The following is a 576,716-nucleotide window of genomic DNA, read 5'->3' on the forward strand; positions in this document are numbered from 1 at the left end:
TACTTCTAACACATCCAACATTTCCATAAAGGCATTGTACACATACCCACTTAACTGAATAAGGCAACCACAGTGTTAATTTCTTTAAAGACTGCAGCATTGGAGAAAATAAAAGACCATTCATGTAAAAGGAAATGGTGTTGTTAAATAGTTCCCTTTGTGTTGTATTTTTCCATGTAGGTTTTCTCCTATCCTAATCTGAAGATACTGATATATTGTTCCACAGGCTCCAGCATCTCTCTCGTACCTTGAGCATGTGGCCAGTCTTCATATGTGGGCCTGAGGCATCAAAGCTGACCCTGACCCTACTCTCACCAGACATCGACACATGTTGTTTTCAGTTGGCGTTGCTGGAAGTGATCAGAAATGCTGGCTGATTTTTCTCCCACAGTTGTCCTGGCTGAGATCAACTAATTCAGCACAAATCAAGCTTGGGACCCCCCTGGTCTGTACAAGTACAACTCAATGCCACATCAGATGTAATATTTCCTGAATTAGCTATGGAAGGAGCTCTGCATTGTACTTCAGAACTGATTTTGAGGCACTCTGGAGCGATGGTGTGTGGGGGATCTTTTTCTGTAACATTAAGTTCTGCCTATAGATACAAGGACTGTGGCAATGTATTTGATATAATGGGAAATTTCTGGACTCCACCATACAGATCAAGGTCCCAGGTTTGATCTTGGCTTGTTGAATTTTTTGATTACAACACAAAATGAGGCCATTTGGCCCATCATGCCTCTTTTGGCTCTCTGAAAGAGCTATACGTTTTGTCCCATTCCCCTGCCATTTCCTTACACCCCCTTTTTCAAATATTTATCATTTTTCCTTTTAAAGATATTTAATACCACTTTTTTGGTAGTATTCCATCTCTAGCCGTGTTGGCTCTATCATTGATGTCATCATGATGTTCCAGGAGAGGTTTAACACAAAATGTCTGTTTCCTGCCCATCTGACTAGCAATTCTAAAACCAAACAAGAGGTAACTGATGGCTTAAGTGTATATGTATATCCCTTTTATTACTGTAGGATTCTGAGGAGTGCCTTTCCCTTTTTAATATTAGAAGTAGTCTTATGGAAAATTAAGATAGTTAAAAATAATTTTGGAATTGTATAAAATAACCCTTTATGCAGTCTTGACTATTTATACTATTACAGGTGGCATTGATGCACTTTGCCATGTTTGTAAACAGGGGCACAGTGATGTCCCCACATTGAGAATTGTGCATGTTGAAGTAAGCTTTTACCTTGGCTTTAATAAACGTAAGAACAGAAACTGCAGTGTAAATGTTTGAGGCCCCTTTGATGTCAAGTCTGCATAAAATGCTATTTTGAACAGTTCTTTTTACAGCTTATTTTTTTCAGAATGTAGTGCAGTCTCTCAGATCATCCCCAACACTAGAGTTTTCCTTGCAGTCTAGCCATGGTTTTTATTTGCTACTGAGAACAATGTTCTTCCCACTTTTAAGATTCCACCTACTATCTGCCAACTGACATTGTGGGCATGCAACTTCCTCTGTTTTCTACTAATGTATTAGATCAGTAACTAGAATTTGATTGTGTTCTTCCTTTATTAGTAAGCATCTTGCCACCTGCTCAGTAAATTTAGAGTTGCAGACACCACTTTTTGAGCTCATTGGTGCACTAATGTTGGCACAGAGGGAATGCCTAGTCTTCATATCATTGTTTTTTCTGTGTTGGCCCTTTCCCTGTCCTTTGATATAACTTGATTTCTTAATGAGTCTTAGTTTTCAAAAGTGTTGGTGCATATTGGTGTGGGCTAAGCTAAAAATGGATAATTTTATATAGCATATTGTCAAAGCCAGTGCCATAATAATTCAGGCTACTGCTGGTAAGGTAAGATTTTCTGTTCCAAAGGTGGACTGTAATCCATCATCCTCAACTTTAGATTTCAGTAACCATAACTACCAAAGATATGTGATGACAAGAGTACATTTACAATATTAGTTACTCCAGTGTGTACAGGACAATTATTCGGAAATGCAAATTGCAAAATGCTGAGTCATCGTTTCTTGGATATTCTTCCATTTCTGTCATTTGAGTTTATTAAAACAATTTTCTTTTTCTTTTGAAGGGTAATAGGAAATGTTTTAAAATGTTTGATGTGAATTAAATATTTAAGTGTATAAATTAGGATCAAACAAATTAGTGTATTGTGATTTTATTCTGTGAAGAAAACATGTTTATTATACATTAGGATACTGTCTTTAGCTGTAATTTTACATTTGATGTTGACAAATGTTTTTAGTTTAAATTGGGGTGTACCAAAACAACTGATTTGAATTAAACCTCTTTTGTCTGGGATGTGACAATTTTGAAATGTTTGGGACTAAGCAAGATTTAGGAACATCATAATGCCAAGGATTGGGACCTGTGAGGATTTGCCCACCACTGATTACAGTGGAACATAGCATTCTATTGTTTAAGGCAGTTCTGTGTCTAATCCATAAACAAAGTGTATATTGTGATCAGCAAGTCTGACAGTTTGTAACACTGCAGTTATGTTAATTATCCATGAGACAAAATTAACAAGCTGTGCTTTTGAAAGTAATTTTTTGCAAACCTTTAAACATAGTAAATTTTAGTCCCATTCTTGTTTCCTATCTTATTTATTTAGCACAATGGATTTATTTCCACTGTATAGATTGCTGTGTATATTAAATATCTAGTTTATAGTGGCAGCATAAAACAGGTGATTTATTTATATTGGGGGAGGGGGAAGAGGGAGTATTTGTGACTAGAAAAATGAGCTGATTGAATCTTCACATCTGCAGGCTTGATCTTCAATCCAAACTGTAGAAAGGAAATGAAAATTTCCTCATTGTGAAGGATTCTAAATCAATTGAATTATGGTAATCCTAATTAGCCCATGGAATTTACCTCAGATTTAGGAGTTGCGGCTTTTGAATGACAGGCTGGTTGACCTGTTCAGCAGAGTACTGATGTTTGGACTATTTCGTGACTGAGTGCGCAGACCAAACATCTTCAATTTTTTTTGTACCAAAAGAGAGAAAATTGACAAAAGAGCAAGCACTAGTGCAAATGATATTAAAAGTCACTTAAGAATTGACCTGAGAGTCATTTCCAAAAGGATAAATTAGGAGGAGCTTCTGCATAGTGCATCACATTCAACTGATGTAGCTTAATACAAGTTGAAAATTAAGCTTTTTTTTTTACACTTTATACAAATAATATATACACTGCAACAACTATATATTTTCCTATTTGTATGATTGCAGCTCAATTTAAACCATCTTTTTTTAGTTGTAAGAAAATCATTCTTAAAAGGATTAATGATCTTCATAAGCATTTGTGTTTTGTTCTGAAGTTACTTAATAGCAGAGTTAAGGGCAGAGGATTTTCTTTCTGTGCAAAAAATGGTTTGCAAATGAATATATTTGAGATCAAAAAGCCCACCGGTCAATGTTCAGATTTTGTTGGGTCAGAACTGAATAATCTATTCTTGAACTTAAGATTTCAATTCATTATGTTCCTACTTCCTGGCAATAGTAGATGGTAATTGTGGAAAATTAAAGACCAATGGGGAAAAAATAATTTGAGGGTAAGTAGAAAACCAGGAGAAAGAAATGCGAACCAGAAAGGGGTGGTTGTGTGCGTGTAGGCTTGTTGGGAGAGGGGTGAAACATTGTAATTTTAAATGAATGGGAGAACCATTGTGGTTCAGATAGTCACAAAGTTAGCATTCTACCACTACCTTTGTAACAAACACTATTGGATTTCAGTGCACATTGGTCAAGAGCAGTAGCCCAGAAAGTGAAAGTTTCCCCACAGTTTGAAAAAAACAAAATAAAAGCCATAGAGCCTGAATCCAAAAGGATTGTGTGCATTAACATCTACATAATTGCCTAATGGAAGATTTAATCTTACTGTATTGCTACAGTTCCAGAGGATTATTGTTTTGTAAACATTGACTGGGAAACTATGCATGTTAATTTTCAAAACCCAGATCAACCTTTTTTGTTGTAATGTCAAAATATATAACATATACTTGGCACCAAGTGTGTACACATTCCTTCCTTAGTGGCTTTTTGTACCTGAATTTTTGAAGCACCAAACAGAACACAAAATATTTGTTTATGAATGTGACACACATTTACCAAGGCAAATTCTTTATGCTGTGGGAGGGTAGCTTGTATGTAAAATTATGGAAATACTTTTTTCTTTGGAAAATATTGATTAGCAATTTCTATATGTTTTAAATTTTGGAACTTGTTAAAGAAACTCCAAGCTCTAAACCACTTGTATTTAATACACAAGTCTGCTGTATATTGCGCTATTTTATGTCTTCAGTTGCACACTAATGCAGTTTCAATATTTTAAATTTTACAGTTTACTAGTGATTAAATCAAGTAGTTTTCTCTTTATTTTGTTCAAAATAAGTTAAACCCCAGGAAGCAGTCCAAGGCACAGTTTTAAGAAACAGATGTTCCTGAGAGCCCAATTTGGGGGTCAGCTTGTAAATGGAGACACTGTCTATTCAAGAAGATGTTAAACATCCCGTGACACTATTCAAACAAGAGTAGGGGGTTCTTTCCGCATTTATGATCATGCCTCCTGCAACCAACAACACCATAAAAGGTTGGTCATCTCTTGCTTTCTGTGGAATCCTGTTGTGTGCAGCATTTATGTTCATAAGTTACTGCATTATTGAAGTAATTCATTATATGCAAAGCACTTTGAGACATTTGAAACATAAGATGTTAAAGTATATAAAAGCAAGTCTTTTTAATCTGAAGGTTTGTTCTTTATGCAAAACGCACATGCGAGCACACACTGCAAGCCACAGAAGTTGTAGTTTCTTACTTTGTAGCTGGGAGCAAGTATCCTGGCATCATCCAGTGACAGTGACATAAGGTGATTTAGTCTTTTTGAAGTACTTTATGGCTGCCCTCAGGTAAGATAAAACATCCAGTTTGAAACCTGTTTTTACTTTTGTGATGGAATGATAACATTGAGTTAGAACCAGGAGTGTTTCTGTGTACTAAATAAGTTGCATTAAAGCCTGGAGCTTTCTTTATAAAGATTTTATTTTAGTTTGAGAAATAAATGATTTCCTTCTCCAACCCTTCCTAATCTTTTCCAAAGGCCTCAAGGTAACCACAATTACATGAATCATGGATATGTGAGATAAAGGGTTCACTTTAAATAATGGAAAATGGTTCTGTGTTGCACATTCTTTTTTTTCTTATCACTAATTTTCATTTAAATAGATTTGATGTTATATTAATCCTGTAAATTTGATAAATAAGTTTGTAGATTGTATGCAGTAAACTGTAAATTCTTTTTGTACAGACTTGCGTATTGGTGACTTTTTGCTTGTCTAAGCTGGTGCTATACTTGTACTAAACTCAACACAAATGTTGAATGATTTGTTTTTGATATCTTGGACCTTTAATCCATTTTTTCATATGTTTCACCATTGAATAAGAACGTATGATTTTAATCAGATAGCTGTGTTGAATTTGTGATTTCCACCATCAATACAGACAGTTGGTGTGTCACATATATTGAAGTGGCTGATTCTGAGAATGTATTAAATCATGTCCAGGGAACAGTTAATATTTAAACTTAAATTTTAGCAATTTTAACGAGTTGTTAATTTTCTATTCAGAGATGCTTTCTAAAAAAAATTGTCTCCTACTTCATATATCTGCAATTTGCTGCTGCTTTAATTTGTTTTTTTCAAACTCAGCCCATGCATACTTACCACAGAATTTGCACTTGTTCCCAGCAAACTTGTGCATTATGAGGGAGGAGCAGTGAAAATCACAATTATGGTGGGGGCGGGAGAGGAAGTCCAACTTAAAGGTATGGATCAGGTAAAAGAAAATATTTGGAACAACAGGCAAAAAGAAATTTGGTGAACTGTCTAAAGATTAGTTCTAAAATTAGCCTAAAAACTCAACAGCGGCCTATTGTATGTAACACAAACAAAAAATGTGGAAATATGTAACTGGTCTGTTGGCATCTATCGGGGGGAGAAAAAAGTTTGGTTAATGTTTCATGTGCAACCTTTCATCAGAACTAAAAGCAAAGATTAGCATTTTAATGGAGTTGTGGCAATAAACAGGGGAAGTGGAGAATTTTAGCTGAGGAAGGATTGGCTAAGTTGGGGTTGTTTTCTTTGGAACAGAGGAGGCTGAGGGGAGACTCGCTGAGGTGTATAAAATTGAGGGGGCCTCGATAGAGTGGGTAGGAAGGACCTATTTCCCTTAGCAGAGAGGTCAATAACCAGTGAGCATAGATTTAAAGTAATTGGTAGAAGGATTAGAGGGGAGTTGAGGAGAACTTTTTTCACCCAGTGGGTGGTGGGGGTCTGGAACTCACTGCCTTAAAGGGTGGTAAAGGCAGAAACCCTCATTGCATTTAAAAAGTACTTGGATATGCACTTGAAGTGCTGTAACCCACAAGGCTATGGACCAAGAGCTGGAAAGTGGGATTAGGCTGGATAGCTCTTTTTTTGGCTGGCACAGACATGATGGGCCGAATGTGTGTCTGCCGTAAATTTCTATGATTCTAAGGGAAGAAATAACATTCCAGTCACAGAAAGGAAGTTAATGGATTGAATAACTTGCAAACTGCTTAATAGATCGTATAAAGGATTATCACTGAGGGGTGATGAAAAGCACAAAACATGATGCAAGTAACTAAGACAATGACCAAGCATGTGAAAGGCCCACAAGGTAAAAGTCCAGAAAGTTGGTAGATGCAGGAGGTCTTAAATGATAGAAAATGTTTTAAATATGCAGTAAATCTGCCAATCCTGAAAAGCGCAAAAAATAGGCTAATATCCTTGACCATGGACCCGACCCCCCCGGTCTGTTTTGATTAAGGATCTACACCCGCGATGCCAACATGTCACCACCCACACTCCACATTGCCTGCTGTAAAGAAACGGGGGGTGGGTAAGAAAATATAGCTAAGTTAATGGAGTAGAGTTTCTGCTAGGTTGAGCTGGTTTTGCCATCTCAATTCACCCAAAATTGGCCAAACCAGCGTAAAAGGTCATTAATGTCAAGCGCAAGTTACGTCCAGTGCAAATCAAGTTTCCGTGATCTTTTACGCTGGTTTAAAAACACCACCCTGGAGGCTGGCCTGCCCCCAAATCAAATTAATCACCATAGCAAGTTTCTGCCAATTGTGCCCATTTGCGGTCCTTCGAGGAGGCTATTCAAATTGAGCTGTTTTATTTTTAGGCACTAGTTGGCACCTTTTTAAAAGTTTTTAAATATTTAACTTACTAAGAAAACTGAGTATTGTACACCAATGAAACTAATAAATGGTTATGTATAGTTTTTTAAGTGATTTTCAGTTATTTAAAATCTAGTTTTGAACTAGACACTTAATAAAAATGCATATTTTTTGTGACCAACCCATTTTCAGCTGCATTAGTAAAACTCTACCAGGTTACCACTCTTAAATACATCAAGAAATATTTATTTAATGGAAGGGGGAAAAAATAAACAATTTCATTCTAAAACGCCCAATTGTCATGAAAGATTTTATGTTTGATTATGCAAATGAGCTTGAGCATAAACTTGAACCATAACTTCAGTGGGGAAAACCAGCGCAATTTGCGCCCGGATTGCTGTTTGAGCCCAAAGCGGAAACTACCCCGATGTTCAGACCATAGAGCTGTAGAGTACCCAGGAGAAAAATGACATTTTGTTCTCAAATCTTACATTGAGCTTAGGTTGAACAGTGTAGGAGGCGACCGACTGAGATGTCCGAGTGGGAGGGGAGATTAAAAGTGGCAAGCTACAGCGAGATCAGGCTCAGTCGAATGGATTTGATTACCAAAGTGATCACCTAAGTGGGGAGTGTTTAGTCTTCCCAATGTACAGGAGAATGCACCATAAGCAGTGTATACAGTATATTCGGTTGGAGGAAGTATATGTCGTTGCTGCTTCATACTAAAGGAGAGGTTGAGGTTTTGGGCAATGGTGTAGAATTGGTAAATAAACGGGTGTTGCATTACAATGGTTGCGGGACAACCAGCAACTGAAAGAATGAACAAGGGTATCCTGGAGGAACAGTCCTTTTGGAAGATTGGGTGGGGGGGAGAAGTGGATGGAAAATGTGCTTGGTGGTGAGATTATGTTGTAGATAAAAGATGATCTGGCAAATACTATGGGGATGTTGGGTATAATTGGGATCCTGTTGTCAAAAGAGGAAATGCAGAGGTGTGGGAACTGGGGTGGATGTAATCAACAAAGTGTAAACCAGATAGTTTGGGGAATCTTTTGCATTGTAATAGATGTCTTATGGAAAGTCAATGGATAGGGAAAGAGAGAGAAAGCCATGAAGGGAAAAGTCTGGGGTAGACTGCATAAAGGTGAGAGATGGATGGAAATTGGAAACAGAACTGTAGAAATTTACAGCACAAAAACAGACCATTCAGCCCAACGTGCCTGTGACGGCTCTTTACGAGAGCAATCCAAACCTAATCCCACTGCCACGTTTTCCTATCTTGTATTCTCTGCTTTAAAAATTGTCCAATTTTCCTTTAAAAGATGCAATGGTCTCTACCTCAGCCACTCCCCTTGGCAGAAGCATTCCATGCGGCACTAACTCACCGAGTAAAGACATTTCTGCCCACTCTCTTATGGCAGTTTATGGCTTTCATTGCTAGGGGGATAGAATATAAAAATAGGGAGGTATTGCTTCAGTTGTACAAGGTATTGGTGAGACCGCACCTGGAATACTGCGTACAGTTTTGGTGTCCATACTTAAGAAAGGACATACTTGCTCTCGAGTCAGTACAAAGAAGGTTCACTCGGTTAATCCCGGGGATGAGGGGATGGACATATGAGGAGAGGTTGAGTAGATTGGGACTCTACTCATTGGAGTTCAGAAGAATGAGAGGCGATCTTATTGAAACATATAAGATTGTGAAGGGGTTGGATCGGGTGGATGCGGGGAGGATGTTCCAGGTGATGGGTGAAACTAGAACTAGGGGGCATAGTCTTAGAATAAGGGGCTGCTTTTTCAAAACTGAGATGAGGAACTACTTCACTCAGAGGGTGGTAGGTCCATGGAATATGCTGCCCCAAAAAGCTGTAGAAGCTACATCATTACATAAATTTAAAACCGAAATAGACAGTTTCCTAGAAGTAAAGGGAATTAAGGGTTACAGGGAGCGGGCAGGAATTTGGACATGAGTCTAGGTTCGGATCGGTCATGGCCCTGTGGGTAGCGGAGCGGGCCCAGGGGCCGTGTAGCCTGATCCTGCTCCTATTTCGTGTGTCTAATTCTGTTAGATTCAGGAGATGGTTCTGTGATAGTGGATTGGCGGTTAGGATCAGATCAGCCATGATCTTATTGAATGGCGGAGCAGGCTCGAGGGGCCGATTGGCCTACTCCTGCTCCTATTTCTTATGTTCTTATGATTCCCTATCCAGACAAAATAGTCTTTATTCATGCTTGTTCACTAATGTCTTTTAGGGAGTGACCTGCCATCTCTACAAAACATACTTGTGACTCCAGTTTCATAATACATTGTTGACTCTTACTGCCCTTGGAGCAACAAGGGACGGACAATATATATTGCCTTGTCAGCGTCACCACATCCCAAGAACACTTTTTGAAACATCCAGAATTTAAAAAATACTTCTCGTCTCCTTTGCTCTCTCTGCTCCAGTGGAAATGGTTCCAGTATCTCAAGTTTCTCTTCATATCTATAATTCCCCATCTGTGGCATCATCCTTGTGAGTCTACCCTGTATGCTCTCTGACTTTATTGTGCTTTTTGTAAAGGAGCACCCAAAACTCTACACACTACTCCATTTATGGCCTCACTAGGGGTACAGTAGCATAGTGGTAAAGTTACTGGATTAGTAATCCAGAGGCCTGGACTAATGATCCAGAGACGTGAGTTCAAATCCCACCACGGTAGCTGAGGAATTTAAATTCAGTTGATTTATTTAAAAAGCTAGTAACCATGAAACTATTGGACTGTCGTAAAAACCCATCTGGTTCACTAATGTCCTTTAGGGAAGGAAATCTGCCAACCTTACCCAGTCTGGTCTATGTGACTCCAGACCCACAGCAATGTGGTTGACTTTTAACTGCCTCTCAAATGGCCCAGCAAGCCACTCGGTTGTATAAGGCGGCTCACCGCCACAATTCGGGATGGGCAATAAATGCTGGCCTCGCCAGTGACGCCCACATCCCATGAATGAATAAAAAAAGTGTTCTTTACCTCTTGTACTGTATGCCCCTATTAATGAAACCCAAAATGCTGTTGGCCTTTTTTATAGCTTTGTCTTCAGCACTTTCATCCACACCCTTCAGCATCTTTCCATTGAGTGTATACTCTTGTGTTTCCTCCCAACATTATTACTTCTCACTTATCCACATTAAATTGCACCTGCCACCTGTGTGCCTATGCAGCTAACCTTTATCTTCCTGAAGTCTTTTACAGTACTCTCTGCTGTGCCAAACCCCCTAAATTTGTGTTGTCAGCAAGTTTGGAGATTTAGTTCCCTATGCTCAAGTCAAAATCGTTTATCTAAACCAAGAAACCCTGTGGAACACCATTTCCAACCTTCTCTAATCCAATCATCTTCCATTTACCGTGTTTCCTGCTTATTAAACAACTTTCTATCCATGCTACATTTCTTACATCAATCACTTCAATTTTTCGCACAAGCCTCTTGTGAAAGATCTTATCAAATGCCTTCTGAAAATCCATATACACTACATCTTTAATCGCATTATCTATCCTATTGGTCACATCTTCAAAAGGTTTTGTTGAATTTGTCAAACATGACTTACCTTTAACAAATCTGCTGGCTGTCATTTCTAAATGCTTACTAATTTTGTCTCCGATTTAGAATTCTAAGAGTTTGCCCACAATTAACATTGGACTAACTGGTCTACAGTCCCCCAATTTATCTTTTCCCCTCCCCCTTTCTTGAACAAAGGTGCTACATTGGTTACTCTGCAGTCCCATGCTAGAATTTTCATATTTAAGGATGATTGAAGAATTAATGGCCAAAACCTGTACTACCTCCTCCCTGACTTCTATTGTAGTCAAAGGTGCACGCCATCGGTTGCATGGCATCAGTACCTGATAATTTATCCATTGAAATCTAATTTTTTTGATAACTTGCATTTATATAGTGCCTTTAACATTAAGTAAAAGTCTCAAGTCGTTTTGTAGAAGCGTGATCAAAAAATGGAGTCCAGCTACAGAAGGAGATATGGGGGGGAAAGAGGAGGGTCTTAAATGAAGAGATGGAGGTGTAGAGGTGGAGAAGCTGAAGGAGAAAATTCCAGATTGTGGGGCCCATGTGGCCGAAGGCACAGCTGCCAATGGTGGGTCAAAGGGAGGTGAGATACACAGGAATTCAGAGGAAATGAGAGTTGTGGGGAGGGGCTGGAGGAAATTAGAGATGGTAAAGGGTGAGGCCTTGAAGGGGTTTAAACACAAGATTGAGAATTTAAATTTGAGGTGGTGTGGAAACACGAGCCAATGTAGGTCAGTGAGGATAGGGATGCTGGGCGAGCAGGACCTGGTGCTGGATAGAATACAAGCAGCAGAGTTTTAAATCACCTGAAGGTTATGGAAGGTGGACAACGAGTGGCCAACCAAAAGCACATTGGAATAGTTGAATTTGGAGATGAAAAGGGCATGGATGAGGGTTTTAGTGGCAGATGGACTGAGGTAGAGGGAGGTGGTCTATGTTACGGAAGTGAAAATAGGAAATCTTTGAGACTGAGAGGATATGGGGTTGGAAGTTGCATCAAGATCAGAGCAATATTTTATTTGGACATGTTTTTGCAACTTAGCTTTACAACCAAATACTGAAAATGATGCGTTTGTACAGCATAGCTGTATATAAGTCACACTCTTTCAAATCACACAACAATAACTTGAAATGTCTGAGACAGTAAATTTATCAACATAATATTTATTGCTCAGAACTGAGTATACACTTAATAGGCTGAATTTTAAAATAAAGGACAGTTTTTAACTTGATCATATTGCCATGTTTGGAAATGTTTCATTTGAGCTTTCATGCTATGGAAGGCCTTAAAAATAAAGATTTGCAGCCGACCTTCGTATGCATACTGTAAATTCAGAAATGTTCTACCAGTTTCCCTTCTTCATTGAGTCTACTTTTATCACAGGGTTGAAAACTCCCACTCCCTCACCACCCCTCAATTTTATGACTCAAAATTTTCATTGAAAGACTACTCAATACTCAAACCATTAAAATAGCATGCATTGTTTGGCAAAATTAAGAAATAATTGAAGTGGGGTGTTTGTTCCTTTTGTTTATTGTGCTGGCTACTTGTTTCATGGTGTCAGCAATGCTAGAAATCTCTTTCCAACTTTCTGACCGAAGAGAACTTTCCATCTTGAGTTGGGATTTCAGGCTGCTTAGGTCCTGAGCTAGTGTATGAACGTGTCCTTTCATATGAAGAATTTCATCATCTTTTTCAAAGATCTGTATTTGGCAATGCAACAAACATTACACAACAAATGTCAGAGAAAGCATGGTATATTAACATGTAATTAGTCCTACATGAATATTTACACCTAGTTGAATATATCCTTTTTGCCAATTACAAGATTCGACGACTTCTCCCCCACTGCAGTTGGGTACTTTAATTTAATCATGCACACTGCAACTTGCCTGCTATTTTACATTATGATCAGTCCATGTTAATTCAATTGCAGTTGCTACTATCATAACCTTACATTACTAAAACAGAAAAAATAACTACCAAAATCACCACTATTACTATGCGGAGGTATCTTTTTCAACCCATTCTTTGCTCAGTGTGAAAGATATTTGACTCCTGCCTCAGATAGGACTAGCTAGATCAGTTGTGGGCAAAATACGGCCCACGGGCCATATCCGGCCCGCTTGAGCTGCACATTTGTCTGAGTCTTGTGGGGAGGGAGCATGGGGGCCGAAGAGAGCGCGCTCAGGGTTGCTGCAGCCTGGGAGTAGGCGGTGACCCTGAACCGGAGCAATTAAAAATAAAAGCTGCCAGGGCTCCTATTGTATGTCTGAAGCAGATCTGTTTCCTTTTTGTGTCTCGGAGATGGCCTAACATCTGTCTGCGGCTGTCTCTGGCTCTGTGAACCACTTTTCTAAAATTTGCCGCACATTGCTAGCTGGTGGGGGTGCTGTTGCGCATGCGCACTGGACACTCCTCCTCTGTCGCGTTATGGCCACTCATCTCGATGACTTTTACCGAAGAAAGAGACCGGCAATGTGTCTTTCCTCTCCTGGTACCAAGAGTACGACAGCAAGGGAGTTCTCATCACCATCTTAGACACTGGAGTGGATCCCAGAGCACAAGGACTCCAGGTAACGCAATTGTAGTTGAAGCCTCGGGTTTCCGTACTCAGCCCACTTAAAAGAGAACACCTCTCGAGTTTGAGGCCTCGCAGACTCGAGCCACGTAACATGTAATCGATCGATCAATCATTTCATTCATTCAATAATGGAAGATTTTACTATCTTACGCTACATTTTGTGTATTTAAGATGGTATCTGAATTTATGTTTATGTAATGTTCCCTCTAAATTTTTTTCGTGCACAGTCCCTTTTAAATGTGCTGCGTGGCCGCACATGCCGCTTGCACATTATCTCTTCCAGTGGCAGGAGCTGGTGAGTGGCCTGCGCAGGACCTTGCGATTGGTGCGTGGCCACGCACCTTAGGGGGAAACGTTGGTGTGCAGCCCGCAACAGCTCACCAAAACTTAAGTAGCCCTGCAGTCCAAATAATTGCCCATCCCTGAGCTAGATTGATGGAGGGTGTAATTTTTTTCAAGTGGTCATTTCACAAAGGTATCTTAATTATAAATAAAGTATATTGTAACACCAAACATAATATAGTTGTGAGAATTGAACAGTCTGGCATCTTGGGTGTCAAGAGGTGTGTGAAATCGGCCTGAAATTACTTCCCTCTGTCCTTTCCGTATCTGCCCTTGGTAGTATGACTGATATTGAGATGTTGGTGGAATGAGAAGGAGAATTTGAACTTGTACACTCTAACCCAGCATTAGGAATGATTGGGGGTCATCGATGATCAGAAACTTATCTTGATTAGTCATATCAACACCATGGCCATAAGGGCAGGTTAGGGGCTGGGTGCTTTGCAGAATATGATGGAATACTTGCTTAGATTGGAGCAGTCTCACCAAAAGTCATGAAGCCTGCACCATCCAGAACAGACCATCACTGGTGCACACTGCCTGCAGTGAGTACTAGCTACAAGTATACACTGCAGCAACTCAAGTTATTTGAACGGCACCTCCTTCCCCTCTGACCTTTTACATTGAGAATGATAGGAGCAGCATCACCTGCAAATCACACCATCCTGACTTGGACATGCATCGCCGTTCCTGGGTTGATATCCTGCAATTCCCTATGTAAGACCATCGTAGGAGTACTCGTGGTTCAATGAGAAGGCCCATCACCACCTTTTCAGGACAACTAGAGATGGCACTCCTGCTTAATCTGATCTGTTTTCTAAACCACCTCCCCATTCCAATTAACCTTCTCCACCACCCCCAACCAGAACATGCAGCAGCATTCAATCCAGAGCAAAAGCTGTGAGGGGCAAGTAGTGACAGATTGAAATAATTTTTGCCAGGGTCAAAGGGCGGAACATTAAAGAAATCTGCAATAAAAACAAGTTCCAGTAGCCCTGCTTGATAAGTAGGAATCCTGTTCCATTAGTCTTATTAATATTGGACTATAGATATTACCAGTCAAGCCGAAATTATCTGAACTACTTCAGAAACTTATTTCAGCAATGTGGGAAGCACTTTTGGTTTCAAACCTATTTTATGCATTTTGATTGATGAAAGATGAAATGTGATTTATATTAATGGCTTAAAAGAAATTTAAGTTTCACGATGCAAAATACTACCATCATTTCTGATTTATCTGCGCCTTTATGAATTAATGGCCCAGAAGTTGCAGGAGTGCCTTGAATTAGATTTTTTTTTTACCTCACCCTTCAGATCGTATTTTTACGTTGCAAATTGCTGGAAATGCAAATTGATAATGGTGTGGCAACGTCAACGGTGCATCTGGGACCTCATGAATGTCGCGTCCAATGGTCTTGTTTCCATAATAAATTAAACTTATGGATAAAGAAGCAGAGCAAACAACAGTGAAGGAATTGGGTGACTTAAGAGTCAAATTAGAAACCGAGAAATAAAGAGGGAAAGAAAGATTGGATAAAGAGACAAAAGAAAAATAAGAAATTTAAATAAATAAATAAATCTCTTGGAACAATTTACTACCTGTAGGAGTGAGACTCCACTGTTCCAATTGTTCCCTTTCTAGGCATTCAAGGTTGAGTGGCATGTCAGGACCATAAATCGTGTCATTAACAGGATCCTTCCGACATAAAATACCAGCCCTAAAAGGCTGCGGTGAGATTCATTTGTACTTACGGCCCAAATCCAGCAATGTCTTGACGGAGTGGCGCAAATTGTCCAGCAATTTGTGGTGATTCGCTACTCCCGGCGTATCTCTTCCTCGCTATAGATTACTGGTTTTTTATGCACTAATAATGGCAGGCGTGAACTTGCCATTATTTTTTGAACAATTTCTGGGCAAATCTACATATAATATATCAAAATACCTGTTTATGTAATTCAGAGATATGCTCAACCAGACTAGCTTTCTCTCTCTTTAGCTGGGTATTTTCCAGCTTAATATTGGAATGTCGATTCTCCACTGCGGCCAGTTGGTTCCGAAGTGATAGTCCGTTCAGCTCTGCAGAGCTCTTCCCTTGTTCTAGACAATGAAGCTGCAAAGGTAATTGCATATCACCTGAATTAAGTTTATATTTATTAACTGAGTCTTTGACCAGCTATTTGTCTTAATACTCCTGTGAAGTGCCTTGGGACATTTGACTACTTTAAAGGTGCTATATAAATACAAGTTGTTATGAATGGAGAGACGAGTCAATAAATAAAGAGGTGAGCAACATGAGGGAACATTCTTTTGCAGTGAGTTGTGATCTGGAATGCACTACCTGAAAGGGTGGTGGAGGCAGACTCAATTGTGGCTTTCAAAAGAGAGTTGGATAAATACTTGAAGGGAAAAAATCTACAGGGCTATGGGGAAAGAGCAGGGGAGTGGGATTAATTGGATAGCTCTACCATGTGCAGCATTCTTAGAGGCAACCAGTGCCTAGGCAATTGAATTAAGTTCTCAGATATGCAAAAGAGAAGATTTTTCTCCTATTGTGGAAGGATTAGCTGAGATCAGGAACGCACTATGTATGTAATCTATATCCCATTGTATGGTGCAGTAGTTCAAATCTTAACCTTTCCATTCCAATGTGTGTAGCCAATTACCATTATTAAAGCAAGTGTCCATAGATTTAAAGGATACTTGTTTATATATCAAAGTTCCACAAGGTTTTTTTCAACACCCTGGTGAATTTCCTATAAGCATGATAAATGGTCAGCTCCTCTGAGCTCTCTCATAAATTGTTGTAGATTGCTGATGAGTGTCACCCTTTGTTACGACTGTTGTCATGAATGCAAATAAGTTATAATCTTGGGGTTCATTCACAAATGCCCCAATGATGTGTAACAAAATAAGCTTCCTGGTTTTCAGTGTTTAATTTTTCGCAGTTTTAATTTTTTGATATGGTTTCAACAAATTAGATATTTTTTGGGGAGGGGGGTTTAATAAAAGCTAGTGAAGTTTCACTCGCAGATGCAGTATTGCTGAAGTTATTATTGGTAGAACAGTAAAAGTAATATAATTTTATATGAATCATTCTTAACGAAGCAAGCTTGTAATAAACTGTTGTCTATTCTTGGAGTTCATTCAGCTATTTTTGCTCGCTCTCTCTCAAAGATTTTCATTTGGGAGAATGACCTTGCAACATCAATACTTGATGCTGATAACTAAAAATAATGACAATTCCAGCCACTGTTGGTGCCAAAATTAATGGTACTTTAAGGTCCTTTTACGTCAGGATGGGCTCAGGAAGCTACTCAACAAATTGTGTTCATTATACCAATGCACTAAAATGATGAAGAACTTCAAATTTAGGAAAGAATTTGGCCCTATATTGGTCAACGATTTGATGAAAATTTCAACAATCATCCACTTCAAAAGGTATTGCAGATGATAAATGTCACATCAGTGCTTGCCATTTGACATGCCTGCTAGCCAAAGAGCTCTAAAATTGGCTTCTAAGTTCTGCTGCCAGTCAAATACAAGCCGACCAACAGTATACAGATAGCAGGCCATAATTCAAACACTTCCCCAGCTTACTATCAGAGAATTCTGCCATAGACTCCAATTATTTCAATACCTTATGCATGTAGATACTCCAGCCTGTTCTTGATTTCCCAAACAGGGGTCTCATTCTCTCTCAGAAATTACAGCATTCATAGAATGGTCACAGCACAGAAGGAGGCCATTCGGCCTGTCGAGCCCATGTCGGCTCTCTGCAAGAGTACTTCAGCTAGTCCCACTCCCCTGCTCTTTCCCCGTAGACCTGCAATTTTTTTCCCTTCAGGTACTTATCCAATTCCCTTTTGAAAGCCACGATTGAGTCTGCCTCCACCACCCTTTCAGGCAGTGCATTCCAGATCCTAACCACTCGCTGCGTAAAAAAAGTTCCTTATGTCGCTTTTGGTTCTTTTGCCAATCACCTTAAATCTGTGTCCTCTGGTTCTCGACCCATTTGCCAATGGGGAGAGTTTCTCTCTCTCTTGGAGGGTGAACAGCCAGTTGTGGTGCATATAGGTACCAACGATATAGGTAAAAACTGGGATGAGGTCCTAAAAGCTGAATATAGGGAGTTAGGAGGTAAATTAAAAAATGGGACCTCAAAGGTAGTAATCTCAGGATTGCTACCAGTGCCACGTGCTAGTCAGAGTAGAAATTGAAGGATATTTCAGATGAATACATGGCTAGAGGAATGGTGCAAGGGGGAGGGATTCAAATTCCTGGGACATTGGAACTGGTTCTGGAGGAGGTGGGACCAGTACAAAACGGACGGTTTGCACCTGGGCAGGGCTGGGACCAATGTCCTTGGAGTGTTTTGCTAATGCTCTGGGGGAGGATTTAAACTAAAATGGCGGGGTTGGGAACCTCAGCGGGGAGACAGAGGAAAGGGAAACAAGGATAAAAGCAAGACGGGAAGGAGAAAAACAAAATGGCAGGCAGAGAAATCAGGGGTTTAAATCAAACATGGCCACAGTAAATAATTCTAAAAGATCTAAGCGTTAAAAAAACAAGCCTGAAGGCTTTGTGTCTTAATGCGAGGAGCATTCGTAATAAGGTGGATGAATTAGCTGCGCAAATAGAGGTAAACGAATATGATATGATTGGGATTACGGAAACATGGCTCCAGGGTGGCCAAGGCTGGGAACTCAACATCCAGGGTTATTCAATATTCAGGAAAGATAGGCAAAAATGAAAGGGAGGTGGGGTAACATTGCTGGTTAAAGAGGGGATTGACACAATTGAAAGGAAGGATATTAGCTCTGATGATGTGGAATCTGTATGGGTAGAACTGAGAAATACCAAGGGGCAGAAAACGTTAGTGGGAGTGGTATATAGACCTCCAAACAGTAATGTGGAGTTCGGGGATGGCATTAAACGGGAAATTAGAGAAGCATGCGATAAGGGCACAGCAGTTATCATGGGTGATGTTAATCTACATATAGATTGGGCTAACCAAATTAGTAACAATACTGTGGAGGAGGAATTCCTGGAGTGCATACGGGATGGTTTCCTGGACCAATATGTTGAGGAACCAACTAGAGATCAGGCCATCGTAGACTGGGTATTATGTAATGAGAGGGGATTAATTAGCAATCTTGTGCGAGGCCCCTTGGGTCGGAGCGATCATAATATGATAGAATTCTTCATTTAAGATGGAGAGTGAAATAGTTGACTGAGACGAGGGTCCTGAATTTAAATAAAGGAGACTACAATGATATGAGGTGCGAGTTGGGTAGGATTGATTGGGGAATGTCACGCAAAGCAAACATTCAAAGATCGCATGGATGAACTACAGAATTTGTTTCCCAGTTTGGCATAAAAATAAAACAAAAAAGGTGACTCAACCGTGGCTAACGAGGGAAATTGGGGATAGCAAAAGGAGAGGACATATAAATTGGCCAGAAAAAGCAGTAAACCTGAGGATTGGGAGCAGTCTAGCGTTCAACAAAGGAGGACAAAGGGATTTATTAAGAGGGGGGAAATAGAGTATGAGAGTAAGCTTTCAGGGAACATAAAACCTGACTGTAAAAGCTCTTATAGATATGTGAAGGGAAAAAGATTGGTGAAGTCAAGCGTAGGTCCCTTGCAGTCAGAATCGGGGGAATTTATAATGGGGAGCAAAGAAATGGCTGACCAATTAAATACATACTTTGGTTCTGCCTTCACAAAGGAGGACACAAATAACCTCCCAAAGATGTCGGGGAACATAGGGTCTAATGAAAGGGAGCAACTGATAGAAATCAGTATTTGTAGGGAAATGGTGTTAGGGAAATTGATGGGATTGAAGGCCGATAAATCCCCAGGGCCTGATAATCTACATCCTAGGGTACTTAAGGAAGTGGCCCTAGAAATAGTAGATGCATTGCTGGTCATCTTCCAAAATTCGATAGACTCTGGAACAGTACCCATGGATTGGCGGGTAGCTAATGTAACCCCACTGTTCAAAAAGGGTTGTAGAGAGAAAACGGGGAATTACAGACCGGTAAGCCTGACGTCGGTAGTGGGGAAAATGCTAGAGTCCATTATAAAGGATGTAATAGCAGAGCACTTGGAAAACAGTGACCGGATCGGACAAAGTCAACATGGATTTACAAAAGGTAAATCGTGCTTGACTAATCTACTGGAATTTTTTGAGGATGTAACTGGTAAAATAGATAAGGGAGAACCAGTGGATGTGGTGTATTTGGACTTTCAAAAGGCTTTCGATAACGTCCCGCATAAGAGATTAGCGTGTAAAATTAAGGCACATGGGATTGGGGGCAAGGTATTGACTTGGATAGAGAACTGGTTGGCAGACAGAAAGCAAAGAGTTGGAATAAACGGCTCTTTTTCCGAGTGGCAGGCAGTGACTAGTTGGGTATCACAGGGATCGGTGCTAGGACCCCAGCTATTCACAATATATTAATGATCTGGACAAGGGAACTAGATGTAATATCTCCAAGTTTGCAGACGACACAAAGCTGGGTGGGCGTGTGTGCTGTGCGGAGGATGCCGAGAAACTCCAGTATGATTTGGACAGGTTGGGTGATTGGGCAGAAGCATGGCAGATGCAATATAACGTAGATAAATGTGAGGTTATCCACTTTGGGGGCAAAAACAGGAAGGCAGATTATTATCTGAATGGCAATAGATTGGGAAAAGGGGAAGTGCAACGAGACCTGGGCGTCCTTGTGCACCAGTCGCTGAAGGTAAGCATGCAGGTGCAGCAGGCGGTTGAGAAGGCAAATGGTATGTTGGCCTTCGTAGCGAGAGGGTTTGAGTGCAGGAACAAAGATGTCTTGCTGCAGTTGTACAGGGCCTTGGTGAACATAAGAACATAAGAAATAGGAGCAGGAGTAGGCCAATCGGCCCCTCAAGCCTGCTCCGCCATTCAATAAGATCATGGCTGATCTGATCCTAACCACCAATCTACTATCACAGAACCATCTCCTGAATCTAACAGAATTAGACACACGAAATAGGAGCAGGATCAGGCTACACGGCCCCTGGGCCCGCTCCGCTACCCACAGGGCCATGTCCGATCCGAACCTAGACTCCTGTCCAAATTCCTGCCCGCTCCCCGTAACCCTCAATTCCCTTTACTTCTAGGAAACTGTCTATTTCTGTTTTAAATTTATGTAATGATGTAGCTTCGACAGCTTTTTGGGGCAGCATATTCCATGGACCTACCACCCTCTGAGTGAAGTAGTTCCTCCTCATCTCAGTTTTTGAAAGAGCAGCCCCTTATTCTAAGACTATGCCCCCTAGTTCTAGTTTCACCCATCATCGGGAACATCCTCCCCGCATCCACCCGATCCAACCCCTTCACAATCTTATATGTTTCAATAAGATCGCCTCTCATTCTTCTGAACTCCAATGAGTAGAGTCCCAATCTACTCAACCTCTCCTCATATGTCCATCCCCTCATCCCCGGGATTAACCGAGTGAACCTTCTTTGTACTGACTCGAGAGCAAGTATGTCCTTTCTTAAGTATGGACACCAAAACTGTACGCAGTATTCCAGGTGCGGTCTCACCAATACCTTGTACAACTGAAGCAATACCTCCCTATTTTTATATTCTATCCCCCTAGCAATGAAAGCCAACATTCCATTGGCCCTCCCAATCACTTGCTGCACCTGCATACTAACCTTTTGAGTTTCGTGCACCAGGACCCCCAGATCCCTTTGTACTTCAGTACTTTCCAGTTTCTTGCCATTAAGATAATAACTTGCTCTACGATTTTTCCTGCCAAAGTGCATAACCTCACACTTCCCAGTATTGTATTCCATCTGCCAAATCTCTGCCCACTTACTTAGCCTGTCTATGTCCCCTTGCAGGTTTTTTATGTCCTCCTCACTCGCTACTTTCCCTCCCATCTTAGTATCATCTGCAAACTTTGATATGTTACACTCGGTCCCCTCCTCCAAATCGTTAATATCGATTGTAAAGAGTTGGGGACCCAGCACCGACCCCTGCGGAACACCACTAGTTACTGATTGCCAGTCTGAGAATGAACCATTTATCCCAACTCTCTGCCTTCTGTTAGATAGCCAATCCTCTATCCATGCCAGAATATTACCCCCAATCCTGTGATTTTTTATCTTAAGCAATAATCTTTTGTGTGGCACCTTGTCAAATGCCTTTTGGAAGTCTAAATACACTACGTCCACTGGTTCCCCTTTATCCACCCTATATGTTACTTCCTCAAAGAACTCCAGCAAATTTGTCAAACATGACTTCCCCTTCATAAAACCATGCTGACTTTGTCTTATTAAATTATGATTATCCAAATGTCCTGTTACTGTCTCCTTAATAATGGACTCCAAAATTTTACCTACCACAGATGTTAGGCTAACCGGTCTATCGTTTCCAGCCTTCTGTCTACTGCCCTTTTTAAATAAGGGTGTTACATTAGCAGTTTTCCAGTCTGCCGGGACCATTGCCGAGTCCAGGGAGTTTTGGAAAATTATTACCAATGCATCCACAATCCCTACCGCCACTTCCCTCAAGACCCTAGGATGTAAGCCATCAGGTCCAGGTGATTTATCCGCCTTGAGTCCCATTATTTTACCGAGTACCACTTCCTTAGTGATTTTGATCATGTTTAGCTCCTCCCCCCCCCCCCCTTTTAGCCCCCTGTTTGTCCAGTGTTGGGATATTCTTAGTGTCTTCTACTGTAAAGACTGATATAAAATATTCATTCAGTGTTTTTGCCATCTCCATATTTCCCACCATTAATTTCCCAGTCTCATCCTCTAAGGGACCAACATTAACTTTAGCCACCCTTTTTCTTTTTATATAACTATATCTTGAGTATTGTGTGCAGTTTTGGTCGCCTTATCTGAGGAAGGATGTTCTTGCCATGGAAGGAGTGCAGCGAAGATTCACCAGGCTGATACCTGGGATGGCAAGAATGACATATGAGGAGAGATTGGGTCGATTGGGCTTGTACTCGCTGGAGTTTAGAAGAATGAGAGGGGATCTTGTCGAAACTTATAAAATTCTAGCAGGACTAGACAGACTAGTTGCTGGAAGAATGTTCCCGATGGTTGGGGAGTCCAGAACCAGGGGTCACAGTCTTAAGGATAAGGGGTAAGCCATTTAGGACAGAGATGAGCAGGAATTTCTTCACCCAGAGAGCGGTGAACCCGTGGAATTCTCTACCAAAGAAGGCAGTAGAGGCCAATTCATTAAATATATTCAAGAAGGAGTTGGATATATTTCTTAAGGCTAAAGGGATCAAGGGATATGGAGAGAAGGCAGGAAGAGGGTACTGAATTTGGATGATCAGCCATGATCTCATTGAATGGCGGAGCAGGCTCGACGGGCCGAATGGCCTACTCCTGCTCCTATCTTCTATGTTTCTGTTTACTCTGTCTAGACCCCTCATGATTTTGATTACCCCTCTCAAATCTTCTCTCAACCTTCTCTGCTCTAAGGAGAACAACCCCAGATTCTCTAGTCTATCCACGTAACTGAAGTCCCTCATCCCTGAAATCATTCTTGTAAATCTTTTCTGCACCCTCTCTACGATCTTCACATCCTTCCTGAAGTGCGGTGCCAAGAATTGGACACGGCTCCAGTTGAGGCCGAACCAGTTGTGGTAAACCGCTGTTATTGTTGTTCACCGTTGTTGTTGCACACTGTTGTATCTATGCGTGCCTCAGCTGGCTCCGCCCCTGGCTCCACCCACATGCCCAGGTATAAAGGTGACTGCTCTGCAGCCCCCCCTGCCTTCTTGGAAACCAGTCAACCACGAGAGGCATGCTCTGTTCTTTGTTCATAAAAGCCTTTAGTTACTCTCCTAACTCTCCGTCTTTTATGAGTAATTAATAGCGCATCAATTTTATTAACAAAAACAAAATGTCAGCACCAAACGCTGAGCAGCAGGCGCTGCAGCAAATGACGGCACCAAATGCTGAGCAGCAGGCGCTGCTGCATGCCCTCAGACCAGCATGCCTGGACCTAGACCCTCAAGAGGCGGGTTCGTCTACCAAGTTCGCACAATGGCTGCGTTGCTTCGAAGCGTCCTGGAAGCCTCAGCCGTGACGCTAGATGGAAACAAACTCAAAATCCTGGCCTCCAAGGTGGGCCACCAAGTCTACACGCTCATCCAGGATGCGACTACCAACGCGGCGGCTATCGATCTGCTAAAAGGACAATACACACGCCCGGTACATACGGTTTATGCCAGACACCTCCTGAGATCCCGCAAACAGCAGTCCGGGGAATCGGTGGAGGCATTCCTACGGGCACTACAGATACTCGGCCGAGCCTGCGATTGTAAAGAGGCATCGGCCGCGACACACACGGAGCGACTTATCCGAGATGCTTTCGTTGCGGGCCTCAAGTCCGACTACTCCCGGCAGAGACTGCTGGAGAAGGGCGAAATCGACCTGAAGAAGGCAGTGTCCCTTGTGCTCTCGCTAGACGCGGCCCACCGGAATATGGACGCATTCTCCCCTAACCGCTCCGCACCGGGGACGCCGCAACTTTGGGTCATGGGACCGCCACCCCCGGCACCAACTGCTGCAGCGATGTCCAAGGGCCCGAAATGTTACTTTTGTGGCCAGGCAAAACACCCCAGAGCACGCTGCCCGGCGCAAAACGCTACCTGCTCTGGCTGCAGGAAGAAAGGACACTACGTCAGCGCCTGCAAAGGTAAAACCGCTAACGCCAGCAGCGCCTCGTGTAAACCGTGGGGGCAGCCATCTTGTCCGCCACCTTGGACACCTCCAGCCGCGTGGGGATCGGGATCATGGTCGCAGCCATTTTGTCCGCCATCTTGGATGCCTCCAACTCCAATCGCGGATGACCCGGACTCAACCACCGCCTTGTCTGACGACCACAGCGACTCGCTCGACCATACGCTGGCCTCCGTGACGCTGGACCAATCTCTCCCTCACCAACTGTCCAGGTCCATGATGGACATTACGGTAAACGGCCACGCCACTACCTGCCTTTTCGACAGCAGGAGCACGGAGAGCTTTATCCACCCCGACACGGTGCGCAGTTACTCTCTCCCGGTCCTGTCAACGCGCCATCGGATCTCTATGGCTTCCAAATCCCATTCAGCAGATGTCGGTGGCTACTGTGTAGTGACCCTTTCAGTAAGGGGCACACAATACAAAAATTTTAAACTTCTTGTCCTGCCCCATCTCTGCACTGCCGTTCTACTGGGGTTGGATTTTCAGTGCCACCTTAAAAGTGTCACATGAGCGTACGGCGGACCCCTCCCCCCACTTAGTCTGCAGCCAGCAGCTTTTAAATCGCCCGCCGCGCACCATTTGCAGCCTCTCCACGCTTAAAGTCTCCCCCCCCCCCCCCCCGCCTTGTTCGCTAACCTCACCCGCGACTGTAAGCCCATCGCTACCAAAAGCAGGCGGTACAGTGCCGGGGATAGGAGCTTCATTAAATCCGAAGTAGCAAGACTCCTGAAGGAAGGGATTATTGAGGGTAGCACTAGCCCATGGCGAGCACAAGTGGTGGTAGTGAAGACTGGCGAAAAACAGCGCCTAGTTATTGACTACAGCCAGACGATCAATCGCTACACCCAGTTAGATGCATACCCACTCCCCCGCATATCTGACATGGTCAATCAGATAGCACAATACCGGGTGTTCTCGACGATTGATCTGAAGTCGGCATACCACCAGCTCCCCATCAGGGCTGAGGACCGCCAGTACACAGCTTTTGAAGCTGACGGTCGTCTCTACCACTTCCTCCGAGTCCCCTTCGGCGTCACCAACGGGGTTTCGGTCTTCCAAAGGGAGATGGACCGAATGGTTGACCAGAACGCGCTGCAGGCCACCTTCCCCTATCTAGACAACGTCACCATCTGCGGCCACGACCAGCAGGACCATGACGTTAACCTAGAGAAATTCCTCCGTACGGCCCAGCGGCTGAATCTAACATACAACAAGGACAAATGTATGTTTCGCACCACGCGCCTCGCCATTCTTGGCTGCGTAGTGGAGAACGGAGTCATCGGCCCCGACCCCGACAGAATGCGTCCCCTTATGGAGCTCCCCCTCCCCCACTGCCAAAAAGCACTGAAGAGATGCCTAGGGTTTTTCTCTTACTATGCTCAGTGGGTGCCCAACTATGCGGACAAAGCCAGACCCCTCATCAAGTCCACCTCCTTCCCCCTGACAGAGGCATATGCAGCCTTCACTCTCATAAAAAGAGATATTGCGAAGGCCACAATGCACGCAGTGGATGAGTCCATCCCTTTCCAAGTGGAGAGCGACGCATCCGACTTCGCCCTAGCTGCAACCCTTAACCAGGCGGGGAGACCCGCGGCCTTTTTCTCAAGGACCCTCCAGGGCCCCGAGATTCGACACTCCTCTGGCGAAAAGGAGGCCCAGGCCATTGTGGAAGCGGTGCGACATTGGAGGCATTACCTGGCCGGAAAACAATTTACCCTGCTCACTGACCAGCGTTCAGTAGCTTTTATTTTTAACAATAAGCAGAGGGGCAAAATCAAGAACGACAAGATCTTGAGGTGGAGAATTGAACTCTCCACCTGCAATTACGATATCTTGTACCGGCCCGGGAAACTCGATGAGCCCCCAGATGCCCTATCACGTGGTACATGCACCAACGTGCAGGTTGATAGACTGCAGACCCTCCACAATGACCTCTGCCACCCGGGGGTCACCAGGTTCTTCCATTTCATCAAATCCCGTAACCTGCCCTACTCCCATCGAGGAGGTCAGGACCATGACCAGGAACTGCCAAATCTGTGCCGAGTGCAAACCGCATTTCTATAGGCCAGAGCAAGCCTGATCAAGGCCACTCGCCCCTTCGAGCACCTGAGCGTCTATTTTAAAGGGCCCCTCCCCTCCTCTGACCGCAACGTGTACTTCCTCAACATAATTGATGGGTACTCCCGTTTGCCATCCCTTGCCCAGACATGACCAGTACCACGGTCATTAAATGTCTGAATGACCTTTTCGGCTTCCCTAGCTATATCCATAGCGACCGGGGCTCATCCTTTATGAGCGACGAACTCCGTCAGTACCTGCTCACGAGAGGTATTGCTACAAGCAGAACCACCAGCTACAACCCCCGGGGGAACGGCCAGGTGGAAAGAGAGAACGCGACGGTTTGGAAGGCCGTCCTCTTAAACTTAAAACCTAAGGGCCTTCCGACCTCTCGCTGGCAGGAGGTCCTCCCTGCGGCGCTCCACTCCATTCGGTCACTGCTTTGTACGGCCACCAATGCCACCCCCCATGAAAAAATGTTCACTTTCCCCAGGAAGTCCACATCGGGGACCTCGCTACCGACATGGCTGACGTCTCCAGGACCCGTCCTACTGCGGAAGCACGTGAGGTCCCATAAAACGGACCCCCTGGTCGAGAGGGTGAGCCTCCTCCACGCCAACCCCCAGTACGCTTACGTGGCGTACCCGGACGGGCGGGAGGACACAGTCTCCATACGAGACCTCGCACCTTCGGGTGCCCCTGAAACACTACCATTGCCATCCACCACTACCCACAACCCAACCCCGCTAGATGGCATGCCGCAGCCCCAGGACCCGTCATTGACCACCCAACCACTCAATGAGACGCCAGATTCAACGTTGGATGCTGCACCATCACCGCCGCCACCACGACGATCAGGACGGCATACAAGGCCACCTGATAGACTTAGTTACACGAACCTTTAGTACACTTCACCCCGCCGGACTCAATTTTAAACAAGGGGTGAATGTGGTAAACCACTGTTGTTGTTGTTCACCGTTGTTGTTGTTGTTGCACACTGTTGTATCTATGCATGCCTCAGCTGGCTCCGCCCCTGGCTCCACCCACATGCCCAGGTATAAAGGTGACTGCTCTGCAGCCCCCCTGCCTTCTTGGAAACCAGTCAACCACGAGAGGCATGCTCTGTTCTTTGTTCATAAAAGCCTTTAATTACTCTCCTAACTCTCCGTCTTTTATGAGTAATTAATAGCGCATCACCACTGTTTTATAAAGGTTCATCATAACTTCCTTGCTTTTGTACTCTATGCCTCTATTTATGAAGCCCAGGATCCCGTATGATTTTTTAACCGCTTTCTCAACCTGCCCTGATGCCTTCAACGATTTGTGCACATATACCCCAGGTCTCTCTCTCCATGCAACCCCCTTTAGGATTGTACCCTTTAGTTTATATTGCCTCTCCTTGTTCTTCCTACCAAAATGTATCACTTCTGCATTAAATGGTATTCCTTTTTACAGTTAATATGATTGCACAGAGCTTCATATTTGTGTTTTATTGAGCAAAAATTTTGTGATGGGAGTACCACCTGTAAGCAACATTCCAGTTGCTTCAACAATTTGCTTTGTGTAGATGAGTCTTGGATTAATTCCTATTTGATGTAAAATTGGGAAGGAGTTTATGTATACTAAACAAGGCTCTAAATGAATGAATAAAATCAGGAACATTTGTGATCATACTAAGGAATTTAAAAATTGACTTAGGGGCATCAAAAAATCTTGAAATCTGGCTGGCTTTACGAAGTTGTCAAACAACTAATTTGCAGACTCGCTAGATAGGCACAGCATTTCTGTGTTTTTCAGAGATTTCTGGATTGGAATAGCAACAGTGGTATATCTGGTCCCTCCATTATGTTTTGAAGAGTACAGCAATTGCTGGGTCTTCATGTATTTTAGGGATTTCATCAATTGAAAAGTAAATCTCATTTGTGGGACACGAGTTTGACATGCTTCAGGCAGGTAGTTTTCATACAATTTTTGTACTTAAAATATTGAAGTTCATGTTTTGCTTGGCTTTGATGATTATACAAGAAATTCTGGCTGCTTTCAGTGCTTGTAATTTTCCATTGATGCACTGGAGTGGAGAAGAGGACAAAGCTTAACAACAAGTTCAAGCGCGTTCTACAAATGCCCATCTTGCTGTCAATCATCTTAACACCCCCCACTCCAAAATATGGCTGTATTTATTAGACCCAGAAGGGAAGCATGCTAGGAGTTTTCTCCACAGACTGCCAACACAGTCACAATGGTGCATGCTGTTGCTCATTTTCTTGGGGGTTCCTTTGCGCTAACACCTCTCTCAAGCCTCATGAACTCCAGCTTCTCAGAGAACCACAGACATAGAAATATAGAAGATAGGAGCAGGAGTAGGCCATTTGGCCCCTTGAGCCTGTTCCGCCATTTAATGAGATCATGGCTGATCATCCAAATTCAGTACCTTGTCCCTGCTTTCTCCCATATCCCTTGATCCCTTTAGCCTTAAGAAATATATCCAACTCCTTCTTGAATATATTTAATAAGTTGGCCTCAACTGTCTTGTGTGGTAGAGAATTCCACAGGTTCACCACTCTAGGTGAAGAAATTCCTCCTCATCTCTAAATGGCTTACCCCTTATCCTTAGACTGTGACCCCTGGTTCTGGACTCTCCCGCCATCGGGAGCATCCTTCCTGCATCTAGTCTGTCTAGTCCTGTTAGAATTTTATAAGTTTCAATGAGATCCCCTCTCCTTCTAAACTCCAGCGAATATAAGCCTAATTGACCCAATCTCTCTCCATACGTCATTCCTGCCATCCCAGGTATCAGTCTGGTGAATCTTCGCTGCACTCCCTCCATGGCAAGAACATCCTTCCTCAGATAAGGCGACCAAAATTGCACACACTACTCAAGATGTGGTCTCACCAAGGCTCTGAACAACTGCAGCAAGACATCCTTGCTCCTGTACTCATCCTCTCGCTATGAAGGCCAACATACCATTTGCCTTCTTAACCGCCTGCTGCACCTGCATGCTTACATTCAACGACTGGTGCACAAGGACACCCAGGTCTCGTTGCACTTCCCCTTTTCCCAATCTATTGCAGTTCAGATAATCTGTCTTCCTGCTTTTGCCACCAAAGTGGATAACCTCGCATTTATCCACATTATACTGCATTTGCCATGCATCTGCCCAATCGCCCAACCTGTCCAGATCGTACTGCTGTTTCTCTGCATCTTCCTCACAGCACACACGCCCACCCAGCTTTGTGTCGTCTGCAAACTTGGAGATATTACATCTAGTTCCCTCGTCTAGATCATTAATATATATTGTGAATAGCTGGGGTCCTAGCACCGATTCTTGAGGTACCCCACTAGTTACTGCCTGCCACTTGGAAAAACAGCCGTTTATTCCAACTCTTTGCTTTCTGTCTGCCAACCAGTTCTCTATCCAAGTCAGTACCTTACCCCCAATCCCATGTGCTTTAACTTTGCACGCCAATCTCTTATGCGGGACCTTATCGAAAGCCTTCTGAAAGTCCAAAAACCCCACATCTACTGGTTCTCCCTTATCTATTCTACCAGTTACATCCTCAAAAGATTCGTCATTAGTCAAGCATGATTTGCCTTTTGTAAATCCAAGTTGACTTTGTCCGATCCTGTCACTGTTTTCCAAGTGCTCTGCTATTACATCTTTTATAATGGACTCTAGCATTTTCCCCACTACCGATGTCGGGGTTACTGGTCTATAATTCCCCGTTTTCTCTCTACCACCTTTTTTAAATAGTGGGGTAACATTAGCTACCCTCCAATCCATGGGAACTATTCCAGAGTATAGAATTTTGGAAAATGACCAGCAATGCATCTACTATTTCTAGGGCCACTTCCTTAAGTACCCGAGGATGTAGATTATCAGGCCCTGGGGATTTATCGGCCTTCAATTCCATCAATTTCCCTCACACCATTTTCCTACAAATACTGATTTCATTCAATTCTTCCCTCTCATTAGACCCTATGTTCCCCGACATCTCTGGAAGGTTATTTGTGTCCTCCTTTGTGAACACAGAACCGAAGTATGTATTTAATTGGTCTGCCATGTCTTTGTTCCCCATTATAAATTCCCCTGATTCTGACTGCCAGGGACCTACGCTTGACTTCACCAATCTTTTTCTCTTCACATATCTATAGAAGCTTTTACAGTCAGTTTTTATGTTCCCTGCAAGCTTACTCTCATTCTATTTTCCCCCTCTTAATTAATCCCTTTGTCCTCATTTGCTGAATCGTAAACTGCTCCAAATTCTCCGGTTTGCTGCTTTTTCTGGCCAAATTATATGTCCTCTCCTCGGATCTTATGCTATCCCTAATTTCCCTTGTTAGCCACGGTTGAGTCACCTTTTTTTGTTTCATTTTTATGCCAAACAGGGATGAACAAATTCTGTAGTTCATCCATGCGATCTTTAAATGTTTGCCATTGCCATTAAGTAACGTTCCCCAATCCATCCTAGCCAACTCGCGCCTCATACCATCATAGTTTCCTTTATTTAAATTCAGGACCCTAGTCTCTGAGTCAATGACTTCACTCTCCATCTTAATGAAGAATTCTATGATATGATCGCTTTTCCCCAAGGGGCCTCGCACAACAACATTGCTAATTAATCCTTTCTCATTACATAATACCCAGTCTAAGATGGCCTGATCTCTAGTTGGTTTCTCCACATATTGGTCCAGGAAACCATCCCGTATGCACTCTAGGAATTCCTCCTCCACAGTATTGTTACTAATTTGGTTAGCCCAATCTATATGTAGACTAAAGTCACCCATGATAACTGCTGTGCCCTTATTGCACGCGTCTCTAACTTCCCGTTTAATGCCATCCCCAACCTCAGCATTATTGTTTGGGGGTCTGTATACAACTCCCACTAACGTTTTCTGCCCCTTGGTATTTCTTAGCTCGACACATACAGATTCCACATCATCAGAGCTAATATCCTTCCTTACAATTGTGTTAATCTCTTTAACCAGCAATGCTACCCCACCTCCTTTTCCTTTTTGCCTGTCCTTCCTGAATATTAAATACCTCTGGATGTTGAATTCCCAGCCTTGGTCACCCTGGAGCCATGTCTCCGTAATTCCAATTACATCATATCCGTTTACATCTATTTGTGCAGCTAATTCATCCACCTTCTTCCGAATGCTCCTCGCATTAAGACCTCTGATGAAAAATATTAGAGGCATTTCAAAGTTCAATCACTTTCTTGAGTTGTATTTTTTTAAAATTCTGCTACAAACCTTATTTTCAGGAGTGAGTCCTTTAGATTATGGCAATAACCAAAATGGCAACTGAAACGATTTTCACATTATCTGGAGTGACTTAATTGGCTCTCCTTTTATTGGTAGCGTTACATAGACTTGCATAGAATATACAGTGCAGAAACAGGCCATTCGACCCAACCAGTCCATGAAGCTCCACTCAAGCCTCCTCCCATCCTTCCTTATCTAACTCTATCAGCATAACGCTCTGTTCCCATCTTCCTCATGCTTAGCCAGCTTCCCTTTAAATGCATCTATACTATTCGCCTCAACTACTCTCTGTAGTAGCGAATTCCACTTCTCACCACTCTTTACTCACCACTCTTTGGGTGAAGAAGTTTCTTTTGAATTCCCTATTTGGTTTCTTGGTAACTATCTTGTATTGATGGCCTCTAGTTTTGATTTTCCCCACAAGTGGAAACACTTTCTCTCTGTATCCACTCTATCAAAACCTTCCATAATTTTAAAGACCTCTATTGGGTCACCCCTCAGCCTTCTCTTTTCAAGAGAAGAGACCCAGCCTGTTCATCCTTTCCTGATAGGTATGACCCTGCAGTTCTGGTATCATCCTTGTAAATCTTTTTTGCACCCTCTCCAGTGTCTCTATCTTTTATAATACGGCGACCACAACTGCACACAGTACTTCAAGTGTGGTCTAACCAAGGTTCAATACAAGTTTATCGTTGATTGAGTTGGTTGATTAACTTTTTAGTCCCCATTTGTTCTGCATGTATCCAGGTGTAATACCTAAACTGACGATGGACAAAATGTGCTATGTGCAAGAATTAAAAATTTTACAAAATACTATCAGATGTTGCTCATGGTAAACTGGAAGATCGTCTATTTAATAATAGGGGTGTTATGTCATCTAAGAGACAATCTGTTAGGGAATTTTACTGGTGCTTTGGTTTTGAATTCCACAACTGTCCATTGTTCTGTGAATACCGTGAAGCCAGTGTAGTTGATGTTGTGTATATGGACTTTCAAAAGGCGTTTAAGTACCACATATTAGGCTCGTTAGCAAAATTGAAACCCATGGGATAAAAGGGACAGTAGCAGCATGGATACAAAATTGGCTAAGGGATAGAAAACAAAGTTGTAGTGAATGGCTGGCTGTATTTCAGACTGGAGAGAGGTATGCAGTGGAGTTCCCCAGGGTTCAGTACTAGGACCACTGTTGTTTGTAATATACATTAATGACTTGGACTTGGTGGGTACAAGGCACAATTTCAAAATTTGCAGATGACTGAAATTGGAAGTGTAGTAAACAGTGAGGAAGATAGTAATAGACTTCTAGAGGACATAGATAGGCTGGTGGAATGGGCGGACACATGGCAGATTAAATTCAATGCTAAAAAGTGTGAGGTGATGCAGTTTGGTAGGAAGAATGAGAGGCAATACAAGCTAAATGATACAATTTTAAAGGGAGTGCAAGAACAAAGCCCTGGGGGTGTTTGTGCACAAATCTTTGAAGGTGGCAGGACAGGTTAACAGAGCATTTAATAAAGTATATGGGATCCTGGGCTTTATAAATAGAGGCATAGAGTACAAAAGCCAGGAAGTTATGCTAAACCTATATAAAACACTAGTTCTGCCTCAGCTGGAGAATTGTGTCCAATACTGGGCACCACACTTTAGGAAAGACGTGAAAGCTTTAGAGAGGGTACAGAAGAGATTTACTAGAATGGTTCCAGGGATGAGGGATTACATAGAAAAATAGGAGCAGGAGTAGGCCATTTGGCCCTTCGAACCTGCTCCGCCATTCAATATGATCATGGCAGATCCTCTATCTCAATACCATATTCTCGCTCTCTCCCCATACCCCTTGATGCCTTTTGTGTCTAGAAATCTATCTATCTCCTCTTTAAATATATTCAGTGATTTGGCCTCCACAGCCTTCTGGTTCACCACCCTCTGAGTGAAGAAATTTCTCCTCATCTCGGTCCTAAATGGCCTACCCCATATCCTGAGACACTGACCCCTTGTTCTAGACCCCCCAGCCAGGGGAAACATCCTCCCTGCATCCAGTCTGTCTAGCCCTGTCAGAATTTTATATGTTTCAATGACATCCCCTCTCATTCTTCTTAACTCTAGTGAATACAGGCCTAGTCGACCCAATCTCTCCTCATACGACAGTCCTGCCATCCCAGGAATCAGTCTGGTGAACCTTCGCTGCACTCCCTCTATGGCAAGTATATCGTTTCTTAGGTAAGGAGACCAAAACTGCACACACTACTCCAGGTGTGGTCTCACCAAGGCCCTGTACAACTGTAGTAAGACATCCTTGCTCCTGTACTCAGATCCTCTTGCAATGAAGGCCAACATACCATTGGCCTTCCTAACTGCTTGCTGCACCTGCATGTTTGCTTTCAGTGACTGGTGTACACGGACACCTAGGTCCCTTTGTACATTAACATTTCCCAATCTATCACCATTTAAATAATACTCTGCCTTTCTGTTTTTCCTACCAAAGTGGATAGCTTCACATTTATCCACGTTATACTGCATCTGCCATGTATTTGCCCACTCACTCAACTTGTCTAAATCGCCTTGAAGCCTCTTTGCATCCTCCTCACACATCCCACCTAGTTTCGTGTCATCAGCAAACTTGGAAATGTTACATTTGGTTCCCTCATCCAAATCATTGATATATATTGTCAATAGCTGGGGCCCAAGCACTGATCCTGGCGGTACCCCACAAGTCACCGCCTGCCATCCCGAAAAAGACCCATTTATTCCTACTCTCTGTTTCCTGTCTGTTAACCAATTTTCAATCCATGCCAGTATATTACGCCCAATCCCATGTACTTTAATTTTGCACAGTAACCTCTTATGTGGGACTTTATCAAAGGCCTTCTGAAAATCCAAATACACCACATCCACTGATTCTCCCTTATCTATTCTATCAGTTACATCCTCAAAAAACTCCAGTAGGTTTGTCAAACACTATTTCCCTTTCATAAATCTATGCTGACTTTGTCTAATGCCGTTGATATTTTCTAAGTGTCCTGTTATCACATCCTTTATAATAGACTCTAGCATTTTCCCTACTACTGATGTCAGGCCCTGGGGATTTATCAGCTTTCAGTCCCATTAATTTCTCCAGCACTTTTTTTCCCCCTAATTAATTTCCTTTAATTCCTCCTTCTCACTAAACACTTGGTTCCCTAGCATTTCTGGGAAGTTATTTGTGTCCTCTTCTGTGAAGACAGAACCAAAGTATTTGTTTAATTGCTCTGCCATTTCCTTGTTCCCCATTATAAATTCTCCAGTTTCTGACTGTAAGGGACCTACATTTGTCTTCACTAATCTTTTTCTTTTTACATAGTTGTTGAAGCTTTTACAGTCTGATTCTATGTTCCTTGCAAGTTTACTCTCATACTCTATCTTTCCCCTCTTAATCAATCTCTTGGTCCTTTTTTGCTGAACTCTAAACTGCTCCCAATCCTCAGGCTTGTTACTTTTTCTGGCAACTTTATATGACTCCTCTTTGGATCTAATACTATCCTTAATTTGTTTTGTTAGCCATGGTTGGGACGCTTTTCCTTTTGTGTTTTTGTGCCAGAAAGGAATGTATAACTTGCAATTCATGCATTCGTTCCTTAATTTAGTTATAGACTGGAGAACATTGGAGCAGAGAAGGCTAAGAGGAGATTTGATAGGTGTTTAAAATCATGAAAGGTTTAGAAAAAGTAAATAAAGAGAAACGGTTTCCAATGGCTGAAGGGTCAATAACCAGAGGGCACAGATTTAAGGCAATTGGCAAAAGAACCAGAGGCAACAAGAGGAAAAACATTTTTATGCAACGAGTGGTTAGGATTTGGAATGCACTGCCTGATAGGGTGGTGGATACAGATTCAATAGTAGCCTTCAAAAGGGAATTGGATAAATACTTGTAGGAGAAAAAATTGCAGGGATATAGGGAAAGAACGGAAGAGCGGGACTAACTGGATTGCTCTTTGAAAGAGCCGGCACAGACTTGATGGGCCAAGTGGTTTCCTTCTGTGCTGTACTATTCTATGATTCTATGTGTGCCTATGTATGTGTGTATATATAAAAAAATAACCTAGCCTTGGCTATAGGGGACACAATATAGAATCATAGATCAAAATTTGCTGCCAACACAAAAATAGGGAGCATAGTTGACTGGAAAGATTCGTAAGTGACTTAAGGGGAAAAGGCAGGTTACTAAATTGGGCAGATAAATGTCTGAAAGTTAATGTGGAGAAATATAAGCTGATAGATTTTGGGAAAATGAATATGGAGAGGGTATATATACTAAATGGTAAAGCATCAAAGGGAATAGAAACACAGAGAAACAGGTTCAGATACACAAGTCTTTATAGGTGAGAGAACAAGTTGGTAAATTTCTAAATAAAAGCATATGGGATCCTCGGTTTCATAAATTGGGGCACAGAGTACAAAAGCAAAGAGGTGACGCTAAACCTGTACAAATCATTGGTTAGGCTTGGAATTGAAAATGTGATCTTGCTGTGCTTCTGTAACAATGATGATAAACTTTGAAGGCGGTGGGACAAGTTGATCAGGCTGTTTAAAAACACACATGCGATCCTTGGCTTTACTAACAGAGGCATAGAGTACAAAAGCTTTAAGATATGGTAAACCTTTGTATATCACAGGTTAGGCCTCAGCTAGAGTATTGTATTCATTTCTGGGCACCAGACTTTAGGAAGGATGTCAAGGAGAGGCTGCAGAGGAGATATACTAGAATGGTACCAGGATGCAGAACTTTAGTTACGTGGAGAGACTGGCGAAGCTGGGGTTGGTCTCCTTAGAGCAGAGAAGGTTAAGGGGAAATTTAAGAGGTGTTTTTATAAAAATAAAAAAATATATATATATATAAAAAGGTTTTGATAGAGTAAATAAGGAGAACCTGTTTCCACTAGTAGGAAGGTCCAGGTAACCAGAGGACACAGATTTAAGATAATTGGCTAAAGAACTCTGGGGCAGATAAGTTTTTTTTTACGCAGTGAGTTATTTTGAAAGCACCACCTGAAAGGGTGGCGAAAGCAGAATTAATAGTATATTTCAAAAGGGAATTGGATATATACTTGAAAAGGAAAAATGTGCAGGGTCATGGGGAGAGTAGGAAGTGGGACTCATTGGTAGTTCTTTCAAAGAGCCAGCATAGGCACGATGGGCTGTATGGCTCCCTTCTGTGCTGTATGATTCTATGTACTTAATTTCCTGGTCAATTTTAAAAACAAATACAATATGAATATAAGAACATAAGAAATAGGAGCAGCAGTAGGCTGTACAGCCCCTTGAGCCTGCTCCACCATTCAATAAGATCATGGTTAATCATCTACCTGAATTCCACTTTCCCACCCGATCCCCATATCCCTCGAACCCCTGTCTATGCGCAATGCAATAGCACCTCTCCTGCAACTGCAGTCAATAAGACAGCCAAACATGGAAAAAGCCGAGTAGAAAACCAGTGAGGGACGAGGTGTTCGGGTGGAAATGATTCCGAGCAAGTCTTTATATTCTGTAACGTATTCAAAATAAGAACACCAGCTGAATTGCCATTGGGGTAGAGTTTCCGCTTTGGGCGCAATCAGCAATTCCGGCGCAAATTGCACCTGTTTTGCAAAGTGTTCCCCCCTCCCCACAAAGTTTCTGCTCACTCATTTGCATATCGCCAAATGCAAAGTCTGCCATGATCCAGTGCAATTGGGCAGCTTTTTAAAATAAGTTTTGCTTTAAAAAAAATTCCTTCATATTTAAGAGTGGTAACTTGGGGAAGTTTGATTAAAACATCTGAAAATGGGTTTAATCACAAAAGTTAAGCATTTTAATCAGTGTCAATCCACCACCTATGAGTGACCTGATTTTAAATGACTGAAATTTACTTTTAAAAAAAATATTTGCCCCTCCCACTTGCAACAGCATAAACTCCTCAATATGGGAAACTGCCATGGAGGATCTGCAATATGAATGGAAAATTGGGGATGAAAGTCCTCGGGATACCAAAATTAGAATATTGTCTGCTACAGGGATGGGGGAAAGGGAGAGAAGTTTTTCATATGAAAAGCAAACCTGGTAACAAAGGCCAGATAAAACTATCTAAAAGGCTGGAGGAGACGACAGTGGAGTCTTAATGCCACTCTTTTCACAAGTTGCACTTTAATCCGTAGAGACCAGGTAAATCCAGCTTTAATTGCAGCATTACTGTGCTTGGTGTGAAAGTTTAAACACCATACAATGGGCCCTTGCTCTCTGAAAATACACCCACTTGGCTTCTATGGGAGAGAAATTCGGTATCGCCCCGTTTGGGGTGCAATTATCGGCTGGGCGCAAAGTTTAGCGCCTGGTGCTAATTATCGCCTCCGACTGCAAACTTGGCTTCTATAGCCCCTGGAGGTGATTGGAGCGCTAAATTAGGTGCTGCACACCTGTCTTAAGGCGCAAAGGCCGAGGAGCGAGGCGCTCCCTCAGCGCGTGCGCAGCGCTGGTGATGTCAGTTAGTGATGGAACACAGACACACTGGCGCCGGCCAGTTCTTAAAGAGGGTTGAACTTGCTCTCCATCCACATCCTGCTCATTGGAGCCTTGAATCTCGGCCTGGAGAGACCTGTGATTACATTTTCCAGCCAAGGACTATGGCGAGGGTGCAAGAACGAGCTCAGCGCTTCAGCAAGCGGGCCTTGGAGGCTCTGGTTGGCGTAGTGGAGCGCAGAAGATCTATACTCTTCCCTGAGAGTGGCAGGAGGCCTTTGCCGCACGACTACAGAAGAGTGTGGAGGGAGGTGGCTCAGCACGTCTCTTCCAAGAGCATGGTGCCCAGGACCCATTCTCAATGTTGCAAAAAGTTCAACAACCTCACTCGGGTCGTTGGTATTACGTCCGTGAATGATTGAGACACGGACAGCAGGAGTTGAACAAAATAAGTCTTTACTGATGGAAGTCAATAGTGAAACTGAAAACAACAGAGGCTCACTAGCGCCTTTTATACAGGGGTGGTCACTGCCAGTACTGCAGTCTGAGACCAGTTATTCTCTTAAAGGTACATACACAACAGTTGGGGTGAGTGGCTTTTTTCAATACCTCTCCATCCCTCCATTTCAACCTCTATGGCCAGCGGGTCTTGAAACCCCAATGCCCAACACTCATCCAACACCTATGGCCCTCTCGTGAATCTCACACACATTCCACACCTTGCATACAGTAAGGGCTATTCAATTATGGGAGGCACATCAGGCAAGACCATGGCTGTATAATTACTCAGACGCCGTCCTTTTTCTTGCAGGCCAAGCTATCTCATAATAGGAGACAGCAGCAATAGATGGGTGGAGGGCGGCCTCAGCTGCAACCCCTTGGCGATTTTGAGGCGCGCGTCCACAGGATTGTAACAAGCCAGATGATCGGTCCCATCGTCCCTGGAGAGGCCGACCCCGTTCGGGACAAAAATGGTAAGGTCATCAGCTTTCTCTCCTCTCTCATTCCACTTGTCCCTCAACACCAGTCTTTGACACTTTCAGTCCAACTTACTAAATCGCTGCACTCCTTCCTCCCTTACTGCCCCCCTGTCCTCATGCTAAAGCCACTCTTGTACCTCCCTGCTTTCAGATGGTGATTCACTAGCTAAGGAGACGGGCCCTGAAGCTGCCAGTGGGAGCGAAGCCGCAGGCGAGGAGGAAGCGCCACCCTCTCCCGAGGAAGCCCATGCCCACACTGGGACCACGTCTTCCCTGGAGGGGAGCAGGGGGGAAGTGTCTGATGAGGGTGAAGCTCCGGGACCCAGCGGGCTGCAACAACGTGATGTAGCTAGGGAATCTCGGGGGGGCCTTCTCCCCGGAGGGAGAGTAGGCCAGCGAGTCTTGCTGCACTGGACGCAGAGGAGGAGCGGCTCATCGCTGAAATGAACACCCAGATGGTGGACATGCACACTCAGCTCATGGGTGCAGTGGGAAGGGTGCCCGATTGCACTGGCAAGGAGTGTGGAGCACTACGCTGTAGCACAGGCAGATGCCACGCTAATGCTTAATGCTGCAATTCAGTCACTGGCTGATCCAATCTCAGACTGATCTCATGCAGACTCTGATTGAGGCCACACAAGCACTGCCTGCTGCCATTGTCGCTGGTCCGGACACATTTCCCCGGGGCTCTCGCCGCACCGCAGCAGGCCAGCAATCTGTGCTCCAGCAGATTGCTTCGGATGCTGAGGTGCTGCCCCGTGGGAGTGCCAGTGTGTCGGTCGAGCAGGGAGTTGCTGCCCTCTCTCAAGATGACAGCATTCCTGCTGCCACCTCTGTCACTTCCCCATTGCACTTGCCACCGCCTGTAGCCCAGACAGCTGCTGTCCATGCAGAGTTGGTGCAGTCTGCAGCTGGGCCCTCCAGCCCCAGAGCTGGTCGAGGCCGTCCTTCAAGGGCATCTGTAGTCTCAGGTTCTGACATCTGTAGTTTCAGGTTCTGACAATCGGCAGCCTTCCACCAGCCTTGCTGCAGCCACTGGGGCCCCATTACGGAGGAACAGAAGGGGGGGAAGTGCGCAAGGGAAGGAGATCACCCTCGAAGACCAAAAAGTAGGAGGTGTGACGAAATGTTAGTAATTTTTATTAATGGCTGAGGTTAGTGTTCAAACTTTTGTTTAGTGTTTTGGACATTATCTCCAGGTTGTGAGAACGAGTAATGTTAATGAATGATTTTTTGTTTGTTTCTATTAGTTTGTCATGAAGAAATGACACACACACAGTTTGTAAAATAAAGTTTTTGTATTCAAAATGTACAGGTTTGGCCTTTGGAATCATTGCTGCCTTGGCCGGCTTTGAGGTTGCGGGTTGCTTTCATTCATGTTATTCTCCATGCCAGAAGCCATTTCCTCAGCAGGGGCCCTAGAAGTGGCTTGTTATCAGCCGTTGACGGACGGCCCTTGCAGTTTCAACATTGTGGGCCTCCCTCCCGCCTTGGTGCTGCTGCTGATCCTCCTCGTCCTCCAGTGGTGCTCCAAGGCTTGGTGGCATTGGCTGGGTCCTGAGGATTGGCAGGTTATGAAGAATGTAGCACACAACTATGAAGAGGGAGACTCGCTCAGGCGAGTACTGCAGGGCTCTTCCTGAGTGGTCCAGACAGTGGAACCGTTGCTTGAGCATGCCGATTGTCTGCTCAACGATGTTCCTGGTGACAAGATGGCTCTCATTGTACCACAGCTCAGCAGGGGTGTTGGGGTTACGGAGCAGTGTCATCAGCCAGGTGCACAGTGGATAACCCTTGTACCCGAGGAGCCAACCACTTGGCTGATACGGTGCCTGGAAAAGTTCTGGCACAGCAGTCTGGCGCAGGATGAAAGCATCGTGGCTGCTGCCAGAATAGCGGGCATTGACTACGAGTATCAGCTGTCTGTGGTCACAGACCAACTGGATGTTTAAGGAGTGGAACCCCTTGCAGTTTCGGAAAACCTCTGCATTCTCATGCGGTGCCCGCAATGCCACGTGTGCAGTCAATGGTACCCTGCACCATGGGGAAGCCTGCTATCCTTGCAAAGCCCAATGCGCGTTCGTGCTGTTTGGCCCGGGTCATGGGGAAAGAGATGTACTGGCATCTCCTCTTATAGGGGGCATTTGTGACCTGAGGGATACAGCAATGGACTGCGAACTGGGAGATATTGGCGATGTCCCCAGTAGCTGCTTGAAAGGAGCCAGTGGCATAAGTTCAGAGCCACTGTGACCTTCACTGCCACCAATAGACATCCTGGTCCTCAGTAGAGGCTGCCGATCTGGCTGCAGCAGGTGGCAGAGCTCAGTGACCACCTCTTTGCTGAAGCGCAGCCTGTGCAATCATTACTTCTCAGACAAATTAATGTAGGAGAATTGTTCCCGGAATACCCTAGGAGGGTAAGGTCTCCTGTGCAGAGGCCTGTTGGCCCTCCTCCGTCTGCCCATGATTGCCATTATCTCTCTGCGTCTCTGTTGCCTCCGATTTCTGCAGGCGCAGGACGACGCCCCGAATCAGTGTAGCCCCTATAGTCTCTTGGCAATCGAAGTAATGAAGGTCAAATCCAAAAGTACCTGCAAAATGATGCTCAGTAGCCAAAACTACTTCACACAGCGCTGACTCTATGCAGAAGTCTCAGTCTCTCTCTCTCTCTCTCTCTCTCAGAATGAGTGGTGCAAAAATGTCTAACACAGAAAAAGCCAGAAAGAGGCCGCCTTTAAATAGTGCCCCCCCCCCCCCAAAAAAAACCGGGAAACGTTTCAGTCTCCCTGTCGTTGCTTGTGCCAGACGGAAAGGAGGGGGGGGGGCGCCACCAGGGCGTTGCACACTCGACTGACGTCACTATCTGCGGACACGGGCGGTAAACTTTTGCACCGCTGCAAAAACTCTAGTCAATTTCGCGAACGGTGCAAAGATTGCTGCGCCTGGGCGCTAGTTGCTTTACGTCCCATTAGCACCCTAATGGGAGGCGCAAGCCAACCAAGTTTTTCCCCCTATTATCTCACATGCAGCCTCAGTGATTACTTCATTTGTGCTTCATTGTTAGTGGAGTTATTGTACCCGACAATGTGGAAAACTGCCCAGGTATGTCCCGTCCACAAAAAGCAGGACAAATCCAATCCAGCCAACTACCGCCCCATCAGTCTACTCTCAATCATCAGCAAAGCGATGGCGGTGTCATTGACCGTGTTATCAAGCGCCACTTACTCACCAATAACGTGCTCACTGATGCTCAGTTTGGGTTCTGCCAGGACCACTTGGCTCCAGAAATCATTACAACCTTGGTCCAAACATAGACAAAGGAGCTGAATTCCAGAAGTGAGGTGAGAGTGACTGCCCTTGACATCAAGGCAGCAGCTGACTGGGAGGTGGGGGGGGCGGGGAACTCTCCACTGGTTGGAGTCATACCTAGCACACAGGAAGATGGTTGTGGTGGTTGGAGGTCAATCATCACAGCCCCAGGACATTGCTGCAGGAGTTCCGCAGGGCAGTGTCTTAAGCTCAACCATCTTCAGCTGCTTCATCAATAACCTTCCCTCCATCATAAGGTCAGACATGGGTATGTTTGCTGATGATTGCAGAGTGTTCGGTTGCATTTGCAACTCCTCAGATAATGAAGCAGTCAATGCCCACGTGCAGCCAAGACCTGGATGACATTCAGGCTTGGGCTGATAAGTGGAAAGTAACAGTCGCACCACACAATTGCCAGGCAATGACTATCCCCAACAAGAGAGAGTAACCACCGCCCCTTGACATTCAACAGCATTACCATTGCCGAATGCCCCACCATCAACATGCTGGGGGACACCATTGACCAGCAGCTTAACTGGACCAGCCACATAAATACTGTGGTTACAAGAGCAGGTCAGAGGCTGGGAATTCGGCAGCGAGTGTCTCACCTCCTGACTCCCCAAAGCCTTGCCACCACCTACAAGGCACAATTAAGGAGTGTGATGGAATACTCTGGATGAGTGCAGCTCCACACCATCCAGGACAAAGCAGCCCGCTTGACTGGCACCACATCGACCACCTTAATCATTCACTCCCTCCACCATCTACAAGATGCTCTGCAGCAACTTGCCAAGGCTGCTTCAACAGCACCTCCCAAACCCACGACCTCTACCACCTAGAAGGACAAGGGCAACAAAGCGCATGGGAACACCATCACCTCCAAATTCCCCTCCAAGTCTCACACCATCCTGACTTGGAAATATATCACTGTTCCTTCATAGTCGCTGGGTCAAAATCCTGGAACTCCTTCCCAAACTGCACTGTGGGAGTACCTTCACCACAGGGACTGCAGCAGTTCAAGAAGCAGGCTCACCACCACCTTCTCCAGGGCAATTAGGGATGGGCAATAAATGCTGGCCTTGCCAGTGATACCCACATCCCAGGAACAATTAAAAAAAAAAAACAAGGAGAGCAATATGTTTTGCTACCAATTAACTGTTTTATGGATTAATAGGAATCAACTGGTTTTTGTAATATAACCAGTAACGAGTTCACGTGATTTTATATCACGCCTCAAGCCGACCCGAAGCGCTTTACAGCCTTTTTTTTATTATTCATTCACAGGATGTGGCGTTGTTGGCAAGGTTGCCCATCTGTAATTACCCTTGAGAAGGTGGTGGTGAACCGCCTTCTTGAACTGCTAAAGTCCGTGTGGTGAAGCGACTCCCACAGTGTTGTTAGGTTAGGAGTGCCAGGATTTTGACCCAGCAACGATGAAGGAACGGCAATATATTTTTAAGTACTTTTGAAGTGTAGATACTGTTGTAATGTACAAAACGCAGCAGCCAATTTGCAAGCTCCCACAAACCGCAATGAAATAAATGAGCAGATGATCTGTTTTAGGTGTTGGCGAGGGATAAATGTTGGCCAGTACACTGGGAGAACTCCCCTGCTCTTCTTCAAATGTTTTTTTTAATGTCCAGGTGAGAGGCCAGATGGGGCTTTAGTTCATTATCTCAATCGACAGCAGGAGTTCCTACCTGTCAGCGGTACAAGTACGTTGTGGGGGTTTCGAGTTGCTTGCATTTCATCCTTTCCTTATGCTTTCCTATATTTAGTCACTTTCTGATGTCAGTTTTGTTGGCGGTGTATCAGATTTTTGAAGCGATTAGTCAGCATTTGCTAGTTAGGCATGTATGCAGACTATTCCTAATGCTGATCGTCTTGTTAATCTTGCATTGTAGAAATAAAAATCTTAAAACTTTATGAATTTGTTCTAACAAAGCTCCAAAATTAAATTAAACTTTCACCTTAGACCTACACAAACTATTATATATTGGTCTTATTTTGCAGTTGTCATGTTGGCAAAACTGTCAGCATTTGCCATCATTGCTCTGTGAAACTGACAGCAACTTCTGGTGTCCACACCCATGCGCAGTTAAATGTGGAAATCCAGAAGTTGCGGTCATTGGTTCCCTGCTGCTCCACTGGGTGGCTGTTGAAGACCCTGCAGACAACAATCTTTAGAAATCATTGAACTGGTGAGAACTTTCCCTTTTTACGTTGTAATATCGCTGTTAAAACCCCCCCCCCACAAAGTTAAGCCTTGTTCAATGAGGTGTAACTAGGTTTTTAAACATTGTACTAAGTCATAACAACTGCTGAACAACTTCACTAGCACTGAAAAACTAATTTTATATTTGCTGAATGTCATTTTTTCACAACAATTTCATAGGTTTTTATTTTTTTTTATTTGATTTGATATTTCAGCATCTAGCCTAAGTCCATGTATATGTCCCAATCTTTATTTTGTTTTCTGTAAAATTTATAAAAAGTAAAGGATAATCAGTGCATTTTATTTCCTGCTTTGTCTGAGAGAATTCTTCAATGTGATTGCTTGCTTGATGGCATCACTGTTGCTCAACGCTGGAGACCCCCTAGAGTTGGCATCAGAATCAAACTAATGTTGGGAAAGGTGAAATCCACGCTACAGAGATTGCTACATCTTTGTGGGCAGCTTTCTTTGAGATCAGCAGTGAGCGCTGACCATAAAATCCAAGCCAATGAAATATGCCAACAGCGGTCCTACACTTTGAACCTCAATTTCAGAAGACAGTTCTACTATATATTTTTTCAGACTCTAACTGGAGATGAAAATTCTGCAGTGAAATCATGTACACCAAGGATCAGAATGAGATTACTCAAACTTTTTTGCTTGTCATCCTTCATAAACAGATATGAAGAGGTAATTAATTAAATTATCCCCACATACAATCTTAACTAGATGGAAAACTCAGTTCCAAACCTTGCATATCTTATGAGAGAATGTATGTTGAAAATATAATCCATTATTTAAATCACTAGAATTGCTACTAATTGACTTTATTAAAAGGAAACTATGTGCTTTACCATGCATGCTTACGATCAGTTTATGAACATATTGTGCAATAAGAGTTGTCCTATTGGTAATTATACTACAAGAACTGCTGTACAATGGCCATATGGAATGACTACTACCTGTTCCATGGCGTTGAGAACCTTGTTCTCCTCTTCCCCCATCACTCTTTTTAAATAGGCCAATTCCAGTTCAAGCTGTCTCTCTTGCTCCTTTAGTGAAGTTAACTGTGTGACACTGATTGAATGCTGAGAATTTTTCTCATCCCTAAGTGCTTGAACCTGTAATAGATTTTTTTCAATCTCAGAACAATTGTAGTGATAAGCCTTACGATCTAAACATGATAATTTTGCTGTTAGTAGACCTCAGGAAATTAATATTCAACTCTATCAAAACATGGCAATAGAAGAATCTTAATGTTTAATATAGGGCTATCCACCTCTGAATATGAATTACTAAAAATAAATAGATTGATTCTGGCTGTCAGAGCACTTTAATTTCAGTCAGAAGAGTACTCTACTGCAAATTATCATGTCATTACTAATAACAGGGAAAAAGTTGGTTCTCCAACGGCCTTAACCATAAGTATTCATTTGAGTGAAAGAAAAAAATAGATCCAACATACTGAGGTTAGACACTAACTAGCTCATTGTCTATCTTTGTGATACCTACAGTAAGTCATGTTTTATTCCCCTACAGTTAATTTTAGCCACAATAAATGATCATAAAACCTAATTTATCATGCACAGAACAATAGATAGTAAACTATTTCTAAAATAGTTTACTAACAAATAGTTTACTAACTCAAATTCACATGGCATAATTATTAAATAAAGCTATTAATATACAAATTTAATGTCTATAAAAAGCTGGGCCTGGAAATTCCTGGGTCCATGACGTGGTGGTATAAGTGTAGTGGAGGAAGACTTATGCCACTGAAACTGGAGGAGGCTGTCAGAAATCCCAGGATCAGCTAATTTAAATAATGCTGGCGGGATTCTCCTCACTTTTTTACTCTCGCCAGCAGGGGACCAGATATGCCTGAGGAGCCCAGAAAATTTGGGAATGGCGTGGAGCAAGGGCAGCTATATTTAAAAGGGCTGCATGCAGTTAAAGGGCTGAGCAGGATCTTGGACGAGGCACTGAAAGAAGGGAAAAGGTAAGCATCTGTGGCTGATGTGGAAATGCTGCTAGTTGTTATACGGAAGTTCTGCATGGCCTCTCCCAAGAGGTTCAGCAAATGGCTGAGCTAGTGGTAGAGCACTTTTTGTTCAAAGTACCCTACATTTTATACAGAAATATAATATATTAGTCAGAATTTTGATTGACATTTTTGCCACGATCTTAAAACATTCTTACTATATGCAGACTCGCAACTTTAATTTCCCTCCACACTAGGCTGCTCCAGTGGCATCACTGACAGCAAGGTGCTCATCCATCCCAGAACAGCTCCAATAAAAACAAAAGCACCCTGATTCAATCTGATCTGAAAGCCACAGGATACCACAATACCAGCTGGAAATCAGCTTTCCCAGTTGGTAACTTGGTCTGCTGGAGTCCCAATGTTCCAGACTGACTGAAGGCTGGGCCAAAGCCACACCATCTGTTATTTCTATGGAGGAACCCTGGGACTGACTGGCATGTTCCCTATTCATGACATCGCTGCACCCAACCTAAGCTTCTCTATGTAGTCAATAAAATTGTTTAAAAAAAACCTAAATTATGGTGAGTCTCTGTAGAAAAATAACAATAGGAGAGTACTAGAACTAAAAATACTAGGCTAAAGGTATCCAAAATACAGGTCGAGGCCTATTCACTCTGCAAAGTTCCAGTGACACTCTCCCACAGCACCACTTTATACTATTTTTTGACTTCTGGTTATATTTTTACCCTGCTGCATTTGCCTGTTTGAATCTGCTCGGACTGGTGGTTCAGAAAGGTCTGTTCTCTGCCCTAAATCTAGCAATGAGAGCGCAGTGCTAAGCACAACCTTTCCAAACTGCCAGTACTGCTAAATTCAAACAGGCAAACTCCGCATACAGGAAACTTTGTGTTATCCGGAGGCCAACTATCCGGAATGCTCGAGCCACCGGCAAAAATCAGGAGCCATTTTCGTTAGGTTTTTTTTCTTCTCGTCTCGTTGCTTTTTTTCTCAACAGTCAAGCTCTGCTGAAGCTGTTGCTGAGCTACAGAGACGCTTGGATTGTTTAGAAGCTGTTGAGGGTTTGTTGACAGATACGGAGCTCAAAAGCTTCCGTATCTTTCAACATTAGCGCTGGTGTGTCCGACAGTTTTGAGGGAACGGCAACAGCTCGGTCCCATCGGTGCCGGATAGCACAAAGTTTCCTGTACAGGTAGACTACCCTTTATCCGGACTTCCGAAAACCGAAACCCTCTAAAAACCGAAGGTTTTTTCGTTCAGCGTAAGTCGTGCGTACGAACGAAAAAACCTTCGGTTTTTAGAGGGTTCCGGTTTCGGAAGTTCGGATAAAGGGTAAGTCGTGCGCACGACCCCCCCCCCGGCCCCGACAACCGCCAGCCCCCCTGCCGGCCCCGACAACCGCCGACCCCCCCGCCGACCCCGCCAGCCCCGACAACCGCCAACCCCCCCGCGGGCCCCGACAACCGCCAACCCCGCCAGCCCCGACAACCGCCGACCCCCCCCCCCCCCCCCGCGGACCCCGACTGACTTACGCTGAGCGTCAGCGTAAGTCGTGCGCACGACCCCCCGCCGACCCCCGCCGACCCACCTTCCGAAATCCGAAATTCTCCTTTATCCGAAACTCGGCTGGTCCCGAGGTTTTCGGATAAAGGATAGTCTACCTGTATTAACAAACAGATGGGAATAGAATTTTTAATGGCAAATTTGTAACTTAGCTAGTGGGAGTGCTTTTTAGACGTATTTAATTATACACAATTAGTTTTTAAATTTAGCAGGGTGTGTGGTCCGTAGCAATGGCCTTCAACATGCTGCTCAACTGACTGTCACATTTTTAATATGATGCATGGGACAGCATGGTTCACAAATAAATCAAAAGTTTCGACCCCTCCTTCCTCCCCCCATTTCAGGCTTTCCTCTCCTGTGGTCATATTAAGTGCTAGTCTGTAATATATTCGTATGTAAAATAACTAGACAAATATGACACTAGGTTGATTGATTATACTTATATGCAGCAATAACCAAAATGACAATATTAATTCTAAGTATAGCCAATTAATTTTCTTGTAATGTACCTACCCTCTCCAGCTCTTTAGTTAGTTCCAGCACCTGAGAGTGCAAGAGGGCATTTTCCTTAGTCAAGTGGCCACAGTCTTCTGCCATTTTATTCCGGAGATATTTATCTTCCTCTGCCAACAACACTCTGTCCCTCAGCTTTTGCTGCAGACTGCTGATTTCATCCCTGAAAAATGTGTTTATAGTAGGTTTGTTAATCACTTAACCTAATAAAATGCAGGGTATATTTATTTGTTCACTGGATGTACATAATACTGGCAAGGTAGCATCTACTGCCTATCCACAGTTATCTTTAGGTAGTGCTGGTGGCTCTTCTCCTTCAACCTCAGCATCCTTGTGGTGATGACGCTCCCACAATCATGTTACATAGAGAATTCTAGAACATTGACCAAGCAATGATGAAGGAATGACGATATATATCCAAGGTAAGATGATGTGTGACTTGGAGGAAAACTTGAATGTGATTATGTTCCAATGCCATTGCTCCTCATCCTTTTTGGTGATAGAGATCACAGGGGAGGGAGGTGCTGCATCCTGTACATTGTATGTACTTCAGCCACAGTGCACCAGTGGTGAAGGAATAGTTTTGAAGAAGGAATGGAAGTGGTGTATCCCATGGATCAGTGCTGAGTTAACATTTGTTCTTGATCTCGTATATAGATTATTTGAACTTGGATGGAGGGAACACAATATTAAAATGTTTTGATGAGACAAAAGCAGGAGGTTTGGCAAACAGTGAGGAGGACTGTAAAAGACTGCAGGAAAACATAGTCATAATTCCTTCAAAGTCTGAGTGCAGGTAGAGTAAGCCATAAAAAGACAAATGGCATTTTGAGTTTTATAAATAGAAGCATGATTACATGAGCACAGTGTCAGCTGTGGCTCAGTTGGTAGCACTCTCGCCTCTGAGTCAGAAGATTGTGGATTCAAGACTCACTCTAGAGATTTGAGCACAAACATCTAGGCTGACACTCCAGAGTGTTGGAAGTGCCATCTTTCAGATGAGATGTTAAACTGAGGCCTTGTCTGCTCTCGGGTAGACGTAAAAGATCCCATGGCACTATTTTGAAGAGGAGCCTGGCCAACATTTATCCATCAATCAACATCAGTAAAATATACTATCTGGTCATAAGAACATAAGAACTGGTGCAGGAGTAGGCCATACAGCCCCTCGAGCCTGCTCCGCTATTCAATACGATCATGGCTGATCTTCGACCTCAACTCCACTTTCCCGCCCGATCTCCATATCCCTTGATTCACCTAGAATCCAAAAATCTATCTCTCTCAGTTTTGAATATACTCAACGACTCAGCATCCACAGCCCTTTGGGGTAGAGAATTCCAAAGATTCACAAACCTCAGTGAATAAATTCCTCCTCGTTGCAGTCTTAAATGGCCGACTCCTTATCCTGAGACTATGTCCCCTCATTCTAGACTCCCCAGCCAGGTGAAACAACCTCTCCGCATCTACCCTGTTAATCCCCCTCAGAATCTTACATGTTTCAATAAGATCACCTCTCCTTCTAAACTCCAGAGAGTAGAGGCCTAATCTACTCAATCTCTCCTCTTAGGACAACCCTCTCATCCCAGGAATCAATTTAGTGAACTTTCGTTGCATCGCCTCCAAGAAGATAAGGAGACCAAAACTGTGCACAGGACTCCAGGTGTAGCCTCACCAAAGCCCTGTCATTATCACATTGCTATTTGTGGGAGCTTGCTGTGCGCAAATTAGCTGGCACGTTTCCTACATTACATGAGTGACTACACTTCAAAAGTACTTCATTGGCTGTAATGCGCTTTTGGCTATCCTGTTGAAGAGAGTGTGAAAGCCGCTATATAAATGCAAGTCTTTCTTTCGTTAATGATAAATTTATGCAAGGTAATAGTTAGGCCACAGTTAGAATACAATGTGTAGTTTTAGATGGCTCCATTTTAGAAAGAACATTACAACCATGGAACGTATACAACAAAGATTCACTATAATATCAGCAATGGGACCTATAGTTATGAGGAGAGACTGAAGATATTGGGACCATTTGCAAGTAAAGGCTGAGGAGATTTAATAGAGGTTTTGTTTTAATTCTGAAAAGTTTTAATAGAGTGACTAGGGATAGATTATTTCCTCTGGTTGGGAAGACTGTGACAAGGGGGTCAGCAATTTAAAATTGCCACAGGGAAGGGGGGGGGGGGGGAGGGAGGAGGGGGGGGATCGGAGGGAGGGGGCGGAGATCAGAGGGGGGAGATCGGAGAGGGGAGATCGGAGGGGGGGGGGTGAAGATGTGAAGATCGGGGAGTTGTTGAGGGGAGCACATGAGTGCAATGAGGAGGGGGGCGGGGAAGAACGTGATCCAGGTCTAAGGGGGTGGGATCGGAGCAAGAACGTGATCTATCTTCCCTGCTTTAAAATTTAAAAGAGGTTAATTTAGATGGAGGAAAAAGTACAATAAAATGGAACAGATGGCGAATCAATGTGGATAAGAGAAGTGGGATCCAGATTCCTTGTGTTTGTTATTTATAGAAAATGTTTACACTTCTTTATATACACATTTGTAAGTTTACTATAAATATCAAACACAAAAAAAATCTCAAGCTGAACAGAATTGGGTTTAAAATGAATTTTCATTAAAATTGATTTTTATATGTTCATGTTATTACAATATTGGCCCAGAATTTGCTGGGTAAATAATGGCAAGTTAAATGCGCACGCTGTTACTAATGTGTTTTTTAAAAAAAACAGCAAATTGCTGGACAATTTGCACCGCTCTGCTGGTAGCCTCGCAAAATCCAGAGCTCACCGTCAACCTCCTCACGAGTTTCAAGAAATTGCTGCATTTGCACGATTAAAACAAATGAACTTTGCTGCAGAATGTTAGGGCTGGTATTAATGATGTAAGACCCCTTTTAATGATGAGATTTATGTTCCTGCAAAGTCACTCAACATCAGAGACCCAGAAAGGGAAGGGAACAATTGAAACTGTGAAGTCTCACTCCTGCAGGTAGTAAATTGTTCTTGTTTTAAAAAAATTTAATTTAATGTTTTTTCTTTTTCTTCTTCCATCTTTTAATCCAATCTGTTCCCTCTCTTTCTGTATTTAATTTGACTCTAATTCACCCTATTTCCTTCTCTATCATTCCTGTTTCTTTCTCTCTCCTTAAATCTCATTGGTTAAGGAGATAGACTATTGGTCCCAGATGTGCAATTAGCCTCACTCCCTATCCAGTAATTTACGGTGCAAAATGTCTTCGAGCTGATGGACAAGGAAAAACATCCAACTGATGGGGCATGCTGCAAGATGCCCTGCTCCAACAAATACTGGCCCAATAAAGCTATTCCCGACATGGGAATCGCTTTATTACAGTACTGTAACTGGTTTTCTTTCACTGCCATAACATGGGAGTTGTAAACTGACAAACATAATCCCGGGGAAAGAGGAATTTCCTTGGGTTAATTAGGAGTCTAAGGATGAAGACAGAACATTGATTATTGGATAATTCAATTTTTAGACCAAAAAAACTCAATCATCAGGACTATACATACAGTCTACTGAAGAAATATTTGCTTAGTATAGAAAATTCTTGCATGAACAAGGTATAGGATGCTATAAGCAACAAAACATTCCATGTTCACACTGGAAACAGCCTCTCATCCCAGTGAAGCTACAAAGACAGGAATTCAAATACTGTATATGCTATTTCCATGTATGGTTACTGGATGAAACATAATCAGTGGAAATGTCAAGATATTAAATCCCTTCATTATCATCAAGAACATTTCTGCTTTACAGTAAATGTTTAAAGAAGTAGTTTGGGTTCAATTTAAAAGCCCTTCACACTATAAAGAAAACACAGTACAATCCATAATCTCCTCACCGCAGTTCACTAGCTATGTGGTCTTGCATGGATGCAGTACTGGTGTAGTACTTCTCCTCAAGCTGATGAAGGGCAACCTGGGTCTTCAATAACTCCAACTTCTTTTCTCCAAGCTGGGCCTCTGCAGCCTGGTGCTTTTCAACATGCTGATTAAGCTTAAAACAAAAAAAATAAAAAATAAATGTAACTGATAAAGCATCAAAACCACTTTTTGAGGCAAAGTATCAAATCTCCATTCTTTTCCAAGTTACTGTGGTCATCTACCACCAGAGGCCGACAGCTGCTCCCAGGCCTCAGTCAATCCCAACCACCAATTGCACGAGACAATTTTCACAATCTTTCTGAAGTGAGAGCTTCATTTGTTTTTTTTTTTTTAAATTGTGTAAATAATTAATCATTGCAAATAATTAAATAGGACTATAGTCCTAATTTATAATACTAAATTTCACCCACTGAAATAAATATACATTTAAAAAAATGTAAACTTATCATCTAAAGGAGCAAATCGGATTTTTTTTAAACTATGAAAGAGCTGAGGTAAAAAGAAAACAAAATCAGAAATAAACACTGAAAATAATTAAGTGCACAGATCATCAAGCAGCATCTGAATGAGAATGATGATGTATTAATCATCAAAACTCAGAACTTCTCTGCATTTCCAGCACTTTAGAAAATGCATTTTATCGGATTCCTCCACATTCCTTTATTAATCTATTACTGTAACTACTGGCTTGCATTTCATCCCAAAATATATTCCCTCCCCAATGATCTATTCTTATAGAACAGTAACTGATGTTTGACACCCAAAGAGTAAGTCTTCACAATTTTATGCTTCTGACTGAAGATTAGCAATATATCATTCACACATATTTAAATTCCCCTTCTTTTGAACGCTATTCTCTCTTTGTGCATGCGCTATGCACATGTACAAGCACCAGAAGATAATAAATGGTTACATTTACTTTAGATGAAAATACTTGAGATACTTCATAGGAATGATGGGGAGCTGTAGTCATTATTCTGTCGTTAATGCTTTTACTGGCGTAAAGCTACACTTGGGGTTAAAGAAACTGCACTCTAAACATGTTATCTAAATTACTTTTGGAATTGAAGCATTTCAACATGTTAGCAAAACTAAAAAGTCATTAAGAGACTGAGGCAATATTACAAAATAGCTTCACAATAACCAGACATCTGTGTTATCCCAAGGGTGTTTGCATGATCAGAACTGACCCGTGAAAAGTTTAAAACTTCTCCTCCCTTTTAACTATTTCTATTTACAGATGTATCTGATTTTGCTTCAATGTGAGTTACTGATGGAGATATGGGCCTAGAAATTCATTGTAGCCACTTTTGGGGCGGTAAAGTCGGGCGGCCGCTAAAGTTTGCGCCCGCCGCCAAATCGAGGCCACTTCTCCGATATTCATTAGCTTCGCCCTAAGAGTTTGCTCGAGCGCTAAAACTGGCGCTGCACGCCTCTCTTTAGGCGCTAAGCCGGCGGGCCGGGGCGCTAAACCGGAAGTTGGGCGCAGGGCAGGTGTGGCGAGCTGCTGATTGACGGCAGACACTCTGGCTCCGGTGAGCTCAAAGGGGGAGGGTGGATTTGTTTTTTTGAAAGGCTGACACTGGTGTATTTGTGGTTTTGGGGAGGGTTTCTCTCCATCAGTTTATGTGTTCCCGGCACACCAGTTGTCGTCGTCCCCCCCCCCCCCCCCCCCCAGTACAGGAGGGCCCTTTAATTTGCGCTCCCCGCGGCCCGCATCGGCTGTGTACCGTTCCACTTCACAGTCGTTAGGGCCGCCCGGCGCACAATGGGCCGGCGCGAGTGAAGTTCCGGTTCGGGGTGCACAAAGGGCGTTGCACGACGAAATGACGTCATGATCTGCGCGCGCAGCAGGGCGCGCGCTAAGACTTTGCGCCGGCGCTAAATGTGTACTGAAGTTGGGGCGAGGCGCAGATTGCGCTGCGCCCGGGCGCTAAGCGCCTAGCGCTCGAGATCTTCTCCTAAGGCGCTAACGGCTGGCGCGCCCAACTGAATTTCTAGGCCATGTTGTCTGTCTGGAATACACCCAGTCTTAGAAACAAATTCTTTAGCTTAGGTTTTAGCAGAAAAATTCGTCGACTTTTAAAACTATTACTTGAACAACTTCAAAACTAGAGCCCTAGGGGGAGAAATTCATTATAGCCCCGTTTGGGGTGCTAAAAATTCGAAAGCTGAAAAATTAGCGGTAGATGCTAATGATGATAGGCTCCCGCGAAATTCAGTTGTAGTGCTCCAAGAGGGAAGTGGAGCTAAATCAAGCGCTACCACTTCCCGTGGAACGCTAAAGCCAGCAAGAGGGGCGGTAGCGGTGCAGCGCTGCCCAATGTCTAAGGCAGCACTGCCGAGAACGGAGGCTCCTTCCCTCACTTAAAGGGAACAGCCATCGCTGCAGGCTCTGCAGTGAAACGAGGTCCCTCGTCGCCGACGGCAGCCACAATCCAATACGATCAGCTCCAAGCACTCCAGGGCATTTCGATCGCGGCCGAAGAAAATGCTGCAAAATGGACGTAAGGCATTACAAAGATTTTTTTTTTTTTTTCCACGCAACCATCATCACCTTTAAATACCACTCCCCAAGCGGCCAGCCTCCCTGACCACGCCTCCTGCAGCTGTTGGTGCCGTCGCCCAGCGATGCTGCAGGGGGCAGAACCGAATTTCGGGTCCGTGACACTACTGGGGTGATGCGCAGCACAATGACGTCATAATCTCTGGGCGCAGGAGAGCACGGCGCTAGGGGTTACCGCCGCCGCAAACCTCGACGGGAATTTCGCGGGCGCCGGTACACCCGTCGCAAAGCCGGTAGCGCCCCGTTATCGCCCCCCCGGAGGCAAATTTCTAGCCCCTAGACTCCAAACTGAGACCAGCGATGAATCTCACATTTGACTAGCACCTGTACATGGGCTTCCCCTTAAGGGACATGCTCCTGGCTCATTTGTGGAATGGATAAGCGTGGGGTTGTGTCCCATCCTTTCTATTCTCACCAACTATGACACTGGCCGGAATTTTCCAAGGTGTCAGCAGGCGGGATCAGTGGCGGGTCAGGTGGGAGAGTTTTTTGTTTTGACACCAGGTCAGGAACCCGCCGCAACGTACCTTTCACAATGTCAGGTCTGTCAGCGCTGAGCAGACCCGACAGGCAGCAGCGGGCGACCCAATTAAACTAATTATAATGTTCTTAGCAGTCCTTAACAGGCTTTTTTTTACCTTTTTAACTTTAACTTCATGGCCATGGGAACCACGCTGTTCGGTGACCACATCTGTCAACCTGAGGTGGGAGGTTCAGTGGCCATTGCTCCAGCTGATTACTTGACAGCTTCAAATGTACAGTAAAAGCTCCCACCTGACACACTTTTCTCAGCCACAAGTCGTTCCTCACTGCACTTCCACAACAGATTCACCATGCTGCAAGTCTTTCCACAAGTCTCCATCCAGTCTCCCCTCATTAACTCTCTCACCAATGACAGAACGCTTCTGTCATCTGTACTTCACCTGCCATCTATTCCATCAGCATGGGTGCCGTTTATACTGTCTCACCTTGGTCCTTAGAATTGGACCACGATGAGCCCCAACACCAGCAGCACCAACAACAACAACACCAACCTTCTCCGCAATCACCTGATGCTGCACAGTATAGAGGGCATCAGCACCTGACCACATTGCTGCCCAGGTGGCCAGGGATGGCCTCACCGTGGCCAGATTTACTTCACTTGACGCTGCACATCCTGGCTGCAACATGATGCGCCAGGTTGGCACCACCCCACAACAACACCATAAAGCAACCCTACAATGTCTAAACCATTCATTTCTCCCACATCACCATTGGGGGGTGGGGTACCGTTATGTCTCACCATTCACTGCAACTCACGAAGCCACTTCCAAAGGTGCACACAAATCTGTCCAACACCGGAAAGTGTTGAAAATAAAGATTTCAATATTTGACAGCACATTAATAGAAACTTTACATAAACATTGGATAAAACACCCAAGTGGCTACCCTTGTGTGTTGTTAGTTGGTATGATTGCACTAGGATAAGGGTGAGTGTGAGGGGTGGCTTGTGAGATGGGGAAGTGATAATGTAGATAGAGAGGGATGGGTGGAGGTGCAAGGTAAGTTGGTGTGAGCAAGGATGTGCAGGAGTAGGGTAGGGAAGGCAGAGTGATGGGGATGTGATGAGAGGCAAAGCAGGATGAGGTTGAGTGTGGCTTTGTACTAACGTTTTGTGATCTAATGAGATCATTGAAACGTTTGTGCCACTGCAGCCTGGTCCTCCTGACCACATCCCTGCTTGTGCCCTCCTGAGCAGTGTGCAACCAGGCTGTTTTGGTCTCCTGGGGAGGTGTCTTCCGCCCATCGGAAGGGAAGAGAATCTCCCTGCGTGCTCTGACTCCCTCCATAAGCATATGGAGGGAATCATGGGAGAGCCTGGGTGCAGCCCTCTGCCTCTGTGCAGTTATTGTCAGTGTTTGCAGCTCTCTGCCTCTGTGCAGTCATTGTCAGTATTTGCAGCCCTCTGCCTCTGTGCAGTCATTGTCAGTGTTTGCAGCCCTCTGCCTCTGTGCAGTCATTGTCAGTGTTTGCAGCCCTCTGCCTCTGTGCAGTCATTGTCAGTGTTTGCAGCACCTCAATGCTGGAGAACACTGACAGCACAACTGTCAATAGAAAGTTGGCCATGGTCCCTTTAAGGAAAGTGGCTGATGATGTGTCATGAATGACGTCACCAGACCCGCTTCCTCTAATTGGGCCGGGTAACACGCTGGGCTGGCTTAACAAGACCGATCAACGTAAATTCATTTTAGATAGCGGGATGGAGCCAGTAGCGGGTCCACGAGCTGTCACCGATGTCGCCCGCCCTGGACCCGCTGAGGTGAGCAAAATCCTGGCCATTGTTACCAAACAATACATTTTCCAAAAGGTGTTTCTAAGTTTGACATTCTTGTGTAGAAATTGAGGCATGTTGTTTCTCATTCCCTTCTTCTGCATACCACAGACCATCCTGTATGGTCAGAAGCCAGTGGTTTTGCCATAATTCCCACAAAAACAAATTAAATATCTTTGGTTTTTTTTACAAAGAGTAAGTGTCTGGAATTGTCACATTAGGTAAATGTGCAGAGTTAAAATGATTTGTGCTACACAACTATAAGACACTATAATGGCTAATGATCTGAAATAAGATGCTAATGTAGGTTTTCTTGTGTATATTGAAAGGATTGCAACAGACTAGAATAATTAACTATCCATAAAGCTCATCTCAGCACTAAACGTTTATTGTATTTTTAGACCTCACATGCAATATTCTTGCCAAGGGTGACATTTAAGTCAGTCTGAACTTCAAACACTTTGAAGATTACATATACAGGGTAGACTACCCTTTATCCGGACTTCCGAAAACCGAAACCCTCTAAAAACCGAAGGTTTTTTCGGTCAGCGTAAGTCCAGCGTAAGTCGTGCGCACGACCCCCCGCGGACCCCCGCCGGTGCCAACCCCGACCCCCGCCGACTTACGCTGAGCGTCAGCGTAAGTCGTGCGCACGACCCCCCGCCAGCCCCGACCCCGACCATAAGTCGTGCGCACGACCCCCCGCGGACCCCTGCCGACCCACCTTCCGAAATCCGAAATTCTCCGAAAACCGAAACACGGCTGGTCCCGAGGCTTTCGGATAAAGGATAGTCTACCAATTATAGCTGTTTTGTCTCTAACAGTTTAAGTTCTGATTTATAGATTTTATTCATATATTTATTGTGCGTGGTTTCTGGTGTTGACAATGTTATGTTACACAATTTACTCTGTTCCAATGTTTTTGGTCTTATAGTAACACCATCCTTTTTTGAAAAATTGCAATAAATAATTACACGCATGGGACTTTGGGATATCTTCAACATATAATGCATTTAAAAAACCGTAAAATCTTAACCGAAAGAAAAATACCATAATTCCAGTCAAACATGCCTGTCTTTCTAGCAACCAGACTCGACGCCCTCCATCTTTTACTGCAGCAGTAGTCCTTTCCAGTTCCTGTTTGATCTTCACTAGTTCAGAGTCCTTGTAAGCCATATTCTGGTTGGCAATTTCCTGTAGTTTCTTCATTTGAACCATTTCCTCGATCAGCAATCTCTTCTCACTGGAACTAGCATCTGTCACAATTATATTTTTCGTCTTTAAGCACTTCAATGCCAACTAACATAGATTAATAAAGCTTTTCTTGGAATGGGAGGTAGGAGGTATTGGAAGTGAAAAAATGTTTGTCACACCACCCCCCCCCCCCTCCCCGCAACCCCACCTTTGCTTAGAAATAATTAAACTACGTTTTATTGAGTTTCATATTTAGATTCAAAACACAATAATGTAAACACGTATTTTAGAAAGAGACAGCCTATTGAGTCTCTTTTCCACAATTGAAAGGCCAAGTGAAAATTAGAAAATTTATGGGTTGAGAGGTAATGAAAATAGTTGATAAGGAAGAGTAGTATTTTTGGGGAAAAAAATGTTTGTACATTTGAAATATTAAGCTAAGGTGCACCTGCCCGTTGTCCATAAAGTTTACATTATTTACTCTTCATTACCACAAAAGAGCTTTATGAAAAATACATAAATCATTAAGTGCTTTAATATAGATGGGAATTGCCTTATACTAGTCAGTGGTGTAAGCAGGATTTTTTTCAGAAAGGGTTTGGATATGAAAGCCCCAGGAGATGCAATACCTGCCCTTTTACCTCCTCCCTTCCCACCATCCAGGGCCTCAAACACTCCTTCCAGGTGAAACAACAATTTACTTGTATTTCTTGCAATTTAGCATACTGTATTTGCTGCTCAAGATGCGGTCTCCTCTACATTGGGGAGACCAAACACAGATGGATGACCGCATTGTGGAACACCTCCATTCAGACCGCAAGCGTGACCCTGAGCTTCTGGTTGCTTTTCATTTTAATTCGCGGCCCCACTCCCACTCTGATGGATCAGTCCTCGGCCTCCTACACTGTTCCAATGAAGCTCAACGTAAGCTCGAGGAACAGCCCCTCATCTTTCAATTAGGCACTTTACAGCCTTCTGGACTCAACATTAAGTTCAACAATTTCAGATCATAATTCTGCCCTTATTTTTTTAGACAGCAGCTGTTGATGATTCTGCTATTCCCATTTACACCTCCTCTAGACCCATCTTTTATTTCTTTACTTGTCCCACTACCATCTCCTTTTGCCTTGAAAAGAAAGCAAAACTTGAATTTATATAGCACCTTTCATGACCACCGGACGTGCCAAAGTGCTTTACAGCCAACTACTTTTTTTTGGAAGTGTAGTCACTGAGTAATGTGGGAAACATGGCATCCAATTTGTGCACAGGAAGCTCCCACAAACAGCAATGTGATAATGTCCAGATATTCTTATTTTAGTAATGTTGATTGAGGGATAAATATTGGCCAGGACATGGGGATAACTCCGTTGCTCCTCTTCAAAATAGTGCCAAGGGATCTTTTCCGTCCACATGAGATGGCAGACGGGGCTTCGGCTTAACACCTCATCTGAAAGATGGCACCTCCCTCAGTACTGCACTGGCGTGTCAGCCTAGAACCCACAACCAAAATCCCTTTTGCACCATCATCTATTCTGCTATTTAATCTTTCCTTCCTTCCAGCCTATCACAGATCTCCCCTTTTGTTCTTTCCTCCCTACCCCTGCCTCTGTACTTGCTTGAAACCGGTTACATCTTTAACCTTTTCCAGGTCTGACGAAATGTCATTGATCTGAAATGTTAAATCGGTTTCCCTCTCCACAGATACTGCCTGACCTGCTGAGTATTTCCAGCACTTTGTTTTTATTTCAGATTTCCAGCATCCGCAGTATTTTGTTTTTGTATTAGGGTTTGGATATGAGCTGGCCAGACCAAACAAAAACTACTTCAAAACAGTCTACTTTTCAAATGGGAATTTAAAATAAGGTTCAAACAGAAGTATTACTACTATTAATCTAACAATTCAAATGAAGCCAATTAAAAGACAATATAGTGTTAACAGACAAAAACTTTGAAGCACCATGTCCAAACACTGGTTATTTGTCGCTAGTCCAGCAATAACTTTGCTACTATTCATTGCAATATCCTGGTAAACATGTAGATGCGCAAGCCCAATTTATTGCTTTTGAATGGTCAAATTGCAAAATTGACTAGCTCTGGAAGAACATCGTTGCTTGTGTTCCATTGAGTGATCTAAGCACATTCTTTTGAAAGAAGCAGTGGTCTGATTTTTAAAAATCATAGCGATTTAGGGGGTGTCAGACCGCTCTGAACATTCCTGCCGGCTATGCCACCTGTACTCATGTAGATGACATTATCTGACTGAACAACAGCAATCCAGATTATTTTTGTGGGCCCCAGAGAAGCAGTCCTGCTCCTGTTGGCCCCACAAAAATAATTTAAAACTTATCTTTTGGGGACCCTTGCCCCTCACCCCCCAGTTTCTTGTTTAAGAACCTGACTGCCTGCGTCCCTTTTTATAAATTCCTATCGCACAACACCATCCCTGTGTAGGCCTATCAACCAAACTAACTACCCCCTATCTCAAATGTTTCTCTCAGCAGATACCTCATGTTGTACTGAAATGTACCCAATCGCCCTCACCACAATGGGTATGAATATTTATTGGCCATCTGAGACAAAATAATGAATTACGTAACCTCAGTGTTCACTATGGAGACCCTCCAATACCAGAATCATTGATGCCTCAAACTTCCCTTCATCTCAGTGCTATGCCCGATGGATTTCTAAACCTATGCAAATTCACTATTTTCTTTTTTTAAAAGCACAGCACTTAAACATAACTCAGCCCCAAATCCTCTGTAAAGGAGGAAAAAAGCTCCAAAATCCCAAAACATGACCCATGAAACCCACTGTGGCTTTCATGCATTGTACACACCTCTGCTCTCATAGGGATGTGAGGCTTTACCAGCTTTCAAGATCTTTATTTTTTTTAAAAGTGTTCCATTTCCTTGGTGTGTTGCAATTCTGTCTCTCATTTATGTACAGCTAGGTATCTGTCCAATTCTGTAAACTGAGGGGGGTGATTCTCCCGGATACTTTATGCGCTAAAAAGCCTCCGAGTTGGCCAAGATGGGGTTGTGAGCTACAATGCCGGTTTAGCCCGCCTTTAGGACAACACACCATTTTGGTAAAGGAGTTTAAGTGCGCGCTAGGAACGGCTGCTCGGAAAATTGTTCAGGCACTGATTGACAACTAAATTGCCTGCTCATTTAAACAGGCTGCATAACATTTTGGTGGGTAACGCTTCAATTAACAACCTCCCCTAATAGTGACCGGCTAAACAGGAGTAAACAAGTCCTTGCTGAGTATTTTGAGTGGAAATTCTCTGAGAACGTCACCTAAAAAAAGAGAGCGAGTGCTGTGCTACTCTACCTTATAGGAGTCACCAGGAGAAAGGGAGTGCTTGGTCATGGGTATCTTGCTAGGGGTCCCCATTGGTCTGGAGGAGGAATGGGAGGAGGACGCGAGGCCAGGCAGAGCAAGACCAGCTGCTGCAGGAGAGAGGGCGAGGTGGGCCCCTTCCCCGCCCCTGCCGATACAGGACATTTCTCCTCATCTAGACCTCCTCCTCCAGGGCCGTGTCTGAGAACCTGTGCGCCCTCTCCCTCAGTCCCTGAGCCACCCTAAAACATTCCATTGTGTGTCAGCCATGCACTCCACACCTTCAGTGGCAGTGGGTGCGTGGAGGCTACACATACCACTCCACAAAAATTGCTTCTAATCAGCGCTTGAGTGCTAAACCTGCAGGTGTCTATTTTAGCACCTGCAGGCACGTTTATGTCATAGTTATCAATTAGCCCTAAAATTGCAGGTTAAAACCAGACTTTCAAACAGGTGTGTCTTATTAGCACAGCACCCACTTAGTGCCTGTTTTCACCAAAATAACACCCCTTATGCCTGCATGCACACCTGGGAGGAATAACCCCCTGAAGCTTTTGAGGCAGACAGGTAAGGTGACCCCAGGTGTAGTGCTGGAGGAGCTTCGGCCTTTGCCCTTATCCAACAGGTACGAGATTCTTGCTGCCGTTGTGGATGAGGGCAAAGCCTGCGGAGTGGATGAGCAAACTGACCACAGCACCATGGTACAGGAGGCCATTCAAGTGGGAGGAGTGAAAAGGATTGTGGTAGTGGTAGGGAACAGTATAGTCAAGGGGATAGATACTGTTCTCTGCAGCAGCGACTGGGAGTTCCGAAGGTTGTGTTGCCTGCCCGGTGCCTGGGTTAAGGACATCTCCTCACGGCTGGAGAATAACTGGGAGGGGGAGGATCCAATTGTTGTGGTCCACATAGAAACCAACGACATAGGTAGAACTAGGAATGAGGTTCTGCTGGGAGAGTTTGAGGAGCTATGGTCGAAATTAAAACACAGAACCTCCAAGGTAATAATTTCTGGATTGTTACCTGAGCCACATGCAAATTGGCATAGGGACAAACAGATTAGAAGGGTAAATGTGTGGCTGCGGTTTGGGAGGCAGGAGTTTCGCTTCATGGGGCATTGGCACTGTTTTATAATACGGTTGGCCAAATCATCAGTGGATTGTCCAGAGATTCCAACACACGCACACGAAAGAGGGAGCTGTTCCGTTGGGACGGGCTCCACTTAAGAACATAAAAAATAAGAGCAGGAGTAGGCCATGTGGGCCCTCGAGCCTGCTCCGCCATTCAATAAGATCATGGCTGATCATCGACCTCAACTCCGCTTTCCCGCCTGATCTCCATCTCCCTCGATTCCCCTAGAGTCCAAAAATCTATCTATCTATCTATCTCAGCCTTGAATATACTCAAACACTCAGCATGCACAACCCTCTGGTGCAGAAAATTCCAAAGATTCACAACCCTCTGAGTGAATAAATTCCTCCTCATCTCAGTCTTAAATAGCCTACCCCTTATCCTGAGACGATGCCCCCTAGCTCTAGACACTCCAGCCAGGGGAAACAACCTCTCAGCATCTACCCTGTCAATCCCCTTCAGAATCTTGTATGTTTCAATGAGATCACCTCTCATTCTTCTAAACTCCAGAGAGTATAGGCCCAATTTACACATTCGCTCATCATAGGACAGCCCTCTCATCCCAGGAATCAATCTAGTGAACCTTCGTTGCACCGCCTCCAAGGCAAGTATATCCTTCCTTGGATAAGGAAACCAAAACTCTGCACAGTACTCCAGGTGTGGTCTCACCAAGGCCCTGTACAATTGTAGCAAGACTTCCTTACTCTTATACTCCAACCCCCTTACAATAAAGGCCAACTTGCCATTTGCCTTCCTTATTGCTTGCTGTACCTACATGCTAGCTTTCTGTGTTTCTTGCACGAGGACACCCAAATATCTCTCAACACCAACATTTGAAAGTTTCTCACCATTTAAAAAATATTCTGTTTTTCTATTCTTCCTACCAAAGTGAATAACCTCACAATTCCCTACATTATACTCCATCTGCCACCTTACTGCCCACTCACTTAGTCTATCTATATCCCTTTGCAGACTCTGTGTTCTCCTCACAGCTTACTGTCCCACCTAGCTTTGTATAATCTGCAAACTCAAATACATTACACTCGTTCCCTTCATCTAGGTCATTAATGTAGATTGTAAATAACTGAGACCCCAACACTGATCCTTGCGGCACCCCACTAGTTACAGCCTGCCAACCTGAAAAAGACCCGTTTATCCCTACTCTCTGTTTTCTGTCTGTTAACCAATTCTCTATCCATGCTACTATATTACCCCAACCCCATGAGCCCTAATCTTGTGTAATAATGTTTTATGTGGCACCTTATCGAATACCTTTTGGAAATCCAAATATACTACATTCACTGGTTCCCCTTTATCTACCCTGCTAGTTACATCCTCAAAAAACTCTAATAAATTTGTCAAACACGATTTCCCTTTCATAAAACCATGTTGACTCTGCCTAATCATGTTATGATTTTCTAAGTGCCCTGGTACCACTTCCTTAACAATGGATCCCAGCATTTTCCAAATGACTGATGTCAGGCTAACTGGCCTGTAGTTCCCTGTTTTCTCTCTCCCTCCTTTCTTGAATAGCGGTGTTACATTTGCAACCTTCCAATCCGCTGGGACCATTCTAAAATCTAGGGAATTTTGAAAGATCAAAACCAATGCATCCACTATCTCTTCAGCCACCTCTTTTAGAACCCTAGGATGTAGGCCGTCAAGTCCAGGGGATTTGTTGGCTTTTAGTCTATTTAGTTTCTCTAGTACTTTTTCTCTACTTATATTAATTACGTTAAGTTCCTCACCCTCATTAGACCCTTGGTTCCCCACCATTTTTGGTATGCTTTTTGTGTCTTCTACTGTGAAGACAGATACAAAATATTTGTTTAACGTTTCTGCCATTTCCTTATTCTCCATAATAATTTCTCCTGTCTCAGCCTCTAAGGGACCAACGTTTACTTTTGCTACTCTTTTCCTTTTTACATACTTGTAGAAACCCTTACAATCTACTTTTACATTTCTTGCTAGTTTTCTCTCATTCTATTTTTTCCATTTTATCAATTTTTTTCATCAACCTTTGCTTGTTTATGAAACTCTCCCAATCCTCGGGCTTATTATTATTTGCAACATTATAACCTTCTTTCAATCTAATGCTATCCTTAACTTCTTTAGTTAGCCACAGTTAGATCACTTTTCCCATGGAGTTTTTGTTTCTCAATGGGATGTATTTTTGTTGAGAATTATGAAATATTTCTTTAAATGCAAGCCACCGCTTATCTACCGCCATACCATTCAATCTACTTTTCCAATCTGCCTTAGCCAACTCGCCCCTCATACCTATGTAATTGGCTTTATTTAAGTTTAAGGCTCTAGTTTCGGACTTAGGCAAGTCACTCTCAAAATTAACGTGAAATTCTATCATATTATGATCACTCTGCCCCAGAAGATCCTTTACTATGAGATTGCTAATTAACCCTGTCTCATTACACAGTACAAGATCTAAAATAGCCTGTTCTCTGGTTGGTTCCATGACATATTGTTCTAGGAAACTCTTTCAAATGCATCCCATGAACTCGTCCTCCAGACTACCTTTGCCAATTTGATTTGTCCAGTCTATATGAAGATTAAAGTCCCCCAAGATTATTGCATTACGTTTGTTGCAAGCTCCTACTATTTCTTGATCAATATTCTGTCCAACGGTACAGCTACTGCTAGGGGGCCTATATACTACTCCTACCGGGCTGGGATCAGTGTCCGACGAATCGAGTATCTAGGGCAGTAGATAGGGCTTTAAACTACTGAAGTGGGGTGGTGGGAGGATTCAGGATCGGGTAAATTCAAAAGCAGCAAGAAAAATGTCAAGGCTGTAGAGCAGAGTAGCGATTTGGGTAAAAATAAGCAGAGTGGGTCAGGAACGGATAAAGAGCTTAACAAAGGAAATAGGGCATTACAGACTAAGGTAACATCAGGGAAAAAAATGAAAGCTAAAGGCACTATATCTGAATGTGTGAAGCATTTGCAACAAAATAGATGAATTAATAGCACAGATAGAAATAAATGGGTTTCTATGTTGATCTAATAGCCATTATGGAGACGTGGCTGCAGAGTGACCAAGGTTGGGAATTAAATATTCCAGGATACATGGCTTTTAGAAGAGATAGAGGCAAAATGGAAAAGGTGGGGGGGGGGGGGGGGGGCTGGGGGAGTGGTGGTTAGCCCTGATAAAGGATGAGATAGAGAGAGAAAGGATCTTATCTCAAAGTCAAGATGTAGAATCTATTTGGGTGGAGCTAAGAAACAACAAGGGGCAGAAAACACTGATGTGAGTAGTTTATAGGCCCCCTAACAGTAGTTGTAGTGTTGGGCAGAGTATAAATCATGAAATTAAAGGGGCATGTAACAAGGGTAATACAGTAATCATATGGGACTTTAACCTTCCTATAGACTGGCCAAACCAAATTTGCAGCAATAGTGTGGAGGACGAGTTCATGGAATGTATTCAGGATAGTTTTCTAGATCAGTACATCAAGGAACCAACTAGGGAACAGGCTATTTTAGATCTAGTATTGTGCAACGAGAAAGGGTTAATTAATAACCTTGTAATAAAGCAGCCTCTGGGGAAGCGTGATTATAATATGATAGAATTTTATATTGACTTTGAGAGTGATTTAGTCAAGTCTGAAACTAGGGTCTTAAATCTGAACAAAGCAAACTACATAGGTATGAGGCACAAGTTGGCTAAGGTAGATATAAAACTAGATTAGAGTCATCGGGCTGGATTTTGCCAGCCCTGGGGAGGCGGGTTTGGAGGTGGGACTGCCAGGAAAATGGCATAATTTGGGGGCGGGACTGCCAGGAAAATGGCATAATTTGGGGGCGGGACTGCCAGGAAAATGGCATAATTTGGGGGCGGGTGGCAGGTAGCCGACCCGCGCCGGGTCCCGTCTCCTCGAGGTGGGAAGGGGATTAATGCCAATTAACTGCCCGTTAACAGGTAGTTAACAGGCAGTTTTTTGGCTAATCCCTATTTTGAGCCCTGAAGTGTGGGCTTCCCGATGGCTCCGAACCTCACCTAGGTCAGCGAGGCGGGCCGTTGGTCTGCGGGGGTCGGAGGGGCCGAGATGTCCAGTGTGCAGGTGAGTAATGGGTGCATGTGTGCAGAGGTAAGTGTGAGGTGTGTGTAAAGTGTTTTAATAAGTTTTGCTTACCTTTACTTCTTCCTGCAGCCTTCCTCTCTTCAGGTCTCGGGAGTCCCTCAGCTCACTGGCACAGAAAGCAGAATGGCCGCTGAACTGTCAAAAGCTGCAGCCTTCTGCTTTCTGGTCAGGAAGGCTTTCTAATTGAGTCTTGAGTAAAGACACAACTTAGAAGACAGATTGTCAGTGTTTGACAGCTTCACAGAGCTGTCAAACGATGACATTTCATCTGTCAAAAGCTCTTGACAGATGAAACGGCACTCGCTGACTTCACCTGTAACTGGCTTTCCCTTAATTGGCCTGCTAAGCCCGCTGGGTGGGCTTAACAAGGTCAATCAAGGGAAAATAGCGTGGGTTGGCTACAAGTCGATGGAGGCGGCACCAAAACCCAACAAGTGGGAGTCCCGCCTCCAAAAGCTCCCCATTGACAAACTCCAGCCCATAGAGTCAGAGTTATACAGCACAGAAAGAGGCCCTTCGACCCATCGTGTCCACGCCGGCCATCAAGCCCTGTCTATTCTAATCCCATTTTCCAGCACTTAGTCCATAGCCTTGTGTGCTATGGCATTTCAAGTGCTCATCTAAATGCTTCTTGAATGTTGAGGGTTCCTGCCTCTGCCACCCTTTCAGGCAGTGAATTCCAACCACCCTCTGGGTGAAAAAAGATATGGCAGTAGATAAGCAATGGCAAACATTTAAAGAATTAATTCACAATTCACAACAAATATACATTCCCCTAAGGAATTAAAAATCCCACAGGAATAGTGGCCCAATAGTGGCGAACAAGAGAAGTTAAAGATAGTATTAGATTAAAGGAAGATGCTTAAAATGTTGGTGGTAAAAAGAGTAGTAAACTGAGGATTGGGAGGATTTGAGAATTCAGCAAACGATGACCAAGAAATTGATAAAGAGCGAGAAAAGAGAATATGAGAGTAAACTAACAAGAGACCTACAAGATTGTAAAAGATTCTATAGGTATGTCAAAAGGAAGAGATTAGCGAAAGTAAACATGGGTCCCTTAGAGGCAGGGGTAGGAGAAATTATAATGGGGAGTAAGGAAATGGCAGAGACATTAAACAAATACTTTGGGCCCGATTTTGTCGATTGTGTGGGAAATGGTCGGATTCCCCCGAATGTGGGGTTCTGACACACAAAAAAATGGGTCAGCCAGCTGCACGCAATTTTCCCTCAAGTGGCCAATTAATTTCCAGCATGTGGGCAGCCTTGCTAATTGTCCATTTCCAGTCAGGAAGCCCCACTGTATGATGTCATCATTCGTGGTGCTTTCAAGGTCCACAGCAAGCATTGCTTCCTCTGTTGGCTTCCAAACGAACCACACAGGATGGCAGAGGAGCCTGCAGCAGCTGTGGCCAGTGCCAGACCCCGAGCTGCCTCCAAATTTGACGAAGCTTCACTGCAGGCATTATTGGATGGGGTTAGGGCCCACAGGGAGGTCCTCTTCCCTAGCTCAAGCAGGGAGAGGCCTCCCACTGAGACCAAGGCTGCATGGATGCAGGTGTCAGCAGATATCAACTCGAATGTGCATGTAACCTTGGCATCACATCTCTAACTCCTTCCTCTACTCCCCCACAGGACCATCCAGAGCCCCCGTCCCCACTGTGGAGGAGGAAGAGGCTGTGCAGCCAGACTCCTCAGAGGAAGCTCCAACCTCTGAGGGCGCAGCGTCAGCAGAAGTAAGCGCAGCCAGCACCAGCGCAGACACTCACACCTCGGGGGGACCGTCGGGACATAGAGTAGTGTTGTCACCTGGTGTTTCACAGCTCACAAGTGAGCCTCAGCAGATTCTGGAGACAGGGACAGCAGTGGAGAGTCCTTGTCGGAGGGCACAGGACTCTGCCAGCTCAGCTGAGCTGCGCTGCATGTCGACCCTCTGCCTCTGGGTCCATCCGCAAGAGAAGAGGTGATGGATCTCCATGCACAGATGCAGGAGTCTCTGGCAGGTTTTGTCTCCAGGGTCGCTGTGAGTGTGGAGTGAATGGAGGAGTCCATCGCGAACAGGAGCAGAGCCTTTGTGGAGGCATTGGCGCATGAACGCATCACCATGGAAAGGTTGGCAACCTCCATGGAGGAGATAACTCGTCAGGGTACGGAAAACATGGTGAGTGCTCATAAGAGAATGACATCTCTTGAGCAGCGTTGGCCATCTATTGAACAGAGAAACCAGACCTTCATGGAAGTCCTTCTGAGTAGGACTGCCAGTGCAGAAACAGGTCCCCATGGCCCCCTAAAGCGCAGCAAGGTGCTCTCAAGCCACTTCCAAGCGCTGGCCCCTTCTGGCCTGTGCAGCTTCAGGTGAGTGAGCAGCAGCCTGGTGCTCATCCTGCTATTCCTGGTTCTGCTTCTGCCGCTGGAGATCCTTTCATGGCAAGAAGGGAAGGAAAAAAAGGCGTTCCATGCTTCTCGTAGATGCCTCCGCTGAGGAAGCACCGAGTGAGGGTGGCGAGAGGGGCTTCCCAGGAGATCACATTGGAGAAGTGTGTGAGGCTCCAACCTTCCACAGCTGTGCCTAAGCCTTGAAGAAGTAGCCCCAAGCCTGCAGCAACAAGGTCCTTCAACTTACAAATGCTGTCCCTTTAAATCGCAGCTTTCCCGAATGACCTGCAGCTGAGAGCAAGCAAGCCGGCAAGCTTCACGCCAGGTTTCATCAGCGGGGTTCCCCGCAGGCGTGTTTAGTGTGGGGAACCCCTGAAAATCGCAAGGGCACCCTAAAATGGCATTAAACATGCCAATAATTGGTGATCAGGGTCCCGACGGCCAGTCCCGCCAGCGGCGGGCGGGACTGAATCGGCTCGCAGAGAAATGGCGGTCCGAAAGTCGGACGGGGCGGGGAATCAGGTGGTGGGGGGGGGGTGGTCACGACCCCCTATTTCGGCGATTTTCGGCCCCCGCCCGCCTGAAAAGCCGCCCGACGGCTGGCAGAAAATCGGGGCCCTTGTATCTGTCTTCATGGTAGAAGACACTAGTGCGGTACTGCAAAGATCAGTGCTTGGGCCTCAGCTATTTATAATCTATATCAATGACTTAGATAAGGGGACCAAGTGTAATGTATTCAAGTTTGCTGACGATACAAATTTAGGTGGAAAAGTAAGCTGTGAGGAAGATGTGAAGAAGCTGCAAAGGGATATAGACAGGTTAAGTGAGTGGGCAAGAACACGGCAGATGGAATATAATGTGGAGAAGTGTGAAGTTATCCTACGAGGAGAGATTGAGTAGACTAGGCCTATATTCCCTAGAGTTTAGAAGAATGAGAGGTGATCTCATTGTGTTGTGTCGGTACCTTTTTACCTAGACACAATTAGAACTCAGAACTCAGAGATTCAAACATGAAGTGCTTTATTCAAAGGGAAAGGGAATTTCTGGAGAGTTCCGAACAAAGAGAGCTAAACTTAACCAAGAGAACACCCAACCATTTATCTGCTGTGACAGCGCCACCACAGGTGGGAGGAGAACACACAATACGTAACACATTGAAACATATAAAATTCTTAAGGGGCTTGACAGGGTAGATGCTGGGAGGATGTTTCCCCTGGCTGGAGCATCTAAAACTGGGGGTCACAGTCTCAGAATAAGACGTCGGCCATTTAGGACTGAGATGAGGAGAAATTTCTTCACTCAAAGGGTTGTGAATCTTTGTAATTCTCTACCCCAGAGAGCTATGGATGCTCAGTCGTTGAGTACAGGTTGAACCCCGGTAATCCAGCACCTTCAGTGGTCTGGCACGAGGAAGGTCCTACTGTCACATTCCCTCCCTGGAATGGGTCCGGCTCGGGTCCCGGGACTGCCGCCGGGTCAGGATCAGCGCCTGGACCGCGCAGCATTACCGACGGCTCGGTGGAGCGATGGAGCTCGAGCCTGAGCAGCCCGTGGGCGGCGGGGTCGGCGGCGGCACAGGGAGGGCAGCAGCAGGAAGAAGAGGAGCAGGTGGTGGCGGTGTTTGTGGTGACTTTCGACACCTTCAGTGGTTTGGAATTTTCAGTGGTCCGGCACCGGCCTGGTCCCGAGGGTGCCGGATTACCGGGGTCCAACCTGTATATTCTTTGGATTTTTGGATACTAAGGGAAGCAAGGGATATGGGGAATGTCAGGAAGGTGGAGCTGAGGTAGAAGATCAGTCATGATCTTACTGAATGGCGGAGCAGGCTTTAAGGGCCAAATGGCCTACTCCTGCTCCTATTTCTTATGTTCTTATGAGGCACCAGCATACATTATCCCTAAAAAAGAATAAGGAGGCCACACTCCTTGTAAAATAAAGGTTTAAATGGCTTAGAGGAACAGCGGGATCTGGAGGTACAGATTCACAAATCACTAAAAGTAGCAATGCAGGTTAATATGGTCATAAAAAATGCAAACAAAGCACAGGGGTTCATTTCTAGAGGGACAGAATTGAAAAGCAGAGAAGTTATGTTAAACTTGTTTAGACCACACTTTGAGTACTGTGAACAGTTCTGGTCTCCATATTATAAAAAAGGATAATGAGGTACTAGAGAAGGTACAAATAAAATTACTAGAATGATACCAGAACTGAGAGATTATAACCATCAGGAAAGATTGAAAAGGCTGGGGCTCTTTTCTCTAGAAAAGAAGACCGAGGGGTGACCTGATAGAAGTCTTTAAGATAATGAAAGGGTTTGACAGGGTAGACGTAGAGAAGATGTTTCCACTTGCGGGTGAGACCAGAACGAGGGGCAATACATATAAGATAGTCATTGATAAATCCAATAGAGATTCAGAAGAAACTTCTTTATCTAGAGAGTGATTAGAACGTTGAGCTCAGTACCAGAAGGAGTAGTTGAGGTCACCAGAATAGATGCATTTAAGGGGAAGCTAGATAAACACATGAGGGAGAAGGAATAGAAGGATATGTTGATGGAGTTAGATGAGGAAGGGTGAGAGAAGACTCGTGTGGAGCATAAACACTGCCATGGACCCGTTGGGCGAATGGCCTATTTCTGTGCTGTAAATTCTATAAAATACTTTGTATTTGCTACAACCCCATATCTAAAATCTTTTAATGAAGTGGTCCAAAACAGGAAGGTGCTCCCCCAGTTCAAGGTCACCTATCAACTGTGCCGCATTGCAGGACACTATGTCTGAGATTCTATCCCCTCTATGGAAAATGTAAGCCCAGAATATTTATAAAATAACTAAATTGCAAAAGTAGGTCAAGGTGACACAGGTTCAAACTAATTAAAGGCAAATTTATGAATGATGTCTGGAAGTTCTTCTTTGCACAAAATGATCAATATATGGAATTAAATTCTGGATAGAGTAGAGGAAGTGAAAACCCTGAAATCATTCAAGAAAATATTAGATGCGAGTGTAGGGTCTTTTCAGATGGAGAAACCAAGACAGGCCAAATGGTGTTTCTCATCTGTACTCATATTGTGATCTGGTTAGCCTTACTTGTATCATATTTACCATACTGTATCACCAGGTATAATACATTCTATTTATACCATGTATTTAAAATATTTAGAAACTCTGTGTGATTGACCAGTTGTTACCTTGTGCCGAACAAAGATTTCTGTAGAAAATTTCCTTCTCCGACTTCGACATTGCAATTCGGGCATCTTTCTTTCTAATTTCTAGCTGGATGAATTCAATTTCCGCTTGTAGCTCCTACAAAAGTCACACAATTCACAGGGATCCTGAGAACTCCAGTACATTTTCAGAATCAAATTTAAAAAAAAAAAAAAAAATCTAAATTTTAACAAGTGTACACTTTTTAGTTAATCCTTAGAATACTGCAACTGCTTTTTCATCTGTTCATTTTCTTAGTTCTCCTTTCTTTCTAACATTTATCATTAGCTATTTGTAGGAAGTCATTTTCACTGAGAAGGTGATGGTGGGGGTGGACAGTGGCAGATGGAATTTAATACAGGCAAGTGTAAAGTATGACAAAATGAAGAAAAAAATAGGCATCATACATATTCTGCAAATGGTTTCATGATAGCTAAGGGGGAAAGTTGACAGATAAGTGGCATTAATATACTCAGTGTTGCCCAATCAACATAGAGTAGCAACAAGGCAAATAGAATGCTAAACTATATTGCCAAAAGGACAATGCAAGTCAGAAGAAGTCATGCTTAAAAGGTGCAATGTTTACACCTTGAGTATGTGTCCAGTTCTAGTCACTGAGACAGATGCATTTCTAGTCACTGAGACAGATGCATTTCTAGTCACTGAGACAGATGCATTTCAGCCCTCAAGTCAGTGCAGAGAAGAGGAATGAGAGTGATTCCTGGTGTTAGAGGATTGGGTTATTTGAGAAAAGACTAGAAAAAGCTGATCTATTCAGCCTTGAAAGGAGGTCACTGCGAGCCATGTAGAGCTATATCAGACAGTAAACAGCATTGAAACAGTAAATCTAGAATACATTAATCTGTGGCAGTAGGACAAAGCGATACAAATTCAAACTAGCTGAAGGCAAATTTACAACTGATGTCACAAAGTTCCTCATCAGACAAAGAAGTATTAACGCAGGAATGAACTGAGCAGACTAATGGAAACAAAAACCCTGGAAGCACTCGAGAAACAGTTGGATTCTGTAATGGGGGAGGGAAACTTTTTTTCCAGAAGGCCAAATGACCTCCTCATTTGTATCTTATGATTGTTAAAAATAGTTCATTACTTTTAAGCGAAACATGCTATTTTTAAAAATACTAATTGCAAGTGATGATGCACAAAAACTAGCTAGAGTGTAACATGAATCAAATTACTAGCCTGAGACCATACATTAAACTTCCAAGAGCCACAAATTTGACATTACTGAACTAGCCCTTGTACTTTAAAGCCAGAAAGTGCAGGAAACACTCAGTGACAGGGAGGGGGGTGGGGGCAGAAATCAACCTGGGTTCTCCCTCCCAATTGTTATGCAGTGACCCCCCGAAAAGTCCCTGTGTGTTAATATTCAGTGATGATAGGATTGGACTTGGCCGAGATGCCTTCCCTAATCATACAGCTGTCTGATGCACACAAACAATCCTGGAGAGCTGCTGGCACTTGTGGAACTGCACTGCAACAAGTCATCATCTTCAGGCAAAAAGGTAAGAAAGTTAGAAAAAGAACGCTTTTATATGCTAGAGGAGCAATACAGATGTGAAAATTAAATACCAACATCACAAGAGGGCACTAAATGCATGAAAATGTTTTTCATATTTTGTGCATAGTTCAAATGAAAATTTGTCATGAGATAAGTGCAATTATAACTACCTTCATTTCTCTCAACATCTTCTCAGCCTCGTATGTAATTTTTGGTGGAATGCTTGCAGCTTTCTTAGCTTGCTCCCGTGTTAATACTTCTAGTCAAGGAGTGTACGCTTTATAGATAGTTTTGATGTAACATAGGAGTTTACTATCTGCAATTGTATTATTGTAATAATACATATGTACTGCTATTTGTTGCCAGTAATAAAACAAAACATAAGATATGAACTCTATACGCTTCTGAATTTTTCTATACTATAATTAATCTTTATTATATTTTTCTACAAATACTAAAGGATATAGGAAACTGGTTTCTAGTTCCAATAGACAAACTTGCTGCTGAAGGTTCTTTATATACTCAGTTTCGATGGAAGCCAATGGCTCTGCTGCCCATTTTCTAAAATAGAAGTGTAGTAGAGAAAGTGGGAATGAACAATGTGCATTACTTACTATACCACACAAAGAGCAAGTTAAAATATGTAGGTATGTCTACTGTACTCTTGCCCATTTTTGGACAAAGTTCCAGCACTGATATAGATCAATCAGAAGAGGGCCCATGTGCTGTTTAATTGGGCTCATTTCCTGAGATCCCTTTCACTTTTTTGCTGGATACCCACTATTTTGATATTGGAACCAAATACCTTTGTTGGAACCAGTGGTTAAAATATCATCACATTCAAGCCAAGGCTTTGGGGTGAGGCAGAAGCCTTCAAATAAAAACTGCAATAAAGATACAAAAATAATTGAGTGGATAAACTGAATCATGTTATTGGGAGATATGTAACTTGGACATTAGAAATTTCACTTACTGAGAAAAGGCAAACAAGATGTTTTTCAAAAACATGCTGAGTGATTCAATTGGTTCATTATATACCGTGACTGCAAAATGTTTGAAGTTCACCCCCACTATAAAAATGTTTAATACAGAATCACGTTATAAATGCTTACATTATGTAAGCTACTACAATCCACTATTGTGTATTACTACTTCTCAATTATTTTTAATAAATATGTTCCATAGTTTATAGCCTAAGCCATGGTATGGTAAGGTGATTGTTCTACAACTTTCTGAAAGCTAGGATATCACAAGAGCGCTCAGGACATATCCAGTTAACTAAATATAGTGGCGGGAGTTTCTGTTGACTCCTAGGCTCACCATATGATCAGATATTAGGTGTTTAATGGACACTCCAGTTTGTAGCACAGGGTCATCAACATGTAAACACAGGGTCATCAACTTCTTCCAAGCACACACGCACACATAAACAGTCTTTTGGGTTTTGCCTTATATAGTGAACTTCTCCTTGTTCTTCCCCAGGGGTGGGTGATGCCACAATTCCAACTTCCCACAGTCCCGTCCTTCAGGATCATTACAGTAGGGAGTGAGGGCTCATTTAAGAGAGTGGTCTGTGGCACACCGCATGAGAAAGATGAGTAAAATCCCCCAAAAAGTAATGGCTACTATCTACTTTATCCGTTAACAACTTTAAAGAAATTAAGGAGGTTGTTCAGACATAATCCCTTCTAAATCTAAGGTGATTGCTTCTTATTAAATTATTGCATCATCATAAACAAGTACTAATAATCCATTGGAATGACTGCTTATGAGATTGAAAGAAACACTAATCTAGCTGGTAGTACTATGTGAATATATTGCTAATCTTGCTAAAGCTAAGAAACTTATTTTATTTTTGCAGAGATTATGTTTAATATGATATGGATAATAATTCATCCATTTGAACAGATTTTTATTTATACTTAGCAACCTAATAAATTATAATAGTTGTGTTTTTTTTACATGACATATATCTTTCGCAATAGTCTAGCAGATCAAGGCACTGCCCAGAGTAATAATATGCTACACTTAAAGGTGCCATGTTCAATTTTTGGTCTGTGCTGATTTGGCTAATCTGAGGTAGTAACTGACATATTAATAATAGGCCTTAGCACGTTACATAGAAATATATAGAAGCTACAACACAGAAATAGGCCACTCGGCCCAACCAGCCAGTGTCAGCATTTGCCCATGTGAGCAAAATGTCCTAATCACACATATAACCCCTTCACGGTTCTCTAGATATATGTGAGATGTGGTCTCTGTTGTAGACAGTATTCTATAGTCCAGTAAGGAGATCACTACTACAATGACTTAATTCGAATTATCTTACTTTATAGTTTTAACGTCAGACAGTATAAGAAGATTACGGGTCAATGACCTAAATTAGGCATTTGCATACATTAGAATGAATCTAGACATAATAAACATACATTCTCCATTTATATGGATTCAAAGGAGAATCTGTCCCTGTGTCCAAATTCGAGTGCACTCTTTCGTTGGCGCGCTTAAGTTGGAGCTCATGGTATGTATAATGTCTGCAAGACTTACGACTCCGAACCCCTTCGTTGAATTCTCTTCACGATCACTGAATCCCACTTTGAGTTCTGGATGCAGAGCTACTAATATGAAGGGCGGCGGCCGAGTTTGGAAGCCCGGGACGGGATGCGGCAGCCATTTGCCTCCTGAGCCCTCTTTTCAGAGCTCCTCCCCTCTTTTCTTCCAGTCGCTTCTTTCTTCCCGCTCGAAAACCCCGACTCCACCCCTTCCTCCTGGGGTTTCTGCCTGGAGACTGCGCAGCCTCACTGTCTGCAACAGTTGATACTGGTGCAGAATTATGGAAAGACTGCTCTTAGTCACATTGTGTCCTTAAAAGTTCTTGCCGTACCTTCACATGGGCAACTTTAACCCAGGGATTTATAACAATGATAATACAGTGTCTAAGTTAAAGATTGATAACCATACTTAGCGTACATAACATTTCCAGTGGGTATTACACACATTTACCCACTCTGTTCCCATATCCTTTCATCACCTTTGCCTTCATTCATCTATCCAATCCATTTTTGAATGTTGCCATAGTTTCTGCCCCAATCACTAACCCTGGAAGTGAATTCCAGTCTCACAACTCTCTGTGCAAAGAGTTTCTCTTGTTTTCTGCTCTAAATCTCTTACTTTTATTCCTTTATCTATGGCTCCTCATTCTAGACCCCTCACCTACTGAAAACCGTCTATTTCTGTCCACCATGTCCCATCCTTTCATAATTTTAAACACTTGCATAATCATAACCTATAATCTCCATTGTTCAAATGAAAAAAAAAACTATTATTTGTCTTTCTCCGTATTTGTATTTCCTTATACCAGACAGTATCCGAATAAATCTGTGTTAACATAGAAGATAGGAGCAGGAGTAGGCCATTCGGCCCCTCAAGCCTGCTCCGCCATTCAATGCGATCATGGCTGATCATCCAAATTCAGTACCCGGTCCCTGCTTTCTCCCCATACCCCTTGATCCCTTTAGCCTTAAGAAATATATCCAACTCCTTCTTGAATATATTTAATGTATTGGCCTCTACTGCCTTCTGTGGCAGAGAATTCCACAGGTTCACCACTCTCTGGGTGAAGAAATTCCTCCTAATTTCTGTCCTAAATGGTCTACCCCTTATCCTTAGACTGTGACCCCTGGTTCTGGACTCCCCGACCATTGGGAACATCCTTCCTGCATCTAGTCTGTCCAGTCCTGTCAGAATTTTATAAGTTTCAATGAGATCCCCTCTCATTCTTCTAAACTCCAGCGAGTACAAGCCCAGCGAGTACAAGCCCAATCGACCCAATCTCTCCTCATACGTCATTCCTGCCATCCCAGGTATCAGCCTGGTGAATCTTCACTGAACTCCTTCCATGGCAAGAACATCCTTCCTCAGATAAGGCGACCAAAACTGCACACAATACTCAAGATGTGGTCTCACCAAGGCCTTGTATAACTGCAGCAAGACATCCTTGTTCCTGTACTCAAACCCTCTCGCTATGAAGGCCAACATGCCATTTGCCTTCTTAACCGCCTGCTGCACCTGCATGCTTACCTTCAACGACTGGTGCACAAGGACACCCAGGTCTCGTTGCACTTCCCCTTCTCCCAATCTATTGCCATTCAGATAATAATCTGCCTTCCTGTTTTTGCCACCAAAGTGGATAACCTCACATTTATCCACGTTATATTGCATCTGCCATGCTTTTGCCCAATCACCCAACCTGTCCAAATCATCCTGAAGTTTCTCGGCATCCTCCTCACAGCACACACGCCCACCCAGCTTTGTGTCGTCGGCAAATTTGGAGAGATTACATCTAGTTCCCTTGTCTAGATCATTAATATATATTGTGAATAGCTGGGGTCCAAGGACCGATCCCTGCGGTACCCCACCAGTCACTGCCTGCCACTCGGAAAAAGACCCGTTTATTCCAACTCTTTGCTTTCTGTCTGCCAACCAGTTCTCTATCCAAGTCAATACCTTGCCACCAATCCCATGTGCCTTAACTTTACACGCTAATCTCTTATGCGGGACCTTATCGAAAGCCTTCTGAAAGTCCAAATACACCACATCCACTGGTTCTCCCTTATCTATTTTACCAGTTACATCCTCAAAAAATTCCAATAGATTAGTCAAGCACGATTTAGCTTTTGTAAATCCATGTTGACTTTGTTCGATCCTGTACCTGTTTTCCAAGTGCTCTGCTATTACATCTTTAATAATGGACTCCAGCATTTTCCCCACTACCGATGTCCGGCTTACCGGTCTGTAATTCCCCGTTTTCTCTCTACCACCTTTTTTGAATAGTGGGGTAACATTAGCTACCCTCCAATTCATGGGTACTGTTCCAGATTCCATCGAATGCTGGAAGATGATCAGCAATGCATCTACTATTTCTAGGGCCACTTCCTTAAGTACCCTAGGATGTAGATTATCAGGCCCTGGGGATTTATCGGCCTTCAATCCCATCAATTTCCCTAACACCATTTCCCTACAAATACTGATTTCTTTCAGTTCCTCCCTTTCAGCACGGTGGCATAGTGGTTAGCACTGTTGCCTCACAGCGCCAGGGACCCGGGTTCGAATCCAGCCTCGGGTGACTGTCTGTGTGGAGTTTGCACATTCTCCCCGTGTTTGCGTGGGTTTTCTTCGGGTGCTCCGGTTTCCTCCCACAGTCCAAAGATGTGCGGGTTAGGTTGATTGGCTATGATAAATTGACCCTTAGTGTTAGGGGGATTAAATACGTGGGGTTACGGGGATAGGGTGGGATATGTGTTGGTGTAGGGGTTACGGGGATCGGGTGGGATGTGTGTCGGTGCAGGCTCGATGGGCCGAAATGGCCTCTATCTGCACTGTGGGGTTTCTGTGATTCATCAGACCCTATGTTCCCCGACATCTCTGGGAGGTTATTTGTGTCCTCCTTTGTGGAGACAGAACCAAAATATGTATTTAATTGGTCTGCCATTTCTTTGTTCCCCATTATAAATTCCCCTGATTCTGACTGCAAGGGACCTACGCTTGACTTCACCATTCTTTTTCTCTTCACATATCTATAAAAGTTTTTACAGTCAGTTTTTATGTTCCCTGCAAGCTTACTCTCATATTCTATTTTCCCTTTCTTAATTAATCCCTTTTTCCTCCTTTGTTGAATCCTAAACTGCTCCCAATCCTCAGGTTTACTGCTTTTTCTGGCCAATTTATATGTGTCCTCTCCTTGGATCTTATGCTATCCCTAATTTCCCTTGTTAGCCACGGTTGAGTCACCTTTTTTGTTTTATTTTTATGCCAAACTGGGATGAACAAATTCTGTAGTTCATCCATGCGGTCTTTGAATGTTTGCCATTGCCTATCCACCGTCAACCCTTTGACATTCCCCAATCAATCCTACCCAACTCGTGCCTCAGACCATCGTGGTTTCCTTTATTTAAATTTAGGACCCTAGTCTCTGAGTCGACTACTTCATTCTCCATCTTAATGAAGAATTCGATCATATTATGATCGCTCCGACTGAAGGGGCCTCGTACAACAAGATTGCTAATTAATCCTTTCTCGTTACATAATACCCAGTCTAAGATGGCCTGATCTCTGGTTGGTTCCTCGACATATTGGTCCAGGAAACCATCCCTTAAATACTCCAGGAATTCCTCCTCCACAGTATTGTTACTAATTTGGTTAGCCCAATCTATGTGTAGATTAAAGTCACCCATGATGACTGCTGTGCCCTTATTGCACGCTTCTCTAATTTCCCTTTTAATGCCATCCCCAACCTCCGCATTACTGTTTGGAGTTCTATATACCACTCCCACTAACGTTTTCTGCCCCTTGGTATTTCTCAGTTCTATCCATACAGGTTCCACATCGTCAGAGCTAATATCCTTCCTTACAATTGTGATAATCCCTTCTTTAACCAGCAATGCTACCCCACCTCCCTTTCCTTTTTGTCTATCTTTCCTGAATATTGAATACCCCTGGATGTTGAGTTCCCAGCCTTGGCCACCCTGGAGCCATGTTTCTGTAATCCCAATCAAATCATATTCGTTTACCTCTATTTGCGCAGCTAATTCATCCACCTTATTACGAATGCTCCTCGCATTAAGACACAAAGCCTTCAGGCTTGTTTTTTTAATGCTCTTAGACCTATTAGAATTATTATTTACTGTGGCCATGTTTGATTTTAAACCGTTGTGAGCTGTGGGGGCGGTTTGTGGTGGATGGACGGTATGTGGCCACCAGATGGAGACAAAGTCCCCCTCTCACTCCAATTCAGGTGAAGGTCACACCCACCTCGAACACACCTGAGGCAAAGTTAACCATTAGCTCAGGAGTTCAAAAGGCAAACTAGTGCATCCCTTCAGGGCCAGTACCTGAGGACAAAGCCAAGACTGCTGTTGAAAACCGGCTTGCAGCTGCCACAGAGAGGTCTACTATTGAACCCGGGTGGAATATTGTTTAGTTCCGAGAACCTGATATGATCCCTAGACCAGCTGAGAAAGATCCAGTGGTAAAGTAACCCTGGCTTATTGTTTTTTTGGAGGAAATTGATTTACCAATCTCGTGATTGTGGTTGTGTCCTCCACCCCCAGCATCAACACACCCTTCGGTCTAGGTGGTGGTTGATTACACCGTTGATTTCTCTGACTGCCACTTTTGTTTTTCTCCTTCCTATCTTTTGCTTTTATCCTTGTTTCCCTTTCCTCTGTCCCCCTGCTCAGGTTCCCAACCCCCTGCCATTTTAGTTTAAACCCTCCCCCAGAGCACTCCCCGGCCCTGCCCTGCCCAGGTGCAAACCGTCCGGTTTGAACTGGTCCCACCTCCCCCAGAACCGGTTCCAATGTCCCAGGAATTTGAATCCCTCCCACTTGCACCATTCCTCTAGCCACGTTTCATCTGAAATATCCTTCTATTTCTACCCTGACTAGCACGTGGCACTGGTAGCAATCCTGAGATTACTACCTTTGAGGTCCTATTTTTTTAATTTACCTCCTAACTCCCTATATTCAGTTTTTAGGACCTCATCCCGCTTTTTACCTATATTGTTGGTACCTATATGCACCACGACAACTGGCTGTTCACCCTCCCCTTCCAAGATGTTCTGCAGCCGCTCCGAGACATCCTTGACCCTTCCACCAGGGAGGCAACACACCATCCTGGAGTCTCGTTTGCAGCCGCAGAAACTCCTATCTATTCCCCTTACAATAGAATCCCCTCTTACTATAGCTCTACCCCTCTTTTTCCTCCCGTCCTGTACAGCAGAGCCACCCCTGGTGCCAGGAAGTTGGCTGCTGCTGCCTTCCTCTGATACGCCATCTCCCCCCAACAGTACTCAAAGTGGTGTATCTGTTTGAGAGGGGGATGTCCACAGGGGACCCCTACACTACCTGCCTGTGCCTAGTACTCTGTCTGTTGGTCACCTATTCCCTTTCTGCCTGTCCAACCTTTGCCTGCGGTGTGACTAACTGATCAAACGTGATATCCACGACGTCCTCAGCCTCGCGAATGGTCCAGTATGCATCCAATCGCAGCTCCAGCACCGCAATGCGGTCTGCCAGTAGCTGCAGCTGGATACACTTCCTGCACACATGGTTGTCAGGGACACAGGAAGTGTCCCTGAGTTCCCACATAGCGCAGGAGGAGCATACCATGGCACCGGGCTCTCCTGCCATGACTTACCCTTTAATTAATTGCAATTAAATTAAATCAAATCAATCCCACCAATTACACTACAGTTAAATGGTATATTTAAGGGCCCTGGTTTATAAACAGTCCCCGCTACACCACAGAGACTTTAGAAACTATAAACCACAGAGTTAAAGTTTATAAAGAGGGAAATACTCACCAACCAATCACTTACCTGCTTTCTGGTGACATCACACTTCGATTACTTTTTACTTCTCTCCCTATCGGAGATTGGAGATTAGTACGCTCTGAGGCCTACCTGGTCTCTGGCGCCTTTTTATAGTCGCTCCGCCGCCGAGATTTCTCCCGCCGCCACCGGTGAGGCCTACCTGGTCTCTGGTGCCTTTTTATAGTCGCTCCACTGCTGAAATTTCTCCCGCCGCCCTCTTTAAAGCTTGAATATCCTTCTTATATTGTGGAGTTCATTACTGCAAGCAGTACTGTAACTGAGGTCTTATTAAAGTTTTACATAGGTGTATCATTACCTATTGGCCTTTATAGTCTATACCTCGTGATAAAACCAAGAATTCTATTTTTTAAACTTTGGGTTACAGAAGGGAGAAAATCAGCCAGATTTGACCTTGATTTCTATCTGGTAGAAATACAGCCGTGGCTCAGTTGGTATCACTCTTGCCTGAGTGGGTTAAAGTTCCACTCCAGCGACTTGAGCACAAAAATCTAGGCTGATACTCCAGTGCAGTGCTGAGGGAGTGCTGCACGGTCGCAGGTGCCGTCTATCAAATGAGACATTAAACTGAGGCCCCGTCTGCTCCCTCAGGTGGAAGTAAAAGATCCCACAGCACTGTTTCGAAGAAGAACAGGGGAGTTATCCCCAGTGTCCTGGCCAATATTTATCTCTCAATCAATATCACTAAAAACACAGATTATCTGGTCATTATCACATTACTGTTTGTGGGAGCTTGTGGTGTGCAGATTGGTTGCCACATTTCCTACATTACAACAGTGACTACACTTCAAAAAGTACTTCATTGACTGTGAAGAACTTTGGGATGCCCTGAGGTTGTGAAAGGTGCTATATAAATGCGAGTCTCTGTTTTTTCCTTTTAATAGGATGACCTTAATGGGATGATCTGCACAGTACAATAAGCCTGCCAATACTTACTAGCTAGACATACACGTAATGGGATTGTTGCCATCTATGGAACCATTTCCCAACAACAGCAACAACTTGCATTTATATAGCAGCTTTAAAATAGTAAAACGTCCCAAGGTGCTTCAAAGGAGCGTTGTCAAACTAAATTTGACATCGAGCCCATGGAATAAAAGGGACAGTAGCAGCATGGATACAGAATTGGCTAAGTGATAGGAAACAGAGTAGTGGTGAATGGTTGTTTTTCGGACTGGAGGAAGGTATACAGTGGTGTTCCCCAGGGATCAGTTCTAGGGCCACTGCTTTTCCTGATATATATTAATGACTTGGACGTGGGTGTACAGGGCACAACTTCAAAATTTGCAGATGACACAAAACTTGGAAGTCTAGTGAACAGCGAGGAGGAGAGTGACTAGCTGAAGTGCTCTTGCAGAGAGCTGACACGGGCTCGACGGGTTGACTGGCCTTCTTCCGTGCTGTAACCATTTTATGATTCTATGAGCCACATAAGGTGATATTAGGGCAGGTGACCAAAAGCTTGACCAAAGAGGTAGGTTTTAAGGAGCGTCTTAAAGGGGGAGAGCTAGAGCGGCGGAGAGGTTTTGTGGGTATTCCAAAGCTTAGTGCCTAGGCAGCTGAAGACACGGTCACCAATGGTGGACCGATTAAAATTGGTGATGCGCAAGAGGCCAGAATTGGAGGAGCGCAGAGATCGCAGAGGATTGTCGGGCTGGAGGAGGTTAGAGAGATAGGGAGGGGCGAAGCCATGAAGGGATTTGAAAACAAGGATGTGAATTTTAAAATCGAGGCATTGCTGGACCAGGAGCCAAGGTAGGTCAGTGAGCACAGGGATGATGAATGAACGGGACTTGGTGCGTGTTAGGATACGGCAGTGGCTGGCAAAATATGGCCCGTGGGCTTTATCCAGCCTGCCAATGGATTTTATCCAGCCCGTTAAGATCTGGCTTCGAGCTTCGAACGTCTGTCCCACGTGACATCAGGAGGCAGGTCATTATCTCCGAGGCAGCAGAGAAGTCATAACCAAAAACAGAGGTGGGGCAAATCGAATCTGTTGTTCACTGCATCAATGTGTCATTGCTATAACCTCCCCTTTCAAGTTTATAAAAATAAATCAACAACTTTAATACAGTACGGTATAGGACGCCTTCTGCTGTTTACAGAGGCACCTGCAGCACCAGACTCGGAAATGTCTGGAGCGAGAATAGTAATCAAAACTGAACCAAATAGAAGTGATTATGGGGAAATAGAAACTTACTGCATTATCTGCAGCTTGTAAATCAACAAAGTTATTCACACCCGAAACCTCAGTTTCTGCTCCTTCACTGCAACAGGAAAGGTGGTGGTTCACAGTTTGTGGGTTCAGTTTCCATAAATCTGTGCAAATTTTCCAGATAAATGCACGATAACATAAATACTTAAAATATATAAAATAACCCCATTGGCAGCATGACTGGAATTGACACAATCGAATTGAATGGAAGATTGTTTACTTCGCCAAACAGCCACGGAGACTTTCAGTACAACATATAATCGATCGATAAATCATTTAATTCATTTAGTAACAGAAGATTTTACTATTTTACACTACATTTTGTGTATTTAAGATAGTATCTGACTACTATATGAATTTATGTGTATAACTTATTGGGAGGGTAGAATTGGGAGTGATGATCAACACTATGGGGTCGATTTTGTGGAACCTGTCAGGAAGAAGGCGGGACTTCCCCTTTCGGGTTTCTGACCCGCCTACTTCGGCGTCCAGCCAATCCGCGCGATTTTCCCTTGATTGACCTTGTTGAGCCCGCCCAGCGGGCTCAGCAGGCCAATTAAGGGCCACCCGGCAACAGGTGACGTCACATTGACATTTCATCTGTCAAGATTTCTGACAGATGAAATATCAGTGTCTCACAGCTGTTTGAAGCTGTCAAACACTGACAGTCTGATTTTCTAAGCTGAGTCCTTCTACGCAGACTCGGTTAGAAATCTCAGCAGCACTGAAAGCTGAAGGTTGTCACTTTTCACAGATCGCAGCCATTCAGCTTTAAGTTCCGGCTGACTGATGGGCTCCTGACGCCTAGAGGAAGAAAGGCTGTGAAGGTAAGTAAAGGTAAGTAAAAGTTCTTTACACACTTTAGACACACCAAACACACTTACCTTTACACTCATGCACCCATCACTCACCTGAGCGCCGACATCGCGACCCCTCCAAGTCCTTCAACCCGACGGCCCGCCGCTTCAACCTGGCGTGGTTTGGAGCCGTCGGGAAACCCACATGAAACCCCTCAAAATAGGGATTAGGCTAAAAACTGCCTGTTAACTGGCAGTTAATTGGCACTAATCCCTTCCCGCCTGGTTTCGGCAGGTCCCAGTGCGGGGCGGGTACCCGCTGCCCCTGAAACTTACGTGGGGCGGGGTTTTGGGCGGGACTCCCAAAGTCAGGATCCCCCCCCCCCCCCCCCATGCCTGAAACCCCGCCTGACGGCTCCCCGTAAATCTAGCCCTATGAGTTGGCCTGTTTCAAATTTACCAATTTAATACTTTGCTCTCACCAATGACTGTTAGTGGGGTTATTAATTCTTGCACAATTATTCACTTGTTTTAATATTATCCCACTCAATTAGCATAGTGGAGGCATTCTTATTATGTTCTAACTAAACGGACCCGGGTATATTGGACATTGCATTCATGGTTTTTTAATTTAAATGGTAGCTGTTGTTAACACAATTCCAATGTTCCCTCTAGTTTTTTTGTGTGCGGTCCCTTTAAATTTGCAGCGCGGTATCTCTTCCAGCGGCAGGAGCTGGTGAGCAGCCTATGCGCAACTGCTCGCCTTGGGGGAACATTGGTGTGCGGCCTCAACAGCTCACCAAAACTTGTTAAGTGGTCCTCCAGCCCAAATAATTGCCCATCCCATGGCATATAAATAGTAAACGGGTAGGAAGAGATGGGGTGGGGCCGATTAGGGACCAAAAAGGAGACCTACGCATGGAGGCAGAGGGCATAGCTGAGGTACTAAATGAGTACTTTGCATCCGTCTTTACCAAGGAAGAGGATGCTGCCAAAGTCATAGTGAAAGAGGAGGTAGTGGAGATACTGGATGAGATCAAAAATGATAAAGAGGAAGTACTAGAAAGGCTGGCTGTACTTAAAGTAGATAAGTCACCAGGATCGGATGGGATGCAAGTGGCAGTGTCAGTTGCGACGAGGATGCGAAGAGGCTTCAAGGGGATCTCGACAGGCTCAGGTGAGTGGGCGAGAACATGGCAAATGGAATATAATGTGGATAAATGTGAAGTTATCCACTTGGGTAGAAAAAACAGAAAGGCAGAGTATTTCCTAAATGGTGAAAGATTGGGGAATGCAGATGCTCAAAGGGACCTGGGTGTCCTTGTACATGAGTCACTGAAAGTGAATGTGCAGGTGCAGCAAGCCATTAGGAAGGCAAATGGTATGCTGGCCTTCATTACAAGAGGATTTGAGTAAAGAAGTCTTACTCCAATTATATAGGGCCTTGGTGAGACCACACCTGGAGTACGGTGTACAATTTTGGTCTCCTTACCTAAGGAAGGATATACTTGCCATAGAGGGAGTTCCACGAAGGTTCACGAGATTGATTCCTGGGATGGCGGGACTGTCGTATGAAGAGATTGAGTAAACTAGGCCTGTATTCTCTTGAATTCAGAAGAATGAGAGGGGATCTCATTGAAGCTTACAAAATGATTACAGGGCTTGATAGGGTGGATGCTGGGAGAATGTTTCCCTTGGCTGGGGAGTCTAGAACCAAGGGCCGCAGCCTCAGGATAAAGGGTAGGCCATTCAGGACTGAGATGTGAAGAAACAGAAGGTGGTGAATCTTTGGAATTCTCTACCCCAGAGGGCTGTGGAGGCTCAGTCATTGGGTATATTCAAAACAGAAGTCGATAGATTTCTGACTAGTAAGGGCATCAAGGGATATGACGATAGGGCCAGTGAATGGAGTTGAGGCAGAAGATCAGCCATGATCTCATTGAATGGCGGGGCAGGCTCGAAGGGCCAAATGGCCTACTCCTGTTCCTATTACTTATGTTCTTATGTAAGTAAGGCAAGTAAAAGTGGAAACTGCTGAGGTACTGGCCATAATCTTCCAATCCTCCATAGATACGGGGGTGGTGCCAGAGGACTGGAGAATTGCAAATGTTACACCCTTGTTCAAAAAAGGGTGCAAGGATAAACCCAGCAACTACAGGCCAGTCAGTTTAACCTCGGTAGTGGGGAAGCTTTTAGAAACGATAATCTGGGACAAAATTAAGTCACTTGGACAAGTGTGGATTAATTAAGGAAAGCCAGCAGAGATTTGTTAAAGGCAAATAGTGTTTAACTAACCTGATTGCATTTTTTGATGAGGTAACAGAGAGGGTTGATGAGGGCAATGCGGTTGATATGATGTACACGGACTTCCAAAAGGCGTTTGATAAAGTGCCACATAATAGGCTTGCCAGAAAAGTTGAAGCCCATGGAATAAAAGGGACAGTGGCAGCATGGATACGAAATTGGCTAAATGACAGAAAACAGAGAGTAGTGGTGAATGGTTGTTTTTCCAGACTGGAGGAAGGTAGAGTGTGGTGTTCCCCAGGGATCGGTACTAGGACCACTGCTTTTCTGGATATATATCAATGACTTGGACTTGGGTGTACAGGGCACAATTTCAAAATTTGCAGATGACACAAAACTTAGAAGTATAGTGGACAGTGAGGAGGAGAGTGATAGACTTCAAGAGGACATAGACAGGCTGGTGGAATGGACGGACACGTGGCAGATGAAACTTAACACAGAAAAGTGTGAAGTGGTACATTTTGGTAGAAAGAATGGGGAGAGGACATATAAACTAAATGGTACAATCCTAAAGGGGGTGCACGAACAGAAAGACCTGGGGGTATATGTGCACAAATCGTTGAAGGTGGCAGGGCAGGTTGAGAAAGCAGTTAAAAAGGCTTATGGGATCCTGGGCTTCATAAATAGAGGTATCAAGTACAAAATCAAGGAAGTTATGATGAACCTTTATGAAACACTGGTCCAGCCTCAACTGGAGTATTGTGTCCAATTCTGGGCATCGCACTTTAGGAAGGATGTGAAGGCCTTAGAGAGGGTGCAGAAAAGATTTACAAGAATGATTCCAGGGATGAGGGACTTCTGTTACGTGGATAGACTGGAGAAGCTGGGGTTGTTCTCTTTAGAGCACAGAAGGTTGAGAGATTTGATAGAGGTGTTCAAAATCATGAGGGGTCTAGACAGAGTAGATAGAGAAACTGTTCCCATTGGCGGATGGGTCGAGAGCCAGAGGACACAGATTTAAGGTGATTGGCAGAAGAACCAAAGGTGACGGGAGGAAAAACTTTTTTTACGCAGCAAGTGGTTAGGATCTGGAATGCACTGCTTGAGAGGGTGGTGGAGGCAGATTCAATTGTGGCTTTCAAAAGGGAATTGGATAAGCACCGGAAGGAATTTTTTTTGCAGGGCTACGGGGAAAGGCGGGGTGGGTGGGAGGGACTAGCTGAAGTGCACTTGCAGAGAGCCGGCACAGGCTCGACGGGCCGAATGGTCTCCTTCTGTGCTTTAACGATTCTATGATTCAATGTCATGGACAGCAAAGTTTTGGATAAGCTCACATTTATGGAGGGTGCAAGGTGGGAGGCCAGCCAGGACAACAAGCATTAGTGCCTTCAGAAGAGAGTTTAAAAAAAAAAGGCTTATATTTTCTATATTGTTAACATGTACTATAACTTGATCTGAACTTATACCTGAAATTAAGTGCCAGGTTGTTCCTCTTCAATGATTTTCCATTTATGTTTTTCAATTTTTCTAGAAAGAAAGCATAAATGAACTTTCCAATAATTATTTTACACAATGGCATTTGGAGAATTATGCTTTAAGTCTCGTCTCATCAGGTAGAAGCACTGATTCAATTAATAAAGTACAAAACAAGACCAAACATTGTCCCAGGTAAAACAAACCAACTGGCTAGACCTCTATCTTGGTGTTAAAAGTGCCTCCAAAAATTTATCCAAAGTGCAATCATTCCCGAAATATTTCTAGTTAGCAATGGTTCGACACTTTTACCGTAGCTGCTTACCAGACATTTCACTGGGATTTCCCTCTTTGCAGCTCCGATGGTCGGGGTTTGCGCCAACTCAGCCTCGGGTTACCATAGCAACAGCTCCCCGCCTGCTGACTTCCTGGAGACTGTTCCCGCCCCCGGAAGTGAAGCGTTTGCACTAGCTAGGAGGAGGCAGCGGCTGTGCAGGAGAGCAGAAATGACATGCGAGCGTCAGTGCAATACATCTATAGACTTATTGGTTGAATCACTGCCTCTATCTGATGTGTTACAGGCGGAAAACAATGTTTTTTAAAAAAAAGTCGTTAATCGGAAGCCTGAAATCTAAAAGCATTTACAACTGCCTCCAGTTAATCTCCGCAGTTTACAAGTTTACAGTTTACATCGCTTTGATTTGCCCATTTAAAGCAATGGCCTTCAAGGTGCAGCTGATCAATCAATCGTGCTCCAGACTACCTGTGAGCATTGCCATGGGAGATGGCGAAAATGTAATATTTACATATGTGGATTTAGTTTCTAGTTTAAAAGTCGATTCCCCGTGAAAGTATTTTTTAAATTAAGGTTAAATATTGCAGGATCATGATTACTGTTCACACATGGGGGGCAATTTTCATTGTAGGCGACATCGGACAGGCGATAGGCGTAGCGATCGGGTCACCCACCCAATGTCACCTATTTTTCATGGTTGGGCCTCATTTTAATTCAAGAGCAAAATAGTGCAGATGCTGGAAATCTGAAATAAAAACAGAAAATGCTGGAAATACTCAGCAAGTCAGGCAGCATCTGTGGAGAGAGAAACAGAGTCAACGCTTCAGGTTAATGGCCTTTCATCAGAACTCATTGTAATTCAACAGGCAAGCTGCTCACACCTTTCCAGCCGGGACAGGCCGCTTACTTATTGGATGGGATGGTGGTGACTTCAGTGACTCCTCTGCAGAGCTGAGCAGCAGAGATGTTGGGTTGGAGGGCAGGCAATAGCAGGTGTAGGGACTGGCAGTGGGCAGAGTGATTTTTGTGGCTATTAGGAAAAGCCTCCCTTAAAGACTAATGATTAGTCTATTCTATGTACAGTGCCACACAAGCGCTTCACCTAATGCAAGCTCAAAATTGCATCAGAGTCCTATTATGTCATAGGAACCAGATTTGAATATATTGTCTGTTTTGGCCATTAGAATGCTGCCTTGCCTATTTCCTGGCCCACTCCAAAATCACAACAGGCTGGACATCGGTGGGAACTCAGTGCCGTCTTGCAATTTTCATTCCCATCTGCCGGAGAAGAAAATTGGCTTCATAATTTCCATACATTCAGCAGCTTTGGGAAAGCCATTGTGCCAGAGCACTTTTCATTCCACTCAACAACAACAGTAACAAATTCCATGTATATAGGGACTTTTACATAGTAAAAAGTTCCAAGGCGCGTCACAGGAGTGTAATGCGACAAAAATTGATACCGAGCCAAAGAAGTAGACATTGGGACAGGTGACCAAAAGCTTGGTCAAAGAGGTCAGTTTGATGTAGCATCTTAAAGGAGGAGAGAGAGGTTTAAGGTGGGAATTCCACAGCTTAGGGCCTAGACAGTTCAAGGCACAGCCATCAATGGTGGGTGAAGGGAGTGGGGATGTGCAAGACTAAATGGCTACAGGAGAAAGAAACCAAACCCAAACAAAAAACCCGAACCAAACACCTCCCAAACCCACGACCTCTACCACCTAGAAGGACAAGGGCAGCAGGCGCATGGGAACACCACCACCTCCAAGTTCCCCTCCAAGTCACACACCATCCTGACTTGGAAGTATATCGCCATTCCTTCATCATTGCTGGGTCAAAATCCTGGAACTCCCTCCCTAACAGCACTGTGGGAGTACCTTCACCACATGGACTGCAGCGGTTCAAGAAGGTGGCTCACCACCACCTTCTCAAGGGCAACGGGATGGGCAATAAATGCTGGCCTTGCCAGCAACGCCCACATCCCATGAACAAATAAATGAACTCCTGCAGCGATGTCCTGGGGCTGAGTTGATTGGTCTCCAACAACCACAACCATCTTCCTTAGTGCTAGGTATGACTCCAGCCAGTGGAGAATTTTCTCCCTGATTCCCATTGACTTCAGTTTTACTTGGGCTCTTTGATGCCACACTTGGTCAAATGCTGCCTTGATGTCAAGGGCAGTCACTTTCACCTCACCTCTGGAATTCAGCTCTTTTGTCCATGTTTGGAGCAAAGCTGTAATGAGGTCTGGAGCCGAGTGGTCCTGGCGGAACCCAAACTGAGCATCAGTGAGCAGGTTATTGGTGAGTAAGTGCTGCTTGAAAGCATTGTTGACGACACCTTCCATCACTTTGCTGATGATTGAGAGTAGACTGATGGGGCAGTAATTGGCCAGATTGGATTTGTCCTGCTTTTTAAGGACATACCTTGGCAATTTTCCACATTGTCGGGTAGATGCCAGTGTTGTAGCTGTACTGGTGCTTGGCTAGAGGCGTGGCTAGTTCTGGAGCACGTCTTCAGCACTACAGCTGGGATGTTGACGGGGCCCATATCCTTTGCTGTATCCAGTGCATTCAGCCATTTCCTGATATCGCATAGAGTGAATTGAATTGGTTGAAGACTGGCTTCTATGATGGTGGAGACCTCAGGAGGAGGCCGAGATGAATCATCCACTCGGTAGTTCTGGCTGAAGATGGTTGCAAATGCTTCAGCCTTGTCTTTTGCACTCATGCTGAGCTCTGCCGTCATTGAGGATGGGAATGTTCATGGAGCCTCCTCTTGTTAGTTGTTTAATTGTTCACCACCATTCATGACTAGGTGTGGCAGGACGGCAGAGCTTTGATCTGATCTATTGGATGTGGGATCACTTAGCTCTGTAGTTTCCGCTGTTTAGCATGTATGTAGTCCTGTGTTTTAGCTTCACCAGGTTGGCACCTCATTTTTAGGTACACCTGATGCTGTGGGAAAGTGAAACCGATGTTGGATTAGAGGCCAGTACGTTGAGTGAGGTGAGGTATCGCCATCCAGATTGGCGTAATGTGGAGGGAGCTACTGGAGAGGAAAGAGACTTTGACACCCCCCCCCCCCACCCCCAAAAGGGTGGGTGTTTTTAAACAATCATTATTGGATCAGTCCCCTTACACAGGCGGCCAATGAGGATGTAGGGTGTTAGAGATGCGGGGGCCTGGGTGGGCAGGCGCCGGATGTTCCAGCTGCATGGAGCAGGTGCCAGCCAGAGATGAGGCTGCAGTGATGCTTGTACCCGCTGGCTCCATGCAAATTAGATGGGGTCAGGACAATCAATTTCACAGATTTTCAGAGCGTATCATTTGTAATAGTTTTTTTTTCTGCTGGCCTTTTTGTCAATTGTTTTAAATTTTTTGCTCCCAACTGGTACCAACAGGGAATGAACTCCCTTTCCTGTGGTGCTTTGAAGAAGCATGTTTGCCTGTTATTTCTTATTCCCCTGCCCTTCTACTCTTGGCAATGGCAGCAAATGGGCTGAAATGCCTTTGGAGCCTTTTCAAAGGCTTTCAGGATTGTGATATTTCCCTTGTCGCTATTCTTTTAAATTTCACTTACATGCAATGTTCTGCTCCCCACACCCTTGCAAATTTGCATCTGAATCTGTGCATAATTATACAAATAGGTGACCCATGAAATTTGAGTGTTATTAGTATATTACCATTCCGACAGGATTAGCACCAGCTCCTAATCATTTATAACTGATTCACAGCAATGGAAGAAAATCAGCGCATTCGTATCGTTGGTGAAATTCAATATTTTTAAAATAAATGTTAACGGTTAGAGAAAAAAATCCATGCATTATATCTATAAGTATTTAACATTTAAAGAAGCTGCCCTTTATAGCTATCTTCTCTTGCACATTCATGGGAATTATTCATTATCGTGACTTTAATCTACATATAGATTGGGCTAACCAAATTAGTAACAATGCTGTGGAGGATGAATTCCTGGAGTGTTTACGGGATGGTTTCCTGGACCAATATGTCGAGGAACCAACCAGAGATCCGGTCATCTTAGACTGGGTATTATGTAACGAGAAAGGATTAATTAGCAATCTTGTTGTATGAGGCCCCTTGGGTCGGAGCGATCATAATATGATCGAATTCTTCATTAAGATGGAGAATGAAGTAGTTGACTCAGAGACTAGGATCCTAAATTTAAATAAAGGAAACTACGATGGTCTGAGGCGCGAGTTGGGTAGGATTGATTGGGGAATGTCACTCAAAGGGTTGACAGTGGATAGGCAATGGCAAACATTCAAAGACCGCGTGGATGAACTACAGAATTTGTTCATCCCAGTTTGGCATAAAAATAAAACAAAAAAGGTGACTCAACCATGGCTAACAAGGGAAATTAGGGATAGCATAAGATCCAAGGAGAGGACACATATAAATTGGCCAGAAAAAGCAGTAAACCTGAGGATTGGGAGCAGTTTAGGATTCAACAAAGGAGGACAAAGGGATTAATTAAGAAAGGGAAAATAGAATATGAGAGTAAGCTTGCAGGGAACATAAAAATTGACTGAAAGCTTTTATAGATATGTGAAGAGAAAAAGATTGGTGAAGTCAAGCATAGGTCCCTTGCAGTCAGAATCAGGGGAATTTATAATGGGGAACAAAGAAATGGCAGACCAATTAAATACATATTTTGGTTCTGTCTTCACAAACGAGGACACAAATAACCTCCCAGAGATGTCGGAAAACATAGGGTCTGATGAAAGGGAGGAACTGAAAGAAATCAGTATTTGTAGGGAAATGGTGTTAGGGAAATTGATGGGATTGAAGGCCGATAAATCCCCAGGGCCTGATAATCTACATCCTAGGGTACTTAAGGAAGTGGCCCTAGAAATAGTAGATGCATTGCTGATCATCTTCCAACATTGGATGGAATCTGGAAAAGTACCCATGGATTGGAGGGTAGCTAATGTTACCCCACTATTCAAAAAAGGTGGTAGAGAGAAAACAGGGAATTACAGACCGGTAAGCCTGAGATCGGTAGTGGGGAAAATGCTAGAGTCCATTATAAAAGATGTAATAGCAGAGCACTTGGAAAACAGTGACAGGATCGGAAAAAGTCAACATGGATTTACAAAAGGTAAATCATGCTTGACTAATCTACTGGAATATTTTGAGGATGTAACTGGTAAAATAGATAAGGGAGAACCAGTGGATGTGGTGTATTTGGACTTTCAGATGGCTTTTGATAAGGTCCCGCATAAGAGATTAGCGTGTAAAGTTAAGGCACATGGGATTGGGGGCAAGGTATTGACTTGGATAGAGAACTGGTTGGCAGACAGAAAGCAAAGAGTTGGAATAAACGGGTTTTTTTCCGAGTGGCAGGCAGTGACTAGTGGGGTACCACAGGGATCGGTCCTTTGACCCCAGCTATTCACAATATATATTAATGATCTAGACAAGGGAACTAGATGTAATATCTCCAAATTTGCAGACGACACAAAGCTGGGTGGGCGTGTGTGCTGTGAGGAGGATGCCGAGAAACTACAGGATGATTTGGACAGGTTGGGTGATTGGGCAAAAGCATGGCAGATGCAATATAACGTGGATAAATGTGAGGTTATCCACTTTGGTGGCAAAAACAGGAAGGCGGATTATTATCTGAATGGCAATAGATTGGGAGAAGGGGAAGTGCAACGAGACCTGGGTGTCCTTGTGCACCAGTCGCTGAAGGTAAGCATGCAGGTGCAGCAGGCGGTTAAGAAGGCAAATGGTATGCTGGCCTTTATAGCGAGAGGATTCGAGTACAGGAGCAAGGATGCCTTGCTGCAGTTATACAGGGCCTTGGTGAGACCAGATCTTGAGTATTGTGTGCAGTTTTGGTTGCCTTATCTGAGGAAGGATATTCTTGCCATGGAAGGAGTTCAGCGAAGATTCACCAGGCTGATACCTGGGATGGCAGGAATGACGTATGAGGAGAGATTGGGTCGATTGGGCTTGTACTCGCTGGAGTTTAGAAGAATGAGAGGGGTTCTCATTGAAACTTATAAAATTCTGACAGGACTGGACAGACTAGATGCAGGAAGGATGTTCCCGATGGTCGGGGTGTCCAGAACCAGGGGTCGCAGTCTAAGGATAAGGGGTAGGCCATTTAGGACAGAAATGAGGAGGAATTTCTTCACCCAGAGAATGGTGAACCTGTGGAATTCTCTACCACAGAAGGCAGTAGAGGCCAATACATTAAATATATTCAAGAAGGAGTTGGATATATTTCTTAAGGCTAAAGGGATCAAGGGGTATGGGGAGAAAGCATGGACTGGGTACTGAATTTGGATGATTAGCCATGATCGCATTGAATGGCGGAGCAGGCTTGAGGGGCCAAATGGCCTACTTCTGCTCCTATCTTCTATGTTTGTATACATTATCTATGGTTTTTAACAATTATTCTTGACATTCGAGCCTTGAGCACATAATCTAATCTGACACTTAAGCGCAGTACTGAGGGAGTACTGCAATCTGAGGAGCCATCGTTTGGACAAAACATTAAACCGAGGCCCCGTCTGCCCTCTCAGGTGGGCGTAAATGATCCCATGGCACTATTCGAAGAACGGGAGTTTCCCCCGTGTCCTGGTTAACTTTTATTCATCAACCAATGTCACTAAAATGGATTATCAGGTCATTTATTTCATTGCTGTTTCTGGGAGCTTGCTGTGTGTAAATTGGCTGATATGTTTCCCTACGTTACAACAGTGGTTACACTTCAAAAAGTACTTAATTGGCTGTGAAGCGCTTTGGGATGTCCTGAGGTCGTGAAAGTCATTATATAAATACCAGTTTGTTTGTTTATTACAAGATGTCTCTGTCTGAAGATGACATGAGTTGCAGGACCTAAAAAAATGTCCAGGTACTGTAAGCACATATATACAGAGATCTGAATTTTAATCCAAAATAATCCTGTAATATTGTCGATCATGCATCAAAAATGTTAATTTTTTGGGGTTCTGCATTTCATTTGTATCAAACAGAAGCATATTGCAATGGTAAGATTATTTTAAAACGAAGTAATATATGTACAATGATAAGTAATGTACTGCAGAATGTAGCTCCAAGGATAAGCTTTTCCAATGTTAAATACGCCCTAGCTGTTTCCAATGTATTTGTTTCTTTAAACTCTGCTGTCCTATTAAAAACCATAAAGGCTTGTTGGTAATCTACGTGCTGCATGAAAAATCTTTTGATTGGATTACTACTACGTTGTGATTCACTGTGGCATTCATTATCCCCTATGTAATCAGCACAAGAAGATATAATCTCTGGGAAAAAAACAAGCCGGTCTCATCCCAGTTTGCCATGAAGCCTGTATGTTTCAGCTAGTGATGTCATGATTTGATTCATAGACTATTTATGCAATGTGTGGCATGATGAGATAGGTAGACACTAAATAATGAAATACTGGAAAAGGTAGTGACAGTTATGCCCAAATCCGATTTCAGGAAGATGTTTTTAGTAGAGGACAAAATGAGAACTAGTGGACAGAGTAGCAAAGTCAAATACTGAGATAGAACAGGAAATTGGTGGGAACAGATCTGAGCAGGAATGGTGAGAGGCAATCAGAGAAAGGCTCGAGGCAGAATGGATTTAACTAGATTGGCCAAGGCACAGAGTATGGTTATAAGAGAATTATTTTCTGTACAAAAGCAGAAAAATTATGAATTTAAATCCCTGCATATATTATAATAATTATTCTGCAATGACGATACCATAAGAGGCTTTCTGGTTCCTCAATCAATTTAATTTCAATATCACTTTTAACACTTTTGATTTTTATTAAGATCACATTAATATAGCAGAAAGTGAGCATGAGTCTACCATTTAATCTGGTAGTTAAGATGATTTTAATAAATCACTCAAGTTTTGCTGTCATGTCTTATGGCATCATTTAAAATGTTTTTACTCAATTCCAACCATCGATAATTCTACATGTCATCAGCCTCACCCTAGTGTACAGCTAAGTACAGGTATAAGTGCTCATCTATAACCTTGGACAGTGGATTCAGTTTAATGTCAGTTCTAATAAAATAAAATCCCTTTTAAAAACAATAAAGTCCCCAATCATATCTCTTTTGTGTAATATTGCACATTTTTAAAAACAATCCTCCCCCACTAACTTTCTCCATTTTTCTCATCTACTCTATTGAGGGCACTGACTTACACTACAATTCCATGGGTGCCAAGAGCCCTTATCCACGTGATAATTCTTCAGACAGTGCACACCCGAAGAGGCCCGAGGATCGATGGAAATTGGTCCTCGGGCCTCATCTGAATACAGGAAACTTTGTGTTATCTGTGTTAAATGTCCGGCAAGCTCGAGCCACCGGCAAAAATCAGGAGCCGTTTTTTTTCTTTTCGTTGCTTTTTTCTCAACAGTCAAGCTCTGCAAGGTCTGTAGCTAAGCAATAGCTTCAGCTAGAGACGCTACAGAGACGCTTGCCGACTGTTTAGAAGCTGTTGCTAAGCAACAGGGTTTGTTGATTCATACGGAGCTGAAAATCTCCGTATGTTTCAACATTAGCGCTGGAGTGTCCGGCAGTTTTGAGGGAACGGCAACAGCTCGGTCCCGTCGGTGCCGGGTAGCACAAAGTTTCCTGTAATTGGGGAGAGTTGACGGCACTGGTTGCGCCTTCACAGGCAGTTCACCTGACATGAGACGCCAATTTTGTGCCGCCTTCCTCGATGGCAGCGTTTCTCTGCTAGGTCCAAGAGTGAGGGGGGTGCGATTGCAACTCCTGTGGAGTCTAGGGTTGCCAACTCTGGATGTTCATTTTCCTGGAGTGTCATCACATGACCTCCTGTCTCCACCCGCACCGCCCCCACACTCCCGCCACTGGTCACACCAAGTGGAAAACTAATAGACTTTTCATCATCCGATTGGAGGATTCTTGATTGCCAGTCAAACAGCTTTTTTCCCCCATGTCCATTATTTCATTAACTAAGAAATGAAAGTGTTCAAAGAAAATTAAAAATAAACAATTTTTTATTGCCCCTATGATTTTTCTCCTGAGCTGCTTGCAGCAGTGTCCTGGAGATTAGTCTTTAATTCCTGGAGACTCCAGGGCAATCCTGGAGGGTTGGCGACTCTAGTGGAGTTGCGGGAGCACTCCTGCTCCTCCTGGCTACAGAGGAATTGCTTCATAAAAGAAAATTAAATAGCTTACCTTTGGCTGGTGGCTGCAGGCCTGCTGAATAATCTTGAGTGGGGCAGGCCCAACTCAACTGCTCATCACTGCCCGATTTGTCAAAGAGGTCTTTTTTCAGGAGTTAGGGCCTTCATTTACATATTCAAGGGGCCTAATGACTACAAAATGTGTCCCGTGAATCTGGGACCAATGCCTGCGCGGATCGGACGCAGACTGTCCCACTGCTAAATGGGTGCAACGCAAACCAATTTCTATCCCCTGGTTATTTCTTTTCTGCACAATGAAAGATTGACAGATTACAAAATATATTCAAAGTGACATTATTTTATCATGTTTGAGTGGATGGTGTTATTATCATTATCTTTCCTCGTGCATTTACCCTCTTTGAATCATGAGCTTTTGTCTTTGTTCCCGTATAGTTGACTTATTCCTAAGTGCTCCCCGGGTGAAGAATTAAGAGAAGTGGCATGCTGCTCAGCCAATTGACAAGCTGCAGGAAATTCAGCATCTGGGACTTCCCCTGATGTATCTGCATCAATGCCAAGAGACTCCTTTGCTGAAGTCACTTGGGACTCATTGATTTTGGGGGTAGAGCCTGCAGTCACTTGTGCAGTGTCACGTGATAGCACAGAATTGCTGCTGACACGAGTGGCAGCTGGCTGCTCCTGTGTTTTCCACGTCACTGCTGGAGAGAGTATTGTCATCAGGCTCACTGATCCTTCTATGGGTTCTCTGAAAGTCTTCCTTATGGTTGCCTGGAAGCATTCATCAAGCAAGCAGAAGCCACTCATGGCAGCTTCCTGCATTCTAGCTGATGTCGTGAAGAATCCCATGAATGGCATCATAAATTATCTGCTCCTTCATAAAATCATACCTGTCAGTTTCCACTGTCCTGGAAGATTGCCCTTAGAGCCTCCATGTAGGCATGATGTTCCTCAAACATCCTTCTTTTCATGCAAGTGTCCATGAGTTCTGGGTCACACAACTTTGAAGCTATACCCTCTCCTCAGCCTCCACTGGGAAGGGGCAAATCCACCTCCACTTGCTACACCTCCAGGTCCCCCATGCTCGGTGAATCACCTGGTACCAGTTCCTCACTACGACTATCTAATTCCAACTAGTTGGATATCTCTGACCTGCAGCCTGGAAGAGAGGAAGGAAGTGTGGCAGGTGGTAACTTGGAGGGGTTTGGAGCAGAGGTAGATGGGGCGGGTTGAATCAGGTAGATGCGCAGTTTGGGCCTCCTTCTTATCATCATCTCCATATATGACGAGAGAGAAAGGCCCCAGGTCCTGCTCCTGAGCATCATCTTCCTTCAGCTGAGACCCTTGTTGCTGTGGTGGATCTGCAGGAATGGATGGCAGAAGGTAAGAATCTTCCTCAGAATAAACTTCTCAAAATCGATCACTTTGACCAAGCTTTCAGGCAACCATCCTATTCACTTTCCTGGCTCAGCATTTATTTTCCTTACATCTGTCTGTGAAGCACCTTATGTTACAGGCAATATATAAGTGCATATTGTTACTGTTGTTATGTGTACAACGTGTATAAACACATTAATGTAACATATATCAGTGTTTTTCAAACTTAATTGTGTGAAGGACCCCTACAAATAAAATCATGCTTCTGCAGACCCTCCAAATATTGACACACTCCTAGAGATCCCCTGCAAATATTTATATATTCTTGTGTCTAAACTTCTGAAAGAACCATGTCAACTACCCAAAGAAAAAGAAACAGTGCTATCTTGTAGAAAACATTTTTAATATACAATATATACAGCAGCAGAAATAACACACGTCAACAAATACAGGAAGTATATATTACAGGTTTTTTGAGGCACTATGCTCATAGCAGGCCTTAAATGGTCAAATCTCAGGAACTTAAGGACCCCTTACATAGGATTAATATATAACAAATGTCTGCATAATCATGCAATCTCATCAGGGTGGCACCAAAGAGTCTTTGTCTGTATTAATCCCACAATTTTCTGTTTCCTTGAAGTTAATGGTTTCTCTTGAGAGGGTCCACAACCTACTGCACTCATTGCCCCAATACGTGAATGATTAGAATAATTACAGTGGATGAAGACATGTTGATTTAGCACCTGGAAATTCATTTGTTTCTCTGTGTGAGCATTGTGTTTTTCATTTATATCTATAATTACTCAGACTTGACTTCTCTATATATGTCCTCAATCTACATATTAAAAAAGGCTTTTTTTTTTGCGTTAGCTTGTTGATGTTCTTGAGCCATGAGGTTACGTCTGAACTTTCAGCTGTTCATAATAGCCGCACCCAAGTTCACGTGCTCTGGGACATATTGCCAAGCTCTTTGTCTCTGTTGCCTACCTGTGGTTGTTCTGCTGCACCAAAAAGGTCAGCCTATTTCTCCATTATGCAGTCCACAAAGACTCTATGGTACTGTCTCCAAAATGGGCTTTTCCCAGATTTAATTATGCCACTCCTGTATTTGGGAACAACTCCACAGATGTTTTAAAAATGTTTTTGTTATTTATACTGGGCAAGTGGCTTTTCAGCTACAAGCATTATTACAGATGCACGTTTTCTGTTGTTCTCATAAGCTAAATTGAAATAAAGATTAATGACCAATAAGAATGAACAACAATTTTTTTGTTTGCAAAATTGAGTTGATCTTACCAGGTTTTCACTGTCCTACTGGAAGAATTGATGCGTGTTAATTAAATTCAAAATAAAGAATGGTCTCTACTGCCACCCACAGTCAATCCTCTGTACTTAAGAAGCCATAAAGAAATTTTTAAAAGAAATGCTTGGATTTATATAGCACCTTATCACGTCATAACATTTCAAAATACTTCACGTGAATCACTTTTTCAAGTGTAGCTGTAGATGTTACACAGGCAAATAAGTGATTAATAGTGAACAAGTAGATGGCATATTAATTTGCTGCCTGATCATTAGTGATCAAAGGGAATATTTTATTATGTGCTGAGAAATCTCAGATAGTCATTGCAGTTGTGAGTGTCTGAATTGTCCTGGTGGGGTAATACCACTGCATATTTACCATTGAAAGAGGATTTTTTGCCACCGTCAGTAATCCAATACTAATCCAGGAATTACTCTGCTACTCCATGTACCTTTAAATAACCTGTGCTGGAGTCATCATTAAGGACATTTGATATTTAATAAAATTTGAAGTAGAGGCAAATCCTGTTGTCCAATCAGTGAACTTCCCAAAGTATCTTATCCCAGTGGACAAATTTAACACTGCCCACCAGGTAGAAGACACCAGGAAGGCGGGCAGTTAAAACTGTCCACCACACACATCTTCCCCTCCCCTCCTCTTTCAGCATTCTAAAGGGACCGCGTTCCCTCTGCAACACCCTGGTCCACTCCTCAATCACCCCCAACAATCCTTCCCCTTCCCACCTTCCCGTGCAAACGCAGGAGATGCAACACCTGCCTTTTTACCTCCTCCCTTCCCACTGTCCAAGGCCCCAAACCTTCCAGGTGAAACAGCGATTTACTTGTACTTATTGCAATTTAGTGTACTGTAGTCGCTGCTCACGATGTGGTCTCCTCTTCATTAGGGAGACCAAACGCAGATTGGGTGACCGCTTTGCGGAACACCTCCGTTCCGGCTGCAAGTGTGACCCCGAGCTTCAGGTCGCCTGTCACTTTAATTCTCGGCTCCATTCCCACTCTGATCTCTCTGTCATCGGCCTCTTACACTGTTCCAACAAAGCTCAACGTAAGCTCGAGGAACAGCGCCTCATCTTTCGATTAGGCACTTTACAGCCCTCTGGACTCAACATTGAGTTCAACAATTTCAGACCATAACCTCTGCCTTTATTTTTTCAGATGGCAGTTGTTGATTCTGCCATTCCCATTTACACCTCTTCTAGACTCATCTTTTGTTTCTTTAGTTGTCCTATTACCATCTCCTTTTGCTTTGTACAATCATACCTATTGCCATTTAATCACTCCTGCCTTCCATCCTATCACAGACCTTCCCTTTTGTTCTTTCCTCCCCTTTCCCTGCCCCGGCACTTGCTTTCTGTTACATCTCTAACTTTTTCCAGTTCTGACGAAAGGTCATCGACCTGAAATATTAACTCTGTTTCTCTCTCCACGGATGCTGCCTGATCTGCTGAGTATTCCCAGCATCTTCTGTTTTTATTTCAGATTTCCAGCATCCGCAGTACTTTGCTTTTGTTTGAGTTAAAATTGCCCGTATGACTAACCTGCCGAGGTCCCACACCGATTCTACATGCTACTATTTAAACCTGCTCTTCTGAGAAGGACACCCCGTGGAAAATGGTGGGGTCCATCTTTAAACCTGGAGATACGGCTCCGATGAGGCCATTTTTTAACTGTGCTCATGAGCAGTAAAGCGGATGCGGCTTTCCCATTAGGTCCACCTAGCAGAAAGAGGAGTCAGGGCCAGAAGTCTTTTTACTTTCCATGTGGGGCCAGGAGGAGCAGGAAGGCGATGAGCAGGAATGCTCCTTTGTGCACAAGGAGAGTTTATGCAACAGGCTCGAGGGGCTGAATGGCCTACTGCTATTCCTATGTTTAGGACTCCCCTGTCCTGGGCTTCCCCTTCCCTGATCAACTTACCTGAGTGTTGGGGGACCATTCCTTTGGTTCCCGGCGACGGCCTTCTGCTGCCTGGCATTGAGCTCCTGTCCACCGGAAGCTGACCCGGGGCATGCAGATAAAGCCCAGGAGTTAAAATTTCCTGGGGCTCACCCTGCCGAGGTCAGGCCTCAGCCTCTGTCCGCCCAATCCTTGCCCGGAGTTAAAATCGGGGCTGTATTTCATGAACAACATAGAGATAGGAGGAGGCTGTTCAGGGACAGAATCATTTCTAAAGATGATCTGCAAGATCATGGCTTTCACTGACCGTTCAATTATGGCTGTGGGAACATAAGACGGAAGGTAGTGGATCAGCCATCCTTTATACACCTCGCTCAATTTTCCTTTCCATCAATGGCAAGCGATCACAGCCCAAAATTGGCCCCATTAATGCTAATTTTCCATCCAAAAAACTGACAGGACGAGCAACAATTACTCCCCTTTAGTCTATGATACTATGCCACCAAACTACAATCTCCACCAAATCTTATTCTGTTTAATTACTAGATTGCTCAAGTAAAAGTTTTGTTAGCTCTGAACATTTCTAACTGGAATTACAGGCAACTGACTACCTGGGAGTTAGCGCAATCAATTATTTATTGCTTAAAAGCATTTAGTAATGCAAAGACCAACAATAAAAGAAAATGCAATACAGTATAATCAACAAATATGGACTGTTTGGAAAAAAAATTGTAAATGTGACTGAGTAGTAGGGTTACTGATTTCTTACTAAACATTGGCCTGGATTTTGAGGTAAGAATAACTGTGAGGCTATCAGCGTTCATTGTTATTAAAGAGTAAATCGGACAGCAACTTCAGGCGTTCGCACCTGTGCAGTTAAAAGCGGAATTCAGGAAGTTGCTGTCCGAGTTGCCCTGCCCCTCTACATGCTTCGCTACACTGGTACCTTGCCGAGAAACTCGGCATTCACATACATGCAATGGCGTGAAGTTGGGTTACTTACCCACTAAATATGCCAGAAAAAGTTAGGGTTTGTCCATTCAGGTGTAAGTGAATTTTTAACAGTGTGGTAAGCCTTAATTACTGCCAAACAACCACTCAAACATTGAAAATTTAGTTTTACAAGTGTGGAGTCTCATTCCTTAAGATTTTAATTATTGTTGGAGATTTTAAAAAACTGGTGTGTGCAGGCATTTACACTCCACGGGCCTGCTCCCACCCCTCTTCATCTAACCCTATCAGCATATTCCTTTCTCCCTCAGTGCTTATCTAGCTTCCCCTATGCTATTTGCCTCAGCTATTCATTGTGGTAACAAGTTCCACATTCTTACCACTCTTTGGGTAAAGACGTCTCTCCTGAATTCCCCATTGGATTTATTGGTGACTATCTTATACTTACGTCTACCCTATCAAACCTCTTCATAATTTTAAAGATCTCTATTAAGTCACCCCTCAGTCTTCTCTTTTCTCGAGAAAAGAGCCCCAGCCTGTTCACCCTTTCCTGATAAGTTTATCCTCTCAAGTTCTGGTATCATCCGTGTGAATCTTTTTTGGACCCCTTCAGTGCCTTTATATCCTTCTTATAACATGGAGACCAGAACTGTGCACAGTAAAGTGTGGTCCAAAGAAGGTTTGATACAAGTTTAACATAACTTCTCTGCTCTTCAATTCTATCCCTCTAAAAATGAACCCCAGTGCTTTGTTTGCTATTTTATGGCCTTATTAACCTGCATCACTATTTTGTGATTTGCGTATCTGTACCTCTAGATACCTTTGCTCCTCTACCCCAGTTAAATTCTTAGGGGGAAAAAATTGGGTTGCTTTGCGCCTCCCGTTAGCTTCCCCGGGGGTGCAAAGCCCCTAGCGCCCGGGCGCTGCTAACGCCTCCCGCGAAATTCAGCAGGAGGTTAGCGGCAGCAGTAGCCGGTAGCACCCCGTGATGCTGCTCCACTGGCGATGACATCATCGCCATGCGCAGTGCCCTGCTTGCGCCCTGGCCGCAAACTTGGGTTGCGCCCCTGACCTATTGCCAGACGATATGTCCGACAGGGTCAGGGTGGCGCTTTTGCAGTCGCGGCGGCACTACTTAAAGGGCTTTCTCATTGGGGTGCCAGCCGTGATTGCTCAGCCTAGCACTCCTTGAGTGGCGCTGTTGCACGTAGCGGCATGAAATTCACTGGTAGTGCCCCAAGGAGGAGGGGGAGCGCTTCCAGTAACGCCCCAAGGAGGGGGGCAGCGCTTCCAGTAGTGCCCCAAGGAGGGGGGGAGCGCTTCCAGTAGTGCTCCAAGGAGGAGGGCAGCGCTTCCAGTAGTGCCCCAAGGAGGGGGGGGTGCAGCGCTTCCGCTTCCAGTAGTGCCTCAAGGAGGGGGGGAGCGCTTCCAGTAGTGCCCCAAGGAGGGGGGGAGCGCTTCCAGTAGTGCCCCAAGGAGGGGGGGGGGGCGCTTCCAGTAGTTCCCCAAGGAGGGGGGGGGGCGCTTCCAGTAGTTCCCCAAGGAGGGGGGCAGCGCTTCCAGTAATGCCCCAAGGAGGGGGGCAGCGCTTCCAGTAGTGCCCCAAGGAGGCGGGGAGCGCTTCCAGTAACGCCCCAAGGAGGGGGGGAGCGCTTCCAGTAACACCCCAAGGAGGGGGGGAGCGCTTCCAGTAGTGCCCCAAGGAGGGGGGGAGCGCTTCCAGTAGTGCCCCAAGGAGGGGGGGGGGCGCTTCCAGTAGTTCCCCAAGGAGGGGGGGGGGCGCTTCCAGTAGTTCCCCAAGGAGGGGGGCAGCGCTTCCAGTAATGCCCCAAGGAGGGGGGCAGCGCTTCCAGTAGTGCCCCAAGGAGGCGGGGAGCGCTTCCAGTAACGCCCCAAGGAGGGGGGAGCGCTTCCAGTAACGCCCCAAGGAGGGGGGGAGCGCTTCCAGTAGTGCCCCAAGGAGGGGGGGAGCGCTTCCAGTAGTGCCCCAAGGAGGGGGGGAGCGCTTCCAGTAGTGCCCCAAGGAGGCGGGGAGCGCTTCCAGTAACGCCCCAAGGAGGGGGGGAGCGCTTCCAGTAACGCCCCAAGGAGGGGGGAGCGCTTCCAGTAGTGCCCCGAGGAGGGGGGGAGCGCTTCCAGTAGTGTTCCAAGGAGGGGGGGAGCGCTTCCAGTAGTGCCCCAAGGAGGGGGGCAACGCTTCCAGTAGTGCCCCAAGGAGGGGGGGAGCGCTTCCAGTAACGCCCCAAGGAGGGGGGGAGCGCTTCCAGTAACGCCCCAAGGAGGGAGGGAGTGCTTCTAGTAACGCCCCAAGGAGGGGGGGGAGCGCTTCCAGTAGTGCCCCAAGGAGGGGGGAGCGCTTCCAGTAATGCCCCAAGGATGGGGGGAGCGCTTCCAGTAATGCCCCAAGGAGCGGGGGAGCGCTTCTAGTAGTGCCCCAAGGAGGGGGGCAGCGCTTCCAGTAACGCCCCAAGGAGGGGGGCAGCGCTTCCAGTAGTGTTCCAAGGAGGGGGGCAACGCTTCCAGTAGTGCCCCAAGGAGGGGGGGAGCGCTTCCAGTAACGCCCCAAGGAGCGGGGCAGCGCTTCCAGTAACGCCCCAAGGAGGGGGGGAGCGCTTCCAGTAACGCCCCAAGGAGGGGGGGAGTGCTTCTAGTAACGCCCCAAGGAGGGGGGGGGGGGCGCTTCCAGTAGTGCCCCAAGGAGGGGGGAGTGCTTCCAGTAATGCCCCAAGGATGGGGGGAGCGCTTCCAGTAGTGCCCTAAGGAGGGGGGGGTGCAGCGCTTCCGCTTCCAGTAGTGCCCCAAGGAGGGGGGGAGCGCTTCCAGTAGTGCCCCAAGGAGGGGGGGAGCGGTTCCAGTAGTGCCCCAAGGAGGGGGGGAGCGCTTCCAGTAGTGCCCCAAGGAGGGGGGGAGCGCTTCCAGTAACGCCCCAAGGAGGGGGGGAGCGCTTCCAGTAACGCCCCAAGGAGGGGGGGAGCGCTTCCAGTAGTGCCCCAAGGAGGGGGGGAGCACTTCCAGTAATGCCCCAAGGAGGGGGGGAGCGCTTCCAGTAACGCCCCAAGGAGGGGGGAGCGCTTCTAGTAGTGCCCCAAGGAGGGGGGCAGCGCTTCCAGTACGCCCCAAGGAGGGGGGGAGCGCTTCCAGTAGTGTTCCAAGGAGGGAGGGGAGCGCTTCCAGTAACACCCCAAGGAGGGGGGGAGCGCTTCCAGTAGTGCCCCGAGGAGGGGGGGGGAGCGCTTCCAGTAACGCCCCAAGGACGGGGGGAGCGCTTCCAGTAATGCCCCAAGGAGGGTGGCAGCGCTTCCAGTAGTGCCCCAAAGGAGGAGGGCAGCGCTTCCGGTAACGCCCCAAGGAGGGGGGGAGCGCTTCCGGTAACGCCCCAAGGAGGGGGGGAGTGCTTCCAGTAGTGCCCCAAGGAGGGGGGCAGCGCTTCCAGTAGTGCCCCAAAGGAGGAGGGCAGCGCTTCCAGTAGTGCCCCAAGGAGGAGGGGAGCGCTTCCAGTAACGCCCCAAGGAGGGGGGGAGCGCTTACAGTAACGCCTCAAGGAGGGGGGAGCGCTTCCAGTAGTGCCCCAAGGAGGGGGGGAGCGCTTCCAGTAACGCCCCAAGGAGGGGGGGCAGCGCTTCCAGTAATGCCCCAAGGAGGGGGGCAGCGCTTCCAGTAGTGCCCCGAGGAGGGGGGGAGCGCTTCCAGTAACGCCCCAAGGAGGGGGGGAACGCTTCCAGTAACGCCCCAAGGAGTGGGGGAGCATTTCCAGTAACGCCCCAAGGAGGGGGGGAGCACTTCCAGTGGTGCCCCAAGGAGGGGGGCAGCGCTTACAGTAGTGCCCCAAGGAGGGGGGGAGCGCTTCCAGTAACGCCCCAAGGAGGGGGGGAGCGCTTCCAGTAATGCCCCAAGCAGGGGGGGAGCGCTTCCAGTAGTGCCCCAAGGAGGGTGGGGGGAGCGCTTCCAGTAACGCCCCAAGGAGGGGGGGAGCGCTTCCAGTAACGCCCCAAGGAGGTGGTAGCGCTTCCAGTAACACCCCAAGGAGGGGGGGAGCACTTATAGTATTGCCCCAAGGAGGGGGGGGGGCGCGCTTCCAGTAGTGCCCCAAGGAGGGGGGGAGCGCTTCTAGTAGTGCCCCAAGGAGGGGGGCAGCGCTTCCAGTAGTGCCTCAAGGAGGGGGGGAGCGCTTCCAGTAACGCCCCAAGGAGGAGGGGAGCGCTTCCAGTAATGCCCCAATGAGGGGGGGAGCGCTTCCAGTAGTGCCCTTCCTTCTGCTTGGGGCGCTACTACTGAATTTACGGCGCGGGGTGCTAACTTCTTCAGGGCGCTAAAATTAGCAACATTAGCGTCCCAAAGGTGGCGCCAACAAATGTTTCCCCCTTATTATCCAAGCAGTATGTGGCCTCCTTATTCCTCCGACCAAAATGTAAACACCTCACACTTATCGAAATTGAAGATAATTTGCCAATTACATGTCCATTCTGCAAGTTTATTAATGTCTTCTTATATTTTGTCGCAGTCTTCTTCAGTATTAGCTATACCCAATTTGGTGTTGCCCGCAAACTTTGAAATTGTAAATCTGATTCCTGAGTGGAGTCCTTGGCCTCAATTTTAATCGTGAGGTGGGTTGGGAGCAGCGGGGCTCGGAAGCAGCCGGGAAACCCGGGAGAACGGGTTTTCCGCAGGCTCTGCTGAATTTAACGGCGGGGCCTGATTTGCATTGGAATCCTCTGTTTTTACGAGAGTGAACACCCACAAAGCACCCGGTCCAGATGGAATCCCTGGGCGTGTCCTTAGAGCATGCGCTGACCAGCTGGCAGCTGTGTTTACGGATATATTCAACCGTTCACTGTACCAGTCTGTAGTCCCCACCTGCTTCAAGATGACCGGTTATTCCAGTCCCCAAAAAAACAAAAGTAACCTGTTTATACGACTACCGCCCCATAGCACTCACTTCTGTCATCATGAAGTGCTTTGAGAGGCTGGTCAAAACCCACATCAACTCCTTACTAACTGACACACTGGACCCACTCCAATTTGCTTACCGCCCAAAAAGATCTAGGGATGATGCCATCGCCACTGTACTGCACACTGCCTTATCACACCTGGATAAGAGGAACACCTATGTGAGAATGTTGTTCATTGATTATAGTTCAGCATTCAATACCATTATCCCCTCCAAGCTTGTCAACAAGCTCAGTGAACTAGGACTTAACACCTCCCTATGCAACTGGATCCTGGACTTCCTGACGGGCAGACCCCAGGTAGTGAAAATAGGCAGTAACACCTCCTCAACACTGATCCTGAACACGGGAGCTCCCCAGGGTTGTGTGCTCAGCCCCCTTCTGTACTCCCTGTTTACTCACGATTGCGTGGCCACGCACAACTCCAACTCCATCATCAAGTTTGCTGATGACACTACCGTTGTGTCCGTCAGTAGTAAGACACAGACTGCAGGAGAACGGTACAACAGGTGTTTACTCAACGTGGCTCACTCTGGAACTGAACTGTACAGATTACTACTCAGTGCTATATACAGGTGTGGTCACTGCCGGTACTACAGTATACATGAGCTGTAAAAAGTAGTTCCCTCCTTAAAGGTATATACATTACAATTCCTCCCCTTTTAGATTAACAGTACCATAACACTCATTTAACAATTAAATATCAAACTAATTACAATTAACACTTTTAACATACAACGTTAGCTGAAAATAGTCCCTTCATATATTCAGTCTTTGGGGAGGCTTTCTGATCCTTTCTGGATAGCGCCTTTCCTGAGTGTCTCGCTCTTGGTGCGGAGGCGATTCTGGCACCCTGTCGTCGGTTGGGTCATCAGCTTCCGATGCTACTGTTTCTAAGGTAGATGCGACCTGTACGTCGGGTTCCTCACCAGGTACGTATGGGCGAGGCATGGGGTTGACTTGTTCCTGTGACTCTAGGATCTGGTCAGCATGGCGTCTCACGATGTTCTCCCCAACGTCCACTGTGCACATTAGTGGGCCCTGCCGTGTGTATATCGTTCCTGGCTGCCATTTATCTGTTCGGTAGTCGCGGGCCAAGACTGGTTGCCCTACATTGAAGCTCCTTGTTGGCTTCTCATGGATGTGCTGGAATTGCTTACTCTCAACATCTCTTCGTACGTTTGGTCTGAGCAAATCCAGGCGAGATCTTAACCTTCGGTTAAAGAACATCATGCCTGGTTGGTGACTGCATGTGTCGCATTCCGGTAGGCGAACAGGAAATTGTCCACCTTGTGCTGCAGCGGAATGTTGTCATTGTACATAGCCTTTATTGCCTTCTTAAAGGTTTGTACGAACCTCTCAGCCAATCCATTTGTGGCTGGATGATACGGGGCGGATGTGTAATGCCTTACCCCATTCTTCTGCATAAACCTCCGGAACTCTTCGGACACAAACTGTGGTCCGTTATCAGAGCAAATCTGTTCTGGCAAGCCGTTCCTGGCAAAAATGGTCCGTAGGACTGCAATAGTTTTCTCTGTGGTGGTGGAGGACATTTTGATGACCTCAGGCCATTTCGAGTGCGCATCCACTGCTATTAAGAACATTGAGTCCATGAATGGACCAGCAAAATCAATATGCACCCGTTGCCATGGAGATGAGGGCCACTCCCATGGGTGTAGAGGGGCATGTGGTGGTGCATTTTGGACTTTCTGGCATCCTGAGCAGCTCTTGGTCAGGTCCTCGATTTGTTTATCGATTCCCGGCCACCACACATAAGCCCTGGCAAGGCTTTTCATTTTTACCCCTCCCAGATGACCCTCATGAAGCTCATTGAGCACTCTATCCCTTAACTTGGGTGGAATTACCACTCGGGATCCACACATCAAGGTCCCCCGGCACACTGACAGCTGTTCTCTTCTTGTCGAGAATGCTGGCAACAGTGAGTCACCATGTGCTGGCCATCCCTTCACCGTCAAATCATATACCCGAGACAGTGTCGGGTCATTTCGGGTCTCCTTTTCTATACGAGAGTTAGTTACCGGTAGGTATTCAACTATAGTCGAATGAAATATTTCGACAGGATCCACTGCTGGTGCTTCCTCCGCAGTAGGCAGTGGCAGGCGTGATAGCCCATCAGCGTTTCCATGCTGTTTCGTGCCCTTATATTCAATCTCATAGTGGTGGGCCCCTAGAGTGACCATCTTTGTAGTCGTTGCGCAGTCATCACCGGAACGCCCTTCTTCGGATTAAAAATGGAGACAAGAGGCTGGTGGTCAGTCAGCAAGGTGAATTTCTGCCCATGCAGATAGTGATTGAACTTTTTCACTCCCCACACTAGGCTGAGGGCCTCCCTGTCAATCTGGGCGTAGTTACGCTCGGCTGAGGTTAGTGATCATGACGCAAAGGCTATTGGCCTCTCTGAGCCGTCCGAGAATTTGTGCGACAGCACCGCTCCAATGCCGTAGGGTGACGCATCACATGCCAACCGAATTGGTCGTGCTGGGTTGAAATGGGCCAATACCTCTTTCAATGTGATTAGTGTTTTGCTCTTCTGGAAAGCTCGTTTACATTCGTCACTCCACTTCCATGGCACTCCAGTTTGCAGTAGGGTGTTCAGTGGGTGTAGTATTGTAGACAAATTTGGCAAGAACTTATGGTAGTAGTTTACCAGCACGTGGAACGACCTCAGTTGTGACACGTTTTCCGGTGCTGGAGCCTTGACTACTGCCTCAATCTTTTCTGGGGACTTATGTAACCCCTCTTTATCGATAACGTGGCCACAATACGAGATCTGTTTTATTAAAAACTCGCATTTGGGGCGGTTAGCTCGGAGCCCATATTCCTTCAATCTGGTGAGCACCTGCTCCAGGTTGGCGAGGTGATCACTGTCATTTTCGCCCGTGACCAGGATGTCGTCCAAATAACACTGGGTCCCTGGGATCCCTTGCAGGACTTGTTCCATTGCCCTTTGCCAAATAGCCGGAGCTGATGCTACCCCAAATACCAACCGGTTGTATTGGTAGAGACCTTTATGGGCGTTGATTGTGAGGTATTTTTTTGATGCTTCTTCTACCTCCATTTGCAGATACGCCTGGGCCAGATCAATCTTAGTGAAGCGTTTCCCTCCAGATAGCGAGGCGAAAATATCTTCAATCCGCGGAAGTGGATATTGCACGGTGTGAAGGACTGGGTTCACTGTTACCTTAAAGTCCCCACAGATGCGAACCTTCCTTGGTTCCCCAGGCGTGCTGCTCAATGACTTTTTCATCACAGGGACGATGGGTGTAGCCCACTCGCTCCAGTCTACCTTGGACAGTACTCCTGAACGTTCCAAACTCTCCAGCTCTGCTTCGACAGCTGGGCGGATTGCATAAGGTACCGGTCTGGCCTTAAAACATTTTGGGCTTGCGTTTTCTTCGATTTTAATTGTTGCTGTCATGCCTTTCAGTGTTCCGAGTCCTTGCTGGAACACTTATTGCGCGTCGGTTTGGATCTTTGACAGTCGCCCAGGTGTGACGTCGTCATCCTTTTTGGCAGCCACAGTCAGTGCTTGTATGGAATGCCAATCCAGCTGTATTTTCCGGATCCATTCACGTCCCAGTAATGGTGGTCCTCCATCTTGCAATACATACAGGTCTAGTTTTGGTGTTTCCTTACCGTTATATATAACGGTCACCCTTATTTTTCCTTGGGGTAGACTTTTTGCCCCGTGTACGTCTTCAAAATAATTTTTGTGTCTCTCAAGGGTATGTGTGAGAATAGCTACTCGTAGTCCCGTCGGTTTATGACTGTTAGGGCTGATCCTGTGTCCAATTCCATTTTTACCTGGACTCCTGCTATCTTGAGAGTGACCCAAATGGTTCGGTGATCCTCCGTTTTGATCACATTATGTAGCTTCAGACAACTCAACTCCCTGTTTTCGGAGTCGGTATCACTCTTTTGTTCGTCTGAACTATTTTCCGTCACCTTATGTACCTTCTTGTACTTTTCTTTTGGAGATTTCTTATTGCTGGTTTTCTTTCCCGACCTGCAGACTCGTACTATGTGTCCTACTTTTCCACACTGTCTGCACACTTTGTCTTTGAACCAGCAATCATTGTGGTCGTGTGTTGTTCTGCCGCAGCGATAGCACTTCTCTGTTCTGTATGGCATTTCGTTTGTGCCATATTCTTGCGGTCTCTGTTGTATCTCTGCAGCGCCCCGTGCTGCTGCTTCATATGATACCGCAATGCTGAAAGCCTTGTCCAGCGTAAGGTCCTTTTCAGATAAAAGCCATTTCTGGGTTCCTTCACTTTGAAGCCCACACACAAACTTGTCCCTTAAGGTATCTGCCAGTCCCGTTCCAAACTGGCAGTGTTTCGATAGTTTGCGCAGTTCTGTTAAATATTCAGCATTGCTTTCATCCTTATGCTGGTTCCGTTTGTGAAACTTGAATCTTTCTGCTATCAGCAGCGGTGTGGGGTTTAAATGTTCCTGTAGTATCATCACTATGTCTCCAAAACTCTTTTCCACTGGCTTCGCTGGGGTTACTAGATTTCGTAATAAGCCATACGTCTTTGCACCCATTAAATTTAACAATACCAGTGCTTTCTTGTCATCTGACACCTCATTTGCCTTGTAGTATACCTCTATTCGTTCGACATATGTAGTCCAATCTTCGACTTCATTGTCAAATGTGGTGATACTGCCACTCTTTGGCATTTTGGGTGTGGTTTAAAATGGCATTGTGGTGATTATTCCTTGATTAGTAAAAGTATTGTGGTTCGTTGTTTGTTAACTGCCTTGGGATATGTGTTGTAATCTCATTGGTAGTTGATGATCACATGATGTGTTGTGGCTACCTTAAATTCAGTCCTTTTCTAGCTTTAGTTGGGACTGGATGCGGAAAGATATGCTGCTGATTTTAAAGTTAATAAAGCCTAGCTTTGGAAGGCCAATCTATTCTTTATTTCAATTTATTAACTTTAAACTACGGGATATTCGGTACCTTCATGGCTTACTGTGCAGGGACCTGTGTTGCTTCGACGCCATGTTAGATCTCAGTATAAAGTTTTTAGCACTATTGATTTAAAGAGTGCTTATCATCAGATTCCTATTGTTAAGAAGGATCAACCATATACGGCCTTTGAGGCTGGTGGAAAGCTGTATCAGTTTTGCCGAATACCATTTGGTGTTACTAATGGTGTTGCTCATTTTCAACGGGCAATGGATGCTTTTATAAGTGATAACTCCCTTTCTGACACCTTTTCATACTTAGATGACATCACAGTGTGTGGCAAATCAAGGGTGGAGCATGATTCTAATTTAAAAAGATTCCTTCAAGCTGCGGAAAAAGTTGGTTTAACTTTTAACAAAGAGAAATGTATCTTTTCGACTACTGAGGTAAATCTATTGGGGTATATTATTTCGGGAAATAAGATTAAACCAGATCCAGAACGTCTGCGACCATTGATCGATTTACCTTGTCCTACTAATTCTAAGGCTTTGCAACGAGTTGTTGGACTGTTTTCTTATTATTCTAATTGGATTGCAAATTTTTCACGGAAGATCCGGCCTCTTATTCAGGTTACGACATATCCTCTATCATGGGAGGCCAGGACATGTTTTGAGAATTTTAAAAAGGATATTTTAGGAGCAGTTGTGCATTCCATTGATGAGCAGGTTCCCTTTGTGATTGAGACGGATGCTTCGGATTTTGCAATTGGGGCTACTTTGAACCAAAATGGAAGACCTGTGGCCTTTTTCTCACGTACTTTGAATAATAGTGAAAAAAGACATTCCTCAATAGAAAAAGAGGCATACGCAATAGTAGAAGCATTGCGTAAATGGAGACATTATTTATCGGGGCGACATTTCACGTTGGTAACTGATCAAAAATCTGTGTCCTTTATGTTTGATGTTAAACATTTTGGAAAGATTAAAAATGATAAAATAATGAGATGGAGGATTGAGTTGGCATGTTACCATTTTGACATAGTTTATCGTCCGGGGAAGGATAATGTTGCTGCTGATGCACTGTCGAGGGCTTATTGTTCTGTGATTCACGGAGATACGCTTATTAATCTTCACAATGCCTTATGTCATCCTGGGGTTACGAGGATGATACACTTTATACGCAGTAAGAACTTGCCTTTTTCAGTTGAAGACGTCAAGCGGATGACTTCACCATGTTCTATCTGTGCTCGGTGTAAACCGAATTTCTTTAAGCCTCAACGAGCTCATCTTATAAAGGCTACTTCTCCTTTTGAACGTTTGAGTGTCGATTTTAAGGGACCTCTTCCTTCAACTAATCAAAACCGATATATATTTACTGTTGTGGACGAGTTTTCAAGGTTCCCTTTTGCTTTTCCTTGTGCAGATGTATCAGCTGCTACAGTTATTAAATGTTTGACTCAACTTTTTGTCATCTTTGGGATGCCTGCGTATATCCATTCGGATCAGGGAAGTTCTTTTATGTCTTCCCAGTTGAAGGAATACCTTCAGAGTCGGGGAATTTCTACTAGTAGAACTACCCCGTATAATCCCCAGAGTAATGGACAGTGTGAATGATACAATGGGGTGATCTGGAAGGCAGTTATGTTGGCGTTGACATCCCGGAACCTTAAGAATACACAGTGGGAAATGGTGCTGCCTGATGCCCTGCATTCCATTAGATCATTGCTTTCAACGGCTACTAATGTGACCCCCCATGAAAGGCTCTTTAACTATCCGCGGAGATCTACTACGGGATATTCGGTACCTTCATGGCTTACTATGCAGGGACCTGTGTTGCTTCGACGCCATGTTAGATTGTCAAAATATGACCCCTTGGTGGAGGAGGTGGAGCTGTTGGAGGCAAATTCCCAATATGCTCATATTCGATTCCAAGATGGGAAAGAAAGTACTGTTTCAATTGAAGACTTGACTCCTTGTGGGGGCCAGCCCTCTTCTGAGGATATTAATAATGGTCATGATTCGGATAATGTGGATGCTGTTACAGATACTACGAATATTTCCAATCCGATTGCAGATAATCATACTTCTATTAGTCAGCCTTTGATAGATGTTTATGACCGTCCCAGTTCATCTTCTGATGGGATTTCTAATCCGGAAACCATTGAGAATCAGGATATGGATAGCCTTCCTGTTGAAGATACTTCTGTGCCTTCTGGCGTGGGAGGGCAAGGAATTTCACCAAGGTTAAGAAGGTCGACACGAACAAGATATCCGGTCGACCGATTGAAAATGGACTTTTAAATTGATAGTAATGTTTTAAAAATTGTTGAAATATTATAGTATATTGTTTTAGTTGAGAGATACTTAATACTTATGCGTAATGTTATTATTTGTTGTTGTTCATTTAGTATTGTGTTATGTAAATAGTTTTATTCTCGTGCATAGTTTAGTTGTAAATAATTAATTGTAAATTGTAAAAGTTATTAGGTTGGAGTATATTTTAAAAGGAGGGGTGAATGTGGTGATTATTCCTTGATTAGTAAAAGTATTGTGATTCGTTGTTTGTTAACTGCCTTGGGATATGTGTTGTAATCTCATTGGTAGTTGATGATCACATGATGTGTTGTGGCTACCTTAAATTCAGTCCTTTTCTAGCTTTAGTTGGGACTGGATGCGGAAAGATATGCTGTTGATTTTAAAGTTAATAAAGCCTAGCTTTGGAAGGCCAATCTATTCTTTATTTCAGGCATAAAATGGCGTCTCCCGCGCTTTCCTTCCTTCCCCGCTGCTGCCAACGCCGCTCTCGGCGGTCCTCGTAGCAATGGCGGCGCCCTGTAAGTTTCGCGCGCTTCTCCTGCGCTGCTGCCAACGCTGCTCTCGGTGGTCGTCGTGGCAATGGCGGCGCCTCGCGGGTTTCTGCGCGTCTCTCTCTCTCCTCGATGCTGCTCGGCCCCTGAACACCGGCTGCGCCCTGTGCGCTCTGCCCTCTCTCTCTGTCTCTCCCATCGACGCTGCTCGGCCCTTTGCTGTGCCGCTCGGTCGGGCTCTAGCCCGCCGCTGTCCGGGAAGGGTCTGCGCACTACCTGTTGCCAGCCCGTTTCGCTGGACCACCGCGACTGGAAAGCCAAGCCTGGCTCTCAACAGCCTCCCCCGCAATTCTCGAGTCTCTGCTGGATGACTGGGCGGTTGCCCGTGGTCGACGCCCGTGTCTCTGGCCTTGACCTCCAATCTACTGGTCTCCAGGAACGAATCACTGGGAGGTGATGCAGAGTTGCAGGTAGGATCGAATTTGCCTCGTCGCCAATGTTGTGTCCGTCAGTAGTAAGACACAGACTGCAGGAGAATGGTACAACAGGTGTTTACTCAACGTGGCTCACTCTGGAACTGAACTGTACAGATTACTACTCAGTGCTATATACAGGTGTGGTCACTGCCGGTACTACAGTATACATGAGCTGTAAAAAGTAGTTCCCTCCTTAAAGGTATATACATTACAACTACCGTTGTAGGCCTGATCACAGATGGCGACGAGACATGCTACAGGGAGGAGGTAAGAGCTGTAGCAGAATGGTGCAAGTACAACAACCTCTCCCTCAACATCAGCAAAACAAAGGAGATGATTGTGGACTACAGGAAGCGGCAGGGGGAGGGACACACCCCAATCTACATCGAAGGGGCTGAGGTGGAGAGGGTCAGCAGCTTCAAATTCCTGGATGTATTCATTACGGAGGACTTAACATGGTCACATCACATCGACGTCGTAACGAAGAAGGCATGCCAATGCCTGTTCTTCCTCAGGAGACTGAAGAAATTCGGAATGGCCCCCCAGATTCTCACCAACTTCTACCGGTGCACCATCGAGAGTATCCTGTCTGGCTGCATCACTACCTGGTATGGCAACTGCACCGCCACAGACCGCAAGGCTCTACAGATGGTGGTGAAAGCTGCACAACATACGATAGGAATTAAACTACGTGCTGTCCAGGATATCTACCCCAAGAGGTGCCGGGGGAAGGCCCTGAGAATCATTAAAGACGCGAGCCACCCCAGCCACAACCTCTTCGCCCCACTCCCGTCCGGTAAGAGATACCGAAGCATACGGTCTCGTACCAGCAGGTTTTGAAACAGCTTCTACCTCCAGGCCATAAGACTCATGAACGTATAATTTATTACTGTTGTTTTATTTATTATTACTGTATTTCTATTAGTATTTTATCATTGTTATGCCATATTTATTCCAATGTTGGGAGGACTCGTAAAAATCAACATTTCATTGTGCTGCACATATGACAAATAAAATTGAATTGAATTGAATTGTTTCCCCCCCCCCCCCCCCCACCACAGCCACAGATTGAGGCTGGCTGGCTGCAGGCGGGTAGACTTAGGCACTAGGCTGCAGAGAGGAGGGAGAGAGGGTTCATGTGGTGCCAGGGGGGTGGATCCGGAAGGAGTTGGGGAAAAAGTGAGCATCAGGGGGCCGGGAGCGGCTGATCGGGGGACCAGGTCTTAATCAGGGGGCCGGGAGTGTCAGATTGGAGGGCTGGGTGATCATCGGGGGGCTGGAGCAGAATGATCAGGCGGCCTGATGTGCATGGGGTGGGGGGGGGGGGCCTTGTGGGGGGGATCGGAGGCCTGGGGTGGATCAGATACCTTGTGGGGGGTATCTGATTGCAGGCGTGGGGTTAGGCAGGGACGCTGGATCTAGGAGGTAAAGGCTCTTACCTCCTGGATCCAGCAGTCCTCACCTTACTTTAGCTGGCAGGTTCCATGAGGCCTGCAAAACCCAACCAGCTACAGTTAAATTTAAAATGGTGGTTAAATCTGAGGCATGCCAGCCTCATTATAATATTTAAATGGTGACCCACCTCCTGGGAGCGGGTTGGCTGCCCACCCCCTCCGTTCTGCCTCTGTTAAAACCAAAGTGGGTGGGTTGGGGTCGGGATCATACTTTTAACACTAACTTCCCACCCGACCCCAACACACCTGATTTTTTGGGTTAAAATTCCCCCCTTGTCTCTTCCTCCAATTCTCCCAGTTCATACCAGCACTCCTCCCTTACCCCTCAATTCACCCTCACACTCTTCAACCCCTCCCAACTCAGTTCAAGCTGGCACTCCCCTCTCCCCCCCACCCAGTCAATATTGGCACTGTGCTTCCTCCCCCAACCCAATGTACTACTTCCAGCTTCTTCCCTCTTTCCCCCCAATGCATTCCTCTCAGCTTCTTCCATTTCTCCCCAAAGCACCACTCCCAGCTTCTGCTGCCTTCCCTCTTCACTGTTATCCAATTCTCTCCCCTTCATTTCCCTCATCCCTCTCTCCTTCACTGCCATTCACTCCACTCTTTTCGCTCAGCGCCACTCCTATCGGCACATAACTTAATTTCCCCCCCCACATTGGCCCCTTCACAAGGGAAAAGATTAAACCTCCAGGCCGGCTGAATTTTCCGAGGCTTTTACCTGGCAACAGTTAAGCCGTAAACAGGTGAGAAAGGTGTTGGTAAAAAGCCTAAGCTACAACACGCTAGTAACACGACAATGTGGTTTGATACAATTTATAATGCTGCAACGTGCCCCTTTAAGACTACCCAGTGCAATGTCAGTCAGTATATAGTAGAGAAAGAAAATAAAAATGACTAATACATTAAATATCTGTATAAAAAGAGCCACGCGAAACAATAACTGCATATGAAGATTTTTATTACATAGTACATATTTACAATCACGCAATGGTCATACTTGTGATTAACCAGTGCATTCAATTGTTTTTTTTTCCTGGCACTGGATTAGTTAGGCTCTTCAAAGATAAAGATTTGTATATCTTTTAAAACTGCCTAACATGTGCAAGGGAACATTAGTAATTAGGCCTGGAGTATACAAACTTAGATATTGGCAACTGCAAAAAATCTATTAAACAAACTCCAGAAATCACAGTGACCAAATTAGCTAATTAACCTTATTAGGCAGAAATTACCCAATTAGGAGGTCTAAATATTGAAGTCTATCACAAAGAATACCTGACTTGCCAGTTTTCCAGCTCCAGTCAACTTTCAGTTATCTCGGGTTGTTCTCTCATGTACTGTATGAAGAGATTCACATGTGTCACTAGCCTGATTGATTAACTCTTTCAGGAATGAAAAATGCACAATCCTTTCAATACCCCAAAAAACACTGGCCTGGACACAACTGCAGAACAGGCCAGATTTGCCCTAAATTCCCACTGGAATGTACAGTTAGTCTGACACAGACACTGACAGCACAGCGGTTTAATTGTCTCCACAGTACATGGAAACTGACAATGGTAAAACAAAGCATCACATCAAACAGTTAAAGTCTGTAATATGTACAGTCTGTTAATAATTGTATAGAAAATTTCCCCTTTCATTTAACAGTCAACATGAATATCACTTAGAACGTTGCAAGTTTCTAACTTTATAGTCAGTGAAAAACAGGAGTTGCTATCTTCAGTCTCGGAATGCTAATGTTAAGGTGAAACCTTTATCAATGGTCTTTTTTAGAAGGTGCTTTTTTTCTAATACTTTCAATACTTTATTATACTGTGTATAGGTAATAAAATTGACAGGTAATATTTCAACTGCACACTCATTCTTCCAGTGGTGGGTTTCTCGGACAGAATTAAAACAACTAAGATGGCGGACTTGTTTTGGCCATAACTCAGGTGGGTACCAGGGATGAGTGCCTGATAGTCAAAAAATGCCTCAAAAGGTCTGCACTTCAAAAAGACTGTTCATTTAGCTCCTACTTCCTATCTTCTTTCAGTTTAGTTACTTTCAGGATAAAAGGAAGTGGGAAACGGTGAATAATGGGAGCCCATGAAAGAAACAAACAATAAATACAGAAGAATCTGACTGAACACCCACATATTCCTGCCACAAAGGATTTTGGGAACCCACGATGTTTTTATTTTCCAGTAAACCTTGATGGTACAACATAATCAAGACAGATGGTTGCTTTTAAGGCCACCTACCACTAGATTGGAGCCATGAAGACTTTTTTTTTTTTACAATCCAAAGAATTTGGAAACTAGGATGAACCACTTCACTGATATTGAGGATAACCAATGAGTAACAACCGAATACTCATTTTATTCAAAAAGTGTGCCAAAGCAGGAGAAAAATGATCCTATCCTCACCTGGATAGTGCTCAAGACTAAGAGCTGTGGCCAATTTTCCCTTTCTTTTGCTCAGGTATACTGAAACCATTACACCGTCATCATTACCCTGGCTCGGTTAGTACAGACCAGTGATTGAACTTGGAATCTTCCTGGTCTGTATGGCTCAGTGCAACATTTAGCCACGTGGCCACCCAGGCCTTTTATTATGGTACCCTTGACTAGTCTTATTGACATGGATTGATATCCTCTGATTTTCCCACCCACCTTCTGGCGAGGCCACCTTTCCCTGTGGCTACTTTCTCAAATTGTCCAGGAAATTCAGGGAGAAGACCCCACATGCTGCCACTTCCTTAGAGCTGATGCAAATATCACTTCTGTTATTTCACCAAAACTTGGGACAGTTAACCCCTTGGATTAGCCCTTATATATAAAATCAAAACAGAAAATGCTGGAAATACTCAGCAGGTCAGGCAGCATCTGTGGAGAGAGAAACAGAGTTAACGTTTAAGGTCGATGACCTTCCTGAAACGTTAACTCTGTTTCTCTCTCCACAGATGCTGCCTGACCTGCTGAGTATTTCCAGCATTTTCTGTTTTTATTTCAGATTTCCAGCATCCGCAATATTTTGCTTTTCCCTTATACATAAACTTAGTTTGCTTGTTAAAAGCTGTTTAGTATGATAGTATGAAGGTGAACAGAGAGTTGTACTAACCATAGATGGAGAGATGAAGAGATTTGTAGATGCAAAATGAAAAAGAAAATAGTTATGGATGCAGAAATATTTAGTGTACTGTGCATGAATTTATATCAATGTTATTCCGATAGTATCAGCTACCAACTAAAGAAAGACCAATGTCTGAAATATGCTGCAGTTAGTATGTATTGTTCCTACAGGAATTCTAACTTTAGAATATTTGTTGAGGGAATTACCTGCTCTTGTGAGTGTGCGATTGAGACACCTTCAAAAAGGTTTGAGAAGTTAATATTTATCACTATTTTTAATATGCTCAGTGATTTTGTTTTATTGAGAAAGGTAAATTACCACATTATTGTCTGGTTTATAATTTTTTTTTAAAAAGCAACTATCCTGAACCTGTGAAATACCTGCTCAGAATGTGCTGCCAAATAAATTAAAGCTGCAGATTTCCTTTATTGAGAGAAAGAGAATGTAGCCACAGGCCTCAGGCTAACCACACCAGTGATTGTTTAAGAGTGACACAGTGCTTTTTATAACACTGCTCTTTATATAACATTGCTCTACCATTCTTTTCCCAGAAGAGATAACATTGCAGTTAGAAAGGATTGTTTAAAACCTGATAAAGTTTGCACCTTAAGCAGATACCGTGGTTACAGATATGTTTGGCAATCAGGCAGATTTGTACAGAGGAATGTTTTACTCATCATTTGTATAATCAGACTGCAGTGTCACAGACAAAATTACAAGATGCATAGCTTATAGTTTTTTTTACATTCAGTCAACCATTTTAAAAGGAGATTTTTGCACATGCTACAACTGCACATTCCTGTTACAACTTTGGTCTTTCCATTGGCCATAAAGGACGCTTCAATTGGCGAAGGGTTCAAAAACGAAGGAACATAATTTTTAAAAATAGATGTAAATAAGGAACTCAGGCTGAACTATTTCACAAAGGATTATCAACATATGGAATAAGTCACCAAGAAAGTCCACTAAAGCAAATGGTCTAAATGGGCAAGAGCGGAATTGCATGAGAAGGCAAGAGGGTGGAATTGAGGTTAACCAAAATGGCGGCAGCCTTGTTGGGCCAAAGGGCCTTTTTCTGTTCCTAACATTTTTGCAGTTTTATGTGAGGACATTATTAAAAATTTCAATTTGTTCATGGATCTATTCACTGCAAAATACAGTGTGCAGTTGTGGTGTGTTCAAACCTCCTAAAATAAGAGACAATGATACTGCGCCTGTTCTCCTGAGATAAGTCTTACTATTCCAAACATAAGAACATTGGTTATGGCTTGAAAAAGTTTCTGTCCAACATTCTCTGCCATTTAACAAACCTGTGAAAACAGCAATCCTGAGGTTTTTTTCATTCTCTTTTCTGGCAAGTAATCTTGGTCTACATATTGACAAAGACAATGTCCTTTGGTAGAAAACAAAACCCATTAACTTGGAAAACACTTGTAGAAAAGTTTATGAACAGCATTTGACATAGTTCACTTTATCTGTAAAAACTATTTCGCCATGTGCTGCCTGTGGCGACCAGTTTGTGTCTATAAGCACCAGGGAATCACCTGATGATATTTATTTCTTCAGAGAACATGCATTGTAGTCACTTCTCAGCCAGACTATTAGAAGTCTTGTCTAACAGATACAAAATAATTCTGCAGTGAGTCAAGTTGGCAAATCTCCACCCCCAGATGCATATTGAAATTCATGTACTGTTTTTCAGGATAAAAACGTCCTTTCAAAGTGTATTGGCAAGAAGGATAGAATTTGAATGTCTAATACAATTTGGGTTTAATTCAGTTACTTTGGAGTAATTTTAAAATACAGATAAATGCAAACACTAATCCTTGTCATATAATATATAGAAAACTTTCAGTAAACTTTAGCATTCCATTTCAAACTTTTAAAATTATATTTAATTTAAGTTGGACATACCTGTAGTAGTTTTTAGAGTCACTGTTATTGTAATGCAAGGACATTGTGTAAAATTGTACTGATGTAAGTTTTTCTGTATATTTCAAAGGGAAGAATGACTAGCAGAAAATTCTTCTGCAAGAAGAGGTCAGTGGCACTGAGAGTAAACTCTGTGCTTGGCAAGATAGCAATGCTATAACAGTCTACCTAGTGGCATAGCAGTAGAAGATATCTAGTGATGTACTCAGAGAAGCAATAATGGTGTAACATAGAAATAGGAGCAAGGTGTTTGAAATCCCTCCCTATCGCTGTAATCTCCTCCAGCCCCACAACCCTCCAAGATATCTGCGCTCCTCTAATTCTGGCCTTTTGCGTATCCCTGATTTCAATTGCTCCACCATTGGTGACCGTGCCTTCAGCTGCCAAGTGTTAGATTGAGCTTTTCTTTGGCCAGAAAGGTGAATAGCTCTTTAAATTAAACATACACATTATTTTCATCACATAAAATATAAATGAAGCACATTGTGTGACATAATGGAGTGGGAAGTGGGGCTACCTGGAATATTCCTGTGATGTGAGGCTTTTGATGTTTCTCAGTTTATTTTTGGAAATAGTACTAAACATACTCTAATATTTTATCATTTATTAAATGACAAAATGCACAATTTGCAAAATGACTGCATAGCGTTAATTTAGTGAAAATAGGCTAACTTCCTAGTTTTGAAAACATCAAAGAACCCAGGTAAAATGACCTGCTTCCAACTCAAATTGTTTAACTTTTGCTTTTCCTTAACAGTAGTTTATGACAAGACATCAATGCTAGCTCATATTGGGTAGTCTGAAGACATAGTTACAGCTAACTCTCAGTGAGATTTACTATTGCTGAACTACCAGTGTTCTCCAGATAGTCTGAACACAATAACTGCTTGCAGTTGGGATATTAGGGGGGAAAAATTCGGTTGCCTTGCGCCTAAGAGGGCGCTAACGGGGCACAAAGCAACTAGTGCCCGGGCGCGGCACCGCCTACGCCTCCCGCAAAATTCAGCGGGAGGTTAGCGGCGGCGGTAACCTGTAATGCCCCACGGCTGACGATGTCATCGATGTGCGCAGCATCCCGCTCGCGATCTTCGGGAGTGCCCCCTGACTTACCGCTGGACGCTATGCCCGACCGAGTCAGGGGGGGCCTACCTCCGGCCGGGGAGGCGCTATGTAAAGGTGAGGTGCGGGGCGGCCATTTTTGTTGCTGGCCACCTGCCAGCACCTGCCCCCGTTGCCATCCCCGGCCTCCTTACCCACCCCGCCCCCCCCCCCCCCGCGGAGTGCCGGCTGCGCTCCATGAGCCCGGCACTTCTCTGCGCAAGGCCCCTCCCCTTTAAGAAGGGGAGGAAGGCCTGCAATACTGTGGCACGTTGCACCACGATATTCCCTCGCAGCGCCCCAAGAGGGAGGCGGGACGCTTCCAGTAGCCCCACTTCCCTCTCCATTGTTCTACTCAAAGTATCATCACCTGCCACATCACTGACAAGCAATGTACTCAGCAGCAAAACCGTCACCAGTAGCCCCGCTTCCCTCTTGGGGCGCTACCACTCAATTTCCATCGCGGGGGCACTGATTTAAAAGTAGTGACCTGGCGAAGTTGGCGCTACTCAATTTTTAGCAGTAGAACTTTAAGTCTCAATATTGTGGCTATAAAAACCACCAAAAACTCAAAATGGCTACTCAGAGTGGTTAGAATGTGAAATTTGTTACCACATGAAGTAGCTAAGGCGAATAGCATAGATACATTTTAGGGGAAGCTAGATAAGTACATGAGGGGTAAAGGAATAGAAGGATAATGTTGCTAGGGTGAGATGAAGTAAGGTGGGAGGAGGCTCATGTGGAGCATAAACACCGGCATAGACTTGCTGGGCCGAATGGCCTGTTTCTGTGTTGTAACTACTATGTAATACTATGTAAAAATGTTTTTTTTTGGCTCGGAGACAATTACAGACACATCTGCTAGACAAGAGAAATAAACGCATGGCTTTGGTTGTTTTTAACACCCTCGAGAATATAGCACCTTGTACTTTAGATGGTTTCTAGCTCACAGCACAATAGCACAATGTGACTAAACATGATAAAATGCAGCAGCACCACTGGCTCAATAGAGAATAAGAGCATTTCTGTAATTTGGAAAAAAAACATCCTGGGGCAACCACAAGGGAAAACACGTGGCATGTTCACAATACATTCACAATAGGCATTTTATATACACACACACAAATATATATATTATATATATATATATATAGGTAAGGAAAAAGTAGGGATGTGCAAACATCCTGACATCTGTTTTTAAAAAAAAAATGTTCATCAAACCTCAGAATGTTTCATGAACTTAGGTGCTACCTACTTTCTTACGTCCTTAAGTGCATCATTCAGAAATATTGTCACATTTGGTTTAGCAGTGCAAACAAGTCTGCGGGAATTGTCACTGGTGGCTATAAAACGCATAGTCAGGAATGAATGATTCCATCATGTAATGTACAAACAATGCCATAATCCACAATCAACAATTTAAGAGGTCTTAGTCCCCAAATCCATATTTTGCAATATATAACTTTTATATATTTTTTTACAAAATATATTTCTTGAACAAACTGGAACAAACTGTAATTATTTATTATTCCAAAACTTTTTTTAAAACAACACTGTTCTTGACAGAAACATAGTGGTTAAAGGGCAAGAAACCCTAATAATGGTGCGTGGTCCAAAACCACTTCACATTTTTGTTTGTGTTCCGCTGAATAATGCTGCTAGCATCAGAAGCTGCATGTAGCCCAAACTGCTTTAAAAAAAAAAATAACTTGGGCATCACCATTGTACCTTGTTACTGAAAAATTGTCTTATATTCCAAATATTTCTATGACTGCACTGAATTTTAAAATAATTTTTATGATTTAACAAATTAAATTAATAAATTTGGAAGATGAAAAAAATCATTAAAAAAATATTCCTGCTGAGGGAATGAAATACTTGGAACAAGAATTCCTGTCTATGTTAGCATATTAGCTACATTATCAGCTCTCAATGACAAGAATAAATGAAAAGCTCAGTTACCTGGCCGAGAATTTCCTCGGAACTGCTTTGTAAACTGGGTTTCCGCTGCACTTACGGTGAAGTTACGGCTATGGAGCAGGAGCTGCTTCAAGAAAATTCTTGGCCAACGCCTTCTAACTCACTCCACTATATTCTAGATCTCCGAGATGGTTTCATTTTGTATGTCAGCATTCCATCGACATAGAAAACTATGCCTGTCTCATTGGAATTTCCAAAATTGCAGATCTTATTCACTTTCTTAACCAATAACTGTACTAACCCCTATTGTGTCCATTCCCTTCACAATTTTAAATACCTGTACCAGGTAAAATTAGTGATGACTGGGGTACTTTTAGTATTAGCAAGCAATACTGTAAAGCTGTGTAGGATATATGGCTTGAACTTGTGTTTGAAGACATTGTGTAAAGAATAAGAAATGGAGTTTGTTAAAAACGGGAACAGGTTTTGGAGAAGTATTTGAACTACTTTTAAACAGACAGGTTTGGGGGTAGAAAACTGGGCCAGATGTGGTGTAATATATTTGCGAAATATTTAAAATGGAGAGGAGGGAAAGAGGAAGAGCATTAACTGGAAAATAAGGGCAGAAAAATTATTGGCCCAGATATTCTGATCCCTACAGGTGGGTACGAGCTGTGTACCCACCTGTAGGGACATTGGAGGTGCTGGTTTCAGGCGCTGAAAACCGGCATTTCCGGAATCTGTCAAGAATGGTCTTGACAGATCCTCCGGCTGCCCAGGAGAAGGGCCTCTGCGGGCAGATAGTTCCGCTTTTTGGAGACCCTCTGCCTGCAGAAAACCCTTACAATTCTTACACCTGGTAAAAGCAGGCGTAAGGCCTGCTTCTACCAGGATAAGAGTTGACAAAAAATAGTATGTTTATTTTTAGCCCCGTAAAAAACTTTAATTATTTTTTTCAAAAAATTAAATTTTTGTTTAAAATACTTAATTTATTGTAATTTCAAGTCATTTTAAAAATGTGATTTAAAAAAAAAAAAATTATTTAAAGTTTTGGGGGTGATCTCCATTCATATATTTGACAGGTCTTCCTGTCAAGTGTATGAAGGGAGATTCCCTTCTGTGATTGGCTCCCCATGGCCCACGTGATCCCAGGGATGCTGCGAACTACATGCGCCCCTGGGATACGTGGGCCCTGCGCACTTGGCGTTTGGAGAGGCCCAGGATCGGAAGCGTGTGTGTCCCCTGGAGCCCTCGGGTAAGGGCGTAGATTTTTCCAGATCGCAGGCCTCCGCCCTGTTACAGTCTTTTCAGGTTTCAGGTTCCAACTTCTGCAAATTCCTTCTGCAAACATTTTTCTTCTAGGGAGAAGAATTTGGCCTCCATTGATCTCAGTTTGGGAATCATCGTTGTTGCTCTTCTCTGCACCTTTTCTGGAGGTACATGGATTAGATCATTTAAATGCGATCTAATAAAAGGTTAATATAACCTTCCTTAACTGTTGCAACTTTATATTCAAATTTTAATTTGCCTCAATGTATGGTGTTTTACATGGCAGAGATGGTTTCAGTGGTTGGCCAGGTATTACTCTTAATTCATTTTTCTACTTTTTTTTTTACAAAGCTTTTATTTTAAAGCATAGCTATAATTAATATTTTAGGAGCAATGCACATTACATTAGGTTTATCATCACTGAATGCTATTTGAAAGCCATTTGCTCAATTCTCAAGTCTATCAAAGTTGTCTGAATAGCTGCTTCTGTGGTACAATTTGCCCTCTCACATAATCTAGTATAATGATCAATTTGGGGAATTCTGCTCATGGTGTTATCCCAGTTTACGAAGAAACCAGTTGAACTGCATGCAATTTCCTGCAATGGCAGCTTTTTTCAGGTGGACATAATGAAAAGTGGATCATACTAATTGGTAACTTTTCAGTTTCCCACTAAGTCAGAGATTGCTTTTAGTTACTATCATATCATTTGGTTTGAGTGGAAGCGGTGAACACTTTAACACAATTGCTATACTAATGGTGGGCGGCATCACTTCTCTGACCATCCCAGGGAAATGCCAACACTTATGGGGTAATTTTCACCTTCACTGCCTGGGTGGTAATCTAATGGAGCGGATTGCCTGCCCATTGCAGAATCTACCTGATTTTCATCCCATTGATTTCAGGCAATTTACTGCCTAGGTGGAGATGGTGAACAATTACCCCTTTGTCTCACCCATGTTAAGTGCACTGCCTGTCAGCTGAGTAGCACAGCATTTCTAGCATCAGGCCCACCGAGGATGAGTTTTTGATTAACAGTCCTTTTCAGTATTGGATAAAGTTTACAAGTTAGTAGGGAACTGCAGCCAAAATGACAACATTTAAAAAAAAAACCTGCTGCCCTCAACGTACCCCAGTGTTAATGTTAAGCAAAACTGGCATCAATTCAATTGCACTGTCCTTGTTCATTGATCCAGTTCAATGCACATCCCTAAAGAGTCCACTAGTTTGTAATGCAAAGCTATGTAGCTGTTCATTACTTTAAAAAAAAAACAAAGGTTCCTGCTGCGCGTGGCTGGTGTTCTGTGCTGTCTTCTTAATGTTGCAGCACAATCAATTTTGCTTTTGTGGAAGTTTATGACAGCTCTGGAAAGAAACAATTTCACCCTCCATTCCACGTGACCCTGATCTTCCACCTCCCTCAACCTCCGAGAAAATAAGACACATATCGTTGTAATGTCTTCAACAGTATGTAGTATTCTACTTAGTGAATTTGCTGTAGTTAAATGCAAATGATTAGTAAAAATAGCTTATACTGCTTAGAAGAACAGTGAAGCCACACTGAAAAGATAAACCACGAGTGTTTCATTATAGAGTTCCTTATGTCGGCACTGTGTTCATAGCCATCAGGTTTCCTGAGAAACCTCCACGACCAAGATATAAAATTGTAACACAATATACTTCATTTCCCGGTCAGACGATGCTTCAAACCAATGCAGAAACATTTGCTTCAGAATTTCTTCATCACTCTACTCCAGCTGCTCACAGAAAGAGATTTCCATGTAATACATCTTTCATCATTGACATATGAATAACCTGTTTGCTGCTCAGTTCCATACAGGCTTTTTTTTAAGTGCATCTTGTTGGATATGAATGTTGTTGCTACAGTTACAAATTTATTTAAAAAAGTTAAGTGCTTCAAAAACTGTACATAATAGCTGCCCAAAGAATCTTCTTAAAGGCCCTTCACAACTTGCCTCTAATCATTAAACCTCTGGCAAGCTTTCTTCCAGCGGCAGGCAGTACACCACATGTCTCGGTTTTCCATACCATACACTTTCCGGCATTTCTTTCCTTCCCCACGAATTTTTCTGAGAGTGAAAAAAAAAAAAAAATTGGACATTTTGATGGTCCGAGGACTGTATGCTCCCCTTCAGTACACCTCTTCTAATGAAAAACATGAGAATGAATGACCACTACTGTAATTAGTGAATCAAGTTACACTTTCAGAAATCACACATTTCAAAAATGTATGTTCTGCAATTTCATTTGTGGATTATTAATTACCGAGATAAGAAAACATTCTGTTGTTTTTCATTAAAAGAATTTCTCCTCCTCGTTTGTTGTTTGCTTCACTTAGTTGGAGAAGTTTGGAATTACTTGTGTTTGCCTACATAATATCAATCACTGCACTCCAAAAGTAATTCATCAGGTAAAGTGCTCCGAGATGTTTCGATGTAATAAGGCACTGTATAAATACAAACATTGTTATTAATAACATAAATGACTAGAATAACTTAATGGAAAGATTTCTCAATTCTAAGAAGAAATGGATCCTTATTAAAAATGTTTAATATCCTGAATATAGGTCACAATTTTATTTGTGTCCTGACCGTAGTCTTGTGGTGGGTAAATGTTGTTATGGGTTAAATCTCAACCATAATTAAAAAGCGGGCCTTGAACCTTAAAAGACTGGATTTGAAGCTGGAGCAAGTTAACTATATTAGTGGGAAATGACTACTGTACCTTGCTCCGACCGCAGGTCTAGGTGGAGAGGAGAGTGAAGTGAGGGGCTGCTGGCGCTGCTCTCCAATACCCACAGGACGGCTATGGGTCGGTGAAACCTAGCACACACATAAAATTTACATCAGTCCTACAAACATACTGCTCCAGTGGGAAATGTCCTACAATCCACCTAATCAGCAATCCTACTTTCTGTTGGATTGAAAGCCTGTAAAATAAAATTTACATTGTTTGCACTATAATCATTTAATCTAAAAGGGCATTAAAGACTGCAGGATCTTTTAGCAGTGTAGAGATTTGCTTCCTGCCACATGTTCATCACATGTATCTTCACCCTCCAAAAATCAGCAAACTGAACAAGAGCTTGTTTGCTTTTCTGTCCTTCAGATGAGAACAAACAATCCCCAGCGCTGGCTGGAGAACTGTGAAAACTAAATCAATCCCAGCAAATATGTTGATGACCAAACCAGAATTCAGCAAGCCAGTCAGCAGGAATGACAACAATACAAAAACATCTGATTTTACATTTTAATTTTTTGCAATCATATTTTAACAAGATTTTTTAATGTTATGGTATTTACAGTTTACTAACGAGAGCCATCCTACCAAAATAAGGTAATTTGAAAACCTCGTAGTGATAAGCTCTGAAAAGAATAAAGTGTTGTTTTAATTGAGTTCTGTAGTTTCACATCACAGTAGTCAAATTGTTGATAACCAATCTTAAAACCACTCTCATTTTGATATTTCAAATGTGACGTGTGTAATATGTAAACTATGACACATGGCTGATAATGTAATTAGAGCTACTTCACAATGTTCCTCCCCTCCCCCACAGTGCTTAGGCTGTCAGCTATAGGCCACTGTCTTACAATCCTCTTAGTAAAAGGCAAACAGTTAGATTCATATTTCCTTGCTAGTCCTAAGTCAGTCCCGAGGTCCTGCTGGAAGATGGGCCTCCAACAGGCCATTCTAATTCTAGGACAGGCAGGTCCAGCGAACCTTGGTCTTATGGGTGCACCGTTATTATCCAGCACCAGGGAAAGGTGGATGGGGGCAGGAAAATCAGCCCCTATAAATGAAACCTACATACAAAGCCATGCGGATGCTTCTTTGAGTCTCAGGGTTTCTCCAACCATGGTTGTGATGAATCATGGAAACTTTCAGCCAAGTTGCAAGATGCTACTTTGTTGCGGTGTCAAAGGGGGAGAAATTGGTTAGCGTTCAGCCACGTGTGCGAAAAGGGCAGCGCAACTGTGACATGTGCCCGAAGAGCTCAGTCTGAGGATCTACCGAAATTGGTCCTCGGGCCTCATTACCATGAAACCTGTGAGCTGTGGCCCACAGTACTTGTTTGCACTTACCTGAATGTGGAGCCAGTGCTCCTCCTGACTCCACATTTAGATAAGTGAAAAAAAGTGTACTTACCTTGATTCCGATGGCCTCCAGTGGTCCCTTTAAGAACACTGGTTAGGCTGCTGTAGAGACCTGAAAAGCTAGTCAGAGTGTAGCAGTACAGGCCGTGATGTGATTCGAGCATGACTTCTCACCAACTTTCTGTGCGGGTAAGTGGCTACTGGTGGCAAGAACCTACTGGAAAAAAAAATGTTTTGTGGATGCCATTCACAGAGATTGCAGCTTTCCTAACTCATTTATTGGAGTCTTAAACAGGACATTCTTTGAGAAACAAATATTCACCAGCTAAGAGTCAAATGAAGCAATTTTAATCAGCACAAATGTTCTTTTGTGCAACAACACTCAAGATTTATTAAAACCATTAAAGTAAAAAGCACCAACACAAGCTTTTGGAGGTAGAATTGTCGAGTACAGAATAGCAACCAACATCTAGCTATGAAGCCATGCTCATTAGACCCCAGTATCTGGAGAATACATAATGAGCTTTTGATTTGGTTCAATTTTGCCAGGGGGATTGAAGTACAGCATAACAGTGCAATGCAGCCTTGTAACAAAGACATTAATTGTATATATCAGAGTTCTCAGAGCTGACAAACACTCTCATCAGTCTGCTCTAATAGACAAAATATGGTAATTCACTAAGAGACATTGAGCACAATTACTGTAAATCACAGTGCCTCATACCAATAACTTCAATATTATTGATGCTTCATGTATTCTACTGAGGACTGGGTGAGCATCTGTAGTATATCAAGTGTCTCACTCCAAGCACCATAAAAGGGTTGAATATGGATACATTCTGCACCGTATTACCTTATTGCCCATAAAAATCACTGAAGTCCACATTAACTCTTTAGCCAAATTACTACAAGTACTGAATTTGTTCATCTCCAGGACATTGCGGGTAATTATTATAAATCATTGTGAATTGCTTTTTCAGAACAATGACACTGTGGGGTACAGAAAGCATCCGATACCTTTCATGGAAGGGTTATGCCCACAATTATTGTAAATCATCTGCACCACTACGATTCTTTTTCAGACAGCAATGACATTGATGGTTCTCTGTATTCTTCACAAACACAGAGATAAAATCAACGGCAGTCACTGTATCCATCATGATAACAGTTCTTAGAAGCAGGCCATAAATAAGCACATATGGGCGAGCAGAACGTCCATTTCCTGTAATTGGTTCAGCCCATTCCCTGACCACTACACTGCAACTCTCTAGGATTTCAACAGCACGTACAGAAGCTGATTGAAAAGAGGCTTCAAAAGAAACAGTTTGAAGGAGTAATGAGTCAGGCCATTGAATACAAATGCTGCACCACTAAAGTCAGGTAACATCTGATGTCTACAGTAGAACTTCTACAACCAGGTAAAGCAAGTTTCCAACTTAGGAAAAAAACATTCTATTTCCCCTCCATTCTTAGGCTCCACTGCTGTCCTGTGGTCATCTCTGATAATCAGATTGTCAAAATGGTTTGGCTCTGTGCTATACTGATCTACAAGCATCTAACTGAAAGCAAGTGCTGGGGGAAGAAGCAGGGGTTTATTTTTCTGTGCTGCTTGGTATATGCTCCATTAAGACCCTGGCTGAAAACTGGAAAAATTCACATGAAGAGAGTAGTGAATTTGAATGAAAATCAATATTGAAATTTCCAGATTCACACCTGGTTTTCTGGGGTCCAAATCTCAGTGCCTCAAATGAACAATTTTTGACTTTAGATAATACTTTCACAAGAAATATTCTATGGTTTCCCACACTTCTCTAACTGTACTTTTCACTCAAAACTATAAAATGACAAAAAACTGGATTCTACAGCTGTTATATAAAAAGCAATATGGCCATGGGGAAGGGGTACAATGGTATAGTAATCTGGGATGTTATGATTGTTATGATTAAGGTTATCCACCAGGTGGTGCTGTAGCCAATGCTGCTACTAAGGTCAGAGGTTTGCTTCCTGTTAAGGGCAGAGGTTTGCTTCCTGTATAGGTCAGCACAAGGTGGAATGCCAGGATGCTGATGCAGGCTGTCTGTAAACGTGTTTCCCAGTTGTTAATAAAGTACTCGTGTTAATTCTACGATATCGCCTCTTTGAGTCCTTGTTCCACTTAATGGATTTATCACATTTGGCGACGAGGCAACTTAAGGACCCTGCATAAAGAAGAAAAGTCTGGCGGGAAGTTTAAACAACAAAATCACGAGCTAAAGTTAGCTACAAGCTGGAAGAGAGCATGGCTGCCACGGTAGGAACGGTTTCCGCTTTTGATATTCAAGCACAAACCTGGGAAGAATACTGTGAAGTGTTGGGTTCTTTTTTCGAAGCAAATGAAATAAATGATGCCGGAAAAAGGAAAGCTATTCTGCTTAGTTCAGTGGGAAGCCAAACTTACAGTTTGATGAAAAATCTGCTCAGTCCTGAAAAGCCTGGAGACAAATCATTTGTTGAATTAGTGGCTTTGCTAAAAGAACATTTCAACCCTAAGCCTAGTGAGATTGTACAGCGGTTCAAGTTTATTTCAACGAACAGGAAAGAGGAAGAGAGCGTAATGGACTATGTAGCAGTGCTGCGTAAATTAGCACAAGATTGCAATTATGGGAACAACCTGAAGGAAATGCTGCGAGATAGGCTAGTTTGCGGAATTATGGACAACCGAATGCAGCGTAGATTATTATCCGAGACTGGGCTTACTTATGAAAAAGCATTGGAACTTGCTCAAGCCATAGAGACAGTGAACCGAGATGTAAAAGAAATACAGGGTTCAGACAGGGCTAATGCTACGCAAGTTGCAGGTCAGGTTGTTGTGCACAAGTTGAACATGCGTCAGAAACCACAACGTGAGCATGTGAAGGCGATCACCTGGCGAGTGAATACCGGGTTCTGGAGGAAAAGTGCTACAAGTGTGGGAAACAAGGACACATAAAACGAGCTTGCAGGGCGAAATCACCTGTGGAGGAATCCAAACCAAAAGGGGGAGGACAGCAAAACCAAGGGAGAGAAGTGAAAAAACATGGAGCACACCACATCAGCGGGGAAGCTGAGGAAGAAGAGGACATGTTCATAATGTATAGCAGGTTAGAGAACATTCCAAAAGTGACTCCTATCACATTGCAACTGACAGTAAATGACTCTAAGGTGAACTTTGAAGTGGATACAGGGTGCGGCGTGACCATAATGAACAAGGCAGAGTACTCAAAATTGTGGAACCGTGCTAAAGTTCCAGAGTTAAAGCCTTGCTCCCTGCATCTTAAAACATATACAGGTGAACGAGTAGCGACATTAGGTACAGCTAAGGTAACTGTGCAACACAGGGACACAGTGGAACAGCTACCTGTAGTTATAGTATTGGGTACCGGACCAAACCTGTTAGGTCGGGGCTGGATAAAAGAACTTAAATTAGACTGGGGAGCAGTACATCAAATAGATGCGGGCAAACAGTTGACTTTGCAAGAAGTGTTGAGTGAACATGAGAGTGTGTTCAAGGAGGAACTTGGCACATTTAATGGCCTCCCAGCTAAGATTTATGTAGACAAGGAGGCACCGCCAAGGTTTTTAAAACAACGACCTGTGCCTTATGCCATGAAGCCAAAGGTAGAGGCTGAGCTTGACCGTCTATTGAGAGAGAACATACTGGAGCCGGTGAAATGTTTGGAATGGGCAGCTCCCATAGTACTGGTGTTAAAACCGGACAATTTGGTAAGACTCTGTGGAGACTATAAATTGACTGTCAATCGGGTGTCCAAACTAGAGCAGTATCCTATTCCCAAAACAGAGGATCTCTTTGCAAACCTGGCTGGAGGAAAGAAATTCACAAAGTTGGATATGAGTCATGCCTACTTGCAGATTACACTGGATGATGAATCTAAGAAGTATGTCACCATAAATACACACAAGGGCTTGTTTACATACAACCGCTTACCGTTTGGTGTCTCATCTAGTCCAGCTATCTTCCAGAGGACAATCGAAGGTGTACTGCAATGGATTCCACATGTTTCCATCTATCTGGATGACATTCTGGTGACGGGAAGAACAGACCAGGAGCATCTGAGCACTCTGAGAGAGGTACTACAGAGATTGGAGAGGGCAGGGTTCCGGCTCAAGAGGAGTAAGTGCACTTTCCTGGGGAATGAGGCAGTGTTCCTGGGACACAGAGTGGATGCCACTGGGCTCCATCCACTCAAGGAGAAGGTACAAGCATTGCAGGACGCCCCTGCTCCTACAAATGTGGCTGAGTTAAAAGCTTACCTGGGACTGCTGAACTATTATAACAGGTTTTTACCAAACTTGTCAACTGTGTTAGCACCTCTTCACAAACTACTGCGCAAGGAGACACAGTGGCAGTGGGGAGAGGAGCAGGGGGTTTAATTTGAACAGTCCAAGAAACTGATGCTGTCGTCGGATGTGCTGGTTCACTACAATGCAGAGAAAGACATCATTCTCTCTTGTGACGCTTCACCTTACGGGGTGGGGGCAGTTCTTTCACACTGCATGGAAGATGGAACTGAAAGACCAATAGGGTTTATGTCACGAACTCTAACACCAGCGGAAAAAAACTATTCCCAGTTAGACAAAGAGGGGTTAGCAGTAATGTTTGGGTTACAGAGGTTCCACAAGTACATATATGGCAGGAAGTTCACTATATGCACCAATCATAAACCTCTTCTCTCTCTTTTCAACAAAATGAAAGCAGTTCCACAGATGGTGTCATCCCAGATCCAGAGGTGGGCAGTGACATTGAGGGCATATGAGTATGTCATCGTCTACAAGGCGGGCAAGTACCATGAGAACGCAGATGCCTTGAGCCGTCTTCCACTGCCAGGCACACCTATCCGTGCAGCTCCAGAGGACAGAGTTTTGATGCTGGAGGACACTGACATGGCACTTTTTGACTGCAGAGCAAGTAAGAACATGGACAGGTAAAGATCCAGTACTGTCTAGAGTTCGAGAATATGTGGTGAGGGGATGGCCACAGCATCCGGAAGGGGCTGACTTCACACCCTACAGTGCCAGGAAAACAGAGCTGAGTGTGCAGGATGGTTGCGTGTTGTGGGGAGCACGAGTGATTATTCCACGGCCAGCACGTCAGTCTATCCTAGAGCAACTACATCAGTGTCATCCTGGGGTCTCGCGTATGAAAGCCTTGGCTAGGAGTTACTTGTGGTGGCCAAAGCTAGATGAGGAGATAGAAAATCTAGTCAAGACATGCAGCACTTGTCAGGAACACCGGAAGGCACCAGCAGCGGCTCCTCTCCACCCCTGGGAGTGGCCGGATAAACCATGGAGAAGATTGCACTTAGATTATGCAGGTGGATTGAATACATCCTGCACACATACTTATTTACACTTTGCCTTGCAATGAGACCTTCTGGACAATTCATTTGCTGCCATATCCACCTAACATACCTTTATATCAAAGGATCGGTGGCAAGGCTGGGAATTTCTGCATGAATTCTCAATATCGGAAAAAGCCATCATTAATAACAAGATGGGGGTAAAGATTTCCTCTGTGCAGTATTATAAAGGTGTTTATGATTTCTCTGCATATAACACAGAGGAAATCTTCCAAAATATATTTAGTCACTTTTAAGACTGTTAATTACATTCATTTTTCCATCCCAAAGGGTACATAGGGCTCGAAATTCATCTACTTTCCGCCACTCTGTAGCGTCATGAAATGGCGATAAAATGGTGGCCATCGCTCTTTTGCCAGCTGGTGGCGGTTCTCGTGACAGCCACCACATTCCTCTCCTCCCTTGTGCTGCTGGTAACTGGCAGCGCCCTGGAAAAAAAAAGGCGGCATGGTGACGTCAATCGGCGTGCAATGCCGACTTAACATCACCAACGCGAACTTCGACCCTAGCGCTGAATTCAGCGCTGGGTCCTAAGCAGGTTGACAGTGGCGATGTCTGCAGCTCTTAAAGGGACACACATATCATTCAGGTAAGTTTGAATTTAAGGGTTTGGACTGTTTTTTTTTCATTTTATTGAAGTGGTGGCTTGCTGCAATAGATGTAAAAAGTTTTTTTTAAAGTGTGTAGGGAGTGCTGCTGGATGCTTGTAAGTGCTCAGATGGTAAATGAAGGCCTTTGAGAAGACAGAACATGCTGTGAATACTCAGCAGGTCACGCAACATCCGTAGAGAGAAAAACAGATTTCACATCTCAGGTCGACATGCTGCTTGACCAACTGAGTATTTGCAGCATTTTATGCTGTCATTTCACATTTACAGCATCCGCTTGCAGAGGGAAGAGGAAGACGCAGAAGAGGAAGATGCATAAGAGGAGGAATCAGAGGGAAGGATGCATCCCAGACAGCCCCTTTGTGGTTGGGATATCCGGGATGGAATCATCTGCCTGCGGTCCCACGGGGTGGGCAGGCTACCTCTTCTTGTTGACTCACTGGCTGGGCAGGCTGCATTTCTTGGGTGTATGAAATGAGAAAGGCACAAGGGTGGAGTTGTGCTGACGGGAGGATGGGAAAACAAGAGATGCATGCTAGGAGGATAACGTACGAGGATACCCACATCTTGTATCCTTTCAGCCCCGCCGCTGGCCAAGGGCTCAACTATGCCCCTGCCAAGAATGGCCTGCGCCGTCTCCTCCAAGTGGGTGAGGTGAGGCTAGGAATGGGAGATATGCCTCGTCATTGGTGTAGATTGTTGGTAGGTGAGTGACTGGGGGTTGTGCATTGAGAGGTGTGTGGGGCTAGTGGTGCAGTTGGTAGGAGACGGCTTTTGAAGATGCATTCACTGACCTGGACCAGTGGTATGAGGTCATAAAGCTTCTTTGGACACTGGAGCCAGGTGGTGGGGGCGACACTGCTGGCAGTGACGGTCTTAGTGATGTGGTCCCACATTGTTCTTTCTGGAGGGCCTCCTGGCCCCTGTGGGTAGAGGGCCGCTCTGGCAGTGTTGACTCCCTGCACAAAGCTGGAGTGCTGCTTGTGAGACCCACGGTGCCCTTTCCCTGGCTTGCTGAGCCATTTGTGTTAGTGCTAAGGCAGTTTTCCCATTTGTTGAGGTTAGGAAGGTAATTCAGCTTTAACAGCTGAATATTCACATTCGGGACTTCTTTTAAATATTGACTATTTCTTAAAAGGCAAAAAGGGCTGAAAAAGGGCTGAAAAATGTATTGATCCACTGCATTTTATTTTGTATTGCTTCAATGTGCATGGCCCCATTAATTCTCAGACCTCTTCATTGCCCACAATTCTCTTGCGAGCTCCACAGCTTCGCTCACAGAGGCTGTGGGAAGCTGCAATGCCGGACCTGGACGGGATCTTTGTCCCGGATCCCTCCAGCAACGTCATCAGGACGCTGTTGCACAGAAGGTGAGCACTGCGCCACCTATCTCCATGCCCCCCAGACCAATTTCACTCAGTTAGCGTTGCGGCCATTTCCAGCAGCTGTTAACTGCAGTTGCCAGTAACTCTGGCAACTTTGCTGGCGAACTCGAATTTTTCCCCCTAAGTGTTTACCAATTTGTAATACACTGTAATCCCAGCAGCAGAGTGAACTCTATAAATATAATTAAATCCTGCGCCTTAATGCAAACAATGTGTTAGCTGTGTTCAGAATAATATAGGAGGCAAAACAAAATTGCTGACTGGAACTCCACACCAAAATAAATACGCCAAACAGTTAAAAAAATATATTTTACACAAATTAATTCAGTGATAATGTCATACGGCAGTGTGAAGTGGTGAATTCATAACTGATTTCTGGAAGTTCTTCAAACAAAAAGTGATCAATAGGGAATGGAGTTCCAGGTAGGATAGTGGAAGCAAAATCCATGGAATTATTTAAGGAACAGTAGAATCCTGTGATGGCAAGAGGTGGGATTGCAGATTTGATGAGACAGAAAAAGCCGAATGGCCTCCCTCATTTCCGTCTATCCTGTGCTTTTAGAAGATAAATAAGTAATAAGTACTTACATTCATCTGGTTGTGTTGACAGAGATAAAAATTGCTCTTTTACTAGATAAATCACATTGGATTTTTTAAATTCTGTTAAGTAGCATGGGAAAGAAAGCAATCCTTCTGCCATTTCGGATCTGTTCCAAAGGTTGCGCATTACTGCACCTCCCCCACAGACTGACCTATTTTCCTCAAAATGCATGATGCAATGTTCAGTGAAACAGGCTTATACTGCATTTGATACTCTACATGGCCCTGAGTAACACTGGAGCACTGCAGGACCAATAGAAATAAGGGCCCATTGCCTAAAAATACAATTAATTTTCTATTTTTCTTTAAAAGTGAAATCAAATCAAATTAATAAACTAAAAAATTGTTGTCATTGGCTTTGAATGCAATTTTCCATTCCTACATTTAATGCCTAAGCACAGATGAGATATTAAAACTCAATTTCAGAAATGAAAATAACACTAAAAATATAAGCAATGCACACACTCCATTAGGGGCGTGCGAATTTATGCAGGGCGGGGGGTGGGGATTTACCTACTTGTCTGCCGTAGCTTCAGTGGGAGAGTCGCAGTAACCTTGAGAAAATGGTAAATGCCATTTTTTCTGCGGTTCCTGCAACTTTTATGCCAAAGTTACAGAAGACGAGTGAGAGAACACCTGCAGAAATTCACTCCCTGGGTTAACTTTCGGACTCAAGAATAGATTTTTTGCTCAGGCAAAATCTTAAGCGGAAATATGGTAGAATGTGATACACGCCTTCCTGATGAGAAGTTCCTGGGTTAGCCTCATTTTAATATTGACATCGAGCTCCTGGGGTTATCAATGCCACTGATTATGATCTCCCCATTTTGGAAGCTGCTGCAGGATTTTATGTGTGCAACAGATTAAGAGACACGACACTCGGAACTGTTTCGCAAGCAGAACTAAACGCTTTTTACTTAAAATAGCAACAGCAACTTGTATTTATACTGCACCTTTAGGACAGAAAAACACTTCACTGAGGTGTGAGGAAAAAAAGATGTTGAACCAAAGGAGAAATTATGAGGGGTGACAAAAGCCTAATTCAAAGGGAGCAGTTTAAAGGAGGGTCTTAAGGAAAGAGATGGAGGGGCAGATGGGTTTAGGCAGGAACTGCAGAGTTTGGGACCTAGACAGCTAAAGACACTACCACCAATGGTGGATCGAAGGGGGGCATATGCACTAGAGGCTGGAGTCAGAGGACCGGAGAATTCAGAGAGTGGAGGGGGAGGACATTGGATGGCAGAAGGAGATACATAAATGTGATGGGGCGAAACCATGGAAAGAATTAAACACATGGATGAGAATTTTAACTGTGACCTTGTTCAAAAGGGTAGGGATTTAGATGGGGAGGTGAAATTCCTGAGCAGAAGAGCTTAAAGGCCAGGTGAGGGGAGGAGGAGGTGAGCAGGGGCTGATATTGACTGAGAAAGGGAGGTAGAAGTAATGGGCTCGGGTCTGGAGTGGCAGCAAAAATTCGCAGGTGAACAGACACAGAGGGAATTCTGGGTCACAGAGATATGGCTGATATTAAGGCGAAACATATTTTCAATACTCCCAGAACACAGCGCGTAATATACGGGAAGCAGATATGGGGTCAGAGGACGGAATATCTGGCAGCAGCAGCGCTCGCTGGTTACTCTTAAAGGGGAACTTGTTTCAAATTTGAAAAATGTTAGAGGCAAGAGGCAAAGGCAGAGCAGCACCACGGTGATGATGGCCACCTTCCAGTTAAGAGAATTGCAAGAACAGCCTGGATAGAGGTGACAGATTGAATTAATGCTATCTCAACTGTGGCCAGAATTGGGAGCAGGTGAGGAAGACATTTGCTGGGCTACACACTTGTCTTATAGAAAAACTTACATTTATATAGCACCTTTCACGACCACCGGACGTCTCAAAATGCTTTACAGCCAATTAAGTTCTTTTGGAGTGTAGTCACTGTTGAAATGTGGGAAACACGGCAGCCAATTTGCACACAGCAAGCTCCCACAAAGAGCAATGTGATAATGACCAGATAAACTATTTTTGTTATGTTGATTGAGAGATAAATATTGGCTAGGACACTGGGGATAACTCCCCTACTTTTCTTCGAAATAGTGCCATGGGATCTTTTACATCCACCTGAGAAAGCAGACAGGGCCTCGGCTTAACGTCTCATCCGAAAGACGGCACCTGGGGTGACAGCCTAGATTTATGTGCTCAAGTCCCTGGAGTGGGACTTGAACCCACAACCTTGACTCAGAGGCGAGTGTGCCACGGCCGACACTTATAAGGCATTTTAATAACACAGAAGAACAATGTCCAGCTTTCTATCAAAAAGAAAAGACTTGCATTTCTATAACGCCTTTCACGACCACCAGACATCCCAAAGTGCTTTACAGCCAATTAAGTACTTTTTGAAGTGTAGTCACTGTCGTAATGTAGGAAACACAGCAACCAATTTGTGCACAGCAAGCTCCCACAAACAGTAATGTGATAATGACCAGATAATCTGTTTGTTATGTTGATTGAGAGATAAATATTGGCTCGGACTCCCCTGCTCTTCTTCGAAATAGTGCCAGGGGATCTTTTACATCCACCTGAGAGGGCAGACAGGGCCACGGTTTAACATCTCATCTGAAAGACAGCACCTCTGACAGTGTAGCCCTCCCCCAGCACTGCTAGATCTTTTGTGCTCAAGTCTCTGGAGTGGGACTTGAACACACAACATTCTGACCCAGAGGCGAGAGTTCTACCCACTTTTTAAAAATTATATTATTTATTGAACGTTAAGAACATTTACAACATCGTGGTCATTCCATTGTATCATTCAAATCCATTCCGTCGCTCTGCACAGCCATTCCTCCACCACATATTAAACATCAAAGCCTGAAGTTTAATTTGTCTCCCGTAACATATATTAATTGATTGTACTTTAAAAATTTATCGTAAAATAATATCTTTAAATTCCTTTCTGAATAAAACAGCCAGAGCCTTATATTAATCTTTTAACTTATATTTAAAATACTCTTTTACATTGATTCTCCTCCCCTTAAAAAACAGAGCATTCCTTCTTTGCTCAATCACGAATCTAGCTAAACTGAACATTAAATTAATTGCCGCTCCGCTAGATTCAGGCAGACTCTCCTGCAATCCCCTTCTCAAAATTGAGTCCCACGGGATTCCCATTCTCGCTTTTCAGTCCTCACCCAGCAAAAAAACCTCACACAACTGTTGAACATAGTACTTAAAATCATTTAACTGCGGACACAACACCAGTAAATGGGACAGAGTCTCATCCCGTGTCCCACACTCTGGGCAAGTTGCCCCCGCCACTCGTCCAGTCTTACACAAGACCATCATGGTAAAAATCCGGTTATGAGCCAATTTGAAATCCAGTTCAATCCACTCTGGACATTTAAAATTTGCCCACGCTCCCTTCCAAATCCTGTTGAAGTCCAGCTGTGGGTATATACTCTGCCAAAATTCCTGACCAGCAGGTGTCTTGAATCTCCATTCTCTAAATACTCCATAGAAATCTCGAGTATTACAGTTGTCAAATTGGACCAACTCTTCCCCTTTCTCCAGCAGAAAGCTTGGAAAAGCGGGACGCATTTTACTTCCTTTGGAGATTTCCGCATTTATTTTTTCCATCCAATCCTGTGGCATTGCCCTCACAATCTTCTCATACATGATCATAATTGCTTTTTCCTCTACCTCCTGATCCTCCTCCCACACCATGTCCCTCACTATCGCTTCTGGCAACCAACCTGGAATTACCTCGTATAATACATCTCTCACACATATAATACCAGCTTTTATAAAAGCTTGATTAAATAATACCTCTGTTGACCCACCTGTTAAAAAATAAGGGCTGTTCTTAAAATTCATCAGCACCCTTGTGCATAAACTGCACACTTTTTAAAAATTGGGCCCAAGTCTCTACAACCCCGTTATAAAACCTAGGGAGAAGTTTAATCGATTTCAAAAACATATTATTGTATTCCATATACAATATCCCCTGCCCTCCTATCCCACTTCGTTTAAAAAAAATGCTCAAAACAACTCTTCCAAAAACTTGTATTTGACTTCTGAAGAAATCTCTTCACCCATTTGATTCTAAAGGATTTTTTCTTCAAATCAATATCTGGGAAATTGAGTCCTCTTTGATTTTTCCGTCCAATGATGGTATTGTAAGCCACCAAGGCTGGTTTCCCTTCCCACAAAAACCTCACACAAGCCTCTTGGATGGATTTTTCCGCCCACTCAGGAATATCCGCCACCGTCAATAAGTACCATAGCTTAGATAGCAGGAGAGCGGACACCACTATCGCTCTTCCTTGCACTTTCAACCACCTTCTTTCCCATCTTCCCAAAATCTTTTAAATTTTCATAACCTTCAGTTCCCAATTTAATCGATCCACTTCATCCCTGTCTTTCTTGCACCCCATATGCACCCCCAGAACTTCCAAAACTTCCACCACCTTAAAAGGGACTTTCCTCCAACCATTCCCCCTTACTATAATTCACTCTGGCTCCTGAAGCTCAACAATACTCCTCCACTACGTCCATAGCTTTCCTCATTGACTCTTCATTTCTCAATGTTAAAGTTGTGTCATCTGCATATTGGTGTATCACCGACACCAGCCCAGAACTGGGAACCACAATCCCAACTACACCTTGTTCCTTTCACATCATGTAACCTAATGGTTCTGCTACCAATGTGTACAACAATGGGGACAGGGGACAACCCCGTCTCACTGACCTCTGTATCGGAAAATATTTGGATAAAAAACCATTACATTTAACACAGCTAAATATGTTTGAATAAAAAATCCTTATCCATTCAATGAAATTTTCCCCGAAACCAAATGCTTCCGAAACCATCAATAAAAACTCACGAGAGACCCTATCAAAGGCTTTCTCTTGATCTATCTTTAATACATAAGCCTCCCTCCCACTCTCTTCCATGAGCTCTATCGCATCTCGGATTGAGACCACAGAGTCTGCGATGTCCCGGCCTATGACTCCATAGGACTGAGAGGGCAAAGCTATATGCGGCATCACCTCCTTCACATGATTTGCCACAACCCTCACCAAGATCTTATAACCGACATTTAACAATGTGATAGGCCTCCAATTCTTTAGATCCCTTCTATCCCCTTTATTTTTATATAAGCTAAGCTTATGACACCTCTCCTCATAGATGCATGGGCCAGGCTTCCCTCAATTTTAATCTCCTTAAAAACCTCTAAAAGCAATGGACTTAAAATCTCTAAAAATTCTTCATAAAATTCTGCACTTAGTCCATCGGACCCTGGGCTTTTCCCCCCTTCATTCCACTTATTGCTACTTTTATTTCTGCTAATCCTACTTCTTTGTCACACATGCTTCTCTCATCCTCCTTTAAACCCTCTTCAATAAAAGCACTAACCTTCTCCATCGCCAATTTGGAAATGTCTTCTTTTGTATATAACTCTTGATAAAAGCTGCTAGCCGCCTCTAAAATCTCCCCACTTTCATTAATGATCTTCTCCCCTCCGTCAACTGCTTTACAGACATCCGTAAACCTTTTGTTTATATTCTCTTCTCGTCGCCGGTTAGCTGCCGCTCTCTCTTTCCCATAACGTACCAAAAAAACTTTTACCTCATATTTGAAATTGTCCGACCAAACTCTTCTTTCTTTCAAGAACAAAGGTTCCTTCTGAGCATTCTTTATTATATTTAAAATCCCTTCTTTATAAGCAATTTCTTTCAGGTATTGATTGTTTAAAATCCACACCCCTGGACCGATCTTAACTCTGCTGTTCCTAATTCTAAGAATCAAAGCCGAGTGGTCACTAAAAAATACTTTTTTGTAATAAATCTCCATCACCTCAGAACTTAACCCCTCCCGCATTAACAGAAAATCTATTCGGCTCTGTTTTAAAATATCACCCACCCAACCTGTTCTGGAGAACTCCCTTTTTATGGGGTTCCGATCCCTCCATAAGTCTCTCAAATTTAAATTTGCCATCATTTTTACAATCTTTCCTCTGGAGTTATCATCCTTAAAGGTCATCTGGGCTGAAATGTCTATCCGAGATAAAAATACATTAAAATCCCCCACTATACAAGGGTTTTCCGCCTCTACCAATTCAGTGAATAACCACCGAAAAAACTCGTGACGATTACAATGGTCGTTCGGTGCAGAGATATTAAAGAGATCGCAATTAAATTCCTCTATTTTTACCTTTAGCCATAAAAATCTCCCTCAGTGTCCTTGTCCACAAAGGCAACGTTCTCTTTTATGGACGGACTCACCAAAACAGCCACCCCTCTACGGTTATTGTTTGCACAACACCTCTCCCTTCCAAACCTTCCGAACTCTTTCTAGGATATCCTCATCCCAAAAGGTTTCTTGCAGACACAAGTCAGTGCCTTTAAAACGCTGCAACAACTGCTGCAATTTCTTCTCAACCCTCAGTCCGTTCACATTAATCGAGACCAATGTAATCATGGCTCCGAATAAGGGAAGTATGCCTGATAATCTCCCCATCATTTAATCTCTGGCCCTTCCCTCCTCTCATGCTCCTTCCCAACTTTTCAGGCAGCTGTTGCTTTTTCCTGCAGCCTCCGGCTCTTTTTCACCACCTTCCCTGCTGTTTCAGCCTCTTCCTTGCATTAGGTTTGGGCCGAGGATCTGCCCCTTCTCCCTCCTTCTGTCCCTCACTAACCTTTCCCTTTCCACACAATGCGACCCCACCCCCCACTTCCATGTCTCTGTCCCCCTCTGATTCCTCACTCTCAAGCTCTTCTATAACCTCCTGTTCCTACTCCATGTCAGATACATAATCCTGCACACCGTCAGATACATACTCTCCCTTAGAGAGTCTTCCTGCTATCGCGGTTTCTCCAACAGTGCCACACCCTTTGGCCTCACCTCCATCGGTGACCCTTGCTCCCCGTTTCTTCCCTCTCTGGGACAATGGCGCACCTATATTGCTCCCTTCTGGCGTCTTTGTCTCCCCGATCCCGTCCTGCTGCCCCGTTAAGGCTCCTGCCTCTTGCACCCTCTCCTTGTCTTGCCCCCTCCTGCTCTCTGAGATGCCTGACTCCCCATCTTTCTTTGAAGTACTTATATTTACCGCGCATCCCACTCCTGCCTCCTCTTCCCCCGCAGACACCAGATTCTTTAGGGAGAGCTGAACTGTATTATGGCTCGACTCTTCCCTCGACCCGTGCTGCCCTCTGCTGTCTTTGTCCTTTTCCACTGTACTTGGTGTGTTTTCCACAACCGCCATCCTGTTCTCTGCTCTGCAATTTTCTGCCTCTTCCTGTGCTCTTTTCTCCTTCCATTCACCAGTTGTGTCCTCCGCCTGCTCCGCTCCTCCAGCCGTTCCACTTAGACCTCCTGCTCCTTCTCCCATCTCCTCGTCACTCAAGGGGCTTCCTTCTGCCTCACACTCACAGTGGGTGGGGCCTTTGTGACACACCCCACAGCTCGCCACCTTGCAGCTCCAAGCGATGTGTCCAGATTCGTCACTATTCTAACAGTACAAGTCTGGACAGGTTCTTATAAGATGGTCGTGTACAAGACAATAATAACAAACCTTCACCTGGTTATCATGCAGTACCCAGAAGCACTGCACTCCTTCCATTGTCTCAAATTTCATGCTATACGGCAACGACTTCACCCCCTCTGGGAACCGCACCTTTCCGTAATGGGTTCCATCTGCTACCAGTGTTCCTGGATAGTACCTCCTCTTTATTGCTGAGCAAATTTTAATGTCCCACGACTCCAACTTTTTGATTAGCACATTGTCCTCAATATAAACCGACAGTTTTAAGAATGAGACCACCAGCTCTTCAGAATATAGCAGAGATACCTCCAAGAACTTATCACCAACCTTCAAACTGAGTAAAAGTCTTTCCTCTTCCTCTCGGCCACTGACCGTCACCTCGAACCCAACATTAGGCTTTGGTCGGCAAGCAAAGCAGGTTCCCTTGCCACAGTCCTCATGTACCGCCTGGATAATATCCCAAGCTCGTATCTGCTTATCCTCGCACTGAACCACCACCGTATTTTCTTTTCCAAACCACCTCGGTTCTCAGCCCAAATCTTTGGGCCGTTGTTTCTCCCTTCCCCCAACATTTTCTCCCCTGATTAAATTTGGGGCCCAGCATTCTGGGCCCCTCAGCAGCTATCTGGCTGCTGTTTATGGACCAAAAAGGCCCTAAAACCTGAAAACAAGACCACCACCAACTTTTTACAAACTCACTCCAACTCTCTGCAGTAATCAAGCAACCAGAAGCATCTGCTCACTCCTAGCCCCTCCCACCAAGAGAGTGCTACCCACTGAGCCACTGGCTGACACTACAGCAAGGGTTCAATAACTTTCTAATTTGGGAAATAACAGGTATGCAATCAGATTTTGGCTTTGCTCTTCAAAAGCAGAGAAAAGGAAAGTAAAACATCCGAAGAAAAGAACGTTGGAGCATGTTTCAAACTATTTTAAAATAGGGGGTTGGGAACCTGTGCAGGGAGACAGAGGAAAGGGAAGCAAGGATAGAAGCAAAAGACAGGAAGGAGAAAAGCAAAAGTGGAAGGCAGAGAAATCAAGGGTGTAAATCAAACATGGCCACAGTAAATAATAATTCTAAAAGATCTAAGAGTGTTAAAAAAACAAGCCTGAAGGCTTTGTGTCTTAATGCGAGGAGCATTCGTAATAAGGTGGATGAATTAGCTGTGCAAATAGATGTACACGGATATGATATAATTGGGATTACGAAGACATGGCTCCAGGGTGACCAAGGCTGGGAATTCAACATCCAGGGGTATTCAATATTCAGGAAAGACAGGCAAAAAGGAAAAGGAGGTGGGGTAGCATTGCTGGTTAAAGAGGAGATTAACACAATAGTAAGGAAGGATATTAGCTCTGATGATATGGAATCTGTATGGGTAGAGCTGAGAAATACCAAGGGGCAGAAAACATTAGTGGGAGTTGTATATAGACCCTCAAACAGTAATGCTGAGGTTGGGGATGGCATTAAATGGGAAATTAGAGACGCGTGCAATAAGAGTACAGCAGTTATCATGGATGACTTTAATCTACATATAGATTGGGCTAACCAAATTAGTAACAATACAGTGGGGGAGGAATTCTGAGAGTGTATACGGGATGGTTTCCTGGACCAATATGTCGAGGAACCAACTAGAGATCAGGCCATCTTAGACTGGGTATTATGTAATGAGAAATGATTAATTAGCAATCTTGTTGTGCGAGGCCCCATGGGGAGGAGCGATCATAATATGATAGAATTCTTCATTAAGATGGAGAGTGAAGTATTTGACTCAGAGATTAGGGTCCTGAATTTAAATAAAGGAAAGTACGATGGTATGAGGCGCGAGTTGGCTAGGATGGACTGGGGAAAAAGGGTTGACAGTGGATAGACAATGGCAAACATTTAAAGATTGCATGGGTGAACTACACAATTTGTTCATCCCTGTTTGGCATAAAAATAAAACAGAAAAGGTGACTCAGCCGTAGCTAACAAGGGAAATTAGGGATAGCATAAGATGCAAGGAAAGGCCAGAAAAAGCAACAAACCTGAGGATTGGGAGCAGTTTAGGGCTCAGCAAAGGAAGACAAAGGGATTAATTAAGAGGGAGAAAATAGAGTATGAGAGTAAGCATATAGGGTCTAATGAGAGGGAGGAACTTAATGAAATCAGTATTTGTAGGGAAATGGTGTTAGGGAAATTGACCGGATTGAAGGCCGATAAATCACCAGGGCCTGATAATCTACATCCTAGGGTACTTAAGGAAGTGGCCCTAGAAATAGTAGATGCATTGCTGGTCATCTTCCAAAATTCTATAGACTCTGGAACAGTTCCCATGGATTGGAGGGTAGCTAATGTAACCCCACTATTTAAAAAAGGTGGTAGAGAGAAAACGGGGAATTATAGACTGGTAAGCCTGACATCGGTAGTGGGGAAAATGCTAGAGTCCATTATAAAAGATGTAATAGCAGAGCACTTGGAAAACAGTGACAGGATCGGACAAAGTCAACATGGATTTACAAAAGGTAAATCATGCTTGACTAATCTACTGGAATATTTTGAGGATGTAACTGGTAAAATAGATAAGGGAGAACCAGTGGATGTGGTGTACTTGGACTTTCAGAAGGTTTTCGATAAGGTCCCGCATAAGAGTTTAGTGTGCAAAGTTAAAGCACATGGGATTAGGGGTAAGGTACTGACTTGGATAGAGAACTCGTTGGCAGACAGGAAGCAAAGAGTTGGAATAAACGTGTCTTTTTCCAACTGGCAGGCAGTGACTAGTGGGGTACCGCAGGGATCGGTGCTAGGACCCCAGTTATTCACAATATATATTAATGATCTGGACGAGGGAACTAGATGTAATATCTCCAAGTTGGGTGGACGTGTGTGCTGTGAGGAGGATGCAGAGAAACTCCAGTATGATTTGGACAGGTTGGGTGATTGGGCAGATGCATGACAGATGCAGTATAATGTGGATAAATGCGAAGTTATCCACTTCGGTAGCAAAAACAGGAAGGCAGATTATTATCTGAACGGCAATAGATTGGGAAAAGGGGAAGTGCAACGAGACCTGGGTGTCCTTGTGCACCAGTCACTGAAGGTAAGCATGCAGGTGCAGCAGGCGGTTAAAAAGGCAAATGGTATGTTGGCCTTCATAGCGAGAGGATTAGAATACAGGAGCAAGGATGTCTTGCTGCAGTTGTACAGTGCCTTGGTGAGACCAAACCTTGAGTATTGTGTGCAGTTTTAGTCGCCATATCTGAGGAAGGATGTTCTTGCCATGGAGGGAGTGCAGTGAAGATCCACCAGACTGATACCTGGGATGGCAGGAATAATGTATGAAGAGAGAGTGGGTCGATTGGGCTTGTATTCGCTAAAGTTTAGAAGAATGAGAGGGGATCTCATTGAAACTTATAAAATTCTAACAGGACTAGACAGACTAGATGCAGGAAGGATGTTCCCGATGGCGGGGGAGTCCAGAACCAGGGGTCACATTCTAAGGATAAGGGGTAAGCCATTTAGGACTGAGATGAGGAGGAATTTCTTTACCCAGAGAGTGGTGAACCTGTGGAATTCTCTACCACAGAAGACAGCTGAGACCAATTCATTAAATATATTCAAGAAGGTGTTAGATATATTTCTTAAGGCTAAAGGGATCAAGGGATATGGGGAGAAAGCAGGGACAGGGTACTGAATTTGGATGATCAGCCATGATCTCATTAAATGGCAGAACAGGCTCGAGGGGCCGAATGGCCTACTCCTGCTCCTATCTTCTATGTTTCTATGTTAAAATGTGAGTCGTTAATGTGACTTGTTCTGGTTTTATTGGGGGGAAAATTGGGTCACGCCCCCTTTGGTGCGCTAGCGCCCCGAAAAAGTTAGCACCCCCGCATCTGAAATTCACCAGTAGATCCCCATGAGGGGGGCGGGGTGCTACTGGAAGCGCCCCGCCTCCCTCCTGGGGCACTGCGAGTGAATATCGCGGGGCTACGTGCCGCAGCACCACGCTATTCAGCACGTCGCACCGGGCCACCAGGGATCGGAGTGCCGGCAAAGGAGCCCGGCAAAGAGAAGTGCCGGGCTCACGGAGCTCAGCCGGCACTCTGCGGGAAGGGGGCTTCACAGAAGGCTGGGGACGGCAAAGAGGGCAGGTGCTGGCAGGCAGCCAGCAACAAAAATGGCCGCCCAGCACCTTTCCTTTAATTTGCGCCACCCTGGCTGCAGGTAGGCCCCCCTGACCCAATCGTACATAGTGTCCAGCGGTAAGTCAGGAGGCGCTACCGAAGATCGCGGCCGGGGCGCTGTGCACGGCGATGACGTTACCGCCGGTGGCGCAGCACCGCGCTAACGCCTCCCGCGAAATTCAGCACTAGTTGCTTTGCGCCCCGTTAGCGCCCTCAGGAGGCGCAAATCAACCGAATTTTTCCCCCATTGTGTTCCTCATCATTATAAATAACATGATTTCAGTGACTATGATCTCTTCTTGTTGTGAATGAATGATTGATCAGTCATTTTTTGCAGGCCATGGGAGAAGTTGGATACAATGGCCCAGAAATTCCGTTCGCAGGCCTCCTGCGCCAAGTACCCGTGAAGTGTTGTCACTTTTGTAACATAGGGAAACACAGCAGCTAATTCGTACAAAGCAATGAGATAAATGACCAGATAATTTGTTTTGCTGGTGTTGGTTGAGGGATAATGTTGGTCAGGACACTGGGAGAACTCCCTGCTCTTCTTTAAACAGTGTCATGGGATCTTTTGCATCCACCGAAGGGCACACATGGCCTCAGTTTAACATCACATCCGAAAGACGGCACCTCTGACAGTGCTGCTCTCCCTCAGTACCGCACGTGTCAACCTAGTTTATGTACTCAAGTCTCTGGAGTGAGAGGAACTCATAACTGTATGATTATAGAGGCAACAGTGCTACCACTGAGCCAAAGCTGATATCTAGCTGGACTAATGAGCGTTCACACTGCTCCTACCGCTAAATAGGCAACTTGACTGTTTCAAAAGCAAAAATTCAACATGACAGCTGTTAATGTTCAAATCTTGCTGTTAATGTCTCAATGACAACCTTGGAAACAAGAACTTACATTTATATAGCACCTTTAACGTAGTAAAACATCCCAAGGCGCTTCACAGGAGCGTTATGAAACAAAATTTGACACCGAGCCACACAAGGAGATATTAGGACAGGTGACCAAAAGCTTGGTCAAAGAGGTAGGTTTGAAGGAGCGTCTTAAAGGAGGAAAGGGAGGTAAGAGAGGCGGAGAGGTTTAGGGAGGGAATTCCAGAGCTAAGGGCCTTGGCAGCTGAAGGCACAGCCATCAATGGCTGAGCGATTAAAATCAGGGATGCTAAAGAAGCCAGAATTAGAGGAGCGCAGATATCTCAGAGGGTTGTTGGGCTGGAGGAGGTTACAGAGATAGTCAAGTCTAGAGGTAACAAAGGCATAGATGAGGGTTTCAGCAGCAGATGAGCTGAGGCAGGGGCTGAGTCGGGCGATGTTACGGAGGTTGAAATAGGCGGTCTTAGTAATGGCGCAGATATGTGTCGGAAGCTCATTTCAGGGCCAAGCCTGCTTTAGCCATGATACCATGCAGGCACTTGTGAACATTTTTGAAGTCATATAGGAAGCTATTGCTGAGGCGCCACAAAGCAGGCAGACAAAATAAATGCAGTTACCATCCCATTCTGGACATGGAAAGCAGTGAACAGGAAGCTATGATATGAAAAGAGCATAAAAGTAAATATGACCATTGTGTTAACATGATGAAAATAGCTGCTACTATCTAGATAGACAAGTACAGGTCATAGTTGTCAGCATTAGGGAATTGTTGACAATTCTCGGAAAGATATCAAATCGCATGAACAGCAAAACAGCATCAGAACAAAAACAGATTCAGGACGTACTAATAGTGAAGCCATTCAAATAGACACTTTTCTGAAGAAAATGAGTTGTAAACTACATATAATCAAGATGCAAGAAGCAAGCAAATGTATTTTTAGACATGAAATGTGATTGTTTAAATTGTTCTGAAGCACAGGAGGGAAGCAAACATTCTACCTTGCATTTAGGGTTCTACCTTTAATGTAATACAGAATAGTTTCCTATTTGCTCTCGTGTTTGTAGGCCAAGTTTGCTCACAATCAGAAAGCTTTGATGGCAACAGTGTTCCTCAGTCCCATGAGAAGCCCCTAAGTGTGCATGAAGACCTTACTGCTGAACAATGCAGGCTGCTGCAGCACATCAAGACCAGTCACTTCTATCTGTGGGCATCTCAGTTTTTAAAAATTCATTCATGGGATGTAGGTGTCGCTGGCAACGCCAGTGTTTATTGCCCATCCCTAATTGCCCTTGAGAAGGTGGTGGTGAGCCGCCTTCTTGAACTGCTGTAGTCCGTAAGTTGAAGGTACTCACAAAGTGCTGTTAGGGAGGGAGTTCCAGGATTTTGACCCATCAATGATGAAGGATTGGCGATATACTTCTAAGTCAGGATAGTAGGTGAATTGAAGGGGAACTTGCAGGTGGTGGTGTTCCCATGTGCCTGCTGCCCTTGTCCTTCTAGGTGGTAGAGGTTGCGCGTTTGGAAGGTGCTGCCGAAGAAGCCTTGGCGAGTTGCTGCAGTGCATCTTGTAGACGGTGCACACTGCAGACACTGTGCGCCGGTGGTGGAGGGAGTGAATGTTTAGGGTGGTGGATGGGGTGCCAATCAAGCGGGCTGCTTTGTCTTGGATGGTGTCGAGCTTCTTGAGTGTTGTTGGAGCTGCACTCATCCAGGTGGAGAGTATACCATCACTCTCCTAACTTGTGCCTTGTAGATGGTCGAAAGGCTTTGGGGAGTCAGGAGGTAAGACATTCGCCGCAGAATACCCAGCCTCTGATCAGCTCTTGTAGCCACAGTATTTATGTGGCAGGTCCAGTTACGTTTCTGGTCAATGGTGACCCCCAGGATGTGAATGGTGGGGGATTCGAAGATGGTAATGTAATTGAATGTCATGGGGAGGTGGTTAGACTTTTTCTTGTTGGAGATGGTCATTGCCTGGCACTTGTGTGGCATGAATGTTAATTGCCACTTATCAGCCCAAGCCTGAATGTTGTCCAGGTTTTGTTGCATGCGAGCACGGACTGCTTCATTATCTGCGGAGTTGGGAATGGAACGGAACATTGTGTAATCATCAGCGAACATCCACACTTCTGACCTTATGATGGAGGGAAGGTAATTTATGAAGCAGCTGAAGATGGCTGGGCCTAGGACACTGCCCTGAGGAACTCCTGCAGCGATGTCATGGGCTCACCGGCGGCAGCAGCGAGAGCGGCCCTGGGTGGAGACTGAGCACGGAAACCGAGGATTTAAGGAGTGGGGAGAGAGAGAGCGGCCTAGACTCACCGGCGGCAGCATCGAGAGCGGCCCTGGGTGGAGACTGAGTGAGGAGACCGAGAAGTTAAGGAGCAGGGAGAGAGAGCGCGGCCCAGACTCACTGGCGGCAGCAGCGAGAAGTAAAAAGTAATCAAAGTGTGGCATCACCAGAAAGCAGGTAAGTGATTGGTTGGTGAGTATTTCTCTTTCTCACTTTTTTCCAAACTTAATTTTTGTGGTTTATAGTTTCTAGGGTCTCTGTTGTGTAGCAGGGAGTACTAGTAAACAAGGGCCCTTGAGTATATCATTTAATTGTAGTGTAATTAGTGGCATTGATTTGATTTAATTTAATTTAATTTGAATTAATTAAAGGGTAAGTCATGGCACCATAGCTCGGCCCCGTGGCATGCTCCTCCTGCACTATGTGGGAAATCAGGGACACTTCCTGTGTTCCTGACGACCATGTGTGTGGGAAGTGTATCCAGCTGCAGCTACTGACAGACCGCATTGCGGCATTGGAGCTGCGAATGGATACATACTGACGCATTCACGATGCTGAGGACATCGTGGATAGCACATTTAGGGAGTTGGTCACACCACAGGTAAAGGCTACACAGGCAGGAAGGGAATGGGTGACCACCAGGCAGAGTAGTAGGCGCAGGCAGGTAGTGCAGGGGTCCCCTGTGGTCATCCCCCTTTCAAACAGATATACCACTTTGGATATTGTTGCGGGAGATGGCTTATCGAGTGAAGGCAGCAGCAGCCAACTTCCTGGCACCATGGGTGGTCATGCTGCACCGGAAGGGAGGAAAAAGAGCGGGAGAGCTATAGTGATAGGGGATTCTTTTGTAAGGGGAATAGATAGGCGTTTCTGCGGCCGCAAATGAGACTCCAGGATGGTATGTTGCCTCCCTGGTGGAAGGGTAAAGGATGTCTCAGGGCGGCTGCAGGGCATTCTGGAGGGGGAGGGTGAACAGCCAGTTGTCGTGATGCATATAGGTACCAACGATATAGGTAAAAAACGGGATGAGGTCCTAAAAGCTGAATATAGGGAGTTAGGAGGTAAATTAAAATATAGGACCTCAAAGGTAGTAATCTCAGGATTGCTACCAGTGCCACGTGCTAGTCAGAGTAGAAATAGAAGGATATTTCAGATGAACATGTGGCTAGAGGAATGATGCAAGGGGGAGGGATTCAAATTCCTGGGACATTGGAACTGGTTCTGGGGGAGGTGGGACCAGTACAAACTGGATGGTTTGCACCTGGGTGGGACCGGAATAGATGTCCTAGGGGGAGTGTTTGCTAGTGCTGTTGGGGAGGGTTTAAACTAAAATGGCAGGGGGTTGGGAACCTGTGCAGGGAGACAGAGGAAAGGGAAGCAAGGATAGAAACAAAAGGCAGGAAGGAGAAAAGCAAAAGTGGAAGGCAGAGAAATCAAGGGTGTAAATCAAACAGGGCCACAGTAAATAATAATTCTAAAAGGACTAAGAGTGTTAAAAAATCAAGCCTGAAGGCTTTGGGGGAGAAATTCGGTATCGCCCCGTTTGGGGCGCTAGTATTGGTGGTGCGCAAAGTTTAGCGCCAGGTGCAATTTATCGCCACCTTGAGTGATATTGGGTAGCTGCACCCCTGAAGGTGATTGCGGCGCTAAATCAGGTGCTGCACGATAGTCTTAAGGCGCTAACCCGGCGGCGCGACGCAATTTCTCCGCGGGCGGGCGCAGGTGCTGTCAATTATCGATTTCAGCCAGACACGCTGGTGCCGGCCAACTCTTAAAGGGGCGGATCGATTATCATCTGCAGCCGCACCCTGCGCTTCGTAGGCCTCAAACTCGGCGGTAACCTACCTGTGGCGTCGACAACTGCATCAATATGGAGAGGGCCAGGGAGAGAGCGCAGCACTTCAGCAAGGGGGCATTGGATGCTCTGGTTGGCGCGGTGGAGCGCAGGCAATCTGTGCTCTACCCAGAGAATGGCAGGAGGCCTCAACACAGCGACTATCGCAGAGCTTGGAGGGAGGTTTCCCACAGAGTCACCTCCAGCAGCATGGTTCCCAGGACTCCTGTGCAATGCAGGAAGAAGTTCAACGACCTCACTCGGGTCGTCAGGGTGAGTGCCTTTTTCAGAATCATCTTCATCCCTCCATCTGCACCTCACTTTATGGCCAGAGGGTGTGCAAAGCCCCAATGGCCAGCTGTCATCCAGCACCCATGGCCCTTTCTGGAAACACACACGCACATTCAGCTCTGTGCATAATGTAAGGGCTAATCGACCATGGGAGGCATGTCATGCCAGATCAGGGCTGCAGGTTTCATCACACCCCATCCTTTCTCTTGCAGGCCAAGCTGGCGAATAATAGAAGGCAGCAGCATCGGACCTGAGGAGGCCCGCCTCACCTGCAGACCCTTACAGACCTGGAGGAGCGAGTCCACCGGACTGTGGCAAGCCGGATGATTGGCCCCGTCGCCTCTGGAGATGCCGACCCCATTGTGGACAGCAATGGTAAGGTCATCACCTTTTTGACCTCTCTCCTTCCACTTGTTCCCCACACCAGCATGCTTTTTTACTCTCGAGCCAACTCAGAGCATTGCAGCACTCATGCATCCCTTGCTGCCACCCTGTCCTTTTGCTAAAGCCACTCTTGAACCTCCCTGCTTTCAGATGCTGCATCACCAGCTCGGGAGGCGGGCCCTCAAGCTGCCAGTGCGAGTGACTCTGGAGGCAACGAGGAGGAGGAAGCCGGACCATCCGTACCACCCTCAGGCGAGCCAGCCCATGTCCAGACTGGGGAGACGCCTTCCCTGGAGGGGAGCGGGGAGGAATGGTCTGAGGAGGATGCAGCTCCAGGACCCAGCGGCCTGCAGCAACGCGAGGGGTGGGTAGGGAAGCTCGGGGGCCGTTTCCCCAGAGGGTGAGTTGGGCTGCGAGTGCTGCTGCACAGAGTGCAGAAGAGGTGCGTGCCCTCGCAGAAATGAGCGCCCAGGCTGGGCTGAGGCACACTGAGCTCATGGCTGCAGTGGCAAGGATGCCCGACTCCATTGAGACACTGACAAGGAGTGTCCAGGACTTCGGCGCAGCACAGGCAAGGAGTGTGCAGGACTTCGGCGCAGCACTGGCACCTGCCACACAAGTGCTGAGTGCTGCCACGCAGTCAGTGGCTGGTCTCATGCAGACGCAGATTGAGGCCACGCGAGCACTGACTGCTGCCACCCTCGCTGGATCGGGCAGGATTCCCCGGGGCCCTCGCCGCACCACAGCAGGCCAGCAATCTGTGCACCAGCCGATTGCTGCGCACGCTGCGGTGCTGCCACATCAGAGTGCCAGTGTGTCGGCCGACCAGGTAGCTGCTGTCCGCTCTCAGGATGACAGCATTCCTGATGCCACCACTGGCACTTCTCCACTGCAGCTACCACCACCTGTAGGACAGACTGCTTCCGCCCATGCAGAGTTGGAGCAGTCAGCAGCCGGGCCCTCCAGGCCCAGAGCTGGTCCAGGCCGTCCCTCAAGGGCATCTGTGGTCTCAGTTTTGGACAGTCAGCAGGCCTCCCCCAGCCTTGCTGCAGCCACTGGGATCCCATTACGGAGGAGCTGCAGGGCGGGAAGGGGGCAATTCCGCAAGGGAAGCAGATCACCATCGAGGGGCAAAAAGTAGAAGGTGCTGCTAAATTATGTTATTTCTTCCATTCAAGGCCGAGGATGCTGGTCTGAATGTTGGTTATGTTTTGCACATTGTCTCCAGGGTGTGAGAGACAGTTATGTTTTGGATATTGTCTCCAGGGTGTGAGAGACAGATATGTTTTGGACAGTCTCCAGGGTGTGAGAGTCAGTTATGTGGCAGTCTGTTTGTTTTGCTGTTTGTTTCCATTGCTTTGTCATGCAGGAAGGATACACATTTTGTTAAATAAAGAAGTTTATTTATTCACAATGTCCATGTCTGTTCTTTGCACTCATTTTTGCCTTGACCGGCTTAGGGGTAGCAGAACGGTTCCATTCATGTTCTTGGAATGGCAGAACACATTCCCTCAGAGGGGCCTAGAAGCGACTTGCTATAAGCCTCTGACGGACGGCCCTTGCAGTTTGTGCCTCCCTCCCGTCTTGGTGCTCCTCCTCCTCCTCCTCCTCTGCTGGTGCTTCAATGTCTGGTGGCATTGGCTGGGTCCTGAGGATTCCCAGGTTATGCAGCATGCAACACACAACCACGAAGTGGGAGACTCGCTCAGGTGAGTACTGAAGGGCTCCTCCGGAATGGTCCAGGCAGCGGAACCGTTGCTTCAGCACGCCGATTGTGTGCTCAATGATGTTCCTGGTCGGTTGATGGATCTCATTGTAACGTTCTTCAGCAGGGGTGCTGGGCGAACGGAGCGGGGTCATCAGCCAGGGGCACAGAGGATAGCCCTTGTTCCCCGAGAAGCCAGCCTCCTGGGTGAGCCGGGGCCTCGAAAAGGTCTGCCACAGAAGTCTGGCGCAGGATGAAGGCGTCGTGGCTGCTGCCCGGAAAGTGGGCATTGACAGCGAGTATCCGCTGTCGGTGGTCACAGACCAGCTGCACATTCAAAGAATGGAACCCCTTTCGGTTGCGGAAATCCTCCGCATTCTCTAGAGGCGCCCACAAAGCCACATGCATGCAGTCAATGGCGCCCTGCACCATGGGGAAGCCCGCTATCCTTGCGAAGCCCTCTGCGCGCTCTCGCTGCTTGTCCGGGGTCATTGGGAAGGAGATGTAATGCCGTCTCCTTTTAAAGAGGGCATTAGTCACTTGACGGATGCAGCAATGCACCGCGAACTGTGAAATGTTGGCAATGTCCCTAGTAGTGGGCTGAAAGGAGCCGCTGACATGTAAGTTTAGACCCACAGTGATCTTTACAGCCACCGACAGAGATGTCCTGCACCTTAGTTGAGGCTGCAGATCTGGCTGAAGCAGGTGGCAGAGCTCAGTGACCACCTCCTTACTGAAGCGCAGCCTTCGGAAACACTGCTCCTCCGACATGTTGATATACGAAAACTGTTGGCGGAAAACCCTGGCAGCGTAAGGTCTCGTGTGCCGACGTCTGTAGGCCCTCCTCCGTCTGGCCATGCCTGCCACTCTATCCCTGCGTCTCTGTGCCCTGTCAATATGATTGAGAAGGACGACGTTCCCATCCAATGCAGCCCCCATAGTAAGTGCGCACTGAAAGTTATGCCGGTTGAGAAGCTTACCAATTGCAAAGTTATGTTCAGAAGGCTAAAGTTCCTCAGCCAGCGCTGGCTCACTGCAGAAATGGCTCTCCGTTTGTCTCTGAGCAACTCTCTCTCTCTCTCAAAGAAGGTGTGGTCCAAAAATGGCTACCACTAATAATCCAGGAAGAGTCCCCTTTAAATAGCGCCCCCCCAGCCCGACAGCGACTGGGAAACGTTCCAGGTAACCTGTCCTTGTTAGCGCCAGCGGAACGGAAGGGGGCGTCACTGAATTTCCGGTCCGGGGCGCCCCAAGGGCGTTGCACACTGAAATGACGTCATGATCTGCATGCGCCAGTGAGCGGGCGCAACGGTTTAGCGCCGGCGCTAAATGTCCGCTCAATTTGGGAAGAGGCGCAGGGTTCGCTGCGCCCGGGCACTAGTTGGTTAGCACCCCACTTCTCGACCTCTTTAGGCGCTAATGGGTGGCGCAACCAACCGAATTTTTCCCCCTTTGTGTCTTAATGCGAAGAGCATTCGTAATAAGGTGGATGAATTAGCTGTGCAAATAGATGTAAACAGATATGATATAATTGGGATTACGGAGACATGGCTCCAGGGTGACCAAGACTGGGAATTCAACATCCAGGGGTCAGGAAGGACAGGAAAAAAGGAAAAGGAGGTGGGGTAGCATTGCTGGTTAAAGAGATTAACACAATAGTAAGGAAGGATATTAGCTCTGATGATGTGGAATCTGTATGGGCAGAGCTGAGAAATACCATGGGGCAGAAAACGTTAGTGGGAGTTGTATACAGACCCCCAAATAGTAATGCTGAGGTTGGGGATGGCATTAAACGGGAAATTAGAGACGTGTGCAATAAGGGCACAGCAGTTATCATGGGTGATTTTAATCTATATATATAAAGCGGTACTTCTGTCATTCTGTCTATCTGTCATTCTGTCTGTCATCGCCTGTGCATCTGTCGGGCTATGTGCTCGAAAGTTACAGGGCGTACCTACGCGCGCGTTACCTCCAAAGAAAGCTTACGCTTCCGAGACGGTTTTAAGCGTATTTACTTTTCGGTCGGACGAAAATTGTTCGCGCCTTATGCAAAAAACCTTCAAAATTAAACTCATTATCTGCTAGCATTCATTGACTGACGTCAAGGTTCCACCAATCCTGTTCCGTCACGATTGACCAATCCTACAGTACGGTCCCCTGATGGTTGGCCAATCGGTGTGTGTGTGGGCGGGACTATTCGTTTTCATCTCGGGGATGTGGCAGCCATTGTTTCACTACCAGCTCTGTTCAGCTTCCAGCTCAAATGACTTCAGCTTCCAGCTAAAACTACTTTGAAAGTTAGTATGTCTTTTAAAAATAACATAAGATTTACCAAAAACGTTTTATAAGTACTTTCACTTTCATTTTTCAAGCTTTTAAAAGGTAGACAGACAGGGACACAGACAGGGCCCTAAAGCCTGCCACTCGATTTAAAATGTTGCCCAGCACCAGATTCACAAAGGGACACAGACAGGGCCCCAAAGCCTGGCACTCGATTTAAACCGCCTGCCCCAAAACAGCCCTGGCAACGCCGGGCTCTCCAGCTAGTCTACATATAGATTTGGCTAACCAAATTAGTAACAATACTGTGGAGGAGGAATTCCTAGAGTGTATATGGGATGGTTTCCAGGACCAATATGTCGAGGAAGCAACTAGAGATCAAGCCATCTTAGACTGGGTATTATATAATGAGAAATGATTAATTAGCAATCTTGTTGCGCGAGCCCTCTTGGGGAGGAGCGATCATAATATGTTAGAATTCCTCATTAAAATGGAGAGTGAAGTAGTTGACTCAGAGACTAGGGTCCTGAATTTAAATAAAGGAAACTACGATGTAATGAGGCACGAGTTGGCTTGGATGGATTGGGGAATGTTACGTAAAGGGTTGACGATGGATAGGCAATGGCAAACATTTAAAGATCGTATGGATGAACTACAGAATTTGTTAATCCCTGTTTGGCATAAAAATAAAACAAAAACAGTGACTCAACTGTGGCTAACAAGGGAAATTAGGGATAGCATAAGATCCAAGGAGAGGACATATAAATTGGCCAGAAAAAGCAGCAAATCTGAGGATTTCGAGCAGTTTAGGATTCAGCAAAGGAGGACAAAAGTATTAATTAAGAGGGGGAAAATAGATTATGAGAGTAAGCTTTCAGGGAACATAAAAACTGACTGTAAAAGCTTCTATAGATATGTGAAGAGAAAAAGATTGGTGAAGTCAAGCGTAGGTCCCTTGCAGTCAGAATCAGGGGAATTTATAATGGGAAACAAAGAAATGGCAGATCAATTAAATACGTACTTTGGTTCTGTCTTCACAAAGGAGGACACAAATAACCTCCCAGAGATATCAGGGAACATAGGGGCTAATGAGAGGGAGGAATTGAATGAAATCAGTATTTGCAGGGAAATGTGTTAGGGAAATTGACGGGATTGAAGGCCGATAAATCCCCAGGGCCTGATAATCTACATCCCAGGGTACTTAAGGAAATGGCCCTAGAAATAGTAGATGCATTGCTGGTCATCTTCCAAAATTCTATAGACTCTGGAACAGTTCCCATGGATTGGAGGATTGCTAATGTAACCCCACTATTTAAAAAAGGTGATAGAGAGAAAACGGGGAATTATAGACCGGTAAGCCTGACATCGGTAGTGGGGAAAATGCTAGAGTCCATTATAAAAGATGTAATAACAGAGCACTTGGAAAACAGTGACAGGATCGGACAAAGTCAACATGGATTTACAAAAGGTAAATCATGCTTGACTAATCTACTGGAATTTTTTGAGGATGTAACTGGTAGCATAGATAAGGGATAACCAGTGGATGTGGTGTATTTGGACTTTCAGAAGGCTTTCGATAAGGTCCCGCATAAGAGATTAGCGTGCAAAGTTAAAGCACATGGGATTGGGGGGTAAGGTACTGTCTTGGATAGAGAACTGGTTGGCAGACAGGAAGCAAAGAGTTGGAATAAACGGGTCTTTTTCTGAGTGGCAGGCAGTGACTAGTGGGGTACTGCAGGGACCGGTGCTAGGACCCCAGCTATTCACAATATATATAAATGATCTAGACGAGGGAACTAGATGTAATATCTCCAAGTTTGCAGACGACACAAAGCTGGGTGGACGTGTGTGCTATGAAGAGGGTGCAGAGAAACTCCAGTATGATTTGGACAGGTTGGGTGATTGGGCAGATGCATGGCAGATGCAGTATAATGTGGATAAATGCGAGGTTATCCACTTCGGTGGCAAAAACAGGAAGACAGATTATTATCTGAATGGCAATAGATTGGGAAAAGGGGAAGTGCAGCGAGACCTGGGTGTCCTTGTGCACCAGTCGCTGAAGGTAAGCATGCAGGTGCAGCAGGTGGTTAAGAAGGCAAATGGTATGTTGGCCTTCATAGCGAGAGGATTTGAGTACAAGAGCAAGGATGTCTTGCTGCAGTTGTACAGGGCCTTGGTGAGACCACACCTTGAGTATTGTGTGCCGTTTTGGTCGCCTTATCTGAGGAAGGATGTTCTTGCCATGGAGAGAGTGCAGTAAAGATTCACCAGACTGATACCTGGGTTGGCAGGAATGACGTATGAGGAGAGATTGGGTCACTTAGGCTTATATTCGCTAAAGTTTAGAAGAATGAGAGGGGATCTCATTGAAACTTATAAAATTCTAACAGGACTAGATGCAGGAAGGATGTTCCCGATGGCGGGGGAGTCCAGAACCAGGGGTCACAGTCTAAGGATAAGGGGTAAGCCATTTAGGACTGAGATGAGGAGGAATTTCTTTACCCAGAGCGTGGTGAACCTGTGGCATTCTCTACCACACAAGGCAGTTGAGGCCAATTCATTAAATATATTCAAGAAGGAGTTAGATATATTTCTTAAGGCTAAAGAGATAAAGGGATATGGGGAGAAAGCAGGGACAGGTTACTGAATTGGGATGATCAGCCATGATCTCATTAAATGGTGGAACAGGCTTGAGGGGCCGAATGGCCTACTCCTGCTCCTATCTTCTATGTTTTTATGTTTGAGATGATTGGCTCCTAACAACCACAGTCATCTTCCTTTGTACTAGGTATATCTCTAGCCAGTGGAGTGTTTTCATGGATTCCGACTGATTTCAATGTTACACTCGGTCAAATGCTGCCTTGATGTCAAGGGCAGTCACTCTCAACTCATCTCTGGAATTCAGCTCTTTTGTCCATGTTTGGACCAAGGCTGTAATGAGGTCTGGAGGTGAGTGGGATCTGGCGGAACCCAAACTGAGCATCGGTGAGCAGGTTATTGGTGAGTAAGTGCTGCTTGATAGCACTGTCGATGACACCTTCCATCACTTTCCTGATGATTGAGAGTAGACTGATGGGGCGGTAATTGGTCAGATTGGATTTGTCCTGCTTTTTGTGGACAGGACATACCTGAGCATTTTTCCACATTGTCGGATAGATGCCAGTGTTGTTGCTGTACTGGAACAGCTGACTAGAGGCATGGCTAGTTCTGGAGCACAAGTCTTCAGCACGATAGCCGGGATGTTGTCGGGGCCCATAACCTTTGCTGTATCCAGTGCGCTCAATCGTTTCTTGATATCACATGAAGTGAATCGAATTGGCTGAAGACTGGCTTCTGTGATAGTGGGGACCTCAGGAGGAGGCCGATATGGATCATCCACTCGGCACTTCTGGATGAAGATGGTTGCAAACGCTTCAGCCTTGTCTTTTGCACTCAATATATTTGGCACAGTTCTATGAAACTAGCCATCTCATTCAATTTAAAACCTCCTAGGTGATTGTCATTCTGGGGTACTGATTCCTGATTGACAACTGTGTCCAGGCGAAGTCATGAGTAGGGTCTGTGAATGGGGCAAGATAAATGATTCTTTGTAGTTCTACTGATAGGTCCCTGAGGCCAGGGATGTATATTGGGCTGCCTACCATTAGCTCAACAGTCAGTCCATAGCCAGCAGAGAAACGGTGCTAGTTTGACTTTGTGATGGCATTTCACCATATAGGAAGTGCACTTCTATTTTCATGATCCAAAATATGTTGAGAGATAACTCAGGGACAAGTGCTCTTTATTGTTTAGACTTATATCGAACAGGATAGTAGTTTGTAATTACTGTACCATATACTGTTTTGCAGTGATTACTATTCATTTAACCACTCTATATATTCAATAAACTTATAAAATTCTAACAGGACTAGACAGACTAGATGCAGGAAGGATGTTCCCGATAGTCGGGGAGTCCAGAACCAGGGGTCACAGTCTAAGGATAATCTGGGATGTTATGATTAAGGTTATCCACCAGGTGGTGCTGTAGCCAATGCTGCTACTAAGGTCAGAGGTTTGCTTCCTGTTAAGGTCAGAGGTTTGCTTCCTGTTAGGTCAGCACAAGGTGGAATGCCAGGATGCTGATGCAGGCTGTCTGTAAACGTGTTTTCCAGTTGTTAATAAAGTACTCGTGTTAATTCTACGATATCGCCTCTTTGAGTCCTTGTTCCACTTAATGGATTTATCACATTTGGCGACAAGGCAACCTAAGGACTCTGCATAAAGAAGAAAAGTCTGCCGGGACATTTAAACAACAAAATCACGAGCTAAAGTTAGGTACAAGCTGGAAGAGAGCATGGCTGCCACGGTAGGAACGGTTTCCGCTTTTGATATTCAAGCACAAACCTGGGAAGAATACTGTGAAGTGTTGGGTTCTTTTTTCGAAGCAAATGAAATAAATGATGCCGGAAAAAGGAAAGCTATTCTGTTTAGTTCAGTGGGAAGCCAAACCTACAGTTTGATGAAAAATCTGCTCAGTCCTGAAAAGCCTGGAGACAAATCATTTGTTGAATTAGTGGCTTTGCTAAAAGAACATTTCAACCCTAAGCCTAGTGAGATTGTACAGCGGTTCAAGTTTAATTCAAGGAACAGGAAAGAGGAAGAGAGCGTAATGGACTATGTAGCGGTGTTGCATAAGTTAGCACAAGATTGCAATTATGGGAACAACCTGAAGGAAATGCTGCAAGATAGGCTAGTTTGCGGAATTATGGACAACCGAATGCAGCGTAGATTATTATCCGAGACTGGGCTTACTTATGAAAAAGCATTGGAACTTGCTCAAGCCATAGAGACAGCGAACCGAGATGTAAAAGAAATACAGGGTTCAGACAGGGCTAATGCTATGCAAGTTGCAGGTCAGGTTGTTGCGCACAAGTTGAACATGCGTCAGAAACCACAACGTGAGCACGTGAAGGCATGTTATAGATGCAAGGGCGATCACCTGGCGAGTGAATGCCGGTTTCTGGAGGAAAAGTGCTACAAGTGTGGGAAACAAGGACACGTAAAACGAGCTTGCAGGGCGAAATCACCTGTGGAGCAATCCAAACCAAAAGGGGGAGGACAGCAAAACCAAGGGAGAGAAGTGAAAAAACATGGAGCACACCACATCAGCGGGGAAGCTGAGGAAGAAGAGGACATGTTCATAATGTATAGCATGTTAGAGAACATTCCAAAAGTGGCTTCTATCACATTGCAACTGACAGTAAATGACTTTAAGGTGAACATTGAAGTGGATACAGGGTGCAGCGTGACCATAATGAACAAGGCAGAGTACTCAAAATTGTGGAACCGTGCAAAAGTTCCAGAGTTAAAGCCTTGCTCCCTGCATCTCAAAACATATACAGGTGAACGAGTAGCGACATTAGGTACAGCTAAGGTAACTGTGCAACACAGGGACACAGTGGAACAGCTACCTGTAGTTATAGTATCGGGTACCGGACCAAACCTGTTAGGTCGAGGCTGGATAAAAGAACTTAAATTAGACTGGGGAGCAGTACATCAAATAGATGCGGGCAAACAGTTGACTTTGCAAGAAGTGTTGAGTGAACATGAGAGTGTGTTCAAGGAGGAACTTGGCACATTTAATGGCCCCCCAGCTAAAATTTATGTAGACAAGGAGGCACCGCCAAGGTTTTTTAAACAACGTCCTGTGCCTTATGCCATGAAGCCAAAGGTAGAGGCTGGGCTTGACCATCTATTGAGAGAGAACATACTGGAGCCGGTGAAATGTTCGGAATGGGCAGCTCCCATAGTACCTGTTTTAAAACCGGACAATTCGGTAAGACTCTGTGGAGACAATAAATTGACTGTCAATCGGGTGTCCAAACTAGAGCAGTATCCTATTCCCAAAACAGAGGATCTCTTTACAAACCTGGCTGGAGGAAAGAAATTCACAAAGTTGGCTATGAGTCATGCCTACTTGCAGATTACACTGGATGATGAATCAAAGAAGTATGTCACCATAAATACACACAAGGGCTTGTTTACATATAACCGCTTACCGTTTGGTGCCTCATCTAGTCCAGCTATCTTCCAGAGGACAATCGAAGGTGTACTGCAAGGGATTCCACATGTTTCCATCTATCTGGATGACATTCTGGTGACGGGAAGAACCGACCAGGAGCATCTGAGCATTGGAGAGGGCAGGGTTCCAGCTCTAGAGGAGTAAGTGCACTTTCCTGGGGAATGAGGCAGTGTTCCTGGGACACAGAGTGGATGCCACCGGGCTCCATCCACTCAAGGAGAAGGTACAAGCACTGCAGGACGCCCCTGCTCCTACGAATATGGCTGAGTTAAAAGCTTACCTGGGACTGCTGAACTATTATAACAGGTTTTTACCAAACTTGTCAACTGCGTTAGCACCTCTTCACAAACTACTGCGCAAGAAGACACAGTGGCAGTGGGGAGAGGAGCAGGGGGTTTCATTTGAACAGTCCAAGAAACTGATGCTGTCGTCGGATGTGCTGGTTCACTACAATGCAGAGAAAGACATAATTCTCTCTTGTGACGCTTCACCTTACGGGGTGGGGGCAGTTCTTTCACACTGCATGGAAGATGGAACTGAAAGACCAATAGGGTTTATGTCCCGAACTCTAACACCAGCGGAAAAAAACCATTCCCAGTTAGACAAAGAGGGGTTAGCAGTAATGTTTGGGTTACAGAGGTTCCACAAGTACATATATGGCAGGAAGTTCACCATATGCACCGATCATAAACCTCTTCTCTCTCTTTTCAATGAAATGAAAGCAGTTCCACAGATGGTGTCACCCCGGATCCAGAGGTGGGCAGTGACGTTGAGGGCATATGAGTATGTCATCGTCTACAAGGCGGGCAAGTATCATGGGAACGCAGATGCCTTGAGCCGTCTTCCACTGCCAGGCACACCTATCTGTGCAGCTCCAGAGGACAGAGTGTTGATGTTGGAGGACACTGACACAGCACTTGTGACTGCAGAGCAAGTAAGAACATGGACAGGTAAAGATCCAGTACTGTCTAGAGTTCGAGAATATATGGTGAGGGGATGGCCACAGCATCTGGAAGGGGCTGACTTCACACCCTACAGTGTCAGGAAAACAGAGCTGAGTGTGCAGGATGGTTGCGTGTTGTGGGCAGCACGAGTGATTATTCCACGGCCAGCACGTCAGTCTATCCTAGAGCAACTACATCAGTGTCATTCTGGGGTCTCGCGTATGAAAGCCTTGGCTAGGAGTTACTTGTGGTGGCCAAAGCTAGATGAGGAGATAGAAAATCTAGTCAAGACATGCAGCACTCGTCAGGAACACCGGAAGGCACCAGCAGCGGCTCCTCTCCACCCCTGGGAGTGGCCGGATAAACCATGGAGAAGATTGCACTTAGATTATGTGGGTCCATTCATGGGGAAGATGTTCCTCATAATCATTGATGCACATTCCGAATGGATGGATGTTTATCCTGTAAATTCTGCTTCCGCCACTACTACTATAGACTGCCTGCGTCGGAGCTTCAGTAATCAAGGGCTACCGGAGATCGTGGTGAGTGACAATGCCACTTGTTTTGTGAGTACAGAGACAAAAGGGTTCTTGAGAAAAAATGGCATAGTGCAGGTGACCTCGGCTCCATATCACCCGTCCTCGAATGGACTTGCGGAGAGAGCCGTACAAACATTTAAGGAGATGATGAAAAAAAGTGTAGAAGGGAGTTTAGCAGCCAAAGTGTCACGGGTTCTGTTCAGCTACAGAATAACACCTCAATCCACCACAGGACTCTCTCCTGCTGAGATGTTATTAGGTTGTAGACTACGCTCCACTCTTGACCTTGTCCACCCAGACCTAAAAAGGAAAATGGAAAACAGACAAAACAAACAAAAAGAGAACCATGACAAAAGAACAAAGAGCCGAAGTTTTGGGGAAGGAGATGCGATCCTTACCAGGAATTTCAGTTACGGACCAAAGAGGATTCCTGGCTTCATAGACTCAATGACAGGTCCAGTATCATACAAGGTCATGTTGGGAGATGGTAGGGTAGTACGCAGACATGTAGATCAGATACTTCCCAGACAAGGGGAAATTGAAATGAAGGTTCCAGATGCAATGACTGAAGACAGGGTTGCCCCCAGTTATCCAAGTGCATCTGTGGTGCCACCACCAGGGACAGAGATAATTCCACAGGAACCTATCCGTCAAGAGGAAACCATCGTTGCAGAGTCAGATACTCTGAGCACTGCTCAGGAGCAGCTGGTGGCTTCACCACAAACAAGCAGGGACTTTAATGTTAGACGTTCACAAAGGCCTCGCAAGCCACCAGAGAGATTGATACTGAACTGTTAGATTCGTCAAGTATGGAACATGATGAATGGAGACTCCTTATGTGACCCTCAGGAATGGTTGTTTGTTAAGAAATTCATACTGAAATCTTAAGGGGGGAGGGATATAGTAATCTGGGATGTTATGATTAAGGTTATCCACCAGTTGGTGCTGTAGCCAATGCTGCTACTAAGGTCAGAGGTTTGCTTCCTGTTAGGTCAGCACAAGGTGGAATGCCAGGATGCTGATGCAGGCTGTCTGTAAACGTGTTTCCCAGTTGTTAATAAAGTACTCGTGTTAATTCTACGATATCGCCTCTTTGAGTCCTTGTTCCACTTAATGGATTTATCACAGGTAAGCCATTTAGGACAGAGATGAGGAGGAATTTCTTCACCCAGAGAGTGGTGAACCTGTGGAATTCTCTTCCACAGGAGGCAGTAGAGGCCAATTCATTAAATATATTCAAGAAGGAGTTGGATATATTTCTTAAGGCTAAAGGGATCAAGGGATATGGGGAGAAAGCAGGGACAGGGTACTGAATTTGGATGATCAGCCATGATCGCATTGAATGCCGGAGCAGGCTCGAGGGGCCGAATGGCCTACTCCTGCTCCTATCTTCTATGTTTCTATGTAAACCATTTGTTAGTTTATAGCCTGAGCCACCGTCTGTGCAGTCTGCCGATTGCAGAAGAGAAGAATCATGTGGTGGCTATTCCAGTAAGCCAGTGTACAGTGCCAAGGGTTCTCTGCTGAATCCCTGGGTTTTTTTACGTTCACTTAAATATTGGGCAGGTAAAGACACATTTGGGTTTGTATGGTACGTAAGGACTACTTAAGGGAATGGTCAGTGATGCTGCACCTGAATAGATTATCCAATGCAAGTACTAAAAACATATGGCTAAACATGGAGGAAGATTTCCTTTGTTTGGCATCTGTAAATGTAAAATTGTAGATTACGGTCCAAAAATGTGTTTATGATTTTGATGCAAATAGGCAACAGATAAATTTTCTTCCCTTGTCTACATATAGGCCCTCAACTTGCAGCATGAGATAATAGCAGACAAATGCTTAAGGTTTTTGTCTGAAATTTCTCTCACCGCTATTTTAGCGGAGGTGTTGAAATATATGCCAAATTCTCACGTGGGATCTTTTTGAAGGATTGTAATGATGAGAGCATTGTAACATATGTTCCTCTTCAGGAAGTTGCTCCAGGGCTCAGTGTCGATCAGCTCCATAGCATCTCACAGTATCCAATGCCACTCACTCCAGCACAATGAACACTAGCTCAAGTGGCTGGAGTCATACCTAGCAGAAAGGAAGATGGTTGTTGTGGTTGAAGGTCAATCATCACAGCCTCAGGACATCGCTGCAGGAGTTCCTCAGGGCAGTGTCCTAGGCCCAACCATCTTCAGCTGCTTCATCAATGACCTTCCCTCCAACATAAGGTCAGAAATGGGGATGTTCGCTGATGACTGCACAGTGTTCAGCACCATTCACAACTCCTCAGAATATGAAGCAGTCCATGCCCGCATACAACAAGACCTGGACAACGTTCAGGCTTGGGCTGATAAATGGCAGGTAACATTCACGCCACAGAAGTGCCAGGCAATGACTAGCTCCAACAAGCGAGAGTCTAACCACCTCCCCTTGACAGTCAACGGTATTACCATCGCCAAATCCCCCACCATCAAAATCCTGTGGCAACAAGAGCAGGTCAGAGGCTAGGTATTGTGGCGAGTGTCTCACCTCCTGACTCCCCAAAGCCTTTTCACCACCTACAAGGCTCAAGTCAGGAGTGTGATGGAATACTCTCCACTTGCCTAGATGAGTGCAGCTCCAACAATACTCAAGAAGCTCGACTCCATCCAGGACAAAGCAGCCCGCTTGATTGGCACCCCATCTACCACCTTAAAGATTCACTTCCTCCACCACCAGCATACCGTGGCTGCAGTGTGTACCATCTACACGATGCACTGCAGCAACTTGCCAAGGCTTCTTCGGCAGCACCTCCCAAACTCGTGACCTCTTCCACCTAGAAGGACAAGGGCAGCAGGCGCATGGGAACGCCACCATTTCCAAGTTCCCCTCCAAGTCACACACCATCCTGACTTAGAAATATATCACCGAATCTTCATCGTCACTGGGTCAAAATCCTGGAACTCCCTCCCTAACAGCACTGTGGGAGTACCTTCACCACACGGACTACAGCAGTTCAAGAAGGCAGCTCACCACCACCTTCTTAAGGGCAATTAGGGATGGGCAATAAATGCTGGCCTTGCCACCACCAAACACATCTTCTCCTCCTCTCCCCTTTCAGCATTCCGATGGGACCGTTCCCTCCGTGACACCCTGGTCCACTCTTCCGTAATTACCCCCAACACCCACTCCCCTTCCCGTGGCACCTTCACGTGCAAGCGCAGGAGATGCAACACCTGCCCTTTCACCTCCTCCCTTCCCACCGTCCAGGGCCCCAAACACTCCTTCCAGGCGAAACAGCGATTTACTTGTTTTACTTTCAATTTAGTCGCTGCTCACGATGTGGTATCCTCTACACTGGGGAGAACAAATGCCCCACTCCCACTCTGACCTCTCTGTCTTCGGCCTCTTACACTGTTCCAACGAAGCTCAAAGGAAGCTTGAGGAACAGTACCTCATCTCTCGATTGGGCACTTTACAACTTTCCGGACTCAACATCGAGTTCAACAATTTCAATTATAACCTCTGCCCTCATTTTATCGGACAGCAGGTGTTGGTAATGGTTCTGCTGTTGCCATTTACAGTTCCTCTAGAACCATCTTTTATTTCTTTACTTGTCCCATTACCACCCCCTTTTGCCTTGCACCATCATCCCTTTTGTCATGTAAACACGCTTGCCTTCCACCCTATCACAAACCTTCCCTTTTGTTCTTTCCTCCTCTCCACCCATTTACTTGCCCCTGTACTTGCTTAAAACCTGTTACATCTCTAATTTTTCCAGTTTCCCTGTCCATAGATGCTGCCTGACCCGCTGAGTATTTCCAGTATTTTGTGTTTATATGTAAAGATGCATTCCTGATCATAGAGAATGCAAGGTCTGCTTACAGGATTGACCAGTGACGCAAAATGTATACTGTAGACATATTGTTACTGGAGATTGTACCAACAAACCGCAACAGCTAAGGCTAGTATAGAGGAGTCCACTACTGGCTCCTTGCAGTTATCAAGAATGGAATAGTATCACTTTCTCCAGGAATCATGTGAGAATTCCAGACAGTAGAGCCCCACCAGCACAGACCCTATGACATCTCTTGTGTATGCTCAGACTCATGCTAGAGGCCTTGGGTTCCAATATGGAACGGGCTCTCTCTTTTGGATTTGGCAGGTCTGGGAATTGGATAGGGATAACCATGAAGCAGGGCTTCACTGATCTCCTTGGTGCCATAGGGTTTTCTGCCATGTAGATCAGTAAGCATGGTGGGGCAGTGCCATCACCAGAGGTATAGTTAGAGTTGGCACTGATCTGTCTCTAAGAATGACAACACATCTGTCCTTTCTGCCAACTTGCTCAAATGACTTTAGTCGTGCCAGGATGCCTCACAGATGCAGAAGTGGCAGAGTCAGTCGCTGGGTCATCTCATGACCCAGCTCAAGGAGGTTGAGGGCCACCTCAATTCCAACAGGCTCTCACTGACACACAATAACTAACCATCTTGTATACTTCTGCCACTGAGAAAGTGCATAGAAGAAGCACAACACTAGGGGTGTACACCATGGATATCATGTAGTGTCACTTAAGGGATGCACCAGGATACAAAACACTAGGCACACACGTATCACCATTAGGGCTATTACTATAATACCATTTGGATGCACTGAGGTTCTACTGTTTCTAGAGATTCTTTTTGTATGGTATTGAATAATGTATCAGCAGATGACAGGAATGGGATCCTTGGTAGTTGGGTTGAAGCTAATGGCAGTGTAGGTGAAGGTGCATATTGGCACAGTGAAGATGTAGAGATCACTAATGATGCTTTGGGTGGAGGGTCACTTGGGTAAGAGTGTCATCTATGAGAGCTTGGGGTATGAATTTATCAATGCAAGATGTTTCTCCAGAAAGATTTCATGCCTCTTCCTGCTATCTTGGTTGTCTCCTGGGCATAGTTGGCTGTCCTTTTACTCCAGGGTTATACCTCAATGGATGGCAAAGTTCTGCAGCATGCAACAGACTACCATGATCAGAAGACTTTGGCAAGGTTGTATGGTAAGATACCCCCTGATCTGTTAAGGCACCAGGGCCTAGAAATTGGATAAGGCCTGAAAACAGGCTGTGTCAAAGGCCAGCTCTATCTGCCTGCACCTGTTGAAAGTGATCCAGGCAGCACACAAGTGCTGATTTCAACGTTAAACGTGCTGCTGATTGGCTTAGCGCTCAACAGGTGGACCAATATCAGGTGCAGTCTAATGTTTGGCCTAGGCTCTCTCCACTGCTTAAAGGGGAGGTGCTTTGTTGCAGCAGCACCTCATTGTCAGTCTAAACGAAGCACAAATGGGACAATAACCCAGAGAGAGAGAGCAAGAAGGTTTTCGGATGCTGCACTCGAGGCTTCGGTAGTGGCAGTTGAAAGAAGGCAGGCTGTACTGTTCCCGCAGGATGGCAGGAAGCCATCCAAGGCTACTTGCAGAAGGCTCTGGGGGGAGATAGCTAACTCCATCACGGCCAACAGTGTCGTGCCAAGGACGTGGATCCAGTGCCGAAAGAAGTTTAAGGACCTCACACGTCAGGTCAAGTTGAGTGAAGGCTTCAGCAAATGCCATATCCCACCATCTGCACCACAAGCCTCACACACTGCTCAATGCACCACACCCCCATCACTCACCTACCAACAATCTCCACCTATCACCACTCATACTTCACAATCATGGCTTCTTTTCACCCTCACAACATTACCACTGCTGCAGCACTCACACCCACATCTCACACTTTGCACACACTGACAGATATTCAGTGACAGCACATCACCCAAACACATTGCACTACACTCACTGACACACTTCCCTTTCTCTTGCAGGCAAAGGTGGCTCATAACCGGCGGGAACAACAGCAGGCGGGAGGCGGCCAAGCCACTGTACAGACCCTGAGCCAACTGAAGGAGTCGCTGCTTGACATCATTGTAGGGGCTGTCACCGAGGCTGTGGCAACGGGAGAAGTTGAAGCCCTTGCTGACAATGACGGTTTGGTCATTCCTAATCCTTCTTCTCACGTCACACTTCCCCCTCATCCCACAATCTCTTCTCACTGACAAGCTGCTGATGGTATGCATGCATATCTTGCTTTCCCCCACTTCTCTCACAATAAGCTGAATCTTGTGGCTTTCTGCTTTCAGATACCCAAAAACTGCCAGCAGGCCAGCCTGTCCCTTATGCTGTGGAGGAGAGTGAAGGAGAAGAAAAGACACAGCGTCACTGCATCTGACTCTCGCAGACAGCAGCTCAGAAAATGGCACTGCGCAAAACGTAGAGGGTGGTATAGAAGCAGGATCTGCACATGGTGAGGCATTGGGCACGAGTGGGCTGCAGCAAGGCCGGGGGAAAGAGTAGCTAGGGGGCCAGCTCCCTGGAGGGCATATTGGTGCACGAGTTCTGCTGCACTGGACTCAGATGATGACCTCGATGGGGCGGCCTTCAGAAGAAAGGTGATGGTCATGCACACTGAATTGCTAGGTGCAATGGCAAGCCTGCCAGAGAGCCTCTTTTCAAAGTCAAGGAGCACAGAGGAGTCCGGCTCCAACATTGGACGGGGCTTTGCACAGAGCTTGAAGCCCATGATTTCTAGGCTGGAAAGATAGGCAACTCCAGGAGAGACCTTGTCAACCCAGTCATGATGAGTGTGATGGGCGATACCGTGACTTCCGTTGCAGCACAGGCACACCCAACGTCTCAGTGCTGCAGTGGACACGCAGACTGCTCTCCTACAGGCTCAGCTTGCTGCCACGCAAGCTCAGACTGCTCTCAGACTGCTGCCATCGTGGCTGGGTTTACCAGTGTTGAAAGAGCCTTGCAGTGTGTCACAGCAGGCCAGCAATTTGTCCTCTAACAGATTGCTAAGAATGCTGGGCACTGCCCCAGGGGAATGGTAGTGGGTTTGTGGAGCAAGAACCCTACTATACTCTCTCAGAATGACAGCATTCCTACTCCCACCACTGCCACTCCGCCATTGCCCTTGCCGCTGCCTGTCAGCCAGCCCAGACTGCTGCTGCCCATGCCAAGGTGCTGCAGTCTACAGCCTGGCCTTCTAGCTCCACAGCTGGTTGAGGTCTGTAGTGTATGTACTTTGCAAAAGGAACTATATTCTGCAGCCCCTGTATACTGCAGTACCAGTAGTGACCACCCCTGTATATAAGCCTGTGTAGTAACTTTTGCATCGTAGTTCCAGTTTGTCTCCACTCAGTAAAGACCTGTTATAACCAACTCCTGCAGTCCATGTCTCAATTACACACGGACATAATACTGGCGACGAGCAGATCCGAACTTATCTACAGTCTGCACCACCTCATGGGGATCCATCCCTGAAGCAAAGTTGTCAGAGGTCGAGGCCAGAAGGAAGAAAGAAAAAATAAATAAATAAAACAAACAGAAGAAACGGGCGTCGACCGTGGGCAACCGCCTCTGATTCATCGGAGTTGAAGATTTGCAGGAGAGGCTGTCGAGAGCGGGGCTTGGTTATCCTGTCAATGGTGTTCCAGCTAATCGGGCTGGTAGCAGGTAGTACACTGATCCTTCCTGGGCTGCGGCGGGCTAGAGCTCGATCGGGTGGCTTTTCAACGGGGCCGAGCAGCGTTGTCGGGAAGAGGAGAGAGAGAGAGAGGGTGGAGCACACAGGGCGCGGCCGGTGCTACGAAGCCGGGCAGCATACAGACCCGAGATGAGGGAGGAAAGTGTCCCGCAGGGTTGCTCCGACGACGGGGAAATAAAAGAAATTAGAAGCGCAGAAAGCCGCGAGGAGCTGCAGTTTGCCACAGGAACCGCGGAGAGCGGCGTTAGCAGCAGCGCGGGGGGAAGTGCGCGAAGACCATAGGGCGTCGCCATCAAGGCATAAAACGCCAGCAACAGCGCTAGCAGCAGCGGGGAAGACGGAAAGCACGGGAGGCGCCATTTTGTTAAATCGGGGAAGAAGGCAAAGCACGGGAGGCGCCATCTTAGATTTCCAAGATGCCGAAGACTGGCAATATCACTGCCTTCGATAATGCAATAGAAGACTGGACCATGTATGTGGAAAGAGTCGAAGTATATTGCGAGGCAAACGAAGTAGCCAATGAGAAAAAGGCATCGGTACTACTAAACTTAATGGGCGCAAGAACGTACGGCCTATTGCAGAACCTGATTACTCCAGCCAAACCGATGGCGAAGAGTTTTAACAAAATTGTTGATATCCTACAGGAACACCTAAATCCTACACCGCTGCTGATAGCAGAAAGATTTAAATTCCACAGGAGAAATCAGCATAAAGATGAGAGCAATGCTGATTACCTTACGGAACTACGCAAGCTATCAAAGCACTGCCAGTTCGGAGCAGGACTGGCAGATACCCTACGGGACAAATTTGTCTGTGGACTCCTGAGTGAAGGAAACCAGAAGAGGTTACTCTCAGAGAAAGAGCTGACGCTAGATAAGGCTTTCAGCGTGGCAGTATCATACGAAGCAGCAGCAAGGGGAGCTGCGGAAATACAGCAAAAGCCACAGGAATACGGCACCCACGACATGACACGGGGATTTGAAAAATGTTATCGCTGTGGCAGAACAACCCATGACCAGAAGGACTGCTGGTCCAAGGACAAAATATGCAGGCAATGTGGAAAGATGGGACACATTGCACGAGTTTGCAGGTCTGGGAAGAAGACTAACGACAACAAAAAGGCTACTAAGGAACAGTACAGGAAAGTACAAAAGATGACGGACAGTAGTTCCGAAGACCAAATGAGCGATAGTGAATCCGGGAACAAGAGACTAAGCTGTCTCAAACTTCACAATGTAATCGCAAAAGAGGATCACCGAACCATTTGGGTCACCCTCACGATAGCAGGGTCCCAAGTCAAAATGGAACTGGATACAGGATCAGCCCTGACCGTCATGAATCGACGAGACTACGAGCGGCTATTCTCACACATACCCTTGAAAGACACATCCATTGTCTTGAAGACGTATACGGGGCAAAAAGTATACCCCAGAGGGAAAATAAGGGTGCCTGTCGAATACAACAGCAAGGAAATACAGAAATTGTATCTGTACATACTGCAAGATGGTGGACCACCGTTATTGGGACGTGAATGGATCAGAAAGATAAGTTTAGACTGGCACTCCATTCAGGCACTGACGGTGGCTGGTAAAAAGGATGACGACGTCACACCTGGACGATTGTCAAAAATCTTAGCTAACGCCAAAGAGGTATTTCAACAAGAACTGGGAACTCTTAAAGGCGTAACCGCCTCGATAAAAATAGAAGAGAATGCAATTCCCAAGTTTTTCAAAGCAAGGCCGGTACCATATGCAATTCGCCCAGCCGTCGAGGCAGAGCTGGAGAATCTGGAGAATGCAGGCATGTTATCTAAGGTAGACTGGAGCGAGTGGGCGACACCCATCGTTCCTGTCATGAAGAAAACGTTAAACAATAAGTCTGAGGAGCCAAGGAAGGTTCGCATCTGTGGGGACTTCAAGGTGACGGTGAACCCAGTCCTTCACACAGTACAATATCCTCTCCCGAGGATAGAAGATATCTTCGCCTCACTATCTGGAGGGAAGCGTTTTACAAAAATTGACCTAGCACAAGCATATTTGCAGATGGAGGTTGAAGAATCCTCTAGGAAGTATCTCACGATAAACACTCACAAAGGTCTTTACCAGTATAATCGACTGGTATTCGGAGTAGCATCAGCTCCGGCGATATGGCAAAGAGCGATGGAACAAGTCCTGCAAGGGATTCCGGGGACTCAGTGTTACTTGGACGACATCCTAGTGACAGGTGAAGATGACAGTGAACACCTTGCCAACCGAGAGCAGGTGCTCACTAGACTAAGAGAACATGGGCTACGAGCCAATCGCCCCAAGTGCGAGTTTTTTAAGAAACAGATATCGTATTGTGGCCACGTGATTGATGAAGAGGGGTTACATAAGTCCCCTGACAAAATTGAAGCGGTAGTTAAGGCTCCAGCGCCTGAAAATGTGTCGCAACTGAGGTCATTCCTCGGATTGGTGAATTACTACCATAGGTTTTTGCCGAATTTGTCCACAATTCTGCACCCACTGAACGACCTACTACAAACTGTAGTAGCATGGAAATGGAGCGATGAATGTAAGCGGGCCTTTCAGAAGAGTAAAGACCTAATCACTTCAAGAGAAGTATTGGCTCACTACAACCCATCACTACCGATAAGACTGGCGTGTGATGCGTCTCCCTACGGCATTGGAGCGGTACTGTCACATAAATTCCTCGATGGTTCAGAGAGGCTGATAGCTTTTGCGTCACGCTCGTTAACTTCAGCCGAGCGTAACTACGCCCAGATTGACAGAGAGGCCCTCAGCCTGGTGTGGGGGGTGAAGAAGTTCAATCACTACCTGCACGGTCAGAAATTTACTCTACTAACTGATCATCAACCTCTTGTCTCCATTTTCAACCCTCAGAAGGGCGTCCCGATAATGACAGCACAACGGCTACAGAGGTGGTCCCTTTTCCTAGGGGCACACCAATATGACATCGAGTACAAAGGAACTAAACAGCATGGGAATGCTGATGGATTGTCGCGCCTACCGTTGCCGACGGTGGAAGAAGCACCTGCAGTGGATCCAGTGGAGATATTCCACTCGACCATAGTCGACTGTCTCCCTGTGACGAATGCAAACATAGAAAAGGAAACACGAAATGACCCAACATTCTCCTGGGTCTATGATTTAACGGTGAAGGGATGGCCAGCACATGGCGAACCACTGTTGCCAGCATTCTCGCCGAGAAGAGAACAGCTGTCAGTGTGCAGAGGAACCTTGATGTGTGGATCCAGAGTAGTAATTCCACCCAAATTGAAGGATAGAGTGCTCACTGAGCTTCATGAGGGTCATCTGGGAGGGGTAAAATTGAAAAACTTAGCCAGAGCGTTTGTGTGGTGGCCGGGAATCGATAGAGAAATCGAAGAGATGACCAAGAGCTGTACAGGATGCCAGAAGGTCCAAAACGCCCCACCACAAGCCCCTCTACATCCATGGGAGTGGCCCTCATCTCCATGGCAAAGGGTGCACATTGATTTTGCTGGTCCATTTATGGACTCAATGTTTTTAATTGCGGTGGATGCACATTCAAAGTGGCCAGAGGTAATAAAAATGTCCTCAACCACCACAGAAAAAATTATCACAGTCTTACGAACCATATTCGCCAGAAATGGGCTGCCTGAACAGATTTGCTCCGACAATGGACCACAGTTTGTGTCTGAAGAGTTCCGGAGGTTCTTAAAGAACAATGGTGTTAAGCATTACACATCCGCCCCATATCATCCAGCCACCAATGGATTGGCTGAGAGGTTTGTTCAAACATTCAAGAAGGCTATCAAGGCAATGTGTAATGAAGACATACCCCTACAACACAAGGTGGATAACTTCTTGTTTGCCTACCGGAATGCGACACATGCGGTTACCAACCAAACTCCAGCCATAATGTTCTTCAATCGAAGACTACGATGCCGCTTGGATTTGGTTAAGCCAAACATCAGAAGAGATGTGGAGAACAGGCAGTTTCAGAATATGAATGAAAGACCGACCAGGGGTTTTAAGATAGGTCAACCAGTTTTGGCCCGGGACTACCGCACAGAGAAATGGCAGCCAGGAACGATCTGTACACGGCAAGGACCTCTAATGTATACCGTGGACGTTGGAGAGAGCATTGTAAGACGCCATGCTGACCAGATTCTAGAGTCACTGGAAAACGTCAATTCCACACCACGATCTGATACAGCTGGTGATGAAACCGAAGTACCAATTGCATCTACCTCAGAATCGGTGATATTGGAAGCAGACGAGCCAAACAACAACGTTGATCCCGAATCAACTTTGCCAGAAGAACCTGATACCCCAAAGAGGCGTTATCCAGACAGAATCAGGAAGCCTCCTCAAAGACTGAACTTATAATTGCTTAACTTCAGCTAATGTATCTAGCAACTGTAATTGTAAATATGTTATTTAATTATTAATCGAATGTTATGTAATTGTAGTGTATGTACTTTGCAGAAGGAACTATATTCTGCAGCCCCTGTATACTGCAGTACCAGTAATGACCACCCCTGTATATAAGCCTGTGTAGTAACTTTTGCATCGTAGTTCCAGTTTGTCTCCACTCAGTAAAGACCTGTTATAACCAACTCCTGCAGTCCGTGTCTCAATTACACACGGACATAATAAGGTCAACCTGCAAGGTCATCTGTCGTCTCCCCCACTGAAAGTCAGCAGCCTTCCACCAACCATGCTGCAGCCACTGGGGGAGCACTAGAGTAGGAAAAGGCACATGAACGACAGGCACTAAGGGACTGCACAAGGATGATTAGTTCATATTGAAATGTTGTTTGAATAGTGATAAATTTATAAATTTTGTTTGGAATGTTTGTTTTGTGGTGGCTCTCATTTCAGCTTTGTGCCCAGGAGGACGCTGTGATGTTCCGAGGGATGGTATGATGGGCATGTGGTGAGCAACGGGGATCTGGATTTTCATTCACTGGAATCGGAGTCTGATGAGGCCTTCATGGACATCCCATCCAGAACGGGTATCTGCTGCCTGCCTCCTCCCTTCCTCCTCCTGAGGTGGTGCCGCAATCCCTGCTGGCAAGGGCTACGCCCTCATGATGGCCAAGTTGTGAAGCATGCAGCAGACCACCATGAAATGGGACACCCGCTCCGCCGAGTACTCGAGGGCTCATCCCGAGCGGTTAAGGCAGCAGAACCATTTCTTGAGCACCCTGATGGTCTATTCGAAGACATTCCATATGGCAGCATGGCTCTCATTTATACGAGTGCTGGATAGGGGTGGTGGAGTTGCGGAGGGGAGTCATCAGCCAAGTGTAGAGTGGATAGCTCTTGTCTCCAAGCAGCCGCCCTGGAGTTTGATGTGGCGGCTGGAAGATTGCTGGCACACTGGACTGGCGCAGGATGAAGGCATCATGACTTGCTGCCAGTATAGCGGGCACTGACCATTATGATGCACTAGGCGTGGTCGCACAACAACTGCACATTAAGTGAGTGGTAGCCTATCCAGTTACGGAATATCTCAGGTTTGTTATGTGGTGCCTGCAAAGTCACGTGGGTGCAGTTGATGGCGCCCTGCACCATGGGGAAGCCCGTTATCCTGGCAAAGCCACATGCGCACTCATCAGGCTTCTCTCTGTTCAGAGAGAAGACAACGTAGTCCCTTCTCCTGCTGTAGAAAGCCTCTGTGACCTTCCAGAAGCAGCGATGGACAGCGAACTGGGAGATGTTAGCTATATCTCCTGCTGCAGACTGGAAGGATCCACTGGCAAAGAAATCGAGGGCCATGGTGACCTTGAGGGCTACTGGGAGAGCCATGTTCACCATGCTCTGGTTGCAGGAGGTGGCAGAGTTCTGTGACCACCTCCTTGGTGAAACTGAGCCTCCTAAAACACCGCTCCTCGCTTAAGTGGAGGTAGGAGAAGTGCTCTCGGAAGACCCGAGGTGGTAAAGGTCTCCTGTTGAGAGCCCTCATGGCCCTCCTCCTCCTCCCTCTGCGCACATCTTCTCGTCTTCTCCGCTCGAGGGGAAATGCAAGTAGTGCCCCCATGACTGTGAACAAGTGGTGTGAGCAGAAGCCTTTAAATAAGGATTAAGGCGTTCTCCACTTGCACCAACCTCAGGAACTTGAAACAAGTTTAGAAAGCTGCAAAAGTTACAGAAAGTTACACAGAGCCAATCAAAATGAGAAACCATGTCAGCTGCAAGTTGTTGATGATGATCCCTTTAAATAGTGCTGCTGGAGGCTCCTTCCTGCTAGCGAACACTTGGTCGTGATTAACACAGGCCGGTAAGTGGAGTGGCGAATGCAAAAGTGGCAGATCGGGCTTCAAGATGCACATTGCACTCTCACTGATGGCACAATCTGCCTAATCTAAATATCTGCAGCGAGCACAGACATCGGCAACTCAGCCAACCTGCCCAAAATGGCGGCTGCGGCGGGAGACGCCAGAAGTGAGGCGGCCGCCATTTTTCCTTCAAAACGGGCGTTAACGGCCAGCGTTAAACCCCTGAATTTCTAGGCCCAGAAGTTTCTATGATTCTTAAAACCACTTGGGTGCCAATCAATAATGCCAAGTCTTTAGAAAAAATGCAGTCTCATACTGTTGCTGGGAATAACATTGTTTGCCTGCCAAATAAGGAAATGTCTACTTGTTTGATACATCTGTGCATTGCAGATTGACTGATGTTGCTGATGTACCTCCAGGCACACAGAAATAAGCCTAAGGCAGAAAAGTGCAGGGCTGCAGTACAATGTCAGCCACTGGCACTGCCATATCTTTGGTGATGTTTGGCTAGAGGTCACTATCCAGCATGTAGCACAACTCTGTCAAAAGAGCTCCTGTGAAATACAGCCTTGAAGACAGAATATCTTTGACATGCCCTCTGCCTGTATTGTATTTTTATTCGTTCCTGGGATGTGGACATCACTGGCAAGGCCAGCATTTATTGCCCATCCCTATTTGCCCTTGAGAAGGTGGTGGTGAGCCATCTTCTTGAACCGCTGCAGTCCGTGTGGTGAAGGTACTCCCACAATGCTGTTAGGGATGGAGTTCCAGGATTTTGACCAGCGACGAGGAAGAATCGGCGATATATTTCCAAGTCAGGATGGTGTGTGACTTGGAGGGGACCTTGCAGGTGATGGTGTTCCCAAGCTCCTTGCTGCCCTTGTGTTTCTAGGTGGTAGAGGTCACGGGTTTGGGAGGTGCTGCCGAAGAAGCCTTGGCGAGTTGCCGCTGTGCATCTTGTAGATAGTACATACTGCAGCCACAGTGCGCCAGTGTTGGAGGGAGTGAATGTTTAAGGTGATGGATAGGGTGCCAATCAAGCGGCTGCTTTGCCCTGGATGGTGTCGAGCTTCTTGAGTGTTGTTGGAGCTGCACTCATCCAGGCAAGTGGAGAGTATTCCATCACACTCCTGACTTGTGCCTTGTAGATGGTGGGAAGGCTTTGGGGAGTCAGGAATTAAGACACACGCCGCAGAATACCCAGCCTCTGACCTGCTCTTGTGGCCACAGTATTTATGTGGCTGGTCCAGTTAAGTTTCTGGTCAATGGTGACCCCAGGTTGTTGATGGTGGGGGATTTGGTGGTGGCAATGCCGCTGAATGTCAAGGGGCAGTGGTTAGACTCTCACTTGTTGGAGATAGCCATTGCCTGGCACTTGTGTGGCATGTATGTAACTTGCCACTTATCGGCCCAAGCCTGAATGTTGTCCAGGTCTTGCTGTATGCGGGCACGGAATGCTTCATTATCTGAGGAGTTGCGAATGGAACTGAACACTGTACAATCATCAGTGAACATCACCACTTCCGTCCAAATGCTGCCTTGATGTCTAGGGCTGTCACTCACACCTTTGAATCGCCTCTGGAACTCAGCTCTTTGTCTATATTTGGACCAAGGCTGTAAAGAGGTCTGGAGCTGAGTGGTCCTGCCAGATCCCGAACAGAGCATCAGTGAGCAGATTATTGGTGAGTAAGTGCCACTTGATAGCACTGTCAACGACACCTACCATCACTTTGCTGATGATTGAGAGTAGACTGATGGGGCGGTAATTGGCCGGATTGGATTTGTCCTGTTTTTTGTGGACAGGATATACCTGGGCAGTTTTCCACATTGTCGGATAGATGCCAGTGTTGTACCTGTACTGGAACAACTTGGCTAGAGGTGCAGCTAGTTCTGGAGCACAAGTCTTCAGCACAACAGCCAGGATATTGTTGGGACCCATAGCCTTTGCCGTATCCAGTGCGCTCAGCCGTTTCTTGATATCACGTGGAGTGAATCGAATTGGCTGAAGACTGGCTTCTGTGATGGTGGGGACATCGGGAGGAGGCTGATATGGATCATCCACTTGACATTTCTGGCTGAAGATGGTTGCAAATGCTTCAGCCTTGTTTTTTGCACTCACGTGCTGGGCTCTGCCATAACTGAGGATGGGGAAATTCATGGACCCTCCTCCTCCTGTTAGTTGTTTAATTTTCCACCACCATTCACGACTGGATGTGGCAGCACTGTAGAGATTTGATCTGATCTGTTGATTGTGGGATCGCTTAGCTCTGTCCATAGCATGCTGCTTCTGCTGCTTAGCATGCATGTGGTCCTGTGTTGCAGCTTCCCCAGGTTGGCACCTCATTTTTAGATACGCCTGGTTTTGTTCCCAGCATGCTCTTCTGCACTCCTCATTGAAGCAGGGTTGGTCCCTTGGCTTGATGGTAATGTTCGAGTGAGTGATATGCCAGGCCATGAGATTGCAGATTGTAATGGAATACAATTCTGCTGCTGCTGATGGCCCACAGTGCTCATGGATGCCCAGTTTTGAGCTGCTAGATCTGTTCTGAATCTATCCCAGTTAGTACGGTGGTAGTGCCACACAACACGATGGAGGGTGTCCTCAGTGTGAAGACGGGACTTCGTCTCCATAAGGAATGTGCGGTGGTCACTGCTACCAATGCTGTCATGGACAGATGCATCTGCAACAGGTAGATTGGTGAGGACGAGATCAAGTAGGTTTTTCCCTCGTGTTGGTTCTCTCACCACCTGCTGCAGGCCCAGTCTGGCAGCTATGTCCTTCAGGACTTGGCCAGCTCGGTCAATAGTTGTGCTACCAAGCCACTCTTGGTGATGGACATTGAAGTCCCCCACCCAGAGTACATTCTGTGCCCTTGCTACCCTCAGTGCTTCTTCCAAGTGGTGTTCAATATGGAGGAGTACTGATTCATCAGCTGAGGGAGGGCGGTAGGTGGTAATCAGCAGGACTTCATGGGGTCCAGAGTCAATGTTGAGGACTCCCAGGGCCACTCCCTCCCGACTTGTAAATCAATGTGCCGCCACCTCTGGGATGGTGATGGAGGAGTCTGGGACATTGGCTGAAAGGTACGATTCTGTGAGTATGACTATGCCAGGCTGCTGTTTGATTAGTCTGTGGGACAGCTCTCCCAGATGTTAGTGAGGATGACTTTGCAGGGTCAACTGGGCTAGGTGTGCCGTTGTTGTGTCCAAAGCCGGTGCTGAGGTCGATGCTGGGTGGTCCATCCGGTTTTGTTCTTATTATTGTTTTCCGTAGCAGTTTGTTACAATTGGGTGGCTTGCTAGGCCATTTCAGAGGGCAATTAAGAGTCTGGAGTCACATATAGGCCAGACCAGGTAAGGACAGCAGATTTCCTTCCTTAAAGGGCATTCGTGAACCAGATGGATTTTTACGACAATCTGATAGTTTCATGGTTACCATTACTGACACTAGCTTTTTATTCCAGATTTATTTAATTATCTGAATTTAAATTTCCCACCTGCCATGGTGGACATCTCTGGATCATTAGTCCAGGCCTCTAGATTACTAGTCCAGTAACATAGCCACTATGCTACCGTTCCCATTTTGGGTTCTATGTAAGAGTGGGTGCAGACAATATGCTTCTTGTACAACTTCACTTGTCTGGTATCTCTTCTTAGTTCCTCCTCTGTTTCCTCCAAATAACAGTTATTCAATAGTAGAATAGTAATAGTAATAATAGTAGTTCAATGGTATAAAATTCAGTGCCAAAACTCTTCACGACAAGCAGCATTGTAAAAATACCACCAAAAAGGACCTTGAATATTAATTTCCTCGAGGCTTCAAAAATCCAAGTAAAAAAAAATATATATATATATTGGGCCTCCTTTAAATGTTCACTTCCAGTTAGCACAACCTAGTATCCTTAAATGCTCATTTTATATGGGCACGATGAACACATTAGATTTCAAGCATGAATCGCTGGAAATTGCGTCTGCATTCATTGGACACCTTTAAATGAAGGTTTCACCAGTTGTCTGAATGATCAGAAAATCCACACTATAGACCCTTATATTCTGTGGGGTTATCCATATCTACTACCATGACTTCGGCAGAATCCCTAGAGAAACAGCGTGAATATCCGTTTTTAGCCATTTATACTGTTTCTCTGGGAGTTCCGCCAAAGTTGTCGATCGGAAGAGTCGCCGTGGAAATTTCACTGAATGTTTAAGTTCCGTTTTTTGTAAATAATGTACCAACATAAATTTTTATCAATCACACACAACCATTGAAATCTGCACTATTGTTTTGAAACAATGTTAGAACTGTATTAAGTAGGATTGCATTTTATGCGATGCCTTGATGACTCCAGCTGCTCCAAGGCTTCACTGCCTCCAGACCTCAGGTGTGTACTTCGCTTGAAGTGCCTCATACTTACTGGCATGCCTGTGAAGGTAACTGGTGGAGATTGCCAGGAGATGCTGAATCCATTGCTGGTAGGTGTAAACTTTGATCCAGGAATGTTGACGGGTGCCGTGGCCTGTTGGAAAAGTGGTATTGTAAGGAGATCACATTGCCCAGGAAGAAGCTGAAACCTTTCGAGACAAGTGCGACTTATCAGTACAGATACAAAGAGGCCACGCATTGAGTTACAACCAGAATTACATAGAGCTACCTTCACACTGGGGTAAAACATTCCATAGGATCCTGCTTTATAAAAGTCAGTGGAGGAGAAATTGAGTATAGCCCCGTTTGGGGCGCCAGCCTCGCCAGGGCGCTAAAAGTAGCGCCCCGGAAACATTCGCGCCCCCGCACCAGAAATTGAGTGGTAGCGACCCAAAGGGAAGCGCGGCGCTACTGGAGGCGCCCCGCATCCCTCTTGGGGCGCTGCGAGTGAATATCGTGGCGCTACTGCGGCACGTCGCGCTGCAGTATTGCAGGCCTTCCTCCCCTTCTTAAAGGGGAGGGGCCTTGTGCAGCGCGATCTGGGGCCCAGCTGGGCCCCCGAGGATCGGGAATGCAGACAAAAGAGCCCGGCACCGAAGAGAAGTGCCGGGCTCTTGGAGTGCAGCCGGCACTCCGTGGGGGGCGGGGGGGTTCCGGAGGCCGGGGACGGGAGCGCAGGCAGGTGCTGGCAGGCGGCCAACAACAAAAATGGCCGGCCCGCACCTCGCCTTTAATTTGCGCCTCCCCGGCCGCAGGTAGGCCCCCCTAAACCCGTCGGACATAGCGTCCGGCGGTAAATCAGGGGGCGCTGCCAAATATCGCGGCCGGGGCGTCAGCGGGGCGCTGCGCACACCGATGCCATCATCGACAGCGGCGCAGTGCTAACGGTTAGCGCCACCACTAACATCCCGCGGAATTTAGCAGGAGGCATGGGCAGTGCCGCGCCCGGGCGCCAGTTAGCTTGCGACCCACTTAGCGCCCTCTTAAGGCGCTAACGGGTGGCGCAACCTACTGAATTTCTCCCCCAGTGGGTTATATCTGGAAAATATCTGTGTTAAATTCTCATGACTGTGGAGTAAATTAATTACCAGATACAGGCCTAGAAATTCAGTAGCGTTCGCCAGCCGTTAACGCCTTAAGAGGGGTAGATTTCCAGCGCTAGGCACTTAGCACCCGGGCGCAGTCCGAACTGTGCCTACGCCCAACTTCAGTTGACATTTAGCGCCGGCGCAAAGTGTTTGCGCCCGCTCAGCTGCGCGCGCAGCTTATGACGTCATTTCGTCGTGCAACGCTGTTTGTGCGCCCCAAACCGGAAATTCAGTGGCGCCCGCCCAATGTGGGCGTGGCGCTGTTAAGAACTGTGAACTGGAACGCAGCAGAGGCCCTGCGGGCCTCGGGGAGCGCTAATTAAAGGGCACTTAGACTGAACTATAAAGGCCAGCCATTTTGCTGCCATGACTTTAGTGCTTTGGATTTCTGGACAGAGACCAAGGAACAGACCTTACTGATTTGGGACAACATAGGAGAGGTATTTTTGGCTTCTGGCCAGAGCTTGGAAATTAGACTCATTGTGATTTCACTGTTTGCAAGTTTATTATGGGGGCTGCATGGGGTTCCAACCCTCAGTTCCAGCATTATGTGTGAAGGGCCCGCAGACGCTGTGTGAGAGGGCCAGCCATGCCTAGACGCAGAGGGGCCATCAGGCGTCGGCAACGTAGGCCTTACCCACTCAGGGAATACCGGCAGCAGGTGTCCTATCTCACCATGACTGCCGCGCATTGTGTTAAGAGGCTGCGCTTCAGAAGGGAGGTGGTTGCAGAGATCTGCCAGCTGCTTCACAGAGATCTGCGTCCACAGCTGATGTGCAGGACGTCTCTGTTGGTGGAAGTGAAGGTCACGGTGGCTCTGAACTTTTATGCAAGCGGCTCCTTCCAAGCCGCTGCTGGGGACATAGCGAACATCTCCCAGTTCGCCGTGCATCGCTGCATCCGGCAGGTCACCGATGCCCTTTTCGCAAGGAGACACCAATTCATCTCCTTCCCCATGACCCTAGAGAGGCAGGAGCAGTGTGCAGTCGGATTTGCCAGGATCGCCGACTTCCCCATGGTGCAGGGCGCCATTGACTGCACGCATGTGGCTATGCGGGCACCTATCGACAATGCCGAGGATTACCGGAACCGGAAGGGCTACCATTCCCTCAATGTACAGCTGGTGTGTGGCCACAGGCAGCGCATCCTAGCTGTCAATGCCCGCTTTCCAGGAAGCAGCCACGATGCATTTATCCTGCGCCAGACTACTGTGGCTGACATGTTCGAGGCACAGCCTCCACCAAGGGGATGGCTTATTGGGGACAAGGGTTACCCTTTGTGTACATGGCTCATGACACCGCTCCGCGCGCCCAGGACCCCTGCAGAGGAGGCATACAACGAAAGCCATCAAGCCACAAGGAACATCATAGAGCAAACGATTGGCGTCCTCAAGCAACGGTTCCGCTGCCTGGATCGTTCCGGCGGATCTCTACAGTATTCGCCGGATAGAGTCTCCCAGTTCGTCGTCGTTTGCTGCATGCTGCACAACCTGGCTATCCGCAGGACTCAGGCACTGCCACCTCGCGTTGGACCACCACCTCAGGAGGACGAGCAGGAGGACCATGAGGAGGAGGAGGAGGAGTACCAGCCCAGGAGGGAGCCACAAGGTCCAAGGGCCGTCCGCCGGCGGCTTATTGAACGACACTTCTAGGCCCCCTGTCAGGGAATGGCTTGTGGCAATGAACGCACCTGAATGCAGCCGCTCCGCAAGCCCTCAGCCGGTTAACGCAATGTGGTAAACCACTGTTGTTAGTATTGTTGTTCACTGTTAGTACTGTTGTTCACTCTTGCATATTGTTGTACTTGTCTGTGCATGCCTCAGCTGACTCCGCCCCTGGCTCCACCCTCATGGCTGGGTATAAAGGTCGCTGCTCAGAAGCCTCCAGCCCTTTTGGATACCAGGCAACCACAAGAGGCATGCTCTGTTCTTTGGTAATAAAAGCCTGTTTATTACTTTCTCAATCTCCAGTCTTTTGTAGCAATTGATAGTGCATCAATTTTATTACCAAAGTTAAATGTTGGCTGCGGATGCTGATCAACCGATGGCGCAAAACGCTGAGCAGCAGGCGCTGCTGCGAGCCCTCAGACCAACATGCCTGGACCTAGACCCCCAAGAAGCGGGTTCGTCGACTAAATTCGCACAATGGCTGCGTTGCTTTGAGGCGTATCTGGAAGCCTCGACCGTGACTCTTGATGAAAATAAACTGAAAATCCTGGCCTCGAAGGTGAGCCACCAAGTCTATACTTTAATCCAAGATGCGACGACCTACGCGGCGGCTATCGACCTACTGAAAGGGCAGTATGCACGCCCGGTTAACACGGTCTATGCCAGGCACCTTTTAAGATCTCGCAGACAGCAGCCCGGGGAATCGGTGGAAGCCTTCCTACGGGCACTGCGGGTACTCGGACGCGGCTGCGACTGCAAGGAAGTATCGGCCGCGGCACATGCGGAGGGATTGATACGAGACGCTTTCGTTGCGGGTCTAAGGTCCAACTACTCCCGGCAGAGGCTGCTGGAGAAGGGTGAAATAGACCTGACAAAGGCAGTGTCCCTCGCGCTCTCGCTCGACGCGGCCCACAGAAATATGGACGCTTTCTCCCCTCATCGCCCCGCGCCGTGGACGCCGCAATCTTGGGCCATGGGACCGCCACCTCCGACTGCTGCAGCGATGTCCAAGGCACAAAAATGCTATTTTTGTGGCCAAGCTAAACACCCTAGAGCACGCTGCCCCGCGAAGAATGCTACCTGCTCCGGCTGCGGGAAGAAAGGTCACTACGTTAGCGCCTGCAAAGGGAAGACCGCTAACGCCAGCAGCGCTGCGTGCGAACCGTGGGCGCAGCCATCTTGTCCGCCATCTTGGGCTCCCCCAGCCGCGTGGGGATCGGGACCGTGGGCGCCGCCATTTTGTCCGCCATCTTGGACGCCTCCGACTTCAACCACGGGGGAGCCGGACTCAACCACCGCCTCATCTGACGACCACATCGACTCGCTCGACCATACGCTGGCCTCCGTGACGCTGGACCAATCTCTCCCTCATCAACTGTCCAGGTCCATGATGGATATTACGGTAAACGGCCGCGCCACTACCTGCCTTTTTGACAGCGGGAGCACGGAGAGCTTTATCCACCCCGACACGGTGCGCAGTTACTCTCTCCCGGTCCTGCCGACGCGCCATCGGATCTCTTTGGCTTCCAAAGCCCAGTCAGCGGACGTCGGTGGCTACTGTGTAGTGACCCTTTCAGTAAGGGGCACAGAATACAAAAATTTTAAACTTCTGGTCCTGCCCCATCTCTGCGCTGCCGTTCTACTGGGGTTGGATTTTCAGTGCCACCTTAAGAGTGTCACATTAGCGTATGACGGACCCCTCCCCCCACTCACAGTCTGCAGCCAGCAGCTTTTAAATCGCCCGCCGTGCACCATTTGCAGCCTCTCCACCCTTAAAGTTCCCCCCCCCTCCTTGTTTGCTAACCTCACCCGCGACTGTAAGCCCATCGCTACCAAAAGCAGGCGTTACAGTGTTGGGGATAGGAGCTTCATTAAATCCGAGGTAGCGAGACTCCTGAAGGAAGGGATTATTGAAAGTAGCACCAGCCCATGGCGAGCACAAGTGGTGGTAGTGAAGACTGGCGAAAAACAGCGCCTAGTTATTGACTACAGCCAGACGATCAATCGCTACACCCAACTAGATGCATACCCACTCCCCCGCATATCTGACATGGTCAATCAGATAGCACAATACCGGGTGTTCTCGACGATTGATCTGAAGTCGGCATACCACCAGCTCCCCATCAGGGCTGAGGACCGCCAGTACACAGCTTTTGAAGCTGACGGTCGGCTCTATCACTTTCTCAGAGTTCCCTTCGGCGTCACCAACGGAGTTTCTGTCTTCCAACGGGAGATGGACCGGATGGTTGACCAGAACGCGCTCCAGGCCACTTTCCCATATCTAGACAACGTCACCATCTGCGGCCACGACCAGCAGGACCACGATGTTAATCTAGAGAAATTCCTCCGGACGGCCCAGCGGCTGAATCTCACATACAACAAAGACAAATGTATGTTTCGTACTACGCGCCTCGCTATTCTTGGCTGCGTAGTGGAGAACGGAGTCATCGGCCCAGACCCCGATAGAATGCGCCCCCTTATGGAGCTCCCCCTCCCCCACTGCCAGAAAGCACTGAAGAGATGCCTGGGGTTTTTCTCTTACTATGCTCAGTGGGTGCCCAACTATGCGGATAAAGCCCGACCCCTCATCAAGTCCGCCTCCTTCCCCCTGACAGCAGAGGCCTGTGCAGCCTTCACTCTCATAAAAGGAGACATTGCGAAGGCCACAATGCACGCTGTGGATGAGTCCCTTCCTTTTCAAGTGGAGAGCGACGCATCCGACTTTGCCCTAGCTGCAACCCTTAACCAGGCGGGGAGACCCGTGGCCTTTTTCTCAAGGACCCTCCAGGGCCCCGAGATTCGACACTCCTCTGTCGAAAAGGAGGCCCAGGCCATTGTGGAAGCCGTGCGACATTGGCGGCATTACCTGGCCGGAAAACGATTTACCCTGCTCACTGACCAGCGTTCAGTGGCTTTTATGTTTCATAATAAGCAGCGGGGCAAAATCAAGAATGACAAGATCTTAAGGTGGAGAATCGAACTCTCCACCTACAATTACGATATCTTGTACCGGCCCGGGAAACTCAATGAGCCCCCAGATGCCCTATCACGTGGTACGTGCGCCAACGCGCAGGTTGATAGGCTACAGACCCTCCACAATGACCTCTGCCACCCGGGGGTCACCAGGTTCTTCCATTTTATCAAATCCCGTAACCTGCCCTACTCCATCGAGGAGGTCAGGACCATGACCAGGAACTGCCAGATCTGTGCCGAGTGCAAGCCGCATTTTTATAGGCCAGACAGAGCGAGCCTGATCAAAGCCACGCGCCCCTTCGAGCGGCTGAGCATCGATTTTAAAGGGCCCCTCCCCTCCTCTGACCGCAATGTGTACTTCCTCAATATAATTGATGAGTACTCCCGTTTCCCGTTTGCCATCCCTTGCTCGGACATGACCAGTACCACGGTCATTAAATGTCTGAATGACCTCTTCGCCTTGTTCGGTTTCCCTAGCTATATCCATAGCGACAGGGGCTCATCTTTTATGAGCGACGAACTTCGGCAGTACCTGCTCGCGAGAGGCATTGCTACAAGCAGGACCACCAGCTACAACCCCCGGGGTAACGGCCAGGTGGAAAGGGAGAATGCGACAGTCTGGAAGGCAGTCCTTTTAAACTTAAAATCTAAGGGCCTTCCGACCTCCCGCTGGCAGGAGGTCCTCCCTGCGGCGCTCCATTCCATTCGGTCGCTGCTCTGTACACCCACCAATGCCACTCCTCACGAGAGAATGTTCTCCTTCCCCAGGAAGTCCACGTCGGGGATTTCGCTACCAACATGGCTGACTTCTCCAGGTCCCGTCCTACTGCGGAAGCACGTGAGGACCCATAAGGCGGACCCCCTGGTCGAGAGGGTGAGCCTCCTCCACGCCAACCCGCAGTATGCTTACGTGGTGTACCCGGACGGGCGGGAGGACACAGTCTCCATTCGAGACCTCGCACCTGCAGGTGCTCCTGAAACACCCTCTTCGCCACCCACCGCTACTCCTGCCTACCCCCAGGACACAGTCCCCGCACGAGACCTCGCACCTTCGGGTGCCTCTGAGAGACCACCATTGCTACCTCCCATTACCCATGCTCTGACCCCTGTAGACGGCATGCAGCAGCCCCAGGGTCCGCCACCTGCTACACCTCCTCTGAACGAGACACCGGGTTCACCATTGGATGCTGCACCATCACCGCCGCTGCTGCGACGCTCAGGACGGCTTACAAGGCCTCCTGATAGACTTCAGTACACGAATTTTTAGTGCACTTCACCCCGCCGGACTCAATTCTAAACAAGGGGTGAATGTGGTAAACCACTGTTGTTAGTATTGTTGTTCACTGTTAGTACTGTTGTTCACTCTTGCATATTGTTGTACTTGTCTGTGCATGCCTCAGCTGACTCCGCCCCTGGCTCCACCCTCATGGCTGGGTATAAAGGTCGCTGCTCAGAAGCCTCCAGCCCTTTTGGATACCAGGCAACCACAAGAGGCATGCTCTGTTCTTTGGTAATAAAAGCCTGTTTATTACTTTCTCAATCTCCAGTCTTTTGTAGCAATTGATAGTGCATCACGCAACAACCACTTGAAACATGACACCTGGACAAGCTGAATAAATAAAAAGCTTTATTTAACAAACTCAGGGCCCTTCCCACATGAAACAGAAAAACAGACAAGACCCCCAAAAAACAGTCAAAAACATATCTCACTCCCACAACCTGGGGAGGAATAACAAAAATTGTCCTTCCAATTGGCCTTCATCCTCGGCCTTACCAAAATAAGCCCCCCCCTCCAGAACACAAACACCCCCATATAAAAAAACATTTGCCTTCATCTTCGGCCTTACCAAAATAAGCCCCCCCCCCTCCAGAACACAAACACCCCCATATAAAAAAAACAGTTGGCAACACACTCTACTTGGTGTGCCGAGAGGGCGAGTCCTTGTGCAGGCTTCTCCGGCCCCTGCCCGACCTGTTGCTCCGCCTCAACCTGGGCCCTGTGGGTGTTGCAAGGCTGGGGGAAGGCTCCTGAGGGGCACAATGCGTGACGGCAGATGCCCTTGGGGGTCGGCCTAGACGAGGTCCGGCCCTGGAGGGGCCGGCTGCTGACTGCTGCAGCTGTGGCTGGCCAGCATCAGTCTCTCCAGCAGCTCGTCGCACCTTGGCTGGGGGAGTGGCAGTGGCAGCTGCAGCAATGGGGGCAAGCTGGCTGATGCCAGGCGCTCACTGGTCGCCAGAGACACTGGCACTCGGCCGGCCTGGCACTGCAGCAAGCGCAGCAATCTGGTGAAGGCCAGACCGCTGTGCTGCAGCAGGGCGGCAGGTGCCCTGGCGATGCTTCCGTGACACAGCGAGTGTGGCAGAAGTGAGTGCGCGAACTGCCCTGGTCTGTGCCCGCATCAGATCAGCCAGTGTCTGGACGGCACCACTCATGAACTCGCGACTCGCGTCCTGTGCTGCCGCGAGTTGGTCGACACCCCTGGCCTGTGCTGCCGCGAGTTGCTCGACACCCCTGGCCTGTGCTGCCGCGAGTTGCTCGACACCCCTGGCCTGTGAGTCCCCGAAATTGGCCACACTATGAGCCAGGGACTCAATGGCCTGAGGCAACTGTCCCACAACCCCCATGAACTCGTTGTGGCGCCGCTCCGAGGCCGCGGACATTTCATCAAGGAGGCGCACCTCCTGGGCGAGGACCGTCTCCGGACTGGAGGGCGGACTCTCCCTCTGGGGAGAAGGCCGCCGAGCTGCCCGACCCTTCCCGCGTGCCTGGACGCCACTGGGCCCAGCAACTGCCCTCCCCTGCAACACTTCCCCCCTCTGGGGAGAAGGCAGCCGTGCTGCCCGACCCTTCCCGCGTGCCTGGACGCCACTGGGCCCAGGAGCTACACCCCCCTGCAACACTTCCCCCTGGCTCTCCTCCAGGCAAGACGTGTCCCCTGCATTGCCATCCCCTGGCGCGGATGAGGGTTCCCCCGATGTGCCGCCTTCCTCTTGGTCCTCGTCGTCCTCCTCTTCCGAGGGACTGGCACTCTCAGCTTCAGGGACCTCCTCCTCACCAGCTGAAAGCAGGAAGGCACAAGAGTAGCTTTAGAGTGAGGACAGGGCGTCAGCGAGGGAGGCATGAGTAGTGCTATTATGCGCATTGGTGGGACAGTGGCAAAGGATGTAGATCTGAAGCGCAAGGGGAACCAGAGAGGTCCAAACGGTCATGTCCTTACCATTGGGTCCCAGCACAGGGTCGGCATCTCCAATAGCAACGGGGCCAGTCACCCGGCCACGCACGAGTCGAGCCACGCTCTCCTCCAGCTGACTGAGCTGCTGGAACTGGGGACGGCCTCCCCCGGTGACAGTCTGGCTCTTCAAATTCCGCGCCAGCTTGGCCTGCAAGAGAAAGGGCGGCCTCTAAGTACAGTGTGGCGCCCTGTTGTTGTGTGCACTGCCTCCCATGGTCGAATAGCTTGGCCAGTGTGTTAAGTGCAGAGAGTGCTATTGATGATCATGCCAGTGCCATAGCTGCGGGAGGAGGGCTGGCCATTAGGCCTTTGAGGTCCCTTTGCCCATAATGTGAGGTGCACATGCAAGGATGAGGAGGACACTGGAAAGGGTACTCACCCTGACCAACCGACTGAGGTCGTTGAACTTCTTGCGGCATTGGTCAGCAGTCCTGGGGACATCGCTGTTGGCTGACACCCTCAGGGCGATTTCCCTCCAGGCTCTCCTGTACTGCCTCCTGGGAGCCTTCTTGCCACTGTCCGGGCACAAGATCTCTCTGTTCTTTTCCAACCCCCTAAGCAGCACCCTCAAAGCATGCTCTGAGAAGCGCTGCGCTCGTTCACGGGCCTTCTGCATGGCTTCAGGCGCTATTTGGGTCCACCAGCAGTGTTCAGGCCTAGCTGCAGGGCTCCACTATCCAGGGCGTGGCTGCAGACAAAGTCGACCCTTCCCCCTTTAAGAGCTGGCCGGCGTCAGGGTGTCTGCTGTCAATCAAAACATGACCGCACCTGCGCTGCGCCCGGCCTCGGCGTTATCAGTCCGCACCGCCGGCTTAGCGCCTAAAGATAGGAGTGCAACGCCAGTTTCAGCGCTCGCCCAAACTCCTTGGCCAAAGCTACTGAATTTCGGCGAAGTGGCCTCCACTTTCCGGCGCCCGACTTTACCGCCCCAAAAGTGGCTATACTGAATTTCTAGGCCACAATGTTTTGCCTGTAAAGGTTGTTTACATGTCTCACAAAGCACCTCTGGAGACAGAAGTCTGATGCTCCAAGTATTGCAGTACATTAGAAATGCTCCTTTTATACTCTGTGAGACATGTGCTACTGCCGCCTGTTTCTGAAAACGCTGGTCCTACGCACGCAAACCTGCCCAGGCTCACTAAAACCAGCTGCTTGGAAGATCCATCTTAGCAGGTCTCCTGGGCTGTTGGTCAGAATGAGTATCAGCTGTTTTACGTTTAGTGTTCAGCTAGCTGCGTGAGACCTGCGCTTCGAGGATTGGCAGCACTAGTAGGCATCTCACACAAAGCACAAGCTGCTTTAGAAAATACAGATGAGCTGCATATTTTTAGACTGTGGGGCAAATTTCCTGTTGCTACTGCCCTGATTAAAAAAGCAGGGCCAATATAATGTGATGGGCAGTCGTGCCAACTTGCCATCTGTCCCGATGTCTGGTTGCAACTTCATCCAGGCGGCTGGAGTTCCTGTCAGAAATAGACATGAGACTCATGCTTATATGTGAATCAGGGTCAGAAGTTACAACCCGTTCACCATTTCTGTCTCGTCCCACCTGACTACAACCAGTTCTTGCTCCCTCCCACTAACCAAACATGGGCGGTATAAGTTGGGAGGTGGCCAATCCCGGTAAAGATTAAAAGGATCCTCAACTGGAGTAAGGGAAAGCTGGATGGACATTTTTATGGCTATCGCTTGGGGGTTTTGAGCCTTAAATGCTTCTAAATCTAGTGTGTTTGCTCCTGTAGGTTCTGCACACAAGGTGCCTGCTGCTCTAAAGTGCTAATTGTGCTCACTCCCAACACTCATACCCCTCCCCTTTAAGGCACTGCTGCAGGCTCTTCATATTTGATGAGCTACCTACTGACACTCCAGTGCAGTGCCGAGGGAGTGCTGCACTGTTGGAGGTGCCGTCCTTCGGATGAGACGTTAAACCGAGGCCCCGTCTGCTCTCAGGTGGACGTAAAAGATCCCATGGCACTATTTCGAAGAAGAGCAGGGGAGTTATCCCTGGTGTCCTGGCCAATATGTGTCCCTCAATCAACATAACAAAAACAGATTATCTGGTCATTATCACATCTGTTTGTGAGAGCTTCCTGTGTGCAAATTGGCTGCCGCGTTTCCTACATTACGAGAGTGACTACACTGCAAAAAAGTACTTCATTGGCTGTAAAGTGCTTTGAGACGGCTGGTGGTCGTGTAAGGCACTATATAAATGCAAGTCTTTCTTTCTTACTGGGGTGAATATTTTGTGCTGGCAACTCCCTGCCCAGATTATAATGAGGACCCAGGACCAGAGTGGATCAGGTCTCACACTGGTTCCTCTGGACGACCCTGTCCTCTCGAACAGCACGCAAAATAAAAAATGCCTCTCGTCAGATCCAGTTTATCCACAGAATCTCCTTTGACTCTTGCACAAAAATGCATGAAAGCAAATTGCTGGCAATATCCTAACATATAGGCCAAGAAATTCCCCAGTGTAGCACCGGCCGTTAAGGCTGGTTTTGTTGAAAAAATGGCGGCCGCCTCACTTCCGGAGCGGGACATGGTGGCCGACATTTTGGTGAGGACCATAGTGCTGCCGTTGCCAGCACTGGCTTCTCAAATTTAAATGAGCATATCGTGATGTCAATCATTGTGCAATGCCTGATTTGACGTGACGACTGCTATTTTGGACGTTCTCGCACACCATAATGCCCTGTCCTAAGTACGCGCAGAAAAACGTGTGTGAAGTAGCCCTGCAGAGATGCTGTCAGTGCTCCTTAAAGGGACACACACACCTTTCAGGTAAGTTTGGATTTCAACTTTTGGACTTAAAAAAAATATTTTATTGATGTAGTGGCTTGGTGTAATATATTTAAAAAGTTCTTAAAGTGTGCAGGGAGTGCTGCTGGATGCTTGCAAGGCTTTGGATGGTAAAGGAAGGCCTCAGAGAAGACAGAAAATGCTGGAAATACTCAGCAGGTCAGGCAGCATCGATGGAGAGAGAAACAGAGTTAATGTCTCAGGTCAAGATGCTGCCTGACCTGCTGAGTATTTCCAGCATTTTCTGCTTTTATTTCAGATTTCCAGCATCCGCAGCATTTGGCCTCCAAGAAGACCACTTGCTCACAGTCCTGGGGGGCACATGGAGATGAAGCAGATTGAGCAAAGGGGACAAGCTGCTTACAGAGGGAAGAAGAAGAAAAAGAAGAGGAAGATGCAGAAGAGGAGGAAATAGAAGGAAGGATGCAACCCAGACAGTCACTTCCTGCCCGGGATATCCGAGATAGAATCATCCGCCTGCGGTACCAGTGACCACAACCCCAATTCCACTTTCAACATTAGTCCCACACCTTACCTTCCCTCTGTGACTGACCATCACAGCGTCCTCTTAGCCACAATGCTAAAATAAAAGCCACCACAAAGCAAACTTTCCAATCCAATGTTATGACCAACCATATATGCATACAATATGACATCAAGATATCAATTAATCACCCTTGTGCATTCCCTTAGTGACTGTCTTGTGTGTGCCTTTGCCTATCCTACTGATGTCATGCAGTGCTACCCCAGTGGCTGCAGCATGGCTGGTGGAAGGCTGCTGACTTTCAGTGGGGGAGACTGCAGATGACATTACAGGACGACCTCGAGGAGGTGGCGGCTGTGAGTGTCAAATCAAGTGACGGTGTTTCTTCTTCACTCTCCTCTCCCACTTCTTGGTCAACCACTGGCAGGGTAGTCTGGATTTCTTGGGTGTCTGAAATGAGGAAGGCACAAGGACAGGGTTGTGGAGAGGGGAGGGCGGAAAATCAAGAGCTGCATGCTTACACCATGCGCAGCTTGCACATCAGAAGAGTTTGTGGGATGAGGGGAAAATGGGATGTGAGAAGGAGGATAACGTATGAGGATACCGGCATCTTGTATCCTTTCAGCCCTGTCACTGGCCAAGGGCTCAGCCATGCCCCTGCCAAGAATGGTCAGCACCGTCTCCTCCAAGGGGGTGAGGTAAAGCTAGAAATGTGAGGTATGCCTCGTGTTTGGTAAAGATGGTTGGTAGGTGAGTGATGGGGCGCGGGGGTTGTGCATTGAGCAGTGTGTCATTTGTGTCATTTCCCTGGCTTGCTGAGCCACTTGTGTTAGTGCTGAAGCCCTTTTACCATTTTTTTACGTACAGAAGGCAGTTCAGCTTTAAGAGCTGAAGACTGCCATTTTGGAATTATTTTTAATTTTTTTTTAGTTGAGCTCTAGACTGTCTATTTTTAAATTATTTTTTTCATTTTAGAAGGCAGTTCCCCTTAAAGGGCACGAGACTGCTTTCTAAAATGACAGGCTAGCTTTAAGGCAACGCTGCCTCACTCACGGGACGCTACGGCCACACTACATTGGGCCGCCTGCTGAGCGTACTGCCTGAAACAGTGCGTTGCATGGTAGGCTCTGCGCTCTGATCATTTAAATTAGCAGGCAGCACCAAAATAACAGAGCTGCCTGTGCTCTTTTTACGGTGAGAGTTAACCTCGTCCTGCGGTGGCACTGGCTGTTTGCCCACATTATCGGATTTCTAGGCTATAGAAATTATTACCAAGTTTTGAATTGGTTTGTCAAATACCCATGAGTGACTGGAGGATTAACTGCTGATTAGAAATGGTTAACTAACCCCATTATTTAACAAAAGGTTTGAGAGAAATACCTAGGGGGAAAAATTTGGTATTGCCTATTTTGGGGTGCTAATATCGGCCGGGTGCAAAGCTTAGCACCCAGCACTAATTAACACCTCCGACTGCAAAATTCGCCTCTATCGTCCCTGGAGGCGATTTGAGCGCTAAATCAGGCGCTACACACCTCTCTTAAGGCGCTAACGTCGAGGAGCAAGGCGCTACCTCAGAACACTACCGAAGCTCAGGTGATGTCAGTTAGCAATAGAACACAGAGAGACTGGCGCCGGCCAGTTCTTAAAGGGGAGGGTTCATCTTGCTAGCCAGCCACACCTTGCTCATTGTAGCATTTACTCTGGTGCTGGAAAGACCATTGTGCTGAGAGGAGTGATGGATAGGCCCAGGGAGAGAGCTCAGCGCTTTAGCGACCAGGCCTTGGTGGCTCTGGTTGGCGCTGTCGAGCAGGGACGGGCAGTGCTGTACCCAGAGAGTGGCAGGAGGCCATTGCCCCGGGAGTACCGAAGAATGTGGAGGGAGGTGGCTCAGCACGTCTCCTCGAGGAGCCTGGTGCCCAGGACCCATACCCAATGTTGGAAGAAGTTCAACAACCTCACTCGGGTGGTCAGGGTGAGTGGCTGCTTTTCAATACCTCTACATCTCTCCATCTCAACTTCACTCGGTGCCCAGAGGGTTTAAAAACCCCAAATGCCCAACACACATCCAAGACCTATGGCCGTCTCATAAAAGACACATGCACATTCCACAGCTTGCATACATTAAGGGCTATTCAACTATGGGAGGCACATCAGGCAAGCACATGGCTGCATACATTAAGGGCTATTCAACTATGAGAGGCACATCAGGCAAGCACATGGCTGCATACATTAAGGGCTATTCAACTATGAGAGGCACATCAGGCAAGCACATGGCTGCATACATTAAGGGCTATTCAACTATGAGAGGCACATCAAGCAAGCACATGACTGCACACTCACTCAGACACCGTCCCTTTTTTGCAGGCCAAACTCTCTCATAACAGGCAGGAGTAGCAATGCATGGGAGGAGGACCGGCTGATCTACACCCCCTAACTAATTTGGAGGCGAGAGTGCACAGGATCATTGCCAGCCAGGTCATAGGTGCCGTGGCCGCTGGAGATGTCGACCCCCCTGGGGACAACAATGGTAAGTTCATCAGCTTTCTTTCCTCTCTCATACCACTTGCCCCTCACAACACCAGCCTATTACACTTTCAATCCAACTTACTAAATGTCTCCAGTCCTTGCTCCCTTACTGCCCCCCTGTCCTCACGCTAAAGTCACTCTTGTACCTCCCTGCTTTCAGATAGTGAACCACCAGCTGACTAGTCTGTCCCTCAACCTGCCAGTGGCAGCGACGCCTCAGGCGATGAGGAAGAGGAAGCCGGAGCCTCACCGCCTGCGTCTCCCGAGGGAGCCCATTCCGACACTGGGACCACGCCTTCCCTGGAGGGGAGCAGGGGGGTAGGGTCTGATGAGGGCGAAGCTGCTGGACCCAGCGGGCTGCAGCAATGCCATGGGGGTAGGGAAGCTCGGGGGCCATCTCCCCGGAGGGCATGTAGGCGCACGAGTTCTGCTGCACAGGACTCAGATGAGGACCGCGTCATCACAGCTGTGAATAGCCAGGCCTTGAGCATGCACACTGAGCTCATGGGTGCAATGGCAAGGGTGCCCGAAAGCATGGATGGACTGGCTAGGAGTGTGGAGCAGTCCGCTGCAGCACAGGCCGATGCAACGCAATGGCTTAGTGCTGCAATTCAGTCATTGGCTGGTGCCATCCAGTCTCAGACTGCTCTAATGCAGTCTCAGATTGATGTCACACAAGCACTGACTGCTGCCATCCTTGCTGTTTCGCCCACAGTCTCTCGGGGATCTCACAGTACTGCAGCAGGCCAGCAAACTATGCTCGAGCAGATTGCTCCGGATGCTGAGGTACTGCCCCATGGGAGTGCCAGTGTGTCGGTCGAGCAGGAAGGTGCTGTCCTCTCTCAGGATGACAGCATTCCTGCTCCCATCACTGGCACTTCCCCATTGCACTTGCCACGGCCCGCAACACAGCCAGCCCAGACTGCTGCTGCCCATGCAGAGTTGGTGCAGTCTGCAGCTGGGCTGTCCAGGCCCAGAGCTGGTCAAGGGCATCCTTTCTTCACCCAGAGAGTGGTGAACCTGTGGAATTCTCTACCACAGAGGGCAGTTGAGGCCAATTCATTAAATATATTCAAGAAGGAGTCAGATATATTTCTTAAGGCTAAAGGGATCAAGGGATATGGGGAGAAGGCAGGGACAGGGTACTGAGTTTGGATGATCAGCCATGATCTCATTGAATGACGGAGCAGGCTCGAGAGGCCAAATGGCCTACTCCTGCTCCTATCTTCTATGTTTCTATCTGCAGTCTCTGGATCTGACATTCAGCAGCCTTCCACCAGCCTTGCTGCAGCCACTGGGGCCCCATTACGGAGGAGCAGTAGGGTGGGAAGGGGGGGAAGTACGCAGGGGATGGAGATCACCCTCGAAGGTCCAACAGTAGGAGGTCTAAATAAATGGTGGGAATGTTTGTGGTAAAGGTTGAGGTTCGTGTGATTACATTTGTTTACTGTTTTGCCGTTTATCTCCATGTTGTGAGAACTCGTTCTGTTAGTTCATGATTTGTTGTGTTGGTTTCTAATTGTTTGTCCTGAATAAATGACACACACAGAGTTTGTTAGATAAGTAAGTTTTTTTGTTCAAAATTTATATTTTTGGTCTTTTGAATCATTCCAGCTTTGGCCGGCAATAGGGGGTGTGGGATGCTTTCCATGATGTTGTTCTCCATGCCAGAAACCATCTTCTCAGTAAGGGTCTAGAAGCGGTTTGTTATCAGCCGTTCACGGACGGCCCTTGCACTGGCAACATTGTGCGCCTCCCTCCCACCTTGGTGCTGCTAATCCTCCTCCTCATCCTCCTCCTCTCCCTCTTCCTCCTCCTCAGGTGGTGCACCAATCCCTGGTGGCATTGGCTGGGTCCTCAGGATTGCGAGGTTGTGAAACATGCAGCACGCAACTATGAAGAGGGAGACTCGCTCAGGAGAGTACTGCAGGACTCCTCCTGAGTGGTCCAGACAGCGGAACCGTTGCTTCAGCACGCCGATTGTCTGCTCAATTATGTTCCTGATGGCGATATGGTTCTCATTATACCGCAGCTCGGCAGGGGTGTTAGGGTTACGGAGCGGTTTCATCAGCCAGGTGCAGAGTGGATAACCCTTGTTCCCGAGGAGCCATCCACTTGGGTGATGCGGTGCCTGGAAAATGTCTGGCACACCAGTCTGGCACAGGATGAAAGCATCGTGGCTGCTGCCAGGATAGCGGGCATTGACGGCGAGTATGAGCTATGTGTGGTCACAGACCAACTGCACATTTAAGGAGGTAGCCCTTGCGGTTTCGGAATACCTCTGCATTTTCATGCGGTGCCCGCAATGCCACATGCATGCAGTCAATGGCACCCTGCACCATGGGAAAGCCCGCTATCCTAGCAAAGCCACATGCGCGTTTGCGCTGCTTGGTCCGGGTCATGGGGAAAGAGATGTACTAGTGTCTCCTTTTATAGAGGGCATTTGTCACCTCCTGGATACAGCAATGGACAGCGAACTGGGAGATATTAGCGATGTCCCCAGTAGAAGCTTGAAAGGAGCCGCTGGCATAAAAATTCAGAGCCACTGCCACCTTCACTGCCACCGACAGAGACGTCCTGGTCCTCAGTTGAGGCTGCAGATCTTGTTCCAGCAGGTGGCAGAGCTCAGTGACCACCTCCTTGCTGAAGTGCAGCCTGCGCAAACACTGCACCTCAGACAAATGAAGGTATGAGAACTGCTCCCTGAATACACTCGGAGGGTAAGGTCTCCTGTGCAGAGGCCTGTTGGCCCTCTTCCCTCTGGCCGTGTTTGCCACTCTCTCTGCACCTCTGCTGCCTCCAATTCTGCAGGTGCAGGACGACGCCCCAAGTCAGTGCAGCCCCCATAGTATCATCTAAATCGCTGGAATGAAGGTGAAATAAAAATGAACCTGCAAAGTGCTGCTCAGGACCCAAAACTCCTTCACACAGCGTTGAATCTCTCCAGACGTCTCTCTCCCTCTCAGCATGCGTGGTGCAAAAATTTCGCTGACAAGAAAAGGCAGGAAGCGGCCGCCTTTAAATAGCACTCCTCCAGCCCCTTCCCGACTGCAAAACGTTCCCCTCTACTTGTCGTTGCTAGCGGCAAGCAGAAAGTCAAGGGGCGCGACTCAATATCCGGTCAGGGGCGCTACCAGGGCGTTGCACGCTCAGCTGACGTCACAATCTGCGGGCGCAGGAGATCGTGGTGGTGGTGTTAGCGCTGCCGCAAAACATCCGGTCAATTTCACGAGCAGCGCTAAAATCGCCGCACTCGGGCGCTAAGTTCCTAGCGCCCCCCGGAGGCGTTAATGGGAGGCGCTAAGCAACCGAATTTCCCGCCCCCCCCCCCCGGAAACTATAGACCAGTTAGGTTAACATCCATTGTAAGAAACTTCTTTGAAATCTAGCGGGTCAACATTTTGAATAGCTTAACTTGTTAAAGGACAAAAGGAATGAACTTGAGACAATAATTAAACTACTGCAGTTTTCCGAAACCTTTACTGACATGGTGAACAGGGGAATTTAGATTATTAATACATTTGGATTTTCAGAAGCCTTTTGAAAGGGTTTCACATTAGTGACTAAAGGGTAATGTGAAAAGTCACAGAATAGGAGATAAAATGTGGACTTACACTGAAAATTGTCTTCAAAACAGGACAGAGAGAGTAGTCATTTAAAGGAATGTTTCAGGTTGGAAAGAGGTCATGAATAGACTATCCAAGCAGTCACTTTGGGGAACTTTGGGGTTATTTTTAATTTCTATTAATTAATGATTTGGACCAGGGCATAGTAAGCAAAATCTCCAAGTTTGCAGATAATGGCAGGGTAGATAGTGATGAGCAATGAGACCAGATTCAGTGTAGACTGCTGCAGTAAAAAAAGGGCAAATAAGGTACTGAACTGTAATAGCAGAAAGACAGAGTACCAACCTAAAGACATTGTATTATTGTTGTATAACTGCTGATCAGACCCCAGCTGGAATACTGTGTGCAGTCTGATTGGCTAATCACAGAAAGGATATTATTGTCTTTGAGATGTTGCAGAGAGCAGCAAGATGATTCCAGTTATTAGGAATTTATGAGAAATTGTTAAGGAAATTTGAATTGTTTTATTTGTAAAGACTCTTTAATGTGATCTAATTGCAGTTTTCAACACGATGAAGCGATTGACAAAATTGATCCACGCAAATGTTTCAGTTATGTATGGGCTCAAATACCAGGGGACACAGTTAGTAGTAAGAGGGGAAGTCACGCTGAACCTTTAATACCCAAATGGTAATAGATTTATACAATAAGTTTCAAGAGAGGCCTTTGAATCAAACAGTATAAAAAGGTTCAAGAGGCAACAGGATACATTTCTAGTCAAGAGAGGGATAGGGTGAGAAGGCAGTTAGATAGGGTTGATCACTGAAAAAGGGCCGGGTTTGTTTGGGGCCTTCTACTGTTCATAAGAATTTTTATGTTCTAACGATTCTATTGTATACATATTGTCTGTGTTTATAAGTTAGCAATGTAGTGCAGTTCTAAAGTATCTATCAGTACAGTATTACAGTCTGCAGAGAAAGATTTTCATTCCAGCAGTCTGGTACAAATTCAAACCCAAATCCCAGAGATGAAGGACACCACTGTCAACCTGCTCTGTCGCCCAGGCAACAATCAATGTTATTTAACTAAATTCGGATCAAGCAGTGTCCAGTAAACGTCTCAGGGATTTGAATTCTACCGACAAATTCAGAAGCCAACATCAATTAATAAATAGCAATGCCTAAATTCAAATCTGGAAATATAACAATCTTTTGCTCAAATGCACCCCAGAATCCATCAGTATGCAAAAAAACCCACAAAACACAGACCAAACAGACATGCAGAAAGTATTTCTTCACTCTCTAATTAGAATAGTCCTTGTAAGCACTGTCCCACCAATCTGGGGTTCTGCCAGCAGCAGGATTTCTGTTCCAATTTACAATGTGATATTTGGGAAGCAGATTAATGTTTCTTGGGCAGAATGATTTAAACTACTTTTTAAGGTGTTTATAAAATCCTTTACTATTTCCTTTTATATTCCCCCTCCAGTCATTCTTCATATCCCCTCAGCCTTTCTACTCTCCGTTTTTGCCTCCCCTCTATATTTTCTGTACTCTGTTCCATTTCCTTTTGCATCATTAGTTCTACATTTGTTATGTACCTCTTTTAAGTCTATCAATGGGCCAGAAATTCCAGGCCAGAAGCGTGAGTACGGTCGGGTTACTCACGCATCTGGCCGTTGAAAATGCCGGCGTTCAGCAGGAACAGCGCATGCGGGGAACGCCGGCATTTCCAGACCCAAGGTCTATTCACAGCGCGTGCGACTGCACAGGCAGCGCTTGCGCAGTGAACTTTGTAGATTTCACTGATGGATTCAGTGAGGGTAAGTCCCTAGAACTTGCACTTAAAAAAAGCAAGTGTAAAGTTGTTCATTGGCTGGGGAAGGAGATATATTTTATGGAGGAGCTTATGAAATGCAATATTTAGGTTTGGGAAAGGGAGGGAAGTTATTTTAAGAAATTTTAACTAAGTTTTAAACTTTAATTTTTCTTTTTTAAACGGGTTTTCAGAACGGTAGGTAGAAGGAGCAATTGTGGCTGTGTGAATGGAATGTGAGAATGAGTTATGTATGTATGTCCACATATATTCCTTTACGTATATGTATGTATGTTTTATATTCCTTTACTAATGTGTATGAATGTATATTTTTAATTATGATTTTCCAATAAGTTACTTTCTCTGAAAGTCATAATTAAATAATACATTCATACACATAAGTAAAGGAATATATACATAACACGCAAAGGAATATATACAGACATACATACTTTCAGAAGCTCCACGATAAGAAATATCTTCCTCCGCAGCCTCTGGAGCAACTGTACCCATGCTTTTTTCATGTGTAAGTTGTAATGACTGGACCTCACTGAAAGCATTAATGAAAGCGGCGAATTATACTGCGCACGCGCTGCCTGTGCAGTCGCACGCGTTCTGCCTCTGAACCCCTTCGTTCAGAGGACAGGAAATGCCGGTTTTCCCCACATGCACTGTGCATGCTGAAAACCGGCATTTCATCCGGCCAGATGCGTAAGTACCCCGACCGTACTAGCGCATTTGGAAGGGAATTACTGGGCCAACATTTTACATGTCAATAAAATAAAAAATTTAACAATTGCACAACTTGCCCCCTCGCATCTGCGACTGAGGGTCCAAGGAGGTGCATTGCGCAAGAGGTCATCATCGTACGTATCCTCACACTGTTCCCTTTGGGGAACTGTATGAAGTGGTGGAAGGATTTATGGCCGTGATTAACGCTCATTCCGTGACCGTAACCATCTTTGAACCAGCCATTAGGGTGGTTAGTCCTATGGCGGGCGGGTTTTACGGGCTCCCACAACCCATCTGAGGGGGGGGGGGCCACCAACACCCACGGACGCAAATATCCCACTGGATGTCAACCCAGAATTTAGAGCCGGAGCTCCGACTCCACTTGCCGGGACTGTCTGGAGTGGGGTTCAAAACCCTACTCCTTCTGGCCCAGCGGCAGGGATGCTTACTGCTACGCAAAAGGCCCACTCCGCACAAAAGGTGACACCCATACGTTTCCTGCGCCTTTTCCCTCCCCGTGACTGGAGCCCTATGCTGCCATTTCACGTTGCTAATTGGATTGGGCCTTTGTCATAGCGGTAGGATCCCCGCCGCTGGGCCAGATCAGGGTAGGGTTTCGAACCCCGCTCCAGACAGTCCCGGCAAGTGGAGTCGGAGCTCCGGCTCTAAATTCTGGGTTGACATCCAGTGGGATATTTGCGTCCGTGGGTGTGGGTGGCCCCCCCTCCTTGTATAGCTTGTGGGAGCCCGTAAAACCCTCCCGCCATAGGACTAACCGCCCTAATGGCTGGTTCAAAGATGGTTACGGTCACGGAATGAGCGTTAATCATGGCCATAAATCCTTCCACCACTTCATACAGTTCCCCAAAGGGAATAAGCAGATGTGCAGCAGCATCTACTTCCGCCTTATGGATCAAGGACTAATTAATAGAAAGAACTGTAACCAAATTGTATTAACTTTTGTAGACAACTGATGTGATCTTTTTTTTCCCACACTTAGACACGACAAACACGTACCACTCTTTAACCTATCATAGTAAAAGATCAAACTTAACATGAAATCCTTATATATTTCGACCTGGAATATCCAAGGTCTACGCTCTTCACTGCGAGAAGTGAAAAGTAGGACCCCAGAGTTCATAGATGAAACTAAAGACCTAGATATTATCATTTTACAGGAAACTTGGTATAAAGGAAAAGGACACACTGGCTGTCCCCAAGGGTACACTGAGCTGGTGGTGCCCTCCAATAAATTACCAAGTGTAACCCAAGGCAGAGACTCCGGAGGCATACTGATCTGGTTTAAAACAGAACTTAAGAATTACATCAAATTTATAAAAAAGGGCGAAAACCATATGTGGCTCAAACTTGAGAGGGAGATTATCTCAAACACCCAAGATGTTTACATTTGCGCACTTTATATCCCTCCAATCGATTCCCCGTACTTTAAAGAGGACACCTTCTCCAACATGGAGGGGGAAATTATCCAATACCAGGCCCAGGGGAACGTGTTGATCTGTGGGGACCTCAATTCAAGAACGGGCGAAGAACCAGACTTCACCAATAATCAGGGAAACAATTATGTTTTCGGGAATAACCACTTTGACATCCCTTCCCTTCCATACAGGCATAACTGCGACAAGCAGTCAAATACCAACGGAAAACAGCTACTACAGCTCTGTCGAAACCTGGGTCTGTACATTGTCAATGGTAGGTTCATAGGAGACCTCCTAGGAAGATCGACCTATTGCTCACCTCTTGGCTGCAGCACAGTAGACTATATGATTACAGACTTAGACCCATCCTCTTTCAGAGCATTCACAGTCAAACCACAAACAACACTGTCAGATCACAGTCAAATTACTATGTTCCTCAAAAAGACAGAAACAAACAACATAGAAACACAACCCAGTAAACTGTACAACACCAAAAAATCGTACAGATGGGCCAAAAACGACACGGAAAAATACCAGAAAACAATTAGCAATGCATCAACTCAAGCTCTCTTAGACACCTTTCTGGATAACATATACACTCACAATAAAGAAGGCGTAAACCGGGCAGTTAGTAAACTAAACAATATTTTTGATAATTTGGCAACAAATGCAAACTTGAAAGCTCGCAAGAACAAACCCAAAACAAAAAACTATGAAAAATGGTTTGACCGAGATTGCCATAACATGAGGAAAAAACTTAGAAAAATATCAAACCAAAAACACAGACATCCAGAAAACGAGGAACTACGCCTTACTTATTGTCAGACACTAACACAATACAGAAACACACTCAGAACCAAAAAAGAGCAATATATTAAGAATACACTCAGCTCCATGGAGGAATCCATTGATTCCAATTGTTTCTGGGAAAACTTGAAAACACTACACAAAAAACAACACGACGATTTGGCCATTCAAAATGGGGACACATGGGTAAACCACTTTGAAAAATTATACCAGAAAAAAACACTAAGACCAGAGCAACACCAAATATGCAAAAAACTGGAAAAGCTAGAAATGGCCATAAAAGATAACCAAAACCCGCTGGACGCCATAATAACAGAAAAAGAACTTCTTGAAAAACTCAAGGACCTGCGACCAGGAAAAGCCTGCGGGACAGACGGCATACTAAACGAGATGATTAAACACACAGACAACAAAATGAAACTGGCTATCCTAAAACTCTTCAACTTGGTTCTGAGTGTCGGTTATTTCCCTGATATCTGGAACAAAGGACTCATAACGCCCATATACAAAAGTGGGGACAAAATCGACCCAAACAACTATCGAGGCATCTGTGTAAACAGTAACCTGGGGAAGGTATTCTGTAGCATCATAAACAAAAGACTTATAAACTTCCTTGAGGAGCACAATGTCTTGAGTAAAAGCCAAATTGGATTCCTGCCAAACTATAGAACATCCGATCATATCTTCACCCTACAGACCCTAATTGACAAACACGTTCACAATAACAAAAGCAAAATCTACGCATGCTTTGTAGATTTCCAGAAGGCTTTCGACTCCATCTGGCATGACGGTTTATTCCTGAAACTTATCGAAAGTGGGGTAGGAGGGAAAACATATGATGTAATTAAATCAATGTATACAAACAACAAATGTGCAGTTAAAATTGGAGACAAACAAACAAAATACTTCCCACAGGGGCGGGGGGTGACGCAGGGCTCGCCAATCTCACCGACACTCTTTAATATTTACATAAATGGATTGGCAAAACTACTTGAACAATCTACAGCACCCGGCCTCACCCTATATGAATCCAAGGTTAAATTCCTCCTCTATGCAGACGACCTGGTTCTGCTGTCACCTACTAAAGAGGGGCTACAGCAAAACCTGGACCTGCTGGAGTGGTACTGCCAGACTTGGGCCCTGACAATAAATCCCCAAAAAACCAAAGTCCTTGTGTTCCAGCAAAGATCCAAACATCAGGGACCCAAAATAAATTTCACAGTAGGAACAACCAAAATTGAACAAACCACTAACTACACATACTTGGGCTTAAAAATCAGTTCTACGGGAAACTTCAAACTGGCTGTGAATGAACTGAAAGAGAAAGCAAGAAGGGCTTTCTATGCCATCAAAAAATCAATCCAAATAGAAATCCCAATTAGCATTTGGCTCAAAATTTTCAAATCAGTAATTGAACCAATTGCACTCTATGGCAGTGAGGTATGGGGACCGCTAACTCAACAAGAATTTGCAAAATGGGACAAACACCCAATTGAGATCCTACATGCAGAATTCTGTAAAAGTATCCTCCGGACTCAAAGGAAAACAGTAAACAATGCATGCAGGGCGGAACTAGGCCAATATCCATTAATAATCACTATCCAAAAAAGAGCCACCAAATTTTGGAATCACCTACAAATGAGCAATCCCCAATGCTATCACTACGACGCCCTGAAATGCCAAGAGCTGACCATAAAGAAGAATACCCTCAGTCAACTAGTCCTGGGACTCAGTGAAGTAACTACTAACAATACTAACAATAACCAGCCCCAGGACAGTGACAGGGTAACACAAAGAATTCGACCCAACACAATCGTCGCTAAGCAAAAGGAAAAATATCTGACATATTGGGCAGAAACAACAAAAACCCAAAGCAAACTCAATTGCTACTTGGCCCTAAACAGACAATACAACATAGCTGATTACCTGACCATGGTAAAGGATAACAAACTGAGAAGAACCTTGACAAGGTACAGACTTAGCGAACATAGCCTAGCGATCGAAAAAGGCAGACACAGGCAGACCAGGCTGCCAAGAGAGGACAGGATATGCTCTCACTGCAGTCAGGGAGTGGTGGAGACAGAGATGCACTTCCTCACAGCTTGTGGAAAATATCAGGGCATCAGGGAGAATTTCTACCAAAAATTCTCACAAATATGCCCTGATTTCAGAAATCTGAATGACAACCAAAAACTCCCATTCCTACTGGGAGAGGAGAGAAGCTGTGTAACGCTGGCGGCGCACTATGTTGCAGCTTGCCATGAACAGAGGGACAACCAGTAAGCTAAGAAAAAAATATATATAAACAATGCGAATGTATATTTATACACTCAGGGATATACCTGTTTATACACTGTATGAATAGAACTGCGTTTATGTGCTGAACCATAAATGTATTTTGATGCTTTGGCAACATAAGATGTAACTTATCATGCCAATAAAGCGATTTAAATTGTAAAATTGTAAATTGTGAAGACACGTATGACGACGACATTGCTAAATAAATAAATGGAATTTAAAAAATTCTTTTAGGGCTTTTAAAAGTCTTTAAATTGCTTTAATTCTCTTTAAAACTACTTCAGATTACTCAAAATAATGTAAACATTTAAAAAAGTTTATGAAAGTTACCAAAATCTTCAAAAAACTTCCAAAAACCTATTTAAACTGCTGCTTTGCATGTAAAAATGGTTAGTAGCTTGACAGAAACATTGGGGGCGTGTCCAGTGAAACTGAGACCTCAAGGGGCGTGTCTCACTTGCACTGCACGCTCCTGACTTCGCGCTGGCTGCACTCCTGGGCGGCGTGACGTCATACGCTGCCCGGGATTCTTCTTCTGGAAACACCAATTCCAGGCGTCCCTGGAGCTGATCGGCAGTAGCGCGGGGTAAGTGTAAATACGGGGCTTGCACGCGCTGCAAGCCCCGTTCTGGAATTTCTGGGCCAATGTCTCTATTCAACCAAGATGTTGCTGCACACCCCTTTATTTCTTGTAGGGATGTATCTAGTTTGTATTCATCATCTCCTGTTTGAAAGTTTCCCTTGTTTGTCCAGGGTCTTTTCTGCCAATTGTTTTCCTAATTTACCTGGGCTAGTCTCAACAACATCCGTCTTGGTTTCCATACCCACAAACTGGGGCTCTGCTATTACAATATCAGATAGTCATTGGATTGCATTGTCGCTTAGGTGGAGGTGGACCTGTGTGGGAGCGGCAGTGGGACCTGAGAGAAGGCAGAGAGGCCATAAAAGAGCGCTGCAAAGGAGGCCCGACACCGGAGTGCTGCGAGTTGGGAAAGAGTCCGAGAGCGGGAGCAGTCAAACAACAACAACTGCGAAACCGCTAAAGTGACGTCACAACCAGGGAAGGAGCTGATTGGTAAGTAGGACCTGGTGAGTACTTTTACAGCCCAGTCGTTGAAGTAAAAGTAAAGGCTCTAGTTTAGAGTAAGTAGTGTTTAAAGGGAAGTAAGGTCCCTAGTGCATTTAATATTCTTTAATTTAAAGGAAGTAAAGGGAGTAAGTTAAGGGTAGGACATGGCAGGGCAGCTCGGCAGCGTGGAGTACTCCTCTTGTGCTATGTGGGAAGTCAGGGACACTTTCGGTGTCCAGGGCGAACACATATGCAGGAAGTGTCTCCAGCTGCAGCTATGCAAAATCCACGTTTCGGAGCTGGAGCTGCGGCTGGAGTCACTGTGGAGCATCCGCGAAGCTGAGATCTTCATGGCTAGCACGTTTAACGAGGTGGTCACACCGCAGGTAAAGAGTGCACAGGCAGACAGGGAATGGGTGACCGCCAGACAGAGTAAAAGAACTAGGAAGGTAGTGTAGGAGTCCCCTGGGTCCATCTCCCTCTCCAGCAGATTTTCCGTTTTGGGTACTGCTGAGGGAGATGGTTTCTCAGGGGAATGCAGCAAGAGCCAAGTCCGTGGCAGTACGAGTGGCTCAGCTGCTCAGGAGGGGAGGAAAAAGAGTTGGAGAGTAATAGTGATAGGGGATTCTATCGTAAGGGGAACAGATAGACGTTTCTATGGCCGCAGACGTGACTCCAGGATGGTATGTTGCCTCCCTGGTGCCAGGGTCAAGGATGTCACTGAACAGCTGCAGGGCATTCTGAAGGGGGAGGGCGAACAGTCAGAGGTCATGGTTCACATTGGTACCAGCGACATAGGTAGAAAGAGGGATGAGGTCCTGCAACAAGAATTTAGGGAGCTAGGTAGCAGATTAAAAAGCAAGACCTCAAAGGCTGTAATCTCTGGATTACTCCCGGTGCCACGTGCTAGTGAATATAGGAATAGAAGGATAGAGCAGATGAATGCGTGGCTAAAGAGTTGGTGCAGGAGGGAGGGCTTTAGTTTCCTGGATCACTGGGTCTATTTCTGGGGAAGGTGGGACCTGTACAAGTCGGACGGGTTGCACCTGAACCGGAACGGGACCAACATCCTTGCGGGGAGGTTTGCTAGTACTGTTGGGGGGGGGTTTAAACTAACTTGGCAAGGGGATGGGATACGGAGTGGAGCTATAGTAGGGGGTGATACACAACCAAATATAGAGGAAAAAACAAGTCAGCCTGGAAGGCAGAGCAAATATGTAACGGCACAAGGGAGTATGGCAAGGCTGGATGGCATTTATTTTAATGCAAGGAGTCTTGCGAATAAGGTGGATGAATTGAAGGTGTTGATGAACACATGGGAGTATGATATTGTTGCTATCACAGAGACATGGTTAATGGAGGGGCAGGACTGGCAGCTCAATATTCCGGGGTATAGAATCTTCAGGCGTGACAGAGGGGGGTGTAAAAGGAGGGGGTGTCGCAATATTAATCAAGGAGTCAATTACTGCTGTAAGGAGGGATGATATCTTAGCAGGTTCCTCTAATGAGGCCATATGGGTAGAACTTAAAAACAAAAAGGGGGCAAGCACTTTGCTGGGAGTGTACTATCGGCCCCAAACAGTCAGGGGGAGATAGAGGAACAGATATGTAGACAAATCACAGAGAAGTGTAGAAATAATAGGGTAATAATAGTAGGGGATTTCAACTTCCCCAGTATTAACTGGGATAGTCAGAGTGTGAAAGGCTTAAAGGGTGCAGAATTCTTAAAGTGCATCCAGGAGAGCTTTTTGAGCCAGCATGTAGAAAATCCTACAAGAGAGGGGGCGGTACTGGACCTAATTCTAGGGAATGTAGCCGGGCAAGTGGTAGAAATGTCAGTAGGAGAGAATTTTGGTGACAGTGACCATAATTCGGTGAGATTTAAGGTAGTCATGGAAAAGGACAAAGATGGACTGGAAATAAAGGTTCTAAATTGGGGGAAGGCCGATTTTAATATGATAAGGCAGGATCTGGCCAAAGTGGACTGGGATCCGCTACTTGTACGAAAATCCACATCAGAGCAGTGGGAGTCTTTCAGAAAGGAAATAGAAAGAGTACAACGCCAACATGTTCCTGTAAAGGTCAAGGGTGGGACCAACAAGTCCAGGGAACCCTGGATGTCAAGGGATATACAAGAATGGATTAGGAAAAACAGGGAGGCTTTTGGCAGATACAAAGGACTAAAAACAGTGGAAGTCCTAGAGCAGTATAGAAAGTGCAGGGGGGTACTTAAAAAATAAATTAGGAGAGCAAAGAGGGGGCATGAAAAAACACTGGCGGGCAAAATAAAGGAAAATCCCAAGGTGTTTTATAAGTATATTAAGGGCAAGAGGATAACCAGGGAGAGAGTAGGGCCCATTAGGGACCAAAGTGGCAATCTGTGTGTAGAGCCGGAAGGTGTGGGTGAGGTTTTAAATGAATATTTTGCATCTGTGTTCACTATGGAGAAGGACGATGTAGGCATGGAAATCAGGCAGGGGGATTGTGATATACTTGAACAAATTAGTATTGGGAGAGAGGAGGTACTAGCTGTTTCAGTCGGCTTAAAAGTGGATAAATCCCCTGGCCCAGACGAGATGTATCCCAGGCTGCTGTGTGAGGCAAGGGAGGAGATTGCAGGGGCTATGACACAAATTTTCAGAATCTCTCTGACCACAGGGGAGGTGCCAGAGGACTGCTAACGTAGTACCATTATTCAAGAAGGGTAGTAGGGATAAACCAGGGAATTACAGGCCAGTGAGCCTAACATCAGTGGTAGGGAAATTATTGGAAAAAATTCTGAGGGACAGAACTAGTCTCCACTTGGAGAGGCAAGGATTAATCAACGATAGTCAGCATGGCTTTGTCAGGCGGAGATCATGTCTAACCAATTTGATTGAATTTTCCGAGGGGGTGACTAGGTGTGTGGACGAGGGTAGTGCAGTTGATGTAGTCTACATGGACTTCAGTAAGGCTTTTGGCAAAGTCCCGCATGGGAGACTGGTCAAGAAGTTAAGAGCCTATGGGATTCAGGGCAATTTGGCACATTGGATCCAAAATTGGCTTAGTGGCAGGAGGCAGAGGGTGATTGTCGAAGGTTGTTTTTGTGACTGGAAGCCTGTGTCCAGTGGGGTACTGCAGGGATCGGTGCTGGGTCCTTTGCAGTTTGTAGTGTACATTAATGATTTAGATTTGAATGTAGGAGGTATGATCAGTAAGTTCACAGATGACATGAAAATTGGTGGAGTGGTAAATAGCGAGGAGGGAAGCCTCAGGCTACAGGACGATATAGATGGGTTGGTCAGATGAGCAGAACAGTGGCAAATGGAATTTACCCCTGAAAAGTATGAGGTGATGCATTTTGGGAGGACTAACAAGGCAAGGGAATACACAATGAATGGTAGGATCCTAGGAAGGCCAGAGGATCAGAGGGACCTTGGTGTGCATGTACATAGATCCCTGAAGGCAGCAGGACAGGTAGATATGGTGGTTAAAAAGGCATATGGGATACTTGCCTTCATTAGCCGAGGCATAGAATATAAGAGCAGGGAGGTTATGATGGAAATGACAACAGAAAACGCTGGAAAAACTCAGCAGGCGAGGCAACATCCGTGGAGAGAGAAATGGAGTTAACGTTTCAGGTCGATGACCCTTCATCAGAACTGAGAAAAAAGGCAGGAAATGAAACAGATTAAAAGGCCAGTTTAGGGGCTGGGAAATGGGGGGGGGGATGAAAGAACAAAAGGGAAGTGAAGAGACATTAAGAGGTATTCAAGACGAGACAAGATAGCAATAGGACAAGTAAAGAGACAAACGATGGCTCTAGATGAAGTGTGAAATGCACTGGCAGAATGAGAGACAGCTGCCATGTGGGAGAGAAAAAAATGTAAAAGGCAGAAACCAAAGGTGTGGATAAAAAATATATAAAAATGTAATAGGGGCCGAGGTTATGATCTGAAATTGTTGAACTCAATATTGAGTCCGGAAGTCTGTAAAGTGCCTAATCGGGAGATGAGGTGCTGTTCCTCAAGCGTACGCTGAACTTCCGTGGAACAAGGCAAGAGCCCGAGGACGGTGAGGTCTGAGTAGGATGCGGCGGTGAATTAAAATGACAGGCAACCGGAAGCTTGGGGTCACCCTTACGGACTGAACAGAGGTGTTCCACAAAGCGGTCACCCAATCTGCGTTTGGTTTCCCCAATGTAGAGGAGACCACATCATGAGCAGCGAATACAGTACACTAGATTGTAAGAAGTACAAGTAAATCGCTGTTTTACCTGGAAGGGGTGTTTGGGGCCCTGGACAGGGAAGGTATAAAGGCAGGTGTTGCATCTCCTGCACTTGCACGGGAAGGTGCGGGCGAAGGGGAAGGGGTGCTGGGGGTGATAGAGGAGTGGACTAGGGTGTCTCGGAGGGAGCAGTCCCTACGGAATGCTTAAAGGGGAGGGGAAGATGCGTTTGGTGGTGGTATCATGTTGGAGGTGGCGGAAATGGCAGAGGATGATCCGTTGAATGTGGAGGCTGGTGGGGTGAAAGGTGAGGACAAGGGGAACCCTATCGTGGTTCCGGGAGGGAGGAGCAGGGTTGAGGGCAGAAGTGCGGGAGATAGAACGGACACAGTTGAGGGCCGTGTCAACCACGGTAGAGGGGAATCCTCGGTTGAGGAAAAAGGAAGACATGTCGGAAGCACTGGTGTGGAAGGTGGCATCGTCGGAGCAGATGCGGCGGAGACAGAGAAACTGGGAGAATGGAATAGAGTCCTTACAGGAGGCGGGGTGGGAGGAAGCGTAGTCCAGGTAGCTGTGTGAGTCAGTGGGCTTATAATGAATGTTGGTCATTAACCTATCCCCAGAGATGGAGACGGAGAAGTCGAGGAAGGGAAGGGAAGAGTCGGAGATGGACCATGTGAAGGTGAGGGAAGGGTGGAAATTGGAGGCAAAGTGAATGAAATTGTCTAGTTCAGGGCAAGAGCAGGAAACGGCACCGATACAGTCATCAATGTACCGGAAAAAGAGGTGAGGGAGGGGACCAGAGTAGGACTGGAACAAAGAGTGTTCCACATATCCCACGAAAAGGCAGGCATAGCTAGGACTCATGCGGGTACCCATAGCAACACTGACTCAAAGGTGGATAACCCCGCATTTATCCACATTATACTGCACCTGCCATGCATCTCCCCAATCGCCCAACCTGTCCAAATCGTACTGGAGTTTCTCTGCATCCTCCTCACAGCACACACGCCCACCCAGCTTTGTGTCGTCTGCAAACTCGGAGATATTACATCTAGTTCCCTCGTCTAGATCATTAATATATATTGTGAATAACTGGGGTCCTAGCACCAATCTCTGCGGTACCCCACTAGTCACTGCCTTCCACTCAGAAAAAGACCCGTTTATTCCAACTCTTTGCTTCCTGTCTGCCAACCAGTTTTCTATCCAAGTCAGTACCTTACCCCCAATCCCATGTGCTTTAACTTTACACGCTAGTCTCGTATGCAGGACCTTATCGAAAGCCTTCTAAAAGTCCAAATATACCACATCCACTGGTTCTCCCTTATCTATTCTACCAGTTGCATCCTCAAAAAATTCCAGTAGATTAGTCAAGCATGATTTACCTTTTGTAAATCCATGTTGACTTTGTCCGATCCTGTCACTGTTTTCCAAGTGCTCTGCTATTACATCTTTTATAATGGACTCTAGCATTTTCCCCACTACCGATGTCAGGCTTACCGGTCTATAATTCCCTGTTTTCTCTCTACCACCTTTTTTAAATAGTGGGGTTACATTAGCTACCCTCCAATCCATGGGAACAGTTCCAGAGTCTATAGAATTTTGGAAGATGACCAGCAATGCATCTACTATTTCTAGGGCCACTTCCTTAAGTACCCTAGGATGTAGATTATCAGGCCCTGGGGATTTATCGGCCTTCAATCCCATCAATTTCCCTAACACCATTTCCCTACAAATACTGATTTCATTCAATTCCTCCCTCTCATTAGACTCTATGTTCCCTCACATCTGTGGGAGTTTATTTGTGTCCTCCTTTGTGAAAGTATGTATTTAATTGGTCTGCCATGTCTTTGTTCCCCATTATAAATTCCCCTGATTCTGACTGCAAGGGACCTACGCTTGACTTTACCAATCTTTTTCTCTTCACATATCTATAGAAGCTTTTACAGTCAGTTTTTAGGTTCCCTGCAAGCTTACTCTCATACTCTATTTTCCCCCTCTTAATTAATCCCTTTGTGCTCCTTTGCTGAATCCTAAACTGCTCCCAATCCTCAGGTTTGCTGCCACCAAATGCATTTTCCCCTCCCCTCCCCTTTCAGCATTCCGTAGGGACCGCTCCCTCTGAGACACCCTAGTCCACTCCTCTATCAGCCCCAGCACCCCTTCCCCTTCACCCGGCAACTTCCTGTGCAAGCGCAGGAGATGCAACACCAGCCCTTATACCTCCCCCCTTCCCACTGTCCAGGGCCCCAAACACCCCTTCCAGGTGAAACAGCAATTTACTTGTACTTCTTACAATCTAGTATACTGTATTCGCTGCTCATGATGTGGTCTCCTCTACATTGGGGAGACCAAACGCTGATTGGGTGACCGCTTTGCGGAACACCTCCGTTCAGTCTGTAAGGATGACCCCGAGCTTCCAGTCGCCTGTCATTTTAATTCACCGCTCCATTCCCACTCAGACCTCACTGTCCTCGGGCTCTTGCACTGTTCCACGGAAGCTCAGCGTACCCTCGAGGAACAGCACCTCATCTTCCAATTAGGCACTTTACAGCCTTCCGGACTCAATATCGAGTTCAACAATTTCAGATCATAACCTCGCCCCCTATTACATTTTTATATATTTTTTATCCACACCTTTGGTTTCTGCCTTTTCCATTTTTTTCTCTCCCACATGGCAGCTGTCTCTCATTCTGCCAGTGCATTTCACACTTCACCTAGAGCCATCTTTTGTCTCTTTACTTGTCCTATTACCATCTTGTCTTGTCTTGAATACCTCTTAATGTCTCTTCACTTCCCTTTTGTTCTTTCATCCCCTCCCCCATTTCCCAGCCCCCAAACTGGCCTTTTAATCTGTTTCATTTCCTGCCTTTTTGCTCAGTTCTGATGAAGGGTCATCGACCTGAAACGTTAACTCTATTTCTCTCTCCACGGATGTTGCCTGGCCTGCTGAGTTTTTCCAGCATTTTCTGTTGTTATTTTGAATTTGCAGCATCCACAGTATTTTGCTATCGAGGTTATGATGGAGCTGTACAAAACGCTAGTTAGGCCACAGCTGGAATACTGTGTGCAGTTCTGGTCGCCACACTATAGGAAGGATGTGATTGCATTGGAGAGGGTGCAGAGGAGATTCACCAGGATGTTACCTGGGCTGGAGCGCTTCAGCTATGAAGAGAGACTGGACAGGCTGGGGTTGTTTTCTTTAGAGCAGAGAAGGCTGAGGGGGGACCTGATTGAGGTGTCCAAAATTATGAGGGGCATAGATAGGGTAGATAGAAATAAACTTTTCCCCTTAGTAGAGGGGTCAATAACCAGGGGGCATAGTTTCAAGATAAGGGGCAGGAGGTTTAGAGGGTATTTGAGGAAAAACTTTTTCACCCAGAGGGTGGTTGCAATCTGGAACTCACTGCCCGAAAGGGTGGGAGAGGCAGTAACCCTCACAACATTCAAGAAGCATTTAGATGAGCACTTGAAATGCCATAGCATACAAGGCTACGGACCAAGTGCTGGTAAATGGGATTAGAATAGACAGGGCTTGATGGCCGGTGTGGACACGATGGGCCGAAGGGCATCTTTCTGCGCTGTATAACTCTATGGGCTGGATTTTCATTTAGGAGTTGGGTTGGAGGCGGGACTACAACTTTCGGGGTTGTAGTCCCGCCTCCATCGAGATGCGGCCAATCCACGCGATTTTAACTTGATTGACCTTTTTGAGCCCGCCCAGTGGGCTCAGCAGGCCAATTAAGGGCCACCCGGCAACAGGTGACGTCACAGACTGAAATTTCATCTGTCGAGATGTTTTGACAGATGAAATATCAGTGTTTCACAGCTGTTTGAAGCTGTCAAACACTGACAGTCTTACTTCTAACATGAGTCCTTCTCCACAGACTCAGTTAGAAATCTGTCCTGCACAGAAAGCTGCAGGCTGTCACTTTTGACAGTTCGCAGCCATTCTGCTTTCTGTGCCGGTGAGATGAGGGACTCCCCGAACCTAAAGGAAGGAAGGCTGAAAAGGTAAGAAAATGTATGTAAAACTTATTTAATCACTTTAGAGACACCAAACACACTTACCTTTGCACTCATGCACACATCACTCACCTGAACACCAACATCTCGACCCCTCCAAGCCCTGCAACCCGACGGCCCGACTCCTCCAACTTGGCATGGTTTGGAGCCATCGGGAATCCCACAGTTCAAGCTTAAAAATAGGGATTAGGCTAAAAACTGCCTGTGAACTACCTGTTAACAGGCAGTTAATTAGCACTAATCCCTTCCCGCCTCGGGGAGGCAGGTCCCAGTGCGGGGCAGGTACCCGCCTCCTTCGAAACTGGCATGGAGGCGGGTTGGGGCGGGATGGAGTCGGGACCCCTGATTTCGGGAATTTAACTCCCCGCACGCCTCCAATCCCGACTCCACGGCACACTGAAAATCGAGCCCTATGACTCTATGGGGGAGAAATTCGGTATCGCCCCATTTGGGGCGCCATTACTGGCGGTGCGCAAAATTTAGCGCCTGGCGCAAATTATCGCCTCCGACAGCAAACTTGGCTTTTATCGCCCCTGGAGGTGATTGGAGCACTAAATCAGGCGCTGCACACCTCTCTTAAGGTGCTAAGGCCGAGGAGCGAGGCGCTACTTCACAGCGCTGGCGAAGCTCATGTGATGTCAGTCAGCAATGGAACACAGACACACTGGCACCGTCCAATTCTTAAAGGGGAGTTCTGACGAATGGTCATCGACCTGAAACGTTAACTCTGTTTCTCTCTTCACAGATGCTGCTTGGCCTGCTGGGTTTCTCCTGCATTTTCTGCTTTTATCTTAAAGGGGAGGGTTGATCTTGCTCTCCATCCACATCCTGCTCATTGCAGCCTTGAATCTCGGCCTGAATCTCAGCCTGGAGAGACCTGTACATCAAATCTGCTGGAAAGAACAATGGAGAGACCCAGGGAAAGAGCTCAGAGTGCAGCCCCCATAGTCTCTTCTAAATCGATACAAGGAAGGGCAGATCAAAATCAACCTGCAAAGTGCTGCTCAGTACCCAAAACTCCTTCACACAGCGTTGAATCTCTCCAGAAGTCTCTCTCTCTCTCAGAATGCGTGGTGCAAAAATGTCACCGACAAAAAAAGGCAAGAAGTGGTTGCCTTTAAATAGCGCTCCCCTAGTCCCTTTCTGACAGCATAACGCTCCCCTCAACCTGTCGTTGCTAGCAGCAGGCGGTAAGGCAGGGGGCGCCACTCAATTTCCGGTCCGGGGCACTAACGGGGCGTTGCGCACTCGACTGACGTCACGATCTGCCGGCGCAGGAGATCGTGGAGGTAGTGTTTAGCGCCACCGCAAAATGTCTAGTTAATTTCGCAAGCGGCGCAAACATCGCTGCGTCCGAGCGCTAGTTGCTTTGCGCCCCACTTGGCACCCTCTTAAGGCGCTAACGGGAGGCGCAAACAACGGAATTTTTCCCCCTATGAGGTTTGTATGTGATTGAAGTTGGCCGATTCCAGTTAGGTACATTTATCTTCGACTATTTCCTTTCTTTTCCAATATTCCATAGAACCTAATTATGTTACAGATGCTGTTTCCTAGATGTTCCCTTATCCTTACATAGTTCATTTCCTAGAACTGGATTGAAACGTATAAAATTCTGACAGGGCTAGACAGACTGGATGCAGGGAGGATGCGTCCCCTGGCTGGGGGGTCTAGAACGAGGGGTCACAGTCTCAGGATACGAGGTAGGACATTTAGGACTGAGATGAGGAGAAATTTCTTCACTCAAAGGGTGGTGAACCTGTGGAATTCTCTACCACAGAAGGCTGTGGAGGCCAAGTCACTGAATATATTTAAGAAGGAGATAGATAGATTTCTAGACACAAAAAGCATCAAGGGGTATGGGGAGAGAGCGGGAATATGGTATTGAGATAGAGGATCAGCCATGATCATATTGAATGGTAGAGCAGGCTCAAATGGCCTACTCCTGCTCCTATTTTCCTATGTCTCTATGTTTCTACAATCAGTACTGTAGTGTATGTAACCTGTACCATCTTAAGAGGATACCTTAAGGTGATGGACTACTTTTTGATGGCTCCTGTACATTGTAGTACCGGTGGTGACCACACCGGTATATAAACCCTGTGGAGCAAAGTGTATTCCAGTTCAGCCCTGACCCTCAATTACTAAAGACCTGTTTAATTATTTCTGTAGTCTTGTGTCCAGTTATTCAGCATAACTACATTTGGAAACACAGACTCTACAGTGGCGACGAGTCTGATCTTACCTAGCGGCAGTTGCATCAAAGGAAGCTTCGCCTCTGAAACGGGCGTCGATCAAGGACATCCACCCTCAACACCCTGCTGGGCACTGCATAGCACAGGAGGCAATCGGGAACCCGGGTTGGTTTCTGGCCACGAAGTCAAACATCAGTGAACATCCCTTCGACGACAGCGGCGGGTAAGCCCGATCGAGCGGCACGGGGGGAAGTCGGCCAAGTTGTCAGTAAGAGAAGGGGAGGGAAACGACGAAAAGGGCGGAGAACACGACCGCAGCCGGTGTCAGGGGCCGGACTGCAATCGGGGCAGAGACGCGCAGCAGCCAGAAAAGCGTTTATGTCCACAAGGACCGCGGGAGCAGCGGGGAACAAGAGCAGCAGCGTAGGGGAAAATAAAGGACCGCTGGGAGGCGAGAACGGCAACAGCGCGGTAATCGCCATTTTGAGTCGGCGGGGGAAGAAGACAAGCGCGGGAAAAGCCGCCAAGCGCGGGAAGCCGCCATTTTGAAAAAAATAAAATAAAATAATAATCATATCCGAAGGAAAGGAAACTCAACAAGGATGCCAAAAACGGGTAACATCACTGCTTTTGATAGCGATGTGGAAGATTGGGCCACTTATGTGGAACGCGTTGAAGTTTACTGTACAACGAATGAGGTACCGGAGGATAAGAAAGCACTAACCCTATTAAACTCGATGGGTGCAAAGACGTACGGGTTATTAAGGAACCTTGTAACACCAGATAAACCGGTAGGAAAGAGTTTCGCGGATATTGTTACTATCCTGCAAGAGCATTTAAACCCCACGCCGCTGCTGATAGCGGAACGATTTAAATTCTACAAAAGAATTCAACTTAAAGAGGAAAGCAACACTGAATTCTTAATCGAACTGCGCAAGTTATCAAAGTACTGTCAGTTCGGTACAGGACTAGCAGACACACTGAGAGATAAGTTTGTGTGTGGGCTCCTAAGGGAAGGAACCCAGAAGCGACTGCTAGAGGAAAAGGATCTTACGCTGGACAAAGCTTTCAGCATTGCAGCATCGCACGAGGCAGCAGCACGAGGCGCTGCAGAGATACAGCAAAAGCCATTGGAATTCAGCACCAATGAAATGGCATTGGGCGCAGTAAAGTGCTATCGTTGCGGAAGGACGACGCATGACCAGAACCAGTGCTGGTTCAAAGATAAAGAATGCAGGCAATGTGGCAAACTTGGTCACATAGCGAGAGTATGCCGGTCAGGAAAGAAGACCAGCAGCAAAAAGTCGCCGCAGGAGAAGTACAATAAAGTACACAAGGTGACAGAGAACAGTTCGGATGAACAGAAGATGGATTCAGACTCCAGCAGTAAGGAACTGGGTTGTCTAAAAATACATAATGTGGGTAACACAGCAGACCACCAAACTATCTGGGTCATGCTTCGGATAGCAGGAGTCCAAGTGACGATGGAATTGGACACTGGATCGGCATTGACGGTCATGAATAAGCAAGATTACAAAAGGTTATTCTCGCACATTCCCCTGAGGGATACGGAGATTGTATTGAAAACATACACGGGGCAAATAGTATACCCCATCGGAAAGATAAAAGTAAATGTGGTCTACAATGGTAAAGAAAGTCAGGAAATGGACTTGTATGTGTTACCTGATGGAGGTCCGCCACTACTGGGACGGGAATGGATCCGGAGAATAAATGTGGACTGGCATTCCATACAAGCACTGACTGTAGATTCCTGTAAAGAGGACGACGTCAAACCTAAACGACTGTCCAAAATATTGGACGATGCTAAGGAGGTGTTCCAACAGGGACTGGGAACACTGAAAGGAATTACGGCAAACATCAAGGTTGAAGAACATGCAAACCCAAAATTTTTCAAAGCCAGACCGGTACCTTATGCGATACGACCTGCTGTGGAAGCAGAGCTGCAAGGGCTAGAACGTTCAGGAGTACTGTCAAAGGTGGAATGGAGCGAATGGGCCACACCCATTGTTCCTGTCATGAAGCGTTCGTTGAGCAACAAGCCGGGGGAACCTGGGAAGGTTCGCATCTGTGGCGATTTCAAGATCACTGTTAATCCGGTTCTTCTCACGGTGCAATATCCGCTTCCGCGGATTGATGATATCTTCGCTTCGCTGTCTGGCGGGAAACACTTCACCAAGATAGACCTGGCGCAGGCGTACCTACAGATGGAAGTTGATGAAGCGTCACGCCAGTATCTCACGATCAACACACATAAGGGCTTATATCGGTATAATAGACTGGTTTTTGGAGTGGCACCGGCTCCAGCGATTTGGCAAAGGGCCATGGAGCAGGTATTGCAGGGAATTCCAGGCACACAATGCTACCTGGACGACATTCTGATTACAGGAGATGATGATAAGGATCACCTCGCGAATTTGGAGCAGGTGCTCACCAGATTGAAAGAATATGGGCTCAGAGTTAATCGCCAGCAATGTGGGTTCTTTCAAAAGCGAATCTCTTACTGCGGCCACGTCATTGACCAGGAGGGGCTCCATAAGTCACCTGACAAGATCGAAGCTGTTGTGAAAGCTCCCGCTCCGGAAAATGTATCCCAGTTGAGGTCGTTCCTTGGGTTGGTTAACTATTACCACAAGTTTCTTCCAAATTTATCCACGGTGTTACACCCGCTGAACACTCTTTTGCAAATGGGAATACCATGGAAGTGGAGCGATGATTGTAAGCGGGCTTTTCAAAAAAGCAAGGCACTGATCACCTCTAAGGAAGTGTTGGCTCACTTTAGCCCAACGCTGCCTATTCGCTTAGCTTGTGATGCTTCTCCATATGGTATCGGGGCAGTGCTCTCACATAAGTTTCCAAATGGCTTGGAAAGGCCAGTCGCGTTCGCATCCAGATCATTGACCTCCGCAGAGCGCAACTATGCTCAGATAGATAGGGAGGCTCTCAGCCTCGTGTGGGGAGTAAAGAAATTTAACCATTACCTGCAAGGCCAAAAGTTTACGCCGCTGACAGATCACCAGCCGTTGGTTTCCATTTTTAACCTTAAGAAGGGTGTTCCAGTTATGACGGCGCAGAGGCTTCAGAGATGGTCCCTTTTCCTAGGGGCACATCAATATGATATCGAATTCAAAGGTACAAAGCAACATGGTAATGCTGATGGGCTGCCGCGCCTGCCACTACCTACAGCGGAAGAGGCACCGGCAGTTGACCCTGTCGAGATATTTCACTCGACCATCATCGAATGCTTACCAGTCACCAATGCGGGTATTGAGAGAGAGACCCGAAACGACCCGACACTGTCTCGGGTCTACGATTTGACAGTGAAGGGATGGCCAGCACATGGCGACCCACTGTTACCAGCATTCTCAGCCAGACGAAAACAGCTGTCCGTCTGTCAAGGAACATTGATGTATGTAACAAGGGTGATTATTCCTCCTAAATTAAGGGAGAGAGTTCTGAAGGAATTGCATGAAGGTCATCTGGGGGGAGTCAAGATGAAAAGCCTTGCTAGGGCTTATGTGTGGTGGCCAGGTATCGACAAACAAATAGAGGATCTGACTAAAAGCTGCCCAGGGTGCCAAAAAGTTCAAAACGCACCTCCAATTGCACCGCTGCATCCGTGGGAATGGCCTTCAACCCCATGGCAACGTGTGCATATCGACTTTGCAGGTCCATTCATGGATTCCATGTTTTTGATAGCAGTAGACGCACATTCTAAATGGCCAGAAGTGATTAAGATGTTGACCACTACCTCTGAAAAGACGATCGCAGTTCTAAGAACCATATTTGCAAGGAATGGGTTGCCGGAACAAATATGTTCAGACAACGGACCACAGTTCGTGTCAGAAGAATTCCAGAAATTCATGAAAAAGAATGGGGTAAAGCACTATACATCTGCCCCATATCATCCGGCTACAAATGGGTTGGCCGAGAGATTTGTACAAACGTTCAAAAAGGCGATAAAGGCCATGAGCGAAGACCATATTCCACTACAACACAAGGTGGACAATTTCCTGATGGCATATCGAAACGCCACGCATGCAGTGACAAATCAAAGCCCTGCCATAATGTTCTATAACAGGAGGTTGCGGTCCCGGTTGGATTTGTTAAAACCCAATGTGCGTAGGGAAGTCGAAAACAAGCAATTCCAGCACGTAAATAACAAGGCCACTCGGAGTTTCGAAATAGGACAACCAGTGTTGGCCAGGGACTATAGGAATGATAAATGGCAATCCGGAACAATTCGTGCCCGACAAGGACCCTTGATGTACACGGTAGACGTTGGAGAGAACGTAATACGACGTCATGCTGACCAACTTGTGGAATCGAGAACAAGGGTCGACCCCATGTCTACGGCAGAGACACCAGTTGAAGAAGTTATTGAGCCTGTAGCATCTACCTCAGACTCGAACGTACATGATGATGTTCAATCCATAGGAGATCAAATGGATGAGTCACCCCAGCAACGAGAACCAGAGACCCCTGAAAGGCGTTATCCGGCCCGGATCAGGAGGCCTCCTCAGAGACTGAATCTTTGAACAGTTTTGTGTGAAAGTTGTATATATGTTATCCATGTAATGTTTAAATTGGGGTGTATACTGTTAAGCTAAAAGGGGAGGAATTGTAGTGTATGTAACCTGTACCACCTTAAGAGGATACCTTAAGGTGATGGACTACTTTTTGATGGCTCCTGTACACTGTAGTACCAGTGGTGACCACACCGGTATATAAACCCCGTGGAGCAAAGTGTATTCCAGTTCAGCCCTGACCCTCAATTACTAAAGACCTGTTTAATTATTTCTGTAGTCTGTGTCCAGTTATTCAGCATAACTACATTTGGAAACACAGACTCAACAAGTACTACCTCTTTCTTTGTTGGAGTAAGACCTTCTGGGAGTAACTTTCACTTTGGACACAGGTGGAAAACTGGCGGCATTGGATTGGTTCTAAAAGGAAAGTGAAAAGGAAAACTGGGCAGGCTGTATAATGGGCTGCTGATCCTCATCCACCGGTTTTCCACCTGCACTGTAGTTCTAACCATCAGATTCAGCTGTTTCACTATTATTTTGATGTTCGAGTGCTGCAATTAACAAATCCTCCTTTTTTCTTACTCTATCTTCCTGAATATTTTGTAACCAGGATTGTTTAGCTTCCAGTTCTTCCCAGCCTAAGCCATGTCTCTTTTAATGCTTTTAATATTATTCATAGACTTTGTGCATTTATATACATGCAACACAAGCCTGCCTCTGTCTGTTCAGTAATCTTACTTTTTTATTGCTCTTTCTTATCTTCTTTATTACATTCCTGCTTTTCTCTCTTTTTTCGACACCCTTCATTACTCATTATTGAGATCCAGGCCAGCTGTTTCCTTTGCGAGCCACTGTTGTGGCCTGTGGTCCAATCCCACATTTCCCATCCCATCTGCTACCACTTTATGATCGTATTCTTTGTGCTTGTGTATTCTAAGTGTTTCAGACTGCCTTCAGAAAGTGCAGAAAAGTGCACCTGAGGGCACATGTGAAAGACACGATATCCAGTTCCGATCACGAGGGGGTCCTATTGTTACACTCTTGGGTTAAGCTATTGTATAACTAGATACTGAGTGGTACGTGCACACCCCAGAACATAAGGTACTCAGATCGCCGTACTCAAGACAATATGTAAAGCAGGACTGAAAGCTGCAGCAACTGGTAGCAGCTATCTGGGATACAGAGTTACACTGGTGATGAAGGTGATTCAAAACATTTAAAATTTAAAAGTGAATGGAACAGAAGCAGTAATACTCCAAAATATCGACTAGATCAGAAGAGGCAGGAATTAAAATGGCACATTTAGCCAGGGAAGAAAAAGTATGAAAGAGAGAATTCCAGCTAAAGGAGCGAGAGTTTCAATTGAGAGAGAGAGATTCAGCTCGAGAAAGAAGAGCAATATGAAGGGGAAGAAGAGCAAGAATGGGAGGAAGGCAGACTGCTGGAAGAGGGCACGATGCAAATTCAAGGCCAAGAAGGATCAGCAGAGACAGCATGAGGTTGACGAGGAGGAGAAAGGTCTGTAATCTGTGTGCTCCCAGTGAGCGAAGCTCCATGTCGGGAATTTACATTTTTTAATCTACGCTGTTCAGCTAGATTTTGGCTTTCTTTGAAAAAGAGGAAGAATTGTTGACTTTTCTTGGAAGCTGACAGGATCACAGTGTTAAAAGGTACAAATCCCCAGAATGTGATTTCATTTGTGGGAATGAAAAACTAACAACCATTAACAACACACTTGTAACAATGGTCTATAACACATTTCATGTAGCTAACAAGCTACCTAACTGTTACAATTAAAGTTCATTATCTCTGTTGTGAAGAATTTGGAGAATAATTCAATAAAGATTGAGAAAAGGCTAATTTTCAGAGTAGCCCCTGGATGCACTGGTAAATACTTTAATGGAGCACAGCAAATAGGATTTTGCTGAAGGAGAATTGTCCTCAACTCTGCTAAAGAAGTATTTAATGATACCAATTTGTCAGCGAATGAACAAGTGCAGCATCGATGACTCATAGGTTCTTGTAGAATGTCCAGAAGAAATTACTTGATTTATAAAGGGTAGAAAGACGTGACATGGCTATTACTGTAAAGTAGCAGTACAAGAAATATATATATGGTAATGAAGGAATAGTTGTTAAAGATATATGTAAAAAATGCTGTACAAACACATAAATGTCAGCAAGGTTGTAGCAAGTAAGGTAATAGAGGCAAATATTGCAGACACTAATAATCAAACTTAAAAGGATGCCACTCATGGAACAGGGATAGACCCTATCACATGAAACGATTCACTCCATGTGAGGAAAGAATAGTTGAATTATCAATGTGAACCACTGACGTACATGCACAAATTCCTAAATGTGCACCTATTGTGCTCAATCTGCGTTGGCAGTGTTAAATCATAAAACTTATTTTAATGATAACAGGTTTCCAACATGATTAATCACTGAAATCTCAGCAAGTTATGGTAACCATCCTGAGGTGCATCTTGTTACCTGATAAGCGTGGTCAGTGTGGACGAGGTAGAGGCAGGGTGGTGCTGACCGACTCAGTGGAGTGGTAGGTTTGGTCTCGGTTCTTATGACGGTGGAGTCAGATCGTCCTGCATCCAAGCTGGAGAGTGTAGGCGGCGAGGCCACAGATGGTGACACTGGAGAAAGGCTACCCAAACCCTCGGCTACAGAATCAGTGTTCAGTTTAATCTCTTGGTAGTAGAAATCCTCTTCACCATCACTGCAATCTGAATCTACACTGCGTCTGTAGGGAAAAAATAAATGGCCACCTAGTATCCAGCAATGATCAGAAACCAAGGTTAATATAAATAATACAGGTCCCTCTGCACACTCCTCTATTAATGTCATTACATAAACTTGCACTGTTCTGCCCTGGCATTGCATTAGTTTTTCAAACAACATATTCATGATTACTGATATTACAGACCAGCACCAATTAATGATTGGGAATTCAGATGACAGTTTTGTTTAATTTATTGCCACTAATGCGTGCAAGAAAAAAAGAGATTTCCCTTTTTCATCTTGGCTGGATTCCAAATCCATCCCAGATGAGAAAGAACACGATTTAACAGAATGGGCCAGCTGCACTTGAATGGAAGAAAAGAAACGTAGGAGTGAAAAAAACTTCCAAGTACTCCAACTTCGCCCCTCCCCATGCGTACACAGTGAAGAATAATGGAAGCGGTTTGGAAAATCTTTCATTGAACAAAAGAAGAAAGAGGGGCAAGAGGGATGAATGTAAGTCTGTTGGCTTTGATTAGGCCAAGTGGGTTGCTCTTGTGAAACATCATTTTTCTGTAAAAAAAAACTTAAGCCAGAGTTAAAAGATAACAAATGATAATCGCAGGGTTTCTATTTTACTTGGACTATTAATTTGACAGTCATTTTTGAAGTGCAACTGTATTTAATTGATTATTTGAAAGAATCTGCTAGACTGTAATATATTTTCAGTCTCTCTGCTCCACTCTGAGAGGACAGATAACCTACTCTCAGTGAACTGAAGCAGAGTCTGCCAACTGGATTTGTATTCATCCCTTATAACACTTTTCAGTAATTTTTAGTAAAAAATACAAGTTTTTTCTTTTAAAAATGAAAGAGGAAGTATACCCCAAAATGTAGTAAAAAGGAGCAATGATTACAATGTGAAAATGTGTTAAACTGACGTACAAGTCATTAATCATTTGCAATTTTTGAATAATTTTACATTACAGGTAGACTATCCTTTATCCGAAAACCTCGGGACCAGCCGAGTTTCGGTTTTCGGAGAATTTCGGATTTCGGAAGGTGGGTCGGCGGGGGTCCGCGGGGGGGTCGGCGCCGGCGGGGGGTCGGCGGTTGTCGGGGCCGGCAGGGTCGGCGGTTCGCGGGGTCCGCGGGGGGTTCGGCGGGGGTCGGGGCCGGCGGGGGGGTCGGCGGTTGTCGGGGCCGGCGGGGTCCGTGGGGGGGTCGGCGGGGGGGGGGTCGCGGTTGTCGGGGCCGGCGGGGTCCGCGGGGGGGGGGGGGGGGTCGGCGGTTGTCGGGGCCGGCGGGGGGGGGTCGGCGGTTGTCGGGGCCGGCGGGGTCCGCGGGGGGGTCGACGGGGGGTCGTGCGCACGACTTACGCTGACGCTCAGCGTAAGTCGGTCGGGGTCGGGGCCGGCGGGGGTCCGCGGGGGGTCGTGCGCACGACTTACCCTTTATCCGAACTTCCGAAACCGGAACCCTCTAAAAACCGAAGGTTTTTTCATTCAGCGTAAGTCGTACGCACGACTTACGCTGAACGAAAAAACCTTCGGTTTTTAGAGGGTTTCGGTTTTCGGAAGTCCGGATAAAGGGTAGTCTACCTGTACTAAAGTTGAAATATTGCACTAGTTTTTTTTTAAGGAAACTGCCATTATCAACAGCACCCAGTTTAAAATAAATAATGGGCCTGAATTTGCAGTCGGGGGCTTCCCACGGGCGAATGCCTCCAAACCGCAAGAAAAGTACGAACCTACCTGATGGTCCCGGAGGTTTGTAGACTCGCGCTCCTGGGCCTCTACGCGTACGCCTGTGTAAAGGCCCACTTATCCCAGGGGCACACGCGGTTCGCAAGCGTCCCTGGGATCACGTGGGCCGGCCCAACCAATCAAAAAAGAGGATCCCCATTATGCTTATGGGGATTCCATTTACATACGGGATCCTCATAAGCATCATAGAAATCCCCATAAAAACACAATTACACACCAGTTAAATAAAAATAAATCATTACATGTTCAAAATTAATTAAAATACAATTAAATTAAACATCAGTTCCAGTTTCAGACTTGAAGCTGTAGTGAAACAACCATAAAGATTATTATGTGTTGATCCCAAAGGTAGTTGATTTTTGGCAAACTCAGTCCACTTCTAATGATCAAATAATATGCTTTAATGTGAAACATACTTGCAGTAAAGCCCTCTTTAGATCACCCTTTGCCATACCTCATTCCCTGGTGGTGTCAGATTCCGAAGCCATTATAAATGGTTCTGTTGTGCTGCTTGTTAGGGAGGACAGGCAGATCACCTGCTCTGAGATCTCTGCCAAAAATGCTTTAAACTTGTTAGAAAGCGCGTGAGAGTCTGTGTGAAAATGCCTGGCCTCCACAATTCCTCTTCTTTATAGTAAAGCCTGTACTAGTAACTCACCATATGAGAGATCGTGGGTATAACCTGCTTCCTATCAATGCATAACACAGTGGCCGCGATTTTGCCGGCACTGAGGGCGGGTCAGAGGTTAAATTCATTTTAATTGACGGTGTGTCCCGAACCCGCCGTCAACCCGCCTCCACGCAACTTTGCAAAGTGTCGGGTCTGGGAGTCCCGCTCAGACCCACCACCAAGCAGCGGGAGAGGCACTTAAGGCAGTTAACATGTTAACATAATCTTTATGGTTGTTTCAATACAGCTTCAAGTCTGAAACTGGAACTGATGTTTAATTTAATTGTATTTTAATTAATTTTGAACATGTTAACTGCCTACGTAATCCCTTTTTATAGGCTCTTCCCATTTTAGGACATTTTCAGCGTGTTCCACGCCGTGCGACAAACACGCCAGCTGATTGTACCGGGTTCAGCAACTATCTGACTTCTTGACAGCTGCTCCTGCAGCATAAAAGCAGACCTGTAACATGGCTGACTTTCAGGTGGCAGAACTTTGTGTTTTGAGGTGTTGGAACACTTTCTGCAGGTCTACTGAGCTTGTAAGTGGTGAAGCTGAGAGCCATATACACTGTGAAATCCTTGGAAAACCCTCTCCCACATTGACTGAGCACTTATAACTTCTATTCCTCAACTGAGATATATACCAGCGGAATGGGAACCATTTATACCCTCTCATCCTGGTCCTCAGAATCGGAGGAAGAGCAGCCGCGGCAGCAGCAGAACCAGGCACAACAGCAGGAGCATCAACCTCCTCCTCACCCACCTGATGCTGCACAGGGCAGAGGGTGTCAGCGCAGGGCTGCACCGCGCCGCAGGAGATACCCCCAACACATGGTTTACAGGCAGAGGATGAGCTTCCTCAACATGACTGAGCAGCAGTGCCAAAGGAGGCTGAGACTTTCGCGAGAGGTAGTTGCTGACATCTGCACAATGCTGCACTAACACCTGGAGCCCAGAGGAGCGGGTGGACTCTCCTTACCAGTGGCTGTCAAAGTCACCACCGCCCTCAATTTTTTTGCTTCAGGGTCCTTCCAGGGATCATCAGCAGACATCAGCGGCATCTCCCAGTCGGCCTCACACACTTTCATCACACAGGTTACCAATGCCCTCTTTGCAAAGGCAATTACATCCACTTCTCCACGGATGAAGCAAGTGTAACCGCATGTGTGATTGGCTTTGCAAATATGGCAGGCTTGCCAAGGGTGCAGTGCATCGTAGACTGCATACATGTGGCTATTAGGGCACTCCATCACAACCCAGCTGTATTTGTCAACCGCAAGGGCTTCCACTCCCTTAACGTCCAGCTGGTGTGTAACCACAGGAGGAACATTATGCATGTATGCGCCAAGTTCCCTGGCAGTTGCCATCACTCGTTCATCCTGCGGCAGTCTACTGTGCCTCAGCTGTTCAATCCGCCAACCCAACTTTCCAGATGGCTACTTGGAGACAGGGCTATCCCCTGATGACACTGATGAGGAGGTTAATGACACTGATGAGGAGGCCATCAAATGAAGCTGAGGAGCGCTACAATGCGAACCACATTTCCACCAGAGGCATCATCGAGCAAACCATCGGCTTGCTGAAGATGCGATTCAGATGCCTCGACAGATCAGGTGGAGCCCTACAGTACTCACCAGCCAGGGTCTCCAGAATCATTGTGGTCTGCTGTGCACTGCACAACATCACACAGCAGCGTGGCTTACCGCTGCCTGAGGAACAAATGGCTCAGTGCACAGCCTCCTCAGAGGAGGAGGAGGAGGAGGAAGACCTTGCGGATGCGGATGTGCCAGTTCCACCAGCACGCGAGCACACTGCTGGCCGTGAGGCAAGGGATGCACTAATCCATGCCAGATTCGCTTAAGTTTACGAAGCAAACACATGTGGCTGCCACCTTCTTAACACACCATACACCATCTGTACAATAAACTGTGGGTTCCTCTCATTCTCACCACCATCATTACAGATGAAAGGTGCCCTGACACCTCACTGTAACACTTCTGGGCACACATAGGCCAACTCTTTGAATGTTTGCCATCGCATTTCTTTATTACAATTGAAATGACGATGATAATCATCAATTTGTATGACATCAAAACACCCAAGTGACTACCCTTGTGACTATTTGTGTGTTAACTTTCTCTTACGCGTGCTTCTACGTGGTGCTTCCCCTGTGGCTTCAGCAGATGTGGAGGCACCTTGCTCACTTTCATGCTGCTCCTGCTTCGACACCTTTGGCGGGCATCCTCTGGGTTTGGGAGCCTGGGAGGGTTCGGCAACAGTCTGCTCCTCCTGCGGCTGTGCAGGGGCTGAGACGGCCATCTCAGTTGGGTGAGGAATCTGGGGCTCTGACCGAGGGCTCCACAGTGGCATGGGAGTGTGAATGCTTGGAGAGGAGCCCACACTTCCTTGTTGTCGACCACCAACCTCCCTCTCATGGGTTGCCCGCACTTCATAGCTAGCAAATAGCTGGAGGGCACCTTGCTGCACATCAGTGGGGCCATGAGGACCCGTCTCTGTACTATAGCAAAATACTGCAGATGCTGGAAATCCGAAATAACAACAGAAAATGCTGGAAAAACTCAGCAGGCCAGGCAACATCCGTGGAGAGAAATCAGAGTCGACGTTTCGGGTCTAACCCTTTATCAAAACTGGAAAGGAAATGAAATAGATCGAAAGGCAGGGCTGGGACAGAACAAAAGAAGTGAAGAGACATTAAGAGGTATTCAAAACGAGACGAGATGGTGATAGGACTAGTGGAGACAAAAGACGGCTCAGATTAGGTGTGAAATGTTCTGGCAGAATGAGAGACAGCTGCCATGTGGGAGAGAGAAAAAAAAGGAAAGGGGGGGGAAGGGAGAAACCAAAACAAAGGGGTGGATAAAAAATATAAGTAAAAATGTAATAGGGGCCGAGGTTATGATCTGAAATTGTTGAACTCGATATTGAGTCCGGAAGGCTGCAAAGTGCCTAATCGGAATATGAGGTACTGTTCCTCGAGTTTACGTTGAGCTTCCGTGGAACAATGCAAGAGGCCAAGGACGGTGAGGTCTCTGTACTGACAGTTCTCATAATGGGGACATCCATGTACCTCTGGTGTCTCTCCTCAATAGCTGCCCATCTATCCTCCATAGCAGACCATCTATTTAGAAGAGTCACCAAGCTCTGTTGAGTCTGGCGAGTTATGTCCTCCAAGGAGGTTGCCACCCTCTCCATGGTGGAACGTTCATGTGCCATTGCATCCACCATGGCATTGCTTATGTTTGAGATGGACTCCTCCATTCTCTGCACACTCGCAGTTACCATGGATGCAAAACCTGTCAGAGACTCCTGCACTTGTTGCTGAAGTTCCAGCACCACTCTCTTTCTGGATGGCCCCAGAGGCACAGGGTCCACATGCAGCTGAGCTGAGCTAGGAGTGCCCTGCGGCCTCCAACGAGGACTCTCCACTGCTGTCCCTGTCTCCACCATCTGCTGATGCTCACTTGTGAGCTGTGATACACCAGGTGACAACACTAATCTATCTCTCGAATGACTCTCTGAGGTGTGAGTCTCTGCGCTGGTGTTGGGTGTGCTTAATTCTGCTGACGCTGCGCCCTCAGAGGTTGCAGCTTCCTCTGAGGAGTCTTCCGGCTCTTCCTCCTGGACAGCGGGGAGGGGGGCTCTCGATGGTCCTGTGGGGGAGTAAAAGCATGAGTTAGACATGTGATATTATAACGTAGCAGGCACATCGAATTGTGCAGATGATCAGAACTCAATCTGTATGAACATCAGATGCCATATCAGTCACTCATGCAATCTAAATGAGAGGGTTGCAAATCTATTCTGTCACCAGCTTGCTCTACTGCGCCTGTCTCGCCGTCCCCCACTTCCATCGCCTCAGCACCTCCGACGGTGTCGAGAGCAGCCTCCTCAGCGGTGGTCAAGTGGGCAATGGAAGGTGGCCCTCCTCCTGTCCTGCCCCTCTCCCTCTTAGTGTGGGCTCTCTTTTCCTGCAATGAGGGACACAAGTGGAGTTTGAGTGAGAATGTTGGAGTGAGTGTAGAGAATCCATAGCATAGATGCTTTGAGGGAGACAAGGATGAAGTGAGGTGCCAATACCAAGGTCCCTCCCTGTGCGTTGTTAGTTGTTGGTATTGCATAACAGTGATAACGAGTGTGAGGAATGCATAGTAGAATGGTGCAGTGATTCTGTACAGAGAGAGAGGGATGGTTAAGGGTGCAAGGGATGTAAGGGTAAAGTGGGATGTGCAGGAGTAGGTTGACAATGCAGAGCGCTGGTGATGAGAGGAGATGGGGAGCAGATTGAAGGTAAGTGTGATGTTATACTCACTTTTGCTGAGTGTGGCAGGTCATTGAACCTTTTTCTGCACTGAACCCAGGTGCGACCACACAAAGACCTGGCGCTCACCTCCTCAGCAATTTGCAGCCAGGCTGCCTTAGTTTGCTGAGGAGGTTTCCTCCGTCCGTTTGAGGGGAACAGTACTTCTTGGCGCCCTCTCCCTCTCTCCACAAGAGCCTGGAGGGAGTCATCATCAAATCTGGGAGAAGCCTTTGGTCTTGAAGCAGTCATTTTAAATGTGCCACACCAAGAAGCAGCAGGAAAGGATGGATGAAAAACCACAGACGTCAGCAGAGGCGAGCAGCAGACCCGAACCCACTGATTGGGACGGGTAGCGTGGATGACGGGTTTAATCAGCCCACTTAAGCCAAAATCGTTATTTCTGAGTAGATTAAACCAGCAGCGGGACCGGAACCCGCCGAACATCGAACCCGACTCCAACCCGCCTCCACTCGGAAAATCGCAGGCCAGTGTGTCGGAACACCAGAAAATTGCATCATCTATTATTTTCACTACATCGAATGGACTAATCCCTTTTAAATATAATCAATAATGGTGGTATGAGAACTATCCTATGCTATAATCATCCACTAAAGCTAGGCTCCTTCCCTGTGACTTGCATCTTACCCCAAGTGGATGGTGCGAATATGTTTCTGGATCCCTGCAGAAGTGCTAAGCACCTTTCCACAATTCTTCCATAAACATTTGAACATAACTTTCATGGAGTTCTGTAAAATAAAAGATAATAGATTAAAAGTTTCCTGTGTCATTGAAAATCTGCTATCCTGGGATCTAACCTTATAGCAGACATGTAAAATTATTCAAATAAGTGGTGTATATGAGGGAGACAAAATGGGAAGTTTGCAAGGACTGAGGGGCCATGGGTGGGCTTTTGAGGAGGGAGGTGATAATTACGGTTTCTAACAGGAGGCGGACAGTACTCGAGAAGAGAGAACCATTTACAATGTCAACTAGCATGGGGGCCAGGAAGGGAAATTGGGTGGTCAGCAGTTTTGTGGGAACAGGGCCAAGGGAGCAACAGGTGGCGGGCGGCTCTTGGACAAGAGGAGTGATAGGAGAGAAACTAGAGAAAGATGTGGGTTTAGGGCTGGGGCAGAGTAGCTTGGGAGGGAAGTTTGGCTTGGTGTGCAAAGGGGATGGGCAAAGCAGCAGAAGGGGTGGCTTCAATCTTAGTGACAAAGAGGGCCATGAGCTCCATGCACTTACTGTTGGAGGTGAAGGTGGAGGGAGCAGTGGAGAGGGGTGTAAGGAGGTGGTTACCAGTGGAGGAAAGAAGCCGGGGAGACCATACCAAGGGGAATGTCCACGATGGGAGAGAGTAAAGGCTTTACTGGGGATAAGGGCATGAAAGGTGGAGGAGAGGGAGTGGTTAAGTAGATCGACAGGAGTACTGTGGCGAATGAAAGGTCAAAGACTGGTCAGTTGGCAGCTTGAAAGTGCAACTATAAATTACACGAGGGAGAGTCTTTTCCAGGGCAGACGCAGAAGGAAGAGAAATAGCGAAGGGAAAGTAATAGTCAAGGACAAGGATACTGGACCAGAAAATAGCAAATAACCATGATATAAAAAGAGATCTTTTAAATAGAAAGAAAAATTGGCAAACAGAACTATAGTTCAGCAATGGGGAAATATTTAAATAGGATATGGAAAGGATACAAATCAGGGATATTGAGTAAGGGAAAAAGGGTGTGTATCCAAAGGCTAGGGTTCCATGGCTGATTGGGGAGATTACATCAAAGGTATTTACCACTTATAAGGCAGACAATAAAAAAGAAAACCAGGATAAATGTAAAGGATTTTAAAAAAATCAAAAGCTGAAAAGTATGAGAGAAAATGAGCAAACAACATGAAGGACAATAATAGAGCTTTTTATAAGCACATTAGTAGCAAGAGAATAGCCAAGATTGGAGTAGAGCTGCTAAGAAATGAAGGAGGCAAGCTTGTAGTGGAGAATGAAAGAATGGCAGTTTCACTGAGGAGGTAGATAGTGGGATTGTAGAACCATCAGAGGTGGCTGTGGAACAGTTAATGGCAGTCTCTAGTCAAAGACAGATTTTTTAAAGGAAGTTAATCAAATTTCACATCGCCGAATCACTGGGATCTGATAGTTTACAATTAAGCATCCCGAGGGGAACGAGAGAAGAAAGAGCAATGGCTCTAACTGTACTTTTCCAAAATTCACTGGAATGGCAAATTGTGCCAGAGGACTGATGGGTGTCAAAACAAAAATAAGCCTGGGATTTACAGGCCAGTCAGTTTTACTTCAGTTGTTGGTAAACTGCGACAGGATGAAATCACTTAGCATTTGGAGAAACATTCATTAATCAGAGCCAGTCAGCACAAATTCCAAAAAATGCAACTCATGATTAATTTACCTAAGGGAATTCTTTGAAGAAATAACAGAGAGGATAGATAAACGGATTGCAATGGATGTGGTTTATATGAATTTACAAAAGGCATTTGATGAGATACCAATTAAAATTTCTAGGATTTCTGAGGGAGGTGGAGAGCAAAGCTGGACTTGCATTTGCAATAGTTGTTAAAAGGGAACCCTGTAAAGGTGATATTAAGAGCTTGATCTGGGACCCTCCTCAGATTTGGGAGTCTGAGGGGGGCCTGGCAATAAGCTGAAGACAGGCCTGAAAGTAATTATTATTTTTTTAATTTGCAGATTTTCTTGCATCTCTTCAGCAGCAGCCAGAAGGCTCCGAGGCTACCAACCAGACCCACAGCTGTAGCTATGCACCTTTCTCATTCCCAGTTTACCAGCACTAGACTCAGCCAGAGAGCTGGCCTATGCCAGGAGTGCCACTAGGCACCATGTTAATGGCTCAGGACAGGTGCAGTTGGGCCTGGACAGACGTAGTCCTCTTTGGGTTCGCTGAGTCATGCTGAGGTACTCTTCCATGGGTGCTGACAATATCTCACCCAAACAGTCATTTGTCCTCTGTGAGCCCAAACAGCAAGGCCCCAAAATTGATGGTGGATTATTCCAGCGGTGCAAGTATGGTGGAGTCACCCACCCTAGCCTTGGGCCAGAGACCCCTTCCCAAATCCCAGGGATGGGACCATTTGCATAGCCAGGGTGAGCTATTAGTGCCTTCAAGGGTACATCACAACCACTCTGCCTGAGGTCTCTTTAGACCCAACAGGGCCAAAGAGTAAACTTTTTGGTGTTCAGCTCTAAAAGGAGCCATTTTGCTTCCAGTCAAGATGATTGATCCCCTTCGTTACCTTGGTCTCGGTAAGGAATGGGGCTCTCGGCTGGCGTGAGTTCCACTGAAGCCTTTCGAGGGTGTAAAGGACAGAACCTCCCCGAGGGTAGCCCGGGAAATCCTCCAACATTCCCCCTTGATTTGACTATAGTACCCCACCGGAATTGAAAGGGCCACTCTGAACGGGGCAGAATCTTGGCAAAAGTGGAGTTTGCCTCAAGTTCCTGACCCTTGCCGTCTGGGACATAAATCAGGCTTTTCACCCTCGGCAGCACCAGGATTTCTAGGGCCTGAGTGTCAACAAGTCATTCAATTATCAGAAGCATCACAGTTAAGCCTAATTCTATCCTCACCCAACAAATCACACACAGGTGTTTTTCAGCGACTGAGTACAGAAACCTTGACAGATTTCCTGCCCTCCCCCCAGCCCCCCCACAACAGCCCGGGGAGTGAGATCAATTGTAGCACCCACAATGCTGTCTTGGCTATAAAAGAAAGAACTCATCAGAAACCAGTCTGTAAGTCTCAGTACCACAAAACATGGTTCAATTAAACATTGAGCCACTGGGGGAATCACAAGAAGCCATTTCTATCTTTCAACTCTCTACTCTCAGGTTTCCCTTCTGAAGGGTCTGGAATGACTTAGCTGAAGGTAGCTCTATAGGTCTAATTGCAATGTTCTCTCTGGATTTCCCAGTCGACGCACTGTCATCAGAGCCAACATCAGGCAGCAATTTGCTTCTCCGAACAGCTGGTCATGCAACAAAGTCTGAGCGTATTGTAGTGATTATGCTGGGTTGTCAATTTAAAACATTTTACTTCAGGTGATCAGCAAAAGCATGAGGTTTGGCAACTGAAAACTGAACAACAATGTGCATTTATTGAGCATCTTTAACATAGAAAGCCACTTAAAAGAGGCATAAGGAAAAAAATGGATGCCAAGACAAAGAAGGAGTGACCAAAAGCTTGGTCAAAGAGTTGAGTTTTAGGGAGGGCCTCAAAGGAGGAGAGGGAGGTGGAGAGGTGTTTAGGGAGGGAATTCCAAAAAATGAACCGTGGTAGGTTGAAGGCGCAGCTGCCAATGGTGGAGCAAAGAAAATGGATACACAATAGGTTGGAGTCAGAGAAACGGAGATTCGGGTAGGGTTGTAGGACTGCAGGAGGGGCAAGATCATGAAGGAATTTAAACACAAGGGTAAGAATTTTAAATTAAAGGCTTTGGGGAATTGGGAGCCAATGCAGGTCAGGAGTGTAATGATATCAGCAAATAGTGATGGTATTTGCCTGTTTGATTATGATGCCTTACCAGAAGGTAGGCGCTGACCTATTCGTATGTCAAGGGAAGGACTATCTTGTAGTCACAGACTATTACTCCCTGTATCCAGAGGTTTGTAGACTGTACACCACCACTGCAGATGCTGTGATAACATGTATGAAAGCCATATTCTCCAGACATAGCGTGGCAAGCGAGGTCTTCACAGACAACGGACCCCAGTTTTACAATGCAAGTTTCCGACACTTTGCCAAAGAGTGGGACTTTGTCCACACAACGTCAAGTCCTCACTTTCCATAGTCCAATGGACTAGTGGAAAAATCGGTCCAGACAGTGAAAAGACTGATGTACAAGTCAAAAGACTGATACTGTTGAACAACCTGATCACAAGCAGGTCAAAAGACTGATACTGTTGAACAACCTGATCACACAGCTGAGAAACCATCATCTGAGGCAACAACTCAGATTCAAGGACAATCAATCAGAAAATCCTCAAGACGCGTGAAGCCTCCTGAGAGACTCATTGAGCAAATTTAAGGACTCTTGTTATGGAAGGAAGTAATGTTATCTTATTCTCTCTTCAAGTTCTAGTGTATTTACATATTTCATGTGAACACACAAAGCAAGGTTAAAAAACCTTGATAATGATAATGACAATGTAAGTTCATTAAGTGTTACAGTTAAAATGCAGAGTAATACAAAGAAAACGTGTTGTTAGATAAAAGTAAAATACTTTTGTTTTAAGAAAGGGAGATGTAATGATATCAGCCAATAGTGATGGTATTTGCCTGTTTGATTATGATGCCTTACCAGCATATTTGCCTGTTTGATTATTTATGCCTTACCAGCAGAGGGCATGTGAGAGAGACAGTTTAGTTTTAGTTTGGTTTTAGATGGATCTCTAAGATGGTGTCTCCTGTAATGCTGTTAACCTAGATGAACAAACTTTAGATTAAAAGACATTCTCGTTCATGAATGTGTCGTCATTGAACCCACATAGAAATCAATACAAGGAGGACAGGGGTAATTGGCATGGGTGATTTGGTGCAGGATAGGATACGGGCAACAGAGCTTTGAATAAGCGCAAGTTTACAGAGGGTGGAGAATGGGAGTCCTTCCAGGAGAGTATTAGAATAGTTGAGTCTGGAGATGACACGGTTTTGGATGAGGATTTCATTGGCATATGGGCTGAGGTAGGGGTGAAGGCAAGTTGAGGGATGTTATAGAGGTGGTAGTAGGTGGTCTTTGTGATGGAGAGGGTATGAGTTCAGGTTGGGTTTGAATAGGACGCCAAGGTAGCAAACAGTCTGGTTCAACCTGAGACAGTGGCCGGAAGGGGCATGGGTCTAGACACCTCAATTTTAATCATCTCCATCAAATTACCTTTTAATCTCCTGTTTTAATGAAAACAGCCCCAATTTTTCTAGTCTTTCTTTGTATTTCTATTTTCACACACCAGGCAGCATCCTAATGAATATGTACTGTTATGCTCTCTATTGTCTCAACATCCTTCCTATAGTGTGGAGCCCAAAACTGCAACTGTGATCTTACTATGGTTTTATTTAGATTGACCATTATACCTCTTGCCACAAAACTGAGTATTCCATTAGCTTTTTTATGGTCTTATCCACTTGAGGTGCTGCTTTTAACATCTTCTGAACCTAAATTCCCAAATCCCTCTGCTTTTCCAGTCATTTTTTAAACTAAAATGTACCACCTACATTTACTAAGATTGAATTTCATCTGCCACACCCCCACCGCCACTCCCACCGCCCATTCTACCTGCATGTAGATGATGAAGAGGAGGAAGTCAAGGATAGATCCTTGGAGGCCTCCCAAAGTGATGGTGTAGGGATAGGAAACTAACCCATTAGTAAAGGCCAGTCCTGCTGATTAGGACAATGGAAGAGAGGCTCTGGAGGACAACAGTGTAGTTGACTGTGTCCAAGGCTGCAGTGGTTGAGGAAGACAAGGATGATAATGCATAACAGTTACAGTCACATAGAATGTCATTCGCGACTTTCGTTTGGACAGTTTCAGTAACATGGGAGGGGCAGAGATCTGATTGGAAAGATTCAAACAGAAAGTTATGGGAGAGACAGGCACAGATTCGGGAGCAACCGTTCAAATATTTTGGAAAGAAAAGGGAGGTTGGAGATTAGGTGGTAGTTTGCAAGGACAGAGGCAGATGAGTGAGAGGTAGAACTGGGAACTGCATCTGGGGCAACTTAAACATACCTTTCTTTTCCTCGGTATGGGTTCATCAAACAACAAGTTACTGGATTCTGCTTCGTCGATGCTGTCATCTGGCTGGATAGCTGCACGGAAAGGTTTGAAGCTGTCGGCTGATAAGGGTGGTGATGGGGTCGATGGATTTGACTGATCACTTGGGGCACCCCAGCTCCAGGTGCCACTGCTGCTGTAGCTCGATGACATGTTAGCTCCCTCCTTCCAAGAACCGTTTTGATCTGTTACACAAAATGCAGCAGAAATTCTCATTCAACAGGTGCATCATTTGTAACATACAGTACATTGCATAACCTCCAGTAATGTTGTGACCTATGTCACAATGGAGTAGATTTTCACCTGGACGGTAAAGTGCCTATGCCGATCGCCTGCCCGTTATAGAACATGCCTGGTTTTCATTTTCTTTCCACCCCCTCCCACTCTGGTCCTCTGCCCCTGCTCCTCGTCTTCTCCTCCTCACCCCACTGTGAAAGGTGGCCCATTGCACCCCCTACCCACCGAGAAGAAAATTAATCCAATCCCATGTGTCCCACCTCTTTTTGCCACCTCCCCACTGCGCCCCCCCGCCCACCCCCTCGGTTGTTCCCTCTTATTCTCCTCTCCAGTCTCCCTTTCTCCATCCACCTTTCTCCGTTACTTCTCCACTCCCCATCGCCCCTTCTCCCCCTCCCATATGCTTCCTCTCTCTTCCTCTGACACCCTCCCCTGCTTGGGTCCAGTTATCCTCCGCCTCCTAACCCTGCTTGACCTGATCACAGCACTTGGTCTTGACTCACTGTGTTCAATGCCATGCATAGACCAGTATATTTTAATTATCACGATGGATCTCACCTTCGGGACCTGGGTTTGAATCCATCCCAGATGGTTGGGAAAAAGATTCCTATTTCTGCTGCTTGACCCTTATATGTTGTAAGGGTGCCACATGAAATGTATTTGGGAGCGCCAATTCCATTCCCAATGGATGTGGGCCCACAGCACAAAACTCCCCTTGATTTTGCATTAAATTGGTAATCTCACACAGTGTGTTAAATATAAAAGGTGACATTGGTCCAATACAGTGTGCTCTTCTAAGGTTTGAGAGTGAAAGCACATTTTCAGGGTATAGTAGAGAGTTTAATTATACTTGACCTGGGGGTGCTTGATGCAGATTCAGTACATTTCCTAGTACTAACATCCATATATCCATAACCTTGATAGGCACAAAACTTTGTTCAATTTGGCAGTAAATTAGAAAATGTATATATTTTTTATACATTTAAAGACATGAGGGGCGATTTTCCCATTGGAGGCGGGTTTCGGTTTGGGTGGGTTCCAAACCCGCCTCCACTGTCAGGTGGGAAAAATTTGCGATTTTCCCCTAATTGACCAGTTGATTTCAGAGGTGTGGGTTCCCCTGGGCCAATTAGTGTTTTGGGTCTGAAACTCGCCTCTGCTGATGTCACTTATCCAGCTTCATTTAAGGGCTGCTTGCTGCCTTGGCTCTTCCACTGGTTTTTGGTTGATGCTGCACCACCTCCAAACTTTTATCTCCTTGAAGAATGGCTCCAAGGCAAGGGCCTCCCCGAGGTTCTTGGATGAGGTGCTGGGTATCCTGGTTGAGGGGGCGAGAGCCAGCAGGGAGGTGCTCTTCCCCTCATCTGGGAGGAAGAGGCCTCCCATGGGAACCAAGGCTGTGTGGGTCCAGCTGGCAAGGGATATAACCTCCAGATCGGTGTGCAGCAGAACATGGCTGCAGTGCTGTAAAAGATTCAATGACCTTGTAAGATCAGGCAAAGTGAGTATACCTTCAGCTTGACCCTCCTTCTGCTCCCCTTCTCCTCTCATCACCAGCACTCTGCATTGTCAACCTCCTCCTCCACATCCCACTTTACCCTTAAAACCCTTGCACCCTTCACCATCCCTCTCACTGAACCCAATCACTTCACTATTCGACTATGCTGCCCTCACACTCCCTTTCAATGTTATGCAATGACAACAACTACCAACGCACAGGGAGGGCCCTTGGACATGGAACCTCACTCCATCTTTGTCTCCTTCTAAGCATCTATGCTCTGGACTCTCTACACTCGCTCCATCATTCTCACTCCAACTCCACTTGTCTCCCTCACTGCAGGAGGAGAGCCCACAATAGAAGGGAAAGAGCGAAGACAGGAGGAGGGCCACCTTCCCCAGCCATTCTCACCCAGGCTGAAAAGGCGGCCCTGGACATCGCCGGCGCAGAGGTGGGGGACGGACAGACGGGCAATGCAGACCAAGCTGGTGACAGAATAGTTTTGCGTCTCTCTCATTTACACTGCTTGAGTGACTGAAATGGCTGCTGGTGTACATTATTAGAATGCCACTTGAGCATCTGCACTATTGCATGTGCATGCCACACTTCCGTCAAATGTCTAACTCATGCCTTTACTCCCCCACAGGACCATCCACACAGCCCCCACTCCACTGTCGACGAGGAAGAGACTGAGCAGCAAGACTCCTCAGGGGAACCTGCAGCCTCTGAGGACACAGCGTCAGTAGATGTAAGCGCACCCAGCACCAGCGCAGATACGCACACCTCGGTGGGACCTTTGGGACATAGAGTAGTGTTGTCACATGTGTATCACATCTCACAGGTGAGCATCAGCAGGTGGTGGAGACAGGGACAGCAGTGGAGAGTCCTCGCCGGAGGTTGCAGGACTCTCCTAGCATTGCTCCACTGCAGGTGGACCCTGTGCCTCTGGGTCCATCCAGAAGGAGAGCGGTGCTGGAACTCCAGGAGCAGGTGCAGGAGTTTCTGACAGGTTTTGTCTCCAGGGTCACTGCGAGTGTGGAGAGGATGGAGGAGTCCAACTCTAACATGAGCAGTGCCGTTGTGGAGGCAATGGCGCATCAACGCACCACCACGGAAAGGATGGCAACCTCCGTGGAAAGGCTGGCTACAGCCATGGAGGAAATAAGTCGCCAGAGTCAGGAAAACATGCTGAATGTTCAGAATAGATTTGACATCTCTGGAGGAGCGATAGGCAGCTATTGAGCAGAAAAACCAGAGCTTCATGGAAGTCTTTTTGAGTGGGACTGCCATTGCAGATACGGGTCCCCATGGCCCCCCTGATGTGCAGCAAGGTGCTCTCAAGCCACTTGCAAGCGCTGAGGTGTGCTGACACTTGCAAAGCTAAGTTGTTCTCATTTATGCAAACATTTGTAAGTAAATCAAAAGCAATATGAAAAAAATTAAAATGTCCTGCTATTATTTATACCAAGTGGCTGGTCAATTTTACTGATTCACGTGGGTGTAGTATTGTATTGTCACAGTTGGCTGCACCATATCTGAAGATCTGAAGCTTACTTCTATGTAAGTGCTCTTTCTCTCCCTCTCCATTTAACAAATACAAAGAATAGTTATAATTTAAAACTGTAGCATTGATCCTATAAATAATTGACAAATCTATCCTGAAAATGCTTCTGCCACCACAGCAATATATTAATTAGTGTATTCGTGTTTCAGCAAAGCTGCTAGTAGCCAATTATGAGTAGCCAGAAATGTCTGTGAAGATTGTATCATTTATTAATTTGCACTAGACTGTGTTTTCAGGGCAAGGAATTTCCAAATTGTATGTGAAAATTTCTCTGAATACAAATACAACTGGAAAACAAAGTAATCCACAGAGATCAGATAGAGAGAATGGTAGAAAGGTAGACGGAGACATTAAATGAGAGTACGTTTCTGTGTGTTAAAATAGCCCATAAACAGAATGTAGGTATGTCAATGTGTCCTATTTAACAGAATGAAAATGTTGTGTAAGAGATGCTGCCAGTGCCCGGGACCCTACATAAGGAGTGTGTGAAAAATCAGACACCGACCCTGTGTCTCCCCTGCACACAAGCAGAACTTCATGATGTTAATTTTGTCAGGCGAGGCTCTGCGTAAGATATCTGTCCTCTAACTAGCAGGTGTCAAGCTTGAAAAATGATAACAATGTCATAAATACATGCATTAATCTCTCTCCACAGAATATTTAGTATTATATAACAATTCTGTAGCAGGCACATTCCCTTTCAGTGGGCTCTGTTTGCATAGCAATTAATATGAGAACATCATGACCGCACACACTTAAGCAGTTAAGTGTGTTAAGTATTTAACTGGAATGTACTATTGCAACAAACTGAAAACACTATTCCAACTGTCACAGGCCCTTCAACCTCTTTACTACAACTCGCCAGTTTGAGAAGCTTCTTTCTACCACTACCCTTTGCTGTCTCCAACCATCACTCCACCCATGTGGCCACATTCACCTTAATTCTGTGTGCCATTATCTTTGCCCTAAGTCTCTTAATCGGTACCTTATCAAATGCTTTTTGAAAATCCATTGAAATCATACTTACTGATTTTTTCTTTATCCAACTTCTCATTATCTCATTGCTATTTATGGAACCTTGCTGTGTGCAAATTATATTTCCTACATTACAACAGTGACTACACTTCAAAAGTACTTAATTGGCTGTAAAGCGCTTTGGGACATCCTGAGGTTGTGAAAGGTGCTACGTAAATACAAGTTCTTTTTCTATATATCCCAGGCACTTGGGTGACAAAGAGCTGACATGGTGGACTGCCATTGCAGCAGCTGCCAGCACACTGAGCATTGTTGGTCACATACCAGCTGCACTTTTAATGAATGTAAGCCTTTACAGTTCAAATATTTTATGGTACGGACTGATGGGGTCCAGATGGCTTCGAGTAGGATCTATGACCCCATGCACCTTAGGGAAGCCAGTCACATGGAAGAAATTAAGAGAACTGTCATTCTGCTGCCAGGACCACATTCTGAAATTGACAAACTGAGCAGCCTTGCTAAACAAGGCATCAGTGGCCTGGTGGATGCAGGTATGAACTGTAAAATGGCTGCTGTTGGTCATCTTGTTGCAGCCTGTGAAGAACTAGTGGTGAAAAAGTTCATGGTTATTACAACTTTAACAGGCACTGTCCATGTGGTCCAAATGATGGAAGTTGGTTGCATCAAGGTCTGGCAAGGAGACAAAGCCTGCCTTGGGCTTCTCTGGTAACGCGCAGCCTTCTCATGCAAATCTCCTTGCTTAGGTCCAGGAAGGAGTGCCGGGTATCAGGAAGAGGACCTCAACCTCCACCAGTGATGACATATAAGCCTGACCTCGTGTTCCTTCTCCACCTTCTCTTCCACCTCTACACAAATCTGTATTTTCACTGAACAACTTACAGCTCCATTCACAACTCCTCCAATAATGGAGCAGCCTACGCCAGTCTACAGCAGCACCTGGACAGCATCCAGGCTTGGACTGACAAATGACAATGTTTGAGCTACATAAGAATCAAGCAATGATCAGCAGAAACATGAAAAGGCCCAACCACTTCCCCTGATCTTCAATGGCCCCTATCCTCAACATCTTGGGGAGTCACCACTGACCAGTCATAGCAACTCTGTGGCTACAAGAGCAGGGCAAATGCTGGGTACTCTGCGGTGAGTGGCTTACCTGCTATTCGTTCACCATTTACAAGCCTCAAGTCAGGAGTGTGATGGAATATTCACTACTTGCCTGGATGGGTGAACAGGACCAAGCGGTCCACTTAACAGGCGCTCCTGACACAAACTCAATATCTATCCGCTCCACTACCGACGCACTGTGGCTGCAGCATCACCTATCTACATGATACACTGCAGCAACTTATCTTGCTTACACTGATAGCACCTCCCAGCTTTTCAGACTCTACCACTGAGAAGAACAAGAGCAGCAATGGCTTGGGAACACCATTACCTGCAAATTCCCTCCACCCTATTGTAGCTGGGTCAAAATCGTGGATTTTCCTACCTAATGAAGTTGTGGGAGCACCATCAGCATTAGGAATACGCAGTTCGAAAAGAAGGCCCACCACCACTGCCTGAGGGCAACAAGGGATGTGTAGTGTATGTAACCTGTACCACCTTAAGAGACTACCTTAAGGTGATGGACTACTTTCTGATGGCTCCTGTATATTGTAGTACCGGTGGTGACCACACCGGTATATAAAAACCCTGTGGAGCAAAGTGTATTTCAGTTCAGCCCTGACCCTCAGTTACTAAAGACCTGTTTAAGTATTCTGTTGTCTGTGTCCAGTTATTCAGCATAACTACATTTAAAAGCACAGACTCAACAGTGGCGACGAGTCTGGTCGTACCTAGCGGCAGTTTTGCATCCAAGGAAGCTTTGTCCTCAGAACGGGCGTCGAAAAGGGGCATCTGCCCTCAACATCCTGCTGAGCACTGCATCGCACGGGAGGCCATCGGGAACCCGGGTTGGTTTGCTGGCCACGAAGTCCACCATCGACGACAGGCAGTGATCATCCCTTCTACGACAGCGGCGGGTAAGCCCGATCGAGCGGCACGGAGGGGAAGTCGGCCGAGTTGTCAGTGGGAGAAGGGGAGGGAAAACGAAGAAAAGGGCGGAGAACACGACCGCAGCCGGTGTCAGGGGCCGGACTGCAATCGGGGCAGAGACGCGCAGCAGCCAGGGAAGCGTTGATGTCCACGAGGACCGCGGGAGCGGCGGAGAATAAGAGCAGCAGCGTCGGGGAAATAAAGGACCGCTGGGAGGCGACAACGGCAACAGCGCGGTAATCGCCATTTTAGTCGGCGGGGGAAGAAGACAAGCGCGGGAAAAGCCGCCAAGCGCGGGAAGCCGCCATTTTGAAAAATAAAATAAAATAAAGGAAACTCAACAAGGATGCCAAAAACGGGTAACATCACTGCTTTTGATAGCGATGTAGAAGATTGGGCCACTTAAGTGGAACGCGTTGAAGTTTACTGTACAGCGAATGAGGTACCGGTGGATAAGAAAGCACTAACCCTATTAAACTCGATGGGTGCGAAGACGTATGGGTTATTAAGGCGCCTTGTAACACCAGATAAACCGGTAGGAAAGAGTTTCGCGGATATTGTTACTATCCTGCAAGAGCATTTAAACCCCACGCCGCTGCTGATAGCGGAACGATTTAAATTTTACAAAAGAATTCAGCTTAAAGAGGAAAGCAATGCTGAATTCTTAATCGAACTGCGCAAGTTATCAAAGTACTGTCAGTTCGGTACAGGACTAGCAGACACTCTGAGAGATAAGTTTGTGTGTGGGCTACTAAAGGAAGGAACCCAGAAGCGACTGCTAGAGGAAAAGGATCTTACGGTGGACAAAGCTTTCAGCATTGCAGCATCGCACGAGGCAGCAGCACGAGGCACTGCAGAAATGCAGCAAAGGCCATCGGAATTCAGCACCAATGAAATGGCATTGGGCGCAGTAAAGTGCTATCGTTGCGGAAGGACAACGCATGACCAGAACCAGTGCTGGTTCAAAGATAAAGAATGCAGGCAATGTGGCAAACTTGGTCACATAGCGAGAGTATGCCGGTCAGGAAAGAAGACCAGCAACAAAAAGTCGCCGCAGGAGAAGTACAAAAAAGTACACAAGGTGACAGAGAACAGTTCGGATGAACAGAAGACGGATTCAGACTCCAGCAGTAAGGAACTGGGTTGTCTAAAAATACATAATGTGGGTAACACAGCAGACCACCAAACTATCTGGGTCATGCTTCGGATAGCAGGAGTCCAAGTGAAGATGGAATTGGACACTGGATCGGCATTGACGGTCATGAATAAGCAAGATTACAAAAGGTTATTCTCACACATTCCCCTGAGGGATACGGAGATTGTATTGAAAACATACACGGAGCAAAGAGTATACCCCATCGGAAAGATAAAGGTAAAGGTGGTCTACAATGGTAAAGAAAGTCAGGGAATGGACTTGTATGTGTTACCTGAGGGAGGTCCGCCACTACTGGGACGGGAATGGATCCGGAGAATAAATATGGACTGGCATTCCTTACAAGCACTAACTGTAGATTCCTGTAAAGAGGACGACGTCAAACCTAAACGACTGTCCAAAATATTGGACGATGCTAAGGAGGTGTTCCAACAGGGACTGGGAACACTGAAAGGAATTACGGCAAACATCAAGGTTGAAGAACATGCAAACCCAAAATTTTTCAAAGCCAAACCGGTACCTTATGCGATACGACCTGCTGTGGAAGCAGAGCTGCAAGGGCTAGAACGTTCAGGAGTACTGTCAAAGGTGGACTGGAGCGAATGGGCCACACCCATTGTTCCCGTCATGAAGTGTTCGTTGAGCAACAAGCCGGGGGAACCTGGGAAGGTTCGCATCTGTGGCGATTTCAAGATCACTGTTAATCCGGTTCTTCACACGGTGCAATATCCGCTTCCGCGGATTGAGGATATCTTCGCTTCACTGTCTGGCGGGAAACACTTCACCAAGATAGACCTGGCGCAGGCGTACCTACAGATGGAAGTTGATGAAGCGTCACGCCAGTATCTCACGATCAACACACATAAGGGCTTATATCGGTATAATAGACTGGTTTTTGGAGTGGCATCGGCTCCAGCGATTTGGCAAAGGGCCATGGAGCAGGTATTACAGGGAATTCCAGGCACACAATGCTACCTGGACGACATTCTGATTACAGGAGATGATGATAAGGAACACCTCGCGAATTTGGAGCAGGTGCTCACCAGATTGAAAGAATATGGACTCAGAGTTAATCGCCAGAAATGTGAGTTCTTTCAGAAGCGAATCTCGTACTGCGGTCACGTCATTGACCAGGAGGGGCTTCATAAGTCACCTGACAAGATCGAAGCTGTTGTGAAAGCTCCCGCTCCGGAAAATGTATCCCAGTTGAGGTCGTTCCTTGGGTTGATTAACTATTACCACAAGTTTCTTCCAAATTTATCCACGGTGTTACACCCGCTGAACACTCTTTTGCAAATGGGAATACCATGGAAGTGGAGCGAGGACTGTAAGCGGGCTTTTCAAAAAAGCAAGGCACTGATCACCTCTAAGGAAGTGTTGGCTCACTTTAACCCAACGCTGCCTATTCGTTTAGCTTGTGATGCTTCTCCATATGCTATCGGGGCAGTGCTCTCACATAAGTTGCCAAATGGCTTGGAAAGGCCAGTCGCGTTCGCATCCAGATCATTGACCTCCGCAGAGCGCAACTATGCTCAGATAGATAGGGAGGCTCTCAGCCTCGTGTGGGGAGTTAAGAAATTTAACCATTACCTGCAAGGCCAAAGGTTTACGCTGCTGACAGATCACCAGCCGTTGGTTTCCATTTTTAACCCTAAGAAGGGTGTTCCGGTTATGACGGCGCAGAGGCTTCAGAGATGGTCCCTTTTCCTTGGGGCACATCAATATGATATCGAATTCAAAGGTACAAAGCAACATGGTAATGCTGATGGGCTGTCGCGCCTGCCACTACCTACAGCGGAAGAGGCACCGGTAGTTGACCCTGTCGAGATATTTCACTCGACCATCATCGAATGCTTACCAGTCACCAATGCGAGTATTGAGAGAGAGACCCGAAACGACCCGACACTGTCTCGGGTCTACGATTTGACAGTGAAGGGGTGGCCAGCACATGGCGAACCACTGTTACCTGCATTCTCAGCCAGACGAGAACAGCTGTCCGTCTGTCAAGGAACATTGATGTATGGGACAAGGGTGATTATTCCTCCTAAATTAAGGGAGAGAGTTCTGAAGGAACTGCATGAAGGTCATCTGGGGGGAGTCAAGATGAAAGGCCTTGCTAGGGCTTATGTGTGGTAGCCAGGTATCGACAAACAAATAGAGGATCTGACTAAAAGCTGCCCAGGGTGCCAAAAAGTTCAAAACGCACCTCCAATTGCACCGCTGCATCCGTGGGAATGGCATTCAACCCCATGGCAACGTGTGCATATCGACTTTGCAGGTCTATTCATGGATTCCATGTTTTTGATAGCGGTAGACGCACATTCTAAATGGCCAGAAGTGATTAAGATGTCGACCACTACCTCTGAAAAGACGATCGCAGTTCTAAGAACCATATTTGCAAGGAATGGGTTGCCGGAACAAATATGTTCAGACAACGGACCACAGTTCGTGTCAGAAGAATTCCAGAAATTCATGAAAAAGAATGGGGTGAAACACTATACATCTGCCCCATATCATCCGGCTACCAATGGGTTGGCCGAGAGATTTGTACAAACGTTCAAAAAGGCGATAAAGGCCATGAGCGAAGACCATATTCCACTACAACACAAGGTGGACAATTTCCTGATGGCATATCGAAACGCCACGCATGCAGTGACAAATCAAAGCCCTGCCATAATGTTCTATAACAGGAGGTTGCGGTCCCGGTTGGATTTGTTAAAACCCAATGTGCGTAGGGAAGTCGAAAACAAACAATTCCAGCACGTAAATAATAAGGCCACTCGGAGTTTCGAAATAGGACAACCAGTGTTGGCCAGGGACTATAGGAATGATAAATGGCAATCCGGAACAATTCGTGCCCGACAAGGACCCTTGATGTACACGGTAGACGTTGGTGAGAACGTAATACGACGTCATGCTGACCAACTTGTGGAATCGAGAACAAGGGTCGACCCCATGTCTACGGCAGAGACACCAGTTGAAGAAGTTATTGAGCCTGCAGCATCTACCTCAGACTCGAACGTACATGATGATGTTCAATCCATAAGAGATCAAATGGATGAGTCACCCCAGCAAAGAGAACCAGAGACCCCTGAAAGGCGTTATCCGGCCCAGATCAGGAGGCCTCCTCAGAGACTGAATCTTTGAACAGTTTTGTATGAAAGTTGTATATATGTTATCCATGTTATGTTTAAATTGGGGTGTACACTGTTAAGCTAAAAGGGGAGGAATTGTAGTGTATGTAACCTGTACCACCTTAAGAGACTACCTTAAGGTGATGGACTACTTTCTGATGGCTCCTGTATATTGTAGTACTGGTGGTGACCACACCAGTATATAAAAACCCTGTGGAGCAAAGTGTATTTCAGTTCAGCCCTGACCCTCAGTTACTAAAGACCTGTTTAAGTATTCTGTTGTCTGTGTCCAGTTATTCAGCATAACTACATTTAAAAGCACAGACTCAACAGGATGAGCAATAAATGTAGCCTTGACAGCATCAGTCACATCCCAAGGACATAAAAACAGGAATGCACAGGGAAATGGGGCTGAGTAAATAACTCTTTTTCAGAGAGCTACTACACACATGATGGGCCAAATGGTCTCCTCCTGTGATGTAAAATTATATAATTCTATGAATGGGAGCTCAATCCTCTAAACACTGCACACAATGCCTTCTAAAAACCTCACTTGATGAAAGGAGGAGATACCCAGACACTCAGGCGTAGTAGTCAGTGCGCCAAATTTCCTGTTCATTAATTTTAATCACTGAAAAATTGAGGGCATTGCAAGTCCTTAACATCCATGCCCAAATCTTCGATCTACAGTCCCATCAAGTGAAGCTCTACACAGGAAGCAGAAGCTCGCAAAATTCACCCTCAAATCTCTTTAAATGTGCAATGTAAAAACTGTTACTTTAGAACTATAGTTAGAAGTCACAAATTGAATTTGGTTTTACTAAAGTAGTCCTATGGTAAATGAATTATACTGGGGACAAAGTAACGTCATGTAACTTTAACAACTTACCTGCTACACGGACAGCAGAGGGAGGGCTGCGGACCAGTGGACTGGTGGACAGGCTAGTCAGGACCATAGCTGCTGTTACTTTGTCCATCTCCCCTTCCTCAGGAAACTTCCTGCATCAACAAATAAAGAGATAGAATCAGCAATTTCTGCCAGCTTGTACAAAGAGCTGTATATCTGAGGGACCAAGAAGTGCAGTGTAGCAAAGGGTTTAAAAAAAAGCTGTGGCTGTTGTGGAAATATTATCAGTAAAATTCAATAAAATCATTGAAGCGCAATACAAAAATGTAATCATATAATGGGTCAAATCTTCCTATAAAATAACTGTGTTAACAAAGCATGCCGTTACTAATCCACAAATCGGCCAGCAAGTTCAGGGGATGAAGAGATACGCCAATTGACTTTGCTGGTCAATTTATGCCGCACCGCCGTCTGCCTCACGTAAAGGGTATCTCGCCCTTAGGCTCCCCGTTATTTTTAAGAAGTTGCTGGATTTGCACCTTAATTGCCTATTAAACTCACCGCAGAAAGTATGGGCTTATAATTAACAGCGTAAGCACCCTTTTAATGACATGATAATTGTTAATGCGCTGCTAATCAATCTCTCTGACCCAGAAAGGGAACAATTTAAACCGTTCAGTCTCATTCCTACATGTAGTAAATAGTTATTAGAGATTTTAAAAATTTCACATTTCAAATTTTTACATTTTTTTACTTTGCTTTTCTATCTCTTTTCTTTCTCTCTTAATCCAACCTTTCTTTCCCTCTCTTTCTATACCTTTGACTCTAATTCATTCTCCTCCGTCATTCCTCTGTTTCTTTCTCAATCGTTAAATCTCATTGGTTACTGTTGGTCCCGCCATTTAATGAAGTCCCAGATACCCGTTGCCCTCACCCTTGTTGGATGCTTTTGGAACACTTTGCGCAAAGAGGATGTTGGGTATCTACTGGGAGGGCAGATACACAGAATATGCAAAACAATGTTTTTGTCTTTAGCTCTCTTGTTCCAATGTTTTACGGACCAGGAGCACACATCAGGATTTTCTGTCCATTCAATTTAAAATTGGAGTAGGCATGTGCACAAATCCCTGGCATGTAGTCCCTGTTCACAAAGGTGTGCACTGGAAGGGCTGAAGATGAGAATTTACTCTAATATTTTTCACTGAACAATTTCAGTTACTGTTCTATATTCCCTGTATTTTAACACTCCCACTTGAATGGATTTTTATGCATCTACTGAAGTACTATGGTTACTAAATACAATACCAATCTTCTTCTTAGGCAGTCCCTCAGAACCGAGGATGACTTGCTTCCACATTAAAAATGCGTTCTCAGGTGACTGATGAGTCCAATGCGGGACCTACACTCTCTGTCACAGGTGGGGCAGACGATGGTTGAAGGGGCGGGTGGGTGGGGTGCTTGGGTTGACGTGCGCTCCTTGCGCTTGGCTTCCGCTTTCTCCCGGCAAAGAGACTCGAGGTGTTTGGCGCCTTCCTGGATGCTTCTCCTCCACTTTGTGCGGTCTTGGGCCAGGGATTCCCAGGTGTCGGTGGGGATGTTGCACTTTTTCAAGGAGGCTTTGAGGGTATCTTTGAAGCGTTTCCTCTGCCCACCTGGGGCTCTCTTGCCGTGTCGGAGCTCCGAGTAGAGTGCTTGTTTTGGGAGTCTCATATCGGGCATGCGGACGATGTGACCCGTCCATCGGAGCTGAACAAGCGTGGTTAAAGCTTCGATGCTGGGGATGTTGGCCTGAGCGAGAACAATGACGTTGGTGTGCCTATCCTGGATTTGCAGGATCCTGCGGAGGCAGCGTTGGTGTTACCTCTCCAGTGCTTTGAGGTGCCTGCTGTACATGGTCCATGTCTCTAAGGCATACAGAAGGGCGGGTATCATTACTGCTCTTTAAACTATGAGCTTGGTGCCAGGTTTGAGGTCCTGGTCTTCAAACACTCTCTTCCTCAGGTGCCAAAGGCTGCACTGGCACACTGAAGGCGGTGTTGGGCAATAACAATAGTTTTTCACTGAACACTGTACTGTGGTTCCAGTATATTAGGTTGCCCCATGCTGCACACCATTCCTATACTAAGGAGACCGTTACCAACACCAAGTTCTCTCTCGCCAGCACAAGGTGCACAGGTATACCTTGGACCCACTCATCTGACACTTTTCTTCTCTTTCTTGTGGAGGACCCCTTAGTGTCTGCTCCTTCCACTCCCCACCGAATGTGCAATTTATATAATAAGTCATTGCAGGATAAACTGCAGATCGGAACCCAGCAGATACCACTCCACTGGCCCGAATTTCCACAGGGTTCTCCTGATCTATCATAGTTTCAGCGGAAGCCCTGGAGAAACGATGTAACCGGCTGTTTTTAGCTATTAATGCCGTTTCTCCAGCAACCACTGATCTTCAGCTGAAGTTAGAGCAGCAGAAGAAATCCTGTGAAAATTCCAGGCGCATGTATTGGTATGCATTTCAAAATACAGTTATCTTCACCAGTACACAGCTATAGAATAACGACTGATGAAGAATAAATACAACCTACATACAGAACCCAGGTATTTATAATCATCCATCTATGACTATATTTTAATACATAAAGATACTGAACATTCCTAAGAATTTTTGGGAAAAGGGAAAGCCCATTAGACCCAAAGAATTTGTCCCTTTTTCATATATTGACTCCAACTATCTGCCTTCTCACCATATTCTTTAATCCCTTCTTTCTCCAGAAACACATCCAATTATCTCTTGAACCCATTTATACATTTTGTTTCAATGGCCAGAATTTTATCTTGGAGGCGGATAGGGAGCGAGGGGGGGCGGGCTGCAATGTGGTCGGGAAACCCGGGAGCAGAGAAGAGGAAGGCCAGGATCATTGGAGGAGGAAGTGGAAGGCAGTGATCGTCGGAGGTAGTGGAAGGCTGGGATGGTCAGAGGAGGTCGGCTGCCGTGATCGTCGGCAGGGGGTGGGGGGAGCCGCGGGTCGGAGATCGGCCTGAGGGGGAAATCGGAGGCCGGGGGCAGGGAAATCAGAAGCCTCTGGAGCAGGAGATCAGAGGCCGTTCGAGGGGGAGGGAGGTTCGGAGGGCAGATCAGAAGGCTGTTACCTCCTGGATCCAGCAGTCCTCATCTTCCATTAGCTGGCAGGTTTCCCGAGGTCTGGGAAACCTACCCGCCCATAGTTACATTTAAAATGGTGGATCACCATGAGGCACGCAATCTCATTATAATCTTTAAATGGGCGACTCGCCTCCTCGGAGCGGGTTGGCTGCCCGCGCCCCTCCCCGCCTCCGTTTAAACCGGAAGTGGGCGGGTTGGAGGCAGGTTGAGGTCGGGATTCAGATTTTTAACACTTTAACCTCCCACCCGACCACAACCTACCTGTTTTTTGGGGGTTAAAATTCCTCCCAATATCCTTCCCTTTGGGTGACAAGATTCCATTGACTTCCATTATCAGTCCCTATTTTCTAATTTTAAAATTTATGCGCCCTTGTATTTGAACCGTTATTATGGTGAATAATTTGCCTGAAACAATTCTGTAAACTCCCTTCAAAATCTGAAAACTTCAATTAGGTCACCTTTAAGTAACCTCTTTTCCAAAGAAAACAAGCTCAACTTTTTTACCCTTTTCTCATTATATAAATCCTTGATACGTGGAATCATTTCCATTGCTCAGCTCCACGCCCTTTCAAGCGCAATGACATCCTTCCCATGATTAGGCAACCAGAACCACACACAGCAATTGAGACAGGATCTGACCAACTGCTATTGAGCAACAATACACCTTCTATTGATTGGTACAATTTGTATACACTGTTGTTTAGTTTTGACCAGCAGTAGTATGAGAAAAGTCATCCAGAACACTGGAACACAATGTTCAAAGTCCTCCGCTGCCCCTTATACATTCCACAATGGCATCACCAAACATTGTGCTCAATGCAGACTTAATCTCAGCTGCAATTTTGTGGGGAGGCTCTGATTGGCAGCTAGCTGCTTCCTCAGAAGGAGGGTGGATATATCAACCAGATGGCCATTCCATGACCATTCCCTTGCATCTTGCAGCCGGTTTGGAGCTGTGCTAGTTTTGGATTATGTGCAGGTAACCCACCTTCTCAACTGTACTTATTATTTTCCTGGGGAAGAGGAAATTTAAAAAAAAGATGGAACTTAATTTTCCAAAAAGGCAGAAAAGTACTTTGTAATGACGGAAAACTATCTTAAGCAAGCCAACTGACATAGAAACGGCAAGAAACAGGGGAACCCTCATAAAGGGAACCAAAGCATAGCCACAGCTATCTCTGAAATAAGAAAGCCTCAATCCCCACCACAAACCATGGCTGAGACAGCACCTCAAGTACAAAGGAATAAAAGAAGTACAGTGCTCCTGAAGAATCACTCAGTAAAAGCATTGCCCGGTGAGGTACTGAATCATACAGACCTGGAAGAACCCTGTTAATGAATCACAAATAGAGTGGCAGTTGGGGCATAATAGTTGACCAACTAGTGTCCCTAGGCCAGGGAGGAGGACATCAGTTTAAATTCCCACTGCCAATCACAATTTAGTGAATGTTTCTAGAAGGTGCATGTGTATGAACTTTATGTGAGGTCAAGATTGGGCTTGGCCATATCACTCAACAACAACTTGCATTTATATAGTGCTCTACACATATATTTAAAATGCAGAAAGTCCCAAGGCACTTCACACCAGCAGAAGGAAAAAGTGAATACTGAGTCAATGAAGGAGATATTAGAAGGGGGGATGACAAAAAGCTTTGGCCGAAGAAGTGGGTTTTAAGGAGGATCTTAGGTTGAATAACTCGTATCCTAACTTGCACCAAATCCCGTTCACCCATCACCCCTGTGTTCGCTAAACTATATTGGCTCCCGGTCTGGCAACGCCTCAATTTAAAAATTCTCATCCTTGTTTTCAAATCCCTCCATGGCCTTGCCCTTCCCTTTCCCTGTAACTTCCTCCAACCTTACAACCCTTTGCGATATCTGTGCTCCTCTAATTCTGGCTGCTTGTGTATCCTTAATTTTGATCACTCCACCATTGGTAGCCGTGCCTTCAGCTGCCTGGGCCCTAAGCTCTGGAATTCTCTCCCTAAGCCTCTCCGCCTCTCTCCTCTTTTAAGACGCTCCTTAAAACCTGCCTCTTTGACCAAGCTTTTGGTCACCTGTCATAATATTTCCTAATCTGGTTCAGTGTCAAATTTTGCTTGTTAACGCTCCTGTGAAGTACCTTGGGACGTTTAACTACATTAAAGGTGCTATAAAAACACAAGTTGGTGTTGTTGAATAGCTTACTGACACTTAGGGCTGGATTTTGCCAGTGCTCAGAGGCCGGATTTGGAGGAGGGTCCGCTGTCAAAATAGCAAAGATTGACAGCGGGTAGGAAACCCGTCTCCACGTGAGTCTCCCAGGTGTCGGGTCTGCCTGTACAGAACTGACCCGACACCAAGCAGCGGGGGAGACAATTTATATTATTAAATAGCTTGTTAACAGCCAATTTAATGCTATTTTGAGGCTACCTTGCAATTTTACGTGTTCCCCCACAGGTTACCCGCTGCTCGGGGACCACGCCAGCTCACTCTGGCATGAGTTGAGTCTGCTTTGATGTATCTGATAAGCTGAGAGCTGCAGAACTGGTATAAAGGATGCCATATTGCAGATGTTCAGTTTCAGAGCTCAGAAACAGTTGGCTACTGCATTTGTAAGACATACTGGCCTAGAAATTCACTAGCCTTAGCGCCGCTTTTGAGGCGCTAGAGGGACTAGCGCCAGAGTTATGGCCATTTGAAAAATTGAGTGGGGCCCTAAAGCGGCGTTGCACCGGTAGCGCTGCGCCGGCACCGATGACGTCATCGGTGTGCGCAGCGTCCCGGTTGCCGTGGTAACCCGCCCGAACTCCGAAATTGAGTTGCGGCCGCCTCGCCCGTGGCAGCCGCAAGCAACATTCTGTAAAAGGTGCCTTGCTAAAGTTAGCACCGGCGCATTAAGGTCGCGCGGCGGCCGGCCGCTTCCCCGGCGGCCGCCTGCCCGCACCTCCCTCCCCGGACTCCTCCAAGACCCCCCCGCGGCACAGATGTGTGTGGGCCGCGAGCCCGGCACTTCTCCGAGGTGCCGGGCTCATTTTTATTCAGCCGTCAACGGCCAGCGGTCGGGTGCAGGCAGCTCCTCCTTAACGGAAGGAGGCCTGCACTTCCCCAGCCTGCCGCACCGCATCGGGCGCCGCAGCGCCGGAACAGCACCGCAATGGGGCAGGTAGCGCCCATTGGGAGGCGCTGAAACCCTCCAGTAGCGCCGGCAGCCATTTGGGCGCGGCGCTACTGAATTTTTGGCGCGCGCAGGGGGACTTAGCGCCGGCACTAACTTCCGGCGCTAAAGCCCTGGCTGCGCCAAAACCCAATTTCTAGGCCATAGAGATTTCTTTAGCTTGCAAGTGTTTAGAGCCAACTGTATAATCAGTGCCACCTCATTGGAACAACCTCTCTCACCATTGACAGATCGGTTCTGTCATCTCACCTGTCATCTATTACAGCAACACCGGTGCCCATGAAAAAAATCACACCTTGGTCCTCTGAATCCTTCCACGATCAGCCCCAACACCAACATCACCAACCTTCTCCGCCATCACCTGATGCTGCACAGGACACAGGGCATCAGCCCCTGACAACACTGCTGCCCGGGAGGCCAGCGATGGCGTCACCATGGCCAGATTTACTTCACTTGACGCTGTAAACCCTGGCTGCCACATGATGCGCCAGGTTGACACCATCCCACACCAGCACTGTAAAGCATCCCTTTAATGTCCAAGCCATTCCATTCACACTCATCACTATAGTGGGAGGAAGGGGGGTGGGGGGGGGAAGTTATGTCTTAACATTCACTGGAACTCAGTAAAACACTTCTCAAGGTGCGCACAGATCTGTCCAATAAGGTGAAGTGTTGAAAATATAGATTTCAATGTTTGACAACACATTAACAGAAACTTCACATGAACATTGGCTAAACCTCTCAAGCGCCTACCCTTATGTGTTGTTAGTTGGCATGCTTGCAGTAGGATGAGGTGAGTGTGAGGGGTGGCTAGTGAGATGGGGAAGTGATAATGTAGATAGAGGGATGGGTGGAAGTGCAAGGTAAGTTGGTGTGATTAAGGATGTGCAGGAGTAGGGTAGGGAAGGCAGAGTGATGGGGATGTGATGAGTGGCACAGCAGAATGAGGTTGAGTGTGGCTTTGCAGTTTTGTAATCTACTGAGATCATTAAAAGGTTAGCGCCACTGCAGCCTGGTCCTCCTGACGACATCCTTGCTCATGTACTGCTGTGCAATGTACAACCAGACTGCATTGATCTCCTGGGGAGGTCTCTTCCGCCCATGGAAAGGGAAGAGAATCTCCCTGTGTGCTGTGACTCCCTCCATAAGCATATGCAGGGAGTCATGCGTGAGCCTGGGTGCAGACGTGCACCTTTGTGCAGTGCTCGTCAGTGTTTGCAGCACCTCAATGCTGTAGAACACTGACAGCACAACTGTCAAAATCAATGTGGCCGTGGTTCCTTTAAGGAAACCGGCTGATGACGCGTCATCAAATGACGTCATCAGACCCGCTTCCTGTTAATTGGCCAGGAATCCCGCTTAACAGGGCCAATCTACGGAAAATCTTTTTGAGAGAGCGGCTGCAGACAGGCGTGGGACCGGAAGCCGCCAACCAGCTCTCCTGCCGCCATCCCACCTCCGCAGGGAAAATCCAGCCCTCAGTTTCTAGGTGTGGACATAAGGAATGGTCACATGGAGAAGGTATTGGGGGTCTACTGGTGATGACAGAACCTATCCCAGAATAGTCAGTGCCTTAGGGAGAGGAGGAGGGGTGTTGAGCAAAAAGAGTGATGTAAGAAAACTACTAGGCACTTGGTCTAAGTATTAAACAAGGCTTTAATCAACTGTTTTACAACACGGAGGTCTAGTTGTGTCCTTCACTAGTTCCTGTTAAGAATGTCCTGCGCAAGCTGGGCCCATGCCCAAGTATTTATACTCTCCCTGGACAGCGCCACCCGCAGGCCGTTCAGTTGATTCATGTCAGAGTATGTGCTTCTTTTAATTATGGACTCAGCGATTACAATTCTATGAAATAAGAGAAACTCATCATTTTCTAAAGTATTCCGTTTGTATTAATTATTTCTTGTGTTCAATATCAGTCGGAAGTTAATAAATGCGCTAACAAAAGGTAAAACTCAAATTTTTTTTATTTTTAATTGATTGATCATTACATTGTTAATGTATGAATATACTTGTGGTGACAGCAGATTGAATATCCTGTAATGGGGACAGAATAAGTATAAATCTAGGTTGTAAAATGCACTGATCTTGGAGTACTGAGTAAAGTTCTGGTGACTGTCCTATAAAAAGGATATGCAACCACTGGAGGAGATGCAGGGAAGAGCAATAAAAATGATTCCAAGTGTAAGGGACAACTAAGAGAAAAGGTTAAAAAAGCTCAATCTCTACATCCTAGGGAGATGATGTTAAGAGAGGAAGCTTGCTGAAGTAGAGAAATATTAAATGGCTTACACAAATAAATCCAGTATACTATTTTAAAATAGGGAAAGGAAGTAGGATTGGTAGTCGGAAGAACAAACAAGTGAAAATTACATTTAAATGAGATATCAAAAGGAATACTTACACAAAAAGTGTGATAAACACCTTGGATAATCTGCCAGGGAGGGGAGTAGAGATGGATGCTTTCAAAGCATTTAAAATGCAGCTGGATGCCAGGCTGGAAGAATTAGAATACTAGAGGGATCAGCTTCAGTCCTTTATTTGTTCTTGACTTTTCTTATGTTCTTAAAATGCACGTGCGTTGTATAGGTACTGCTCGTGATTGCATATATTTCATATTTAGTAGTTGAGTACAGATTTCATTTACAGCGCTAATGTTGTATACAGCAGGATGTCACAAGAAAACATTTTTATTAGTCTTAATTTCACTTTTGTTTTGGGTGTTGTAAATTCTGAATGCACTTTAATACCTCCCCTTGTGATGATTTATAGCTCTACTAATCAGGGTGACTACAGCTCACTCGCAACTTCATTAATCATGAGTTATGCAGGCAGCTACCATGAAATCCCCCTTCTATTATTTACAGATCTGGCCAACAACACTGATGTGGTTCCTCACTTTCCAGTGAACATAACAGTGCAAATCCTGAAAGGTGTGTGCAATATTAGTAACATGTTTCTGACAAAACAAAATAGTAAACATCTGCTTCACATAGTGAAACATTCTGGGCTAAGGCTTTACCTCAGTAGCTAGTTCTAGTAGGAGGCTTGCTAATAACGTTCCTGTTGAAGTTCTACTCCTATTTCCGATTTAACCCTTGGTTTATTTTGTTTGAAAACAGGCGAATTCCAGAGTAATCGGATATAATCACATGAAATTAATGTACTGTGATTTACCAAAGAGTCACATTGTACAGACCACTGAACTGCACTTTGAAAACAACGTCCAACTCAGCAATAACAAGAGGAAAGTTCCACATCACTGTTACAAATGGGATGTATTCAATTAATATATAAGGAAAATGCAATGTCTGTGGGCTTAGCAGAAATCATGAAACGTTTGACTTTTGTTTAATGAAAGATGCTTATGAATAATTAAAGTAGGAGTTCACCAAGAGCTCAATTACATTCTTGGAGTTCTTTAGGTGTTTTACGGCGTTGTATCTGCTGTTTTGTTTGCAGTACGTTCTTATATTTATATGCTTGTACAGCACAGTTCTGCATGTACAGAATGCTACAAATAACTGCATCGTGGCAATGATGAAAACTGTTCAGCAAAGCCAACGAGGTGGGTGTGATCTCACATAATGGAATCTGCGCTGAATTCTCCACACTAGGAGCAATCTCAAGGAGGTTTTTTTTTCTTTTGTTGCTTTTTTCAGAACCTCCCACACCATCCAGAGGACAGGAGATCTATTTCCCAGGCCTCTCTAGTTAACCAGAAGGGTGCAAAAGCAATCTAGTCTGGATCTCCCTCTGATCTTCCCATGCCTCCCTTTAGGGAAACATCTGGTCTTCACTTGGTGCCTCGTTAAGATTGCTGGGCTGAGATTGAGCAAAATGAATTATGGACGCAAATCACATCTTACCACACTCTGACATGTTGTGACACTGTGCTGCCCGCATTGTGAGAGGTTTTAAAACAAAACCCTTTCTGTCTGGATATTTCTGGCAACTGCTTAAGTTCTTCTTGCTCCTTGATAATATTTTGTGCAGGCCATTCATGCCTTTAGCTTTGGAGTTGTTACGTTTTTATAGCTTCACCAGATATTTCTCTCGTGCTCAGTGCCAAAGACCACTCCTGTTAGCAATCCCTTGCTCCCGATGAATGTGGGACATCATTTGCATAATATTTCAGCATTACCCATGGTCAAACAGAAACTATGTTGCTGTAATTAGCTTGCTGCATTGACATGTTCGCTCTTGTGTTCGCCAAGGCTTTGGATAATAGAAGAATAAACACGCTAAAGAGGAAGCAGTAGCAGAAAATCAACAGCATATTTCAACTGATTACAGAATTATTGACTATTATCTCCTCAGCTACAAAAAAAGATAAGATCTGTGGCAGTTTGCTAATTGCCTTAGTCGTACTGAATTTGGATCAGTTGTCTATAATATAACTTATACATGAGCTTCTGTCTACCAACACACATAGGGCTTGAATTTCACAGGACCGTGGAGGCGGGAATGGAGTTCTGTGGGGTGTTAAAATTGCAAAAAGTGGCGGGCGGGCCCAACCCCGCCTCCATCCCGCCTCCAAGCAATTTTCAAGAAATCGTGTTTACTGCTCCCGTCTCCATCCCACCTCCAAGAGGCAGGATAGGCCCTTAAGGCCCTTAACAAGCACTAAATTGCCTCTGTTATCCCATTTTGAAAGGCCTTGGTGATTTTAACCCTTTTCCCACGTGAAGCACACCAGCTCTGAAACACGACGGTGAAACCTGGCAAAAGCACAATTGGATTGCTGACTATTAGCTGCAGCTCCACCATTAAATAGGATATTTGATCAGTCATCATTTGCAGGTGGCAGGACTTTGTTGTCTCAGGTCTGGGGGAACTTTTAGAAGGCATAACCACAGCTGTGGAAGTTTGGAGCCTGACACCCATCTCCAGTGTGACCTCCTGGGAAACCCCTCTCGCCACCTTCACTGAGCGTTTCCTCAACTGAGGCATGTACCAGAAGCATGGGAGCCATTTATTTCCTTCCCTTCTGGACATCAGATGAGGATGAAGACCAGCTGTGGCAGCAGCAGAACCATGAACAACAGCAGCACCAAAATCAGCAGCAACAACAGGAGCGCCAAGCTGCTGCTCACCCACCTGAAGCTGCACAGGCCAGAAGGCGCCAGTGCGCGACCACATTGCTGCCCGGGATGCAAGGAATGCACTCATCTTGGCCAGATTTGCTTAGCCTAGCCAATCAAGAAGTTTTGCCTCGCAGCTTCTTACCAGAGCATCGACAATGGCCAAGAACCAGCGGATTCCTAGCACTCTGACCACCGTACTGACCATTGCAAGTAATCCTAAGCCCTCAATGTGGAAGTCCCATTAGCGAAATGACACACACCACAACTGCAGCAGTAGCCATCAGGTTTTTTTATTTACAGTAACCATCTGATGGCTTTTTAACATTAAACATCAAATTTCACAGCGGTGGCGGACCTGGGTGAGGTGGCGGCGGAGTGAGTATAAAAGCGGCGGCAGAGCGCAGGTAGGCCCCACAGCGGCTGCGGACCTGGGTGAGGCGGCGGCGGTGGAGTGAATATAAAAGCGGCGGCAGAGCGCAGGTAGGCTTGCCAATCTCCGAACTCAGAGAGAGGGAGAGAAGTAAAAAGAAATCGAAGTGTGACGTCACCAGACAGCAGGTAAGTGATTGGTTGGTGAGTATTTCTCTCTTTTTTAAACTTAAACTCTGTGGTTTATAGTTTCTAAGCTCTCTGTGGTGTAGCGGGGACTGTTTGTAAACCAGGGCCCTTAAATATATCATTTAACTGTAGTGTAATTGGTGGGATTGATTTGATTTAATTTATTTTGAATTAATTAAAGGGTAAGTCATGACAGGAGAGCTCGGCCCCGTGGTATGCTCCTCCTGCGCTATGTGGAAACTCAGGGACACTTCCTGTGTCCCTGACAATCATGTGTGCAGGAAGTGTATCCAGCTGCAGCTACTGGCAAACCGCATTGCGGCGCTGGAGCTGCGATTGGATACATACTGGACCATTCGCGATGCTGAGGACGTCGTGGATATCACGTTTAAGCAGTTAGTCACACCGCAGGTAAAGGTTGCACAGGCAGAAAGGGAATGGGTGACCAACAGGCAGAGTAGTAGGCGCAGGCAGGTAGTGCAGGAGTCCCCTGTGGCCATCCCCCTCTCAAACAGATATACCACTTTGGATACAGATGCGGAGGATGGCTTACCAGGGGAAGGCAGCAGCAGCCAACTTCCTGGCACCAGGGGTGGATCTGCTGCACAGGACGGGAGGAAAAAGAGTGGGAGAGCTATAGTAATAGGGGATTCTATTGTAAGGGGAATAGATAGGTGTTTCTGCGGCCGCAAACGAGACTCCAGGATGGTGTGTTGCCTCCCTGGTGCAAGGGTCAAGGATGTCTCAGAGCGGCTGCAGAACATTTTGGAAGGGGAGGGTGAACAGCCAGTTGTCGTGGTGCATATGGGTACTAACGATATAGGTAAAAACCGGGATGAGGTCCTAAAAGCTGAATATAGGGAGTTAGGAGGTAAATTTAAAAATAGGACCTCAAAGGTAGTAATCTCAGGATTGCTACCAGTGCCACGTGCTAGTCAGAGTAGAAATAGAAGGATATTTCAGATGAATACGTGGCTAGAGGAATGGTGCAAGGGGGAGGGATTCAAATTCCTGGGACATTGGAACCGGTTCTGGGGGAGCTGGAACCAGTACAAAACGGACGGTTTGCACCTGGGCAGGGCCGGGACCGATGTCCTCGGGGGAGTGTTTGCTAGTGCTCTGGGGGAGGGTTTAAACTAAAATGGCAGGGGGTTGGGAACCTGAGCGGGGAGACAGAGGAAAGGGAAACAAGGATAAAAGCAAAAGACAGGAAGGAGAAAAACAAAAGTGGCAGACAGAGAAATCAAGGGTTTAAATCAAACATGGCCACAGTAAATAATAATTCTAAAAGATCTAAGAGCATTAAAAAAACAAGCCTGAAGGCTTTGGGCTGAAAATTCAGTAGGGTTAGCGCCCCATTTGAGGCGCTAGAGGGCCTAGCGCCGGAGTTATGGCCGGTTTGTAAATTCAGTGGGGCCCTGCCATCGGCGTTAGACCGGTTGCGCTGCGCCGGCACCGATGACGTCATCGGTGTGCGCAGCGTCCCGGTTGCCGTGGTGACGGGCCCCAACGCCGAAATTGAGTTGCGGCCGCCTCGCCCGTGGCAGCCGCAACTAACGATGTTTCAGCAGAGTCCTACGCGAGTTAGCGCCGGCGCATTAAGGTCGCGCGGCGGCCGGCCGCTTTCCCGCCGGCCGCCTGCCCGCACCTCCCTCCCCGGACTCCTCCACCTCCCCCCCCCGCGGAACAGATGCGTCTGGCCTGCGAGCCCGGCACTTCTCCGAGGTGCCGGGCTCATTTTTTTCAAGATTTCAACGGCCAGCGGGCGGGTGCAGGCAGCTCCTCCTTAACTGAAGGAGGAGGCCTGCACTTTCCCAGCCTGCCGCACCGCATCGGGTGCCGCAGCGCCGGAATTGCGCCGCAATGCGGCAGTCAGCGCCCATTTCGAGGCGCTGACACCCTCCTGTAGCGCCGGCAGCCGTTTGGGCGCGGCGCTACTGAATTTTTGGCGCGCGCAGGGGGACTTAGCGCCGGCGCTAAATTTCCGGCGCTAAAGCCCTGGCGCGGCGCCAACTGAATTTCTAGGCCTTTGTGTCTTAATGCGAGGAGCATTCGTAATAAGGTGTATGAATTAGCTGCGCAAATAGAGGTAAACGAATATGATATGATTGGGATTACGGAAACATGGCTCCAGGGTGGCCAAGGCTGGGAACTCAACATCCAGGGATATTCAATATTCAGGAAAGATAGGCAAAAAGGAAAAGGAGGTGGGGTAGCATTGCTGGTTAAAGAGGGGATTAACACAATTGTAAGGAAGGATATTAGCTCTGATGATGTGGAATCTGTATGGGTAGAACTGAGAAATACCATGGGGCAGAAAACGTTAGTGGGAGTGGTATATAGACCTCCAAACAGTAATGCGGAGGTCGGGGATGGCATTAAAAGGGAAATTAGAGAAGCGTGCAATAAGGGCACAGCAGTTATCATGGGTGGCTTTAATCTACATATAGATTGGGCTAATCAAATTAGTAACAATACTGTGGAGGAGGAATTCCTGGAGTGTATACGGGATGGTTTCCTGGACCAATATGTCAAGGAACCAACTAGGGATCAGGCCATCTTAGACTGGGTATTATGTAACGAGAAAGGATTAATTAGCAATCTTGTGTGAGGCCCCTTGGGTCGGAGCGATCATAATATGATAGAATTCTTCATTAAGATGGACAGTGAAGCAGTTGACTCAGAGACTAGGGTCCTGAATTTAAATAAAGGAAACAACGATGGTATGAGGCGCGAGCTGGGTAGGATTGATTGGGGAATGTCACTCAAAGGGTTGACGGTGGATAGGCAATGGCAAACATTCAAAGATCGCATGGATGAACTACAGAATTTGTTCATCCCAGTTTGGCATAAAAATAAAACAAAAAATGTGACTCAACCGTGGCTAACAAGGGAAATTAGGATAGCATAAGATCCAAAGAGAGGACATACAAATTGGCCAGAAAAAGCAGTAAACCTGAGGATTGGGAGCAGTTTAGGATTCAACAAAGGAGGATAAAAGGGATTAGTTAAGAGGGGGAAAATAGAGTATGAGAGTAAGCTTGCAGGGAACATAAAAACTGACTGTAAAAGCTTTTATAGATATGTGAAGAGAAAATGATTGGTGAAGTCAAGCGTAGGTCCCTTGCAGTCAGAATCAGGGGAATTTATAATGGGGAACAAAGAAATGACAGACCAATTAAATACATACTTTGGTTCTGTCCTCACAAAGGAGGACACAAATAACCTCCCAGAGATGTCGGGGAACATAGGGTCTAATGAAAGGGAGGAACTGATAGAAATCAGTATTTGTAGGGAAATGGTGTTCGAGAAATTGACGGGATTGAAGGCCGATAAATCCCCAGGGCCTGATAATCTACATCCTAGGGTACTTAAGGAAGTGGCCCTAGAAATAGTAGATGCATTGCTGGTCATCTTCCAAAATTCGATAGACTCTGGAACTGTACCCATGGATTGGTGGGTAGCTAATGTTACCCCACTGTTCAAAAAAGGTGGTAGAGAGAAAACGGGGAATTTCAGACCGGTAAGCCTGACATCGGTAGTGGGGAAAATGCTAGAGTTCATCATAAAAGATGTAATAGCAGAGCACTTGGAAAACAGTGACCGGATTGGACAAAGTCAACATGGATTTACAAAAGGTAAATCGTGCTTGACTAATCTACTGGAATTTTTTGAGGATGTAACTGGTAAAATAGATAAGGGAGAACCAGTGGATGTGGTGTATTTGGGCTTTCAAAAGTCTTTCAATAAGGTCTCGCATAAGAGATTAGCGTGTAAAGTTAAGGCACATGGGATTGGGGGCAAGGTATTGACTTAGATAGAGAACTGGTTGGCAGACAGAAAGCAAAGAGTTTGAATAAACGGGTCTTTTTCCAAGTGGCAGGCAGTGACTAGTGGGGTACCGCAGGGATCGGTCCTTGGACCCCAGCTATTCACAATATATATTAATGACCTGGACGAGGGAACTAGATGTAATATCTCCAAGTTTGCAGACGACACAAAGCTGGGTGGGCGTGTGTGCTGTGAGGAGGATGCCGAGAAACTCCAGTATGATTTGGACAGGTTGGGTGATTGGGCAGAAGCATGGCAGATGCAATATAACGTGGATAAATGCGAGGTTATCCACTTTGGTGTCAAAAACAAGAAGGCAGATTATTATCTGAATGGCAATAGATTGGGAGAAGGGGAAGTGCAAGAAGACCTGGGCGTGCTTGTACATCAGTCGCTGAAGGTAAGCATGCAGGTGCAGCAGGCGGTTAAGAAGGCAAATGGTATGTTGGCCTTCATAGCGAGAGGGTTTGAGTACAGGAACAGGAGCAAGTTATTATCTTAATGGCAAGAAACTGGAAAGTACTGAAGTACAAAGGGATCTGGGGGTCCTGGTGCACGAAACTCAAACGGTTAGTATGCAGGTGCAGCAAGTGATTAAGAAGGCCAATGGAATGTTGGCTTTCATTGCTAGGGGGATAGAATATAAAAATAGGGAGGTATTGCTTCAGTCGTACAAGGTATTGGTGAGACCGCACCTGGAATACTGCGTACAGTTTTGGTGTCCATACTTAAGAAAGGACATACTTGCTCTCGAGTCAGTACAAAGAAGGTTCACTCGGTTAATCCCGGGGATGAGGGGATGGACATATGAGGAGAGGTTGAGTAGATTGGGACTCTACTCATTGGAGTTCAGAAGAATGAGAGGCGATCTTATTGAAACATATAAGATTGTGAAGGGGTTGGATCGGGTGGATGCGGGGAAGATGTTCCCGATGATGGGTGAAACTAGAACTAGGGGGCATAGTCTTAGAATAAGGGGCTGCTCTTTCAAAACTGAGATGAGGAGGAACTACTTCACTCAGAGGGTGGTAGGTCCATGGAATATGCTGCCCCAAAAAACTGTAGAAGCTACATCATTACATAAATTTAAAACAGAAATAGACAGTTTCCTAGAAGTAAAGGGAATTAAGGGTTACGGGGAGCGGGCAGGAATTTGGACATGAGTCTAGGTTCGGATCGGTCATGGCCCTGTGGGTAGCGGAGCGGGCCCAGGGGCCGTGTAGCCTGATCCTGCTCCTATTTCGTGTGTCTAATTCTGTTAGATTCAGGAGATGGTTCTGTGATAGTGGATTGGCGGTTAGGATCAGATCAGCCATGATCTTATTGAATGGCGGAGCAGGCTCGAGGGGCCGATTGGCCTACTCCTGCTCCTATTTCTTATGTTCTTATGTTCTTATGTCTTGCTGCAGTTGTACAGGGCCTTGGTGAGACCACACCTTGAGTATTGTGTGCAGTTTTGGTTGCCTTATCTGAGGAAGGATGTTCTTGCCATGGAGGGAGTGCAGCGAAGATTCACCAGGCTGATATCTGGGATGTCAGGAATGACGTATGAGAAGAGATTGGGTCGATTGGGCTTATACTCGCTGGAGTTTAGAAGAATGAGAGGGGATCTCATTGAAACTTATAAAATTCTAACAGGACTAGACAGACTAGATGCAGGAAGGATGTTCCCGATGGTCGGGGAGTCCAGAACCAGGGGTCACAGTTTAAGGATAAGGGGTAAGCCATTTAGGACAGAGATGAAGAGGAATTTCTTCACCCAGAGAGTGGTGAACCTGTGGAATTCTCTACCACAGAAGGCAGTAGAGGCCAATTCATTAAATATATTCAAGGAGTTGGATATATTTCTTAAGGATAAAGGGATCAAGGGATATGGGGAGAAAGCAGGTACAGGGTACTGAATTTGGATGATCAGCCATGATCGCATTGAATGGCGGAGCAGGCTCGAGGGGCCGAATGGCCTACTCCTGCTCCTATCTTCTATGTTTCTATGTTTCACCCAAGTGACTACCCTTGTGACTATTTGTGCAGTATCTTTCTCTTACGCGTGCTCCTACGTGGTGCTTCCCCTGTGGCTTCAGCAGATGTGGAGGCCCCTTGCTCAGTTTCTTGCTGCTCCTGTCTCGACACCTTTGGCGGGCATCCTCTGGGGTTGCGAATCTGTGAGGGCTCGCCAACAGTCTGCTGCTCCTGCGGCTGTGCCGGGGTTGAGACGCCGATCTCAGTTGGGTGTGGACTCTGGTGGGGCTCTGACCAAGGGCTCTGCAGTGGCATGGAAGTGTGAGCACTTGGAGAGGAGCCCCCACTTCCTTGATGTCTGCCACCAACTTCCCTCTCATGGGTCAGGTCCCCCTCAGCGCTTGCAAGTGGCTTGAGAACACCTTGTTGCACATCAGGGGGGCCATGGGGACCCGTATCTGCACTGAAGGTCTGGTTTCTCTGTTCAATAGATGACCATCGCTCCTCCAGAGATGTCATTCTATTCAGAACACTCACCATGTTTTCTGCACTCTGGCGACTTATCACCTCCATGGAGGTTGCCATCCTTTCCATGGTGATGCGTTCATGCGCCAATGACTCTACAAAGGCTCTGCTCATATTTGCAATGGGCTCCTCCATTCGCTCCACACTCGCAGCGACCCTGGAGACAAAACCTGCCAGAGACTCCTGCATCTGTTCCTGGAGTTCCAGCACCACTGATCTTGTGGATGGACCCAGAGGCAGAGGGTCGACATGCAGCTGAGCCGAGCTGGGAGAGTCCTGCGCCCTCAAACTAGGACTCTCCACTGCTGTCCCTGTCTCGACCATCTGCTGATGCTCACTTGTGAGCTGTGATACACCAGGTGACAACACTGCTCTACCTCGCAAAGTTATCACCGAGGTGTGAGTGTCTGCGCTGGTGCTGGGTGCGCTGAATTCTGCTGACGCTGCGCCCTCAGAGATTGCAGCTTCCTCTGAGGAGTCTGGATGCTCAGGCTCTTCCTCCTGTCTAGTGGGGACGGGTGCTTGCAATGGTCCTGTGGGGGATTAAAGGAAAGAGTCAGAGATTTGATGCCAAGGTTACATGCACATTGCATATTGCAGATGATCATAAGTCCATCTGTTAGCGCTTCAGAATCATTATCAGCGACTCATGCAATGTCAATGAGAGAGATGGAAAACTATTCTGTCACCAGCTTGCTGTGGTGCACCCATCTGTCCGTCCCCCACTTGCGCATCCTCCTTCACTCCCACGACCTCCAGGACCGCCTCCTCCCAGGGGGTGAGCTGGGCTACTGAGGGTGGCCCTCCTCCTGTCCTCGCTCTTTCCCTCTTATTGTGAGCTCTATTTTCCTGCAATGAGGGAGACAAGTGGAGGTTGAGTGAGAATGAAGGAGTGTAGAGAATCCATAGCATAGCTGCTTAGAAGGAGACAAAGATGGAGTGAGGTGCCAAGACCAAGGGCCCTCCCTGTGTGTTGTCAGTTATTTTCATAGCATCACAGTGATAGGGAGTGTGAGGGCTGCATAGTCGAATAGTTAGGTGAATGTGACCATAGAGAGGGAATGGGTAAGGGTACATGGATGTCAGTGTCAAGTGGGATGTGGAGGAAGAGATTTCTAAAGCTGAGTGCTGGTGAGGAGAGGTAATGGGGATCAGATTAAGGGTGATGAGAAAGTCATACTCGCCATTCCAGTGCGCAGGAGGTCATGAAACCTCTTCCCTGCACTGAAGCCAGGTTCTGCGGGTTATAGACAACGAGTTGACCTCCTGGGCCACCTGGATCCACACAGCCTTCATCTGCTGGGGAGGCTTCTTCCTTCCTGAAGAAGGGAAGAGCACCTCTTTATTGGGTCTTGCTCCTTCCACTAAAGCTTGCAGGGCGACGTCATCAAACCTGGGAGCAGACCTAGGTCTCCCGCTGGTCATTCTGCCTCCTGGTCCCTCTAACATGAAAGGCCAAAAGGTTGGCAGTCTGCAGAAGAAGCAAGGCTTGTTGCAGACCTTAAATGCAACAGCAATGATGACATCATCGGAGGCGACTTTCAGACTGGAAAAACTCATTGGGCCATGGGTTCCCACACGCTGGAACTCAATTGCCCAATTATGTGAAAAATCGCATCAATCTCCCACATCGATTTAGAATCGGGTGGATAACACGAAAAGCGGATTACACAACCCCAGCCCGCCCCAGTGACAAAATCCAGCCCATAATCTTCAGTCTCTATCTTGAGAGACTCAGAAGAAATGAGGAAGTTTGGAGCAGGATCAGGTGACTCCATCCCCCAGATAGGTTCCTTGCGAATGTTGCTCACACGTTGCTTGTGAGAATTGTACCACGGCACTTGGCATAGTGGAATGGTCGGTTGAGCCTCCCAGTGTCCATAGATGCATAGAATGCTGCTGGAAAGATGTGCCACTCCTGCACTATGCACCTCTGGCACCGTGCTTTCTAATCTGTCTTGTGCAAAGGCTGCTGTCACACAGTCCCTGCAGGACTTTTCAGTCACACTTAATTCTACGCAAATATGTTGTAATCTATTCAAATTAGTTCCACTTAACTCTGATTGACAGTTTGTAACACATGGCTAGCTCCCAGTTCGGTTCTTCCCAGGTCCTATCTCCCAATGCAACCCTCCGATTAGTTGCAGCACAGCACTATGAATTAGCATGGTAAGCTGAAAGATTCACGTTTTGAGAACTCCTTTGAAAAGCAATCCCACTTACTGTGGCCGGTGGCTGCTTCTCATTTTCTCTACAGTGCACTTGCACCCACTTCCTTCACTAACTGCTGCTTTTACAATATATATAACAATATTTTTCATGATTAGGCATTACTCCAAGCAGATGAGCAGATAAAGAACTAGCAAAGTTGTGAGAACAATGCTTGACACCAAAGACCAGAGGCAAACATGTAAAAGCATACTGTTTGGGGGCGATTTTCTCAGCCCCGAGGAGGCGGAAAGGGCAGGAAAATCGCAAAAAATGAGTGCGGGTTCAAAACCCGCCTCCACGCAATTTTGCCGGTGCCGGGTGGGAAATGGTCCCGCCTCCAGCAGGCCAGAGAGGTTGTTAAGAGCCTTAAATGGTCATTAAGGGACTCTCTAATCCTATTTTGAGAGGCCCTCGTTATTTTTTGACATTTTCAGCGTGTTCCACGACCCTCTTAAACCACGCCAGCTAAACCTGGCGGGTGGACAAGTGGGTTGCCTCCTCACAGCTGCAGCTCCACTGTTAAAACTGAGCTTTCATCAGGGATTTGTTGCAGGTGGCAGAACTTTGCTTTAAAAGATCTTTCAGCACTTCTAGGAGGCCTTCCAAAGTCGGAGGTGCTGCAGCTTCTTTTATCAACTGTGAGACCTCCTTCGACGACTCTCTCCCCACTTGGAATGAGCGTTTCCCCAACGGAGGCATCTGCAAGCAGCATGGGAACCATTAGTTTTCTTTCACCATGGACCTCAGATTCGGATGAGGAGCATCCACGGCAGCAGCAGAATCAGGCAGCTCAGCAACAACAGCAGCAGGAGCCCCAACCTCCTGTTCAGCCACCTGATGCTGCACAGGGCAGAAGGCGCCAGCGCATTGAGGCACCTCGCCGCAGGAGATAACCCCAACAGAGGGTTTACAGACAAAGGATGAGCTACCTCAACATAAGTGAGCAGCAGTGCCAAAGGAGGCCGAGACTTTCGCGAGAGGTTGCCCGAGAGATCTGCGGACTGCTGCAGCAAGACCTGGTGCCCAGAGGAACGGGTGGACACCCCTTACCAGTGGCTGTCAAAGTCACCAGCGCACTCAACTTTTTTGCCTCAGGCTCCTTCCAGGGATCATCAGCAGACATCAGTGGCATCTCCCAGTCGGCCGCCCACAGTTGCATCACGCAGGTTACCAATGCCCTTTTTGCAAAGGCCCACAATTACATCCACTTCTCAAGTGATCAAGCAAGTGTAACCGCGCGTTTGGTTGGCTTTGCAAATATGGCAGGCATGCCAACGGTGCAGGGCGTCATAGACTGCACACATGTGGCCCTTAGAGCACCCCATCACAACCCAACTATCTTTGTCAACCGAAAAGGCTTCCACTCTCTCAACGTACAGCTGGTGTGTAACCACAAGAAGGCGTTCTTGCACGTCAGTGCCAAGTTCTGTGGTAGTTGCCATGACTCTTTCATCCTGCGACAGTCTAGTGTTCCTCCGCTTTTCAATCCGCCAAACCAACTTAACGGATGGCTCCTTGGTGACAAGGGCTACCCCCTGAAGAAGTGGCTAATGACGCCGATCAGCAGGCCAGCTAATGAGGCTGAAGAGCGCTACAATACCAGCCACACTTCGACCAGGTCCATCATCGAGTAAACCATTGGGTTATTGAAGATGCGCTTCCGATGCCTTGACCGATCAGGTGGAGCCCTGCAGTATACACCATACAGGGTCTCCAGAATGGTCGTGATCTGCTGTGCACTGCACAACATGGAACAGCATCGTGACTTGCAGCTTCCTGATGAGCAAGTGGCTCAGTTCATAGCCTCCTCAGATGAGGCTGAGGAGGATGAGGAGGAGGAGCAGGAGGAGGACCGAGCGTCGATCTGTCGACCAGCAGCAGCACGTGAGCACATGGCTGCCCGTGATGCAAAGGATGAACTTATCCTGGCCAGGTTTGCATAGGTTGCCCATGTTTGCACATGTCCTTGGCTCCATCCTTAACACATGATAGACAATGGACATAACTCTCTGGCCTCCTTTCACTCTGGCCACCAACCTGACCATGCAAGTGTCGCAGAGCCCGCAATGTGGAGCTGCCTAAGGTGAAAGAACAGATGCCATCACGCCAACAGTTTGCCATCAAATCATTTTAATGCTTTCCAACAGGGATGGCATTTCATCAATACACATAAACATTCACCCAATCTGCACACAGATCTGGAGATTATATCCCTTGCCAGCTGGACCCACACAGCCTTGGTTTCTTTGGGAGGCCTCTTCCTCCCAGATGAGGGGAAGAGCGCCTCCCTGTTGGCTCTCACCCCCTCAACCAACATTTGCAGCGCTTCATCCGAGAACCTTGGGGAGGCCCTTGCCTTGGAATTGGACATAGTGGTTTCTCAAAATATGTTGCAGGTGGTGCAGCATTGACAGAAATCCAGCGGAATGATCCAAGGCAGCAAGCAGCCCTTAAATGAAGCTGGATAAGTGACGTCAGCAGAGGCGAGTTTCAGTCCCAAAACACTAATTGACCAAGGACAACCCACACCTCTGACATCAACTGGCCAATCAGGAGAAAATCGCAATTTTTTTCAAACCTATCAGTGGAGGCGGGTTTGGAACCCACCCAAACCGAAACTCACCTCCAATGGGAAAATCGCCCCCTTTGTCTCTCATTGTGTCTACATTAAAATTTCATAGGTGCATTTTTTTACCAGAGGGAATTTCTGGGCTTAAATTTGTGCTCCTGGCATGGAGCTTCGCCCACTGTCAGTGCAACTTACAAACTCAGGTGCATGCCCCCTGATTTTCCACACAAACTGGACAGAAAATCAAGGAGAGCGTGTGCAAGAATTTCCAAAATATGCTTCCAATGGGTGAAGCTCCATATTGAAGTGCAAACTCATCAAATTACAATGAAACCTGTATAAACAGACACTCCCAAAAACAGGACACCTGCAAAAAACAGACACTTACTGAGTGACCCAAATAACTTACGTGGTAAAATATACAAGAGGCACTCTGAAACCACGGACACTCACAAATTACAAACTACGGAGAGCCTTCAATGCACCAAGGTCTTTTACAACTTAAGACAAGGGACACGCAGGTCAACGCCAGGCTTTGTGAAAGAAATGGCTTTTGTGGAATGGGGAGCTCTTTACCCAGCATACATAGCAGCAGAGAAACCGCTCTATCCCTGGGATTGACTGCTTGCACGGCTCTATCCCAGGGATAATATTTTTATTCTACTTTTTCTTACTTCCACTTTGTTGAATATAAACCATTCATTTTGCCTATAATGTGAATATTGCCTATACCTGCGTTCATCACACCTCAAGTATTTAAATGTAAATTTTAATAATGTCACTGTTGTACGTGATTGGTTGAAATTATTCATTTTACCAATCCAATTGCTCCAAAGAATTTGTGAAGTTATTTTCAGTCCAGCTAAAAATTTAATGGTAAAAGTAACATTTTTAATGTAAGAAACCCATTATAAAATTATAAATAATTCTGAATAAAATACTTATTCTTACTCATAGAGTTGTCAACACCATATTGTAAATCCTTGGAATATATTTACTTTGAGAGGCCGACTCCTGTGTTGTAAGCCAATTTGGAGTTCTTGGCTGGAGCTTGAATTATTCGGCTGGACTTTGCTGGCCATTTTATTTATAGATGCCATGGTTCCAACTAATTGGCACTGTCCATTTTAATCAAGACAAGCCACTCCCTTCTTCATTATGGCCCCAGAAAACTGGTTAATAATCCTTCCCTTCTGAGTTTTATGAAAATTCATACAGCTTGCTAGGACTTGCTGTTTACAAGCCCGGCCCCCTTCAGGTCCAGTGGAAAATCCCAGAATCCTATGAGGTAACAGAATTTGTGCCTGCATAAAAACTCATCAATTGTTACAACAGTTGTGTCTTTTCTTTATACCAAGAACTTCAAAACATTGATTATTCATATAAATAAATTTCTGTACATAACTGTGATATTTGTTTATTTATTTGGCTATGGTTAAACAAATTGCTGTTTATTTATTTACAGGAATCAGTCAAAAACATTTGCTGCACTGTCTTTGGGAGGATCTCTTGCAAACATCTTCCCAAATTCTTTTCCTCACAATGTATACCCCTCCCAAACTTCCATGTGTCAGAAAACCCTGCTTACAACACCGTAAACTCTGACTCGCTAGTATATAACAATGGTATATCTAACGCACATTTTGCCCATTATACCACACTTACTATGTCATACTTCGTCCACCCACCAGCTGGTTGACTGAAATTTCATATTCATAAAAAGGTAACAAATCAAAACTTTCTAGGTAGGCAACATACAAATCAAAAGCAAAGAAAGTGGTTAGAAACCTACCATCAGACTACAGGCTACAAATATGCATTCGGAACTCAATTATTGCTGCTGCTTTCTTTTCTTACAGTCACCCACTGCCAGTTGTGTGTGGGCATGGCCACTCTGGGATCTGCACAATGCTGCCAGACCCCTGGACTACCCCCCAGTACTGACCAATTTCAGTGCATCCGAACCCTCCCAATTTCTACTAAACTGCAGGATCATCCCACATTCTTGGATATCCTAGAGCTGCAATCATCAGGAACACCCCTCCAATGTTTCCAAGCCCCAGGATCCCAGCTCCATGACACTAAACTGCCAGAGCCCATTTCTCCAGCATCTCCAAACATCCAAACATCAAGAACCTGCCCCAAAGTTTCTACATTCCCTTAAATGCTCCTCAGTTGTATGAATGCTCCTAGACTTCAATATAGCAAAATGGACAAAATCATGGAAATGAATTCCCAGAACACTAGTACAAAGAATACCATGTAATAAAATGGGATTGGAGTCACCAGTGGCCCTAACAGTTACGTGGGATGACATTACTGTTGTTATAAAATAGCATATCCTCCCATTAACTGCAAACAATGCCACAGGAGATCTGCTAGCATGTGTGTGTGTGTGTGTGTGTGTGTGAGAGAGAGAAATAACACAGAATCTTTACTATCTTCTTACAGAAATGTTGAAACGCCTAGTATATAATCAGTAATTAGATTATTGGAGTAAAAAAATGACTGTAAGGCACAATTACAGGAAATCAAAGGATAAATGCAGTTGTTTATTCTGTTACTGATTTCAGTGGAAGCCAATCAAAGCAATCAATCATGAGGGTCTATTTCTAGAGTTTCAAAAAAGTGTAGCACAGTTACAAATTGTGCGGAACAAAAGCTACCTCCTCTCTGCTTCAACTTCAATCAGAACCTTCAGAGTTTATTGCTGGATCAGGGACCTGTGCATCAACAAAGAAGATAATAGACTGCTGCCAAAGCAGTAATCCAATCATGCAACTCTGATGAGGTCATTAACTGTGAGAGCAAAACAAACCTCTGGGGAAGGGGGAAGGATATGATTATCAGCAGAACTATAAAATTGAGTTACATTTTTAAATTCTACCAGACCATTTTTTTTTACAATTTTAAATTAAAAGAAACCCTTACTTTTAGGTATCAATTGCATAAAATATGATGGGCACATAAAATAGATGAAGACTATGAAGGTAATGGAGACAATGATGTTGGACCTGAAGGTGTTTTGATATTATATACAACATTCTGACAGAGGATTGTGAAGAAATAAACCAGAATCTATATAGTATGTAGAGTGTAATGGACACCCAGGAGTGTCAGCAAGCTGGTAAACCTGAGGGGTTAACTAATATCATAAACCATGCGAGTCAACCTTGAGCTGTTTGGAGTAGTCATCTGAGCCTTGAGATGAGGTTACAACTAAAACTATTTCCATGGGTCCATCATTTTTATATATTTTAAATTATGTTTTCCTCCTTTTTTCTGCCAACTTTCTCATCTCCGGAAGCCATTTGCCGGCGTCTGGTTCACTGAGCCCTCTGATACCTCATCCACATAGCCATTCTTCAAAACAGCCTTGACATCAAGAACCTCCAACCACGATGCACTGCCGGAAACCTACAGCATTTTCCAGGAGGGTGAGTTTTCAGCGGTATTCCCAATGAATGTGAAATGGTGACTGTTGAGGTAACTTTTGGGGAACTGATGGTCTGTTGAAAATCCAAATACCACTTTACAAAAAATTTAAATCTGTCAGTTGTTAAATACAAAGGTCTAGAAATTCAGTATCGCCACATTTGGGGCGCTATAGTCAAGCGTGCGCTAAATTTAATGCCCAGCGCAAATTATCGCCACCTTCAGCGAAATTGACTTGCTTCGCCACAAGAGGTTCTTGGTGCGTTAAATCAGGCGCTGCACGAGTATCCTAAGGCGCTAAGCCGGAGAGGCGAGGCGCTACCACCGAGGGCGGGCGCAGCGCAGGTGCGGCCAGTTAGCGATTGCAGGCAGACACGCTGGCGCCGGTGACCTCTTAAAGGGGGTCAATTTGGCTTGCAGCCACGCCCTGCACATTGGCGCCCTGATTCTCGGCGTGGACAGACCTGCTGCGACATTGTTACGACAACGACCATGGAGAGGGCCAGGGAGCGAGCGCAGCGGTTTAGTGAGGGGGCGCTGAAGGTTCTGGTTGGCGCAGTGGAGCGCAGGCGAGAGATCCTCTTTCCGGACAGTGGCAGGAGGCTGCTGCCCAACGAGTGGACAAGCTTGGAGGGAGGTGGCACACAGAGTGACCTCCAGCAGCATGGTGCCTAGGACCCCGACGCAATGCAGGAAGAAGTTCAACGACCTCACTCGGGTTGTCAGGGTGAGTACCCTTTTCAGTATCCTCTTCATCCCTGCATGTGCACCTCACTTAATGGCCAAAGGGTCCTGAAAGCCCCAATGCCCAGCCCTCATCCAACACTTATGGGCCTCTCATGAAACTCACATGCATTCACCACTTCACACACTGTATGGGCTAGTCGACCATGGGAGGCAGTGCAGCCAAGATCAGGGCTTCACACTGTAAGGGCTATTCGACCATGGGAGGCAGTGCAGCCAAGATCAGGGCTTCACACTGTACTCAGAGCCCGTCCTTTCTCTTGCAGGGCAAGCTGGCCCACAACAGGAGGCAGCAGCAACGGACCGGGGGAGGCCGTCCTGAACTTAAAGACCGTAGCCATCTGGAGCAGCGTGTGGAGCGGATTATGACAGGCCGGCTGAGTGGCCCCGTCTCCACTGGAGATGCTGACCCCGTTCTGGACAGCAATGGTAAGGTCATCACCTTTTTGACCTCTCTCTTTCCACTTGTGCCTCACACCAGCATCCTTTGCCACTATCGACCCAATGTAGTGCACTGCAGCACTCATGCCTCCCTCGCTGCCGCCCTGTCCTCACGCTAAAGCAACTCTTGTACCTCCCTGCTTTCAGATGCTGAATCGCCAGGTGAGGAGGCGGGCCCTCAAGCTGCCACTGGGACTGATTCGGAAGGCGAGGAGGAGGAAGAGGAAGCCGGAACATCAGTGCCACCCTCAGCCGAGGCAGCCCATGGCCATAATGGGGACACGTCTTCCCTGGAGGGCAGCAGGGGGGAAGGGTCTGAGGAGGGTGAAGCTCCGGGGCCCAGCGGGCTGCAGCAACGCGGGGGGGGGGGGGGTAGGGAAGCTTGGCGGCCTTCTCCCTGGAGGGAGAGTGTGGCCTCCAGTCCTGCTACAGTGAGCGCAGAGGAGGTGCGGCTCCTTGCTGAAATGGGCGCCCAGGCAGAGCAGAGGCACACTGAGCTCATGGCTGCAGTGGCAAGGATGCCTGACTCCATAGAGTCACTGGCAAGGAGTGTACAGGAATTCGGGGCAGCACAGGCAAGGAGTCTGCAGGACTTCAGTGCAGCACAGGCAGCTTCCAGCCAAGTGCTTAGTCGTGCCATGCAGTCACTGGCTGGTCTGATGCAGACACAGATCAGGGCCACACAAGCACTAACTGCTGCCACCCTCGCTGGATCGGGCAGGATTCGCCGGGGCCCTCGCCGCGCCGCAGCATGCCAGCAGTCTGTGCTTCAGCAGATTGCTGCGCATGCTTCAGTGCTGCCCCATGCGCCACCCCCCAAGGGCATCTGCCGACTCACTATCTGACAGTCAGCAGCCTTCCCCCAGCCTTGCTGCAGCCACTGGGGTCCCATTGCGGAGGAGCTGCAGGGTGGGAAGGGGCCAATCGCGCAAGCGAGGCAGATCACCCCTGCAGGACAAAAAGTAGGAGGTGTGGCAAAATGCTGTTTTTTTTTTAGTGAAGGCCGAGGATCATGGTCATTTTTGGTTAACTCTTTTGTTCATTGTCTCCAGGTGGTGAGAGCCAGTTATGTGTCTGACTGTTTTTTTGGGGGTTTCTCTGTATTTGTTTGTCATGCGGGAAGGGCACAGAGTTTGTGGAATAAATAATTGTCTTTATTCAGATTGTGCATGTTTGCTCTTTGAACTATTTGTTGCCTTGACCGGCTCAGGGTTTGCGGACCGGTTCCATTCTTGTTCTTTCAATGGCACAAGCCATTCCCTCAGAGGGGGCCTAGAACCGACTTGCAATAAGCCGCTGACGGACGGCCCTTGCACTTTGTGCCTCCCTCCCGTCTTGGAGCTCTTCCTCCTCCTCCTCCGGTGGTGCTCCAATGTCTGCTGGCAGTGGCTGAGTCCTGAGGATAGCCAGGTTGTGCAGCATGCAGCACACTACGACGAAATGGGAGACTCGCTCAGGCGAGTACTGAAGGGCTCCCCCAGGATGGTCCAGACAGCGGAACCGTTGCTTTAGCACGCCGATTGTGTGCTCAATGATGTTCCTGGTCGCTTGATGGCTGTCATTGTATCGTTCTTCAGGAGGGGTGCTGGGCACACGGAGCGGGGTCATCAGCCAGGTGCACAAAGGATAGCCCTTGTCCCCGAGAAGCCAGCCTCCTGGGTGAGCCGGGGCTTCGAAAAGGTCTGCCACAGAAGTCTGGCGCAGGATGAAGGCATCATGGCTGCTGCCTGGAAAGCGGACATTGACAGCTAGTATCAGCTGTCTGTGGTCACACACCAACTGCACGTTCAACGAATGGAACCCCTTCCAGTTACGGTAATCCTCGGCATTCTCTAGAGGCGCCCGCAAAGCCACATGCGTGCAATCAATGGTGCCCTGGACCATGGGGAAGCCCGCTATTGTTGCAAATCCCATTGCGCGCTCTTGCTGCTTGTTCAGGGTGATGGGGAAGGAAATGTACTGACGTCTCCTTTTGAAGAAGGCATTTGTGACTTGGCGGATGCAGCAATGCACCGCGAACTGGGAGAGATTGGCAATGTCCCCAGTAGCGGATTGGAAGGAGCCGGTGGCATAGAAGTTGAGAGCCACTGTCACCTTCACTGCCACCGACAGAGACGTCCTGCTCCTCAGCTGAGGCTGCAGATCTCTCTGAAGCAGGTGGCAGAGCTCAGTGACCACCTCCCTTCTGAATCGAAGCCTCCGAATACACTGCTCCTCAGACATGTTGAGGTATGAGAACTGCTGGCGGAATACCCTGGGAGGGTAAGGCCTCCTGTGCCGACGCCTCCTCCATCTGGCCATGATTGGCACTCTCTCTCGGCGTCTCTGAGCCCTATCAATGCAATGGAGAAATGCAACATTTCCACCCATTGCAGCCCCCATAATATGTGGCCACTCAAGGCTGTGGCACTGAAAAATCAATCCAACTGCAAAGTTCTGGGCTGAAGCCAGAAGTACCTGTGCGAGCGCTGAGTCAATGCAGAAAGCTCTCTCCCTTTGTCTCTCTGTAAATCTCTCTCTCTCTCACACAGGAGTGGTCCAAAAATGGCTACCACTAAGAAGCCAGGAAGAGCCCCCTTTAAATAGCGCCCCCCCCAGCCCCACAGCGACTGGGTACCGTTCCAGTCAACCAGTCGCTGGGAGCGCCAGGTGCAAAGAAGGGGCGCGCCAGTGAGTTTCCGGTTCGGGGCGCACCAAGGGCATTGCACCATGAAATGACGTCAGGATCTGCACGCGCAGCTGAGCGGGCGTTGCGATTTTGCACCGCCGCTAAATGTCCGCTCAATTTCGTGAGAGGCGCAGGTCACGCCGCGCCCGGGCGCTAGCCACTTTGCACCCCACTTATCACTTCCTTAAGGCGCTAGCGGCTGATGCTACCAACTGAATTTGTAGGCCAAAGTGCTTAAAAGTAACCATAATATATAGGTTTTAATGTGAAAATGTATTTTTTTAATAGGGAAGTGTAGCAGCCGAGGACCGTGAAAAGACGGGCGATTCTGTGAGTAAACGGGGTGGGAGATTCTGAGAGTAAACAGGGCGGGAGATTCTGTGAGTAAACAGGGCGGGAGACTCTGTGAGTAAACAGGGCGGGAGATTCTGTGAGTAAACAGGGCGGGAGATTCTGTGAGTAAACAGGGAGGGAGATACTGTGAGTAAACAGAGCGGGCGATTCTGTGAGTTAACAGGGCGGGAGATTCTGTGAGTAAACAGATCGGGAGATTCTGTGAGTAAACAGAGTGGGCGATTCTGTGAGTAAACAGAGAGGGAGATTCTGTGAGTAAACAGGGCGGGAGATTCTGTGAGTAAACAGGGCGGGAGATTCTGTGAGTAAACAGGGCGGGAGATTCTGTGAGTAAGCAGGGCGGGAGATTCTGTGAGTAAACAGGGCGGGAGATTCTGTGAGTAAACAGGGACGGAGGTTCTGTGAGTTAACAGGGCGGGAGTTTCTGTGAGTAAACAGGGCGGGAGATTCTGTGAGTAAACAGGGCGGGAGATTCTGTGAGTAAGCAGGGCGGGAGATTCTGTGAGTAAACAGGGCGGGAGATTCTGTGAGTAAACAGGGACGGAGGTTCTGTGAGTTAACAGGGCGGGAGTTTCTGTGAGTAAACAGGGCGGGAGATTCTGTGAGTAAACAGGGACGGAGGTTCTGTGAGTAAACAGGGCGGGAGATTCTGTGAGTAAACAGGGACGGAGGTTCTGTGAGTAAACAGAACGGGAGATTCTGTGAGTAAACAGGGCGGGAGATTCTGTGAGTAAACAGGGCGGGAGATTCTGTGAGTAAACAGGGCGGGAGATTCTGTGAGTAAACAGGGCGGGAGATTCTGTGAGTAAACAGGGACGGAGGTGATGTGCCTCAATGAATCCGAGACTCAACGTTAACGGAGCAAAGCAAGGCTTTTATTAACTCAGAAAGTAATACACAGTGGAGAAATGTCTCTCATCCAGAGATCTGCTGTACTGCCTGTGAGACATGCTGGGGCCTGCTTAAGTAGGGGCCAGGTGTGGGTGGAGCCCTACACACAATACAATACAGGTAAGGAAATGAAACTGAAACTAAACTCCCCTGCTTGTCACAGTCACAGGCACAATCAAACACAGAGAATACAGAGTGCCTGATGAATGGCATATTTCATCACATTCACCCCTTCTACAGATTTAGTCTGTTCGGGGGTTTGATAGTCCTCTGTGACCGACGTAGCTGTTGTGGTGCCGCGGGTGTCGGCTTGGTGTCCCCGGTGGCGTCCTGGGTCTCTGCCGGGGGCGCCGCCAGGGTTGTTGAAGGGGTAGTTGGTGGGGGCACCGTTGGTCGATGTTCTTCCGGGGGTGATGAAAGGATAGTGGGTGGGTAAGAGTTGCTGTGATCGTTGTTGCTGTTGTTGTCGTGGTTGTTGCCGTTACCGGCTGGGGCGACGTCTTTTATGGACACGGTGTCCTCCCTTCCGTCGGCGTGCCGGACATACACGTATTGGGGGTTGGCGTGGAGTAGGTGCACTGACTCCACGAGAGGGTCCGTCTTGTGGCCCCTCACATGCCTTCGTACAAATACCGGACCTGGGGTGGCGAGCCATGACGGCATGGATACGCCTGAGGTGGATTTCCGGGGAAAGACAAACATTCGTTCATGAGGCGTGGCATTAGTGGCAGTACACAATAGCGACCGCATCGAATGGAGCACATCTGGGAGGACTTCCTGCCAGCGGGAGATAGGGAGGCCCTTGGTCCTTAGAGCTAGAGTGACTGCTTTCCATACTGTCCCGTTCTCTCGCTCCATCTGGCCGTTACCCTGGGGGTTGTAGCTGGTGGTACGGCTCGTGGCGATCCCCCTGGACAGCATGTACTGGCGTAGCTCTTCACTCATGAAGGACGCCCCCCTATCCGTATGGATGCAGCTCGGCATACCGAACAGGCAGAACAGGCTGTTGAGGCATTTAATGACCGTGGCGCTGGTCATGTCTGGGCAGGGGAAGGCGAATGGGAAACGGGAGTATTCGTCCACAATGTTCAGGAAGTAAACATTGCGGTCGACTGACGGGAGGGGGCCCTTGAAATCTAAGCTGAGCTGCTCAAAGGGCCGTGTAGCTTTGATTAAGTGGGCTCTATCTGGGCGGTAGAACCGAGGCTTGCACTCAGCGCAAGTGCGGCAGTTCCTGGTCAGATACAGAACTTCCTCAATCGAGTAGGGTAAGTTGCGGGACTTTATGAAGTGGAACAGCCGTGTGACCCCTGGGTGGCAGAGGTCGTTGTGGAGGGTCTGTAGCCGATCCCCGGTGGCGCTGGCACACATCCCTTGTGAGAGGGCGTCGGGGGATTCGTTAAGGGCCCCTGGCCAGTAAATGATGTCATACTCGAAGGTGGAGAGCTCGATCCGCCACCTGAGAATCTTATCATTTTTAATCTTCCCCTTCTGTTTATTATTAAACATAAACGCTACCGACCGCTGGTCGGTAAGTAGGGTGAAGCGTTTGCCGGCTAGGTAGTGGCGCCAGTGGCGCACTGCCTCCACGATGGCTTGGGCCTCCTTTTCCACAGAGGAGTGTCTGATCTCGGGCCCTTGGAGGGTCCTCGAGAAGAAAGCTACGGGCTGCCCCGCCTGGTTGAGGGTGTCCGCCAAGGCAAAGTCAGAGGCATCACTTTCCACTTGAAAGGGAGTGTTCTCATCCACTGCCTGTAGCGTGGCCCGTTCAATATCCCGTTTATTGCTTTTGAAGGCGGCGTGGGCCTCAGCAGAGAGCGGAAAAGCGGATGCTTTCAAGAGGGGGCGGGCTTTGTCGGAGTAGTTGGGGACCCATTGGGCATAATAAGAAAATAACCCCAGGCACCTTTTCAGGGCTTTGGGAGTGTTGGGCAGGGGCAGCTCCCGTAGGGGGCGCAATCGGTCGGGGTCTGGTCCGATTTCCCCATTCTCCACCACGCTGCCTAGTATGCAGAGGCGCATGGTGTTGAAAACGCACTTGTCCTCGTTGTAAGTGAGGTTGAGTTTTTGTGCGGTTTTCAGGAGCCTCTCGAGGTTCGAGTCGTGATCCTGCTGGTTGTGACCGCAGATGGTGACGTTGTCGAGGTAGGGGAAGGTTGCCTGCAAGTGGTGGTCATCGACCATGCGGTCCATCTCCCTCTGGAAGACCGAGACCCCATTCGTCACCCCAAAGGGGACTCTGAGGAATTGGTAGAGGCGTCCGTTCGCCTCGAAGGCGGTGTACGGGCGGTCCTCTGGTCTGATAGGGAGCTGGTGGTACGCTGACTTGAGGTCGATGGTGGAGAACACCCGGTATTGGGCAATTTGGTTCACCATTTCTGATATGCGGGGTAGCGGGTAGGCGTCTAGTTGGGTGTACATGTTGATCGTTTGGCTATAGTCGATCACCATCCGTTTCTTCTCGCTACCCCTCACCACCACCACTTGGGCGCGCCACGGGCTGTTGCTGCGTTCAATAACGCGCTCCCTCAGCAGCCTGTCCACCTCGGTCGCGATAAACCGCCTGTCCTCCCAGCTGTACCTCCTGCTTTTGGTCGCTATTGGCCAGCAGTTGGGAGTAAGGTTCGCGAATAGCGAAGGCGGCTTTACCTTCAGGGTAGCCAGACTGCACACTGTGAGGAGCGGCTGGGACCCACCGTAATTGAGCGCGATGCTTTGGCGGTGGCACTGGAAATCCAGGCCCAAGATCACGCTCGCACATAGACTCTTCATGATTAGTAATTTAAAATTATCGTATACAGTTCCGTTAACGGACAATTGTACCGCGCAGTAACCCATAATGGTCGATGTCTGGGTTTTATCAGCCATAGAGATGGTGCCCCGAGCAGGGACCACCGTTAGAGAGAGTTGTTGTGCTAGTTCAGGGTGGATAAAACTCTCCGTGCTTCCACTGTCAATTAAACATTTAACCCCGCACCCGTTTACCTCGATGTCCACCATTGATTTGGATAGCGGGTGCGGTCTGGTCTGGTCCACTGTGACGGATGCCACTGTAGGGCCCTGATCGAGACAAGATGGCGTCCACGCTGTCTGCTCACAAGATGGCGGACCCCACGAGGTCGGGCAAGATGGCGTCCAAGATGGCCGCTCCCACGGCGCACACGTGGCGGTGGCGGGTTTTCCAGCGGGGTTCCCTCTGCACACCTTCCCGAAGTGCCCCTTCTTACCGCACTTAAAGCAGGTGGTGCCTTTCGCCGGGCACAGGTTTCTGGTGTGCTTCGGCTGCCCGCAGAAGTAGCAGTTGGGGCCCCGACGCGTCGCGGCTGTCGTAGGGCTTCTGGGGGGAGAGCGGGGCCCCGACGGTGTCAGGCTGCTGGGCGGGGAAGATGCCTTCCAAGATGGCGGCGCCCTTGGTGCACACGTGGCGGCGTGGGCGGCGCGGGCTGAAGAGTAGGCGTCCGAGTTTCTCTGGGCCACATCCAGGGATCGCGCTGTGTCCACAGCCTGTTTCAGGTCCAATCCCGTTTTTTCCAGTAGTCTCTGTCGGATGTAAGTGGAGCTGAGGCCTGTGATAAAGGCATCACGAACAAGCTCGTCAGAGTACACTGCGGCTTTTACATCTTGGCACTTGCAGTCTTTGCCAAGCGTTTTCAGGGTGACTAGGAACTCATCCAGCGATTCCCCAGGTCGCTGTGTGCGAGTAGCGAGCAGATGCCTAGCGTACACCTCGTTCGTAGGCTGCTGGTAATGTGCCTTTAGGATGTCGCAGGTGGCCGGGTACGTGTCGGCGTCTTGGATGAGGGGGTAAACCCGGTGGCTTACCCAATTCCGCAGGATTCCGAGTTTCATACTTTCAGCGTCCGTAGCGTCTGTGATGGCTGCGGAATTGTCCAGGAAGAATTCCATACACTTAAACCAGTGTCCGAATCGTGCCGATGCGTCCGAAGCATGCGGGTCCAAATCCAAACGTTCGGGTTTCAAGAGTTGATCCATTGCGTTGAAAATTGAGTTAATAAAATTGATGTGCCTCAATGAATCCGAGACTCAACGTTAACGGAGCAAAGCAAGGCTTTTATTAACTCAGAAAGTAATACACAGTGGAGAAGTGTCTCTCATCCAGAGATCTGCTGTACTGCCTGTGAGACACGCTGGGGCCTGCTTAAGTAGGGGCCAGGTATGGGCGGAGCCCTACACACAATACAATACAGGTAAGGAAATGAAACTGAAACTAAACTCCCCTGCTTGTCACAGTCACAGGCACAATCAAACACAGAGAATACAGAGTGCCTGATGAATGGCATATTTCATCACAGGAGGTTCTGTGAGTAAACAGGACGGGAGATTCTGTGAGTAAACAGGGACGGAGATTCTGTGAGTAAACAGGGCGGGAGATTCTGTGAGTAAACAGGGACGGAGGTTCTGTGAGTAAACAGGGCGGGAGATTCTGTGAGTAAACAGGGCGGGAGATTCTGAGAGTAAACAGGGCGGGAGATTATGTGAGTAAACAGAGCAGCAGATTCTGTGAGTAAACAGGGCGGGAGATTCTGTGAGTAAACAGGGACGGAGGTTCTGTGAGTAAACAGAGCGGGAGATTCTGTGAGTAAACAGGGCGGGAGATTCTGTGAGTAAACAGGGACGGAGGTTCTGTGAGTAAACAGAGCGGGAGATTCTGTGAGTAAACAGGGCGGGAGATTCTGTGAGTAAACAGGGCGGGAGATTCTGTGAGTAAACAGGGACGGAGGTTCTGTGAGTAAACAGAGCGAGAGATTCTGTGAGTAAACAGGGCGGGAGATTCTGTGAGTAAACAGGGCGGGAGATTCTGTGAGTAAACAGAGCGGGAGATTCTGTGAGTAAACAGGGCGGGAGATTCTGTGAGTAAACAGAGCGGGAGATTCTGTGAGTAAACAGGGACGGAGGTTCTGTGAGTAAACAGAGCGGGAGATTCTGTGAGTAAACAGAGAGGGAGATTCTGTGAGTAAACAGAGCGGGAGATTCTGTGAGTAAACAGGGACGGAGGTTCTGTGAGTAAGCAGGGACGGAGGTTCTGTGAGTAAACAGGGCGGTAGATTCTGTGAGTAAACAGGGACGGAGGTTCTGTGAGTAAACAGGGCGGGAGATTCTGTGAGTAAACAGGGCGGGAGATTCTGTGAGCAAACAGGGCGGGTGATTTTGTGAGTAAACAGGGCGGGAGATTCTGTGAGTAAACAGGGACGGAGGTTCTGTGAGTAAACAGGGCGGGAGATTCTGTGAGTAAACAGGGCGGGAGATTCTGTGAGTAAACAGAGCGGGAGATTCTGTGAGTAAACAGGGCGGGAGATTCTGTGAGTAAACAGGGCGGGAGATTCTGTGAGTAAACAGGGCGGGAGATTCTGTGAGTAAACAGGGCGGGAGATTCTGTGAGTAAACAGGGACGGAGGTTCTGTGAGTAAACAGGGACGGAGGTTCTGTGAGTAAACAGGGCGGGAGATTCTGTGAGTAAACAGGGACGGAGATTCTGTGAGTAAACAGAACGGTAGATTCTGTGAGTAAACAGAGAGGGAGATTCTGTGAGTAAACAGGGCGGGAGATTCTGTGAGTAAACAGGGCGGGAGATTCTGTGAGTAAACAGGGACGGAGGTTCTGTGAGTAAACAGGGACGGAGGTTCTGTGAGTAAACAGGGCGGGAGATTCTGTGAGTAAACAGGGCGGGAGATTCTGTGAGTAAACAGGGACGGAGGTTCTGTGAGTAAACAGGGCGGGAGATTCTGTGAGTAAACATGGACGGAGGTTCTGTGAGTAAACAGGGCGGGACATTCTGTGAGTAAACAGAGCGGGAGATTCTGTGAGTAAACAGGGCGGGAGATTCTGTGAGTAAACAGGGACGGAGGTTCTGTGAGCAAACAGAACAGGAGATTCTGTGAGTAAACAGGGCGGGAGATTCTGTGAGTAAACAGAGAGGGAGATTCTGTGAGTAAACAGGGCGGGAGATTCTGTGAGTAAACAGGGCGGGAGATTTTGTGAGTAAACAGATCGGGAGATTCTGTGAGTAAACAGGGCGGGAGATTCTGTGAGTAAACAGATCGGGAGATTCTGTGAGTAAACAGGGCGGGAGATTCTGTGAGTAAACAGGGACGGAGGTTCTGTGAGTAAACAGAGCAGGAGATTCTGTGAGTAAACAGGGACGGAGGTTCTGTGAGTAAACAGGGCGGGAGATTCTGTGAGTAAACAGGGCGGGAGATTCTGTGAGTAAACCAAGCGGGAGAGTCTGTGAGTAAACAGGGACGGAGGTTCTGCGAGTAAACAGGGCGGGAGATTCTGTGAGTAAACAGGGCGGGAGATTCTGTGAGTAAACAGGGACGGAGGTTCTGGGAGTAAACAGGGACGGAGATTCTGAGAGTAAACAGGGACGGAGATTCTGAGAGAAAACAGAACAGGAGATTCTGTGAGTAAACAGGGCGGGAGATTCTCTGAGTAAACAGGGACGGAGGTTCTGTGAGTAAACAGGGACGGAGGTTCTGGGAGTAAACAGGGACGGAGATTCTGAGAGTAAACAGGGACGGAGATTCTGAGAGAAAACAGAACAGGAGATTCTGTGAGTAAACAGGGCGGGAGATTCTCTGAGTAAACAGGGACGGAGGTTCTGTGAGTAAACAGGGCGGGAGATTCTGTGAGTAAACAGGGCGGGAGATTCTGTGAGTAAACAGGGACGGAGGTTCTGTGAGTAAACAGGGCGGGACATTCTGTGAGTAAACAGGGCGGGACATTCTGTGAGTAAACAGGGCGGGACATTCTGTGAGTAAACAGGGCGGGAGATTCTGTGAGTAAACAGGGACGGAGGTTCTGTGAGTAAACAGGGCGGGACATTCTGTGAGTAAACAGGGCGGGACATTCTGTGAGTAAACAGGGCGGGAGATTCTGTGAGTAAACAGGGCGGGAGATTCTGTGAGTAAACAGGGACGGAGGTTCTGTGAGTAAACAGAACAGGAGATTCTGTGAGTAAACAGGGCGGGAGATTCTGTGAGTAAACAGGGACGGAGATTCTGAGAGTAAACAGAGCGGCGGCAGCAGTGGGAGTGGCGGACCTGCGAGGGATCAGCGGCTGTGGGAGAAAATAAAGGTCAGTGATTTTCAGGCCTAGTCGAGCAACGGCTGAATTCGAGAATGACGTCACAGTACAGAAAGTGACGCCAGCGCAGGGGAAGAAGCTGATTGGTGAGTAGTGGGTGAGTGCTTTTTATTTTCTTCAATTTTAAGTTTATTTCTTTTAAGGTAGGTCATAGTTAAGGTACAATAGCAAAATACTGCGGATGCTGGAAATCCGAAATAACAACAGAAAACGCTGGAAAAACTCAGCAGGCCAGGCAGCATCCATAGAGAGAGAAACAGAGTTAACGTTTCAGGTCGAAGACCCTTTGTCAGAACTGAGAAAAAAGCAGGAAATGAAACGAATGAAAAAGCAAGATTGGGGGCTGGGAAATGGGGGAGGGGATGAAATAACAAAAGGGAAGTTCTGTGAGAAGTGAAGAGACATTAAGAGATATTCAAGGCGAGACGAGATGGTAATGGGACAGGTTAAGAAACAAAGGATGGCTCTAGATGAAGTGTGAAATGTGCTGGCAGAATGAAAGACAGCTGCCATGTGGGAGAGAGAAAAAAAAGGAAAAGGCACAAACCAAAAGTGTGGATAAAAAATATATAAACATATGATAGGGGCCGAGGTTCTGATCTGAAATTGTTGAGCTTGATATTGAGTCCGGAAGGCTGTAAAGTGCCTAATCGGAAGATGAGGTGCCGTTCCTCGAGCTTACGCTGAGCTTCCGTGGAACAATGCAAGAGCCCGAGTACAGTGAGGTCTGAGTGGGAATGGAGCGGTGAATTGAAATGACAGGCGACCGGAAGCTCGGGGTCACCCTTACAGACTGAACGGAGGTGTTCCGCAAAGCAGTCACCCAATCTGCATTTGGTCTCCCCAATGTAGAGGAGACCACATCGTGAGCAGCAAATACAGTATACTAGATTGCAAGAAGTACAAGTAAATCGCTGTTTCACCTGGAAGGGGTGTTTGGGGCCTTGGACAATGGGAAGGGGGGAGGTATAAGGGCAGGTGTTGCATCTCCTGCGCTTGCACGGGAAGGTGCCGGGCGAAGGGGAAGGGGTGCTGGGGGTGATAAGAGGGGTGGACTAGGGTGTCTCGGAGGGAGCGGTCCCTACGGAATGCTGAAAGGGGAGGGGAGGGGAAGATGCGTTTGGTGGTGGGATCACGTTGGAGGTGGCAGAAATGGCGGAGGATGATCTGTTGCTTTTTCATCCGTTTCATTTCCTGCTTTTTTCTCAGTTCAAACGAAGGGTACCTAGGGGGAGTGTTTGCTAGTGCTCTGGGGGAGGGTTTAAACTAAAATGGCAGGGGGTTGGGAACCTGAGCAGGGAGACAGAGGAAAGGGAAACAAGGATAAAAGCAAAAGATAGGAAGGAGAAAATCAAAAGTGGCAGTCAGAGAAATCAACGGTTTAAATCAAACATGGCCACAGTAAATAATAATTCTAATAGGTCTAAGAGCGTTAAAAAAACAAGCCTGAAGGCTTTGTGTCTTAATGCGAGGAGCATTTGTAATAAGGTGGATGAATTAGCTGCGCAAATAGAGGTAAACGACTATGATTTGATTGGGATTACGGAAACATGGCTCCAGGGTGGCCAAGGCTGGGAACTCAACATCCAGGGGTATTCAATATTCAGGAAAGATAGGCAAAAAGGGAGGTGGGGTAGCATTGCTGGTTAAAGAGGGGATTAACACAATTGTAAGGAAGGATATTAGCTCTGATGATGTGGAATCTGTATGGGTAGAACTGAGAAATAACAAGGGGCAAAAAACGTTAGTGGGAGTGGTATATAGACCTCCAAACAGTAATACGGAGGTTGGGGATGGCATTAAAAGGGAAATTAGAGCAGCATGCAATAAGGGCACAGCAGTCATCATGGGTGACTTTAATCTACATATAGATTGGGCTAACCAAATTAGTAACAATACTGTGGAGGAGGAATTCCTGGAGTGTATACGGGATGGTTTCCTGGACCAATATGTCGAGGAACCAACTAGAGATCAGGCCATCTTAGACTGGGTATTATGTAATGAGAAAGGATTAATTAGCAATCTTGATGTACGAGGCCCCTTGGGTCGGAGCGATCATAATATGATAGAATTCTTCATTAAGATGGAGAGTGAAGTAGTTGACTCAGAGACTAGGGTTTAAATAAAGGAAACTACGATAGTATGAGGCGTGAGTTGGGTAGGATTGATTGGGGAATGTCACTCAAAGGGTTGACGGTGGATAGGCAATGGCAAACATTCAAAGACCACATGGAGGAACTACAGAATTTGTTCATCCCAGTTTGGCATAAAAATAAAACAAAAAAGGTGACTCAACCATGGCTAACAAGGGAAATTAGGGATAGCATAAGATCCAAGGAGAGGACATATAAATTGGCCAGAAAAAGCAATAAACCTGAAGATTGGAAGCAGTTTAGGATTCAACAAAGGAGGACAAAAGGATTAATTAAGGGGAAAATAGAATATGAGAGTAAGCTTGCATGGAACATAAAAACTGAGAGTAAAAGCTTTTATAGATATGTGAAGAGAAAAAGATTGGTGAAGTCAAGCGTAGGTCCCTTGCAGTCAGAATCAGGGGAATTTATAATGGGGAACAAAGAAATGGCAGACCAATTAAATACATATTTTGGTTCTGTCTTCACAAAGGAGGACACAAATAACCTCCCAGAGATGTCGGAAAACATAGGGTCTGATGAAAGTGAGGAACTGAAAGAAATCAGTATTTGTAGGGAAATGGTGTTAGGGAAATTGATGGGATTGAAGGCCAATAAATCTCCAGGGCCTGATAATCTACATCTACAAGTTAAGGAAGTGGCCCTAGAAATAGTAGATGCATTGCTGATCATCTTCCAACATTCAATGGAATCCGGAACAGTACCCATGGATTGGAGGGTAGCTAATGTTACCCCACTATTCAAAAAAGGTGGTAGAGAGAAAACGGGGAATTATAGACCGGTAAGCCTGACATCGGTAGTGGGGAAAATGCTAGAGTCCATTATAAAAGATGTAATAGCAGAGCACTTGGAAAACAGTGACAGGATCGGACAAAGTCAACATGGATTTACAAAAGGTAAATCCTGCTTGACTAATCTACTGGAATATTTTGAGCATGTAACTGGTAAAATAGATAAGGGAGAACCAGTGGATGTGGTGTATTTGGACTTTCAAAAGGCTTTTGATAAGGTCCCGCATAAGAGATTAGCGTGTAAAGTTAAGGCACATGGGATTGGGGGCAAAGTATTGCCTTGGATAGAGAACTGGTTGGCAGACAGAAAGCAAAGTGTTGGAATAAACGGGTCTTTTTCCGAGTGGCAGGCAGTGACTAGTGGGGTACCGCAGGGATCGGTCCTTGGACCCCAGCTATTCACAATATATATTAATGATCTAGACAAGGGAACTAGATGTAATATCTCCAAGCTTGCAGATGACACAAAGCTGGGTGGGCGTGTGTGCTGTGAGGAGGATGCCGAGAAACTCCAAGATGATTTGGACAGGTTGGGTGATTGGGCAGAAGCATGGCAGATGCAATATAACGCATGATCAGTAAGTTCGCAGATGACACGAAAATTGGTGGAGTGGTAAATAGCGAGGAGGGAAGCCTCAGGCTACAGGACGATATAGACGGGTTGGTCAGATGGGCAGAACAGTGGCAAATGGAATTTAACCCTGAAGCGTGTAAGGTGATGCATTTTGGGAGGACTAACAAGGCAAGGGAATACACAATGAATGGTATGACCCTAGGAAGGACAGAGGATCAGAGGGACCTTGGTGTGCATGTACATAGATCTCTGAAGGCAGTAGGACAAGTAGATAAGGTGGTTAAGAAGGCATATGGGATACTTGCCTTCATTAGCCGAGGCATAGAATATAAGAGCAGGGAGGTTACGATGAAGCTGTACAAAATGATAGTTGGGCCACAGCTGGAATACTGTGTGCAGTTCTGGTCACCACACTATAGGAAGGATGAGATTGCATTGGAGAAGGTGCAGAGGAGATTCCCCAGGATGTTACCTGGGCTGGAGCATTTCAGCTATGAAGAGAGACTGGACAGGCTGGGATTGTTTTCCTTAGAGCAGAGAAGGCTGAGGGGGGGCCTGATTGAGGTGTACACAATTATGAGGGGCATAGATAGGGTAGATAGAAAGGAACTTTTCCCTTTAGTAGAGGGGCCAATAACCAGGGGGCATAGTTTCAAGGTAAGGGGCAGGAGGTTTAGAGGGGATTTAAGGAAAAACTTTTTCACCCAGAGGGTGGTTGGAATCTGGAACTCATTGCCTGAATGGGTGGGAGAGGCAGGAACTCTTACAACATTCAAGAAGCATTTAGATGAGCACATGAAACGCCATAGCATACAAGGCTACGGACCAAGTGCTGGAAAATGGGATTAGAATAGACAGGGCTTGATGGCCGGCGCAGACATGATGGGCCGAATGGCCTCTTTCTGTGCTATATAACTCTATGACTATGAAATGCAGCACTGTTTTTTGCCTTCAACATTTTGATTCCTTCTTCATGTTTTCACGTACTTATGTTTGTTTTTTCTACACTGCCAGTGAAGGAACATTGTCATATCTACCACCAAAGTTACAAAGCTCATGTAACTACTTGTTTTCACAAGTCAGGGCCATTCTTGAGTTGACAGCTTTTTAGGGGCTGTGCCAATGTTTGAAAGCTGATGGTCAGCTTTTGCTCGATTTCTAGGCATGTATGACAGCATTCTTTTCACCAAAATTATGTTTAGCTACTCCATTTGCAAGCTTAATGCTGCTACTAGGTTCCATTCTTCACCATTGACAGCCTTCACTTTGCTGAAAAGGAGATAAAAATCAAAACAGTACATTACTTGCAGATAGGGCTTTTACTGGACAGCAGGAAAACAGAATATGGGCTCCGAGACAGCTGGATACTTTCACCCAACACTAAATCTGCAGTTCCACCGCAGTACTTTCAGTCTCCCAGTGATGTACAAGCACCTCTGTAAAATGTGTTAGGTTTGAGTGTGATTCACTACACCAGCAGGTTTACATAAAGAGTCCAATTAGTGTGTAATCTGCAACCAAGATCTGCCATTCTACTTGTGAAGGTGATACTGAGAAATAGAAAATACTACATTTTCAAATCAGCGGTGGTGGCAGTTTGGGAATGGAGTGAATTATTTTGTTGCTCTTCTTTTCCTGTTTTCCCCTCAAAGAATTTCTTTCTGAATGGCTAAACACTCATTGTGTAAAACAAAATCAATTTTCATTTTTAAACTCACTTCAAAAGATTGTTTTGTCAAAACTCACTCATCTGGTTTAAAATGTGACCTACTTTGCTTAACCTCACTTAGACACAGTTCCATGTGTTGAAATGGATTTATAATCCTCCTTACTTATGTTAATCATTTACATCCCACTTGTAACATTTCCCTAAAATTAACCTTTCTTCTGAGTTTCTTTCTGGTATTATTTGGTTTTCATTGTATCTGTGACACCTGATGTATTAAAAGCTGGAGCATGCAGTGATTACTTCCACAAGAGGGCCTCCCAATAAAACCGAAACCCCAAATTCTCACACACGCCCAATGAGATTTTATGTTGGTGCTGCCTTTCACTACAGAAACAAAAAGGACTGAAGGAAATACAAACACAGATTAGTACCGGCAAAACTTAGAAAGCATCCAAATTACAGTAAGCAGTGATGTATATCTCTCTTGAGAGTACTGCCTATCACGTACACAATCTATTCAAATGTACGGACTGGGGTTGTTTTCTTGTGTTTCACTCAGCGATAGTCTGCGTTGGCTACTAATTCAAGAACAGTATCTTTAATTATCCATGCCTGCCTAAATTTCTATCGCTGTGACTCATTGGCGCTGTAGATATAAATAGACTTAAAATTAGCAGCTCCTGAAGGCGACAAAGCAGAGACTCTCTCCTTGTTAGTGGTGGGTGGCATCAAACCTGCCTCCACTGACAGCAGGAATATAAATACATATAGAATCATAGAATAGTACAGCACAGAAGGAGGCCATTCGGCCCATCGAGTCTGCGCTGTCTCAATCCAGTTAGTCAGACTCCCCCGCTCTTTCCCCATATCCCTGCAATTTTTTCTCCTTCAAGTATTTATCCAATTCGCTTTTGAAGGCTACTACTGAATCTGTATCCACCACCCTATCAGGCAGTGCATTCCAAATCTTAACCACTCATTGCGTAAACAAGTTTTCCCTCATGACGCCTCTGGTTCTTTTGCCAATCACCTTAAGTCTGTGCCCTCTCGTTATCGACCCTTCAACCATTGGAAACAGTTTCTCTATTTACTCTATCTAAACCCTTCATGATTTTAAACACCTCTATCAAATCTCCTCTTAGCCTTCTCTGCTTCAAGGAGAACAACCCCAGCTTCTCTAATCTGTCCACATAATTGTAATCCCTCATCCCTGGAACCATTCTAGCAAATCTCCTCTGCAGCCTCTCCAAAGCCTTCATGTCCTTCCTAAAGTGTGGTGCCCAGAATTGGACATAATTCTCCAGCTGGGGCCGAACCAGTGTTTTATATAGGTTTAGCATAACTTCCTTGCTTTTGTACTCTATGCCTCTATTTATAAAGCCCAGGATCCCATATGCTTTATGAACTGCTTTGTTAACCTGTCCTGTCACCTTCAAAGATTTGTGCACAAACACCCTCAGGTGTCTCTGTTCTTGCAACCCCTTTAAAATTGTACCACTTTAGTATCTATGGTCTCTCCTCATTCTTCCTACCAAAATGTATCACCTCACACTTTTCTGCATTAACATGTTAACACTTAGAGTGCCAAAATACCATAGAGTCAAAATTTAAAATAGCTCTCGTACAAGTCACTAGTAAAAGTTTTTTTTTGTTCTCAGGATGTGGGTGATGCTGGTGAGGTTGCATTTATTGCCCATCCCTAATTGCCCAGAGATGGTGGTGGTGAGCCATCTCCTTGAACTATTGCGATCCTCGTGGTGATGCTACTCACACAATGGCGTTAGATAGAGAATTCCCGGGTTCTGAACCAGCGATGATGATGGAATGGTACATCTCCAAGTCGGGATGGTGTGTGACTTGAACGGGAACTTAGAGGTGATAATTTTTCCACAACATTCTCATCCTTCTTGGTGGTAAAGGCCACGGGAGAGGGAACTGTGTTAAAGTAAGCTTGGTGGCTTGCAGCAGTGCATCCTGTAGATTGTACGTACTGCAGCCACAGTGCACCCGTGATGAAGCGGCTGATACTGAGTCCAGTAGCGGGGGACCGATCAAGCAAACTACTCTGTCCTTGATGACTGAGCTTCTTGAGTGTTGTTACAGCTGCACCCATCCAAGTGAGTATGCCATCACACCCCTTTCATCACAGAGTATGCAGCCTCTGCCTTGCTCTTGTTGTTATGGTGTTGATATGGCTGGTTCAGTTCAGATTCCGGTCAGTGGTGACCCGCAAGATGTTGATGGTGGGGAACTCGGCAATGGTGATACAATTCAAGGTCAGGTTTAAGGGTAGGTACTTGGGCCTTTTCTGATTGGAGATGGTCATTACCTGTCACTTATGTGTCATTAAAATTACCTGCCACTTGTCAGCCCAAGCCTGGATGTTATCCAGGCCCTGCAGAAGGCTGGCATGGGCAGTTTCATTATCAGAGGAGTTGTGAATGGAACTGAACATTGTGCAAGTGTCGGTAAACAACCTTACTCCTGACCTTATGCCGGATTTTTTACTCCTTTCTTAATGCTAATGGGGGAAAGTATCCGACCCCCACACTTAAGCAGTGGGGCCTTGGAGCAGGTGAATGCGTTGGACAAATCCTGTGAGATTTGCCAAAATTGGCCTCATTACTTATCCATGGCAAACTCCTAGGCAGATGCTATTTAAAATTAATTGTTGCTCAAGAGAGAGAGAAGAAATGGTTGCAGAAGAGCAGTTTGGCTCCATAATCGGATGCATTTTTAGATATCCTCTTGGAAGAAGTGCAGTAAAGGAGGTTTCTGTCCTCTCAGAATATGCCAGAAGCTTGGCAGTAGGTGGCTGACAGGGTAAATGCAGTCTCCAACATCCAGAGGACCCAGGTGTAGGTGAGGAAAAAAGGTCAGTAGTCTCAAGAAGTCAACCAAGGTGAGCTGGCATTGCACTTTATCAAGCAGATGGGCAAAGTATGCAGAACACTAACAATTTCCTGTCACCCTGTTAGATCCTGACTGAGGATAAGGACTCACAAAACACCTCTTTCCCAGCCTCGATCCGTTCCCATACTGCTGCATGGTTTTATTACTGACAATCAAGTTGTGATGGTTGTCACCATTTACAATAGTGCCCTCACAAAACAGTCTTAAACGCACAACTGAGCTGCGTGATACACGTTCATTTGCTCACACATCATCTGCACTGCAGCATGGCCATTTTTCTGTCACTCTCGATGTGCTCTTCAAAATTCCAACATCTCACCACGACTTTTTTGCCTCTAGGACAAAGTGGAGCATAACAGGAGGGAGCAGACCCAAACCAGAGGAGAGCCTCTCATTTTAGACCCTCAATCAATATGAATAGGCCAGACTGGATATGTACCTGAGAAGGCCACAGAAGACACCTCGAAGCTGAGGAACGGTACCATCTTTTTGTGTTATCCCCCCTCCCCTTACTCACCCACATACATTAATGCAAATGACCATGACACACACACTATTAGATATGTAAGCTCTGTTTCAGAGGTTGGTTGCAGCTGTTTCTATAGGCATCTCCAAATAATAAGCCGCAGATTAATATTACACCCACAAAGTCACCACCTCACAAGACTGAGCATCACTCACTCCACCTATAAAAAGCACCAGCATAGGTACTTCCACCCTGGGGTTTAGACAGTCAGTTCAACTTTTACAAATTCCAAAACATCTGATATGAAAAGTAATTGAAAAGGATAAACTCTGGGCCATCTTTATCAAGCTCCCGATGTTAGTCATAGTAGATAGTCAATTTGAGGTGGGAAAAGCATGGACCATGAGTGGGCAGGATCAGGTAGTGGAGACTGAAGAGGAGCTGGAGCCTGCTGTCCACAGAGCCAGCTCCTATTCATCCTCAGCTCAAAAGCCTGGAAGCTGGATTTCCCAGGGCATGCAACTAAAAGCATCCTATTTGAGCACCAACATTTAACATTTGCTCCAGTCATAATAGGGTGTGCCAAGCACCCTGCAAGGTCCTGTGGTGACTGTGCAGTTATGTATAACCTTTTAATGAACTGTAGTCCAACATGGGAGTGCCTGGTAACTCTAGGCTTTCTACAGCACAGGTTGTAAGCCTAGTCGGAGTATTGTTCATGAATATTCAGACCGTTGTCACAAAGGCCTTAGGTTTCAATTTCCGAGAGGCTGTCATATTCCAAGGGATGGGATAAAAAGAGCCATTAGACAGGGCTTCACTGCCATAATTGCTGCTCAGAGGTCTGCTCCCAGGCAGATCACTGGGAACACTTAGCAGCAGGAGCAGAAAGGGATGAGGTTGTGGTCTCTTAGGGCAATACGACACCTGGCTCCTCCAGCACCTCTGCCCCATCACTTAACAGTTAATGTGCCAGATACCAAGCAGTTGCAGGGCCATCTCTTTTCCCAGCACAAGGAGGCAGAGGTCAACCTCAATCCCAAGATACTCCAATGGACATCCAGCAGCCAGCCAGCAAACTTACTCATGCCTCTGAGGGAGAATCTAGAAAGAGCATTAGAACAGGTTCTAGAGCACACACAATATACACAGTTACCAACCAAAGCCAAAAAACCTACACACCTACATAAATAACTGTAAGAAGTCACACAACACCAGGTTATAGTCCAACAGCTTTATTTGAAATCACAAGCTTTCGGAGCGCTGCTCCTTCGTCAGGTGACGAAGGAGCAGCGCTCCGAAAGCTTGTGATTTCAAATAAAGCTGTTGGACTATAACCTGGTGTTGTGTGACTTCTTACATTTGTCCACCCCAGTCCAACTCCGGCATCTCCACACCATGACATAAATAACTGATAGGGTATTAAATCTGCTTGCACTTTTCTTGGGATGGTGTAGAATAAGGAATGGAATTCTTGACTGGTGAGTTGGCGCAGAGGCCAATGTTGATGAGGTTGCAATTGGTCACTGCATTGCACACAAGTGGAGTGCTATTAATGTATTGAACAGATGGGGAACTTAGGTTTCATCAATGAGAGCCTGCTGTACAGGTCCAGCTGGCTGAACATGTAGTTCTGCAGGAATCTCTTCTGGCTTCTTGTATTCGTCTGAAGCACTCCTTCAAGATGTCTTCAGTGTGCTCGATAATGATTCTGATGGCTGCATGCACTACATTATATCTGCGCTCTGTTGCTGTTCAAGGCTGTCTCAGAGGAGTCAGCAATCAGGGCTGAAGAAAGTAGGCTAGGTCTCCTCGGAGCCAGCCTTGCATCTTTTTTCGCTGTCAAATATCCCTGGCACAGAATTCTCCAAGGCCCATGAAATCATTGATGATATCCAGGTGACCAGATGGGACCCTGCACACAATCCCCAAAGTCCACTGTCTTCCTGAATGCAAGGGACTTCAACTCCTTCAACATGCCGGTCGTCTGTTTCCCAGAGTAGTCATTAAGTTTTCATGTTGAGAAGTGAAATGAAATATCACATCTGTTACTGGTTATGTCACTTTTTTATATATTAAAAAGTTTAAGCCTGGCAAACACTTTCATGGTTATGGAAGTGCTGAGTATTTTTATGGAAAAACAAATGTTTGAAAAAGTTGCCTGACCCTCTCGTTCTGCTGCTGACTGCCGATTGGAAAAGTGACAAAACTGGTTGTCCTGGCAAGCAGTATACCAGTTCCCTGCTTGCTAAATCTGTGAACTGTTGCTGATGTCCCCTGTGGCAACTTGGAATGAGCCAGATGCAAAAAAAATTCAGGGCTGTGGTGACTTTGCCACTGTTGTCAAAAGCTTGATCAAAGAGGTGGGTTTTAAGGAAGGTCTTCACGGAGAAGAGAAAGATGGAGAAGTGGAGGGTTGTAGGGAAGGAATTCCAAAGTGTGGGGCCTAGAAGGCTGAAGGCAGGTCTGTCAATGGAGGGGTGAAGGGAGGGGGATGCACAAGAGGCCGGAGTCAGAGGAACAGAGAGTTCGGCAGGGGTTTTCGGGCTGGAGGAGATTACAGAGATAGGGTGGGGTGAGGTCATGAAGGGATTTAAACACAAGGATGAGACTTTTAAATTGGAGGTATTGGGGAAGCAGGAGCCAATATCGATCAGCAACTACAGGAGTGATGGGTGAACTTACTTGGTGCACGATAGGAATACGAGCAAGTGTTTTGGAGGAGCTGAAGATTATGGAGGGTGGAAGATGCCTGGAGAGCACTGGAATAGTCGAGTATATTGGCGACAAGAGTTTCAGCAGCAGATGGGCTGAGGCAGGAGTGGAGATGAGTCATGTTATGGAGGTGGAAGTAGGCGGCTTATTGTCATGGAGAGTATATGCGGTCAAAAGCTTAGCTCAGGGTTGATTAGGACGCGGAGGTTGCAAACAGTCTGGTTCAACCTAAGACAGTGGCCGGGAGGGGTACAGAGTTGGTGATGAGGGTATGATATTTGTGGCAGGGATGGAAATTGATGGCTTTAGTCTTCCTAATGTTTCACTGAAGGAAATTGCAGCTCATCCCGACGAGATCACATTTCTAATTAGCGCTCCACCTGTCCAAGATGGAATAGAAAATCTACTCTCTGTATTTCTAGTCAAGTAAAGTAACAAAAATCAATATTATCCATTTCTATTCAGATAGAATTCAGTCGGCATGATTTTAATGCTCCTACATACTTCTCCTTAGTCTGTCGCTGTGGTTACAATTAAACTTCAGTCTGACATTTATCCCATGTGTGCACAAGACAGAATGTGATGGCATAAAGCCATATTTATGTGGCACTGCTCATTAAAATGATCTTAAATGTTGCATCTATCAACAGGAAGTAGTTCTACTTTTAATTCCAATGTGGTGTAATTTTGAGGTATTTTGTCCAATTTTGTTGTGGAACAGCCAAATTCTCTTTCTCTGACAGTATAAGCTGTGGCTCAGTGGTAGCACTTTCGCCTCTGAGTCAGAAGGTTGTGCGTTCATGCGCCACTCCAGAGACTTGATCACATAATCTAGGCTGACACCAGTGTAGTGCTGAGGGAATGCTGCACTGTCGGAGGTGCCATCGTCTGGATAAGGTGCTAAACCGAGATCCTATCTGTGGATGTAAAAGACCCATGGGACTTTCCGAAGAACAGCAGGGGTGTTCTCCCGGTATCCTAGTCAACATTTATTCCTCAACCAACGCCACCAAAAACAGATTATCTCATTGCTATTTGTGGAACCTTGTTATTCGCAAATTGGTTGCTGCATGTCCCTCCATTACAAAATGACGACACTTCAAAGATACTTCATTAACTGTGAAGCGCTTTGGGACATACGGAGGTCATGGCACTATATAATAAAGCTCTTTGTAGAAGGGGTCATTTTATTAAATCCCGCACTGCTGCTATCTATTAGGAATACAGGAAAATCATGGTGAGAGGAGTCGGGGGGGGGGGGGGGGGGGTGGTGGGGGGGGGAGGAATAGACGGCTGCATGCCTGAACTCTCCATATCCATTCCAGACAGGCAATGGTCTGCACTGGGAGCGTGAACTTTTTCACCTTATAGCTGAACTACAGACCGGCCAACTAACTGATTCATCCTAGTAGAAATGAACAGTAGTAAGCCCACTGTGGCACAGTCCCTAGTAAAGGAGGTGTTTACTATCAATAAGGTTATCAAAACAGCTCTTTTCAGTATTTTAGGATTTGGAGATACCGTCCCCGCTACTTAAAAGTTCCACGTTTAAAATGGGCAGTCGCTTACATCGGCCAAAAACCAATAACATTAGCCATTTACATTAACGTCAATTTCAAAGTTGCTGGTTATAGTGTCTTAAGTGCTCCGTTTATTTCGGACAGAAACAGCTGTGCGTAGTGTGATATTGTATGAGAGAAGTACACATGAATATATATATCAATTTTCTCCATTATGTTTGTATATGCATATATAAAAGTCAGGGAACTAAACAGAGGATAAATACTTTACTCCCTTCACATCACCCTATCTGTAATATGCTGGAAAATTAAACAGTGCAAAAAAACGTAAGAAATATCTACTGAAGCTTTGGTTTCTAATCTGATGCCATGCCTGTCGATGATGTAATTCAGTTCCTCCGCCCTGGTGAAGGACCTGCCTGTCACTTTCAGATTATATATGAATTATGAATAACTATACAGAGGGCCGTAGGCACACAGAGTGAGAAGAGGCATAGGGGTCCTTTGTAGTGCATTTGCTCAGCAGCATTGACAAGAGACTGAAGAAGGAAAATACAGGAAACTTTGGTTTATCCGGAGGTTGTATGTCCGGAATACTCGATCTAACGGCAAAAATCAGGAGCCGTTTTCTATAAGTTTTTTTAGATCTCGTTCTTTTTTTCTCCCAGTCAGGCACTGCAAGGTCTGTAGCTATAGCAACAGCTTCAGCTAGAGACGCTTGCAGCTGCAGCCGACTCTTTAGAAGCTGTTGCTAAGCAGCAGTGTTTGTTGTCAGATACGGAGATGAAAACCTCCGTATGCTTCAACATTAACTTTGTATGTCCGGCAGTTTTGATAGATCGGCAACACGCCGGTCCCGTCGGTGCCGGATATCACAAAGTTTCCTGTATATGCCCGCCTTTTCACGATCATTCCCAAAAGTCACAGGCCCTGAAAATCTGCCAGCGGTGGGGATGGGAATACCACAGTGTAACCATTGACACGCACCCTCCTCGGACCTCCAGCATTGTCGCTGCCATTGTCTGCGGGGTCAGGGAGAAGGCCCTGCATTATCGTGCCAATGACAGATGACTGCATCACTGACTGAATATTGCCTGTTGGTGCAGGGGTGGGGATACAGTCACAGACATATTAACTGAGGAGAAACCTGATCTCTCTTACTCTTGTTTTCATTATGAGGAGGCCGTGATTTCCAGCTCTATAATCCTGGAGGAACAATGGAAGACTGACTGCTCTGCAGGATGTACAGTCTTTGGTGCCCCTCCTACCAACAAGTTACAGGTGCCCACCTGTCCACCACTGTAAGGGAGTTGCTTTGAAATTTTAAAAAAAAAATTTGGCAGCTGAATCTTTGGGCCGCCACAACTGTTGATGGTCAGAGAGGTCCTCCTGGTCTGAACAGCCATACCCTAGGTCCGCTCTGACCTGGGCCGGGAAACTCCGAACTTTGGCAACCCTGCCTCCTTACAACGATGGCCTTGCTTGGGGTGGACAAAGGCTCCCCACAAGGCCATCTGCATTCTCTGCATCCTGGCCTTGTTCTCAGCCGTTCTGGTGGATTCCCACCAAAGTGACAGCGGGAGGACACGGAAACAGCTGTGGATTTTCAGGTCCACCATCAAGACTGCAATCGGTGCTGCTGAGTGGGCGCCCTACTGTGTAATCCCCTTGCCCCTGCATGTCATCATCACCAATGTCCTACCTTTACTCCCCAGGGCTATGGCCTGTATTCAGCAGCATGGTCCAGCCAGGTTTAAATTAACTGTATGTACCAAGACCAGGTTGCGACTTTAACTGCCTCTCCCAATTTATCGGTAAGGGACTGGTCCAATTACTGTATATGAGACACTACCTTGAAAGTGGGAACTTATATCATTATTTCCAGATTTATCACCTTTTATCTGATGCACTGGATACAGTCACAGACATATTAATTGAGGAGTAACCTGATCTCTCTTACTCTTGTTTTCATTATGAGGAGGCCGTGAGTTCCAGCTCTATAATCCTGGAGGAACAATGGAAGACTGACTGCTCTGCAGGATGTACAGTCTCTGGCAACAACAGGAAGCTTACTGGAAGGTCAATAACAAAATTGCACATCATAGCTGTAACACTGGCACAGGTTCACAGCTGCAAAACTTAATGTGCTTGATAGGTACTGCAAAGGTTACAAGGAGGTAATCAGCCTATTTCATGTCTTTTGATGAACCTGCCTGCAGGTACAACCACACTAGACTTCAATCCTTAAACGGAATCAAGAGTAAATCAATCCTGATCCACTTCACTGGTGCTCCCAGTGAAGATGCCCATGGATTCTGGTATAGGACAGTTGATGACTTTTTCTTTTGCATCACTTGGAAGTGTATCCCAGGCAAGTGGCACCAGGTGGTAACCCAGTCAGACAGGTTCATGTTTACCCACGGGATCTGGTAAGTTCTTACATGTTTTCTCCCTTCTTGAAATAATATCAACAGTGGTCTAAAGGGTACTCTTCACCCAGGAGATAACTAGGTGCTCCTGAGAAAAGCCAAGAGAAATCTAAAGAATGTATTTCCACCCCATTTCAGAGAGTCTGTAGCGATCTTCAGGACGTCCTGCAATTGACTAAATGATGCCCATCTGAAGCAGAGAAAAGAACACATGGCACCTGTCCATATTACTCCATCTTAGCTTGCTCAAAACAGCCTGCATTTTGTTCATGCAGTGCATGTTGTACTACACTGAAGGTTTATGTTTTCTCTTATTTTGTAACAATGGAAGTCTGCAAAATCTTAGAATATAAAAAACATTCCTTTGTATGTATAATTACCTGGGGAAGGGGGTAGGGGGATGATTCTCACGATTTTCCACATTGAAAGAAAATGGAAGGTGATTCACCCAGAGCTGTTCTCATACATCTCCTTGCGACCAGATGGAAAGTGCAGAGGGCCGAGAACAGTCTGCCTGCCTCTCCGCAGTTAAGAGATAAGGCTTTAAAAATAGGAAAAGAAAATATTGATGTGTATATCTAGCTATTACTTATCTGATGTACTACGGCCATAGTCTTATAATAAGGGCATTATGTTGTGAGGTCTACAACTCTTGTCTGTTGGCAGATGCTAAAAGCCCGGAGGACATTAGTTACCAGTCCCACCCCCACTGTATATCAACCAGTACAAACTGGTTCTAACCATTATGTCTGCCAGGAAACACTGTCCAAGTGAATTACTGAAGAGTTTACTGAAGCTGTCTGTTAAATGCCTCGTTAAATTCATCAGCATTGAAAACCAACACAAGCTTAACTACAATTTTTCAACATTTTTTTCTTGTCGCGTCAGCACATTAAAATAAGCCAAATTACCTAGAGGAGAAAATTAAATTTAAAAAAAGATTAGTCTGTTGCCTCCCTACTGCATCCTCCACTGAGCTTTAACATGCGTTGACTCAGCCTAGATGCAGAGTTACCACAGGTCACTTTAAGGCAGAAGAAAACACTTTCTTCTGATTGGCTGGCTGACTGCCAGCAGACCCACACACCCCTCAGAAAAGAAAGCATAAACGAGTCTGATAGTCTGGCCAGTGTCCAGAGCAAATCCAGGCTCAGACAGTAATTTGCTTAATATATATGACACTGACTTCAAAATTGGCAAATAGAACTCAAATCTCTCAGCTGATAAAGTATACACAACAATTAAAATGTCAACTAGAGCAGTAAAATGCATTCTCTGCAATAGCACAATAAAGGCTTTGCTCTCAATATTTCACATAAATGCTTGTGGTTTTTTAAATGTAAAGTACATTGGAGTGATCTTTAATCTCTAAATACCTATTTGCTTCATTATACGGTCTTCCCCATTGAGAGTACATCATTAAACATTTTGTTTGCTAATGGTGGGAGGAAAGAGACAAAGACAAACAGGAAAAAACTAACAGTAAGTATGAAAATGAACAGATAGAAATAAGTCACTTTTACATTATGGATTGCAACTGACTCCACAGTGTAAAGAAGCCCATGTTCTAGGAACTGATGGTATGGTACACCTACTTAGGACAGGAAAAAAAGACTTACATTTATATAGCTCCTTTCACAGCTACCGGGCGTCCCAAAGCGCTTTACAGCCAATGAAGTACTTTTCACGTGTAGTCACTGTTGTAATGTAGGAAACGTGGCAGCCAATTTGTGCACAGCAAGCTCCCACAAACAGCAATGTGATAATGACCAGATAATTTGTTTTAGTGATGTTGATTGAGGGATAAATATTGGCCGGCACACCGGGGCTAACTCCCCTGTTCTTCTTCAAAATAGTGCCATGGGATCTTTTATGTCCACCCGAGAGAGCAGACGGGGCTTCAGTTTAACGTCTTATCTGAAAGATGACACCTCCGACAGTGCAGCACTCCCTCAGTACTACACTGGTGTATCAGCCTAGATTTTTGTGCTCAAGTCTCTAGAGTGGGACTTAACCCACAACCTTCTGACTCAGAGACAAGGGTGCTACCAACTGAGCCACAGCTGATATTCAGGAAATGCAGGGATCCAGTCCTGCACATCTGCTCTTTGTAGGGCATTGTATAAAAATGGAGCCTGGTGTGTCAATAGAGACTGCACTCCCTTGCTCTTAACATAAAAGCAAGATGGATGCCACTGTCCCAAAACTGGACAGTGTAGTGTATGTGCCTTTAAGTCAAAACTACTTTTACAGCTCCTGTATACTGTAGTACCGGCAGTGACCACACCGGTATATAAGCTTTGCGCATGCCTCTGTACCCCCAGTCTAGAGATTACCCTCCTCCAGTAAAGACCTGTTATTTGTTAAGGTACAGCATCCGTGTGATTATTTATCCATTGAACCACGGATCCAACAGTGGCGACGAGTGTCGATTCGAATCTACCTGCAACATAAAAAAAAAATAGTCGAGGCCAGGAACACGGGCGTCGACCACGAGCAACCGCCCAGCAGTCAGACAGAGATCCAACTTCGCAGGGGAGGCTGTGGAGAGCCGGGCTTGGTTCCCCAGCCACAACGAGCAGTAAGAGACCGACGACAGGTCCAGCGCAGACCCTTCCCGAGCAGCGGCGGCTGGAGCCGACCGACGACGGAGAGAGAGCCGAGCAGCGTCGACGGGGTAAGACAGAGGGTGAAGAGCGCAGGGCGCAGCCGGGGATTGAACACCGAGCGGCGTCGAGGGAAATAAAACAAACCGGAGAGAGGGTAAGAAACAGCCGGGTTCTAGACTGAGCGGCGTCGAAAAATATCAAAAGAAGAACGCGCAGAGCACAGCCAGTGATCACGGGCTGAACAGGGTCCGCGGGGCGAAGAAAGGGGAGACGCCATTGAGCTGCGGACAAGAAGGGAGAGCGCGGGAGACGCCATTGAGCCGCGGAGAAGCAGGGAGAGCGCAGGCGACGCCATTGAGCCGCGGACAAGAGCGCGGGAGACGCCATTTTGAGAAGCCGCAGCGGAGAAGAAGGGCGAGCGCGGGAAGGAAGGAAAGCGCGGGAGACGCCATTTTGTGCCAGCGGAGAAGGGGGGGACGCGCGGGAGGCGCCATTGGTGATAGTTAACGCACACCCAAGGATGCCGAAGAGTGGCAGTATCTCTACGTTCGACAATGAAGTCGAAGATTGGGCGACATATGTGGAATGTATTGAGGTGTACTGCAGGGCGAATGAAGTGCCAGATGCTAATAAAGCACTGGTTCTGTTAAATTCCATGGTGCAAAAACTTATGGGTTACTGCGAAATCTAATAACCCCAGAGAAGCCGGTAAACAAGAATTTTGAAAGCATAGTAGAAATCCTACAGGACCACTTAAACCCCACACCGCTGCTGATAGCAGAACAATTTAAGTTCCATAAAAGGAACCAACACAAAGACGAAAGCAATGCTGAGTACCTAACGGAACTGCGCAAGCTATCGAAACACTGCCAGTTTGGAGCGGGACTAGCAGACACGTTAAGGGACAAGTTTGTGTGTGGGCTACAAAGTGAAGGAACCCAGAAACGGCTTCTATCAGAAAAGGACCTTACGCTGGACAAAACTTTCAGTATGGCAGTATCACACGAAGCAGCCGCAAGGGGCACTGCAGAGATACAACGGAGACCACAAGAATATGGCACCAATGAAATGTCCTATGGAACAGGGAAGTGCTATCGCTGCGGCAGAACAACACATGACCAGAAAGATTGTTGGTTCAAGGACCAAGTGTGCAGACAGTGTGGGAAAGCAGGACACATAGCAAGAGTCTGCAGGTCTGGGAAGAAAACCAACAGTAAGAAATCTCCACAGGAGAAGTACAAAAAGGTACACCAGGTGATGGACAGCGGTTCAGACGAACAGAAAAGTGACACAGACTCCGGAAGCAAGGAGCTGGGTTGTCTGAAACTACATAAGGTAACCGAAATGGAGGATCACCAGACTATCTGGGTTACACTCAAGATAGACGGAGTCCAAGTGGAAATGGAATTGGACACAGGGTCAGCTCTAACAGTCATAAATCAAAGAGACTACAAGTGGCTATTTTCACACATACCCTTGAAAGCTACAGAGATTGTCTTGAAGACGTATACGGGGCAAAAGGTCTACCCCAAAGGAAAAATAAGGGTGAAAGTGACATATAAAGGCCAGGAAATACCTAAAATGGATATATATGTATTGCCAAATGGAGGACCACCACTGCTAGGACGTGAATGGATCCGGAAGATACAATTAGATTGGCATTCCATACAGGCACTGAAGGTTGAGGCCAAAAAGAATGACGTCGTCACACCTGGACGACTGTCAAAAATGCTAACTGACGCAAAAGAAGTGTTCCAGGAGGGACTCGGAACACTAAAAGGCATAACAGCAACGATTAAAATAGAGGAAAATGCAAGCCCAAAGTTTCTGAAGGCCAGACCAGTGCCTTATGCGATCAGACCAGCTGTTGAAGCAGAGCTGGAAGGGTTGGAACGTTCAGGAGTACTGTCCAAAGTGGACTGGAGCGAGTGGGCTACACCCATCGTTCCTGTAATGAAGAGGTCGTTGAGTAATACGCCTGGGGAACTAAAGAAGGTCCGCATCTGTGGGGATTTTAAGGTGACAGTGAACCCAGTCCTTCACACGGTGCAATATCCGCTTCCACGAATTGAGGATATTTTCGCCTCCCTATCTGGAGGTAAACGCTTCACCAAAATTGATCTAGCCCAGGCGTACTTGCAAATGCAGGTAGAAGAAGCTTCGAAACATTACCTTACGATCAACACTCATAAAGGGCTCTATCAATACAACCGGCTGGTGTTTGGAGTAGCCTCGGTTCCGGCTATCTGGCAAAGGGCGATGGATCAGGTCCTGCAAGGGATTCCAGGGACCCAGTGTTATTTGGACAATATCTTGGTCACAGGCGAAAATGACAGTGAGCACCTCGCCAACTTGGAGAAGGTGCTCACCAGATTAAAGGAGTATGGGCTACGAGCTAATCGCCACAAGTGCGAGTTTTTCCAGAAACAGATCTCGTATTGTGGCCACATCATCGATAAAGAGGGGTTACATAAGTCCCCTGACAAGATTGAGGCAGTAGTCAAGGCTCCAGCACCGGAAAATGTGTCACAACTGAGGTCGTTCCTCGGGCTGGTAAACTATTACCACAAGTTCTTACCAAATTTGTCTACGGTATTACACCCGCTGAACACCCTACTGCAAACAGGGGTACCATGGAAGTGGGATGACGAACGTAGACGAGCTTTCCAGAAGTGTAAAGAATTGATCACATCAAAAGAGGTGTTGGCCCATTTCAACCCAGCACTACCAATTCGTTTGGCATGTGATGCATCACCCTACGGTATTGGAGCGGTGCTGTCGCACAAATTCCCAGACGGGTTGGAGAGGCCAGTAGCCTTTGCGTCTCGGTCACTAACCTCAGCCGAGCGCAACTACGCCCAGATTGACAGGGAGGCCCTCAGCCTAGTATGGGGAGTGAAAAAATTCAACCACTATCAGCATGGGCAGAAGTTGACCTTGCTGACTGACCACCAACCACTTGTCTCCATCTTTAATCCTAAGAAGGGCGTTCCAGTGATGACTGCACAGCAGTTACAAAGATGGTCCCTGTTTCTAGGGGCGAATCAATATGAAATAGAATATAAAGGCACGAAATAGCATGGGAACGCTGATGGGCTATCGCGCCTGCCACTGCCTACTGTGGAGGAAGCACCAGCAGTGAACCCTATCGAGATATTTTATTCATCGATAATTGAACGATTGCCAGTAACAAACGCGGATATAGAGAAGGACACCTGCAATGATCCGACGCTGTCACGGGTATATGAATTGACGGTGAGGGGATGGCCAACACATGGCGACTCGCTGTTGCCAGCATTCTCATCCAGAAGAGAACAGCTGTCAGTATGCCAGGGGACAGTGATGTGTGGATCCAGAGTGGTGATTCCACCTAAGCTAAGGGAGAGAGTGCTAAATGAGCTACATGAAGGTCATCTGGGGGGGAGTGAAAATGAAAAGCCTAGCTAGGGCTTATGTGTGGTGGCCGGAAATCGATCAACAAATCGAAGACCTAACTAAGAGCTGCTTAGGATGCCAGAAGGTCCAAAATGCACCACCACATGCCCCTCTACACCCATAGGAGTGGCCCTCCTCTCCATGGCAACGGGTGCATATTGATTTCGCTGGTCCATTCATGGACTCAATGTTCTTAATAGCAGTGGATGCTCATTCATAGAGTCATAGAGTTATACAGCACGGATAGAGGCCCTTCGGCCCATCGTGTCCGCGCCGGCCATCAAGCCCTGTCTAATCTAATCCCATATTCCAGCATTTGGTCCGTAGCCTTGTATGCTGTGGCATTTCAAGTGCTCATCCAAATGCTTCTTAAAAGTGGCCTGAGGTGATAAAAATGTCCTCAACCACTACAGAGAAAACGATTGCAGTCCTACGGACCATATTTGCCAGAAACGGTTTACCAGAGCAGATTTGCTCTGATAATGGACCACAGTTTGTGTCCGACGAGTTCCAAAAAATTCATGAAAAGGAATGGGGTAAGGCATTACACATCCGCCCCGTATCATCCAGCCACAAATGGATTGGCTGAGAGGTTCGTACAAACCTTTAAGAAGGCGATAAAGGCCATGTGCGATGATGAAATTCCACTACAGCATAAGATGGACAATTTCTTATTAGCCTACCGAAACGCGACACATGCAGTTACCAACCAGACCCCGGCCATGATGTTCTTTAACCGAAGGTTGAGATCTCGTCTGGACTTGCTCAGACCAAATGTGCGAAGAGATGTTGAGAATAAGCAATTCCAGCACATCAATGAGAAGCCGACAAGGAGCTTCAATGTAGGGCAACCAGTCTTGGCCCGTGACTACCGAACAGAGAAATGGCAACCAGGAACAATATGTACAAGGCAAGGGCCATTAATGTACACAGTGGATGTTGGGGAGAACATTGTGAGACGCCACGTCGATCAGATCTTAGCGTCACAGGAACGCGTCAACCCCATGTCTCGCGTACCTGGGAATGAACCCGACATACTGGTAGCATCTACCTCAGACCCAGTAGTAGTGGAACCCGATGAACTACCCGATGAAAAGGGGTCAGAATCGCCTCTGCAGCTGGAACAAGAACCTCTGGAAAGGCGCTATCCCGAAAGGGTCAGGAAGCCGCCCCAAAGACTGAATCTATAAATGGACTTTTGTTGGTTAATGTACATGTAAAAATGTTAATTGTTATTTGAATATTAGGGGGGTATTATTAATCTAAAAGGGAAGGAATTGTAGTGTATGTGCCTTTAAGTCAGAACTACTTTTACAGCTCCTGTATACTGTAGTACCGGCAGTGACCACACCTGTATATAAGCTTTGCGCATGCCTCTGTACCCCCAGTCTAGAGATTACCCTCCTCCAGTAAAGACCTGTTATTTGTTAAGGTACAGCATCCGTGTGATTATTTATCCATTGAACCACGGATCCAACAGACAGTGTATAAGTTAAAGTACAAGTACAAATATAAAAGTGCTTTGAGAGAGAAAAAAAGTGAGGGAGATTGGAGACTAATTTTCATAAGTGCTTTTCTGCCGATAATGTTGGTTCAGCTATCAGCTCCAGACATTTCCAACATGAACAGCCTCTCAGTTTTTTTAAACTGATGCTCACTGCTCATGTTACTTAGAGCCTTCAAGAACAAAAGGTGTGATACATATTCATTTGGTCACATTTAAGACTGGATCTCAGGTGTAGTTAGTGTATGCCAACAATTAGACTGAAAGGTTAACGACGGCAGAGGTGTAAAAATATTTTGAAGCAGAGAAGTACACAGTTAACAGAATATTACAAAGCAAAGGTACATGTAGAATATGTGGCTAGCAGTGGGACACAAAGCAAAAATTGCTGCAGTTGTACAGGGCCTTGGTGAGACCACACCTTGAGTATTGTGTGCAGTTTTGGTCGCCTTATCTGAGGAAGGATGTTCTTGCCATGGAGGGAGTGCAGCGAAGGTTCACCAGACTGATACCTGGGATGGCAGGAATGACGTATGAGGAGAGATTGGGTCAATTGGGCTTGCACTCGCTGCAGTTTAGAAGAATGAGAGGGGATCTCATCGAAACTTATAGAATTCTAACAGGACTAGGCAGACTAGATGCTGGAAGGATGTTCCCGATGGTCGGGGAGTCCAGAACCAGGGGTCACAATCTAAGGATAAGGGGTGGGCCATTTAGGACAGAGATGAGGAGGAATTTCTTCACCCAGAGAGTGGTGAACCTGTGGAATTCTCTACCAAAGAAGGCAGTTGAGGCCAGTTCATTAAATATATTCAAGAAGGAGTTGGATATATTTCTTAAGGCTAGGGGAATCAAGGGATATGGAGAGAAGGCAGGAACAGGGTACTGAATTTGGATGATCAGCCATGATCTCATTGAATGGCGGAGCAGGCTCGAGGGGCCGAATGGCCTACTCCTGCTCCTATCTTCTATGTTTCTATGTAAATCACAAAGTTGAGATAATATCATAAACTGCAAGAACAAAGCCACTGAATGCTTTCAGCAGAGTGGCCGGTGTCCAGGTATATCAATAATATCAGTGAAATGGCAAATTTATGATCTCAATCATGTCATTATGAGGAGGAGCCAAGCAGAGGCCGACATGCCTGAGCAGGGAAGGAGGGGAAACAGTAGGGCAAGTCAGCATTTCAAACCTGATTCACTGTCTTTATTTTTCAGGGGTGGCACCTCCCAACCAGAAAATTGTTCACGATGATAAGGCACAGCAGTATTTTTTGTGTCTTTATGCTATAACTGCTTTGGGACAATCTTCCATATATACACATTATTATTATTATTCCTATTATAGTGACATTGACATTCCCAGCCTACTCTCATGCACCCTCTAGTGGTTAGTTTTAGAGTACATTGTGGACTGGCATCAGTCAGCCATCAAAGGTGTGGTGCTAAAGGAGACTAAGAAACAAGACAGGGTGAAAACTATCTTTTTTTAAACTAAGTGGCAATGACAGGGTCCTGAGAGCAAGTCTCCAGTCCATTCTCTCAGTTGGAGAAAACGTGGAACACGGAAAGAGTTCAGAGAAAAAAAAATTATTGATATTTACCCTCCATTCCCATTTTTTTTTTTAACAACTTTTGACTGGATTTTAAGTATTCCTAATCCAAGGTGGACAGGCAACCTGCCCTAGCGTTTTGTCGGTGCCATTATTTAACCAACTGCTGGGTGGCCATTTTAATTTCTGTTGGGAAGCACCTGGCCTCTGCCATCTGCCATGACCCGAGTGAACTCCGCCGCGACCCGACTGAACTCCGCCGCGACCCGACTGAACTCCGCCGCGACCCGACTGAACTCCGCCACTAGCCGACTGAACTCCGCCGCGACCCGACTGAACTCCGCCGCGACCCGAGTGAACTCCGCCGCGACCCGACTGAACTCCGCCGCGACCCGACTGAACTCCGCCATGACCCGACTGAACTCCGCCATGACCCGACTGAACTCCGCCACGACCCGAGTGAACTCCACTAGGAGCCGACTGAACTCCGCCACGATCTGACCGAACTCCGCCGCGACCCATGTGAACTCTGCCATAACCGGACTATACTGGGAACCAGTAACATGCAGTAAATTGGTGCACTGGCCTTCCATGCAATGAAAGGTTGGATATTATGAATAGATCTGGATACCGGCACTCTATGCGGAGGTTATTCAGCAGTTCAAATTCAGTAATTCTAGGGCGATCAATTTAGGTTAATCTGGTGGATTAACCGTGGCTTTTAATTTAGGCTATCTGGTTATTCAAGTGATTGATTACCTCTTGGGCTAATTTGCATGTTGTGGGCATTACCTGGGTGAGAGTTTCTATTTAACATAGTCATGAAACTACGAAATGAAACTAGGCTACTGTCCTTAAAGGCCTGTGACTGTTTAAGGGAACCGGAGCATCTTAGAGCCCATGGAGACAACAGGGATCCCAAGCCTGGGTGAGCAGTGTGGAAGCTTACAACTTGCAGACAAATGTCTTGGAGTGCTTTTGACAAGTAATTTTTGCCAGAAGATAATTTTTAAAATGGCAGCTCAATGAAGCAAGATTTCACTCCAGCAGTGAAAAAACCCAGTCAATCATCAGCATGCTAGTGAAGAGGGCTGGTTTAATGATGAGGCCACTGAGCAGCTGTTGCAGGAAGTCGAGCAGAGGAGGGCTGCCCTATTTCCCCACCATGAAGGGAAGGTCATGAAGGCAGTGGCACATATGGCATGGCAAGAGGTGACTGCAATCATCAACAGCCGCAGCAGCACCGTGCCAATGACATGGATGTAGTGCTGGAAAAAGTTTAATGACCTCATCAGGAGGAAGAAAGTAAATGTCAACTTTTACACAGATGTAAAAATGTTTGAGAGCCTTGTGGCAACTACCTAGTGTTTCCTATCACTCGATGTAATGAGCTCGTTAAAGTAGCATCATGGAAGGATTTACAGTCTACTGCACAATACGGATTCACTCAGTGGTCACAAGCCAACTTACGAACACAAGTATCTGCTAGAATCTAAAGCATGAAAGCAGCAACCTTCACAGTGATTGCAACTTTTGTCAAATGCAAAGGGAAAAGGCACTGCTTCTGTTGCAGGGGGTAATGATGTTGGAAGTCATGGAATTTTACTGTCTCTGTAAAGAAAGCAGCATTTACCAGAAGGCATTCCACCGCTACTGGAGGAGGACTTGCTACAGCTCAGGAAATCACTCCAGTTGAGAGTTCCAGCATCGCAACTTGAGAAAGGTGGCCCAAGATGTTGAAGTGGGTGGGTATGTCGCCACTGAGGGTGCCTTCTTCTCTCCCCTCCAGTCCTGGCCAACGTGCCTGACATTGTCACCTTTCAGGACCTTCCCGTGCAAATGAGAATAATGATGAAGTACACGTTCACCTAACTATTAATTGCCTTTATATGTTTGTTCCTCTTTATGTCTTCACAGAAAACAGCTGAGTGATCAGAGCCCGGACCCTCCATAGATCCTGTAAGAAGCACATCACCAGGCGTCCCGTCACGTTTTCCAAGACTTGGCATGCTGCTGCCCAGTTACATCCACTCAGGGCGTACAGATAAAGACTATGAGGGGAGCATACTTACTGCATCACTGAGCGCTGTAGAGCAGAACAGGAAGAGCAGAAGGAAGAGGGCGCCCTTTGTGGGAGGAGGAGAAAACCTATTCCAGGAAGTGGGCCCTGCATTCAGTGGGAGAATGCTTTCAGACTGTTGCAGTCATTGGCTAATGTGCCTAGCAGCGTCCACATCAAGGTGACAAGTGCGAGGGAGTCCACATCTTGCATGTGTGAGGCACTGATGTACAATACTGAAAGCATGTAGACATCCTTGAAGTGAGTGGCAGTTCCAGCGCCATCTGCTGTGCAGCCCCTCTAAGGGCGTGGCCCTAAACAGGCCCCATCAACGGAGATTCTCCTTAGTTTTTTTTATTGACAGGCAGCACACTGGCCATCTCTTTTGCTGCAGCAGCAATTCCCCCAGGGGCTGCAGTTGCATGTTTTCACCTTCAAACTGGCACGACTCCCTGGCAGAGGCTGAGGAGCTACTGAGCTCCAATTCAATTTACTAGACTCTAAAGGACTCTCTGGTCACCAGTACATTTTCCACACCCATCCACACTAAGGGATACCACAGAGCTGCATGGGTTTCCCTATGGGGATTTCCCCCACAAATCTTGATGGATTTTTTTTTATTCGTTCATGGGATGTGGGCGTCGCTGGCAAGGCCAGCATTTATTGCCCATCCCTAATTGTCCTTGAGAAGGTGGTGGTGAGCCGCGTTCTTGAACTGCTGCAGTCGGTGTGGTGAAGGTATTCACACAGTGCTGTTAAGGAGGGAGTTCCAGGATTTTGACCCAGCGACGATGAAGGAACGGTGATATACTTCCAAGTCAGGATGGTGTGTGACTTGGAGGTGGTGGTGTCCCCGTGCGCCTGCTGCTCTTGTCCTTCTAGGTGGTAGAGGTCACGGGTTTGGGAGGTGCTGCCGAAGAAGCCTTAGCGAGTTGCTGCAGTGCATCTTGTAGATGGTACACACTGCAGCCACGGTGCACTGGTGGGGGAGGGAGTGAATGTTTAAGGTGGTGCCAATCAAGCGGGCTGCTTTGTCCAGGATGGTGTCGAGCTTCTTGAGTATTGTTGGAGCTGCACTCATCCAGGCAAGTGGAGAGAATTCCATCACACTCCTAACTTGAGCCTTGTAGATGGTGGAAAGGCTTTGGGAAGTCAGGAGGTGAGACACTCACCGGAGAATACCCAGCCTCTGACCTGCTCTTGTTGCCAAAGTATTTATGTGGTTGGTCCAGTTAAGTTTCTGGTCAATGGTGACCCCCAGGATATTGATGGTGGGGGATTCGGCGATGGTAATGCCATTGAAAGTCAAGGGGTGGTGGTTAGATGCTCGCTTGTTAGAGATAGTCATTGCCTGGCACTTGTGTAGCGCGAATGTTACCTGCCACTTATCAGCCCAAACTTGAATGTCGTCCAAGTTTTGCTGCATGCAGGCACGGAATGCTTCATTATCTGAGGAGTTGCGAATGGCACAGAACACAGTGCAGTCATCAGCGAACATACCTACTTCTGACCTTATGATGGAGGGAAGGTCATTGATGAAGCAGCTGAAGATGGTTGGGCCTAGGACACTGCCCTGAGGAACTCCTGCAGCGATGTCCTGGGGCTGTGATATTGACCTTCAACCACCACAACCATCTTCCTTTGTGATAGGTATGACTCCAGCCAGTGGAGAGTTTTCCCCCGATTCCCATTGACTTCCGTTTTACTAGAGTCCTTGACGCCACACTCGGTCAAATGCTGCCTTGATGTCAAGGGCAGTCACTTTCACCTCACCTCTGGAATTCAGCTCTTTTGTCCATGTTTGGACCAAGGCTGTAATGAGGTCGGGAGCCGAGTGGTCCTGGCGGAAAACTGGCCATCAGTGAACAGGTTATTGGTGAGTAAGTGCTGCTTGATAGCACTGTCGATGACAACTTCCATCACTTTGCTGATGATTGAGAGTAGGCTGATGGGGGGGTAATTGGCCGGATTGGATTTGTCCTGCTTTTTGTGGACAGGACATACCTGGGCAGTTTTCCACATTGTCGGATAGATACCAGTATTGTAGCTGTACTGGAACAGCTTGGCTAGAGGCGCGGCTAGTTCTGGAGCACAAGTCTTCAGCACAACAGCCGGGATGTTCGAGGCCCACAGCCTTTGCTGTATCCAGTGGGCTCAGCAGGAGGAGGAGAACTGAAGACAGTCGTGGGCAGCGGGGCGTAAATCTAGATCGGGGCAGTGAGGTAGATGTAGGCCTCAATACCATTATTTACTCTCATTCCCCCTTGCTAGTCCTCCGATTCTGGGCAGGATCATGGAGCAGAATCCAGCTCTCTGTTGTAAATGCAGCGGCTAGATATTTATATTACATGGCAAAATTGATTTTATTTCTCTGTTGAATTTTTTATACTTATAATACTTCTGTATTGCTAGAATCTGCATATAGGAAGTTAACACCCAAGGTCACGTAGTGCCTCTTGCCAGTAGAAGTTACCAGCTCAAAATAAAGAAGTGTCTGGGTTAGGTCTCACAATTATGGTTTGTAGTCTTAGTCAGTTAATCATCCTGGGGTGGCAGGGCATTACTTATAATGACAAACATCCTGAAGTATTGTTACAGATGGCCTCAATATCCCACAGAAGTACCATTATGATGCCTTGTTGCTTAAGTTTACGCCCTAATAAATTCACACAGTGTGGGGTGCAAACAGGCAAACTCCCGGTCTTGCATTAAAGGATAGTTCCTCAATCCCTTTGCCTGACAGCTATTTCCGAGACCTTTGTAAAGAGGGCATGTTGTTGATTGGCTGCAGCCCTGTGATTGACAGTTCAGTGGGCAGAAACTTCATCTCACAGTAGGGTTACCAACCCTCCAGGATTGTCCAGAATTAAAGATTAGTCTCCTGGACACTGCTGCGAGCAACCCGAGAGAAAAATGATAGGGGCATTAAAAAAAAGTGCATTTTTTTTTCATTTTCTGTGAACACTTTTATTTATTAGTTAGAAAAATATTGCTGCTGGGGGGGAAAAAAGGCTTCTTGACCGATAGTCAAGAATCATCCAATCAGGTAAAGAAGAGCCAATCGGTGTGGAAAGACGGGGCGTCGTGAGGATGGACGTGTCGGGCAACCAATGGCGGGTGCATGGGGGCGGGGCTGATTGGAGGTGAGTGCTCATGTGATGAAACTTTCAGGAATATGTCTGACCAGAGTTGGTAACCCTATACCACAGACTTAATGCGGCATTTTTTGAGAGAGAGATACACGTAATGAGAAGTGTGTGAAATTTGCAGTCAGCAGCCAAAAGACTGTCTGAATTGTAAAGCCTGAGCCAGCTTGGTCACAAAAAGCTAAGCTAGTGTAAAGTTACAGTAAGTGGACTTGTATTTTAGGGCCCATGTTGAGAGAGAAAGTGAACTGCTTCTTTTTGAATCTCACTGTGAAAACTGTGTACTATTCATTCATCCATTTCATGTAAATTAAACCATTTGTTGGTTTGCAGCCTGTGTTTTGATTTGGTACAAGTGCTTATCTAGTTTGCCATCTATAATGAAAGAAGTCACACGGCTACATGTGATACAGTCCAATAGTTGATGTATGGAGTAAGGGTTCTCTGTTACAATCTCTGGGCCTCGCTATTATTTAACTAGATATTGGGCAGATAAAGCTGCGCTGGATTGTGGAGGACACGAGGTTTGCTTACAGGAGTGACCCATCGTGTTGATCCCAAGAAAATATCTAGTGTAAAAACGATGACACTCAACTAAATGCAGCAGCTAGACATTTAAGCCTAGAAATGAGAGGTCTTACCACTGGCCGTTAAGGCCCGCTGCACTTTCGCCCGCTGCTGGCGGGTCCCGCGATGGCCACCATTTTTGACAAGTCGGCAGCGCCGCCGTTGCCTGTGCTCGCTGAAAGTATTGTAATTAGTCGGAACGTGGCGTCAATCGGCGTACAACGCCGAGTTGGCGCCCGCTCATCCATTTTGGATATTGCCGCTCCTCTTGCCACCCTCTCCAAAGCACGTCCGTGTGTGCAGCCACTAAAAGGGCTTCAGCAGCATTAACAGCCATGAGGATGCTTCAACTGACAAATGTAAGACAGCCAGGACTATTATCTCCACATAGCAGTGTTTATATTATTCGCAAGCCTAGGTCTTGAGAGCTAACCCTTGAGATTTGTAGGTAAAGTTTAATTTATTTTTTGGTAGTTTGCTATTTGAAACTGTCCTGTTGAGATTGTAATACTGAATGTAACAAACGGGAAGATGCAGAATATTGCAAGTGATTACTTCTGAGTGACTAGGAGAGTAAGCTTGAAGTTTAGATTAGGAATCACCGATGGATGTTCAGTAGTTCAATCTCTGAAATCTGAAGTGTGAATTCAAATTCTTTAACTTATCAGCTATGAGAACTCTCTCCTCACCATGGAATAGTAAAAAGCTCTCAGTTCTCAGACCCTCCTAAGCCAGTGACTAAAGTGGCCTCAGCATATCAATGAAATTATGATTACAGTGTAATGGTTTCAAAAACTACAAAATGCTGGATTTGATTGTTCCTGTCTGACATCTTTTTTTCCCTGCTAAATGAAAATTTAAACAAGCATCTATATATATAAAAACTAGCTGAAGTGCCCGGCGGTGCCGAGGGTCTTTTGAGGGCATGTTGTTGTTGGAAGAGAGAGAGAGAGCGACTGGGGGGAAGAGAGCGACTGGGGGGAAGAGAGAGAGTGACTGGGGGGCAGAGAGAGAGCGACTGGGGGGAAGGGGGGGGGGAGGAGGGGGGGAGGGGAGGAGATGGGGAGGGGGAGCGGGAGGGGGGAAGGGGGAGGGGGGAGGGGAGAGGGGGGAGGGGGGAGTCCCTGAGCCCCGCCCCCCGATGTCCCGAGCCCCGCCCTCCCGAGGCCCGATCTCACGAGGCCCGATCTCCCGAGCGCCGTGCCCCGCCCCCCGATCTCCCGAGCCCCACCCCCCCCCGATCTCCCGAGGCTCGCCCCCCCCCGATCTCCGGAGGCCCGATCTCCCGAGCCCCGCCCCCCGCCCGAGCCGGCTTCAAGAGCAGAGAGACGCCGCCGCGCAACCTACCGCGTGAGGCCCGGCCGGACTCAAGTCGCGCGCGCTGACTCCTGCCCCACCCGCCTTTACTAACATGGCGGCGACGCTCGGCTCAGGCCCGCCACCTCCAGCCTTCGCAAAGATGGCGGAGATCGCGAGCCGCTTGTTCAGCGCGACGGGAGGTGCCTAGCTCGGGCGTGGCTGGGCAACAGAGGCCCAGGCTTACAGGCCTGGAAAAACGGTTAAAGGTAGGAAAATTCTAGATGTTACAGAAAAGATTTACAAATGAATTAACTTTTTTTAAAAACAATTTGTGTTTTAAAAGCAACTTTTTTTTTGCTGGAAATGTAGATTTGAAAAGAAACACGCAGAAAGCGGGAAAAAGAAATGAAAAGTTTGGAATCAAGATGGCGGCGACTCACCTCGGTTCAGAACGATAAGGCCCGCCCACACACGCACCGATTGGTCAACCGTCAGGTCACCGAAGCGTAGGATTGGTCAATCGTCCCGTCACTCAACTCTAGGGCTCGCCCGCAAGCGCCAGGAACCCGCCCCCGCCACGCAGCAATTGGTCGACCGTCGGGTCGTTCGACCGTACGATTGGTCGACCTTGACGCCACTCGATGCTAATGAGCGGATAATGAACGGAATGTTGAACGTTTTTTGGATACCGCGGGCGCAACTTTTGTCTGGCCGAAACGTAAATACGCTTATGACGGTTCTGGAATCCTAAGCTTTCTTTCGATGTAACACACGTGTAGGTCTGCTCTATAACCTTCGAGTTTATTCAATACAGACAGACAGACAGACGGAATGACAGACAGAAGAACCGCTTTATATATATATACTAGCTGGGGGTGCCCGGCGGTGCCGAGGCTTTTTCGAGGGCATGTTGTTGTTGGAAGAGAGAGAGCGAGTTGGGGGGAAGAAAGCGAGTGAGTGGGGGGGGGGGAAGAGAGAGAGCGACTGGTGGGGGAAGATAGAGCCGTGGGGGAAGAGAGAGCCGTGGGGGACGAGAGAGCCGTGGGAGAGAGGGGGGAGGGAGAGGAGAGAGAGGGGGGAGGGAGAGGAGAGAAAGGGGGAAGAGAGAGCCGGGGGGGGAAGAGAGAGCCGGGGGGGGAAGAGAGAGAGACTGCTGGATTTAGTTCGGGATTAGCCTGGAGAGAGGGGGGGAAGGAGTGCCTGTGGGCTGGCCCGATGGACCCCTGCGAAGGAAGGAAGGAAGAAGGTAAGCTCTCCCTCCCTGTCCCACCCCCTCACTCTTTCCCTCCTTCACTCCTACACGTTATATCAAAAGAAAGGTTATGATTAGGAGGGTGTCCTAGGCATATTTACTTTTTGGTCAGACAAAAATTGTTCGGACAGTATACAAAAAACGTTCAAAAAACGGCAAAATTCCGCTCATTAGCGGTTGACCAATCCTACCGCTCATTAGCGCTGAGTTACGTGAAGGTTGACCAATCCTATGGGGGGAGCGCGCTGCGTCACGGGGGGCGTTTCATGGCGTTTGTGGGCGGGGCCTAATCCTTCAAACTGAAAAGCAAGCGGCAGCCATTGTTGTTTGTGATGGAGCAACTCTGCCTCTGTCCGACCATGGGCCCCAGTCCCACCCTCACCCTCCTCCTTCCCTCCGCTTTCTCCCCTCTCTCCTGTCACCCCGGCCTCTCCGCTCGCGGGTTGTTTGCATCCACGGTGGATGAGCTGCCTGCAGGCCTCAGGCCTCGAAGCCTTGGCCTCTCCTCGCCAGCCACGCCCGAGCTAGGCACCGCCCGTCCCGCTGGGCCCGATTCCAAACCAGCAGCCCGCCATCGCCGCCATCTTGGTAAAGGCTGGCCTCCTCCTTTTCTCCGCTTTCTCCCCTCTCTCCTGTCACCCGGGCCTCTCCACTCTGCAGGATGTCACTGCCGAGCTCTTCGGGTCGGAGGGAGCGGGAGCTCAGCTCGGGTGACTCGGGCCGGGCCGCAGGCACTACGCCGCCCACGGAGTCTCCGCCGCTTTCTCCCCTCGCTCCTGTCACCCCGGCCTCGCGGAAGTAGGAGCAGCGATGATGGGCCGGCGGGGAAGGAGCTGCTGCTCGGGGCCACGGTCGCTGCCCTTCGCCCGGACGCTGGCCTACTTTGACGGCCATTTTGAGCGACTGTGCCGGTGCCGGCTGCCCGCCTCCGAGCCCGAGTGGCGCCGGGTGCTGGAGCCTCTGCTCCGCTGCGGGGCTGCACCGACCGGCGCCCGGGCTCGCTCTCGCTCGGGCCGCCGCACCATGGCGCTGGCCACCGCCGCCCTGCTCTCGCTTGGCTGCTGCTTCCTCCTCTGCAGCCGCCCCGGCGCTCGCTTCCTGAGCTTCTGTGGCCGGGCTCTGCTCATCCAGGTCGGTTTCCGCCTCGACCTCTGCGAGAGGTTGCTTTCAAAATATCTCTCTTTATTGTAGTGGATGTCAGAGGGATTCTAAGAAACGCCGTTAACCCAGCTTGCATTTATCTAGCGCCTTCAACTTCTAACTCCCCCCCCCCACCCCCTTCCCCCCCACCCCCCTTCCCCCACCTGTAGGATTTGCAAAATCCAGGAAAATACAGCCTACATTTTAAAACCCCTGAAATGGCCACATTTTTAAGAGCACAAGATGGAGTCGGCAGATCACATGACTCATTTCAGAAGGACATACCACTGCAATACCTTAAAGAAACCTGAGTCACCACCGATTGGAAAATTCCAGACTGACTGCAATTGATATGGTAATAAAGGTAGCAGCAGTAACGAAGTCAAAAACAAAGGACTTGCACTTGAAAAGGTCATGTTAATCGCCAGATAAACGTAAACCCATCACTGAAATCACAGAGCACAGACAAGACCCATTATCTGCATCAAACTCAGCGGGACACGGGACATAACCCATCAGTTTGGTTTCGGCCACGATCAAAGTCGTTAAACTAAAGTACCAGCTTTTGTCAAAGTAGCCGGCCCAAAACTTTGACAAAAGAAAACCCCTGATTTGGCACCAAAGATAAGGGCAAGGAAACGGTATAACTGTTGGGGGAAAATCGACGGGCAGAAGGTACGATCGGAGGCAGAGAACAACGAGAGGTTAAGGTTAAGTTGAACGGTTCGAGTGGAGAGGTCCGATTAGGAGGTTCGATTACGGTTCGAGGAGCACGGAGGTTCTACAAGTTCGAGCAGGTTCAGGAGCCCGTCCCAGAAGGAAGATCAATCGGGAATCCCGGAAGCTACAGGAGCACCAAGGTCGAGGACAGTTTTAAAACCCTGGTGAGCATAGAGGCCCAACTCCACCTAGCTGACCTAGTAGAGGGATACTCTAGAGACGGGAGGGTTTTAATATTAAGGGCTTTGTAATCGGGAGTGTTATTTATCCTCCGTTGTACCGCGCGCTTTCCCCACCCCCGTTTTATTATACCGCAGCTAATGAATTGATGTATTTTAAGATAGTCAAAGTAATTCTTGTGTGTTAAATTTTAGTTCCCATTGGGAGGCGTGTTAATGATTTTGTCTGTGTTGTTTCTTTGTTCCCTGTGTTTTTATTCTCCTTATAAATAACGGTGGCATAGCGGTTAGCACTGTTGCCTCACAGCGCCAGGGACCCGGGTTCGAATCCGGCCTCGGGTGACTGTCTGTGTGGAGTTTGCACATTCTCCCCGTGTTTGCGTGGGTTTCCTCCGGGTGCTCCGGTTTCCTCCCACAGTCCAAAGATGTGCGGGTTAGGATGATTGGCTATGATAAAATTGACCCTTAGTGTTAGGGGGATTAAATACGTGGGGTTACGGGGATAGGGTGGGATATGTGTTGGTGTAGGGGGATCGGGTGGGATATGTGTCGGTGCAGGCTCGATGGGCCGAAATGGCCTCTATCTGCACTGTGGGGTTTCTGTGATTTCTGTGATTCTGTGAAACCATTAATTTTAAAACCTACCTTGTCTCACCTGATCCATTTGTCTTCCGAGTCACAAGTTGGGCCAACACATCAAGGTAGTCTGGCAATAAGTCAGTGTCTAGAATCAGTGAGGGGGGAGCGCTTCGAACCGCTCACGAGCAATGTGAAATCAAGAATCGATCTCGCACACCACAAGCTCGTTAAAAAGACCCCTTACACACACCCCTTTCCTCCCCTTCCCCCTTTCCTCCCTTCACCCTTTCCTCCCCTTCACCCCCACCACTTTCCCCTTTCCCCCAGCCCTCTCTCTCCTTCCCTCTCTCTGTCTCTCTCCTTCCCTCTGTCTCTCGCTCCTTCTCTCTCTGTCTCTCTCTCCTTCCCTCTCTCTCTTTCCCTCTCTCTCTCTCCTTCCCTTTCTCTCTCTCTCTCCTTCCCTCTCTCTCTCTCCTTCCCTCTCTCTTTCTCCTTCCCTCTCTCTCCTTCCCCCTCTCTCTCTGTCTCTCTCCTTCCCTCTGTCTCTCGCTCCTTCTCTCTGTCTCTCTCTCCTTCCCTCTCTCTCTCCTTCCCTCTCTCTCTTTCCCTCTCTCTCTCTTTCCCTCTCCTCCCCTCTCTCCTCCTCTCTCTCTCCTTCCCCCTCTCTCTCTCTCCTTCCCCCCTCTCTCTCTCCTTCCCCCTCTCTCGCTCCTTCCCCCTCTCTCGCTCCTTCCCCCTCTCTCTCCTTCCCCCTCTCTCTCCTTCCCCCTCTCTCTCCTTCCCCCTCTCTCTCCTTCCCTCTCTCTCTCTCCTTCCCCCTCTCTCCTTCCCCTCTCTCTCCTTCCCCTCTCTCTCTCTCCTTCCCCCTCTCTCCTTCCCCCTCTCTCTCTCTCTCCTTCCCCCCTCTCTCTCCTTCCCCCTCTCTCTCTCTCCTTCCCCCTCTCTCTCTCTCTCTCCTTCCCCCTCTCTCTCTCTCCTCCCCCTCTCTCTCCTTCCCCCTCTTCTCTCTTCCCCCTCTCTCTCTCCTTCCCCCTCTCTCTCCTTCCCCCTCTCCCTCTCTCCTTCCCCCTCTCCCTCTCTCTTCCCCCTCTCTCTCTCTCCTTCCCCCTCCCTCTCTCTCCTTCCCCCTCTCGCCTTCCCTCTCTCTCTCTCCTTCCCCCTCTCTCTCTCTCTCCTTCCCCCTCTCTCTCTCCTTCCCCTCTCTCTCTCTCCTTCCCCCTCTCTCCTTCCCCCCTCTCTCTCTTTCCCTCTCTCTCTCTTTCCCTCTCCTCCTCTCTCTCTCCTTCCCCCCTCTCTCTCCTTCCCCCTCTCTCTCTCTCCTTCCCCCTCTCGCTCTCTCCTTCCCCCTCTCTCTCCTTCCCTCTCTCTCTCTCCTTCCCCCTCTCTCTCCTTCCCCCCTCTCTCTCCTTCCCCCCTCTCTCTCCTTCCCCCTCTCTCTCCTTCCCCTCTCTCTCTCTCTCCTCCCCCTCTCTCTCTCTCCTTCCCCCCTCTCTCTCCTTCCCCTCTCTCTCTCTCCTTCCCCTCTCGCTCTCCTTCCCCCCTCTCTCTCTCTCCTTCCCCCCCTCTCTCTCCTTCCCCCTCTCTCTCCTTCCCTCTCTCTCTCTCCTTCCCCCTCTCTCCTTCCCCTCTCTCCTTCCCCCTCTCTCTCTCCTTCCCCCCTCTCTCTCTCCTCCCCCTCTCTCTCCTTCCCCCCTCTCTCTCTCTCTCCTTCCCCCTCTCTCTCCTTCCCTCTCTCCTTCCCCCTCTCTCTCTCTCCTTCCCCCTCTCTCTCTCTCTCCTTCCCCCCTCTCTCTCTCCTTCCCCTTCTCTCTCCTTCCCCCCTCTCTCTCTCTCCTTCCCCCTCTCTCTCTTTCCTCCTCTCTCTCTCCTTCCCCCTCTCTCTCTCCTTCCCCCTCTCTCTCTCTCTCCTTCCCCCTCTCTCCTTCCCCCTCTCTTTCTCCTTCCCCCTCTCTCCTTCCCCCTCTCTCTCTCTCTCCTTCCCCCTCTCTCTCTCGCTCTCCTCTCTCGCTCTCCTTCCCCCTCTCTCACTCCTTCTCCCCCCTCTCTCTCCTTCCCCCTCTCTCTCTCCTTGCCCCTCTCTCTCCTTCCCCCTCTCTCTCCTTCCCCCTCTCTCTCCTTCCCCTCTCTCTCTCCTTCCCCCTCTCTCTCCTTCCCCCTCTCTCTCCTTCCCCCTCTCTCTCCTTCCCCCCTCTCTCTCTCCTTCCCCCTCTCTCTCTCTCCTTCCCCCTCTCTCTCTCTCCTTCCCCCTCTCTCTCTTTCCCCCTCTCTCTCTTTCCCCCTCTCTCTCTCTCCTTCCCCCTCTCTCTCTCTCTTTCCCCCTCTCTCTCTCTCCTTCCCCCTCTCTTTCTCTCTCCTTCCCCCTCTCTCTCTCCTTCCCCTCTCTCTCTCTCAATTCAATTCAATTCAAATCGCTTTATTGGCATGATAAGGTACATCTTATGTTGCCAAAGCATCGAAAAACATTCCCCCCCTCTCTCTCTCTCTCTCCTTCCCCCTCTCTCTTTCCCTCTCTCTCTCTCCTTCCCACACAGACAAACAGACAGACAAACTCATTTATATATATAAACATTATTTGTACTTTTTTCATAACATCATGCCCTCAAAAAACCCTCAGCACCGCCGGGCACTCCAGCTAGTTTAAAAAAAAGAGCTTAGCTTAGTCTCTATTCCTTTAGAATGAGATGTGTGGGTAAAGTGATAGGGGAGAGTCATTGAAAGCATTAAATGGGCCATCTTGGCTCAACATGAAAAAAAATGAACTGTGGACCCTTTCAACAACACTGAATGCTGCATGCCTTCTTCAGTGCTCTGGGAGGTACAGACTTCCGAGAATTAATTTCCAGAGATGTTGCCTGACCTGCTGAGTATTTCCAGCATTTTCTGTTTTTATTAAAGAAGAGAAGCACAGTTCTGATGAAACGTTAATTCTGTTTCTCTCCACGGATGCTGCCTAACCAGTTGAGTGCTTCCAGCAGTTTAATAGCAGAAAAGCACATGTAAGTCACCTGCTCAATACTCAATCACAGACTTTGGAAAAGATAAAACCACTTTAAGAGAGGCATTCATTGGCAACACGCTAAAATGACAATTCTAAATTGAAAATTGAAAGCTCATTAAACACTTACGGTCAGTATTGTAAACAATAAACCAATACTTGAGCACTGCTTTTGAAACATTAATTTTATCACTGCTATTTTATAGCATCTGTAGGATGTGACAGTTCACCCTTATACAGTACAGGATACAAACAGAATTGTAGGCTGGAATTTTAACAGGAAAGAGTGAGTGGGTTCTAGAGTGGGTGGGTGGTTAAATGTGTTGAAATTGACAGCGAGTCGGGAAGCCGGCTTCAACCCGCCGGCGTCCGCATTTCACTCGAGCGCGTTCAGCTGTGAGCGAGAAACCCCTCGGGAGAGGTGAGTTACCAATTTAAAGCAATTAACAGCTAGTTAAGAGTCTATTAATAGACTTTTTTACATGGGTTTTCAAGTTTAACTGTGTGTACACAGGATTCCCGGGCTTCCTGGACCTCACCAGTGAAAGCAAGGTGAGAGCACAGCGGCAATTGAGGGGGGCTGAACAAATGGGAGGCAAAAAATCACATAAGTACTGGGACCTCACACCTGCTTCTTGTCTAAGTGAAAGGCTTTTGCTCACAGCACCTGGTCTGAGAGTTTGCTGTCAGTACTTTGCAGGTGGTGTCTACAACATTGGAGATGACTTTCACTACTTTGGAGTATTGTGCATCTGATCTCAACTTTACATGTCATATATCAGATCAGCATAGGTGTCGCCTATGCTGTTTCACCTTGGACCTCAATTGAGGACCAAGATGAGCAGCAGCAGCAACACCAGCAGCAGCCTTCTCGTCACTGACTTGCTGCTCCACAGGAGGGGATGAGCACAGAGGTGCAGCTCGCAGGAAGCCATACCCACAACACAGGGTACATAGGCAGAGGATCAGCTTCCTGGACATGTCTGAACACCAGTGCCTCAGGATATCACGTCAGGTCGTGGCAGACATTTGCAGCCTGCTGGAAGAAGACCTGCTGCCAAGTGGACCTGGTGGACACGCGTCACCAGTGGCTGTCAAAAGTCACCACCGCCCTCAACTTCTTCGCCTCAGGCTCCTTCCAGGGATCTGCAGGAGATATTTGCAAGATTTTGCAGTCGGCCGCCCACAAATGCATCACCCAGGTGACTGATGCCATGTTTGCCAGGGCAGGCGATTATGTACACTTTACCATCGATGAAGCCAGTCAGAAAGAGCGGGTGCTCGGGTTTGCGGCTCTGGCTGGCTTCCCACAAGTGCAGGGTGTCATCGACTGCACACGTGATGATCAAGACACCCCCAGATCACCCAGGAGTGTTTGTGAACCGTAAGGGCTTCCACTCCATTAATGTGCAGCTCGTCTCCAACCACAAAAAGATCATCATTCAGGTGCGTGCCAGATTTCCAGGAAGCTGTCATGATTCATTCCTCCTGCGCCAGTCTACCCTCCCTCAGCTCTTCACACCTCCGAGCAGAATCACCGGCTGGCTGCTTGGAGACAAGGGATATCCACTGAAGACATAGCTGATGACACCTTTGAGGAGGTCAAGCAATGAGGCCGAAGAGCACTACAATCAAAACCACATCACGACCAGGTGTGTAATAGAGCAAGCAATTGGGATGCTAAAGATGTGCTTCAGATGCCTGGACAGATCTGGAGGAGACCTTCATACGAACCAGCCAGGGTCTCCAGAATGATCATGGTGTGCTGCGCTCTGCATAACATAGCATAGCAGTGAGGACTGGGGCTGCAGGAGGAATAAGGCGCAGAGCCTCTTTGGAGGAAGAGGAGAAGGAGGAACTTGATGTGGACACGCCACCAGCAGCGGCACACACTGCTGCCCGGGATGGCCTCATAATAGCACGATTTAGTTAGGTTGCACCAGTGCACCCATCTGGCACCCAGATGCTGAACCCACTACCCCCCCTCCCACCCCCCAGCACAAAGCAGTCCTACAATGACCAAACCATTGCTTTCACAGACGCCCATTGCTCGCAGTTAAGTCATGTCTTACCATTCGTTACAAGTGATAAGGTCACTTGCCAGAAAGCAGGTAAAAATGGACAAGATGGGAAAGTGATGCAAATAATTTTATGTGCCTCAAATTTTAAACATAAACTTGACAGTGTAACATTGGCTAACAAACCCATGTGCAACTGCTATTCTTTCATCTTCCTCTTCCTATCACTTCTACGTCATGCAACCCCTGTGGCACCAGCTGAGGTAGAGGCAGGCTGCTCACTCCCTGCTCTGACTGCTGAGATGCTCTTGGCTGACATCCTCAGGGTTTTGGAGCCCATGAGGGCCCCACCAAAGACTGCTTCACCTGTGCAGGGGCAAACTCGGCCAATGCGACAGAAGGCAGCCAGTGGGGCACTGACTGGGAGTGGGGGGGGCGGGCAACGGGTGAGAAGTGGACGCGCTTTGAGCAGAATCCCCACTTTCATGTCCCCTTTCACCATCATCCCTCCCTTGGCCCACCCACACTTCCGTACTAGCAATGAGCTGGAGAGCACTTTGCTATACGTCCGTGGAGGGATGAATGGCCAAGGCTAAGTTTTGATCCATCCTAGTTAAGGTGGCATTCAGAGTGTGCAAGCTGTTGGTGAGGGCAAGTGTGCACTCGTTTGACTGCTGCGTTCGATGCTCCATGCAGGTGACCACCCTTTCCATGGACGAACACATCACAGCTAAGGCCTACGACATCTTGCCAGTCATGGACTCCTTCATTCTCTCTGCAAGCATGCACATCACGGCTGGAAATTCTGCCAGAGCATCACGCATTTGTTGCTGCTCCTCCAGAATCATCCTCTTTGTCGACAGCCCCCGAGGTTCAGCATCTGCGTCCAGCTGTGCAGAGCTTGGACAATCCTGTGCCCTCCGACGAGGACACTTCACTGCTGTCCCTGTATCAACCATTTGCTCTTGCTCACTTGTGATATGTGAGACACCAGGTGACAACACTACTCTATCTCTCACAGGACTCTCGACGTGTGTGTATCTGCGCTGGTGCTTGGTGTGCATGTGTCCTGTGACTGTGCACCCTCAGAGTTAGCAACCTCCTCTGAGGAGTCATCGTTTCCCTCTGGCACCACCTCCTGTGGGACACTTGATGGGCCTGTGGGAGATTAAAGACATGAATTAGAACTGTCATGATAAGAAGGTTTTAAGTGAACATTATGCACATGATCATATTTCACTGGCTACTGAGTCAAGTCAGCGTGAGAGACTGCTGTATGCCATGTGGCTGTGTGAGATTTAAATCTGTCACCAGGTACCTGGGAGCTCCCCGTCTCTCCATCTCCCACCGCCGTGAACGCCGAAACTTCAGTTAGCTCCAGTGCCTCCTCCTCTGCAGCAGTCAGCGTGGTGATGATTGGAGGGCCACCTCCTGTTCTCTGCCTCTCCCGGCTGTTCTGCGCTCTCTTCTCCTGCAAGGAGGAAAACAAGAGACCTTTTGAGTGAGAGTCATGGAATGAGTGGAACGGATGGACGGGCAACATCTGTAGAGGGTGACTACAAGGGAGAGGTGTGACATTGCATTAAGATGAGGGTGCGTGCCAGTGATGGATGGTCAGATGGGGATGTGAGTAGTTGCATAAACAGAGAGGGATGGGTGCACCTGCAAGGTACGTTGATGTGAGGAGTAGGCTTGGGAAACCAGAGTGAGGGGGTTGGGGTGACGGGATGCAGTTGAATGTAGCACTGAACTCACCTTTCCTACCCTCATGAGGTCATTAATTCTCTTCCTGCATTGTATCCAAGACCGTGCCACCACATTCCTGCTGCTCACCTCCGCCGCAATCTCCAGCCATGCCTTCTTGGTCTCTGAGAATGGATTCTTCCTCCCGTCAGCAGGGAATATCACCTCCCCGTGGGCCACAACACCTTGCAGCAGAAGGTCCAGGGAGGCAGCTTTTGTACGTTGTGACTCCATTTCTCTCTCCAAGCAATCTTTCTGCCACCGCCACAACCCTTCAGCTGTCATCTTTGCAGGGCTCCTTTAAATACCTCAGCTGAATTGGACCCGTGCGTGATGTCATCACGCCCACTCACGTTAATTGGTTGGGAAACCCGGAAGTCAGATGCAAATGCAGTGTCTTTGTTAAAAGGCCACTGACAAACGCGCCGCTTCAACTTCCGGGTTCCCCACGCGATCCAGGGCTCCCCCGCTGCCAGCACGTCAGGCAGTGAAAATTCCGGCCGTAGTGTCAGGTTTTGTAAAAAAGTAGCAGTACACTTTCAAAGAAATGAGTTACCATAATTTCATTAAATACTAATGTTTACTAGCAGTTTAAAAAAAAGATATGCATGACACAATACAGCCTTTAGTTCCATGTCATTGACCCAGGCTACCGTACACTACACCCATTCATACCATCTGCCAATAGTGCACACTCATATTCTCTTCCACTCACATATATATGGGAAGGCTTAATAAATTCCACTGCCACCTGCTTACTAGAAAAAAACAGGAATCCTTCTGGTTTGTCACAAACAAAACTCAAGACCGTTGACACAAATCCCCCTAATCAGTGAGTTTCAGGTTTTTTGCGTCTAGAATAGAATCATAGAATGGTTACAGCACAGGAGGCCATTCGGCCCGTCGAGCCCGTGCCAGCTCTCTGCAAGAGCACTTCAGCTAGTCCCACTCCCCCGCCCTTTCCCCGTACTCCAGCAAATTTTTTTCCTTCAGGTACTTATCCAATTCCCTTTTGAAAGCCACGATTGAATCTGCCTCCACCACCCTTTCAGACAGTGCATTCCAGACCAGATCATAACCACTCGCTGCATAAAAAAGATTTTCCTCATGTCGCCTTTGGTTCTTCTGCCAATCAACTTAAATCTGTGTCCTCTGGTTCTCGACCCTTCCACCAATGGGAACAGTTTCTCTCTATCTACTCTGTCTAGACCCCTCATGATTTTGAGCACCTCTATCAAATCTACTCTCAACAGAACAGCCCTTTTAGTCTTTCCTGGTCCGTATGGTTCAGGAGCACATCTAGGGCTGCATTTAGCCAGAAATACATTTGCTTTCCCTCCTTTTTTCAATTGTTGCTCTCTGTGCATTATTCCCTAGTTGATAGAGAAGGAGGAGGACCTCCTTTTATGCCTTTGATGCTCCACAGCCAGCTGTTAGGAGGTGCAAGAGAGTGGACTAAGGCAACCTGCACAGTGATTTTCCTTCATTCTTATTGGGAAAGCCTCGGAGCTCCACCCTGGCACTACGAGGAAAGGCGGAAACTTGCTGTGTGGGCAATCGTGGGTACAAACTCACGCGGAGGTGTAGTGATTTAAAGCAATGCCTATGACTTATTCAGTCATGCTCACTTTTTAGATAAATTGTGCATTCTACACCTAAACTGCATGTATGTGTCTGGTGTGTCACAGTTTAGGGCAAGAGGTGGGAGAAATATTGACCAGATCCTGCAGATCACCATGGTAACCTAATTTATACACCCAAGGAAAACATGCAAGAGAAGCTTCATTATAGATTCCCTGCTACATTGCTCACTCCACATGGGAATCCAGTTTTTCTTCTGAGTAACAAACTATTTGACAAGTTTGACAGAATTATAAATTAAATTTCAAGTTCGCTGTATTTAATTGTCTAAAAAAAATTCACTGCCAATTAATTTTGTTGCTGTAAATTTCTATCCTCACTTCCTGCAGAAATTCTGCATTATACATTATTGAAAAGAGACTTCTTTTCATGTGTCCTGCAGTTATGAATCATAATCCAAAGCACTGCAGCAGTTGGCACCTAAAAGGAATTCATCGACTGTGCAACAGAGTAAATTAGATGTATTCAAACACTGAGGGTCAGAGGTCAGTCAGAGACAAATAGTGTGAAGCTGACAAAATGTCCCACAAAATGTTTCTCTATTTTGCCAAATATGATCTTCAACCCACAGCTTCAAGAACACTTTATGCTGCCTGTTGAAATTTAACTAAATGGGTCTTTCCAGTAATGTTAACAAGTCTGCCAACTCCCACGTAGCAATAGTTTCTCTCTTTGTCAAAAAAAAAGCTGTCCAAGTACACCACGGGGAGAGCACCATTAGTTCAGTCTGACAGAAATAGAACACCGAAAAATGGCTGCAATCTGACTCACTAACATATTGCAATCAACTGCTTGCTAATCTGAATCATAGGAAGCAACTACAAGGTGCTGGCACATCACCCTGGTGACTCTTCTGAGTGCAATATTTCAGGGCAAGGAAACTTCCAACATTCAAATCTCTTTCTGCACCAGTATTAGAACTCTTCACACTGGCAGGAGTTTCAATTCTGAATAAAGTAGCACTTGCAACATTTCCTCAAGAGCAGACACAACCAGAATCACATACACTAGATCCCAACTGATATCTGCAATTCCCCACACTGAATTCCTGTTTTCAGTCACACCATCAAAGGAGATGACAGCTGAAGGCTAGACTATTCCCCAACGGGAGGCAGAATACAATCAGGAGGCACATCATCCCAGGCCACACTGAGGCCACCTGGCAACAAGTCACCTCCCTGTCCTCTCAGTGAGGCTAATGGTGCTGTTAACAATGAAACATCAGGAGGGCAGGACTGAAAATCTGAAATAACTTCCCTTTTATTTAAAAAAAAAGTAAGTTAGTCAGGTTCATGAGAATTCCTGCTACCACATTTACCGGTGCAATTTTTTTCCCCCATATATTATTTTAAAATAAGAAACCAAAAAAAAAATAAAACAAATAAAAATAGATAGGGATAACTGATCAGCTGGAGGCAGTGTCAATTCTTAAGGACAAGGCTGGTGACATTAAGCCATAAACACCTCTCAAAACAGTCACAGGCTGTAGAATAACCAATAAAGAGACAAAACACTGGTCTTGTGTTAAAAAGTCATACTTTATTTATTAATAGAATCCTCCCTGAACTTTAATGATTCTACAGTTCTGCACAGCATGTGTTTGACGTGTGGGCAGCAGTCAGCTACATACAAACATACAAGTATGTATGATGTGAGTGTGTGTCTGTTTGTGCACAAGTTTCACATAAAATGAACACGATACAAACAACAAACAGACCTTGTTGGTGTCTGACAGTGATGAAAACACACATGTGCACAGCTCAGTAATCCTAATGAGTTCATCTTCCTAGCTGTCCAAAGTAGATGACATAATAGTCACTGCTGGCTGCTTTAATCCTTTCATGCAAACTAATGGAGCGTTGATCAATTTGACACAAATAAACTCCAACATTTTGTGCTATTCAACTGGGTTTGAACTTGGCTTTTGAACTCCCTGTTATGTGAACAGAAAGGTATTTTTGGTTTCAACACCACGTTTCACTCCACATTACAAAGATAAAGAAAATCCAGCAGTTATTTTAAAGAACATTTTTAATGTAATGAAAATAGAAACCAATGCGGAAATGACATTGTTAGTGTAGAGGGTTTATGACCAGACTATGTGGTCCAGGGACATGAGAGTAATTGAAAGGCTGAACAATATTTATAATATGTTTTGTGAAGCTCTTGAAGGGTTGTTTCATTTTGTTTAGGGTCCTTTTTTTGCTGACAATTAGCTGCTAAGGCATATCCTCTGTGTAGTTGAAGACTTGTTGATTACCATATTACCATTGCAAGCTTATCGAGTGATAATCGATGACTGAAGCCTGGGAAATATCAGGATCTGTGCAGGTTACATAGAAAATAAGTGGTAGCCAGTGTATTGAAGGCTGGAACATAATCGAGGGGTTTGGATAGCATCAGAAATCTAAAGCGTGACGCTTGGGTGATTTCCACAGCCCTTCAAATGGCAAGATCACATTTCAGCTAAAAAAATGTCCACAGGCCTCTGCCAAGCATCTGTGTATCAGATGAATGCAATCTGTAACTTCCAAGCAAACCGGTTCTTCACAATTAGGTTCCGATGAAGAGTTACGCCCAAAAGGTGGGAAAATGTTCCATTCCCCAGCAGTGATATCCTTCACCTTAATGAGCACAAGAAATCCCAACAAAATCATTTTTAATAGCTTTCCTTAAAGATAAGACAGTTGTGAAGAAATATAAAGAAAAAACTGCAAATTCTTTGAAAAGAAAGAATGATAGTGCCTTTCACATCCTCAGGATATCCCAAAGCGCTTTACCTGTCTCTTATCTCTTTACAGATGCTGACTAATCTGCTGTACATTTCCAGCATTACTTGTTTTTGTTTCCTGGCCGACATTTATCGCTCAACCAACACCACCAAAACAGATGACCTTGTCATTTATCTCATTGCTGTTTGTGGGATCTTGCTATACACAAATTGGCTGCCACGTTTCCTACAGTACAACAGTGACTGCACTTCAAAAGTACTTCATTGGCTGTAAAGCGTTTTGGGACATCCTGAGGATGTGAAAGGCGTTATAATTCTTTTCCAAGGAATTTGCAGTTTTTTTTCTTTATATTTCTTCACAACTGTCTTATATTTTAAGAACAGCTTTTAATAATTCTTTTGGGAGGAATTTCTTGTGCTCATGATGGTCAAGTATATCAGAATGCAACATTTTTCCACCTTTCCATCATCATCACAAATACATTTGAAATCTTCCTCCTCTCAAGCCACTCGCACATGCTGATGTACAATTCTACAGGCGATGTCCACAGTTGTCAAACTCTCCCATGTTGTCGCTTCTACTGAATGGTGCCGGCAGAACCTATTGTCTCCTCATAAGAAGTTCCTCCAATGGTAGTAAATTAGCACCAGCCAATTCAAATCTTCTGTGATCTAGGGAGCTGACCATGGCTCCTTATAGCATGGGAAATTCCAACTGGCCAATTAAACAGCTTTTAAACATGCTGGCAACAAGTTCCGGCAACATGCCTGTCCCAGTTGCTGCTGCTGCTTGATTGCATTTGCAGCCGGTCGAATCAGCTGATCCGAACTTACGGCACTCCGCAGCCTAGGGTTGCCAACTCTGGTTGGATGTATTCCTGGAGGCTTGATCACATGACATTTGCCCACCATTTGCAAATGTTATTGCATTTACCTTATAAAGGCTGGGTCCCCGGTAGTTGAGCGCCTTTGCTTGCAGTTTCTTTCTTCTTAAACCTGTAATTAAGTTGGCTTCTTGTTGCTTTTAACAACTCTGGAGACCACCACAACCACAAGCCATTTTCCTGGGCCAGGGTTATTTCCCATGCAGGAGAGGCTGGGTATTCTGCAGCGAGTGTCTCACCTCCTGATTCCCCAAAGCCTTTCCACCATCTACAAGGCACAAGTCAGGAGTGTGATGGAATACTCTCCACTTGCCTGGATGAGTGCAGCTCCAACAACACTCAAGAAGCTCGACACCATCCAGGACAAAGCACCCCGCTTGATTGGCACCCCATCCACCACCTTAAACATGCACTCTCTCCACCACCGGCGTACCGTGGCTGCAGTGTGTACAATCTACAAGATGCACTGCAGCAACTCGCCAAGGCTTCTTCGGCAGCACCCCCAAATCCACGACCTCTACCACCTAGAAGGACAAGGGCAGCAGGCGCATGGGAACACCACCGCCTCCAAATTACACACCATCCTGACTTGGAAGTATATCAACGTTCCTTCGTCGTTGAGTCAAAATCCTGGAACTCCCTCCCGAACAGCACTGTGGGAGTACCTTCACCACACGGACTGCAGCAGTTCAAGAAGGCGGCTCACCACCACCTTCTCAAGGGCAATTACGGATGGGCAATAAATGCTGGCCTTGCCAGCAACATCCACATCCCAGGAACAAATTTTAAAAAAATATGCGCTCCTCCAATTCTGGCCTGTTGAGCGTCACCGATTTTAATCCCTCCACCATTGGTGACCGTGTCTTCAGCTGCCTAGGCACTCACACACAGAACACACAGAAACCCCACAGTGCAGATAGAGGCCATTTCGGTCCATCGAGCCTGCACCGACACATGTCCCACCCGATCCCCGTAACCCCACGTATTTAATCCCCCTAACACTAAGGGTCAATTTATCATAGCCAATCAACCTAACCTGCACATCTTTGGACTGTGGGAGGAAACCGGCCCACAGTCCAAAGATGTGCAGGTTAGGTTGATTGGCTATGATAAATTGACCCTTAGTGTTAGGGGGATTAAATACGTGGGGTTACGGGGATCGGGTGGGACATGTGTCGGTGCAATTCCCTCCCTAAACCTCTCTGTCTCTCTTTCCTCCTTTAAGATGCTCCTTAAAACCTACCTCTTTCTGCCCTAATATGTCCTTATGTGGCTCGGTTTCAAAATTTATTTGATAATCGCCTGTGAAGCGCCTTGGGACGTTTTACTACATTAAAGGCGCTATATAAATACAAGTTGTTGTTGTTCGTAAGGATATCCCCAGACAGGTTTTGAAGTTGAGGAGAGAAAGTCAGGCTGAGGGGCTTGGGAAGAAAATGCATTGAAAACAGTGAGTTAAAATAATATCAGAAGTTATTGTAATTTGCAGTGTATTTCTAAAACGGTGGTTCTAAACTAACTTGGGCCCAGGTGCACATGCGCACCCAGAGGGTCAGTTATCACCGTGGCTACAACTAGAGACTCCACGGCTGAGGCGCCCGAACCACAAACTCTAATTCACTATTTTCCCCTATGTTCCTTGCAGGTTAACCTTGGATTCCTGGACACTCCAGGAGAATTCGGCAGGGTTGGCAACCTTAGTGACAGCCATAGCATGTAGGTTCAATTGTGCAATTCCCCATACTATTAACTGCCAATCTCAACTGTGTGGTCTTGGCGAGGCATTGAATAGTGGTCGCATGGAAGGATCGAAAATCAGCAGGAGTCACTTCAGACTATTCTTGTACATTATCTATCAGTTGGTGGTGTAGGCTGAGGCCTGGTAATAGATTAGCCACCCATGCAGCTTCTTAGGAATATTGCAAAGAGGGGAAGCAGAAAAAACCTAAAAATACAGTACCTTGAAAAACTTTTTGTTAAATGACCAGATGCACACTATATGTGTAAATTCCAATCAGTATATAATGTCATTCAAATCACTTGGTACATTATTGCTTCAGTTGAAGTCATGCAATTTTTATCATGTAAGGCAATCATCCAACATGGTTTGTTGTGATCCCCACTGCCAGCAAAAAAAACTCTTGCGAAAGCTTAACCAATAGTCTTCCACAAACTCCACCTACATACATTATAGGGCCTGAAACTGTGCTCCCATCTAGAACTACTGTTAGAAAGCAATACCTCTGCTAATTCTGCACTATGCTAAGCTTTCTGACACTACTGGCAGAATAAATACATCAACGGAATGTTAAGAAATAAACTTCAGTAAATGTCCAAAGAACATAGGTTTGTAAGTAAGCACGGAACAAGAAAAGGTCACGCAGTCTGTTAAACCCATTCCTTCTACAGACTTTGAGCAATCTAACCTATCGTGGACCTAGAATCTCCTGAGGGCAAGGTCTGCATAAATACTACCCGATCCCCAAAGGTAATCCAGAAGAACTCCAGAATATTCATCCATCCTCGTATCTACTATTCACCCCTGGCTTCCCCAACCTGCAGCTTAAGAATCACACTGTCCCATGGAGTATTTGATCCTCTCAATTTCTACATAACCATATAAGCTCCAATTACTGCCACTTCTCTCTCTATCTCATCCTAGATCAGCATTTACAACGTTTTATGTATGGGGAACTCTGCAAATACTGGTACACTCCTTTTCCTGAAACTTACTAAAGCCTACAATGTAAATACAATGTGCACCAACCAATCTGTAAATAAATAACAGTATAAATAAAATTATTAAAAGATTTATACTGTTATTTATCTACAGAAGTATTCAATAAATGTCATCTTCTAATCATTAATTAACATTCATAAAATCAGTATCTCCATTTTGTGTTTCTGTAATTTATTGTAAATTTAACAGGATTATCTTGGATAAAGAAGAAAGCAGAAGTGAAACTTGCATAATGCCAATGATGAAGGTGCCAAAAGTGGATTATTTTTGTTTTCAACTTTTAAAACTTCAGTTAGTAAATCCACGACCATTTTATTTGTGTATTTTATCAGAGTCTGCCATCTGAAGTTCAAGGCACTGAATTGTGTCTGAGAGGGGATCTTACAAGAGTCAGATATTGCCATGTGGCTCGTGGCTTCCGTCCTGAGAGACTTGAGGCCTATCCTCAAACTTGAGTTGTGGAAATACACTGAAGATCTTGAAAATGCCTCTCAAAATCCAGTATCAGTTTATCAGCATGTCTCTCCTGTTAGACCTCAGTACAGTTTCAGACAGTCGAGGGCGGGTGATTTCTTCAGGACCTCTCCCAGTGTAACCTCAACGGAAATTCCGGAAACACAGTGCAAGCATTGTGTTTACACCGTTTTTTGGGGGACGAATGAGAGAATCCCTGCGGAAATTCACTCCCAAATTGTGTTTAAGGAGCAGGGTCACTTTCTCTCCACTGCCACTCAGCGCCACTCTCGCTCCCACACATTTCCAGTAGTCACAGGTCCCCAGACTTTGAAACTCGCTATCCTAAGCCGGAAAGATCAGCCATTCGACAATGAATCATTGATTTGTTTTTGGAAAGAAATGTAAGAAACCTGGCTGCAGGTACTGGATGTACTGATTGGAAGGTGTGGAAGTCGGGTAAAACATTTTCCAATTTAAAAAAATTACTATTTAGTCCAAAATTGAATGGCCTGTAGTAAATGCATAATAAGCAGAACTACTCTATACAATACAATGGAGACTTGTTCTTGTAAGTTGCTCACAGTCCTGCAACAGGGGTTGTTCATTTGCATAGAGCAGTGGCTCAATGAGACCATTGTTCTTGCAAAACTATTCCTATGGTGAAAAACATTTTTAATAAAGGACACAAATATAATCATTTGTACTAACTTAATATTCCCAGTGATCTGGAGCCACAAGCCCTGCCCGTGTATGACCCTCCCTTGACCATCACTCGCAATACACACACTTTTATTCTGGTTTTCTTTTTCCTGAACACTTTCCTCAGGCAGGAATTGTTACACAGTTTAAAAATACATACAGTTCCCCACCACTTATACCAGGCAATTTCCCACAACCATTTCCATCACCATAGAAATCAATTACAAAGGCACCGCTTACTACATGGGAAGCACACCAGCTATTTCAGGCAATCCATTAAGCTCTTTGTACCTTTGCTGCTAATGGAGCATTTGAAATCATCTAAAAAAAAGCCTGACATTTCAGCGGCAAAATAACAGCGAGTGGTTAGAATGTAGAACTTGCTATCACATAGAATGGTTGAGGCAAAAGGTAGATAAGCACTTGAGGGAGAACGGGATAGAAGGTTATGCAGATAGGGTTAGATGAAGTAGGGTGGGCAGAGGTTCGTGTGGAGCATAAACACTGGCATGGACCAGTTGGGCCGAATGGCCTGTTTCTGTGCTGTAAATTATATCTAGTTCCATTTACTCATTTAGCACAAATCAGAGTGAAATAGGTGAAAGCCACCTGTGCTGCAGGGTGAACGGCAGCAGAGGTTGCTGCCCACAAACTGCCTGGTGGGAGAGGGAGGGCGCCAGGTACACAAGCGGAGAAATTCATCCCAGTGAATACTGTTTTAACATAAGTCTTAACTTGAACTATATTCTATAGAAAAAATCATATGCTGCTAAAACCTTGCATCTTCAATGTGAGCTGGCCAATTTCAAAGCTCCAGGACTGCTGTTGCCACCTCTGTAAATGTCTTTCAAAAATTAACACGGAAGTCACGGTTTTGTATAGTTTATTTGATTCAGCCTCCAGCATCTGTTATATGCTGCTACCTTTAACACACTTGGATTTACTTTAGCTTTGTAACATAAGAACATAAAATAAGAACATAAGAAATAGGAGCAGGAATAGGCCACTTGGCCCCTCGAGCCTGCTCCGCCATTCAATAAGATCATGGCTGATCTTGGGCTCAAAGCCACTTCCAGCCCGCTCCCCATAACCCTTCACTCCCTTATCTTGCAAAAATTTGTCTATCTCCACTTTAAAGGTATTTAATGACCCAGCCTCCACAGCTCTCTGGGGCAGAGAATTCCACAAATTTACAAGCTTCTGAGAGACGAAGTTCCTCCTCATCTCAGTTCTAAAAGGGCAACCCTTTATTCTGAGACTGTGCCCCCGAGTTCTAGATTTCCCCATGAGGGGAAACATCCTCTCTGCATCTAACCTGTCGAGCCCCCTCAGAATCTTATATGTTTCGATAAGATCACCTCTCATTCTTCTAAATTCCAATGAGTATAGGCCCAGTCTGCTCAACCTTTCCTCATAAGTCAAACCCCACATCTCTGGAATTAACCTAGTGAATTGTCTCTGAACTGCCTCCAATGCAAGTATATCCTTCCTTAAATAAGGAGACCAAAACTGTACGCAGTACTCAAGGTGTGGTCTCACCAATACCTTGTACAGTTGTAGCAGGACTTCCCTGCTTTTATACTCCAACCCCCTTGAAATAAAGGCCAACGTTCCATTTGCCTTTTTGATTACTTGCTGTACCTGCATGCTAACTTTTTGTGTTTCATGCACAAGGACCCCCAGGTCCCTCTGAACTGTAGCATTTTGTAATCTCTCTCCATTTAAATAATAGTTTGCTTTTTTATTTTTCCTGCCAAAGTGTATAACCTCGCACTTTCCCACATTATACTCCATTTGACAAATGTTTGCCTACTCACCTAGCCTGTCTAAATCCCTTTGCAGATTCTTTGAGTCCTCTGCACAACTTGCTTTCCCATCCATCTTTGTATCATCCGCAAACTTGGTTACATTACACTCGATCCCTTCATCCAAGTCATTAATGTAGATTGTAAATATTTGGGGCCCCAGCACCAATCCTTGTGGCACCCCACCGTTACCGTTTGCCAACCAGAAAATGACCCATTTATCCCGACACTCTGCTTTCTGTTAGTTAGCCAATTCTCTATCCATGCTAACATATTACCCCCAACTCCGTGAGCTCTTATCTTATGCAGTAACCTTTTATGTGGCACCTTATCGAATGCCTTCTGAAAGTCCAAATACACGACATCCACTGGCTCACCCTTGTGCGCCCTGCTTGTTACATCCTCAAAGAACTCCAGCAAATTTGTTAAACATGATTTCCCTTTCCTATAACCATGCTGACTCTGTTTGACTGCAGTATGTTTTTCTAAATGCCCTGCTACTGCTTCCTTAATGAAGGACTCCAGCATTTTCCCAACAACGGATGTTAGGCTAACTGGTCTATAGTTTCCTGCTTTCTGTCTCCCTCCTTTCTTAAATAGGGGTGTTACATTAGCGGTTTTCCAATCCGCTGGGACCTCTCCAGAGTCCAGGGAATTTTGGTATATTGCAACCAATGCATCTGCTATCTCTGCAGCCACTTCTTTTAAGACCCTGGGATGCAGGCCATCTGGTCCAGGGGACTTGCTGTCTTTTAGTCCCATTATTTTACCGAGTACTATTTCCTGAGTAATAGTAACCTTTAATATACTCCAAATCCTCTGGAGGGTACCTGGGCCTATTGTTGGTTTACTGTCCAACGTGCCCGCTATAAACGGTATGGACTGTACTATTATAGTAGTTCTCCTGTGATGTTGTTCATGGCCACTTTGGGGTTTGCAGCATTCTAAGGTCCTGGATGGACACTCATTCTCTGCTGCTGCTATTTGTGGGGAGCCTGGCACTTAACCCTGACACTCCCGGTCCAATCTCATATGCGCTGTGCCCACACAGTCACAGATATTTTTTCTCACCAGTTCTGCTATTTGTTTGGCCGCTGTTGGAAAGGCAGTAAGCAAAGAGAAAACCAACAATAATACAAACACAAAACTCTATTATTACCTCGGGCAATGTAATAAAAATAAGGACTGATTTTTTTAAATGTTCACAATAATTCTAGTGGGTTTTTTGAGCCTCATCCCGACAAGTGTGCCTGAAGTGGAGAGTGTTCCATTCTCCAGTGCTAATATCCCTCAGCTCGATGAGACCAGTGTCAGCAAAAAGTATTGCTAGGCTAGGCTGGCCACGGGTAAGATACAGAGTAAAACTTTTTGTATACATGCCAACACTGAGAAGAACATCCACTAGTGTATCATGATAGGGCTGAACTTCCTCAATGGCTTTCCTTGTATCGGCACCTGACTGTGCCTGAAGAGATCACAGGAATGCAAATGTCAGCGCCCATTGCACCCAGGTTTCCTTAAATAGCACCAGGTGCAGTTCAGGAGCAAACTGACCCATAAAAACCCAGCGTCACTGACTCCTGAGCTGCTGTTCAGGCACTATCAGTTGGTCAATTTTGGGGGTTTCTGACTATGCCACCTTCACACAGATCACACAGAAACCCCACAGTGCAGATAGAGGCCATTTCGGCCCATCGAGCCTGCACCGACACATATCCCACCCGATCCCCGTAACCCCTACACCAACACATATCCCACCCTATCCCCACGTATTTAATCCCCCCTAACACTAAGGGTCAATTTATCATAGCCAATCAACCTAACCCGCACATCTTGGGACTGTGGGAGGAAACCGGAGCGCCCGGAGAAAACCCACGCAAACACGGGGAGAATGTGCAAACTCCACACAGACAGTCACCCGAGGCCGGATTCGAACCCGGGTCCCTGGCGCTGTGAGGCAACAGTGCTAACCACTATGCCACCGTGCTGCCCTTGAGGGGACCTTGGTGTAATATATGTTACTGAGTTAAACTTAGCTCTCAAGGAGTTATATTCAGAGGACAGCAGGGCTGTGAGATGTGGATACAAATTCAGACAGGGTCTCTGAACCAGCATGCTTCAGATACCGAAAGCTGGCTTGAACATTTCATTGATTGTGCACACCTATTCTGGTGGAGATGACGATTCATTTGAGCTCAATAGAAGTAGCTGTCAGGGAAGTCTGGTGAGATTCTGCTTTCTGGGTTGGAATGAACAAAGAGGAGAGAAATAAAACCGTGCTGGGGGGTCAGTAAGCTCTAACAAAAGGCAGAGAGAGGGCAGGTCTTGGCCTAATCTGGATATTAAGAGAAAGCAGGTCTGCTTTCCCAGCTAGAAACTGACCCAAAAGGAAGTAAAACATAAAGTGAATATACTGTCGTTATTCAGGATGGCACAGAGTAGTTTAGTTATTTTGTGCTGTTACAGGGAGCGTTGTAGAAAAAGTTTAAAAAGTCTGAAATTGCTACTTTTGTTCAGCCACATATGTGTTCTGAAAAATAAACCAGCTTCTTGATTTGTCATCGACCTTGTCTTACCAGCGTGTTCGTCACTACCACCTATCAAAAGATTACAGAAGTACAGTGGGCATATGTGCGAGGTCTACGGTATTTAGTTTGTATGTCAAGGGGACACATTGATACAACTCTTGGGTTACGTTGTCATATAAGTAGATATTAGACAGTGTGAATCAACTTCAGAACATAGGAGATGTGGAAATTGTTTACAAAAGCGATTGACGTTACTGAATCAGAGAAGGTATCTATTGCAGACCCTAAATTTGTAATGTCGTCTTAAACTGGTAATACAACGATACGACTTCATTTTTGACTTTTTGAATAAAAAATGGTTTTGCTCCATCTGTACTTGTTGCAGAATGCTGTTGGCATTTTACACTTAGTGATGGTAGCTGTGTTCAGTATTGTGCCACCCTCCCCCATTTGCAATACTGCTTATTTGGAGGCAGACAAGGGGAGACAGCTATAAACCCCCTTGACAGCTGCTGCCTCCCTTGACAGCTGCTGAAGTCATTCGCCTGGGCCTCTCCTAGGGTTGCAAAGGGGTGGAAAGTTTCCGGTAAATTTCCGGAAATTTTCCACGGGAAGTTTAGCTTGGGAATTTTGCCCAAAAAAGCACATGCTAGCATAATATTGTTTTTTTTGTATTTCTTTTTTTTCCACAGGTCCTCTCTTAAAATTACTAACAGAGATGGAATCTTAATTATTAAGGAATTTCTTCATCAATATATGTTTATCTTCTTACTTGGCTTGTTTTAATAATTACAAGTTTTGTGTGTGACTGTGAACAAATATGTCCTGATTGGTTGGATGAGTGGAGCGATTAGCTCCCTCTATTTGTAATATTTGCATATCATCAGCAACTCCTGGCCCACTTGGAAGGTTCTTTGATACAATGGATAACCATAGCCAGAAGAATGCAGATGAGTGCCTTGCTCGAGCTGTATATGCAACAGGCTCACCCCTCATGCTCACAGCCAATGTGTACTGGAAGAGATTTTTCAATGTTATTCGCCCTGCATACTGTCCTCCCACCAGACATGCTTTGTCTACTTATTTGCTGGAGGCTGAGTATAACAGAGTCCAAGGAAAGCTCAAAGAAACAATAGCGATGGCAGACTGTGTTGCAGTTATCTCAGATGGGTGGTCAAATGTACGAGGGGAGGGCATCATAAACTACATCGTCTCCACTCCTCTCCCAGTGTTCTTCAAGAGCACAGACACGAAGGACAACAGACACACAGGCACATACATTGCTGATGAGCTGAAAGCGGTCATCAACGATCTTGGATCACAAAAGGTCTTTGCAGTAGTTACTGACAATGCTGCGAATATGAAGGCTGCTTGGGCTCAAGTGGAGGAGGCCTACCCTCATATTACGTCTATTGGGTGCGCAGCTCATGGGCTTAACCTGCTCCTCAAGGACATCATGGGTTTGAGAACCATGGAAGCACTGTACAAGAGAGCCAAGCAAGTTGTTAAGTATGTCAGAGGAAAACAGGTAGTTGCAGCAACCTACAACCCCAAGCAAATGACAAAGAACAAGAACACCACACTGAAGCTGCCCAACAACACTAGATGGGGTGGTGTTGTCATAATGTACAACAGCCTTCTGGAGGGTAAGGAGTCGCTGCAAGAAATGGCAATATCCCAGTCTGGGGATATGGAAACCACCATCAAGAAAATACTGCTGGATGATGTGTTTTGGGAGAGAGTGGTTAGCAGCCTTAAACTACTCTTACCAGTAGCATCTGCAATTGCTCAGATTGAAGGAGATGACGCTGTCTTGTCAGATGTTCTCAGGCTTTTTACTGATTTAAAAGAACAAATCAGCATTGCCCTACCCACATCCCTGCTGCTCAAAGCAGAGGAGAAGGCAATTGTTCAATTCATACAGACGCGTCAAGAATTTTGTGTCAAGCCGATTCATGCTGCAGCATACATGCTGGACCCAAAGCATGTTGGGAGACCAATACTTTCTGGAGAACAGATCAACAGTGCTCAGTGTGATTTCTACCCTCTCACACCATCTCAATCTGGATGTGGGCAAAGTTCTGGGAAGTCTGGCAAAGTTCTCTACCAAGCAAGGTCTTTGGAATGGGGATGGGATATGGGAATCATGCAAGCATATCAGTGCACATACCTGGTGGAAGGGACTTTGTGCATCTGAGGCCCTGTCACCTATTGCATCGGTGATACTCCAAATCCCACCTTCATCAGCGGCCTCTGAACAAAACTGGTCACTTTTTGGGAATACGCATACAAAGGTGCGCAACAGGCTGACTAACAAGAGAATGGAGAAACTGGTGGCTATCCGGGCGAACCTACAACTTATTGAGCCAGGTACAGAAGTGTCCACCACACAGCTAGACACTGACACAGAGGAGGAAATGGACACGTCAGAGCCACAGTCAGAGAATCAGGAGGAGCAATGAGGAGTAGAAGACTCAGAAGACTCATGAGTAGAAGACTCAAAGGGACAAAATAAGGACAAATTACAGGCTAAATAAGCTGACGCTCTTTTTATTTTATTTTAGATGGGTCTTTTTTGTGGGGGTTCAATAAAGTTCAAAATTATAACCTAAATAAAGTTTTGAAAGCCTGTTTTTATTTGTATGGAACAGTATGTCTATTTTGACGACAAAACCATCAGTGTGCAAAAAAACTCAAAATTCCCATAAATTCCCAAAATTCCCATAAATTCCCGAAAATTCCCATGGAAAGTTTCCTCTTTTAAAAATTCCCAGAATTTTGCAACCCTAGCCTCTCCTGAGCCACTAAGTGTTCCCCTGCCTTCAAGTAGGAATCCCCGCTTTCCTTGACCTTACACCTGCTCCATGCCACCTGGAACCATGCCACCTGGAATAAAAAAAGAGAAGCCTCAGAGTCAATCCAGTGTTCTTCTCTTAGTCCTGCACCATCATTTTTCACATCCACACTGGTTTTCTGTATTCCTCCACTTACTGCTTGGCACAGCGGTGCTGCCCTCTTCCCAGCTTCTTCCAGGGCAGACAACAGGGAGTCTGGACTTCTGCTCGGGATGCTTCTGCCACCCCGGCCATGAAAAAGAGAAGGCACATGAAAACCACCGACATGTAGATCACAGCTTCTGGCGCGCATATATTAAATTAAAAACTTACCACAAGTCATCCAAAGGTGTCCAGATAAAAATCCTAGCCCATTCCCTGCAAAAACAAAGATCTGGCTGTCCCACAGAGCTTTAACTATACAGTGTACTTGCGCCTCTAAATGGCTTTAAAGCCCACATTGCTCTCGATCTGCTTGTTCCTGCACCCAATTGTGTGTTTCCAGCAGCATCGAACGTTTGCCCTCTTTGTGGTAATGGGAGCTAGCAGGAAATCCTGCTGCTGCAGTGCTTCCCTGAATGCAGATCCCTTCTGGTGCATTGCTTCATGTCAGCACCGGGAGACGAAGATTGGCCCGGATATCTTTTCTATTTCTCACACCAGCCATCCGTATGGCTTCCCTAAGTAAAAGTACCAAACAGTACCAACTTATAGGCAGATTCGCATTATGGGGTTGGACCAACTTGGAACTGGGCTAAGACTGCTTAAACTAACCTAACATAGGCCCCTTAGAACTAGCAGAGCTGAGACTTTCATCTCATCAGATTGGGCTCCACTTAAACCAAATCTGAGATGTGAAAGGACAGTGTGCCAACGCACTACGCTTCCCCATTTTTAAATACATTGGCCCATATTTTCCGATGCCTACAGGTGTGTACGAGCTGTGTATGCACCCGTAGGGACATCGGAAATGCCGATTTCAGGTATGCAAAGCGTATGCGCTGAAAACCGGCATTTCCGATTGGACGCCTGCCCTGGAGAAAGGCGCCACCCTGCCTCTGCAGGGGGAAGTGTTCCGCTTTCTGCAGATCCTCCACCCGCTGAAAACCCTTAGAAATTTTACACCTGGTAAAAGCAGGCATTAAGGCCTGCTTTTACTGGCATAGGAGTTTTAAAAAGTTTTTAAAAACATTTCCATTCGTTTATAATTTAAATATACAGGAAACTTTCTGGTATCCGGCACGGACGGGACCGACGTGGTGCCGGTTCATCAACAATTCCGGATAACCGAACGCTATAGTAAAAGATACGGAGCTCAGAGCTCCATATAAAGCAACAAACCCTGTTGCAACAGCTTCAGAACAATTGGCACAAGTTGCAAGCGTCTCTGTAGCTTAGCAACAGCTTCAGCTACACCCTTGCACAGCAACAAATCAATTAAAAAAAGTAACTAAAAGTAAAAAAAGTTACCTGAACCGACTCCTGAATTTTGCCGGTGGATAGAGCGTTCCGGTTATTTAGGGGCCGGTTAATCGAAAGTTTCCTGTACTTCTAAAGAAGGTAAGTTTATTTTTAGCCCCATAAAAAACCTTGATTATTTTTTCCAAAAAATTAAATTTTTGTTTAAAATATTTAATTTAATGTAATTTTAACTCATTTTAAAAATGTGATCGTTTAAAAAAAATTTATTTAATGTTTTAGTGTCCTTTTTCAGTGATCCCCATTCATACCTTTGACAGGTCTATCTGTGAACGGCATGCGCCCCTGGGATACATGGGCCCTGTGCATTTCGACTGTGGAGAGCCCCAGGGGCGGAAGTATATGCACCTCGGGAGCCCTCAGTAAGTACATAGATTTTTTCCTGATAGGAGGCATCCGCACGCAGGAAGCCTCCTATCGGGAATTACAGGCCCTTGTTAAAATCCCAGGGTTGCCAGTTCATGATTAGTCTGTTCAAGCATTGTTTCCCCTGCACTTCTTTCTTCATTCTACTATATTTTGCTCACAGACGTGAAAGTTCACCAAGAGAAATATAGAAACAATTACAAGGCTTTCTGAAAATGAAGAAACACAATGATTACACCTTTTTCAGGCTAGGATACCTCCTTAGCCCATAATGGTCCCACACATTGAAAATTGCTAATTTGTTGATGCCTGTTTACCGCTCAATAGACAATATGCATTCCTATCTGTTCTGCTTCACACACACTGGGGTAGGTCTCAACCTTATGTGATAGTGCAAAATGGGTGATAGTGAGTCGGCAGGCCGTTTTGCATCTCTCTCGATTTTTTTTCCATGACCTCAATGGAAATAAAAATTGTGAGAGATGTAAAATAGGCTCCCAACTCGCAATCACCCGTTTTACACTATCGCACAGTCAAGATCGACCCCACTGCGTAATAAAGAAAGAAAGACTTGCATTTATATAGCACCTTTCACGACCACCGGATGTCCCAAAGTGCTTTACAGTTAATGAAGTACCTTTGAAGTGTAGTCACTTTTTAATTTAGGAAACGCGGCAGATAATTTTCACACAGCAAGCTCCCACAAACAGCAATGTGACAATGACCAGATAATCAGTTTTTTTAGTGATGTTGATTGAGAGATAAATATTAACCAGGACACCGGGGATAACTCCCTTGCTCTTCTTCAAAATAGTGCCATGGGATCTTTTACGTCAACCTGAGAGAGCAGACGGGGCCTCAGTTTAACGTCTCATTGGAAAGACGGCATCTCCGACAGTGCAGCACTCCCTCAGTACTGCACTGAAGTGTCAGCCTAGATTTTTGCGCTCTGGTCTCTGAAGTGGGACTTGAACCCACAGCCTTCTGACTCAGAGGCGAGACTGCTACCAACTGTGCTGGATTTTGCAGGGAGGCAGCAGGCGCGATCGGTGGCGGGTTGGGTGGGAAAGTGTTTTTTTCCCCAGCGGGTCATGACCCCGCTGTGAACCCGCCACCAGGCACCTTTACCAAATGTCAGGTCGGTCAGCGCTGAGCAGACCCGACACGCAGTGGTGGGGGAGGCAATTAAAATCATTAGTGGCTTGTTTACATCAGTTAATCAATGGTTTTCTCCCAGCTTTTGGAATTTGACAGGTCGCCCACCGGTTTCATAGAAACATAGAAGATAGGAGCCCCTCGAGCCCGCTCAGCCATTCAATGCGATCATGGCTGGTCATCCAAATTCAGTACCCTGTCCCTGCTTTCTCCCCATATCCCTTGATCCCCTTTGCCTTAAGAAATATATCTAACTCCTTCTTGAATATATTTAATGAATTGGCCTCTACTGCCTTCTGTGGTAGAGAATTCCACAGGTTCACCACTCTCTGGGTGAAGAAATTCCTCCTCATCTCAGTCCTAAATGGCTTACCCCTTATCCTTAGACTGTGACAACTGGTTCTGGACTCCCCTGCCATCGGGAACATCCTTCCTGCATCTAGTCTGTCTAGTCCTGTTAGAATTTTATAAGTTTCAATGAGGTCCCCTCTCATTCTTTTAAACTCTAGCAAATATAAGCCTAATCGACCCAATCTCTCTTCATACATCATTCCTGCCATCCCAGGTATCAGTCTGGTGAATATTCGCTGCACTCCCTCCATGGCAAGAACATCCTTCCTTAGATAAGGTGACCAAAACTGCACACAATACTCAAGGTGTGGTCTCACGAAGGCTCTGTACAACTGCAGCAAGACATCCTTGCTCCTGTACTCAAATCCTCTCGCTATGAAGGCCAGCATACCATTTGCCTTCTTAACCGCCTGCTGCACCTGCATGCTTACCTTCAGCGACTAGTGCACAAGGACACCCATTTCTTGTTGCACTACCCCTTTTCCCAATCTATTGGCGTTCAGATAATATTCTGCCTTCCTGTTTTTGCCACCAAAGTGGATAACCTCGCATTTATCCACATTATACTGCATCTGCCCAATCGCCCAACCTGTCCAAATTGTACTGGAGTTTCTCTGCATCCTCCTCACAGCTTTGTGTCATCTGCAAACTTGGAGTATTACATCTAGTTCCCTTGTCTAGATCATTAATATATATTGTGAATAACTGGGGTCCTAGCACCGATCCTTGCGGTACCCCACTAGTCACTGCCTTCCACTTGGAAAAAGACCCGTTTATTCCAACTCTTTGCTTTCTATCTGCCAACCAGTTCTCTATCCAAGTCAGTACCTTACCCCCAATCCCATGTGCTTTAACTTTGCACGCTAGTCTCTTACGCGGGACCTTATCGAAAGCATTCTGAAAGTCGAAATACACCACATCCACTGGTTCTCCCTTATCTATTCTACCAGTTACATCCTCAAAAAATTCCAGTAGATTAGTCAAGCACAATTTACCTTTTGTAAATCCATGTTGACTTTGTCCGATCCTGTCACTGTTTTCCAAGTGCTCTGCTACTACATCTTTTATAATGGACTCTAGCATTTTCCCCACTACCAATGTCAGGCTATAATTCCCCGCTTTTTCTCTACCACCTTTTTTAAATAGTGGGGTTACATTAGCTACCCTCCAATCCATGGGAACTGTTCCAGAGTCTATGGAATTTTGGAAGATGACCAACAATGCATCTACTATTTCTAGGGCCACTTCCTTAAGTACCCTAGGATGTAGATTATCAGGCCCTGGGGATTTATTGACGGGCCTTCAATCCCATCAATTTCCCTAACACCATTTCCCTACAAATACTGATTTCATTCAGTTCCTCCCTCTCATTAGACCCTATGTTCCCCGACATCTCTGGGAGTTTATTTGTGTCCTCCTTTGTGAAGACAGAACCAAAGTATGTATTTAATTGGTCTGCCATGTCTTTGTTCCCCATTATAAAATCCCCTGATTCTGACTGCAAGGGACCTACGCTTGACTTTACCAATCTTTTTCTCTTCACATATCTATAGAAGCTTTTACAGTCAGTATTTATGTTCCCTGAAAGCTTACTCTCATACTCTATTTTCCCCCTCTTAATTAATCCCTTTGTCCTCCTTTGCTGAATCCTAAGCTGCTCCCAATCCTCAGGTTTGCTGCTTTTTCTGGCCAATTTAAATGTCCTCTCTTTGGATCTTATGCTGTCCCTAATTTCCCTTGTTAGCCACGGTTGGGCCACTTTTTTTGTTTTATTTTTATGCCAAACAGGGATGAACAAATTCTGTAGTTCATCCATGCGCTCTTTAAATGTTTGCCATTGCCTATTCACCGTCAACCCTTTAAGTAACATTCCCCAATCCATCCAATCAACTCGCGCCTCATACCATCATAGTTTCCTTTATTTAAATTCAGTACTCAAGTCTCTGAATCAACTACTTCACTCTCCATCTTAATGAAGAATTCTATCATATTATGATTGCTCCGACCCAAGGGGCCTCGCACAACAAGATTGTTAATTAATCCTTTCTCATTACATAATACCCAGTCTAAGATGGCCTGATCTCTAGTTGGTTCCTCGAAATATTGGTCCAGGAAACCATCCCGTATACACTCTAGGAATTCCTCTTCCACAGTATTGTTACTAATTTGGTTAAACCAATCTATATGTAGACTAGCTGGGGAGCCCCGCGTTGCGAGGGCAATTTTGGGCGCTTGGTCTCCCTGCCCCTGTGTGTCCCCCCTCTCCCTGTCATGTCCTCTCCCTGTCCTATCCCTCCCTCCCCTCCCCCCTCCCCTCCCATGTCTCCCTCCCCCACCCCTCCCCTCCCCCCGCGATTTCCCGAGGCTCACCCCCCCCCCCACGATTTCCCGAGGCTCTCCCCCCCCGCAATTTCCCGAGGCTCGCCCCCCCCCCCCCGCGATCTCCCGAGGCTGTGTGCTGGCGTCACGGGGGCCGTGCGCATGCGTGCCGGCGTCAAGGCGGCTGCGGAACTGGCGTGACGGGGTGGCGGGCCGTGCGCATGCGTGGTTTCAAGACCGCCGGCGTGCCCCGTTGCCAGGGTAACGGGGGCCGTGCGAATGCGTGCCGTCGTCAAGGCGGCCACGCAACTGGCGGCCTCTTCTTTTTTTTTTAAAGTCATCAGCTCCCCCCCCCGCGATTTCCCAAGGCTCTCTCCCCGCCCCCCCCCCCCCGGCGATTTCCCGAGGCTCTCCCCCCCCCCCGCGATTTCCCGAGGCTCTCCCCCCCGCAATTTCCCGAGGCTCTCCCCCCCCCGCGATTTCCCGAAGCTCTCCCCTCCCCGCCATTTCCCGAGGCTCTCCCCCCCCCCGCCATTTCCCGAGGCTCTCCCCCCCCCCTATTAAATTGTTATTTAATTCCCTAACACATCATTAAAAAATTTACCTTAGTTCCCTAACACACAGAAAGTGTGGGGGGAAAAATTGTGAAAAATTAAGATGGCGGCCACTCACCTCGGTTCAGAAGGATAAGGCCCGCCCACACACGCACCGATTGGTCGACCGGTCAGGTCACCGAAGCGTAGGATTGGTCAATCGTCGAGTCACTCGACACTCAACTGTAGGATGGCACGCGCCGGTCCGATTGGTCAACCTCGACGTCACACGGTCGCTAATGAGATGCTAATGAGCGGAACGCTGAACATTTTTCGGATACCGCGGGCGCGGTTTTTGTCCAGCCGAAACGTAAATACGCCTATGACCGGTCCGGAATCGCAAGCTTTCTTTTGAGGCAACGCGCGCGTCGCTACGCTCTGTAACTTTCAAATGTATAGAGAACAGACAGACAGACAGACAGACATCGGGACAGACAGACAGAAGAGCCGCTTTATATATATAGATAAAGTCACCCATGATAACTGCTGTGCCCTTATTGCATGCATCTCTAATTTCCCATTTAATGCCATCCCCAACCTCAACATTACTGTTTGGGGGTCTGTATACAACTCCCACTAACGTTTTCTGCCCCTTGGTATTTCTCAGCTCTACCCATACAGATTCCACATCATCAGAGCTAATAGCCTTCCTTACTATTGTGTTAATCTCCTCTTTAACCAGCAATGCTACCCCACCGCCTTTTCCTTTTTGCCTGTCCTTCCTGAATATTGAATACCCCTGGATGTTGAATTCCCAGCCTTGGTCACCCTGGAGCCATGTCTCCGTAATCCCAATTATATCATATCTGTTTACATCTATTTGCGCAGCTAATTCATCCACCTTATTATGAATGCTCCTCGCATTAAGACACAAAGCCTTCAGGCTTGTTTTTTTAACACTCTTAGACCTTTTAGAATTATTGTTTACTGCAGCCGTGTTTGATTTACACCCTTGATTTCTCTGACTTCCACTTTTGCTTTTCTCCTTCCTGTCTTTTGCTTCTATCCTTGCTTCCCTTTCCTGTCTCCCTGCACAGGTTCCCAACTCCCTGCCATTTTAGTTTAAACCCTCCCCAACAGCACTAGCCAACACTCCCCCCCAGGACATCGGTCCCGGTCCTGCCCAGGTGCAAACCGTCCAGTTTGTACTGGTCCCACCTCCCCCAGAACCGGTTCCAATGTCCCAGGAATTTGAATCCCTCTCCCTTGCACCATTCTTCTAGCCACGTATTCATCTGAAATATCCTTCTATTTCTACTCTGACTAGCACGTGGCACTGGTAGCAATCCTGAGATTACTACCTTTGAGGTCCTATTTTTTAATTTACCTCCTAACTCCCTATATTCAGCTTTTAGGACCTCATCCCGTTTTTTATCTATATCGTTGGTACCTATATGCACCACGACAACTGGCTGTTCACCCTCCCCCTCCAGAATGCACTGCAGCCGCTCCGAGACATCCTTGACCCTTGTACCAGGGAGGCAACATACCATCCTGGAGTCTCGTTTGCGGCCGCAGAAACGCCTATCTATTTCCCTTACAATAGAATCCCCTATCACTATAACTCTCCCGCTCTTTTTCCTCCCGTCCCGTGCAGCAGAACCACCCATGGTGCCAGGAAGTTGGTTGCTGTTGCCTTCCCCCGATAAGCCATCCTCCCCAACAATATCCAAAGTGGTATATCTGTTTGAGAGGGGAATGGCCACAGGGGGCCCCTGCACTACCTGCCTGCGCCTACTACTCTGCCTGGCGGTCACCCATTCCCTTCCTGCTTCTGTAGCCTTTACCTGCGGTGTGACCAACTGATTAAACGTAATATCCACGATGTCCTCAGCATTGCAAATGCTCCAGTATGTATCCATTCGCAGCTCCAGCGCCGCAATGCGGTCTGCCAGTAGCTGCAGCTGGATACACTTCCCGCACACATGGTCGCCAGGGACACAGGAAGTGTCCCTGATTTCCCTCATAGTTCAGGAGGAGCATGCCACGGGGCCGAGCTTTGCTGCCGTGACTTACCCTTTAATTAATTTAAATTAAATCAATACTACAATTAAATGATATACTCAAGGGCCCTTGTTTCCTAGCACTCCCCGCTACTCAGAGACCTTAGAAAGTATAACCACAAAATTAAGACCATCTAAATGAACCTTAACTGTCAAACTATAGAGTAGTATAAATACTCACCTGGCCATACTCACCCAATCAGCTGCTTCCTCCTGCCCGCGTCACGTTTTGAATCGTGACGTGGCTCTGGAACATCGCCGCCGGTCTGCGAGATTGGTAAGCCTGTGAAAAAAAGCCCGCGAACGTGAGTTTAAATACTCACTGAAACTCCGCTCTCACCGCTCCAGACACTGCTGTGCCTAGGCCTCTGTGAAGCTGAGGTGGGAGGTCAGTGGCCACTGAATCAGCTGATGTGTTGACAGCTTCAAATATCAAGTCAAAGCTCCCAGCTGATTGAGATATGTTCCCATAACCACTAGCTTCTCTAACCTGCATTTCCACTGCAGATTCAGGATCTGCAAGTCTTTACACAAGTCTCCATCCAGTCTGACCTCATTACCGCTCCCATCATTGACAGATCGCTTCTGTCATCTCTACTTCACCTGCCATCTATTCCATTAGCATGGGTGCCCTTGAAACTCTCTCACCTTGATCTTCAGAATCCCACCATGATCAGCCCCTACACTGGCATCATCAGGCACACCAGCAGCACCAACAACAACACCAACCTTCTCCGCAATCAACTGATGCTGCACAGGATACAGGGCGTCAGCACCCAACCACATTGCTGCCCGGGAGGCCAGGGATGGCCTCACTATGGCCAGGTTTACTTCACTTGACGCTGCCACATGATGCGCCAGGTTGGCACCAACCCACATTAACACCATAAAGCATTCCTACAATGCCCAAACCATTGGTGGGGGGGGTACCGTTAAGTCTCACCATTCACTGCAACTCACTAAGCCGCTTCCAAAGGTGCACACAAATCTGTCCAAGAACGCAAAGTGTTCAAAATAAAGGTTTCAATGTTTGACACCACATTAACAGAAACTTTACATGAACATTGCATAAAACACTCTTGTGTGTTGTTAGTTGGTATGATTGCACTAGGATGAGGGTGAGTGTGAGGAGTGGCTAGTGAGATGGGGATGTGATAATGTAGATAGAGAGGGATGGGTGGAGGTGCAAGGTAAGTTGGTGTGAGAAGGATGTGCAGCGGTAGGGTAGGGAGGGCAGAGTGATGTGGTTGTGATGAGAGGCACAGCAGGATGAGGATGAGTGCGGTTTTGTACTAACTTTTTGTGATCTGCTGAGATAATTGAAACGTTTGTGGCACTGCACCCAGGTCCTCCTGACCATATCCCTGCTTGTGTCCTCCTGTGCAATGTGCAACCAGGCTGTGTTGATCTCCTGGGGAGGTTTCCGCCCATGGGAAAGGAAGAGAGCTTCCCTGCGTGCTGTGATTGGTCTATGGAGGGAGTCATGGGAGAGCCCGGGTGCAGCCCTGCACCTCTGTGCAGTGATTGTCAGTGTTTGCAGCACCTCAATGCTGTAGAACACTGACAGCACAAATGTCAAAAGAAAGTTGGCCATGGTCCCTTTAAGGAAACCGGCTGATGATGCATCATCAAATGACATCACCAGACTCGCTTCCTCTAAACTGGACAAGTGGTCAAAATGCCCCGTGCGACTTACCTGCACCGATCCTGCTGCCTTCCCATGGGTTGCGACTTTAACCTGCTCTTCTAAGCAGGTGAGAGAGGGATATCCACCGGAAGGTAGCAGGTCCTTCTCTAAATAGGCAGATTGGGCTCCGATGATACACAATTTTGACTGGCGGTGTGCACAGGGAAGCCGTTGTGCCTTTTCCATCAGGCCAACATGGCAACCAGAAGAGCCGGGGACAGAAGAGATAAGTTGTTATTTTTTTAGTTGACTTGTGGGTCAGGAAGTGCACAGGTGCTGCTCTGGGCCTCACAAGGAAACCTTGGGCCTCCCCTGCCCCAGGCTTCCTCCCCCCTTCCCATCAATCACGAGGCCTTGCCTACCCTCTCCCAACCACTTACCTGAGTGACGGGGACCATTCTTTGAGTCCCAGGCGGCAGCTTCCTGCTGCCCAAATGCCGCTCCTGCCCAGCGGGACCTATGCAGGCGAAGCCCAGGAGTTACAATCTCCCGAGCCTCCCACTGCGGAGGGCCAGACGGTTTTCTGTTCGCCTCAGCCTTTGCCCACCGACTCCTGGCTGGGAGTTAAAATTGGGGCTTCTGTCTCGGTCGTGGTCTCCTTTCATATTACGGCTGATTATCAACTTGTGGTAAACCACTAATCTGCCTGTACAGAACATGTCTGGGCATGCCTCAGCTGGCTCCGCCCCTGGCTCCACCCCTAAGCCCAGGCATAAAGGTGATTGACCTCCAGTCCCCCTGGCTTTAAGGATCGGTCTACCAGCAGAGGCATGCTCGTATTCTTTTGTTAATAAAAGCCTACTTGTTATAAGTTTAACTCTTAGTCTTCTGGAGTTATTGATGGCGCGTCAATTTTATTAACAAAAGGTTTTGAAATGGAGCAAATCCTGAAACCGGAACGCCTGGAACTGGACCCTCAAACGGCAGATGCATCAAATAACTTCGAGCACTGGCTGAGCTGCTTCGAAGCATTCCTGCAGGCCTCCAGCACTACCGTCAGGACCGAAGCCGACAAACTGCTAGTACTGAACTCACGGGTGAGCCACCAAGTATATTCGATTATCCGAGACGCTGTATCCTACACGGCCGCTATCACGATACTAAACGAACAATATACTAAGCCAGTCAACGAGGTCTACACTAGACACCTCCTGGCTACCCGCAAACAGTGACCCGGGGAATCGGGTGACGAATACCTACGGACACTGAGAGTCCTCGGCTGGGACTGCAAGTGCAAATCGGTGACGGCCGCGGAAAATACTGATGACCTAATCAGAGACGCCTACGTCGCCGGCATCAGGTCCAGCTACACTCGACAGAGACTGCTAGAGCAAAGTGGGCTCAACCTGCAGAAGGCTGTGGCCCTTGCTAACTCGCTGGACATGGCCCTCCGAAACATGGATGCCTACCCCCCCGACCATACGGCCCTCCCCGCCCCGTGGATGTCGCGGGGGCCGCCATCTTGGGACACGGTAAGGCCACAGGCCTGCGCCACACCACCACGGCCCACCTGCAGCCCAACGACAGCTGCGATGTCCAGAGGCTCAAAGTGCTATTTCTGTGGCCAGGCCAAGCACCCCAGACAACACTGCCCAGCGAAGGACGCGATCTGCTCCAAATGCGGAAAGAAGGGGCACTATGCCAAAGTGTGCAGGGCGAAACCGACCAACTCCAGCAGCGCCGCGTGTGAGCCGTGCAGGTCGCCATCTTGGACACCACCAGCCGCGTGTGAGCCGTGCGGGCCGCCATCTTGGACATCACCAGCCGCGTGTGAGCCGTGCGGGCCGCCATCTTGGACGTCACTTTGGGACCAGGCCCCTGACTCCCCCACTGCCTCGCGCGAGTACAACAGCGACCCACCGACCTCAACGATGGCCTCCATCATCCTGGACCAATCCAGGCCTCACCAACTGGCCAGGTCCACGATGGACATCAAGGTAAACGGTCACGCAACAAACTGCCTATTTGACTGCGGGAGTACGGAGAGCTTTATCCACCCCGACACAGTGCGACGCTACTCCCTATCAGTCATGCCCACTCGCCACCGGGTCTCTATGGCCTCCAAGTCCCATACGGCGGACGTCGGCAGCTACTGTGTAGCGACCCTGACAGTAATGGGCACAGAGTACAAAGACTTTAAACTCCTTGTCCTGCCACAGCTCTGCGCTGCTGTGCTACTGGGACTGGATTTCCAGTGCCACCTAGAGAGTGTCACGATGGCGTACGGCAGGCCCCTGCCCCCACTTACAGTCTGCAGCCGGCAAAATTTAAAACAACCGCCGCGCACAATATGCAGCCTATCCACCCTGAAAGTCAGCCACCCCCTGTTGTTTGCTAATCTCGCCCACGACTGCAAGCCCATCGCAACAAAAAGCAGGCGGTACAGTGCCGGGGATAGAAGCTTCATTAAAATAGAAGTAGAGAGACTCCTGCGGGAGGGGATTATCGAGGGCAGCACCAGCCCATGGCGAGCCCAAGTAGTGGTCGTGAAGACCGGCGAGAAACAGCGCCTGGTCATTGACTACAGTCAAACAATCAAAAGGTATACCCAATTAGACGCATACCCCCTTCCCCGCATATCTGATATGGTCAATCAGATTGCACAGTACCGGGTATTCTCTACCATTGACCTGAAGTCGGCATACCACCAATTCCCTATCAGGCCTGAAGACCGCCAGTATACTGCCTTTGAGGCAAACGGCCGCCTCTACCACTTCCTCAGAGTCCCCTTCGGCGTCACCAACGGGGTCTCAGTCTTCCAAAGGGAGATGGACCGGATGGTTGACCAGAACGCGCTGCAGGCCACTTTTCCCTACCTGGACAATGTCACCATCTGCGGCCATGACCAGCAGGGCCATGACGCCAATCTAGAAAAATTCCTCCGAACAGCCCAGCGCTTAAATTTGACATACAACAAAGAAAAGTGTATGTTTCGCACCACCCGCCTCGCTATCCTTGGCTGTGTAGTGGAAAACGGAGTCATCGGCCCCGACCCCGACCGAATGCGCCCCCTTCTGGAACTACCCCTGCCTCACTGCCTCAAAGCCCTGAAGAGATGTCTGGGGTTTTTCTCTTATTACGCCCAATGGGTGCCCAATTACGCGGACAAAGCCCGGCCCCTTATCAAGTCAACCTCCTTCCCCCTGGCGGCAGAGGCCCGTGCAGCCTTCACCCGCATAAAAGAGGACATTGCAAAGGCTACAATGCACGCCGTGGACGAGTCCATCCCTTTCCAAGTGGAGAGCAATGCGTCTGACTTCGCCCTGGCCGCAACCCTTAACCAGGCGGGGAGACCCGTGGCCTTCTTTTCACGAACCCTCCAGGGCCCCGAAATTAGACACTCCTCAGTCGAAAAGGAGGCCCAGGCTATAGTGGAGGCTGTACAGCATTGGAGGCATTACCTGGCCGGTAAACGCTTCACCCTGCTCACTGACCAATGATCAGTAGCATTTATGTTCAATAACAAGCAGAGGGGCAAAATCAAAAACGACAAGATATTGCGGTGGAGGATCGAATTATCCACCTACAATTATGATATCTTATACCGGCCCGGGAAACTTAATGAGCCCCCGGATGCCCTATCCCGTGGAACATGTGCCAACGCACAGGTCGATAGGCTACAGGCCCTCCACAACGATCTCTGCCACCCGGGGGTCACCAGGTTCTTCCACTTCATTAAGGCCCGCAACCTGCCTTACTCCATCGAAGAGGTCAGGACCATGACCAGGAACTGCCAAGTCTGTGCCGAATGCAAACCGCACTTTTATAGGCCAGACAGGGCGCACCTGATAAAAGCCACCCGCCCCTTCGAGCACCTAAGCGTAGATTTTAAAGGGCCCCTCCCCTCCTCTGACCGCAACACGTACTTCCTCAACATCATTGACGAGTACTCCCGTTTCCCGTTCGCTATCCCCTGCCCGGACATGACCAGCGCCACAGTCATCAAATGTCTCAATGACCTCTTCGCCATATTCGGTTTTCCCAGCTACATCCATAGTGACAGGGGCTTGTCGTTCATGAGCGACGAGCTGCGCCAGTACCTGCTCGAAAAAGGGATAGCCACGAGCAGGACCACCAGCTACAACCCCCAGGGTAACGGACAAGTAGAAAGGGAGAACGCGACAGTGTGGAAAACCGCCATGCTAGCCTTAAAGTCCAGAGGCTTCCCAACCTCCCGCTGGCAAGAAGTCCGCCCCGATGCACTTCACTCCATACGGTCACTACTACCGCCACGAACGCCACCCCTCACGAGAAAATGTTCGTCTTCCCTAGGAAATCCACCTCGGGGACATCGCTACCGCCATGACTGACGTCTCCAGGGCCCGTCTTGCTCAGGAAGCACGTGAGGAGCCATAAAACAGACCCCCTGGTCGAAAGGGTCCACCTCCTCCACGCCAACCCACAATATGCATACGTGGCGTATCCTGATAGGCGGGAGGACACGGTCTCCATACGAGACCTCGCACCCTCAGGTGCCACCGAAAACACCATTACCCACTACCCATTACCATTACCCACTACCATTACCCACGACACACCCCTAGAAGGGAATCCACATCTAACCCAAGTAGACGGCACGCCAGGGCCCTGTGACCCACCCTTATACACCCACTGACCCCGCACCCACGAAGACGACACGCCGGTGCTCCGGCCCACGCGGGAAACGGCCGCGGGAAAAGAACTGCCGCAGCCGGCACCACGACGATCACTACGGCAGACAAGACCCCCGGAGAGACTTGCCTATACGAACTTCTGAGACACTTCACCCCGCCAGACTCATTTTAAACAAGGGGTGAATGTGGTAAACCACTAATCTGCCTGTACAGAACATGTCTGGGCATGCCTCAGCTCGCTCCGCCCCTGGCTCCACCCCTAAGCCCAGGTATAAAGGTGATTGACCTCCAGTCCCCCTGGCTTTAAGGATCGGTCTACCAGCAGAGGCATGCTCGTATTCTTTTGTTAATAAAAGCCTACTTGTTATAAGTTTAACTCTTAGTCTTCTGGAGTTATTGATGGCGCATCACAACTTTTCTTCATGTACCTGTATTCAGGCAATCTTTTGTGTTAATTATAAGAATTCACTGAAGTGCAATATCTGTTAGGTTAAACAAAAGCCTAAAGCTTGCAGTGTACCTTGAAATACAGGTTCAAACCAAATCTGGACTAGTGGCCCAGGATTGCACCATTGTTCACAACACTGAATGGACCCACACTGTTCAATGTAACGACGTTCACCAAATTGCCACAGTAACAAACCAAAGAAGTAAAAATGGATTTTGTCTTTGTCTTAACGCACTGGTTTCTGGAAATCCCATCACATAAATGATGGTACTGAACCACTCCCCAAGAAAGCACTCTTTATAACAATGCAATTTGTCTATTATTTTAATCTCTCTTCATTTAAAATTTTAAATTAAATGTATGCTATATTGCATTGGCCAATGCACCCTAAGTACATGATGTGTTTCTTCATTTCTCACTGAGGTCACTAGGTGGGGATATCCCATCACAGGGTAGGCCATCACCCTTGCCTACCTTATCATGTGAATGCGTGTCTCATTAAAATATAACAAAAAAATTGGGCATGAGCTTAGGCTGTTCAGCCCATCCATTTTGTTCTGTCATTTAGATTCTGTTTCAGGCCAAGTTGCAAAATATCATCACTTTTCATCTTTTTCTTACCCAAACCCTAGAATTCCTCCACTTCCTGGTGATGAATAAGGGTCTCGTGTTAATCCATAAAGGAAAGCAATGATGTTGAGTAAAATTCTACTGCAAACCAATCATAAGACACAATCAACAAAGGAAGCTGCATTTTGATCAATGCTGCTAATAAAAAGTAGGTAAAAACATTAATAGCGTTGGAGTAAAAAATAACAGTCTTTGAATTCCCTGATGATGCACCGGTAAATGCACAACCCATTGTCATAACGAGACACAGATATCAGGAAGGCATCAGGTTTGCACACAGGTCTGTGTTGAGCTGACTATCCTCAGCAGTGAAAACTATAATTGTCCCCACTGTCCCTGGGCTCAGGGAGGGGAAGAAAATCATCCAGGGTTCCCACTCCTGGTCACTAACCAGCGACCATTTCTGCAAGATGCGTCCACGTGACTATCAGATGAGGACAGGATCAGGCTCTCCAGTGTAGCAGAACAATTTTCATAGCAACTCAGAGCTGATGAAAAATACCATACCAAGGGTGCCAACCACAGGGACCATCATACCCAGTGTCCCACCAAGCCATTCCATTAGAATGATGTTCCACAAACATAATGAGAACATAAGAAGTAGGAGCAGGAGTAGGCCATACGGCCCCTCGGGCCTGCTCCGCCATTCAATAGGATCATGGCTGATCCGAATCTAGACTCACGTCTACTTCCCTGCCCTCTCCCCGTAACCCCTATTTCCCTTATCTGCTAGGAAACTGTCTATCTCCATTTTAAATTTATTTAATGTTGCAGCTTCCACAGCTCTCTGGGGTAGCAAACTCCATAGATTTACTACCCTCTGAGTGAAGAAGTTTCTCCTCATCTCAGTTTTGAAAGGGCAGCCCCTTATTCTAAGATTATGCCCCCTAGTTCTAGTCTCACCCATCAGTGGAAACATCCTCACCGCATCCACCCGATCAAGCCCCCTCACAATCTTATATGTTTCGATAAGATCGCCTCTCATTCTTCTGAACTCCAATGAGTAGAGTCCCAACCTACTCAACCTTTCCTCATACGTCAACCCCCTCATCTCCGGAATCAACCGAGTGAACCTTCTTTGAACCGCCTCGAGAGCAAGTATATCTTTTCTTAAATATGGAAACCAAAACTGCACGCAGTATTCCAGGTGTGGCCTCACCAATACCCTGTATAACTGAAGCAAGACTTCCCTGTTTTTATACTCCATCCCCCTTGCAATAAAAGCCAAGATTCCATTGGCCTTCCTGATCACCTGCTGCACCTGCATACTAACTTTTTGTGTTTCATGCACCAGGACCCCTAGATCCCTTTGTACTGTAGCACTTTGCAGTTTCTCTCCATTTAGATAATAACTTGCTCTTTGATTTTTTTCTGCCAAAGTGCATAACCTCACACTTTCCAACATTATATTGCATCTGCCAAATCTCTGCCCACTCACTTAGCCTGTCTATGTCCTTTTGCAGGTTTTTTATGTCCTCCTCACTCACTGCTTTCCCTCCCATCTTTGTATCGTCGGCAAACTTGGATATGTTGCACTAGGTCCCTTCCTCCAAATCGTTAATATAGATTGTAAAGAGTTGGGGTCCCAGCACTGACCCCTGCGGAACACCACTGGTTACTGATTGCCAGCCCGAGAACGAACCATTTATCCCAACTCTTTGTTTTCTGTTAGATAGCCAATCTTCCACCCATGCCAGTATATTACCCCCAATCCCGTGACTTTTTATCTTGATCAGTAATCTTTTGTGCGGAACCTTGTCAAATGCCTTTTGGAAGTCCAAATACACTCCATCCACTGGTTCCCCTTTATCCACCCTGTATGTTACGTCCTCAAAGAATTCGAGCAAATTTGTCAAACATGACTTCCCCTTCATAAAACCATGCTGACTCTGTCCTATTAAATTATGTTTATCCAAATGCTCTGTTACTGTTTCCTTAATAATGGACTCCAACATTTTGCCAACCACAGATGTTAGGCTAACTGGTCTATAGTTTCCGGCCTTTTGTCTACTTCCCTTCTTAAATAAGGGTGTTACATTAGCAGTTTTCCAATCTGCCGGGACCTTTCCTGAGTCCAGGGAGTTTTGGAAAATAATCACCAATGCATCCACAATCCCTACCGCCACTTCTCTCAAGACCCTAGGATGTAGGCCATCAGGTCCGGGGGATTTATCCGCCTTAAGTCCCATTATTTTACCGAGTACCATCTCCTTAGTGATTTTAATCGTGTTTAGCTCCTCCCCCCCCCCCCCCATTGCCCCCTGTTTGTCCAGTGTTGGGATATTTTTAGTCCAAAATCACTTCTGATAATCATATGACTTGGTTCAATTGATAAAAAGTTAAATAATGAAGTCCTTTGTCATTTATACTCTATGCTGTGTAAGTGAAAATACAGCTACAGTCCTCAAAAGGTTTTTTGTCTCAGAGAAATTTCTGGACAATTTCAGCTTCCAGACGCTCTGCATCCATATTAACATTCGCTCTCGAGGAGATATCACATCCACTGAAGTACAAACTCTTGCAATTTTTACTATTAGTTGAATCATCACGTCTCTATCGTGAGGATGACAAAGCTCCCCTAAAGGGTTTACCTGCCTTAAAAATGCATAAAATAAACACTTGAGCAACACTTTCTTTTACCCTCTCCCTATTCAAAACTGCAGGAATATATGCTGCAGGACAAGAATTAAAGAGCTGTTCTCTAATCTTGCTGACCTTTGCTCTGTGTTTTTGTAGCACTACTCTTTCTTGGCAGGCATGCTACACCTTTTGGAACTCAGCCACTTATAAGCACTTGGTACGTGTCCAGTGCATATCCCACACAGAGGCTGATAAGAGCTCCAGTACAGCTTGCAAACACAAGGCCTTCAGAATACAATGTCATCCTTGTGCGCCACAATAGCTTTACTGTCTTTTCCCTGATTAAATGGGCAATGTCTACATGATGTGCACGTTAGTAACTGTTAAGGACATAACCCCTTTAAATTCTAACAGCTCCAATTGTAAAGCACTGGACATTTGACCCGAACAACAACAACTTGCATTTATATAGCGTCTTTAACATAGTAAAACGTCCCAAGGCGCTTCACAGGAGAGATTATTAAACAAAATTTGACTCAGAGCCACATAAGGATATATTAGGACAGGTGAACAACTGCTTGGTCAAAGAGGTAGGTTTTAAGGTGCATCTTAAAGGAGGAGCCAGAGGTAGAGAGGTGGAGAGGTTAAGGGAGGGGATTCCAGAGCTTAGCCCTGAGGCAGCTGAAGGCACAGCTGCCAATGGTGGAGCGAAGAAAATTGAGAATGCGCAAGAGGCCAGAATTGCAGTAGCGCAGAGATCTTATTCCATCATGTTGGTTCTCTCACCGCTTGCCACAAGCCCAGTTTTGTAGCTAAGTCCTTCAGGACTTGGGTAGCTCAGTCAGTGGTGGCACTACATTGAAGCCCCCACCCAGAGTACATTTTGTGCTCTTGCTATGCTCAGTGCTTCTTCCAAGTAGTGTTCAACATGGAGGAATATGATTCATCAGCTGAGGGAGGGCGGTAGGTGGTAATCAGCAGGATGTTTCCTTGCCCATGTTTAGACCTTAATGGGGTCCGGAGCCAATGTCAAGAATTCTCAGGGTCACGGTCGTCTGACTTTATACCACTGTGCCGCCACCTCTGATGGGTCTGTCCTGCCGGTGGGACTGGTCATTCCCAGGGATGGTGATGCAGGAGTCTGGGACTTGTCTGGTAGGTATGAACCTGTGAGCATAACTATGTCAGGCTGTTACTTGACTAGTCCATGGAACAGCTCTCCTAACTTCGACACTAGTCTCCAGATGTTAATGAGGAAGACTTTGCAGGGTCGATTGAGCTGGGTGTGCCTCTGTTGTGTCTTGATTCGATGCCTAGGTCTCCGCCAAGTGGTCCGACCAATTTCATTGTTGTTTTTCTTTCTAGCGGTTTGATAGAACTGTGGCTTGCTAGGCCACTTCAGAGGGCAATTAAGAGTCAACCACATTGGTGTAGGATTGAAGTCACATAGACCAGACTGGGTAAGGACGGCAGGTTTCCTTCCCTAAAGGGCATTAGTGAACAAGTTGGGTTTTTATGACAATCCGACAGCTGCATGGTCACCATTACTGAAACCAGCCTTTTATTTCCATTTTTTTAAAAACTGTATTAAAATTGTCAAACTGCCAGGGTGGATCTTGAACTCATGGGGCTGGATTTTACCAGCCCAGAGGAGGCGGGACTGCTGAGAAAATCACAAAAAAAAATGGGAGCAGGTCCCAAACCCACTCCCAACCCGCCTCCAACCAATCTTCCCGAGAGTTGGGTACCTAATTTGCACAGCTGTGGTTATGCCTTCTAAAAGTTCCACCAGACCTGAGACAACAAAGTCCTGCCACCTGCAAATGATGGCTGATCAAATCTCCTCTTTAATGTTTGAGCTGCAGCTGATAGTCAGCAATCCACTTGTGCTCCCACCAGGTTTCACCGTCGTGTTTCAGAACAGGTGTGTTTCACGTGGGAAAAGGGTTAAACTCACAAAGGCCTTTTAAAATGGTATTATAGAGCCAATTTAGTGGTTGTTAAGGGCCTTAATGGCCTATCCCGCCTCTTGGAGGCAGGACAGATACGGGACCACACTAGACACGAATTATTTAAAATTGCATGGAGGCGGGCTTGGGCCCGCCCGCCAGTTTATGCAATTTTAACCCCCGCACGCCGCCAATCCCGCCTCCACGGCCCAATGAAAATCCTGCCCACAGTCTCAGAATAAGGGGTAGGCCATTTAGGACTGAGATGAGGAAAATTTCTTCACTCAAAGGGTTGTGAATCTTTAAAAATCTCTACCCCAGAGAGCTGTGGATGCTCAAATGTTGAGTATATTCAAGACAGAGGCCGATAAATTTTTGGGAACTAAGGGAATTAAGGGGTATAGCCACTTAACTGCCTGTTAACAGGTAGTTAACAGGCAGTTAAGAGGCTTTTTCACATTTTGAGACTTCTGCTGCAGGCTTCCCGACGTCAGGGAAGCCCGCCAGGGTAAGTGAGGCATGCTGTGGGTCTGTTGTTATGTTTGTATATAGATGACAGCTGCAGAAGTGGTGTGATGGATGCAATGGGACACTGGTGAGTATCAGAGGTAAGGAAATGTTGGGAAAGTCATTTTTAATGTGTTTAGATTTTTCTGTAGGTGACAAGCTTTGAAGTGTTTGTGTGGCCTCACCTCATTGGGAGAAGTGACAGATTGCTTCTGTACCCTCACCTACAGCTGCCATCTGTTTTATCCTAAGGAGAGAGTCATTGCAGAGCCTGGGTGAAAGGGCTCACCTTTGTACAGTGATTGTCAGTGTTTGACAGCACCTCAATGCTGTCAAACACTGACAGATCATCTGTCAAAAATAAAAGGCTCATGTCACTTTAAGAAAGCCGGCAGATGAAGCGTTATCAACTGATGTCACCTGACACCGGCTTTCCCTTAATTGACCGGCAATCCCGCAGGGCGGGCTTAACTAACGTTGCTGGGGGCAGGACTAGAACTCGGAAGGCAGCAGTCCCGCCCCCAACTCGTCTCGGCAGGTAAAATTCAGCCCATGTTCTTTGGATTATTAATTCAGGCATCTGGAATACTAGTCCAGTAACATAACCATTACACTACCTGATGTAAGAAAACTACTAGGCACTTGGTCTGAGTATTAAACAAGGCTTTAATCAACTGTTTTTCAACATGGAGATCTAGTTGTGTCCTTCACTAGTTCCTGTTAAAGAATGTCCTGCACAAGCTGGGCCCATGCCCGAGTATTTATACTCTCCCTGGACAGCGCCACCAGCAGGCCGCCCAGTATTACTTCATAAGTCATTTCCACACGAATGACAAGATTCATGTCACTACCATATCAAAAATTCAGAGAGAAAAAATTCATACCTGCCACCCCAAAAAATTACTTTTATCCATGTATACATTCCTTTACATTATATAATAGTTTCACTACTAACAACAAGTCAATTTATAGTTCTCTGCTAGGCAACAAGAGACACTCATGATTCTTTCACAAAGTCCTGTTGGAAATTTACTGAAATCTGGGGCTGGGTTTCAACACTCAATCTCTCCTATTTGAAGCGCTCCAATTCACTGTGCCACTGAGTGCTAGGGCACTGACAATTCCCCACGTAAGAAACAACTTGCTTATCATGTCCTTAGAACATCGCAAAGCATTTCAGAATTAATTAATTACTTTTAAAATGCAGTCACTGCTGTTATCTAGACAAACACAGAAATTAAATGTACACAGCAATGTTCCACAAATAGCTAATGAGATGAAAGACTAGTTAATCTGTTTATGGTTAGAGGTTTTGCTTGAGGGAGGAATATTGGCCAGCGCACTGGGAGAACTCCCTCCTCTTGTAACATGTTCTCGGTCCCAGTTGTGCCGTCAGCGGGAGATACCAAGTGAAGGCAGGGTACCAAGTTACAAATCAATGGATATGTCATCCTGGACTGTTCTTGCATACTCCCCAGAGACTGGCTCAAGAGAGTGACAGAGGCCTGAAGGAGGCTGCCTACCTAGCCAGGGGGGGTGCAAACAAGGGGAAGGGGAGAATAATCAACAAATAAATCAGTTCTTTTCGTGTTGTTCCACAGGCATTCCAGACTTGACATGCTTCGTTTATACTAAAGACATGCTGTTAACATTCAGTATTTTCTAAGAGGTGGAGCAGTTGGCTGCGTGCCAGTGCAAGTGACAAAGCTTCAATTGAATGTTTTGAGGTTGGTGACAAACTGAACGAGTGCTTACAGCTATCACTGGCATATGTTCTGTTCTACCAGCACTATTTTAACACTGTTGACTCCTCTGATGGTCCAGTGATTAAATGCACAGTGGTACTGAGCCATACAGATCAGGAAGTTCCCTGTGTTTTTCTGGATGACAGATCTCTGGGGTGTGTAGATGCCTGGTGAGCTTTCTTCTGATACCTTCTCACAGTCAAACTGCCAGCCAGTACTCTGTCTAGGTTCACTTGTGAAAAATAGGCATTTGTACAAGTTCCAGAGGACTACCATTGTCAATGAATTATACTCTTTCAAACATCAGCAACTTCAGGTGTGGAGGGGTGACAACTAGAGGAAAAAAAACCTTACATTTTCTTATTATAGATGCATTATCCACAAACAATGGCATAATCTTCACTTGAGCTGCCAAATACAGTGAGGAACTCTCAAGAGAAGATATGCACGTACAACGGGAATGCAGCTAATTCACAGGCTAAGATTGCCATTCATCTGATTTTGAACTGGGCAGTCTGGCTTTCGAGTGACTACCTGGAAATTTCTGAAATCTAAATTAGACACTATGATAAGAACATAAGAAATAGAAGCTGGAGTAGGCCATTTGGCCCTTCGAGCCTGCTCCGCCATTCAACAAGATAATGGCTGATCTTCTACCTCAACTCCACCTTCCCGCACTAGAAACATAGAAAAATAGGAACAGGAGTAGGCCATTCGGCCCTTCAAGCCTGCTCTGCCATTCAATATGATCATGACTGATCCTCTATCTCCATACCATATTCCCGCTCTCTCCCCATACCCCTTGATGCCTTTTATGCCACTATCCACATACCCCTTAATTCCCTTAGTTCCCAAAAATTTATCGGCCTCTGTCTTGAATATACTCAACATTTGAGCATCCACAGCTCTCTGGGGTAGAGATTTTTAAAGATTCACAACCCTTTGAGTGAAGAAATTTTCCTCATCTCAGTCCTAAATGGCCTACCCCTTATTCTGAGACTGTGGGCAGGATTTTCATTGGGCCGTGGAGGCGGGATTGGCGGCATGCGGGGGTTAAAATTGCATAAACTGGCGGGCGGGCCCAAGCCCGCCTCCATGCAATTTTAAATAATTCGTGTCTAGTGTGGTCCCGTATCTGTCCTGCCTCCAAGAGGCGGGATAGGCCGTTAAGGCCCTTAACAACCACTAAATTGGCTCTATAATACCATTTTAAAAGGCCTTTGTGAGTTTAACCCTTTTCCCACGTGAAACACGCCTGTTCTGAAACACGACGGTGAAACCTGGTGGGAGCACAAGTGGATTGCTGACTATCAGCTGCAGCTCAAACATTAAAGAAGAGATTTGATCAGCCATCATTTGCAGGTGGCAGGACTTTGTTGTCTCAGGTCTGGAGGAACTTTTAGAAGGCATAACCACAGCTGTGGAAGTTTGGGGCCTGACACCCATCTCCAGTGTGACCTCCTGGAAAACCCCTCTCGCCACCTTCACTGAGCGCTTCCTCAACTGAGGCATATACCAGAAGCATGGGAGCCATTTATTTCCTTCCCTTCTGGACATCAGATGAGGACGAAGACCAGCCACGGCACCAGCAGAACCATGAACAACAGCAGCACCAACAGCAGCAGCAACAACAGGAGCGCCAAGCTGCTGCTCACCCAACTGAAGCTGCACAGGCCAGAAGACGCCAGCGCATGGAAGCCCGTCGGCGCAGGAGATACCCCCCAAACAGGGTCTACAGACACAGGGTCAGCTACATCAACATGTCTGAGCAGCAGTGCCAAAGGCGGCTCCGACTTTCGCGAGAGGTAGTGGGTGACATCTGCGCAATGCTGCAACAAGACCTGTAGCCCAGAGGACCAGGTGGACAACCCTTAGCAGTCGCCATCAAAGTCACCACCGCACTCAACTTTTTTGCCTCAGGCTCATTCCAGGGATCAGCAGCAGACATCAGCGGCGTCTCCCAGGCGGCTGGACACACTTGCATCACACAGGTAACTGATGCCCTCTTTGCCATCACGCACAATCACATCCATTTCACCAAGGATCAAGCAAGTTTCACGGCACGTGCGGTTGGATTAGCTAATCTGGCAGGCTTTCCAAGGGTGCAGGGCGTTGTTGACTGCACACGTGGCCCTTAAGGCACCCCATCACAATCCAGGTATTTTTGTCAACCGCAAGGGCTTCCACTCCCTTAACGTTCAGCTGGTGTGTGACCGCAAGAAGGAAATTTTGCATGTTTCTGCCAAGTGCCCTGGCAGTTGCCATGATTCCTTCATACTGCGCCAGTCTAGTGTGCCTCCGCTCTTAAGTCCGCCAGACCAACTTAACGGATGGCTACTTGGAGATAAGGGCTATCCCCTGAAGACGTGGCTAATGACGCCATGGAGGAGGCCAGCCAACGAAGCTGAGGAGCGCTACAACTCCAGCCACATGTCCTCCAGATCCATTATCGAGCAAACCATCAAGATGCGCTTCAGATGCCTGGATAGATCAGGTGGAGCCCTGCAGTACTCAGCAGCCAGGGTCTCCAGAATCGTCGTGGTTTGCTGTGCACTTCACAGCGTCGTGGCTTGCAGATTCCTGAGGACCAAGTGGCTCCTCACTTATCCTCCTCAGATGAGGAGAGCGAAAACGAACATCTTGCAGAGGCCCATCAACCAGCGGCAGCAGTACGCGAGAACATAGCTGCCCGGGATGCAAGGAACGCACTCATCTTTGCCAGATTTGCTTAGCCTTGCCACTCGAGGACTTTTGCCTCGCATCTTCTTACCTGAGCATCGACAATGGCCAAGAACCAGCTGACTCCTAGCAATTTGACCACCATAATGACAATTCCAAGTAATCCTAAGCCCTCAATGTGAAAGTCCCATTCGCGAAATGACACACGCCACAACTACAGCAGTAGCCATCAGATTTTTTATTTACAGTAACCATCTGATGGCTTTTTCCACATAAAACATCAAATTTCACCCAAGTGACTACCCTTGTGACTATTTCTGCAATATCTTTCTCTTACGCGTGCTCCTACATGGTGCTTCCCCTGTGGCTTCTGTAGTGTCCGAGGATCAATAATACTCAGACTGCAGGAGAACAATAAAACAGGTATTTACTGAACAGAGAGTAATTCAAGACTGAAGTACAGAAGCCTGCTATGGCTTTATATACAGGGGTGGTCACTGCCGGTACTGCAGTATAGAATCAGTTCTTCTCTTAAAGGTACATACACAACAATTCCTCCCCTTTTAGATAAACAGTACATAACATTCATTTAACAACTAAATAATAACCAATTACAATTACAATTTTCTCTGTACTATATACATCAACTGAAATAATCATTTATAAGTTCAGTCTTTGAGGAGGCTTCCTGATCCTGACTGGATAACGCCTTTCTCGAGTATCCTGTTCTTGCAGCAGAGTGGATTCTGGCTCATTGTCATTGGTTGGTTCGTCAGCTTCCAATACCACTGCTTCTGAGGTAGACGCAATCTGTACTTCGGGTTGATTACCAGGTGCACCTGCTTGTGGTATGGGTTTGGCTTGTTCCTGTGACTCTAGAATCTGGTCAGCATGGCGTCTCACGATGCTCTCTCCAACGTCCACTGTGTACATTAGTGGTCCCTGCTGTGTGCATATCGTTCCTGGCTGCCATTTTTCTGTTCGGTAGTCGCAGGCCAAGACTGGTTGCCCTATCTTGAAGCTCCTGGTTGGCTTCTCATTTATGTGCTGGAATTGCTTATCCTCAACATCTCGTCTTATGTTTGGTTTGAGCAAATCCAGGCGACATCTTAGCCTTCGGTTGAAGAACATTATGGCTGGAGCTTGGTTGGTGACTGCATGTGTCGCATTCCGGTAAGCAAACAAGGAATTATCCACCTTGTGTTGTAGTGGTATGTCGTCATTATGCATTGCCTTTCTTGCCTTTTTAAAGGTCTGAACAAACCTCTCAGCCAATCCATTTGTGGTTGGATGATATGGGGCAGATGTGTAATGCTTCACCCCATTATTCCTCAGAAACCTCCGGAAATCCTCTGACACAAACTGTGGCCCATTGTCGGAGCAAATCTGTTCTGGCAAGCCATTCCTGGCGAAGATGGTCCGTAGGACTGCAATAGTTTTCTCCGTGGTGGTGGAGGACATTTTGATGACCTCTGGCCATTTCGAATGGGCGTCCACAGCGATTAGGAACATTGAGTCCATAAATGGACCAGCAAAATCAATGTGTACCCGTTGCCATGGAGATGAGGGCCACTCCCATGGATGTAGCGGGGCCTGTGGTGGAGCGTTTTGGACCTTCTGGCATCCTGTGCATCTCTTGGTCATATCCTCGATTTCTTTATCGATTCCAGGCCACCACACAAACACCCTGGCTAGGCTCTTCATTTTTACCCCTCCCAGATGACCCTCATGAAGCTCATTGAGCACTCTATCGCTCAACTTGGGTGGAATTACCACTCGGGATCCACACATCAAGGTCCCCCGGCACACTGACAGCTGTTCTCTCCTTGGCGAGAATGCTGGCAACAGTGAGTCGCCATGTGCTGGCCAACCCTTCACCGTCAAATCATAGACCCGAGAGAGTGTCGGGTCATTTCGGGTTTCCTTCTCTATACTTGAGTTTGTAACAGGTAGATATTCGACTATGGTCGCATGGAATATCTCAACAGGGTCCACTGCAGGTGCTTCCTCTACTGTAGGCAACGGTAGGCGCGACAGCCCATCAGCGTTTCCATGCTGTTTCGTACCCTTGTACTCTATGTTGTACTGATGTGCCCCTAGAAAAAGTGACCATCTTTGCAGCCGTTGCGCCGTCATCACCGGAACGCCCTTCTTTGGGTTAAAAATGGAGACCAGGGGCTGATGATCAGTCAGTAGGGTGAATTTCTGCCCGTGCAGATAGTGATTGAACTTCTTCACGCCCCACACCAGGCTGAGGGCCTCCCTGTCAATCTGGGCGTAGTTACGCTCGGCTGAGGTTAACGAGCGCGATGCAAAGGCTATTGGCCTCTCTGAACCGTCAGGGAATTTGTGTGACAGCACCGCTCCGATGCCGTAGGGAGGCGCATCACATGCTAACCGAATCGGTAGTGTTGGATTGTAGTGGGACAATACTTCTTTTGAAGTGATTAGGCGTTTACATTTCTGAAAGGCACGCTTACACTCATCACTCCATTTCCATGTTACTCCAGTTTGCAGTAGGGCGTTCAGTGGGTGCAGAATTGTAGATAAATTCGGCAAGAACTTATGGTAGTAGTTCACCAACCCGAGGAACGACCTCAGTTGCGACACATTTTCTGGTGCTGGAGCCTTGACTACAGCCTCAATCTTGTCCGGCGACTTATCCAACCCTTCCTCATCAATCATGTGGCCACAATACGAGATTTGTCTCCTGAAGAACTCGCATTTGGGGCGGTTGGCTCGTAGCCCATATTCCTGTAATCTCGTGAGCACCTGCTCCAGGTTGGCAAGGTGTTCAGTCATTTTCGCCCGTAACCAGGATGTCATCCAAATAACACTGGGCCCCCGGGATCCCTTGCAGGACTTGTTCCATCGCCCTCTGCCAAATAGCCGGGGCTGATGCTACCCCGAATACCAGTCGATTGTACTGGTAAAGGCCTTTGTGAGTGTTTATCGTGAGGTATTTCCTAGATGCTTCTTCCACCTCCATTTGTAGATACGCTTGGGCCAGATCAATCTTTGTAAAGCGTTTCCCTCCAGATAGTGAGGCGAAAATATCTTCTATCCGTGGAAGTGGATATTGTACTGTGTGCAGGACTGGGTTCACAGTTACCTTGAAGTCCCCACAGATGCGAACCTTCTTCGGTTCCCCAGGCGTGCTGCTCAATGATTTCTTCATTACAGGAACGATGGGTGTGGCCCACTCGCTCCAGTCCACCTTGGACAGCACACCCGAACGCTCCAGACTCTCCAGCTCTGCTTCAATGGCTGGGCGGATCGCGTAAGGTACCGGTCTGGCCTTAAAAAATTTTGGGTTTGCGTTATCTTCGATTTTTATCGCTGCCGTTACTCCTTTTAGAGTCCCAAGTCCTTGTTGGAACACCTCTTTCGCGTCAGTTAGAATTTTTGAGTCGTCCAGGTGTGACGTCATCGTCCTTTTTATCAGTCACAGTTAGCGCCTGAATGGAATGCCAATCCAATTGTATTTTTCGGATCCATTCACGTCCCAATAGTGGTGGTCCTCCATCCGGTAGTATATATAGATACAGTTTCTGTGTTTCCTTGCCGTTGTATTCAACTGGCACCCTTATTTTTCCTCTGGGGTAGACTTTTTGCCCCGTGTATGTCTTCAATACAATGGACGTGTCCTTCAAGGGTATGTGTGAGAATAGCCGCTCATAGTCTCGTCGATTCATGACAGTTAGGGCTGATCCTGTATCCAATTCCATCTTTACTTGGGACCCTGCTATCATGAGGGTGACCCAAATGGTTCGGTGATCCTCCTTTGCAATCACGTTGTGTAACTTTAGACAACTTAGTCTCCTGCTCCCGGAGTCATTATCACTCTCCTGATCTTCCGAACTACTGTCTGTCATTTTTTTTATTTTCTTGTGCTTTTCCTTAGTAGTTCTTGTAGTGTTGGTTTTCTTTCCCGACCTGCAGACTCTTGCTATATGTCCCATTTTCCCGCATTGCCTGCATACTTTGTCCTTAAACCAGCAGTCCTTCTGATCATGGGTTGTTCTGCCGCAGCGATAGCACTTTTCTGCTCCATACGCCATTTCGTTAGCGCTGTATTCTTGTGGTTGCTGTTGTATTTCTGCAGCTCCCCGTGCTGCTGCTTCGTCGGATACTGCCACGCTGAAAGCCTGTTCTAGCGTCAGGTCCTTTTACGAAAGTAGTCGTTTCTGGGTTCCTTCATTCTGGAGCCCGCAGACAAACTTATCCCGTAAGGTGTCTGCCAGTCCTGCTCCGAACTGGCAGTGCTTCGATAACTTGCGTAGTTCCGTAAGATAGTCAGCATTGTTCTCATCTTTGTGCTGGTTTCTTTTATGGAACTTGAATCTTTCTGCTATCAGCGGCGGTGTAGGGTTTAGGTGTTCCTGTAAGATATTAACAATCTCTTCAAAACTTTTCTCCATTGGTTTAGCTGGGGTAATTAAATTCCGCAATAGGCCATACGTTCTCGCGCCCATCAAATTTAATAATACCGACGCCTTCTTTCCATCGGCCACCTCATTGGCATTGCAGTACACTTCAATTCTTTCCACATACGTGGTCCAGTCTTCTACCTCGTTGTCGAAAGCAGTGATACTGCCACTCTTCGGCATCTTGGGTGATTTAAAATGGCGCCTCCCACGCTTTTTCTTCTTCCCCAATGTAATAAAATGGCGCCTCCCGCGCTTTTCCTTCTTCCCCTTGCTGCCACGCTGCTCCTAGCATTCTACAGGGTAATGGCGGCGACCCGCGGCTTGTCTCACTTTTCCTTCCCCGCGTTCTATCCTCTCCACGCTGCCCTGTTCTTGAGCACCGACCGCGCCCTGTGCGCTCCACCCTCTCTCTCTCTCTCTTCCTCCCGACGACACTGCACGGCCCCTTTGCAGAGCCGCTCGATCGAGCCCGAGCCCGCCGCAGTCCGGAAGGGTCAGCGCACTACCTGCTACCAGCACAACTTGCTGGAACACCTCGACTGGGGAGCCAGGCCCAGCTCTCCACAGCCTCCCCTGCAACTCTCCGATGGATCCCTGGGCGGTTGCTCGCGGTTGACGCCCGCCGTTCCGACTTCAACCTCCAAGAAGCTTCTCTTCAGGGAAAAGATCCCCGTGAGGTGATGCAGTACTGCAGGTGAGTTCAAACCTGCCTGTCGCCAGTGTAGTGTCCGGGGATCAATAATACTCAGACTGCAGGAGAACAATAAAACAGGTATTTACTGAACAGAGAGTAATTCAAGACTGAAGTACAGAAGCCTGCTATGGCTTTATATACAGGGGTGGTCACTGCCGGTACTGCAGTATAGAATCAGTTCTTCTCTTAAAGGTACATACACAACAGCTTCAGCAGATGTGGAGGCCCCTCGCTCAGTTTCCTGCTGCTGCTGTCTCAACACCTTTGGCGGGCATCCTCTGGGGTTGCGAACCTGTGAGGGCTCGTCAACAGTCTGCTGCTCCTGCGGCTGTGCAGGGGTTGAGACGCCGATCTCAGCTGGGTGTGGACTCTGGTGGGGCTCTGACCGAGGACTCTGCAGTGGCATGGAAGTGTGAGCGCTTGGAGAGGAGCCCCCACTTCCTTGATGTCTGCCACCAACTTCCCTCTCATGGGTCAGGCCCTCAGCCCTTCCAAGTGGCTTGAGAGCATCTTGCTGCACATCAGGGGGGCCATGGGGACCCGTATCTGCACTGGCAGTCCTACTCAGAAGGACTTCCATGAAGGTTTGGTTTCTCTGCTCAATAGATGCCCATCGCTCCTCCAGAGATGTCATTCTATTCTGAGCATTCACCATGTTTTCTGCACTCTGGCGACTTATCATCTCCATGGAGGTTCCCATCCTTTCCATGGTGATGCATTCATGTGCCAATTACTCCACAAAGGCTCTGCTCATGTTTGCTATTGACTCCTCCATTCGCTCCACACTCACAACGACCCTGGAGACAAAACCTGCCAGAGACTCCTGCATCTGTTCCTGGAGTTACAGCACCGCTGATCTTGTGGATGGACCCAGAGGCAGAGGGTCGACATGCAGCTGAGCCAAGCTGGCAGAGTCCTGTGCCCTCCGACGAGGACTCTCCACAGCTGTCCGTCTCCACAATCTGCTGATGCTCACTTGTGAGCTGTGATACACCAGGTGACAACACTACTCTATGTCCCAAAGGTCCCACCGAGGTGTGAGTGTCTGCGCTGGTGCTGGGTACGGTGAATTCTGCTGACGCTGCGCCCTCAGAGGTTGCAGCTTCCTCTGAGGAATCTGGAAGCTCAGGCTCTTCCTCCTGGACAGTGGGGTTGGGGGCTCTCGATGGTCCTGTGGGGGAGTAAAGGAAAGAGTTAGAGATGTGAGGTCAAAGTTACATGCACATTGCAGATGATCATAAGTCCATCTGTTAGAGCTTCAGAATCATTATCAGCGACTCATGCAATGTCAATGAGAGAGATGTAAAACGATTCTGTCACCGGCTTGCTGTGATGCACCCGTCTGTCCGTCCCCCACTTGCGCATCATCTTCCACTCCGGTGATTTCCAGGACCGCCTCTTCCCAGGGGGGTGAGCTGGGCTAATGATGGTGGCCCTCCTCCTGTCCTGGCTCTTTCCCTTTTATTGTGAGCTCTCTTTTCCTGCAATGAGGGAGACAAGTGGAGTTTGAGTGAGAATGAAGGAGTGAGTGTAGAGATTCCATAGCATACTTAGAAGAAGACAAAGATGGAGAGAGGTGGCAAGACCAAGGGCCCTCCCAGTGTGTTGTCAGTTGTTTTCATAGCATCACAGTGATAGGGAGTGTGAGGGCTGCATAGTCGAATAGTTAGGTGAATGTGAGCATAGAGAGAAAGGGAATGGGTAAGGGTGCATGGATGTCAGTGTCAAGTGGGATGTGGAGGAAGAGATTGCTAAAGCTGAGTGCTGGTGAGGAAAGGCAATGGGGATCAGATTGAGGGTGATGGGAAATGTATACTCACTTTTCCTGTACGCACAAGGTCATGAAATCTCTTCCTGCACTGTATCCAGGTTCTGTGGGTAACCGTTACGGAGTTGACCTCCTCTGCCACTTGCAACCACACAGCCTTGGTCTGCTGGGGAGGCTTCTTTCTCCCCGATGAAGGGAAGAGCACCTCCTTATGAGATCTAGCTCCCTCAACTAGAGCCTGGGAGCAGCCCTCGGTCTGTCGCTGGCCATTGTAACTCCAGGTTCCTCTAACAGTAAATGCCAAAAGGTTGGCAGCCTGCAGAAGAAGCAAGGCTTGTTGCAGACCTTAAATGCAGCAGCAATGATGACGTCATAAGATGCGACTTTCTGACTGGAAAAACTCATTTGCCAAGTGTTCCCACACGCTGGAACTCAATTGGACAATTAAGTTAAAATAGGATCAATCTCCCACATTGATTTATATTCGTGTGGATAACACGAAATGCGGATTTCACAACACCAACCCGCCCCTGAATGAAAATCCAGCCCTGTGACTCCGTGTTCTAGATTCCCCAGCCAGGGGAAACATTTTCTCAGCATTAACCCTGTCAAGCCCCTTAGGAATTTTATATGTTTCAATTAGATCACCTCTCATTCTTCTAAACTCTAGGGAATCTAGGCCTAGTTTACTCAATCTCTCCTCATAGGGCAAACCTCTCATTCCAGGAACCAGTCTAGTAAGCCTTTATTGCACTCCCTCTAAGGCAAGTCTGTCTTTCCTTAGGTAAGGAGACCAGAACTGTACACAGTACTCCAGGTATGGCCTCACCAATGCTCTATATAATTGTAGTAAGACTTCTTTACTCTTGTACTCTAATCCCTTTGTAACAAAAGCTAACATACCATTTGCTTTCCTAATTGCCTGCTGTACCTGCATTTTAACTTTCTGTGATTCATGTACAAGGACACCCAGGTCCCTCTGAATCCAAACATTTCCCAGTCTCTCACCATTCAAAAAAATATTCTGCTTTTTTGTTTTTCCCACCAAAGTGGATAACTTCACACTTCCCCACATTGTATTCCATTTGCCATGTTCTTGCCCACTCAGTCAACCTGTCTATATGTCTCTGCAGCTTCTTTGCGTCCTCCTCACAGCTTACTTTCCCACCTAACTTTGTATAATCAGCAAACTTGGAAATGTTACACTCAGTCCCTTCATCTAAGTCATTAATATAGATTGTAAATAGCTGAGGCCCAAGCACTGATCCTTGTGGTACCCCGCTGGTTACAGCCTGCCAACCCAAAAAAGTCCTGTTTATTCCTACTCTCTGTTTTCTGTCCATTAAGCAATCCTCAATCCATGTTAATATATTACCCCCAATCCCATGAATCGTAATTTTGTGTAATAACCTCTTGTGTGGCACCTTATCAAATGCTTTTTGAAAATCCAAATACACTACATCTACTGGTTCCCCCTTATCCATCCTACTAGCTACATCTTCAAAAAACTCGAATAGATTTGTCAAACACGATTTCCCTTTCATAAAACCACGTTGATTCTGCCTAATCATATTATGATTCTCTAAGTGCCCTGCTACCATGTCCCTAATAATAGATTCTAGCATTTTGTCTACTACTGGTGTCGTGCTAACTGGCCTATAGTTCCCCATTTTTTCTCTTCCTCCTTTCTTAAATAGCAGGGTTATGTTTGCTGCTTTCCAATCCTTGTTAATGCACAAGGCCCATTTTCAACTCGTTCCCACCCTAATTTTAGGTATAAATGGGGCGGTAGCAGGACAAAATTAATTTTTAAAAATTGCTGATTTATTGCTGGAGATCAGCCCGTTCCCTTTTACATAAGAACATAAGAAATAGGAGCAGGAGTAGGCCAATTGGCCCCTCGAGCCTGCTCCGCCATTTAATAAGATCATGGCTGATCTGATCCTAACCGCCAATCCACTATGACAGAACCATCTCCTGAATCTAACAGAATTAGACACACGAAACAGGAGCAGGATCAGGCTACACGGCCCCTGGGCCCGCTCCGCTACCCACAGGGCCATGACCGATCCGAACCTAGACTCATGTCCAAATTCCTGCCCGTTCCCCATAAGGAAACTGTCTATTTCTGTTTTAAATTTATGTAATGATGTAGCTTCGACAGCTTTTTGGGGCAGCATATTCCATGGACCTACCACCCTCTGAGTGAAGTAGTTCCTCCTCATCTCAGTTTTGAAAGAGCAGCCCCTTATTCTAAGACTATGCCCCCTAGTTCTAGTTTCACCCATCATCGGGAACATCTTCCCCGCATCCACCCGATCCAACCCCTTCACAATCTTATATGTTTCAATAAGATCGCCTCTCATTCTTCTGAACTCCAATGAGTAGAGTCCCAATCTACTCAACCTCTCCTCATATGTCCATCCCCTCATCCCCGGGATTAACCGAGTGAACTTTCTTTGTACTGACTCGAGAGCAAGTATGTCTTTTCTTAAGTATGGACACCAAAACTGTATGCAGTATTCCAGGTGCGGTCTCACCAATACCTTGTACAACTGAAGCAATACCTCCCTATTTTTATATTCTATCCCCCTAGCAATGAAAGCCAACATTCCATTGGCCTTCTTAATCACTTGCTGCACCTGCATACTAACCTTTTGAGTTTTGTGCACCAGGACCCCCAGATCCCTTTGTACTTCAGTACTTTCCAGTTTCTTGCCATTAAGATAATAACTTGCTCTACGATTTTTCCTGCCAAAGTGCATAACCTCACACTTTCCAATATTGTATTCCATCTGCCAAATCTCTGCCCACTTGCTTAGCCTGTCTATGTCCCCTTGCAGGTTTTTTATGTCCTCCTCACTCACTACTTTCCCCCCCATCTTAGTATCATCTGCAAACTTTGATATGTTACACTCGGTCCCCTCCTCCAAATCGTTAATATAGATTGTAAAGAGTTGGGGACCCAGCACTGACCCCTGCGGAACACCACTGGTTACTGATTGCCAGTCTGAGAATGAACCATTTATCCCAACTCTCTGCCTTCTGTTAGATAGTCAATCCTCTATCCATGCCAGAATATTACCCCCAATCCCGTGATTTTTTACCTTATGCAATAATCTTTTGTGTGGCACCTTGTCAAATGCCTTTTTGGAAGTCTAAATACACTACGTCCACTGGTTCACCTTTATCCACCCTATATGTTACTTCCTCAAAGAACTCCAGCAAATTTGTCAAACATGACTTCCCCTTCATAAAACCATGCTGACTTTGTCTTATTAAATTATGATTATCCAAATGTCCTGTTACTGTCTCCTTAATAATGGACTCCAAAATTTTACCTACCACAGATGTTAGGCTAACCGGTCTATAGTTTCCAGCCTTCTGTCTACTGCCCTTTTTAAATAAGGGTGTTACATTAGCAGTTTTCCAGTCTGCCGGGACCTTTGCTGAGTCCAGGGAGTTTTGGAAGATTATTACCAATGCATCCACAATCCCTACCGCCACTTCCCTCAAGACCCTAGGATGTAAGCCATCAGGTCCAGGCGATTTATCCGCCTTGAGTCCCATTATTTTACCGAGTACCACTTTCTTAGTGATTTTGATCGTGTTTATCTCCTCCCCCCCTATAGCCCCCTGCTTGTCCAGTGTTGGGATATTCTTGGTGTCCTCTACTGTAAAGACTGATACAAAATATTCATTCAGTGTTTATGCCATCTCCATATTTCCCACCATTAATTTCCCGGTCACATCCTCTAAGGGACCGACATTTACTTTAGCCACCTTTTTTCTTTTTATATAACTATAAAAACTCTTACTATCTGTTTTTATATTTTTTGCTAGTTTACTTTCATAATCTATCTTCCCTTTCTTAATCAATCTTTTTGTTATTTTTTGCTGTCTTTTAAAGTTTTCCCAATCCTCTATCCTCCCACTAGATTTGGCTACCTTATATGCCCTTGTTTTTAGTCGAATACTATCCTTAATTTCTTTACTTAGCCAAGGATGGCTGTCTTTTCTTTTACACCCTTTTCTTCTCAGTGGAATATACTTTTTTTGGAAGTTGTAAAATAACTCCTTAAATGTACACCACTGATCATGTATCGTCTTACCCTTTAATCTATTTTCCCAATCCACTTTACTCAATTCCGCTCTCATACCTTCATAGTCTCCTTTATTCAAGCTTAGCACGCTTGTTTGAGATACAACCTCCTCACCCTCTAATTGAATATGGAATTCAACCATGTTATGGTCACTCATTCCAAGGGTTTGGATAGACCTCGATTTGAGCGGCCTGCACTCCCGATGGAATCAGGCAGGGCCTCATTATTATACTTAAATAAGGGTCAAATGGCACAGTTGAGACCCCAATGCAATTTTGGTGACAATCAGCATTACCACCGCTGCTTCAACTCACTCACAACCCAGGGGCAGTACATGTTGGGACGTGGTCACTTGCAAAGCTACTTAAAGGTATCATTGCTGCAGTTGGTTAAAGCTGTAATATTTTCTTCATTCTTTCTGATACTTTTACACCTTAAGCTTTAACTCCTTGCTACAGGGTGTGCTCTTTACATTTCCTGCTACTTAAATCTACTGTTCTGTTTACCTAGCCGATCTTTTTAGCCCTCTCCTTTAAGGTGGTACTGCAGGCTCAAATCAGTCTATGGCCCAACAGATTTTACATCCTCCCAATGGACAAGCTGCCTATAAGCAGCACGATTAGTGCTGGCAACTTGCCAGTTTTATTTAAACAAAGCCCAACCAGGAAAATTGATCAGGCCTCCCAACCACCACCTGCCCAATGTACTCCAGATATTAAAATTAACTCTATAGTGTCAGCCTTGGCTCAGTGGTAGCACACTCACTTTCGAGTCAGAAGGTTATGGCTTCAAGCCTCACTCTGAGACTTGAGCACATAACCTAGGTTGTCATTTCAGTGCAGTACTGAGGGAGTGCTGCACTGTCTGAGGTGCTGGCCTTTGGATCAGCTGTTAAGCTGAAGCCCTGTCAGTTCTCTCAGGTGGAAGTAAAAGGTCTCATGGTACTTGACGTAAGAAAACTACTAGGCACTTGGTCTAAGTATTAACCAAGGCTTTAATCAACTGTTTTACAACATGGAGATCTAGTTGTGTCCTTCACTAGTTCCTGTTAAAGAATGTCCTGAGCAAGCTGGGCCCATGCCCGAGTATTTATACTCTCCCTGGACAGCGCCACCAGCAGGCCGCCCAGTATCATTTCATAAGTCATTTCCACATGAATGACAAGATTCATGTCAGTACTATTCAAAGAAGAGCAGGTGAGTTTTCCTGATGTCCTGGCCAATATTCATCCCTCAACCAACACCAACAACAACAGATTAACTCATAATTTATTTTCTTGCAGTTTGCGGGACCTTGCTGTGTATAAGTTGGCTGCTATATTTGCCTACATTACAACAGTGACTGCATCCAAAAGTCCATCACTGGCTGTGAACTGCTTTGGGACATCCTGAGGTTGTGAAAGGCGCTGTCTAAATGTAAGTTCTCAATTTTTTTCTATTAATTATAAAAATTTTAACAAATTTCATTATCAACAAAGCAAATCACACAACTCAAGCCATGATCCTACCCCAAGTCTGACACAATCTTTCAGGCAAAAAATGGCAATCTCCACCAGGCCTTACTTTGCCTCTTGTATCTGTTAATTCAAAGCTTACAAAAACTAGATTTTGTGGAATAAAACAATGGCAGCAGAATGGCAAGAGATGGATTGCACTTGCAATCCTCTCACTGGGGGCTGGAAGGTGGACTGCTGCAGCAAAGCTAAGTAGAAACCTGAAAAGCTCACAAGTCCACACACAAAGACCAGTCCCCATCCACCACGACCCTCCTCCGCCTGGCTGAACTTGTTCTCACATTGAACAACTTCTCCTTTAACTCCACTCATTTCCTCCAAATCAAAGGTGTTGCCATGGGTACCCGCATGGGTCCTAGCTATGCCTGCCTTTTCGTGGGCTATATGGAACATTCTTTGTTCCAGTCCTACTCGGGTCCCCTCCCTCACCTCTTTTTCCGATACATTGATGACTGTATCGGTGCCGTTTCCTGCTCTCGCCCCGAACTTGACAATTTCATTCACTTTGCCTCCAATTTCCACCCTTCCCTCACCTTCACATGGTCCATCTCGGACTCTTCCCTTCCCTTCCTCGACTTCTCCGTCTCCATCTCTGGGGATAGGTTATCGACCAATATTTACTACAAGCCCACTGACTCCCACAGCTACCTGGACTACACTTCCTCCCACCCCGCTTCCTGTAAGGACTCTATTCCATTCTCCCAGTTTCTCTGCCTCCGCCGTATCTGCTCCAACGACGCCACCTTCCACACCAGTGCTTCAGACATGTCTTCCTTTTTCCGCAACCGAGGATTCCCCTCTACTGTGGTTGACACGGCCCTCGACCGTGTCAGTTCTATCTCCCGCACTTCTGCCCTCACCCCTGCCCCTCCCTCCCGGAACCACGATAGGGTTCCCCTTGTCCTCACCTTTCACCCCACCAGCCTCCACATTCAACGGATCATCCTCCGGCATTTCCGCTACCTCCAAAGTGATCCCACCACCAAACCTATCTTCCCCCCCCCTCCCCTTTCAGCATTCCGCAGGGACCGCTCCCTCCGAGACACCCTAGTCCACTCCTCTATCACCCCAAACAGCCCTTCCTCTTCGCCTGGCACCTTCCCGTGCAAGCGGAGGAGATGTAACACCTGCCCCTATACCTCCCCCCTTCCCACTGTCCAGGGCCCCAAACACCCCTTCCAGGTGAAACAGCGATTTACTTGTACTTCTCGCAATCTAGTATACTGTATTCGCTGCTCACGATGCGGTCTCCTCTACATTGGGGAGACCAAACGCAGATTGGGTGACCGCTTTGCGGAACACCTCCGTTCAGTCCGTAAGGGTGACCCCGAGCTTCCGGTCGCCTGTCATTTTAATTCACCGCTCCATTCCCACTCGGACCTCACCGTCCTTGGCCTCTTGTATTGTTCCACGGAAGCTCAACGTAAACTCGAGGAACAGCACCTCATCTTCCGATTAGGCAGTCTGCAGCCTTCCGGACTCAATATCGAGTTCAACAATTTCAGGTCATAAGCTCGGCCCCCATTTCATTTTCTCTTGTAATTGTTCCACTCCTTTTCCCCCCCCCCCCTTTCCTTTTGTTTCTCTCTCACACCTGGCAGCTATCTCTTGCCCTGCCAGTACACTTTACACCTAATCCCAGCCTATTACCATCTCGTCTAGCTTCTAATCTCTTTTACTTCTTTTGTTTCTTTTATTCTTTTGTCCGATCGCAGCCCTGCCTCCGATCTAGTTTCTTTTCTTTCCAGTTTTGAAGGGTCCAACCCGAAACGTCAACTCAAATTTCTCTCCACGGATGTTGCCTGACCTGCTGAGTTTTTCCAGCATTTTCTGTTGTTATTTCACACACAAAGACTGCTGTGTGGAGACAGATTTGTCCTGGATCATGCGGGCCGGCCCAACCAATGAAAGAAAGGGATCCCCATTCATACTTATGAGGATTCCATATGTACGGAAACCCCATAAGCATGATTGGTAATACCCCCAAAATACACGTACCCTTCAAACAAATTTTTTTTAAATCACATTTTAAAAATTAATCAAAATGGCATTAAAATTTAATTAAAAACATGTTTTAACATATTTTAAAGGGGGCTAAAAATAAACTTACCTTATTTCACAGGTTTTTAAATGTATAAATAATTGAAAAAAAATTATTTTTCTGTTCTTTAGAAGTCTTACACTGGTAAAAGCAGGCCTTACACCTGCTTTTACCAGGCATAAGAATTTCACATTCGCTGGACAGAAGTTGGGCAAATAGCCCAACTCTCCGCCCGTGGATGCCCTTTTCACGGGGATGCGTGCGATTTGTCATGAAGATTGACGGATCGCAAGTTCCAGGTTTTAGCACATGCACTTCGCATGTGGAAACCTGGAACTTGCACGGCCCCTACAGGCGCGTACACACCTCGTACGCGGCCGTTTGGGCCGCAAATTACGGCCCATTGTTCACAAACCATTTTAAAAAGGCAAAAATGTTAAATGAAGATCAACAAATCTCTAAAATATTTTCAAATTTTAGTTTGATTTTCTTTTTTTCTTCGTTTATGGGATGTGGGGGTCGCTGGCAAGGCCAGCATTTATTGCCCATCCCTAATTGCCCTTGAGAAGGTGGTGGTGAGCCACCTTCTTGAACCGCTGCAGTCCGTATGGTGAAGGTACTCCCACAGTGCTGTTAGGTAGGGAGTTCCAGGATTTTGACCCAGTGACGATGAAGGATCAAACATAAGAACATAAGACGTAGGAGCAGGAGTAGGTCATTCGGCCCCTCGAGCCTGCTCCGCCATTTAATGAGATCATGGCTGATCTGATCTTGGCTTCAACTCCACTTCCCTGCCCGCTCCCCCTAACCCTTGACTCCCTTACCTTTCAAAAATCCGTCTATCTCCACCTTTGAATATATTCAATGACCCAGTCACCACAGCTCTCTGGGGAAGAGAATTCCAAAGATTCACGACCCTCAGAAGAAATTCCTCCTCATTTCAGATTTAAAAGGGTGCCCCCTTATTCTGAAATTATGCTCCCTAGTTCTAGATTCCCCCACGAGGGGAAACATCCTCTCTGCATCTACCCTGTCAAGCATCGCCCCCACCCCCCCCCCCCATCAAGCCCCTTCAGAATCTTATATGTTTCAATAAGATCCTCTCTTATTCTTCTAAACTCCAATGAGTAGAGGCCCAAACTGCTCAACCTTTCTTCATAAGACTATCCCGTCATCTCCGGTATCAACCTCATGAACCTTCTCTGAACTGCCTCTAATGCAAGTATATCCTTCCTTAAATAAGGAGACCAAAACTGTACACAGTACTCCATGTGATGTCTCACCAATGCCCTGTACAGTTGTAACAGGACTTCCCTACTTTTATACTCCATTCCCTTTGCAATAAAGGCCAACACTCCATTTGCCTTCCTAATTACTTGCTGTACCTGCATGCTAACTTTTTGTGATTCATGTACAAGGACCCCCAGATCCCTCTGTACCTCAGCATTTTGTAATCTATCCCTACTTAAATAATAATTTGCTTTTTTATTTTTCCTACCAAAGTGGATAACCTCGCATTTTCCTACATTAAACTCCATCTGCCAGATTTTTGCCCACTCACTTAGCCTATCTATATCTCTTTGAGATTCTTTGCGTCCTCTATACAATTTGCTTTCCCCCCTATCTTTGTATCATCAACATATTTGGCTACATTACACTCAGTCCCTTCATCCAAGTCATTAATATAGATTGTAAATAGTTGAGGCCCCAGCACTGATCCCTGTGGCACCCCACTAGTTACAGTTTCCCAACCTGAAAATGACCCATTTATCCTGACTCTCTGCTTTCTATTAGTTAGCTCTATCTATGCTAATATATTACCCCCAACCCTGTGAGCTCTTATCTTGTGTAGTAACCTTTTATGTGGCACCTTATCGAATGCCTGCTGGAAATCCAAATACACGACATCTACTGGTTCCCCTTTATCCACCCTGCTTGTTACATCCTCAAAGAACTCCAGCAAATTTGTCAAACATGATTTCCCTTTCATAAATCCATGCTGATTCTGCTTGACTATATTATGATTTTCTAAATGTCCTGCTATCACTTCCTTAATGATGGACTCCAGCATTTTCCCAATGACAGACGTTAGGCTAACTGGTCAATAATTGCCAGCTTTCTGTCTCCCTCCTTTCTTAAATGGGGCGTTACATTTGCGGTTTTCTAGTCCGCTGGGACCTCTCCAGAATCCAGGGAATTTTGGTAGATTACAACCAATGCATCCACTATCTCTGCAGCCACCTCTTTTACGACTCTAGGATGCAGGCCATCGGTTCCAGTGGACTTGTCCACCTTTAGTCCCATTAGTTTGCCTAGTACTTTCTCTCTAGTGATAGTGATTGTTTTAAGTTCCCCCACCCCCACAGCCCCTTGATTATCAATTATTGGGATGCTTTTAGTGTCTTCTACCATGAAGACCAATACAAAATATTTGTTCAAAGTCTCTGCCATTTCCCTGTTTCCTATTATTAATTCCCCAGACTCATCCTCTAAGGGACCAACGTTTACTCTAGCTACTCTCTTCCTTTTTATATACCTGTAGAAGCTCTTACTGTCTGTTTTTATATTCTTGCTAGCTTACTCTCATAAGCTATCTTCTCTGTCATTTTTTTAGTCGACCTTTGCTGGTTTTTAAAAATTTCCCAATCCTCTGGCCTTTCACTATTCTTCACAACATTGTATGCTTTTGTTTTCAATTTGATACCATCCTTTACTTCCTTAGTTAGCCACGGATGATTCATCCTTCTCTTGGAGTCTTTCCTTCTCTCTGGAATATATCTTTGCTGAGAGTTATGAATATCTCCTTAAATGTTTGCCACTGCTTTTCTACAGTCTTACCCTGTAATATATTTTCCCAGTCCACTTTAACCAAGTTTGCCTTCATACCTTTGTAATTACCTTTGTTTAAGTTCAGGACACAAGGATCGGTGATATACTTCTAAGTCAGGATGGTGTGTGACTTGGAGGGAAACTTGGAGGTGGTGGTGGTCCCATGAGCTGCATTCATCCATGCAAGTGTTCTATCACACTCCTGACTTGTGTCTTGTAGATGGTGGAAAGGCTTTGGGGAGTCAGGAGGTGAGACACTCGCAGCAGAATACCTAGCCTCTGACCTGCTCTTATTGCCACAGCATTTATGTGGCTGGTCCAGTTAAGTTTCTGGTCAATGGTGACCCCCAGGATGTTGATGGTGGGGGATTCGGCGATGGTAATGCCATTGAATGTCAAGGGGCGGTGGTTAGACTCTCACTTGTTGGAGATAGTAACTTCCAACCAGCAGCCTAGCTAAGATCAGTAACTCACCCTGTGAGGATTGCAGACACAAATAAATATAGCATGGCATAGCACATCAGTATCGCAGTTTATTGAGCTTCTATCTCCTCAAGGGCAGATGAACACACAGGCCTATGGGACCCACAGTAAAACTCACCATAATGCAGAACAAACCACTGGATGAAAATATTCTAGCATTTAAAAATACTGTCTGAAGGGGGCGAGGCAGATTTGTTGCAATATATCTTGTGTTTGTGTTTTCATGGGGCGGGGGCGGGGGTGGGGGGGGTTGTGAAAGGGCCACAGAGGGGCCACGAATGTTCTTGGGACCCAGGGTCCCAAGAATTCTTAATCTGGCTCTACACATCCTAGCACCATTTTAATTGTGTCTGCATGGCCTGATTGCCCAGTCTGATATGCACCTTTTTTTAGAACAAGGAAAAGGCATACATCAACAAGTGAAAGATTGTATTCATGACACAAAAATGACATAACAGTAATCCACCAGTGTCAATGTTTGCATCTATCTTTCATTTAATTGGCACATTAACATATAAACAAAATATACAGAAATAAACTTGAGCTCTAGTGAGCCTTCATGACAGGAATCCACAAAACAGGTTACAGCCTCAGCTAAGATGAAGGGTTTCACTACTTGGCAAATAAGCTTAACCTTGTACTACATTTATTCCCATAACCAACTAGTCAAACATCCACTCTGCAAACTGTGTGAAGTTCCTGTTGCAGTAGGTTTAACAGTTAGGGAAAGAAGATTGCAAATAAAGTTGGAACAAACTAACTTTATCCAATTGTGGTAATTCCTTTGACTTCCAATTCCAAATTACATTTCACTATCTAGGGGTAGATATATAATCCCATGAGATGACCAATTTCTTAAAGGAACTAGGAATTTGTCAAGAGGAAGTCATATATACGTTGGTGAAAATACAACAACACAGGTTTCAAGTTACAGCGGTGAAAGTTAACGTGAACAACAGTGTCAATACTGATCTAATATAGGAATTAAATGGTTGTTTACAGTGTGCAGGCACTTGCCCTTAACTTAGGCCTATCTTTCAGGCATGTCTTTGCTTAGCTCAATTTACAACTAGACTGAAAAAAAATTCTGTACTTTAAGGAAGTTAGCATGTGGCCGTTTGTAATCTGACAACACAAACTACTATTGTCCAAAATATTTCATGCAGCTGCAAATGTGGTTAGGCTTGATGCCAGTAAGAGCTAAAATACCACATTACTTAACAGCTTTTTTCACAATACACGGTTTTGCAGACTGAAGTCATATTATCCCTAAACAGTCAGCACAGGTCACAAGCTTCAGTTCATCATGCTTTTTCTTCCTGTTTCTCAACACTCCTCCTTGTGCACAAAATAAAGAGGAACTCCACAGGTTTAGTCCGGTAGCTTAGTGGCAGTGCACTTGGCTTACACATAGGAGGCATCTAGGTTTAAACTACAGGCTTTGACTGATGCTATCATGTGTGTGTGTGTTTTAGATTTGTTCTTGGGACATGGGTGACACTGTTAAAGCATTATTTATCGATCACTAGTTGCACTGAGGGCATTAGGAGTTAACCACATAGTATGGGACTGGAGTCACATACAACGTTCCCTTGTAAGCTGCGCTTTGTTCTGCGCGGCCTGTTTCTTTTAGTGCGCAATCCCTTTAAGTAAATGGTGAAGCCGGGGAGCGGCCTACGCAGGACTTTTCCCGTTGCTGCGTGGCATTGGTCACATTTAGGCCAGAGCAGGCAGGGGTGGCAGATTGGAATTTGGAATTTTCATGGTTTTCTGGTACTGGCCCACAAATTACCAGATTTGTATTGGATTCAGTTTCACAACTTGCTTTGGTAGGATATGAGCTCAACGGCCTTTGGGTTTCTAGTCCAGTGGCATACAGTAATTACTGGATGGGGAGTGGGCGAGAGAGAGATAGATATCCTGGCTTGAATGCCACAGAGGTAGTGCTGGGTAGTGGAGCCTCATCAACCTCAAAATGTGGGATATAGAGGAGCATTGAGGCAGGCATGAAGTCAATGGCCTGGGCAGATCTGCCCCAGCAATGAAGATGGACAGAGCAGAGGCAGAAAGGTCACAGAGGTGGACTTATAAATGGAAGAAAACTCCATAATGCTAACACAGCAAATACCACTAAGATTTTATGGGTTAATATGTTGACCAAACTTGTGAAGAAAACAAACAACAATGTCAAACAAATAACCTCAGCAAAAAACACTGTGCACGTGTTCAGCTATAAAACTAGTCCTAACCCTGAAAAGATAACTTCCACAGCAGCTCCTAACAAAGATACAGCACACTCTACTCGTGGATGTAGGTTTGAAAACGCCGTCGGCCTCCAAAAGAAATCCGCACTTACCTGGTGCGAGGCCTCCTTTGAAAACTTGCATTGTTTCACTGTAGAGTTGAATGCAGCGTAGCGGCCCATGGATCCCAGGGGCGCACTGTATGCGTAAGCGTACCTGGGATCACATGGGACAGTGCTCCAATAATGAAACAGAAATCTCCAATGCCCATTCATGATTGTTTAGTCTCAATCACCCCGGTAAATTAATAAATAAATCAGTCTCTCATTCTTGGTAGAGTTGTGTTAGGGTCAGGAGATAGTTAGGTGGATATAGATATTTATTTTGAAGATTTTTTTATCATGACGGGTGTATATCTAAAGTTGCTGCATATCCCCCCTCCCCTTATGCAGTGCAAACAGGCTCCTGCACCTGCTTGCACCAGCCGTAAAATTTTACTGCATAATTGCTGGGCAGTTGGTGGGCAATTAGTCCAATTCTGCGCCAGCAATAAGGATTTCACAGTCAGAGTGGATGATCTGTCAAGTCGGAACTTGACAGATCGCGAGTTCGGGATTTAGTGCATGTACAAAATCCTGAACTTGCTGTCCATTTCAAAGACGTCATACCGAACGTAAATTCTGCTCCATCATATTCCTCTGTAAACAATAAAACATTACTGACTCTAAATAATTGTCTTCCTGAATAAACCACAGAATCCATACTGCTAACGGAACAGTGCCTGAGGGCTATCGATAAACTCACAACTGAACTAAGTCCGAAAATCTCAACACTAATTGTACAGCATTTATCACTTTTTCTGATAAATATATTTCATAAAATTGCAACTTTAAACTGCAAGAACTCCAGAAAAATATACTCATTCATCATGGCCCAGATAAAACTATTAGGTTAAGTAGCTGATAGCCTCCAATCAGTGGTGAGGAGTAAGTTATATTTCTCCATGGTTGGGATTAGGGAGCTTTACTTTGCACCTGGTTGTGCTATATCAGACCTGGGGGAGATTAAAGTTTATAACGATATACTCAAAGTAAAAAAGCAGTCCAAACTGTAGAACTCACCATAATGGCCACAAAGGAAATGGCAACAAAGAAAATGGCAAAACAAATTGCCAGAAAAATCCTTGGGGCTCTCCCAACTGACCACTGTTAACTTTAGTGTAAACCCCATTTATGCGTCTATCTGGGGTTCCCGTCGAAGTTATGGCAGCCGATCAAGAGAATCCCCGGCTTATGTTCTAGACTAGAAAGGTTCAAGATACCATCTCCAGTCTGTTGTCCCTCCGAGAACTCGGCGCTCCTCCAATTCTGGTCTCTCGTGCACCCCCAATTTCCTTAATCCCACCATTGGCAGTTGTGCCTTCAGCTATCCCAAACCCCAAGCTCTGGAATCCCCGCGCTCAACCTCTCTACCTCTCTCACCTCCTTTGGGACGCTCCTTAAAACCCACCGCTTTGACCAAGCCTGACCGAATATCTCCTTATGTGGCTCAGTGTCAAATTTTGTCTGATTATGCTCCTGTGAAGCGCCTTGGGACATTTTACTACTTTAAAGGTGCTAAATGCAAGTTGTTGTTGTTGTTGAGAATTAGTCAATCACAGCTGGAAGACAAGTATGGCGCTACAGCTGGTTCCATTATTAATGAGCTACAACAGGGAAAATTGCCAGCCGGGTTCCAGCTCCTGATTACTGTCCAGCGACTCCCTGTTGGAAGTGTTTGCACTAGGGGAGTGCCAGGATTGTGTCCAATTGTGATGGCATCCATCGCTGCAAAGCCTCCTGACCTTTGGGTGAAAGCACGACAGAGGATGTCTGAAATTTCAGGCGGCGAGGGCCAATGCTGCCTCAACGCCCCGACTGGGATTTCCCTCCCCCACTGGGACTGCTGCTGGCCTTTACTCCCCTGACCACCATATGCAATTGGCAACATGAAGAGGGGGAAGTTCATGGTGGATTTCTCTCCTTTCTAACTCCTTTACTGTTAGTTCCTGGGCTGCCTTGTAGAAGGTGGTAGTAGACCCCAGGAAGTGGTTTTAAGGGCTCAGAGTTCCCTTGTAGTAGCTTCCCCCTCCAGTCAGCCCCAGGCAATTACCTGCTGCAGGACAGTTTTATCACTCACACTGCCGGGCTCTGTCTCGGCAGTGGGAATCCCACTAGGAACCCGCTCTGCATGTGCAATGAACCCCAATCCAGGAACATGTGCCAGGCCTGGGTCAGATAGGGAGGGGCATGCTGAGGTACCTCCCCGCTGGAACTCTATCCCAAAAAGTTGGATCCCCCTCCCTTTAATGTCCAGGCTCAGTTTTTTTTAAATTCCTTCCTGGGATGTGGGTGTCACTGGCAAGGCCAGCATTTATTGCCCGTCACTAATTGCTCTCGAGAAGGTAGTGGTGAGCTGCCTTCTTGAACCGCTGCAGTCCGTGTGGTGAAGGTACTCCAATAGTGCTGTTGGGGGCAGTGACGATGAAGGAATAACAATATATTTCTAAGTCAGGATGGTGTGTGACTTGGAGGAGAGCTTGGAGGTGGTGGTGCTCCCATACGCCTGCTGCCCTTGTCCTTCTAGGTGTAGAGGTCGCGGGTTTGGAAGGTGCTGCCGAAGAAGCCTTGGCGAGTTGTTGTAGTGCACGCAGATGGTACACACTGCAGCCACGGTGCGCCGGTGATGGAGGGAGTGAATGTTTAAGGTGGTGGATGGGGTGCCAATGAAGTGGGCTGCTTTGTCCTGAATGGTATGGAGCTCCTTGACTGTTGTTGGAGCGGCACTCATCCAGGCAAGTGGAGAGTATTCCATCACACTCCTGACTTGCGCCTTGTCGGTAGTAGATGAAATTTAGCCAAATGGACCAGGAATCAAAAATTCAATGCTGACTGTGGACCTCACCCTAGCATATATCACTTCAAGAGCAAAGGGGGAGGGGAGAAAATCAGAAAGAATGTTAGAAGAGGAGAATATGTATGATATTGCAGCAGTTTGAACTTTTCATTTTACTTGCTTGAAAATTGAAAAGTGGTTCTATTCTTGGTGTAATTAGCAATACTGTTCCTTTGATATGAAATAACTTGTTTGTTACACAATATTATTTTATATGATCAATGTGACATACAAAGTAATCAAATCTTCTAGGATATGTATCACAGTATATGGGACCTCTGTGTTTTCTATTGTTAATCACTGTCACCAATCAGACAAAAGAGTTCCTTCTGAGCTAGTGCCAATGACCAACAAACCTGTGAGGGCGTCCTTGCGATCTGGAGAGAACGAGTATACTCAGTTGGTGTTTGACCAAACAGGCCAGAGTAAGGATCTATCTGTATGAAGGTTGGAAAAGTCAAACATTGGCAAATACAAAGTACAATATATATATTACCATTTGTTTTGTGAGCTGGGTGTCTGGCGTGCATGAAAATCCATCACCATGTTTAAGAGTATCCAAGCCAAGCTACTGAAAAATCCGCACAGATAGAGTTTATGTTTCCCTGATATGGAGTGCCCATGGAGACATATCAGAGAGGTTAGGCTTAGGGACCTCGCAATTGTGCATAGGGTTACTGCTGAAGGTTAATTAACTAAAACCACACACTTTCCTGTGCATGTGCATGATTATATCAAAAAGGAGCCCTGACCACACAATATCTCCAGGAAACTCAGTCTTTTACACCAGAGACCAACTCCTATGCATGCTCTTTTTGTTTACACTGAGTTTGCGAATGTGGGAGGGGGTCAGCTGCCCTGGTGGCGGTTGTGAAGTATGGACAAGGGATGGTGTACCCAGAGTGAAGACTGTTCAGTGACCTGGCGGAGTGCATCATGTCATTGCTGGAATGGGGGGTCATTGTTGCAGCCAACCTTTTGCAGTACTCTGTGACATTTCTTGTGAATTTTGAATGTGTTACGTGATAAATTTTTAGGAGTATATAGTTAGGTGGATAAGGAACTGACACAGTGGCTGTATCTGAGAGAATTTCTTTGGGCTGATTGGGTAGATATTTTTGGTAGAATATGATTGTATAGAATTGTTTTTTGTGAAATGTAACTGGGGAGAAAGGTTTTGAAAAATATGACTGATGATAATGAGTGTAGAAAATAACTAATTAGAAAAAAAGCTATGGGCTGTCTTTGTTGGCCTTTTCTGAGGATGCATGAAAGGGGTGATTTTGAGGCCATTGTCTCCTTGTACAGACTAGATTCCAGGCCATAATTTCCCTGTGTTGCCCAGTATTAATGCCAGAGATTGGGAAGGTAGAGTCTCCCTTCTTGTTTGAGGTGAATTCATGATTCCTTACCTGCTCATAGGAACCTGGAGTATGACTGTCACGGTCTTTAAATTTTTGGAACTGGAGCCTGGCTGGCAGCATCTGCAAAAGGTAGGGGAGCTGGGGGAGTACGTTTACTTTTATTGTGCTGCCTGTCCCTGATTTATTTGGCTCAATTGGTAGCACTCTCAGCTCTGAATCAGAAGGTTGGGTTCAAGCACAGTCCATGGCTTGAGAACATAAACTAGGCAGATACTTCAGTGCAGTCTTGAGGGAGTGAAAGAAAGATAGACTTTGTTGTGCCTTTCATGACCTCAGATGTCACAAAGCGCTTTACAGCCAATGAAGTACTTTTGATGTGTAGTCATGGTTATAATGTAGGAAATGTGGCAGTTAATTTGTGCATAACAAGGTCTCACAAACAGCAACTGTCTGCATTGTCAGTGGTGCTGCCTTTCAGATGAGATATTAAGCTAGATGTATAAAATCTCATGGTATTATTCTGCAGTGGGGAAAGAGTTAAACTGACATCGCTGGCAGTTTCACTGAATGGTGTAATAAAGACAATAATCTAATAGGTCTTTGCAGTAGTAAGCTTTTTCTAAATTGCTGAACTGGCAGTTGAGATAACCTAAGCAGTAGTGTTAGACTGATTAATGACTACATACTGAGTCATTTAGAGACAATTGCAAATAGTCGGATGTTGGACCATAAGAGGCCTAGAGGATGTAAGTTCTGTTCTGACAGGAAAGTAAAACAATGAGTTGGAAGTAAAGAGGCCTAGAAAGGCAGGAAAGGAGGACAACGAGTCAGAAGTACAATGTTGGTGAGACCCCATCTGGCATAAACAAAGGTCATAGGTGCAACAACAGCTTGTGGGATAACGGACATATACTTTTCCGATAATAAAGGCGGTACTTTAATGTAACACGGCATAGGCAACCAATCAGTGAAGATGCATGTGGGCCAAGGTCCAATCAGGTGGCAGGAATAAATTTTGCATGAGCTGGACATATGTATTGTAATGTATAAAAATGTAGTGTTTGCTGTAACAATTTGAAGAAGTCTGGCTAAGACAGAGTAGGCTGTCTCCCCACCGGTGTAATAAAGACGACTTGATTATCGATCCGAAAACCTTGTGTCGAGTGTTGGTTTAAAATACTCCACAACAATTCAAAGACGAACAAAGCCTTCTTGCCAATATTTATCCAACAATCAACACTACCAAAACCAAATGACCTGGGTGAGGGACATACCCACTGTTAAACTGGTCGGTTATTTCAATAGATATTTGTGGGACCTTGCTGTGCACGCATCGATGGGCAACTTTACTACCCAACAACAGTGACAAATTCTTCAGAAGTAATTCATCAGCCTGGAAGTTTTTTGACTATCCTGAAGATGTGAAAAGCTCTATATAAATGTAAGTTATTTCTTTATATGAGCAATTTGTTCCATCTGTCCAGGTCAGAATATATGCCAGCCACAACGGGAAGGAAGGAGGAGGTTTATTTTCTAAAAACCAGTGTGCCTAGGAGCCATCATCACACTTTGGTACTGGAAACCATATCCTGATCACACAAAGAGGTATGTCCTGGGTGAGGGACATACCCCCTGTTAAACTTGTATCTGAGAGTTGGCCATACTCCCTGATTTTCTGGAAGACACCAGATAATGAGGTTAAGGGGTTAGGAATGTAAAGTAGGATGTCATCAGCATACAGTGATATTTTGTGCTTGGCACCTCCAACCTCCACTATATGGATGTCTTAGCCTGCTCTGTCAGGGGCGCCACAGCCAAGGCAAACAGAGTGGGTAATAGGCATTCTGATCTGATCAGTTTTTAATGGGGAATGCAGGGGAGTTGGCACACATGCTGGATGCGAGATTGAAGTACAGGATTCCAATCCAGAATGCACCATCCTTCTCAATACAGCAAGAACAAATTGCTACCCAGTCCAATGCCCCATAGAGGTTTGGAAAAATCCATAGTAACAACAAAGTTCTCAGCCGGTGTCTCTCTGAAAACCACACAGAACCTGGCACAATGGAGAACTCCCAGATGCATTCACCAGTGGATTGGAAACAGCTACTTGAAGGTAAATTAGTGTCAGAGCAGTGGGAGGCATTCAAGAAGGAGATAGTGAGGGCTCAGTTCAAATATGTTTCCACAAAGGAGAAGGGTGGGACTCCCAAATCTAGAGCCCCCTGGATGTCAAGGAGCATACAGTGTAGGATAAGGCAAAAAAGGGAAGCTTATGTCAGATACCAAGAGCTCAATACTGCAGAAAGCCTAGAGGAGTGTAGAAAGTGCAGGGGTGAAATTAAAAAAGAAATTAGGAAAGCAAGGAGAGGGCATGAAAAAATATTGGCAAGTAAAATCAGGGAAATCCCAAAGATATTTTATAAATACAAAGAGCACGAGGATAACTAAGGAAAGAGTAGGGCCTATTAGAGACCAAAAAGGTAACCTGTGTATGGAGGCGGACGACGTGGGTACAGTTCTTAATGAATACTTTGGGATTAGGCTGGATAGCTCTTTTTCGGCCGGCACAGACACGATGGACCAAATGGCCCCCTTCTGTGCCATAAATTTCTATGATTCTATGATGAGAGGATTCTGGATTTGGCATGAGAAAGACATCACCAAGCTGGGCTAACACCTTGACAGGGGCCAGAATATCCCCTTCTAACAGCTGGCGAACAGATTCCACCTTCCAGAACATTACCAATAGCGTTGACTTCCCCAGGATCCAGCCACAAGGCAAAAGTTGCCAGATGAATGCTCCTCGGCAGATTCACAGGTCACATTTCTGTTCTCTCCATGTTTGCCTCAGATTCAAAAAGGCAACATGGAAAGCCTGGGAGAGGCCTGAAAGTGAACGGGGGAGATAGCCTGGAAGCAAATTCTTACGACGACTACCTGCAGCGGAATGTTTAACGATCATCTTAAGATAACAGAGAGTGCACCGTACTCTACAGATGCATCACAAATTGCACCCGTCCCTGGGGAGTGACTGCTGGAGGGAAAGTAGTCAGAAGGAAATACTGCTGCACTTGTTCTCGGCATGTCCCTGCATTCAGCTGTTCTGGACAATTACTCTACGTGCAGGCCTGTGGTTATTGGGTCTACCCACTGGAGAACAAGCCCCCAGGCAGCTTATCAGCTAACACAGTTATCACTGCACAGCTGCAAGAAGATGCACACCTCTCAGAGAGAAAACAGATTTAGCCAGTGAGAAAGAAGTAAATTCACAATTACAATCACAACATACGGGAAGATTTCTGTACATGAGGTACAGGAAAATTGTAAAATCAATTACAAAGAGCAGGTTGAAGATTTTAACACACCTGATGCTCAAAGGAACTCTTTCCCCATAGATTACAGACTGAAGTAATTTTATTATAAAGATAACAGTGGATCGCCTATGTTTTATAATATAGATCCATTAAATGCAGTCAATAAACATCTTTTTCACTCTCAGTGGAGCCAGAGGCTCCTCCCCCACCTCAGTACACCCTGGGTCTCTCTGACCCTCCTCCAAAAAGAACATGGCCTTAGTTTTAAAACCCCCACCCAAAACCAGGCAGGAAAGAGTCGGGCGAGGGGTTATAATCCTGAAATTCAAAATCCTGCCTCCATTCTGCTGCGTTCCTGGCCATCATAATATTAATGGAGGCAATTCAGGCCCTGCACGAGGCTCCCGCTAAAAGCAGACAGGGGCCTACTCAAGATTCAAAATGATGTAATCGGCGGCGACTGGCCAGAAGAGGCCACTTTAAGTTTTAAAACTTTCCCTCTCTTTGAACTCCTTGTGGGCCAGGAGGACCAGAAGTGTTCCCACAAGGAGTCCTTGGGCCTCCCCAGCCTAGGCATCCCCTCAATCACAACGCAAAAAAGGGAATCCCCAGCCCTCCCCACCTCCCAACACAAAAAGGGAATCCCCAGGCCTCTCCTCAATCCCAAGACGATTGCACTCCATCCCTTGCATCAACTGACTGTTGAGGACTGTTCCCACCAGTCCCCAACTGCTGGCTCCTGAGGCCGAATTTCCGTTCCTGCCCTCCGACCAGGTAGTGAATCTGATCGGGTATTGGGCGGGAGTCCAGGAAAATTTATTTTAATGAGGTCCTGCCATTAAGATTGGCAGGGCCTCCATGTCCACGACCAGTGCGGGTGCGCCGCCCGGTACTGGGTTTGCCGCCCCCTTCCCAACCACCACCGCCCCCCTCAACCCCGTAAAAATTGAGGCCTATCTCTTTCCTGCCACTCACAGGTTCTTACTCACTTCTACCCCAAAAGGTGCCTCTTACACCCTTCCTACACAGGGTCTCATTCTTTTCTCCCTCAAGGTGGTCTCGCTCTCTGCTTTTCTTCAGTCATCCCAATACTGTGAAATCCATCAACCTGCTTGTATAAAAGGCTTTGAGAGCATTCATCCCAGTGCAGGCGTAATTCTCCTGGTATCACGCTTTCCATAAAATACTAACAATTGAATCATCTTAAAGGTATACAAAAAGAAACATCTGTGGAGAGTATTCAAATAACAAGCAGAGGAGCCAAGCAGCTGCCAGTCTAGAGAAAATTGCAACAACAATAATTAGCTTCTAATTGACATCAAGTTCTGCTTAGAACACTTCCATGCAAAGGGCAGCTGAGCTTTTAAAAGGATAGAATAAGGTAGCAGCTAAGCATTACAACCATAATCTAGACCCCAGACTCTCCATGAACTATGTTGGAGGAGATCAACTAGTATTCTTAAAATGTTTCAGGAAATGCTATTTTCCCCCCATGTAACGGGGCCTCATTAGAGTTATCATAACTATTTTCCCCACAGTTTATGACTGTACTGTCACATAAGGTGTTGGATAGAGTATTACAACACTCCCAATGAAGTGCTCGGCTGGAACAAGGATTCTTAATGCGGCGAGGGGAAGGTTGGGATGTAAAAACATACCGCTGTCCATCTCATCCTCTGCCTGCACTCATCAGAGAACTTTTCTGAGTTACCTCTGGAACAATCGGAGGCAGATTCATTAGCCACTCCCTGCTACACTCCAATACATTCTAAAAGGGAATCTGTCCTCTTAAAATTCAATGACTGTAAGGGATAGAAGGAACTCCTCCAAAAAAAACAAGTCTCCGCCAAGGAATACTAGCTGGGTTACATGAATTTGAGATCTACCAACATTTTTCAAAGCTTCTAAGATTTTTCAATGGGTGTTACATGGTATTTGTTCAAGGCATGCAGCAGTATTTTGTCATCAATGTAAATAAAAACAATAGCAAGGTTAACGAGCTCCAGTGAATTTATAATTTAATTTCATGTAATACATCTTCTGCAGCCACCAGAAACTGAAATATGTGTGAGTATAAAGAAGGCCCGGCCACAAATTTGTGTGTTTAAAAAGTAAAAACAAAGAACATTACACAGACCTGACCCAAATGGACTCAATGCCTCATTTTATTTAATTAAAAAAATCTAATGAATGGAATGTTTCAATGTGCCGTAGCTATTTGCACCTCTAAATATTTCTAGTACGCTGAGGTAAGTGTGTGTGTCAAAAGCAGGTTAAAATAATTTCTGCAATACTTATTTGGTGGAGCAAAAGGCTGAATATAATAATAGGTAAATCAGTCATTTGATGCATTGATAAGCAGTACAATTCAGCCCGATAGAACAGGAAATAAGATGCAAAGAGTTCTAGGATTCTGTACTAACTAATCTGAGCTGGTCTCCTATTGTAGTGCTTTTTGGTAGTTTGAGGTCTGGAGCCACTGCTCAGATGTTCCCTGTGGGGAATTAGTCTATGTAGGCACATACCAAGGCTACTTATTGTTGTTGGAAATGTTTCTAGACGAGCAGCTACTTGGCTCCTTATCTTGTTTAGCTCAACATCTTCAAAACAGTGATTGCACTCCAAAAGTACTTCATTGGCTGCAAAGCACTTGGGGTCATCCTGAGGTTGTGAAAGGCGCTATATCAATGTAAGTCTTTCTTTTATTATCTCAGTCAGAAAATAACTGACTTCCTTGCTCTTTGTGTAGATTTTAAAAAAAGATTGCTCAGTTGTGATTAGTCATTTTATACAAAATGTGTTGTCTGGAGTGTGACAAATATTCTCAAAAGTTTTGTATAAATATTGATTATATAAGAATTATAATAAATCCATTTTCTGCATGAAAACCTTTGATTAATAAATCTCTCCCGAACTGCTGTGAAACTGTAATACAAGTACACACCCTGAACAAACCAATCCCTAGAAGCTAGCTGAGTATTCACTTAAAAATCACAATTATCTTTGACCAAGCCTTTATAAGAAAAGAATCTAAAAATCTCTCCCCTCATTTTTCAATTTCACAAACTGGACTTGTATTGCACCTATAGCAATTAAAAGGAAAGATAACTCAAGGGGTAAATAGTTTTGAAAGTAAAGTACTTCATAAAAGAAGGCATTCCACACTTTTAATTGAAGTGACTTCCTTAGAAAATCAGATTTAACAGCTCACCCCCCAGAGATCAAGGGGCTGGATTTTAAGGAGAAAGGCAGGTTGAGGGCGGTGGGCCTCCAAGGTGGCCGGGAAACCCGGGGAGGCCGACTTTAACATCAGGGCCTGATTTGCATGTGAGGCCTCGGTTTCCTGCCCACAACCAGCCAGACTGAGAGGCTGGCTGGCTGCAGGTAGACCTGCGGTACTAGGCCGCACAGAGACCGTTAAAGGGATCAGGGGGGGGGGGGGGGGGGGGCGGGGGGAGGGCAGAGGATCCGGGGGGGGGGGGGCAGAGAAGATCATGGCTGGCCTGAGCAGTATCGGTGTGGGGGGGAGGATGCCTGGAGAGTGATCGGAGGCCTTGTGGGGGGTCTCCAATCGCAAGGGGTGGGTTAGGTAGGGACCCTGGATCCAGGAGGCAGGTATAAAAGGCACTTACCTCCTGGATCCAGCAGTCCCCGCCTTGCTGTAACGACCGGGTTTTACGAAGTGTGTAAAACCCATCCACATGCAGTCAAAAACAAAATGGAGGTTAAAAAAAATGCTTCCAGCCTTATTATAATATTTAAATTGACATCCTGGGAGCAGGTTGGCTGCCCGCCACTGTCCTGCTTCCCGTCCTGCCTCCATTAAAACCAGAAGTGGGTGGGTCGGAGGCGGGAATCCAATTTTGAACAATTTAAACTACCCCCACGCTCCAAACCCACCTTTTTTTTAGGTTAAAAATACCCCCAAGGTGTCGCATTCCCCTCGGCTGACATCACTATATGTCAATTAAGTGCACTTTGTTCCCACCTCTGCTGTCACTCTACTTGTTCAGTTTTCTAGGATCACAGGTTAATGGGATGAAAGTTCCTCCTCTCTGTTGGTCCTACGTGAATAAATTTGGGCAATCTCTGTCATCACAAGTTAGCAATCTTACTCAAGAAACACAGGCTGGTGTGGAAAATGGAAATGAAGCCCTGATTACCAAACCAAACAGTTACATGTCTGTAACTGAAGAGAACTTACTATCCTTATAGAATATAGGGAGGAGAGTTATATTAGTTATTTTTTCTTAACAGATTTGTTGACTGAATCTTATCAGTGCTAAGGAAAACAGATCATTTCTCCATCCACTGTCTGATTTTGACGATGGATGCATATATGATGCAATTTTAATGTTGCAGGGTCCTGACCTGACTTTGGGGCAGAATGGTGTGTAATCCTCTGAAGGAGGCAGTCTCGCACCACTTAGATTTGATGCCACATAATGTGTAATTACAGCAGTGTCAAACCATGCTTACAAAGGGCTCAGCAATTCCAACAGTTCCCTTGGGCATATCGAAATGACATCCAGGCAGTATAAACAAGATACTGCCTGTAATTAGACACTAGCTCCCGATCAGTAGAGTACAACTACGCCCTACATCTGCCCACGGTGATTCAGTGGCTACATGTCTTTCAGATGCTGAGTTAACCAATCTGGACAATGCAGCATCATCAGAGGTTTGGCTAGCAGACATTAGGACATTGAAAGTGCCCAGGAACAGAGTGGTTTGTTACTGTTGCAAAGCTTATTTAAGTGACCCAGTATTTGTGCCCTCCGAGTAAACTACATATACAGTTCTGCAAGCTCACTAGATCTACCACAAGTGACCAACTTCTCAACAAAATTAGGATTCCATATTTAATTAAAAGCTCTGGAAATGTCAAGAGCATCTACTCCAACTTTGTGCTGGGCATCAGGAATCACTAGGGCCGATCTGAACACCTGTCTGGTGTAAATTGGCATTTGTGCCCCAAATATGGCATGGGGTCACTTACCACCCCGTTTACACTTGCGTTCCAGGGAATCCATCTTGGGTAGGGTTCTGAGATGGACTATCAGAGCACTTGCCTGTTTCAGGCAGGAAGCTACAAGTAATATGCAAATTGGGATCCTATGACGTGCTCCTCTTGAGCCCACAAAAAACTCTGACCCACTGCCGGCCCATCCGAGCCCCCTGGGATCGTTTACTTCCTACCCCTCAGGCTTCAACTGTCGGCCTGTTCAGCATGGGAGCCAGCTGATTTCCCACAACCAGCAGGATGCCCACAGCTCCTCCAGCGGCATGTTAATGTGACCCAGGCCTCAATTTGGCCCAGGCTTCACCCTGGCAACAGGTGGGGTGCTGCGCACACCACCCACCATGTGTCCATTAATCGCCTGTAGTTAAAATTAGCCCTACCATTTCTGTATCATGAGATTCAAAATGTCACAAGTAACAGGTTGTTGTGAGTGACATGCTGTAACAGCTTCTCATTCACTATGGTTAACACAAGTTTTGGTATAATTAGCAAAACAGAAACTGGTGCTTTCCCACTTGGATGGGACCCACTGCTCTTCAAGAAGAAGTGGGAGGAGAATGTCACAGTTACGTCTTCTCAATTGAGTTGCTTTCAACTTTGATGGGACAGCACCACAAGATTTTAAATAGATGAGCTGGGAGCAGCTCGTTCTCAAATACAGAAATACCTTTGATTTCCCAGTATATGCATTGTAGAAATAAATATAACTTGTATGAAGACATTCAGCACTAAGAACTTTATGTTCAAATTCCTTTGCCCTAGAGTTAACTTCTCCTTTAAAAATTGTGACTCTCCCAGCTTTCCATAGAATCACAGAGATTTACTGTGTAGTGAGGTAATTCGGCCAATTGTGTCTGTACTGGCTCTTTTTTAGAACAATCCCCCATCCTGCCCTGTATCCGTTTATCTTTCTCTGCTTCAAATATTTATCCAATATTCCCTTGAAAGACATAATGGTCTCTACGTCAACCATCTCCTGTGGCAAACCCTTCCATGCTCCAATAATTCTCTATGTAAAGAAATTCCTCCTAATCTGTCAACTCACTATCTTAGTGACAATTTTAAATTCATGCCCCCTTATCACCAACTCCCCAATCACAGGAAATAGTCTTTCCCTATTCACTCAATCAAAACTCTTCATAATTTTAAAAAGCTCTATTAAATATCTTAACCTTCTCTGCTCCAGTAAAAGTAATCCAAAATCTCAACTCTTCATAACAATAGCTTCTATCCCTGGCATCGTCCTAGTGAATCTATGCTGTTCACCCTAGATACATTGAGGATCCATGATGGCCCATATATTGCACACCACACACATCACAAGGGTTCCCTTCACTGCCATCTCTTTCTGTTTAACATTTTTAAAAAATATAGGTAGTGTTCGCCAGAACTTCCACTAGCAGCAAACTCTAAGTAGAATCAAATTCCATTTATTCACTTCACACAAAGAACTCCAGTCCAACTGCACCTCAAGGCTGAATTCCCTCTAAGGCTGTTTAATTCCTGTTGGGACTAAATTCCACTCTTCTGGCCTCTCACAGCTCTGATTTGATAGCTAGTTGAATTATTAAGTGTTATGCTAGAGCTAAACAATCTCCTTTTGGATTTTATGCAATACTTCAAAAATCATTTGATAGCTGTTACCGTAGGTCATTAAATCACATCAAGAATGCCTGACATAAATTGCAAACCAATTGTTAAGAAATCGATAAATGCACGTTAAGTTTTACCAAAAGGAAACTTGCATGTATATTGAATCTGTACATTAAAAGGGCCACATTGATTTTAAGAACGTTTGAAAAATTAGTGTACTTTGACTATGTCACTCTTTTCCCTCTGCTCTTTATAACACTTGCTCTGACAATCAGCTGCAGATTCCCCATATAACACTGCCAGACAGGAACAGCTGGACCAGTTCTGTTTCGAGTGCTCCATTACTGCTTTAATTCTTCACGTCACCTGCTTACTTCAAAGGTTTAGTTTTCTCGAACAGACCAACAGCCTTTCCTGGTAGAGATAATTAGTTAAAATTGTACCGAAGGATCCTACCCCAACCAAAACAATAAACATTGTTGGGATGAACCATAATCGTAGATAAGAAAAATCTTAGATATTTTTCACAAATGTGGCAATCTTAAAAATGTACAATTTGCAGAGATTTTTGTACAGATGCTATGGGGGAAAAAAACCTCTGGGTACATAAATATGAAATGTAACTGTCCTGAGGCAGTTTGAATAATAAATGCCTTTAGTTGTCTGATAATACTTTTAAAAGAAGCCATTGTTCAATCAGGGAGTAGATGTTTGGAATTAATTTTCTAAGACTGATACAGAATCCGGATTACTGCCTGTGTTAAAATGACACAGGAAGGAATCTTACATTAATACTTAATATGCTCATATGAAATCCCTCTCTGTTCTATTTTAACACAGGCACTAACTCAGGTTTCTGCCTGTACTAAAATATTGCAGAAAGGAATTTGGGACTAGTTTTTTATGGACGAGGACAGTGACGATTTCTACCCTATTGGCTCGTCCCAAGATATTTCAGTGGTCAGGTCTCTTTCATGATTGATTTTAAAAAGTACATGAGAAATATGATTGGGCAGTTAATGTTAAAATCTTCTCGTCAAAAGTGATCCTCTTCTCCCCTCTAGTCTACGTTTCTCTCTCATTTTATCACAGTTTTTCTTGTCTTTCTCTATTTTATCAATACTCTTGTGTTAAGCGGTTCTCTGAACTTTCCTCCCTTGTTACTCCCAAGAACCTAATATGTCAGACTACACATATTTCATTCTCCCTCCAACTCACTGTGTTGAAATCAGGCCTCATCACACCATCAGCTGCTGTATGTCATTATTTCCCTCGAACTTAGAGCAGTGGAACTCCTTACTTCACTCAGTCTTCACTTCTTTCGATAATCAATAGGTTTTTGAAATCACCCAGACACTACATCTTGATTTGTCTTACTTTTGCTCCTACAGTTTTCAGTCTTGATGATGTTCTGTACTTTGCTTCTTCACATAGGTTCTCGATTTTAAAAAGATACTTCAATTTCACACCATAATGATCACTAATGTACCCACACAGCAGGACAAAAGGTCATCGACCTGAAACGTTAACTTTTCTCTCTCCACAGATGCTGCCTGACCTGCTGAGTATTTCCAGCATTTTCTGTCTTTATTTCAGCATGCTCTTTATTTTGTTAATGCAGTAAATTTTCATCTTCACTGGTCCCACTGCTGAGCTTCACATATTGAGATGCATATCAGAAATTTGGACATGTGTCCCCCACAATTTCCTATCCAATTTAAAATGGGGTGGGGTGATGTTGAATTTCTAACAGTACTCCGAGCACGTGAAGCTCTGAAGGTGAAAATTTACCCCAGTATTTTGAGAAAATGTAATTAATATTAAATTTTGCCTACATAGCAATAGTGGTTACACTTCAAAATGAATTTATTGACTGTGAAGCACTTTGAAACGTCCTGACGACATGGAAGATGCAAGGCCAGAGTTTATTGAGCTGCCTTCTTGAACCGCTGCAGTCCGTGTGATGAAGGTACTCCCCAGTGCTGTTAGGGAGGGAGTTCCAGGATTTTGACCCAGTGACGATGAAGGGTCAGCGATATATTTCTAAGTCAGGATGGTGTGTGACTTGGAGGGGAACTTGGAGGTGAACTGAACTGCTGGGACAAATTAAAATGTCGTACCATGGAAGGGAACTGGTCTGAATGTGTAATGTTGGATGAAAGGTTAGACAGGTATGTGCTGGAGTTGCATTTCATTAACTTTTCAGGCAGGTGAAACCTTTCCATGGGAAACTAAATGAGCCAAGTCCACGATAAAGCAGACTGTACATGACGTGTGGAAGGCACACCCTTGATGGGTGAATGTTCTTTTCAAGTTTCATGCTCTCTTACATCCTGATCTCACCACAGCTGTCATTCGATAGAGCCAGCTGGTGAAGAAATGGTCAATGCAGTCTGTTCAGCAGAGATTTTATAATGTGAAAAAGATGCAATGCTTGGGTTGCAGTGGTATTCTACAGAAACACAACCACAGGCAAATACACTGCCATCCACCTTAGGGAAAAGAAAGATTTGTATTTTTATAGCACCTTATCACATTTCTCAGAAAAGGTCTCAAAACACGTAACATGCAATTAATTTGAAATCCAGTGACTGTTTTAATACGGAAAAATACAGCAGCCATTTTGTGCACTGCAAGATCCCCTAAACAGCAACAACAAATGGCCAGTTAATCTGCTGTATGTTGAGTGGTATTGATTGAAGGAGGAATTACGGCCAGGGTACAGGGTGATTCTCTGCTCTTTTAATAATACTGCAAGCATCAATTTAACACGTCATCCAAAGGTTGACACCCCCAATAGTGCAGCACTCTCTCCACATTGTTCAAATCCTGGAGTGGGGCTTAAATCCATAACCTTCTAACTCAGAGTGCTAACAACTGAGCCGATCTGACAACTGAAGTCAATACAATTATTACTCATTTGAATTTGAGATTATGGCAATGAAACAATAAAATCTGTCTGTGGGAAGATCAAGGACAGGGATCTTCTCAAAGATAAGATCTTGACAGCCAGAAAAACATGTCATCAACTCTGTGTGAAAAAATTACGGCTGCACAATGTGCTGGAGCATTTTCATACATATGGAGTCATAGAGTAATAGGATGCCGATTTCAGGATTTCAAATGTGTTGCTGCGAAGAGCCAATGAGAAGAGGCCAGTCAAGTCCCTACAAGGAAATGCCGGTTTTCAGCACATGCGCTGTGCATCCCTGAAAACGGCATTTCCGATGTCACTACGGGTTGGTACACAGCACCTACCCACCCGTAGGGATCGGAATATCCAGGCCATGGTTAAAAAGAGGGGTCTGCACGACAGTTTGTTACAGGGCTCCTAGGGCATAGGTTTGTATCTAGTCCAGACTAATGGGGCGAAAGCCTCCTCACTTCGCTGGTTGCAAGAGTCACAGTTGACTGAGTTTGGGTTGTTTCAATCCACATTCTAGTGCACACAAGCCCACAGCTCATAACTGCCCTTAATTCAGTACAGACGGATATTGAACCTTATTTACAGAGCCTTCAAAAAATGCTAGGTGGGAAATAGAAAAACTCACACTGGTGCCATAAGGGATGGTCATCTGAGGATCGGGTTGAGATGCTTTGTTGTGGCAAAACAGAGGGCGCTTTACTGTGTATCTATAATCTATGCTTGATACAGATGTTGGTTGGAAAAAGTTCCATTCCTCAGCACGTACATCCTTCATCATACACAAAGCATAATTATACAGCCAAAAAAAAGAATTTTTGTTCTTTTTGAACACTGGTCAGAAACAACAATGTCATTAAAATATTGGTTTGAATTGAAAAGATTGTATCCAGCTTATGTGCAGATGCTTGGCACAACAGCGATGCCATGGTACAACTACTTGCAATGCAGCATAAGGAGATATTAGGACAGATGACCAAAAGCTTTGTCAAAGAGGTAGTGTAATGAAATCTGTTTGTCTTGATCCTGTATTTCCTGTATTCGTTTTGCACTCATGTATATTACCCTCCCCCACACTGTGTATAGTTTCACTTCCTCTTTCCTGACTAACCTGGAAGGTTCCAGGTCTTGGCTCTTGGCTCCGCCCCTGACTTCTCTTACATAAAGATCCCAGGATCTGTATGACTCATTCCTGTGAACCAGTCGGCGTGTTGAGATGTTAGCTCTGATCTTAGTGATTAAAAGCCAACTTGTTTAAGTCTATAACTTCTAGTTTTGTGGTTATTGAAGGCACATCAATTTTAATCACTAAAGAATACTAGGATGGATCGACTCCTAAAACCAGAGCGTCTGGACTTGGATCCACATTCTGCTGAAGCATCAAATCAATTTGGACACTGGCTCAAATGCTTCGAACTCTTCGCGGGGGCCTCATCCGCTAGCGAGGTAGATAAACTGAGTCTACTGACTACTCGCGTTAGTCATCGGATTTATTCGTTCATCCGGGACGCCACCTCTTACACAGAGGCCATCACTATCCTGAAGGCCCAATACCAGAGGCCGGTAAACGAAGTGTATGCCAGACATCTGCTGGCTACACGCAGGCAGCGACCTGAGGAATCAATGGACGATTTCTTACAGGGCCTAAAGGACTTGGTCCGGGACTGTAACTGCAAGGCCGTGACGGCCAACGTGTACTCTGACGAATTGGTCCGCGATTCCTTCATCACGGGCCTCAAATCAAATTATATCTGGCAGAGACTGCTGGAGAAGGAGGTCCTGGACTTAAAAAAGGCAGTGGCCACTGCGCGATCGCTGGACGTGGCCCAGAAAAACTCTGACTCTTATTCTTCCGGCCATGCGGCCCTCACCGCCTCGTGCGCGCCGAGCGGGCCGCCATCTTGGAATCAGCCATCTTCCCCATCCAGGTCTCAGACCAGCTCTACACCGCCGGAGTCCCCACACAGAAGTTCACCCAAGAGTCCTACTACAGCGGCAATGTCTCGAGGCCCGAAATGCTACTTCTGCGGCCAGGCCAAGCACCCCAGACAACGATGCCCAGCAAAGGACGCTACATGCTTCAAATGTAAGAAAAAGGGGCATTTTAGCAAAGTCTGCAGGGGGAATCCGATTTCCAACTCCGTCACCGCCTCGTGCGTGCCGTGCGGGCCGCCATCTTGGGATCCGCCATCTTTTCCCGACTCAACGGCCGCCCAGGGCCCAACAGTGGCTTCGATCACGGTGGATCAATCCAGGCCACACCCGTTGACAAAATCCATGATGGACATACAGGTAAACGGGAATTTAACGAAATGTTTAATTGACTGTGGGAGTACCGAGAGTTTTATCCACCCTAGCCTGGTATGGCGGCACTCATTAACGGTAACTCCTACACGGAGCAGAATTGCTATGGCTGCTAAGCCCCACACTTCGGACATTTTGGGCTACTGTGTGGTAACACTGACTGCAAAAGGCACGGACTACAAGGATTTTAAACTCCTCGTGATGCCAGAACTCTGTGTTAATGTAATCTTGGGCCTGGACTTCCAGTGCCACCACGAAAGTGTCACACTAGCATATGGCGGGTCCCAGCCGCCACTCACAGTCTGTGGCCTATCAACCTTAAAAATCAGCCCGCCCTCTTTATTCGCTAATCTCGCTCCGAACTGTAGGCCCATAGCGACCAAAAGTAGACGGTACAGTCTGGAAGACAGACACTTTATCAAGGCGGAAGTGGACAGACTCCTGCGGGAAGGCATTATTGAATGCAGTACCAGTCCGTGGCGTGCCCAAGTAGTCATAGTTAAAAATAGCGAAAAGAAACGGATGGTAATTGACTACAGCCAGACTGTTAATATTTATACCCAGCTGGACGCCTACCCTTTACCCCGCATATCAGAAATGGTCAACCAGATTGCGCAATACCGAGTCTTCTCGACTATCGACCTCAAATCCACGTATCACCAGCTCCCATTAGAACGGAGGACCGCCCATACACCGCCTTTGAGGCGAACGGACGCCTCTGCCATTTTCTCAGAGTGCCCTTCGGGTTAACAAATGGGGTCTCGGTATTCCAACGTGAGGTGGACCGCATGGTTGACGAGAATAAACTACAAGCTACCTACCCCTATCTGGACAATGTCACTATCTGCAGGCACAACCAGCAAGACCACGATCTAAACCTTGCGAGATTTTTTAAAACTGCCCTAAAGCTGAATCTAACCTACAATGAAGACAAATGTGTCTTCAACACAACCCGTCTCTGTATCCTCGGCTGTGTGGTGGAAGATGGGGTAATTGGACCGGACCCTGACCGATTACGCCCCCTAAAGGAACTGCCCCTGCCACACAATCCCAAAGCTTTAAAAAGGTGCCTGGGATTTTTTTCGTATTATGCCCAATGGGTGCCCAATTACTCTGATAAGGCCCGACCCCTCATTAAATCGTCGTCCTTCCCACTATCAGCTGAAGCTTGGGAGGCTTTCACCAGTATCAAACAGGACATTGAAAGGGCTGCAGTGTGTGCAGTGGACGAACGCATTCCCTTTCAAGTCGAAAGCGATGCGTCAGACTTTGCCTTAGCTGCGACCCTCAATCAGGCTGGGAGACCTGTGGCCTTCTTCTCCCGAACCCTTCAGGGACCTGAAATCAGGCACTCTTCTGTCGAGAAGGAGGCACAGGCTATAGTGGAGGCAGTGCGGCACTGGAGACACTACCTAGCCGGCAAACGTTTCACCCTGCTCACCGACCAGCGGCTTTCATGTTTAATAACAAAGGGGGAAAATCAAGAATGACAAAATACTCAGGTGGAGGATCAAACTATCCACGTTCGACTATGATATTATGTACAGGCCGGGAGCCCTTAATGAACCCCCAGACGCCCTATCGCGGGGAATGTGTGCCAGCATTCATACGGACAAATTACAGGGTCTCCACAACGACCTCTGTCATCCAGGGGTCACCCGACTATACCATTTTATAAAGTCCCGCAATCTGCCCCACTCCATCGAGGAGGTCAGGGCAATGACCAGAGCCTGCCGCATCTGTGCGGAATGCAAGCCTCGTTTCTACAGGCCTGACCGTGCACACCTTATCAAAGCCACACGGCCATTCGAGCGCCTAAGTCTGGACTTCAAGGGACCCCTTCCCTCTGCCGACCGTAACGTATACTTCCTCAATATCATCGATGAATATTCCCGCTTCCCCTTCGCCATTCCCTGCCCAGACATGACCAGTGCCACGGTCATCAAGTGTCTCTGTAATCTATTCTGCATGTTTGGCATGCCGAACTACATACACAGCGATAGGGGGACGTCATTCATGAGTGACGAACTGCGCCAGTTCTTGCTCTCAAAGGGGATAGCCACTAGCAGAACCACTAGCTACAACCCCCAGGGTAATGGGCAAGTGGAAAGGGAGAATGCTACTGTTTGGAAGGCTGTCACGTTAGCCTTAAAGTCAAAAGGCCTTCCGACCTCCCGCTGGCAGGAAGTCCTCCCAGACGTGCTCCACTCCATAAGGTCTCTGTTATGCACAGCCACTAACGCTATCCCTCACGAAAAGATGTTCGTTTTCCCCCGGAAATCCACCTCGGGCATATCTCTACCCGCGTGGCTGACGTCTCCGGGGACAGTACTATTGCGGAAGCACGTGAGAGGCCATAAAACGGACCCCCTTGTGGAAAAGGTACAGCTCCTCCATGCAAACCCTCAGTACGCCTATATCGAATACTCTGACGGGCGAGAGGACACTGTTTCCATAAAAGACCTCGCTCCCTCGGGGAGTGGAGAGAACGATGAGAGACTACCCGAGGAAGACCTACACTACAAAGAGACAGGACGCCCAGAGGTATCAATACCCAACTTTAACCTGGAGGACACTGCAGATAACCTGGAAGACACTGCGGAGGCCCGGACAGCAGAGGAACCAGAATCCACTCCCCTAGAGGCACCCCAACCGGCTTTGCGCCGATCACGGAGAACTGCAAAACCTCCTGACAGACTCACTTATACCAACTTTTAAGAAACATCACCCCGATGGACTAAATCTAAAGAAGGGGTGAATGTAATGAAATCTGTTTGTCTTGATCCTGTATTTCCTGTATTCGTTTTGCACTCATGTATATTACCCTCCCCCACACTGTGTATAGTTTCACTTCCTCTTTCCTGACTAACCTGGAAGGTTCCAGGTCTTGGCTCTTGGCTCCGCCCCTGACTTCTCTTACATAAAGATCCCAGGATCTGTATGACTCATTCCTGTGAACCAGTCGGCGTGTTGAGATGTTAGCTCTGATCTTAGTGATTAAAAGCCAACTTGTTTAAGTCTATAACTTCTAGTTTTGTGGTTATTGAAGGCACATCAGGTAGGTTTTAAGGAGTGTCTTAAAAGAGAGAGGTGCAGAGAAGCGGAGAGGTTTAGGGAGGGAATTCCAGAGCCTAGGCAGCTGAAGACACGACCACCAATGGTGGAGCTATGAAAATCGGGGATGCGCAAAAGGCCAGAATTGGAGGATTGCAGAGATCTCTGAGGATTGTAGGGTTACAGAGATAGGGAGGCACGAGGCCATGGAGGAATTTGAACACAAGGATAAGAATTTTAAAATCAAGGTGGTGCCGGACCGGGGGGGCCAATGTCAGTGATCACGGCGTGATGGGAAACCGGGACTTGGTGCGAGTTAGGATACGGGCAGCAGAGTTTGGATGAGCTCAAGTTTACCGAGGGTGCGACATTATCCAGCTTGTTTTCAATTTCAGTTATGTTTCTTTTTGGCTAATCCTGGTACAGTATATCAATAGCAATGCCCGTGGTGAAGCCCATCACCTAATTATTGGGAAGCAAGCCTATTTTGGCTTCTTTACGTTTTTAACAATCTTGCTATTGTTGATGCTGGAGTAAATCGCATTAAATCGTGCAAATTCAGAACTTACTTTTTAAAATTTTGAAAACTGTAATTTCTTCAAAAGCTCTATCTATATATATAAAGCGGCTCTTCTGTCTGTCCCGATGTCTGTCTGTCCCGATGTCTGTCTGTCTGTCTGTCTGTCCGTTCTCTATACGTTTGAAAGTTACAGAGCGTACCGACGCGCGCGTCACCTCAAAAGAAAGCTTGCGATTCCGGACCGGTCATAGGCGTATTTACGTTTCGGCCGGACAAAAATCCTGCCCGCGGTATCCCAAAAACGTTCAGCGTTCCGCTCATTAGCATCTCATTAGCGACCGTGTGACGTCGAGGTCCACCAATCGGACGGCGGGTTCCTTCCTACAGTTGAGTGTCGAGTGACTCGACGATTGACCAATCCTACGCTTCGGTGACCTGACCGGTCGACCAATCGGTGCGTGTGTGGGCGGGCCTTATCCTTCTGAACCGAGGTGAGTGGCCGCCATCTTGATTTTTCACAATTTTTTCCCCCCACACTTTCTGTGTGTTAGGGAACTAAGGTAAATATTTTAATGATGTGTTAGGGAATTCAATAACAATTTAATGGGGGGGGGGGGTGGAGAGCCTCGGGAAATCGCGGGGGGGGGGGGAGCCTCGGGAAATCGCCGGGGGGGGGGGGGGGGGGAGAGCCTCGGGAAATCGCGGGGGGGAGAGCCTCGGGAAATCGCGGGGGGCGGGGGGGGGGGAGCCTCGGGAAATCGCGGGGGGCTCGCGCCGCCCGCACTGACCGCGCATGCGCCGCCCGCCCGCAGCGGTCGTCCATCAGCCGCGCGATACGCGGGGGACCTCAGCTCCGGACCTCAGGCGCTAGGCAGGGGGAGGGGCCGGAGAGAGGGACAGAGGGGAGTGGGGGAGCGGGGGGAGGGAGGGAGGGAGACAGGGGAGGGGAGGGAGGGAGAGGAGGGGAGGGAGAGGAGGGGAGGGGAGGGAGGGATAGGACAGGGAGAGGACATGACAGGGAGAGGGGGGACACACAGGGGCAGGGAGACCAAGCGCCCTAAAATTGCCCTCGCAACGCGGGGCTCCCCAGCTAGTACTTTATAAAACGATGCTGTGTAATTATCTCCTGCGGGGTGCGTGGCTGCAAGTAAATACCATACGGCATCCAAAGGTACCAGGAAGATTAGGGTTTCTTCTACATTTAGGTCAGGAAAAACCAAGAAATTATCTGAATAGTCAAATCTGGTTTATCATTTCCCCTTTAAATGTTCACTAATTTAACTTTGACTTATCACACTGTATTAGAGAACTACGATACCTGCTGTGAGAGAGCTGTGCTGGTGGCATTGCTTCCCAGTATGTGGATATCACACAGAAGGTGGCAATCTGATTGTAAACCCTCCAGGATTTGCCACAGCCGGCAGCCAGGCTCACTGCACATCAAGATCCAACGTCACGAGTGCAGAGCTCACAGAATATAAAAGCAGCAGAGTTGTACATGAAGTTCACTGATGGAAGAGTGTAGCCTAACAATTACAGCATTTGATTATTCAAATCGGCTTCGGGAAATGTAGCGGAAACTTTGTTTGTGTACAGTCTGGTGTGCTGAATACAACGGGGGAAAAATTGGGTAGCGCCCCGAAAAAGTTAGCACTCCCGCGCCCGATTTTCCGAGGTAGCGCCCCGAGAGGGAGGAGGGGCGCTACTGGAAGCACCCCGCGTCCCTCTTGGGGCACTGCGAGCCAATATCGCGGTGCGGCGGCACGTCGCATCACGGTACTGCAGGCCTTCCTCCCCTTATTAAAGGGGAGGGGCCTGGCGCAGTGCGTTCCGGCGCCCAGCTGGGCCACCAGGGATCGGGAGTGCCGGCAAACGAGCCCGGCACTCAAGAGGAGTGCCGGGCTCACAGAGAGCAGCCGGCACCCCGCGGTGGGGGGGGGGGGGTGGGGGCCTTCACGGCGGCCGGGGACAGCAACGGGAGCAGGGGTGCTGGCAGGCGGCCAGCAACAAAAATGGCCGCCTGCCACCTCCCCTTTAACTAGCGTCACCCCAGCCGCAGGTAGGGCCCCCCCTGACCTCGGCAAACATAGCGTCTGGCGGCAAGTCGGGGGGGCGCCACCCAATATTACAGTCGGGGCGCTGCGCATGGTGATGATGTCATTGTCAGCGGTGCGGCGCTAATGGTTAGTGCCGCCGCTAACTTCCCGCTGAATTTCGCAGGTGGCGTTAGCGGCGCCGCGCCCAGGCGCTAGTTGATTTGCGCCCTGTTAGCGCCCTCTTAGGGATGGGAGGCGCAAATCAACCGAATTTAGCCCCCAATGTCTTTTAGTTACAAGAAGCTTTGATGGTGGCTGAGTGGCATGTCTCGGAGGCTTGAGGTGTACGGCAAATCTTTGAGATGTATATTATGTTGGCGGTTTGAGATGTGCAGCACATCCTCCGAGGTGGATGCTGTTCTCTTTATTTCATAAAATTCAGGATCAATGAATTTGCACAAAATTATAATAACGGGAAATCATCGTGTTGCTATATTATATAATGATCAAATAGAGACGGTATCTAAAATATTTTTGATATGCAGTGCAAGCATACCGACTCATAATTAAACCGAGGCCAAACATAAAATTCATGTGTAAAATGGAAATCTTTGTCCACAAATAAACGGAATGAAAAAACACATTCTTTTCATTTTAACTACTTCAACAGCACAATGGAAAATCAACTGATTTATCAAAGCTACTGTATACAATTTCATAAAACCTGAATATGGCTGGTTTTGTGCTGTGGCTCAGTTGGTAGCACCCTTGGCTGAGTCAGAAGGTTGTGGGTTCAAGTCCCACTCCAGGGACTTGAGCACAAAAATTTGGGCTGACACTCCAGTGCAGTGCTGAGGCAGTACTGCACTGTCAGAGATGCCGTCTTTCGGATGAGACGTTAAAATCAAGGTCCCGTCTGCTCTCTCGAGTGGATGTAAAAGATCATATAGCACTATTTCGAAGAAGAGCAGTGGAGTTCTCCCCGGTGTCCTAGCCAATATTTATCCCTCAATCAACATCGCTAAAAGAAACAGAGATTATCTGGTCATTATCACATTGCTGTTGTGGAAGCTTACTGTGCACAAATTGGCTGCCACGTTTCCTACATTACAACAGTGACTACACGTCAAAAAAGTACTTCATTGGTTGTAAAGAGCTTTGGGACGTCCGGTGATCGTGAAAGGCCCTATATAAATGCAAGTCTTTCTTTTCCTTTTTTTTTCCTGTGTGCTGCTCGCACACAGCAAAGGAAGACAAGTGTCCAAACTCTGTGCCTCACGTGAACTACTGAAAGTCTTAAAACCAATTACCATCCAACTCATCATCATTTAATGTGCATTGGTGTGTGTTTCTTGGAACCTCCCCACCCCCCCCACCAAGATAAAACCAATCTAGTTTCAAAAATATAGGCCCTGAAATTCTTGGGGAAAGCAAGATTTCAACCCAGGGAGGGCCAGAAATTCAGATGGAAGCTGGTTCTGCTGGGATTCTGCACTATTTGCAGTGGCCCTTTAAATTTTAGTGGGGGAGGGAAAGCGGGTGGATCCTCTACACGCTCTTCGACATCATGGCTGGAGAAGTTCTGGGAAATTCCACTCATTCTGCCCTTAAAAGACCCTAGCGGAAGTCACACCACCTGAGTTGCACTGAAACCCCAGGAAGAGCCCAGAAGCTCCCAAGAGAATAGTCGTCGATGCAGGAAGGGATCGATTACATTTAAAATGTCTGCAAATTATTCCCTTAGGAGCAAAAAAAAACATGCCTCCTGTTCTTCTTTGGCCGGCAGGCTAGGGTAGGCACGTTTGATGCATCCGCTCTGGTCAGTGAACTTGCCTCGTCCTGCAATTTGACATGGGGTCTGCATTCTGAGCAGACCAGGGTTATTCTACACCTCACTCATACCATCAGCGTGAACATCGCCCCTGTCTACGACTCCAGGTCCACAGCGTTTATAATAATGCTCCACTGAAGAAAACAGGGCCATACTTGAATCCCAGCTTCTTGCTCACATGATGTGCAGTAAATTGAGGTCACAACACCACAGTTCACAAGGGTCACTGCAGCAAAGAAAGGGTTTTACCAAGGTGAGGGAACTAAAGGGTTAAGAAGTTCAGAATAGGAAAGGAGACATATCAGCCAATATTAAAGTTTCTTTATGCTTCAGGGGAAGAGAAATTATGTGTGTATTAAAAAAATCCAGTATATGGATAGGCAACACATTGTCAAACCTGCCTTGTTAAATAATGGGAACTCTATGCAGTGGAAAAACTGTGATTTGCACTTTAAGGATCAAGGCCTAGAAATTCAGTCGCGTTTGCGCCCACTTATTGGCTATAGAGTGGTTTGCGCCGGAAGTTTTTTAGCGCCCGAAATTCAGTTGGTCCCTAACATCGGCGTTAGCCGGTAGTGCTGCGCCGGCACCGATGACGTCATCGGTGTGCGCAGCACCCCGGTTCCAATGCGATTCCGTGCCGACCGCCAAATTCAGTTGCAGCCGCCTTGCCTGCGCCGGCCGCAAACAGCGTTTGAAAAACGGTGCCTTGCAGCTCCGAGAGGCCGGCGCATAAAGGTGGAGGGGCGGCCGGCCGCTTTCCCGGCGGCCGCCTGGCCGCACCTCCCTCCCCGGACTCCTGCACCACCACCCCGCGGCATTGGTGTCTGGCTCCCGCGAGCCCGGCACTTCTCCGTGGTGCCGGGCTCATTTGCCGGGGGAATCCAGCGGCGATCTCACGGCTGCAGGCAGCTCCTCCTTAAGAGAAGGAGGAGGCCTGCAGTACCCCAGCCTGCCGCACCGCATCGGGTGCCGCAGCGGCAGCTGGACGCCTGAAACTGACTTTCATCGCCCCAAGCGAGGCGGCCAAACCCTGCAATAGCGCCCGCCTCCGTCTTGGGCCGCCGCAACTGAATTTCAGGCGGGCGCTATGGGAATCCGGGCGAGCGCTAAATTTCGGGCGCTAAAGACCTGGCGCGGCGATACCGAATTTTTAGCCCCAAATGTTTAAACTGTTAAGTATAAGGAGTATTTTATTAAACCAAGCCAGGAAATCAAGTATCAGAACATTCACAGATAAACAGTTAATCCGATCGAACAAACATAACACACAACATAGATAAGGTCTGATCACACAAAGGTTTGTTATTTTCTATTGCTGTGCACCATGATAAAGAGAAACACACTAATAATTAGAGCATTTCTTTGTTCACCTTAAAGCTACAAGCTGAAAACGTCCTAGTCTGACAACTTTGCTGCAAAAAGAAAATGTCCCAGCCAGCGTTGCGTGGTGGACAGGCTGTAAGAAAATCTACTTGCTGCCCACCATCTCAGAGCATTCACTCTATCTCATGAAATGGATCGGCACTGAGCACCACAGCTAATCCTGTAAATAAGATGATATAAAACAAACACTAAAAAAACACCAGCACTGGACCAACATCAGGTAAACTACTTGTTGTTGATCTTTTTGCCCTTGCAAACAACCGCTCCATCTCCAATCTCCCTCTCTTCTCCAAAGTCCTTGAATATGTCGTCACTTCCCAAAACGGTGCCATTCCTTCCTGAAACTCCATGTAAATCTCTCCAATCAGGTTTCCACCCCTCACAGCACCTTAACAGCCTTAACCAAAATCCCAAATGACATCCTCTGTGACTGTAACCGTGAGCATTAATCCTCAACATCCTCCTCAACCTCACTGCATCCTTTGACATGATCGACCACACCACCCTCATCTCACATCTCTGCTCCACTGTCCAGCATGGTGGAACTGCCCTTGCTTGGTTTCACTCTTACCTGTGCAACTTCTCAACCCTTCCACTGCCTCTGTGCTGCCAGACTATTTGTCCAACATCCGGTCTTCGATAAGCCACAATTTCCTCCAGCTAAACATTGAAAAGACTGAAACCATCGTCTTCCTCTCTGGCAATAAACTTCATCGCCTTGTCACTGATCCCATCCCCCTCCCTGGCCACTGTCTCAGGCTGAACCAGACTCTTCGCACTCTCGGCACCCTATTCAACCCCAAGCTGGGCTTCTGGCCACATATCCTTTTCATTACAAAGACCGCCTACTTTCACCTCTAAGATCGCCCACCTCAGTCCATCTGCAGCTGAAACCCTCATCCAAACCTTTGTCACCTCCAGACAGGGTGACAGAGGAAAGGGAAACAGGGATAAAAGGAAAAGATAGGAAGGAGAAAAACAAAAGTGGCAGTCAGAGAAATCAACGGTTTAAATCAAACGTGGCCACAGTAAATAATAATTCTAATAGGTCTAAGTGCGTTAAAAAAACAAGCCTGAAGGCTTTGTGTCTTAATGCGAGGAGCATTTGTAATAAGGTGGATGAATTGGCTGCGCAAATAGAGGTAAACGGATATGATTTGGTTGGGATTACGGAAACGTGGCTCAAGGATGGCCAAGACTGGGAACTCAACATCCAGGGGTATTCAATATTCAGGAAAGATAGGCAAAAAGGAAAGGGAGGTGGGGTAGCATTACTGGTTAAAGAAGGGATTAATACAATTGTAATGAAGGATATTAGCTCTGATGATGTGGAATCTATATGGGTAGAATTGAGAAATACTAAGGGGAAAAAAACATTAGTGGGCGTGGTATATAGACCTCCAAACAGTAAGGCGGAGGTTGGGGATGGCATTAAAAGGGAAATTAAAGAAGCGTGCAATAAGGGCACAGCAGTCATCATGGGTGACTTTAATCTACATATAGATTGGGCCAACCAAATTAGTAACAATACTGTGGAGGAGGAATTCCTGGAGTGTTTACGGGATGGTTTCCTGGACCAATATGTCGAGGAACCAACCAGAGATCAGGCCATCTTAGACTGGGTATTATGTAACGAGAAAGGATTAATTAGCAATCTTGTTGTACGAGGCCCCTTGGGTCGGAGCGATCATAATATGATCGAATTCTTCATTAAGATGGAGAATGAAGTAGTTGACTCAGAGACAAGGGTCCTCAATTTAAATAAAGGAAACTACGATGGTCTGAGGAGCGAGTTGGGTAGGATTGATTGGGGAATGGCACTCAAAGGGTTGACAGTGGATAGGCAATGGCAAACATTCAAAGACCGAATGGATGAGCTACAAAATTTGTTCATCCCAGTTTGGCATAAAAATAAAACAAAAAAGGTGACTCAACCGTGGCTAACAAGGGAAATTAGGGATAGCATAAGATCCAAGGAGAGGGCATATAAATTGGCCAGAAAAAGCAATAAACCTGAGGATTGGAAGCAGTTTAGGAGTCAACAAAGGAATTAATTAAGAAAGGGAAAATAGAATATGAGAGTAAGCTTGCAGGGAACATAAAAACTGACTGTAAAAGCTTTTATAGATATGTGAAGGGAAAAAGATTGGTGAAGTCAAGCGTAGGTCCCTTACAGTCAGAATCAGGGGAATTTATAATGGGAAACAAGGAAATGGCAGACCAACTAAATACATACTTTGGTTCTGTCTTCACAAAGGAGGACACAAATAACCTCCCAGAGATGTCGGGGAACATAGGGTCTGATGAAAGGGAGGAACTGAAAGAAATCAGTATTTGTAGGGAAATGGTGTTAGGAAAATTGATGGGACTGAGGCTGATAAATCCCCAGGGCCTGATGGTCTACATCCCAGGGTACTTAAGGAAGTGGCCCTAGAGATAGTAGATGCATTGCTGGTCATCTTCCAGAACTCGATAGACTCTGGAACGGTACCCATGGATTGAAGGGTAGCTAATGTTACCCCACTATTCAAAAAAGGTGGTAGAGAAAAAGCGGGGAATTATAGACCGGTAAGCCTGACATCGGTAGTGGGGAAAATGCTGGAATCTATTATAAAAGATGTAATAGCAGAGCACTTGGAAAGCAGTGACAGGATCGGACAAAGTCAACATGGATTTACAAAAGGTAAATCATGCTTGACTAATCTACTGGAATTTTTTGAGGATGTAACTGGTAAAATAGATAAGGGAGAACCAGTGGATGTGGTGTATTTGGACTTTCAGAAGGCTTTCGATAAGGTCCCACATAAGAGATTAGCGTGCAAAATTAAGGCACATGGGATTGGGGGCAAGGTATTGACTTGGATAGAGAACTGGTTGGCGGACAGAAAGCAAAGAGTTGGAATAAACGGGTCGTTTTCCGAGTGGCAGGCAGTGACTAGTGGGGTACCACAAGGATCGGTCCTAGGACCCCAGCTGTTCACAATATATATTAATGATCTGGACGAGGGAATTGGATGTAATATCTCCAAATTTGCAGACGACACAAAGCTGGGTGGGAGGGTATGCTGTGAGGAGGATGTCGTGAAACTCCAGTACGATTTGGACAGGTTGGGTGATTGGGCAGAAACATGGCAAATGCACTATAATGTGGATAAATGTGAGGTTATCTACCTTGGTGGCAAAAACAGGAAGGCAGATTATTATTTGAATGGCAATAGATTGGGAGAAGGGGAAGTGCAAAGAGACCTGGGTGTTATTGTGCACCAGTCGCTGAAGGTAAGCATGCAGGTGCAGCAGGCGGTTAAGAAGGCAAATGGTGTGTTGGCCTTCGTAGCAAGAGGGTTCGAGTACAGGAACAAGGATGTCTTGCTACAGTTATACAGGGCCTTGGTGAGACCGCACCTTGAGTATTGTGTGCAGTTTTGGTCACCTTACCTGAGGAAGGACGTTCTTGCCATGGAGGGAGTGCAGCGAAGATTCACCAGGCTGATACCTGGGATGGCAGGAATGACGTATGAGGAGAGATTGTGTCGATTGGGCTTATACTCAATGGAATTTAGAAGATTGAGAGGGGATCTCATCGAAACCTATAAAATTCTGTCAGGTCTGGACAGACTACATGCAGGAAGGATGTTTTGGATGGCCGGGGAGTCCAGAACCAGGGGTCATAGTCTAAGGATAAGGGGTAAGCCATTTAGGACTGAAATAAGGAGGAACTTCTTCACCCAGAGAGTGGTGAACCTGTGGAATTCTCTGCCACAGAGGGCGGTGGAGGCCAGTTCATTAAATATATTCAAGAAAGAGTTGGATATATTTCTTAAGGCTAAAGGGATCAAGGGATATGGGGAGAAAGCAGGGACAGGGTACTGAATTTGGATGATCAGCCATGATCTCATTGAATGGCGGAGCAGGCTCAAAGGGCCGAATGGCCTACTCCTGCTCCTATCTTCTATGTTTCTATTCCAATGCTCTCCTGGCCAGCCTCCGATCCTTCACCCTCTATAAACTTCACCTCATCCAAACTCTGCTGCCCATATCCTATCCCGCTTCAAGTCCCACTCACCCATCACCTATGTCTTCACTGACCTACATTGGCTCTTGGTGCCCCAAAGCCTCAAATTTAAATTTCTTATCCTCAAATTTAAATCACTTCATGGCCATACACCCTCCCTATCTCTGTAACCTTCTCCAACCTTAGAAACTACCCTCCCATTACTCTGTTCCACTGACTCTGACATCTTGTGCATCCCCTCCACCCTTTGGCCCACCACTGCGGCTGTGCTTTCAGCTACCTAGATCCCACACGCTGGAATTCCCTCCTTAAACCCCTCCATCTTGCCACCGCCCTCCCTCTATTTCCTCCTTTAAGATCCTCCTTAAAACTCACCCCTTTAACCAAGCTTTTGGTCACTCCTCCTAATGTCTCCTTAGTTGGATTGGCATCCGCATTTTTTAATACACCTCTGCAAAGCGTCTTGGGACATTTTCTACATTATCGGCGCTATGTAAATACAAATTCTTGTTGTAGTTACCCCAACACTAAATCTCCCTTTAATACTCTCACCACAATACAAAAAGTTACTTGTAGGAGATATAAAGAGGAAATAAGCACAATCATTCATATGTTTTGGTCTTTCCCAAGGTTTTCAAGTGTAACACCCAATTATTCAACTGGTATTGCACTACAGAGGTTGAGGAAGGGCCCAAACTCTACCAATTGGGTGCTGCAAGAATCCATTGATAGCTGTATAGGTTTATTTAATTGTATCTTTTTGTTCAAAGCAGCTATCTTATCAAAGTGATTTTTTTCAGCCTCCTCAGCTAACACCTCACAGTTCTGGTTAAAACATAAGAATAATGCTTCTTAAAATAAATTAAAGGAGGAGTTTGTGGCGATAGTTCTGGGTCACTGTCCTTTACAGACATAAGCTCTGAGCCTTTCTGGGTCTCCTACCTCATTCTGCTCCTCTGATTTTAAACCTGCTGAACAACGTGGCAAGAACGCTCATGGGATAAGTTCCCACCATAGTGTGCAATGGCATTCAGAGGTAGGAGCACCAGAGTAGTGCTGAGAAAGAAGTCCAAGACCAGTGCTAGGGCGAAGAGTAAAGAAAGCTCCAGAGCCTCGCTGGTAGTGGGATGGGGAGAGTGGGAATCCCGAGAGCATCGCTGGTAGTGGGATGGGGAGAGTGGGAATCCCGAGAGCATCGCTGGTAGTGGGATGAGGAGAGTGGGAATCCCGAGAGCATCGCTGGTAGTGGGATGGGGAGAGTGGGAATCCCGAGAGTATCGCTGGTAGTGGGATGGAGAGAGTGGGAATCCTGATAGCATCGCTGGTAGTGGGATGAGGAGAGTGGGAATCCCGAGAGCATCGCTGGTAGTGGGATGAGGAGAGTGGGAATCCCGAGAGTATCGCTGGTGCAAGTGGGGAAGAGAGAGAAGTGCAAAAGTAGCAGTCTTGGGGACAAGAAGCCTGAGAGTGGGACTTGAGAGGGGAGGACTACAGGGGAAAGCCCAAGAGTGAGATCAGGGTGTGGCTGGGGGCGGGGAGGGGGGGGGGGGGGGGAGAGAAAGTACCAGGGGAATGGGGAGGGGGAACCAAAAGTGGCACTTGTGGGGAAGGGGAGCAAGAGAAGAAAACCAGAGAGGAGCATTGAAAGGGGATATAAAGAGAGGAAAACCTGAGAGCAACAGTGGGTGTAGAAACAAAAACCCCAAAATGTGGGGAGAGGAAGAAAAGACAGCTCGAGGGCCACGTTTAAAGGGGAAAAGAGTGGACAAGAGCAGTGTGCAGGAGGGAGGCACCAGAAGAGCGAGGATGGGAACCTGAGCGATGAGGAGTGCGACAGCTTGAAACTGGCCAGGGGGTATGAGTGTGACAGCATGAATTGTGGGGGAAGAGAAAAAAGAGTGCTATTATGAACTTGTGGAGTTGGAGGGGAAAGAGTGTCTCAGTGAATTAAGGGGGTGGAGGGGCAGGCAGTGTCTGTGAGCTGGGAGCGGTCTTAGGGGGTAAAAAGTGTCTTTGAAGTAGGGGTGGTATTGGAGAGAATGGTGTTAAAAATTAACCGCAATGTAAAAGTTTTATTGTAAAAATGCAAAATTCAAAATTTTGCAGGTGAATATGCCCCACATGACATGGGGGTGGGGGCAGTACTTGGAAAGTTGAGTATACAGTAATTCTAAATTTAAAGCTATGTTCAATAACAACAGGTTCAAATTCCCTTTTACACTATTTTAATGTTTTAAATAAGAAAATTAGCTAAAACTTGTTTTCTCCCGATAACAGATTGTCTGTTACTACTAGGTTTTAAAATATATGAAGAAAAACAATAAATTCCCAAATGACAAAGAGAGAGTAGTTTACAGTACAATTGAGTAAAAGTCTCTTCAATTTTAGATTTAAAAAATATAGAACGCATGTTCATTGTAGAACCAAAATGTTGGAAAATGCATCAAACAATCTGTTAAAAAAAATCAAAATTTGCTTGAGGGATTGATGCGCTATCAATTACTCAAAAGACTGAGGTTAAGCGAGTAACTAACAGGCTTTTATTAACAAGAGAATGAAGGTGTGCCTCGAGTGGTCGACCAGTCCAGAATACAGAGGGACTGTGGAGCAGTCACCTTTATACCTGGACTCGTGGGAGGAGTCAGCCGAGGCATGTACAGACATGTACACAGTGGAATACAAACACCCACACAGGCAGGTATAACAGTGGTTTACCACATTCACCCCTTGTTTAAAAATGAGTCCGGCGGGGTGAAGTGCATTAAAAGTTTGTGTATTGGAGTCTCTCCGGAGGTCTTGTCTGCCACTGTGATCGACGTGGCGACGGCAGGGGTAGTGAAGCTTCCGGCGTCGAGTCCCGCGTAGGCTGGGGCACTGGTGTGTAGGCCTCGTGGGTGTCGAGCGGGTCGCGGGGCCCAGGCGTGCCATCTGCTGGGGTTGGATATTGGATCGTGGGGGGGGGGGGTGGGGGGTGGTAGTGGGTAGTGGGTTACTGGGGCCCCCGAGGGTGGGAGGTCTCGTATGGAGACTGTGTCCTCCCGCCCGTCCGGGTACGCAATGTAAGCATACTGGGGGTTGGCGTGGAGGAGGTTGACCCTCTCGACCAGGGGGTCCGTTTTATGGGTCCTCACGTGTCTTCTCAGTAGGACCGGCCCTGGGGACGTCAGCCATGGCGGTAGCGATGTCCCCGATGTGGACTTCCTTGGGAAGACAAACATTTTCTCATGAGGGGTGGCGTTAGTGGCAGTGCAGAGCAGTGACCGAATAGAGTGGAGCGCATCGGGGAGCACATCCTGCCAGCGGGAGGTCGGAAGGCCCCTAGACTTTAAGGCTAGCAGGGCGGCCTTCCAAACTGTCGCATTCTCTCTTTCCACCTGTCCGTTCCCCCGGGGGTTGTAACTGGTGGTCCTGCTTGTGGCAATACCCCTAGCGAGCAGGTACTGGCGGAGTTCGTCGCTCATAAACGATGAGCCCCGGTCGCTATGGATATAGCTGGGGAAACCGAACAGGGTGAAGAGGTCGTTCAGACATTTAATGACCGTGGCACTGGTCATGTCTGGGCAGGGGATGGCGAACGGGAAACGGGAGTACTCATCAATAATGTTGAGGAAGTACACATTGCAGTCGGAGGAGGGGAGAGGCCCTTTAAAATCAACGCTCAGGCGCTCGAAGGGGCGAGTGGCTTTTATCAGGTGAGCCCTGTCTGGTCTATAAAAGTACGGTTTGCACTCAGCGCAGACTTGGCAGTTCCTGGTCATGGTCCTGACCTCCTCAATGGAGTAAGGCAGGTTGCGGGCCTTGATGAAGTGGAAGAACCTGGTGACCCCCGGGTGGCAGAGGTCATTGTGGAGGGCCCGCAGTCTATCGATCTGCGCGCTGGCGCAGGTGCCACGCGATAGAGCATCCGGGGGTTCATTGAGCTTCCCGGGCCGGTACAAGATCTCGTAATTGTAGGTGGAAAGTTCGATTCTCCACCTCAAGATCTTGTCGTTTTTGATTTTGCCCCTCTGCTTGTTGTTAAACATAAAAGCAACTGAACGCTGGTCAGTGAGCAGGGTAAATCGTTTTCCGGCCAGGTAGTGCCTCCAATGACGCACAGCCTCCACAATAGCCTGGGCCTCCTTCTCAACAGCGGAGTGTCTGGTCTCCGGGCCCTGGAGGGTTCGTGAAAAGAAGGCCACGGGTCTCCCCGCCTGATTAAGGGTAGCGGCCAGGGCAAAGTTGGACGCGTCGCTTTCCACCTGGAAGGGGATGGATTCGTCCACTGCGTGCATGGTGGCTTTGGCAATGTCTTCCTTGATACGGTGGAAGGCTAAGCGGGCCTCTGCCGTCAAGGGAAAAGAGGTGGACTTGATCAGCGGACGGGCCTTGTCCGCATAGTAGGGGACCCACTGGGCGTAATAGGAGAAAAACCCTAGGCACCTCTTCAGGGCCTTGAGGCGGTGGGGCAGTGGGAGTTCCATAAGGGGACGCATCCGGTCGGGGTCGGGACCGATGACTCCGTGTTCCACAACACAGCCAAGGATGGCGAGGCGGGTTGTGCGGAATATGCACTTCTCCTTGTTATACGTCAGGTTCAGGAGTTGGGCGGTGCAGAGGAATTTTTCGAGGTTTGCGTCATGGTCCTGCAAGTCATGGCCGCAGATGGTCACATTGTCCAGATATGGGAAAGTGGCCTGCAACGCATTTTGATCGACCATCCGGTCCATCTCCCTTTGGAAGACGGAGACCCCGTTGGTGACGCCAAAGGGCACCCTAAGGAAGTGATAGAGGCGGCCGTTTGCCTCAAAGGCAGTATACTGGCGGTCCTCAGGGCGGATAGGGAGCTGGTGGTACGCTGATTTCAGGTCAATGGTCGAGAAGACGCGGTACTGCGCGATCTGGTTGACCATATCAGCTATGCGGGGGAGTGGGTAAGCGTCCAGCAGGGTGTAGCGATTTATTGTCTGGCTGTAGTCGATGACCAGGCGCTGCTTCTCGCCGGTCTTAACGACCACAACCTGGGCTCGCCAGGGGCTGGTGCTGCCCTCAATAATCCCCTCCTTCAGGAGCCGCTCCACTTCGGTTTTAATGAAAACCCTGTCCCCGGCACTGTATCGCCTGCTCTTTGTGGCGATGGGCTTACAGTCGGGGGTGAGGTTAGCAAACAGTGGGGGGGGGGGGGGTGACTCTGAGTGTGGAGAGGTTGCACCTGGTGCGCGGCGGGCAATTTGGAAGCTGCTGGCTGCGGACTGTGAGTAGGGGGAGGGGTCCACCGTACGCCATCGTAACACTTTTAAGGTGGCACTGAAAATCTAACCCCAGTAGAACGGCAGCGCAGAGGTGGGGCAGGACCAGGAGTTTAAAATTATCGTACACAGTCCCGTCTACTAAGAGTGTCACCACGCAGTAGCCGCCAATGTCCGCCGACTGGGACTCGGAGGCCATAGAAATCCGCTGGTGCGCAGGCAGGACTGGGAGAGAGCAACGCCGCACTGTGTCGGGGTGGATGAAGCTCTCTGTGCTCCCAGAGTCAAAAAGGCAGGTTGTTTCGTGACCATTTACCTTAATGTCCATTGTGGACCGGGCCAGTTGGTGCGGTCTCGCTTGGTCCAGCGTAACGGAGGCCAGCGTAGGGGTCGGTGTGTCGCTGCGGGTATCAGATGAGGCAGTGTTGGGGGCCTGCTGCGTCCCGGCTGGCGTCCAAGATGGCGGCGTCCATGATCCCCATGTGGCTGGAGGCGTCCAAAATGGCTGCTGTTCCGGTGGTTCGCACATGGCTGGGGAGGCCCAAGATGGCGGCCCGCACGGCCCACACGCGGCGCTGCTGGGGTTCGGGGTGGCTTTGGCCCTGCAGACGCTGGCGTAGTGTCCCTTCTTCCCGCAGCCCGAGCAGATCGCATTTTTCGCCGGGCAGCGCGCTCTGGGGTGTTTGGCCTGGCCACAGAAGTAGCATTTCTGGCCTTGGGACACTGCTGCGGTAGTTGGGCCGTTGCTGGGATGTGGCTGGGGTGGCACGGCGCTATGAGATGGTCCTACCGTGTCCCAGGCTGTCGTTCCCCGCGGCGTCCACGGTGCAGAGGAGTAGGCATCCATGCCCCGGTAGGCTGCGTCTAATGATAGTGCGAGTTCAGAGGCCTTGTTGAGGTCGAGGTCACTCTGCTCCAACAGTCGCTGTCGGGTGTAATTGGACCTGTGGCCCGCTACAAAAGCGTCCCGGATAAGTTCCTCTGTGTACACGGCGGCCTTTACATCCTTACAACCACAGGCCCGGCCAAGCACAGACAGTGCCTGAAGGTATTCCTCGGTCGATTCCCCAGGTTGTTGTTTACGACTCCCCAGGAGGTGCCTGGCGTACACCTCATTCACTGGGCGCGTGTACTGGTCCTTGAGGAGCTTGAGAGCAGCCGTGTACGAGGTCGCGTCCTGGATGACCGAGTACGCTCGGTGGTTCACTTTGGAGGTCAGGACATCCAGTTTGTCCTCATCCGATTTGACCGTTGCAGCGGAGGCGATCAGGAATCTTTCAAAGCACCTAAGCCAGTGAGCAAACTTGGTGGATGCGTCCGCCTCCCAATGGTCTAAGTCCAGGCATGCTGGTGTGAGGATCTTCTCCATTATAAAAAAATCTTGTTAATAAAATTGATGCGCTATCAATTACTCAAAAGACTGAGGTTAAGCGAGTAACTAACAGGCTTTTATTAACAAGAGAATGAAGGTGTGCCTCGAGTGGTCGACCAGTCCAGAATACAGAGGGACTGTGGAACAGTCACCTTTATACCTGGACTCGTGGGAGGAGTCAGCCGAGGCATGTACAGACATGTACACAGTGGAATACAAACACCCACACAGGCAGGTATAACAGTGGTTTACCACAGGGATGCCCTCAAAACATCCTAGAAAATAAATATTGCCTTCAACACATATATTCCTCTTAAGGCTTTCATGTACTTGAGTTAATTTCCTCCAATACGAGTGAGAAAATGTTATATATACCTACAACTTAAAATGACATGGCTGTGTCCACTGCACTCTCAGTTTAATTACTTCTTTTTATATATCGGAGGTTTATAGTCGGGGCGATTTCACAGCCATCAGTCTTTCTGGGGCTGAGCCAGCTTTTTTGAGTCCATTGGTTGGTATATTGAGCGATCAGTTGGATTGGTATGTGGTGGTCAATCTCCGTTCCCTTGTGCAAGATGATTGACAATTCTTTGCTTGTTTTATTGTCTTTGCTTTTTTTTGTTCTGCATCTTTTTCCTATTTTGCTCCTTTGTCCATTTCATAGTTCATTTATTTACCCAATTCTTCTTATTTTAAAAGCAGCTGGGTTATTGTTATGAGTTAGGCTTTGGATTATTAATCATAATTAGGCTGTGGATTACTGAAAGTGCACACCGTACCATCCGTGTATTGTTCAAAATGGATGGAGAAAACTCCCACATAGATGGATATCCATTCGAAATTTCACGTAACGAAACAGGTGCTTCTTGGAGTATTTTGTTATCTGTGTGCTCAGCTTTTTGGTTTTAAATATCTATCTTTGAACTAGATATTGTAAATACTTCTAACCATAAAAATGATGAAAGGTCATTGACCTGAAATGTTAACTCTGTTTCTCTCTCAACAGATGCTGCCTGACATGTTGAGTATTTCCAGCATTTTCTGTTTTTATTATAAAAATAAAGGTTACTGGGCTGAGAAAAATATGTATTATCTAATGTACTGCTTATTTTAATAGGTGACTCTCCTACCTTGCACAGGGCACATCAATGTTTGAAGAAACAACTTTTCTTTTCTGATCTGAAACAACGGCAACAGGACGCATGTGATCCTTCTCGTGATCCTGAATCCAGCTGATCTTTTTAGTTTCCAGTATTTTCATAGCTTCAATCTTTCTCACTAGGGGTAGCTGCTGCTCCAACACCTTCTGGTGGTTCTCAGTGTGGCTTTGATCATGCAATAGCACAACAGAAGATGTGTCTCGGCCATTGCAATTCAGCTGCAGGAACAAGGCACAACATCCAATTTATTCAAATGTCAAATACATTTTTTGGCCATCTGCAAAATCTCTCTGAAACACCCGTAGAAGATATACTGTACAGGTTAGATTTTTTTTAATATCACAGAATGGTAGAGTTTTTTGCTACGTGATACAATATTGTGGAGAACTTTCACTGTAAACTTCTTCCTGCCATTTGATGTAAAAAAATAAGAATACACTGAATATATGAATAAAAATAACAAAATAAAATGCCAATTTTCCTCCAGTGCACCCTAACATGGACCAAAGCCACTGGTACATCCTGAGGAATGGTTATCAAGCAAAGTTCCGGAATATTCATCAATCCTTTTATCTCAATTGTTCAATCCTCGGCATACAACATTCTTCACACACAGAATATTAGGACCAAAGTGTCCCATAGAATATTTACTCATTTTAATCATTAAGAAAATAAACCCAAATTATCCAAATAAATGCAATTATCTAAATTTAGCTCCCTTTCCTCACTGAAACAAACAGATTCAGCACAGACCACTAGCATTCTCTTGAAAAGACCATTATCATAGACTCAACAACATCCGTTGACAATGAGAGGCTCTGCAGCCATTGGCAAGTATTCAGAAATTAAAGTTATATATCCTGTACATAACCTGTTATAATAGATTGGTATATGTGATCTTATCTTCAGTCCATTGCACTTCCTATGTCACACGTCTCTGTTGTTAAAAAAAATTGCATTTCTAAAGTGCCTTTCACGACCACCGGATGTCCCAAAGCACTTTACAGACAATGAAGTACTGTACTTTTTGAAGTGTAGTTAATTACATAGGCAAATTTATTCAAGGGAAGCTTCTTGTTGCTGATTGGTTCATACACAAGGTTCATACACAAATTTCTTCCAACAAGCTTTTAAAAAATAAGGAAGTCAGTCATTTGAAATGTACAGAAAAACTTCCTCCAACAGCGAATACCGTATTAACACAGGAGTCAGAAGGGTAGATTTTCCAATCAGTTATGTCCAGTAGTCAACCGCAAAGTGGGCGTAACCGATCAGAAAAAGAGCAGCGATCCGTAACAATGAATCTTCGCCTATTTAGTGCCATGTCCAATTCTGCAATCCGATCTTTCAGTACTCCAGGACGCACCTGCCTATTTTCCATCAAATACATGTAAATGAATCTGCAATGACACATTGCATTGTTCATACAATTTCCTGGTATTCATAGTTACGTAGTGCAGTTATTCTACCCATCCATGTAAGATGGGCACTCACTGCTGCTAGGGTCTGAGCTGTTAATGGAAGTGGATTTAAAGAGCCCTATAGAAGATTGGCATGAGCATTTTGAGTCCATTGCTATGCCTTTTTCCTTTTTTTGGTGTTTCCAATCAGGTGGTCAAGAGCCTTTGTGCCAACTGTAGTGTTATGTCCACAATAAGGGTGCGGTAGCATAGTGGTTATGTTACTGGACTAGTAATCCAGAGACCTAGACTAATGATCCAGAGATGTGAATTCAAATCCCACCATCCCATTCAATTAAATAAATCTAGAATAAAAAGCTAATATCAGTAATGGTGACCATGAAATTGTCATAAAACCCCATCTGGTTCACTAATGTCCTATAAATCTGCTGCCCTTACCTGGTCTGGCCTATATGTGGCTCCAGACCCACAGCAATGTGGTTGACTTTTAACTGCCCTCTGTGGCTCAAGGGCAATAGGTTCTCTGCGCCCATCCACAGTACACTCACACCCATATCTAAAGGCAGAGATTCACAAAGCAAATAGATACCTGCGGAAATACTGATTCACAAGGGAAGTTGCTACATTGTTGACTATCTTTTTTGTCCCGTTCCCCTTGGACAACCAGCAGCACCACTGGTCTGGGATGCTCAAAGATCCAGATTGGGTGAGATTGCATCCCCGTGGCTGTACCCTAGGGAGCGCAATGCCATGACGTACATGAATCAGAAACAACTCTCTGAATGTTCAGCTTGTCTGCAACCCTCAGAACCAGATTATGCAAGTCAATACAGTTGTCAAGAACATACCATTCCATCAATATTTGACCCACAAAGGAAAGTCAGAGTGATTTCCAGGCAGCTACCCTCTGCAATCATGCCAGCTCTAAACAGTTATAATGAGGCAGTAATCTACTAGAGTAATCTTAGAGCAGGGTCCGCCACATTATGATAATGAGGCGGACCCTGTAAACACTCTGGGCTCAATTTTGTCATTGGGGTGGGCTGGGGTTGTGTCATCCGCTTTTCGTGTTATCCACCCGATTCCAAATCGATGTGGGAGATTGATGCGATTTTCACCTAATTGGGCAATTGAGTTCCAGCGTGTGGGAGCCCATGGCCCAATTAGTTTTTTCAGTCTGAAACTCGCCTCCGATGACGTCATCACTGCTGCTGCATTTAAGGTCTGCAAGAAGCTTTGCTTCTTCTGCAGACTGCCAACCTTTTGGCCTTTGCTGTGAGAGGGTCCTGGAGGCAATATGAGCAGCGGGAGACCTAAGTCTGCTCCCAGATTTGATGGCATCGCCCTGCAAGCTTTGGTGGAGGGAGCAAGAGCTAGTAAGGAGGTGCTCTTCCCTTCTTCAGGGAGGAAGAAGCCTCCCCTGCAGACAAAGGCTGTGTGGACCCAGGTGGCCCAGGAGGTCAACTCGTTGTCGCTGATCCGCAGAACCTGGCTTCAGTGCAGGAAGAGGTTTCATGACCTTCTGCGCACTGGAAAAGTGAGTATGACTTTCCCATCACCCTCAATCTGATCCCCATTGCCTCTCCTCACCCGCACTCAGCTTTAGCAATCTCTTCCTCCACATCCCACTTGACACTGACATCCCTGCACCCTTACCCATTCCCTCTCTCTCTATGGTCACATTCACCTAACTATTCGACTATGCAGCCCTCACACTCCCGATCACTGTGATGCTATGAAAACAACTTACAACACACAGGGAGGGCCCTTGGACTTGCCACCTCACTCCATCTTTGTCTCCTTCTAAGCATCTATGCTATGGATTCTCTACACTCACTCCTTCATTCTCACTCAATCTCCACTTGTCTCCCTCATTGCAGGAAAAGAGAGCTCACAATAGGAGGGAAAGAGCGAGGACAGGAGGAGGGCCACCCTCAGTAGCCCAGCTCACCCCCTGGGAGGAGGCGATCCTGGAGATCATGGGACTCGAGGATGATGCGCAAGTGGGGGATGGACAGACGGGTGCATCAGAGAAAGCTGGTGACAGAATAGTTTTTCATCCCTCTCATTGACATTGCATGAGTCGCTGATAATGATTCTGAAGCTCTAACAGATGGACTTATGATCATCTGCAATATTCAATGTGCATGTAACCTTGGCCTCACATCTCTGACTCTTTCCTTTACTCCCCCACAGGACCAACGCAAGCACCTGTCCCCACTATCCAGGAGGAACAGCCTGAGCCTCCAGACTCCTCAGAGGAAGCTGCAACCTCTGAGGACGCAGCGTCAGCAGAATTAAGCGCACCCAGCACCAGCGCAGACACTCACACCTCGGTGGGACCTTCGGGACATAGAGTAGAGTTGTCACCTGGTGTATCACAGCTCACAAGTGAGCATCAGCAGATTGTGGAGGCAGGGACAGCAGTGGAGGAGTCCTAGTCAGAGGGTGCGGGACTCTCCCAGCTCGGCTCAGCTGTATGTCGACCCTCTGCCTCTGGGTCCATCCAGAAGAACAGCGGTGCTGGAACTCCAAGAACAGGTGCAGGAGTCTCTGGCAGGTTTTGTCTCCAGGGTCGCTGCGAGTGTGGAGCGAATGGAGGAGTCCATCGCGAACATGAGCAGAGCCTTTGTGGAGTCATTGGCGCATGAACGCAGCACCACGGAAAGGATGGCAACCTCCGTGGAAAGGATGGCTACAGTAGACGAGAGGATGGCTACGGCCATGGAGGAGCTAAGTCGCCAGAGTGTAGAAAACATGGTGAGTGTTCAAAATAGACTGACATCTCTGGAGGAGCGATCGTCAGCTATTGAACAGAGAAACCAGACCTTCATGGAAGTCCTTCTGAGTAGGTTTGCCAGTGCAGATATGGGTTCCCATGGCCCCACTGATGTGCAGCAAGGTGCTTACAAGCCACTTGCAAGCGCTGAGGTGGACCTGACCCATGAGAGGGATGTTGGTGGCAGAGAACAAGGAAGTGGGGGCTCCTCTCCAAGCGCTCACACTTCCATGCCACTGCCAAGTCCTCGGTCAGAGCCCCACCACAGTCCCCACCCAACTGAGATCGGCGTCTCAGCCCCTGCACAGCCGCAGGAGCAGCAGGCTGTTGCCGAGCCCTCACAGGTTCGCAACCCCAGAGGACGCCCGCCAAAGGTGTCGAGACAGGAGCAGCAAGAAAGTGAGCAAGGGGCCTCCACATCTGCTGATGCCAAGGGGGAACCACCACGTAAGAGCACGCGTAAGAGAAAGATACTGCACAAATAGTCACAAGGGTAGTCACTTGGGTGATATGTGATGTTTAATGATGAAAAGCCATCAGTTGGTTATTGTAAATAAAAATTCTGATGGCAACTGTTGCAGTTGTGGCGTGTGTCATTTCGCTAATGGGACTTCCACATTGAGGGCTTAGGGTGACTTGCAATTGTCAGTATGGTGGTCAGAGTGCTAGGAATCCGCAGGTTCTTGGCCATTGTAGATGGTCTGATAAGAAGGTGCGAGACAAAATTTTTGATTGTGCAGGCTAAGCAAATCTGGCCAAGATGAGTGCGTCCCTTGCATCCCGGGCAGCAATGTGGTCGCGCGCTGGCGCCTTCTGGCCTGTGCAGCTTCAGGTGGGTGAGCAGCAGCTTGGTACTCCTGTTGTTGCTGCTGCTGTTGGTGGTGCTGTTGTTCATGGTTCTGCTGCTGCCACGGCTGGTCTTCGTCCGAATCGGATGTCCAGGAGGAAAGGAAATAAATGGTTCCCATGCTTCTAGTATATGCCTCAGTTGAGGAAGCGCTCAGTCAAGGTGGCGAGAGGGGTTTCCCAGTAGGTCACACTGGAGATGGGTGTCAGGCTCCAAACTTCCACAGCTATGGTTATGCCTGCTAAAAGTTCCCCCAGACCTGAGACAACAAAGTCCTGCCACCTGCAAATGATGACTGATCAAATCTTCTATTTAATGGTGGAGCTGCAGCTGATAGTCAGCAATCCAATTGTGCTACAGCCAGGTTTCACCATCGTGTTTCAGAGGAGGCGTGCATCATGTCGGAAAAGTGTTAAAATCAGAAAGGCCTCTCAAAATGGGATTATAGAGGCAATTCAGTGGTTGTTAAGGGCCTATCCCGCCTCTTGGAGGCGGGACGGAGACAGGATCAGACACCACGCATTTGGGAAAATTGCTTGGAGGCGGAGTCAGGCCCACCCGCCACTTTTTGCAATTTTAACACCCCACACGCCTCCATTCCCGCCTCCTTGGGCCTGGCAAAATCAAGTCCATTGGGTCAGCACACAAAGGATGCATAAGAACATAAATAGGAGCAGGAGTAGGCCATTCGGCCCCTCGAGCCTGCTCCACCATTCAATAAGATCATGGCTGATCTTCTACCTCAACTCCACCTTCCTGCACTATCTCCATATCCCTTGGTTCCCTTAGTATCCAAAAATCTATCGATCTCCTCTTGAACTTACTCAACGACTGAATATCCACAGCTCTCTGGGGTAGGGAATTCCAAAGATTCACAACCTTTTGGGTGAAGGCATTTCTCCTCATCTCAGTCCTAAATGGTCAACCCCTTATTCTGAGACTGTGTCCCCTGGTTCTAGACTCTCCAGCCAGGGGAAACAACCTCCCAGCATCTACTTAACAATTTTATATGTTTCAATGAGATAGAAAGTTGAGAAAATGGAATAAGCATTACGAGGGGGGCAATGTAATCACTGCGACAGACAGCGTAGTTGGTCAGTACAGGGATTGAACCCAGGACCTTGCACATTATTAGCACCACACTCTAACCATCTGAGCTAACCAGCACCTGCTGGATCACAAAGATGCTCTTGCCACACCACCCGATTTCCAGTTAAGCAAATACCCAACTAGGAAATCTGTGCTAGAGTGTCTGTAGCTACAAGTTATTTTTTTAAACCATACCAATTAGAAAAAATGTCTGTCATTTTTAAGTGTAAGTTGCTGCCTGAAGAGAAATTAAATTGACCTCATCCAGCACAATACCCTCATCAAACAATTAAACTATCACTGGCTTGAGGCTCTGCTTACTTAACAACAATTAGATTTGTAGCCTGAAGTGACACAGCTCCACCTTAGAAGCAGAACACATTGTGCATTACTGTATATAGTACAACATTCCGTCATTACAAAATAACATATCAAGTTACCGTGAGCCATCCCACGGCACATCCACTAGTACATGTATTTTGCGACATGTCTAGCACACCTCAAGTGTCACATTTAAAAACATATATACTGTAAGAAGAAAGGAAACCAGTCAGAGAGAGAGAGCGCAATTAGATTTTGTGGCCTTAAAGTAACAGGCCTAATTACACATAAATTCATCTTAGCAGCAGAATAATATGTTCTGTGTAAATGTTCCTATAAAACAGTGCATCATCCAACACACACTGAGCTATGCCATGGAAGACCTGCTAGTATTCTACAAAACAGCACTGGTCCTGGTGAGTTTCCAGCTGTCACACTACCAGGGGTTTTGCTAACTAAATTAGTCTTACCAATTTTTATGTCATCATCAGAACTCTTCAATTTTTCTACAGCTTTGCAACACGCTATTTAGGCTGAAAACGTCCTTCATATTTCTCATGCTCCCTATAAGGGTTACATGATCAAATTTTGAATTTACTTTAAACTTTTTCTTCCATAGTCTACTGCTGCCTAAATTGATTTCAGAGCCAAAGCAATTTAATTTAATTTAAGTGAACCCTACCCATAAAATTAGAACTTGATTGACCAGGTGTAATTTATAAACATCCCTAAAGATGCTCAGCTAGTTATCAGTGGATCCTTAAATTAAACTTTTAATAACCTATGAGAAACCTGTTAATTTATACGCTATTTGCTTCCAAGGCCTTTTTTAAAATTAGCTGCTTCAATTGTATCTGAAGGTGCCAAATAGTCTGAGGCAAATATATTAACTGTGAGAACTCTAGTCTTTTTTCTCTGCAGGAATCGGGCAATTATGAGCTGTTGATATCTCAACAAGTAAAACAAAACAGGATCATTAACATCGGTGCTCCAACAAGTCACAAGTTAAGAGAATGTCTCAGAAAATTGCTGCCGTTTGAGTCTGGTACATAATTTTGCAGCAGTGAACACTGTGGTCAAAGATGAAGTAAGTTTCACATGCATGATACTAAAAAGTTTTTAAAAACTTACATTTAAAGAGCTGATTTGTTGCTTTGTCATCATGCACAAGCATCATGAGGACACGGAGTCATGTCAACCATGTGTACACATCACTCTGGAAGCATAACTCCGTATAAAAAGCGATGGAGTGGCAGGAGTGCAACTCCACCACAAATAAATGTTTACAATTTTCTTCCATACTTATTATACATTTTCATTGGTAAATTGCTGGTAGCAGGATAACAATATTTATTGACAATGGACAGAAAATGTCGAGTTTGAAGATCAGTGAATTCTCTACATAGCAACAACCAAATGTTAAATATTTCAATACGTACTTGTGCTAGATTCCTGTATTGCATGAGAAGCAAACAGCTCATCAGATTCAAAAATCGAGCCCTTATGACATTATAATTTACTCAAGCTTGTTTCACTTTATCTATTCCCAATCCCATTCATCAGTAAAAGATAATTAGCCCCGTTCACTCACTAAGAGTGGTGCAGTCCTCTAGGTTACGACAGAGCAAGTTGTTCACTTACAAAATAAATACAGATCAGGGAGGCCATTCTTTGTACATCCATCCTGAAAAAATATTACATTTTACATCAAGCCATCAAACTGTATCTTAAATAAATTTAAGGATTACCCCTCCACTAACATAAATAGAAGATCATTCCAAGTTTTGATCACGCTACATGAAGAATTTCTTCTTGATGTACAGGAAACTCTTTGGTATCCGGCACCGACGGGACCGGGATGGTGCCGGTTGATTAAAAATTCCGGATGTCGGAGAGGGTTATCTACCGAGGCTATTTTTAACAAACAAAAATTTAAAAAATCAAGAAATGTGCAGTATACAGTAATTGGGTACTCACCTACAGAATATTGTGTTAAATGGATGGTGGAAGATGCTTGATTAAGTACAGTACTGCCAGTTGAGGGTAATCCATAACTCTTTAATTACTTAACAGTAAAACAAAACTTACACAGTAAACGACTGTATACAGTACTGTAGTTGACTGTACACTTATTCCAAGTCAGCTGGTTCATCAGGAATATCCATGCCAGCTGGGTCATCAGGATCATGCGCTTCAACAGATTCTTCAGGCACTTCCACTGCTTCAACTCTTTTGGAAGCTTTCCTAAACATGTCCCGGATGTCTGCTTGCTTACTGGACTCTTGCCTTTTTTGTAGAAAGGTGGAATGCAGAATATGGAGGTGCATAACTTCTTGGGCAGAGTAACAAGGCTGCCTTTCAGCAAATTGGAGGATTAAAGCAAATCCTTCTGCAGCTTTAGCCCAAGAAATCTTCTTCTCTTCAGAAATCTCATCCTCTTCACTTTCCATCTCACCTTCCTTTTCTTTCTTTGGATTCAAAACAGTCTCAATTATTTCATCATCACTTAGCATATGCACAACAGCAACTTCTCTATCTGCATCAACCCACTGCTCAATATCACTTTCACTGAGGTTACGTAGAGGGTTTGCTGGGCCTACGTTTTTCACCATGGCAGCCATTTCCATTACTGTAGTCCTCTTGGGATGAACATTGAACCCATGAAATTCCTCCTCTGAAGAAGAACCTTCAGCAAACATTACAGAAGGCCACAATTTGCGCCAGGCTTGTCTCAAAGTGTGACCTTTCACCAAGTTCCAGGAACATGCAGCATTAAAGATGGCATCTTTAAGATTGTATTCCTTCTGAAATGCGTGAATATTGTCATCTTGGTTTATCAGTTTACATAGGAAGTCTTTCTTGTAATGACACTTGAGATTTTGGATAACGCCCTGGTCCATGGGTTGTATGAGAGAAGTTACATTTGGTGGCAAATAAATGGTGAAAATATTTCCCGAAACCAACTCGGATTCATGCGGATGGGCTCTACAATTATCAAGCAATAAAATGCATTTGCTATCTTCAGGTTTCCCTATTTTACGGAAATGTTCCCTCACAGATGGAACAAAAATATGATGGAACCAATACGAAAAGATTTCCTTATCCATCCAAGCATTTCTTTGAGCTTTGTACTCAACAAGTAAGTGCCTCACATTTTTAAATGCACGGGGATTTTTATACTTCCCAGTAACAAGAAGTTTAACCTGGTGTGATCCAGCAGCGTTCGCACATGTTAGCACGGTTACACGATCTTTATTTTTCTTGTAACCTGAAGCATTAGCCTCACTAGCCCCAGCAAGCGTTGATTCTGGCAAAAACCTCCAAAATAAGCCAGTTTCATCGGCATTGTATATCTGTGCTGGCGACAAATCATGTTGCTGCACAATCCGATTGAAATAATCGCAGTATTCTTCTGCGGCGTTGTGATCAGCTGATTTCTTCTCCCCGGAAATATCGAGTCGTCGTATCCCGTGCCGTAACTTGAAGCATGTTAGCCATCCCTCGGAGAAAGCACACTTGTTGGTGAACTCCATCTTTACGTAGAAATCCTTCGCTTTTTCGATTAGCATGAGTCCGGAAAGTGGAACACCCTCTGAACGCTTAAGAGAAAACCACTCAGAAAGCACGGTATCCAGCTCTTCAAGCTTAGGCTTACGAAGCGTACGCCATTTCTCTACACTCTTAGATGTCTCCGAGCTTGAATAAAACTTGAGCAGCTTATCCTTCTGCGATTTGATATCGTAGCTTGTTGACAAACCGATTTTGAATTCATTCATAATGTTGGTACGCTTCTCTCCCCTTTCTAGTCATTGGCATATCTCGATTTTCTGTTTTAAAGTTAACACCTCTCTTCTTTTTGCTTGGACCAACTTTTGGGAATTCCATAATGCAAGATGGGGGAGATAATTCACGATAAAGATGGAGAGACACACAGAAAAATGGCGGATTGGAAGAGACTACCGGCAGCGCGGGAGACACACAGAAAAATGGCGGATCGGAAGAGACTACCGGCATCGCGGGAGAGTCAAGACTCCTGTTATTGAAGTGTTTGGACTTCCAACAGCGCCAAGAAGCCGAGTAGTGGCAGTTTGGAGAACTACCTCCACTGACTAACTCGGCCACCGCAGGAGACTCGGACTCGGCAACATTTCCAGTTATTGAGGTGTTGTTTTCGGAGTATGAATTTTGCTGGTTAATAGAGAATTCCAGATATTTAGGTGCCGTTTAAACGAGAGTTTCCTTGTATGTCCTAAATTGTTTCTTTTAGCAGTTTCAGTCTGTGCCCCTTGTTCTGGTATCTTGACTTATCTTGAAGTAATGCTCTGGATTCGCCTTATCTTGCATACTCCCCTTGCAGGCACCTCCTGTCAAGGCTAAAGAGCCGCAGTTTTTCCTTGTAGCTCAATTCATTGACGCCAGGGATTAGCCTCATGACCCTACTCTGAATTGCCTCCAATGCTTGATGGCCAAAACTGAAGACAATACTCAAGGTGCAATCTGTCTGGTGTACTGTAAAATGTTCATCTCCGATCCTCCTTAGCAATATAATTCAGCATTCTATTTGCGTTGTTTAGTGTTGCTTGACAGAGATTTGACATTAGGTGCCAACTCTTCTCTCAACCCCAGATCCTTTTTATCTGCACTTAAGGTATTTCTATAATATCTATACTGTATATATGGCATCAATTTTACCTTCCAATGTACAGCACTTGTCTGTATTAAAATTCATTTGCCAATGTTCTATCCATTTGCTGATTTTACCTAACCCCATGTGTAGTTCCCCAACTGCATCCTTTGCCTTAACCGATCCTCCCTTCAACCAGTTTAGTATCATCTGCAAATCTAACTAGATTGTATTAGGTTTTTGAACCTAAATTATTAATGTAGACTAGGAACAGTAAGGGCCCCAACACCATCCATGAGGCACTCCACTTAGTACTTCCCCCTACAAATGACATCATCCCATTAACAAATACCCACTGCTTTCTTTCCTGCAATCAATTTCACCATAAATTCCCACTGCTTTCAGTTCCGGTAGCAGTATTTCATGTAGAACTTCATCAAAGATTTCCTGGAAACCTACAAACACCATGCCATATAAACTTATATTCATCAATTACAGGTGCCGACTCCTCCTGGGGTGCTTGTCCCACGGGCGCTAACTCTCCCTGGGGTATGGGCCCCATGGACGCCAACTCTTCCTGGGGTACGGGCCACACGGGCGCTAACTCTCCCTGGGTTATGGGCCCCATGGACGCCAACTCTCCCTGGAGTACAGGCCCCATGGACACCAACTCTCCCTGGAGTACAGGCCCCATGGACGCTAACTCTCCCTGGGGTACGGGCCCCACGGGCGCTAACTCTCCCTGGGTTATGGGCCCCATGGACGCCAACTCTCCCTGGAGTACAGGCCCCATGGACACCAACTCTCCCTGGAGTACAGGCCCCATGGACGCCAACTCTTCTTGGGGTACGGGCCCCACGGGCGCTAACTCTCCCTGGGGTGCTGGACCCATGGGTGCCGACTCCCCCTGCGACACTGGTCAAACAGGTGCCAACTCCCCTGGGGTGTGGGACCCATGGGTGCCAATTCCTCCTGCGATACAGGTCCCACGGGTCCTACCTCTCCCTGGGGTATGGGTCCCATGGGGTTCAACTCTCCCTGGTGGATGGGACCCACAGCTGCCGATTCTCCCTAGGATACGGGTCCCACGGTTCATTTGAGATGTCACTTCCTCAAAAAAAGTCATGGAGGTTGGTGATGCAAGATTTTTCCCTTCTTAAGCAATTTTGGAAGTTATTTAGCAGATCCAACAATTGATACTATAGTTTTTCCTCATCTTCCCTCCCTCCCCCACCAAAGTAGTATCCACCTCATCCATGAGATACCATACCCAGCAGCCCAGGTGAGAAATTACAAAATTGATGAATGTGAATGTCAAGAAGTTCTGGGACTTAAACTCACAACCATGTGATTTGAAGCTTCTAATCTCTGGTCTGCTAGACCATCTACCATTCTAATCTCTGGTCTGCTAGACCATCTACCATTCTAATCTCTGGTCTGCTAGACCATCTACCATTCTAATCTCTGGTCTGCTAGACCATCTACCATTCTAATCTCTGGTCTGCTAGACCATCTACCATTCTAATCTCTGGTCTGCTAGACTATCTACCATTCTAATCTCTGGTCTGCTAGACCGTCTCTCTGGTCTGCTAGACCGTCTACCATTCTAATCTCTGGTCTGCTAGACCGTCTACCATTCTAATCTCTGGTCTGCTAGACCGTCTACCATTCTAATCTCTGGTCTGCTAGACCGTCTACCATTCTAATCTCTGGTCTGCTAGACCATCTACCATTCTAATCTCTGGTCTGCTAGACTATCTACCATTCTAATCTCTGGTCTGCTAGACCGTCTCTCTGGTCTGCTAGACCGTCTACCATTCTAATCTCTGGTCTGCTAGACCATCTACCATTCTAATCTCTGGTCTGTTAGACCGTCTACCATTCTAATCTCTGGTCTGCTAGACCGTCTACCATTCTAATCTCTGGTCTGCTAGACCGTCTACCATTCTAATCTCTGGTCTGCTAGACCATCTACCATTCTAATCTCTGGTCTGCTAGACCGTCTACCATTCTAATCTCTGGTCTGCTAGACCGTCTACCATTCTAATCTCTGGTCTGCTAGACCGTCTACCATTCTAATCTCTGGTCTGCTAGACCATCTACCATTCTAATCTCTGGTCTGCTAGACCATCTACCATTCTAATCCCTGGTCTGCTTGACCATCTACCATTCTAATCTCTGGTCTGCTAGACCATCTACCATTCTAATCTCTGGTCTGCTAGACCATCTACCATTCTAATCTCTGGTCTGCTAGACCATCTACCATTCTAATCTCTGGTCTGCTAGACCATCTACCATTCTAATCTCTGGTCTGCTAGACCATCTACCATTCTAATCTCTGGTCTGCTCGACCATCTACCATTCTAATCTCTGGTCTGCTAGACCATCTACCATTCTAATCCCTGGTCTGCTAGACCATCTACCATTCTAATCTCTGGTCTGCTAGACCATCTACCATTCTAATCTCTGGTCTGCTAGACCATCTACCATTCTAATCTCTGGTCTGCTCGACCATCTACCATTCTAATCTCTGGTCTGCTAGACCATCCACCACATTCAGGTTTTTTTAAACTGAGAAACTTAAGTGAAGGACCAATTGCAGGATGTCACCAAGGTCAAAAAGAATAGGAGATAAGTAAAGATAATGTAAAATATTGACTAGGTGACACCAAGCTTGAGTTTTACAAGCCTGTAGGTTGTAGAAAGAAGGAAAATCTAAGGATGATACGGAGTTCCATTGTTTTGGGAGTCCTGGAAAAAAATGAGTTAGAGTAGTAGATTGTGCAAACGAACACAGCTCTGTCCCAGCTCATCTATGTAGCATTATACAAAACATTCAAAGAACAATTCCAGGCTACCCATTATTTGGTTAAGCCAAAAAAATCATTCTCATTATACTGTACAAGAGTGTGTAATTGAGCTAAGCTGACCATGGCTTAGTCTGCACATTACTACCCAGTAACTCACCCAGTCTTTGGGCACCAAGAGGGAAGACACTATCATTTTTCTGTATGATGCTTATACATGACTTCTCATGGTAGAAAGAAAATCTATTTTTTCCTTAATACTTGATAAAGTTTATGCAAGTATATACGATGAGAAAATGTAAATCTATATATTTTTTTAAATAACATTTGAATTGGCTATTCCCAAGATAGAAAATAATGCAACTTCCCGGGTATGGCTTTGAATAAGGACAATATGGTTGTATTGTGTCTGAAACTTGTCCAGAATATTTGTAAACAAGGAAAGTGGAAAAATACATTTATACGGGAATTTTGCAGAGGGAGTGTGAAAACAACAATCATGATGAACATGACAGAAGAACAACGTAATTTGACGCGTGGTGATATTTTGTGACACAATGGGCAGGATTTTCCCTGTGGAGGCGGGATGGCGGCGGGAGAGCTGGTTGGCGGGTTCCAGTCCCGCTCCCGTCTGCAGCCGCTCTCTGAAAATTATTTTCCGTAGATTGGCCTCGTTAAGCCCGCCCTGCGGGGTTCCAGGCCAATTAACAGGAAGCTGGTCTAATGACGACATTTGATGACACGTCATCAGCCGGTTCCCTTAAAGTGACCACGGCCACATTGATTTTGACAGTTGGGCTGTCAGTGTTCTGCAGCATTGAGGTGCTGCAAACACCGACAAGCATTGCACAAAGGTGGACGCTTGCACCCAGGCTCACGCATTACTCCCTCCATAAGCTTATCGAGGGAGTCACAGCACGCAGGGAGATTCTCTTCCCTTCCCATGGACGGAACAGACATCCCCAGGAGATCAACACAGTCTGGTTGCACATTGCACAGGACGACATAAGCAGGGATGTCGTCAGGTGTCCCAGGCTGCAGTGGCGCAAACCTTTCAATGATCTCAGTAGATCACGAAACGTTACTGCAAAGCCACACTCAAACTCACCCTGCTGTGCCTCTCATCACATCCCCATCACTCTGACTTCCCTACCCTACTCCTGCACATCCTTAATCACACCAACTTACCTTGCGCCTCCAGCCATCCCTATCTACATTATCACTTCCCCATCTCACTTGCCACCCCTCACACTCACCCTCACCTTACTGCAAGCATACCAACTAACAACACACAAGGGTAGGCACTTGAGAGGTTTAGCCAATGTTCATGTGAAGTTTCTGGTAATGTGTTGTCATACAGTGAAATCTATATTTTCAACACTTCACCTTATTGGACAGATCTGTGCCCACCTTGAGCATAAGATCCAAGGAGAGGACATATAAATTGGTCAGAAAAAGCAGTAAACCTGAGGATTGGGAGCAGTTTAGGATTCAACAAAGAAGGACAAAGGGATTAATTAAGAAGGGGAAAATAGAGTATGAGAGTAAGTTTTCAGGGACCATAACAACTGACTGTAAAAGCTTTTACAGATATGTGAAGAGAAAAAGATTGGTTGAGTCAAGCGTAGGTCCCTTGCAGTCAGAATCAGGGGAATTTATAATGGGGAACAAAGAAATGGCAGACGAATTAAATACATATTTTGGTTCTGTCTTCACAAAGGAGGACACAAATAACCTCCCAGAGATGTTGGGAACATAGGGTCTGATGAAAGGGAGGAACTGAAAGAAATCAGTATTTGTAGTGAAATGGTGGTAGGGAAATTGACGGGATTGAAGGCCGATAAATCCCCAGGGCCTGATAATCTACATCCTAGGGTACTTAAGGAAGTGGCCCTAGAAATAGTAGATGCATTGCTGATCATCTTCCAACATTCGATGGAATCTGGAACAGTACCCATGGATTGGAGGGTAGCTAATGTTACCCCACTATTCATAAAAGGTGGTAGAGAGAAAACGGGGAATTACAGACCGGCAAGCCTGACATCGGTAGTGGGGAACATGCTAGAGTCCATTATTATAAAAGATGTAATAGCAGAGCACTTGGAAAACAGTGATAGGATCGGACAAAGTCAACATGGATTTACAAAAGGTAAATTGTGCTTGACTAATCTACTGGAATTTTTTGAGGATGTAACTGGTAAAATAGATAAGGGAGAACCAGTGGATGTGGTGTATTTGGACTTTCAGAAGGCTTTCGATAAGGTCCCGCATAAGAGATTAGCGTATAAAGTTAAGGCACATGGGATTGGGGGCAAGGTATTGACTTGGATAGAGAACTGGTTGGCAGACAGAAAGCAAAGAGTTGGAATAAACGGGTCTTTTTCCGAGTGGCAGGCAGTGACTAGTGGGGTACCGCAAGGATCGGTCCTTGGACCCCAGCTATTCACAATACAGGTACAACACCGGTAATCCGGCACCCGACGGTCCGGCACCTTCAGTGGTCCGGCACGATGAAGGTCCTGCTGTCACATTCCCTCCCTGGGATAGGTCCGGCTCGGGTCCCGGGACCGCCGCTGGGTCAGGATCAGCGCCTGGACCACGCAGTATCACCGACAGCTCGGCGGAGCCCGAGCAGCCCGTGGGCGGCGGGGTCGGCAGCGGCACAGGGAGGGCAGCAGCAGGAAGAGGAGGAGCAGGTGGTGGCAGTGTTTGTGGTGACTTTCGACACCTTCAGTGGTTCGGAATTTTAAGTGGTCCGACACCGGCCTGGTCCCGAGGGTGCCGGATTACCGGGGTTGTACCTGTATATATTAATGATCTAGACAAGGAAACTAGATGTAATATCTCCAAGTTTGCAGACGACACAAAGCTGGGTGGGCGTGTGTGCTGTGAGGAGGATGCCGAGAAACTCCAGGATGATTTGGACAGGTTGGGTGATTGGGCAGAAGCATGGCAGATGCAATATAATGTGGATAAATGTGAGGTTATCCACTTTGGTGGCAAAAACAGTAAGGCAGACTATTATCTGAATGGCAATAGATTGGGAGAAGGGGAAGTGCAACGAGACCTGGGTGTCCTTGTGCACCAGTCGCTGAAGGTAAGCATGCAGGTGCAGCAGGCGGTTAAGAAGGCAAATGGTATGTTGGCCTTCGTAGCGAGAGGGTTTGAGTACAGGAACAAGGATGTCTTGCTGCAGTTGTACAGAGCCTTGCTGAGACCACATCTTCAGTATTGTGTGCAGTTTTGGTCGCCTTATCTGAGGAAGGATGTTCTTGCCATGGAAGGAGTTCAGCGAAGATTCACCAGGCTGATACCTGGGATGGCAGGAATGACGTATGAGGAGAGATTGGGTCGATTGGGCTTATACTCGCTGGAGTTTAGAAGAATGAGAGGGGATCTCATTGAAACTTATAAAATTCTGACAGGACTGGACAGACTAGATGCAGGAAGGATGTTCCCAATGGTCGGGGAGTCCAGAACCTGGGGTCACAGTCTAAGGATAAGGGGTAAGCCATTTAGGACAGAAATGAGGAGGAATTTCTTCACCCAGAGAGTGGTGAACCTGTGGAATTCTCTACCACAGAAGGCAGTAGAGGCCAATTCATTTAAATATATTCAAGAAGGAGTTGGATATATTTCTTCAGGCTAAAGGGATCAAGGGGTATGGGGAGAAAGCAGGGACAGGGTACTGAATTTGGATGATCAGCCATGATCGCATTGAATGGCGGAGCAGGCTCGAGGGGCCGAATGGCCTACTCCTGCTCCTATCTTCTATGTTTCTATGAAATGTCTTAGTGAGTTCCAGTGAATGTTGAGACATAACTTCCCCCTCCCACCCCGCTATTGTGATGAGTGTGAAAGGAATGGCTTGGACATTGTAGGGATGATTTATGGTGCTGGTGTGGGGTGGTGTCAACCTGGCGCATCATGTGGCAGCCAGGGTGTACAGCGTCAAATGAAGAGTCCTGGTCAGCAATGTTGTCAGGTGCTGATGCCCTGTGTCCTGTGCAGCATCAGGTGATGGCGGAGAAGATTGGTGATGTTGTTGGTGTGCCTGGTGATGTTGGTGTTGGGGCTGATCGTGGAACGATTCAGAGGACCAAGGTGACATTTTTTCCAAGGGCACCGATGCTGATGGAATAGATGGCAGCTGCAGTTGAGATGACAGAAGCGATCTGTCAATGGTGAGAGAGGTTGTTCCAATGAGGTGCCACTGGAAAGAGAGTTGTCTCTAAACACTTGCAAGCTACAGAAAGCTCTATGGGGGAAAATTAGGTTGATTAGCACCTCCCGTTAGCGTCCTAAGAGGGCGCTAACGGGGCGCAAAGCAACTAGCGCCCGGGCGCAGCGATGTTTGCGCCGCTCGCGAAATTGACCAGACATTTTGCGGCGGTACTAAACACTACTGCCATGTTCTCCTGCACCCGCAGACCGTGACCTCAGTCAAGCGTGCAACACCCCACACCGGATATTGAGTGGCGCCCCTGCCATTCCGCCTACCGCTAGCAACGACAAGTAGAAGGGAACTGTCTATCTCCGTTTTAAATTTATTTAATGTCGCAGCTTCCACAGCTCGCTCAGGTAGCAAATTCCATAGATTTACTACCCTCTGTGAAGAAGTTTTTCCTCATCTCAGTTTTGAAAGGGCAGCCCCTTATTCTAAGATTATGCCCCCTAGTTCTAGTCTCACCTATCAGTGGAAACATCCTCACCGCATCCACCCGATCAAGCCCCCTCACAATCTTATATGTTTCGATAAGATCGCCTCTCATTCTTTTGAATTCCAATGAGTAGAGGCCCAACCTACTCAACCTTTCCTCATAAGTCAACCCCCTCATCTCCGGAATCAACCGAGTGAACCTTCTCTGAACTGCCTCGAGAGCAAGTATATCTTTTCTTAAATATGGAAACCAAAACTGTACGCAGTATTCCAGGTGTGGCCTCACCAGTACCCTGTATAACTGAAGCAAGACTTCCCTGCTTTTATACTCCATCCCCCTTGCAATAAAAGCCAAGATTCCATTGGCCTTCCTGATCACCTGCTGTACCTGCATACTAACCTTCTGTGTTTCATGCACCAGGGCCCCCAGATCCCTTTGTACTGTAGCACTTTGCAGTTTCTCTCCATTTAGATAATACAGGAAACTTTCGTTTAACCAGAGGTTAAATGTCCGGAAAGCTCTATCTACCGGCAAAATTCAGGAGCCGTTTCCTATGAGTTTTTTTTACTTCTCGTTGCTTTTTTTTTTCCAGTCAGGCTCTGCAAGGTCTAGCTGAAGCTGTTGCTTAGCTACAGAGACGCTTTTAAGCTGCGGCCGACTGTTTTGAAGCTGTTGCTAAGCAACAGGGTTTGTTGATTCACACGGAGCTCAAAAGCTCCTTATGTTTTAACATTAGCGCTGGTTTCTACGGCAGTTTTGATGGTACGGCACCAGCTCGGTCCCGTCAGTGCCGGATACCAGAAAGTTTCCTGTAACTTCCTCTTTGATTTTTTCTGCCAAAGTGCATAACCTCACACTTTCCAACATTATATTCCATCTGCCAAATTTCTGCTCACTCACTTAGCCTGTCTATGTCCTTTTGCAGGTTTTTTGTCCTCCTCACTCACTGCTTTCCCTCCCATCTTTGTATCGTCGGCAAACTTGGATATGTTGCACTCGGTCCCTTCCTCCAAATCGTTAATATAGATTGTAAAGAGTTGGGGTCCCAGCACTGACCCCTGCGGAACACCACTAGTTACTGATTGCCAACCCGAGAATGAACCATTTATCCCAACTCTCTGTTTTCTGTTAGATAGCCAATCTTCCACCCATGCCAGTATATTACCCCCAATCCTGTGATTTTTTATCTTGTGCAGTAATCTTTTGTGTGGCACCTTGTCAAATGCCTTTTGGAAGTCCAAATACACCACATCCACTGGTTCCCCTTTATCCACCCTGTTTGTTACGTCCTCAAAGAATTCGAGCAAATTTGTCAAACATGACTTCCCCTTCATAAAACCATGCTCACTCTGTCCGATTAAATTATGCTTATCCAAATGTCCTGTTACTGCTTCCTTTATTAATGGACTCCAACATTTTACCAACCACAGATGTTAGGCTAACTGGTCTATAGTTTCCAGCCTTTTGTCTACTTCCCTTTTTAAATAAGGGCGTTACATTAGCAGCTCATCACATGAGCTTCGCCAGCGCTCTGAGGTAGCACCTCGCTCCTCGGCATTAGCGCCTTAAGAGAGGTGTGTAGCACCTGATTTAGTGCTCAAATCACCTCCGGGGTGATAGAGGCCAAGTTTGCAGTCGGAGGCGATAATTAGTGCCAGGCGCTAAACTTTGCGCCCGGCTGATAACTGTGCACCAAACAGGGCGATACCGAATTTCTCCCCCTATATGTCTTACAAATGCAGTAACCAACAGTTTCTGAGCTCTGAAAATGAACAGCTGCAACATGGCATCCTTTATACCACTTCTGCAGCTATCAGGTTATCAGATAAATCAAAGCAGACTCAACTCACACCAGGGTGAGCTGGCGTGTTCCCCGAGCAGCGGGTAACCCATGGGGGAGCACGTAAAATTGCAAGGTAGCCTCAAAATAGCATTAAATTGTCTGTTAACAAGCCATTTAATGATCTAAATTGTAACCCCGCCGCCTGGTGTCGGGTCAGTTCTGCGCAGACAGACCCAACACCTTGGAGACTCGCGTGGAGGCGGGTTTCCTACCCGCTGTCAATCTTTGCTATTTTGACAGCGGACCCGCCTCCAAACCCGCCCTCTGAGTGCCGGCAAAATTCAGCCCCATTAATGTTTTTCAATGCAAATCACATTACAAAAATAAAGCTTTCCCAAATTAACTTAAGTGGTGACAATCTCCCTTTAAACTAGGGGTGAGGTTCTTGATGGGTGAATGCATGGACAAAGAGTAACCAGCAAATCCATATAGGAGAGAACCAGTAGCTGAGAAAAAAAGATATTAAAATTCACAATTATATGAATTTGAAGTTGGCTAAAGTTTCAGCTATGGCTCAGTAGGTAGCACTCTTGTCTCTGGAGTGCGACTTGAACCCATAACCTTCTGATTCAGAGGCTTGTACCCATAATTTAGGCTGACTGAGGGAGTGCTGCACTGTCAGAGGTGCCATCTTTCAGATGAGATGTTAAACCGAGGCCCCGTCTGCCCTCTCAGGTGGTCATAAAAGATCCCATGACACTATTCTAAGAAGAGATGGGGCGTTTTCTTCCATGTCTAGGGAATTTTGGAAGTTGCATTGGTTGTGATCTTCCAAAATTCCCTAGATTCTAGAACGGTCCCAGCGGACTGGAAGGTAGCAAATGTGACCCCACTATTCAAGAAAGGAGAGAGAGAGAAAATGGAGAACTACAGGCAAATTAGCCTAACATCAGTTGTCGGGAAAATGCTGGAATCCATTATCAAGGAAGTGGTAACAGGGCACTTAGAAAATCATAATATGATTAGGCAGAGTCAATATGGTTTTATGAAAGGGAAATTGTGTTTAACAAATTTATTAGAGATTTTTGAAGATGTAACTAGTAGGATAGATAAAGGGGAACCAGTGGATATAGTATATTTAGATTTCACAAAAGACATTCAATAAGGTGCCACATAAAAGGTTGTTATGCAAGATAAGGACTCATAGGGTTGGGGGTAATATATTAGCATGGATAGAGGATTGGTTAACGGACAGAAAAGAGAGTAGGGATAATGGGTCAATTTCCAGTTGGCAGGCTGTAACTAGTGGGGTGCTGCAAGGATCAGTGCTTGGGCCTCAGCTATTTACAATCTATATTAATGACTTAAATGAAGGGACTGAGTGCAATGTATCCAAGTTTGTTGACGATACAAAACTAGATGGGAAAGTAAGCTGTAAGGAGGACAAAAAGAGCCTGCAAAGGGATATAGACAGGTTAAGTGAGTGGGCAATAAGGTGGTAGATGGAGTATAATGTGAGGAAATGTGAGATTATTCAATTTGGTAGGAAGAATAGAAAAACAATATTTTTTTTAATGGTGAGCAACTATTAAATGTTGGTGTTCAGAAAGATTTAGGTGTCCTCGTACAGGAAACAGAGAGTTAGCATGCAGGTACAGCAAGCAATTAGGCAAATGGCATGTTGGCCTTTATTTCAAGGGGGTTGGAGTACAAGAGTAAGGAAGTCTTACTACAATTGTACAGGGCTTTGGTCAGACCACACCTGGAGTACTGTGCACAGTTTTGGTCTCCTTATCTGAGGTAGGACATACGTGCTTTACAGGCGGTGCAACAAAGGTTCACTAGATTGATCCCTGGGATACCTGAGGTTGTCCTATGAGGAGAGATTGAGTAGATTGGGCCTATACTCTCTGGAGTTTAGAAGAATGAGAAGTGATCTCAATGAAACATGTAAGATTCTGAGGAGGATTGACAGGCTAGGCACTGAGAGGTTGTTTCCCCTGGCTGGAGAGTCTAAAACTAGGGGCATAGTCTCGGGATAAGGGGTCAGTCATTTAAGACTGAGATGGAGGAATTTCTTCACTCAGAGGGTTGTGAATCTTTAGACTTCTCTACCCCAGAGGGCTGTGAATGCTGAGTCATTGAGTGTATTCAAGGCTGAGATAGATAGGTTTTTGGACTCTGGGGGAATCAAGGGATATGGGGATCGGGTAGGAAAGTGGAGTTGAGGTCAAAGATCAGCCATGATCTTACTGAATGGTGGAGCAGGCTCGAAGGGCCATATGGCCTACTCCTGCTCCTAATTCTTATGTTCTTACGTCCTTGTGTGCCCTGGCCAGTATTTATCCCTCAACCAACATCACTAAAACAGATTACCTAGTCATTATCTTGTTATTTGTGCACAAATTACTGCAGAGTTTCCTACATTACAACTTTACTTTTGAAATGTTGTCACTATTGTAAAGTGCTGTGGAGTGTCATGAAGGGTGCTATATAAATTAATACAATTAAGTGTATCTTTACTATGTACTAATTTTTCAAACTTTTTTTTTTAAGTTTACCACCCACTGCTGAAATATCAGACACCCTGCAGCTCCCCAATAGTCTGCTGCAAATGTAATAAGATTATAGCTGATTAAAAAAGGAAACAAGTTTATAAGCAAATAAAAATACTGACAAATGAACAGCTTTACAATATTGACATTTCCCCTTGTAGTGTTTGGCAAATGAAAAATAATTGCTTTCCTGCAGCTTCAGTTACAAGAAGTTACTGTGGAATCTTTCTTTCTTCAATAGGCTGGAAGTGACAAATTAAGTTTAAAAGAACACACATAAGCAGATTTACAAAAAAATAGAGGTGAATTTCTTCAGAGCTGTTCCTGCTGCCAAGAAATTCCAAGCCAATGTTTACTACACATAAGGAATGATTGAACATTTGAAGATTTGACTGAAGTTATTGGGCATAGTGGTGTAGTGGTTATGTCCAAGGATGTGAGCAAATCCCACCATGGCAAATTAGTAAACTGAATTAATTAAATCTGGTAATTTGTGGGCTGGCACCAGCTAAAATGACGACAATAAAAGCTGCTGGATTTATGTAAAAACCCAGCTGATTCACTAATGTCCTTCTGGGAAGGGAACCTGCCACTCCTACCTGGTCTGGCCTACATGTGACTCCAGTACCACATTACATGGTTGGCTCTTAATGCCCTCAGGGCAACTAGGGATAAATGCAGCCTCGAAAACAAATATAAAAAGTAATGCCTTGAGACTGAAAATCACTAAGCACAGAAATATAGAAGAAATCTACACAAACTGTGAAGTATAGTTGCTTGTTACTATTAAACTCTCAACCATAATCACCGATAGAACTTTCTTTACAATTTCCAGAGCAACAACCCATTTGCCGTAAGATGCTGCTTTGAATGGTGCTACAGGTAGACTATCCTTTATCCGAACTTCCGAAAACCGAAAACCTCTAAAAACTGAAAGTTTTTTCGTTCAGCGTAAGTCATGTGCACGACATGACCAGAGTGGCGCACGACTTACGCTGAGCAGGGCAGAGGGTCACAGAGTTCCCTCCTGGGTAGGAGACTGCAGGCCGAGCCGGGCAGTGTGAAGGAGGTACCGGGAGAGTGAACCCAACAATACAGCGGCCGGTTCGATAGCTGCAGCGGCCCGTCCGATATTCTTTTCTCCCCCGACCCGACCTGCGGCCCATCCGATATTCTTTTCTCCCCCCCCACATCCGACCCGACCCGACCCCTCCGATATTCTTTTCTCCCGACCCGACCCGAACTGCGGCCCGTCTGATATTCTTTTCTCCCCCGACCCCCCCACCGGACCCCCCCCCCGGACCCCGACCCCCCCCCGACCCCGACCTGAACCGCGGCCCGTCCGATATTCTTTTCTCCCCCCCCACCCGACCTGATTTGCGGGCCAGCTTAGTAGGAGTCAGCCGATATCCGGCTTTCCAGAGAAGCAGGAAGGGGAATGAGACACGGAACAGTCGCAAGAGGTAGCCTGAACTTTTAAAATTTATATTAAATACAGATTTCCCAGTCTTATAATAATACCTTCTGAAATCCGAAAAATTCCGAAAACCGAAACTCAGCTGGTCCCAAGGCTTTCGGATAAGGGATAGTGTACCTGTACTAAATATTAAAGAAATACATTTAAACATTTTGCTCAATCCTATATTTATTCAAAAAGTGTTTTTTTTTTTTTAACTATCAGCTGGTTAAGGTAATGAGCAGCTAATCCACACAGACCAATTTACAACCCCAGTTTGTGCGGAGTTCGCTGATCTGAACTGGGGCAGAGTCGGGTGCTACTATTGGTCTCAGTTCCTCAGAACTAGGAAATAGAAAATCATCTAGATTTCCCATTCCTGATCTCTATCCAGCAAGCCCTGATGGAACTGAATAGATGTAGACATCCAGATGGTACAGCGCAGTGCAGATTCATGCAGTATGTCATAGCATTGTAGGATGCGGTTTCACATCTGCAATTCCTCACAGTAAGATTTCACATCAAAATAAGATTATGAATGAAGGTCTAGGATTTTTCTACACGAAGAAAGGGAGGAAAATTCTAGGGTGGACTGTCTTGGACGGATCGTAGCCAAATACAAGAATGTAAGAATGTTAAGAGCATAAAAATGCCATTTGGATTATTAAATTCACTCCTATAACAAATCATACAAATCACTAACATGAACTTCACCAACCCAGTTAATTTTCTACTGTTCTGCAAATTTCCTTCTTCCGATCCAAGGTAAGTCAGGCCAAACTTCAAAATAACTAGCAAATTTTTAAAGGAAAACAAGAACTTGTATTTACATAACGCTTTAAAGAGGTCTTTCCCCATACTATCTCTGTAACCTCCTTCAGCCCTTCAACCCTCAGAGATCTCTGCATTCCTCCAATTCTGGCCTCTTGCACATCCCCAATTTTCATCGCTCCACCATTGGTGGCCATGCCTTCGGCTGCCTAGGCCCTAAAGTCTGGAATTCCCTCCCTAAATCTCTCCAACTCTCTCTCCTCCTTTAAGACATTCCTTAAAACCTGCCTCCTGTCCTAATACCTCATGTGATTCAGTGTCAAATTTTGTTTGATAACGCTCTTGTGAAGTGGCTTGGAGCATTTTACTACATTAACGGCATTATATAAATCCAAGGTATTGTTGTTAACATGGAAAATGTTCCATAGCACTTTACGCTGCTCATGATACAAATACTCTATGATGTAGTTCTGGCCTAATCTATGATGGTCAATGTGGTTTTAGCATGGCCACTCTGGTGATTTTGTAGGCAATCCCTTGGTCACCACTAGCCTCCAAGCTCTACCTATTAGAATCTTTCTTGGTGTTCTCGATTTTATGGTGAATCCTGCTATGAACTGTCCTCTCTTGCTTGTTCTAAGCTCTAAATACACCATCTTACTTGCTTTTCCTCCTCCCGACATCTCCACTGTGCAAAATCAAGACTCATCACATAGTCTGTAACTCTAACTCATTCTTTCCTAAGACACGTGGAACTCCTTACCACCCTCAGTATTTCCTGCTTCCCAAAATATTCAGTCCTTTAAATCCAGGCTTGGCATAACCTAATCACTACATCCTGATTTACCTCATTTCCTGCACAATTGGTGTGGACCTTTCATCTTGGTTTCTCAATTTTACAAAACTAACTGCATTTATGCACTGCACCTAAACTGAGGGCACTTCGAAGGCCTAGTTTTGCACTGGTGATGAGGCGAAAGTCAGCATCCAAATTCCATGTCCCCGATATTTGCAGGGAGGGCGAAAACAGCCAGGGAACACGTTGAGACCGGGAACACGTTGAGAACGGGAACGCGGAGATGCTGACTAATTTAATGCCAGAACTTCATTATAATTTTTTTCTTTTGTTTCCCACTCGGCAGCCGGACAAACTAACAGGCTGGCCAGTTACTGGGTTGGAAACCCAGCAGCAGGAGGCCACAGCCGGGGCCCCTTGGGAACGGTCTCCAGCAATCGGATGGGGGGGGGGGCGGTGAGGGGAAAGCCGGAGATTGTCGGGGGGGGGGGGGGGGGAAGAGAGGGGAAGAGAGAGAGGTAATGTGGGGGGGGAGGGGGGAGAAATGGCGGATATCAGCGGGGGTCAGGGGGTTAGCCACGATCGCAGCATGGAGAGGACATCGATGCTTGCAGGGGGAGGTCTGCAATTGCAGCAGGAGGGAACAGTCAGGTCTGCAATCGGCAGAGGGGGAGGCCGAAGGCTTACTTGAAAGGCTTGGTGGGAGCACTCCTGCTCCTCATGGCCCACATGGAGTGCTGTAAAAGGCACTTACCTTCCAGAGCTGGCAGCTCCCACCTCGCTTTAACTGTTGGGTTTCCTAAGCCCTGGGGAACCCACGCGGCAACTGTTAAATTTAAATCAGACTCCCAATTGCACTGTGGGAGCTTGGTTTAAATATGTTAATGACGTGTCCAGTCTCTCCACGGTGAGATACTCACACGCCATGAAACCCGCCGCCGTGAATATGGGGGCATGCGCATATGCAGTGGGTTGGGGTCGTGTTCCCCATTTTCCCGATTTTCAATCCCCCTCCTCGCACTCTTCCCGCCTGCCGTGGGGGGTTGATATCGAGGCACAAGAAACTGACATTCAAAAAATGTTTTTCTAAATTTGCACTGTGGCTGGCAATGGCCAATCAAAAACTTTTGTGCACAGCATATCCAACTACCTGAACCAGAGACACAAACTCAAGGGACCTGTGTCGGGAGCAGCAGGAGAGCAGCAGCACAATGAGTACTTGAACTCACTTTTGCGGGCTTTTTTCCTCAGAGACTTGCCAATCTCGCAGACCAGCAGCGGCATTCCAGAGCCACGTCACGATTCAAAAAGTGATGCGGGCAAGAGGAAGCAGCTGACTGGGTGAGTACCTATACTACTCTCTAGTTTGACAGGTAAGGTTAATAGTTTATACAGTTTAGAAGGTCTTAATTTTTGTGGTTTATAGCTTCTAAGGTCTCTGTTGTGTAGCAGGGAGTGCTAGTAAACAAGGGCCCTTGAGTATATCATTTAATTGTAGTGTAATTAGTGGTATTGATTTGATTTAATTTTATTTCAATTAATTAATGGGTAAGTCATGGCAGCACATCTCAGCCCCGTGGCATGCTCCTCCTGCACAATGTGAGAAATCAGGGACACTTTCTGTGTCCCTGACGACCATGTGTGCAGGAAGTGTATCCAGCTACAGCTACTGGCAGACCTCATTGCGGTACTGGAGCTGCGAATGTATATATACTGGAGCATTCACGATGCCGAGGACATCGTGAATAGCACGTTTAGGGAGTTGGTCACACCACAGGTAAAAGCTGCACAGGCAGGAAGGGAATGGGTGACCACCAGGCAGGGTAGTAGGTGCAGGCAGGTAGTGCAGGGGTCCCCTGTGGCCATCCCCCTCTCAAACAGATACTGCTTTGGATATTGTTGGGGGGAGATGGCTTATCGGAGGAAGGCAGCAGCAGCCAACTTCCTGGCACCATGGGTGGTTCTGCTGCACAGGACAGGGAGAAAAAGAGCGGGAGAACTATAGTGATAGGGGATTCCATTGTAAGGGGAATAGATAGGCGTTTCTGCGGCTGCAAACGAGACTCCAGGATGCTATGTTCCCTCCCTGGTGCAAGGGTCAAGGATGTCTCGGAGTGGCTGCAGGGCATTCTGGAGGGGGAGGGTGAACAGCCAGTTGTCGTGGTGCATATAGGTACCAACGATACGTATAGGTAAAAAACGGGATGAGGTCCTAAAAGCTGAATATAGGGAGTTAGGAGGTAAATTAAAAAATAGGACCTCAAAGGTAGTAATCTCAGGATTGCTACCAGTGCCACGTGCTAGTCAGAGTAGAAATAGAAGGATATTTCAGATGAATACGTGGTTAGAAGAATGGTGCAAGGGGGAGGGATTCAAATTCCTGGGACATTGGGACCAGTACAAACTGGACGGTTTGCACCTGGGCAGGACCGGGACCGATGTCCTAGGGGGAGTGTTTGCCAGTGCTGTTGGGGAGGATTTAAACTAAAATGGCAGGGAGACAGAGGAAAGGGAAGCAAGGATAGAAGCAAAAGACAGGAAGGAGAAAAGCAAAAGTGGAAGGCAGAGCAATCAAGGGTGTAAATCAAACAGGGTCACAGTAAATAATAATTCTAAAAGGACTAAGAGTGTTAAAAAAACAAGGCTGAAGGCTTTGTGTCTTAATGCGAGGAGCATTCGTAATAAGGTGGATGAATTAGCTGCGCAAATAGATGTAAACGGATATGGTATAATTGAGATTACGGAGACATGGCTCAAGGGTGACCAAGGCTGGGAATTCAACATCCAGGGGTATTCAATATTCAGGAAGGACAGGCAAAAAGGAAAAGGAGGTGGGGTAACATTGCTGGTTAAAGAGATTAACACAATAGCAAGGAAGGATATTAGCTCTGATGATGTGGACTCTGTATGGGTAGAGCTGATAAATACCAAGGGGCAGAAAATGTTAGTGGGAGTTGTATACAGACTCTCAAACAGTAATGCTGAGGTTGGGGATGGCATTAAACAGGAAATTAGAGACGTGTGCAATAAGGGCACAGCAGTTATCATGGTTGACTTTAATCTACATATAAATTGGGATAACCAAATTAGTAACAATACTGTGGAGGAGGAATTCCTAGAGTGTATACGGGATGGTTTCCTGGACCAGTATGTCGAGGAACCAACTAGAGATCAGGCCATCTTAGACTGGGTATTATGTAATGAGAAAGGATTAATTAGCAATCTTGTTGTGAGAGGCCTCTTGGGGAGGATCGATCATAATATGATAGAATTCTTCATTAAGATGGAGAGTGAAGTAGTTGACTCAGAGACTAGGGTCCTGAATTTAAATAAAGGAAACTATGATGGTATGAGGCACGAGTTGGCTAGGATGGATTGGGGAACATTACTTAAAAGGGTTGATGGTGGATAGGCAATGGCAAACATTTAAAGATCGCGTGGATGAACTACAGAATTTGTTCACCCCTGTCTGGCATAAAAATAAAACAAAAAAGGTGGCTCAACCATGGCTAACAAGGGAAATTAGGGATAGCATAAGATCCAAGGAGAGGACATATAAATTGGCCAGCAAAAACAGCAAACTTGAGGATTGGGAGCAGTTTAGGATTCAGCAAAGGAGGACAAAGGGATTAATTAAGGGTGTGGAATAGAGTATGAGAGTAAGCTTTCAGGGAACATAAAAAGTGACTGTTCAAGCTTCTATAGATATATGAAGAGAAAAAGATTGGCGAGGTCAAGCGTAGGTCCATTAAATCCAAGGAGGATGCAGAGAAACTCCAGTATGATTTGGACAGATGCATGGCAGATGCAGTATAATGTGGATAAATGAGAGGTTATCCACTTTGGTGGCAAAAACAGGAAGGCAGATTATTATCTGAACGGCAATAGATTGGGAAAAGGGGAAGTGCAACGAGACCTGGGTGTCCTTGTGCACCAGTCGCTGAAGGTAAGCATGCAGGTGCAGCAGGCGGTTAAGAAGGCAAATGGTATGTTGGCCTTCATAGCGAGAGGATTCGAGTACAGGAGCAAGGATGTCTTGCTGCAGTTGTACAGGTGAGACCGCACCTTGAGTATTGTGTGCAGTTTTGGTCGCCTTATCTGAGGAAGAATGTTCTTGCCATGGAGGGAGTGCAGCGAAAATTCACCAGGCTGATAGCTGGGATGGCAGGAATGACGTATGAGGAGAGATTGGGTCGATTAGGCTTATATTCACTAGAGTTTAGAAGAATGAGAGGGGATCTCATTGAAACTTATAAAATTCTAACAGGACTAGACAGACTAGATGCAGGAAGGATGTTCCCGATGGAGGGAGAGTCCAGAACCAGGGGTCACAGTCTAAGGATAAGGGGTAAGCCATTTAGGACTGAGATGAGGAGGAATTTCTTCACCCAGAGAGTGGTGAACCTGTGGAATTCTCTATCACAGAAGGCAGTTGAGGCCAATTCATTAAATATATTCAAGAAGGAGTTAGTTAGATATATTTCTTAAGGCTCAAGGGATCAAGGGATATGGGGAGAAAGCAGGGACAGGGTACTGAATTTGGATGATCAGCCATGATCTCATTAAATGGCAGAACAGGCTCGAGGGGCCGAATGGCCTACTCCTGCTCCTATCTTCTAATTTTCTATACACTGTAAATTGGTGTCAATGTAACATTAGTCGCTATTCAGAATAAAAATGATGACCTGGTCACTCACCGGGTATGTGTTCAGGAAGGGCCCACAGCAGCAGGAAACATATCTCTGGAGGGAGTGTTCTTATGATATTAGGAGACCACAGTACACAATTCACAAGGCCTATGCTGCGATTTTGTTTCAAAATACAATCTAAATACAAATTTCCCTGTGTAAAGATGGAATTAGATTCAACTATTTGGAGTACATTTCAAGATGCTGAACTGACTAATAAAGTTGCATTATCCCACAATGGCCCAGTAATTCCGGGCCCAACGCGTGAGTACGGACGGGGTACTCACGCGTGGGCCCGATGGAAGTGCCGGTTTTCAGCATGCACAGTGCATGCGCGGAAAACCGGCATTTCCTGTCCTATGAACCAAGGGGTTCAGAGGACGAACGCGTGTGCGCAGGAGTCTGCGCGTGCGCGCTGATATTCCTTTTTTTCCACAGGTTTGCGCGTGTGTGTAAGGGCCTCTCCTTTTTACGAATGTAAAAAGGAGACGTAAGGACTTCATTCTTTAAGGTAAGTGGTCTATTACTTAAAATTATAACATTTTTTCCACAGCTTTATTGTTTTTAAGGACTTTACAGTAAGGTAAGTGTAGTTTTAGACCCGATTTTTTTTTTTTATTATTTTTTTCAAAAATGTTATTAATTGTTTAAAATAGTTTTTTAAAGTTATTTATAGTTTATTTAATTATTGGGATGTTTTTTAAAATTTTATTTAAAGTTAAACTAGTCTTTTGGGCGCCCGTACTTTTCATGAGTTTGACAGTTCTTACTATCAAACTCATGAATGAAGTTTCCCCTCCCCTGATTGGCTGCACAGTGCTCACCTGATCCCAGCCGGCACATCGAACTAACTACGTCGCTGGATCAGGCAAGCACAGCGCGCCGACATCTGAACCGGGCCAGTGACAGGAATTCCAAGCAGGCCCAGGCTTCAGATGTCGGCGCGCCGGGTGAGTGCACATCGGGGGCTTGCACGCGCGGCAAGCCCCCGAACCTAATTTCTGGGCCAATATGTGACTAAAAATCCCATAATAGACATTAATTGAAATCTATAAATGTTTAAAACAAGTCAAAAAATATTTATTGTAGAATTGTAATATTAGCTATACTATACCAACTGTGCCATACTGAATGAGAACTTACTGTGTGGGTAGGGGGTAGGTAATCTAAATTACCTCCCATCATAAATAGTGTAAAATAAATTAATTTATTATGTCTCTTGTCTGAGCAGTAACCACAAGCAGGCTGCTGGAAATTCACCATAGTGGGTCTTAAGTGTGACTTAACTGATTTACATGCTGAACCAAGATCGTCATCCTGCCCATTCTGCATTCTAATACTGTTGCTTCAATGCAATTTCAAAGCTCTGTACAACCAAGTGGCCCTTGTGATTCACCTCCATCTCACCTGTGCTCCTCAGCAGTCCTGCTACTCCATGTGCCTCTGTACCTCAGTTCATATCCCACCAAAGACTGAGAGAGCAGGGATTCAGGAAAGGGAGTAAGGTAAAAGGACAAAAAGAATTTTTTTAAATCCTTAAAAGTAAAAAAAGCACATAAAGTGGATTTATGTCTTTAAGAGCAGCCAGTGAGCAAGTTACCACTCAGAATCTTGGCAAAAGCTGGTGAGTATCCCAAATCTTTAAAATGGTTGCAGCTAGTCAGAATATGCAAAGTTCAAAATCAAGCGGTGTGTGGTGTGACCAATTTTCCCATAATTTTTTTTGGGTGCCCAGCCCCTTTAAGGGGCTGCTCGGCTCATTAAAAATACCGCGCATGCGCAGTTTATCCCATTTAAAAGCCGGTGAGCCGGCTGCGCAGGAGCTCCAGCCGCACAGCTTAAAGGAAACATTGTGTGTGGCATTTTCACAATGCCATTATGGGGGGGGGGGGGGGGGGGGGGCGGAGGGTGACTGTGATGACAACTTGTAACAGGCTACTAAAAGCAACAAGTTCTGATGAAGGGTCCCAGACCTGACACGTTAACTCTGTTTCTCTCTCCATGGATGCTGCCTGGCCTGCTGAGTATTTCCAGCATTTTCTGTTGTTATTTCAGATTTCCAGCATCTGCAGTATTTTGCTATTGTATTTCTAACTTAGTGGTAGGTTTTAAGTAATCTTCTCAGTACTGATTTTAACGAGCTCAAAAAGGTGCCCCTGCATTCTGTAGAAGCTGGTTTTAAGAATGCACTGTTGAAATTCTTCAAAAACAGTGCTACTGAAAAGACCAGCAGCAGTCTTGTATTCAACAACCAAATCAGATGCTGCCAAGTGGGTGGATTGTTTACAAGTCAACAATACCAGTACTGTAGAAAATGCACACCTCTTAAATGCTTTATATGCATGATATTATACAAGATTATAGTATCAATCTTCTACTCAGAGATTAAACTCTTCTGGACAATTCCAGGATCTTTTCTAATTTATTTTATTATTTCTATCTGCAAAACACCTTCCCCAACTGAGAAGACAGACACCAAGGGCTGGATTTGGGGATGGTTCCGGTGGTCGGCGGGTCCCACCCCCACCTCCGATGTGAGGCAGGATAATTTAGCGATTTTGCCCTAATTGGGAACATGATTTCCAGTGTGGGAGAAGCCCTGGCCCAATGAGTCTTTTGGTCCTGAAACTCGCCTCTGATGACGTCATCTATGCAGCTGCATTTAAGGCCTGCAAGCAGCCTTGGTTCATTTTCTGCCTCACAACTTTGTTGCTGAGACTTCTGAGGGATTAGTGGTGCAAACATGGCAAGCTCAAGGCCCAAGTGCGCACCTCGCTTTGATGAGGACTCCCTCCAAGCTCTGGAGGGAGCAAGAGCTCAGAAGGAAGTGCTGTTTCCTTCATCTGGGAGGAAAAAGCCTCCCCAGCAGACCAAAGCTGTGTGGCTGCAAGTGGCACAGGAGGTCAGTGCCATCTCAATGTGCAGCAGAACCTGACTGCAGTGCAGAAAGAGGTTTCATGACCTTCTCCGCACAGGAAAAGTGAGTATTACATCAACATGATCCTCAATCTGCTCCCCATCGTCTCTCATCACCAGCACTCTTCATTGTCAACCTCCTCCTCCACATCCCACTTGACCCTTACATCCCTGCACCCTTAACTATTCCCTCTCTCTGTATGTTCACACTCACTTAACTATTCGACTATGCAGCCCTCGCACTCCCTATCACTGTTATGCTATGACAACAACTTACAACACACAGGGAGGACACTTGGTCTTGGGACCTCACTCTATCTTTGTGTCCTTCTAAGAATCTATGCAATGGATTCTCTACACTCACTCCTTCATTCTCACTCAAACTCCACTTGTGTCCCTCATTGCAGGAAAAGAGAGCCCACAATAAGAGAGAAAGGGCGAAGACAAGTGGAGGGCCATCCTCAATAGCCCAGCTTACCAGCGCTGAGGAGGCGGCCCTTGAGATCGTGGGAATCGAGGAGGATGCGCAAGTGGGGGACGGACAGACGGGCGCATCAGAGCAAGCTGGTGACAGAATAGTTTTACATCTCTCTCATTGACATTGCATGAGTGACTGATACCGATTCTGATGCTCGAACAGACTGACTTATGATCATCTGCACAATTCCATGTGCATGCAACATTTATCTCACATATCTTTCCTTTACTCCCCCACAGGACCATCGACAGCCCCAGTCCCTACTGTCCAGGAGGAACAGCCTCAGCCACAAGATGCCTCAGAGGAAGCTGCAACCTCTGAGGGTGCAGCGTCACCAGAATTAAACGTACCCAGCACCAGCGCAGACACTCACACCTCGGTGGGACTTTCGGGATATAGAGTAGTGTTGTCACCTGGTGTATCACAGCTCACAAGTGAGCACCAGCAGATGGTGGAGACAGGGACAGCTGTGGAGAGTCCTCTTCGGAGGGCTCAGGGCGCTCCCAGCTCGGCTCAGCTGCATGTCGACCCCGTGCCTCAGAGTCCATCCAGAAGGAGAGCAGTGCTGGAGCTTCAGGAACAGGTGCAGAAGTCTCTGGTAGTTTTTGTCTCCAGGGTCACTGCGAGTGTGAAGTGGATGGAAGAGTCCATCGCTAACATGAGCAGAGTCTTTGTGGCGGCATTGGCGCATGAACTTATCACCATGGAAAGGATGGCAACCTCCATGGAAAGGATGGCTACGGCAGAGGAGAGGATGGCTACAGCCGAGGAGAGGATGGCTACGGCCATGGAGGAGCTAAGTTGCCCGAGTGTTGAAAACATGGTCATAGTTAAGAATAGACGGAAATCTCTGGAGGAGCGATGGACAGCTATTGAGCAGAGAAACCAGAGCTTCATGGAAGTCCTCTGGAGTAGGACTGCCAGTTCAGAAACGGGTCCTCGTGGCCCCCCTGAAGTCCAGCATGGTGCTGTCAAGCCACTTGCTAGCTCTGAAGTGGGGCTGACCCATGAGAGATATGTTGGTGGTAGACAACAAGGAAGTGGGGGCTCCTCTCCAAGTGCTCACACTTCCATGCCACTGCAGAGCCCTCGGTCAGAGCCCCACCAGAGTCCTCACCCAACTGAGATGGGCGTCTCATCCCCTGCACAGCCGCAGGAGCAGCAGACTATTGGCGAGCCCTCACAGGTTCGCAACCCCAGAGGATGCCCGCCAAAGGTGTCGAGGCAGGAGCAGCATGAAAGTGAGCAAGGGGCCTCCACATCTGCTGAAGCCACAGGGGAAGCACCACGTAGGAGCATGCATAAGAGGAAGATAAAGTACAAGTAGTCACAAGGGTAGTCACTTAGGTGTTCTGTTGTGTTTAATTGTGAAATGTCATCCGTGACTGTTGAAGTTGTGGGCTGTGTCATTTCACAAATGGGACTTCCACATTGAGGGCTCAGGGCGACTTGGAATTGTCAGTATGGTGGTCAGAGTGATAGGAAGCTGCAGGCTCTTGTCCATTGTCGATGGTGTGATAAGAAGGTGCGAGCCAAATGTGTTTGATTGGGCAGCCTAAGTAAATCTGGCCAAGATCAGTGCATCCCTTGCATCCCAGGCAGCAATGTTCTCGTGTGCTGCTGCTGGTTGATGCGCCTCCGCAAGCTGTTCGTTGTTGCTCTCCTCCTCCTCCTCATCTGAGGAGGCTATGCGATGAGCCACTTGTACCTCAGGCAGCTGCAAGCCACGATGCTGTGCCATGTTGTGAAGTGCACAGCAGACCACGACGATTCTGAAGACCCTGGCTGCTGAGTACTGCAGGGCTCCACCTGATCTATCAAGGCATCTGAATCGCATCCTCAGCAAGCCGATGGTTTGCTCGATAATGGATCTGGTGGAAATGTGGCTGGAGTTGAAGCTCTCCTCAACTTCGTTGTATGGCCTCCTCAACGGCGTCATTAGCCACGTCTTCAGGGGATAGCCCTTGTCTCCAAGTAGCCATCCGCAAAGTTGGTTTGGCAGACTGAAGAGCGGAGACACACTAGACTGTCGCAGGATGAACGAGTCATGGCAGCTGCCAGGGTACTTGGCACCAACATGCAAAATTTCCTTATTGTGGTTACACACCAGCTGCATGTTGAGGGAGTGGAAACCCTTGCGGTTGACAAAAATACCTGGATTGCAATGGGATGCCTTAAGGGCCACATGTGTGCAGTAAACGATGCCCTGCACCCTTGGAAAGCCTGCCAGATGTCCTTCCCTGCGTTGGCGCCTTCTGGCCTGTGCAGCTTCAGGTGAGTGAGCTGCAGGTTGGCGCTTCTGTTGTTGCTCCTGCTGGTGGCGCTGCTGTTGTTCCGGGTTCTGCTGCTGCCACGGCTGGTCTTCGTCCGAATCTGAGGTCCAGGAGAAAAGGAAATAAATGGTTCCCATGCTGCAGGTATATACCTCAATTGAGGAAGCGCTCAGTCAAGGTGGGGAGAAGGGTTTCCCAGGAGGTCACAGTGGAGACGGATCTCAGCTTCAAAACTTTCAAAATCAGTAACCCTGCAAAAAAATTTCCCGGACCTGAGAAAAGAAAGTTCTGCCACCTGCAAATGATCATTGTGGAAAATGCCTTTTTTATGGTGGAGCTGCAGCTGTTAGTAAGCCATCCACTTGTGAGCCCGCCAGGATTAACTGGCGTGTTCCAGGGGAGACATACAGCATGCGAGAAATGTGTTAAACTTTGAAAGGCCTCTCAAAATGGCATTACAGAGGCACGTAAGTGGTTGTTAAGTGCCTTAAGGGCCGAAACGGGGTCTGAAAGCCCGCATTTGGGAAAGTTGCTTGGAGGCGGGATCGGAGCGCGATGCCATTTTTGGCAACTTTCCCACCTGATCCACCTTCAAATCCGCCTCCTCGGGCCTGGCAAAATCCAGCCCCAAGTGTCCACCAGTACTGTTCTACACTCCAGATCCAGCCTATAAATGGTGTGCCAGAGCAACCTGGGACAACGGCCCTTTCAAATTACCCTCCCACCTCTAGGAGGCACTTGGAGGTTTTTGAGCATGGAACTATGTTGTGCAGAATCATAAGCACAAATCTCCATCCTACCACTCAATGGCACAACTCATTGAAGCTTCAACACATTTAGCCACTGTACTGCATCCACAGCACAATTCCCCTATTTTCTATAATTGCTTTTCAGTATAAATCCTGTACATTACACTGATGTTCAAGTCATTCCAGATATCAAAATAACACAAAAATCATGCACGAAAGATAGTAGAGACAAAAACATTGGGGTTATTCAGAATATGGTTGGTTGCTGTGATGGGAGAGTTAATTAACTGGAGGGTTGAACTTTGATGGCCTTTTTCAATCCTTAACGTTTCTCATGTTTACATGAATTATGGTCAGGAATTTTAAGAGTATGGTCCCAGAACACTAAACGCAAACAACATACAGTATTCTTAAATAATAAATTACAATATTGGTATCAAACAAAATTAAACAGGAAAGGTACATCAACTATGTATCTCAAAAGTCCCCTTTGCTCCCAGCAAGCCCTAGGATAATTTTCATGAGACATCTATCTTTGTTACAGCTAGCTTCAACTGCATACTTTTATGCTAATGCAGCTGCATTAATATTGATCAAAACCGGCACCCTATACATTGCACTGTTCCGTGTGTGCTGTTTTTATTAAATGTTCTTGTAGAAGTATTTCCGTTCTGTGATTAAACAAACACATTCCTTGATTGCAACAGCGAACATTTTACCACACGGCTCCAAGGAGTATAAACTGACCGAAACAGGAGAGGCGGAGCCCAGGGCCATGCCCTTTGCTTGTGCCCAGGCCAAGAGACCATGAATGCTGCGCATTGCATATTCAATTATTTTAGTGTATGAGGCCCTTCCTTCCTCGCTCTCCTGGGTTGGGTCGGGGACGGTACTGTAAGAAGGATCAGTAAAACACACCCACGCCCAAGGTTGATTGCCTTTCATTCAATCAAGGTTTGATTGATTGGAGCGCTTAATTACAGCCCAATAAACAAGCACTCCTCCACACACTGCTGCTGATCTACAATAACCCCAGCATGCTAAATGGAGAAAAAAAATTACCTCTCCCTTCACAGAATTTTGGCGCGAATTTTCTGGGATTTGCGATGGGTGTTTATTTATTTGTTTGTGTTGCTGTTTTCTGATGTGTGTATAGTGCCGGCGCTGAGCTGATGTTGCTGCACTTTCTCGGAAGGCTGGCTCCTGGGTCCACTGTCCATTGCACATGTGAGCAGCCCAAGAGGGCAAAACATTGCAAACCTGACCCGAGCTTTCTGCTCTCTCTCTCGCGCGCGTATATTTAAGATGCTGATTACTTTAACATTTTACACCTCGATTGCGACAAAAACGACCCCGGCATAAAATTTAAATTCTAATATTTCAAAAAAGACTGGTGAAAATTATTTAGCACAAAGACGAAGGGGGAAAAAACCCAGCAGCAGATAGGTGAGGATTCGGGTCCAGCTATTACACTGAGGTTGGTGACGGGTGAAGGGCTTTAACCTTTCCAAATAACTAGCTGGGGTCATGATGGGAATGAATGATCCGCCCTCTTCCTCGACACTGAGATCCACAAGGGGTTGGGAGGAGTGGGGTTGGGGGTTGGACCCTCCGGATTGACCGGGCGGGGTGAGGAGGGGGCGGCTGGGCTGCAGATGGTGTTGGTGTGAATCTCTGCCCCTTGTTGGCGGTGTGGCAGCACTGGGATGCACACGATCGCACACACACAGACACAAGCCTATTCACACATGCAGTTACACACCTTCTCTCTGCATTTCAGCTGCACTTTGTTGCCGTGGTTGTGGAAGCCGGGTCCCACCACCACGATCTCCTCCTCGGGGTATTCCCTCAGGGTCCCATCCTCCAGCATCACCGTGTAGAGGTTGCATCGCCCCCCGGACTCCTTGTTCTCCGATTTGAGCGCCTGGATCACCCCGGGGATGAGCTGCCCATCCCCGGCCGGACTCGGAGCGCAAACCCGGCTTTCCAAAATCGATCTCTTTGCAGAACGGCGAGCTTGCATCGCGAGCTTTTCCCCCCACTTCGCTTGCTTTTACTGTAAGAAATTAAATGCAAAAGATGCAACTGCAAAATAACTAGATTTTTAATTTAAAAAAACAAACCAAACCGCAAACCGCCCGGCGTTCAGAGCAGAGTTGTTTGTTTTTGTAGTCTTCGCAAAGCTGACATTGCAACTTGCAAAATTCGGAGTGGACTTCTGCAAAAACAGCGGAATGACTGCCTGTTCATGACTTTAAAAATACAATGATTCTTTTTAACAACACATTCAGGAACAGGGAAATTAAAACTATAAAGTGAGGACTAAATGTCAGATAGCTGTGATATTCTTCCCGAATAATTGTAATACGTAGAAGCAAAGGGGGTAATTTGAATGGAAAATTTTAAAAAGAGATCATTTGGCTTCTCGAATTCGTCCCCCTAGTAAAATAACTTTTAAATGTACTTTTTTTGTCCCCATATTATTTAAACCCATTTAATGATCACTTGAACATTTCAGTTGGTGAAAGTAAATACACACAGCCGTGCACGTGCACAAAGAGCCTGATTCATTTGCAGATTATTAAAACGCAATATGGGTCCACAGTTGGGTGTTTCTCTTCAGTCATTCCGACTAATAGCCTGGCCTCCCCTTTCCGAGTCTGGTCGCCCGATCCTGACTCCGGTGAGATTTTTCCATGCTTTCCCTGAGATTCCCCACTGTACCGGCGGAATGCTCTCCGCCCCCTCAGTGTAAACATGTGCTGCTCCAGGTGGTGCCCGAGCCCATTGGCTGCAGCAACGCACGCCTCCAGCAGTAACTCAATGGTTGGTAGCTGTCAAAAGCTACACACGGACCAGCGGCAATAACTCCTTCCGCGCACACAGCCATGTAGGGGATATTCAGCCCGGTGGTAGGGGGCGTTGCAGCCAGTCTCAATGGGAGTAGGGAGGACAAACATCAGCCGGGGTTCCTGAACTTGACCACTAGCCAGTGACTCCTTGTGAAAAGCACGTGTGTGTGTGTCTGCTGCAGACCGATTGGGCCTTGATGCTCCCATGTTAGAATACGCTGCCAAAATTCACTGTTCCAGTTCAAACAAGACAAATGGTTTCTGAGGAAGGCGCCAGAAAGCTGTTGGGACATGTAGAACCATATTCCAGCATGAATCAAAATTGGAGGGAAGAAAAGAAAGGATACTGTCTAAGAAGTTGTTGAATTTCATATTTACCTCGGTGCAGGAGACCACACTCCTGATTTATACGGGGCTACTTCACTGGTGCATACCTTCAATATATGTTAAACTAATTCAGAATCAGTATTCCATTTAGAGATTGTATATTCAAGATTTTGAGTTATTTTATTAAAATATATACTTACATTTCAGCAGAAGAGTTTGTAAAGGAAGGTGATTTTTTTCTATGGCAGGACAGAAAACTAAGGTAGCAACGCAAAAACTTCTCTGATGGCTTAGTGAATAACAGTGAATGAACAGTATCAGCTGTGGCTCAGTTGGTAGGACACTCGCCTCTGAATCAGAAGGTTGTGGGTTCTGTTAGATCTGTGATTCTTTAAATAGGATGTTTCCCCAAGAACTACACGGATGCTGTAACTTAACAATCAACAGGTATTTACTGGAGTAGAGTAGTCTCAAGACTGAAGTACAGAAGCCTGCTCTGGCTTTATATACAGGTGTGGTCACTGCCGGTACTACAGTATACAGGAGCTGTAAAACAGTTCTCTCTTAAAGGTACATACACAACAATTCCTCCCCTTTTAGATTAACAGTACCATAACATTCATTTAACAATTAACATTTTTAACATGCAACATTAACTGAAAATAGCCCATTTATAGATTCAGTCTTTGGGGCGGCTTCCTGATCCTTTCGGGATAGCGCCTTTCCTGAGGTTCTTGTTCTTGGTACGGAGGCGATTCTGGCCCCTTTTCGTCGGTTAGTTCATCGGTTTCCACTGCTACTGGTTCTGAGGTAGATGCTACCGGTATGTCGGGTTCATCCCCAGGTACTCAAGACGTGGGGTTGACTCGTTCCTGTGACGCTAAGATCAGATCGACGTGGCGTCTAACAATGTTCTCCCCGACAACCACTGTGTACATTAATGGCCCCTGCCTTGTGCATATCGTTCCGGGTTGCCATTTCTCTGTTCGGTAGTCACGGGCCAAGACTGGTTGTCCTACATTCAAGCTCCTTGTCGGCTTCTCATTGATGTGCTGGAATTGTTTATCCTCAACATTTCTTCGCACATTGGGTCTGAGCAAATCCAGACGAGATCTCAACCTTCGGTTAAAGAACATCATGGCCGGGGTCTGGTTGGTAACTGCATGTGTCGCATTTCTGTAGGCTAATAGGAAATTGTCCACCTTATGCTGTAGTGGAATTTCATCGTCGCACATGGCCTTTATCGCCTTTTTAAAGGTTTGTATGAACCTTTCAGCCAATCCATTTGTGGCTGGATGATACGGGGCGGATGTGTAATGCCTTACCCCATTCCTTCTCATAAATTTTCGAAACTCTTCGGACACAAACTGTGGTCCATTATCACCTTAAAATCCCCACAGATGCGGACCTTCTTTTGTTCCCCAGGCGTATTACTCAACGACCTCTTCATTACAGGAACGATGGGTGTAGCCCACTCGCTCCAGTCTACTTTGGACAGTACTCCTGAATGTTCCAACCCTTCCAGCTCTGCTTCGACGGCTGGTCTGATCACATAAGGCACCGGTCTGGCCTTAAGAAACTTTGGGCTTGCATTTTCCTCTATTTTAATCGTTGCTGTTATGCCTTTTAGTGTTCCGAGTCCCTCCTGGAACACTTCTTTTGCGTCAGTTAGCATTTTTGACAGTCGTCCAGGTGTGACGTCGTCATCCTTTTTGGCCTCAACCTTCAGTGCCTGTATGGAATGCCAATCTAATTGTATCTTCTGGATCCATTCACGTCCTAGCAGTGGTGGTCCTCCATCTGGCAATACATATAAGTCAATTTTAGGTATTTCCTGGCCTTTGTATATCACTTTCACCCTTATTTTTCCTTTGGGGTAGACTTTTTGCCCTGTGTACATCTTCAAGACAATCTCTGTAGCTTTCAAGGATATATGTGAAAATAGCCGCTTGTAGTCCCTTTGGTTTATGACTGTTAGGGCTGATCCTGTGTCCAATTCCATTTTCACTTGGACTCTGTCTATCTTGAGTGTAACCCAGATAGTCTGGTGATCCTCCATTTTGGTTACCTTATGTAGTTTCAGACAACCCAGCTCCTTGCTTCCGGAGTCTGTGTCACTTTTCTGTTCGTCTGAACTACAGTCCATCACCTTGTGTACCTTTTTGTACTTCTCCTGTGGAGATTTCTTGCTGTTGGTTTTCTTCCCAGACCTGCAGACTCTTGCTATGTGTCCTGCTTTTCCACACTGTCTGCACACTTGGTCCTTGAACCAACAATCCTTCTGGTCGTGTGTTGTTCTGCCGCAGCGATAACACTTCCCTGTTCCATAGGACATTTCATTGGTGCCATATTCTTGCGGTCTCCGTTGTATCTCTGCAGCGCCCCTTGCGGCTGCTTTGTGTGATACTGCCATACTGAAAGCCTTGTCCAGCGTAAGATCCTTTTCTGATAGAAGCCGTTTCTGGGTTCCTTCACTTTGAAGCCCACACACAAACTTGTCCCTTAACGTATCTGCTAGTCCCACTCCAAACTGGCAGTGTTTCGATAGCTTGCGCAGTTCCGTTAAGTACTCAGCATTGCTTTCGTCTTTGTGTTGGTTCCTTTTATGGAACTTAAATCATTCAGCTATCAGCAGCGGTGTGGGGTTTAAGAGGTCCTGTAGGATTTCTACTATGCTTTCGAAATTCTTATTCACAGGCTTCTCTGGGGTTATTAGGTTTCGCAGTAACCCATAAGTTTTTGCACCCATGGAATTTAACAAAACCAGTGCTTTCCTAGCATCTGGCACTTCATTTGCCCTGCCGTACACCTTAATACGTTCCACATATGTCGCCCAATCTTCGACTTCATTGTCGAACGTAGAGATACTGCCACTCTTCGGCATCCCTGGGTGTGATTTAACTGTCAAAAATGGCATCTCCCGCGCTTTCCCTTCTTCTCCGCTGGCACAAAATGACGTCTCCGGCGCTTTCCTTTCTTCCCGCGCTCGCCCTTCTTCTCCGCTGCGACTTCTAAAAATGGCGTCTCCCGCGCTCTTCCTTCTTCTCCGCGGCTCAATGGCGTCTCCCGCGCTCTCTCTTCTTCTCCCCGTGGACACTGTTCAGCCCTTGAGCCCTGGCTGTGCTCTGTGCGTTGTTTTTTTTTTTCTGTGCGCCTTTCCCGTTTCCGCCGCTCGGTCCTGAATCCGGCTGCTGCTTTGTGCGCTTCACCCTCTATCTTACCCCTTCGACGCTGCTCGGCTTTTTCTCTGCCGTCGGTCGGCTCCAGCCGCCGCTGTCCGGGAAGGGTCTGCGCTGTACCTGTCATCAGTCTGTTGCTGATCGTCATGGCTGGGGAACCAAGCCCGGCTCTCCACAGCCTCCCCTGCGATGTTCACTCTCTGCCGGATGACTGGGCGGTTGCTCATGGTCAACGCCCGTGTTTCTGGCCTCGACTTTCTTCCACCGCCCTCCCGGAGCGAATCCTCGAAGGGAAATGCAGAGTTGCAGGTAGATTCGAATCAACACTCGTCGCCATTGTTAGATCTGTGATTCTTTAAATAGGATGTTTCCCCAAGAACTACACGGATGCTGTAACTTAACAATCAACAGGTATTTACTGGAGTAGAGTAGTCTCAAGACTGAAGTACAGAAGCCTGCTCCGGCTTTATATACAGGTGTGGTCACTGCCGGTACTACAGTATACAGGAGCTGTAAAACAGTTCTCTCTTAAAGGTACATACACAACAGGTTCAAGTGCCGCTCCAGGCACTTGAGCACATAAAGCTAGGCTGACATTCCAGTGCAGTGCAGATGAGATGTTAAACCGAGACCCTGTCCTCTCATTTAAAATGCAAAACGTGGACGTAAAAGATCCCATGGCACTATTTTTGAAGAAGTGCAGGGGAGTTATCCCCAGTATCCTGGCCAATAGTTATCCTTCAACCAACATAACAAAAACAGATTATCTGGTCATTATCACATTGCTGTTTGTGGGACCATGCTGTGCGCAAATTGGCTGCCTACATTAAAACAGTGACTCCACTTCAAAAGTACTTCATTGGCTGTAAAGCGCTTTGAGACGTCTGGTGGTCATGCAAGTCTTTCATTTTTTTAAGTCACCATATTGAGCTAGTTTTTGCTGCTTTGGCAATAAGGATTTTTATAATTGACCCAGTAAACCCATTTAGAAATATGCATGTGGGGATGCGAAGTGAAGAGAAGATGGAGTTTGATTGTGATACTACCCATGGTCAGATCACATTCTTCCTATGTGGATTCACAGATGAAGAATGGTGAATTAAGCAAGATCCCAGAGATCTGCCAATGTTCTGGACTTGCCCCCCACAAATCATCACCTTCAGGAGTGGAGGAACAGGAGAGCCCTTTCTAAATCCAAAAATCTAAAGTAGTGCTACAAAATATTCAGCAACCATCAGCATTGCGGTGTATGTGATGCCATCATTTGGTTGGTAGTGATTGAAGAGGATGCAGTGAATGGGGTGTGTATCCCTGCTGGTTATTAGTAAATGGTACAGATGTTTGCTTTACTCAATTTTATTTGTTTGTTTTATAATTGGTTTTGGTAGGCAATTAAAAGTATATTGTTTTAATTGTTTATATCAGTAGATGGCTTTATCATTTAATTATGATGGATAATTAAAGTGGTGGTGATATGGAGGATACTGGGAGCAAGTAACACAACGTTTGAGAGTATTTCATTTCAGTCATTTAGCACAGGCATAATTTATTTGTGGTACTGATCACTTCATCGGAGCTTTCTGTGGTAATAGTGGGAGTTGCTATGGCTAAACTGGTAGCTCCTGATACTGAGGAGAGGCACACAGCTATTTTTCTAAATGGAGATAGCTCACAGGAAAGCAGTTTCATTTGAGCTTTTATAATAAAGTAACTGTTAATAAATTCCATATCCTATACATATGAGGCAGCAATCATTTATCACACAATGTGATTGGTAAGGCTGTATGTTTATCATGGGCTGTATTTGCTGCAGGGGGTCCCTGATGACCTTTGAAGTTGGGGTTGATTCTAAGGGCAGGATCAACCAGGTCGTTGCACCAAATGATAGCAGAAAGTGGATGCAACTGAGCCTTGCCAGGGAAGTGACAGTAACACAGCTTCATTATCATACAAAACATACAACTACAACTTACATTTATATAGTGCCATTAATGTAGGAAAACATCACAAGGCACTTCGCAAGAACATAATGTCAAGAATTGATATCGAGCCAAAGAAGGCGATATTAGGACAGGTGATTAAAAGTTCAGTCAGAGGTAAATTTTAAGGAGCATCTTAAAGGAGAAGAGAGGTGGAGAGACTGAGAGGTTAAGGGAGTGAATTCCATAGCTTAGGGTCTAAACTACATCCTCCTCTCTAGCCATTGTCTGAGGCTGAATTGGACTGTTCGCAACTTCACGTCCTATTTGAACTCATATCCTCTCCATCATGATGACCGCCTACTTCCAACACTGTAATAGCTCCGTTCTCCACCCCTGCCTCAGTTCATCTGCTGCTGAAACTCTCATCCATGCCTTTGTTACCTCAAGAGTCAACTATTCCAATGCTTTCTGAGCCAAACTCCCACCTTCTACCCTCTGTAAACCTGAGCTCATCCAAAACTCTGCTGCCAGTATCCTAACTCGCACCAAATCTCATTCACCCACCTAGTCCAGCAACATCATAATTTTAAAATTGTCATCCTTGTGTTCAAATCTCTCTGGTGGGGACAAGCAGGCTGACAACACTGAGGCAGTGAAGGAGTCGAGAGAGGTGGTGATGAGATGGAGCTGGGTGTCACCAGCGTACATGTGGAACCTGTTGTCATGTCTTCGGTTGATGTTGCCGAGGGGCAGCATGAAGATGAGAAATAAGAGAGGGCCAAGGATAGATCCTTGGGAGACCCGAGAGGTAGGTGCGGGGATGAGATGAGAAGCCATGCAGGAGATTCTCTGGCTACGACTGGATAGGTAAGAGTTGAACCAGGCGAGAGCAGTCCCACTCAGATGGACAACGGAGGTGCTTTGGAGGAGGATGGTGTGGTCAAACATGTCAAAGGCTGCAGAGAGGTCGAGGTGGATGAGGCAGGTTAGTGTACTATGGTCACAGTCACAAAGGATGTCCTTTGTGACATTGATAATGGCCGTTTCGGTGCTGTGGCAGAAACCTGATTGGAGAGATTCAAACATGGTGTTGTGGGAAAGATGGCATGGATTTGGGAGGCGACAACACGTTCAAGAACTTTGCAGAGGAAAGGAAGGCTGGAAATGGGGCAGTAGTTTACAAGGACAAAGGGTTTAAGAGTAGGTTTTTTGAGGAAAGGGATGATGACAGAAGATTTGAAGCGTAGGGAGACAGTACCGGAGGGGAGGGAACCATTTACAATGTCAGCTAGCAGGTGGGGCAGGAAGGGAAATTGGATGGTCAGCAGTTTAGTGGGAATAGGGTAAAGAGAACAAAAAAAAGAGGGCCAAGACCAATTGGTCACCACCATGGTGCCACCTATGTGCATCATCAACCCACCCACAGTCATGCAGTCGCATGGAAGAGGCAAAAGAAATCAGAGGAAATACCATAGGCCAATTTAAGTAAAAAAACTCTGGGGAATTCCTCTCTGTCCCTCAAAGATAAGCAAGTTCCAGGAGACTGCAGTAACCGATAACACTAGTCACTACTTGCCCCACCTACCTTCTATAACTTGAATTGTCTTCTATTTACATGTACTTGACAGGCTTCCTCAGAAGGTCTATAAGGAATCCATACTCACTGTACTTTCTGGCAATCTATTCCATACGTTGCTGACCCTTTGTGAAAAGAAGTGTGGAGGGGTGAATTAATTAGTTTCCCTTGATCCAATTGTTAACCTCTCAGGCAATCATGGTGTGACGTTGCTGGTAGTCAGAGAATAATTTGTTTGCAAGCCCTTCCAGCCAACTAACAACTCCCCATGGAAACTAAAGTTCAACAGAGAGTAGACGAAAAACTGAGTTGTTTATTTTCCCAAAAATTTACAAACCAAAGTATTGATGTGCAGGACTGTTCTTTCTGACATCAGTTAACAGCTAATGAGGGGTAGGTGATCATTATTTTCACCAGGAAAAAGAGCTCATATTGCATTCGTGACCCTCTCATTCACTGTTTGTTCACTCTCACTACCAGCTCTTCTTCTCCGGGTGATTCCCCATTCAACTGTTTCAGATGCAATACCTGTTCCTTTGTTTCTTCTGCACAGTTGTCCATGGCCCAAACACTGGCCCAGAAATTAATGCGCCCAATATTGGACACGCCTGAATGGTGAGGCCCGAGACTCCCCAGAGCCTGCCGGTGAAAAGCAGCGGCCCTCAGGTAATTGGGTCCTGGGTTGGAGGACATAGCCGGCTCAAGATCGGGGGTCTGGAGCAGGGAGCAATTGGTTGGTTTCTTTAATTGGTTCCTTTAATGTGAGCTCAGGAAGAGCACTTCTGCTCCTCCTGGCTCCACATTTAGGTAAGTTACTTACCTTCTTGGATGGGCCTAGCAAGTGATCCCTAGGCCTGGTGTATTTGAGTGCACCGGTTGCCTCAGGACAAACCAATCTTGGAGAGGGGACCTGAAACAGGCATTGGGCCCCTTATTTGCACATGCAAAGGGTCTAACAGCTATTTCAGACTTGAATAAAGGACACATATTTTAAGTCTTTACCTAATATGGCAGGTGGCGCACTTGCGGACGGAAATGTGCACATGCTTCCTCTTAGAAACATAGAAACATAGAAGATAGGAGCAGGAGTAGGCCATTCGGCCCTTCGAGCCTGCTCCGCCATTCAATAAGATCATGGCTGATCATTCAAATTCAGTACCCTGTCCCTGCCTTCTCCTCATATCCCTTGATCCCTTTAGCATGAAGAAATATATCCAACTCTTTCTTGAATATATTTAATGAACTGGCCTCCACCGCCCTCTGTGGCAGAGAATTCCACAGGTTCACCACTCTCTGGGTGAAGAAGTTCCTCCTCATTTCAGTTCTAAATGGCTTACCCCTTATCCTTAGACTATGACCCCTGGTTCTGGACTCCCCGGCCATCGGAAACATCCTTCCTGCATGTAGTCTGTCCAGACCTGACAGAATTTTATAGGTTTCGATGAGATCCCCTCTCAATCTTCTAAACTCCAGTGAGTATAAGCCCAATCGACACAATCTCTCCTCATACGTCATTCCTGCCATCCCAGGTACCAGCCTGGTGAATCTTCGCTGCACTCCCTCCATGGCAAGAACATCCTTCCTCAGGTAAGGTGACCAAAACTGCACACAATACTCAAGGTGCGGTCTCACCAAGGCCCTGTACAACTGTAGCAATACATCCTTGTTCCTGTACTCGAACCCTCTTGCTACGAAGGCCAGCATACCATTTGCCTTCTTAACCGCCTGCTGCACCTGCATGCTTACCTTCAGCGACTGGTGCACAATAACACCCAGGTCTCTTTGCACTTCCCCTTCTCCCAATCTATTGCCATTCAAATAATAATCTGCCTTCCTGTTTTTGCCACCAAGGTGGATAACCTCACATTTATCCACATTATAGTGCATTTGCCATGTTTCTGCCCAATCACCCAACCTGTCCAAATCGTACTGGAGTTTCACGACATCCTCCTCACAGCTTACCCTCCCACCCAGCTTTGTGTCATCTGCAAATTTGGAGATATTACATCCAATTCCCTCGTCTAGATAATTAATATATATTGTGAACAGCTGGGGTCCTAGGACCGATCCTTGCGGTACCCCACTAGTCACTGCCTGCCACTCGGAAAATGATCCGTTTATTCCAACTCTTTGCTTTCTGTCCGCCAACCAGTTCTCTATCCAAGTCAATACTTTGCCCCCAATCCCATGTGCCTTAATTTTGCACGCTAATCTCTTATGTGGGACCTTATCGAAACCCTTCTGAAAGTCCAAATACACCACATCCACTGGTTCTCCCTTATCTATTTTACCAGTTACATCCTCAAAAAATTCCAGTAGATTAGTCAAGCATGATTTATCTTTTGTAAATCCATGTTGACTTTGTCCGATCCTGTCACTGCTTTCCAAGTGCTCTGCTATTACATCTTTTATAATAGACTCCAGCATTTTCCCCACTACCGATGTCAGGCTTACCGGTCTATAATTCCCCGCTTTTTCTCTACCACCTTTTTTGAATAGTGGGGTAACATTAGCTACCCTCCAATCCATGGGTACCGTTCCAGAGTCTATCGAGTTCTGGAAGATGACCAGCAATGCATCTACTATCTCTAGGGCCACTTCCTTAAGTACCCTGGGATGTAGACCATCAGGCCCTGGGGATTTATCAGCCTTCAGTCCCATCAATTTTCCTAACACCATTTCCCTACAAATACTGATTTCTTTCAGTTCCTCCCTTTCATCAGACCCTATGTTCCCCGACATCTCTGGGAGGTTATTTGTGTCCTCCTTTGTGAAGACAGAACCAAAGTATGTATTTAGTTGGTCTGCCATTTCCTTGTTTCCCATTATAAATTCCCCTGATTCTGACTGTAAGGGACCTACGCTTGACTTCACCAATCTTTTTTCTCTTCACATACCTATAAAAGCTTTTACAGTCAGTTTTTATGTTCCCTGCAAGCTTACTCTCATATTATATTTTCCCTTTCTTAATTAATCCCTTTGTCCTCCTTTGTTGACTCCTAAACTGCTCCCAATCCTCAGGATTATTGCTTTTTCTAGCCAATTTATATGTCCTCTCCTTGGATCTTATGCTATCCCTAATTTCCCTTGTTAGCCACGGTTGAGTCACCTTTTTTGTTTTATTTCTATGCCAAACTGGGATGAACAAATTCTGTAGCTAATCCATTTGGTCTTTGAATGTTTCCCATTGCCTATCCACTGTCAACCCTTTGAGTGCCATTCCCCAATCAATCCTACCCAACTCGCTCCTCAGACCATCGTAGTTTCCTTTATTTAAATTGAGGACCCTTGTCTCTGAGTCAACTACTTCATTCTCCATCTTAATGAAGAATTCGATCATATTATGATCGCTCTGACCCAAGGGGCCTCGTACAACAAGATTGCTAATTAATCCTTTCTCATTACATAATACCCAGTCTAAGATGGCCTGATCTCTGGTTGGTTCTTCGACATATTGGTCCAGGAAACCATCCCGTAAACACTCCAGGAATTCCTCCTCCACAGTATTGTTACTAATTTGGTTGGCCCAATCTATATGTAGATTAAAGTCACCCATGATGACTGCTGTGCCCTTATTGCACGCTTCTTTAATTTCTCTTTTAATGCCATCCCCAACCTCCGCCTTACTGTTTGGAGGTCTATATACCACTCCCACTAATGTTTTTTTTCCCTTAGTATTTCTCAATTCTACCCATACAGATTCCACATCATCAGAGCTAATATCCTTCATTACAATTGTGTTAATCCCTTCTTTAACCAGTAATGCTACCCCACCCCCCGTTCCTTTTTGCCTATCTTTCCTGAATATCGAATACCCCTGGATGTTGAGTTCCCAGTCTTGGCCATCCTTGAGCCACGTTTCCGTAATCCCAACCAAATCATATCCGTTTACCTCTATTTGTGCAGCCAATTCATCCACCTTATTACAAATGCTCCTCGCATTAAGACACAAAGCCTTCAGGCTTGTTTTTTTAATGCTCTTAGAATTATTATTTACTGTGGCCACGTTTGATTTAAACCGTTGATTTCTCTGACTGCCACTTTTGTTTTTCTCCTTCCTATCTTTTGCTTTTATCCCTGTTTTCCTTTCCTCTGTCTCCATGCTCAGGTTCCCAACCCCCTGCCATTTTAGTTTAAACCCCCCCGAACAGCACTAGCAAACACCCACCACCCCCCCCAGGACATCGGTCCCGGCCCTGCCCAGGTGCAAACCGTCCCGTTTGTACTGGTCCCACCTCTCCCAGAACCGGTTCCAATGTCCAAGGAATTTGAATCCCTCCTCCTTGCACCATTCCTCTAGCCATGTATTCATTTGAAATATCCTCCTATTTCTACTCTGACTAGCACTCTACTCTGACTAGCACGTGGCATTGGTAGCAATCCTGAGATTACTACCTTTGAGGTCCTATTTTTTAATTGGCTATGATAAATTGACCCTTAGTGTTCGGGGGATTAAATACGTGGGGTTACGAGGATAGAGTGGGATATGTGTTGGTGTAGGGGTTACGGGGATCGGGTGGGATATGTGTCGGTGCAGGCTCGATGGGCCGAATGGCCTCTATCTGCACTGTGGGGTTTCTGTGAATACTGTGACTAACTCTCTATATTTTGCTTTTAGGACCTCATCCCATTTTTTACCTATATCGTTGGTGCCTATGTGCACCACGACAACTGGCTGTTCACCCTCCCCCTCCAAAATGTTCTGCAGCCGCTCCGAGACGTCCTTGACCCTTGCACCAGGGAGGCAACACACCATCCTGGAGTCTCGATTGCGGCCGCAAAAACGCCTATCTATTCCCCTTACAATTGAGTCCCCTATCACTATAGCTCTTCCACTCTTTTTCCTCCCAGCCTGTGCAGCAGAGCCACCCATGGTGCCAGGAAGTTGGCTGCTGCTGCCTTCCCCTGATGAGTCATCCCCCCCAACAGTATTCAAAGTGGTATATCTGTTGGAGAGGGGGATGGCCGCAGGGGATTCCTGCACTACCTGCCTGCGCCTCTGACTCTGCCTGCTGGTCACCCATTCCCTTCCTGCCGGTACACCCTTTACCTGCGGTGTGACCAACTCGCTATATGTGATATTCACGACGTCCTCAGCATCGCGAATGCTCCAAAATAAATCCATCCGCAGCTCCAGTGCCGCAATGCAATCTGTCAGTAGCTGCAGCTGGACACACTTCCCGCACACATGGTCGTCAGGGATGCAGGAAGCATCCCTGATTTCCCCCATAGAGCAGGAGGAGCACACTACGGGGCTGGGCTGTCCTGCCATGTCTTACCCTTTAACTAATTAATTAAAATTAAATGAATCCCACCAATTTCACTACAGTTAAATGATATATTTAAGGGCCCTGGTTTACAAACTGTCCCCGCTACACCACAGCAACCTTAAAAACTATAAACCACAGACTTAAAGTTTTAAAATGAGAGAAATACTCCAACCAATCACCTACCTGTTTTGTGGTGACGTCACACCTCGAATACTTTTTACCTTTCTCCTTGCCTGAGATTGGAGATTGGTACGCCTACCTGAGCCTCTGGGGCCTTTTGTAGTCGCTCTGCCGCTCTGCTCCGCCTGCCGCCGCTGCCGATGCCGCACTGAGGCCTACCTGAGCCTCTGGGGCCTTTTGTAGTCGCTCTGCCGCTCTGCTCCGCCTCCCGCCACTGCCGATGCCGCACTGAGGCCTACCTGAGCCTCTGGGGCCTCTTGTAGTCGCTCTGCCGCGCTGCTCCGCCTCCAGCCGCTGCCGATGCCACACTGAGGCCTACCTGAGCCTCTGGGGCCTCTTGTAGCCGCGCTGCTCTGCCTACAGCCGCTGCCGATGCCGCACTGAGGCCTACCTGAGCCTCTGGGGCCTTTTATAGTCGCTCTGCTGGTCTGCTCCGCCTCCAGCCGCTGCCGATGCCTCTTTGCCATATTGGGGCCTCAGTAGTCCAAGTAGCACCCAAACAACCACCGCTACATGGACCAATTTCTAGCCCACTATATTTACATATCACAGCAATTTTGGACCCAATTAGTGCCAGCAATTCCACCTATCAGTTTCAGGTGAAGGTCATGATGAGATACTCATATAATGGAAGGCGGTCATTTCAAAGAATGGGGAAAAAATGCATTGTTAACTTGCCTTTTGAATTTTTTGATCAAGCATAATCTCCCTGCTCTTATATTCTATGCCTCAACTTAATAAAGGAAAGTATCCCATATGCCTTCTCAACCACCTTATCTACCTGTCCTGCTACCTTCAGGGATCTGTAGACATGCACTCCAAGGTCTCACTGTTCCTCTACACTTCTCACTATCCTACCATTTATTGTGTATTCCCTTGCCTTGTTAGCCCTCCCCAAATGCATTGTCTCACACTTCTCCAGATTGAATTCCATTTGCCACTTTTCTGTCCATCTGACCAGTCCATTGATATCTTCCTGCAGTCTACAGCTTTCTTCCTCACTTCAACCACACAGCCAATTTGTGTATCATCTGCAAACTTATTAATCATGCCCCTTACATCAAAGTCTAAATCATTGATATATACCACAAAAAGCAAGGGACCTATTACTGAGTCCTGTGGAACCCTACTGGAAACAGCGTTCCAGTCACAAAAACACCCGTCGACCATTACCCTTTGCTTTCTGCCACTGAGTCAATTTTGGTTCCAACTTGCCACTTTCCCTTGGATCCCATGGGCTTTTACTTTTCTGACCAACCTGCCACGTGGGACCTTGTCAACAGCCTTGCTAAAATCCATGTAGACTACATCAAATGCACTACCCTCATCGACCCTCCTTGTTACCTCCTCAAAAAATTGAAAGAGAAAACTTAAATGTTGCTGCACTATATTTTCCTTCATTTTTCTCTTGTCCTCTTTGTCCATGTAATCTTTCATTCCTTTTTGTTATCTTTTAATGTTACCTGAATTTAACTGCTTTCTGAAATTTTTCTTTAAATCTAGCCTGTGCTTTTATCCTGGGGCTTCAGGAGAAGAGTGACCTGTGCAAGTACTCTCCCAGTGCAGATGTGCACAGGCCCCATCAAAAAATGGTAACATTTTCAAGGAAAACAATAATTTTCTTCAGGCAGTTCACCAACCATCTCTTTCTCCCTCTGCGTTGGCCCTTTTAATGGCCCCATTTTAATAGAGTTCAGAAATATTAGCCCCAATTTTAACATGGGACGACGTGCAGGGGCAGGCGCCCATGACGGCTTCGGTATGAGGCCCTGGGTTTTTTTAACGGACGGGCCACATTACCATGCTGCAGCATAGATACCCGACTAAAATAACGAGGAGGTCAGCAGGCGGGAGTTGGATTTAGCGTGGCGGGAGTTGGATTTAGCTTGAGACCCGAAGGAATGGTCCTCGGCACTAAGGTAAGTGTTGAGGAGGGGTCCAGAGCTAGTCGCGGTTGGAGAAGGGGAAGGGAAACCTGGGGCAAGGGAGGCCCAAGGTGCCCTTGTGGGGCCTGGAGGAGCACTTGAACTTGGTGTGTTTTGGTAGGAAGAATAAGGAGGCCACATAACTGCATGGATAAGAAGTGTCAAAATGGGGTAGAGGAGCAAAGGGATCTAAGGATATAGATACACAAATCACTAAATGTAGCGCGCAGTTTAATATGGCCATAAAAAAAGCAAAAAAAGCAAACAAAGCACTGGGTTTCATTTCTAGAAGGATAGAATTGAAAAGCAGAGAAGTTATATTAAACTTGTATAGAACCTTGGTTAGACCACACTTAGAGTATTGTACACAGTTCTGATCTTCATAATTGTAAAAAGGATATAGATGCACTGGAGAAGATGCAAAAAAGATTTACAAGGATGATACCAGAACTGAGAGGTTATAACTATCAGGAGAGATTGAACAGGCTGGGGGCTCTTTGCTAAGGGGTGTAAGAGATTCCGAAGGAGACCAAACCAATATGGTGTGGAGTGGGTCTATTTTATTAATAGATTAAAAAGAACACACAGCAGTCACAGAGTCAACAAGCTGACTCACTAGCAAAACACAAATTACAGTGATTAATACAACAGACACTGTAGTGTATATACCCGTCTACCTTTAAGGGAACTATTGAATGTAACCGTTCACCTTTAAGAGAACTACTTTAGGTGTGGCACTATTTAGAGTCATAGAGTCATAGAGTCATAGAGTAATACAGCACGGATAGAGGCCCTTCGGCCCATCGTGTCCGCGCTGGCCATCAAGCCCTGCCTAATCTAATCCCATATTCCAGCATTTGGCCCGTAGCCTTGTATGCTATGGCATTTCAAGTGCACATCCAAATGCTTCTTAAATGTTGTGAGGGTTTCTGCCTCCACAACCTTTTCAGGCAGTGAGTTCCAGACTCCAACCACCCTCTGGGTGAAAAAGTTCTTTCTCAAATCCCCTCTAAACCTCCCGCCCTTTACCTTGAATCTATGCCCCCTAGTTATTGACCCCTCTACTAAGGGAAAAAGCTCCTCAGCATCCATCCTCTCTATGCCCCTCATAATTTTGTACACCTCAATCATGTCCCCCCTCAGCCTCCTCTGCTCCAAGGAAAACAAACCCAATCTGCCCAGTCTCTCTTCATAGCCGAAGCGCTCCAGCCCTGGTAACATCCTGGTGAACCTCCTCTGCACCCTCTCCAACGCGATCACATCCTTCCTGTAGTGTGGCGACCAGAACTGCACACAGTATTCCAGCTGTGGCCTAACCAGTGTTTTATACAGCTCCATCATAACCTCCTTGCTCTTATATTCAATGCCTCGGCTAATGAAGGCAAGTATCCCATATGCCTTTTTTACCACCTTATCCACCTGTTCCGCCGCCTTCAGGGATCTGTGTACTTGCACACCCAGATCCCTCTGACCCTCCGTCTTGCCTAGGGTCTTTCCATTCATTGTGTATTCCTTTGCCTTGTTAGTCCCCCCAAAGTGCATCACCTCGCACTTTTCCGGGTTAAATTCCATTTGCCACTGTTCCGCCCATCTGACCAACCCATCTATATCGTCCTGCAGACTGAGGCTACCCTCCTCGCTATTTACCACCCTACCAATTTTTGTATCATCCGCGAACTTACTGATCATACCCTTTACATTCATATCCAAGTCATTAATGTAGACCACAAACAGCAAGGGACCCAGCACCGATCCCTGTGGTACCCCACTGGCCACAGGCTTCCAGTCACAAAAACAACCTTCGACCATCACCCTCTGCCTTCTGCCACTAAGCCAGTTTTGTATCCAATGTGCCAAGGCACCCTGGATTCCATGGGCTCTTACCTTCTTGACCAGTCTCCTGTGCGGGACTTTATCGAAGGCCTTACTGAAATCCATGTATACCACATCCACTGCGTTACCCTCATCCACACACCTAGTCACCCCCTCAAAAAATTCAATCAAATTAGTCAGACATGATCTTCCCTTGACAAAGCCATGTTGACTATCCCTGATTAATCCTTGCCTCTCCAAGTGGAGACAAATTTTGTCCCTCAGGATTTTTTCCAATAATTTTCCTACCACTGATGTTAGGCTCACTGGCCTGTAGTTCCCCGGTTTTTCCCTACTACCCTTCTTGAATAATGGTACTACATTAGCGGTTCTCCAGTCCTCTGGCACATCCCCTGTGGCCAGAGAGGTCCTGAATATATGTGTTAGAGCCCCCGCAATCTCCCCCTTTGCCTCACACAGCAGCCTGGGATACATTTCATCCGGGCCTGGGGATTTATCCATTTTTAGGCCAGCTAAAACCGCCAATACCTCCTCCCTCTCGATGTTAATATGTTCGAGCATATCACAGTCCCCCCGCCCTATTTCTATGTCTACATCATCCTTCTCCATAGTGAAAACAGATGCAAAAAATTCATTTAGAACCCCTCCTACATCTTCCGGCTCCACACACAGATTGCCACTTTTGTCCCTAATGGGCCCTATTTTTTCCCTAGTTATCCTCTTACCCTTAATATACTTATAAAACATCTTCGGATTTTCCTTTATTTTGCTCGCCAGTGTTATTTCATGGCCCCTCCTTGATCTCCTAATTTCTTTTTTAAGTATCCCCCTGCACTTTTTGTACTCCACTAGGGCTTCCTCCGTCTTTAGCCTTTTGTATCTACCAAAAGCCCTCCTTTTTTTCCTAATCCATTCTCGTATATCCCCTGACATCCAAGGTTCCCTGTGGTTTTTGGAACCACCCTTGACCTTTACGGGAACATGTTGCCATTGTATGATCTCAATCTCCCTTCTGAAAGCCTCCCATTGCTCCGATGCGGATTTTCCTACAAGTAGCTGATCCCAGTCCATTTTGGCCAGATCCTGCCTTATCCTATTAAAATCGGCCTTCCCCCAATTTAGAACCTTTATTTCCGGCCCATCCCTGTCCTTTTCCATGACCACCTTAAATCTTACCATATTATGGTCACTATCACCAAAGTGCTCACCTACTAGCACTTTTTCCACTTGGCCGGCCACATTCCCTAGAATTAGGTCCAGTACCGCCCCCTCTCTCGTAGGACTTTCTACATGCTGGCTCAAAAAGCTCTCCTGGATGCACTTTAAGAATTCTGCACCCTCTGAACCTTTCACACTCTGACTATCCCAGTTAATATTGGGGAAGTTGAAATCCCCCATTATTATTACCCTATTATTTGCACATTTCTCTGAGATTTGCCTACATATCTGTTCCTCTATCTCCCCCTGACTGTTTGGAGGCCTATAGTACACTCCCAGCAAAGTGCTTGCCCCCTTTTTGTTTTTAAGCTCTACCCATATGGCCTCATTAGAGGACCCTGCTAATATATCATCCCTCCTTACTGCAGTAATTGACTCCTTAATTAATATTGCGACACCCCCTCCTCTTATACCTCCCCCTCTGTTTCGCCTGAAGATTCTGTACCCCGGAATATTGAGCTGCCAATCTTGCCCTTCCCTCAACCATGTCTCCGTGATGGCAACAATATCGTACTCCCATGTGTTCAACAACAACTTCAGTTCATCCGCCTTATTTGCAAGACTCCTTGCATTAAAATAGATGCCACCCAGCCTTGCCCTTATATATTTGCCCTGTCTACCAAGCTGACTTGTTTTTTTCTCTATAATTGGCAGCACATCCCCCCCTATTTCAGCTCCCCTCTGTATCCCATCCCCCTGCCAAGTTAGTTTAAACTCCCCCCAACAGTGCTAGCAAACCTCCCCGCAAGGATATTTGTCCCGCTCTGGTTCAGGTGCAACCCGTCCGACTTGTACAAGTCCCACCTTTCCCAGAAGCAGGCCCAGTGATCCAGGAAAGTAAAACCCTCCCCCCTACACCAACTCTTTAGCCACGCATTCATCTGCTCTATCCTCCCATTCCTATACTTACTAGAACGTGGCACTGGGAGTAATCCAGAGATTACAACCTTTGAGGTCCTGCTCTTTAATCTGTTACCTAGCTCCCTAAATTCTTGATGCAGGACCTCATCCCTCTTTTTACCTATGTCGTTGGTACCAATGTGGACCACGACCACTGGCTGTTCACCCTCCCCCTCCAGAATGCCCTGCAGCCGCTCAGTGACATCCTTGACCCTGGCACCAGGGAGGCAACAAACCATCCTGGATTCACGTCTACGGCCACAGAAACGCCTATCTGTTCCCCTTACTATAGAATCCCCTACCACTATTGCTCTCCCACTCTTTTTCCCCCCTTCCTGGGCAGCAGGAGCACCCCCAGTGCCAGGAAGTTGGCTGCTGCTGCCTTCCCCTGGTGAGTCATCCCCCTCAACAGTATCCAAAGCGGTATACTTGTTTGAAAGGGGGATGCCCGCAGGGGTTCCCTGCACTACCTGCCTGCCTTTGTTGCTCCGCCTGATGGTCACCCCCTGTGCTGCCCTACCCTGAGGCGTGAACAACTCGCTAAACGTGCTATCCACGAGCCTCTCAGCATCGCGCATGCTCCAAAATTCATCCACCCGCAGCTCGAGCGCCGCAATGCGGTCTGCAAGTAGCTGCAGCTGGATGCATTTCCCACACACATGGTCGCCAGGGACACTGGCAGCGTCCCTGATTTCCCACATGGAGCAAGAGGAGCAGAACACGGGTCTGAGCTCTCCTGCCATGACTTACTCCTTTAATTAATTTAAACATTTATTCAATACCCCAGTTACAGGTATACTCTAGGGCGCTTTATTTACCAACTGTCCCCACTACACCAGAGACCCTAGAAATTTAACACCACAGAAGTCAAGCTTGTATTGAAAAGAGAGAAATACTCACCAACCAATCACTTACCTGCTCCCTGGTGACATCACACACGGATTACATTTTAACCTCTCTCCTCTGCTGTTGATTTGGTGTGCCTCTGCCTTGGCGCCGGTTTTTATACCGGGCTCACCTCCTCCGCTGCTGCTCTCCCCCGAACTGGTCGGGCCTCTGCCTTGGCGCCGGTTTTTATACCGGGCTCACCTCCTCCGCTGCTGCTCTCCCCCGAACTGGTCGGGCCTCTGCCTTGGCGCCGGTTTTTAAGCCGGGCTCCTCCTCCGCTGCTGCTCTCCCCCGAACTGGTCGGGCCTCTGCCTTGGCGCCGGTTTTTATACCGGGCTCACCTCCTCCGCTGCTGCTCTCCCCCGAACTGGTCGGGCCTCTGCCTTGGCGCCGGTTTTTATACCGGGCTCACCTCCTCCGCTGCTGCTCTCCCCCGAACTGGTCGGGCCTCTGCCTTGGCGCTGGTTTTTAAGCCGGGCTCCTCCTCCGCTGCTGCTCTCCCCCGAACTGGTCGGGCCTCTGCCTTGGCGCCGGTTTTTAAGCCGGGCTCCTCCTCCGCTGCTGCTCTCCCCCGAACTGGTCGGGCCTCTGCCTTGGCGCCGGTTTTTATACCGGGCTCACCTCCTCCGCTGCTGCTCTCCCCCGAACTGGTCGGGCCTCTGCCTTGGCGCCGGTTTTTAAGCCGGGCTCCTCCTCCGCTGCTGCTCTCCCCCGAACTGGTCGGGCCTCTGCCTTGGCGCCGGTTTTTAAGCCGGGCTCCTCCTCCGCTGCTGCTCTCCCCCGAACTGGTCGGGCCTCTGCCTTGGCGCCGGTTTTTAAGCCGGGCTCCTCCTCCGCTGCTGCTCTCCCCCGAACTGGTCGGGCCTCTGCCTTGGCGCCGGTTTTTAAGCCGGGCTCCTCCTCCGCTGCTGCTCTCCCCCGAACTGGTCGGGCCTCTGCCTTGGCGCCGGTTTTTAAGCCGGGCTCCTCCTCCGCTGCTGCTCTCCCCCGAACTTCTGTATACTGTAATACCGATAGTGACCACACCAGTATATAAGTGTTGTGGCAGGATTGCTGGGGCAGATTCGCCCTGACCTTCGAATAGTAAAGACCTGTTTGTTTGTTACTCCTGAAGTCTGTGTCGTTATTAACCGTACAACCCACAGACTTTACAGTGGCGACGAGTCCGATCGTACCCTGCGGCAAGACTACCAAAGCAACGAAGAGCGTCGAAGAGAGGCAACCGCCCTCGTCATGCTGCTGAAAGAAAACACGAGGCTGCAGCAGGAGGAAGGAGGAAGACTTTAGCAACAAAAGCTTCCATCTGCAACAGGCACTGACTACCCTTCTACCACGGTGCGGAGTGAGCCGATCAGCTGGAAACAAGGCGGCCGCGGAGACTGTGAGTAGGGGAAGGTGTAGAGAATATCCGGAGGATAAGGGCTGTGCACTCGACCACGGTCGAGGGGGAACGGAGCCGGTCAGAAAGTCGGGTCCAACGGCGTCGTGAGACAGTCGGACCTCGATCGGCGGGAAAAGCCGAGCAGCGACCGCAGCCACGAAGCGCTGAGACTGGGAGTAGGCGCGGGAAGAGAAACCCAGCTGCAGCCGGGGAGGGAAACACCGGTCTGCGAGAGGGCTGGGAGGCGAACAGGAACCGTGCGGGTGGGAGAGAGAGACAGAGCCGAGCAAGGGGAGAGAGACTGTGCGAGAGCCAGTCCAGCGGCTGAACTGTTCTCCACCAACGGGGTACCCAGGGCCGGTAGAACCGAACGTGCGGGAGAGAGAGCGACAGAGCCGGGTACGGAGAGAGAGACTGCGCGAGAGCCAGTCCAGCGGCTGAACTGTCCTCCGTTAACGGGGTACCCAGCGCCGGTAGAGCCGTGCGGGCGGGAGGAAAAGACAGAGCCGAGTAAGGGGAGCTGTGCGAGAGCCAGCCCAGCGGCTGAACCTGTCCGCTGTGGGGAAAGCGTACCCCTTCCACCAGGAAGAAATGCGGGAAGCCGCCATTAGGCGGAGGAGACGACAGAAGCGGGAAACCGCCTTTGAAGTGGGCGGGGAGAGAAAGGAAGAGCGGGAAACCGCCATCTTAACTGACATACCGCCATTGAAGTGGGCGGGGAGAGAAGGAAAGAGCGGGAAACCGCCGATTTCGCGGGAAAACCGCCATCTTAGAAATAAACAAATAAATAAGAATACTTAAAGAAATACTGGTGCTGCTCCCAAGGGAAGAAAGATGCCTAAGCGAGGGAATATTAACGACTTTAATTCTGAAATAGAAGACTGGGCCACGTACGTGGAACGCATAGAGCTCTATTGCGAAGCCAACAAAATAGAGGAAGACGACAAGGCGATAACATTGCTAAACTCGATGGGGGCAAAAACATACGGGCTCTTGAAGCATCTAATAGCACCAGATAAACCAGCGGATCAGACCTTCGAAGAGATTGTGGCTGTGCTGAAGGACCACTTGAACCCCACACCATTGATGCTGGCTGAACGATTCAAATTCTACGCAAGAACGCAGAGGAAAGACGAAAGCAATGCGGAGTACTTGGTCGAACTGCGTAGGCTAGCGAAATACTGCCAGTTTGGAGGGAATCTGACAGAAGCACTGCGGGACAAGTTCGTATGCGGATTGTCCAAAGAAGGGACGCAGAAGCGACTACTGGAAGAGAACGACCTCACACTGGACAGGGCTGTCCTTATAGCTGCATCGCACGAAGCCGCAGCGAAAGGAACGGCGGAAATGCAACTAAAGGCGGCGGCACTCGGGGTGGACCAAATTACTTCAAGCACAACAAAATGCTACCGTTGTGGGAAGACAACGCATGACCAGAATCAATGCTGGTTTAAGAACCAAGAGTGTAGGAAATGTGGCAAACTGGGTCACATCGCGAAGGTATGCCGGTCAGGGAAGAAGACCAACAATCAAAGGAAGCCACCACAAGAAAAGTACAACAAGGTACACAAGGTGGCTGAGAAGAGTTCAGACGAACAGAATTCAGACTCAGACCCAAACAACCAGGAGCTGGGTAGTCTGAGAATCCACAATGTGGGTAAAGAAACGGATCTACAAACCATCTGGGTCATACTAAAAATAGCTGGAGTCCAAGTAAGGATGGAGCTGGACACTGGATAAGCTCTATCAGCCATCAACCGAAGGGACTACCACCGGCTATTCTCTCACATACCTTTAAGAAATACCAAGTTCGTATTACAGACATACACGGGGCATAACGTATACCCCATGGGGAAAATAAGAGTCAAGGTGAGAGATAGGGGTAAAGAACACCCAAGAATGAACTTGTACGTATTACCTGAAGGAGGACCACCACTTCTAGGACGGGAGTGGATTAAGAAAATAGATATGGAATGGCACTACCTAAAAGCCATAATGAGGGAGGACTCGGTGCAAGCTATCAGCTCAGATTCTGAAATGGATGACGATAAGACCAATTCAAATATGGAAGACAAGGCTAAAAGGGACTTGCCGACGATGGGGAAGGAAACGAAGACATGCAGAAGGACGTATGTTACCAAGAAGAATAAAGCTGCAGAGCAGAACTCCAGGTTGACAGAGAATTCTGAGCCTGTTCAAGCAAAGGATTCATCCACGACGGAAGAACACCGAGTTCGGACTCAAACTTATGTCAAAGTACGACAACAATTAGAACAGTTGAGTGACCGTCTCGTACAAGAGATGAAAAATATGGAAAAGTTCTGGGACACCGAATGGGAGAACCTGGAAAGACAACAGAGACAGCTAGCTCAAGCAGAGAGCGACCATAGAGCCATCGTGGCCAAATACCAATCACATTCCCCTGATGCTGTTCAGGAACTAGAATATTTACAGAACGAACCAAAGGAAGAGGAATCTTCAGGAAGCCAGGATTTTATCCCAGTTCATCTCTACGACTCGTTGCAAGCAGAGTGTAACAAGTTGAAAGAACAGTATGAACAGGCCCAGACTACAATCCTGGAAGGGGTTAACTCGGCAACCTCCGAAAAGCTAGTTTTAGTGAAAGCATCTGAACAGCTAAAGGTTGAACATGAGCGAGAATTACAAAGGCTACAGGAAATGTTTGATGAGCTCCAGGCCAAGACAGACTCATCGGTAGAGATTCCATCCATCGATGAAAAATTAGAGGTGGAAGACATAGCAGAACATGAAATTCAAGATGTCCAAGAACTCATTAAATTATTGAAGGCAACCCAGGACAAATATGAGGCGGCAATGGCCGAGGTTCAACAACTTGAAGAACATATTCAACTAGGAATCCGGGCAGTGGAAGGAAAGGCAACTGGAAGGATCACAGAGACTGTAGGAATGGCCCCTGAACAGGAGTTAGAGAACATCAAGGCGCAACTTCTTCGAGCGCTTAAAACCAAAGTACCGGAGGAAAGGAAGGTGAAAACATTGGAGGGAAAGGTGGATGAAATGGAGAAGACTCTAATCCACAGTGTCCCCGTAGAAGAGTTAACGGCCAGCCAACTCTTACACACGCTGAGGGACAAGACTCCAAAATGGGAACACGAGTTTCAGGGTTCAAAGGGAAAGAATTCGGAGCTTCCAAAAGTCACGGAGATAGCTGAGGTGGCAACACAGCTTTTACAAGGATGCCAAAAGTACGCTGAATTGCGTCAAGGGGAACAGAAGGGGGTGGAAACAGATACTCCAGTAGAAGGATTAAATAGCCTGACAACGAAATCCCCGATGGAAGGGAAGGTATCGAACTCACAAATGAGGCCAGTAGTGAAGGAATGGCAGACATCCCCGGAAGAGCGGAATGAATATGAATGTTTGAAGAAGTCTTTTCAAGAAAGATGGTTAGGGAAGGAACCACCGCCGGCTAACGTCCAGATGGATAAGAAGGAAGTAGAAGGGCCTCTCACTGGCCTAACTCAGGACGACCCCGAATATTACCATGACCTGTTGAGTGACACTGAATATTACGAGGATCTGGTCTGCTCAGTTTGTGATGAAAACTCCCAAAGTGCTGAAATCCGGATGAAGCACTTAAGGTCTAAGGAACATAGAGAGTTGGTGGCGCTACAGCTGGCAGCCGAGAAAGGAGCTCCGAGAGTGTCAAAAAGGCAGAAAAGAAAAAGAAGAAGCAGAAGATAATAACTGTCTAAAATATTAGCACTTCTACCATCTCAGGCGGGACACTACGAAAGGAACTAAATTAGTTGAAAAACTGGAAAATATCAAGACAGCCAGTTGGTTGTAAAAGTCCGCACTGCTGGTTCAACAGGACGAAAGTTCAAGCTGTTACGTCAAGAAAAAGGCTATGGAGGAGTCACGCTAGCCATGTGAACCGGCTACACCAAAGAGATGTTGTTTGGAACGAGTCAAGATCAGAGACTGAATCTATGAGCTGTTTCCGCAGAGACTGAACCTGTGAACTGTTCCCACCAAGATTATATCTGTAAATTGTTTTATATGACATTGACTCCACCGAGATTATATGTGTAATTTGTTTTATAGGAAGTTGAAGATATGTATGTTTAACGGGGACTCTGTAAGTAATAAGCTAAAAAGGGAGGATTGTAGTGTATGTACCCGTCTACCTTTAAGGGAACTATTGAATGTAACCGTTCACCTTTAAGAGAACTACTTTAGGTGTGGCACTATTTGTTTGGCTTCTGTATACTGTAATACCGATAGTGACCACACCAGTATATAAGTGTTGTGGCAGGATTGCTGGGGCAGATTCGCCCTGACCTTCGAATAGTAAAGACCTGTTTGTTTGTTACCCCTGAAGTCTGTGTCGTTATTAACCGTACAACCCACAGACTTTACAGACACGATACTACCAGGTTCTGCTGCAAGGAATGTTGTCGTCAGGACTCTCTTCCTTCTCTGCCTTTTTTATGTGGAACTTCTTGTACTGTTTTATATCTTGCCTTATCTTGTTCGTATTCTTTTTAGTCTAGCTATTGCGGGAGATTGATAGATCTAATCAAGGACTTGCCCCTCATCAACAACAACAGCAACAACCTTGGGCTTATACTCACTGGAGTTCAGAAGATTGAGAGGGGATCTCATCGAAACCTATAAAATTCTGTCAGGCCTGGACAGACTAGATGCAGGAAGGATGTTTCTGATGGCCGGGGAGTCCAGAACCAGGGGTCATAGTCTAAGGATAAGGGGTAAGCCATTTTGGACTGAAATGAGGAGGAATTTCTTCACCCAGAGAGTGGTGAACCTGTGGAATTCTCTGCCACAGAGGGCGGTGGAGGCCAGTTCATTAAATATATTCAAGAAAGAGTTGGATATATTTCTTAAGGCTAAAGGGGTCAAGGGATATGGGGAGAAGGCAGGGACAGGGTACTGAATTTGAATGATCAGCCATGATCTCATTGAATGGCGGAGCAGGCGCGAAGGGCCGAATGGCCTACTCCTGCTCCTATCTTCTATGTTTCTATGTAACCTGTATTTATATAGCGCCTTTAACGTAGTAAAATGACCCAAGGCGCTTCACAGGAGTGTTATAAAACAAAATTTGACACCGAGCCGTATAAGGAGTATTAGGGCAAATGATCAAAAGGTCAAAGAGGTAGGTTTTAAGGAGCGTCTTAAAGGAGCAAAGAGAGGTCGAGAGGCAGAGAGGTTTAGGGAGGGAATTCCAGAGCTTAATGCCTAGGCAGCTGAAGGGATGGCCACCAATGGTGGAGCGATTAATATTGGGGATGCTCAAGAGGCCAGGATTAGAAGAGCGCAGATATCTCGGAGGGTTGTGGGGCTGGAGGAGATTACAGAGATAGCCATGGAGGGATTTGAAAACAAAGTTGAGAATTTTAAAATCGAGACATTGCTTAACTGGGAGCCAATGTAGGTCGGCGAGCACAGGGGTGACGGATGAACGGGACTTGGTGCAAGTTAGGACACAGGCAGCAGAGTTTTGAATAACCTCAAGTTTACGGAGGGTAGAAAGTGGTAGGCCAGCCAGGAGTGCATTGGAATAGTCAAGTCTAGAGGTAACAAAGGCAGGGATGAGGGTTTCAGCAGCAGATGAGCTGAGGCAGGGGCAGAGTCGAGTAATGTTCCAGAAATGGAAATAAGCAGTCTTAGTGATGGCACTGATATGTAGTCGGAAGCTCATATCGGGGTCAAATATGACACTTATTATTCACAGCCCGTTCGTCTGGGTATTGTGGGAGATCGATAGTTGCTAGATCTCATCAAGGGCATGGAACAGCATGCTGGGATCCGTAGCTTTTCCAATACATAAAATATCTAAATAAGCATGTATAGGCATTCTAGGGTATATCTTACAGGGGTGACCTGATAGAGGTCTTTAAGATTATGAAAGGGTTTAATAGGGTACATGTAAATAAGTTGATTCCTCTTGTGGTGTAGACCAAAACTAGGGACTATAAATATAAGATAGTCACTAATAAATCCAAAAGGAAATTCAGGAGAAACATCTTTACCCAGAGAGTGGTTAGAATGTGAAACAAGGAGGAGTTGAGGCAAATAGCATAGATATTCTGGTGAGTGGGAAAGGAAGGATATGCTGATAGGGTTAGATAAAGAGATGGAGGGGGCTCGTTTGAAGCATAAACATCGGCGTAGACCAGTTGGGCCGAATGTCCTGTTTCTGTGCTGTACATTCTATGTAACTTACTTGGGCCCCTTCTGGCCACAGTCCTGCCTGCTACCAGGTTTCAATGGTGGGCCTGGCACCAAGCTTGCTGCTGCGATCGGCTGTTAAAAAGCACATCGGGGTCCAAATTACATAATTTATGAGGCCCCTGCCTGCCTGTAGCATGATGGTGCTTTAACCCGGCAGTTAAAATGGCGGTGGGCGAGAATGCTTTGGGAATGCACCAGGAAGCGCCTGGCCACCATTTTAATCACCTGCCCACCTTTCCCGCCAAGCGGGCAGGGTTAAAATTGAGCCTATTTTGTTGAATGTCCCAATATCTCTGTAGTTAAAGAGACTTTTATGCAAGTTATAACATTTTGTATTTGTGGTTTAGAAATTAATAAAAAATCTCTTGGGATTGGATGATTAACTTTATGCAACAGCAACTAAAATTTTTCAGGAGAGATGTATAATGGGTGGCTGCTCCGATATTGCCCATTTTATACTAGTGCCCAAACTCAAAATTACCCGCATTGGCTTATTGGCTCTATTATTGAATTTTTGTTTTATAAAACCCCGTTATGATGTCTGCATATTTAGTGAGAAATCTATTCGAGTCCAAAAGGACTGTTTTTAAGCTATTCACTGAGAGAAATCTCTAATGAGGAAATTCACTGCTACTGCAGTATACGTTTTTTGGCTAGGTATTATTTTTCTGCTGCAGCAAAGGGCCTTTGAGGGAGGCCATAGCAAAAACAGTGGCCTAGAAATTCGGTGGGGTTAGCGCCCAATTAGAGGCGTTAGAGGGTCTTGCGCCAGAATTATAGCTGGTAACGAGATTGCGTTGGGCCCTACCATCGGCGTTAGCCGGTAGCGCTGCGCCGGCACCGATGACGTCATCGGTGTGCGCAGCGTCCCGGTTGCCGTGGTAACCCGGCCCCAAGCCCAAATTCAGTTGCGGCCGCCTCGCCTGTGGCAGCCGCAACCAACGATTGTTGAAAGGGATGTTACACTCCTTTGCGCCGGCGCATAAAGGTGGAGCGGCGGCCGGCCGCTTTCCCGGCGGCCGCCTGCCCGCACCTCCCTCCCCGGACTCCTCCACCACCCCCCCGCGGCACTGATGTGTGTGGCCCGTGAGCCCGGCTCTTCCCCAAGGTGCCGGGCTCATTTGTCGGGCGAATCGACCGGCCAGCGGTCGGCTGCAGGCAGCTCCTCCTTAACAGAAGGAGGAGGCCTGCAGTACCCCAGCCTGCCGCACCGCCTCGGGTGCCGCAGCGGGGGATTAGCGCCTCAAAACTGCACTGAACGCCCATAGTGAGGCGCAAAAACCCTCCATTAGCGCCCGCCGCCGTCTGGGCCCGGGGCAACCGAATTTTCGTCGGGCGCAGCGGCATTAACGCCGGCGTAAAATTTCGGGCGCTAAAGCCCTGGCGGACCCACAACCGAATTTCTAGGCCAGTATATCTTATTAATCTGGTTAATTTGTAGCTAGTAAATTTGTACTTTTTAGTACTGAAACCTAAAGGACTTCCTTGTAAATTGGCTCTGTTCCACCTGTCTTATATAGTTGTGTTGTAGCGCTTCCAAATAATTTGTACGTTAAGTAAATAATTGGCTTGAAAACCTACCTCGGTGTAGTTAATTGGGACATAAAATGCTGGTATTGGTTTTGGCTTGCTCATACATTTCTAACATAGTTAAATATAAAGACTAATGTTTAACATCTATGGGAAATAGTAATGCAATATCAGTGGGAACAACAGCAGCTACTGCTGTTGGAGTATCACAGTAAAGGCAGCAACCCGATTCTGTTGTCGACCTGATGCAAGATTTGGTAGGTAAACAGACACAGAGATACACAAAGATGGTGAGGCAGGCAGACAGAGACACACACAAAGAGAGACAGATCCAGAGAGAGACTGACAGAGATTCCGAAATGGACAGCCACAGTTTTTTCTATTTTTTGTAATCCATAAGCAATGCCATTGGTAATCAACTATACTTAATGCAAGTGATTTGGTGCAGCAAAATTGCCAAAATTCCGAGACAGCTACAAGAAAATGGGAAAGGTTTCCTGCAGCCACAGTAGATACTTTTCTCACGGTTTTTTTCCTCATCAGCACTTCGATTTTAATCATCAGTATGTTTAAAAAATGTCTATGGTCTGCCTCACCCAGCCTGCCTAAAACGTTTCCAGCTGGTTACAGGAACAGTTGGCTAGACAATTGCAAATGCTTAGTTCACTGGCAATGTTTAAAATCAAAGTTTGGACTACATTGGCAGTAAGCGGAACGCACACTGAAAGTACAAGTAAACAACTGGCTACCTTCTTCACTCTTGTGTAGATTAAGAGAGGCAGAACACAGTGGGGGAAAAATTCAGTATCGCCCCAATTGGGGCGCCATTATCGGCCATGCGCAAAGTTTAGCGCCTGGCGCTAATTATCGCCTCTGACAGCAAACTTGGCTTTTATCGCGCCTGGAGGTGATTGGAGCGCTAAATCAGGCGCTTCACACCTGTCTTAAGGCGCAAAGGCTGAGGAGCGAGGCGCTACCTCAGAGCGCTGGCGAAGCAAGGAAGGGCAAATCAAAATAAACCTGCAAAGTGCTGCTCAGTATTCAAAACTCCTTCACACAGCGTTGAATCTCTCCAGAAGTCTCTCTCTCTCTCTCAGAATGCGTGGTGCAAAAATGTCACCGACAAAAAAAGGCAGGAAGCGGTCGCCTTTAAATAGCGCTCCCCTAGTCCCTTTCTGACAGCATAACGCTCCCCTCAACCTGTCGTTGCTAGCGGCAGGCGGTAAGGCAGGGGGCGCCACTCAATATCCGGTCCAGGGCGCTAACGAGGTGTTGCGCACTCGACTGACGTCACAATCTGCCAGCGCAGGAGATTGTGGCAGTAATGTTTAGCACCGCCGCAAAATGTCTAGTAAATTTCGCGAGCGGCGCAAACATCGTCGCGCCCGGGCGCTAGTTGCTTTGCGCCCCATTAGCGCCCTCTTAAGGTGCTAACGGGAGACGCAAACAACTGAATTTCCCCCCCCCGTCTCTTTAAAACATACCGCTGATTAAAATTAAAGTGCTAGTGATTAGAGAAACTGATAAGGAAAGTTCCACTTTAGGATGAAAATAAGAAGATTTGTTACAGGATATTACACGACAACAATTCACTTGCTTTAACTAGAATATATTTTACGTTCCATGGTATAACACTCCTGTTATCATAAAAGAGCATATCCCCTGAACAATACCACAGGAGATCCGTTAATATAATTTAACAAATGGAACGCAGGCATTAATTTCACGTCTGAGATAGTTCCTGTGTCCTACTTAAACATCTTGGTGTAAGTGCAGAGATGCGCCCACCAGGAACCAACGTAGGGAGTCCCCAACCCCCGACTCTACTCCCCCTTATACCAATCACCTTGTTTGGGGTGGACACAAAAGCTCTCAGCTCATCCTGAAAACTATAGCGCAACAGCAGGACCTGGAGTATCTGGGTCCCTGTCTAGATTTTGGCTGACACCTACTAAAGTTACGGAGGAGTATGCAGGAAGGGCTGCAGATTTTGAACCTCCCCAGATGTCTACCTCCAACAGGTACATCTTGCACATCATGTTGCTGTGTATTCACAGCTTTGAAAACGGTAAGCGAAAAAAACTAAATACACTAATTTATCACCTGTGAGTTGCAGACAGAGAGTCAAGACCAAGTGCATTATTTAGATCAAGCATGGTTAAAAGGTAAGGGAATAATTGGACCCAGGCAAGAGAAGGGGGAGGAGGGAGGAAAGAGGAAGAGGAGGATTGGGGGAGAAGAGGAGGAGAGTGAGGAGGGGGACAGGAGCTAGGACGGGTATGGGAGAGACAAATTGGAGGGGAGAGGAGATGGGGAGATGGGAAAAGAAGAGCGAGTAGGGAGAAGAGAGGAGAGGAAAGGGAGGAGAAGAGGGATACAAAGGGGGGTAGGTAGAGGATGGGGAGGTGAGCATAAGGGAGAAAGGAAGGCAAGTGAGGAGAAGTAGAATAACATGAAAGGAGGAGGAGGGGGGAGTGAAAATGAAGAAAGGGGAGCAGGAGGGGAGAGGGAAGGGAGGAAAGGTTAGGAGTGTGGAGGAAAGGTTAGGGGTGTGGGGGAGAGGAAAGACAGAGGAAGGGGCAGGGGAGGGAAGTGCAGAGGAGGGTGGAGAGAGAAGAGAGAAGGATAAGGATTAGGGATGGAAGAATGTGGTAGGGCATTGGGGGAGGAGTCAGGGTGGGTGCACAAGGAGTCAGGGCAAGTAAAGGCAGGAAACTATGTCAGCAGGGAGATGGAGTCAGCATTTTCACCTTAGCAGGGGAGGGGGGTTGTGATGCGCTTCCCCAATCCTAGACATGTCCCACTTGTGAGGGGGGGGGAGCGGGGGCAGCAGCAAGCTGTGATTTCCACCCCGTTATATCAATATCTTCCTTTCAGTCGGTGGGGGGGGGGGGAGGGGGGAGGAGTAGTGAGTGGCTACATATTCCCTTCCCAACTGCTCCCAAAATTTGTTTCCTCAAAGGGAGGGGAAAAATCAAAATCTAGCTTTCCTCCTGCCTTGGTGACGGGGCTGGGTTTGTGGGGTGGGCGGTGGTTTGCGAAATTGAGGTCCACAAATGCCTCTCAATGGGATTGTGCTTAGGATCACTTTCCCTTCCACTCTGTTCCCGAAATGCCTCTCACTGGTGGAGTGGGCCAAATTCTTTCCCATCTTTGCCCTGAAATTATTCTTAATTGTTGGGGGGTCGGTGGTGGTATGTCAAGTCGAGCACTACTGCTGAGTAGAGAGGAGTGTCAAGGTGCTCATTGCTGCTTTGTGGGGGAGAGGAGTTGACAGAAATGCTACTCATTGTGGGGAGGTAAAAGAAAGTGAAAGTAGTATAGGAGAGAACTGTACAGTGAGGGAGAAGTAACATTTATAGTTTGTCTTACGATAGCATATCCAGTGTTCAGCTGGCTTCACCAAAGGCATACCATGCTGGCAGCACTGAGGGTGTAGCAGTACTTATGTGTGAGACGTACACTTAAGGCAAGGAAGGCCTAGAGATCTACAATATCATGACACAATAAAATGAAAAGTGCTTCATCTTCGGCTTTGTGCATGGGGCGGAGGGCCAGGTGTCACAGGTGCAGTGTGTCGCTTTACCAGTGGGAGGAGGGGGTGGCACGATGGTAAGGGACAACCCTCTCCTAGCGATGCAAAGGAAATAGTTGAACACATTTGTTTTAGCAATAAGGTAAGTTTAGATTTCACATGGAGATTTGCTTACCTTTTACTTAGCACAGATTCTCCAGCAAGATAGGAAGACCTCAGTTCATGCCACAATCCATCCAGCAATTGCAGGTAGGCTTAAGGCAGTGCTTTTTGCCATTAGACAATATATACTGCAACTATATAAATCAAGTATAAAGAGTTAGGCTGTCACATAACATTTGCTAAATAGCAATGCCCTTCCTATCACAACACCATCAGCAAGTGTAACTGCCACTGCATCTTAACATTGACATATGATTTTCCCATTGACAAAGCCTTACATAGGAATTTTCAATGCATTTTGAAATGGAATGTTATGAACTACTGATCGATTTTAATATATAATAGATGTAGGCAAAGGAATATCTATATATATATATATATATATAAAAATATAAAACAAAAACCATTTGTTTACAAATCAATTCCCAAAGCACCAGTAAAGTAAAATCCCAGAATATCATTGAATGAAAATGGAATTTAACTTATTCAGTCACTGTGGCCCTCATGCTTTGCCCTACAGGACATAAACACCCCTTTAGTTCTAAAAAGGCAATTCCTCTGACTTACCGTGAGCAATGCCATAAGAGATCAACCTGTTTTAACAAAAGTGGTGCATATAGTGTGCATTTCCTGTACATCCAACACATTTCTTGTGTTACACTTTCAAGTCACCTTGTAGCTGATTGGCTCAAATTAACTTTTCATAAAATAGCAAAAAAATACAACTATTGTTACTAAGCAGGACTGAAATTCCAATTTTACCAATAAAAGTAACAATTATAATGCAACAAATCCATAAAAAATTAGACAATTCAAAATAAAATTATTAGTGTTACTTCTAGAATTTCCTGTACAGTGTTCTATATCTCTGCAAGACATTTTCTTCATGAGTCCTCCTCTTCACTTGGTAACCAAGGCTCAAACGACAGTTGCTTTCCTTCTACACCGGCCCAACTGTTTCCCAACAAAGCCCAACTCCTTCCTCACAATACAGTGCCTTCCTGCTTGGCCCAACTCCTTCCTCACCACTTAGCGTCTTTCTTGCAGCCACAACGCCACCCCTACCCCTACTTTGCCACCCAGCACCTTTTCCGCCACCCGACTTTCTTCCTGCCCAGGCACATGTCGTTTTTAGCCTCGGATCCTTCCCCATAGCAAGATTATCCTAACTTGGAAAAAAAAAGTCTTATGCTTTAATTACTGTAATCGTTTCTTTAAAATCTTTCAATCAACTCATAATGACAGGGATCCCAAGTTTCTGAGTTTTTTCTAGTTAACATTATGTTTGGAAGTGAATTTTTCCCCTGCCTTGTTGCAATTTTCAACATACTGTTCAGATTATTTTTCTCAATATCTTTGGCCAATGCAAGAACAATTTCCTATTCTCTGAAAGAGATTAGTTAACTTTGTTGAAATCACATGCTGTATACGATGGCATGTATATAGGATGTGCTAGTTGTGAAATACAATTAAACAATACTACTGCACTGGCGTACTCACTCAGCAATGCATGAATTATACATACAATGTGCACCTGCAACATATTAGTATAAAGAAGAAACATAATAATTTAACATTTATGAGTAAACAACAACATGTATTTATATAACGCCTTTAACAAAGTAAAACATCTCATGGCGCTTCACAGGAGCGAATATCAAACAAAATTTGACACCGAGCCACATAAGACAGCACTATTAAGACAGATGACCAAAAGCTTGGTCAAAGAGGTAGGTTTTAAGGAGCGTCTTAAAGGAGGAGAGAAAAGTAGAAGGCAGAAAGGTTTAGGGAGAGAATCCCAGATCTTAGGGTTTAGGCTTTTGGTCATCTGTCCTAATATCTCCTTATGTGGCTTGGTGTCAATTTTTGTTTGATATTCGCTCGTGAAGCGCCTTGGGATGTTTTACTTTGTTAAAGGCGTTATATAAATACAAGTTGTTGTTGTTTACTCATAAATGTTAAATTATTGGCCCAGAAATTTGGGTCTCCACGGGTGAGTACGCACGGGGTACTCACCCGTAAGCCCAATGGAAGTGCCGGGTTCCTGCATGCACTGTGCATGCGCGGGAAACCGGCACTTCCGTTCCCCTGAAAGAAGGGGTTAAGAGGTGGACCATGTGCGCGGGAGAGGCAGCGCGTGCGCATCGAACTTACGTTTTTTTTCCAGGTTTCTCCGGGAAGGTAAGTCTCCAGAAGTTAGACATGTAAAAAGCAGTCGTAAGGCCTGCTTTTAACAAGGTAAGTGGTGAATTAATTAAAATTAAAACATTTTTTCCACAGGTTGATTATTTTAAAATACTTTAAAGAAAGGTAAGTTTATTTTTAGCCCCGTTAGAAAATGTAATTAATTTTTTCAAAAATTTAAATTATTGTTTAAAATAGTTATTTCATGTAATTTATAGTTTATTTTAAAAATGTGGTTTTTAAAAATTTATTTGAGGTTTTAGTGATGTTTTGGGGCTTATAGTATTTATAGGTTTGACAGCCATTCCTGTCAAACTTATGAATGAAGCATTCCCTGCTACCATTGGCTCTCCATGGCCCACGTGATCCCAGGGGACGCATCGAATTAACTGCGCCCCTGGGATACACAAGCACTGCGCGCCGGCAGTTGGAGGAGGCCCAGGATTGCAGTTCCACGGGGGCTCACAGCTTAACGGCCAGCGCGCAAGTTAAGTGCAGGTCGGAGGCTTGCACCCGCGGGAAGCCTCCGGCCCGAATTTCTGGGCCATTATGTTTCTTCTTTATTATACTAATATGTTGCAGATGCACATTGTACGTATAATTCATGCATTGCTGAGTGAGTACACCAGTAGTATTGTTTAATTGGGGAAGAGCCAGGGTTACAAGCAAATATCACTTTACAGAAAAACTCCCCCAGCAATTAGTCTCTAATTGAGCATAAGATAAACTTATTTTATAGCAATTAAACCTTATGGCCTTAAAGAGACATGCTGTATTATATTGCTGCACCTTAGTACCAGAATAATTCATAATGTTCTAGCCTTTATTATACAGTGTATCTTCTGACTTAGCAATTTCACAGGAGATCTACTAGTATAATTGAAAGTCATTTCTGTGATGTCTATTATACTTTAAATTTGAATGTCACACTTTGAAATCAGTGGGAATGAAAGTCAGGAGGTTTCTATAATGCTCAGCTGATCCACAATGTCAGCTTTAAATCCAGGCAGCAAGTTGAAAATCTACCCGTCTGTTGATTACTAGGTTATTCTACGTGTGTTATCAATAAGTAAAAGTGAATGGCCCGGAATTTGCGGTCCCGATGCCAGTGAACTGCCAGCGTTTGCCATCATTTTGCCTTTGAAACTGACTGCAACTTCGGGATTTAGCGCATGCACAGCCTTACACCTAAATGCTGAAGTTGCGGCCTGTCATTCACTGCTCCTCCACAGGCTGCGCTGTGCCCCTCCCCCCTCCCCCCACAGAGCCAGCGCAATCAGTGAAATCTCTCAAATTAGGGAAACTGACGAAAACTTTGGATCTTCCGTAGTAATAAGAACATAAAAAATAGGAGCAGGAATAGGCCACTTGGCCCCTCGAGCCTGCTCCGCCATTCAATAAGATCATGGCTGATCTTGGGCTCAAAGCCACTTCCCTGCCCGCTCCCCATAACCCTTCACTCCCTTATCTTGCAAAAATATGTCCATCTCCACCTTAAATGTATTTAATGACCTATCCTCCACAACTCTCTGGGGCAGAAAATTCCACAGATTTCCACAAATTTCTCATCTCATTTCTAAAAGGGCAACCCTTTAATCTGAAACTATGCCCCCGAGTTCCAGATTCCCCCATGAGGGGAAACATTCTCTCTGTATCTACCCTGTCGAGCCCCCTCAGTATCTTATATGTTTCAATAAGATCACCTCTCATTCTTCTAAATTCCAATGAGTATAGGCCCAGTCTGCTCAACCTTTCCTCATAAGTCAACCCCCTCATCTCTGGAATTAACCTAGTGAATCGTCTCTGAACTGCCTCCAATGCAAGTATATCCTTCCTTAACTAAGGAGACCAAAACTGTATGCAGTACTCCATGTCTGGTCTCACCAATACCCTGTACAGTTGTAGCAGGACTACCCTACTTTTATACTCCAACTCCCTTGAAATAAAGGCCAACATTCCATTTGCCTTTTTGATTACTTGCTGTACCTGCATGCTAACTTTTTGTGTTTCATGCACAAGGACTCCCAGGTCCCTCTGAACTGTAGCATTTTGTAATCTCTCTCCTTTTAAATAATAGTTTGCTTTTTTATTTTTCCTGCCAAAGTGGATAACCTCACACTTTCCCACATTATACTCCATCTGCCAAATGTTTGCCCACTCACTTAGCCTGTCTCTATCCCTTTGCAGATTCTTTGAGTCCTCTGCACAACTTGCTTTCCCACCCATCTTTGTATGATCCGCAAACTTGGCTACATTAATAACTTGGATGAAGGGACCGAGTGTAATGTAGATTATAAATAGTTGAGGCCCCAGTACCAATCCTTGTGGCACCCCACTAGTTACCGTTTGCCAACCGGAAAATGACCCATTTATCCTGACTCTCTGCTTTCTGTTAGTTAGCCAATTCTCTATCCACGCTAATATATTACCCCCAATTCCATGAGCTCTTATCTTATGCAGTAACCTTTATGTGGCACCTTATCGAATGCCTTCTGGAAATCCAAATCCACTGGTTCACCTTTGTCCACCCTGCTCGATAGATCTTCAAAGAACTCCAGCAAATTTGTTAAACATGATTTCCATTTCATAAAACCATGCTGACACTGCATTATGATTTTCCAAATGCCCTGCTACTGCTTCCTTAATGAAGGACTCCAGCATTTTCCCAACTACAGATGTTAGGCTAACTGGTCTATAGTTTCCTGCTTTCTGTCTCCCTCCTTTCTTAAATAGGGGTGTTACATTTGCAGTTTTCCAATCTGCTGGGATCTCTCCAGAGTCCAGGGAATTTTGGAATATTGCAGCCAATACATCCACTATCTCTGCAGCCACTTCTTTTAAGACCCTGGGATGCAGGCCATCTGGTCCAGCGGACTTGTCGTCTTTTAGTCCCATTATTTTACCAAGTACTATTTCCTTAGTGATAGTGATTGTCTTTAGTTCCCCCCTCCCTGTGGCCCCTTGATTATCCATTATTGGATGTTGTTAGTGTCTTCTACCGTGAAGACAGATACAAAATATTTGTTTAGAGTCTCTGCCATTTCCCCATTCTTCATTCCCCAGTCTCATCCTCCAAGGGACCAATGTTTACATTAGCTACTCTCTTTCTTTTTATATACCTATATAGAAGCTCTTACTATCTGTTTTAATATTTCTTGCCAGTTTACTCTCATAATTCATCTTCTCGCTCTTATTTTTTTAATCATCCTTTGCTGGTTTTTAAAAATTTCCCAATCCTCTGGTCTCCCACCAATCTTGGCAACATTGTATGCCTTCGTTTTCAATTTGATTCCATCCTTTACTTCCTTAGTTAGCCACGGATGGTGCTCCCTTCTCTTAAAATCTTTCTTTCTCACTGGAATATATTTTTGTTGAGAGTTATGAAATATCTCCTTAAATGTCCGCCACTGCATTTCAACTGTCTTACCCTTTAATTTATTTTTCCAGTCCACCTTAGCCAGTTCTGCCCTCATGCCATTGTAATTGCCTTTGTTTAAGATCAGGACACTGGTTTGAGATACAACTTTCTCACCTTAATACCGCTGTTAAATTCCGCACTAAAAGTTAGACTCCAAAGGATTAGATGTAATTGGGGTTTTAACAGTGTATTGAATGCTTAAACAAAGGTTATGGGCCTGAAAAACTAATTTTAATTTTGTGCAGTGTCAAATTTATCCATTTTAATAAAAAATAAAACTAAGAAATTTTTTTTAAGTTTTAATTTTAAGAGCTTACCCACATCCTGGTTCGCTGTCTGTGAGAATTCTACATTTTGATTGGCTGCTTAGACAGCTTGTTGATGTCACAGTAGCTCGCACTATGGGATTCCCACTATACGCCCTTGATTTAAGTTACACGTCGGAAAACCCGAACTTCGACACAGAGATTACGAGATCTTTGTACAAAGCTTACTTCAGGGCCAGCGGCGAACGCCTTTGCTTCACCGTTGACCGTAAATTTCAGGCCAGTGAATCTTATAACCACATGTTTGGTTGGCCTGGTCTGTTTACAATGAGTGGGTGTCTGTAGACTAGATCAGACTTAATTAAGTGGTGTTCAGCAAGTGATCACTGTTTTTATCAGGAAGCCCGACACAACAATTATTGAGAACAAACCGTTTTATTCTTAAAATATGGTTACAATCCTAGAAAGTAGGGATCAAAACTTAGATTATGAAGGAATTAACAACCAATAGGGTCTTCTGTTAGATTATATCCATTTTGATTTCTTAAATTTGAGGCTCTTATTACATGAGAGGTTCAGACATAGATATTGGCCCATAATTTGCTGTCAAAATAACGATGAAGCTAATGACGCTTTCTGTTATTTATGTGTAAATGCTACAGTAACTTCAGGCAAGGGCAGATGTGAGGTTAAATGCGGAAATCCAAAAGCTGCTGTCCCGGCACACCGCTTTGCCGTTAGCTTTGTGCAAATGGCATCTCACTGTTTACCTCACCATTGATATACATTGAACAGCATGAAGTTGCTGCACTTGCATGGCCGATATGAAGTAAACTCACTACAGAAAGTTAAGTCAAGTCATTTCAAGTCTAAGTACCCTTTTAACGATGTGACAAGTGTTAATTACTGTCAATCAACCTCTCTGGCACTGAAAATGAACTATTACAGGTGTGGAGTCTCATTCCTTCAGGTTTTAATTGTGGTTGGAGATTTTAAAAATGTAAATTTTTTTATTGTTTTACTTTTGTTTTCTTGTCTCTTTTTTTCTCTCTCTCTTAATCCAATATTTCGTTACCTCGCTTTATTTCTTTTTCTGTCAGCTATGGCTCAGTGGGCAGCACTCTCGCCTCTGAGTCAGCAGGTTGTGGGTTCAAGTCCCACTCTAGAGACTTGAGCATAAAACCTAGGCTGACACGCCAGTGCAGCAGTACTGAGGGAGTGCTGCACTGTCGTGTCAGCATCTTTGGATAACATGTTAAATCGAGGCTCATATGCTCTCTCAGGTGGACGTAAAAGATCCCATGGCATTATTTCAAAGAAGGGCAGTGGAGTAATCCCCGGTGTCCTGGCCAATATTTATCCCTCAATCAACATAACAAAAACAGATTATCTGGTCATTATTGTGATAAATCCATTAAGTGGAACAAGGACTCAAAGAGGCGATATCGTAGAATTAACACGAGTACTTTATTAACAACTGGGAAACACGTTTACAGACAGCCTGCATCAGCATCCTGGCATTCCACCTTGTGCTGACCTATACAGGAAGCAAACCTCTGCCCTTAACAGGAAGCAAACCTCTGACCTTAGTAGCAGCATTGGCTACAGCACCACCTGGTGGATAACCTTAATCATAACATCCCAGATTACTATATCCCTCCCCCCTTAAGGTTTCAGTATGAATTTCTTAACAAACAACCATTCCTGGGGGTCACATAAGGAGTCTCCATTCATCATGTTCCATACTTGACGAATCTAACAGTTCAGTATCAATCTCTCTGGTGGCTTGCGAGTCCTTTGTGAACGTCTAACAGTAAAGTCCCTGCTTGTTTGTGGTGAAGCCACCAGCTGCTCCTGAGCAGTGCTCAGAGTATCTGACTCTGCAACGATGGTTTCCTCTTGACGGATAGGTTCCTGTGGAATTATCTCTGTCCCTGGTGGTGGCACCACAGAGGCACTTGGATAACTGGGGGCAACCCTGTCTTCAGTCATTGCATCTGGAACCTTCATTTCAATTTCCCCTTGTCTGGGAAGTATCTGATCTACATGTCTGTGTACTACCCTACCATCTCCCAACATGACCTTGTATGATACTGGACCTGTCATTGAGTCTATGAAGCCAGGAATCCACTTTGGTCCATAACTGAAATTCCTGGTAAGGATCGCATCTCCTTCTCCAAAACTTTGGCTCTTTGTTCTTTTGTCATGGTTCTCTTTTTGTTTGTTTTGTCTGTTTTCCATTTTCCTTTTTAGGTCTGGGTGGACAAGGTCAAGAGTGGAGCGTAGTCTACGACCTAATAACATCTCAGCAGGAGAGAGTCCTGTGGTGGATTGAGGTGTTATTCTGTAGCTGAACAGAACCCGTGACACTTTGGCTGCTAAACTCCCTTCTGCACTTTTTTTCATCATCTCCTTAAATGTTTGTACGGCTCTCTCCACAAATCCATTCGAGAACGGATGATATGGAGCCGAGGTCACCTGCACTATGCCATTTTTTCTCAAGAACTCTTTTGTCTCTGTACTCACAAAACAAGTGGCATTGTCACGATCTCCGGTAGCCCTTGATTACTGAAGCTCCGATGCAGGCAGTCTATAGTAGTAGTGGCGGAAGCAGAATTTACAGGATAAACATCCATCCATTTGGAATGTGCATCAATGATTATGAGGAACATCTTCCCCATGAATGGACCCGCATAATCTAAGTGCAATCTTCTCCATGGTTTATCCGGCCACTCCCAGGGGTGGAGAGGAGCCGCTGCTGGTGCCTTCCAGTGTTCCTGACAAGTGCTGCATGTCTTGACTAGATTTTCTATCTCCTCATCTCGCTTTGGCCACCACAAGTAACTCCTAGCCAAGGCTTTCATACGCGAGACCCCAGGATGACACTGATGTAGTTGCTCTAGGATAGACTGTCGTGCTGGCCGTGGAATAATCACTCGTGCTCCCCACAACACGCAACCATCCTGCACACTCAGCTCTGTTTTCCTGACACTGTAGGGTGTGAAGTCAGCCCCTTCCGGATGCTGTGGCCATCCCCTCACCACATATTCTCGAACTCTAGACAGTACTGGATCTTTACCTGTCCATGTTCTTACTTGCTCTGCAGTCACAAGTGCCATGTCAGTGTCCTCCAACATCAAAACTCTGTCCTCTGGAGCTGCACGGATAGGTGTGCCTGGCAGTGGAAGACGGCTCAAGGCATCTGCGTTCCCATGGTACTTGCCCGCCTTGTAGACGATGACATACTCATATGCCCTCAACGTCACTGCCCACCTCTGGATCCGGGGTGACACCATCTGTGGAACTGCTTTCATTTCGTTGAAAAGAGAGAGAAGAGGTTTATGATCGGTGCATATGGTGAACTTCCTGCCATATATGTACTTGTGGAACCTCTGTAACCCAAACATTACTGCTAACCCCTCTTTGTCTAACTGGGAATAGTTTTTTTCCACTGGTGTTAGAGTTCGGGACATAAACCCTATTGGTCTTTCAGTTCTATCTTCCATGCAGTGTGAAAGAACTGCCCCCACCCCGTAAGGTGAAGCGTCACAAGAGAGAATGATGTCTTTCTCTGCATTGTAGTGAACCAGCACATCCGACGACAGCATCAGTTTCTTGGACTGTTCAAATGAAACCCCCTGCTCCTCTCCCCACTGCCACTGTGTCTCCTTGCGCAGTAGTTTGTGAAGAAGTGCTAACACAGTTGACAAATTTGGTAAAAACCTGTTATAATAGTTCAGCAGTCCCAGGTAAGCTTTTAACTCAGCCACATTTGTAGGAGCAGGGGCGTCCTGCAATGCTTGTACCTTCTTCTCGAGTGGATGGAGCCCGGTGGCATCCACTCTGTGTCCCAGGAACACTGCCTCATTCCCCAGGAAAGTGCACTTACTCCTCTTGAGCCAGAACCCTGCCCTCTCCAATCTCTGTAGTACCTCTCTCAGAGTGCTCAGATGCTCCTGGTCGGTTCTTCCCGTCACCAGAATGTCATCCAGATAGATGGAAACATGTGGAATCCCTTGCAGTACACCTTCGATTGTCCTCTGGAAGATAGCTGGACTAGATGAGACACCAAACGGTAAGCGGTTATATATAAACAAGCCCTTGTGTGTATTTACGGTGACATACTTCTTTGATTCGTCATCCAGTGTAATCTGCAAGTAGGCATGACTCATATCCAACTTTGTGAATTTCTTTCCTCCAGCCAGGTTTGCAAAGCGATCCTCTGTTTTGGGAATAGGATACTGCTCTAGTTTGGACACCCGATTGACAGTCAATTTATAGTCTCCACAGAGTCTTACCGAATTGTCCGGTTTTAACACAGGTACTATGGGAGCTGCCCATTCCGAACATTTCACCGGCTCCAGTATGTTCTCTCTCAATAGACGGTCAAGCTCAGCCTCTACCTTTGGCTTCATGGCATAAGGCACAGGTCGTTGTTTAAAAAACCTTGGCGGTGCCTCCTTGTCTACATAAATCTTAGCTGGGGGGCCATTAAATGTGCCAAGTTCCTCCTTGAACACACTCTCATGTTCACTCAACACTTCTTGCAAAGTCAACTGTTTGCCCGCATCTATTTGATGTACTGCTCCCCAGTCTAATTTAAGTTCTTTTATCCAGCCCCGACCTAACAGGTTTGGTCCGGTACCCGATATTATAACTACAGGTAGCTGTTCCACTGTATCCCTGTGTTGCACAGTTACATTAGCTGTACCTAATGTTGCTACTCGTTCACCTGTATATGTTTTAAGATGCAGGGAGCAAGGCTTTAACTCTGGAACTTTTGCAAGGTTCCACCATTTTGAGTACTCTGCCTTGTTCATTATGGTCACGCCGCACCCTGTATCCATTTCAAAGTTCACCTTAGAGTCATTTACTCTCAGTTGCAATGTGATAGGAGCCACTTTTGGAATGTTCTCTAACATGCTATACATTATGAACATGTCCTCTTCTTCCTCAGCTTCCCTGCTGATGTGGTGTGCTCCATGTTTTTTCACTTCTCTCCCTTGGTTTTGCTGTCCTCCCCCTTTTGGTTTGGATTCCTCCACAGGTGATTTCGCCCTGCAAGCTCGTTTTATGTGTCCTTGTTTCCCACACTTGTAGCACTTTTCCTCCAGAAACCGGCATTCACTCGCCAGATGATCGCCCTTGCATCTATAACATGCCTTCACATGCTCACGTTGTGGTTTCTGATGCATGTTTAACTTGTGCACAACAACCTGACCTGCAACTTGCGTAGCATTAGTCCTGTCTGAACCCTGTATTTCTTTTACATCTCGGTTCGCTGTCTCTATGGCTTGAGCAAGTTCCAATGCTTTTTCATAAGTAAGCCCAGTCTCGGATAATAATCTACGCTGCATTCGGTTGTCCATAATTCCGCAAACTAGCCTATCTCGCAGCATTTCCTTCAGGTTGTTCCCATAATTGCAATCTTGTGCTAATTTATGCAACACCGCTACATAGTCCATTACGCTCTCTTAAACATAGAAACATAGAAGATAGGAGCAGGAGTAGGCCATTCGGCCCTTCGAACCTGCTCCGCCATTCAATGAGATCATGGCTCATCATCCAAATTCATTACCCTGTCCCTGCCTTCTCCCCATATCCCTTGACCCCTTTAGCCTCAAGAAATATATCCAATTCTTTCTTGAATATATTTAATGAACTGGCCTCCACCCCCCCCCCCCGTGGCAGAGAATTCCACAGGTTCACCACTCTCTGGGTGAAGAAATTCCTCATTTCAGTCCTAAATGGCTTACCCCTTATCCTTAGACTATGACCCCTGGTTCTGGACTCCCCGGCCATCAGAAACATCCTTCTTGCATCTAGTCTGTCCAGACCTGACAGAACTTTATAGGTTTCGATGAGATCCCCTCTCAATCTTCTAAACTCCAGTGAGTATAAGCCCAATCGACACAACCTCTCCTCATACGTCATTCCTGCCATCCCAGGTATCAGCCTGGTGAATCTTCGCGGCATTGGCAGCGGCGGCAGGCGGAGCAGAGCGGCAGAGCGACTACAAAAGGCCCCAGAGGCTCAGGTAGGCCTCAGTGCGGCATCGGCAGCGGCGGCAGGCGGAGCAGAGCGGCAGAGCGACTACAAAAGGCCCCAGAGGCTCAGGTAGGCTTCAGTGCGGCATTGGCAGCGGCGGCAGGCGGAGCAGAGCGGCAGAGCGACTACAAAAGGCCACAGAGGCTCAGGTAGGCCTCAGTGCGGCATCGGCAGCAGCGGCAGGCGGAGCAGAGTGGCAGAGCGACTACAAAAGGCCCCAGAGGCTCAGGTAGGCCTCAGTGCGGCATCGGCAGCGGCGGCAGGCGGAGCAGAGCGGCAGAGCGACTACAAAAGGCCCCAGAGGCTCAGGTAGGCGTACCAATCTCCAATCTCAGGCAAGGAGAGAGGTAAAAAGTATTCGAGGTGTGACGTCACCACAAAACAGGTAGGTAATTGGTGGGAGTATTTCAATACAATACAATACAATACAAATCGCTTTATTGGCATGATAAGGTACATCTTATGTTGCCAAAGCATCAAAATACATTTATGGTTGAACACATAAACGCGGTTCCATTCATAGTGTATAAACAGGTATATCCCTGAGTTTATAAATATATTTTCGCCTTGTTTATATATACTCTTGTCTTAGTTTACTGGTTGTCCCTCTGTTCATGGCAAGCTGTAACATAGTGTGCCGCCAGTGTTACACAGCTTCTCTCCTCCTCTCGTTTTAAAACTTTAAGTCTGTGGTTTATAGTTTTTAAGGTCTCTGTGGTGTAGCGCGGACAGTTTGTAAACCAGGGCCCTTAAATATATCATTTAACTGTAGTGAAATTGGTGGGATTCATTTAATTTTAATTAATTAGTTAAAGGGTAAGTCATGGCAGGACAGCCCAGCCCCGTAGTGTGCTCCTCCTGCTCTATGTGGGAAATCAGGGACGCTTCCTGCATCCCTGACGACCATGTGTGCAGGAAGTGTGTCCAGCTGCAGCTACTGACAGACTGCATTGCGGCACCGGAGCTGCGGATGGATTCATTTTGGAGCATTCGTGATGCTGAGGACGTCGTGAATATCACATTTAGCGAGTTGGTCACACCGCAGGTAAAGGGTGTACAGGCAGGAAGGGAATGGGTGACCAGCAGGCAGAGTAAGAGGCGCAGGCAGGTAGTGCAGGAATCCCCTGCGACCATCCCCCTCTCCAACAGATATACCACTTTGAATACTGTTGGGGGGGATGACTCATCAGGGGAAGGCAGCAGCAGCCAACTTCTTGGCACCATGGGTGGCTCTGCTGCACAGGCTGGGAGGAAAAAGAGTGGAAGAGCTATAGTGATAGGGGACTCAATTGTAAGGGGAATAGATAGGCGTTTTTGCGGCCGCAATCGAGACTCCAGGATGGTGTGTTGCCTCCCTGGTGCAAGGGTCAAGGACGTCTCGGAGCGGCTGCAGAACATTTTGGAGGGGGAGGGCGAACAGCCAGTTGTCGTGGTGCACATAGGCACCAACGATATAGGTAAAAAACGGGATGAGGTCTTAAAAGCTGAATATAGGGAGTTAGGAGGTAAATTAAAAAATAGGATCTCAAAGGTAGTAATCTTAGGATTGCTACCAGTGCCACGTGCTAGTCAGAGTAGAAATAGGAGGATATTTCAAATGAATACGTGGCTAGAGGAATGGTGCAAGGAGGAGGGATTCAAATTCCTTGGACATTGGAACCGGTTCTGGGAGAGGTGGGACCAGTACAAACGGGACGGTTTGCACCTGGGCAGGGCCGGGACCGATGTCCTCGGGGGAGTGTTTGCTCGCGCTGTTCGGGGGGGTTTAAACTAAAATGGCAGGGGGTTGGGAACCTGAGCAGGGAGAGAGAGGAAAGGAAAACAGGGATAAAAAGGAAAAGATAGGAAGGAGAAAAACAAAAGTGGCAGTCAGAGAAATCAACAGTTTAAATCAAATGTGGCCACAGTAAATAATAATTCTAATAGGTCTAAGAGCGTTAAAAAAACAAGCCTGAAGGCTTTGTGTCTTAATGCGAGGAGCATTTGTAATAAGGTGGATGAATTGGCTGCGCAAATAGAGGTAAGCGAATATGATTTGGTTGGGATTACGGAAACGTGGCTCAAGGATGGCCAAGACTGGGAACTCAACATCCAGGGTATTCGATATTCAGGAAAGATAGGCAAAACGGAAAGGGAGCTGGGGTAGCATTACTGGTTAAAGAAGGGATTAATACAATTGTAATGAAGGATATTAGCTCTGATGATGTGGAATCTGTATGGGTAGAATTGAGAAATACTAAGGGGAAAAAAACATTAGTGAGAGTGGCATATAGACCTCCAAACAGTAAGGCGGAGGTTGGGGATGGCATTAAAAGGGAAATTAAAGAAGCGTGCAATAAGGGCACAGCAGTCATCATGGGTGACTTTAATCTACATATAGATTGGGCTAACCAAATTAGTAACAATGCTGTGGAGGAGGAATTCCTGGAGTGTTTACGGGATGGTTTCCTGGACCAATATGTCGAGGAACCAACCAGAGATCAGGCCATCTTAGACTGGGTATTATGTAACGAGAAAGGATTAATTAGCAATCTTGTTGTACGAGGCCCCTTGGGTCAGAGCGATCATAATATGATCGAATTCTTCATTAAGATGGAGAATGAAGTAGTTGACTCAGAGACAAGGGTCCTCAATTTAAATAAAGGAAACTACGATGGTCTGAGGAGAGAGTTGGGTAGGATTGATTGGAGAATGGCACTCAAAGGATTGACAGTGGATAGGCAATGGCAAACATTCAAAGACCGCATGGATGAACTACAGAATTTGTTCATCCCAGTTTGGCATAAAAATAAAACAAAAAAGGTGACCCAACCGTGGCTAACAAGGGAAATTAGGGATAGCATAAGGTCCAAGGAGAGGGCATATAAAATGGCCAGAGAAAGCAATAGTCCTGAGGATTGGGAGCAGTTTAGGATTCAACAAAGGAGGACAAAGGGATTAATTAAGAAAGGGAAAATAGAATATGAGAGTAAGCTTGCAGGGAACATAAAAACTGACTGTAAAAGCTTTTATAGATATGTGAAGAGAAAAAGATTGGTGAAGTCAAGCGTAGGTCCCTTGCAGTCAGAATCGGGGGAATTTATAATGGGAAACAAGGAAATGGCAGACCAACTAAATACATACTTTGGTTCTGTCTTCACAAAGGAGGACAGAAATAACCTCCCAGAGATGCCGGGGAACATAGGGTCTGATGAAAGGGTGGAACTGAAAGAAATCAGTATTTGTAGGGAAATGGTGTTAGGAAAATTGATGGGACTGAAGGCCGATAAATCCCCAGGGCCTAATAATCTACATCCCAGGGTACTTAAGGAAGTGGCCCTAGAAATAGTAGATGCATTGCTGGTCATCTTCCAGAACTCGATAGACTCTGGAACAGTACCCATGGATTGGCGGGTAGCTAATGTTACCCCACTATTCAAAAAAGGTGGTAGAGAAAAAGCGGGGAATTATCGACCGGTAAGCTTGACATCGGTAGTGGGGAAAATGCTAGAGTCCATTATAAAAGATGTAATAGCAGAGCACTTGGAAAGCAGTGACTGGATCGGACAAAGTCAACATGGATTTACAAAAGGTAAATCATGCTTGACTAATCTACTGGAATTTTTTGAGGATGTAACTGGTAAAATAGATAAGGGAGAACCAGTGGATGTGGTGTATTTGGACTTTCAGAAGGCTTTCGATAAGGTCCCGCATAAGTGATTAGCGTGCAAAATTAAGGCACATGGGATTGGGGGCAAGGTATTGACTTGGATAGAGAACTGGTTGGCGGACAGAAAGCAAAGAGTTGGAATAAACGGGTCGTTTTCCGAGTGGCATGCAGTGACTAGTGGGGTACCGCAAGGATCGGTCCTAGGACCCCAGCTGTTCACAATATATATTAATGATCTGGACGAGGGAATTAGATGTAATATCTCCAAATTTGCAGACGACACAAAGCTGGGTGGGAGGGTATGCTGTGAGGAGGATGTCGTGAAACTCCAGTACAATTAGGACAGGTTGGGTGATTGGGCAGAAACATGGCAAATGCACTATAATGTGGATAAATGTGAGGTGATCCACTTTGGTGGCAAAAACAGGAAGGCAGATTATTATTTGAATGGCAATAGATTGGGAGAAGGGGAAGTGCAAAGAGACCTGGATGTTCTTGTGCACCAGTCGCTGAAGGTAAGCATGCAGGTGCAGCAGGCGGTTAAGAAGGCAAATGGTGTGTTGGTCTTCGTAGCAAGAGGGTTCGAGTACAAGAACAAGGATGTCTTGCTGCAGTTGTACAGGGCCTTGGTGAGACCACACCTTGAGTATTGTGTGCAGTTTTGGTCGCCTTACCTGAGGAAGGACGTTCTTGCCATGGAAGGAGTGCAGCGAACATTCACCAGGCTGATACCTGGGATGGCAGGAATGACGTATGAGGAGAGATTGTGTCGATTGGGTTTATACTCACTGGAGTTTAGAAGATTGAGAGGGGATCTCATCGAAACCTATAAAATTCTGTCAGGCCTGGACAGACTAGATGCAGGAAGGATGTTTCTGATGGCCGGGGAGTCCAGAACCAGGGGTCATAGTCTAAGGATAAGGGGTAAGCCATTTAGGACTGAAATGAGGAGGAATTTCTTCACCCAGAGAGTGGTGAACCTGTGGAGTTCTCTGCCACAGAGGATGGTGGAGGCCAGTTTATTAAGTATATTCAAGAAAGAGTTGGATATATTTCTTAAGTCTAAAGGGATCAAGGGATATGGGGAGAAGGCAGGGACAGGGTACTGAATTTGGATGATCAGCCATGATCTCATTGAATGGCGGAGCAGGCGCGAAGGGCCGAATGGCCTACTCCTACTCCTATCTTCTATGTTTCTATGTTTCCCTCCATGTCAAGAACATCCTTCCTCAGGTAAGGTGACCAAATCTGCACACAATACTCAAGGTGCGGTCTCACCAAGGCCCTGTACATCCTTGTTCCTGTACTCGAACCCTCTTGCTACGAAGGCCAACATACCATTTGCCTTCCTAACCGCCTGCTGCACCTGCATGCTTACTTTCAGCGACTGGTGCACAATAACACCCAGGTCTCTTTCCTGTTCCTTGAATTAAAGTTGAACCGCTGTACAATCTCACTAGGCTTAGGGTTGAAATGTTCTTTTAGCAAAGCCACTAATTCAACAAATGATTTGTCTCCAGGCTTTTCAGGACTGAGCAGATTTTTCATCAAACTGTAGGTTTGGCTTCCCACTGAACTAAGCAGAATGGCTTTCCTTTTTCCGGCATCATTTATTTCATTTGCTTCGAAAAAAGAACCCAACACTTCACAGTATTCTTCCCAGGTTTGTGCTTGCATATCAAAAGCGGAAACCGTTCCTACCGTGGCAGCCATGCACTCTTCCAGCTTGTAGCTAACTTTAGCTCGTGATTTTGTTGTTTAAACGTCCCGGCAGACTTTTCTTCTTTATGCAGGGTCCTTAAGTTGCCTCGTCGCCAAATGTGATAAATCCATTAAGTGGAACAAGGACTCAAAGAGGCGATATCGTAGAATTAACACGAGTACTTTATTAACAACTGGAAAACACGTTTACAGACAGCCTGCATCAGCATCCTGGCATTCCACCTTGTGCTGACCTATACAGGAAGCAAACCTCTGCCCTTAACAGGAAGCAAACCTCTGACCTTAGTAGCAGCATTGGCTACAGCACCACCTGGTGGATAACCTTAATCATAACATCCCAGATTACTATAATTATCACATTGGTTTGTGGGAGCTTGCTGTGCGCAATTGGCTGCCGCGTTTCCTACATTAAAACAGTGACTATACTTCAAAAGTACTTTATTGTCTGTAAAGCACTTTGGGACGACCTGAGGTCATGAAAGGCGCTATATAAATTTAAGTCTTTTTTTCTGTACCTGATTTGAAATTGAATTCACCCACTTCAATTTACACTTCCTTCTCAGTCCTTATGCTGTTAATTTCACAATCCTTCAATCTGATTGATTAAGGAGATACACAGTTGCTTGCCCTTTTCACTTAGGTCCCAGATGTCCTGTTTCCCTTGCTGCGACGTTATCAGCTCGTACTTCCAGTAACTTGCCACGCAAAAATGTTAAAAACCTAAACTAACGGCAGGCGCTGTTAGATGCACTGCTCCAGCAAGTTATGGCCCACTACATCACAGATGTCAAAGCAACATTATTAGATTTGTGGAGAACTGGAAGATAGCGTTGGCGGTGATCCCTGTTTCTGGAACATGGGTAGTACATGCCAATGTTGTAGAGATACTGCTCATATGTTGCGATGAACAAGACTCCATTTCCTTATCACTTTAGTGGGAGGTCAAGAAGTCAGATTTTAAACTACCAGTTGTTACAGATTTCAGTTCTTACTTTTTTGTAAGATAAACTTCTGAAAGTCTGTATGACTAGTCACAGCCAACAAAAACAAAAGTGAAGTCTGCTAATGAGTTTTGCTTCCCATTTCAGAAAATAAAAGTGGAGGAGTTTCCTGAATTTTGTTATGCTGCTCTGATAATGTCACCAGCAGATTGCAGCCAGCTGCCTTGACTATTGCAAGTACCAGCAATCACCCTCATGCCTTTTAATTTGCATTAAAAAAAATATATAGCATTTTTTTTCCCACTCCAGGGGGTAGATCTTGACCTTGTGCGATAGTGTAAAACAGGTGATAGCAAGCCAGCAGCCGAGAGATGTAAAACAGGCTGCTGACTTACCATCACCCATTTTACACTATTGTGTAAAGTCAAAATCTGCCCCACCCCCTGCCACCCTCCAAGCTTAGCTAGGGGGGCGGTTCTGTGGCAGCACAAAGGCACCCATCATATTGGAGCGTATTCCTCCACAGATGGATAGGTTACAGGTTTACCCCTACAGTAAAGTTGCCATTATCTCCCACTAGATTAGCGTATTGAGAACTAATTATAAGCACCAGCTTTCATTTGTAGGACAGAAGTGAGGAGCTGAAATGGGTAAAACATCGACAGAGATAATCTGTAAGCAACCACAACAATTTAGATTTTGTATTTTGCAAAACCAAAATTTCGATCTGACTCTAGACTCTAAGTTATGTATATTGCACGAACAGGCAGAGCCCCGCACTCAGTAGGGACTCCGACCCAAACAATCCTCCTGGCCCCATGAATATCTTCCGGCACGCTGTTGGCCCTACTGTGTTTCCCCCTCCCCTCACTTTAAGTGCACAATTTCAGCTTGGCTCCGCGGGGAAGCTGACAGATTTCCCATGTTCCGATTGGCGAGCCGCCCTGTCCGCACTCGTCAAGCGCCGGCAGCCTGTAAATGTTATGCAGATGAGACCCGAGCATCAAAATGGTTCAGGCCTCCCACTGATAGCCTCTCCCACTGCCCGCTCATTTTTGCACCACAGTTGAAAATCGTCCCCAGTGTTATCTGAGGCGCATGTTTTGTGTTGGTAGGTTGTTCTTTTGCTTTACATTAGGAGGAGAGAATTTTCTATTCCAGTATAAGGACTTGAATTTATTTAAAAATTAGTTGAGGATTGTAGTGTATGTAACTGTTCTACCTTTAAGAGAACTATTGTATGTAACCGTCCACCTTTAAGAGAACTATTTTAGGTGTGGCACTACTTTATCCTGGCTGCTGTATACTGTAATACCGACGGTGACCACACCGTTATATAAGCGCTGTGGCAGAATTTATTGGGCAGATTCGCCCTGACCTTCGAATAGTAAAGTCCTGTTTAAGTTACTCTTGTAGTCTGTGTATTACTTCGCTATACAACCCACAGACTTTACAGTGGCGACGAGTTCGATCTTACCCTGCGGCAACAATACTTCTGAAGAAGTAAACGAGCGTCGAGAAGAGGCACCCGCCCTCGTCGTTTTGCTGAGAGAAATCTCGAGTCTGCAGACCAAGAAAGGAGGAAGATTTCAAACACGAAGTCTTCCATCAGCAACAGGTACGGATTGTCCCTTCTGCCATGGTGGTGAGTGAGCCGATCAACACGAGAAGCAAGTCGGCCACGGTGACTGTGAGTAAAGGGAAAATAGAAACAAATAAACGGAGGATAAGGGCGGTGCACTCGACCACGGTCGAGGGGGAAAGGAGCCAGACAGAAGTCGGGCCCAGAGGCGCTGAGACTGGGGCAGCGTGGAGCAGAAGTCGCAGTACAAGCGGGCTGGGGAGCGTCGTGAGACGACTAGACCGCGACGGCGAAAAAGGCAGGACAAATACCGCGACCACGAGGCGCTGCGACCGGGATCGTAAGGCGCGGGAAGATATAAACATAAATAAGCCATGGAGAACTCAGCCGCAGCCGGGGAGGAAAGCACCGGACTGCGAGAGGGCTGGGAGGCGCGATTGGAGCGAAAAAGACCGGGCACCTACCGAGGCCGCGAGGCGCTGCGACCGGGATCATAAGGCGCGGAGGCAATAAATAAATAAATAACTAAATAACCCGCGAAGAATCAGCCGCAGCCGGGGAGGAAAGGACCGGACTGCGGGAGGTCTGGGAGAGGCGTTTAAAGCCGCTGAGGGAGAGCCGCGCGAGCGGGAGAGACAGAGCCCGAGAGAGAGCGAGCGAGAGCCGAGCGAGCGGGAGAGACAGAGCCCGAGAGAGAGTGAGCGAGAGCCGCGCGAGCGGGAGAGACAGAGCCCGAGAGAGAGAGACCGAGCGAGGTTCCGGCCAGCGGCTTGCAGCAGCTGCCGTGAAGGACCAGGAGCTGGATCTGTCCGACGCCAACTAGTTGTCCCCAGCGCCGGTTGCCCCTGCCGAAAAGAAGAAGGGGGGGGAACAAGGAACGCGATCGGCTTTTCTAGCGCGCGCTTCAGAATAAACTGAAGCCGGCACACAGGCTACAAACCCCGTAAACCAGCGGTCGTCGCCCGAGGGCAAAGCTTACCCCTCCCACCAGAGGAAGAAGTCAGGAGCGGGAAACCGCCATTTTGCCAGTAGGGGGGAAGAAGACAAGCACGGGAAACCGCCATTTTGCCAGTAGGCGGGGAAGAAGACAAGCGCGGGAAACCGCCATTTTTGGAAAAAAAAAAGTTAAAAAGTTAAAGAGAAATCCTGTTGTTTTGCAGAAAGATAGTGAGAGATAGTGAATGTGATGAAATATATTCCATTCATCACTGCCTGTTTTCTGTGTCTTGTAACTGCCTGCTTTCTGTGTCTTTTCCCTTCCCCCAGTCCTCATGTATTATGTATTGGAATGTGCTGGAACTGGTTGTGTGCAGGGCTCCGCCCATACCTGGCTCCTTTGTAATCTAAGTTCAGTCGGGCATCAGCCTCCTGAAGGAAGACATCTCTCTATTTTACGTGTTATGTTCTGAGTTAATAAAAGCCTTACTTTTGTTCTGCTAACTTCGAGTCTCGGAATAATTGAGGCACATCAGTGAAGATGCCTAAGCATGGTAACATCAACAACTTCGATGCCGAGGTGGAAGATTGGGCCACGTACGTAGAACGTATCGAGATATATTGTGAGGCCAATAAAATAGAAGATGATGATAAAGCTATAACCTTGCTAAACTCGATGGGCGCGAAGACATACGGGTTATTGAAGCATCTTCTATCAGCAGCTAAACCGGCGGATCAGACTTTCGATAATATTGTTGCTGTTCTGAAGGATCACTTGAACCCCACACCGCTGATGTTGGCGGAACGATTCAAATTTTATGCGAGAACGCAATGGAAAGAGGAAAGCAACGCGGAATACTTGGTCGAACTGCGTAGATTAGCGAAATACTGCCAGTTTGGAGGAAATCTGACAGAGGCATTGCGAGACAAGTTCGTGTGCGGGTTGTCAAAGGAAGGAACGCAAAAGCGACTGCTCGAAGAGAACGACCTTACACTTGAGAGGGCTGTTCTTATTGCAGCATCACACGAAGCCGCAGCGAAAGGAACTGCGGAAATGCAGCTAAAGGCAGCGGTACTCAGTGTGGATCAAATTACTTCGGGTACAACGAAATGTTATCGTTGTGGGAAGACAACACACGATCAGAACCAATGCTGGTTTAAAAACCAGGAATGTAGAAAATGTGGCAAACTGGGTCACATAGCTAAAGTATGCCGGTCAGGGAAGAAGACCAACAACCAAAGAAAACCATCACAGGAAAAGTACAACAAAGTACACAAGGTGGCTGAGAATAGTTCAGATGAACCGAATTCGGATTCAGACCCAAACGGCCAGGAACTGGGTAGTCTGAGAATTCACAATGTGATTAAGGAAGCTGACCTACAAACTATCTGGGTCATGCTAAAAATAGCCGGAGTCCAAGTAAAAATGGAGTTGGACACTGGATCAGCCCTATCAGTCATAAATCGAAGGGATTACAACCGGCTATTCTCACATATACCCTTGAGAGATACCAAGTTCGTATTGCAGACATACATGGGGCATAAAGTATACCCCATGGGAAAGATAAGAGTCAAGGTGAGAGACAGGGGCAAAGAACACCCAGGAATGGACTTATATGTACTACCTGAGGGAGGACCACCACTTCTAGGACGGGAGTGGATCAAGAAAATAGACATGGAATGGCACTACCTAAAAGCAATAACGAGTGAGGACTCGGTGCGGACAATCAGCTCAGACTCTGAAACGGATGACGATAAGTCCAGCCCAAGTATGAAAGACAAGGCTAAAATGGACTTGCTGACTAAGGTTGGAAAAACGAAGGCGTGCATAAAGGCTTATGCTCCAGAGGAGAACAAAGTTTCAGAACAGAACTCCACTGAACAACAACATAGTTTGACAGAGAATTCTGAGTCTGTTCAGTTTACAGACATATACATTACTGAGGAACACCGAGCTCGAACTCAAACTTATTTCAAATTACGACAGCAATTAGAGCAATTGAGTTGCCGTCTTGAACAAGAGATGAAAGCAATGAAAAAGTTCTATGACACCGAATGGGAGAATCTGGAAAGACAGCAGAAGCAGCTGAGGGAGAAAAGGGAGCAGGAGCACACAAACCGTCTGCGAGAGGAGGCCAAACGAATCAAAGCTGATTCGGTTTCTGAAGGTGCGTGCTCTAATCTGGTGGAACAAGATGTGCAGCAACTGAAGGCGCTTGTTAGCAGGTTGCAGGCAGAAAAGGCTGATTTGGTCGACATGACTTCCGAGCTCCTACTGAAGTTGGGTGCAGCATCACCGGACGATTCATTTGTGGAAATTCGAATGGTGGAGGCTGCGGATGATGGCAAAGTAGAAACAGCAAAGGAGCCCCAGGGCAAGTTTATAAACAGCCCTGCAGCTAATGGGAAACGGATGATGGCAGAAGAGTTAACAGTCAGCCAACTTCTTCATATGCTGAGGGACAAGACCCTGAAATGGGAAAAACTTGAACACGAGCCTCAATCTTCAAAGAAAAGGGGTTCGGAACTCTCAAAGGTTATTGAAATAGCTGAGGTGGCAACACAGACTGAGAAGACTGCAGCAGAGCCGCTCTTGGATGCCGAAAGTACGCTGCCTCACGTCAATGCAGAACAACAGAATGCTGAAACAGCTACTTCAGTAGAGGGATTGAATGGTCCGATCAATCAATCTCCGAATGAAGTTGAAGTATTGAAATCACAAATGAGGTCATTAGTAAAAGACTTGCAGGAAGCCCAGAAAAAGCGGGATGAAGCTGAACGCATGATGAAGTCTCTTCAGGACAGGTGTCGGGATTTAGAACAAAAGTCGGCTAACGTTCAGCTGGGCAAGGAGGAAATAGAAGACCCTCCCACTGGCTTAGCTCAGGACGACACCGAATATTACCATGACCTGTTGAGCGACACCGAATATTACGAGGACCTGTTCTGCCCAGCTTGTGATGAAAACTCCCAAAGTGCAGAAACCTTGATGAATCACAAAAAGTCTAAGGAACATCGGGAGATGGTGGCGCTACTACGGGAGGAACTGTGCAGGCAGCTGGCAGCTGACAATGGAGCCCCGAGAGTCTCCAAGAAGCAGAAAAGGAAAAGACGAAGCAGAAGATGATAACCATCTGAACCACAGAAAAGGAAAAGACGAAGCAGAAGATGATGATCATCTGGACCATCATCATCACTATTAGATCACGCACGGGGTCCCTGTGAACGGAGCCAAATCAGTTTGGAAGTAGAAAACTTCCCAAGGTACTCAAGTTTTACAAGCCAACAATGCTGGTTCAGAAGGACGGAAGTTCAAGCTGTTAAGTCCAGTGAAGGACTATTGGATGAGTCACTCCAGCAACGTGAACCGACTACACCACGGGGAACTGCTGCACCACTGAGGCGTTGTCAGGACCGAGTCAAGAAGCACGGAAGGCGCATCCACCGAGATTGAATCTGTGAACTGTTTCCCGCAGAGACTAAATCTATGAACTGTTTCCCGCAGAGACTGAATCTGTGAACTGTTTCCGCAGAGATTACATCTGTGAACTGTTTTAACATAAAGTTGGATATATGTTAGGAGGTTATGTTTAATGGGGAATAAGTATGTTGTAAGCTAAAAAGGGAGGATTGTAGTGTATGTAACTGTTCTACCTTTAAGAGAACTATTGTATGTAACCGTCCACCTTTAAGAGAACTATTTTAGGTGTGGCACTACTTTATCCTGGCTGCTGTATACTGTAATACCGACGGTGGCCACACCGGTATATAAGTGCTGTGGCAGAATTTATTGGGCAGATTCGCCCTGACCTTCGAATAGTAAAGTCCTGTTAAAGTTACTCTTGTAGTCTGTGTATTACTTCGCTATACAACCCACAGACTTTACAAGGATAAAAATGTTTCCTAAAAAAAACAATTCGGCAGCTCGCCGATTGAGGAAGTTGGTGGGAAATTCGACAACGCCTCCACAGAGCCAAGCCCAAAATTTATGTTGGGGAGGGAAGTGGGGTGGGGGGAGGGGTAGGGGGCATGGAAGGACCTGCAGCAAACAGAGGTTTTTCTGGGGCTAGGAGGATTGTTTGTGTCCTCATTTCTACTGGGTTTCTTCACTCTGATTGCACAATCTGGCCAATAGGATCCCACAAATCGATTAAAATGCCTTCTGAGTTTTTTTCTTCTCAGTAACTGAGATTTCTATGTCTAAAATTTAAACAAAATAAAAAAAATATATATATTTCACAATAACAAGATTATATTTATTCATTGAATTGTCTTTGAATGTCTTCATTAATGTTTTTACTTCAAGGCCTCAGCCACTCCCAAAATCCTGCAACGGGCAATGCAGTGCTAGCTGTGGCAGTTGCTTTCAGGTTTTGGTGCCGGAGGTGACAACTCGGTGACAGCTTCCATGGAGAAGCTCCTCAAAAAACTGTAGGCATGTTGTCCTGAGCCTATACACTCTGTTGGGAAGATAAGGATTTGTGTGAGCACACCTCCTTCTATTTGCTCCCCCTGCAGCTGTAGCTCTGTTTCCTCCTTCCTCCAGCTGTTGTGGCTCCTGCTCCTCCTTCTCTTCTTGTCAGCCTGGAATTCCCAGAAGGACGCTCATGAAGAAAAAAGTGTGTTGCCAGAAACTTAAGAGTTCATAACATTCTACAGCAACTAAAAACACTTTAAAATTGTCTAAGTAGCAAAAAGAAAACCCACATTTTAATACAAGCAAATGCCTCCCCAAACTTTCTAGAGTTTTACCTGAGAGCTGAGGATCCCATTAAATATCAGTGGAAATGTCCATCACCTGACTCGTACTGCGCACGGCCTGTGCGCTGATGCAGGAACTGATGGTAGCCACATGGGCAGTAATGAAAATGGTGGGGGGTTTATAAGTTGACCCCAATTTTCAGCGGGAGCTGTGGGTGCAGTAGATCGAGGTCGGCTCAAAAATCGGAATTGGCAGAAACCAATCGGCAAGTCGCCGCTTCAACTGTACGTGCAATTTGGGTTCTGTTTTGAAGTGCAAAAGTGACACAAAAATCCTCCACATTGTTGGGATCGTCAGAAATCAACAGGCTGAGACTTTCTTTAGGTAAAGGACAAAACGTGTCCTGCTTTAATCACATCTCCACATGGACTGAGAAACCTCAGCCCCGTGCAGGGTTACAAGCAGGGGCTGATGCGTCATCAAGTAACCTGACACTCTTAAAGGGCCCGACACTCTTAAAGGGGCCCTGCACCAATAACCCAACCCAGCATGTACATACCACAGCATTGCTATACAAACTGAATTGTGTTAGGTACATATAACAGCATTGGGTACACATTGTGTTATTGTCCCTTTGTGGCCTCTGCCACAACATTATGTTTACTCTTCAGTCATAGGCTTCAAAGATTACGTGCGTATACTCAGTATACCCTCAATTACTTGCTAGCAAAAATGTGCATACTCCTGTATCCAAACATGAGAGAGTAAACAGTTTTACATCAGCACCTGGGGTTAAATCCTGATTAATACAGGGGATTAAAGAGAAAAGTGCAAGTAGTTTCAATGTAGTTCTTAGAGGACCCCAGCCCCCGACACCAACATTACTGGAGGCCCCCGACACCAACATTACTGGAGCCCCCGACACCAACATTACTGGAGGCCCCCGACACCAACATTACTGGAGCCCCCGACACCAACATTACTGGAGCCCCCGACACCAACATTACTGGAGCCCCCGACACCAACATTACTGGAGGACCCCGACACCAACATTACTGGAGGCCCCCGACACCAACATTACTGGAGCCCCCGACACCAACATTACTGGAGCCCCGACACCAACATTACTGGAGCCCCCGACACCAGCATTACTGGAGGCCCCCGACACCAACATTACTGGAGCCCCCGACACCAACATTACTGGAGCCCCGACACCAACATTACTGGAGGCCCCCGACACCAACATTACTGGAGCCCCCGACACCAACATTACTGGAGCCCCGACACCAACATTACTGGAGCCCCCGACACCAACATTACTGGAGGCCCCCGACACCAACATTACTGGAGCCCCCGACACCAACATTACTGGAGCCCCCGACACCAACATTACTGGAGCCCCCGACACCAACATTACTGGAGCCCCGACACCAACATTACTGGAGCCCCCGACACCAACATTACTGGAGCCCCCGACACCAACATTGCTGGAGCCCCCGACACCAACATTACTGGAGCCCCGACACCAACATTACTGGAGCCCCCGACACCAACATTACTGGAGCCCCCGACACCAACATTACTGGAGCCCCCGACACCAACATTACTGGAGCCCCGACACCAACATTACTGGAGCCCCCGACACCAACATTGCTGGAGCCCCCGACACCAACATTACTGGAGCCCCGACACCAACATTACTGGAGCCCCGACACCAACATTACTGGAGCCCCCGACACCAACATTGCTGGAGCCCCGACACCAACATTGCTGGAGCCCCCGACACCAACATTGCTGAAGCCCCCGACACCAACATTGCTGAAGCCCCCGACACCAACATTGCTGGAGCCCCCGACACCAACATTACTGGAGGTCATCACAAACCTTGGAGTTTCATTCCAACAGGTCATTGAAATGTCAGATGTGAGAAATAAAAATATCACCTTAGGTGCAAAAGAAGGTGCAGCTTTGAGACAAATAGAGCATTATGCTGCATCAAACCTGAATGATACTTAACCTGAAAGTGCTTGATGATGACACTGAGTGGAAAATTGTTGTAATCCTAGTACTGGTGTTCCTCATATTGATGAGCACAACATTCAGGAATATATAGGAACAGGAGTAGGCCATTCAGTCCCTTGAGCCTGTTCCGCCATTCAATTAGATTATGGCTGATCTGTATCTTAACTCCATCTACTCACGTTGGTTTCTTAACTCTTAATAGCCTTACCTAACAAAAATCTATCAATCTCAGTTTGAAATTTTCAATTTAGCTAACCTCAGCAGCTTTTTGGGGAAGGAAGTTCCAGATTTTCACTACCCTTTACGTGAAGAAGTGCTTTCAGACATCACCTTGAACGGCCTAGCTCTAATTTTAAGGTTATGCCCTCTTGCTCTGGATTCCCTCACCAGAGGAAATAACTTTCTCTCCATCTACCCTATCAACTCCTTTGATCATCTTAAACACCTCAATTAAATCACCTCTTAATCTTGTATATTCAAAGGAATACAAGCCTAGTCTTCAGACGCAAGGTGATCAACGTGAAACGTCAGCTCTGTTTCTCTCTCCACAGATGTTGCTTGACCAGCTGAGTATTTCCAGCATTTTGTGTTTTTAATTCAGATTTAGACAGACAGACTAGGTGCAGGAAGGATGTTCCCGATGGTTGGGGAGTCCAGAACCAGGGGTCACAGTCTAAGGATAACGGGTAAGCCATTTAGGACAGAAATGAGGAGGAATTTCTTCACCCAGAGAGTGGTGAACCTGTGGAATTCTCTACCACAGAAGGCAGTTGAGGCCAATTCATTAAATATATTCAAGAAAGAGTTGGATATATTTCTTAAGGCTAAAGGGATCAAGGGATATGGGGAGAAGGCAGGAACGGGGTACTGAATTTGGATGATCAGCCATGATCTCATTGAATGGCGGAGCAGGCTCGAGGGGCCGAATGGCCGACTCCTGCTCCTATCTTCTATGTTTCTATTTCCAGCATCCACAGTATTTTGCTTTTGTACAAGCCTAGTCTATGCAACCTGTCTTCATAATTTAACCCTTTTAGCTCTATTATCATTCTGGTGAATTTCATTGCACTCCCTCCAAGGCCAACATATTCTTCCGGAGGTGCATTTTTTTTTAACAAAGGATATCTGTGATAATTGATGATTTGGTATAACTTCCTTCAGCTGATATGATGAGATAGATTTTTGGACTCTAGGGAAACCAAGGGATATGGAGATCGGGCAGGAAAGTGGAGCTGAGGTCGATGATCAGCCATAATCTTATTGAATGGCGGAGCAGGCTCGAGGGGCCGTATGGCCTACTCCTGCTCCTATTTCTTATGTTCTTATGTTCAGGGCTTTAAAGTTCTTCAGCTCTTAAATTGGGGTGTTCAGGGCTGTGGAGTTCTTAGCGGATATGATGGGTGTTCAGGAATGTACAATTTTTCCTTCAGCTAGAATGATTGAGTGGTCAGGGCTGTAGTTTTGCACCTCTGCTGCCTTCAAACATATCTGTGACTCTCACTACTGCAGTCGGAACAGGTCCCGAAAGTTTTTCTCTGCTACTATGTAATCCTTCATATAAAACTCACACAAGGGCCGGAATTTTTACTTGCCGATGCGCTGGCAGCAGGGTAGCCCTGGATCGCATAGGGAACCCGGAAGTTTCAGCGGTGCGTTTGTCAGTGGCTTTTTAACGAAGCCACTGCATTTACATCTGACTTCCGGGTTTCCCGACCAATTAACGCGAGTGGGTCTGATGACGTAGCACATGGATCCAATTCAGCTGAGGTATTTAAAGGAACACTACAAAGATGACACTTGTCAGTTTTGTGGAGGTTGGAGAAACATTGCTTGGAGAGCAAGAAATAAAGTCGCAACGTACAAAAGCTACCCCTCACTTCAGTGATGCCTCCCTGGACCTCCTGCTGCAAGGTGTTGGGGCCCGCAGGGAGGTGATATTCCCTGCTGACGGGAGGAAAAAGTCAGCCTCAGAGACCAAGGAGGCATGGCTGGAGATTGCGGCGGAGGTGAGCAGCAGGAGTGTGGTAGCACGGTCCTGGATAAAGTACAGGAAGAGAATTAATGACCACGTGAGGTCAGGAAAGGTGAGCATAATGCCACATTCAACTACATCCTGATGTGTGTGTCAGCCCAACCCTCTCACTCCACCTTCCAAAACCTACTCAAGCTACTTGGAAAATAAGAATCTTACTTGGAAAATAAGAATCCAAATGGGGTAGAAGAGCAAGGGGATCTCGGAGTACAAATACACAAATCACTAAAAGTTGCGACACAGATTAACCAGGCCATAAAAAAGCAAACCAAGCACTAGGGTTTATTTCTAGAGGGATAGAATTGAAACGTAAACATAGAAACATAGAAGATAGGAGCAGGAGTAGGCCATTCGGCCCCTCGAGCCTGCTCCGCCATTCAATGAGATCATGGCTGATCATCCAAATTCAGTACCCTGTCCCTGCCTTCTCCCCATATCCCTTGATCCCTTTAGCCTTAAGAAATATATCCAACTCTTTCTTGAATATATTTAATGAACTGGCCTCCACCACCCTCTGTGGCAGAGAATTCAATAGGTTCACCACTCTCTGGGTGAAGAAATTCCTCCTCATTTTAGTCCTAAATGGCTTACCCCTTATCCTTAGACTATGACCCCTGGTTCTGGACTCCCCAGCCATCAGAAACATCCTTCTTGCATCTAGTCTGTCCAGGTCTGACAGAATTTTATAGGTTTCGATGAGATCCACTCTCAATCTTCCAAACTCCAGTGAGTATAAGCCCAATCGACACAATCTCTCCTCATACGTCATTCCTGCCATCCCAGATATCAGCCTGGTGAATCTTCGCTGCACTCCTTCCATGGCAAGAACGTCCTTCCTCAGGTAAGGCAACCAAAACTGCACACAATACTCAAGGTGCAGTCTCACCAAGGCCCTGTACAACTGCAGCAAGACATCCTTGTTCCTGTACTCGAACCCTCTTGCTACGAAGGCCAACATACCATTTGCCTTCTTAACCGCCTGCTGCACCTGCATGCTTACCTTCAGCGACTGGTGCACAAGAACACCCAGGTCTCTTTGCACTTCCCCTTCTCCCAATCTATTGCCATTCAAATAATAATCTGCCTTCCTGTTTTTGCCACCAAAGTGGATAACCTCACATTTATCCACAGTTTAGTGCATTTGCCATGTTTCTGCCCAATCCTGTGTAATCTATGTACTTCTGCACATCACTCCTCACACCAACATACCTTTCAAGTGCACCCATCCCTCTCTGTCTATGCACTTCCTCACATTCCCATCTGATGATCGACCATGGACACTCACCCTCATCTTAATGCAATGCCTCTCGCTCATAGTCACCCTCTACAGATATTGCCAATCCCTGCATTCCACTCATTCCATGACTCTCACTCAAAGGTCGCTTGTTTCCCTCCTTGCAGGAGAAGAGAGCACAGAACAGCTGGGAGAGGCACTCCAGTCATCACCATGCTGACAGCTCCAGTGCCTCCTCCTCTGCAGCAAAGTGGAGTATCGGCGTTGATGGCTGTCTTGTTTTGCACACTTTGTACAAAAATAATAAATTGCAGGACAATGGAGTATTACAGTTTAAACTCTTTTAATGAAGCATCAGGTCTGTTCTTACTCACAGCAGTACAGTGGAGACCAAATGGAGTCAGGACCCCTACTGGGTCTTCTAAACAATACCAGTTCTTACAGATGCCTGCGGGCCAATGATAAATCAATATACAAATGTTACATCCCCTTTCTTTTAAAAGAAAAATGTTATGCATTACTTTTGAACCTTTCTTCTACATAATGTTCTCAGTAGCATCAACATATAAGTAAACTCAACATTTAACCAGCACTGAAAACATCTCAACGTTTCAATAACGATGTACAGTTTTTTTTAGGGCAGCGATCCGCCTACACCCTTTGACAGTTCACAAGTCAAGGATAACTCTAGGCTTGACCTCTCGTCCCGACCTTGTGTGGTATGGAACTGAGCATGCTCCTGAATCGGTCAACAAATCAGGTTCAGGTTTAGGTTCAGGTAAGTATGATGGCCTAGAAATTCAGTTTGCACAGTTTTGGGGCGCTAAAGTCGGGCGCTCGGTAAATTTAGCGCCCGCCGGAAACTGCAGGCCAACTCGCTGAAATTCAGTGAAGTTGGACCAGATTCTGGCCGAGCGCTGAAACTGGCGCTGCAATGCTGTGTTCAGGCGCTAATCCGGCGATGCGGCTTGATATCGCCGATTCCGGGCGCAGCGCAGGTGCGGTCATGTGTTGAGTGTCAGCAGACACCCTGACGCCGGCCAGCTCTTAAAGGGGGAAGGGTCAACTTTGACTGCTGCCACGCCCTGCATGCTGTAGCGCTGCAACTAGGCCTCAGCACTGGTGGTGTGCCAAAACAGCGCCTGGAGGAATGGAGAGGGCCCGTGACAGAGCACAGCGCTTCTCTGAGCATGCACTGAGTGTGCTCATCCATGGGGTACACAAGAAAAGATGGATTGTGTGCCTGGCTAGTGGCAGGAAGGCTCCCAGGAGCCAGTTCAGGAACGCCTGGAGCAGAATTGCCCGCAGGGTCTCATCCAACTGCGATGTTCCCAGGAGTGCGGACCAGTGCCGCAAGAAATTCAATGACCTCAGTCGGATGGTGAAGGTGAGTACCCTTTCCACTGTCCCCCTCATCCTTGCATGTGCACCTCCCATTAGGGCCAAAGGGACATCAAAGGCCTGATGCCCAGCCCTCCTCCCGCTGCAATGGCACTTGCATGTTAATCAAAGCTCTTTCTGCACTTATCACACTGTCCAAGCTATTCAGCCATGGGAGGGCTCCCACACAGCAACAGGGCAGCACACTGTCCAAGCTATTCAGCCATGGGAGGGCTCCCACACAGCAACAGGGCAGCCCACTGTCCAAGCTATTCAACCATGGGAGGCCTCACACACAGCAGCAGGGCACCACACTGTACTTAGAGGCCCTCCTTTCTCTTGCAGGCCAAGCTGGCGAGGAACGCCAGGAGCCAGGTAGCGACTGGTGGAGGGCGTCCCGACTACCAGGAGCTGACTGATCTGGAGGAGAGGGTGGCACGACTCCTGCGTGCCCGGGTGACAGGCCCTGTCGCGATCGGCGATGCGGACCCTGTACTGGAACCCACTGGTAAGGACATGACCAGGTGCACCTCTCTCCTTGCCCTCGCGCATCAGATGTACATCCTTCCCCACTGACCGCAAAATGCGCATAATGCACCACTGCGGCCTCCCTGGCTGTCGGCCTGTCCTCACTCTAAAGCTACACTTGTGCCTTCCTGCTTTCAGCTGCTGAGGAGGAGGTGCTCCCTGAAGCACAGAGAGCCAGGCCCTCGGAGGAGGAGGACGTGGAGGACCAGGAGGAAGGCGGCACCTCCGGGGAACCCTCCTCCGCGCCAGCAGATGGCAATGGAGGGGAGACGTCTGGCGTGCAGGAGAGCCGGGGGGAGGCGGTGGAGGGGAGGCCAGAACCTGGTACCAGTGGCGTGGACGCACGCGGCAAGGGCCCGGCAGCAGGGCAGCCTTCTGGCCAGAGGGGGGAGGCGGTGGAGGGGAGGCCAGAACCTGGTACCAGTGGCGTCGACGCACGCGGGAAGGGTCCGGCACCACGCCGCCCTTCTGCCCAGAGGGGGCAGGTGGTGGAGGGGAGGGGAGAACCTGGTCCCAGTAGGGTGGCCGAACGCGGCAAGGATCCGGCGCCACGCCAGCCTTCTGCCCAGAGGGCGAGTCCGCCCTCCAGTCCGGAGTCGGACGTCGCCCAGGAGGTGCGCCTCCTGCACGACATGTCGGCGGCGTCGGAGCGGCACCACGTGGAGTTTATGCAGGTGGTGGAGCAGATGCCTCGCGCCATGGAGAGCCTGGCACATAGTGTGGTGGCTTTCGCCGAATCACAGGCCAGGGGCCTGGAACAATTCGCGGCAGCGCACGCCAGGGGGGTGGACCTACTTGTGGCAGCGCACGACAGGGGGGTGGACCTACTTGTGGCAGCGCACGACAGGGGGGTGCAGCAACTCGCCGCAGCGCAGCACGCCAGTCGCCACATGAGAGGTGCTGGGCAGACACTGGCACAGCAGCTGCGGGCACATGCCAGGGCAGTTGGGGCACTAACTTCTGCCACCCTCGCACTGGCGCGGAGGCGTCGCCAGGCGAGCCGTCACCCTGCTGCAGCACAGCAGTCTGGCGGCCAACACATTGGTGCGCTTGCTCCCCTGCCAGGCCGGCCGAGTGCCAGTGTCTCTGGCGAGCAGCGCGCGCCTGCCATCAGCCAGCTTGTCCCCATTGGTGCAGGCGACACTGCCACTCCCCCAGCCAGGGTGCGACGAGCTGCTGCAGGAACTGAAGATGGCCACCCACAGCTGCAGCAGCCACCAGCCGGCCCCTCCTGGGCCGGCCCTCGTGTAGGGCGACCCCCAAGGGCATCTGGCGAGACGCATTGTCGCCCTGATGAGCCTTCCCCCAGCCTTGCCCCAGCCTCAGGGCCCAGCTTGAGGCGCAGCTGCAGGTCGGGCCGGGGCAAGAGAACGCTCTCTAAGGACTCGCCCTCTCGGCACGCCGAGTAGAGTGTGGCGAGCGCGGGTTTTGGTCATGCGGGGGCTTCTGTTCTGGGGGGCATTATCTTGTTTGTTTTTATGGGGGTGTTTGTGTTGGGGGGGGGGCGTTTTTTTGTAAGGCCGGTGAGGAAGGCCATTTGCATGTGGAAGTTTTGTTAGTCCTCCCCAGGTTTTGGGAGTGACAGAAGTTTTCGACTGTTTTTTGGAGGTCTTCTCTGTTTTGCTGTTCCATGTGGGAAGGGCCCTGAGTTTGTGAAATAAAGATTTTTATTTTTTCACCATGTGCAGGTGTCATGTTTCAACTGGTTGTTGGGTTAAGCGGCTGAGGGCTTGCGGAGCGGCTGCCTTCAGCTGCGTTCATTGGCCCAGGCCATTTCCTGACAGGGGGCCTAGAAGTGTCGAACAATAAGCCACCGGCGGACGGCCCTTGGACCTTGTCGCTCCCTCCTAGGCTGCTCCTCCTCCTCCTCCTCCTCCTCATGGTCCTCCAGCTCATCCTCTTGAGGTGGTGGGGCAATGTCAGGTGGCAGTGCCTGAGTCCTGCGGATCGCCAGGTTGTGGAGCATGCAGCACACGACGACGAACTGGGAGACTCTATCCGGCGAATACTGAAGAGCTCCTCCGGAACGATCCAGGCAGCGGAACCGTTGCTTGAGGACGCCTATCGTTTGCTCTATTAGGTTCCTTGTGGCTTGATGGCTTTCGTTGTATGCCACCTCCGCTGGGGTCGTGGGCGCGCGGAGCGGGGTCATGAGCCATGTACACAAAGGGTAGCCCTTGTCCCCGATAAGCCATCCCCTTGGTGGAGGCTGTGCCTCGAACATGTCAGCCACAGTAGTCTGGCGCAGGATAAATGCATCGTGGCTGCTTCCTGGGAAGCGGGCATTGACAGCTAGGATGCACTGCCTGTGGTCACACACCAGCTGCCCATTTAGGGAATGGTAGCCCTTGCGGTTGCGGTAATGCTCGGCATTGTGGATAGGTGCCCGCATAGCCACATGCGTGCAGTCAATGGCGCCCTGCACCATGGGGAAGCCCGCGATCCTGCCAAATCCGACTGCACGCTGCTCCTGCTTGTGTTGGGTCATGGGGAAGGAGATGAATTGGTGTCTCCTCGCGTAAAGTGCATCGGTGACCTGCCAGATGCAGCGATGCGCGGCGAACTGGGAGATGTTCGCTATGTCCGCAGCAGCGGCTTGGAACGAGCCGCTTGCATAAAAGCTGAGAGCCACCGTGATCTTCACTTCCACCGAGAGAGATGTTCTGCACATGAGCTGTGGCCGCAAATCTGCGTGAAGCAGCTGGCAGATCTCTGCAACCACCTCCTTCCTGAAGCGCAGCCTCTTCACACAATGCGCCGCAGTCATGGTGAGATAGGACACCTGCTGCCGGTATTGCCTGACTGGGTAAGGCCTACGTTGGTGACGCCTGATGGCCCCTCTGCGTCTAGGCATGGCTGGCCCTCTGTCACAGCGTCTGCGAGCCCTTCGCACAAAATGCTGCAACTGAGGGTTGGCACCCCATACAGCCCCCATTATAAAGTTCCAAACAGCCAAATCACAAGGATGCAAATGTCAAAGCACTGGCTAGAAGCCAAAAATACCTCTCCTATGTTGTCCGAAATCAGAAATCTCTGTGCCTTGCTCTCTGTCCAGAAATCCAAAGCAGTAAAGTCATTGCAGCGAAATGGCTGGCCTTTATGGGTGAGTGGATGTGCCCTTTAATTAGCGCTCCCTGAATCCCACAGGGCCTCTGTTGAGTTCCACTTCACAGTTCTTAACAGCGCCACGCCCACATTGGACGGGCGCCACTGAATTTCCGGTTTGGGGCGCACAAACGGCGTTGCACACCCAAATGACGTCATAAGATGCGCGCGCAGCTGAGCGGGCGCTAACACTTTGCGCCAGCGCTAAATCCCAACTGAATTTCGGCGTAGGCGCAGATCCGGCGGCGCCCGGGCGCTAAGTGGCTAGCGCCGGAAATATACCCTTTTCTGGCGCTAACGGCTGGCGCAAACAACTGAATTTCTAGGCCGATGTGTTTGGTGTATTGCTCCGTTCATCACACTCTATTGCACTGATCCTCATGTCGGAATGACGGTGTTGTTCCTTGGTGTTCAGGAGGTGCCTGCGATTGCGGCGGTACACCTGTCCTTCTGGGGTGCGGACGTGATACGATCGCTCAGTGTCAGCTGGCTGGATGACGACTGCTGGCTTCCAGTAGTCATGCTCCTGGATTCTGACAGATTCTCCATTGTGTAGCGGCGGCAGTAGTCTAGCTGACCTGTCATGGTATCTCTTTTGGTGTTGCTGTCTCTGTACACATTTTGCATGCACTTGTTTGCAGCTGACGACCTGCCAGGGCCTGTTTGGGATACGCTGAGGTATCATGGGCTCTTTGACATTTGATGGGCGGCGTTCTAGACAAATGGAACATTTTCCGACAATGTCCTCAATGTGTTTGCACAGTTCTGACAGTTCGTCTCTGTGGTTCCAGGATTCAGATATGCTCTGAGGGCATTTCCTCCTTTCCTCAGGCCATCCTTCATGTATGACTTTGCTCAGCAGTGTGAGTTGTGCATCTTTCTCTGTTTCTGCTCGGATCTCCTTCAGTTTTGAGTCACTCACAGGTAAGCTGTTGTACACCATGTGCACCTGCACACCCATGCCTTCACTGAGGCTGCTGTCCTGGTAGCGAAGAGACTTTCTGGAGAGCGTGTCTGCGACAGGAATGTCTTTGCCTGGACAGTGAATGATTGTGAAGTCGTACTTCTGTAGCTGAAGGATCATTCTCTGTAGGCTTGGTGGGGCTGCGGCTAGTGGTTTCCTCATGATTGACTCGAGGGGCTTGTGGTCGGATTCCACAATGACTTGTCGGCCATAGATGTACTGGTGGAAATGCTTACATCCAAACGGAATTGCATATAGCTCTTTCTTGATTTGAGCATAGTTGATTTCACTGTCTGAGAGAGATCTGGAAGCATAGCCAATTGGCTTTCCTTCTTGCAGTAATACTGCGCCTAGTCCGTACTTTGATGCGTCCACTTGTAGTCTGAGCTCTTTGTTGGGGTTGAAGTAGGCAAGAACTGGCCCTGGTTCTCTGGTGATTAGGTCTTTCATTTTCTGAAATGCTGTGTCGTGTTGTTTGTCCCACAGGAACTCATTGGATTGTTTGAGCAACTGACGCATGGGTGCGTTGATTTCGGAGAGGCTCGGGGCAAACTTGGCTAATTAGTTAACCATGCCTAGTACTGTCTCTAGCTCTGCGCGGTTCTTCGGTGGCTCCATCTTCTTGATGGTGGAGATTTTCTCTGGATCCGGCTTAATGCCATCAGTTGAGAGGAGATGCCCGAAATAACTGATCTCGGTGGATCCGATTATGCTTTATTTGGGGTTGAGCCGGATACTTTTCTCCCGTGATCTTTGTAGCATCGCACGGAGGTTCCTGGCATGTTCCTCTCTATTCCTGCCATAGATGAGGATGTCGTCTACGATTGCGACTACTCCATCGAGGCCTTCATAGGTTTCGTCGATCTTCCGCTGGAATTCACCCTCAGCTGAGATAAGACCAAACGGTAAACGCAGAAATCGGTAGTGTCCAAATGGTGTGTTGAACATTGTTAGCTTAGATGACTCTTCTGTGAGCTTGATAGTCCAGTATCCTGATCGTGCGTCCATTACACTAAAGTAACATGCTCCCACTAGCTTGGGTGTGATGTCATCTAGCATTGGTAGAGGGTAGTGAGGATGTTTGATAGCCTTGTTCAAATCTCTGGGGTCGAGACAGACTCTGAGCTTGACTGTACGTGGTTTCTCAACCACTACTAACGCATTGACCCACTCTGTCGGTTCTGTTTCCTGTACGATGATTTCTGTATTCTCCATGCTCTGCAGCTCCTCCTTCAGGCGACTACATAGAGCAAGGGGTATCCTTCTCGGTGGGCAAACCACAGGGGTTGCTGCTGGGTCAAGGTGAATAGTGCATTCGCCTGGGAATAGTCCGATTCCTTTGAAAACGTTAGCAAACTCCTCCATGACTGTCTGCTTCTCAACTGGTGCTGTCAATGATATCACTAGCTTGACGAGGTCCATGTCTAAACATGCCTTTAGGCCTAGCACTGGAGGTGCTCGAGTGTCAATAATGTAAAAGTCCAACATCATGTCGCTTTCTTTGTACTTGCATTTCATCACGCATGTGCCTTTTACAATGAGTTGCTCACCCCCATAGCCAGTCAGTCTGTGTGAGGTGGGCTGTAGCTCACAATCATCCTTCAAGCTGTGATACTCACTCAGAGGAATTACATTAACATGAGATCCAGTGTCTAGTTTAAACTTAAGCTCTTTGCCCGGTTTTCCTATCTCAATATCGGCATAGGCTTGCTCAGTCTCTGAAATCTGTTTTTTCTGTGACACAGAATCAATAGACAGTTCCTCTGCATTTGGCTCTCTATCTGGCATTTGGCTGTCACTCACTGTGTGTACTGTTTTTCCGAAAACAGTCCTGCAAACTTTAGCAAAGTGGTTCCGTTTACCACATTTAGTACATTGCCTTCCTTTGGCAGGGCAGTACTGCTTTTCTCCATGCCAGTTGTTTCCACAATATCCACAGTTTTTGAAGCGTTTTATGTCTGTGTTGCCCATTTTTAGAACTCTCGCTGTTCTTTCTGTTCTGAAACACGCTCTCTGGGCAGTGTTCTTTGGTGTGCATCTATTAACTGCGTGCACTGTCTGTTCACTCGAGCTGCTCGTGGCCCCTGTTATGGTTTTCAACTGTGCTTGGGCTATCTCGTGCGATCTAGCTATGTCTATAGCTTTGTCCAGCATTAGCCCGGACCCAACATTCAAAAGTTTCTCTCTCACTTTAGCTGAATGTATTCCAAACACGATGCGGTCTCTGACCATCTCATCTTTATCTGCATATGCACAGTCTTTTACCAGCAGTTTTAACTCAGTCACGAACTGTTCAAATGACTCACTAGCTCCTTGTACTTTCTCCTGAAACTTGTACCTAGCGAATATCGTATTTGTCTTGGGCATCACATATGCTTCAAAACGGTCAAAATAAATTTTCAGTACCTTTGCTTCATCTGCGTTGAGAGGCCATGTGTTAAAAATGTCTCTCCCTTTTTCTTCGATCCACAGGAGTAGGTAGCTGCATCTTTCTTCCTCCGCTATACTTTTCAATGGACCCGAAAACATCAACTCCATGTGTTGCTTGAACTTGCTCCATTCTCTAGGTAAGTTCAAAGATTCCCAATTCATTCGGGGTAAGGGAGCTCCAACGATGTCCATTTCAAATCTCACTTCTGACACCATGTCTTGTTTTGCACACTTTGTACAAAAATAATAAATTGCAGGACAACGGAGTATTATAGTTTAAACTCTTTTAATGAAGCATCAGGTCTGTTCTTACTCACAGCAGTACAGTGGAGACTGTTACGTCCGTGTATAATAAGACACAGACTGCGGAGAACGGTACAACAGGTGTTTACTCAACGTGGCTCACTCTGCAACTGCCTGTACAGATTACTACTCAGTGCTATATACAGGTGTGGTCACTGCGGTACTGCAGTATACATGAGCTGTAAAAAGTAGTTCCCCCCCTTAAAGGTACATACATTACAATTCCTCCCCTTTTAGATTAACAGTACCATAACACTCATTAAACAATTAAATATCAAACTAATTACAATTAACACTTTTAACATGCAACATTAGCTGAAAATAGTCTATTTATATATTCAGTCTTTGGGGAGGCCTCCTGATCCTTTCTGGATAGTGCCTTTCCCGAGTGTCTTGCTCTTGGTGCGGAGGCGATTCTGGCCCCCTGTCGTCGGTTGCTTCATCAGCTTCCGATGCTACTGTTTCTGGGGTAGATGCAACCTGTACGTCGGGTTCATCACCAGGTACGTATGGGCGAGGCATGGGGTTGACTTGTTCCTGTGACTCTAGGATCTGGTCAGCATGGCATCTCACGATGCTCTCCCCAACGTCCATTGTGTACATTAGTGGCCCCTGCCGTGTGCACATCGTTCCTGGCTGCCATTTTTCTGTTCGGTAGTTGCGGGCCAAGACTGGTTGCCCTACATTGAAACTCCTCGTTGGCGTCTCATGGATGTGCTGGAATTGCTTACTCTCAACATCTCTTCGTACGTTTGGTCTGAGCAAATCCAGGCGAGATCTTAACCTTCGGTTAAAGAACATCATGGCTGGGGCCTGGTTGGTGACTGCATGTGTCGCATTCCGGTAGGCGAACAGGAAATTGTCCACCTTGTGCTGCAGCGGAATGTTGTCATTGTACATAGCCTTTATTGCCTTCTTAAAGGTTTGTACGAACCTCTCAGCCAATCCATTTGTGGCTGGATGATACGGGGCGGATGTGTAATGCCTTACCCCATTCTTTTTCAAGAACCTCCGGAACTCTTCGGACACAAACTGTGGTCCGTTGTCAGAGCAAATCTGTTCTGGCAAGCCATTCCTGGCAAAAATGGTCCGTAGGACTACAATAGTTTTCTCCGTGGTGGTGATGGACATTTTGATGACCTCAGGCCATTTCGAGTGCGCATCCACGGCTATTAAAAACATTGAGTCCATGAATGGACCAGCAAAATCAATATGCACCCGTTGCCATGGAGATGAGGGCCACTCCCATGGGTGTAGAGGGGCCTGTGGTGGTGCATTTTGGACTTTCTGGCATCCTGAGCAGTTCTTGGTCAGGTCCTCGATTTGTTTATCGATTCCCGGCCACCACACATAAGCCCTGGCTAGGCTTTTCATTTTTACCCCTCCCAGATGACCCTCATGAAGCTCATTGAGCACTCTATCCCTTAACTTGGGTGGAATTACCACTCGGGATCCACACATCAAGGTGATCAGTCAGCAAGGTGAATTTCTGCCCGTGCAGATAGTGATTGAACTTTTTCACTCCCCACACTAGGCTGAGGGCCTCCCTGTCAATCTGGGTGTAGTTACGCTCGGCTGAGGTTAGTGATCATGATGCAAAGGCTATTGGCCTCTCTGAGCCGTCCGAGAATTTGTGCGACAGCACCGCTCCAATGCCGTAGGGTGACGCATCACATGCCAACCGAATTGGTAATGCCGGGTTGCAATGGGCCAATACCTCTTTCGATGTGATTAGTGTTTTGCTCTTCTGGAAAGCTCGTCTACATTCGTCACTCCACTTCCATGGCACCCCAGTTTGCAGGAGGGTGTTCAGTGGGTGTAGTATTGTAGACAAATTTGGCAAGAACTTATGGTAGTAGTTTACCAGCCCGAGGAACGACCTCAGTTGTGACACATTTTCTGGTGCTGGAGCCTTGACTACTGCCTCAATCTTCTCTGGGGACTTATGTAACCCCTCTTTATCGATAATTGGCCACAATACGAGATCTGTTTTCTAAAAAACTCGCATTTGGGGCGGTTAGCTCGGAGCCCATATTCCTGCAATCTAGTGAGCACCTGCTCCAGGTTGGCAAGGTGATCACTGTCATTTTTGCCCGTGACCAGGATGTCGTCCAAATAACACTGGGTCCCTGGGATCCCTTGCAGGACTTGTTCCATTGCCCTCTGCCAAATAGCTGGAGCTGATGCTACCCCGAATACCAGCCGGTTGTATTGGTAGAGACCTTTATGGGTGTTGATTGTGAGGTATTTTTTTGATGCTTCTTCTACCTCCATTTGCAGATACGCCTGGGCCAGATCAATCTTAGTGAAGCGTTTCCCTCCAGATAGCGAGGCGAAAATATCTTCAATCCGCGGAAGTGGATATTGTACGGTGTGAAGGACCGGATTCACTGTTACCTTAAAGTCCCCACAGATGCAAACCTTCCTTGGTTCCCCAGGCGTGCTGCTCAACGACTTTTTCATCACAGGGACGATGGGTGTAGCCCACTCGCTCCAGTCTACCTAGGACAGTACACCTGAATTTTCCAGACTCTCCAGCTCTGCTTCGACGGCTGGGCGGATCGCATAAGGTACCGGTCTGGCCTTGAAAAATTTTGGGCTTGCGTTTTCTTCAATTTTAATCGTCGCTGTCATGCCTTTTAGTGTTCCGAGTCCTTGCTGAAACACTTCTTTCGCGTCAGTTAGGATCTTTGACAGTCGCCCAGGTGTGACGTCGTCATCCTTTTTGTCAGCCACAGTCAGTGTCTGTATGGAATGCCAATCCAGTTGTATTTTCCGGATCCATTCACGTCCCAGTAATGGTGGTCCTCCATCTTGCAATACATACAGGTCTAGTTTTGGTGTTTCCTTACCGTTATATATAACGGTCACCCTTATTTTTCCTTTGGGGTGGACTTTTTGCCCCGTGTACGTCTTCAAAATAATTTTTGTGTCTCTCAAGGGTATGTGTGAGAATAGCCGCTCGTAGTCCCGTCGGTTTGTGACTGTTAGGGCTGATCCTGTGTCCAATTCCATCTTTACCTGGACTCCTGCTATCTTGAGAGTGACCCAAATGGTTCGGTGATCCTCCGTTGTGATCACATTATGTAGTTTCAGACAACTCAGTTCCCTGCTTTCGGAGTCGTTATCACTCTTTTGTTCGTCTGAACTATTCTCCGTCATCTTATGTACCTTCACAGAATCACAGAAACCCCACAGTGCAGATAGAGGCCATTTCGGCCCATCGAGCCTGCACCGACACATATCCCACCCGATCCCCGTAACCCCTACACCAACACATATCCCACCCTACCCCGTAACCCCACGTATTTAATCCCCCTAACACTAAGGGTCAATTTATCATAGCCAATCAACCTAACCCACACATCTTTGGACCTTCTTGTACTTCCCTTTGGTAGGTTTCTTATTGCTGGTTTTCTTTCCCGACCTGCAGACTCGTGCTATGTGTCCTACTTTTCCACACTGTCTGCACACTTTGTCTTTGAACCAGCAATCATTCTGGTCGTGTGTTGTTCTGCCGCAGCGATAGCACTTCTCTGTTCCATATGACATTTCGTTTGTGCCATATTCTTGCGGTCTCTGTTGTATCTCTGCAGCGCCCCTTGCTGCTGCTTCATATGATACCACAATGCTGAAAGCCTTTTCCAGCGTAAGGTCCTTTTCAGATAAAAGCCGTTTCTGGGTTCCTTCACTTTGAAGCCCACACACAAACTTGTCCCTTAAGGTATCTGCCAGTCCCGCTCCAAACTGGCAGTGTTTCGATAGTTTGCGCAGTTCTGTTAAATAATCAGCATTGCTTTCATCCTTATGCTGGTTCCGTTTGTGAACCTTGAATCTTTCTGCTATCAGCAGCGGTGTGGGGTTTAAATGTTCCTTTAGTATCGTTATTATGTCTTCAAAACTCTTTTCCATTGGCTTCGTTGGGGTTACTAGATTTCGTAACAAACCATACGTCTTTGCACCCATTAAATTTAACAATACCGACGCTTTCTTGTCATCTGACACCTCATTTGCCTTGCAGTACACCTCTATTCGTTCGACATATGTAGTCCAATCTTCGACTTCATTGTCAAATGTGGTGATACTGCCACTCTTCAGCATTTTGGGTGTGGTTTAAAATGGCGTCTCCCAATGGCTTAAAATGGCATCTCCCGCACTTTCCTTACTCCCCCGCTGCTGCCGGTTCTCATGGCAATGGCGGCGCCCTGTAGGTTTCGCGCGCTTCTCCTGCGCTGCTGCCAACGCTGCTCTCGGCGGTCCTCGTGGCAATGGCGGCACCTCACGGGTTTCTGCGCGTCTCTCTCTCCCTCTCTCCGACGCTGCTCGGCCCCTGAACACCGGCTGCACCCTGTGCGCTCTGCCCTCTCTCTCTCTCCCCCGTCGACGCTGCTCGGCCCTTTGCTGTGCCGCTCGGTCGGGCTCTAGCCCGCCACTGTCCGGGAAGGGTCTGCGCACTACCTGTTGCCAGCCCGTTTCGCTGGACCACCTCGACTGGAAAGCCAAGCCTGGCTCTCGACAGCCTCCCCCGCAATTCTCGAGTCTCTGCTGGATGACTGGGCGGTTGCCCGTGGTCGACGCCCGAGTCTCTGGCCTTGACCTCCAATACACTGATCTCCAGGAACGAATCCCCGGGAGGTGATGCAGAGTTGCAGGTAGGTTCGAACCTGCCTCGTCGCCAATGTTACGTCCGTGTATAATAAGACACAGACTGCGGAGAACGGTACAACAGGTGTTTACTCAACGTGGCTCACTCTGCAACTGCCTGTACAGATTACTACTCAGTGCTATATACAGGTGTGGTCACTGCCGGTACTACAGTATACATGAGCTGTAAAAAGTAGTTCCCCCCCTTAAAGGTACATACATTACAGAGACCAGATGGAGTGAGGACCCCTACTGGGTCTTCTAAACAATAGCAGTCCTTACAGATGCCTGCAGGCCAATGACAACTCAGCATGTGATCACGTGAATATAATAGGTATTCCTTACAGATGCCTGCGGGCCAATGATAAATCAATATGCAAATGTTACAATGGCGATGCGAAATGGAGAAACAGGGAGCTCCCAGCTACCTGGTGACAGAATTAAATAGCACATATTGTCATCGTCGGAGGGTTCAGGACTCTTCAAGCTCTGCTCAGCTGGACGCAGATACTCGGGGGCCGTCAACAAAGAGGATGATTCTGGAGGAGCAGCAAAAAAATGGGTGAGGCTCTGGCAGAATTTCCAGCCGCGATAAAAACCTAGACTTGGCCGTTCATTGCCCCACTGATGTGCAGCAAAGTGCTCTCCAGCTCATTGCTAGCAGGGAAGTACGGGTGGTACATGGGAGGGATGATGGCGAAAGGGGACAAAGAAGTGGGGACTCTGCTCAAAGCGCTTCCACTTCTCACCCATTCCACCCGCCCCCACCCCCCCGTCCCAGTCAGTGCCCCACATGCTGCCTCCTGTCCCAATGGCCAAATCTGCCCCTGCACAGGTGCCGGTAGAACAGTCTTTGGCAGGGCCCTCACGAGCTCCAAAACCCAGAGGACGTCGGCCAAGAGCATCTGAGCAGTCAGAGCAGGGAGTGAGCAGCCGGCTTTCACCTCTGCTGAAGCCACAGAGGTTGCACAGTGTAGAAGTGGTAGGAAGAGGAAGAGGAAAGAATTCTAGGTGCACATGGGTGTGTTAGTTAATGTTGCACTACGAAGGTTATGTTTAAATTTTGAGGCACATAAAATTATTTCTTTGCACCACTTTCCCATCTTGCCCATTTTTGTCTGCTGTCTGGCAAGTGGCCTTCTCAGTTGTAATGAATGGTAAGACATAACTTAACTGCAAGCAATGGGTGTCTGTGAAAGGAATGGTTTGGTCATTGTACGACTGCTTTGTGGTTGGGGTGATGGGGGGAGGCGGGAAAGTGGTTTCAGCATCTGGGTGCCTGATGGGTGCACTGGTGCAAGCTAATTAAATCATGCCATTATGAGGCCATCCCAGGCAGCAATGTGCCATGTCCACATCAAGTTCCTCCTCCTGTTCCTCTTCCTCCTCTGAAGAGGCTCGGCACTCTGCACCTTGCTCCAATCCTCACTGCTGTGCTATGTTATGCAGAGCGCAACATACCATGATGATTCTGGAGACCCTGGCTAGTGCGTATTGAAGGGTTCCCCCAGATCTGTCCGGGCATCTGAAGCTCATCTTCAGCATCCAGATTGCTTGCTCTATTACACATCTCGTCGTCATTTAGCTTTGATTGTAGTGCTCTTTGGCCTCATTGCTTGAGCTCCTCAAGGGTGTCATCAGCCACGTCTTCAGTGGATACTCCTTGTCTCCAAGCAGCCAACCAGTAAATCTGGTTGGAAGTGCGAAGAGCTGAGGGAGGGTGGACTGGTGCAGGAGGAATGAATCATGGCAGCTCCCTGGGAATCTGGCACACACCTGAATGCTGATCTTTTTGTGATTGCAGATGAGCTGCACATTGATGGAGTGGTAACGCCTATGGTTTACAAACACTCCTGGGTCATCTGGGGGTGCCTTGATCACCACGTTTGCAGTCGATGATGCCTTGCACCTGCGGGAAGCCAGCCAGAGCCGCAAACCCAAGTGCCCGCTCATTCTGACTGGCTTCATCGGTGGTAAAGTGTACATAATCGCCTGCCCTGGCAAACACAGCATTGGTCACCTGAGTGATGCATTTGTGGGTGGCCAACTGCAAAATCCTGCAAATGTCTCCTGCAGATTTCTGGAAGGAGCCTGATACGAATAAGTTGAGGGTGGTGGTTACTTTGACAGCCACTGGTAACACGTGTCCACCAGGTCCACTTGGCAGCAGGTCTTCTGCCAGCAAGCTATAAATGTCTGCCACAACCTGACACGATACCTTAGCCTCCTGAGGCACTGGTGTTCAGTCATGTCCAGGAAGCTGATCTTCTGCCTGTATAACCTGTGTGTTGTGGGTATCGCCTCTTGCAGGCTGCACCCCTGTGCTCATCCCCTCTCTCCTGTGGAGCAGCAGGTCGGTGAGGAGAAGATTGCTGCTGCTCCCACTGGCGCTGCTGTTGCTGCTGCTCATCTTGGTCCTCATCTGAGGTCCAAGGTGAAACAGCATAAGCGGCACCCATGCTGAGCTGATATATGACAGATATAAGTGCAGATCAGATGCACAATCCTCCAAAGTAGTGAGAGTCACCTCCAAAGTTGTAGAAATCACCTGTAAAGTACTGAAAGCAAAGTCTCAGAACAAGTCCTGTGAGCCTTTCACTTAGGCAAGGAAGCAGGTGTGAGGTCTCAGTATTTATGCAATTTTTTGCCTCTCATTTTCAACCCCCTCAATTGCCGCTGTGCTCTCGCTTTGCTTTCACTGGTGAGGTCCAGGAATCTCGGGAATCCCATGCACACACAGTTAAACTTGACAACCCATGTAAAAAAGGCTCTTTATAGTCTCTTAACTACTGATTAATAATAGGTTTAAATTGGCAACCTGCCTCTCTCTATTGAGTAGACTAGGCCTATCTATATTCTCTAGAGTTTAGAAGAATGAGGGGTGTTCTCATTGAAACATACAAAATTCTTACAGGACTTGACAAGGTAGATGCCTGGCTCCCTGGCTGGGGAGTCTAGAACCAGGGGGCACAGTCTCAGAATAAGGGGTCGGACATTTAGGACTGAGATGAGGAGAAATTTCTTCACTCAGAGTGTGGTGAATCTTTGCAATTCTCTACCCCAGAGGGCTGTGAAGGCTCAGTCGTTGAGTATATTCAAGACAGAGATCGATAGATTTTTGGATATTAAGGGAATCAAGGGATATGGGGATAGTGCAGGAAAGTGGAGTTGAGGTAGAAGACCAGCCATGATCTTATTGAATGGTGGAGCAGGCTCCAGGGACTGAATGGCCTACTCCTGCTCCTATTTCTTATGTTCCCGAGGGGGTTTATCGCTCACAGCTGAACACACGCAAGTGAAATGCGAAAGCCGGCGTGTTGAAGCCAGTTTCCCGACACGCTGTCAATTTCAGCGCATTTAACCACCCACCCGCTCCCAAACCCACTCACTCTTTCCTGTTACAATTCCAGCCAAGAACTCTTAACCCCCCACTCAAGGTAGGGGGAAGCTTGGTTGACACTCAAAGCTGGGTATCCAACTCATATTCTCCTGAATAAATGTCCAATATCAGGCGGCCCCAATGAATGTCTTGATTTTGCAACCCTTCTTTTTTAAAAAAAAATCCCTTTTCTTTAGGCCTTCAACAATACCCTGGTGTGACTCACCCTCAGACCCTCACTTTGGGAAAGCACCAGGTTTCCATTTGATATTCCCCATGATTGAGATTGCTATTCAGAGAATTGTAGGACTTGTTTATAATTGCATAATATAGTCTTAAACACAATAGGACAAAACCAGCTGATAGCATGCTGGAACACTGTACAACACAACACTGCACATACATTTTTATAGTGCAATCAATGAAAAGTACAGAGAGGTCACAGAGGGGTCCTCAGCTCCATCCCGCAGCATGCTACCTGCCACCATCTCAGCACAACCCCAGCCCAGCATGAGGTTGAAAAGGCCATCTGACAACTGAAGAACAACAAGGCCTCAGGAGCAGATGGAATCCCCGCCGAGGCACTAAAGCATGGCGGAGAAGCACTACTGGTGTGAATTCATGAACTAATTTTTCTTATCTGGAAGGAGGAGAGCATGCCAGGGGATCTCAGAGATGCCGTAATTGTGACCATCTTCAAGAAAGGTGACAAGTCCGATTGCAGTAATTACAGAGGAGCTTCCCTGCTGTCTGCCACAGGGAAAGTCATCGCAAGAATCCTCCTCAATCGCCTTCTTCCAGTGGCCGAAGAGCTCCTCCCAGAGTCGCAATACGGATTACGCCCACTAACAGGCACAACGGACATGATCTTCACCGCACGGCAATTACAAGAGAAATGCAGGGAACAGCACCAACATGGCCTTCTTTGATCTCACAAAGGCCTTTGACATTGTCAACCATGAGGGATTATGGCTCCTCAAATTCGGCTGTGCTCAAAAGTTTGTCACCATCCTCCGCCTGCTTCACGATGACATGCAAGCAGTGATCCTGACCAATGGTTCCACCACAGACCCAATTCACATACAAACCGGGGTCAAGGAAGGCTGTGTCATCGCACCAACGCTCTTCTCGATCTTCCTTGCTGCAATGCTCCATCTCACCCTCAGTAAGCTTCCCGCTGGAGTGGAGCTAATTTACAGAACAAACGGGAAACTGTTCAACCTCCGTCGCCTCCAGTCCAGATCCAAGGTTGTCCCATCCTCTGTCATCGAATTACAGTATGCAGATGATGCTTGCATCTGTGCTCACTCGGAGGTCGAACTCCAAACCATCGTCAACACCTTCACCGAAGCGTACGAGAGCATGGGCCTTACACTAAATATCCGTAAGACAAAGGTCCTCTACCAACCTGCCCCGCCACACAGTACTGCCCCCCGATTATCAAAATCCACGACAAGGCCTTGGACAACGTGGACCACTTTCCATACCTCGGGAGCCTACTGTCAACAAGGGCAGACGTCGATGACAAAGTCCAACACTGCCTTCAGTGTGCCAGTGCAGCCTTCGGTCGCCTGAGGAAGAGAGTGTTTGAAGACCAGGACCTCAAACCCGGCACTAAGCTCATGGTCTGCAGAGCAGCAGTGATACCTGCCCTCCTGTATGCCTCAGTGACATGGACCATGTACAGCAGGCACCTCAAAGCACTGGAGAGGTACCACCAACGCTGCCTCCGCAAGATCCTGCAAATCCAGGATAGACACACCAACGTCAGTGTTCTCGCTCAGGCCAACATGCCCAGCATCAAAGTTTTGACCACGCTCGATCAGCTCCGATGGACGGGTCACATCGTCCGCATGCCCGATACGAGACTCCCAAAACAAGCGCTCTGCTCGGAGCTCCGGCACGGCAAGAGAGCCCCAGGTGGACAGAGGAAACGCTTCAAGGACACCCTCAAAGCCTCCTTGAAAAAGTGCAACATCCCCACTGACACCTGGGAATCCCTGGGCCAAGACCGCACAAAGTGGAGAAGAAGCATCCGGGAAGGCGCCGAACACCTCGAGTCTCTTCGCCGGGAGCAAGCGGAAGCCAAGCACAAGCAGCGCACGTCAATCCAAGCACCCCACCCACCCGCCCCTTCAACCACCGTCTGCCCCGCCTGTGACAGAGACCGTAGGTCCCACATTGGACTCATCAGTCACCTGAGAACTCATTTTTAGTGTGGAAGCAAGTCATCCTCGGTTCCGAGGGACTGCCTAAGAAGACGACGACAGAGCGGTCACATTGTTCACGCTCCAGTCTTACAGTGCAAGCTGTGATTCAGGGAGTACTTCGTTTCCTTTTGTTACCTTGCCACGAGTTTCAAATAATTCCATTTTATCTTGAAAGCTTACAAATTCTAACACAAGCACAAATCCCGCACACATCTACTGATTGCATAAATCATTTTGCAGAAAGTAATGCGACAAGTGCTAGTTTTATTCCCTTCATAAATATGGTCATAATAATTTAAGTAAGGATTCAAAATGCACAGCTACTGGAAAAATCTTGAAGAATGCTGTTTCTGGCTGTGACTGCAGTGATTTCTAATAAGTATTATGTAGCATAGGGACTGAAGGAAATAGGAACCAGATTTACAAAAAGCATCGTATGCCTTTTCTACAAAAAATTCCTTTTATTACTTTTTAGTTAACATATTGATCTAGGATCTGGCTGAGACGGTTCCCACAGGAGAGGAAGTAAAAAAAAAACTTTCCTTACCATTTCTTCAGCGATGTCCCTCAGTCCCTGTAGAACTGGAAAAACGCATGCTCCCAACTAGTTTTTCCACAAGGCGCAGGACCCTTCTTTGCATATTTAAGTTGATCCAATGCTGCTTCCTCGCAACTGCCAGGGAGGCCTAAAAACAGCAAGGACCAATATGGTGGCGGCTATGCCGCTGGTACAGATTGGACACAAGACCTTGCGCCCAGAAGTATACGTTGCGCTCGTTTTACACCCACAAAACGTATACCAACTTCGACCCCAATATAACTAATGCCTCCATCATCGTAGGTCCAAAACAAAGAACATAAATCATCTGCTTTTCACCCAGTCATCTTGGGAGAACTGTTCCAGCTATTGTCAGACTGAAGTTCAGCAGTAATCTGAAAATTGCACCACGTTCCAAATAGTAAGTCTAAAGTGCTAGGCCTAGAAATTCAGTTGGCTGCGCCAGCCGTTAGCGCCTTAGGAGGAGCAGATCTCGAGCGCTAGGCGCTTAGCGCCCGGGCGCAGCGCGATCTGCGCCTCGCCCCAACTTCAGTAGACATTTAGCGCCGGCACAAAGTCTTTGCGCGCGCTCATCCGCGCAGATCATGACGTCATTTCGTCGTGCAACGTCCTTTGTGCGCCCGGAACCGGAACTTCACTCGCGCCGCCCCATTGTGCGCCGGGCGGCCCTAACGAAAGTTGAGTGGAACGGTACACAGCCGAGGCGGGCCGCGGGGAGCGCAAATTAAAGGGCACTTACCCTGCACTATAAAGGGCAGCCATTTTGCAGCATTCACTCTTGTGCAACGGATTTTTGGAGAGAGACCAAGGAAGAGAGCTTACTGCTTTGGCCCAACACTAGGACAGGTATTTTTGGCTTCAGGCCAGAGCTTTGCAATTATCTTTGCCTTCATTGAGATCTCAGTGTTTGCCAGCATATTATGGGGGCTGCATTGGGTGCCAACGCTGTGTTTCAGCATTATGTCGGAAGGGCTTACAGACGCCGTGAGAGAGTGGCAGCCCTGGCTAGACACAGAGGGGGCAACAGGCGTCGCCAAGGGAGGCCTTACCCACTCAGGGAATACCGCCAGCAGTTCTCCTATCTCAACATGTCTGCCGCGCAGTGTGTTAGGAGGCTGCGATTCAGAAGGGAGGTGGTTGCAGACATCTGCCAGCTGCTTCACAGAGATCTGCGTCCACAGCTGATGCGCAGGACGTCTCTGTCGGTGGCAGTGAAGGTGACGGTGGCTCTCAACTTCTATGCCACCGGCTCCTTCCAATCCGCTGCTGGGGACATCGCTAACATCTCCCAGTTCGCCGTGCATTGCTGCATCCGCCAGGTGACCAATGCCCTTTTCAGAAGGAGACGTCAATTCATCTCCTTCCCCATGACCCTGGACAAGCAGCAGCAGCGTGCAGTGGGATTTGCAAGAATAGCGGGCTTCCCCATGGTGCAGGGCGCCATTGACTGCACGCATGTGGCTTTGCGGGCACCTCTGGAGCATGCCGAGGATTACCGCAACCGGAAGGGCTACCATTCCCTCAACGTACAGCTGGTGTGTGACCACAGGCAGTGCATCCTAGCTGTCAATGCCCGCTTTCCAGGCAGCAGCCACGATGCCTTTATCCTGCGACAGACAACTGTGGCTGACATGTTCCAGGCACAGCCTCACCCAAGAGGATGGCTTATCGGGGACAAAGGCTATCCTTTGTGTACCTGGCTCATGACCCCGCTGCGCGCGCCCAGGACCCCTGCTGAAGAGGCATACAACGAGAGCCATCAAGCGACCAGGAACCTCATCGAACAAACAATCGGTGTCCTGAAGCAACGGTTCCGCTGTCTGGATCGCTCCGGGGGAGCCCTCCAGTAGTCACAGGAGCGAGTCTCCCAATTCGTCGTCGTTTGCTGCATGCTGCACAACCTGGCTATCCGCAGGACTCCGGCACTGCCACCTCACGTTGGACCACCACCTCAGGAGGAGGAGCAGGAGGAGCATGAGGAGGAGGAGGAGGAGGAGTACCAGCCCAGGAGGGAGGCAGAAGGTCCAAGGGCCGCCCGTCGGCAGCTTATTGAACGTCACTTCTAGGCCCCCTGTCAGGGAATGGCTTGTGCCAATGAAAGAACATGATTGCAGCCGCTCCGCAAGCCCTCAGCCAGTTAAGGCAACAAACACTTCAAAGATCAAACATGGACAATGTGAATAAATAAAATGCTTTATTGTACAAACTCAGGGCCCTTCCCACATGAAAACCAAAAACACACGAAACCCCCAAAAAACACTCACACACATGACTCACTCCCACAACCTGGGGAGGATTAACAAAAGATGTAAACAAAAATGGCCTTCATCCTCGGCCTTCACAAAACACCCATTCCAAAAAACAAAACATTTGGACACACCCTCTACTTTGTGGCCCGTGAGGGCGATGCCTTCTGCAAACTTTGGCGGCCCCTGCACGCCCTGCTGCTCCTCCTCAAAGTGAGGCCAGTGGCTGCTGCAAGGCTGGGGGAAGGCTCCTGAGGGGCACATGTCGTGACGGCAGATGCCCTTGGGGGTCGGCCTAGATGAGGTCTGGCCCTCGAGGGGCCGGCTGGTGAATGCTGCCGCTTTGGCTGGGCAGCATCAGTCGCTGCAGCAGCTCGTGGCAGCTCCACTGGGGGAGTGGCAGTGGCGGCTGGAGGAATGGGGGCAAGCTGGCGGATGGCAGGCGCTCGCTGGTCGCCTGAGACACTGGCACTCGCCCGGGCCAGCACTGCAGCATGCGCAGCAATCTGCCGAGGGACAGACCGCTGTGCTGCTGCAGCGTGGCGGGTGCCCTGGCGATGCCTGGCTGACACAGCGAGTGTGGCAGCAGTGAGTGCCCGTGTTGCCCTGTTCTGTGACCACATCAGAGCAGCCAGTGACTGCACGGCACCACTGATCACCTGGCCAGTCGCTGCCTGAGCTGCCCCGAATTCCGCCCGACTCGCTGCCTGATCTGCCCCGAATTCCGCCAAACTGGTGGCCTGTGAGGCCCCGAATTCGGTCACACTCCGAGACAGGGACTCGATGGCCTCAAGCATCCGTCCCACTACCCCCATGAGCTCCGTGTGCTGGCGCTCCGAGTCCGCGGACATGTCCTCGAGGAGGCGCATATCCTCGGCGTTGACCGTCTCCGGACTGGAGGCCGGATTCTCCCTCTGGGGAGAAGGCCGCCGAGCTGGCCGACCCTTCCTGCGTTGCTGGACGCCGCTGGGCCCAGCAATTGGACTCCCCTCCGACCCTTCCCCCCTCTGGGGAGAAGGCCGCTGAGCTTCCACCCCCCTCCCGCATTTCTGCAGGCCGCTGGTCCCAGGAGCTACACTCCCCTCCGACATTTCCCCCAGGCTCCCCTCCAGGGAAGACGTGCCCCTACATTGGCATGGCTTGCCGCGGCTGAGGGTTCCCCTGATGGGCCGCCTTCCTCTTGCTCCTCCTCCTCCTCCTCTTCTGAGGGGCTGTCACTGGCAACTTCAGGGACCTCCTCCTCACCATCTGAAAGCAGGAAGGCACAAGAGTAGCTTTAGAGTGAGGAGAGGGCGTCAGCGAGGGATGCATGAGTGGTGGCATTCAGCGCATTGGTCGGACAGTGGCAAAGGATGTAGATCTGATGCGCAAGTGGGACGAGAGAGGTCCAAAAGGTGATGTCCTTACCATTGGTGCCCAGAACAGGGTCGGCATCTCCAGATGCAACGGGGCCAATCACCCGGGCACCCATGATGCGCTCCACGCGCTGTTGCAGCTCGGTGAGCGGCTGGATCTGGGGTCCGCCTCCCCCGGTCTCAGTCTGGCTCCTCTTATTATTGGCCAGCTTGGCCTGCAAGAGAAAGGACGGCCTCTAAGTACAGTGTGTAGCCCTGATCTTGTGTGCACTGCCTCCCATGGTGGAATAGCCTGGCCAGTGTGTAGCCCTGATCTTGTGTGCACTGCCTCCCATGGTGGAATAGCCTGGCCAGTGTGTAGCCCTGATCTTGTGTGCACTGCCTCCCATGGTCGAATAGCCTGGCCAGTGTGTAGCCCTGATCTTGTGTGCACTGCCTCCCATGGTGGAATAGCCTGGCCAGTGTGTAGCCCTGATCTTGTGTGCACTGCCTCCCATGGTGGAATAGCCTGGCCAGTGTGTAGCCCTGATCTTGTGTGCACTGCCTCCCATGGTGGAATAGCCTGGCCAGTGTGTAGCCCTGATCTTGTGTGCACTGCCTCCCATGGTCAAATAGCCTGGCCAGTGTGTAGCCCTGATCTTGTGTGCACTGCCTCCCATGGTCGAATAGCCTGGCCAGTGTGTTAAGTGCAGAATGTGCAATTGATGTTCATGACTGTCCCATAGCTGCTGCATGAGGGCTGGCCATTAGGGCTTTCAGGTCCCTTTGCCCATAATGTGAGGTGCACATGCAAGGATGAGGAGGACACTGGAAAGGGTACTCACCCTGACAATCCTGTTGAGGTCATTTAGCTTTTTGCGGCATTGTACAGCGCTCCTGGGGACCTCACTGTTGGATGTCACCCTGGTGGCGACATGCCTCCAGGCTTTCCGGTAGACTCGGGCCGCCGGCTTCTTCCCATTGTCCGGAAACAAAATATGGCGTCTCTTCTCCACAGCGCCAACCAGCACCCTCAGATCATGCTCTGAGAAGCGCTGCGCTCGTTCACGGGCCTTCTCCATCCTTTCAGGCGCTATTTGGGTCCAGCAGCAGTGTTCAGGCCTAGCTGGAGGGCTGCAGTGTCCAGGGCGTGGCAGCAGACCAACTCGACCCTTTCCCCTTAAGAGCTGGCCGGCGCCAGGGTGTCTGCTGTCAATCAAGAAATGGCCGCACCTGCGCTGCGCCCGGCCTCGGCGGTATCGCTCAGCAACGCCGGCTTAGCGCCTAAAGAGAGGCGTGCATCGCCAGTTTTAGCGCTCGAGCAAACTCTTAGGGCGAAGCTAATGAATATCGGCGAAGTGGCCTCGAATTTGCGCCGGGCGCAAACTTTAGCGGCCGCCCGACTTTACCGCCCCAAAAGTGGCTATAATGAATTTCTAGGCCCTACTCTTTTAAGGTGTCCAAACTGAGAATGTGTGTGTCACATCACTGTTTAGGTTTTATACTGTGTATAGGAAAAACTTTGAATTGTCACTATAATATGATCTCTAAATGCAGTCATCCAGCAATCCAGTTTGTTTGAAAAAGTGAATGTTATTTAAACCAATAGCTTTTCTGATGTTCGCTGAGCTTGTTCAGTATGTTTTTTAAAATTCATTCATGGGATGTGGACATCGCTGGCAAGGCCAGCATTTATTGCCCATCCCTAGTTGCCCTTGAGAAGGTGGTGGCCTTTTTGAACTGCTGCAGTCCATGTATTGATACTTTGCAGCAGTTTTTTTTGGTACAGCAGAGCGGCTTGCTAGGCCATTTCAGAAGGCAGTTAAGGGTCAACCACATTGCTGTGGGTCTGGAGTCGCATACAAGAAAGACTGGGTAAGGACAACGGAGTTCCTTCCCTAAAGAACATTAGTGAACCAGATGGGTGTTTACGACAATCCCGTAGATTAATGGTCACCATTATTGACACTAGCTTTTAATTCCAGATTTATTTTAATTAATCCATCGTGGGATTTGAACTCATGTCTCCGGATCATTAGTCCAGGCCTCTAGCATTACTACTCCAGTGACCGTTCCCCATAGGCACAACCAGACTCATCTCTTCATAATAGCTTTATTACATTAAGGAATGTTATACCATAATGCAGTATAACAGATGGGGTTGTATAAACAACTGGGAAATATAATATTTACACAATCCACCTTTTCTTCACATTTAACAATGAGAATGGCGATAGCAAAACAAATACGTTATGAAATAAAAACAGAAATGTTGGAAATACTCAGTAAGTCAGACAGCATCTGTAGAGAGAGAAACAGAGTTAATGTTTCAGGTCGACGACCCTTCGTCAGAACTGGAAAAAGTTGGAGATGGAACAAGTTTTTAAGCAAGTGTACGGCTGCAGGGCATTCTGAAGGGGGAGGGTGAACAGGCAGAGGTCGTGGCTCACATTGGGACCAATGACATGGGTAGGAAGAGGGATGAGGTCCTGCAGCAAGAATTTAGGGAGCTAGGTAGCAGGTTAAAGAGCAGGGCCTCAAAGGTTGTAATCTCTGGATTACTCCCGGTGCCACGTGCTAGTGAGTATAGGAATAGGAGGATAGAGCAGATGAATGCGTGGCTAAAGAGTTGGTGCAGGAGGGAGGGCTTTAGTTTCCTGGATCACTGGGCCTGCTTCTGGGGAAGGTGGGACTTGTACAAGTCGGACGGGTTGCACCTGAGCCAGAGTGGGACAAATATCCTTGCGGGAGGTTTGCTAGCACTGTTCAGGGGGGTTCAAACTAAAATGGCAGGGGGTTGGGAACCTGAGCAGGGAGACAGAGGAAAGGGAAACAGGGATAAAAGCATAAGATAGGAAGGAGAAAAACAAAAGTGGCAGTCAGAGAAATCAACGGTTTAAATCAAACGTGGCCACAGTAAATAATAATTCTAATAGGTCTAAGAGTGTTAAAAAAACAAGCCTGAAGGCTTTGGCCTAGAAATTCAGTTGGGCGCGCCAGCCGTTAGCGCCTTAGGAGGAGTAGATCTCGAGCGCTAGGCGCTTAGCGCCCGGGCGCAGCGCGATCTGCGCCTCGCCCCAACTTCAGTAGACATTTAGCGCCGGCGCAAAGTCTTAGCGCGCGTCCTGCTGTGCGCGCAGATCATGACGTCATTTCGTCGTGCAACGCCCTTTGTGCGCCCGGAACCGGAACTTCACTCGCGCCGCCCCATTGTGCGCCGGGCGGCCCTAACGACTGTGAAGTGGAACGGTACACAGCCGAGGCGGGCCGCGGGGAGCGCAAATTAAAGGGCACTTACCCTGCACTATAAAGGCCAGCCATTTTGCAGCATTCACTCTTGTGCAACGGTTATTTGGAGAGAGACCAAGGAGGAGAGCTTACTGCTTTGGCCCAACACTAGGACAGGTATTTTTGGCTCAGGCCAGAACTTAGCAATTATCTTTGCCTTCATTGAGATCTCAGTGTTTGCCAGCATATAATGGGGGCTGCATTGGGTGCCAACGCTGAGTTTCAGCCTTATGCCGGAAGGGCTTACAGATGCCGTGAGAGAGCGGCAGCCCTGGCTAGACGCAGAGGGGGCAACAGGCGTCGCCAAGTGAGGCCTTACCCACCCAGGGTATACCGCCAGCAGTCCTCCTATCTGACCATGTCTGCCGCGCAGTGTGTTAGGAGGCTGCGATTCAGAAGGGAGGTGGTTGCAGACATCTGCCAGCTGCTGCACAGAGATCTGCGTCCACAGCTGATGCGCAGGACGTCTCTGTCGGTGGCAGTGAAGGTGACGGTGGCTCTCAACTTCTATGCCACCGGCTCCTTCCAATCCGCTGCTGGGGACATCGCTAACATCTCCCAGTTCGCCGTGCATTGCTGCATCTGCCAGGTGACCAATGCCCTTTTCAGAAGGAGACGTCAATTCATCTCCTTCCCCATGACCCTGGACAAGCAGCAGCAGCGTGCAGTGGGATTTGCAAGAATAGCGGGCTTCCCCATGGTGCAGGGCGCCATTGACTGCACGCATGTGGCTTTGCGGGCACCTCTGGAGCATGCCGAGGATTACCGCAACTGGAAGGGCTACCATTCCCTCAACGTACAGCTGGTGTGTGACCACAGGCAGCGCATCCTAGCTGTCAATGCCCGCTTTCCAGGCAGCAGCCACGATGCCTTTATCCTGCGACAGACAACTGTGGCTGACATGTTCCAGGCACAGCCTCACCCAAGAGGATGGCTTATCGGGGACAAAGGCTATCCTTTGTGTACCTGGCTCATGACCCCGCTCCGCGCGCCCAGGACCCCTGCTGAAGAGGCATACAACGAGAGCCATCAAGCGACTAGGAACATCATAGAACAAACAATCGGCGTGCTCAAGCAACGGTTCCGCTGTCTGGATCGCTCCGGGGGTGCCCTCCAGTATTCGCAGGAGCGAGTCTCCCAATTCGTCGTCGTTTGCTGCATGCTGCACAACCTGGCTATCCGCAGGACTCAGGCACTGCCACCTCACGTTGGACCACCACCTCAGGAGCAGGAGCAGGAGGAGGAGGAGGAGGAGGAGTACCAGCCCAGGAGGGAGGCAGAAGGTCCAAGGGCCGCCCGTCGGCGGCTTATTGACCGTCACTTCTAGGCCCCCTGTCAGGGAATGGCTTGTGCCAATGAAAGAACATGATTGCAGCCGCTCCGCAAGCCGTCAGCCGGTTAAGGCAACAAACACTTCAAAGATCAAACATGGACAATGTGAAGAAATAAAATGCTTTATTGTACAAACTCAGGGCCCTTCCCACATGAAAACCAAAAACAGACGAAATCCCCAAAAAACACTCACACACAAGACTCACTCCCACAACCTGGGGAGCATTAACAAAAGATGTAAACAAAAATGGCCTTCATCCTCGGCCTTCACAAAACACACATTCCAGAAAACACAACATTTGGACACACCCTCTACTTAGTGGCCCGCGAGGGCGATGCCTTCTGCCAACTTTGGCGGCCCCTGCACGCCCTGCTGCTCCTCCTCAAAGTGAGGCCATTGGCTGCTGCAAGGCTGGGGGCAGGCTCCTGAGGGGCACATGTCGTGACGGCAGATGCCCTTGGGGGTCGGCCTAGACGAGGTCTGGCCGTCGAGGGGCCGGCTGGTGAATGCTGCAGCTGTGGCTGGCCAGCATCAGTCGCTGCAGCAGCTCGTGGCAGCTCCACTGGGGGAGTGGCAGTGGCGGCTGGAGGAATGGGGGCAAGCTGGCGGATGGCAGGTGCTCGCTGGTCGCCTGAGACACTGGCACTCGGCCGGGCCAGCACTGCAGCATGCGCACCAATCTGCCGAGGGACAGACCGCTGTGCTGCTGCAGCGCACCGGGTGCCCTGGCGATGCCTGGCTGACACAGCGAGGGTGGCAGCAGTGAGTGCCCGTGTTGACCTGTTCAGTGACCGCATCAGAGCACCCAGTGACTGCACGGCCCCACTGATCACCTGGCCACTCGCTGCCTGAGCTGCCCCGAATTGCGCCAAACTGGTGGCCTGTGAGGCCCCGAACTCGGTCACACTCCGAGACAGGGACTCGATGGCCTCAGGCAACCGTGCCACTACCCCCATGAGCTCCGTGTGCCTGCGCTCCGAGTCCGCGGACAAGTCCTCGAGGCGGCGCATCTCCTCGGCGTTGGCCGTCTCCGGACTGGAGGCCGGACTCTCCCTCTGGGGAGAAGGCCGCCGAGCTGGCCGACCCTTCCTGCGTTGCTGGACGCCGCTGGGCCCAGCAATTGGACTCCCCTCCGACCCTTCCCCCCTCTGGGGAGAAGGCCGCTGAGCTTCCACCCCCCTCCCGCGTTTCTCCAGGCCGCTGGTCCCAGGAGCTACCCTCCCCTCCGACACTTCCCCCAGGCTCCCCTCCAGGGAAGACGTGTCCCCTACCTTGGCATGGGTTGCCGCGGCTGAGGGTTCCCCTGATGGGCCGCCTTCCTCTTGCTCCTCCTCCTCCTCCTCTTCTGAGGGGCTGTCACTGGCAACTTCAGGGACCTCCTCCTCACCATCTGAAAGCAGGAAGGCACAAGAGTAGCTTTAGAGTGAGGAGAGGGCGTCAGCGAGGGATGCATGAGTGGTGGCATTCAGCGCATTGGTCGGACAGTGGCAAAGGATGTAGATCTGATGCGCAAGTGGGACGAGAGAGGTCCAAAAGGTGATGTCCTTACCACTGGTGCCCAGAACAGGGTCGGCATCTCCAGATGCAATGGGGCCAATCACCCGGGCACCCATGATGCGCTCCACGCGATGTTGCAGCTCGGTGAGCGGCTGGATCTGGGGTCCGCCTCCCCCAGTCGCATTCTGGCTCCTCTTATTATTGGCCAGCTTGGCCTGCAAGAGAAAGGACGGCCTCTAAGTACAGTGTGTAGCCCTGATCTTGTGTGCACTGCCTCCCATGGTCGAATAGCCTGGCCAGTGTGTTAGGTGCACAATGTGCAATTGATGTTCATGAGTGTCCCATAGCTGCTGCATGAGGGCTGGCCATTAGGGCTTTCAGGTCCCTTTGCCCATAATGTGAGGTGCACATGCAAGGATGAGGAGGACACTGGAAAGGGTACTCACCCTGACAATCCTGGCGAGGTCATTCAGCTTTTTGCGGCATTGGACACCGCTCCTGGGGACCTCGCTGTTGGATGACACCTTGGTGGCAACATGCCTCCAGGCTCTCCGGTAGACGCGGGCCGGCGGCTTCCTGCCATTGTCCGGAAACAAAATATGGTGTCTCTTCTCCACAGCACCAACCAGCACCCTCAGATCAAGCTCTGAGAAGCGCTGCGCTCGTTCACGGGCCTTCTCCATGGTTTCAGGCGCTATTTGGGTCCAGCAGCAGTGTTCAGGCCTAGCTGCAGGGCTCCACTATCCAGGGCGTGGCAGCAGACCAAGTCGACCCTTCCCCCTTAAGAGCTGGCCGGCGCCAGGGTGTCTGCTGTCAATCAAGAAATGGCCACACCTGCGCTGCGCCCGGCCTCGGCGCTCTCGCTCAGCACCTCCGGCTTAGCGCCTAAAGAGAGGCGTGCAGCGCCAGTTTTAGCGCTCGAGCAAACTCTTAGGGCGAAGCTAATGAATATCGGAGAAGTGGCCTCGAATTTGCGCCAGGCGCAAACTTTAGCGGCCGCCCGACTTTACCGCCCCAAAAGTGGCTATAATGAATTTCTAGGCCTTTGTGTCTTAATGCGAGGAGCATTTGTAATAAGGTGGACGAATTGGCTGCGCAAACAGAGGTAAACGAATATGATTTGGTTGGGATTACGGAAACGTGGCTCAAGGATGGCCAAGACTGGGAACTCAACATCCAGGGGTATTCGATATTCAGGAAAGATAGGCAAAAAGGAAAGGGAGGTGGGGTAGCATTACTGGTTAAAGAAGGGATTAATACAATTGTAATGAAGGATATTAGCTCTGATGATGTGGAATCTGTATGGGTAGAATTGAGAAATACTAAGGGGAAAAAAACATTAGTGAGAGTGGTATATAGACCTCCCAACAGTAAGGCGGAGGTTGGGGATGGCATGAAAAGGGAAATTAAAGAAGCGTGCAATAAGGGCACAGCAGTCATCATGGGTGACTTTAATCTACATATAGATTGGGCCAACCAAATTAGCAACAATACTGTGGAGGATGAATTCCTGGAGTGTTTACGGGATGGTTTCCTGGACCAATATGTCGAGGAACCAACCAGAGATCAGGCCATCTTAGACTGGGTATTATGTAACGAGAAAGGATTAATTAGCAATCTTGTTGTACGAGGCCCCTTGGGTCGGAGCGATCATAATATGATCGAATTCTTCATTAAGATGGAGAATGAAGTAGTTGACTCAGAGACTAGGGTCCTCAATTCAAATAAAGGAAACTGCGATGGTCTGAGGAGAGAGTTGGGTAGGATTGATTGGGGAATGGCACTCAAAGGGCTGACGGTGGATAGGCAATGGCAAACATTCAAAGACCGAATGGATGAGCTACAGAATTTGTTCATCCCAGTTTGGCATAAAAATAAAACAAAAAAGGTGACTCAACCGTGGCTAACAAGGGAAATTAGGGATAGCATAAGATCCAAGGAGACAACATATAAATTGGCCAGAAAAAGCAATAATCCTGAGGATTGGGAGCAGTTTAGGATTCAACAAAGGAGGACAAAGGGATTAATTAAGAAAGGGAAAATAGAATATGAGAGTAAGCTTTCAGGGAACATAAAAACTGACTGTAAAAGCTTTTATAGATATGTGAAGAGAAAAAGATTGGTGAAGTCAAGCATAGGTCCCTTGCAGTCAGAATCAGGGGAATTTATAATGGGAAACAAAGAAATGGCAGACCAACTAAATTCATACTTTGGTTCTGTCTTCACAAAGGAGGACAGAAATAACCTCCCAGAGATGCCGGGGAACATAGGGTCTGATGAAAGGGTGGAACTGAAAGAAATCAGTATTTGTAGGGAAATGGTGTTAGGAAAATTGATGGGACTGAAGGCCGATAAATCCCCAGGGCCTAATAATCTACATCCCAAGGTACTTAAGGAAGTGGCCCTAGAAATAGTAGATGCATTGCTGGTCACCTTCCAGAACTCGATAGACTCTGGAACAGTACCCATGGATCGGAGGGTAGCTAATGTTACCCCACTATTCAAAAAAGGTGGTAGAGAAAAAGCGGGGAATTATAGACCGGTAAGCCTGACATCGGTAGTGGGGAAAATGCTAGAATCTATTATAAAAGATGTAATAGCAGAGCACTTGGTAAGCAGTGACAGGATCGGACAAATCATGCTTGACTAATCTACTGGAATTTTTTGAGGATGTAACTGGTAAAATAGATAAGGGAGAACCAGTGGATGTGGTGTATTTGGACTTTCAGAAGGCTTTCGATAAGGTCCCACATAAGAGATTAGCATGCAAAATTAAGGCACATGGGATTGGGGGCAAGGTATTGACTTGGATAGAGAACTGGTTGGCGGACAGAAAGCAAAGAGTTGGAATAAACAGGTCGTTTTCCGAGTGGCAGGCAGTGACTAGTGGGGTACCACAAGGATCGGTCCTAGGACCCCAGCTGTTCACCATATATATTAATGATCTGGACGAGGGAATTGGATGTAATATCTCCAAATTTGCAGACGACACAAAGCTGGGTGGGAGGGTAAGCTGTGAGGAGGATGTCGTGAAACTCCAGTACGATTTGGACAGATTGGTTGATTGGGCAGAAACATGGCAAATGCACTAAACTGTGGATAAATGTGAGGTTATCCACTTTGGTGGCAAAAACAGGAAGGCAGATTATTATTTGAATGGCAATAGATTGGGAGAAGGGGAAGTGCAAAGAGACCTGGGTGTTCTTGTGCACCAGTCGCTGAAGGTAAGCATGCAGGTGCAGCAGGCGGTTAAGAAGGCAAATGGTATGTTGGCCTTCGTAGCAAGAGGGTTCGAGTACAGGAACAAGGATGTCTTGCTACAGTTGTACAGGGCCTTGGTGAGACTGCACCTTGGGTATTGTGTGCAGTTTTGGTCGCCTTACCTGAGGAAGGACGTTCTTGCCATGGAAGGAGTGCAGCGAAGATTCACCAGGCTGATATCTGGGATGGCAGGAATGGCGTATGAGGAGAGATTGTGTCGATTGGGCTTATACTCACTGGAGTTTGGAAGATTGAGAGGGGATCTCATCGAAACCTATAAAATTCTGTCAGGCCAGGACAGACTAGATGCAGGAAGGATGTTTATGATGGCTGGGGAGTCCAGAACCAGGGGTCATAGTCTAAGGATAAGAGGTAAGCCATTTAGGACTGAAATGAGGAGGAATTTCTTCACCCAGAGAGTGGTGAACCTGTGGAATTCTCTGCCACAGAGGGCGGTGGAGGCCAGTTCATTAAATATATTCAAAAAAGAGTTGGATATATTTCTTAAGGCTAAAGGGATCAAGGGATGGGGAGAAGGCAGGGACAGGGTACTGAATTTGGATGATCAGCCATGATCTCATTGAATGGGGGAGCAGGCTCGAAGGGCCGAATGGCCTACTCCTGCTCCTATCTTCTATGTTTCTATGTTTCTAAGTATGGGTAGGGAGAGGGGGGAGTGGAGGAAAGAACAAAAGGGAAGGTCTGTGATAGGGTGGAAGGCAGGAGAGATTAAGAGACAAAAGGGATGATGGTGCAAGGCAAAAGGAGATGGTAAAGGGAGAAGTTAAGAAACAAAAGATGACTCTAGATGAAGTGTAAACGGCAATGACAAAATGATCGACAGCTGCCATGTGAGAAAGGAAAAAAAATGAAAAAGAGAGATGGGGCGGAGGTTATGGTCTGAAATTGTTGAACTCGATGTTGAGTCCAGAAGGATGTAAAGTGCCTAGTCAAAAGATGAGGTGCTGTTCCTCGAGATTACGTTGAGCTTCATTGGAACAGAGTAAGAGGCCGAGGACGGAGAGGTCAGAGTGGGAGTGGAGCGGAGAATTAAGGTGACAGGCGACCAGAAGCTCGGGGTCTCCCTGCCCCTACACTTGCTTATAAACCTGTTCCATCTCCAACTTTTTCCAGTTCCGACGAAGGGACATCGACCTGAAATGTTAACTCTGTTTCTCTCTCCACAGATGCTGCCTGACCTGCTGAGTATTTCCAGCATTTTCTGTTTTTATTTCAGATTTCCAGCATCCGCAGTATTTTGCTTTTGTAAATACGTTGTGAATGTGAGAGACATAATACAGACTGTATAGTACAGATATTGTGGTTATTCAAGCTTATTCAAGTGTTCTCTCCTGCCACATGTATTTTGCCAAAAAGAAAATAATGAAAGCATTTGTAAGTGTTATTTTACAGTTAGTAATCAAACAGCAGAGTAATACTAAGGGGCACTGTCTCATTCTGAGCCTACCAGCATGGGAGAAAGCAAGGAGAAAAGCTGCCTGTCTTAAATCTTTGGCTCAACTAGCTTAGGCCCACCCTCTTGGAATGCCAGGGTGTCAGGAGGAATGCCAGGGTGTCAGGAGGCTCTATGTGCTTTGCTGCATTGGCATCCCTGTTGCGCTGCTATGGTGCTGGCGCCTACCCCAATATGGTAATGACCTCGTACCGAGGATTTGGGTCAGGGTCATGGCAGGATCAAGACAGCGAATGTTTCCATCCTATATACTAGCTATAACTTAGCTTGAACACACATCCTGTACACAAACAGGAAGTGAAATGTAACCTCATGATTTGCAAAATAAAAATAAAAAGCCTTAGTAAGTAGAATTAGGTCACAGTAATTCCGATCCTAAGTTCTATTCAGAATGATTGATTGGGCAGGAAGTAAGAGAATCTTGGAATTTCTGTTAAAATAAAAATCTCCTATAAAGATGAAGGGTGGTCAAATGGCACAATAACAAATTGTACCATGCATCGGAAGGAGTTAAGTTTGTGGCCTTCATTTTTTACCTGGTGAGTTTTAATGCAGTTTTAGGCAGTCTGAGAAGCACTGAGTGGAGATAAAGTGGCTCCATTTAAAGAAGGAAGAAATATCAGAGAAGTGTCAACTCACACATTTCACAAAGTGTTTCCCTTTAAATTACTATAAATAACTATAATGGCCCAGAAATTCGGGTCGGGGGCTTCCCGCTGGTGCAAGCCCCCGAC

General features: G+C 46.6%; 3 protein-coding genes across 8 annotated transcripts in view; 1 reads left to right on the plus strand and 2 right to left on the minus strand.

Annotated features, from left to right (window-relative positions):
* zbtb10 (zinc finger and BTB domain containing 10) overlaps positions 1–7,337 on the plus strand; it is a 78,264-nt gene extending 70,927 nt beyond the window's left edge. Inside the window, exon 5 of the mRNA XM_085993229.1 lies at positions 1–7,337. This exon is cut by the window's left edge and continues 3,009 nt beyond it. The gene's annotated coding sequence lies outside the window, so the exon portion shown is untranslated.
* Positions 7,338–11,940: 4,603 nt separating this feature from the next.
* Positions 11,941–90,150, minus strand: LOC147115018 (uncharacterized). 4 transcript variants are annotated; one of them, XM_085993232.1, is made up of 9 exons: positions 89,939–90,150; positions 89,607–89,667; positions 72,955–73,069; positions 58,678–58,883; positions 52,708–52,862; positions 48,842–49,004; positions 45,726–45,884; positions 15,663–15,830; positions 11,941–12,496 (listed from the first exon to the last, which is right to left on the minus strand). In XM_085993232.1, the coding sequence occupies exons 3-9, from the start codon at positions 73,004–73,006 to the stop codon at positions 12,287–12,289; spliced, it is 1,113 nt and encodes a 370-aa protein (XP_085849358.1). In that variant the 5' UTR covers positions 73,007–73,069; positions 89,607–89,667; positions 89,939–90,150; the 3' UTR covers positions 11,941–12,286. The 4 variants fall into 4 exon arrangements, with proteins under 4 accessions (XP_085849358.1, XP_085849356.1, XP_085849357.1 ...); XM_085993230.1 differs by lacking the exons at positions 89,607–89,667; positions 89,939–90,150 and adding an exon at positions 74,663–74,867; XM_085993231.1 differs by lacking the exons at positions 89,607–89,667; positions 89,939–90,150 and adding an exon at positions 74,663–74,865 and having other exon boundaries at positions 58,699–58,883.
* A 35,416-nt stretch (positions 90,151–125,566) lies between these two features.
* On the minus strand, positions 125,567–479,386 carry znf704 (zinc finger protein 704). Of its 3 annotated transcripts, none has more exons than XM_085993235.1 (9): positions 478,156–479,386; positions 439,350–439,597; positions 257,111–257,220; positions 245,561–245,790; positions 239,441–239,541; positions 231,797–232,058; positions 187,829–187,930; positions 131,320–131,417; positions 125,567–130,664 (listed from the first exon to the last, which is right to left on the minus strand). In XM_085993235.1, exons 1-9 carry the CDS (start codon positions 478,414–478,416, stop codon positions 130,553–130,555), a joined length of 1,524 nt encoding a protein of 507 aa, XP_085849361.1. In that variant the 5' UTR covers positions 478,417–479,386; the 3' UTR covers positions 125,567–130,552. The 3 variants fall into 3 exon arrangements, with proteins under 3 accessions (XP_085849361.1, XP_085849363.1, XP_085849362.1); XM_085993236.1 differs by lacking the exon at positions 125,567–130,664 and adding an exon at positions 130,678–131,041; XM_085993237.1 differs by lacking the exon at positions 187,829–187,930 and having other exon boundaries at positions 478,156–479,385.
* Positions 479,387–576,716: the final 97,330 nt, after the last annotated feature.

The sequence above is a fragment of the Somniosus microcephalus genome, chromosome 7, assembly GCF_052327205.1.
Source record: "Somniosus microcephalus isolate GS21.2 chromosome 7, FLI_Smic_1.0, whole genome shotgun sequence".
NCBI lineage: Eukaryota > Metazoa > Chordata > Chondrichthyes > Squaliformes > Somniosidae > Somniosus > Somniosus microcephalus.

Bases quoted from the DNA above. Each gene is read 5' to 3' on its own strand.
- LOC147115018 (XM_085993230.1), bottom strand. The intron at 52,863-58,677 runs GTATTTTTCTTT...TTTTGTTTTAAG, and splicing joins CATGTTTGACTGGAATTATG to CTTAATCAGCATGTTGAAAA. The intron at 12,497-15,662 runs GTATTTTGATAT...TGCCAAATACAG, and splicing joins TCTCTGAATTACATAAACAG to ATCTTTGAAAAAGATGATGA.
- znf704 (XM_085993235.1), bottom strand. From the start codon at position 478,416: ATGCAAGCTCGCCGTTCTGCAAAGAGATCGATTTTGGAAAGCCGGGTT. The intron at 439,598-478,155 runs GTGTGTAACTGC...TTGTTCCTGCAG, and splicing joins AGCTGAAATGCAGAGAGAAG to CTGAATTGCAATGGCCGAGA. The intron at 257,221-439,349 runs GTAGGAGAGTCA...TTGTTGATGCAG, and splicing joins ATTGATGTGCCCTGTGCAAG to GAAGTTTCCTGAGGAAGGGG.